The sequence below is a fragment of the Pituophis catenifer genome, unplaced genomic scaffold (genome assembly GCF_029215685.1).
Source record: "Pituophis catenifer annectens isolate HBS135680 unplaced genomic scaffold, rPitCat1.0.hap2 SCAF_1, whole genome shotgun sequence".
Lineage (NCBI taxonomy): Eukaryota > Metazoa > Chordata > Lepidosauria > Squamata > Colubridae > Pituophis > Pituophis catenifer.
Window position 1 is genome coordinate 288633910 of NW_027256881.1, and position 576716 is coordinate 289210625.

The 576716-nt window shown below is 37.1% G+C and overlaps 4 protein-coding genes and 1 pseudogene across 4 annotated transcripts; 4 read left to right on the forward strand and 1 right to left on the reverse strand.

The window, feature by feature from the left end:
• Window positions 1-178929: 178929 nt before the first annotated feature.
• Window positions 178930-408238, forward strand: DPH6 (diphthamine biosynthesis 6). The gene is made up of 15 exons (XM_070931353.1): window positions 178930-178952; window positions 183762-183856; window positions 185933-186126; window positions 226390-226463; window positions 229593-229711; window positions 244358-244419; window positions 252146-252240; window positions 254665-254752; window positions 271431-271575; window positions 273981-274112; window positions 279350-279479; window positions 283378-283546; window positions 332774-333016; window positions 366153-366558; window positions 407860-408238. The coding sequence occupies exons 1-15, from the start codon at window positions 178930-178932 to the stop codon at window positions 407976-407978; spliced, it is 2094 nt and encodes a 697-aa protein (XP_070787454.1). The 3' UTR covers window positions 407979-408238.
• LOC139307992 (malignant T-cell-amplified sequence 1-like) lies at window positions 312288-312832 on the reverse strand (annotated as a pseudogene).
• Window positions 408239-444726: 36488 nt separating the features above from the next.
• AQR (aquarius intron-binding spliceosomal factor) lies at window positions 444727-486346 on the forward strand. The gene is made up of 35 exons (XM_070940246.1): window positions 444727-444850; window positions 447069-447125; window positions 447528-447568; window positions 448112-448147; window positions 449494-449614; window positions 451143-451283; window positions 451838-451906; window positions 452595-452695; window positions 453467-453543; window positions 454251-454315; window positions 455337-455453; window positions 455933-456046; window positions 458653-458756; window positions 459707-459809; window positions 462271-462391; window positions 463804-463945; window positions 464730-464908; window positions 466610-466777; window positions 467787-467956; window positions 469022-469263; window positions 469982-470122; window positions 470865-470934; window positions 471442-471552; window positions 473132-473241; window positions 473715-473850; window positions 475628-475837; window positions 477222-477359; window positions 477631-477702; window positions 477960-478147; window positions 479067-479238; window positions 481494-481664; window positions 482732-482817; window positions 483326-483500; window positions 483652-483765; window positions 485851-486346. Exons 1-35 carry the CDS (start codon window positions 444743-444745, stop codon window positions 486109-486111), a joined length of 4431 nt encoding a protein of 1476 aa, XP_070796347.1. The 5' UTR covers window positions 444727-444742; the 3' UTR covers window positions 486112-486346.
• Window positions 486347-523035: 36689 nt separating this feature from the next.
• ACTC1 (actin alpha cardiac muscle 1) lies at window positions 523036-535921 on the forward strand. Its single transcript, XM_070940256.1, has 7 exons — window positions 523036-523137; window positions 524856-525004; window positions 527194-527518; window positions 531144-531305; window positions 531541-531732; window positions 534743-534924; window positions 535578-535921. Exons 2-7 carry the CDS (start codon window positions 524876-524878, stop codon window positions 535719-535721), a joined length of 1134 nt encoding a protein of 377 aa, XP_070796357.1. The 5' UTR covers window positions 523036-523137; window positions 524856-524875; the 3' UTR covers window positions 535722-535921.
• A 20371-nt stretch (window positions 535922-556292) lies between these two features.
• On the forward strand, window positions 556293-558750 carry GJD2 (gap junction protein delta 2). Its single transcript, XM_070931354.1, has 2 exons — window positions 556293-556363; window positions 557907-558750. The coding sequence occupies exons 1-2, from the start codon at window positions 556293-556295 to the stop codon at window positions 558748-558750; spliced, it is 915 nt and encodes a 304-aa protein (XP_070787455.1).
• The last annotated feature ends 17966 nt before the right edge of the window (window positions 558751-576716 follow it).

Sequence of the window (576716 nt, forward strand, 5' to 3'; positions counted from 1 at the left end):
CTTCCCCTGGAGTAGGTGGGAATGGAGATTTTGCAGTATTCTTACAAGCCACACTCACCAAGCCACGCCCACCAAGCCACACCATGCCCATCAAGCCATACCCACAGAACCGGTAGTAAAAAAAATTTGGGTTTCACCACTGATATAGGACTTGAAAATAGTGGAAAATAGTGAAATATTGTAATTGTCAGCTGATGCGAATGGTTTATTGTGGAATGTTTTCTGCTGCCTGTGTGGAATAAAAATCAGGAAATGATCTTTCCTATATGATAAATAACTTATATGATAAATAGGATTAAGTAATTAATGGAGGTCATGATTTCATTTCATAGCACACACTTCACTTTTGAAGAATAGTGTTTGATGATGATGATGTTGTGACCTAGGCTTCCTGAGTAACACGAGTAGTCCAAAAGTCCAAGCCTTGGTAGTACAAGGGTTTAAGGCACCCTGTTATTAAGCTGTTTAAGACCAGCTGCCTGCAATTACTGCAGGGTTCGAATCTCGCCAAGGCTCAAGGTTGACTCAGCCTTCCATCCTTTCTAAGGTAGGTGAAATGAGGACCCAGTTTGTGGGGGCAATAAGCTGACTTTGTATAAATATACAAAAGGATGAAGGCTATTGCTGAGCACATTGTAAGCCGCCCTGAGTCTTCGGAGAAGGGCGGCATATAAATCAAATTAATTAATTAAAAAAATCCTCTTTTATTGCAACAGCTGTGAATTACATTCATTCACAGCTGAATCCCAATTAGTTGCAAAAAGTCCTTCAGGATAATCACCAACCTTTATCTCCCTTGACACTCTGCCAAAGATGTACTTGGCAAAGTCACACGGATTCCAGAATCAAACAGAGATGCCAACTGGGAATAGAATTAACAACATTGCTTTCCTGCAAAGTGCCCATGTGCCTTTGCTCCTCTTTTAAGCCTTATGGGAGGGGCCAATCATCTCCAGGACTTACTCCTGAGTCGTTCCTTTTGTTTTAACTGTTCATTCCTTCTGACAGTTCCGCGCATGTGCGCACTAGGAACAGACTCCTCCTTTTCCTCTGCCTCTCTGCTGTCTGACTCTGGAGGCTCCAGAGTCCACACATAACTCCCAAATGGCCCTGGCCCATCTCTGCCTCTGACGCATTGCCCTCATCCGGGCCTTCCCCAGACTCCAGGACTGGCCCATTTTCCTCCCCAGCCTCCTCACTGTCCGACTCCACTGCCAGCTCCACAGGCTGCTGGCAGACCACAACAGATGATGATGATGATAATGATGATGATGATGATGAATCATGGTAGACAATGCTTTTATCAAGAATATCCAAAATGATACCTGATGCAAATCATACCATGATATGTCTCTTGGTAGTTTGATGCCATTGTGGCTTTTATGGAACTTATGTGTTGTACACAGGTATTGCAGTCCATGTTGTGCCAATATATCACTAAAAATTGATTAGGAAGCATTAGGAAACATTTTTTCTATAGTCTGTGGCATTGAAAATGCAGCATTTAAATGCAAATATTTCAGAATAAGATGTGATATTATATTAGATATATATATAAAACACTATATTTCTATTCATATTTGGACTTGAAATTAGTCACTATTATATATAAATATGTAGTATACATATGCACCATGGGTAGTCTCATAGACTCCGATGAAATTATGGTATTCTAAATGCAAAGTACTGGTTATAATTTGATATGATTACCAGTTCAGTGCACTCACATGCTCATACTGTGAATTCCAATAAGCTCAATTGTATATGAGAATGTAATAAGCTTCTCATCAAATAGTGATCAGCCAGTAGGAGAATATCAATCACTAAACATAAATAAGGAAAAACCTATATAAATGTGAGGCTGTTTTCAGTAAATCTCCAGTTTCTGAGTGCTGCTTTTAAATGCAAGGTTGGTCTGCAACAAGGCCACTTTCATCTAATTGTCAATGGCTGACCTAGCATGTGTTACCAATAACTGATTGGGCCCAGAAGAGTGGCCCTTTTGGAGATATGCCATGCTGGGTTACAGGTTGAACATTAACTTATGTGCCAGGACAGAGGTGGTGGTATAGCAACTGTCATCCAGAAATATCTTACAACTTTCAGGGATGCTGCTCACAGGTCACTAGATGCAAGATCCTGTTCATTAATTTGGACTCTCAGGATCAGTTGGGATTGTTCCTGTTCTACCAGCAACTTCCCTGTCTGAGCTTATTGATTCCATTTCTGGAATGGTGGTGGTGTTCCCCAGACTTATGGTCTTACAGGACTTCAACCTGCCTTCTCTAGGATTGGGATCTGATGGGGGTTCAAGAGTACATGCTCACCATGATGACTATAAGCCTATTCCAAATTATCCAGATCCCAGCATGGGACAGTTGTCACAGATCTAGTTTTTTTGTGGGAAATGTGACTATATGATTTGAAATTGGGGAAGCTCTTAGTGTCTCCCTTGTCATGGTTAGATCATGACCTGATTACCATGGGCCTCTCTCCTGCCACAATCCACTGTAGGGAAGCTGATTCCATTAGATTGTTTGCCCCCAATCTAATGAACCCAAATAGGTTTCAAAGTGAGCTAGGGCTTATTCCTGATAGCCTGCTACATAGTCCATCTGAAGTTTTGGCTGCTACTTAGGATAGTGGGGGGGTAGCCAAGACTTTGAATCAGGTTATACCCATGTGACCTCTCCCTTTTTATGGATCCCATCACTTCCCATGGCTAACAAAGGGGTTGAAGAAGATGGAAAGAAAAAAAAAGAAAAGAAACATTGCTGTCATTGAGCAAAGGACAAACTTGACCAAACATAGGTTAGAGCCAATACAGTATTATCAAGCTAAGCCCAAGAATATACCCTGGGAGATTCTAGGAAGTGGCTATTCTAACTCTCTCTGTCTCCTGTCCCTTTTCTCTCCTCTCCTTCTGTTTGGAATATGCTCCCTCCTTCCTGGGAAACTGCTGTTGCACTATAATCCATCACATCAGCTTCCCCTCTATAAGTATCATCTCTCACAGCTATTAAGACTTACACCTTGTGGCAATAAGGGCATATATTGTCAGTATTTCTCCACGTTTAATATGTCCATAGATTTCCATTCTTTGGACCTGTTTTGGAAATAATGGAAAAGTTGCCATTAACAAAACACTCAGTTAAGAGAGACAGGAGCTCCCAGTGGGTTAATGATCAGACAAAGAAACTTAGGAAAGACCTACTGGATCAAGCAGTTAAACGTGTCAGTGCGAAGTTTGGACTTTCAGATTTTCAAGATTGATGTCAGCCCTCCCAGGCAAACCAGACAGAAGACATGACTAGATGTACTAATTCTACTTTATTGTAAAGCTACATGAATCTTGCAAGACCTCTTGCTCCTTTTCCTATGTGTTGATGAGTGGGAGGATCGTGGTCAATGGAAGAGGACAAAAATTTTTGGACCTCTGACTCTTGACAGAGTTAGGCTCCCAGCAGATAGTTTAAATCCATCATTATCACTATTGCATGCCTCTTTGAAAAACTAGATATCAGTGACAGAAAATCTTCATTTGTATATTCTCCCACAAAGCAACTCAGCAATGGAATCACTTTTGTTTTTGTCTTTTACCCAAATATTTCTGATAAGATTTCCATATGCTGGTGCCTGAATTTCTATGCAAGAATATTTTTTCTCTACATTCAGTGCAATATCCCTACTATTTTTCTTGAATTATTTCTTTGGAGCATTCCACTATTCTGCAACAACCATAAATATTATTCCACAAAGTTTCAATGATGCCTATCTCATATTTGTCTTTCAGATTTAGGATCTCTACTTCTGTTTATTTCCCATACTTTGAAAATGGGTGTAGAAAGATGTGACTTTCTGAGAACCACTTACTGACATTTTGTCATGGTGCTTTTAGAAACTCTGAGACCCCATTTCTGACTTTCTGCTTTTCTCTTGTGTTCTTCTTTCTTGATCCCAGTTATTGGCTGCATACTCCATTCTGGGTTTTGCCTACTCTTCTATCTTTGGCTGTAGTTAAGAGGTCTCTTGATAAGACCTGTGAAGTTTCATATAGAAACAGGATGTCCAACTTTGGCAACTTAAAGAGTTGTGGACTTGTGGACACTCTTGATGTAGAACTTCATATTAGACACCTGTATTTGTTTTAAATATTTCAACATCTGTGGCATTTAGCTTGTCAGAACTCTCAAGCTATGCATTTCTTTTTTTTCCCCCTTCTAAACTAAAGCTTTTAATTCTTCTATAATTTGATTTAAAGAACCAAGTGTTTTGTTTCACCTCATAATTTGTGGGTTTTATATACATGAATTTATGCTTTCTAAAGCCACAAAGAAAATGTTATAAACAGATAAATAACTCTTCATAACTTTTGTTATGTACTACTGTGCTACATTTTCTTGGAGATCAGAAATGAATACAGTTTTTATTGTTCTTCTGTTTTCTCAGATGATAGGCAAAAGAAAAAGTTGAAGTTCTATAGCGCTGCAGTTTGAGACCCAAGTCACTTGTTCCAGTTCCTGCCAATATAGCAGTTCCAAAGCATGCAAATGCAAGTGCATGAATAGGTACAGCATATAAGCATGCAAGATTAATTAATCACAATAATATGTGCGCGAACAACCACTTTAAACTCAATGTAAATTGTTCTAAACTTGATACGATTTTTGTTATAGAGTTGTCAAACTCTGGAATGTTCTACCTGATTCAGTTGTCTCAGCTACAAATTTTCACAGTTTTAGTCACAAATTGACTTCCGTGGACCTTACTTCATACTTAAGAGGTCTGTAGAGAGGGTGTGCATACCTGCACTAACGTGCATATTGTCCCTGTCATTCTATTTTTATTATATTCCTGTTTTCATTTCTGTTTGACAAATTACAATAAATAAAATAAATAAATAAGATTGCGTTCCATGCTTTGCCATGTGCTCTGTTCTTGGCATGATGACTGCTGGCTGAATGTTTTTGGACAATGTTGGCTCTTTGGCTTAAGAAGCAGAGATGAGTACTGCCCCCTAAAGTTGGTCATAACTAGCAGGGTAAAAATCCATGGAGACATCTTTACCTTTTTTACTGTGTTTTGATAATGGACTAGTGGTACCAGGCTGTTTGCTTGTAACCATGTGAGAAATAGCTTTCACATCTTCAGCTCTTAGAAGCTATCCCCCTTGAGGCATTCCAGGGAGGTGGTTCTTGCTTCCTCTGCTTCTCAACTTTAGAACCATAATTTTTCATCACAAAGAAGTAATTTAAAGAAGAAAGTGAATTTTCAGTTTACCAATTCAACAGTAAAGAAAGCAAAAGATGAGGAGCTAGCTGCTTAAACTGGCAGATGACAGAAACTGTAAATTCAGCATATCATCCATATCAACCAGAAGTCTCCCAGGGAAAGGTATAAATGTGTAGAGGGTAAAAATAACAGGAGCTTTTCCTGTCTTGTGGAAATTCTGCTAGCTTTTGTTTAAACATTATATCCACATGTGCATTTTAGTAGCATATGTCTCAAGCAGCAATATGGGTGTCATAAGCCCTGCAGAAACTAGACATCTGGACATTTTGCTTATCTGTACATCTCTAGAATGTGTTCTGCTCAAAATCTGGCTAGCCCTGCTTCAGTAATCTTTCAGGAAACAGTTAAAACTTGACTTTCCAGACAGGTTTTTGGAAGTTAATCTCTATACTTTGCTACCTATTCTATTGGATTTTAAGTTATTATGTTTACATTTCTTAACTTTTTTATAATTTAATTTGTAAATTCCCTTGAGATGCCTGGTTTTTGAAGGATAGATCAAAAAAGGTAAAGGTAAAGGTTCCCCTCGCACATATGTGTTAGTTGTTCCTGATTCTAGGGGGTGGTGCTCATCTCCGTTTCAAAGCCAAAGAGCCAGCACTGTCCGAAGTCATCTCCATGGTCATGTGGCCAGCATGATTGAATGCCAAAGGTGCACGGAATGCTGTTACCTTCCCACCAAAGGTGGTAACTATTTTTCTACTTGCATTTTTTACGTGCTTTCGAACTGCTAGGTTGGCAGAAGCTGGGACAAGTAACGGGAGCTCACCCCGTTACGTGGCACTAGGGATTCGAACCGCTGAACTGCCAACCTTTCGATCGAGAAGCTCAACATCTTAGCCACTGAGCCACCAGGTCCCAGAATCAAGAAAAGACGTAGATAAATCTCATATTTTCATCTTCTAGGCCTATATTTTAAGTGTAGCCCTCCAGATATATGAAAGCCTGGTGAAGCCTGTAAACCATCAGAAGTTGCACTTTGCCTCAGATATTTTTTACAACCATAATTGTTTTGTTATGAAAACCTATACAGTGCATTCCTTTCATGATTCATATAGTCTCTAGATTATGTGCTGGAATGGTCACCTTGTAACTTACTTTGTGATCATGCATATATCTAGGCACAAATATGTTTGCAATTAGCCACCATGGCATAATAGATAAAGTACTCAATTAACCCAAAGGAACTTGTGGTCAAAGCACTTTTTCATCATAAAGGTCAGTGGATGGCCTAGAGCAAATCAGTATCTCCTCATAGGATTGTTATAAGGGTAAAATGGGCAGCCTTATGTTGTAAGGAGGTGAAACAAAGATGTGATAAACTAATAAATTATTGTCTCACTTTTTCTCAGAGCTGGAATGATGTTGATATCACACATCTATTACACTGTTCATGTGTCCACAGAGAGGTGACTGAAAAGCAGGAACAATTCTGTTAGAAGTTAAAAGCCACTGTTAGGGAGAGCAAAAGTCATTTATAAATATAGAATTCCATAATACTTTTGCTTCAGCACAAGTCTCCTGGAGTGTAACTTTTAACATTTTTATATCAGAAAGCAAATGAACCAAACATTTTAAATTGCAAGGCCCCTCTGTTTTGTGTAGGTTGCAGTAGTAAACAGCCACATAAAAGAACTCATAAATGTCACATCAATGTAATTCTCAATTCTCAGAGTTTACCAATGAGACAGGAGATTTTTTTTTTCTCAAATAAAAAATGGTAGATTTGTGTTTTCAATGGGCATTTCCAAAGCATTTTATGGAGCTTTCCCAAGTGTTTCATTGTATAAAAATGAAAAAGTGTATCAGTGATCAAGTTTTAGGCAATGAATGTGGAGGAAAATCAATAGTCTGATTAAAAAGGAAAAGCTCAGGAGAGTCCTAAGTCTGAGAAGTTGATTTCTCACCTTAGTATATCTCACTGAACTGGTCTTCAGATTTACTATGCCATTGCTCCCTGTGTACTATTAAATGAAGGATAGTATTTATATAAATGAGAAGGAATTAACACTTAGGATACAATTCTCCTTAATTGCCTCATTGTAGAAATTTGATGTTTAGTGATAAAATTCTACTCTTGGAAGATTTCTTTGCCAAATTATTACATGCCTTCATTTAGAAACCTGATAACAGCAGAAATTACATTGGAAAATGTTATTTGAGGGGAACCTAAAATAAAAACAGAGGGGAAAGACAACAAGGATTAAGGCAGATAACCCTGCATCATCAGATATAAGGAAGAAAATCCAAGAGTTCAGGTGCAAAAAACTGAAGATCTAGATCTTATTGATAGACTTTAAAAGAACCACTAGGTCTAAAAATTGCTGTTATGAAAATTCTTAAACAATTTAAATGTAAAATATTGATTATTTATTTATTTATTTATTAAGGTACGCGGTGGCTCAAAAGCTAAGACGCTGAGCTTGTCAATCAAAAGGTTGGCAGTTCAGTGGTTCAAATCCCTAGTGCCGAGTAATGGGGTGAGCTCCCATTACTTGTCCCAGCTTCTGCCAACCTAGCAGTTCGAAAGCATGTAAAAAATGCAAGTAGAAAAATAGGGACCATCTTTGGTGGGAAGGTAACAGCGTTCCATGCGCCTTTGGCATTTAGTCATGCCGGTGGCTAGTCGGGAATGACTAGCACATGACCATGGAGACGTCTTCGGACAGCGCTGGCTCTTCGGCTTTGAAACGGAGATGAGCACTGCCCCCTAGAGTTGGGAACGACTAGCACATATGTGCAAGGGAAACCTTTACCTTTACTTTATTTATTTATTTATTATTTATTTATCACTGTTTCTATGTTGCTTCAATTATGCCACTCTTAAGTGGTTTGCAATGAAACATACAATACAACACAACATTTCAAATATTCTCAAACAATAATAACTACTATCAATATGCATTCAATATAGCCACAGAATCATCTCAACTTCTCCCATTCTTATGTAACAATTCCTTCAGAGAGAAAAAAGTCCTTTTGACAGCTTAGAAAAGGAACAAGTGAAACAATTGTTAAACCATAGGTAGAAGGCACCTTGTCACAAGATAAAAAAAAAACCTACATCTTTTTGGATTAAACAACAACTTCTGAGTTACGTCTTTAAAATGACTGCAAACAGTTTTCTCATTCAAAACTGTTTCTTATTTTTTCATGCTACATGCGATGATGATAATTAATTCTTGGTCATGCATACTAGCTATCCAATGTTAAAATCAGTCATATTGCCCCAGTTCTGTGATTAAATGGCTTCTTCGTGGTACAGTAGTTTTGTGGTAAAGATAGGAGTAAATGCATTAAGGCCTATGTATTGATTTTAATTAGAATGGGCAGTCCACCATTAATATGAGTTGTGAGGCCCCTATAACAGTTGTCAGGAGGGAATTAATTAATTTATTGTAAATTAATACATTAATTGAGAGTGGGTAAAAGCAGTCAGGGCAAATTAATTCAAAAGCAGTGAAAAATGAATGGATATATCAATGTAAACCCAAAAAGTGGTATTATAAAGTTTATCAAAAGCAGAAATAACTGAATATATATTTTTTTAAAGTACTGTGTTGAGAAAATAGAATTATTATTTAAAAATGTAATAAATAAGAATCTGTCTATATTAGATCAGGAGGAATGTAGGAAAGGCCTGCATAACTTTTTAATCATTTACCGTTTTCAATATAAAGTGATGATTCATAAATGATAAATGATAGATAGATATTGCTTATATGATATAAACTATCATTTATATCCCTCCCTTCTCATTCATAAAACTCTGAACGGCTCATATATAACATAAAACATGATGCACACAATCCATCAACCTAGCTTGGAATCCTGTCTTTTGGCTTGACTTCATCTTTAAAGTAATATATGCTAACGTGTACTCTGAAGAAAAAAAAATGTGGTTCTAATCTCACCTTAGAAACTAACATCGTACCATTTTTATTTCTGTGTGCATTATCTCAAACCCAAACTCATGAAAAAAATCAGTTTTCTTTCTTCTTTGATGTTTGGGGGATTTATGGATCATAGGACCTAGACTGTTCCTAAAAACGTTAGGTAACTTACTTGAAATTTTCTGGACAGATACCAGTATCAGAATGTTCAATGACTAAAATACACTTGGAAATTTCTTTTTCCAAGAAATTTCCACTGTGTTCCTTCACCATCTGAAAAATGCTCCAAAGCAACAGAAAGAAAACCAGCTGATTATTTCTTGGTTAAAACCTAGCACTAAGGAGCACAAGGCCTTTTATCTCTTATTCTTTTGCTTCTGTCCACCATTTTTCTTATATAGAAATGGTGAAAGGAAAGTGTACTGTTTTGAATAGGTGGTTCTGTCTGGCTGTAGTTTCCACAACCCCACGTAGATCTGATGCTTGAGGAGCAGACTGATTTATTTTGAGTTGTGTCATAAATCAGCTTTTTTTTCCTTTACAAGGAATTGTTATGGAACGAATACAAAAATATTTATTAAGATATGTGCTGATGGTCACAAGGACTAATTTGGCTTGATGTTGGAAAAGATACACTTTCCTGACAATATCAGATTGGGAAACCAAACTTGGGAAATATGCAACAATGGCAAAATTAACCATGTATATTCAGAACAGAACATATTGACTAATTTACACAAGATTCTTTCCCCCATATTGTTTGTTTGTTTGTTTGTTTGTTTGTTTAGCATGTGGAATATAATACATGGACTAGAATAGTAGAACTCAATAAAATATAAATGTTAAAAAGATCTGAGTTCAAATACCAATGTTTAAGCCATCTAACCACTGAAGTGCAGCATCATTTATATTTAAAAAAAAATAATCAGATACTGGACAAGTATATGCCCTCAGCTTGCAGCTGATCACGATGTGATCCACAGTTTGACATGGGACTCCACAGTCACACTGAGGGGAGGACACTATGCCCCAGTGGTGAAATCTAAAATTTGTTACTACCAGTTCTGTGGGCGTGGCTTGGTGGGGGGGTAATGTAACTGGGTGGGCATGGCCAATTTTTTTTTCTTTTAAAACCATTTTTTCTACAACCTCTTCAGCGAAGAGGTTGTTAAAAAAATGCTTTCAAAAGGCTCTGACAATCCCAGCTAAGTTGCCTGATCTGCAGAGGCGTTTTTTCTTTTAAATGCCTCTGACAATCAGGCTTGGATCAACTTGGATCAAGCTGAGTTGCCTGATCGTCAGAGGCATTTAAAAGAAAAAAAGTCTCTGCAGATCAGGCAACTCAGCTGGGATCATCAGAGCCTTTTGAAAGCATTTTTCTACACCTCTGAAGAGGTTGTAGAAAAAATGCTCTTAAAAGTCTTTGACGATCTCAGCTGAGCCGCACAATCATCAGAGGGTTTTTTTTTACTTTTAAAAGCATTTTTTCGGCCAAAGAGGTTGTAGAAAAATGCTTTTAAAAGTAAAAAAAAGCCTCTGATGATTGTGTGGCTCAGCTGGGCATGAGGGGGGGCAGGGATTTTTGCTACTGGTTCTCCAACCCACCTGCCTCCATCGCTACCGGATCAGGCGATCCGGTCCAAACCGGGAGCATTTCACCCCTGCTATGCCCCATTTATACAGAGACTCCTGGCAGATGTCGTGTGAGGTGCGAATCCTATTCAGGATTGTCCATTGCTGATATGGTAGTTCAAAGCCTGGCATCTTTTTTTTGTGGGGTTATTTATACATCTTCCTAAGACTGTGTTCAGAAACCAGTTTGGCTTTCCAATGGGAATCAATGTTAAAGTTGTTGGATAGATGTTATGCAAATGCCAGTGGGGGCTTCCTTGATTTGAGTCTTCCTGCTGATAATTGAGGAAGGTTGGCATGCATCAGTAGGAGTGAGTTTCTGTGAGTTGTTTCTCCCATATCATGAGGGAAAACAGGCAAATTCAGACACTTAGCTTTTAAGAAAGAAATAATAGATGTAAAGAAAACAAAAAAAAATCAGTATTTCTAAATGTTGATTTCAATCATCAGTTGGGTGCAACAGAAGAGAATTTACAACTTTGTAGTTTCCTAACTCTGGAACTTAGTGTCAAAAGGTTCATTTCTTCCATAACTTAAATGCTTGAGATACATATAGCTCTACCTGTGTCAACAAAATATTTCAGTGTATCCTATGTAAAATAAAAATATCCTAAAATATTATAGTGCTGTTATTGAAGTCTCTATAAATATTGCCTCATTTGGCTTGGTCACTCAACAGCAAGTGGTGAAACAGGCACAGTAGTGCCTGCATTTTCTGCTTTGCATGAGAAAAGTACATCCTTCCCCTGTCCTTACCACTTTCTATAGAGGGACGATCGAGAGCATCCTGTCATATTGCATTACAGTCTGGTTTGGAAGCATTACTGCTTCGGACAGGAAAGTGGTGCAGAGAGTGGTGAGAATAGCAGAAAAAATTATTGACAGTTCACTCCCTTTTATCCAGGACATAGCATATACAGTAAGTGTTGCTTGACCAGGGTCCACAGTATTGTCTGCGACACTACACATCCTCTTCATGACCCGTTTTCCTTATTACCTTCTGGGAGGAAGATTCATGGTATCCTAAGCAAAACATCCAGACTCAGTCCCAGTTTTGTTCCATACAAAACTCTCACATTTCCTCATTCCACTGTGTATTCAAGATGGACAGTAATTAATATTTATATATATTTATATGTAATGGTGTAGGTATATGCACTTAGGTCTTTATGTGTGTTATGTATATATACACTTTTGAGAACAGGCAACATAATTTCATTTTTAAATGAAAAATGACAATAAAGTAATAAAGTCAAAATGACAATAAAGGTTATTTATCTTATCATCTTATATCTTATCTCATTTAGCAATATTTGCAAACCATTTGTAGAAAACATGAGGTAGATGTCCTGAAAAAAATTGTTATGAATATTTCTTTTTATCTTCACCTAGGCTCAATAGAATAATTAAATCCTTGAAATGTCATTTGAGATATCTATACCTGAGTTTGTTGGCATGAAAACTATTACTAACCTTACAGTTATCCATTTTAAGGAATTAGCCCTTCTGGAATGAAAGAATTTCAGCTGCAACTATCCAAGCAGTTATTTTGCCCAACACTTAAGTTTTTATAGAACATTGGCTACATATCTTCATGTTTCAACATTTTCTTATTTAAAACAGAGATGCTTTAAATTCCTGGGATAATTTTCCACCGATGATGATGATGATGATGATGATGATGATGATGATGATGGATGATAGTGATGATGATGACATTCCAATTTTCCACCCAGACACACAAGATGAAATTATATAGTTAGCCTCTGTTTCACAATTCTTCCTTACTATATATTATAATATATTATAATATAATATTAATATATTATAATAATATAATATATTATATTATTGTGGTAGTATTAATGTTCATACTAACCTACTGAACTTTATGTCTTAAGTAGAATTTCAGCTCAAATTGCTTCTCTTCAATCCTATGCCACCCTGCCCCTACATCTGAAAGAGAAACTATTTTTGTAGACAAGCCAAAATACAATAGGCCTTGTTGCTGAGTTTGTAAAGATGCACTCACTGAAGTGATATGCAATATTCCAAAAGCAAAATAGAGAAATCCGAGTTCTAAATTCTTTCCTCAAGCCATTTCCTTTTTAACCAATACGAATTATGGGCCTGTGGCATGAAAATGGCCCTGGTGCTGGTATATTAATGGTCATTGCCATTTGTGCACTTGCTGGCCTCCAAATCAATAAGCATTCTTAGTTGCCTGTCATTAAAATTGATCTGCACTACCCTTCCAATTGACGTCACATTCAACTGTAAATATCACCAAATAAGCTGTCACCTCATTTCCCTTATCTGTGTTTTTTTCCTTTCAAAAAGATAGATTTCTTCTGTAAGGCTGAACAGTAGAATTCTTCTTAATTATTTTTGACACTTCACCAATGCCATCTTCTGGCTTTTCCTCAGAGGGAAAAATGTCTGGCCTTTGTCCTTTAAAGGCAAAGGAAAACAACAACAAGAGCAGCAGCAACATTTGTGCTTGGTGTTTTTTTTTTTTTAAGAAGCATGAATGAACATTAAACTAAAATTATAATAATTAAATAAATATAGAATCATTATAGACTTCATGATAAATGTATGTAAATGGTTTCGGAATGACATGTTTGCTCATAGCTGATCCGCATCTCTATTTGTATTTAATGACAGAAGAGAAGTGGTTGTGTGAATTGGCCGTTGGCTATCTCCAGGCCAGATAAGGGGAAAGCTGCAACTTTGCATGAGAGGAGTCTCAAAGATGCATAAAAAATGAAACATTTTGAATAGCCTGAAACATTTTGAAGGTAGTTTTTCCTCAGGGGCGCTGAAGCACACAGCATTGGGGCCTGTGCCATGTTTTACATAAGAATATGCCTTTGAGGAGAAATATCTGAGAAATATTTGGGCCATATGAGGCTTATCTTTCTTTGTCTTTTGAATCTCCATTTCTCCCTTTTTCCTTCAGAAATTTCAAACACTATTCAAACATCATTTTTATTTTCTATATGAGATTAAACTGCTAATCCATTAAAGATTTCAGAGGCTGTCTAGAGGCAAGGCACAGCTCAGTGTAAATTACTGTATTAGATACACAAATTTTGTTTTATCTGTCTCCCATTTTTAAAAATTTAAAGAGGTTCCCTTCCCATTTCTCTTTCAATTTTTAAATGAAAACGTCTGAATGAAAATCTGCAGACATGTCTGGATGAATTTCCCCAAATGCGTGCTGTATTTTTAGAATATGCAGGTTTAATGCAAATCCATGCAGAGTTCTACATGCTCAGGATGTTTCCACAAATAGAAATCTATCAACACAAAAGAAAGAAGCTTTCAGTTTTAATTTGAGGTAGCTTATTATTTATTCCTCCAGAGTGACTTAATGAGAAATCATTTTAAAGATTATTTTTATCCTGTCTTTATTATTTTTATAAAAATCTCAAGATGATGAACATTTCCTCCTCCTATTTTCCACACAACAGCAACCCTGTGAGGTCAATTGGGCTGAGAGATAATACTGGCCTGAAGTCACCCAGCCAGCTTTCATACCTAAAGTAGGATTAGAGTACAGAATCTCCTGATTTCTAGCCTGGTGCCTTAACCGCTACACTAAACCAGCTTTATGATTCATGAGAGAATCTATAAAGACTATTTCTGTTGGTCATACTATTATGTCCCAGAACAAGTATGTTACACCAAAAACAACTTTCCCAAAATGTATACTTCTTCCATATCTGCAGTACAATACAGAAATATGTTTTTCTCTCCTTTTATCTTGTATCTCACTTTTTCTCCAGAAGTTCAAGGAGATATTTATTTATTTATTTATTAGTCCAATTTATATGCCGAAGGAGAAGGAGATATAGATATTTCCTTCTCTAATTTTCTCTATAGCAGGGGTGTCAAACTCAAGGTTTGGGGGCCAGATCTGGCCTGCGAGGTGCTTAGATCTGGCCTGCAGGGTCACCCTGGAAACAGTGAAAGACCAGCCCACAGTGTCTTTGCCAGCAAAAACAGAGCTTGTGAGGGTCATGCACAGCCCTTCTGGGTTCTGTTTTTTGCTGGCAGACGGTTGCAGGATTCTGTTGCAGCCGAAAATGAAGCTTGGGAGCCTGTTTTTGCTGGCAGAGCGCTCAGGCCACCACAGGCGCCCCCCCTCCCGACACAAGTGATGTCATGTTGGCCATATCCACCCTGGCCATGCCCACCCCAGCCATGCCCCCCCCCGAGGTCAAACACAACCTGATGCAGCCCTCAATGAAATCGAATTGGACACCCTTGCCCTACAGCAACTCTGTGAGGTGATTTGATAACACAGTAACTGGCCCAAAGTCTCCTGGTGATCTTCTATGGACTACAACCAGGGTGTTTTCAGTGTTGGTTCAGCACTTTTATTAAACATGCTTTGGCTTTCTAGCATACTGTAATTTTCTTTACACACTTGGCCTTCTCCATAGACAGCAAAACTAGGAAAGCTTTATTTTTCTGAGAACAGAATCTGAAACTGTAATAGGTCAGGAAAAAAATTAAGAATGCAGCTTTTGCAGATACTCAGCAAATGAAGAAATATTATCCACTTTCCCATTATGAGACCAGAATACCAGCAACTATTTTCTAAGGTTATGTGTCTGCTATCTCTTTTGCATAAATGATCCATTGTTCTTGAACAACCTGCCTTCCATTGAGGACCTATATACTGCACAAGTCAAAAAGAGGTCTGTGAAAATATTTACAGACCCCTCACATCCTGGACATAAACTGTTTCAACTCCTACCCTCAAAATGACGCTATGGAGCACCGCACAGCAGAACAATTAGACAAAAAAACAGCTTTTTCCCCGAATGCCATCACTCTGCTAAACAAATAATTCCCTCAACACTGTCAAACTATTCACTAACTCTGCATTACTATTAATCTTATCATCATTCCCACTACCCATCACCTTCCACTTATGACTGTATTACTGTAACTTTGTTGCTTGTATCCTCACGATTTGATATTGTTTCCTGATTGCTTATTTGTACCCTATGACTATCATTAAGTGTTGTACCTTATGATTCTTGACGAATGTATCTTGTCTTTTTATATACACTGAGAGCATATGCACCAAGACAAATTCCTTGTGTGTCCAATCACACTTGGCGATAAAAATTCTATTCTATTTTATTCTATTCTATTCTATTCTATGTCATTGCCATTCCAAATATTTTGTATTTTGTCCATAAATGTGCAAATATTTGTATAACTGCAATTACTTATTTCCAGAGATTTGACAATAAACGCTTCTAAAATGATTGCATCATACCTTTGGCACAGCTGTCCATAGAAACTGCTCTTTTAAAAAGTCATTGTATTATGAATCTCTTCTTGTCATATAAAACAACCCTACCTCATTTCCTTTGTCAGATGTAAGGTATAGAGATGATATTTTATATTTGCTTAATCCAGCATTTTTTAACATAACTCTAGATAGCTGAGCAGGGCCATTACAAACCAGCGTAAAGTAATTTATCAAGAGGAAGAGGAGGACATGATGTGTTATTCCAATACTGTCCAATGTGAAATGCAGACTGTTCTTTACATAGTAAATTGACAGTCAAAAGAAAAAAGGGGCATATATTCACTCCCTCCATTCATCAGACATAGATAAAGCTATCCTATGGCTTTTTATAGAAGCAGAATATGGATTCTGTTTAAAGTTGGGTTCCTCCTGATGGTTCTTTATTTATAGTGCAAGATTATATTTGCATTATCAAATAGTTAATCTGATGATGAAATAAAAGAAAAAAGAGGAAAAAAGAAGTAATTAAGGTATGAGCATGGGCTAGAGATTACTGTAACAAAAATAAAATTTGATTTGTGTTTCTTTAAAAACAAAGCTGTCTGGAAGACTCAGTCTAACTATGAAATGCACCTGCTTAACTTGGTATCTCATCACACAACAAGTGATTAATTTGAGCTAATTCATATATGTTTGCTAGAGCTTTAAAACCAGTGCATGTAGATATTGCATATAAGATTCAATTTAGTCCTCTGCTTTTCTAATTAAAAATTATACTGATTCATTTTTAGTATTAACTAATAATAAGAGAGCAGCAATATTGTAACCCCAACATTTATATCAAATTCAAGTCTAGTGGCAATCTAAACCCCTAAATATTTAATATCCAAATAAGTATTTTGATCCCCTATAGAAAAGAATGTAAGCCTTCTAATCTGGCTGAATTCTTTGCAGCAACAATGACAATTTCTAAACTAACTTCTGAAAAGAGTATTTTTGCAGGATCCAATCTGGGTCAGTCAACTGGACCAGAGGTTTAGTCTTCCAAGCTTTCAGACTCATGCTGGAAGCCATTCTCAGTGAACTTTTCTCTACCAGAATATGCGACAGTGACCGGGAACATGTCCCGGTGACAACCCCAGATTGGATCCTGCAACATTATCCTGGGACACTTATACGCTTCATTCAAGAGTATTTTTATTCAATGTTGTGTATACAAGCATAGGAAAAAAATTACTATCAATCTAAATAAAGTTGGAAATATATTACTCTACTTTGTCTTACACTTCTGAATAGTTATTATTTTCTCTTATGAAGAAAGGTAAAGTTCTGAATTTTATATTTTTGGAATTTTATTTTTTTAGGAATTCCAGGATAGAGGATGTAATATCTCATAGCTAGAAGAATCAACAGCAAATTCAATAAATGGCTTGTTGGGATTAAGAAGCATGTTTAAGCTACAGCAGAGAAACACATGTGAAATGTTTACATTCCAGGTGCCAAATTAATTCATGGTTTAAAATAGTGTTTGTCCACTTTGTCAACTTTAAGATGTGTGGACTTCAGCTTCCAGAATTTCCCATCTAGCATGCTGGTTGGGCAATTCTGGGAGTTGAAGTCCACATACCTTAAAGTTGCCAAGGTTGAAAAATTCTACTTTAAAAATTAATCCACAAAATTACTTTATTAACTAGATGGTCAGCATTAAAGTCCAAGCTACTCAACTGTAGCAGAACAAAAATAATAAATCATTTCCACTAAATTGACAGTGATGGAGATTTTTAAAAATGAGGCATCATCTTCATTCCTCTGCAGCCACAATGAAAACTGAGCAGAGGAATAGGTGAAAAGGCAGAGAACTGAAAATTGCAGCTCTTTGTTGTTAGCCCACTCATTCATCTCATGGTACTGGTCTAATCAATTGATGCCACCTTGTGAATGGTTAAATCCAAGGCCGTGCCATCTTGCAATAGAAATTAGGATCTCTAAAACTGATCATCAGACCCAAATGGTTTCATTTAAATGAGGAGGTATTTCAAATAATATGAATCAAGGTGTTCAAAGGTAATTCAATCAATTTGAATTCTATAGAGAGATGATGGATGAGCTATGGTGCTGATCACCCCCAGTCAACTGCTTCTAGATATCTGCTTCCCTAGAATCAATAGCTAGAATGCAAGAGGTACAGTTGTGTTTTGTTTGCTCTGAGGAATACAAATGAATTGAGACAAGTGGATGGGTCAGAATCAGATAGCATCCCATTACAGAAACTACAATCTGTTCCTCCCCAATTTTGGAGAGCAAAAATGTGCTTTTTCTGACACATTCTTTCTGAAAACACATCCTGAGGCAAAATAATAAAAGGTCCATGGGAGGATTGATTTCCAGCAATGCAAAGAATGAATGAGCTGAAGGCTTCTTCCCCCCTACCCACTCAGTAATTTGTACGAGAGAAGAGAATGAAAAACGGAAGCTCCTGTCCATTGTATTTTTTATGTAGCTTAGTCTGTGCACACAAAGACAGCAAAACAAGACAAGGGTTTTTTTTTAGTCAGCTCACTGTGGACTGACTTCAGCAGTCTGAAAGAAGCTATAATTGATTTCAATATTTAATTCTTGCTGACTAAAATAATGTCACACTGTTTATGCATATCTCCCCAAGACCCAGTTAAAAAGAACTTTGAGTCAGGAATGCATAACAGCAACATTACTTTGGGGAACAGAACTCCCCTAACATACTGCAGATTTGGGAAGGGCTTTTTTGAAAAGGCTCCAGGCTATATAAAAGTTTAGTTATGCTTTCCCATATTGCCTCATGAAAACTCTCTGAATCAAGTTCACAGACTCTAAAAAGCTAAACTGAAGAAGTAGAACTAGTGCTGACAGCAGAAAAGTCTCATGGTATATCAGTTTGGCTGGAGGAAAAAAGAACTTGGGAGTTTTCAAGGCCTACAAATATGTTTGAAGATCTACAAACATCTGTCCAGAAGTTAGTCCCATTAATGGGATTTATTCAAAAATTAATAGAAATTAAAAAAGAAAACAAGAAGATAATTGCTTAATTTTTTAATCTGGTAGAAATTTATGTACTCTCACCAAAACATTCAGTTGCCATACTCCAGCAGGTAGAAACCAGGGGTGAAGTGCTCCCGGATCGGATTGGATTGCCCAATCCAGTAGCAATCTTGATTGGTGGTTTAGTGATCCAGTAGCGATGGTGGAGCAAAGCTCCGCCCACCCGCCCGGGTGTCATTACTTCCTGGTTTTAACCAGGAAGTAATGTGTTTTTTACCTTCCTTACATGTGCAGAAGGTATTGCGCAAGCGCAGAAGGTCTGCAAGCAAAGCGAGCGAACCAGTAAGGAAGGTAAGTAGATTTCACCCCTGGTAGAAACAACCATCTATGAACTACACAAACTGATGGTTTACATTCTTGCATTACATTATATTTATTTACTTTATTTATTTAGAGAATTTACTTATATATAGCTGTCCACTCACTCTCAGTGACTCTGGGCAGGTTACAAAAAATAAAAATCCAATATAAAAATAGTAAAAACAATAACCCTCCATCTCCACCACCACCACCACCCAGCAACAACAATCAATCAAACAAGCCACTGGATGAAGCTCCATCCCACTCTGGGTTCCCCAGGCCTGCTGGCAAAATCAGGTCTTCAGAGCCTTGCGAAAGAATGTCAAAGTGAGGGTCAATCTTAACTCCACAGGAATGATGTTCCAAAGGGGCAGAACCACCATGGATAAGGCCCTTCTTCTGGTCCTGCCAGATGTTCCTCCTTAGGGGAGCGGGTCTGCAACATTCCCTGCCTCCTCACTCTGGTGGGTCGGGTAGGTGCAACTAGGAAGAGATGGTCCTTCAAATAACCTGATCCCAAGCCATGCAGGCCTTTAAAGGTGACAACCAAAATTTTGAATTTTACTTGGAAGCAAATTGGCAGTCAATGCAGCTCCGCAGGAGAGGTGACATTAAGTATTATGATGACACAAGTAGATAAGGGCATGGTTTATATCATAATTTAATTTGTCTCTACCATCTTTCTTTTGTCATGGATCTATCTGGATATGCCTTGTGGGGAGGGAATTATATTATATGTGATTGTATTGATCCTGCGTGGAAAAGCTGGCAATGTCCGTGCCTAATGTAAGAGGTATTCCATCTATAGGAAAGCTGCTAAACATATTGCTTTGTGGTGAAAGAGGACTAGAGAGAAACTTCAAAATATGATAAGTGTGTACATTTTATTCAGCTATTTATTAAAGGCTGATGTTCAACTCATATTCTTTTCCATAAGACATTAGATGTGTTCACTTACAAATGGTTGAAAAATTGGAAAACATGGTTCAGCTTGAAACTAATTATTGTTTGTTTCTGGATCATAGATTTTAATTGATATAGTTCAAATATGAACACAATACATGAACTTAGAAAATGTTCCTTCTGCTGCTTATCAGGTATTCTCTTGACTTGAAAAACTTGTGATCCCCTTGGAGGGAGGTCTGAATGAGAGTTTAGGAAGTATCCTAAAATTTCCCATTTCCAGGATAATCTCATTGGAAGCAATGCTCTATTCATATTGAATGTAGCAGGGAAGGACACAAGGGATTCTCTCCTTTAAATGACAGCCATTCTACATCCCTGAAAACACTGAACTCCTGAACAGCTGTTGCATGATTTGGCTGATCTCTAAGGAGTGAAGGCAGTGCTCAGCAGCAAAGACAGGCAAGTGCAGGGAAGATTTGGTAAAGTTAGGAAAAGCAGGAGAGGGAAGACTCATTCAAAGAATGCTAGATGCTATTCCAGTATTGAGCCAGTTGCAACTGAAATGGAGTGTTGCCCTTCCATCTGATTTTTTCTGGCTATCTGCATAGTGGGAAAATGCCTTCCCTGACACTTCCTTTAGCTTGATAGACTTCAAAGGCATTGGGACCGTGGTCTACATAACTGACAGACAGCCTGATGTCATGGCCTTTTATTCCCACTGCTTTGAGTTAACTTTGTCCCTGGGGCACATGTGAGTGCAATATTGTCAGGAAGATTTAGGCTTTCTCTTTTACTTCCTTACTTTATTTTTTAAAAGCAAAGACAGCAAAACATTTTTCAGTGCCACTGCCCCAGCAAACTCAAGAGCAGCACAAGGGATTTGCCTCCAATGTTTACAGACAAGGATATCATTTTTTTGAACCCAAACTAAGAGAAATAGGTATCAAAAATAACTCAAAACAGCTTATGGTTTGCCTTCCGTCGCCGTCAGACGGTCTTTCAAGACCGCCAGCCCCGTCGCCCGTAAAGAGCCACCTTTACAGCTGAAAGGCGGCTCGAAAAACTCCATTTCCTTAAGGAAATGTGAGATAGAGCCGGCGAGGGCAGGTAGAGCCCTCTGCAAAGTCCCCAGAGTTTTTGTTTTACTCTTGGGGACGAAGCAGGATGAGGCTCCCTATTCTGCTCGCTGCTGCTCCGGGCTTCGGGAGAACTCTGCTTCTTGCAGAGCCAGGCGACGGGACCAATCCATTCAATGAAAATCAACAGATTGTTTAAACAAATAGGATGAGATCCGGATTTTGGACCCTAAATCGCAAGTATTTCTAACAATTTTATAAGTGATTTTAAAAGCGAAGAAAAGAGGGGGAAAAAAGTTTAAAATGGCGACTGACTGAGGCTTGAGAAGAAGAAAGCTGAAAGCGAAAGTCCTTCCACCTGAATAGTTTAACAAGTTACAAAGTAGCAGAAATAATAGCGCTGGCTAGAATTGAAAAGAAAAATTTCTACTCTATGTTTCTTTCTTCTTGGAGATTTGATATTGATATTGTTTGGAGAGAAGTCTTTTTCTTTAAAAAGAGTTTGTCTGTGTGACAGGATGGCGTTAAAACTGATAAAGCCAGACAAACAAGCAGCGGGGGGGTTTTTTCCCCATTTACAAACCATTTGAACAAGTTTTGAATTTGCAGACTCAGAAGAATGGTTTTAACTTAAAAGAATTTGTCTTGGAGGAGATGGCAAGACATGATGAGATTGTGACCCAGAATCCTGAAAAATTCAGGCAGGAAATTAAAGAGTTGGTACAACAAAAATCTGCCAATTTGAAACAACAGTTTGTAACAGCTTTGAAAACTTTTTCAGAAATAGTCATAAAGATGAATAAAGATATGAATTTAGAACTAGAGTCTAAAATGGAGGAAGTTGATCATAAGATTTATAATTTGGACAATAAAATACAAAGAATTGAAAATGATTTGATAAATATTCAAGACAATAGCTCAGAAGTAAAGTCTAAAAAGGAAGCTGATCACGAGACTTACAATGCAGATAATATAAAACAAAGGATTGAAAAAGAAGTTATAATGATGCAATACAGGTCCATGGAATTTGCGGTCAGAATGAGGGGATTACAGGAAAATAATAGAGATGATTTGAGAAAGATGTCTGCTGAAGTTCTGGCTGTGATTTTAAAGGTTAGTCCTGAAGAGGTATCCTGTAAGATTGATAAGGCCTACAGAGTAAATTCCTGGGTTGCAAAGCAAAGACAGTTACCTAGAGATGTGGTGATTTACTTTACAGATAAAGGAATAAGAAATGATATTGTGCAAAGTCTTTTAACTCCACTCTAGAAATGAATGGAAGGAAGATTTGGATATATAAAGAGCTGCCGTCCAAGATGTTAAAAGATAGAAAGGAATTTGGATTTTTGGTGACTGAGCTAAAGAAACAAAACATCCCATTTAGGTGGGATGCTCCAGTTGGTATAATATTGAGATACCAAGGAGAAAGATATCAATTAAATACTGTTGAAAAAGCAGAAGAATTTTACTACAAGGTTCTTAAAATGGATTTAACATCTCCATGTATGCCATCAGTGTTAGGAACACAGGAGGGGAATAAAGAAATGCAAAATGAACAAGAGACTGAAACCCAGGCTAAGCAGATGGAGATGGAGGTAATGGAAAAACAACAAGTCACAGAGGTCCTTTTGGACGAGTCGCTTTTGGATTCTCCTTTAAAGGTTATAGCTGGATTACTTACAAATACAAGAGAGGCGGCTTTGGATTTTAATGCGACGTTTCATCAAGTTACAGATCAGCATGGAAATCAATCAGCTGATATACAAGTCCTAGAAAGGCAACCAGGATGGAGATCTAAACCACAAAAAGTTAAGAAAAGAAGAAGCAGGTCTTACAAAACTAAAAAATTTTAGACTAAACAACAGTCTAATGCCAGTTACTCAAGAGACAATTAAATATAATAAGCGGGATTTATGGATGGTTGATATATGAAAATATAGCGGAAGCAAATTATTGACTTGTACTATTTTGAGAAGAATGACAGATCTCTGCAGTGCTGTGCCTTAGAGATATGGAAGAAGGCCTCTAACTGAGTGGATTGGAACTTTCTATTTTGAACTCTTTGTAAAATGGATTACGTATATGTTGAGCTATAAGGCACGAGAATTATGGTGGGGCATGCAGAAGATCTGGTTGTTAACCCTAACACAGTGGTTGGAATTAATAATCTAGATGAAAGACACTACAGAAGATATTATATGGAATATAAATATAAAGTCACTCAGGTGGTTTTTTATATATGACAACATTTATTACTGATGGGGACAGATGGTAATTGAAGATATTGACTATACTGTTGGAAACAGAACTTGATGTTACCCTAACATGGGCGATGGAATTAATAATCTAGCTGAAAGACATTACAGAAGATATTATATGGATTGTAAACTTAAAGTCATTTGAGGATTCTGTTTATATATGGATATATTTTTAAGTGGTGTGGTGTAGGCAGAAGAATGAAGATATTAAAATATTATGTATGGTAGACCTGTAGCAAAATGGGTGGAGATAGGTTAGGTTACTGATTGTTTAGCTTAGTAAAAGGGATGTTATGTTTAGATATAAATATATGTAAAAGATTTAAATTAAGAGATATATGTATGGGGGTGGAGGAAATGGGTAGATTAGGAGTTGAATAAATGCCAAATTAGGAATTATTATAAAGTTTTATAACTGAAGGTTGTTTTGAAATGTATAGTATAAGAGGGATATAATAACAATGTTAGAAAGAAATGGTTAGCATGTGAGGGTGGTGTAAAAGGATGGTAAAGTATTATTTAACTTGATATCAATGATTTTATTTTGAAGAAGCCATGGGGGGAGGGGAGGGGGAGGGGGGCTAGGGAGGAGGGGGGGAGGGAGGGAAAGGGGGGGAAACTTGTATTTGAAAAACTTTTTCAATAAAAAAAAACTCAAAACAATCTTGGCTATCAAACCCTTTCGATTACACAAATACAATTATACAAACTCAGACTAGTCTGGTGTCAGAAAACTTTGTTCTGACCATTATTTGAATTGGTCCAAAGGAAAAGTTGCTTCAGTACTTTGCCATTTATTTAAACAAAGAATCTATAGTTTATACGTTCTGCAAAGTTTAATGTAACGGAAAAGATTGAAGAGAGAAATTTCCCATCATAGGCTTTTTAATGTTCACTTACTGTATGACTTTCAAACTTTAAAATACAAACTTTTATGCTTTGGAAAAATTACATCGCTTCTTCATATCCTTCCATTTTTTTGCAGTCCTTTCATTAGAGATTCCTTTTTATTGTGTCAAATAAGTGTTCCTTTGTGTCCCAAACTTCACTTTTTTCCAAAAGTTTTAGCTTCCACACTCACCCTCTCCACCCACACTCCCACCAAGCCTGTGTTTATTGCAAGTGACTAGGCAACTGTGATGCTTACCAAGTTTATGAAATAAAATAGAGGTGGGGCCCCAGTCCTTATAAGGATTTGGCATTAAGAGCATGCCACAAAATGTTGACCTTGTCTGACTCCATTCGTCCCATGATGATGAAGTTCTGTTATAAAGAACAGAATAAAAGCTCAGCTAGACCAGATGTTTTTCCTATTAAATGAACTAACTCAGCCCAAACCTAAAATTAAGAAAACATATTGGTTCTGATTTACTATCAGTCCATGCTCTGTGACTGCAGAGGAAGCTATGGCTTGTCTTGAGCAGTCAACTAGCAATTTATTAAGAATAGCAAGGGAATTCTGTATCCTCACCCCTGACTGCTCTAAAAATGCTGAACGGAGGACTTTAGCCTGGTGATGAAAGCTGCTGTTTGACCATAAAAGCCGAATAAGAGCAGCGTTGAAATCATTTATAGAGGAACGGGAAATGTCTATTTTTCTGTATGGTTGGGGAGCAAAACTACTCAGACTCCCACAAAATGGGCCTGTTTCCAAATGGACCTTAAAAATATAATTTCACTGCTAGGTTATGGCACTTTCTTTCCCAATGGATTTCTTTTTTTAAAAAAAAAAAAGTTTACTTGTGATTTTTTTTTTGTGGGGGGTGAGATAAGAAATAGGAAATTAAATCTTTCTTTTTTAAATGAATATATAAATAAGTAAATTGGACCATGTAGGATAATCATTTGTTTTATTCAAATATGATTTTGCTTTATTACACTCCCATCTACAGGTAGCTGGCAAAGGAAAGGTATAATTTCCATTCTGAAATAATTAATAGAGAGATTCATGACCAAGCAGATTCCTTTCCTAACTGCATAGCCATTTGTGCCACAATATAAGCAGAGCCCCTCCGAATGTTCTCACAAATCTGAGGAAGTGTTTACAGTGCTTCTTCGAATTGTCACAACTGTTTTATAAAGAGGCATATGGAGAAGACACGCAGGGTAGTTAATAATAAACAAAATCCACACTGCGATGGACTGGGTCTCATAAATGAAACCCAAAATCTAGCAAAGAAACAGATTTCTGTGGCATATTGGCACTGACAAGCATTATTGCTGCATTCCTTCACCTCCATCCTTCTATCACCTTGCATGGTTTCTTCACACATCACTACAGCCTTTCCCATCTTGGCTGGATGAGGAAGGCTATCTTCTCATGCAGCCTTTCCCTCCCCCCATCTCAGCATCTCAGGAGGACAAGACACTACAATTAAATCAAAAGCCCTTTCCTGAGCATCTTCAGGCAACTCAGCAGAGTCACCATGTTAATACTGCTTTTCACAACTCTGGGATTGAAAAGTGCTCTCAGGTTTTCAAAGAGAGGAGTCAGCTGTTCAGGGAGTTTGGCCAATCCTTTTCTGATAGAGGAAGGAGTACTCAAATTGGGGCTTCTTGGTGACTTGATAATCATTACTTGGACAAGACATGAAAAATAGGTATTGGTTTTGTAACACCCATAACAAATATTAAATATACATAGAATAAATAAATCCCATCTCTGAATCAGCTTCCAAGAACCATTTCCCAGAACCACTTTCTTCCTACTGTAAGAAAAAAAGAAAAAGAAAAGAAAAAATTGTAATTAAAAAGTGTATAGATTGTGTTTGCTTATAGGTAGAGGTTCTTAAGTTCTGTAGGTTGTCACTTGTCCCATTTCTGTTCTTGTGGGCAGAAATGCTCCCATCCAGCAATTTTATGATAATGCTAAAGCCTAAATAGTTACACTCATCAGAGATAATAACAAAAGTATTATTCTGTTTAGTAAAATAAACTATTTGTTACATGTAATATTTAATTATCATGCTTTCATTTTTATATACCATTCTTTCTCCCCAAAGAGGAATTTGTTCATTTGTTTGAATTTGTGTATGCTCTTCAAAGCCAAGCTTACACACCTCTTCAAATCAATCTTGTGCATCTATTGCACACTTTCCTAGATCAGGAAGCATTCACACTGAGATAGAGATGGTTCTGACTCTGCAAAGTATAGGAGGAGCAAAGATGCTCTTTTGATGGAGATGTGCAGCTATAGCTGTTGTATTTTTCAGGTACCACCTAATGTAGCCTTGGCAGCACTTCAGTTCCTGGAGTATGAAGTCCAAAACTATATATATTTATCTAAAAGGCTGGAAACATACTGTAAATACAATGGAGGTTCAGCAATCAGAACCTTGAAATAATTGATACAAAAAAGTGGCCTTTCAAACATCTACTCCTCCTGCACTTACGGTATATGTACAGGAGAACATATGTGATGGAATGTTCTTAAAACAGAGTGTCTGCAGAATACATTGGCATGTATAGAATGAGCAGCAATTGTGTTTGGAATCCATGGTACCCCACAGATAAAAAGCAGATCCAGAATCTTAATTTAGTTTCATGTCTGCTTTTGAACTTTCTTTCACTAATATCACATTTCCAAACACTCCATGGACCTAGCTAATAAAATCCCAAAGAACTAGAAGGGCTTGAGCTGGGTAATCAAATCTCCAGATAATAATCACTAGTAATGTTTTAATTAAGAGTAAAAGCTGTGGAAAGGAAAAGCAAATTATATTGGGTAAGATTCAGGATTTCAACAGTAAAAGTCCACTCATGGGACATCCTGTAAATATTACATTATATAAACTGTACCTTTCATAGATTCCAAGTTATTAATTTCTAGGGATTTGGTTAGGCTATAATCTGTTCTTCTACCTTACACATTTTATAACATTCTTTGAACAGAATTGGGGTGGAAGAAACTCCACTACATAAAGTATTGGCTTCTATCAGCAAAATTCAGAGAATTAAATGCTCATTAAGCTTTCAAGAATTTTTAATCCTATTAATATCATTTCTTTTCAGATCTCAGTTTTGGCATTTCATTTAAACAGAGATAACAACCTTTTTCTCTAGGAATGTTTTATCAAAGTATAAGAGAGTTCATTTAGGAAGATTTGCTGGCTGCTGAAGTCCTATTTCCACATCAGAGGAAGACACAAAGTGCCACTCTCAGCTGTGTGAATTTGGCCAGGATCCAAGGCAGCTAAGGCTGACTTAGATCTCTGTGGGTGGTGACCATTATGCATTTGGGAAAAGCTGTTCAAGCCTGGCAGGAGAACACACTGCAACATAGAGAAGAGTAGAGTACAGCTACTACAGTCATCTAGTGTCATCAGCCTTCCCTGCTGTGGGTTAGTATATCAAAATTGGACTCTAAGAAGAAATTGCTGTGCATGAGGATATCAAACAAAGCAAATTGGAGGTAATAGGTTGCTGTTAACATCAGAGAAACCACAGAAAGTACAGGCAAGAAGAAGGGATTATGAAGGACTTCCACTGAGAACAAGCATTTGGTTAAACAACGATACAGTGCCCCCCCCACTCTCTCTCTCTCCCCCTCCCTCTCCCTCTCTCCCCCTCTCTCCCTCTCTCTCTCCCCCTCCAAACACCCAGCCAAAGGTTTGGTCTTTAGAAGGATAAAGAATCATGAGTAATTTAATGAACAATGAAAAGCTTGTAGCATTTTATCCCAGACAAGTTTTGAAACTATAGTAAAACATGTTTCTTTAAAGGGGCAAAATACAATTTCAAGCAATAGAAAACAAACTGAGTATGTGAAGTAAAAGGATACCTGAAGTCATCTTCTAATTGCCAGCAGCAAAGAAAGGTGGACAGATACCGTTGTTACAAATCTTAAGCAAATCTTAAACTCAGCTTGCATCAGGTTTACTGTTCTTGGTCCTACTTGAATTGATTAGAGCTATATAAAATTCATGACCAGCCGCCCCCACCTCCACAAAACAGTGATGTTGGTCACATATGCCAATTTTTGCCTTTTAAGAAACAAAGCCCTCAGCAATAGAGACCTTTGTAAAATTGTCAGCCATAGCTATATATAAACTTGTCTTACAAAAGAAAGAGTAGATTACATACTTACTTAAGCAATTTTAAAGGCACAAATATGAGAGCATTTTCCATTTGATAATTATTTCAAGGTGCCTCCTTTCTAAAAATAATAATAGCATAGCTTGGTAAAGAACTGAATTGGCAAACATGGGGCAGAAATGGGAGTCTTCATACTTAGATGGAACTAGTGAAGAGTCTCCGCAGACACTGAAGCAAGGAGTATAATAGAGCAAAGCAATCAGACTTAATTCTGACTGGCATGGAACATACAATAATAGGGTTGGAAGTGACCTTGGAGGCCCTTCTAGTCCAATCTCCTGCTCAAGCCACACACCCTATACCTGGATAGATGGCTGTCCAGTTTCTTCTTAAAACTCTTCAGTGATGGAACATCCACAGCTTCCACTGATTAATTGTTCTCGCTGTCAGGAAACTTTTTCTTAATTCTAGGTCAAATCCAGCGGTGGATTTTGGATTACGTTACTACCGATTCACCATGTGCACATATGTTTGCTTCATGTACATACATGCCCAGTCCACGCGCACACCTGCCTTCCACACCTGCAGCTGACCTTCCGCACATGCAGTTTGCTCAAAGGATTCAAAGGATACCTGAAATTATCATTTATTTATTTATTTATTTATTTATTTATTTAGTTAGTTAGTTAGTTAGTCAATTTATATGCCGCCCTTCTTCCGAAGGACTCGGGGCGGCTCACAAAGGATTAAAACCATAGAACAGTAAAAATAAATTAATTTAGATAAATTAAAAATATAACAATTAAAACCCATATTAAAACCAAACTAAAAACACCCCACAGGTGAGGCGATTTGTTTAAAAAGCCATGTCTTTAGGTCCTTGCGGAAGGAGCGGAGGTCGTGAGCCGTGTGGAGCCCGGTGGGTAAACCATTCCAGAGGGTCGGTGCGCTCACAGAGAACGCCCTCATCCTGGGCGCCATCAGCCGACATTGCCTGGCCGTTGGCACCCAGAGGAGGGCTGCCCTATGCGAGCACGCTGGTCGGTAAGAGGCTGGCAGTAGGTGCTCCTGCAAGTAATTACCAGCAGTAAAGAAAGATGGCCAAGGACAGACACCATTGTTACAAATCTTATGCAAATCTTAAACTCAAATTAATTCTCCTACACCCCTATTTCTTCTCATTGTTCAATTCTCATTCTCATTAATAGACATACCTAGTTCTCTCAATTGTTCCTTGTATGGTTTAGTCTCCAAACACCTTTCCATCTTTGTGGTTCTTCTCTTTCCCTTTGTTGCTCTTCTTCTCATAAATGTAAACTTCCAGTTGAATAAAGAGAACGTAATACTGACAATTGACAAAAATAAAGCACATTACCACACTGTAATAATAATATAAAAAGTGGCAATGACAATGCAAGGTCAGTATTTTTATTATGTCAATATACAAAAATAGTCTAACAAGTAGCACAAAAAAAAACTAGAGAGGATAAGTGAACATCAAAACTGATCCAGAACACGGCACCAAGAGCCTTGGTGGCGCAGCATACTAAAGCACTGTTAAGATAACACCAGCTGCCTGCAATTATTGCAAGTTCAAATCTCACCAGGCTCAGGGTTGACTCAGCCTTCCATCCTTTCGAAGGTAGGTAAAATGAGGACCCGGTTTGTGGGGCCAATAAGCTGACTTTGTATAAAAAAGAACAGCGCTTGGGGGGGGGCGAAAGCCCTACTAAGCAGGTATATACAAAAGTATGAAGGCTATTGCTTAACACATTGTAAGCCGCCCTGAGTCTCCGGAAAAGGGTGGCATATAAATCGAACCAATAAATAAATATTGAAAATGAATTGCTGTCATGACTTCAACTGTAAAATTAAACTTAACTTCTACAATCAGTCTCAAGTGAAACCACCAGCAAAATTCAAATGGCACAGAACTGATATAATTTAGGAGCATGTGAATTATTGGGAAAGGCGATTTTATCTTTGGTTAGGTTGAAGAGCAACCCGGAAGTGGTCAAATTAATATATAATAGGTCGCTAGAATAGAATGGAAAAGATATTGTTAAAGAATTTGATGAGGTGTTTAATGAGCTTGGATACATTATAGATATAATACATCATGTAATATAGATTCAAATGTGCTGGCAAAAATGCTTGTGCCATGTAAGCCTCATTAGCAGTTGCAGGAAAAAAAGGACAGGTTGAAATCAACTGAAAGCTAAAATTACATGTCACTGAAAAATCTCCACTCTCTAGTTTATTTCTTTAATCATCTTCAGGGAGGAACAATAATATTTAATTAATGCTTTCAGTTCTTGAGTGTCAAGTAAGAAAATTATGGAACTTTCTTTCTCACCATAAAGGAAAATTTCAGGTTCTGTCACCCATATGGATGAAAATACTACTGTTCAGTGTTGGTGAATACAAAGATGCTGGTATACATTGCATTTATCTCATTTAAGGTATTTCAACTTAATATTCCATTTAATATGACAGCACTTAGCAATAGCACTTAGACTTATATACCGCTTCACAGTGCTTTTACAGCCCTCTTTAAGTAGTTTGTAGAGTCAGCATATTTCCCCCAACAAGCCGGCTCTTCATTTTACCGACCTCAGAAGGATGGAAGGCTGAGTCAATCTTGAGCCGGTGAGATTCAAACTGCCAAACTGCTGGCAGCCGGCAAACAGCAGAAATGGTCTGCAGTACTGCATTCTAACCACTGCGCCACCACGGCTCATACATGCAAAAGGTAAATCTCCAAAATCACCTTAGGTAATGTTACGTTACATTGTTCTTAAATAGCAACCAATTTAAGTCAAATATGGAAGCTATGGAAAAGGACAAAATTATACCGTAAGGATGGCATAGACCTGCCCTATTTAGTAGCCATGTTATTCTGAAAAGACATTCCAGCACAAAATGATACCATAATCTAAACTAGGATTTAAGGAGAAGTTAATTCCATATAGTAAGGCCCAACATCTGAAAATCTAATCACCATCCCTTGTTGAAATCCAGAAGCAGACATCAACCAAAGGAGTGACTGCAGAAGCACACACTATGCATGTACATAGGAGATGATACTGTCTGAAAATCAATTGTATGGATAATGTGTTTCACATAACAAGCCACAGGTAGCAGCTAGGGGTTAGAGCCACTCACTCTACTTTCTGTCCTAGGGCTCCACCCAGAGGAGATAAAGGGAACTATCATATTTAACTAAATATAAAAATTGTCCTCAATGCTGTTTAACCCTACAAAACTTTTGATTCCTATTACTTTTGGGACCCATCTTTATAAAATAGATACCATTTCTTTTTTTAATCTGTCCCAGTAGAACTTTTTCCCATCTTTACACCATGTGGTGGTAATGGAGTTGATATTTAAAAAGCTAGTTATGTCTGACAGAAGTTCCACTGTGTTCACTCGGATTCATCACCATCAAAGCATATGTCTATTAATGTTAATATTAGTAATGTTAGTTCCATTAACTTTTAATGAAACATACTGCTGAGTAAATGAATTCAAGATGGCTATTGGGAATAATTTTACACCAAATCAGAGTTAGCCTGGAACACTTCAACACACATGAAGGTTGCAGATCACAAGGAAAAAATCAGAAAGAAGTAATGTGTAATGCTGTGACATTTGTTTTGTTTCAGTTTTCTATTCAATTAAAATAAATCTCCACCATGTGAGCACTGGAAGAAAAACATTTAGATCAGCTGAAATGTTTGTTTAAGTCTTTGCAATATTTGGAGGCATGGCAGAGAGGCAAGAGTGCTAAAAATCCTTCTGCAAAATTTAGATCCCATTGCCTGCTTAATTCTTACCATTTTTTGTAAAGCAATAGGAAACTGATTTTGGCATACAGAAGACTTTCAGATAATAAATTCTTCTTCCAAAAGTAACTTTGGCCTCCAAAACTAGAATCCTCCTCTACATCAGATCTGGGAAACGATGACTCTTTTGATTGAGAAAAATGCAGACCATACATCTATAATTTTAGCAGAATAACTATTATGTCCAAGAACTAAGTATAAATGTGAATGAAGAAAAGTGACTTAGATTCTGAGTTGCTCTCCTGCAAAGTACACTAAATTTTCTCTTCATATCAGTTTGTTTCTCTATGTGGTGCCTATTATCAGGCAAATGACATGTACTACTGAAATCAAATTTTGAAGGATATAGGCTTTAACACAGTGTGATCATACTTGACCATCTTTATTTGGTTCAGAATGTGCAGAATTAAAGCAATAGAAATGGTTTTTAAACTGAGATTTCTGGAAAGCCACCATGGAAAGAGAAGACACTCAAGAGTCACACAGTGTACATTGCAAAAAGAAATGGCATAATTACTCATACAAGAAGCCTATCAAACTCTTTTGGCTTTACCACAATGCTTTGCAAACTCATACAGAGAGTACTCAGTGTGCACCTGGATAATCCCTCTTTTTGTATATTTAAAACTCTACAATCAAATAAATTCTAAGTTTGCTTCACTGTGTGTTGCCCTGTTATTCTTCTTAGCCAAGAAGTGTTTTTAGTACTTCCTTGGAAACATGTTATGAGTGCCGTTACAGAACATGAGACAGTTTGGGCTTATCATGATCTTATGTTTCTTCAGATTGTCCTAAAGATGCTATTTCAAAAGGCAATTGGACTTTGTTTTTCCTTAAAGACATTTCACTTCTCATCCAAGAAGCTTCTTCAGATCTTCAACTTCTTGGAGAAGAAGCGAAACGTCTTCAAAGGAAAACCAGAAAGTCCAGTTGCCTTTTGAAAAAGCACCTTTGGGACATCCATGACCTGGATGACTGAAAATTTCCATAGACATTTCTTCATAGTACAATTATTAAGACAACATTATCACTCTCTTGACTCGTAGGCAAGGCAAATGAATAAATTCTACAATTATTTGTTTCTATTGAAACATACAGTATATTAAATTACAATAATAATATCTTGTATTATTTCATTTTTATACTCTGTACCTTGACTTTTATAATTAGATTAGACAGAAAACAAATAATGTTTTAATAATAGATATTCCATAAATACTATGAGTCATTCCTGTGGCCAAAGACTAGTAAGGCTATGGATCCCTGGTCTGAAGTATGTAACTGGTATATTCCTTTTACCTTCCCTACATGATATTTAAATACTACTTGAACAAATTATGCTTATTTTTTATGGTTGTTGCGCGTGCATCTTGGCACATTGCACCTTTATGGATCTTCCAAAGAAGATGCAATGGCCAAATATTTATGATTATTATATTTCTTTATGTTTTGTTTAGTTCATTTTTTTTTAAATTAAAAGCATAAACATTCTGTTTAAAAATCTGTTCTCTATATCCAAACGACACAGAGCAAAATGCTTTTGGCACTGTTTATACACTGTGCAAAGTGTGTGTTTGTATGTGTTGCTACAGTTGCATCCATAATATATATTAAAACTCTTTGTTTTACTACCTATAGTAAAATTATAAAATGTGCAGTCCCTGTAATTACATTGCCCTTTGCCGTCTGTCTAAAAAAAAGACTGCGTTCAAATTTTCCCCCTGTTTTATTTGCACCCTATTAACAACTGTTACTGGAGCTTTAATTATGCCCCTGTGATTGCAGAGATGCGGCTGACTTGTGTCATTTTCTCCCAGGGGATGCTTTATAATTACCAGCATCCATCGTGGCTGCCTGTAAGCTGATGCTTTTTTATTACCAGTTCAATAATCACTGCATCCTTGTGAACATCTGCTCTGCAAGCCATGCATCGGAGGTCCCTGCGCCTGTCACTCGATGCTCCCTTGCTGTGGTGACCCTTTTGCCCTCACCTTCAATTTATATCTAATTTGCTTAGCAGAAGCTCAGTCCAGATTGCCACGCAGGAATGCAATTAATGCTTTGCATTTGCAAACAAAGAAATGTTTTTTTTTGTCCGTGTTGCTTCCTTTTTTTTTTCTTTCCCCTTTTTGTTTTATTATCATTGTCAAGCCCCATAACTCACATTCACAGCAGGATCGATCAAATCCTGAGGAGAAGAAATATTATTTTGTCAGGGTTTTAGACAAATAATGAAAAATATGCAGGCTTGGCTGAAAGGGAGGTGGGATGTGGGAGGGGCTTTCGTCTGAAAATGCATAGGTTTAAATTAATACTTATGCATGCAAATTTATTTAAAACATGGCGATTCCGTATTTGTTTGCTAACCTGCATATATGTATTAATAAAGATATTAGCTATTACTAGTAAAAACCATCTGATCTATTCCATTCTCCAGAAGATCTTGGGCTCAACTATTTTCTAATCAGGAAAGCTCCAAGCTGCCACAATGCCAGCTCAAGGTTTTTGGTGGATTACTGAGCCTGGCTTCTGATTTTACAGATTACCATAGCATGGCCATAAAGTCATACCCTGCATTAGTATGATTTAAAATTAACGGCATGCTGGAAATTCTCTGCTGCTATTAATTCATCCCAGGCTTTCTTGCAAAAGGAAGGAAATGTTTGTTTGCCTTCCCTGTCCATGGAATTAATGTTCTCCAGATTCATTGCTTCAGTACTTCCACGGTGGGAGAAACAAACTTCCCAAATGTAGTCTATTGTTAGGGTGGAAGGAGGCAGTCATCACAGGTGTCAGAAACTGGGAGGGGCCAGTGAAATAATAGAGAAAAAACAGTGGTGGGTCTAGAACTGCTTTGCTGCAATGAGGAAAGCTATTTTATTATCAGTGTTTAAGATTCATCTGATAGTCTAGTTGGCATCTATAAACAGAATATGACGAACCATATCTTTAAGCTTCCAGGTACAACCCAATGCTTGTTGGGTTGCCTTTAATTAAAGATAAAGGTTTTTCCCTGTTCAGTCAAATCCAACTCTAGAGGGCAGTGCTCATTCTTCATTTCTTAGACAAGGAAGCCAGCGTTGTCTAAAGACATTTCCATGGTCATGTGGCAAATATGACTATACGCCAAAGCACAAGGAACACTGTGACCTTCCCATCAAAGTGATACCTATTTATCTACTTGCATTTGCATGCTTTTGAACTCCTAGGTGGAAAGGAGCTGGAGCAAGTAATGGTAGCTCACCCCATTGCATGGCACTCAGGTCTCGAACCTGGGCTGTCAGTTTTTCAGCTAACAAGCTCAATGTCTTTAACCACTGAGTCATCACACCACTTTAATTACTCTAATACAAATAAGGTGATAGTGAAAATGCCATTTCATACTAAAGGTCTGAAAAAGATTTTAGATTTTTGGTCCATGATTTAATCCATAAAAATTGGATTGTTCTCAGGCGGATGTATGCAGATGGTTTAACTATATAAAAATGTCCAGTGAGGTTTATCAGATGAGTAGGCAAGACAAAAAGTCATTTATTTTATATGTAGCAGAAGATTGGCTAGTCTAATACTATTGGTTTGGCTTGTTGAGTCACAACCTAGGATTAGTATGCCAAATGATATTAACTTATTTAATTTAAGAGCTATTTAGCTATTATGATCACTGCTTACATAGGTATAATGTCCCCCTCTAATACATGAAACATTACAATTTTTCAACAACATGGAGGAATTCTGAGGGTTACTCAGAGTATAGCTCAGATTTGTATTAGGGGTGAAATGGGAATTAACTCACATTCCAATTTGCAAATCTGTTCTTTTCAAGCTATTCGTTAGCAACATCAGTAAAGAGCTAATATTGAAAAATTCACATTTATTAAAGTAACCTCTAAAAACATAAGAGGAATGCCAGGCATTAGTTTCATCATCATCACACTTGGAACACAAAATCTTTACTTGTCTACAATCTATCGGTTGAGATTAATCTTTCTGATGGACAATAATGACAATATTTTGGTGTCTATTGTTGAGCTTCTCTTCAGTGGTTTATTTAACCCAAAATGGCCATAAAGTTTTGGATGATAAGTAGAAGAAAGTACACATTTTCATGAACATAGAATACTGTTCTTTTTTTACTATTTTGTCAATCTCAATCATAAAGATATTCAAGACACTTTTCAGAACTGGGCTACACTGACTGGTTAGTTGAAACTTTATGGCCATTTTGGGTTAAATAAAGCACATGGAGAAAAATATATATTCATTTACTTACTTAGCCTGTGAGACATTGAATACTTTTATAGGCTCTTAAATACAGAGTTTTGCAAACTGCTTACTATAGTAGAATGGTTTTTCATCTGCAGATACAAACTGGAATATTTACTAAAATGCATTTTGTTTTTCAGTTTTCATATATCACTGCCTGATTTATATATATATATATAAATCTACGAATATATATATATATATATATATATATATATATATATATATATATATATATATATATTCATAGATTTTCACGGGTACAGGTATGCAAGACTTGGCGTATTCGGGTCTTTTCTCATGAAAGATTGAGAGTATCTTGGTGACGTTTTGATGAGATCCCACTCGTCATCTTCAGGCTGGTGTCTTCGGCTTCGTGCTTGTGCAAGGAAATGGTTGACAGAGTGTTGGGGCTCCAATTGCAGAGGGTTCTGATAATACACATAATTTATCACATGCACTATTAAGCACTTGGATGTTGATTATTACTTTGCATATCTTTGGATTAATTTTCAATTGTTAAAATGGAGGACTTGAAACAAAGATGATGGATTTGAACACCGTTCAAGTATTTAGGCCGATAAATCTTAGTTGTATAACATGTTGTTAACTCAATTAACTTAGCATGAGTGAATTATGCAGATTTAGGAATTAAGGGAAAAAAGAAATACAGAAGACAAGATCAAAAATCTATCAGAAGGAGCCAGAGGTGATGGACTGGACAGAAAGCAGATGGAGATCCTGCTCAACGAAAAGGAAAATCTAGTGTTTTTAACAGAATAGACAAAATAGTATTTCTGGAAAAATACTGATGGTCTGAGGGAAAACAGCTATTTATAAGTCAAAACCAAAATAATGGACAGTAGTACTTTTACGTTTCTCAATCAGGATTAGATAGGGCCCACTAGAACCATTAAAAAATGTACATAATCCAACTCCCCAAAACTTAGGCCTTTGAAAGGATCACTGCTGCTGAATCCAGATTCAGTCTCATTTTATCTGTCTCAGCAATGTTCAGTTCTCTGGCTAGATCACCTTCTAGCTAGATCAGGGAACCTCAAACTCTTCAGATCATTGACCCATCATTAAATTTTGTATAGTTTATCAAACTGCAAACATTTATTATATGAAAATAATTTAATTAATACTTTTAATATAATAATAATTATTATTAATAATTAATAATAATATTAAGAAGAAGAAGAACAAGAACAAGAAGAAGAACAAGTAGTAGTAGTAGTAGTAGTAGTAGTAGTAGTAGTAGTAGTAGTAGTAGTAGTAGTAGTAATAGTCCAAAAACAACTGGAGCACCACTCAAACACCATAGGCATTGACATTAGTCAATTGCAAAAGGTGACTTTACTTGGAACTGCTTCCATCCTGCGATGATATCGGTAACACCGTCAAACATCCAGATTTGCCTATCCCAGGTCCACGGGAAGAACTCGATAGGTAGACAAAAATGCCAAGCCCAGTCTGAACATCTGGCTGACTGTACGATGATTAATAACTACTACTACTACTACTACTACTACTACTACTACTACTACCATCACCACCACCACCACCACCACCCCTTAGATAGTCCCAACAACCTTTGGGAATCAGTATAGACTAGATTCTTGCATCAATTGGATAAAGATAAAGATAATTGTCAAAACAAAGGAATACCTGCTCTGAAATAGAAATAAATGAGTAAATATTGGGACTAACCTGGAAGATGATAAAGTTGGCCTTTAATAATTTAGGTAGGCAACACTCTATCAAGCTTACTGCCTGATAACCAATGGACAAAAGTTTATCATCATGTCCAGTGCCTAGCAACATCCCATATCTCTTCAAAGGAATGCCTTTAATCTTGCCAATCCACTTTAGGTATTGTCTACTTCTTTAGTTTCCTAAAGCTTGGCAGGTATAATTTTTTTTCTGGGCCATCACCACATACATCCTCAACCACAAAAAATATGAGTTTCTGCTGCTTCTTAAGGGAGCAGTCAGTTTTTATTTTGTCTACGACTGACTGGTTTTTCTTGCTGTGCATAGTAGTTTTAGTAACCATCAGACAACCTGTAATCTGAAGGCAGCTATCTTGCTTCTGTCACTTTTTCTCTCTATGTCCAACTTTCAAAGCTGTACATTACCACTGGAAAGATCATTGTGTTATTTATTCTATCTGTATTGTCATTGAAGTGTTCTTATCCTTCATGAAGTTGTCTACATTTCTCATTCTTTTCAACCTAAGATTAATAGCTTCTTTGTTTCTCAAGCACTCTGCTCATCTTTATGTCTACTTGAGGCCAAAAAAGCAAAACTACCTACCACTTCCACTCTGTTCCTCCATTTTCATTTTGTATTAAATAGTATAGTGTGAATGACTTTTGTGCTAAATAGGGCCTACAAAATTATGCTTTGGTGTGTTCATATGACCCATCCACATTCTTTACGTGGCGGTGTGGATGCTTGAAAATCCAGAAGAATTTGAAACCTTTGAAAAAATGGAGTTTTATTTTCCCCTTTTTTATAGAGGTTAAACTAACAATTAAATATTATTAAGAATGAAAAAAAAACTTTACAAAAATAACTTTGGACTACATACAAGAAATGTGGAATGGAGAACTGGAGTATCCTATTTTTTAAAAATGGTCCCAGGTGTTAATGAACATCACATTTGTTTCCTTTGATGTGAAAACTAGGTTAATTTAACAAGAAATCTATTTCAAGTTTATTGGAGTTCTCAAAAGATGTTTAACAAGAGTTGATTATTATCTTTTCTCTGTTGGAGATATAATATATTTGAAGGCACTTTACATTTGGTTTTGTGCATTATAGTTCCTTTTTAGTCATTAAAACTTTGGTGGGCCAAAGTTCTTGGAAGAAAATTAAGAATTAACAATGCTAATATTTTGTTAAATTACATCCCGAAACATGAAATTTGCCTGTATATAAAAGTTGGCTTTATCTATATAAAAGTTGGGCTTATTAAATTTGTGTGTATGAAGGTTGGCTTAATTAAATTTATAAACTTTTAGCCTTTGAATTGACTTTATAATGAAAGAAAGGAAAAATTGACCAATATGGTTCCATATGTTCTAGATTTAACTTGTTTAAAAATTTAGTTCTATTGCCTTGTATTAATACAATAATATAGCATAATTTTACTAGTGTATGTTAGACAAATAACTTTACTAGTGTAAAGTTAGGAAAATAACATAATTTTCCTAACTTTAATTTTATATTAGGAAAATTACTAATTTTATTAATTTGTCTATTTAACATTTTTCTCTTTTTTAAATTTGAGGGAAGAAAAGTTGTTTTAGAAATAAAGTGAATACTTTAAATATTTTAAATCCTTAACTAAAGTTCAGTTCCTATAGTTTTCAACATGCTGGATAAAGCGTAGGTCTTACTCGGAGCAAAATTATGCAACTCTGCTTTAAATAAATCTAGGAATTAAGACATTTAACACTGAAAAAAACTCCCCACTCCCATCCACTGACCCTCCATTATTTAAGATGGCAAAATTTGTGAGAGATTTTTCTTAACTTTTCAATCAATATTCAACATTTTTGAACTTTATGGGAAGGGGATGAAATCAGATGGAATTGGAAGAGCAAGAGACAGACTTCGTACATGAATTCCTCCTTGTAAAATAAATATTTGTAGTCTTAATTCTGAAGGATAAATATGATAGCATAATAGCAATAGCACTTAGACTTATATACCACTTCACAGTGCCCTCTCCAAGCAGTTTATAGAGTCATCATATTGCCCCCAACAATCTGGGTTCTCATTTTACAGACTTCGGAAGGATGGAAGGCTGAATCAACTTTGAGCCTGGTGAGTTTTGAACTGCCAAATTGCAGGCAGCTGGCAGGCAGCAGAAGTAGTCTGCAGTACTGCATTCTAACCACTGCTCCACCATGGCTCTTCAGGAACAGCTTTTTGAACAGCTGATCAACATCTGTTCAACAGGATCAGCTGTTCAAAAATGGAATCACAAAGCAAAAGTTACAGGGTTTCCTCAGAATGTTTTATATTATATAGGGCAAGTTGGCTTAGCATAGCTTTTAGTTGATCACTGTGAGGGAAATAGTTGAACATTTGGACCAATCTGGCAAATATATTATATTGTTACATACAAACAAAATAGATTAGACAGCTACTAATCTATTTGGCTGGCTTCACACAATATGCTAAGCTGAACTTCAAAGCACAATAAGTGTAATGTGAGTACCTAGAGAAGTGTAGTTGCTTGGTTTGGTTGATCTAATGTGTTGTATGGATTCCGACAATTTTTTTTTTTAATTTGATTTATATGCCGCCCTTCTCCAGAGACTCAGGGCAGCTTACAATGCGCTAAGCAATAGCCTTCATCCTTTTGTATATTTATACAAAGTCAGCTTATTGCCCCCACAAACTGGGTCCTCAATTTACCTACCTTAGAAAGGATGGAAGGCTGAGTCAACCTTGAGCCTGGCGAGATTCGAACCTGCAGTAATTGCAGGCAGCTGGTCTTAATAACAGGGTGCTTTAAACCACTGTACTACCAAGGCTCCTTTTTATTTATTTTATAAATCATAGATAAATAAGTTATGATTTCATATGTTGTGTGAACCCAGTATTTATAAAAGCATATCCATCTATCACTTATAAGCGATACTCATTAAATCCCAGTCTTTTGATTCAGCTGTTATATTGGAGTCACTAAACCAATGTCATGGTTTATAAGATACAATAGCAGAGCTCACGTTAAACCAGCATAAAATAAACTGCATTATGGCTTAATGTAACATAATAAAACTAGCCATAGTATGATTGGCATTAAAATTAAGCCATTATGTTACCTGGATTCTGACACTGACATGTTTGCTGTATGGCCTGTTCACTCTGCTCATAACTGACATTCAAGCTGATGATTTTAAATAATAAAAAAAATCACTGTATAAATGAGGATTTTGTATAATTCAGAGAGAATATGAAAATTTTCCAATATGTGCATCAGCAAAAGTTCTACACATCATCACCTTTACTCTCTATTATAGAGATCCATTTCCCGGAGGAGAATTTCAGCGGATATTGAAAACCAAATCATATGGATTAACTTTACCAGAAAGAGTATTAGCAGTAAAAAAATGTATATTACAGCAACCAAAGAATGATCCTCATTCTAACATCATAGCAGGAGACTTGTGAGATGAAATGTAGTTCCCCTATACCAAAGGGGGGGTGAGGGGTGAGAAAGAGGCAGGGATCTACATACAGTAGGTGAAAGAGAGGCTTTCTGGTTTGCATTCTCTTTGATATGTCAGCTTTTATATGCAAAGTTGAAGGGGTGGCAGAATGTTGTAAATTCCCATCCATGATCAGAAGCTTTTCAGATCAAACACAATTGTACCCATCTCAGTCAAAATCAAGCTTTAATTGTACCAATTATTTATAAATCATTGTATTAGGGACTGGGTATGCTAATATATTCGGGGGAAACTAGACTTACATGCCATTGAAATCAACGGGATTTGCTTGCACATAATGTAGATTATAATATATTAGACTTTGCAGTGCCCTGATCAGTGGGAGAAAAGAAAAGGGGCATCAAGGGCTAGGTCTCCAATGCCTTTTCTCTGCTGGATATTTGAACCCAAAATAACAGATTGAAAAGTAGATCCTATAAGCTCCTACTCAGTGCTTTGCTTCCTATGATTAAGGCTCCATACAGATTGTAAGATCAAGAGATAGGTACATTTATGGAGGAAGACAGCTGAAATGTTACCTTCAGAAAATCCCATTTGAAGAGAATGAAAACAGTTTCAAAGCAATTTCCAAAACAGAAGGACAATTGTTATCTTCATACAGAATTTTTTTTGAAAAATAATAATAATACGATGATGGTTTAAAAACAGATGGCAAACAAATAATTCCGCAATTTCTAAAATGAATTAATTCTGCTAATAGTTTTAACAGCCTTCAGCCTTAGTGTCCTGGACAAGTTCCAATTTGAATTGACATATATACTGCTTAATAACTTTTCCCTGCAATTCTGGCTTTTTTTCCTCTTCCTTTTCCTTCTCTGACCTATTGAACAGTGTACAGTTCACATTCATCAAGTTGGTCCATCAAAGAGGTGCCGGGTTAATTCAACAACAAAAATGTCTACAGTTCAGGGGCAGGTGAAATAATTTGGGTTTGTAACTTGGAGCTTTGGGATAAAAGAAAAAAAAACCTGTATCAGCTGCAGTTCCATCACAATGAATTTTACATTTATTGCTGCTGTTAAAAGATTTTTTTCCCCTACCTATTTCAAGAAGTTATTTAGGCTACAAACTAAAGTCGGGAAATGTCAGATTTATAGTAGCTCGCGCAACCTGAATTCCTGCTTCCCTGCGTGTCCTTCCTGTGCACAGAACATAGAAGGTGTCCCATACAAGACCAAGTGCAGCTTGTGTCATGATCTCCTTTGGGATCACATTAATTATAGTGTTTCCTAAATTTTGCAAACTTCATTTCCCTCTAGCATGTCCTCCTATTATGCAGCTATATATATATCCCTCATCCTGTGATGTTTATAAGATAGGTATTGTATAAGCACAATGTTCAAAGGGAAATGATTTTGGTGGAATTACACTGCATTAGAGATACAAGCAGCTTTTTAAACTTGATACCCACTTCATGGCTGCATTCAGACAAAAACCCCGAATACCCTTTTTCTACAAGGAAACAACAGTGCCTCTAGAGCTGCATTATTATTACTATTAGTCTTCTCATCATTCCTATTGCCCATCTCCTCCCACTTATGATTGCATGACTGTAACTTGTTGCTTGTATCCTTACGATTTATATTGATATTAATTGTTTCCTGATTGCTTATTTGTACCCTATGATCAGTGGTGAAATGTAAAATTTGTTACTACTGGTTCTGTGGGTGTGACTTGGTGGACTGGGGTAATGTGACTGGGTGGGCTTAGGGTTGCCAGGTCTGCTTCCAAAAAATAGCGGACAAGCACGGGGGGGGGGGGTAAGTAGTAAAAAAAAAATTACAATTAAATTATATATTTTCTTACAAACATTTTAACATGTATTAAAATAATCACTTCAAAACTTTACTTAAAATTCAAATATATTATAATAATATGTAAAATATTAAATTACATTTTAATTTCATCATAAAGCTTTTGAATAAAAAAAATGTCCACTATTTTGTGAAAAAAAATAGTGAACATAATGTGAAAAAACGGACTGTCCGCTCAAATAGTGGACACCTGGCAACATTAGGTGAGCTTTTTTTTTTTTTTTTACTTTTAAAAGCATTTTTTCTACAACCTCTTCAGCCGAAGAAGTTGTAAAAAAAATGCTTTTAAAAGCCTCTGACGATCAAGCAACTCAACTGGGATCATCACAGGCTTTTAAAAGCATTTTTCTACAACTTCTTCAGCCGAAGAAGTTGTAGAAAAAATGCTTTTAAAAGCCTCTGACTATCCCAGCTGAGCCATGCGATCATCAGAGGCTTTTTTTTTTACTTTTAAAAGCATTTTTAAAGAAAAAATGCTTTTAAAAATAATTTTAAAAAGCCTCTGATGATTGCATGGCTCAGCTGGGCATGGAGGGAGGTAGGGATTTTTGCTACCGGTTCTCCGAACCACCCGCCACCATCGCTACTGGATTGGGCAAACCGGTCCAAAACGGGAGCTGCCTATGACTATCATTAAGTATTGTACCTTATGATTCTTGATGAATGTATCTTGTCTTTTTATGTACACTGAGAGCATATGCACCAAAGACAAATTTCTTGTGTGTCCAATCACACTTGGCCAATAAAGAATTCTATTCTATTCTATTAACTCAAAGTTTGCACACCGACTGTATCCTGCAGGGCCCAAAGCATGCCTAATACAAGATGTAACTTTCTCAGTCACATTTTGGGCCGAACCAATAACATCTCCCCTTCTTTCAAAAATCATCTATAATGCAGTGTGTCAGATTCCACAGCCTGTATAATTGCCCCTCCTCTCTCACCCAGCCAGATTGTTTAGATTAAACAGAGGGATTGTATGGCTTTTGGAGAGGGGCAGGAAAGGAGCAGGAAACCAACAACTTTTTTATTTTCTCTCTATGGATTTTTTTCTTTCTTTTGCAAATTACTTGCCGTTCAAGCACACAATCTCACCTTGCTCAGATAGTAATGGGAACAATCTGTGGAAGGAAGGGCTAGATTTTACAGATTGGTTAGTTTCGGGTCAGTTTCTCAAGTTTGTTTGCATTTGTTCAAGGGCCCAAACAAAATATAGGGATAAGGAATCAGAAAGGAAACAATGATACAGATTATCTCCAAAGCAATTGCTTTTCAATCTCTTACAACTAGGACTTGAGAGTGCTAAAAAAAAAAAATCATGCATGCATCATGTTGCCTCATCACAAGAATAAACCATAGTCTAGTTTGAGTCTGGTTTAATATTTTGGTTATATGTCATCGTCAGTCATAAATATTTAATGTTGATAAAAAAGAAAGCTGTGCCCAACTAGGCAGAACATTGATTTGTGTCCTTCCTATGTGAACAAGTTAGCTGATTTCAGTCATGTCTTCAACGTCCACCCTTCCATGTGTCAGTTTTGGAAGCTATACTAGGCCGGAAGCTTCAATGCTGCCACCTTCTCTTGTGTGGGAAAGTAGGAGGGGAGATTAAGGAGAGGGGTTGTTAGTAGACATAATAGCATTCTTCCTATCGGTCAAGGTCAGGGAGATCCAGCATCTGGAGAAGGAGTGGTCAGGGGGCTGGGTCGAGATGGAACGGACATTGATTGGAGCATGTGATTGACTGGGGAGAAAGGGGATGGTTTTGGGAGGTTTGACTTACTGAGGAAAAACCTGGGCTTTTCAGATTCAGGTTTTCTCAGATGTGCCAGTTTGCCTATTCTAGTAAAGAGAACTTTGGAAAATACTTGTTTCTGTGTCTTTACTTGGAGTTGGGTTTTTTCTGGAATGCTGACACCATGGTTGCTGAACAACCTCCTTAGATGCTACCATAAACATTCATTCTTACCCACAGTGACAAAAGTGATGAAACATGTGTTGTAGCATTGCAACACAAGCTCTTCCCTTTCATACTTCAGTCAAAATGTCCCATACAAATATGTAAGGGCCAGAGTTTGCAATGCAAGTTTTGATATTAACCCACTCCCAACCCACCCAAGAAATTATCTCCACTGGAAGGCCGTAATTAATTTTACCAAAATTGGCTATAATGGACGGCATTGTGTGCTATTTTGCTAGGTGCTAATGAAGCACCTCAATCCAGGCAGGATTTTCTTAAATCATCTTAGGGTCAACCTAGTATGAAGACTAGTTTTAAAATGCAGAGAGGTTATATCCTAAGAAAAAGAAATGCAGAACTACCGTTTTTGGTTACAGAACTAAATTCTAAGCTCTACTGTGTATAAAATAAAATAAAAGGATGTAAGAAGAGTTCTGCTAGATCAGATCAAAAGGCCCATCTAACTGAGGATATGATTTACATACTGACCACTCAAGGGCTACTGGGAAATACCACTTTAGGCTACAAGTCCAGTATCACCTTCTCACTCCTATGCTCAGGATGGTCATCCAAGAATATTTTTGCAGGATCCAATCTGGTAGGTTACTGGAACCAGAGGTTTAATCTTCCAAGCTTTCAGACTCATGCTGGAACCCATCCTCAGGGAATGGGTTCTAGCAAGAGTCCAAAAGATTGGAAGATAAAACCTCTGGTCCCAGTAACCTACCCAGATTGGATCCTTCAACATTTTTCTGGGATATGTATATTCACCTTCATTCATAAGACTATTTTCCATAATCTTTCTTAGCTTTTAAGAACACGTGGAGATAAATTTGCTCATATGAAAATGGTTCATGAATGCCATTCTTTCTATTGGGCTGTTTTAATATATTACAGAGGGGGGGGAAAGAACAGAATGGAATGCTAATTTCTAGACTGTATTTTGTTATAAACCACACAAAAGCTTTCTATTTACACTTGAGCAGTAAAGGATTGTTTGTGGCCAAGAGACTGTGGGGAATTTTAAAGAAATCCTTCCATTACCTTACATTTCAGTTCTCCTAATATGGCAAACACATTTTGCAAACTATAGCCATATTTTTGGATCAAAAGAAAAATCATCTATGCCACCACACTGAAAAAAAAAGGATTAAATAATAAGGCCCATCCAGAGACATCTCTCATTTTTATGCATTTCAGTATTTTCTGCCTTCGTTAATAGGAAACAGATGAGCTTCTCCTTGCAAGAGTGTTATTGACATGGCTTGTATCAAGAACTATGAAGTTTCCAGTCCTATTTCCAGCTTAAAGTGGGATGGTTGCATTTCAATAAGCAACAAAACATGTGTTTGTCTGAATTGAAATGAACTTATGAACTTTGAATTCACCAGCCATTCCTAATCATAGCTAAATATTACCAACATCTGCTTTTTCATCTTGGGCAAGTTAGACTAAAAATCCTAGAATCTCATCATCCTGGTTTTGGGAAGAAGGAAAATGGCAGAATGGGAACAGGATATGCAAAGCTCTCTGCAACTTATTATCTGATCTTCAATGATCTCGCTCAGTAAAAAAAAAAAAAAAGTGTGCTTCTAGTCCTCAGAGAGTTGTAGGGCTCTGGTATGTCGATGATCTAAGCATGCAGGCCAGATAAATGGCTTTGTAAATGCAAAGTCATCAAATGCTATACATTTTGTTGTCATGCCATCACTTTCATAAGAATACCCTATTATTCTTATTTGCTGTCAAATAAATTCCAGAGAAAGATTCCTTTGACACAATACAACCTTTCCTAACTAGATTCCTTCTATGTATTTTGGATTGCAGTGTCAGGAGCAAATGGTTAGGGAAGAAGGGCCTTCCATCCACCAAGTTCAGGTGCTCACAGCAATTCTCCAAAGTGGATAAAGAGCAATGTAACATGTGTATATGTTATCCATTATCTACAGAGGCAACTTTAGATAAACCTGAAGAAACATAAGCCTGAATTTAAGGCAATGCCTAGCAATATGGGCGTTTTCACAGGAAAAAAGTTATGAACAAAGTAAAATTCCGTATACTCCCAGTTTCCTTTCTTTGCTAACTAATTAACTAGGGTTGCCAACTTTGGGGTATCCTCGCCCCTCTCCCATAAAACCTATGACCATATCATCCTCTTGTGTATTGATCTTGATTCTATTCCTCTGTTTATGCAGCCTAGAACTGTGTTGGTTTCTTTGGCAGTTGTTCCACACTGCTGGCTCATATCTAAATGGTTGTCCACTAGGACTCCAACATCCCTCTCACAGTTACTACTATTGAGCAAGGTACCACATATACGGTACCTGTGTTTGTTTTCACCACTCCTTTGAAGAGGGACAGCAGCTTCTTCACTGTCCTGCTTCTTTGTGGGTGCTGGTTCTCTGTCTTCCCTTGATTTCAACCCTTGCTCCCTTCATTTGCTCACACTTTTAACTGTGTTTGTTTCTATTACCATCTGCAAAATATTACCTGCTTCTCCCCAGGGTTCACAGGGAGGGAAACCAACATCCTCATTTTGGGCACATACAGTCATTTCTAGGGGTAAAATCCTCTAAATGTTATATTGGGCTAACAAAAGCTGTTGCTATAAAGAATTTTTTTTTCTTTTAATTTGTAAACACGTGAATATATAGAAAAAGTTCCCGATCCTCCTAAGCACACACTTAAAGACCACTTAAAGGAGGAGAGTAAGGGAAATTTGTTTTCATTGCATTAAGCCAGGGCAACTGTGGCCCTTTTACAACCTGTGGACTTCAACTCCCAGAATTCCTGAGACAGCCAAGCTGTTGCCCACCCCTGCATTAAGCTTCATTCTTTAATTTAAAGAGAGATATAGCAACCATAATAAAAAGTGTGATTACATGATCCTGCCAACTCCAATGGCATACAGCATTGTATTATTTGAAAGCCCCTATTCTTACTCTTGAATATTTTTTTTCTTATTTTTAAATTGGACTTGAACTCTCAAATAGGATAAATATTTGAAAAGAGGGCATTCCTTTGTGAAAGGAACAAATGATCACTTAGCTTGGATCTTCTTCTTCTTCAAGCTATCTACCTGTTTGTTTTTCTTTATCTAATGGATGCCCATACTATATATTTATATCCAAATATATCAACCTCCAAAACTAACCTCCATTTTTTAAAATGGAGTTGAGATTGTTGACAGAGCAATCCATTTGTCTCCCTCAGCACTTTCCACCCAGTAGGATTCAAAGCCTTTGCTTTGCTTTGAACTTTGTTTGTTTGTTTGTTTGTTTGTTTGTTTGTTTGGCCTTTGCCCCTCTCCTACTTTTTTGAAATGGAAACCAATTGGAAAATCTGTATTTTAGGACCTAAGAGCACTAAGAGAGATTTATTTATTTTTTTAAAAAAAGGTAGGGAATCCTCATCTGAGTCTCTTTTCTGTTCTTTGATACTATTTCAATTTCTTTAATTTCCTAAGATGACTATCAGAGGGTCCATAGGGTTCTTATGAAACTCCAGAATGCCTGTTATTGAACTAGAATCTAACTGGGGGAGGGGGGAGTCTTATGTGAAAAATAAACTGTAACTTTGGAGCTTATTCTGAACACAAACTATCATTTGTTTGATATTTGGTTGCAAGTCATGTAGGCTTAGCAGGATAGAAAGTGGGTCCTGGTATATGTCTGAAAAGTAATATTTGCTGTCCTATTCTGAAATCTGTGGACATAAACTCCTACTCCTTATATTTTCTGAACTGTGGTCACAGGGGAAATTCAAATATCTTAAACAGACATTTCTACTATGTTCCTGCTCTCTTTCTAACAGAACAACAGATAGGTAATAGTCAGTGGTGGGATTCAGGCAATTTAACAACCGTTCTCTGCCCTAATGATTTCTTCCAACAACCAGTGTGCCAAACTGCTCAGAAAGTTAACAACCAATTCTCCCGAAGTGGTGCGAACTGGCTGAATCCCACCACTGGTAATAGTGCAACCAAGAGAGACAGATGTCTTCTAGAGACATCTGCTGAATCTGGTTGAATCACAGATTTAAACTTCACTAGGATGCCTTTTCAAAGCAGTTTCACCAGTAGATGTAAAAACATAATTTTTGATCATAAAGCAGCTCAAACTAAAATTGCAAAAAAAAAAAACAAAAAAAAAAACCCAACAACCACCATTTCATGTAAACGTGATACAAGGTGCTACAGATTTTAAGGGTGTAAATCACATAGCTGATCATTTGGACTAAAGTGTTTTAGTTCTTCTAAAACATATCTTAACAATATTGCATTAATCATATGGCTGTTGCTGTGATTAAATAATGTAAATGGCTTCTGATGGTAAAGTATAAGAAACAGAAATCAGTTTTTTATTTCATTCAGCTTTGGAAAGGAAAGGGAAGTGGGAAGTTGCCTGTGTGAAAAGAAACGCAAATATTGCTAACATCCAAAAATAAAACAAACCAAACAAGGACTGGAGAAAAGTGTTTGAAATGAGAAAAATGTTGATCTGCCTTTTATTAATTTCATTTTTATCTCCTTATATTCAGATATTTGACAGCTATGACATTCATGTGCAATGCATTTGAAAAAGAAGACATAAATATTCAGAGACATATTAGAATGCTGTTCAATGTAAGCACCTGTCTACTTAGTGTTGACAGAAAATCATTTACTTTGCTTTATGCGCCTTCTCTTTGGAGACCAGTGAGGTCCTATCCTATTTTATTTAAAGAGCTGGTCCCAATATCAATACTACTTCATATATATATATATACACAAACTATTCTAAAAATACGAGTTCCAGGTATATTAGTAAAGAAAGAAGCAGACATCCTGCGAGCTCCAGAACTTAAAATTTTAAAATTTTAAAATAATTAAAATTTTATCTTACTAAGCTTTTGTCAGCCATCTGCTGACATTGTCAGAGTATTAAACTACTACATATATATATATATATATATATGTAGTACAAACACACACACACACACACACACAATACATACATACATACATACATACACACACAAAATAACCTTTGAACAGTGTTATCCGTTCCTTGCTTCAAAATTGGATTTCCAAAAGGCATATGACTTCAAGAGGTCTTTATTTACAGTAGCACAGCAAAGCCAATAAAATGTATTATAGCACTTTAGCATAGATACATAAGAGTACAGGTACAGGTAATCCTTGACTTACAACCAGTCATTTGAAGTTACAACATCACTCAAGAAAGTGACTTGTAGCAGTCCTCATGCTTACAACTAGTCATGCAGTACCCCCATGGCCACGTGATCAAAATTCAGGCACATAGCAACCGCTATGTATTTATGATGATTGCAGAGTCCCAAGGTCATGTGATCACTATTGTGACCTACACGCAAGCAAATTCAATGGGAGAAGCTGGATTCGCTTTGATGGATGCATGAATAACTGAACAACTACAATGATTTGCTTAACCTCATGGCAAAAAAGGTTATAAAAATAAGGTATACAATTCACTTAACAACCGCCTTCCTTAGCAATGGAAATTCTGTCCCAATAATGGTTGTAAATTGATGCCTATCTGTAATAAACATTTACTTACTCGTAGAATAAGGTCACTCCCCTTATTTAGACTATTTAGAAGTCACTGTTCAATCCTAAAGATGCTACATTTATTCAACATATATGAAATGGCTTCTCATACTAAATGATCAAAAGAACAATTTATTTCCAAAGCATTCAAAATTTGTTCATTTCTGTTGGAAAATTCATACCGCATCAAATATATTTCTGGATTAAGAGGCTTTGCCATAGTTAAAAATCAATCTGGATGAGCAAATAGGATATTGCATATAGGATTAAATGTAAAGGCTTTTGCACCAGGTTCTTCAGTTCAACTAGAACAGTGGCCCCGTACAGTACTGCACTAAACAATTGTTTTATGGAGTACAAAACCACAGTGACATGACTAATAGGGCAGGAGAGAAAAAAGATTCAGTTTAAAGCAGAGTTTTTCAACTCTGAGCAACTTTAAGACTTCATCTCCCAGAATTCCCCAGCTAGCATGGCTGAAGTTGAAGTCTATACATCTTGAAATTGCCAAGGTTGAGAAACACTGGTTTAAAGCCTTTTTCCTATCACTATCAGTGAGTTTATATAGCTCAGGGGTGTCAAAGTCGCGTCGTCATGGCAGCATCACATGACATATTGGGACTTTTCCCCCAATTGCTAAACCAGGCATGGGCGTGGCCAGCACATGATGTATCTGGCCCACGGGCCATGAGTTTGACAGCCCTGATATAGCTTTTGATACATAGTTCATTTGTTTTCCTTTTAAATTTACCATGCTAGAACTCTCCAAATATACAATATTCCATTGAGATCATTCTCAAAGTTTAATGTTGCTTCAAATATTGCCCTGTCAAAAGTTGAGCTTTAAAAAGCTGAGGCAAATCATATTTAGGCATAGTCAATTCTTGGCTGGAATGTCTCCAAGCATACTATAAGTGTTTTAAAAGTTATAAACCAACTTTTATATATAAAATATTTAACATACATAGCACATAAAAATCCTCCAAGGAATTTCAATGATGTAGACTAGACTAAGAAATCAAAAACCTTTGGTAAGAAAATAATAACAAATTACTTTGTGGTAAAGTGAAGCACTCAAGAGCCCTAGAAGTCCTGTAGTTGCATTGCTATCCTGCCTCACCTGCAGACTCAATTAAAGATCATAGCTTTACAGTAGAAAAGGTGAGCTTTAGTAATATAAGAATCTGCCACCAAAGGATGGTGTGGGATAGGGTGAGTGTGATTTCTAGAGCCACTCCACCTTGTCTGTATTGTCCATCTTTTTGATTTCTCCTGCTGTGGTTTCCAGGTCTGTTTTGAAGATTATTTTCTGCATTCACCCTTTGGAAGTGAGTCCGATACTTGCCAGAGCTTGCTGTTTTTTTGCAAGACTTGTCTCTGAAATTTAAAAGTACAGGTGCAGAAGAAAACTAGCATGTGGATTTCAGATATTAAAATACGTGGATTTTTGCCTTCTTACAAGGATTGAGAAACTGACTGGTCTAAAGTCACCCAGCCAGATTTCATGGCTATAAGGTGTGAATAGAACTCCTCATCTCCTGGTCTCTAGCCTGGTGCCTTAACCACCAAACTGTCTCTCTACAAGTTTAATAAATGATTGTTCCCTGTTCGCAACAATGTGACATCACAGCTGCCAGTTTTTTAACTGGTGTTGGCCTTCATATACATCAAGTGCTTCTGAAGAATCTAGGATATCACAATGTATCGGGTTAATATTTGTACAGATCCTTGCAGTGTGACCTTTTGGAATTGATGAATGGAAATGTCAATGCACAGATTTTCTAAACTTTGTCCAAGATTGTTGGGTATGGCCACTTTATGCATTAATCTTTCAGATATGATTTTAAGATCTTGACACTTTGTTGATCTTCTCCAATTTTTTGGAGAAGATGTTCAAGTGAATCATTTCATTTTGGTGACTCTGTTATGTTGTTCTTTATAATCATTTTGTGTGATCTTCTTCCATAAGCTGAGTATATGATCTACCATTTCTTCTGCTTCTTTGCATAATCTGCACTGAATCATTTGATGAATTGTCAATTCTTGCCTCCATTGCATTAGTTCAATTAGCTTGCTTTTGCACAGCAAAAATCAAGCCTTCAGTGTTTTTTTCTTAATGTTCCGGTTATAAATCATTGCAAGGTTTTATCTTTATTCATTTTCCACTCAATATTTTGTAGAAGATGATGACATTTTTCCCTTGCCAGAATTCTGTTTCTGTTTTCATTAAATTATTTTGATATTCCCTTTTTATTTCCTGTACTTTTAGTAAGTTCTTATTTTTAACTTGCATCAATGTATGTGCTTGGCTGCCTTTTACATAATCAGCAGTGCATGCTTTTCTTCTTTCATAGTTTTTTTTTATCTGAAGTCAACTTCTACCTCCATTTCTGTATAATTGTCAATATCACTAGGTGGTTTTAATGCAATAGTCATGCATTACAATAGTCAATAATCATGCATTTTCTTGTTTCACGGGCCAAACTGTACAGTTCAGCTTCAGTCCCTGGAGCATCAAAAACAGGACGTGATTATATCTTGGGTGGAGCCGCCGCCGTATCAGTTTGCCCAAACCAGATAGAACTGGCTGAATATCACCACTGCTTAGCATCCAGTCAAAATTTATTTATTGTTTATTTATTTATTGGTTCGATTTATATGCCACCCTTCTCCAGAGACTCAAGGCGGCTTACAATGCATTAAGCAATAGCCTTCATACTTTTGTAGATACCTGCTTAGTGGGGCTTTCGGCCCCCTCTAAGCAGTGTTCTTTTTTATACAATGTCAGCTTATTGCCCCCACAAACCGGGTCCTCATTTTACCTACCTCAAAAGGATGGAAGGCTGAGTCAACCTTGAGCCTGGTGAGATTTGAACTTGCAGTAATTGCAGGCAGCTGGTACTACTTAACAGCACTTTAGTCTGCTACGCCACCAAGGCTCTTAGTTACTGTGGACCCTCCCAAAAGATATTTATAATCCAATTCAAAAGTTCTGACAGTTGTTTCCCCCCATACAGTCACATGACTACATTTCAGGTATTCTGCAACTGGCCTGCATTTACAGCTATTTGCAGTGTCTCATAGTTATGTGACTGCCATTTAGTTTTTGCCCAAAAAAATAGCATTTATTTCTAATGCTCAGAAAAAAAACACCCCATAGTGAACAATGGCTTTGATTAATAACCACCACAAAAAAAGTCATAAAATTGAGTCAGTTACATAGGTGACTATCACAACCTTCGACTACAGTGGACAGGTTATAATGGCAGTCAAGAACTACATGTATTCTTTACTAATCACATTTTAAACTTCTCCATGCATGATATTATCCAAATGTAAAATTCCAGGATATGAATAGGCTTCATCTAGATGGCTAGTGATAATTTGGCCATGCAGCATTTCATTTCCATTACTGTTTGTGGTTTTACCCTGCTTTTGTTGGAGAAAGACTGGGCAAGCCAGGGGGAGGATTTAAGTGGGTAATTAGTCTGTAATCCCTACATAGACACAAGAGGGTGAAGTCTGGTTCCCCCCCCCCCCTTGAATGCAATCAATTTTATCTGATCTTATCAAGTGCAAACTGTATTTGAGGAAATTCCTGTGTATAGGTTTCAGCCTATGCATAGCTAATTCTTTGTGTGATGATCTGGTTGTTGGCACTTTACAGCTTTTTGCTATTGTAGCACATTTCTCCAAGACACATTCTATTGCTATATTTGTCTCAAAAAATTCTTATGATATTTATCAATGACTGGATTTCAGTTTTTGATTTTCCATAAAGCTTCAGATCATTCACATAAAGCAAATGGGAGATTTTTTAATTTTTGCTAACTGATAGCAAAAAAACCCACCATTTTTTATTCATACTCACTGAAAGTGGGATTAATGAATATTAATGAATGTGGCAATAATGAATATTAAGGGTGATCATGAGTCACCCTGAAAATGCCTCTTTTAATATTGGCTATTTAACATTTACATGTGGATTGCTATTATACCCTTTAATGTTTATTATTGATATGGCTGGTCACACAATTAGCCAGATGTTTAGACTGGATATCGTATTTTTATCCAGATATCGAGTCCTTTTCAAGGATCTGGGGTAGGCAGATGTTTTTGTTTGATGGTGTTAAAGGTATTGTTGCAGGAGTAGCCTTCCAAGTTGAGCTTGTAAAGTGCAATTGACTGATGGTGATTTTGTCAATGTTGATGGTGTTCAAGTGATGCTCCAAGTGTTTTGGTATTGCACCCAAGGCACCTATCACTATTGGTACTATCTTTACTTTCTTATGCCACAGTCATGCTACTTCTATTTGCAGGTTGCATTTTGTGATTTTCTCCTCTCCTCTCCTCTCCTCTCCTCTCCTCTCCTCTCTTCTCCTCTCCTCTCCTCTCCTCTCCTCTCCTCTCCTCTCCTCTCCTCTCCTCTCCTTCTCCTTCTCCTTCTCCTTCTCCTCTCCCCTCCCCTCTTCTCCTCTTCTTCTCCTCTTCTTCTCCTCCTTTCCCTTCCTTTCTCCTTTCCCTTCCCTTCCTCTTCCTTCACTTCCTTTTCCTCCTAAATGAACATGTTTTAAATTTTGACTTAAAGAAAAAATATATATTTTCTCTACATTTCAGACATTGACAAAATTTATTGACAGGAAGTTCCATCCTCAGGCCACTGTGCCAAAAATAGTCTGCCCCAGTGGTGGGTTGCCCCCGGTTCACACCAGTTCTATAGAACTGGTAGTAAAACCGGCGGGAGGCTCTGCCCACTGACCCCGATGTCATAAAAATGCTTCTGCGCATGCACAGAAGAGCACGACTGAGCACGAGCAAAGCAAGCACGTGTGTGTGGCCTCGTTGCCAACTGGCAGTAATGGTAAGTAGAACCCACCCCTGGTCTGCCCCTTGTAATCAACTTTAAACCACTCTTCCATAGTGTTTGACGTTTTTCCAGTACTTTTCAATTGTTGCAACTGCTGCTGCCAGAATTAGTAGCCAGCATGCCAAACATTATGAAAGTCTGCTTTAAACAAGGGCAATATTCAGACAAGTTATGTAGAACTGCAACTCAAGTTAAAGACAACAGAAAGGAATTTGAGGTGAGGGTAAGGGGTATATTTTAATACTTCTCATGCTATTTTGCATGATATTAGCTAAGTCCTGGTGATATAGCAGCAAGAAAGAGAGACTTCTAGAGGTGCAGAAAATTATTTGTTTTCAACTGCAAAACCTTACAATGGTGCCACCTGTAGGTGTATATTTATAATCACAGCAGTGCATAATTCAGCTTTTCCATTTTTCAGGGCAAGAGACACAAAGCATAGTTAATAAGAGTTTATATCACAAATGCACGTGGCTTGCTTGCAAACAGTTAATTCACCAAGTGAAATGAAGCAGTTTCCCTTTCAGTCTTGTGAATTTGATGCTCTTCTGTAATTTAATTAAGAACGTGAAGGAGCAAGAAGGCAGCCTGTAGCTGTGTGATTCCAGATCACACATGGACCTCTTTGTTCAAGTAAGCAATTTTTTTTTTATAGAACAGTGCGTATATCCTTTGCATATCTACTGTTTCTTTCTCTGACTGCCTTGTTCCAGAGCATTCCTGTGGCATTTCTATGCATGGTTTGAGGATAATAAAATTAAACATATGGTGTTAGCACTGAGATCCAGATGATCATAAAAAAACTGATACCTACACAGGTATTATAAAGTTAATGTAGATTTTAAAAATCATTATATGAAGAATGCCACAATAGGAATAGGAAATACATGCAAACCCACCAGGGATGGTATTCACTTACCTTCGCTACCAGTTCACAAATGAGAGTGCTTCGCTCACTTGCTTTGCTCGCATGTGCCACCTCCGCGCATGCGCAGAGCCTTCCACGTATGCACAGAGCATAAAAAATGGGATGTGATGATGTCCGGGTGGGTGGGCGGAGCCTCCCACAGCTGCCACTACTGGTTCACCTGAACCGGATAGAACCGGATGAATACCACCAGTATGCCCAAAACTACCTTTTCAGCCTCAAATCAAGAAGTATTTTATATTTAAAAAAACATGCCTAACACAGGCAAAAAAAATGGTTAACATGAAATTTTGGTAGTACACTAAAATTGGAAGCATAAGATGAAATCAAGAGAACAATTGACTGCAGAGGGATTTAGTTACAATAATTCTCATATACACAATTAAGAGAAAGATTTGATGTAGATTAAAAAAAAGTACCAGAAATAGAATATGATAAAACAGAATTTGAAAATGTATTATTCATAAATTATGACTGCTATGTGATTGCTCAAATGTGTAAAATTTTGTTGCAATTTGAAGAACAAGTTAAAGAATATATGGTAAAAAATGGGCCAAGAATTTTGGTTATAATATTCAAATAGATCAATGTGAGAGAATCTGGTTGAAAGGTCTAAAATTCAGATTGTCTTACCTTTTTCAAAAGAAAAGTTTTAAAGTGATATCCGTGATGGCGAACCTATGGCACGCGTGCCACAGGTGGCATGTGGAGCCATATCTGTGGGCACACGAGCATTGCCCGAGCTCAGATCCAGCACACATGTGCCCTTCAGCCAGCTGATTTTTGGGCCTTCTGGGCCCACTGGAAGTCAGGAAATGGGCTGCTTCCGGGCCTCCGGAGGGTCTCTAGTGGGGTGGGGAAGGTTGTTTTTGGTCTCCCCAGGCTCCAAGAAAGCCTCTGTAGCCTGGGAAGGGTGAAAAATGGGTCTACCCAGCCCACCGTGCCATCGTGTGCCAAAAGCAGGGGGAGTGTGGGGGGGCACATTGAATTATGGGTGTGGGCACACGCACGCAGAACACACCGCCCCACATGTTCCCCCACTTTTGGTATATGACGGCAAAATGGTTTGCCATCACTGTGATATACCATTGGTGTAAGACACCAGATTAATTATCTAAGAGGTACAAAGATACTTCTAATCGCTTTAAAAGTGAAAAACATGAAGGAACACTTGATCCCACATGTGTGGACTTGTGAAACATGGGAGGATAAAGATGGTAATTGCTATGTTTCCAAAGAAGATAAGAAGTTGCTTCTTTAAATATATTTCTTTTTCTCGTTTTGTTGCTATTCTTGACTATTTCTTTTACCCTTTATAATTTTTTTCTTTTAATAAATATTATTCATCAAAAAAGAAAAATGAAGGCTATACAGATAAACATAGGTCAGGTGGACATTATCACTTGAAATAATTCAACCTTGAGCCCAGTGAAACTTGAATTGCCAAATTATAGGTAGACGACAGTCAGCAGAAGTAAACTGCAGTACCGCATTCTAACCACCGCGATTCTAAATATATTTAACATTTCATTAAGTAGATTAAATTAATAGCATATAATTTATTACTGTTGTATTATTAAGGACCTTGTCTTCTTTTACATTTATATTCTCATTCCCTCACAGACATTTTTTAAAAAATGTGCCCTTCCATTCATATACGGCTCTTGCAGATACAGCTATCCATGTAAGTAAATGTCCTCATCATGCAATTCCCCAAACCTTGGGGATAGATTTGACTTCCCCTAATTATTTTATGTGGCAAAAGAAAAAAATGCTGAATATGTTGAAACTAATTTTTGCTCAACATTTAAATAGGCATATTTTTTTTTGTCTGAAGCCCCCTTCTTTTTGTTCTATATCTGCCTACATTTTTGCCACTCAAAAAGCAAGCGTGATCCACATACATTTGACTGATAAGTTCTAATCTTAAGGCTGATTCATAATCATTTCAGAGTCTATTGGCTACAGAAGAAATGACAGCCTCCATTGATCTCCTCTTGCTCTCAAGATGCTCCAAGTTGACTATATAGAACTGCTAAATTGTACTTGCTCAACCCTCACTCTCTGAACCATATATAGGGCCACTGGATCATAGAAGGTAATCACAAAATTCAGGACTTGAAAATGACTACTTGTGACCAGCTGGAAGTATACAGGGATGAATGCTGATCTGGCTTTTTCGCTGGCTGCCTTATTTTAAATAAGCACCTCACTATGCTTCAGATCATCTATATACTCAAATCATCAATATCATCAAGTTGTTAGAAATAATGAAGTGGTTAATTTTTTTCTTGCATTCATCTCCTGTTTTTTCAAAGAGTAACAATTCGTTTAAATACCGGTTAGATTTAGCTGTAATAAGCATACCAATGTAAATACAATAGGACATTCCTAAGGGGAATGCAATTTTAAAAAAGAATTTCCATATTTACTACAATAAATGTTCTGCCAAGAATTTTTATTGCTAACAGAAACACAGAATATGCTACATCCAAAGCAAGAAAACAGTTCCAGTACAACGCATGTCTAATATATAGCCTCCCAAATATACAGTCTATCCCTTGAAAAGTTGTAAATTACGGTTGCAAATGAGACCACAAACAAAAAAAATTTGCTCAAGGCATGAATCATAAATTCAAACAATAATCATCTCATATGTGAGGCTCAGCTACTTTGTTTACTTATGATGCCCTGTTTCTAAACATATAGATGAAAGTAGGTCAAATAGATTTAGCATCTTTTTCTCATGAAATATGTTATGATATTGGGTGGCATTGCCTAATTTACAATTACACAAATCCTTTGAATATTAAATTGTGTTTTCACTGTGCTGTGTCATTATCTATATTGACATTTTACCTCACAATGATATAGTATCACAGAAAGCTGAGGAAACACACATTTATCAAAACAGCAGCCTGCAGGATAAAATATGGAGGAAAAAGAAACAGATAGCAAAAGATTATTAAATGGGCAAATAATATTTTTCATGTTGAAATCATAAATATAAGGAGGTGATGATGCCTACTATTATTTGGTATTAGATTGTGACACCTCTGTGCAAGTGTATCAATGAACCTACAATAAACAGAACTTGAAATCCAGAGGTGGGTTTCAGCAGATTCTGACCAGTTCTGGAGAACCAGTAGTGGAAATTTTGAGTAGTTCGGAGAACCGGTAGTATGCGAGTTATATGCCCTTGTTTTTATCTGTATGTTGTGATCACCAGTTCAGGTCTTCTCCCCAACTCTCAGTTTGGAGTTGAGTTTAGATTCTGAGTCTCCAGAAATACATCATCATCATCATCATCATCACTACTACTACTACTACTACTACTACTACTACTACTACTACTTGGAACGGCTTTACTTGGAACTGCTTTCATCCTGTGACAATATCTGTAATACCATAAAACATTCAGATTTGCCTATCCCAGGTCCTTGGTAAGGACTCAATAGGTAGACAAAAATGCCAAACCCAGTCTGAACATCTGACTGACCGTGCTAATTTCCTAAATCTATATCCCTTGTTATTTTTTTTCTCTGTTAACAATATATATCATTGGCACATACCCAGGATTCTTTTGTCTGGTAATTTCTCGTTTGTGGTTAGCACCCAATATTTTAACTTTTCAATACGGATAACCTCTAGCCTGCCACCACAGAGTGTTTTTATAGCCAGCAGTTTATAGTTTAACTGCATGTTTTTAATCTCACTTTTTTTTTTTGCTTTAATTTATATGCCGCCCTTCTCTGGAGACTCAGGGCGGCTTACAATTCGTTAAGCAATAGCTTTCATACTTTTGTATATTTATACAAAGTCAGCTTATTGCCCCCACAATCTGGGTCCTCATTTTACCTACCTTTGAAAGGATGGAAGGCTGAGTCAACCTTGAGCCTGGTGAGATTCGAACTTGCAATAATTACAAGCAGCAGATGTTAATAACAGTGCTTTAGTCCACTGTACTATCAGGCTCTATAAACTTTTAATGCATATTATTCCTTAATAACTGTTTAATATCCTTTTCATTCCCATGTCCTTTTTATTGACTATACCTCATCCATTTCCTGTACCTTATATTTGTCTATGATCATAATAGTTAGATTTGATTTGAGTGTTTGATTTGATTTAACACAAGTTCCAGGATTTTCCCATTCAGAAATAAATTCTGAAGCTAAACTATGGCAAGTCTAATCTTAAAGGAAATATATCTTTCTGTGAGTGTAAAGACTGTTCGTCCAGCATTAGACCTCAGCTGAACCTCAATCTATAAAACATAGACTCCAAAACTATCTCCATCTACCAATTTCCATTCATGACAGAGGATCAAGCTATTACTTTCCCTCTATATTATATTCTTGCTATAATATGTCAGTGTGACAAGGAGTTTCATTCTAACTAGGTTCTATTATGATTTATGATACCATTTGATTATGACAACACTATCTTTATGTTTGAAATATCATACAAAATTTTGCTACTTGGCTGAGACTTTGTCTTCAGAATTTCACCCTGAAGCCATTTTCCCTCTCTCTACAGACAATAATAACCCCTGAAAATAGAGAGTTATAATAGAAAACACAAGTTTTGTTGTTAAAAAAAAAAGAAACCAAACAATTTTTCTCAGCTTGATCAGATGAACCACAAACCACGTATGAGAAATGTAACCATATGTTTATCTTGTTTACAACTATAAATGTGCCAAACAGTACAAAAATGAAAATGAGAAAAGGAGCTAGTTTTCCTCAGGCTAATACATGCTCTCAATTATAGAAATAAATTGTAAGCATAATAAGTCATATATGGGTTATTGTTTACACAATTGCTCATCTTTCTAGTTATCCGTCAGCTAGGAAATCACTGCTTTGATTCTCCTGTTCTCCTGCAGTTCAGTTAATCTGGCAGAGACATAGGTATATAACCATTTATCCTTTTGCCACCCAGAAAATATACATAGGAATACTATCCTGTCAATGAGACAAGTGTGGAAGCTGATTTCTATGAGTTTTGTACTAAAATTCAGAAGATTCAGTCATGTGGTTTCATAGGTAGGTTATGAAAAATTGTGTGCCGCAAACATTTTGTGACTCACTTGCTGTATTTCATGAAGGTATTAAAATGTCAGTCAAAATAACAATAGATGCATTATTTTTCTTATTAAGCACATTTGTTCCTCACATTGATGGTGCAGAGAGGCAAAAACATGTGGAAACCTTCCTTCCTTCCTTCCTTCCTTCCTTCCTTCCTTCCTTCCTTCCTTCCTTCCTTCCTTCCTTCCCATCAAATTACCACAGGGACTGTTTATTATTGTTAGTGCCTGGACTACATGCAGAGGTCTCTCTGAAAGCAGTCTATTGGTTATCCATTCTTGGTATGCAAGCAAAGCTTTTCTGGTGTGTTTTGTTTTTTGATCAAAAGATCTGCAAGAATAGGAGAGAAAGTCACAAAATCACGAGAGTCTAAGTCTGGATTTTCTATTGCTCTCTACATGGGGCTCCCCTTGAGGAGCACTCGGAGGCTCCAACTGGCGCAGAGTGCGGCCGTGCGGGTGGTAATGGGAGCGACGTGGCGCTCCCATGTAACACCTCTCCTGCGCGAGCTGCACTGGCTCCCGGTGGTCTTCCGAGTGCGCTTCAAGGTTTTGGTTATTACCTTTAGAGCGCTCCATGGCTTAGGACCTGGTTATTTGCGGGACTGCCTGCTACCACCAATAGCCTCCCACCGACCAGTACGCTCCCATAGAGAGGGGCTCCTCCGGGTGCCGTTGGCCAAACAATGTCGACTGGCGGCCCCCAGGGGGAGAGCCTTCTCTGTGGGGGCACCTACTGTCTGGAACGAGCTCCCCCCAGAGATACGGAGGATCCCGGATCTGCGTACCTTCTGTCGCACGCTCAAGACTTTTTTATTTCATCAAGCTGGCCTGACCTAAGTTTTTCCCCTTTATAAATGGAAATTTTAAATTTGGTCTTAAATTATTGGGGTTTTAAATTTTCAGCCAAATTATTTAATTCGTTTTACTTTATTTTAAATTTTGCACTCATATGTTTTATTCTATGGCTGTTCACCGCCCTGACTTCTTTGGGAGTAGGGCAGTATACAAATTGAAATAATAAATAAATAAATAAATATTACAGAATAATTGTTCTTTAGCTGTATTATTGTGCCAGAATCATTAAAATGGAAAATACTTTGATCTTTTTTTTTAAATTGACCTGGTTATACATGTAGTTTGAGTACGATGAAAATGAAAAATGGAATGCTAGTAAGATTACCCATGTATATGAATTTAGATGGAACAAGATATTTTGTAAAACATGAAAAGGAGGGCAGGGCTCCAAGCAGAGTAAGAAGATCTAGTGTAAAGTACCAAGGCACAAATATTCAAAAAATTGTGGACCTATTCAAGATTTTGGATAAAACAGCAGGGGAAAGTAAAGCTAATCAAGAGGAAGAAACAACATCTTACATGAGAAAAATGACTGAGATACATGTTGAATTGAAATAGTTTCCACAAGATATTTATAATTACTAGGAGATGTTGAAAACCATGTAGAGAATGAATACAATGAAGAATTCTTCAACCACAGCATAGATGAGTAAAGGTATTTTTCAAGATATTCGCAGTGACCCCATAGTTTGCAATAGTGGAAGTACAGATTTTCTCAACCCTGTAATTCTGTTAGTTATTCCAATGAAAGTGGAAGTGGAAGATCCTGAGATGGTCACTTCACTAACTTTATATACAATATATACAAATTAATAATCTAATACTGTTTCATTTTATTATTGTTCTTTAAGCATCAATTACCACTTCATGAAATTATCATCTAAGTAATTGTAAATGTCTTGCTCCCAAATGGTTATTAAAGTTTTTATCAAAAGATGCAATTCCATGTGGCACACTTAGCATTTTTGTCTAGTTCAATTTCAATATTCTAAATTACAGTTATTCCAGTGAAGCCTCCAGATGGTTGTATTAAAAGTATTTGAGATTCCATGCTTTTTAAATTCATAGGGAATATTTAAAACCAGGAACAGTGAGATATTCACTGGTTTCCTATGGTACATGTCTCACAACATTTTATAAACATTTCTTATCTTAGGGCCTGGATTTATATGAGGGGGGGAAAAGCAGGATCTGAAGAGAGTTTTCCCACTCTCTTCATGTATCATTCCACCTCTTTTTCCCCCTCCCCATTTATTTTCTTTTCTTTCTAAATCCTTCTAGTTTCAAAGTGATCCAAGGAAGAAATGCTTGCCAGGGCTAGAAGTTAAGGCAACTAAAAGTCTTTCCATTCATTCCTCTGAAGGGTCTGGCAGTCCTTTCTTTTAATTGCATTTGCCTTAACTGAATTAAGTCTGCTGTTTCTACCAGTGGATGAAGAACTGAAAATTCTTAATAGGGTGTCTGTGATTTGTTGAAATCTTTATATACTGTCTGGCATTCTCAGTCCACAGAAACAAGGAAACGTTAGTGTTAAATACCTTGCCAATAAAATTTCCCCTTGGCTTTTGAATACTGTATGATAGAATAGAAGACAAACAGTGCCTTAGTCATAATTGCCAAAGGGAGCAGGGAAGTTGGAAGATATATGTTTTAGTATGGAAACTGTTCCTAGTTCCATTAGGTGAACTGGAAGGAATCACTGCTGGTTTCATTTCAATGTTGCTTTGAAAAGAACCAGTGTACGCCACTAGCTAGGAGAAATTGCCAACTGTTTTAAACATGCTAAATAGCTAAGCAACCAAAAGCTACCTTAAATGAGAGACCATTCCTCTTTCCACTGACATCTTTGGACAATCCATTCCTGCAGTTTACATTTAACTAGCCAACCCTGGATTGGCTATCAAATGATCTGTATGTTTAATTTTTATTTGGTTATGCATTTTTCCTGCACATATTTTTCTATAGAGTACAGAGAGAATGAACAGTATATGGAATAAATGTTAAGAGTAGCATATTGTATAATATGCTCAGTGACTCAGTGACTTAATGGCTCTGGAGATGAACTTTGCTCCAGCAGTTTGAGTCCTACCCTGTGTGGTACTGTGAACTCCTGTCACTCACCTCAGCTTCTGTCCACCCAGCAGTTCAAAAGCATGTTATTTGTGAGTAGATAAATGGGTACCACTCCGATGGGGAGATGAGCCAATGCTTTGTGCAGACAGTTAGAATCCTGCTGTCACTGGATCTTCCCAGTTGCGATATCTGTTCTCCAGTGGAGGAAGAAGCACAGATGGGATTCAGCCTATTTGAACTGAGAGTGAACCAGTTCTCTCTGACCATCAGCTCGGCCCTCCCGCCTACCCCTGTGCTATACTTACCTATATTTGTTCATTTTCATCCGAGTTGATAGGCGCGGCAGGACAGATTGCCACGCCTCAGCTGTTTTTAAACAAAATGCGCTTGCGCGGAGCAAACTGGTTGTTACACCAGTTGAAACCCACCACTGGGGAGAAGGCTCTGAATGACGTTGCAGGAAAGCTGCTCATCTTTCTTTCTGATGCAGAGCTAGCTAACCCCTTGTGGCACACCTTGGGAAGCGTGTGAGTGTAAACCAAGCAGGGCTAGCAATCTTAGGCAGCCGAACTACTACTCTGCATTAGCAGTGTAGTGTCCTGGCTAAAGTAATGTCACCATATAATGTGGTGTATTGGATTAGAACTATGGAAACCCAAGCAAATCCTCATTCAGCCATGAACCATAGTGGATGGCATTGGCCAAACTTTCCTCTTGTCTTACACCACAGAACTAAATTATAGAAATTAGCTTATGTACATTATCTTGTTTCCCTAAAAGAAAAGCAAAAGTAGTCTTCCTCAAGTTGAGCTTGTCTCCTGATGAGTACATGGACACATCTCTGCTGTTTCCTTGGTAACAATACAGAAATAGTTTGCTATTGACTTCTTGTTTTTCTTATTTTTTGATATTTTTTTCAACTTCTCAATCTAGTTTACACTCCTGAAAATTCTTGATCATTTCTCATCCAAGAAGTCTATTACCATAAAAGGATATAATCCAAATAATTTGTCCAGCTGCTAATATTTATGTATTGAAATGTTTTTTTTGTTATTGGCTGATTTCCACAGCATCACTTTTGTCATGACCTTAACATTAGAGGTTATTAAACAGGCTCACAAATTCTGGAACTCCCAAACTAAAATTGTAACTATTACCTAATCAATATATTTTACTGAATAATAGGCGAGCCTTCTGTATGTAAGTTATTCAAATACCATACATTTGGCAATTTAGGGAGATGAAGCAAGGCAAATATACGTGTCCCAGGATAATGTTGCAGGATCCCATCTGGGTCAGTTATTGGCACCAGAGGTTTAGTCTTCCAAGCTTTCAGACTCATGCTGGAGCCCAACCTCAGGAAACCTCTCTTTCACCAGAATGTGTGCTTTGACCTATTCTATGGGTAGTATTTATGTGATGCCTGTTTGTGTGTGGCTTTTTAGTTGTTGACTGGGGTGTTGATAATCGGTTATTAACTCATTGACTGTTTTTTCCTTGTGTTTTCCTTGTGCCTCCTCAGCTCCTAAGCACCTGATAAGCTGATGGTAAATCAGCACTCCGGTTGACTGTCAAGGGGCCCACAGAGTTTGCTTGCCTGGGATGAGCAGAAAATTGTCCTCCACCAGACAAACTATGAGCCCCATCTCCATGGGCCACTCCAGCATCTGGTGAGAGACATCCCAGTATCATCCTCTGGCTAGGTCAGAGACTTGGGAAAGAATGCAGAGAAGAGCAACAAAAATGATTATTGGGGTGGAGACTAAAACATATGAAGAACAGTAACAGAATTTGGTATGTCTAATCTAATGAAAAGGAGGACTGGGGTGACATGATAGCACTGTTCCAATATTTGAGGGACTACTAGAAAGACAAGGGGGTCAAACTATTTCCCAAAGCACCAAAAGGCAAGACAAGAAACACTTGTTGGAAACTAAGAAAGAAAAGCAACCTTGAACTAAGGAGAAATTTCCTAACAGTGAGAGCAATCAACCAATGCATTCAGAAATTGTGGGTGCTCCAACAGTGGAGGCTTTCAAAAAGAGATAGGATCTCTTGCTTGAGCAGGGGGTTGGATTAGAGGACCTCTGAGATCCCTTCAAACTCTATTTTTCTATGTTCTGTATACTAATTTGATGAATCCCCATGGGAAGTTTTCTTCAAAAAATGTCCTCCGTTTAGCTTCCATCACAGAGCAGCCTGAGATTAGGTCTCAGAAAGCGAACTAGAAATTATGTCTACACTTTCCTTAGGTCTTGTCATATATACTATAGTGTAAGCTAAATCCTAAAATAAATTTATCATTGTTAGAGCAAACAACATCTCAAACCTTAGAAAAGTAAAAAAAATGGAAAATCTCAGTCCACCTAGTTTGCCCTTTGGGAAAAAAAAATCATTATTATTATTTAGATTTTCAATATTTTTGAATGTATATGTTCAGAGATACTGGTGAAACAATATCAGTTTTACTACTATCAAGTTAACATAGAATACTAAAGAAGCTTTTGTTCTCTAAAACACACACAAAGAACATATGGCCCTTCAACACTTTTCACAAATCCCATTCAGTTATGTTGGATGTTGGATGGTAAAACATGGTGAGAATTACAGCTCTGCAGTCTTTGGAAAGAGCATTATTCGGTCACCCTTACTTAAAATCATGGCAGGTAAGTTTACTGCTATATATACATACATTTATGTCTATATGTATCCGTACTTATCATTAATTTTCTTCAAGCCTCCTATCTCTGTTTACAATATATTAGCCCCTCGTAAAACAAAACAAAACCAGACCAAAGCCATCAGAAGCAAGCCTTGACAAAATCTTGTTTTATAAACTCTTGAGAAACACTGACGTAGACTGCAGACCTATTCACAATGTCTTCCTCTTTGTAAATGATTTGCTTCCCTTCTCTTCCTGTGTAAATAAACAGAAACGTGTCTGTATATTTGGTGTTTCTCTGTCGTCGTCCCCCCACCACCACCCATTTGGTCATGATAATCAAGGACTATTACAGCAATAGATCTTATCTGCAGAATAGCAGTCCCTCTGCACCTTCAGTTCAGATTTTTGTTTATGCTTGGTTGCAATTGTGGCTGTTTTTGATAGTTTTAGGTCAGCCATGACAGACTATGGGTGACACTAAATAAACAAGCTTGGAGACTGGGACCAGTCAGGAAGGAATGAAACTGGTGCTCACAGTCTGAATTTCCTTCATTAATCAACATTTTTAAAACATATTTATTTAAAGTGTGCTAAGAGACCAGGCTAAGTATGTTGTACTTAGAATAAGTTGTAACCATCTCAGAATCTTTCAGATATAGGGACAAGTCTGACAAATAATGATGTGTCTTTTTTTACTGATCAAACAAAAGACTATAGTCAAAAATAGGTTTTTCATTTTATTAAAATATCTGGAAGAATTAACATCAGTGATCCCACAAGAATTACTACATATATGGAGGTAACTAAGCAGTATTTACTAAATCATAGACTTGTTTAATCTTCTAATAAAAGTAATAACCTAAAACAACATAGCTCAATATAACCAAGATATAAACCCGTCTTTTTCTTATAAATTTAAGAGTTGTAGTAGCTTTTTCAGCTCACCCATAAAAAGAAATCTCTAAATATCTGAGAGTAAAGGTGTCTGCAGATTAATCACCACTTTTGGACACAATTTTCCTTGTCTGTTTGTCTTGAATACTTTTTATTCAATTTAGTTTGACTATTAGGTATGCTCTAAGAACAATATAGTAATAGCACTTAGACTTATATACCACTTCACGGTGCTTTACAGCCCTCTCTAAGTGGTTTACAGAGTCAGCATATTGTTCCCAACAATCTGGGTCCTCATTTTACCCACCTCAGAAGGATGGAAGGCTGAGTCAACCTTGAGCCTGGTGAGATTCGAACTTCCAAACTGCAGGCAGCCAGCAGTCAGTAGAAGTAGCCTGCAGAACTGCATTCTAACCACTGCGCCACCGCAGCTCATACTGATGCATGGTATGATATTCCATACTTTTTCAGAAATGCCTAAAACTGTTATGCCATAAATTATTATCTTCTTGTCAGTCCTTCGTCATCTCACAAACAATTGTTTCAATACATGTATAGCATGCACGGCTGTTGCTGAAGTCACTAAAACACCACTGGTCCCTTTGAACATATACCCACCACAGATAAAAAGATTGTGTCCCCAGATAGTTCTGCAAAGTCTGTATGATTTTTTTTTTACCATGGCAAGGAGGCCATTTCCATGGATGAAGTGCCATTTGGCATCTTTTGAATGTGCTTTGTTAGCTTGAGTCAGCATAAAATCTCTCTGACTTTCTCCTTGCACCATATCAGCTATGATAGAAAATCTATCAATATCAAAGAGAAAGTGGACCAAAGAAATCTCCAATTTATATGGGTGTTTTTCACTGTGTACCCACTAGAGGTAAACAAGATAATACTGTACACTTGTGTTTGGGCAGTTGTGATCTTTTTGAATTATTTTAGGATTTGGGTCCTCCAAGGAACAGTGACCAATGCTACATTTGAAGAGCTTAAGAAGAATTTCTTTTTAGGAGTTGAAGAATGACAGTCACTTATGACCAGTAATGAGAGTAAACTCCATTCCATACAGACACTGGTTAGAGCATTTAATTCCACAAGCTTAGCTGAGAGCTTCTTATTTCTATGTAATTTGTCTCCCCAGGTATAAATTAGTATGGAAGCTTCCATTTTTCATGATGTGTGTCATAAGTGTGCCATGCCATATGGCTAAGACTCACAAACCAGTGTTACTAAGAAATGTGGGATAGAATAAGTGAGCCCTATGTCTTATGTCACCATTTTCTTTGCTTCTGCGAAGGCTTGTTCATTGTGTTGCGTCTATGGACATCTTCTCCCATCTTGTATAAAACATTCAAAGGATGGAGCATGGTATCTGCATTTAGCAGGAATCTGTTATAATAATTAATGAATTTTAAAATGAACATAGATCTGACACCTTTTAGGACCTTGAGGCATTTAGAACTTTTTGATTATTTTCTGCAGAGTAGTGTAGGCCTGATGTAACAAAGGGATGACTGAAGTATATAATGTTAGGTTTAAAGAGGTCAAATTTGTTGCTTCATGCTAGTTCATCAATATTGTCTTGAGGTTTTGTAAATGTATTTAACTATTTTCTCCAGAGACCATGACATAATCATTAGGAACCTGGACAACCTCACAGCTCCCTGACAAAGTGCTGGTACAGATTTTGCCCCCAAAATCTGTTTGTTATAACAATATAAACCTTTGGGAATGTTTATGGTGAGAAACATCTTAGAATTATCCATCTGTAAATAAAACTATTGGTAGGACTACAATAGGACTATTTTGATGAAATGAACTCCAGGAAGATTAAAATGTGCTTAATCCTAGTATGTAACTGGGAAGTTGTTTTTTTATAATTCATATAAAACATTGAAATAAAGGTAACCATAAAATAATAGATTCTGCTGTTCCTTCTTTTTAGCTATTGAAAACACAGGTATGATCAACATTTGAAAGACTTTGCTCAACTTCCATCCAATTCAGTTAGTTTCCACACAAATGTCACAGGGGTGTAGCGGACTAAAGAGCCTCGGTGGTGCAGCGGACTAAAGTGCTGTTAAGTGCTAGCACTTAGCTGCCAGCTGCCTGCAATTAGTGCAAGTTTGAATCTCACTAGGCTCAAGGTTGACTCAGCCTTCCATCCTTTCGAGGTAGGTAATTGAGGACCCGGATTTTGGGGGCAATAAGCCAATTTTGTATAGAACAACATCGCTTGGGGGGGGGGCGAAAGCCCTAATAAGCAGGTATATACAAAAAAGTATGTAGGCTATTGCTATAATGCATTGTAAGCCGCCCTGAGTCTACGGAGAAGGGCGGCATATAAATTGGACTAATAAATAAATAAATAAATTTTCTTGTAACACAATTTTGCATTGGAAGTGATTTGCTTCTGGTGTGAGCCATGTATTGTTGGTCGTATTTTTATTTATTTATTTATCAAGTAAGGAAATTTCATTTTTATTGTATAGATGCAGGTTTGCTGGAAAAATCTAACCTGTTTCATGATCATGTTTTTATCCATAACACTTAGTACCACACTCCTTTTAAAGTCATGGCTTGTTTATCTTTAACAAATGGTTCACTTTCCTGAGCGACAAGCACTCTGATTAGGCTCCCCTTTATAGCATGTTCTGCAAGTTTGTCCTTTAAATATGCATTAAATTGGTCTACCGCAATGGTAGTGCTGTTCACTTTGGCCTAGTCTTTTCCTCCTGACTGTTCTAATGTACCTCTAGCAGACATTTCTATGTAATTTCAAATGCTGTTCTAAATTTGTTTCTGTTAAATCTTTTTTTCCCCATTCTTTTCTTTCAGAATTCCAAAGTTAGCTGATCCTCAAGATGCCGTTTAGTCCTTTATTAAAATTTGCAAGCTTTTAAGTTCAGTTCTGCATGTTGCAATGCATTTTCCCTCTTTCTGTTTGCACGAATGAAACTTGAAACACTCTGTAATCAGCCAGGGTTTAGGTATCAACTGTCCTTTTATTAGTATATTATTAAAGCTAACTTACGTAAGGTTTTGTTCGGCAATTGAGCTTAATAGCTATATGTGTTGTCATCCAACCCTTAGTAAAATAAACATTTTTTTTTCAACAACTATCTTATGGGACTCAAAACAGTCTTCAGTTCTGTCTTTCCATAAAGTGCAGATATGTGTGGCACACTTAAGCACATTTATCTTGACAGGAAAGTCAACGGTCCTTCTATGCTTTTTCCATTTGTTTTTACATATTGCAGTAAGCTATTATTCTGTTCTTTTACCACTCTTCTGCTTGCTTTAGCTTGAGAAGTTTTTTTTTTTTAATTTTCCTACTTTGTCACTTCTGCTGTGCCTTTTCTATCAATCTAACAAGAATCAGGAAGAAGCTTTTCTTTCTATTTGTTTTAACTGAAACTTCTAAAAAAAAATTAACTTCATTAAATCCTGCAAAAAATACTACATATGCAAGTGACCCAAGATAATCAAGCAATGATTCCAGATGTGCTTAATCAACCAATAACATGTTATTTTACATTCTCGAAAAGAAGGTATTTTTTTCTATAACATTTTTTTTTAATAGAAATCCAAATAAATAGCTCAATCCGTCTTCCTGATCACGAACACTATATCTTCTGTAGTCGGCAAAACTTTCTTACTGCCCCTAACTATTTTCTTTCTTATTTCTTTCTCTGGCCCTTACTTTCATTCTCCTTTTTCTCATTTGGCTATACTAATTGTTGCAAAATATTTCTCACATCTGCACAACTTGAATCCAGGAAGTGGGGGAGGGGATGGAAACATGGAAAGCAAGTAAAATTACAGAGTTTCTCCAATGCTTTTAAAAGTAATATTTTCCTCGTACATTCATTGTGCTCCTTTTCCTCTTCTCTTCATCACCCATATCCTGACAGGTGTTCTGTACTATATAGAAGGCAATGTTGAATGGCATTAGATCTATAGGAAGATCTGAATCATTATTATTGATTGATTGATTTTAGATCACCCATCACTTAAAGTCCCTAGGTGGTATATACGAAACAATCCCGCACCAGCTGTATGTGGAGTTGACTGGGCTATGTTGCACCTACTGAATAATGTATAGGAAGTATGATCTACATTAAAAAAAAAACTATTAGCATAATTCTATTCTATTATCGGAAAAATTTTTTTTTGAAAATGTTCATATCTCCTTGGAGGCCACAAGCCAATGCAACCAAATCCTAGCCACCAATGGCTGACACTGCTAGAGTTTAATTAGCTTCACGTTTGCTTCTTATCCAGGTCCAATAAATATGCATGCCTTGGCACAGCTGTATCTCAGTGTGTGCCTTGAAATTGAAAATGTTTCCTCTGAGGCTCTTGCAGTTTTGCCACCACTTCCTTTTGCCAGAAGCTGCATTAGTTAACAAATTGCTTGTCTGTTCATAATCACAGTATAGGTAGATGCTTGCTAGTTGTTTGAAAATGTGAGGAGGGCAGAAAAAGTTTCTCGGTCACATACTAAGTAGCAATAAAGGCTTTCTCAAAGAGTTTAGTGCAGACTTCCACAACGTTGTACCTTCAGATGTGGAAGAGATCCGTCCACTCAGGCCTCAGCTACTATGTGCAATGAAGCTGAAACTGAACACATCTGGAGAACATCATGTTGGGAAAGTTATGACAGAGCTACACATATGGGTATATCACAGTTCCCTTGAATAAGCAATAGGCAAATATGCCATATGAATATTTTTTTCATTGCCTAGCTCACAAAAACAAATAGGCCATTCCCAACTTCTTTTTTTAAGTCATATGAAACAGCACTGTACAATTGGTTTCTTCTCTTCTTTCTGCTTTGCTCAAATTCCAAACATTTAGTTCCCAGAAAATTACACTTTGGTGTTTTGTTTTGTTTTTCAGTATGCTTCAGCTCAAACTGTGAGGCTAAAGAAATCACGGTTATGACTTAGATAGGCCCTTAGTTTGATTTGCTATAAAGTGGGGGAAGAAACCTACTAAGTATAAATCTAATTTTGCAGCATAAAAAACTATTTTGCCTTAGATCCTCTTTAGGATTCAACGGTTCCAAAGACTGTATTGCTGCCTAAAATGCGTTGCATCAAACTACCGAAATTTTTTCGGAGTATAAGATGCACCTTTTCCCCCAAAATCTGGGTGTGTCTTATATTCCAAATGTAGCCCCACCCAGCTTCTCAAATGGAGGTTTCAGAGGCTAAAAAAAGCATCAGAAACAAAGCTTCAGAAAAGAAGCCCCCAAACAGAGCTTCAGAGACTTTTTTTCTGAAGCTCTGTTTCGGAGGCTTTCAGAGGCAGGAAAAAAAGTTTTTTCTGAAACAGAGTTTCAGAAGTTTCAGAGGCAGAAAAAAAAAGGCACAGAGCTCACAACCAAGGAACCTGTTGCTAAAATTCACCTCTGGGAACAGCTGATTGGGGGTATTTCAGGAGGCTCATCCACCTGCCAATTAGCTTTTTTCTTATTTTCCTCCCCAAAAACCTCCCCAAGGTGCATCTTATACTCTGAAAAATATGGTACCTCTCTTTTTAAAGAAGCTTTAAACCAGGGTGAAATACTCCCGGTTCGGACCAGATCGCCCGATCCGGTGCAATGGTGGTGGGTGGTTCGGAGAACCAGTAGCAAAAATCCCTGCGCGCCCCCCCCCCCCATGCCCAGCTAAGCCGCACAATCATCAGAGGCTTTTTATTTTTTTACTTTTAAAAGCATTTTTTCTACAACTTCTTCCGCCGAAAAAATGCTTTTAAAAGTAAAAAAAAAAAGCCTCTGATGATCGCGCGGCTCAGCTGGGATGTTAGAGGCTTTTCAAAGCATTTTTTCCTGCAACTTCTTCAGCAGAAGAGGTGGTTAAAAAAATGCTTTGAAAAGGCTCTGCCGATCAGGCAACACAGCTGGGATCGTCAGAGCCTTTTCAAAGCATTTTTAACCACCTCTTCCCCGGAAGAGGTTGCAGGAAAAAATGCTTTATAAGTCTCTCTGAAGATCGCAACTGTGTTGCCTGATCGTCAGAGCCTTTTCAAAGCATTTTTAACCACCTCTTCCCCGGAAGAGGTGCAGGAAAAAATGCTTTATAAGTCTCTCTGATGATCAGGCAACTTTTACATTTCATGATCAGGTAACAAATTTTACATTTCACCCCTGCTTTAAACTATGTTCTTGATTGGTATAAAATGTTTCAATTACAGCTTTCTTCATTTGAGCAATCAGCTTCCTTGACTTGTCTGTCTTTGTCTCTGTCTCTGTCTCTGTCTCTGTCTCTGTCTCTGTCTCTGTCTCTGTCTCTGTCTGTCTGTCTGTCTGTCTGTCTGTCTGTCGCACTTGTGAACACTAGCATGAGTGACTGGCAAATGTAAAACAAATCACCGGTACAGATACAATAGTCCAGTCAGCAGTTATTCCTATCAGAAAACAATAATCAGCTTCAATATTAGCTGACAGGTGTGTTGACTTTCTCAATGACAAACTTGCTGGCCTTTTCAGAATGGCCATTGAACTCTACACTGACACAAACCTTGACTCTAATGTAAGAAGATGGTATGTGGAAAGATTACCGTGGAGAACTTTGTGTGTAGTCATCTGTAACACCCACAGAAAAAGCTGCTGCCTCACAGGTTATAATTAATGTTCCATCCATCACTGTTCAATGCATGCATTTTAAACACAGTTTCTTTGGGCATGTTGGTGAAGACAGTAATTAACTTATTTTGGTCAAAAGGCTTATTATAGAAAAAAAAGTTAGGAAGGATCTGAACTTCTACCTTAGTAAACAATTCATTAAAAAAAATTCACACCTCCATTCCCAATAGCCAACCCTAGTTCACTTCATAAATTACTCTTGAAGAAATAATCAGCTATTTTCTTGTTAGCATGTATTAAGTTCCAATGTGAACAGCTATTCTATTATTCTTGAACTTGCCAAAGGCTGACTAGAAAAAAGCAGAAGCAATTTGCATTATGCAAGAAAGAAATCCTCAGTATTATTATATATTTGCTTTCATTTATATCTTGCCTTTCCATTCTAGGTTCGCATGCCAACTCACAATAAAGCTTATGGTAGAAGTGAAATCAAAATTCAGGGCAATACTGTAGGCAGCAGAAAGTTGCCCTCATAAAGTGAAAGACTGGAAGACTTTTCTTAAAGCCGTCTAGAATAACCTACTTTTGGTCCCACATTTCTGACATGGCGCAGCTTCTTCCATACATAGCTACACTGCCACTAATAAGTGTTTAAAGAATGCCCTTAATTAATCCATAGTGGGTAGGATCTGCTAAGTTTGCACTACACCAGGCTAGAAACTGAGAGTTCATGAAGGTCAAAGCCACCTGGTTGACTTTTGGCCAACCATTTTCTCCCAACCCTAGAAAGGAGGTAATGACAAACCATTTCTGAAAAACCTGTCAACAAAAAAGCAGAGACTAGTCCACTGTGTTGGAATCAACACAGATTCGAAGGCATAAGCCCACCCACCTTCTGGCACTGCAGTTATCAAAGACAATATAATAAGCAGTCGAGTATATCCTGACAAAGCATTCTGTTAACCCTAATTTTTGATTCAATGGTTACCTGCAAGTCAATTTCTTGTGGGACTCCAATTTAATTAGAGGCTGAAAGAGATCTGTTTCTTTTTCGCAACTGAACTCTTTAAACAGTGTACACACCACAGAAATGCCATAAATTGTACCAAGTGCTTATAGGGACATTGTGGGATTGGAAGTGAGATCTAGTATTTCAAAAAGATAACGACTTAGGAGTCAGAGGGCCAAGGAGCCAAGGTATCAGATATCATCAGTATGCTGATAATGACCAATTACATATCTCAACCCAAGATGACCAAATGACATTGTTGAAGTCCTGACCTGGTGCTTTGAGGTTTGCAGTTCTAAGTGAGAAGGAACAAAATCAGGTCAGTTCTGAAGAGACTAAGGGGTTCTGTTTGGTCATTCCTGTTCTGAAGATACTCCAACTTTAGTCTTCAGTGAGACTAGTTTGCCATCTTAGAGACTTCCTGGACATAAAGCTCCTATGGCAGGTGGCGACTGTGGCCTGGAGGGTCTTTGCACCTCCATTTAGACCCATTCTTGAACCAGTGGCCCTTTATACAAAGTCTTTGTTATCTTACAATTAGATCACTATAATGGATTCTATATAAGGCTGCCTTTAAAGAGACTTTGAAGTTAGTGCTGATCCAGAATGCAGAATATGTGCAAAGTACATTTGTATGTACATCAACATATGTACATTTATACCCACTGCTTCACAAGATGCCCTAGAAATTGCATCCAGAAGACCAGTTGTCTTCTGGATGCAATTTAACATACAGCATATCTCATGCAAAGCCCTCCTTGGCACAGGCTTGGCTACTTGAAGAATCATTTGTCTAGATATATATATTTATGCCCATTGGGTCCAGTAGAGTTAGCAAATTCTGGGTCTCAAAAAACATCTTGAAGTACCCAGGAAATATGCTTTCTTGCTGGTGGTCTATGGCCTCTAAAATGACAACCCTCCAGAGATCTGTATCCTTATTAATTTTTTTCCAAATTATTAAAAACATGGTTATTCTCCAAGGTCTTTGGACAGATTCATGGTCTGGATTCAAAACTCTTTCGGTTTTGGTTTATTTATATTGTTTTCTTATTAAAAATTGCCTAAGATCATTGAAGAGTCAGGCGACCAAAACTGAATGAGATAGACAGATGGCGTTGATAGATAGATGATAGATAGATAGATAGATAGATAGATAGATAGATAGATAGATAGATAGATGATAGATAGATAGACAGATAGACAGATAGACAGACAGACAGACATTTTGATGATAACTAAGAGCAAGTCACTCCTACATTTAACTCAAAATGTCTTCCCATATCAGAGTAGGATTATTAGGCAAATTTTTTTTACCTCAGTTACTATTAACTTAGAGAATCTAAGATAAATCACCCATTTAAAAAGTAAATTAATTTAGAGGGAAGGGGAATTGTACTTTCTGCTAGATAATATAGTATTGATAGTATAAGAGAACTTATGTTACTTTAGTAAGAGTTATGTGAACTTTTTATGTGGGAATACTGCGGATAGAGAGTAAATCTAGCTGAAGTCTTGCAAACAAGTTCTTTTTAGGAGCCGAGTCATACAGCCTGGGTATATACAGTATGTGTCTCTCCATCTATGTCATGTTTTTCCTCAATCAAATTCATTTTTTTGTTTCTAAAACTGAATGTAATAAAATAAATTATCAACAGATTTCATCAACAGATTTTCAGTGTTTTATCCTCAACTGACATCATTGAAATTACCATTCATACTGAAATAATTAGCAATTTTAAATCTATTAATAGCCTGATACTGAACTTATCAGTTGGAAAGCTGACAGTCCATGTTCGAGACTTGAGCACCGTGTGATCGGGTGAACTCCCATTAGTTGTTCCAGCTTCTGCTCACCTAGCAGTTTGAAAACACACAAATGTGAGTAGATAAATAGATAACACTTTGGTGGGAAGCTAACAGCATTTCATGCACCTCAACATACAGTCATGCTGGCCACATGACCACGGTTGTCTTCAGACAACACTGGTTCCCTTGGCTAAGAAACAGAGAAACACACCACCCCCTAAGGTTGCACACGACTGGACAGGGGAAACTTTTATCTTTATCTACCAGCCTTTTAATAAAAAAAAAGATGAATGAATATGCTTTTAGTGACTTTTGATCCTGTTCAAGTTTAATTAGCCCAAGTTGACCTAATAATTTGATGCAATAGTGCATTCCAGAAATGACTGAGTAAAGTTCAAAGTGAGAAACTTTCCAAGCAAAGGTATTATATTTTCCTCTATCTTAGAATAGAATAATGGGGCTATGAGGATTTAAAATGCTTTTTCACAAAGTATTCGTGTAATTGCTAATATTACCTACGGGATTGGAAAGCTTTGTATTTAATTGATGCCAAAGTGTATCACTTTGACAAGGTCAATTTTGCAAGTGGAGCTGTGTACTGAAGTTTTGATTCCTTCCAAATTAACTCTGATCTCTAAAGATTATCAATAAAGAATAATATCTCTGCCATCAAATATTAATATACTTATGATTGGAATATTCTCCCTGTAATTCACATAAAAATTGTGGGTGGAAAGGATCTATTCTGGAAAGCCTGTTATGCAAATTACTTTAACCGAGAATGTGATAGATGCAGCAGAAAGTTAGGGTTGTCAGTAGAAGCTCAAAAAACCCCTTCACTTCTATGTGAAACTATACATTTTGCTAAGGAATAGAAAGGGACAGACATTCATAATGCCATCTGATAGCAGAAACTCAGGGTGATTATAAATGCTGTAGGAAGGTTCTCTATGTAAGGCAGTGTGAAGGTTTTTTTATAGTAAGTTTTATCAACATGTTTTATCTTGATATAAAATACAAATGGAAGTAAAGCCAATGGGAAACAAGATAAGGGGAAAGGGAAGGAGAATAGAGTGAGGGAAACAGAAAGATAAATAAAAGCAGTGTTCCAACTTTTTTTGGTCAGGTAAATTAATTAATAAAATTATAATCTCAACTTTTTACTTACTATATAAATATAGTAAGCATTAGCCATTTCTATAGCAACCTATTTAATCATCAAAATCCCAAATCATAATTTTATTTTTGAGCAGGAAGTCTAGAAGTGGTTTCCAAGTGAAAACAAATTTGGGTATGCAACAAAGCATTGTGAAAGTTTTTACACTGATTTGGTGTGGCTTGCCAGAAGGAAAACAAATGTAAACCAGTGTGTTGAAAAGAATCAATAAAATAGCATAGGTGAATCAATATAATCTTTTCTGACCCAAGAAGTGCCATAGGAATGACTTTCCCATGGCTTCATATTATGACACTGAACGAGAACTTATGCATCTGTCACCTACAGGCAGGAATTGTGCAGGTCCTTCTCATCCAATTATTATTTTTGAGCTGAACTGAGTGGTTGGCTCTTTGTGTCAAGGATCCATATTATTGTATTTTGCTTTAAATATACAAATATATGCACAAGAAAGTGAAATGTTAAATGTCTGGTGAAGCCTCGTTCTTCTCCTAGCTCTAATTTTCATTTAAAAAAAAACTGTTTTCCCCAAAATAAGACATTCCCTGATAATAAGTCCAATCAGTCTTTTGAGCACATGGCAATAAGGCCAAGCGCTTATTTCAGGGTTCAAAAAATATATAAGACAGGGTCTTATTTTCAGGAAAACACGGTAGTAGTTTTCCAGTCTAAATGTCCAACTACAATACTTTGTTTCTATGTGCCTACTAAAATTTTTCCTACTTTTCTGTATTGCTCCAATTGAATAAAACCATAGGCTGGTTCCCTAGAATAGCAGAAATGTACAGTATTTGCTGTTCTTTAAAAAAAATCAGAAATTCAATCTTAGCCTTTAGTATAACTGTGGCTACTTTATGCCCATATCCTGAGCATGGAACCCTGTATTCTCTTCATCTTCTAGAAATTAAGATCTGGCTTTTCCCTCAGGTGCGGGCCAGGATGGAAGCGATCATAGCATTTTGTATGTTTTTGAGAAGATACCTTTTTGGCATTTGATAGTGTGGTAGGTGAGAAAGGTTTTATATATATATATAAAACCTATCAGCGATATATATATATATCGCTGATAAAGAAATAAAGGGAGACTAGTATAGATCTATTTCAAGCTATTTAGCTCTCATCAGCTAGCCATACCCTTACTTGGATTTGAAATTAGGCTGCCTGCATGTTAGGCAACTGTATTAACCTCTGAACCACAAGTTCTCCTCCCTTCATCAGCTTGAGCCAGGGGAGAGATTAAGTGTTTTTCTATCGAGACACCTGGTCTGCCCCAGCATGTGGGAGAGTTTGTCGTGAATGTGACTGCTTGAGGGCTCCTGGATCGGAGCTGAAAGGCAAAAGGGATGCAGTATGCTCCCTCCCACATGCTGGGGCAGACCAGGTGTCTCAATAGAAAAACACTTAATACACACACACACACACACACACACACACACACACACACATAATTTCTATACCTGCTTGCCAATATTTGACCACATGCAGCCCTCTCAAGCTCTGTTTTCACTGGCAGATGGTTGCAGGCCATGGCAGCCGAAAACAGAGCTTGGTAGGCTATTTTCGCTGGCAGAAACCTTTGCTGTTTCCAGGGTGGCCCCATGGGCCAGATCTAAGTACCCCATGGGCCAGATCCAGCCCCCAGACCTTGAGTTTGACACCCCTGCCATATAGCAAAAAAAAAAAGATAAAAGAAAACAAGTCCTCAAATGAACCACTTCTTCTTCTCTTTATCCAATCTATCTGAAATAGAAAGTGGGTGTTTGTAAGTAACACTTCAATATACTCATTGTTTTACACATTAAGCCAAAAGGGCACTACTATTTTTGTAACTCTAAGATAGGAAAGTGCTGACTTTTCTAATGGGTGCAAATTATATACAATATTAGATCCTTTACTTACTTTTAGCTTCAGTTTTTTTCACATGTTTATGATAAAACATGTTTTCTCATATGTAGATATACTGTATATCAGCTTTCATTATGATCAAGCAAAACCAACTAGCTCAAATGTCTTCTAAAAAAATTGTTCTCTCCCTGATTTTTTTACATGGGTAATATAAGAACTATTATTTAACCCGAACTGGAAACTGAATTTGTTTCTTCTTCCTTTTTCCTTTTCAACATTCCTTGGCCTTCAGCCAATTTATGTATAATATTGAGTCTATTATATTATAAGCTTAGAGGAAGGGCCAGACTTCTTGACTGTACATAAAACTTTCTATAAGCTTTGATATATTATTGTTGTAGTGGGTGATGTTGTAGTGAAGCAGAAGTTAATCTTTTATATAGTTTGGCAAACACATAAATGAATATCGAGGACAATTGCTTGATTCCAGTAAGCCCCTATTCCTGGGAAGCCCCTGTATCTGGGAAGAGTCTACGACTGCATTTGATTTCCTTACATGCTTTTCCCAAATTAAGGAATGAAAAAGCTTTCCAACTGCCTATGGTTGTTTAATCAGATACCCTCTGAAACAGTGGTGAAATCCAATTTTTTTTACTATTGGTTCTGTGGGTGTGGCTTGGGGGTGTGTGGCAGGGGAAGGATACTGCAAAATCTCCATTACCTCCCCATTTCTGGGGGATGGATATTGCAAAAACTCCATTCCCACCTCACTCTGGGGCCAGTCGGAAGTGGCATTTGCCGGTTCTCCGAACTGCTCAAAATTTCCACTACCGGTTCTCCAGAACCTGTCAGAACCTGCTGGATTTCACCCCTGCTCTGAAAGACATTTAACATAGATGATAATATAAAATCTCTCATATCTTCTGGTGGCTTTATGGATGATCCACCCAGTTGTCTTGGTGAACATATGAAAAGGATTTCTTCTTGTTCTCTTCCAACATATTTTTCAATTTCCCAGTGTAGCCTACAGCAGTAGTACTCTATAAGAGTCCTCATCTGAGTATTAACTGGACCCAATTCTGTTTAACTTTCAAGTGCCGACAAGGTCAGCCACACAGATTAGTCTTCCTTTAAACCTTTCCTATCCTGCTGTACTCAAAATGAGACTTGTGAGGGGACAGACATTTCCCACCGTTCAATGCATATTTAATTCAGTTCAGTGACTGTGAATATAGTTTCCTGAATTAATGAAACATGACATCTATGGAATGATCTTGGTATGTGATGCAAGCCTTTTCTATTAGTATATTGTACAAATAATTATTTTTCCTTGGGAGTCTACATATTTTGGTTAATATTTTCTCTTTACATGCACTTAAATTATAAACCAGCTAAACAGGAATACTTGGATTGAAGCTAATAAAACATGTTAGAAATTAATGGTACAGAACTGACTTATTTGTGCCTTACTTTATCTGTTGTATCCTTCTTAAATACAGAATATATTGAAATGGAGATTCAAGAATAAACACACTGCTCATTTTATTTTAAATGTTTAATGCTACTATTTTTCTCTGTCTTTATATTAGAGTCTAGAATATTAAATATGTAATAAATATTAAATTTGTTTACTAAATAAACAAAGTTATATACAACATCTATTCCCTCTATATATAGATAGATACTCCTTCTACATATATCTCTATCTCTATAGATATATAATAAATACAAGTAGTAGGTACATATATGCTATAAATACATGTACCAGTATTTGGTATGGATTTGTGTCAAACATTTTCAGAGTAATTGAAGTCAATTTTTTAAGAAGCAAACAGCAAGAACTGAATGAAAATATTCCCTGAGAGATGTATTGTAAAAATGGTTCCCAATTTTGTTAGAGTATCTTAAGGAGGGTTAAAGTTCATTCTAAATAAAACTATGAGGCAGAGGACCAAAATCCTGTTTCCATTTTAAGGTGCCTCTTGTTTATGTTTTTCCTCCTAAAGGAAAGAGGCTGAAACAATTCCACTGGACAAGAGGCCAGAAAGAGGCTGGTCACTGCAGCTGAAAGGAAAAGCATTTGTTCCGTGATATCGAGGTGAATGTTAGTTCATCCAATGGAAAGACAGTTACAAAAAGCAGAGGAAGGAGGACAGGCTTTGGCTCCTGCTTTGAGAATAATCTGAACAGAAATACTCCACAAATAAATTCCACAGAAGTACCAGAATACATTTTTGACAATTTGCTAACCATCTTTGCAGATTGGACTGGGAGGAGTACTTCAAATGAAGTCCCTTGCAATGATGTGTGTGTGAGAGAGAGAGAGGGAGGGACGGAGGGAGGGAGAGACAGAGAGAGAGAGATCAGCCTCTTTCCTTGGACTTTCTCCATTGTTCTTATTCTTTTCCTTTTTACCTAAAGCAGTTGCCTAGGCTGCAGTCGCTAATGAGAGATGGATATAGGAAAGAGGATAGTAATCCTGTCTTCAGCAAGTTTGCCTCTACAAACTGCTATTTCTACATGGGGAGACAGACATTGCTTACTTTAATCCTGTGGCGATCAAGTGATGGACATGAATGACTTAAAATACTTCTTTCACTTTCTCCAAAAGGTGCAGTTTGGACAACTACCCCTTGTAAACACAGGAGTCCCAATATGGATTATTATTCTCCTTTCATCATTGCTGCATCCCTGTGAAGAAAGAGAAATGGCACAATTATTTGTTAATAAAACCTATTTAGGCCAAATTGAGAAAGGGTATTCCAAATTAATGACCTGACATCATTCCATTGGTGGGATGAAAACATTAAATGCCTGCTTACATGTGAATGCTCAAATCTAAAGATCTTCTCACTTCAACACCCTCATAAGATCTTTTCTAAGAATATATCAGGATGAACTACATCTTCAAATATATTTTAAATCTTCAAATATCTGGAGGAATGGATTTATTCTCCATTGCTTCAGAGCTCATGGCCAGAATCAAATTATAAGAGGCAGAGTTCAAATGAAATATCATGAAGAGCTACCTGATCATATAACTATCAAAAAGTGCAACAGCTGCTAGATGATATGGTGAGTTGTCCTTCACTTGGGAATCTTCAAATAAGACAAGATGGTCATTGATCAGAAATAGTCTAGTGCAGAGCTGTCAAACCCCCAGTCCCTGGGCTGGATGCATCACACACTGGCCATACCCACATCGGTTTTAGCAAAGGGGGGGGGAGTCCTGATATGTCACATGACGCTGCCATAATGATGTGAGTTTGACACCCCTGGTCTAGTAGATTCACTGCAAGTGCTGAACTAGATGACCACTAAGGTTTTTTTCAACTCCACAGTTCTATGAAATTCCTCTGCAAATTATTTGTGTTTTGCACAGTTTTGATCCTTTCTCTACAGCTGATAGCATCTAATCTAAGGTAGACCTGTTTCATTCATGGTTGGAAGACAAGTATCCTAAAGCTATCCCAGAGAAATGGTTACCCAATGTTTTGAAAATCTACAAATCTATAGGAATGCAGCTCCTATGATTTCCAAGAAGCAGGCTTTCTAAGTGAAGAAAGCAAAACTCATCACAAGTTTTTCTACCATTTCTAGAATCTTTTTTTTTATTGAAAAGTTTTACAAAAAGTTTACATATTTCCCCCCCCCCTTCCCTACCTCAACCTCCCCCCTCCTCTTCCCAGAATAAATTACAGGGTATAACCTTCAACAATCATAATCAATCCTAGTCTAAATAATTATAACATTCCACATCTCTTGTTCCTTCAATTCCCTAATTACCCGCCTAGCTTTATTACTTAAAGACACACCAAATATGTATATAATCATTCATAACCTATCTGCAATTTCTCATTCCGGTATTTATTTTGAATATAATCTATCCATCTTCTCCAGTCTCTTAAATATCTTTCATTTGAATGATCCTTCAAGTACGCCGAAATTTTTGCCATTTCCGCTAGGTTTGTAACTTTCATTGTCCACTCTTGGATTGTAGGTAAATCTTGCTTCTTCCAATATTGTGCCATCAACAGTCTTGCTGCAGTTATTAAGTTCAAAATCAATTTAGTCTCTATAACTGTATAATCCGTAACTATACCCAGCAGAAACAGCTGTGGTGTAAATTTCAACCTCTTTTTAAGAATATTTTGTAAAATCCACCAAATTTTAATCCAAAACGCTTTAACCTTTTTACATGTCTACCAAATGTGAAAATAAGTGGCATCCTCACAATTACATCTCCAACATTTTGGTTGTACATTCGGATACATACGAGATAACTTTTTTGGGTCTAGATGCCATCTATAAAACATTTTATAAAAGTTCTCCCTTAAATTTTGCGCTTTGGTAAATTTCACATTTGTCACCCATATTTTTTCCCACGTTTCCATCATTATTGGCTGTTCAAAATTCTGCGCCCATTTTATCATACAGTCCTTAACTAACTCTGTTTCCAAGTCCATCTCTATCAATATATTATACAATCTTTTTATGTGCATTGGGCTTTGGTCTCTAATTTGTTTAATTAAATTTTCATCACTTTGTATAACACCAATTTTCTGGTCTTTTCTCCATCTGGCTTGTACCATTTCTAGAATCTTGAGGTGAAGCATAATGTTTCCCCAAACTCTTTTCTTAGTGAGTGATTGAATCCTCTAAAACTGCATGGGAAATAGCCAAAGAAAGAGATAGGAATTATTGAAAACAATAGTCTTGAATAGAATTTAGACTTTCATTCATTCATTTCTTGCATTAGAATTTCATTCAGAAATCTTCCAGATCCAATACATTTTTCTCTTTCTCTTTCTCAATATGATATCTCACATGTAGATCTTCCTTCATTTTCGTTCTAATAACTTCATAAAGTAGGTTGAGAGAGGGGGGGTTTCAAAATTATCCAATTAATTTCTATGGATCAGAATGACTTTGAACCTAGATCTCAGGTATAACCACCACATCACAACTGTATACTCCTCCACTAATTCTTTTCTTGGATCTATTTTTGGAATTAACACAACCCTTTCTAGGTTGGTGAAGATTGCCAGAACAAAAATCTTTTCATCATTCCAAACATCTTTAGCTTCTTTTTCCCATTCTATGTAAAACTTATCTGAACAATGTCACACTTATCTGATTTGTTTTATAAAGTGCCCTATTTAAATAATGTTCTAAACCTGAAAGAGCTAACAATTAAAAAGAAGAAGAAGAATTTAAGTTACTACAGGGAAAGTAAGCACTTCTGTTAACACTCCTAAATGTCCTTTAACTATGTACTCCTACTTACTTTCATAATGATTGCATGTTTTCCCTTTGGGCCCACTAAAGTATTTAATTGCAATTACACTCATTTACATAGCAGATGAGGCTAATTGCTGGTATTAGTTACCAAATGTATGCTTGCATTGTGAGGGTAAAAAAAAATGCCCTACAGAAAAGAAAAAGACGATGCCTCTAATTAAGGAGCTATGAGTCAAAGTGAGCTTGTTCAGAGATGTAAATATAGAATCAAGAGTGAGTTGTTTTTTTCTCCCAGCTCCCTGGTACAGTTGACTGCACCCCAGTATTTTCCATATCCCATAAATAAGATGTGGAATACAATATGCTTATTATGAGATAACACTATAATATTTTATTCATGTAGAGCATATGTGGTTAAGTTTGGCTGGTTGCTGCACTGAGCTTTAATTGGCTGGATGCAATTTCTTTACTGATGGGTTTCGAATAATTTCTTAACTGTGTTTTCTTTTTGCATTTTATTTATTTCATTGATTTTGTTAGGTGCTTTGAGCAACAAACTTTGGTGGGAAAGCAAAAGGTAGTTTGTACCTTTATTTCCATTAATAATTATTGACTTTTGTTTTAGGATGAGTTCTTTTTGGATTTTGCTGTAGTAAGCTCTGGAAGTCAAAGAAACCCTACTCCTATCAACAGACTTTTGACAAGTGGTTCTAAATGATTACACAGAAATGTTTTCTTTGACTGGAAATCCTAAAGGAGTTTTGGCAGTACAATTCTCCTCCTCCTCTTCCTCCACCTCCTCCCACCTCTGCTATTCTATCTATACTTTTCTGTACTCCTAGTTTCAACACACCCATTCTTTGGGCTTTCACTATGGAATTTGTTTCTATATAGGCTGTCAGCCATACCAGGTAGACAAGACAAGAAACAAGATATGATCAGCTAATTGTGTTTTATTTTAAGACTACCTTAACAGAATCTTACAAGTCTGGAAGTACAAATCACCTCTTTTACAGCCCAAGAAACTAGGAAGGTTTCCTTCTGAGCGTCTTGCTCTACCCACTATCCAATGACCAGCTATGCCCACTATCAATTTGACCATTGGCAGCATCTCTTTGCCTGATTGACCAAAGTATTTTTCCATACTATTACACCTGCTGAGCCACCATATCATTCTGACCACAATACTACATATAGATGCAACTGTCCACATCACTCAGGATTTTTCCGTTTTCCCCTCTTATTCTGTCATTTGGAGATTCCTTGTATAAGGTTATCATATGTAGGTTGAAAATTCAAGATGATCACTAGATAGCCATGAAGAGGCAGCGAAAATTATAATTCACTGTCTGAGTAAATTGGAATATTATACTACTGAGCTGGAGCTACAAAAAAACCTTGGCTACGTAGGGAAAACCTGGCTAGAAGAAAAACATATATATATATATGTCATAGATTTGGTATATTCGGGTCTTCTCCCGTGTAAGATTGAGAGTATCTTGGCGATGTTTCAATGAGGTCCCACTCATCATCTTCAGGCTGGTGTCTTCGGTTTCGTGCTTCTGTGAGGAAAGCGTGATCGGAGCTGCCGCAATCACGCAGAAGCACAAAACTGAAGACACCAGCCTGAAGGTGACGAGTGGGACCTTGTCGAAACGTCGCCAAGATACTCTCAATCTTACACAGGAAAAGACCCGAATACACCAAAACTTTCATATATATATACACTGCTCAAAAAAATAAAGGGAACACAAGCAGAAGACATCCGAGATCTGAATGAATGAAATAGCCGTATATATACACATACACACATACATACATACATACATACATATTTATATGTATTGGAAAATTAATTTAGTTCACACAGTTAACTAAATCAACTTTATTTCATTATTACTACGGGGTAGGTCTTTAAAGTTAAAATCTGCCCTAATGAAAGGGTTCAATCAGGGAATCTGATAAAATATTTGGAATGATTACTTCTACTAAAAGAATTACATGATTATCTTTGAATTCTGGGGAAGATGTGATTGTGTTGTTCTTATGAAAAGCAGGTTGTACAATGTTTGTATAATTTTCGATTTTTTGTTGTGTTCAAATCTTTAGTAGATTTTATTGTCACAACCATATCGAGTTGAAAATGTTATAGTATGGGAGAAGGTAGAATTCTCTATATTTTCTCCCTGGGTTTGGAGGGAAAAGATCAGTTTTGAAAATAGAAAGAGGGAGGGAGGGAGGGAGGGAGGGAGGGAGGGAGGAAAGAAAAAAAAAAGAAAGAAAGAAAGAAAGAAAGAAAGAAAGAAAGAAAGAAAGAAAGAAAGAAAGAAAGAAAGAAAGAAAGAAAGACTGAGAACTAGAGAATGTTGTTTGGTTTCCCTCCTCCCCCTACATACAAATGATGATAAATCAATTTTTGTCCTTGGAGTATATTAATGGTGGAGGCTATAAAGATGGGATTCAGAAACTATGTGTTCTCCTTGAGCCTCTGGTACCTTTTTCCTAGCAAAAATATCACCTGCTATGTTGAGATTGTCTCATTCTATTTTCCATGAGTACTTTCTCAATTCTGCCTGTTTGGGGTATAACTTTCAATTTAGCAGTAATTGCTTCCCTGCATATTCATTTATTTATACCCCACCTTTATTATTTTCACAAACAACTCAAAGCAACAAACATCTCCAACGCACCTTCCTCCTCTTATTTTCCCCACAACAACAATCCTGTGAGGTGAATTGGGCTGAGAGAGAGTGACTGGCCGAAGATCACCCAGTTGGCTTTCATGGCTAAGGTGGGACTTCAACTCATCATCTCCTGCTTTCTAGCCTGGTGCCTTAATCACTAGACCAAACTGACTGTCGTAAATCAATAAATGAAATTGTCATTGGCTGAAGTTTATTCAGTATTTATTTTCTTTCTTTAAAAAGAACAGTTAGAAACTTCAAGACACTTCAACCAGAAAAAAAAAATATTTTCATATATCACTACACCTCCTCCATCTATGTGAAACTCCTTTAAAATATATATCCTTGAAAATGAGTTCTCAAGCTTGCGATGACAGAGGTCATACAAGTGTCACTCTCCAAATTTGTGTGAAAATCCCTTTCAAGTATTCTGCTCCCCTTTGTTTCAGGCTCACTTCTTGAGAACTCATGGAGCGTAATTACTTAGTTATAGCACAAAAAGTAAACAGGACATCCTTTCAGATATGAGATCCCAGCATGTCGTAAAATAAATGTTGTAGTTCTTACACTATTCTGGAAACAGCCCCAAGCCAAGAGCTTTACAAAAGGAGATGCAGTAGCTGGAAAGCTCTCTTGCTATTGTTGGATATAAGCACTGTGCAACCTTTCTGTTTTCTTTCTTAAAAAGGAAGAACAAGTCCTGAGTTATGACTTGTGGTTATAGCCATAAGCCTTATCCTTATGTCACAGCAACCCCTGCAGGCTAAAGATCGTTCTAATTTCTATTGGACAAGAGTTTATGAATATAAGCTAAAAGATAAAAGGAGCATTATAAGCACCACATGCTGTTAGCTTTACAGCCTGGTGATTCTCTGGTCCTTGTGCATGTTTTCAACTGAACTTTCCACAGCTTTCTCAGTAGTGGTCCCCACTTCATGGAATTAATGATCTGAGAAGGGCAAAGTTGGAGAGTATTGGATAACAGGCTGAAGTGACTAGCTTTCTGCTTTCCAAACAAGGGCAAGTTCTATTATTTTGTTAGTCATCCATGGAATCCTGGAGAGTAATTAATATAATGGAACCAATGAAATATACACAGAAGAACATGGATCAGTGGTGGAATTCAAATTTTTTTACTACCAGTTCTGTGGGCGTGGCTTGGTGGACATGGTGGCTTGGTGGGCGTGGCTTGGTGGCATGGCAGGGGAAGGGTACTGCAAAATCTCCATTTCCACCCCACTCTGGGGCCAGCCAGAGGTAGTATTTGCTGGTTCTCTGAACTATTCAAAATTTCTGCTACCGGTTCTCCAGAACCTGCCAGAACCTGTTGAATAGCACCCCTGACATGGATCCTTATACAAGGTGGCTCTCCAGGACATGCTGATCAGCCACAGTGGTACACTTTTGCTGTAATCTCAAATTATTCAAGAACATCTTCCAAATCTCGAGTGTTTGGAGGGTTGATGGCTTGCAGCAGTATATTGGTAAAAAATTTGCATTTCCACAAGTAACGTAGAATTCTAAAACATACCAGATCACCCATTGTGTCCCTGATATATAGTATGTCCATTTTCCAAGTAAATTGTTCTTCAGCACCAAATCCAGCAAAGCTAAAATGTATGCATTTATCACAAAAAGAACATGTCCTTTTTAAAACACAGAAATGTAGGAAAATCACCATTTGTGGGCCACAAAAAATTGATTGGATGGAAGATACAGATGTTAAAGTATTAATATTACAATACCTAGTCTACCTCCTCCTCCTCTTCCATATATTTTTGAACTGTTACATTTCAGATCTTAATAAATGTAAACTGAGATTTCAATTAACTGATAGTAATCAGCAAAACATCTTCCACGGAATAGAATCAGACGGGAAAGCTTCTTCAGGCCTGGCAGAGAAAGTGCTACATACCCACCCTTTTCATGCCATGCCATGAAGATGGCTAATTAAGTATAAATAAAATATGCAAATGCGCCTTATCCTTCTGGCACATGGTACATTTTCTGAGGCTCTAAATGCTGAAAAACATAGAACAACAAATGTGCTTGCCTTGCAGCAAAGATTTGATTTTCTTCTGATTGAAGATAAAATTATTGATCTCTTATTATGAGTCAAACATGTCTTAGATCCCAGTAGTATGCTTGCTGGCATAATAGCAATATAGTGTAGGATTTGGCTGTTGATGTGGGAATACTTTATTTCCATACCATATCACTTTTGCATGTCTCTGCTTAGTACTTCATTTGATTTCTATTCTTTAATACTTATCTAAATTTGTATTTCCTTTCAATTTTATAGATATAAAGATGTATCTTCCTCATCATCTTATAGCAAATTGTTATTGAAAAATATTCAAGGACAAATAAATTTAAATTTAAAGAGATTCATTACAGAGAGGAGACTTGTCATGACAGTATAAATCCTTAATATATTCTGGAATAAGGCATCGTATTTACATTAATCAAAGGTAAATAGATGGCATCTTACCAATAATTATTCCTGGAGATACTATGCTTCCATATTGCAGGAAAAAGTTTGTACTTTCCAAAGACCAGGCAACCTGGTTTTGTCCCAAATTCCTCTCCTGAAACCCTTTTCTGAGATGTCATATCATGCAATTGTTCTACTAGGAACATTATTAGTTTAGACACCTAATTATACAACTCCTTCAATAATTGCGATTTAGTGGTAGATAAATACAGCATTTGAATGGGATGATAGGTAATTAAAAGGTCTATTGGCCTATTTATTATTGGCCTGAGGACATAGAGCTAAGCAATAAAAAGGATTCACTCTTACTAGGACTGATTTTCATGAATCTAAGAAGCCATTTTTCGTATAAGGAGAGAAGTTGTTGGAACTCACTGATGTGCAATGAACCTTTATAGGGCATCCAAAAGCAGAGGTCTTTCATATGTCATAAGAATTCATCTTTAATACTTTATATTGATGCAGGTTCTTATACTGAGAAGGATTTTAAATCATTTTAAAAACAAGTTTTACTTTTCATTATATCTAGCAGGGACTTGGAATAAATAATGAAGTTATATTCCCCCACTTTAAAGCCAAACATTTAGATACGAATGGTTTCTTAACCTTCGATTACATAAACAGATAAAAAAGTATTGAGAAATGTCCTTCCTCTCAGCTTTTCTGTGCAGAGATGTTGAACAGGGATAGGGGACTATGGCCCTTTTATGACTTGTGGACTTCAATTCCCAGAATTCCTGAGCCAGCATGAAGAATTGAAGTCCACAAGTCATAAAAGAGCCATAGTTCATCATCTCTGCTGTAGGACATCATTTCCTCCCAACCATCACAGGTCTGATTGGTCTCCTACTTACAGTACATCCTTCTGGTAGTACTTAAAACATGGCTGTATCAACAGGCTCAGGGTGAATTAATGAGATGGATGTATTGCTTATCACAATAACACTCTCTGCTACTCTGATTAGTAATCCTGACTGGTGTTCTTAATACATTTTTTTTTACTGTTAGCATTTTATGTTTTGTTTTTTATTGTACACTGCATATACTACAAAATCACCTATGGTTAATTTGGGAAAGGATGTTTTTATGTGCATCACAACACTGCTGTGTTTTATGGTTGATAAACCACACATTTTTGTGGTTCTGATCAGAATGCATCTCTAAACTCAGGATATCCTGAAGCATTCCTTTAGATCAATTTAATCTCTCAAAATTCAGCAGTTTAGCAAAGCAACAAGACTGTAGCTTTTCTCTTACCATTTTAAAACATGTTTTGGGAGGGTCATAGAGGCATAATCATAGATCAGCTGTAAGGTTTTTGTATATGGTCTAATCTTTTCAGGAAATACCTTTCTTTGAAACCCTGGAAAGTCATTCTCATTGGAAGCCACAGCAGGACTCTTCGAGATACTTGCAACTAGTCTTGTAGTGGCTTCCAAAACACCTATAAAAATGGTCAGCAAATAATAAATATAAAGGTAACCAAAGGGAGCAACACATGGACAGGAATCATATCAGTTATTCTGAATTTGTTTAAATGAAACCAAATTCAGTTGTTGAGCTAACCCACCTTTGCAGTGTACACCTCAAGGAGCCACTGAAGGAGCAGGTTTGATGCTTGGCCCTAAAGAAACCACAGAACTATTATGTGAACCATATTTATTGAGTTGTATTGATCAATATATGGCAGAAAGTGAAGAGGACCTAAAGAGCCTTCTTGATATGGGTAAAGTTGTACCCGTATCAAGTACGGTGCAAAAGTTGGCTTGAAAATCAACATTAAGAAAATTAAGATCATGGCTCATGACCCTCTCAATTCCTGGCAAATAGATGGGGAAGAAATGGAGGTAGTGACAGATTTTATTTTCCTGGGCTCCAAGATCACCACATATGGGGACTATAGCCAAGAAATTAAAAGACACTTGCTCCTGGGAAGGAAAATTATGGCAAATCTAGACAGCATACTAAAAAGCAGAGACATCAGCCTGCCAACAATAGTGCTTATAGTCAAGGCTATGGTTTTCCCAGTTGCAATGTATGGCTGTGAAAGTTAGACCATAAGGAAGGCTAAGTATCAAAGAATTGAACTATGCCTTTGAACTATAGTGCTGGAAAAGACTCCTGCGAGTCCCTTGGACTCAAGGCGATCAAACTAGTCAGTCCTAGAGGAGTTCAACCCTGATTGCTCTTTAGAAGGCCAGATCCTGAAGATGAAACTCAAATACTTTGGCCACCTAATGAGAAGGAAGGACTCACTGGAGAAGAGCCTAATGCTGGGAACGATTGAGGGCAAAAGAAGAATGGGATGACAGGGAACAAGGTGGCTGGATGGAGTCATGGAAGCAGTCGGTATGAGCTTAAATGGACTCCAGAGGATGGTAGAGGACAGGAAGGCCTGGAGGAAAGTTGTCCATGGGGTTGCGATGGGTCGGGCATGACCCATCACAACTAACAACAACAACAACAATTGATCAATATATTGGGTGAAAATAAAGCATCCTCTTTGATTTAGAAAGAAGGCTGTAGATTATTTTGCATACTGAAAGCTGGGGTTCAATTCTTGACATCTGAAGAACAAGTTGGCAAAGGCCCTTATGGGAAAGCCAGGAGTGCAACATCCATAATTAAGCCAAAAGGAACAATGATTGGTGATTGGTGTTAAGTTCCAACATAGGACTAAACTGAAGTAAACGAGCAAGATGATTGATTGTTTGTTTAATCCATTACTCTAATTATTTTCATTTCATTTTTTTGAAGCTCTTCACATAAGATATCTGTCAAATCTTCAGCAAGGGAAGGTTCTGGCAAGTCTTTTAAAAATAATTTGTATTCAATGGATTTTGATGAATCATATGCAGAAAAAATTAAGCATTTTTAACACTTTTCTGTAGTAACTCCATTTAAAATAGGGCTACCATATAAAATTACATTAGCAGCAGAGAAAAAAGAACTTCCTGTGGCCTGAGAGCACATTGACAAAAGAACACTTGCTTATGTATCTTATCATACTCCCCTCCAGATCATCTCTGGTGATACGAAAATGACAATACAGTATCATTTGTTACATTGCTTTCAAACAAGAGTCAATGAAGTAATGGCAAAGAAACTATATATTTTGTACATGCAAAATTTACAGAATAAGAGTTCGCAATTAGAAACGTCCTGTCTTTTTTCATATATGGTTATTAATTATGGCTCAATCAAAATCACATCAATCTGTTTGCAATTGCATTGGTATAGTCCAATCTTTTACTGATAATCATGGATATTAACGTTGACATTAAAATATGTCTTTGTAACCTTTAATTTGAAGCATTTTATTGTATAAGCATACAACAAAAGATTTTTCTTTTGTTTATTTCCAAAAGAGTTATTCTTTTAGAGATGATATTGTTCTTTTGGTCAAAGATTATATTCCAGTCCAATTTTTAGGCAGGAGATAGGGCTAAACCAATAGTATGGAACTATCTGGCAAGGATCCCTATCAATCAGTATCTGGTCCCTATACTAGCTAGGGCTACAGTGCTTCTGTAGATAAAGTTTTGAATTTGCTAAACTTGATATTTGCCTCCTTCATCAGATTTAATAGAAATATGGATGGAGGAGAGGAAATAGAATCACACTATATAGAAAACATCTGTCATTTCTGATAAGAAAATAATATCAAAGTCAGAAGAGAGATCTCTGATATATCAAAATTTAGAACTTTGTGAGAAATGGTCTTTGTTGTTGCTATCATCAGATCTAAATGTGATAGTTTACTAAATGTGATATAGCCACATTTCCTTCTGCTGCTATTCTCCATTTTTATTGCAATTATTTGAAATTGAACTGTTAACATCTCTTTCTTTATGGACTCCCACTTGAGTTCCTTTTCACTGTAGCACTTCCTGTGGTGGGATCCTATTCATTAATATTCTGAATTCTGAGTTTATTAAAAATCAGTTTTTTTGAAGGCCAAGATATGTGTTTGAGGATACTCAGATTTCATTTCCCATAAAACCAAGAACTTCAGCATTGCATTGCCACATTTTCCCAACATTCCTGCTACTTCCCTACTGACAAAAAATAATAATGTCTCCACTCTCTGAAGAAGAAAACTGATCAGGAATTTTCTGGAAAGACTCTGCTTGATGGAGTGTCCAATAACCATATTGTTTTCAGTTATTCTTTCATTTATGAGTTCATTCATTTGGATTTCTGAATAGGAATAGATGTTTTCAACATATAGTGCAAATGCCTTGCCTTTCTATTTGGAAGTCAGTTACCAAGCTGCAGAATTCTTCTTTGCCTTTTCTGGTCTTCAGTCATAAGCTAGATAGATGGATCAAAGGATCACCTGATCTCTCAGAAACTTGTGCTTACTTCCAAGTTGTACTAACTTGGTGATAGGATTGTAACTTCTGTTTGATTACATTTCTTCTTATATCTACTGGTAGGAACAGATTGCAATCATTAAACTTGATAAGCCTTGCCAGTTGTTCTGACCTTAATCTTTCTTGACCAATAACATGAAATTGACCAATCCATTCAACAAACATTTGCTTTAATTTTTCATAATGGTTGATTTCCAATACCAACTTCCAAACCTCTTCTCTTTGTCTTCTTATAAGGCAAAGAAACATATTCTTTACCTCTAGAGACGCATTGTCTTGTCTTCCACTCTTCAGTGTCTTTTTCTTTCTCCTAACGCTCAGAACCAGTTTCAATTGTAGGAACTTGAAAATGTTTGAGTTTCATAGTGCTGAATATTTTCTATATATCTTGTTTCCAGTTGTTATTTTTATCCACTAGACTTGTTCCTTTATTTATTTTCTTTATGAAAGTTGTTGTCATTGTCTATTTCTGATGTTGAGTCTCCTTTCTTTGAACTAATAAATCCACATCTTTGACATCAACTGATGTATGACCACTAATCCTAATCTTTATACTACCTATTAAACTCAGAATAGAAATTTATGTTAGCTCTCCTTGTTAGCTCACTCAGTGAGTTTGCTCCCTGGAATTAGCTGCCTTATATTCTTCTTACAGTCTCTGTTTACTCAGCAGGAAGCAGTCATCCTAGTCACCCATAATTGACAATAAGTAGGTCTGAAGACCATTTCCTTGCAATCCCTGCTTTCCAGGAAATTGCTTTCCAGTCCTCTCAGCAAAGCATACATTCCTTCAGAACACGTAGCTTCTCTAATCACTCTTCACTTTTTCAATTGTTCCCATATAGGCTTGTCTTAGCTACCCCAGCTCACTTGCCCAGTGCAAATCATACTCCCATAAAGCGACTCCATAGTTTTTGCTATAAGAGTACAGTTGGTTCCTTTAAAGACTTCTTCTTGTTGTTGTAGTTCATTGCCTTGAGGATTTAATAATCTTGTGCATCTATTTTATGTCCTATGGCAAAGCTGTCAGTGCAGATAGATTTCTATCCCCAAATACATTGTTCATTTTTTTTCCAGTAGGCAAACATGATTGGTAAAACCTTGTTTCCTATTTTAGCAAATTGTTGTAAAAACTTTGGTGTAAATATAAAAGGATTCACATCTTGTAGAAAGACTAAAACTGATTTTATTGGCATTTAGTTGAAGAATGACATCTTTCAAAGACTTTCATAGACTTTTAAAACAGACTGTTTGGCAATGGAAATACAATTACTTTTATGGGCACTCATTAGTAATAAACCTTTTATCTTAGAAGCTGATATATATACAGTTGGAGACATGAAGTTTTGATTCAGGTATCAAGCAAATTTAATCAGCGACTATTAATCTTTAGGATATTTGCTTAACTTTTCTCCCTTTTTGTGGACTAGGTTGTAGGCCTTTCAGTGCCCTAAACAGGCATGGCCACATTTTATTTTTATAATTTGGTTGTAGTTTCCATTGACTTTCTTGGCCCTTTCTAAGAGACAGATGAAATTATGGACATGATCTGCTATAGCTGTCTGTATGGTGTCTCTGCATCTATATGCTAAAATGTCATCTGATATGACACTTATCCCTGTGAGAGCTGCCAACTCATCCTGTTGGCGGCATTCATACTGTGCCACTGGTTTTATTCCAAAAGGCTTCCTCAGCCATCTGTAACTGCCTTCTGGGATCCACAAAGTAGTAAAATAGTTGCCTTCTTTATCTACTAAGACTTGTCAATATCCATCTTTTGCATCCAGCACAGGAAATATTATTTTCCTAGGCAAGATCAAAAATTGTTTTTCCCCTCCCTCTCTGGCTTCATCTGTAATGGGAAATAATGAGTACTTACATTTCCTTACTCAATCTAGGGCAGGGGTGTCAAACTTGTGTTGTCATGGCAGCATCACATGACATATTGAAACTTTTTCCCCCTTTGCTAAAATGGGCGTGGCCATGGCCAGCATGTAACGCATCTGGTCCAGAGTTTGATCCTGATCTAGGGGGTCTTTTTTTCCCCTTTACTTTCTTTCTTTTCTTTTTTCCTTCCTTTGAGTCAATGTTGATTCCTGGTGATTGCCTGAACAAGTTCCTGCAATTTTCTTGGCAAGATTCCTAGGGCTGAGATAGAGTCTCTGGCCCAGCTGGCTTTTTGCCTAAGATGGAACTAGAACTCACAGTCTCCCAGTTTCTAGCCTGGCATCTTAACCACTACACCAGACTGGCTAGGTGGGTATCAAATGCAAAACACATGAAATTCTACTAATGACTTTAGTTATAGATTCTTTTGCACTGACAATGACATTTTGACCTTTCATTATTCTGATAAACATTTCTCTTCAGGTAATACAGATCTTATGGATAAGATATTGTGGTGACTACTATATTATTTCTTTGGCTAGGAAATTCAGTATGTTGAAGTCCTTGGACAACATTTTTGTGGCTTCTGAGAGGCTGTGTTTTGGAATGCTATTTTGCAACTTCCCAAGCTTGGGATTTTGAAACACCAATTTTATTTATTTATTTATTTTGCTAGGTGGGAATTCTAGAAGCTATAGATCCAAAAATCAGCAAGTCATTAGCCTACAAAAATCTACCACATTGTATTCCTCTGTAAACAAGATTTCAGTTAGGTAGTTTGTATACTGATGGTATGAATGACTTCTGATGAATCAAATGTTTCATATAATGACTATACTAGCGTAGAAGAGATACTTCTACTTGCACTTTATAATCTGAAACGTATCTGATTCCCTTTTCCTTGACATTCTATCACAAGAAAGACATTATAACAAATTTAGTTTTATTTAAGGATAATGATATTCTTCCACCTGACATAGTACCAAGAAAGTCCAGTAATCCATTATGTTTACAGATGTATCAGAGCATATTTGGCATTCAGATAGTTGCTTGAGCCAGGCATGCAAACTATATTTACAAAGTGCCAAAAAGAGGCTTAACCAGTCAGCCTGTTATCTTAGCAAGCTTCTATTTTGATATAATTACGTGTATCCCTGTTTGAACTGTTGTAAAGATCACCAGGGTTAGTATTTACCTGTATGAGTTTCATCTGATGAATGTGTGGCCCATTTCTAGCATAATTATCCCTCATTTCGTGGCCTTTGCATGTGATGTCAAGCATCCAGAATTATGTATTATTATCATTATTATTGCCACAACTATTATTATTTTGAGACTTGCTAATCTCGTTACTATTCTTAGATGGGATTTATGGATTTTATTTGGGTGACTTTAGTTTATGTACTTTTATTTATATACATATTTTCTGATAGCTCTTTCTTATACCCTTACTTAATCCAATTTATTTTAATTACTGAAGCATAATATTTCTCCTTTAACTAAGGTGAGTTACCAGGGAATGAAAAAGAGAAGGAAAAGAATCTGCCATGACATGCAAAATTCTGTTTAGATTACAAATGCTAATTTGAAAAAATAATCATAATCAATTTAAGAATTGGTATAAATGTGTTTAATTTCTAACTGAATAGATAAACCATAGGCTTATAAAATTAAAATATTAAAATTAAAATAAATAATATTGGTGGCGCAACAGCTTCCTGGGTACCTGGATGAAGATGTCTATCTGGATCCACTCCAGTCCAGCTTCAGGCCTGGGCACAGTACAGAAATGGCATTGGTCGCGTTGGTGGATGATCTCTGGAGGGCTCGGGATAGGGGTTGTTCCTCTATCCTGGTCCTATTAGATCTCTCAGCGGCTTTTAATATCATCGACCATGGTATCATGCTGCGCCGGTTGGAGGGGTTGGGAGTGGGGGGCACCGTTCTGCGGTGGTTCTCCTCCTATCTCTCTGACTGGACGCAGTCGGTGTTGGCAGGGGGGCAGAGGTTGACCCCGAGGTGCCTTGTTTGTGGGGTGCCACAGGGGTCAGTCCTCTCGCCCCTTCTGTTCAACATTTATGTGAAGCCGCTGGGTGAGATCATCCGTGGCTTTGGGGTGGAGTTCCATCAGTAGGCTGATGATACTCAGCTGTACATCTCCACCCCAGGCCATCCCAAAGATGCCCTTGAAGTAATGTCCCGGTGCCTGGAGGCCATGCGGATCTGGATGGGGAGTTACAGGCTTCGACTCAACCTTCCAAGACCGAGTGGCTGTGGCTTCCGGCTGGTGCCATCGCTGGCTATTGGGGGTGAGTTATTGGCCCCCACGGAGAGGGCTTGCAACTTGGGCATCCTCCTGGATGCACAGCTGTCTTTAGAAGAGCATGTGACGGCCGTGGCCAGGGGGCTTTTCATCAGGTTTGCCTGATTCACCAGTTGCATCCCTTTCTGGATCGGGACTCCTTACGCACAGTCACTCAGGCACTCGTCACTTCCCGCCTGGACTACTGCAATGGTCTCTACATGGGGCTCCCCTTGAGGAGCACCCGGAGGCTCCAACTGGTGCAGAATGCAGCCGCGTGGGGGATTATGGGAGCGAGGGGGCGCTCCCATGTGACGCCTCTCCTGCATGAGCTGCATTGGCTTCCGGTGGTCTTCCGGGTGTGCTTCAAGGTGTTGGTTACCACCTTTAAAGCGCTCCATGGCATAGGGCCTGGGTATTTGCAGGACCGCCTTCTGCCGCCAATACCTCCCACTGGCCAGTATGCTCCCACAGAGAGGGACTTCTCAGGGTGCTGTCAGCCAGGTAGTGTCGGCTGGTGACCCCCAGGGGGAGGGCCTTCTCTGTGGCAGCACCTGCCCTCTGGAACAACTTGCCCCCGGAGATACGCATGATACCAGATCTCCGGGCTTTTTGCTGTGCCCTAAAAACTTTTCTTTTCCACCAAGCAGGGCTAGCGTAACCCCCCCCCTTTTTTTTTTTTTTAGATGTTAGATTTTAATTGTCTATGGTTTTTAGTTGGGATGTTTTAAATTTTGGGCCAAAGTGTGTAATTCTTTTAACAAATTTTAAATTTTGTATTGGGATGTTTTTCATCTTGGCTGTGCACCGCCCTGAGTCCAGCAGGAGAAGGGCGGTATACAAATTTAATAAAATGAATGAATGAATGAATAAATAAATAAATAAATAAATAAATAAATAAATAAATAAATAAATAAATAAATAAAATATGCTGAAAATTAATACCCATTCAGTGTTTCTTACTTCGGTTTGGGACACACATTTTTAAGATATAACTGCCAATTTTGATGAAAATTTATGTACCTTGTGCAGGTTTATACTTGGCTTAATTCTGAAACCAAGAGAATATAATGTCCAAAAAGGGATTCTGTGTAGTAATGAAAGCTGAAAAATGCAATCCACAATATTAGGTCCTGGAAAGACAGTGAAAATTCAACCCTTTCTCCTCCCACTTTAACAAGATACCTAGAGTTACAGATGTACCCAATAATTAGCACTTAGCAATAACACTTAGACATATATGCCACTTCATAAGGCTTTACAGCTCTCTCTAAGCTGTTTACAGAGTCAGCATATTTTCCCCAACAATTTGGGCCATCATTTCACTAACATCAGAAGAATGGAAGGCTGAGTCAACTTTGACTGGTCAGGATCGAACTGCTGCAGTCAGCAGAGTTAGTCTGCAATACTGCATTTTAATCACTGTGCCACCATGGCTCTAACTGTCATAAGGCTTTGTTTATTCAGTGAGCTTTATATTCATCTTCCACCATTCTGTTTTACTTTGTTTCGTTGTTTTTTTTTTGTGTTTTTTGTTTGTTTTCTTTTAGCTATGTAACTTGTCTCTATATTTCCTGTTTCCGAAGATTTTTTGTGCAATTCTTCCTTTTGGGTTGGGTGATATTTATTGCAAAAATACCATTTCTCATTGATTTATTGTTTATTTATTCTTTGAACACTTTAGTTTTTTTAAAATTTGAAATCCTTAAATGGATGCCACTTTATTTATTTTAATAAGATTGTAACACAATTTTTATACCATCAACTCTTTATCCACTTACCTCTCCTTATTTTATCTAAGTAAAATCCATTCCATTTCAACTAATTCTTGTCTTCTGATGCATGTGCATGCACACAAAACACATAATTACCTAAATAGTTTATATATAGATAGAATTTATTTATCAAGAGCCAGTTGCAAGATTTATACCAAAATCAACTCCATCAATTACAGAAGGATTTTCTTTGGATAAACATGAACTGCTTGCATTATTCCTAAAGCAGAAAACAACTGAAGGATGCCTTTGTCTTTTTTTCTTTTTAATAGGGCATCATACATATTTAGGGCTATTTACCACAATTTCATCTAAGAAGTATTGACTTTGTGCTTTGGGATAGATACCCATTATTTAAAGAAAAGAATTTACTAAAATTATGTAGAAATATAAGATAACTACTCAGGAAAAATAAATAATGGTAAGAGCATTGCCCAGTTGATAGAGATAATGAAAAGAGGCCCAAGAAATGATAATTTGGAGACAATGCACATTATAATGCACATTATAATGCATTGTTGAGGATCTCTCTCAGGTATGTCACAAATAGAGATTACACTTCATGAACATACACATATACAACACGAGAGACAGGCCTTATATTTTGTTCCAGTCATCATCTTTTTGTCCCAGTTTTTCCATCTTTAGAGCTAGCTAGTTCCTCAAAGTAGCTTGGACGATTATTTATTTATAGACCTGCTAGTTCAGGACCCTCAATCCCATTAATCATGTTTCTGCCTTCTGCCATCTGTTGTAAATGAACAAACCAGCCTGCAAGTTTCTCAAGTATCTGCATTTGCTATTATGTAGATTAATGTAAAATGAGAAGAAAAAAATAAATCTATCGAGTGTGCTGCCTATATGCCTAATGAACCTGCCTCAAAATTCATCACTTAGCATGCAGTAAATGAAAATAAGTCTCCAGTAATGCAAGGAAAGCATCAACCTATCGTTTACTAACAACTGTATCAATTTGTTAACCTAATTAGCTGCCAAAACTGGGTTTATTAACTGACTCACAATATCGCTTGCGATCATAAAAATGAGTTTTAGAATTTTAATTCAAATACATAACCATGTCATTTTGGAGTAATAATACAATAGTTGTTCTTTAAATTTTGTAACAGTGTGATTAATTTGAAGAGCAGCATTGTTATGTATGTTAAACCTCAGGTTTCATGTTTCTATAGTAGCCTTCTTAAATTCCACTTTGCCAGTGAAGAACTTTCTCTTGCAGATTGGTTCAAAGCCTCATCTAATGCAGCATTTTGCTTCCATAAGGACGAGTTAAATGTGTCTGGAAATCTTGCAAAGAAGGATTTGAGAGATAGAGACTCTCTGCTGGTATTTGTTCTCAGCATCTGATCATCTTGTACCCCTTAACCTAGAGGTTCCATTTTGAGATGGTATTGTGATAGCAAATAGCTTTAGGTATATTATTTGCAAATATATCAGATTCTTAAAAAGAGCAATTAATTATGCTACATTCTAAGTACCAATGCAATATGAATGGGTGACCTTGGACTAGTTATGTTCTCTCAGACATAGGAAGGAGGCAATGAAAAAAAATGTTGCCAAGTAAATTGCAGGGACTTGTCAAGGGAGTTTCCGAGAACAGGACACAACTGAACAAAAGAAAATAAAATGTTGTGGCTGAGGAATGATTAGTTCCAAATTATCCAATTCATAGAATTTGCAACCATATCATGTAAGTCTAATACTTCAGCCACTCCAGTACTCCAATGAAAACTATGGCTTACTGCAATGCCATATAGTCAATGGATTGTGGTGCCATCCATTGAGCTTCACACAACTTCACACAACTTTGTAGATGGTAGAGGATTCTTGTCATTCAAAATTTAATACCACATGATGAAATTGCATGTGCCAAATCAATATGAAATGCAAATTTGAATTATCCTTCATTACTTTAGAAGTCTGAATTTTGTAGTACATTCTTTAAAATGCATATGAAATATCCATGTGTATACATGTGCACACAAGGGTACGCAAAGGGCCTTTTCCCATCTTTGCTGATATGCCCATTGTGCTATTTCATGAGAAAAGAGGCTCTGGTAGCAATGACCCTATAGTTGTTTTTGAAAATGATATAAGACTGTAGTTGTTCCAAAAAGTTGTAGCCCGCTTATGGTTAGATAAAAATCTGTTATTTGCACTTAAGCTCTTCAGTGGCTACCACGAGGCTTCTGGATACCATTCCAAATGTTGGTTTGAACCTTTAAAGGCTCATAGATGCCTGAGTGGCTTACCTGGGTACCCAAAGTTACCCTAGGATAAGATGGGCAGCCAATAAATTTGATCGTTAAATAAATAAATACATAAATAAAATATCTTAAGCTGTATACTTCAAGTGGATGCTCCTTAGCCAGTGCATGTGTGGGTTGTTAAACTTTCCTTTCCCACTTGAGATGGGGGGGGGGGGGGATTGTTGAATTTGTTTCTCACCACTGCACTTGTTCTATGAAACACCTTCTACCAAAAAACCTGATGGCTCCATTGTTTCTGGCTTTCTGATCATAGCAATTTATAAAGGGGGTTGGAAGTATCAAGGATTATTACTTCTGTTGTGTGTATGGAGATACTCAATCATCCAGGTCAGGATTGTCCCAAAGGTGTTTTGTTCTTCAGAATAAAACTGAAGAAGTTTCTGGAATGAGAAGAGAAACATTTTCAAAGAAAACATAAAGAAGACCAGTTGCCTTTTGGAAAATACTTCTGCTATAATATCTGAATTACCGTTATAATTATTTCGGTCCTTTATTGTACAACACCATGCATCCATGTGAAAATTGATATTACATAAAAGAAATCAATAAATACTGAATGCAGAAATCCATTAGCAAAGTAATAATGCACATATATGAATTATTATGGGACAGTATTTTTAAAGCTACCTGATGAAGAAACAGGATGGGAAAAAATAAGTTCAGAAAAAAGCAAAACAGAAAACTAATAGAAAGAAATACAGACAAAGTTACATGTCCTTTGTACCTAAGCTTGACTGTTTGGTCTGATTTCTGTGGTTTTAACAAAGGAGACCAGTAGGTTCCATAGAAGGTTGGTAGAACAAGACTTGTGTATTCTTAAATTGAAATATGTGAACATCTTTATAAATCACTAAAATGTTGATCAAGCTGCAAGTTAGATGCCATCTCTTTGGTTCCGAATTAAAGATTCAGCTGAAAGGGCTTTTCTAGATTCATGTACTGTTCTACGTCATTGTTTAAGCATGGCTTGTTGAAAAAGCCACACCATTCAGGTTCAAAAATAATGCTATACTATAAACCAGTAGCTGAGCTCAGTAACTAATTTTCATTTACAGCAGTGTTAATGATTGAAACAAAACTAATAAAATTATGATGAAATGTAATGCATGAACTCAGCAACTCTTACCATATTTGGAACACAAAATATGAAGAAAAAAGTAAAGATACTTTCAGTGAAATCTAGAAACATTTTCCTCTGATTCTCTCCCTTTCATTTATGTTTTGCTCCCATAGTAACCAAGCTAACATCAGCATTGATAAGTAAGGCTGGCCTTTCTTAATTACCTATAGATTGAATTGCCTCTATAGATCTTATAAGTAACAACACAGATAAATTAGAAGTTGTCTTTACTATTGAGGCTTCAAGTCAAAATATATATATATTAAAAAAATTTCACAGCCTGTTTGTGATTTTCTTGCTGTAATATAAAGCTGAAATAAATAGGACAGCCAACTTTCTTCAAAAAAGGCAAATAAACAGTGACATTGGAGACAGATTTGGAAACTAGTAAACCATTACAGAAATAGGCATCAAATACAAACACACACACATCACAGGACCTTTTATGCACTTCAGATTCTACTTATGTCTATCATTTTTGATAAGCAGCTTTCCTCACTAACAAGACTGTACGATGATAATGTCATTCAGTCTCTCACACACCCTTTCCTGCTATTTGTCCAGGACAGGAAGCTATGAGTTTTCTTGTCGTGTGGAGAAAAAGGAAATATCTAGCAAGCAAAAATTGATCATTGCATGCAAACAGGTCCATATCCTTTTTCCGCTTGACAACTTCCTGCTTGCCTGCTAGGAACAAATTTACTCTTCATTTTTCCGGTGTCCTGTATGTGAGCTTCTTAGAAAAAAAAAGGGGGGGGGAGAGGTCTCAGCGGTAAAGTATAGCAAAAAACTGAATGACCATCCAACCATTATTATAGTAGAAGTGTGTTTAGTGTATAAATTGACACAGCTGAATCATTAATATATTCCCATCCAAAAATTAATATACCTTCTTTTTATTATATATTCTCCATTATTGGGAGGAATTTTGTATATAGCTGTCACCAATTGGCAGTGTTTTTCCAAGGTTACAGCAGGATTTTGTAAAGCCCTTATTTAAGATTATTGGAGATTGAAACATGTTGCTGCTGTAATGGTATCCGGGAATGACTTTGGGAATCAGGGGTGATGATTGGATAAGAGGCAGCTCAGCTCACAGCAGGAACGTGGACATGGTGAACATCTCAGAAGGGACCCTCCCTAGTTTCTTAAGTTGTAAAGGCAGTGTGAGGAGGAATCTACTTTCAGAGTTACAAGATCCTGTTAATATAACCTTACAATAAAATAGATTTAATACATCTGGGTGTGCTTCTTATTTGAATTACCTCGCAAGACTGACAAGTGCTGATATTCCCTGGCTAAACGTTCAAATGAATTTTAATGTACGTTCTGATAGAATAAAATTATGCAACCATTCTTATTCTAATCTATCTGGTTTTAGAAACAGTTGACAACCTAGCACCAATCTGGTATCACTGAAAAATAGACTTGCTATGTTACTGTAAAAATACATTGTTGACATAGGACTCCACCTCCTGTTTTAACAGCCTAATAGCCCTTTCCCAAATATCAGTATTTTTCACTGAATCTTTTCCTTTTATTTTTTTTAAAGTCTTTTCACTATATTAAAATTGAACATTCAAACCCACCCTATACTATCACCATTTCTGTACCAGCTTTAAAGAGTTCTTCCACCTTGATGACTATGTTCTCCAGGATATAATTTATACTTTGCAGCTTTTGTACATTTTCAAATTTTCTTAAATTATTTCCTGAAATGGGAAGCAGCATTTTTCTTTACTGTACCATGCATGGAAACAGGCTTATCCCTTTTCTCTGGAAGCACAATGGGAAATACCATTGCTGAGTCTATCACAGAATTTTGTGTCAAAATAGTAGCGTTCCATGTATACATGTGAACATTCCAGAGAAATCTAATCTAGATGGGGATTACTCAAGCTATAAAAAAGAGGAGATAGATTTACAGGAAATAGATTTAAGGGATAAGCAAAGCTTAGCACCTAGATAAATACTGTATATCCTAACAATGGGTCCTCAAAACTATGGCCTGCGGATCCCATGCAGCCCGCCAAAGCCATTAATCTGACCCAAGCAGGACCACGAGGTTGCCCAGCCCACTTCACCCCACCCACCCTTCAGCAGAGTGCAGGACTTGCCTTTGGGAGCCCTGCAGGATGGAACTGAAAGGTAAGCCCAACAATTTTGACCTGCAGAATGCTTCTGGAGGTGGGGTAGTGGTGAAAGGAGGCCAACAAATGGGCAAAAATGCCCTGGTTTTGGCCCCAAAATTTTTGCCTAGTTTTGGCCTGCAGAATGCTTCTGGGAGTTGGGGGTGAAAACCAGGGTGCACAGATGCCCTAGGAGGCCAAAAATGGGCAAAAACAGCCTGTTTTTCCCCTCCCCTGCCTCCAGAAGATGGGGGGAGAGAGAGAGAGAGACAGAAAGAGAGAGAGGGAAAGAGAGAGGGAGGGAGGGAGAGAAAGAAAGAGAAAGAAAGAAAGAAAGAAAGAAAGAAAGAAAGGGGGAGAGAGACAGAAATACAGAGAGAGGGAGAGAAAGAAAGAGAGGGAGAGACAGAGAGAGGGAGAGGGAGAGAGAGAAAGAAAGAGAGAGAGAAGGAGAGGGAGAGGGAGAGAGAAAGAGTGGGAGGGAGAGAAAGAGAGAGGGAGACAAAAAGAGAGGGGAGAGAGAGAGAAAGAGAGGGAGAGAGGGGGAGAGAGAGAGGGAGAGAGAGAAGGAAAGAGAGAGAAGGAAAGAAAGAGAGAGAGAGAAAGAGAGGGAGAGAAGGAGAGGGAGAGAGAAGGAGAGGGAGGGAGAGAAAGAGAGAGAAAGAAAGAGGGAGAGAAAGAGAGAGGGAGAGAAAAAGAGAGGGTGAGAGAGAGAAAGAGAGAGAAAGAGAGAGGGGGAGAGAGAGACAAAAAAAGAGAGAGACAGAGACAGAGACAAAGAGATTTCTCAAGCTCCTTGGGGCTGAGAAGAATTGCTGCAAAACTGAGTTTCCTGAAGTGGACCAATAGACTCTTAAACAACTGAAAAAACAATCTAGTAAAAAGAAAAGGCTACCAAAAGAGCAACTTGCAAACAAAAGCAAATAAAACCCCCCGGGAGCAAAACAAATTAAAGTTTAATTTGGGTGCCTTGTTCAATGGACTGTTAAATTGGCCATGCCCACCTAGTCACATGACCTAGCCTTGCCCACCTAGTCACATTACCTCCTAGCCTCACCCACCCAGCCGATCCGGTCCCCCCAACAGAGTGAGGGACTGTGAATTGGCTCCCTGTTTAAAAAGTTTGAGGACCCCTGTCCTAACAGATTAATTAAAGGCATGCACTCTATACATGTGTCTGCAATGAAAGACAAAAGAAGTTACTTAAACAATCTCTTTAACAAAGTATAGGCAATGTTACACAAACAGAGGTCACACAGAAATCTTTAAATCTCTGTTTGTACCCCATGTATGACTTGAGGTACTAATGAGCTAGGGTCTTTGTATGCCTGCCTGCACCTTTAAGCAATTTGTGACCTTGCTATTGGAATGTCATCATCCATTGCTAAAGTGGTCCAAGAAGGTGGATGAATAGTCCATCTTTTTTTTTTTTTTGCTTTAATTTATATGTCGCCTTTCTCTGGAGACTCAGGGCGGCTTACAATGCATTAAGCAATAGCCTTCATATTTTTGTATATTTATACAAAGTCAGCTTATTGCCCCCACAATCTGGGTCCTCATTTCACCTACCTTTGAAAGGATGGAAGCTGAGTCAACCTTGAGCCTGGTGAGATTCGAACTTACAGTAATTGCAGACAGCTGATGTTAATAACAGTGCTTTAGTCCACTGTACTACAGGCTCTTTTTATATAATAAAGCAGAACAAACTTGCAGTTCTGGTTCCTATGGTTTGTTATGTGATACTAAATCCTAGCTTGCAGTTGCAACTGAAAGATCCCTCAAGTTGTCCCTTTACCCTTCCTGATTTAATAGTATTTAATGTAATTAGTAACTTCCTGAAACAAGACAAAACCTTTATTTATAATCCTGATTCCAATGCTGCATGCAAAATTATACTTCTGCCAATCTGGATGCACAGTGACTTTCCCATAAAACAGGAAATAACTTTCAAAGCAGAATACATAGAGTATATGAATAAAAGAGCCTTCATGTTAGCTTACTTATCTGCTCCAAAAGCTCCACTTTTAATGTTTATTACTAATCTGAACACTGGAAAAATATATTTTGTAGAACAGAGATAAAGACTTTGGCTGATAAATGAACGGCTAAATGAAGTCATTTGGTTTTGATAAAAGATAATCATAGTTAGAAGATTTTGAAGATCTCAGCTTTTAATTGTTTTAAGATCTTTCACATGTTGCTTGTTCCTTTTGTGTTGTTTTTATCTGAATCATAATGTGTCATGGGTTTCAAGCAATGTGCAAGCTTCATATAAGAGATAACACATAAGTTTCTCACTCGCTAACACACACACACACAGAGAGAGAGAGAGAGAGAGAGAGAGAGAGAGAGAGAGAGAGAGAGAGAGAGAGAGATACACAAAAGGCACTGTGACAATCAGAAAGAATTCTACATAATATGTATCCATTAGCTGAAATCCAATGTTGTGTTGGCAATAGAATATTCCTTCATACTCACCTGATTTTTTTCTACCTTCAGAAACTGCTCTGGGGATTTAGAAATAGATTTTAGGGGATTGGGTTGGGCTTCAGGGAAAGGAAATCTACTTCTCCTATTTCGGGAATGGAAATTACTTTTGTTCATTGAAATTTATCTTTGGATTCTGACAGTTGTGTAGTATAATTAAGCAAACTGCATGTGCATTCTTTACAGTGCGTTTTTTGCATGTTTAATTAGAAATAATTTCCACTGTGTTTAATGAGGCTTACTTTGAGAGAAGCGAACTTCAGCAACAAGTTTAACAAATTGATAAAACATTGCATTTTCCTTTTACATTGTATGCAGCCAAGTTCTTTAAAGACTATTAATACCATCAGTTATTTAAAAATGCAGTCAGCATATTTGTTCCGTGCTAGAGATCAAAGTATACCAACTAAGATTTCATCCACTACATAAGCTTTCATCATATGGGTATTGCTAATAATTTCAGAGCTATGCATCCATCGGTATTGATTTCCATTTCTAGTTTGCATGCTCAGGAATGCTTGCATCGATTGCTCAAGAAAGTAAATTCTTCTAATGGAATTTTTCATTAAATATTTTAGTTTTCTTAAATAAATTCCCCGCCTCCACTCCCCAACTCTTTCAATGGGACAAAATAGACAGTATAAGCGCTTGGCCTTATTGCCATGTGCTCAAAAGCCCAATTGGGATTATTATCAAGGGATGTCTTATTTTGGGGAAAACAGGATAGCATTATAGAATGAGAACACAGAGCAAAAGGCTGCACTGGTATTATTTTATTGTGATTGTGTATTTCTTGTGGAAGTAGATTGAATTCTATCATAAATTTTTCTTTATGAGTTTTCTTATGGAGAATATTTTGTTGATTGGTTTGGATGTTGGTAAGCCAAACTGTATTTTGCATCTACCAAAGGGCAAAATTAGCAAGTGGAGAATGTGTCAGTCACACAGTTGCTTTTTATTGTTGTTGGGACAGTGAATCAAGTTGGACAAGTTCAAGCTGTCAAGTAAACCATTATTCTTGAAAGAAAGGTCACAAATCTCTTTGCACTTGTTTCCTTCTGCTCTGTGGGAATCCCTCTTGAAAACTGTGTTTACTCAGGATGGGAGGACATTGTTTTAAAGCACTTGATTCTTATTTCAAGTTGGTGCAAAGCAGTTGTGAAAAGTGGAGTTTGTTTGGAGAATGAACACAAACCCAAATACCTGCTCCAAACATTTCAGTGGGGGAAAAAAAGTCCTTCAACTGGGGAAAAAAAGTGGACATTGTTAGGAAACAGGGACTAAGTATTAAATGTTTAACACTCCTGAAATATCATGGAGAAGGTTTGGTGATGAGCAACAAGGTTTATCAATCAACAGACTTGCTCTAGCTCCTTTAGTTACTACAGTTTGCTGAACCTTTTCTGGGAAATTTTATTGGGGTAAGGAACACTTAGGAATCCAGAACATTTCCTAGCAAAACAGAAAAAGAGACAGCCTTCATGATTCCTAAAGAAGGAATCCTCTAGTTTCTTATAGGACTTTAGGCATATCCCAAACAATGTACAAATGAACAGTGAAATCCCAGTACACAGATCATTGGCAAAAGATATAAATTCCTTTCTAAAATCTAACTCAGTCTTCCTGAAAGATTCCGGGAGTTCCATCCCAATTCATCTGGGAATTGACAATAGCGGAAAGCCTGACCTTTATAGAGGTAATCCTTGAAGTTATTTCTGTTGGGACCACAATAAAAGGGATGGGGAAGTTTAACCCCTTTCTTACCATTCCTATTCTTGTTGGGATTTGCTCAATGCTTTACACTGTGCAGGGCCTTGGAGGGGATTATGCTATGAATGTGTTTTAACAGAGTTGGAAGGGATCTTGTAGGTCATCTAGTCCAACTCTCCTCTCTTTATATGTTTTAAAAAAACATATAAACAACTGATTGGGATTTCAATTACGTGGCTACTCTGATCTTCATTGCCCACTGATAGCTGATTTAATGTTAAAAATGTATCCACATTTATTATCTTGTCTTATGGAGTCTACATACTTCCTACTAAGGAAGTATGTAAAACTTCCTTCTCCAAAAGAACATTACAGTAGTAGTGGGGTGGGGATGATGATGTTGATATTGTGCAAAAGCCTCTCAAGTCTCAACCACAAAATCTTTTGGGAGCAAAGAAGGAAAAGAAAGCACTGAAGTGTTTGCAGTGAGTAATGACAAATTGAAAAGGGGGACATAGTAGTATGGCTAGCATTATGGGAAGGTGAGTCTTAATTGTACTACAGATGACTGGATATTGAGAGACTTAAACAATTTTTAGAGACAAATGAGATAGCTGCTTTAAAAAAAGGTCCATTTTGCTAAATGTTACAGGAAGCAAAAGTGCAGTTCATGGAAAAGCTTAACTGCTCTGCAAAATCCTCACAATTTGGGTTTGCAGAAGCAATTAAAATAGTGCTGGAAGATTTGACATCCAAATAATTATTGACTGCAGAACATGTCAGATTTCATAAAAACAAGATGGACAATCCATTGTGACATATGAGCTGAGCTTTAAAAGTCCTCTGAACACTGCAAGTTTGGTAAAGAGCTAAGCAATTCATCAGATGATCAGCTAGTCTACGAAGTTCTGAAAGAAAGGATTAAAATGAGATTCTTAATCAAGACAAATTTAACATTTAAAAGAGAGGTTGAAATCACTGTCTCCATGGAAACTGCTGTTAAAGATACAATAGAGCTACAGTTAGGATTGAAAGTAAATGTGAATAAGCTTCCAATACCATGCAAACAAGGAGTAATAGGTCAAAAATGAATTGTACCATTGTTGTGGCACAAATCCATACTTATCAGTTTAATGCATATTAAAAGAGAACCCTGCAAAAATGGAGTAAAATGGAAGATATTCAGAAAAAGATGTCCGGGAAAAGCATAGTTTACTAAAGGTAAGCAAGAAAGCAAGAAGGAATGCAAGGTGCATACTACATGCCACAGATGAAAAATGTGATAGTGAAAGTGAAATATAGGTATAACTAATCTGGGAATATGCATCATAAAAGGTGAAGGGAGACCAGCATTACTTGATGAAGGTAGCATGACTTCTATTCTGTAGAGGAAACTGTAGTGTCCTGCACTGGTCATTTGCACCCTTGGGAAGATTACAAGGTGATTCCTGGTGATAAATTCAGCTCCAGCATTATGACACACATTGCTGCTGTGACTGCTCCAGGGGAAAAAAGTATATCTGAGGGATCCTTTGTTGGTCTCTGAGCTTGGTTGTTTTCTTGCATTACCCAAACTAGGTACTTTCAATGCTTTAATGAAATGTCTTCAAAAAAACAACCAAGCTCAGAGACCACCAAGGACCCTTCATTTCAACCCTGAGCTACAAATATTTTTCTTTAAAAATATATCTACCTCTAGTTTCAGCTGACCTTCATTGGCAAGATGAGTCTCACCCAGGGCTGTAATGCCAATGTTTGTATTTTGCAAGGTCTCTGGCAACCAGGGTTGTCCTTCTTTCTACTCTATCTGCTGTAGGATTGTCAAAAGTGTATGCATGTTCCAAGATGAACAGTGTCACCTTACATTTTTTGAATTCCAAAACTTCCAAAAAGACATCCTTGCCAGCTGTGGTAAACTGGCCAAGGAAAAAAAACAAAGAATTCACAATTGCTTTTTGAAAAATGCCTTTGGATAAGGCTATAATAAAGCAGGCAATGCTTAGAGTACCTTTTCTAGCGCCTTCCTCATTCTTCAGAGGTGAGCAGTGCATTCCTATACTGGGCTGTTTAGTCAGCCATGTAGATGTTGGGTTTCACTGCTACTTCAGTCATTCGAAAGTAAGATCTGAGCCACAGATCCATAACTACAGCTCCTAGTGTATCCACACCATAGCATAAATATATGCCATTATCAAATAACTGAAATACATAGCAAAAATCTGATTTCATGAGTTTTATCAGCACTATGATGAACTTACACCCTACCCCTTACACATAAGAGAATTACTACAGCACCAAAACTTGTAAATAGAATAGGGGTTTGTATGTCAGCAGGAAGGAGTATAGAAATTTTGGTTGCAGTTGCTGTTGATTGATCAGGTTTGCCCGAGACCTTGATTATCCATTGCTTTCAGCTGCTTGTGCATGTTTGAATTATCAGGCTCCCTGGAATTTTGTTCTTCTCTGAATTTCAGTAAAAGCAAACAGCAAGGGGTGGAATCTACTCATGACCCCAGTACCTTCTTGAGTAAGGCACAAAAGTCATAGCAGAAGAGTCTAAAAGGCCATGTCAACCTAATCATCACTAAGTTTCAGAGGCCCAGGATGAACCAGGAGGCTGGACTTATCAAATGCATTTTCCATGGATATTGCAAGATAGGCTACATTATCAACAGAGAACCAATCTGAGCTTGTCATCTTTGGCATCCGTAATTGTTTTAGTTTAAGGATTTCTGCCTCAGCATTATAGCTTCCTGAAGGCCTATTGATCATTAATAAAGTGATTGTTAAATATCTCCGAGTTGGTAAGAGTATGTGTCTCAGCAATAAAAGTGATTTCTTCTTTTTTTTTTATACAGCCCTTTGAGATTTAACAACTGTGAAGAGCCGTATGGGCTAATTTTATAATGATCAATAAACATCTTTTATTACTTTTAAATGAAAAGAAAATGAAGACTGGAATCCAGTGATGAAGAATTGATTTCTGGCAACAAGCAAAATTGTTTGGTCTATTTTTATAGATGGCATAATTATATCCAAAGCCCATAAACAACAAACACCACATCTTTTTTACTCCATGTGTGAGTGAGAATGTGTCTCTGGATATGTCTTTTACTAATGGCTACAGAGTCAATCATAAATTCGAATAAAACCAAAACATCCCTTTGTTAATCAAAGAAAACATCAGCATAATATAAACAACAGGGGGAAAAAAACAATGTGTTCTCATAGCAACACCTGAAGAGCAACTTCAAATGCTTCAGTGCACAGCAGTGGCTTGTATCTAAATTTGACTTTTATTCAGGACACAGACAAATAATTTAGTTTAGTATTAAACATCTCTATTTTAGAGCCAGCTTTATAGAGACATTTTCAGTTAGATCCACAAAATTGATGACTTGTGAAGAATGTTCAATGTCTTTTAATATTTCCTTTGAATCTTATCTTGGTATAACCTTGCTACATTCTTATGAAAAACTTCTTAGACAGTTTAAATCAGCAGCAATATTTACAATAATTGCAGTATTTCTGGATTGCATGACTATTAGCAGGCCATCTATAGCAGATCTTGTCAGTGTCTATTGCAAAATCAAAGGCATCTTCCACTTTTGAGCTGTCTGCTATATATTCTGAACATATGTATTAAACATAGCCAGGAAAAATGTTGACTTTGACTTCAATGTATCCACTCTGTCACTATTACTCCTTTTCAGGGCTAATATGATTACTGAACTGAATTGAAATAAATGAGCTGGCACGTATTGTTGTGCTGACATCCCTGATTCTTGCTTATCCTGTGTTTTGTGGCAATGCAACTTGTAAAAAAGAAGAAAGAAGTTGGAATTGCAATCACCTACAGTACTTGGATATCGACCTGACCATGATCAGATTTTTCCTTTTGAGTTGACTTACTCAAGAAATTTAAAATGTATGGCAGGTGCTTTTTATTTATTTTTAATAAGGTTTCTAGTTCATTGTTATTTACAATGTGTATTTTTTACTTTGTACCTTGAGTACAATTTTAGTATAATAATTGATGATGATGATGATGATGATGATGATGATGATGATGATGATGATAATAATAATAATAATAATAATGCAAAGGTGGAGGCTGATAAGACAGAGAAATATCCTGAATGTATTTGCCTGTTCTCCGTTGCCAGGACATTTTATCAAATTTGTTGTCACACTTAGTGCATTTTATTTATTTATTTATTTTTATTGTTTTATTTATTTCTGCTTGTTTCAGACACACACACACACACACACACACACACACAAGTTCTAAGCATTCAGAAATTTTTTTTCCAGAGAAACCGAAACATTTTGGGAGAAAAAGAATAATACATTTATAATTGCCAGGGTGGCATGGTGGTTAGAATGCAGTATTGCAGGTTAATTCAACTGCCGACTGCCATCAGTTCAGCAGTTCAAGTCTTACTGGCTCAAGGTTGACTCAGCCTTCCATCCTTTTGAGGTCGGTAAAATGAGGAGCCTGATTGTTGGGAGCAATATGCTGATTCTGTAAACTGCTTAGAGAGGGTTGTGAAGCAATGTGAAGTGGTATATAAATCTAAGTGCTATTGCTATTGCTACTTTCTTTATTGTTAGTTTCTTGAAATCTTCAGAACTTTTCCTTCTGGTAGAAGACCTTCTGGTAAATTTTGTATATTTGACTGCTGGTTCATTTACCACCTAAGTTTTCTGAGAAGAACAATATGTATCCCAGAATTCTAATTGACTATTGCTTTCATAGTATTGAATCATGCAAATAAGTTCTCTTTCATTTTCTGAATTCAGACATAGACTAACTGCCAAAAAAAACTTGAGAAAAGTTGTTTCTGTAATTTATTTTATTTTATTTATTTTTTTTGCTGTCTTCTAGGTACATATTTATCTATATATTGTATATACTATACAGACAAACACATTCTTGTGTTTGTCTGATATTTTGTAAGCTTCAGTTGGGCAAAACAAAAGCTTGTTAATGAAAATATCACACATTGGCTGACTTACAGAATTCCCGGACCTATTAGTCCTGAAGAAGTGAAATTTGAGGAACTTTTACTGCAAAGGGAGGAAGAGAGGGAGGAAGAGAGGGAGGGAAGGAAGGAAGGTTTCCAATTATCCCTGCCAACTTCCCACAAGGAAACTCAGAATATCTTAAGTTGCTGCCTCCACCACTGAATTTTTGCCCATCCATGGTCGTTCTGTCTCTTGGTTTAGGTAAGTAAAAAATATCTGAAACCCTGACTCAATGGGTCATGGGTTGTCTAGGCACCATTAAATTTCCATCTGATTGTAGTTAATATTCTTAAATCCTCTGTATGCCATCTGTAACACAGTTATCAATGAGCCACTTTATCAGTGTGATCTGTACACTACCTTCAAGCAAGAATGACAGGCAAACATCTATTCTGGATAAACATTCTCTCTATATTTCACTGGAAGAGTCCTCCACTCCTCTGTTCATAACAGAATACCTTCTGCCACCAGACTCGAGATGTTGGGCTTAGACAATTTAGAACTAGGCCGTCTTCAGTCTGACCTAAGTGTAGCACATAAAATTATCTGCTACAATGTCCTACTGGTCAATGACTACTTTAGCTTCAACCACAACAACATACGAGCACACAATAGACACAATCTTAAGGTAAACTGCCCCACACTCAATTGCAGAAAATACGACTTCAGCAACAGAGTGGTCAATGCCTGGAATGCACTACCTGACTCTGTGGTTTCTTCCCCAAATCCCCAAAACTTTAACCTTAGACTGTCTTCTGTTGACCTCACCCCATTCCTAAGAGGTAAGTAAGTGGCATGCATAAGCGTACCAACGTGCCTACCATCCCTGTCCTAATGTCCCCATGTATTCGTAACCATCTCATGTATTCATACCCATGTTTATACATTTCATGTATTCACAATCATGTTTATACTTTTTCTGTAATCTTATATATGCTTGACAAAATAAAATTTTTAAAAATGTAATTTTTCCTTTTGTAAAGATATAGGTATAATATAAACGTAGGTATATGGAAATTTGGCATGCTTCAGATAAATTTATACAAACTCTTCACAAACAAATAACAAGAAAATGCCAACAAGGTGTAAGTTTTTATCCTGATCTGCAGTTAATTGTAAAGACTAAATTTTTATCAGAATGCTGAAGCATTTTGTAATTCTTGCTCTGGCCATTTCTTTTACTGTTCAAAGCCATTGGTTTCCAATGGTAAAATTTATCTTAGGAATATGTTGGCTGTGATGACTTCCATCATTAAAAAAAAAAAAGAACAAAATCAACAGCAACAATTCATAGTGCCTTGTCTTCCATCCAAAATTGTACTTACACATTTTCTCTATGGGAAAATGCACAATTTCCTAAAGGAAATGTACTCTAATGTACATAATGTAAAAGCCCTCATTGAAATTGCATGAAAAAAAGTCATGTCTTGCTCAAGGTTCTTTGCTTCCTAAGTGCTTTCTGGAAACATAGAAAGCTTTTTATTAGGTTATAATTGTTATTGCTTCTTTAATAATATTTCAATGGAAGCATTTTTACATGGACTGCTTTTGTAGCCGATAATAAGTGATAGCAACAATATGATTGTTAATTTCTAAATTAATTTAATTTCTAAAAGAGTGAAAAATGGCACTCTAGTGAAAAACTACATAAACAAATCCAACACTTTGGTTACAACATTCTTAATCTTAGGTCAAGAGCTTTTGTTTGTGTTTTTATTTTCATTCATTCTACAGCCCCTAAATTCTTGTTTTATGAAGAGATGTACAAATGTAATACATCAAATCATTTATCTCTTGGTAATCCTAGAATCAGAATTTATTTTTGCTATCTGGGCTACACCTGTGAAGCTGAAACAATTGTAACTACCAACCAGGCTATTGCATTAATCTGAGGTCTTTTATTAATGATATGTCTATCAATGCTGCTCTCCCAAAGGGCTAACATTTGCCCATTCTGTAGGCTACTTTAAGAGGGTCTTTTGAGACTATACAAATTCAAGCTAGTTGCACTCTCAAATTGTATGAGTGATTTTTCATGTATCTACTCAAACAAAGCAAACTGTGAAAAAACAGAAGGCATATAGCATTCCTGAAAAGCATGAGTTGGAATACACACAGACCAGAGGGGGGGAGGGAGGGGAGAGAGAGAGAGGGAGGGAGAGCGGGGAGAGGGGGGAGAGAGGGAGGGAGGGAGGGAGAGAGATGTCTTTTTTAAAATGAACTCTGTTCATGTATAGCCCATAAATATAAGCTATTCCATGCAGCCTATAATAAGAGAACTGGTTTTCTGAAATGGTTGTAGCCAAATACATTAGATTAACTGGCTGCCATATTTCAAGTTTGAAACCTACATAACATAAAATGTATTTGGTTTATTTTGGAAAAAAACAAGGCAAGAATCCTATGTGTGTACTTGTACTGTGTGTACTCAGGACAACTGAGTATGATTTAATTTTATTATGTTTTTTATCATTTTGTTCTATCACATCTTTCTATCTATCTATCTATCTATCTATCTATCTATCTATCTATCTATCTATCTATCTATCATCTTCCCATCTCTGCTATCTCTGCTGCCTCTGCCTCTATCTATCTATCTATCTATCTATCTATCTATCTATCTATCTATCTATCTATCTATCTATCATCTTCCCATCTCTGCTATCTCTCCTGTCTCTGTCTCTGTCTCTGCCTCTGCCTCTGCCTCTGCCTCTGCCTCTGCCTCTGCCTGTCTGTCTGTCTGTCTATCTATCTATCTATCCATCTATCTATCTCTCTATGAAGTTAAATTCTATAAATTTTCCCAGGATGCCCAAAGCATGAAGCTATGCCGGTCCAGGAACTGATAGCAAGAAATCCATCCCAATAGAAACAATGGGAGACATGAAAAAGAAATGACTTCCCTCTTCCTTGCTTGTTCACAATGTTGTGATCCTATCAATGCTAGGTCTTCTATTTTAAGATTCTATACCTTAGAACTGCTTTGCCAAGTAGGATATTCCAGAAAATGATACAAAATTTGCATGACAAGAAATTGGAAAGCCACATAAGGCTCATATCAGCCCCGTCAGGGCTGATATGAATAGAAAATTAATTCTATAAGAAATCTAAAAGTAATTTTATTGAGAATGGCTATAAAAGTAGAATTTTGATTGTGTTACACTCCCACCCTTAGGTAGTACCTAAGGCATATGTCTGCCTATTATTGCCAGTCCTGTTTTGCAATACAAAGCACAACTATTCATGCTTAGATACTACCATAGACATGACCTTTATGCATTGTACCAGCATCTTTGCCTTCTGCATTGCATTAACCATCTGGTTCTCTCTGATAATATGGCTTGTATCTGCATGAAAAAGGTGTAGGAGATGTAAGGTTGGCATTTGAACACGGTGAATGAAATGAGATATCTGTACTAGTATCCTTTGGGGGGAGGTATTACCCAATTAATCTTTCTTTTGTTTGGCCTGATATTATATTCAGTTCCCATAAATATTCTAGCAAACAGGAAAGATTACTGGAAATATTCTTTCATGGAAATAGTGCCCTCTGGACAATACCGAAACAATGGAGAAAGGGTAATATTTATTGGCTCATTACAAATTATGGTTATCCACTTTAGTACTACAAAACATTTCTCACTGGGTCACTGGACAGAATCAATGCCATCATTCTCAATATATGTGTTTACTTCTCTTCCCTGCAACTACAGAATATTGTTATGTCAAGCTTCCTAATTGTTCAGAAACAATTTGTAGTGATTTGTTGTGCCACAGAACAAAAAAGATATCTGTTATTTTATAGCTAATTATTCAGGATAGTAAACTTAGTCCTGAAGGCATAGCCTTCAAAATTCATCTGTTGGTCACTGGGATATTAGTATGGGGAATATAACTCAGCTGCATATGATTTTTCCATATATGTTAAAGTTTCAAATGTCTTATGGAATACAGTGGAAAAACCAGATCCAAAAAAAGACACCTAAATAGCTGCATACAGGAAAGCAGATCTTAATGCCATTTGGCCTTGTTGTCTCTCTTTCTATCTCCTGTATACTGTATGTCTCTATGTTGGCGTATGGGATGAGGTTCTAGATCTTCACTAACTTTTGTTTTGTTATATTTTGTTTTGCCACATTGGTTTCTTCTGCAGCCTTTGATTATTTTCTTCACCGCAAATGTTTTAATTGTGCTTAAAGTATCTCTTTTTCAGGAATTCCCACTTAACCATTTCCATGTAGCTTTTCCTTCCATGGAATGATGTTTAGCACTGGTCTCATTTAGGGATGACCTGCCTATCCCAGCACAGTTTCATTGAAAACAAACCCTAACATTCAACCGGCTGCTGTTTTTCATTGAAGCAGGTGTCAACCCTTAAGCTGGCCTGACTGAGGGCATTTTGAGACTTCAGTGCTGACACACTGGAGAAGAGGGACAGGGACAGGGGAATAGAGATAGTTGGGGTGTTGTAGTCAAAACAAAATATTTTCTCTTGGGAACCAAGGACATTCCTGCAGATGGTCGGAAGGAGGGGACTGGACTCACCTAGCAACTGGACAGTATCCTGATTGGAACATGTGACTGATAGTTTTGAGAAAGTGACAACTTTTATTTTTAATTAGGTGAAAACTACAGGAATATTCAGAGTCGGTTTTAACCAGCCTGTGCCAATATGACATATACAAGAAACCTATTCTTTGAGGAACTTGCCTGTCTCAGAGTTTTGTTTGCTATGGGTATGTTTCTTGGAACCTTGACAGCAGGAATGAGCCCTACCCTGTAGTCACCACCATCTACCACCACTTTTTGTTTTAGAAGTTCATCAGTGTAACCATTAACCAGATTACTTGTCTAGAAATACATCTATAGTTCATGTCATGCAAGCTGTCAAGCCCAATGGTCTCTCCCCCTCCGTCTCCCTCTCCCTCTCCGTCCTCCTCCCTCCCTCTCTCTCCCTCCCTCCCTCCCTCCATCTCTCCCTCCCCCCCCCTCTCTCTCTCTCTCTCTTGTGTGTGTGTGTAAGAGAAAGGAAAAGGGGGAAGAGAAATACATGGGAACCAAATTTCTCCCTCACATCCATATAAATAGCTCTTTTTATATGAAAATCACTAGCCCTAATTTTTGTTGTACTTCCTTTTTGAGTGGCATCATCACTGTGATAACCTTGGGGAACACTCATTCGAAAATCTAGATGAGTTGGCTGTTTCTCACGTGTTTGAACCACAAATTTAGATGAATTATTTTGGTAGGGCAGCTTTTATGAGTTAGCATTGTGTTTTAGGTGGTTACGAATTGTTTTACCACCTAGGATCACTATTGTGAGGAGGAAAATAAGTAAATGATAGATAGATAGATAGATAGATAGATAGATAGATAGATAGATAGATAGATAGATAGATAGATAGATAGATGGAAGGAAGGAAAGAGGAAGGAAGGAAAGAGAAAGAAAGAAAGAAAAAGAAAGAAAGAAAGAAAGAAAGAAAGAAAGAAAGAAAGAAAGAAAGAAAGAAAGAAAGAAAGAGGTTGTCTTATTGATAGAGTGATATATTGTTTTTACAAAACAATCGTGTTTTTCAGATTTCCTTCCTATTAATTATTGAGTCTCTGTTTAGGAAAATGGACTGCTGGCTTCCTATGAACTAATTTTATGGCTATGTACATAATGATTAGCATCACTTCTATATCAGTCCTCACAATTCTTTTCCTTTCTGCCATCACTGCATGTTCCTTGATAGTCTTTGCCAAATTGTTGGCACAAAGAAATTTTACTTCCCATCCAGCATAGAATCCAATATTTAAACAAATATGAATGGCGGTTCCTGCAAACCCTTAAAAAGAATATTTCCTCTTGATTAAGAGGAACCTCTGCAATATTATCTCGGCAAGTACTCAGGTTGATTTAAATAAATAAATAAATAAATAAATAAATAAATAAATAAATAAATAAATAAATAAATAAAAACATTAAAGGGGCCTCTCTGACAAATTGATTAATAATACTGAGCCACTGAAGTTCAGCCAAGTGAGCAATTAAACATTCCAAAAAGCAATGAACCTTCAGAGATAATTTATGATAATTTTATGCACAAGAGCTCAGTAGCTTTTTAATTAGATAGAATGATAGTAGTGGGGATTTCTAACAAGGGAGTGTCAGCATGCCATACATCACTGAGATTACTTAAACATTTCAAACATGGTTGATAAATGAAGTTTCTTGAGATTGGGGAGATACAGAAGGTGTTGCAGGGTTGAGAATATTCATCATATCAATTATTGAGAGTGGGTGCACTGACATCCAACTCCCAGCTCATCTTTTACAGTGTTGCAAGATAGACTTGCCTGTTTCCGCATCTCTTGAAAATCTAAGCTCTAACCCTTCCTCTTGCAACTTAATTCTGCTGTCATAGGATGGTACTTCCCCTGTTTCCCTCCTGATGGTCTAGTATCCCATAGGCGCAACATTGAAATGGGGAGAGAGGGGTATTTTCAGCAACTCGTAAGTGGACAGTCCTATATAAGGAATAAAAGGATAAAAGCAGATTAAAAACAGGTACTTGCATATAGCATCAGATCTAAAATCAAGCCGGAGATGTGTATGTGAGAAAAACTCCATTTCCAGTGTCAATTGTTATTAAAAATACAGAATACAGAATATTCAATTTTTTTCAGATCTCTGTGCAACCAGCCAAATGGAGACACTGAGGGAGGAGAGGGTTTTTTTCCCCCTTCATATAATCTGAAAAGCAGACTCCAAGACAATAGTTATAGTTGTGTATGATATGGTTATTCTAGAAACATAGGATAAGGATAAAGATAATTTTATTTCTATACCGCCCCTCTCCTGAAGGACTTGGGGTGGTGTACAGCCAGGTAAAAACACAATACAAATATCACAATTTAAATTTAAAAATTATAAAAAGTATTACATTTAAAGCCAATTAACTAAAAAACCCAAAAATTTAAGAACTCTGAATTTAAAACTCAATTATGAAGCTAGCCCTGCCTGTCGGAAGAGCAGGGTCTTAAGAGCACAGTGGAAAACTCGGAGGTCAGAGATCTTGCGTATGTTCGGGGGCAGTTCATTCCAAAGGGCATGGGCTCCCACAAAGAAGGCTCTCTCCCTGGTGTCTCCAGCCGACATAATTTGGCCGACGGCACCCTGAGGAGTCCCTCTCTGTGGGAGTGGACTGGTCGGTGGGAGGCTATCGGTGGCAGAAGGCAGTCTCGTAGGTACCCAAGTCCTGACCCATGGAGCACTTTAAAGGTGGTAACCAACACCTTGAATCGCACCCGGAAGACCACGGATTAGGATTAGGATTAGGATTGGGATTAGGATTAGGATTAGGATTAGGATTAGGATTAGGATTAGGATTAGGATTAGGATTAGGATTGATAGATAGAATAGAATAGAATAGAATAGAATAGAATAGAATAGAATAGAATAGAATAGAATAGAATAGAATAGAAAATCTCTCCGGGCACGCCAGCCATCGCCCGTTGCTCTTCTCGGTTTCGGTGCACACATGCATGAAGACCAGCTAGAACCGGAACCCCGCACTGGAAATTGGAAGCTCAGTTTCATGGTGCACACATGCACACCAGGAAGCTGCTCTTCCAGTTTCTAATACTTCCCCCCACCACCACGTGCACCCTCCCATTTCAGCACAAAAGGTTCGCCAACACTGGTATAAACTCTTCTTAAAAACATCCAATGATGGAGTGCCCATGATTTCTGGAGGCAAGCTGTTCCACTGGTTAATTGTCCTCACAGGAAGTTTCTCCTTAATTCCAGGTTGCTTCTCTCTTTGATTAGTTTCCAACCATTGTTTCTTGTCCTGCCCTCCAGTACTTTGGAGAATAATTTGACCCCCTCTTCTTTGTGGCAACCCCTCAAGTCCTGGAATACTGCTATCATGTCATCCCTAATTCTTCTTTTCTTTAGACTAGCCAAACCCAAATCCTGTAGCCGTTCTTCTTGAGCCGTGCCCTCAAAACTTTTCTATTCCAGCAAGCCGGGCTGGCGTAGCTCTTTTAATTGTTTTTAATTCGTTGTTTTTTTTTAAAGGGTTTTTTTAATCAATATGGGTCAAACTTGTTTAATATACTTTCAAATTGTTTTAAATTTTATATTTTTATGTTTTTATTTTTGGCTGTACACCGCCCTGAGTCCTTCGGGAGAAGGGCGATATATAAATTTAAATAATAATAATAATAATAATAATAATAATAATAATAATAATAATAATAATAATAGTAGTAGTAGTAGTAGTAGTAGTAGTAGTTGTTGTTGTTGTTGTTGTTGTTGTTGTTGTTGTTGTTGTTGTTATGTTTTAGTCTCCAGGCCTTTCATCATCTTAGAATTTCCAACTCATAACCTACATTTAAGATAAATACATAGGTCCCATAAGCTTGTATTTAAATTTAATCTTAAGGGGTTATATATATTTCACCAATCTGTATGGGCCACTTTAAGCCCATATGCATATTTTATGGAACCAAGAGAAAAGGAAAAAACAAGATTAATTCGTAGGTTGAATCCACCTAGCAAGGCTTCTTAAAACATAGACACCTATGCACCAAGACAAATTCCTTGTGTGTCCAATCACACTTGGCCAATGAAAAAATTCTATTCTATGTGGTACTATTTTAGAGATAATTTATACAAAATCTAATGCATTCATATACCTTTGAAAGTTACTGAAATAAAATTTGCCCTTATGGCTTAGGTATCACTTCTTCTCTTATTGTATCTTTTGCAGAATAGGGAAAAGCATATTGTTTCTGGCTAGGAATCTTGATGGATGCTCTGATGAATTGTGTTCTAGATGTTTTCTGGAAGTCAGTCCAATTGTACTTCTCTATCTGTAGGCTAGGTGCCAACACCTGCCCTGGTTTTTATCATGCTGTATGTGCCAATTGTTTTTGTTTTAAGTAAATAAGGTCACCTCAAGTCAAGTTTCACCTAAGTGACTTTGACATAGACCGATTTCTTGACATGGTCAAATAGAGGCCTCCCATTGGATGAAAATGGGATGCTTTTGTGACTTTAGGACTTTGATTCTAGTCTGCTACCATGAACTTTCCTGGAGATTTCTCATTAAAATACCAACCTAGTATCAATATTACTTACTTTCAAAATCAGCCACCTAATTGATTAGCTTATTTTATCAAATTCTCAAAGAGCAGGCCACACTTTTCTTTCTAAGAGGTCCATGCTATGCATTAAACCTGGAACATAAATAAAACAAAGCAAAGCCTTCCCACATACACAGCTCTCCTGCTCACACAGATGCTGACCAAAAGATACTTCACAGTCTGGTCTAAAGTCAGAGGGAGAAAAATACTAAGCTAGTCTAGAGATAAAGAACTGCATCAGCCAATTTTCATATTTTTTTTCCCTTTACCCTTCTCTCCCTCAAGGTGTGCGTGTATGTATTTGTGTGTGTGTGTGTGTGTGGTAAAGTCTCAGAATCCATACCTCTATTTTATTTCTTCATCATCCTGAATCCTTAATTCAGCTGAAAGGCAAGATGATTGGATGGCTAAATTGATGGATGGAGGAGACAGCACACATAATGATTTAAAGGTTTTTATTTTTGGTCAACAAATCCTATGCATATTCAATTAGACATAAAACCCAATGAATTCAATGGGTTTTATTCCCTGACAGACTATGTAGGACTGGACCCTAAATTGTAGTCCTATGTCCTTCACACACACACACACACACACACACACACACACACACACACACACACACACACAAAGTCTGCCAACATTTAAAAAATATAAAGGGAATTACTGCAAGAATCAATTAGAAAGATGTACATTTTTATATATTATGTAAAATTCCTACTTAATATGTTGTTGTTGTTGTTGTTAGTCGCAGAGTCGTGTCTGACTCATCGCGACCCCATGGACAACATTCCTCCAGGCCTTCCTGTCCTCTATCATCTCCCGGAATCCATTTAAGCTCATGCTGACTGCTTCAGTGACTCCATCCAGCCACCTGATTCTCTGTCGTCCCCTTCTTCTTTTGCCCTCAATCTTTCTCAGCATTAGGCTCTTCACCAGTGAGTCCTTCCTTCTCATTAGGTAGCCAAAGTATTTGAGTTTCATCTTCAGGATCTGGCCTTCTAAAGAGCAGTCAGGGTTGATCTCCTGTAGGACTGACCCGTTTCATCACCTTGCAATCTATATAATATAACCCCTGTTATTTCACATATGGTTTTCCTTGATTTCAGAGTTAAGTTTACAGATCATCTTCAGAAGTCGAGTTAAACTCACAGATGCATGCAGTCCCCTGACCAAAATGCAGGCTCTTCTAGTACACAAAAATAAAGGGATCCAACGGTAGGGGTAGAAAAAAGCCATTCAGTCTGCTTTTCACCAAGGTTGTGAAAAGATTCCAAGAGAAAAGATTCTTGCGTTTCCAAAAACACACTCAATATTTCCAGTTGTGCTCCCTCAATACCATCTAAACAGAGGAGGAATTTAAGCCGAATTCAGGGACATTTGCAATTTCAACTTCTGTGCACTTATCAGCTTTGTTAAAATGTGTTGCATAATTGACACTTCGTTTCTTTTAAACTATGGTGTATTTTAATGATCGTATAAAGAAAAGGATTTGCTGACACAGTCAGGAAACAGATGGTGACCCCCTCCCATAAAATGCTGTAGCTGTGTGCCAATCATTATATTTCACTTACAGTACATGCTACTTAATTACATTCATCAGTCCAGCACATAAAGTCATGTTGCTGTTCCGTTAAAATGTCTTTTAATCTTTTAATTTTACATATATATTTTTTTGCTATTTATTTGGCTTGCTGTTTCGCTCTGTTTCTGTTTTTGTTTTTGCATGCTAGCTATTGATCTATTATGTATCGTCTCTTAGATATTTGAGGAGGAGGTTCTGCACATTCAAGAAGTGTAACTAGAGAGGATTATTCTCTTGGCCCCTGTTGGCTGTGTTTCATTGGATATCTGTACTATGTGTATAGATGCATGCTTTAAATCCAGGAGTATACGACAGTGTGGAGGTTTTGCATACTGATACAAGTAAAGCAATTACATGATACAAGGTTCTATGTATAATGGTTCCTTAGAGATATATGGTAGGGCATGTTTATGGAGATTCTCAGTCATCCAGGTCATGGTTGTTCCAAAAGTGCTTTTTCAAGAGGCAGCTGGACTGTCTTGTTTTTCTTAGAAAACATTTCGCTTCTCATCCAAAAAGCTTCTTCAGCTCTGACTGGATGGTAGAGAATGGAAGGATTTATATTCCTTGCAGACGGCTGGTCATTTGCATTCTTTTAAGAGAGTCGTTGAGGCCACTTGGAGGTTTGTTTGTGTCCTCAGGGTCATTTGAGTAGTGCAAATGGGTGTGGAGCCTTTTGGGAACTGCCAAAAGGGTTCCTGTAGTCTGCAATTTTTCTGGAAATCTGTTCATATTCCTGCACCACATTTGAGGGTGTTGTTGTTGTTGTTGTTGTTGTTGTTGTTGTTGTTGTTGTTATTATTATTATTATTATTATTATTATTATTATTATTATTATTAGTTCAATTTATATGCTGCCTTTCTCCGGAGACTCAGGGTGGCTTACAATGCATTTAGAAAACTGTTGTGTCGGCGCGTTACCATAGCGATGGAAATGCCTGCACCTGATTGGTTGGGATGGGGTTATGCTAAGTGCGGGAGTTACTCGTTTCCTGATTGGTTAATACTGTTCTGTTTGCCAAGTATAAAAAGGCCAACTGTCAGATAGACTGACAGTTCAGTGTTCTACTGTTTTGCTGTTGCCTGAAATAAACCGATGTTACGTTAACATCCTCGCCTCAGTTAATAACTATAATCCAAACACAACAAAAACCATTATAAAAACATTTAAAAATAAAAACATTAAAACCCATTCACACCATTCATGGCCGGATCTCACAAGATCGCAACAGCGAGATCAACGGCCCCGGGCCTGCCGGAAAAGCCAGGTCTTCACTGCTTTTTGGAAGGCCAATAGGATGGGGGTGGTCCGGACCTCAGGAGGTAACTGGTTTCAGAGAGCTGAGGCAGCCACAGAGAAGGCCCTCCCCCGCGGGCCTGCCAGCCGGCATTGTTTAGCTGACAGGACCCGGAGGAGACCAATTCTGTGGGATCTTACCAGTCGCTGGGAGCTATGTGGTAGAAGGCGGTCTCAAAGATAACCTGGCCCTGAGCCATGAAGGGCTTTAAAGGTAATAACCAACACCTTGAATTGTGCCCGGAGACCAATAGGGAGCCAGTGCAGCTTGCGGAGAATTGGTGTAATGTGGGTGTATCTAGGTGTTCATCCCAAACTTCCTGGATGAAAAGTGAAACATCTTCTAAGAAAAACAAGAAAGTCCAGTTGCCTCTTGAAAAAGCACCTTTGGGGCAACCATGACCTGGATGACTGAGAATATCCATAGATATTTAGCTATGCACTTTGGGATGAACACCCTTGAATGGTGTGGGAGTATGAACAGATTTCCAGAAAAAATGTCAGACTACAGAAACTCAGAGGTGGGCTGCACTTACTTTAACAAAGGGTTCGCTGGTTGTGAGCATGCGCCCCTTTGGGAGAGAAAGACAGCTTCAAACATGCTCCTAATCAACTCAGGCAGCTCCAGTGAGTACAGTAGGGACGGCACGGATCACAGCTGGGCCAGCCAACGAGCCAGAAAGTTAGTTATAAATAGAAAGCATAGCACAGGGGGGTGGGGGTGGGCAGGCCCAGCCAGCGATCAGAGCTAAGAGATCGCCCGAACCCTTGCGACCATGCAGCAGCCCACCACTGCAGAAACCCTTTCAGTAAAACCTCAGCTTCCTCAACTACTGGAAGCAAATGGTTATGCCTGTGATGCTTTTGGCTATCTATATTCTGTATCAGTGATTTAATCCACCAATCCTGGATTTGAGAGCCTATTTCCTTTGATGCTTCACAAGCAACAGAATCACTACATCTAATGTATATTAGAGTTTTAAATCGTTTTTATTTGCTTAAATACTCTACATTGTAGAAAGTCTGCATCTTATGTAATATGTCATTTTCATTTCTTGGAAAACTTCTCTGTCATCTCACTTTAGATCTGTAATTCATAATGAAATGACTATGTGCTTGATTTTGTTTAATTCCCATTTCTATTTTTTAAAGAAACATTCTGTATTTGCTGTCCTTACAGGAGATATATTATTCCTTCCTTAGTGACCCAAATAATGTGTAATTGGTTTTCTTTTTATTTAACTATGAATCTGCATCATTACAAATAAACATTAAATGGTATAAAATGAACTAATAAAATAATAAAGGAGAAACTTGACAATCAACACAGAAACACCCTCGATGGCAAAGCAGCATAAATTTGACCAAAGGTTTTAAACCAGAAGTCTACACCCCCACCCCACTACTGAGCCATGGCCTATCCGCAACTGGGCTTTGGGCTGGTGGACACAAACATATCGGCAGCTCAACTCACATGAGTGTGGGTTGGCACACATGTGCATGCAGCGTGTGCATTCACATGTGCACCAGCTGCTGCTTGAGTAAGTCGAGCTACATATATGTCTTTGCGCACTGGCTCACTGCTCATGCGGGCTGATTCCCCTCTCCCCCCACAGCTGGACTGCCAAGCCACAAAGGTTGGGGACTGCTGTTTTAAACAACAAGTTGGTTTTTAACTAACACCAAACGTTAGCTAAACTTGATGCCAGCTGTGACTGGATAGAAAGGAAATTCAATTATTAGAACATCAACACAGGCAATATACTACCTTTGATAGCTACATAGTGGATATCTCACAGAAACAATATTAAAAAGGACAACTTTACTCAGTTGTCTGTCAATTACCAGACAGATACATTAAAAAATCAGGAAATTCATCAACTGTCCATTTCCAAGAATGTAACTACAACCAGTTAAGCACTGGTTAACTAGGCTCATGTTAAAGCCTAGTTAGTGAAATAAAAACAACAAAATGTCGAATCTTTGTGTTTATTATGTGTATGGATATCTGGCCAATAGCCTTATACCAGGACCCTACTGAAGAGGGAAGGGTGGGATTACATGCCTACAGGCTATCCAAATGAACTTGGGGATTTCCTTATATTTGCTCTGATTTAGACAGCAGTTGCACAGAGCCAAGGAGCCAAGGAGTTTTTAAAGGAGTTTTCTGAGCTTGTAGAACCTCAGGATGTGGCTAGAGTTCTCTACAGTATGAGCATTGCCATCTGAAAGTTAGTTCCATGTCTGTTCTGGATCTTTTGGATGTCTAGGTGTTGCAGATATGCAGCTGGATTTGGGAGATGATTAATGTCTCTGTTAATACCCTGAAAGAAGTAGTAGTATGTTCTCTTGAACAAACCATCATTCAACCTGGCTGTATTTCACTACTCCCCCCCCCCACCCCCACGTTTTTAAAGGGAAGGTTATTTTTAAAAAATCAGCTACAGAGAATCCTATAGGAAATTCAGATTTTAGGCCCAATCATGGGACCAAAACAGTATGAATCAGTCTGGTGGATGACCTTCCTTGAGATCTGGAAGCATGGGGAGTTCACCCATTTTGATCCATTAAACTTTTTGATAGCATTTGATACTATCAACCAAGGTATTCTACAAGACTGTCTGCAAGGGTTAAGAGCAGGAGGCACTATTCTGTAGTGGCTGTAGTGGCTTTGCTTTATGTGATGGGTAATTTCCAGTCAATAGTTATATAGAAAGATCAAGTGATCCTGTGGTTGCTTCAGTATGAGATGCCATAGGAATTGGCACCTCATAGGAAACTGTCCCTTCCTATAGGGTATTTAATTCCGACATGGAGTTACTGGGTGAGGACATTATTCATGATACACAGTACTAAATTGCCCACCATGTAATTCTTGAATCAGTTTCTAGAGGTTTTCTAGAGAAACAAACGCATGCCAAACCAAGACAAGATGGAGTTTCTATTTGTTGGGCTTCCAGTAACATCAACTGTGGATAATAAGAGGTTGGTCCCCTCATCTATGGTATTTAACTTCTATTTGGTGCTGATATGGGGACACGGTGGCTCAGTGGCTAAGATGCTGAGCTTGTCAATCAGAAAGGTTGGCAGTTCAGCAGTTCGAATCCCTAGCGCCGCATAACAGAGTGAGCTCCTGTTACTTGCCCCATCTTCTGCCAACCTAGCAGTTCGAAAACATGTAAAAATGCAGGCAGAAAAATAAGGACCACCTTGGTAGGAAGGTAACAGCGTTCTGTGTGTGCCTTCTGCGTTTAGTCATGCCAGCCACATGACCATGGAATTGTCATCAGACAGCAGTGGCTCTCTGGCTTAGAAACGGAGATGAGCACCGTCCCCTAGAGTCAGGGATGACTAGTACGTATGTGTGAGGGGAACCTTTACCTTTACCTTTATGGTGCTGATGCGGGGATTGTTTTCCCATTTTGATTCTCTAAATAACTAGAAGAAGTGGTCATCTAAATCTTCTGCTCCAAGTCGGAACAGAAAGATAAAATCCCAAAAGCATATGCTTTAAAACAGGCTACCCTGAGGTGGTGACTCGCTCCCATCATTCTGTGGGCCTTTGACCTTTAATATGATTATAATGAAAATCATTAGCAGTGGCATCATTATTTCAATTTCAAGGCCACCGAACACTGGGCAGGTTTTTTTTTTTTCCAGAAGTGGTTAGTCATTGCCTACTTCTTATTTGTGTCTGGGTGACAGCCTAAAGTCATGCATTTGTTTCTGTGCCTAAGGCCTAAGACTAACAACTCATGATCCCCCACTTTCCAACCTGATGCCTTTAACCATAATACCAAACTGCCTTTCTTATTGTCATTACTATTGTAATTTAACTAATATGGGTTTGGGATTATTTTGTTTATTTCCCCATGCATTGTCAAGACTCCATTTTGATTGGAGTATTATATAAACACTATGAAATAAATAAAGGAAAACCTAATTAACTAACCAGGATGACCCTTCCTCTTTGTTTGATGCATATTGTAACAGGAAATTCTGAAACAGAGACTATTTGCTGTGGGGGTTTTTTATATATATTTATTCCTTTGCTGATGTTATTACTGTTGTTGAGCGGAATGAAAATCATAGTTTGATTAAAGAAAAACTCTAGAATGACAGTGGAGAGAACAAAGAAAACAGAGTGGTGCAGGAGAAAAAGGAAAGACAAAGCAAAAAGTGGCAACCAGATAAAAATACATTTGCACATATAAAGCTGTTCTAATGAGAGGCAAATTGATTTGACATTCGGTGGCAGTTTCAAGCCAAGAAAAGCAAAGCAGCCTAGAAAAGGCCCAGCTCATTGTTTATGGAGTGTCATACCACATCATCTGTGAGACCAATAACAGAGATGGGGAGACCTTTAAAAGGGGGGAATATGCAGAGGGTGATTGTATGGCTACCATGGATGTCAGAACCAATAGGCAATCTAGGAGCTGTTTCTTACACTGAGATTCTCTTTGTCAGATGATCTGGAGACTCTTCTGCAGATTATTAAGCATTAAACAGCTTTTGTCAATTGCTGGAGATAAAGAAAGCCCAGTAAGGAAGCAGGAAGACAGCACCTACTGCTGGGAAAATACATCACATCATTAATGCTTACGAGTCTTCTCTTATTTCTATAGTATATTCAAATAGCAAAAAGAAAACAGCTCTATGTTTGGTCCCAGATACAGAGCACAGGTCTCTAATGAATAACCATCACAATGTTGGTCACTTTTTTCCTGTAGAAATGTTCTGTTTATATAGTTATTCAAAAGCAAGAATAATGAAATCACAGCATTTCATATTTTGTGGTTTAGTTTATCTTTACCAAAGAAGATGTTCCTTCAGATGCTAGACCAATCATACATTGACTAGATAGCCATAAGGAAGTCACTCTGATGTAGGAGTCATTCAGATGACCAGCTTTACTGTGATTACAACTTATATCTCTCACATGTTTGTGCCAGTGCTGAAAGTTGAGAGCTGTTAACAGGGATAGGCAATTTGTATTGCCTAACATATGGAACCACAACTCCCAGGAAATCAGCATTGAGCCTAGCATCAGAAGTCTAGTTCAGTTATTTAGTACCTCTGGAAGGCAAAATATTCCTCCATTATAGGTTATGTGGAAATATAGTGCTACTACTTCTATTAACTGCTTTTAGAAGAAGAATGAATAGAAAAATGAAGTCCTTTATACCCGCTCAAAATATCCATGTTTGTACTGGTAAACATTAGCAAAACATTTTCTTTTATGTTGGCAACAGATGTTGCCCATTCGTCCAAGTGGAGATAGGCAACATATGGACTTTCATCAGCTCCAGCCAGCATCACCAATGCTTACAGATGAGGGGAGTTGCAATCCAGCAACATCTGGAATGATGCAGGTGTTAGGTCATTGTATGCAGCGATAATGGTTTCAAGGATTCCTATTGCCATATTATGAAATTCCTGAGAACTTGTCATTAATATTTTGCACTTTATCCATCTGAAAACACATAGTACAGAATGAGGATTTTTCCCCTTAAGTGTCAACATGTGCCAGCATGAATTTAAAGAAGTTAAATGAAACTTTAAAGGCTTTTAAAGTTCACAAAAAATGTAAAGAATATATGTGTGTACTAAAAGTGTCTCTTTCTGCCTTCTAGCTATGTGTTCAGTCTGGATATTGTGTTGTTGATATTAGACACTGATATGAACATTTCCATTTGGATATCAGGAAGAAAATCTTTTTCTTTCCTCAGGGAAATTGTCAACCATTTTCTGCCTCTTGGGTCTCAATTCTCTCATGACTCACATGGATAGAATTGTGGATTAGCTTTGAATCATCTGCAATGCATTCCAAATCGTATTTTACATTTTCTATCCAGTATGTATTAGAGTTTAAGGAGCTGAGCTGCATCAAAGTTATGGAAGTAATAACACAAGGAATCACAATGAAATCACCAAAGGTGTCATATAAAATAGGTAATTTGGCAGGTATCAGACTGAGAAGCGGGAAGAAAGAAGATGCGTGAAACAAATAAATATCCAGACTCAATCCAATTTCAGTTCAGATCAATTTGACTCTCAGATTTCTGAACTTTAAACACATGAATGTAGAATAGTGTGATGTAGCTCTGCAGATGAATCCTACAGAAATACATTTTGCTAAAATCAGTGGAAATTACTCCAATTTACATTCCTACCAGTACCAGCTGCAAAAGATGCCAGCATGTTGTTATTTTACTGTCACAGCTCATGGTGGATTATACGCAAAACAAAGAGGTAGTGGCTTTAGACCTTCATTTTAACACTCCATTTTTTTTTCAGCCAATGGGCGAATGCATACACTTTGCAATATGTTTTGTCAGTTCTGTATTTATTATTCATGCATTTATTACTAGCATTTCCATGCTGCTCCACCCTAACTAGCTCTGAATGGCATACAATATGAATAAAATTAAAAACAGAAAACAAATACACAATGATTGGGAGCCATGCAGAGTTAGCTATAAGATGGGTACCTATATAAATACTTTAAGTGTTTTAAATAAATAAAATAATAATAGCACTATCCACCAGGGGCAAGCCTGAGCTCAATGTCTCCCAAATGTTCTACAAAAAGCCATGTTTTCCCATCAGGGAGGGAGTGATTCATATGTACAAAGCAAACTGTTCCATTAAAAGAGGAAGCAACACTGAGAAGGCCTGACATTGAGAAGGCCCATTCATTGAGAGGATCTGACCACTGAGAAAGGATACTCAACACTGAGAAGACATGAGAGGTGATGTGTAATGGGATGTGTGAATGAACTTGGGGGATGAAGGGAAGAGATGCTGCCTAGGAAACAATCAGACAAGAGACAGAAGAGCCCTCACTATATCTTAACAATCAAGGAAAAAATGTTAGGAAGGACCTGGCATAATGGATCAAGAAGTTAAGAGTGGCAACAGGAATTTTATACCTTCAGACTTGCAAGATTCATTTAATATAGCCTTGTAATAAAGTAAAATTAGCTCATCTAGTTGTGTTTCATTTCTGCTTTACCTTGGAGAGCTGACAAGATGGGATTTCTATTTTTTGATCCTTGCAATTGTTTGCACAAGTAAAAAGTATGTGTGTGTATGTGTGTGCGGGTATATTTATATTCCTTGATTCAAGCCTGACATGGGCCTTTGCAGTTGTTCATGAAGTTATCTGTCAAAAGTATGGAACTGATTTCAAACCAGTTTCTTCAGGAGAGAGAGTGGGGAGGGAGGGAGAGAGAGGGAGGGAGGGAGAGGGATAGAGAGAGAAAGAGGGAGGGAGAGGGATAGAGAGAGATAGTAAAGGAATTTACTATTTTATTTGGGCCAATGTGTTTCAGGGATATTTCTGGAACATGTGGATATATGCCCTAGAAAGGTATCGGTATAAAATACAAAATTATTTATATTAAGGTTGAAAGGGTAGTAGTAGGGATAGGGCCACTGACTGAATCATGCTTTTTGTACTCTCCTATTGGTTAGCTGGAGGAACTCTGATCACATATGTGCTGTCAGCATTTCCAGTCAAACTGAAATGAGGATGATTACCTATCAGCACTGAGGAAGTAGGAAGAGGTGAAAGAGACTGCAGGCTGAAATATCCTTAGCCTTCTTTCCAGTTTCTGAACAGATCTACATGGAGATTAGCTAATGTCAAGTAGTGATTATTTAAGCAGCAGAGAAAATGCAAAACATGATATAGCTTTGGCTCCGAGTATTATAAAATTCATAGAATAAGGTCCAAATACACAGTTGCATTTTCAAGATTTGCATCCCATGTGCTTAAGCACCAAAATACACCGGTTGGTATTGCTGTTCTGTGTTTACATTTTCTGGGCAGTACTAATCATACAATTAGAAAGCTAGAAGCAAACACTGATACTAACTTTGAGTAATTTTCAAAGTTATTACAGATTAATCTCTTTATGATCTGATCTATATATAATTTTCCAGATATCAGTGTTATGATGATTTGTATGAATTCTGCAGATCCTTCACACACATACACACACACTTTATTTTTTAAAATTAAGGGCAAAACTTGCTCTGATCTCTTTTTAGGGAAAGATAAGGATAAGATTTGTTCTCTTCTTGCCATCTGGCATATCAAAATTGATAAGAATCCTGTATAAAATGATGCCTCAGTAGTCACATTCCAGAAAGATAACATCATCTTGTGATGATATCAGCCATCATTACTATTTTAGTAAAACCAAATGGAATGCATTTTTCTCCTTCAACTTCTTTAACAAATCACCTATTGCATTTTACTTGGTGAGACAGACAACCCTTACCAGTTTGTCCTCCTATAAATTGTATATGCATTGTGGCAAGGCACCTCTGTAATGGCAGCCATTTTGACAGGGTATTCAAGACGTGCTTTCAGAATTGCAATGTCCTCCCAAATTGCCAACACTTGTTTAGACAATCTTCTTCTCCAACTAACCCATTAACACGAACAAATTAAGAATGCCTAAAAGAACATCATCCTTAGGAACACTTGGGATCATCTTGAAATCAACTGGTGAACTCTACTGAAGGAATATCATGTAGAGTAGCAATGAAAAATTGTATATTCTGTTTTATAGGATGATCATTCACCAGGCTTTGGTTAAATATAAGGAACTCCTGCATATAGAGTTTCAGCAAATGAATAAAAATACTTCTAAGTCTCTCTCCATAACTTATTTCTATAAATGCTGTAATAGTAAATAACTATAACCCTAGAACTCTGGAGCTATGGTTCTTTAAAGCTTGAACCTTACTGTTAGATTTTGTAGGAAACAAAGATGATAGATACCATCTCTGGTTATTGTACCCATCTGTTACATTTAGACAGATACAAAACTATTCATTTAGAAAAGAAATTAAATGCATAGGTATCACATGGGGAATACTTGATTGCTGATAATATATTGTTGTCAAAAAAATGACATGGGTGGATCTATACAAACATCAGGTGCTGAGCTCAATTCAAGGGAGACCTGACTCTACACCCTACGTAGGATTTTTAATAACTTTGGCAGGTGCTTTCATGTTTATTTTATGCTGTGTTTACATTATTATTCAAAACATTTTCTGTAATCTTAATATATATAAATTGCACTGATAAATCTTGATTTTAAAGGACAGCATACAATTTATCTTTTTTTAAAAAAAAAAAGTATTTTGAATGTCACAGTGACCTGACTACATAGAAATGAAATAGATTAGTTCTAAGTTTAATTTACACAAAGTTTAGTTTTATATTCCTCCTACTGCTGCATTGGTCTTTCAAAATTGTGCATAATGAGACAATTGAAAGAAGAAAATCAGCTTAAGCAATTTAAATATTAGGCAATTATGTTACCAATAATTTGATAATGATGTTCCATTATCTTTATAGATACATTTCAGAAAAAACAATATGGGCAAAATAATTTTAGGCTCCTGTGTTGCACCTTTGGCAACCTGTATTACAAATGTTACTCTCATATGACCCTCTAGAAGGAGAACCATGTTATGGTTCTATAGTAGCAAGAAATCAGAAGGAGCCCCATCAGATGAACAGAGCAGCTAGATCCTACATTAGATGCACCTCAAAAAAGCTTCTCTTTTCATGAAATTTGTTCGTTGGAAAAGTGCTACCGGCTTTTAATCACAGTGTTTTCCTAGCAGTTAATTCTCTTTGCAGAGCTTATCATCAAAATGCTTTTCTTAGGGTCAGAAGCAGGTATAAATAATTCCTCAACTTATAAAAGAGCAATAAATACGGCTAACTTTTAACAACTCTTGGTAGTGTGCTTAATTTCAAAATGTTGCTGTTTGGGGGATGAAAATATCTGTGACTTCTTGTCAAAGACAAATAAGGAATATTCCTAAATTGGGAAACATATTCTTTTTAAAGATCTGAGCCATGTAAGCAGAAGTAAATAATACTGGAGCAATAATTACATGGCATTGAACAGTTTAATGGATGCCTTTCTGAATGCGTGGCATTTGTTTTGTTTTATTGTTGTTTTGAGTTTGCACTTAAAAAAGAAATGATGTGAGCTAATAACAGAGGACAGGCTAGTTTAGTTATAACTTCCCCATAATTACTACAAACCAAATGCAAATTAGACTATAGGGTCTGTTCAATGTACATTTCTGTGCTTGCCAAATCATGTTTGGCAGTGTGGTCAAGCAATAACAGATGCACACTATGCCTAGTTTTCTTGGGCTTTTCAATAATTAGGAAAACTATGTATTATAATAAACCACATCCCTTTGGCTGAGGGTTGGATGCAAATTACATACTAATTCACTTCCAAATTTTTGGAAACACACCAGAAGAGATTAAAATTGAAGGATTATTCCATTTGCCCCCCCCCCCAAAAAAAACCAGGATTTTAAACTGGGGGAAAAAAAACCCTACATTTTAACTGGAGTTTGTACAGTATGATTAATCAACATGCATGTTATTTTTACCTGTTTCCAATTAATCAATAAATAAAAGATAGGGAGACAATTGAAAACAATTTATATTTACAGATCTCCATTATTGCTGTACTAAATGATCACTTCCTTACCTTCTAGTTTGCAAAGAACTAGTCTTCTTAACTATGGTAAATACATCGAATTATTGTGATATTATTAGTTAATTTACAGTTGGAAAACTTATTAGTATAGAATATCAGAGGTAAAAGGGTCCTTGACTGGAGGTCTTCCAGCCCAACCTCTGCTCAAGCAGGAGACATTGAGAACAGTTCAATTATCTAATACTAGGTGCGTTGAATACCTTATTAATTTAGATGTCTATCATGTAATCTGAAAGTTTCTTGAGAAGAAATAAACAGTGAAAAGAAAGGAAGGAAGGGAAGGAAGGAAGGAAGGAAGGAAGGAAGGAAGGAAGGAAGGAAGGAAGGAAGGAAGGAAGGAATTCTAGGTACATTTTCTGGAATGGAAAAAAACCAAACTAAATCCTTTTTGGTTTCTCAGTAGTTGATTAGACAACTACCGGTAGTAATACTTATATCTCAGTTAAAAATCCATTTTAGTTCATTTGCTTAGGGACTCAATATCCCTCATTTTATAAGACTATTTCCTTGTAAGGATGAATATTTTTCAAACTGAATGAGGAATTTTTTACATATCAGTTTCTCAGTATGAGTAGACTACGATTAGTTTTTGCTCTAAGGCTTAGAAGAAAAGATAAAAGCAGAACCAACTTGACTTAATGGAAGTAAATGAAACTTATTAACAATTGAAATGTACTTAACAGAAATACTTTGAAAAGGGCAATAAATAAAATAAATTATTAGCTTACAAGTTATGTAAGGAAGGAACAAAATTATTGTTATTGTTATTTGGGATGGAACTAAATATTCTTCTGTAATGATGGATAAGATGCAGCAATTTGTTAATTAGTATTTGAACTTACACAATGCACAGGAATCTAAGAATTGAAGAATATTTGAACAGAATATTATTCCGATACAAAATGTATAGATCAACAAGAGGTTCTCAGTAACCTATGTGCTATTTAATCTTCCTAAAATTGGTAAAATTACATTTGGATCACTTTCTGTGCATAGAAGATTTAATTAAAAATACTTTCTAAACTAAACTCATTGTCATTGCTCTGTGTTGTATGTGAACCAATACTTTTCAGAAAACACTTCAACCAGTAATATAAATTCTTCGTGTGAAAGGGAGTTAAATAGATGTCATATGTTGAGAGCACCAATGAATTTTGCCAACAAAACTGTGGCAACTGAAAATACCAATGCTGAAATCTATGCCATCACTTTGTGAATTTAGATAAAGATTTTGCTTTATTTTAGAAAAATAAATTATTAACATATTTCCATTCACTTCTCGAAGTGCCAAGCACAGAATGAGCCTATCAACTTGAATAGGCTAGAATAACAGAGTTGGAAGGGACCTTGGAGGTCTTCTAGTCCAACCCCCTGCTTAGGCAGGAAACCACTTCAAATGGTTATCCAACCTCTTCTTAAAAACTTCCAGTGTTGGAGCATTCACAACTTCTGGAGGCAAGTTGTTACACTGATTAATTGTTCTAACTGTCAGGAAATATCTCCTTAGTTCTAAATTGTTTCTCTCCTTGATTAATTTCCACCCATTGCTTCTTGTCCTGCCCTCAGGTGCTTTGGAGAATAGCTTGAGTGCCTCTTCTTTGTGGCAGCCTCTCAAATATTGGAACACTGCTATCATGTCTCCCCTAGTCCTTCTTTGCATTAAACAAGCACAGAATGAGCCTATAACTTGTTCAGAGTTTTGTCTTTATTTTCTTTCATTGCAGTCAGTGTATTCTTCTTTTCAGACTGGAAACCACATATTCTCTGCATTTTTATTTTTGTTTATTAAGAAACAAATATAACAAAGATATATGCTAATGCAAGTCTATGCTCCCCTTGAGAGGTGGGAATAGCAACAATAACAAATACATGGGAAGAGGATATCACATTGCTGGCTCTGGGCTAGGATGTATATCATGTTGTTACAGGAAAAACCTGTTTTTGTTAATTGTTCAGAAAATCCCTCTGTGAGAGATGAGATTAAACATAAATATGATAAGGCAGATTAAATGAGGGGGGGAAGCCCTTTAATTGCACACTGGTGAGGTCTAGTTTAATGTAACTAGGAGAAAAAAATGGAGACACAATTAAACGTATAGAGTTTATTTTAGACATTTTTGCAGCAGTAAAAAGCAAAGTATAGAAAATCATGAGGGCTTTAAAGAACAGATCTCTACCAGTCAGTGGTGGGATTCAAGTAATTTAACAACCGGTTCTCTGCCCTAATGATTTCTTCCAAAAACCAGTTTGCCAAACTGCTCAGAAAGTTAACAACCGGTTCTCCCGAAGTGGCGCGAACTGGCTGAATCCCACCACTGCTACCAGTGTATGCTGAATTTTTATTGTTTGAATCAAAGGACAATTTTGAATCAAAGGACAATTAGAACAATTAATCAGTGGAACAACTTGCCTTCAGAAGTTGTGAATGCTCCAACATTGGAAGTTTTTCAGAAGAGATTAGATAACCATTTGTCTGAAATGGTATAGGATTTCCTGCCTAAGCAGGGGGTTGGTCTAGAAGGAACCTCCTAGGTCCCTTCTAACTCTATTATTCTGCTATTCTGTTACAACACAGCACCTTTTCTGCTCTAACTGCAGATGCCAGGCCCTCTAGATGAAGGCTGAAAAAAATCAGAACAATCACTAGATGGCTGTAAAGGTTATAATTCTTTCTCTCACCCTTTGCTGCTATTTACTGGCCATCCAGATTTTTGCACCCCAAATCTGGTAGTCCTAACAAAAGCCAACCGGCAATGAAATGTTATTTTGAGGCTGGTGATGAGACATCACACTGCATCCGAGGACAGCAGATATGTGGCATACTGCCTGGAATATACAGTTCAGTCCTTCAAAATAGGGAGAAAGCCAAAATGTTCCCACTGCTGCTTATTTCAATAGCTAACTTTTCCTCTCTGAAGCAACTGACAAAGCAAGAGTTCATCAGGATTTATTCCTAGGATATAGGGTTGTAGTTCAACTTGATTAACTAGATATTTCAGCACAAATTATCTTCTGCTACTTTAATTTCTAATTGTAGATGTAATAGTTTAAGTTTTGTTTGTGAATATATCATCATCATCCTTTAACAAATGCATGGTGTGATTTTCTGCTCTTATAGTAGCTTTTGGGTTAAGTACCTTAAACTGAGCCCCAAAAGTTTATTTAGAAAGTTTAAGATTAACATAATCAAACCCATTTTGGCTATTCTCCTAGATCAGGGGTGTCAAACTCGCATCGTCACTGCATCGTCACATGACGTCTCATGACTTTTTTCCCCTTCACTGGCTTGGCCAGCGTGTAACACATCCGGCTCGCAGGCCACAAATTTTATAGTCCTGCCCTAGATAAAGGTTGGTCGTTTGAGAAAAAGTCTAGAACTATTTTTTTTTTTTAAAAAAAAAACTCTCTCCAAATCTACATTGATAAATTTTATACTGCATTTTCAAGAGGTTGCATTTATCTAGCAATTTTTACAACATCCTCTCAGATGCTTTAAATTAGTATTTTCCAAACTTGGCAACTTTAAGATGTATGGACTTCAGCTCCCAGAATTCCCCAGCCAGCTTTCCCAGAATTCTAGGCGTCTACACATCTTAAAGTTCCTGAGTTTGAAAAGCATTGCTTTAGATTCTCCCTAGACAGAATATGAGATGAGAGAGATTTCCATAAGGCCACATTATGAGGAGACATTTGAAGTATTTTGTAGTTTTGGCTGTTTACCCCCTTGCAAATTTCATCAGTGCAGAATTTCCTGATGATGCTGATGTTTCTCCTCAATCACTCATTCTCACCACATGGTTATAATCATGGAAGATAATTCTGCTGAAGAATTCCATTGAACCCAAAAACTTGCCTGCTCTTTTGTGGCATGTGGGTTGATCTTAGAAAATTGTGGATTTTGGAGGTTTTGTTCTACTGAACCAATGAAAGCTTTTAATATATTCTCATAATTGAAGAAATAAAAAGAATGTACCTCATAGTTTAATAATAAAATATTCATCTAAGGCTGTGTTTCTCAACCTCGGCTCCTTGGAGATGTGTGTCCTTCAATTCCCAAGTTGGATGACTGGATTAAGTCTGTTTTACTCTAACTTTCAAATGTATTTCAGCTATTGGCATATTCTCAGGGAGACCATACAATCTAGGTTCCTTGAAGTACTAAAATACAATCTCTTTTAATGTCAGTTAATGATTATGTAGCCAGTTACAAAAGAGACTTTAATTTATATAAGTTCCTAGTGGGTAAACATAATGGTCTACAGGGAAAGATTGCAACCAAGTGGGAGGAAAATTTAAATTTAAATGACTCATTGGAGAAATGGAGTAACATTTGTGAGCAACCTACAGCAATATCAATTAATGAAAGACACGGATGGATTCTTCTTAAGTGTATTTCACTGGGGAGGGGGACCTTTTCCAGAGATCTCAATCCAATACGATTCATATTATCAAATTAAGGTTCAGATGTTTCACAGTGGTGGGCAACTGTTAATCAATTTACCTTGTCACAATCTGCAGGCTAATTGGGTTAACATGAAGTCCAGTATTTGTAGGTGTGATTTTATGTTACATAAATGAAGGAGAGAACATTACTCCCCTTTTATGTCTACTCTAGATTTTGAGTACAATGCTGATTTGGAGATTGTTTCTCTATTTATTATTATAAATAAAACTGTTAAAAAATGATTCAAGTTTTTAACTAATGTCCAGTTCAAAAATTCAACATATCCACGATTCTTTTTTGATTCCTGGTAACTTGTGCATGCATATATCCAAAGTCATGTTGCGCTTACCCCAATGAATCAAATTCGAAGTGTATTGGAATGTCAACTCCTGAATTCCAAGTGGTGGGGATTCTCAAGGATGATGTCAGTTGGTTATTTTGGAACTTTCCTAGTTGAAAACCAATTTGACCAATCTTTAAATTTTGCAAGTTTTGAGATTTAGTAAAGTTTCAGTTTACTAAGTTGAGTTAGAAGTAGAATTGATCTTACAACATACTATTTCCATTGTTACAGATATGTATGAGGCATTTGAATTTATATTTTCTCTCATTATAATATTATTTTTTTCCAGCAGTCAATTAATTACAAGGATTCTCAAGATACATGAGTGCAGTGTGATGGGCTCATAGACTAATTTTATGCAAGTTGTAGTCCAAATAGATGCAATCAGCAGAGAAACTAAATCTTTAAGCAACCTTCAAGTTTGCTTGGGATATTTGAAAACTTGTTACCATTCTCATTAATATAATTATATGTGTTCACAAAAATATATGTAGCTTGTAATAAACTCATTGCCAGAGCCATGAATATGTAGAAATGTAACATTACTCCATAATTTAAGACCCCTTAACACATCCTTTTAAACTATAACTTGCAATACTGATTATGTGCCTCAAAGATAGACCTTCTCTAGGATGATTTGGCTGTTCAGTTCTTTCAAGGTGTAGAACAACTCACTGCAAACAACTTGCTCTGTCCAACTTGCTGTGGGACAAGTTGCCATAGGACAAGAGTTACACTAATATCAAAGAGATGGTGAAATACAATAATTAAAGAAAGGATGTCAAAGGAGGGACAAAATGAAATGCAAATGGCAAAAAATAAAATATTTTTTTAATTATTTAAAATAATTAAATTGAATTATCCCATGGCAAGTTGGCCATGGCGAATTGTCCCATTCCGGTTCTTTCAATGGTGCACCGAATACTGCTGTGATTTAGAATCTGTAGCATAGGACTCATTTGTAATGTTTAATTAGTAATCCATTTGTGACCATTCTTTATGCTATAATATAGAAGATACAACATACTTGTGTGGATCTAATCAATGCTTCAGGTTCATTTTATAGCTTTCCTATTTTCACAAAAAAATAAGTTATTTTTTCTCACAGCTTGTAGCACCTTTTCTGTGTTTCATAAGATATTCCAAGAACATATTTTCCTGAAAGAAAGCAATATTAAAAGAATGTGATAGAGTACAACATGTAGAAAACAATAGTCAGAACGTGAATCACATTGTCATAGTCATCAGTCAACAGTCAACATAATGTCATCAGGACTTTCTTTTATCAAACTCTGTAAGCCCCCCTGAACTGATTGAAAGAAATGAGTTTACTTGAGCATATAAATGTATGTGGGGTGCTTTTTGTCTTGCCCAGAAATTTCAGTTGGTGTGGAACTGGGCAGTCATCATGGTCTCAGGCAGAACCCAAAAAGGCACATGTAATTTATACTGTCTGCCAGTTTATTTCTTGGGGAATATAAAATGGACCTGTAACTTTGGCAGTTTAGGTTCAGGATGCGTGGGAGAATACCACTTTCCATATAATTTCTCCTGCCAAATAAATTTCACCTGTAAGGGTGAAAAACTATAGTTATACATCATAAATATATTTCAGTTAAAATTAAAGAAGTTAAAGTTAAGTTAAAGTTAGTTTGATGTAATACTTCAGGCACCAAAACTGAGAGACCATGAGTTCTACTCCCACTTTAGGTATGAAAGCTAGCTGGGTGATTTAGCTGGGCCAGTTACTCTTTTTCAGCTTATCTCATCTTACTGTGTTGTTGTGTGGAAAATAGAAAGAGGAAGGAGTATTTTATAAATTGAAAGGTAAAGGTAAAGGTTTCACCTGTCATGTCTGACTCTAGGAGGTGGTGTTAAACTCTGTTTCTTAGCTGAGGGAGTCAGCATTGCCCAAACACATTTCCATGATCATGTGCCAGCATGACTATACACTGAGGCACACAGAACACTGTTACCTTCCCACTGAAGTAGTACCTATTTATCTACTTGCATTTGCATGCTTTCAAATAGCTAAGCGAACATGAGTTTTGGCAAGTAATGAGAGCTCACCCTGTTGTGAGCCACTCGAACCTGGGCTGGCAGCTTTCCAGCTGAGCCATCGTGCCCCCTGAGTTACAGTATTTATAAAAAATAATAAAGGAGAAATATAAATAAAATAAATAATGTACAATTTAATTTTCCTGTATTGTTCCTTGAAGGCACTATAGTAAGCTGGGCAGGTGTACTATATAGTCTTCAACACAAAATGTGAGAAAATCCTAAGAAAATGCTAAGAAAAGTTTCTGGTTGAAGAAGGGTTAATTTAAAACTGAGCAGACTCCATTTCATACTGTGTTTTTTAAAAAAGAAAAGCTGTTTTTTTTATTGCATATCAAGGATTGCCCTTCTGCTCCAACAACTGAGCCAAGACTCAATTCCCAAATACTAGGATGGCTTCTGTTAATTAAATAGTTTATCCATGATGAGTTGTTGACATTGAGATGATTTGTGTTAAATAGTTTTAAGTTTTTTTAAAGGCATTAATAGACTAATAGATACAATGTTTGTTCATGTTCAGGATATGGCTTTCGTACATTTTTCAGTCTTACTTTTAATTCAGATTTCAAAGTATGCAAAACACTAGAGCCATAGGCAACAAAAATTAAATATTTTGAAATCTTGTAGCTTTTAATTAGACAGACTAACATTCTAGCAGTTTTAGGTATCACTGTGAATTTATTTTCAACCTGCACTGTTATCTAAAAGTATCCCTTTCTCATGCCAAAGGTGTCCAGCCACACCTATATCTTCCTGTCAGTTTTCCTCATATGTTGCAGATTGCTTCTTCATTACAAATTTGTTCATTATCCAAACCTATTCAGTTTTCCATCAACATTTCTGGCAGAGTTGAAACACACATACAATGTTTAAGCAATTTTTCAGCAGTGTGAAAAATAGCACATATTCCATTATATTGCCCTTTTTTGTTCTGCCTTTCTGTCAAATTCATTTGTTCTCAATGGCATCATTATTTATTCAGATCAGATTGATTATCTTTGTGATTATATGAGCTATGTCTAGGCAGGATCCAAGAAGAATTGTAGCATTCTAAATTGCCTTCAGCAATGCTTTTGTATGTAGCATCAAATACCACAATATAATTCAACACGTGAGTCCTGTTTAGATGGGAGAAGTCATGTGATTAATTCTGGATGAAAAAAGCAAAGCTGCTGAAGAAGCAATGGCACCAAACAAGATCGAAAATACTGAAAATATTATATTGATTAATTGTGTGTTATAAATTAATATCAACTCTTACCAACCACATATTTGATATCTTCTCTGATATTTTCTGTTCCCAACCTGTCCTCCAGGTCTTCTAAAGGTGGAACCATTGTGATTGTGGTTAAGTTCATACATCTTGCTCCAGGATGTTCCCTTCTTTTACCCTCATCTTTTTCAGCATTATAGACTACTATAATGTAGAGCTACATTTTGCATAATAAATTCTGGAAATTTATTCCAAATTCTAGATTGATTTCTGGAGTACTTAGTGCTCTTTAAGCTTGGTTGTGTTCTTGCAGATGTTTTATTACCCAACTAGTGAGTTTAGCATCCACTCCACCTTTACATAAAGTTTTGGTGAGGGTGGGATTTTTTCTTTGATAGGTATTGTTTTCCACTTATTGGTTGTCTGGTGGTAATCCCTGCTTATCTGTGTGTTGGCTACTGGAGATGTGTTCTGGTCTTTTTGTTTCCTTTTTAGATTTTTTTATTATCTCTTTTGAATGATATGTAAATGTGGTTTATCTCTGTGTCTATTGATGGCTGATGAGTCTGAGTGCCATGTTTTTAACATCCGTAACATTTTAAAATCTAGCTTCTTCTAGGATGCTCACAGTTTCTCAGTTGAAACTATGGTTGAGTCTACCCATATGTTTTGAGATTAAGGATTTGTCATTGGGTCTTCTGTGATGGAATGTGCACCTGGAAAAGCTTGAGGAGTTTTGCCCATTTTTCCTAGAGAGAGAGAGAGAGACCCAGAGATTGTGCAGTTTTGACTGGAGAGGGGAGTGGGAAGCAGTTCAGGATAGTCACACCCTAGAATCTCTTAGGATATATCTAGTAGGTTAGAAAGGTGTAGCCTTAGTTTGGCAAGATTCTGACATTAGGTGCAAATGAGGGGTCTCTTGGTTTACTTTAGATATTTTGAAGGAATTTGATTTATGGGCTATAGTGATCTCGTGTGGTTATATTAATCTTCGGGTTATTTCTGAGATGTTTCTGATGTGAAGCAATGTTATACTTTCCATAGCTTGTATTCATTGTGCTGTAGTGAATTGCATGAGTATCCATTTTGTTAGAAAACATTATATAATAAGTCTGTTTCTTTTTAAATTATAATTTACCATACAATATAAAATGATTGCATAATTTTACTTACTTCCCTATTTTCACTTGCCAAGGAGGTCTACTGGACATTTAATTCCCATTTTCTCTATTCTTCTACTTATTCTTTGCTTTCCTCTTTTCTTCCCAATGCTATTTTCCTAATTTGTATTCTTTCACAAGTCATTTGCTGTCTTAATTTGAATTTCCTTCTTTCTCCACTTAAGTTTTTTTGTCATCATTATTTCCAATCCTTCTTCTTCTCCTTCGTTCACAAACTGACTTCCAGTTTCCTCTGGCATATCAGTGTGTACCCTGATCTTGCAGAGATTTAACTTCTCAAAAATGTTTTAAATAATTTGTACATAGAAAAAACACTTGCATATGTGCTTCTCTGGGTTCAAAGGGATGTCAATCATCAGGCTGAAAATATAAGCAGATTGCCAGCGTGGGTTGGAAAGGAATTTCCCCTCACAGATTTATCTAAGATAGGAAATTAACTGATCAGTTGGGTCAGGCCCACGGCTTTACCTAAGTAAAGATTGGGAGTTCAATCCATTGATGAAAAAGATTTGAACAGCCAGACAGCTACAATTTGTTTGAAAGATGATTTCCCAAATTTATGCCACTTCATAATCAATCATTTTCCAATGTAATTCTGCTAGCTTTATGCAACAGTTGAATCAAGAGTGATATATATATGAAGAGTGATGTGTGTGTGTGAGAGAGAGAGTGTGTGTGTGTATGTGTGTGTATGTGTAAGAATTTTGATACCGTCCAGTCCTGATTCCTAAGAGTTCTTTTCCAACCTTGCTGTGCTTCTAACAAAGCCCTCCCACCTAAAATTTGGAATTAACCTGCAGAAATATAGGGTGTTTGCAATTCTTCTGACACATGCACTACTTTTCCAAACATTTCATGACCTTCTTCAACCTTCTAGATCAGTGTTGGTGAACCTTTTCAGCACTGAGTACTGAAATAGGAGCGCGCACACGCGGGGGGAGCACCAGAAACTGGAAGAGCAGCTCCCTGGTATGCATGTGCGCGCTGGAAAGCTAAACTTCCAGTTTCCGGCATGGGCATGCGTGCTGGTCACCTGGTCTTCCGTTTTCTGGTGTGCATGTATGACAAGGAGCTGCTTTTCTGGTTTCTTGCGCTCCCGCAAGTGCGAAGACTACCTGGCCAGAACCTGGAAGAGCAACAGGCGATGGCTGGCATGCCCGGAGAGATGGCTCTGTGTGCCACTTCCAGCACTTCTGCCATAGGTTTGCCATCATGGTTGTAGATAATTTTTCTTTTTTCTAATAAACTAAAAATGAGTAATGACCATGTAGCTTTCCACGTGATGCTTCCTTACTTACAGAGCTATGAAAAACTAAATACACACTCAAGAGTATATACTTCCAACAGGCATGAGAACATAGATATGAAGATCATCCCAGCTAAATAAACAAGTACATCTATTGAAGGAGTACATCATTTAAGCGACAACCGCAAAGGCATCATTTTATACCGTTCATCATTTTGTACTGTTCAGGAACAGACAATACCAAACCATACCTGTCTTTCACAAGTTAAAGTGTTGAATGATAGGCCTCTCAGTTCAAATGGCAATCAAAATGCGATTGAAGAAGAGCTGATGGTTTTTTTTGAGTACTAATGGTATTTATGATGCCTTTCATAAAATCAAAGCCTTACAGATAGCTAATTGCCAATATTACCATACGGGTAATATGGTAATATGACCCATATGGTAATATGGGTAATATTATCCTAAATTATGGGTAATATCCTAAACTACAAATGTAGAATTACAATGGGAACATAGAATGTAAGAAGCATGGACGCAGTAAAGGCCAACCACTTGAAAGATAGAATGTTGTTATCTTAGACAACAGTGAATTGAAATGAGCTAGAATTGGACACTTCAGAATATATTGTTTATTACTTAGGACTTGAAAAACAGAAACAAAAAATCCAGTGTTACTTTGATAAGAAAATATAGAAAGATAGCACTTGGATTCAATGCAGTCAATGGCCAAATAATATCAATTTGACTTAATATACAACTCTTTAATATGATAGCTATCCAGGTATATTTATTTGATTTATATAGCTGTCCATCTCACATTTACACGACTGTAGGCAGCTTACAAATAAAACAAAAACACAAAATACACAATATAAAGCACAAATACATGCTTTGTGCTCTAACCATTTGGGTAGAAGAGGAGGTGGATAAATTTTATGGTTAAATTCAATCTGACATTGATAAAAGACACAAGCAAGATGTCCTGATGGCCGTTAAAGCTGTAAATAATAAGGACAAAATGTAATTGGGCTGTGCAGCCTCGAAAACAGAAGGAGGCCAAAGAAGGAGAACTTTTTGCCAATTTAATAATTTCTTCATTGCTAACACAGTCATAAAATAACCAAAACATCACCTATAAATGTGAACATCACCAGATGGAGCAGAGAGAAATCAAATTAATTCCATCACTGATATAAGGAGGTGGAAGAGCTTAGTCATAACAGCAAAGTTATGACCAGGGGTAGTCAAGCTAAAGCAGAAGAATAAAACCAACCAATTTCCATGACATGAAGTACACTGTATCTACCCACAATTTTCAAGCTTTGAAGTTCTGAACCTCATGGATAGGGAACGAGAAGAACTGTGGAATAAAATCAAAGCAGTTGTTAAGGATGAAAAATGAAAAGAAACTGCCAAAGAGCAAGAAACAGAAGAAAGCAAATTGGATGTCAGAAGAGATAGAGGAAATTGCCAAGAAGAGAAACCAAAGCCAATAAGGCAAAGATGTCAGGAAGGAACTTAATTTCACATACTAGCAAAATAATGTTTGAGGATCATTCAAGGCAGATTAGAGCTGTACATGGAAAGAGAGAGAGATGCCAGACTGCAGGAGACACTATTGTTGGTGCATGCTAAATAATCAATCATCAGCCTAAGAATACCACCAAAGAAGTCAATATGTGCTTCATTGTAGAAAGCTTACAATCGTAATGACCATGTCAGGTTGTGGAATGTCTTTGGAAACCAATATGCAGATGAGGAAGTGATAGCCTGCACATGGCAAAATAGATTGGGTCCAGATTGGCAAAAGAGTCAGACTAGGATATATATTTTCTCTTTTTTTAATCAAACTACTGTAACTGTTAATTATTGAGGGAAGGTAGATTGAAAAAAGATGATCATATTATTAAAATTAAAATGGTGGAAAAAACATCATCCATCTGATTGTTTCTGATGATATTACTCTGGAAGTTGAAAATGCAAATGATCTGCAAATTCTAGTAATGCAAATCAAGGAGCAAGTAAAAAAATACAATTCTAATTAAAATTTAAAAAGACTGACTTAATTATAATAGATGCAGTATAGCAATCATCCTTAGAATTGACATTGCAGACACTGAGATGGTGGAGGGCTTCTTTTAGGGCTGATTATCAATGATAAAGAAGTCATCAGGGAAGATGTGCATTATATATTGAAAAGTTGAGAGCTTCTGTTCTATGCAAATTGGGGAGGGCTAGAAACTAGAGTTCTTCAGCAGTGACACCGATCCTCTAGAACAGGGTGTCAAACTCATGGCCCATAGGCCAGATGCGTCATGCACTGGCCACACCCACCCCCATTTTAATGAAGGGGGGAAAGTCGCAATATGTCATTTGACGACAACATGATGTTGCGACTTTGACACCCCTGCTCTAGAATAATCTCCCAGTGGTTAATATGGCATCTTCTTTCCAGATATTTTGGAAGACTATGATAGCTATTAATGGTTAAGACTACACAATGATAAGAATGATAACTTTTAATCGTTGGAATGGATGGCTATGCCTGATAGGTAGAAAGCTGATGGTCTCAAACCTTCTCTCCCAGAAGCCTTCTGGGTCTTCATAGACTAGTCCCTAATCTTGCTTTGAGATAGTGGCTAATCAAGTTCCTGCTAATACCATGTATCTTCTAGGTGGCTCCTTACCTGATATCCCCAATTCTATCCTAGCCTCAGTTTAGCAATGCTTGCCCATCATTATAGAACAATGTTTTTCCAACTTAGCAATTTTAAGATGTATGGACTTCAACTTCCTATGCTGGCTGGGGAATTCTTTAAGTTGAACATATATCTCAGTTACCAGGTTGGAAAAACACTGTTTTAGAAAGACCAAGGTTTTGCTTTTTCCAGCAGAAGGATGGACCGGGGTCATGACACAGTTTGTATATGATATACAATATTTCTCTCTTGTGGATATGTGTATTCTATTTATTTATTTATTTATTTATTAAACTGATATGCTGTCCATCTCACCTAGAGACAACTCTGGGATTACAACCAATAAAAGCAACAAGATAAAACATTAAAATAATAAATAAATGTTTTAATTGGTTTGTATTTTTAATGTTGGGCCAAATTTATATATATATTAATTGTTTTTTAATATTTGTATTTTATGTTTTTTTAATTCTGGCTGTACACCGCCCTGAGTCCTCAGGGAGAAGGGCGGTATATAAATTTAAAATAAATAAAATAAATAAATAAATAAATATCAGTTCTAATACTCTGAATGGCTAGGACTGCTGAATTGTGTACATCTGAAAAGAGGCAGGCATGATATAATCCAAAATCTAATTGAAATAGGCATAACTATGGAAGTTCCAGGTTTTTTGTTCAGAAATGGAGATGGAGAGAAGAAATTTGTATATCCGCCAAGTCTTATCAGAGGAGACAAGCACTTTTATTTTTCAGTTTAGTATGGATACAAACCTAGAGACTATCTCCAACAGCACTGGACCTCACTAATCCATGATGGCATTTACAGACAGGTCGATTCTCCTCATGGTATTACTCTGCCTTAATGCCAGTGTGGCATATGATACTTATTTCAGCCCATCTGCAGCTCCTCCTTCTCCTGCATAAACTTTTCTGCAATAATGTATACTAACCTTTAATACAGTTCCTTATTAGCACAATGGTTGCAAGTTATATTTTTCAAGTATCTGTATGGAATGTATGGATGTGTAAACAATAACTGTGAGAGGGATCTTGGAGTCTTAGTGCACGAGCATTTAAATATGAACCAGCAGTGTGCTGTAGCTGCCAAAAAAAAAGCCAACACAGTTCTAGGCTGCATTAACAGAGGGATAGAATCGAGATCACATGAAGTGTTAATACCACTTTATAATGCCTTGGTAAGGCCATACTTGGAATACTGCATCCAGTCTTGGCTGCCATGATGTAAAAAAGATGTGGAGACTCTAGAAAGAGCTCAGAGAAGAGCAACAAAGATGATTAGGGAATGGAGGCTAAACATATAAAGAATGGTTGCTGGAATTGGGAATGTCTAGTTTAATAAAAAAAAAAAGGACTAGGAGTGGCATGACAGCAGTTCCAATATCACAGGGATTGCCACAAAGAAAAGGAGGTGAATTTATTTTCCAAAGCACCTGAGAGTAGGACAAGAAGCAATGGATGGAAACTAATCAAGGAGAGAAGCAGCCTAGAGCTAAGGAGAAATTTCCTGACAGAACAATTAATCAGTGAAACAACTTGCCTCCAGAACTTGTAATGCTCCAACACTGGAAGTTTTTAAGAAGATATTGGACAATGATTTGTCTGAAATGGTATAGGGTTTCCTACCTGAGCATGGGGTTGGACTCCAAGGTCCCTTCAAACTCTGTTATTCTGTTATTCTGACAGAAAGATATTATGACAGAGGCTCGTCACAGGCACATCTACAACAATTATATGTTTTTATAATATTGTTTTCATTCTTGTAGGAATGTTTTGCATTGTTATTATGTTGTAAACCACTGTGTATCATTTGGGAGAGTAGCAGCAAAGAAATACAACAAATAAATACCACCCCAAAATTTCTTTAACAAAATGAATGCTCAGATTAGAGGGGTAATAAAAACAACGGAAGCATTTAGAATGTCCTAGATGTCCTCCCTCAGGGGAGGTAAAGAACATTTGCATAGGCTGATTCAAGTCACTGATTCAGAAATCATCCAGAAGCTATTGTTTGCTCCAATGTTTCTCAACCTTGACAGTATGAAGAGGTGTGGACTTCAACTTCCAGCTCTAGCCAGCATAGCTGGGAGTTTGAGTCCACACATATTCAAACTGCCAAGGCTGAGAAACACTGGTTTGCCCAAAATCACTTTATACCTTGGGTAGATCAGAATCTGCTAAGTATATATATAATTGTTAGTAGAAATGGAAATATTTCTCACTCCTAAATACTTAAAATTAGCAATATATTCAGAATTTCAAATTATATCATTGAAATTAACCAATTGGTATGTCAGAGGAGTGCCATTTTGTTTTCTAACACCTTAAAAATGTGACTAGGATCAGCATTTGATAAAAAGAGATTTGATCCCCTAAACTGAAGAGGCTACACAAACAATTACCCAAACTGATTTCAGGTAAGATGGTTCAGGAACCTAAGTTTATGATAAGGTAATGGAGCCGAGCAACAGGGACAAGACAAGACTTGGCAATATCGGACAACAGAAAGACTGCCAAGGTGCTCTCCATGTTATTCCCATGGAGAACATGAAGTTATAGAAGAAGTAAACAGTATAAATATGAAAAGCAACTGCTTCAGAGTAGAAATAACAATTTGTATATAGTCTTCTGCTATAAGCATGCTCACTGCCTCACAGCTTACAGTCTCATCAGAATTCTTTCTTTATAATCAGGGAAAGAATTCATCTGTCCATCAAGATAAGGTGCTAAATTCGCCGCAGCATGGTTGGCTTCACATACTTTTCAGTTTGCAGATGCTTTGATGTCCTCTTCCAAAGGGTCTTCCAGGAAAAGCAGACCAGAGAATACAGTAGCCTGCATATTGAATGGAAACTGTCCAAGACCTTTTTTTAGTTCTGATAAAAATCCTTTGCTTCTAAATTCTTCAATGGATTTTGAGGTTCTAATAAAATGGTAATCACCATTATCATCATTTCTGCAGTCCTAAAATCTGCTCACCTTTGTCTTATATCATAGAAATTCTCACCAAGCCAGATGAGGAGCTCCGTCAGTTTCTAATAAAATATTAGCATAGTTAAACAGATTTTGATATAGTTACCTAACTAGACATATTTTGCTAACCTATTTTACTGTCTTCTATAGCCTTTGTAGTTCAAAGTAAACACCATATAAACATGAAAGCAACTGCTTCAGAGTAGAAATAAAATCCTCCGGTCCTTAAAAAGCATCTCTGCCATTTCTCAAAATTATTTATCATTGCCAGGAACTTGTCATTAAGTTAGGCTTCTTTGATACCTTGAGATTCAGGAACTCAAACCAGTAACGGTCCACCTGTCTGCTTTACTTGATTGGGAGGAGAAATAACTCCATTATTGGCACCATCTGGTATCTAAATTTCAAGGATTGAATGGGCACCTGGGGATTTGCATTCTGAAATATTAGCAGGAAAATCATAGAATTGGAGGAAAGAAACAAAGCCAAGAAACCTGAAAGCTTTGCTTTACAATATGGGTAGAAGAGCAGGGCTGGAATGATACTTGGATCCTATCATTTTAATTGTTTCCTGAGTTACTGAGCATGCATATGTTTTTAGAAACAACACATGGACTGGTTATAGAATTAGATACGAAGAAGGGAAATATATCTATAGAAATTATAAACACTATTCTGTTTTACCATGCTTCTCACAACTGCAGATAAATATGTAACAAATAAGGCTTCTCCTAGCTTAGAATAAGTTTCCTATTGCTCTTTCAGTTAAATTGCCTCTAAACACACTTTTGGGATTTCTTGTATAGAAAATTGCAATAGGAAAATAAGAAGATGTCTGCTGGAGCAAGCAACCCCGTCATTCTGTGTCATGCAATGGTTGACTAAGTGCATTCAAGAAGTTCACATGCATTTTCAGCCTCACAAGTATGATCCTTGCCCTAATGTACACATCAATATATTAGTTCCAAACTAGGGGGGTGGGGATAGTTTACTTGCTAGAAATCTTGGGCCACAACTCTCTTCACCTTCTTCTCTAGATAAAGAAAACTGATGCTTGAATGAAAGTTATTTTGTTGGTGCAGCTTTCAAAATTCTAAAAGTATCTGCAGTCTTCCTCAGAGCCAGAAGGAGCTGATACTTTCCTAGTACATATCCTGTTTCCCTGAAGATAAGACATCCCCTGATAATAAGCCCAACTGGGCTTTTGAGCACATGTGCTAAAATTATTATTATTATTATTATTATTATTATTATTATTATTATTATTATTATTATTATTATTATTATTATTTAGATTTCTATACCGCCCTACTCCCGAAGGACTCAGGGCGGTGCACAGCCAAACAATAAAAACACATACAATACAAAATTTAAAAATAGAATAAAATCAAATTAAATAATTTTGGCCCCGACAAATTTAAAACCCCAAACTTTTAAAACCAATTTAAAATTGAATATATAAAATACTAAAAGATATTTAAAATTTTTAAAAATCTTTTATAAAAGAGGGGGAAAATTAGGCCAGGCCGGCCTGGTGAAATAGTAAGGTCTTTAAGGTGCGGCGGAAGATGCGCAGATCCGGGATCCTCCGTATCTCTGGGGGGAGCTCGTTCCAGACAGTAGGTGCCCCCAAAGAGAAGGCTCTCCCCCTGGGGGCCGCCAGTCAGCATTGTTTGGCTGACGGCACCCGGAGGAGCCCCTCTCTATGGGAGTGTACCGGCCGGTGGGATGCTATTGGTGGTAGTAGGCGGTCCCGCAAGTACCCGGGTCCTAAGCCATGGAGCGCTTTAAAGGTGGTAACCAGAACCTTGAAGCGCACCCGGAAGACCACCGGGAGCCAGTGCAGCTCGCGCAGGAGGGGTGTTACATGGGAACGCCATGTCGCTCCCATTATCACCCGCGCGGCCGCACTCTGCGCCAGTTGGAGCCTCCGGGTGCTCCTCAAGGGGAGCCCCATGTAGAGAGAGTTGCAATAGTCCAGGCGGGAGGTGACAAGGGCATGAATGACCGTGCGTAACGAGTCCCGATCCAGAAAGGGATGCAACTGGTGAATCAGGCGAACCTGATGAAAAATCCTCCCGGAATAAGCCCCCCTCAAAAATAAGCCCTCTCCGAAAACATTTAAACGCATGCGCAGCTGGTCTCCACCATTTTCTCTGGTTAGAGTTAGGTAGACAGAGCTGGAAATCAGGTAAGATGGCAAGAGGAGCCCCGTCTTGCTCCACGTGCCCCAAAATAATAAGATCTCCCCAAAAATAAGCCAAGCGCTTATTTCAGGGTTCAAAAAAATATAAGACATGGTCTTATTTTTGGGAAAACATGGTATTTGAAAGAAAAGACCCCGCTTCACAGGTATCAAGGACAGATTTTTTTTTCTGAACTGTTGCTATTCATTTCCAAAGGTTTGTGGGTGAGAACCACAAAGAGGAATTCCACTCTAAGTAACATAAGCACAAATGTATACCATCCATTTAAGGGTAGAGATGCTGAAAGTAATTTTGATGAAGACAATGTGGTGATATGGTCCAAAGTTACATGCCAGCATCTATGTCTTCAAATTCATCCTAAAGGAAATGCATGTTTAAAGAAATAGAGAATGAAATGCTCATATAGGTTTATGAAGTATATTTTTTCCTGGGGCCTCGTGTGCTACATTGATAACTCCGCTACTGAAAATATACTTCAAGTTGGCAGAAAGGTTCTGGTAATAGTGTGCCAGTTCTATCAAGGCCAAAAAAAATAGGACATAGTTCCAGGAAGGAAAACCAATTGCTATAATATCATTCCAAACAAGAGGTTCCAATTCCTGCAAATAGCATGAAGTGCTTCCCAATCTTTCTTCTTTAACGTGAGATAAAATATTTTCAGTCAAACAAATGTAGAATAAAGCTTTCAGCTTCTCATTGGGAAACTGTTACTCAGAAGTTGGCCAGATATGCATGATTCCTTTAAGCAAAACATCCCACGGTAGTCAGTAGGAGTTTTATGTTATATATTCTTGGCTGCTACTAGAAGTCTCACTCAGCCACATCCTAAAATCTGATGAAAATAAACTTACACAAGACAACATTTCAACTCCTAGATGATTCTGCTTATTCTGTTAGAATTTTCTTCTATATTGTACTGTATTTTCTGCTTCATACTGTGCTGTATAAAGAATAATTGTACTCTAGCTTTTGATCATAAAATGTAAACATGCTTTATATATGTAACATGGTTTGCCTATACATGTCTATATAAATACATCTATACTTAATTTAACCATAACAATAAATGTTAATGTAATTTTTACACACACACACATACAGATTTTAGTTAGTGAATTATTTTGTGTATATGTATTTATTAGCATTATGTCTATTTCTATAAAAGATAATAAGTTTGCTGGAATTTGCTAAAATGGCTACATTTTTAACAGTGTATAAGGAATCTAATATTTTCTTAAAGTTCTTAAGTTCTTAAAAGAACTTAAACAGCTAAGTGAAGTCTGGTGATTAATTTTTTCAACAGATATGTCCATGATTGTGCTACAAGCAGGGATAAAATCCAGCAGGTTCTAACAGGTTCTGGAGAACTGGTAGAGGAAATTTTGAGCAGTTCAGAGAGCCGGCAAATACTACCTCTGGCTGGTCCCAGAGTGGGATGGGAATGGAGATTTTGCAATATCCTTCCCCCAGGAATGGGGAGGGAATGGGGATTTTGCAGTATCCTTCCCCTGCCACGCCCACCAAGCCACACCACACCAAACCACGCCCACCAAGCCATGCCCACAGAACCGGTAGTAAAAGAATTTGGATTTCACCACTGTCTACAAGTATATTTTCCCCACATTTCCAAATAATAAGCTTCAGATGTACAGTACCTGTTGGATCATAATAAATGTTTGTACTCTGCCGTTTGTCTATATTTCCCAAAAATTTCAAGCTAACTGTAATAGATATATCACACATTTTAGAAGACAGATATTTAAAAAATTTATGGTAAAACATAGTTACAAAATGCAAGTCATATTTATCTTACCTTTCTTGTCCAGTGAATGCTCAAGGTAGCTAAAATCCTTTTTTAAAAATATACACAAATACAGTGTGAAACAAGAAACTACTCAGTGACCTTTGGCTATTGGACAGGTTTTTTTAAAAAGAAAAATGAAGAAATGCATAACATTAGTTTGGGTAAAGTTATTTTTGAAAATAGAACTATGATCATTTGAATGATTCACTGTGGTGTTTCCGATGATGGTTCAAGAATTTCAAATTGTCCCTCACAGATTTCAGAGATTTGACCTTGAAGTTTAGTATATATAGTTCAACACATGCTTCTCCAAGTGATTTTTAAATAATTTATTTTAGCTTGGACACTGCCCAACTCCAACTTACTACAGACAGTAACATAGCTACAATACAATGCAATACAAACAAAAACCAAGATGGGATCTGGACAAAAATACCCAAACAAAAACCAAAATTAACAAACACACAAACAAAGGCCCATCCTTCTCACTCCAAGAATTGCGAGAACCACCAAGTAGCCATTATGGAATACCATTAAGGTGATACCACACAGATTTCAGCACCATGTATACTCTATTGGAAAGATTTTGCTCATTTAAAAAGAAATATTCCTAGGGAGATACTGAGGTTAATCTCCCTAAATATTTGCACTGCATTTAAAAGAAGCCACTCGATGTTTAGAAAAGAACATTTGTATTCTTGAGAGGACTGGGATCCTGTTGGGTTGTGAGATAGTCTCTTGACCTATACTGCTCATTTTATTTGAGCGCAAGCTGTGGTCCTATAAAGGTAGTGCATTAATGATTAAAGATAATTTAAGATAACAACTTTAAATGGATCTGTATGCTGGAAGGAAGAGGGAACCACAAAAAGAAAATGAAAATAAAAGTTTAACAATGTCACATCTGAAATCTGTGTAAAAATATGCTATCGCCATCAGTTATCAGTCATTTGTCTAGGTAGTTAATGATGGCATCATTAGTAATAACTACTTTATAATTTTTAAAGCTTTATTTGGTCCAGATATTTACTGGAAAATAAAAAATTGTGTAGCTGAGGCTCTAGGAAAAATACTGGCAGTGGAAAAACTAACCTACACCAGATGGCACAGGCCAAAGAAATACTATAAAATATGGCTGCCATTCTTACAGTTCTCAGAAAAGCAGAACCTAAACACACACAGAGAGACAAAACTGTGAAAGTGGCAACCCTTTTCTTTTGCTTACATTTCCCTTTGCTACTCAGCAAACCTGAGAGGTATTGTATCATCACATATCAAGAAAATAATATGCCAGGCTGTTGGAACAGGTGGAAAATGTTTGTTTGTACCAACACGCCTCTATGAAAGAAGAACAGAATGCACTGCTGTGGTCGTTCCATAGCTGCATCTGCTAACGTATTAGCATATAAAAGTGGTTCCTGCAGTACATAACAGACATTGTCATATGCAGAAGGTTCAAATCACCTGTCCTGCATGTATCTTACCTTTCTGAATATAAACGTGAATTTTGAAAATGTGTATAAGATATGCATTCTGGGGTTTGTAGCACAGGTTTACAATTGACTGCATTTTGGTTAAAAAAATATTCCTCCTTTGTTAACTTCCTAAGAAGAGACAGGAAGGAATGGAAGAAAGTTTGAATGGAAAAGGGAAACATTTTGTACAGAAAAGGAATGAGTACCTGAGAGAGCAAATTAATTACAACGAGAATCAGCTTAATTAAAGTGGAAGAACTTTACCAAATGCATACAAAGATCTCTTCATAAGCAAAGGAGCTTGATTCTACACTGTTATTTTCATGGATGCTTATTCTGTATTTTCCATTTCTTGAAAGAAAGAAAAACATGGTGCCGTGTCAGTTTTAATGCAAAAGTCTCCCTTTATGGTTAAAGTCAGCATTAGCATTTCATCTCTTATTGCTAGGCAACATTCAGTGTTGCAAATTCCACGCTTCTGTAAAGTGCAACTTTGAATTTCACCTCCAACTGTAAAAATGTAGCCTGTTACCCATTAGATGCCACGATGGTTGGATACCATCCCAGGAAAGATATAACTATGGCTGGCAGTGGAGGAACCATTGGCACAGAGCAACAAAAAAAAAAAAAAGGGTGGGTGGGTGGGAGCGGGAACATCATTATTTCAAGGCTGGCATATCACTAATTGTTAAATGCACTCTTTTATCAGCTTCAGATTTTGTAAATTGTGTCTTCTGATTGCCTTTTAGATAGCTCGACAAAAGCAGCCCCCTGTGAAGCAAGCTTGGTACATTGGAATGGCATTAAAGCAAGCAGATTCCTTACTGATTCTGTTTCCAATGCATGTATAATATTACTTCCATAAAAGCCAGTGCAGCATTGGTAACTTAAACGGAAATTGTTGATGCCTGAAAGAAGGAACACAAGAAGAACACTTACTGGTTTAAGTATTCCTTTCACTGGAAAAATTGTGGCAGGTATTGTAATTAACTACATGGCTCCATCTTTGCTAATAGAAGTATAAAAGCAGAGCTTTAATCTGTATGCATTCATTACTGAAACTTGTAGTTATTGGCCAAATTATAAATATAAGAAATATGTCCAACTAATATTATTCTCATAAATAACTCTGATTTATTTTTTTATTACAACTTGGGTGTATGTGTCTGTATAGATAATATACAGGTGGACTGCATAATGCCCCCAATCCCTCCACCCCTCTTCAAAATCTTTGAATTTATCTGCCCAAAATTTCATATAATTCACACAGGTGGGATTTCATGGCACTTTTCAACTGAAAAGCAAAGCAAAGGAAAAAAGAATGCTTTTGAGTATACTTACACTATAAGTAGTCCTCGACATATGAACATAATGGAGCCTGTCCATTGCAGTTGTATGTCTTAATGATCGTAAAATAGTTGCAACAATCATTAAGGGAACATGGTGAGCATAAAGCAACTGCTGCAATTGTTAAACAAATATTATGGTCATTAAGAGAACAAATGGTTCACTATGAACATGGCTTTGTCAAAGCCTAGATCCGTGATGGCGAACCTATGGCACATGTGCCACCTGTGGCACGCAGAGCCATATTGGTGGGCACGCGAGCATTGCCCTTGGCTCAGCTCCAGCACGCATGTGCAAGCTGGCCAGCTGATTTTCGGGCCTTTTGGGCCCACCAAAAGTTGGCAAATGGGCTGTTTCCGGCCTCTGGAGGGCCTGCGGGGTAGGTGGGGAAGGCTGTTTTTGCCCTCCCCAGGCTCCTAGAAAGCCTCTGGAGCCTGGGGATGGCGAAAAACAGGCCTACCGGGCTCACCGGGCCATCAAGTGCCAAAAGCGGTGGGAGCATGGGAGCATGGGAGAATCACACACGCATGCAGGGGGGCAGGGCGCATAGAATTATGGGTGTGGGCACACACGTGCGTGACTACCCCGCACTCCCCCTGCTTTTGGCAAGCGATGGCAAAAAGGTTAGCCATTACTGGCCTAGATGTATGTGCTAGGGTTTTTTGGGTTTTTTTTTTTTTTTTTTTTTGCAAAACCATCATAAATATAGTCACATGCTGCAGCCATATATGCCCCTGTGTTGCTAAATGTCTGAACTTTGGTCATGTGACCAAAGGAGGGAACCCAACTGTCAGAATTCTGAATCCAAATTTTAAGTCTTCTTTTTCGGGCTAAGCAGCTGGTTGTAGGTCAAGGGCTACTTGTGCTAAAAGAATAGCCCTTCAACTACGAGTTTTAGCCCCATCCACAGTTCAAACTTTTGCTCATTCATTTTCATTCAGTCTCTTGTACCCTATGACTAAAGTATAAAAGGCATCTATAGCCTTTTTCAGAAGCCATTGTTAGCACGGCTACAACTAAGATTTTGAAGTATCATGTAAAACAATTCATCTGCTGAAGATTAAACAATTTCAGAATCCTGATCCTCTTTAAACTATAATATATTATGGTTTATTGCACAGTCAGCCAGATGTCCAGCCTGGATTTAACATATTAATCCTCCTATTGAGTCCTTCCCATGGACCTGGGATAGCCAACTGTTGATGTTTGATGGTGTTACAGATATCATTGTAGGGGATAGGCTGTTCTAATTAAGGCCTTTTACAGTTGACTAGTTATGAATTTGTTGTTGTTGTTGTTGTTGATCTGCAAATTAAAAAAATTAAACTAAAATTTTAAAATAAAACTAAATCATTTTATTTTTAATACAATACAATATAATGCAATGCGATAGCATCCCAAATGAAAGAAATGATATTATTAATAAATAATATAATAATAAAGTAAATGTAATTTTTATGTAAAATAAAAATATAAAATAAAGCTGATTAAAAACGCTCTCTTCAAATCTTTGAGACATTTTCATAATTCATTAATTATAAGAAAAATGTCAAGGAGTTAGGAATACAGTACATGTGTGGTGATTCCGACTTTGCATGCCTTCCCAAAAGCCTTCAAGGAAAAGGCATTTCTGCTAAGAGTGTGAATAAGCCATGGTATGCACATGTTCTTTTAAGAAAGGCCAAGGGTGTCCTTCTGTTTTCTTAGCTCGGTTTTCATATTTATGTGTCTCATTTCCAGCTCATTGCTGGTGCCTCTGTTGTGCTATCCATCAACACTTTTATCCTCCTTGTTCCTCAAAAGCACATAAAATCTTTTTTTATGTGGTAGTAATATTATTGCAAATAAAAGCAAATACCAAAATCTTTATTAGTCTGCCAAAATAATAAACTATTTAATAAAAACATGCTGTAAAAAGAAGGTCATTTGCATCACTCAGGTTTTTTTCCCAGGAAATATAGAGTGTTATTGGTCAAAAAGGATAACATCATGTCAAATCTTGCTGTTGTTGATATAATGGAAATTCAAATGATGATTACAAATATAGTAGAATTTGCACATTCAGCGTTTTTAATTCTGGCTGCCCACTGAAAGATGTTGAAGAACAAAAGTTTGGACTGCATGTGTTACAATTCCCCAAGTGGGGGGAAAAAAGAGATGGCATTGGCTGCACTTATCCCACATAATGAAGGAATTTTCAAGACTCATGTTGGCCTCACAACTATGTAGCTACATGTGATTTATGGTCGAAATACTTGCCATCTTGAATTTGTATTTGGTTTGGAGTTGAATCAAAGCTTTAATATGTTTTCATTATTCTGTCCTCTTTCCCACCATCCCTGCATAAGAGAAATGCTTTATGCTTTATTAAAGAGATTTGGTATGCTGCCAAGATTTTGAGATGTGTTTCCAGTCTGTAGCATCACAATTCTCTTCCTAATGCAAGCTTTGCTTTTATATTCTTTCAGCTATTTTTCTCATTTGAAGATTTTATTCCCTACTTACCAATCAATAATTTCTAAAATCTGATTAGCATAAGGACATTTTTAACAAAATATAAAGAAAATATTATGAAATGTTATTTCATGCTTTAAAGTAACATCTTGTTAAAGGGCTAAGGTGTCTCATAGAATCCTATGAAATGGCTGTTTGCTCCTCTGGGGAAGAATTGCAGAATATGGACAACCATTACTTGTAATGTGTCTTTATTTTAAAGATACTGTATATAAGACAAGATATTAACATCTTGTCCTCTGAAGTTCTTGATGCTCTCTGAGAGCTTAGTTGTTTTCTTGCAGATGTTTCATTACCCAACTAGATATCATCATCAGTTGTGCTATCCCGCACACACACACACACACACACACACACCATGCTTAGTTTTATTAATATGCCCCAGCAATTCCCCTTCACAGAATCCAGTAATTCACAGGGCAATGGTTCAACTAGTCCACAAGACACAGGTAAGTTCACCCTGTAGAAATAAGTCTACAAAACAAGATAAATTGATCAGGCCAAAGTCAGTCCGCAAGGCAAGAGGGTTCATGAGGCAAAGACAAGTCTGGAGCAGTGGTGAAATCCTCCGCAGATTGCCATCAGTTTGCTGCCCACGCATGCGTGGAATGCGCCAAATGCACACTGCATGTGCGCATGCACAGCACCCACCAAACTCACGCTTCACACAGAAAAAGAAGACTTCACTAAGTAAGTAGAACAGCGAGGGGGGACATGAATATAAACCATGAGGCAAAGCTGATCGTCAGAAATACTGATTTGGACGAACCGGTAGCTTTTTTTAACCCTAACCCTAACCCTAACCCTAATCTAGAAGCCATCAAAAGCATTCCCACCAACATAGACAAGGCAAGCCAGTAGTATATAAACAGAGAGCAAACTCCATTCCTTTCTAGCATTAATGATACTACCTAGTTGGTTAATGAGATGTCTGCAAGAATACAACAAAGCTTAGAGAGCACCAATGACCAAATAGGTCATTCCCAATGACCAAATAGGTCAACACTGAACTACAAATATTCTCTTCTATTGCTAAGCAAAGAGTTCTGAAGAAGAGCAATTAAGTGTCCAATGAACACCTAACATGTTTGGCCATAATAAACATTTTAGGAATTCAGACATTTTATCATTAATGATCCTCAACCACTCTGCTCTACAGAACATAAAATAGCAAGGTACAAAATGAGAGTCAATGTACTTGTACTTGGATACCAAGTTGCTTTGTTTCTCTCATTACTGTCCATCCTCAATGGACAAATGCTGAATGGGATTTTTTTTTTCTGGAAAGGAATCTATATTCAGATGTTAGATGTACTTATGTAAGATCCATAGGAAGAAAAGACAATTGCTGTGAGTAACTGAGTATCAACACATAGGTGTTTTATCTGGCAATCATCAATAAATTTTGAGTAGCATTATTTGATTAGGAATAATGATGAAATTGCTAGTTCTCACTAGCAAGTTGTTAAATGCAGCACAATAAATGCTGTCAGTGACTGCCTATTCAAAATGGCATGAGACAATGATAAAGGGATGTGGTCCTGTGTCATATGGAAAATTCAGGGTATATGTAGTGTAAAATCTCTGGAAAAAAGATAGATAAATTTAAAAAAAGATATTTTCCTGAGTTAGCATTATTAAAAATACTCAAGTGACTAAGAAATCTGCTATTATCTTTTTCCAGATTTCCCAGTCTAGCCTGCCGTTCCGGTTTCCACCCAAAGTACTAACCAGATCTGATGCTGTTTAGTTTTTACAAGATCAACCATAATCTCGTACATGCTCTCTCCCAGTTTATAGATTATATGGCAGTATATGGTCATGCATCCTATTTGAATTATTTGAGCACTTAATAAGAAAAGTTAAAGGAGCTTTTTATCAGGTTTGCCTGATACGCCAGTTGTGTCCCTTTCTGGACCAGGGTGCCCTGCGCACAGTCACTCATGCCCTCGTCACGTCCCATCTGGACTACTGTAATGCTCTCTACATGGGGCTCCCCTTAAAGAGCACTCGGAGGCTCCAACTGGTCCAGAATGTGTCCGCACGGGTGATTATGGGGGCAACTCGTCGCACCCATGTGACACCTCTCCTGTGTGAGCTGCACTGGCTCCCAGTGGTCTTCCAGGTGCGATTCAAGGTGTTGGTCACCACCTTTAAAGCGCTTCATGGCTTAGGACCGGGATATATACGAGACCGCCTTCTGCCATCGACAGCCTCCCACCGGCCAATACGCTCCCACAGACAGGGGTTCCTCAGGATGCCGTCAGCCAAACAATGTCGACTGGCGACGCCCAGGGAGAGAGCCTTCTCTGTGGGGGCACCAGCCCTCTGGAATGAGCTGTCCCTAGATGTGTGTATGATCCCAGACCTGCGAACCTTTCGCCACACCCTGAAGACCCTCTTGTTTCGACAAGCCGGGCTGGCCTAACACGAATATGAATTTTAATGGGTGTATGTTAGTTTTTAATTTGTGGGCCAAATTTTTGTATAATTGATTTTAATGGTTTTTAAATTTTGTAAATTTTATGTATTTTAATATGGCTGTACACTGCCCTGAGTCCTTCGGGAGAAGGGCGGTATAGAAGTCTAATAAAAGTAAAGTAAAAGTAAAGTATGGATAAATATCAGGTGAGTTCACATTTTACCACTTTGTTAGTGAAGTTTAAAATCTACACAGTGTGCTGTTTATTTATTTATTTATTTATTTATTTATTTGAATTTCTTAGCTACCAAACTCTAATGTTTCCAGCAAGGTAAATGAATTTGTATTTTAAAAACTCCACCTAATGAAAACAGCCAATCCAATAGAGTAGGTTTCTATATTGAAGGATATGGGGTGGGATGTGGGTTATTTAACACATCAACCTCCACTTGAAGTTGTACACTCCAGGAAGACTTTTACCCTACTTCTTCTTTGGCAAGTTGGCTTAAAGAAAAAAAAAAACACTTACTTTTCTGGTTCCTTTTATTTAATGGAATAATTCTACTATAGCTAAAAGTATTTTTGAAAGAATAATTTACTTTGTGTTCTCCAGGCAAATTAGAGCTTTTCTTTCATTTGGGTTGTCTATACAAGATGCTTTTAAGCCACAGTCCCAGTGGTTTCCAGCCCTATCACCTGATAATTGACCATGACAGGAGCTATATATCCAGTGCCAGCGGGAAGAATGAATTGTATATGTCAGGCTCAATTACAAGGTGGAAGACCTAGCAAGAGAAAAGACCGAACTGATTAAAGCTTGATGTTGACAAGAGAGCTGACATATCAGAGTTATTTTCAAAAGATGCCCTCTCTGAATTCCTCCCAGATGCCTCAACAGTCAATATCCTGACCACTTTGTCTTTGCTTCACGTTGTCCACTCAGCTAGCATGCCATATATTGTTCCGCTCAATAATTCTTGGCAAAATAAAATGCTCTTTGTCTCCAACCCAAACCTGTGTAACAACAACAACACTTTTTTTTTTGTTCTTTAAAAGACTGAAAAAGATTCAAATAATTGGGTAACGTTTAGAGTAGCAGAATTAGTGGGTGTTGGTAATGTTTGAAAAAAAAAAAATCCTGGATTCTCAAACATCAGAATTTGCAACAAAACAACAAAAGTATATTGACAAATTAGGCAAGACTGAATCAATAAACCTACTCATCATTTTGTACTGATTAAGGGTAATCCAAAAGTCTATATCTGAATAAAAGAATCATCATGTGTGCTTTTTTTTTTTTTCATCCATGCCCCAAACCAATTTACATCATGCTAACTTCTCAAGCTGTTATGGTATAGAAATGGATGCTACGAATTTTCTTGTAACTTGAATCACAGTACAGTTCAATCAAAGATGAGCTGAATACATGCAGTGGATGATTAATTATCTATTAACTAATGTAGTTACCACTAGAAGATTTATCAAGAATCATGAGTCCAGGTTTATTATATCGGAATTACAATTCTTCAGGAGTTTCAGTTCTATTACCAGTGACTTAAACTAAGTAATAGCAACAGTTCTTCTGTGAATTGTCATTGTTAATAACATGATTGCCATAGCTTGTACTTTCTAAATTTAATTTCACTTTGATCTCACTCTTTCCTGTTCCCAGAGAAATTCAGACATGGCAGTTCTTACCTCACATGTCGTTATGTCTTATATTTGCCCTGTCTTCTTGACTCTACAATTCATTTTTTGTCTAGAAAAAGCAGTTATACCAGAAGCTTGAATTTAGAATTGTAGTTCTTCAGATGTTCTGGAATTATAGCTATAGCTCACCACTTCAGGACTGGTAAAGAAGTTGAACTCGGCAACTTCTGGAGAATCACAAGTCCCCCAATTTCTTTCTCTTTTGCAGTGTCTTTTTTATTCAACATATAGAACAATAATCAATTAACTCAGAACTTTCCTATAATTTTCTTTTAATGGACAAAGGAGGCATTTTTGTTTTATTTATTACATCCTGAACAATGGTGTTTGTCTCCTTTATCTGAATTCTATAACATTGATTCAGACACAACTTGCTTAGGGAACTGTCTGCTTTGACTTTACAAAACTATTCTTTGTGGGCCTTGCATAACATTATACCTAGTATATTTGAGTATCGAAACCCAATTTCTAAGATCAGAGTCTGCTTGGTGGTCCTTTAAACCATCTGATCATTTTGTTGACCCAAAGAAATATGTTTTTATACAGAAAATTAAATATTTATTCACTATTAAATCCACTGAACCCAAAGCCTGGTCCTACATATGGTGAGGCTTTAAGTGCCAGCTCATTTATTTCCCCTTCAGGATATTGTTACAAGTATGTGTATTATTGGAATGTTAGCTTTATGCAATGACTATGATAGTTTAGAAAAGCAGAAAATTGAGACTCTAAGTAAAATATAATTAGTATATATAGTTATCAAAATCTATTTTGAAATGATTGTCTACAGCATTGGAGTTTCCAGAGCCGGCTATTCATTTATTCAGGCTTCTTATTACAATATGTCTTAGGAAAGGTGTCGACTCTGTACAGTATAGTTCTAGAGGTATCAATTAGGTTTTATATTTTCTGGTCCATTTAAACTTTTCACAGAAATTGAGAAAGTAGTAATATATACATAATTTTTAAAACTATCTGTACCTAATCATTTTTCTTTGCAGCAAATCGTCTTTTCTAAAAATGTCCATCCACTTCATTTCCATAATTTTCACCAGCTACCATTATCCCAGTCCTTACGAGACTTTTTCATATAGAAACCTTCTATTTCCTTGCTTGGCAATCATGAGTTCCTTGCATTCTCTTCCCCTATCAGACGTAAGTTAACAATTGATTAGTCCATTTGCTAAGGCATTGGTGTATTGTACAAACTATGTTTCTTTTCTTTTTTAAAAAATAATTTTTATTCAGCATTTACATCTTTAACATCTTTGTTACATTTTAACAGCTTTCCACTACCGGCATCTTTGATAATATCTATTTTGTCCAACTATATACACATACATTTTATATAATACTTACTAATTCATATATTCATTACAATATCTAATACACATTGAATATTTCGTTCTGTACAAACTATATTTCTTTTTATAATTTGAAATATTTCTTTTCTTGTCTTGTCTGTATAACTAAAACACACATATTATTTGACAAAATGCTTTGATATGAAGAAAATACCCCATTTCTAAACACTGAAGTATTTGTATCCTCCAAAAAGTTTGATGTGAGTTTCCTGAGGAGATTCTTAGATTACCTTCACTGCTGGAGATACAGCTGCAGAAACATTGTGATATTTTTCAACTTGTTGACCACTAGGTACAAGTAGTAAGGATAAGGTACAAGTAATAAGGATAATAGCCAATAGATGCCTTTGTCTTTGTTTCTATTCTGTTTTCACCTGATGGAACTCTTAGCCTGTTCCGTTTAGTCTGCTTTGTACAGAAGAATATTACCTTCCTTACTCTCTTTTCTCCCATGAACTCAGAATATTCAGGGATGTAGAGTTTCTATTAGGACATCTACTTTCCTTAATAAACCTTATCTACAAATATTGTTACTGAATTGGCATTTATATACATATTCACACAAACTAATTGGTATACTGCATTTATATATGAAAACAGACTATCCAAAATATAACCATGGGATATGCATGTAAGAATGTGTATTTCTCTTTCACAACATCATAAATCAAAGATTAATTTGTTCATCTAGATTCCACAGGATTCTTTGCAATTGATCCGGCATCTGTGTCATTCATTTTTCATTTTTCACAGTAACTCTTAAACAAATGTGAGTTTAAGTGATAGTTACAGCATTTAACATTTGATATACTGCTTCTCATACAAGTATTCTAATCAAGTAAAACTGTAGACAACATCAAATAAACCTCAATGCATCAGATTAAACATTTGTTCCATCTGTCCTTAATTATTAAATGATAATAATTTACCATTTGCATATTGAAGTTCACCCAAAATAATTCTTCCATTTTTAAGAACAGCTTTGAAGGAAACTTGTAATGGGAAGAGGGGAACAAGCAAAACTATCCCTTTAGACTATGATGTACTCTCTCCAATGTCACCCACAGAAATTCACTTCCTGATAATCCAGAGCTTTAAGGCAGAAAACAATACACAGGATATAGGACGATAGGCATCCACAGGAGGACAGAGAGGTTAGTGACATCACATGACATCAACAAATTATGCAAATTATGCAATTATGTATAACATCATTGTAGCTCCTGTGTGACAGATGCTTGTGACAGCTGTTCTAACAATTTTGCTCTTTAGTGTCTGAATGTTTTTATCTGTGTCTAGTTTTACTATATGGTTCTCGTACACAATATTTTTCTGTATTATTTTTCTGCAATATTCTTGCTGTAGTTGCAGATTTGTGCTCTTTCATAAATACTGTAAAATAGAATTCACTCCTAACATCTGGGGACAGAGGTTAGAAACAGAATCCTAAACTGGTTCAACAGAAACTAATTATTGTACTTTTCGGACACACCCCTAAAAGTGGGTGAAAATTGTGGTGCGTCTTATACACCGAATGTTACCGAAGCCCCAGCCACCCACTGGCCTCCACTCTTCAGACGTTTTAAACCTCTGCGTGTGACATTTTCGGCCTCTGTATGCTCCATTTTAGACCAGTTCAAGGCTGTGGGGATTGCCACAGCACATCGCCACTGATCGCCGCCTCTACGCGTTACATTTTTGGCCTCCACATGGCCATTTTTGGCCTCTGTGCATCATATTTTCAGTCGGTTCCAGGCAACTGGATTGCCAAAAGTGCAACGTGCGGAGGCCAAAAGCACGATACGTAGAGGCAAAAAATGCAACATGCAGAGGTGGCAATGGGCTGTGGCAATCCCCGCAGCCTGGAACAGCTGATTGGTGGTATTCTGGGAGGCCGATCCAGTCACCAATCAGCTGCTTGTGCTGAATCAAGGCTGCAATAATGTGCTGAAGCTGACCAGGTTGTTTGCTGTTTGCTGCAAGGACGCTAGCCAGATGAATACCAATGGATGCGGATAGGCAGAGACAGAATTTTTTTTTCTTGTTTTCCTCCCCAAAAACTAATGTGCATCTTATACTCCGGAGTGTCTTATACTCCAAAAAATATGGTATCCCTTCAGTACACCCTAAGTACCTTTTCACTGAGATTCAGACAATAATAGAGTTTTGACAATATAATTTTATGAACAGAGATTTAATCCTGGTACTTGCAAAAAATGAACTCCTTATCACATTAAATTATTATTGGGAGGGCAGAAACCTAGTGATGAGCTTGCCTGCCATATCTGTTACAAACATTTTGAAGTAGATGAAACTAACAAGTGAAGCACTGAGATGCCTGCTCAGAAGAAAGTAGAAGATGGAATTATGGTTTCTTCTAGTCAAAGAACATCTAGTAAGCTTGACTTCAGCCTAGTTAGTTAATTCATTAGTTGTACAGGTAGTCATTGACTTACAACCACAATGGGGACCAGCTAAGCAAGGTAAGCAAGGTGGTTGTTAAGTAAGTCATGTCCAGTTTTATGACCTTTCTTGCCATAATGATGTAAATCACTGCAGTTGTCAAGCGAATCACATGGTTGTTAAGTGAATCTGGCTTCTCCAATTGACTTCCCTTGTTGGAACCTAGCCAGAAGGTTGCAAATGGTGATAACATGACCTCAGAATTCTGCATCCATGGTAAATAGATGCTAGTTGCTGAATGCATGAAGTTTGGTCATGTGATTGGAGGGATGCTGCAATGGTCATAAATGTGAGGTCTGGTTGTAAGTAACATTTTTCAGTATACCATTGTAACTACACATCAAGGACTATCTGTCCTTGCTCATAAGTATGTCCCCTGCTATACCAGACTTAGGGTTTAAGACAAGGATGAGTAAAATTCTTATGACTTGAAGAACATTTTTAATAAGGGCCACAGATGGAAGTGGAACTAATATAACAATTACTTGAGAGAACATTTATTAATGAGATTTCAGGAGTTATTTTTAACACTGTTCGATCTAGCTTGTTGCATATATTTCTTTTCAATCCACAGAAAATCAATAGGAAATTTTGCCTGTTAACTGTTCACTGTAATTCAAAGTTTAGTGTTGAATTTCAGCATGATTTTAGGGTACTCTGGAGTACAAAAAGGGCTGATGTAGCCCTTTGTTTAAAGGAAATTAGCCCATTATTTATTTTGTTGCTGCCACATTTTTACCATCTATTTATAAGGATAAATGGTAAATCAAGCCTAAGTTTCAAGCCTTAAGAATCTACTGTGCTATTAAAAGGCTGAAAATGGAAAGTGCATTAATAGCTAAAAATAAATCTGAAAAAAGATGCATATTAGAATGTAACCAAACTAAAAAGAGAGAAAATAGCTGGCTAAATGAAGTACTATTTTGAGAATATTAATAGCACAACTTCTAAGGAAACAGCATTCAGCTTATTGAAAATGACAATGTCGGTGAAGATTATGTTACAAATGTAACACATCTGTGCAAACCCGTATCTTAAATCCATTTTTTAGAATAACCAAAAAGTGGGCCACAAGAATTTTATTTGCAAGTTTCTCATCATAATCTTCCCATGCTATTACAACTATGTTAAATATTAGTCTCTGGACATAGACAATTATGAACAGAACTACAATTGTGTTGTTACCTCTCTACTATTTCAAATATGAACCATCCATGCATGTTCCAAATAATTGAATGACTTCACTTGAATAATTATTCTATTTGCATTTAAGTGCTTTAAAAATGAGTATTACTATTTTATGGTGTTCCTGATTGGGTGATTATTCCCAGACCAGTAGACTTCACTAAGCGTTTTATATCTGAACCCTATACTGTATGTCCAGTGGACAAAGTGCTTTAATTAAAAACTGTTCTATAGTACCACTTTTCATAGCAACAGTAGCACAGGTAATTCAGTTTGGATCATTTACTTTATCTGCAGGAATCCTAAGAATTATGGGAAGAATCTTAAATATTTGTTACTTTTTAAAAAAAAAATACAAATACATACATAAGGAGCGAAAGATGGAAACTAAAAGATAATTTTCTATTCTTGTACTATGATATGAATATTGGTTTGTTGCATTTAGGCCCCACTGTAATAATATCTAGTAAAAGTTAATCATGTTGCATATTCCAGTAGTAAAATTACAGCCCAAGATGACTTGAGGCAACCATGGCAGCTTCCAGACATATGGATTTCTACTCTCAGAAATGGTTGATGATGGCAAAATTCTGGAAGTTGAAAGCCGTACAATTGATAGTTGCAAGGCTGAAAAATACTGTTCTAAAGGAATGTCTCTCTATGCACATTTCTAGTCACTGTGATGATCTTCAGAGACAATATTTTGAGTGCTTTGGTTTGATCTCACATATTAGGTGGCTACAAGCAAGTAATTCCTTCTCAAGTATCACTTCTGGGTTCTAGAAAAACATTTGTCTGAAGTCTGTGATGTTACCATAAGGAATAGTCATTTAACATAAGAAATAGTCATTTTTCTTTTTCTAAGTATTCTAGATTTTTATCTCAGAAGTGCAGGAACAATATTTCAAAACATATTACATTGTTTCTCTCCTGGTTATTTGTTGGATTCATACAGTATATGTTAATATAATTAAATAAATGCACATAATCATATACTTATTTACCTGGAAAATATTCTGCACAATAATTTGTGCACTTTTAAGACTATATTCTCCCACATATTTATTAGCTCCTTTTGAAATAAATACACAGTAAAATGGTATAAAGGAGAAAAGTTGCAATATTTATCAACTCCTCTATTTTGAGCATTAAATAAAAAAATCCACATCTAAATATGCAACATTTTAAAACCAATTTTAAGGAATATGTGTAAACTGAGAAAGAAATCTGATGCCACAATGCCACTGTTCTCATAGGCATATTCAAATTATATCTGAAAACTACTGCAAGATATAATCTAAAAATATATTGTGCATTCCCATTTGCATATCATCTGTACCTATAGCAGTAGTCAGTAATCCAAAATTAAAAGATTGTTTCAAACTTTGGCTTACTGTGCTAAAATATATCATGTTTTATTCAAAGACTGCCAAACAATCTGCATTAAGTGTCAATACAACCAGTGTGAGCTTAATGGCAGAGTGGGATTTCAGCATGTTTCTGTAGGAGTAATCCTATATGCCATTTTATATAGGCTCTGGTCTGACTGTAAAGTATTTTGGATCTGAAAATAACTCCATGGAATCTTGTTCTTTATACAGTCATTCTAATACATTTTTAGACAAGCCAATTTGGCTTATAAAGTATAATTTACAAATGGTAGTCCTTATTCTATCAGTTTTCTGATATGATTTTTCCTACTATTGTTTGCAATGCTAATACCAGAGATTTCTTTTGGGGGGGAATAAAAAAGTTAACAGGATGTTCAATTATGTAATTGCCATTTCATGTTTTTGACTCTTTATGGAGATGTCCCTGATAGCATATAACTTTTAATATTTTTAACACTGCAATGCTAATTAGAAAGTAGAGCTTTTAGCCATATACCATCAGAAAATGTTTGTGTAAATAGATATGGCAGCCTTCTCCACCTTGATCTCTGCCACTTGCATTACCAATGAGCAGAGGTATACTTGAACATAGAAAACATCACCAAATTGGAGATAACTGATAAATGGGAATTGTCCCCAAAATAACATCAACAACAATAGCAATTTATTGAAAAGATGTGAGATATATACAAATGTATAGTATTCTTTTAAATTTCAGTGCTTTTACATAGGATTAAGGTAAGGAAAACATAGAGGGCATAACTCCTGGAATTTTTTATTAGGAGCCATAGAGGCATCTGAATTTTATTCTGTGTAACCAAATAATGTGTCATGGTGTGCATGTGTATGCATTTTCTCTTCAGAAACTAAATGTGCTATGCACATGCACATTTCTTGCATGTATCTATTCAAAGTAACAGAACAGAATAAAATACTTTATTTGGCCAAGTGTGATTAGACCAACAAGGAATTTGTTTCTGGAACGGTAGTTCTCGGTGTACATGCAAAGCAACAGAACAATAAAATCATAATAACAATAAGAGGGGGTAGTAAAGAAGATAAGGATAATAATGCTACACCCATACAACTTGAATAATTTTACATAGATATTAGATAGTAATATCTATCTAATTACTAGATAGTGTTCAGCAGAATGATGTCACACATCTAGTTGTCCCTGTGTCTAGTTGTTTTGGCATGCAATGCCCTATAGTAGCTTACTGAGGGGACGAGTTGAAACAGTTTATTTCCACAATGTGAGGTCTCTGTAGATATTTTCTCAGCCCTTCTTCTGACCTGCACAACATATAGGTCTTTCATGGAAGCCAGGCTAATTGCAGTTATTTTTTGGGGGGGGAATCCTAACTATCCATTGGAGTCTGTACCTGTCATATTCGGTTGCTATATATGTGCATATGTGTTGCTTTTCTGTATGCATGTGTCTACCTAGATTATATGTGTTCTCCTGTAGAGAGTAAGGAAGATGACCTGGGGGAAAATATGCAGAAACCATTATCTAGACAAAACGAGCTAAATAACTTTTTTTTTAAGTTCAGCAAAATGAAATATTTAGGCAGGTACTTTCCTGAATTGTAAGGATGTTTTTAAGCCTTGTAAGATCCAGCCTTGTAAGATTCTGTTATTATAGCCATTACCCCCAAAGGATAGTCCTAGTCTTTCTGCGGATTTTCTAGTCTACCTAGTGGGGCTAAAATGCCTTGTGTGTGTGAAGAGAAAAAGAGTATGTTTAATTAGTTCAGGCACATAGGTTGTATCCATGTATAGGTTGATGATCTCCCCTAGTTATATCTGTGTGTGAGGTATATTGATTACAGACCATCAAGTTGTGTTTGACTCTTCATAACCACATAGAAAGATTGTCTGCACAATCTGTCCCTAAACTGGTTTTTCAACAGTGCTCTCATCTCACCATAACATAATCTATCCATCTTGCTGCTGGTCTCTTCTTTTTCCTTCCACCTTTCCTTCTCCAAAAAACCTGGGTCTTTGCATAACGGGTCTGAAGTAGGATAATTTAAGGCTGGTCATTTGTGCCTCGAGAGAGAACGCTAGCTTGAATAGGACAGACTGCACACCCTCTGTTCTGGGTCTCTTGTTTAGAGGGAAAAGAAGGGAATAGACCAGTCAGGTGCCCATGGAGCTGCCCAGCTGCCTCTCGAATAGAAATGCATTGGAGGATGCTATTCTGAGTTGGGTACCTCTGCAGTTCTGAATTGTCTCCAGGCTATTTTCGACTCTTCTTTTGCTGGATTTTCTTCCATAGCCATTTGAATGGTGAACTGTTTTCAGAGCATTACCCTGCTCTGAATACAGGATTCGAATGTAGAGTTCCAAGTCCTTTGACGCATTTCCAATCTAACTTCCCAATGGTATAATAATAATAATAATAATAATAATAATAATAATAATAATAATAATAATAATAATAATAAAAAATCACAAAGTACCGGGACTTACAAATTGAAGTTGAGCGACTGTGGAAAAAGAAATCGTGTGTTGTCCTGATTGTAATTGGAGCCCTCGGAGCAATACCTAAAGGGCTACCCCGCTATTTAGAAATCCTAAATTTGCCGGACTTGAACATTTTGACTCTACAAAAAACCACCTTACTCGGAACAGCTTACATCCTCCGACGATACCTTAACAGTTCCTAGGTTCTTGGTTAGGACTCGAGCTGCTGAGCTATTAACCAGCCTCAAAGGCTGTGAATCTCACTAAAGATTAACCAACAAATAATAATAATAATAATAATAATAATAATAATAATAATAATAATAATAGTAGTAGTAGTAGTAGTAGTAGTAGTAGTAGTAGTAGTAGTAGTAGTGGTAGTAGTAGTAGTGGAAAAATACAGTACTGATGTTCCATTCAACTCCGGTTTTAAGGTTCTTCGATTTCCATCCGCAAACTAGCCATTCAAAGACGACGGAAAAAATAAAAACCTATCTTCGCTCCCCTTTGAATCCGGGTCCTGGCTAGCATTCAAAGCAGGTTTACAGAACATATATACAAACGCCGGGAAAAGAAGTAAACACGCTTCTTAAATGTTACCGCGCGAAAACCTATTAAAATCCCGGAATTAAACAAACAACAAATACATTCGCTAACATCAAGTTTTGCCCTTAGTTGCAAAGCCCCCGTATTGCCATTTCTTAGCTATCAAACATATTGCCTGTATTTTCTCTCTTTTTTTCCCCCTTCCTCTAATCCGTTGTTAAACTCATTCTGCATTTTGCATCCGCCTTCGTGATCGGCGAAAAAGCCTTCAGTGGAAATCAGGATGTGCCGCGCTAGTTCCCCCCCCCCCCCCCAGTCCAACAGTCGTTTGCTGTTCAGGCACTTTCGGAGACAGACTCCAGAAGATGGGGCTTTCTGGGAAAGGAAGGAACCTCAAACAGTATCAGCCGGGCTGCCACGTGGGTTGGAAAGGTTGTAGGTGTGCGTGGCTGGAGCTTCTGGCTTAGTCTGTGATCTTTTTCCTGGCTGTTTCTCCCCACCTGTCCTAGGATGAAAGTGGTGGCTTTAATCAGGTAAAATAATTGCTTAGCGCTGGGAAGCTGTCCGGAGCTGAATAATATTTGCATTTCCCGGTTTCTAGGAAATGCTGGACTCTCTTATTATGTGAACAAAATGATGCAAGTGACAAATAGCCCAAGATGATTCTTCTTTTTTTTTCTTTCTTTCTCCGCGTGCAGTCAGCAGTGTGATAGGTTTTATGAAATACAGGTTTGGTTTTGCTTCCCTTTTAATTCAAGATCAGGGACACTTCAGTAGTGACGGATATCCAGTCTCATCAAACTCGGGAAGCATTGTTAAGTACGAGTTGTATTACAACTAAACATTTAAAGGCCACTATTTGTTGCAGAACTAGGACTTCAGGCTATATTCTGGAGAATGCCTGCATGGTGATATTTTGGAAGTCTTTTAAGATTTTTCTTTTTATGGGTATCTGTTCATAGCAATTCTCTGTTGATAGCTGTCTGGTATACTGCTATAGTACTATTAAATCTAAACATATATATAGGTAGTCTTCGACTTTTAGTGACAGTTGAAAGTTACAAAGGCACTGAAAATAGTGACTTATGACCATTTTTCACACTTATGACCCTTGCAGCATCTCTATGGTCACATGATTTACATTCCGATGCTTGGCAACTGACTCATTTTTTTAAATTTGAGTTTTATTGGGTTTTAACAATTAAACAATTCTTATTCAACTCTTGTGCATGACTGTGACCATTTACATATCATACTAATATTCTCCTATACTCTATATAATTTTACAAAATCTACTATCTGTTATTTCCCTTTTTTCTATCTTCAATCCAATTATACCATTTCTTCCATATTATGTAAAAGTCCGAATCCATCTGTCCTTTCAGTTCCAATGTCATTTTATCCATCTTGGCGCAATCTAATATCTTTCTAATTATTAGATCTTTGGAGGGTGTGTTCGAACTTCTCCAACATTGCGCAAATGCCAATCTTGTCGCAGTTGTGACAACTGACTCATATTTATGACGGTTGCAGGGTTCAGGAGTCATGTGATCCTCTTTTGCGACCTTCTGACAAGCAAAGTCAATGGAGAAACCAGTTTCACTTACTGTAACAACCATGTTACCAATTTAACAACTGCCGTGATTCACTTAACAATTGTGGCAAGAAAAGTTGTAAAATGGGGTAAAACTCACTTAACAAATTTCTCATAAATGGTGGGCTCAATTGTGGTCATAAATTGAGAACTACCTGTAAAGTTTTTCAGAATGATATCTGGGATGGCACTTAAGAGTTATACAGTACTCAGGGTATAGTCACATATTTATTTGTTCAACTTGTATGCCGCCTTTCTCCGAAGACTCAAGTGTCTCTACATAGTGTATTCCTTGGTGAATTAAAACATAGTATATTGAATTAGTCCATTAAACATATACAGCATGGCATATTCAGCCGTGAATTAACTGAATGGGATGAGTTTGCGCCACATTGCAAGCTAAAACATGGCTGGCTATTTTGTGGTTCAGTATGTAATACAAACATAGATGTACAATTAAAGAACAGAGGGTCTTAACACACATGCTTGGCCTAGTAATCCACATATTAAATTATTTTGGTGATAGGAATACTCTTAATTTTACTTTAAACTTTTACCACCCTGGAAACATAATTAGATTAGCTTTGCTGTAGTTAAACACACAGTTTGAAAATGTTTTGAATTGCTGCAAATCATTTGGAAGTTTATTCTCTACAAACTAGTGAATCAAAGGCAAAGCTTAATGATGGAATTATATAAAAAGGGAAAAGGAAAAATCAGCAACTACTCTTGAGATTAAATAAGTCTAACAACAGCCTGCTGAAATAAATAATGCTATGGGAGTAGAGCTTCCTATAACTAGATTTTGTTTAGCATTTCCCATCTCCCCTTCCTTCAGTTTTGATAGGATGGCTCCACCAGTTAACATTTAAAGAATGCGAATAGTTTATGGCTTACACAGATTTATGATCTGAATGAAATGGCCACTTATAAATACGATTATGTCTTGCTTTCCAAGAAATTGTGACTTTCTTCTTAAATTATTATATTAATAATGTGTGTGTGGGCATATTTTATTACAAGAACTGGTAAAAGATGATTTGTATACCAATCAACTTAGTACTATTAAGATTTTTACTAGCAATTTTATTTCATATGATTTTACATTTTCCATGGGTATATCAATGTCTGGTGTCAAGTTCAGAACTGTAATCTAAAGGACAGTTCTTCTAAGTCATGGGTGTCAAACTCGATTGTGTCATGCAACGTCACATGACGTATCACAATGTTTTTTGCCTTTGCGGAGCTGGGGTGGGCGTGACCTACGCATGATGCATCCGGCCTGCAGGCCGTCAGTTTGACACCCCTGTTCTAAGTCATGAGTAATTACATACAAAAAACAAATCATTCACAATAAAAAACATCAAGCTCATGGCCAATTACTAAGTGGTTGAAATAGAAATTTTCTAAGGACCGTGCATCTTCTTGTGATGTCTTTGGAAGGACTGTGGGTTATTTTTAAGATGCAAAGAATATTACTTCTTGAAGTCAGTCTTCTCTTTAGAGAGTAATGTTTAATTACCCAGTTAGTTATGTTCTGATTTATGTTAAACAAAATTATTAACAAGTGGCACTTATTATAATTAGGGTTTTTGGACTGAACAAAGCTTGGATCGTACTCCTGTCTTGATAAATGTTCTGACTTAGGCTTTCCCAGCAGCACGAAGCCAAGTCCTCGTCCCAATAAAGTAAACCCCTTTTATTTAATTTACAGTGAATTCCTCTCCAGCAATGTCTTTCCTGTCCCACAGTCTTTCAAGATAGTTCACAATTACCAACCTTTATTAGTGGCCAGGCCGATATCTTTCACAGGCTGCAATACTTGGCAAGAGTGCAGTAATGAACTAATTGTTTCTTGCAAACTCCACTCCCCTTTCGCTCCTCTTTTATTCCCTCTGGGAGGGCCATTCATCGTCCACCTGTGGCCTTACTCCCAAGTTGACCATTGTTCTTTAGCTGTTCTCTTCGTATGGCAACTCTGCTCATGCGCACACTGGGAACAGACTCCAGCTGTTCGTCTGCCTCACTGATGTCTGACTCCAAAGGCAGCTGATAATTGGCATACGGCCCTGGCCCCCTCCCTGCCTCCGACACGGAGCCCTCATCAGAGCCTTCCCCAGACTCCAGGGCTGGCCCATGTTCCTCCCCAATTTCCTCACTGTCCAAATCTGCTGCCAGATCCGCTGGCTGCTGGTGGGCCATAACAATAAAGTCACTCCCTTCCCCCAGCCCATCCATCCACTTTTAAAAAGTTCTATGCATTTATTGGGCAAATGGGTTTCAATATGTGGATAGACCAAACAGACTCTTTCCAAGAAGTTCTTAGAGTGTCAGGACAATCCTTTTGGTGATAAAGCCACCTTGTGGAATGGGGTGCCAGATTTCCTTTTTTACTGCCTAGCTTTACTCTGAGACTGACAGTGGTCAGTAACAGTTTGTTTCTGTTTTTAATTTCCTTGAGAGCTGAAGATGCTTTTCATTCGAAAATGTAGATAGGAGAAATCCAATCTGTGGCCTCTTTCATAGATTCACTCACTATTCAAGGACACCTGCCCATTGATGTTATGGTATCCACCCATTACACAAATGCCTTCATATTCTTTGCATCCTTCTCCGCAAATATGCTTTTTGGTTTGGGGACTTTTTGAGTATATTTGAACTATATGTGAAAAGCATACAATAAAAGATATCTCATGAATAAAGCCTGCAGGTACTACCTAAAATATAATAAATTATCTGTCTAATGTTCATTTGGATTAATTCAGTGTTCTGTTCAGAACTCCTTGAGTCAATGTATATTTAGGGTGTTCTATAAAGTGGGACAAAAATAATTTAGTTATAATTGTGTAGTCTTCTCATTTTACTTTTCAAATTTAAGTATGCTTACTTTTTTTAAAGGGCGGCCATACTCTGAGAATACTGAGCATTTTTCAAAACGAGGCAATTATGAAGAAGCAAACATTTGTGCCTCACAAATACTCTGGAATATAGTGCCTTTCATTCTGTCTGATATCCTTGGTAACTAAATTGTTTCTGATGGATGTCTTGCACCCACACAACATTAATTTGCATTCTAGTTTCAGCCTGTGAAAAGTCACTGACATTGAAGGTTTAACAATAACTCTTTTAAAGCTTGATGTTTTAGTTGTAGAAATTTTTCTGGCTGTGCATTTGTTTTTAATATTTGGATTCAAGTGGAATGGTATTGTATTTTTAATACAATCAAGATGATGAAAAGAATTTCGGTATTTACCATACGCTTACTTGCTCTGATAAATTATTTCTTTTCCTAAATATCCAACCTGCTATCATATACTGTGCTAGATAGATATACAGTAAAATCTGTTTTGCAGACTGAGATAGTTATGAAAGCATCCTGATTTGGCCTAAATAGGCATATTAGAAAATCAGAAGTTGTTTTCCTGTACCCTCTTGTGCAAATAGTACTTTCATTTCTCATTTATATGTGAAAAATAATAACATAGATAAGAAAGCTTTGGTGACATTAAAGAGAATGAAGCTATTGCTTCAAATATTGCTTGCCTAATTGATTTAAATCCAACTAAAAAATATACATAAACATGGTTAGTGTACTCAGCTGAAAAAAAAGCTAAAAACATATTGATGATTTATTTGAAAAAGCACTGATATTTTTTAAGTGTAAACAATTTCACTGCCATTTTGAGGTAAATATAAACATTACTTCAAGAGAGTTCTTATTGAAAATGCAACCCTTTTTTTCTTCTAGTGGTGGAAAAGACAGCTCTTACAATATGATGCATTGTGTTGCTGCTGGTCATCAGATTGTTGCCTTAGCCAATTTAAGGCCTACTGAAGACAAAGGTAAGGATTCCATATTTTCTTTTAAGAACCTTTGAACTCTTCATCTAGAGCTTCATCTAGATAAAATGATATTTTATCATTTTATCTGTCAAACAAAAGTGGAAAATGTATGAACTTGTTAAGAGTGCTTTATAGGAGCATGGGAAATTATTTTATACTAAATCAGATTATGTCTGTGTAGCTCATAATTACATAGTGTAAAAGTATTGCAAATTCTATATTTGCTTGGGAGAATGTCTACACAGAATTTTGAGGTAAAAAGGTAAGCTTTTGTGCAAAGAATTGCTGTGGGTAAGACTCGTGTCCCCAGCTAAGTTGTTTATAGGAGATAATAAGCTGGGATAATATACTGCAGTTCTCTGTGTTACATTTGTTTTAAACATTAATCTTCACCAGAAACACCAGTGTTGCCATTTAAGCTACATGATTATTTTAAGGGTTATTGTGCATAAGATGTCATAAACTCTGATTTATTATAGCATTGGAAGTTGCAGTAAATTACATAAATATTAAATTAGGAGTTCATTTAGAGGATATTTTTTGCGATCTTTTGAAATAAAACATTCCCAATGTTTAAGATTATTTTGTGTTTTTACATTTCATACAAATGTATGATTTGTAAGAATTTGAACATATCCCTCCATATTGATAATAAAATTATAACAACTTAGAACCAGTTTTGTGTAATGGTTAAATTACTGATTTAGAAACTGTGGGACTCTGAGTTCTAATCCTCTTTTGGGTATTAAAGCTGGCTAGGTTACTTTGGGTCAGCACTTTGATATGTGCCATAAATCTAATAATATTTTGATCAGAACTCTATATCTATACATGTTTACTCAAAGAAACATGTTTATCTTTTATCAAGATATACATCTTGATATATATCTTGAAGGTACTGAGATGTACACGTAGGGAACAGGTGAAAAAATTGGTTAATCAAATGGAAATATTAATACTTGTTTTAGTGCAGGGATCTCCAAACTTGGTAACTTTAAGACTTGTGGTCTTCAACTCTCAGAATTCCCCAGCCAGTATGGCTAACTGAAGAATCCATGGCTTGGATCCTTGGTAATTTTACTAAGAATACAAGGAATTCTTCCCTTTGTTGAAAACTTGTGATGCTTTTACTGGTGGATCAAGGGTCTTTACTGGTGCTCCTTCCTACTGGTGAAGAAGAACAATTTATTGATTATCCTATTTCTCAATCTCCTACTCTCTTACCAAAAGTCTGAAGTGGATTGAATAAATTTTTTGCACTAGTGGTGGTATGAAGGAAACTAACTCCAATCCATAATCTATAGTACTCTTACTGTAAGGTTATCTTCCCCCATTTAGATGTGCCTCAGGATGACTTATTATAACAGTTTGTTTAGTATTATTTCAGTCTTAAAAGCATTTATATCTTTGAGCCAGAAAGATTCAAAAAAGGCTTGTACAATAATAGAAATGATAGTTGCTGTCTTTGAGAGCACTACCAAGTAGATGGGGCAATAAAACTTCAAGGGCAGTTCTTAATGTTTCATGATTCTTATTATGGCAAGCTATAGTACAATTGATGAACTTGCTGGTCTCTATCACAGGATTTTGGTCTTTGTGGCAGTGTCCCACTCAGGGGGTCAGAACAGCAGGAAGCACACACTGAACTTCTAGGATTTTTTTTATCACAGTTTTTTTAAAAAAAAAATCATTATTGTTTCTGTACTTATACCATTATGAATTTTACAAAAGTCAGCGATTTTTTAGAAGGAAGGAAGAAACCAATGAATGATGACATCCTGGGTTGACTCCTAATACAAGAATGAATTTTTGTTGGTGCATGTTAAAAAATAATTTCCATGCACAGGGAAGCTATAACCGTAGTTGATAACATTTATTCGTTTTTAAGATGCTTGGGATGTTTTCAGTATTATTCTCTGTTTTGCATTTGGGAGTAATTGAAATTGGGAGTAGAATATATTTTTATTGTATAAAGGGAATTTTAAAACAGGAGTGTAGTGTTTAATATATATTTGGAGTAATGTTCTTGACATTCTGTACATTCAATAATGTAGAAATGCTTTGTTTGCCTTTCAGAAGGATTTGATGAGCTGGACAGTTACATGTATCAAACAGTGGGCCATCAAGCTATAGAATTATATGCTGAAGCTATGGATTTGCCTCTCTACCGTCACATGATTAAAGGTACCAGCATTAACACAGGCAGCATCTACACAAAATGTGACGGTGATGAGGTGGAAGATCTTTATCAGCTTCTGAAACTTGTCAAGGTATTTTGTATGGCAATTTCTTCTTTTAAAAATAACGATTAAACTTGTATACATCAAGCCTAGAATCGCCTGTACTGTTACAATATATTTGGTTTTCAAAAGAGAATAAACCTGAAAGAAGTGGCCTTAATTTATAGCTTGTTCTGCTCTTTATTGTTGCTTCCCGCTTCAGGTTAAATATCCTACTATTGGTGTAAAACTTATTTATTAATTTATGCTAAGAAATACATCACATTGGTATGGTGATCCAATATGTTTCAGATTTTACTGATATATTTGCTGATATATTATTTTTTCTTGTGCCCAATTTATATTTTGTACCTTTTGTATACTTAACTGTGGGGCCCACTGTAGTTTCTATGTTAGCCCATAAATTTTAAAGGAAAATCAAAAAGAACAGAATTTATTATTTACATTATTTATTTATTTAAAGCATAATCATGGATATACTGAATTACCAGGATAGCACTTTTAGAAAATAGAAAACATTACTGATATGAGGTGATATAATATAAACCATGGCTTATTGGAATGAGCAATAGTGAATCACATGGTTCCCTCTAGTAGTATGATTAGATGTGAGAATAATTCAAGAAGCTTTAAATATTTTCAGTATTGCACTCAAATTGAGCTATAAAAATTCAAGACTTCTAAGGATTCTGCAAAGAAAGATAGTCCCCCATACTTAAATTAGAAAGAATGTTTCTAGGTATATATGTTAGACTCTTCCATTTGCCTCTTTTTGGATTGATTTGGTCATGCAATATAAGTAGAAGGCTCCATTTAGGCATCCAAGCTCCTTTATATATAATGAATTGTTGGATTGATGCAATTGACTGGATATTTTTGTACTCGCTCCATAGACCTTTAACATGAAAATACTGATAAAAATTTATCTCTTTACCATTCTAAATAACTAGTCATAATTATTTGAATTATGATAATCAAACTAGAAATCTTGATCACTGTAGTCTCTATAAAACAGATAGTTTTATATGTATATTGCTTAGATTTTTAGGTTCTGTATTTCTGGCTGATTTCTCATATAGATATCCATCCTGGAATAGATGAGACAATCATGACTATTGGTCTGAAAGTTGGTGGATGAATTTCAAATAGGATGCTTATTGTTTTTGTTCTAATAGAGAAATTATACTTAGAAGATTTTCAACAATAACTAGGAATATAATAATTCTTATGTTGTTTCTAAACTTGGATTTCCTTTTTAGAACAATGGTGTGTTTAGAAGGCACCCGACTACAGAGAGATCAGTTATGGATCTCAGCAGAATATTTTTAGCATGCACACTGATTGAAGGAAATGGACCATTGCTTTGAACAGAAATGTAGGTGGAAAAATGAGGCCACCAGAAGGTGTTCACTCCAAATTTAAACATTTCTGAATTGGATACCTGTGGCTACAGTTTATGCTCTGGATTATTTTGTTTCCTTCTGGTTTGGTGTTTAGCTTTATCACCACAAATAATTATTGTAGGGGAATGACTGAGATAATGTGTTGGAAATTGTGAGTCTTCTGTGAATGCAATATAGGCATTTAACCTCTGCTGTAATAAACAGTCTGAAAAAGCATCAGCTAAATATTACACATGAAACAAAAGCTTTTATGCTACATGTGGTATCCTATATGTACTGTGGAAGCAAACTCATAGATGAAATGAAGTTGGGCATCTTTATCTTTTTCTTCCATTTATTCTGAATCTCTTTCTTGATTGCTTGCTAAATTAAGTGTACAATCTTTCACTGCAAAAATAGCAACACAATGCATAATGAGGATAGATGTACTGATCCTAATGGTATTGGTTCCATAGAGGTTCTGAAAAAGAGATTTCAGTTGAGAACAAGTTTGCTTTGCTCTAACGCAATGGCTTCAAGATTGTTCCAGCTTTACCTTCGAATTTACCAGAGGATCCTTAATAAGCATATAAGTAATAGAGAAACTTTATGGAAAAGAAGTTAATATATCTTATATTGTACATGCAAAATGTGTGCATGTCATATAGGTCATATAGAGCAACAGTGAAACATTTGTGTAAGACAATTTGTGTGCAAAAGAGATAAACACAACAACCACTTTTTTCATGAAAGGAAGAAGTATAGAAATGATTACCTTAGTGTGAAAGCTTTGGAAACTGTTGCTAGAAGAACGCAGATCTCTGTCCTGTTTGAAAACATTGTCTTTTAACTTTCATGATGGAGAATAGCTCAAACTACTCCATTCCCAAAGGGATGAGAAAGTTGTAGTAATAATATGAGGTAGGAGTTGGCACCAGGTAGGATGTCAGCTCACCTATTTTTAATTGGAGTGACAGAATCCAAAATTAAATAAATAAATTAACCACCCCCTCCCCCAAAGCCCTGAAATCTTGCAGGATGTCCATGCTTGTGCAGTGAAGACCTGCATTATTTTAGCTTTTAAGAAATATTTTATTTGAAATTAGCCCCAGTGCCATTGTATAGTGTCAGACCTCTCTTGAAACGTTTTCTTGTTGTTGACTTAAAACTTAATGCATTGAAGTTTGCTTATTGTTTAAAGGATAGGATTTGAAAATTTGTGATATTGTTAGACTTGATTTTAATACATAGTGTACTAAAGAATACACTTAGAGAATTGTTCTAACTTTTTCCATGCCAGAAGATTATTTTTGGCTGAGGTAGGAGGGGGAGGAAAGGAAATGTATTATTGATCAATTAAATTAAATGATTAATAGTAGGACAAACTTGCTTTTCATTTTCTTCCAGACAGCAAGGACTGAATAGATTGCTATTATCTGGAGAATAACAGTCAGTTATGACATAAATTAATGCTAATGTTAAATCTTGACAACTTCTGCTTTGGAAGTTTGTGCATGATATTTATAACTATAGTTGAAAGAGATGTTATCAAGTTGTCTTGGACTAAATAAGTGATGTGTTTTTTTCTAAGTAGATATTAATTTCACTGAAGGAAAATTCAAAGATATAAATATATGGAATCAATTGCATTTATGAAAGACATTCAATAACCATGATTTTACAGCTGAAGTCATTTAAAGCACTTCTAAAATTGCACTTGAAAACTTGCCTACCTCAATACATTATTGGGTACTTTATAAGAACAAGAATTTGGGATTAGAAAAAAAAAGGAAAAGAAAGAGAAAGGGAAAAGAAAAGAACGGAGGAGTGAGGGAGGGAAGGAAAGGAAGGAAGAAAAGAAAGAAAGAAAGAACAAAAGAAAGAAAGAGAAAGAAAGGTAGGTTTTCATTTTCCCCTATGGGTAGGTACTTGCACTTAAGAATTGATGATCTAAATGTGAGTACAGTATATTCAAGAGTGTTCCTTTTCCCTGAGAAATAGCTATCCTGCATTTGGTTAGAAACCTTTAATGAAGATAAGACAGCTGACACAATTGCAGGGTTCACACATTGTGCACTAATCTGAGTTAGTTTTGACTCTGCCAATTAAGGATTATGAAAATTGACGTAATACCCATCTGGAAGATACCAACAAATTGCAGAAATCGGACTGAAGCAATATTTTTTTTGTATTCATATTTGGGAAATAATTATTGCAGTGTGTCATAAATTTGCGTTGTTGCTCAAAATGTAATTCTTTTGAGTTGGAAGTTGAAGGCGTTGAAACAAAATTGTTTCAGTCTTTGGATTCTCATAAAGTCCTTTTAGTCTTTGGATTCTCATAAAATTCTAAGAGTCCTTTTGACTTATACTAGTCTTACTATCTACATTTAATAATCAAATATGAAAAGTTACTAATGGAAATCTGGTTATAATTCAGAGTGAGCCATCTTGCCATTTGACTTCTTTAAAAAATTGATAAAAACTTTTCAAAGTTTGAAACATTAATTTATTTAAATAAAACCTAATGCAGCGTTCAATAAAAGTTCTAAAGTGGAGTAAAACTATTCTAGACATAATAAAATCAATAACTTTACAGCATCTGTAAAGTTAATACATTTTCCAGAACCATAAAATACTAAACTCTGTTGTAAAACATACTGAAAAAGTGTACTTTTTACTTGGTGCTGAAAAATAGAGTAAAGGTAGTAGTGGATGAGATCTTTTGGGATAGGTTTCTAGATTTGAATAGTCTGACTGCAAAAACTCCTTCCTGCTCTCCCATCCATGCATCCATCCATATTTAAGAACATAGCTAGTGTGGTATAATGATTAAGATGTTGCACTAGGAACAGGGAGATTTTAGGCATAAAAGGCAGCTTCGTGACCTTGGATCAGTCACACCTTTTTAGCCCTAATCAGTATTAGCCTCAATCAGTGATGAGATGCAAGATGAAAAACTAAACTTGTCATTACATCTTGGTAATTTTACTCCCTGAACTGAAACTCAGTGCAAAACAAAGTGATCCTATAACCAAGTGGGACAACTCTACAAATACAAATATTCAAAAGATGGATTAAGTAGCACTGAGAAAGTATGCTGAACCAGTGCATATCCTCACAGTATGCATACATTAAGGATACTAAGCATTCTGTTACTTTACTTTACTTTACTTTACTTTACTTTACTTTACTTTACTTTACTTTACTTTACTTTACTTTACTTTACTTTACTTTACTTTACTTTACTTTACTTTACTTTAATTTGATTTATATACCACCCTACTCCCGAAGGTCTCAGAGCGGTACACAGCCAACAATAAAATACATACATACAAAATTTAAAAGCAGAAATAAAATCAAATTATATAGTTTTGGCCCAGACAGATTAAAACCCCAATCAATTTAAAACAAATTTAAACATTTGAATATATAAAATACTAAAAATATTAAAAATTAAAAAAAATTTAAAAAGAGGAAGAAAATTAGGCCAGGCCCGCCTGGTGAAATAAAAAGGTCTTTAGAGCGCGGCGGAAGGTGCGCAGATCCGGGATCCTCCGTATCTCCGGGGGGAGCTCGTTCCAGATAGTAGGTGCCCCCACAGAGAAGGCTCTTCCCCTGGGGGCCGCCAGTTGACATTGTTTCACCGACGGCACCCGGAGGAGCCCCTCTCTATGGGAGCGTACCGGCTGGTGGGAGGCTATTGGTGGTAGTAGGCGGTCCCGCAAGTACCCAGGTCCTGAGCCAGGGAGCGCTTTAAAGGTTGTAACCAAAACCTTGAAGCGCACCTGGAAGACCACTGGGAGCCAGTGCAGCTCACGCAGGAGAGGTGTTACATGGGAACGCCATGTCGCTCCCATTACCACCCGCGCGGCCGCACTCTGCGCCAGTTGGAGCCTCCGGGTGCTCCTCAAGGGGAGCCCCATGTAGAGAGCGTTACAATAGTCCAGGCGGGAGGTGACGAGGGCATGAGTGACCGTGCGTAAGGAGTCCCGATCCAGAAAGGGACGCAACTGGCGAATCAGGCGAACCTGATGAAAAATCTTCCCGGTCACGGCCGTCAAGTGCTCTTCTAAAGACAGCCGTGAATCCAGGAGGACGCCCAAGTTGCGCGCCCTCTCCGTGGGGGCCAATGATTCACCCCCAATAGTCAGTGATGGCACCAACTGACTATATCAGGACGTCGGAAACCACAGCCACCAAGTCTTGGATGGGTTGAGCCTGAGCCTATTCCTCCCCATCCAGATCCGCACGGCCTCCAGGCACCGGGACATCACTTCAAGGGCATCGTTGGGGTGGTCTGGGATGGAGATGTACAGCTGGGTGTCATCAGCGTACTGGTAGTACTTCATCCCGAAACCGCGGATGATCTCACCCAGCGGCTTCACATAAATGTTGAACAGGAGGGGCAAGAGGACCGACTTTTGTGGCACCCCGCATATGAGGGGCCTCGGGGTTGACCTCTGCCCCCCTGTCAACACAGACTGCAACCGGTCAGAGAGAAAGGAGGAGAACCACTTCAACACAGTGCCTCCCACCCCTAACTCTTCCAACCAGTGCAGCATGATACCATGGTCGATGGTATCAAAAGCTGCTGAGAGATCTAACAGGACCAGGACAGAGGAGCACCCCCATCCCGAGCCCTCCAGAGATCATCTACCAACGCGACCAATGCCGTTTCCGTGCTGTACCCGGGCCTGAAGCCCGACTGGAACGGATCCAGATACGTCGTTTCATCCAGGTGCTGGGGGAGCTGTTGAGTTAGAAGAATATACACACTTGAATTTTGTCCACTTTAATCTCCCTTCCATTTTTCCCAAAACATCGCACGTCCATTAGTTTGATCATTCATAAGAATTGGCTTGTTATAATAGAACATAATAACTCAATTATGCATCTAAAAATACAGTGCATGTATTATTATTGTTAGTGTTGTTTTAATAGCTAACTCATTTACTTTATTCTGTTAGATTAAATAATGCTAGAAAGTATAGTAAGTACCATTTTGCATACACATCTGAGATAATATTCTGGTGTAGTGCTCATAATGGATAAACTGTTAATTTAATCTCCTGATTTGTTTTAGATATAATGCTTAAGGCAGTTTGATATTGTATTAGAAGAATGACATCTTCAGTTGTGCAGTAGATCAGGAACAAATGTTTTCAGTTGGTTGTTTGTGCCATTGATTCTATAGTTCCAAAAGTGGATCCAAGATGTGTACATGTGGAAGTCTTATGAAGCATGTTTCTTAAGAATGTATTCATTGTTGCGTGATGATACGTTTTGAAGAAGAACATAGTTTATAATTTACATTTTTAACTCTAGTAGAGACTAAAGGGAGATGATATTTGTTGTATTAAGGTGAAACATGGTTTATTCCTTTGCCCAATTACATGGAACAAGAGATGCATAGAATCAAAATGTGTGTGCTAATATCCTACTTTGCTACTCATTGTCTACCTGCTTATATATTATTATAAGCATATTATCTTTTTAAAACATAGAACTTTTAAAAGATGTTTTCTCAACTATAGATCCATTCACATGTTCTACTTGGCACATTTACATTGCCACTAGAATTATTTTTTTCTCCTTAGTCTCTCATTATTATAATGAACTTCTACTGAATAGTAATAATTTATTTGAATCCTTTATGTCTCTGTTCATTCATTATGTTCAGTGTGACTATAATTTGTAGAAATATTTATAGATTTTTAGCAAGTACCATGTTTCCCTGAAAATAAGACCTGGTTTTATTTTTTTTTTATTTTTTTTTTGCCTCCAAAAGAGGCACCAGATCTTATTTTGGGGGGATGTCTTCCACTGTTTCACCTTGCAGCGGCAGCACTGACAGCCCCGCCTAGCAGGAGCCTTTGTGGCCACTGCTGGCCCAATTCTTCTGCAGCCACTTACCATCGCTTGCATGAGGCATCCCTGGTCTCCATTTCACCATCAGAGGCCTTCAGGAAAGGCTTCTGAAGCTGAGAAACGAGCTCTGCCAGTGTCTCTGATCGCGAAATGGAGTTTGGAGGACATTATGCATGTCAATCCGGAGCTTGTTTCTCAGCTGCAGAGGCCTTTCCTGAAGGCCTCTGAAAGCTAAACGGAGGCTGGGGGGGGGGGGGCGATCCATGCAAGCAGTGGCAAGCAGCTGCGGAAGAAGTGGGCCAGCAAGGCGAGGCAGGTGTCAGAGTGTGTGACACCTGGCTGCAACTGTCAGAAGGTAACCAGCTCCATCCCCCCATCCCCACCCTAGCTTAATTTTTACCTTTGCGCCTTGCAACCAGGTGCAATGGAGTGGGCGGGGTCTTAACTAGGACTTATTTTGAGGAGGTAGGGTTTATATTGGGCACACGTGTAAAAATCAAGTTAGGTCTTATTTTCAGGATAGGTCTTATTTTCAGGGAAACATGTTAGATTGATCCTTTGAATAGTGGAAGAGCCATTTCAAGATGGTTCTGACTAGAAGTTATAGGTGTTGAAGTCCAGCCCATTTGGATGGACTTGGATTGAGGAATTTACTTTAAACTACCTACTTGGCATTGAATTTAGTAGAAAGGTGGATATATATACTTGGTGAACTTGTTATTAGTCAACTGAGACTGATAAAAAATAAAACATTTAGCAGAACAAATAACAGATTTTAGATTCAAAAATGGTCTGCATGGTGAAGGTATCCTTGAGATTAAATTGCTGTATATATCAAATTATATTGTATAACAATACTCACAAGCAAATTCGGTAAATAAACCACATAGTACATATTTTGCAGAGGATTTCTTCCCCATTCGAAGCAGAAGATGAAACTCATTGCCCTTTTTTTTCTGTTATATGAATAGCAGCACTGGAACTATTCCTCATATATTATTTCAGTAGTTCTATTATTATTCTGGATATATTATTACAGTGTTATTAAACCAGGGGTTCTTCTGATGCATGAGACTTTTGCACCCACAGTGCTTTATAATTGACCATATTGTTTTGGATTGGTAGTGTAGACTAGATTCATGTTGTCTATTTCTCATTGTCAGGGTTCCAAAGTAAAAGATGGCTTCCAGGACTGACACTCGTGATGAAAAGGATGATAATGTAGTACAAATGGGAAGAGTGAAACTAATTAAAGAGAGTCCTTGACTTGTAAATAGTTCATTTAGTGACTGTTTGAAGTTACAACAGCACTGGAAAAAGTGAATTATGTCTGTTTTTCACACTTATAACCATCCCCATTGTCATGTGATCAAAATTCAGACGCTTGGCAATTGACTCATATCTATGACAGTTGCAATGTCCTGAAGTCATTGGCTCACTTTTTGAGACCTTCTCACAAGCAAAGTCAATGGGGAAGCCAGATTCACTTAGCAACAGTGTTACTAACTTATCATGTCCAGTGATTCACTTAATAACTGTGGCAAGAAAGGTGGTAAAATGGGGGCAAAATTCACTTAATAATTGTCTCACTTAGCAACAGAAATTTGGCCTTCGTTGCGATCAGATCATTAAGGACTTCTTGTACATCTTTGAATTTACAGTAGGTTCAGCTAACACAAACTGGTACATTAGTTGTTTTAATTATTTGAAAAAGGGTACTTTTTGCTTTTACATATTGCATGGTTTGAATGTATTGGACAGGCCCAGCAGACTCATCTAAAGTTAGTTATACCTGGGACTAAGAAACCAGAGGTAGTAATAAAAAATTGGGGCGGGAGAAAGGGAGAGTGATTCTGGGAGGGAATTGAAAGAGGCTAAAAGATTATTGCTATCTTCTTAGTTGGATGCTGTTTTTAGATTAAGTGGTTTTGCATCATTTTCCAAAAGTATTATAAGGATACATTTAATCTTATTTGAAAATAAACTGAATTAGAATCATTTTCCTGGGGAATACTTTTCCAAGTGTTGCATCTGTCTTTCTAAAGTCATTAATAAACAACTAGATGCCCCTGCAGTTCATCTGAAAATTGTAGGACTGGCTCCTGACTCGCCCCCTCTCCTGCACAAATAGTAGCTGCTTACTGGGAGAAATATTAAATTTTATGTAAATACTCTTATGTGAATTTGTCTCTATTGGGTATGTGGGATTGCAACCTGTTGTGTTTCTTCTGAATAAAGCATAGAAAGGAAAACTAGTGATGAAAGATTTTATTTATTTTATTTATTTTTTATTTTTATTTATTTTTATATGCCGCCCTTCTCCGGAGACTCAGGGCGGCTTACAATGCGTTAAGCAATAGCCTTCATACTTCTGTATATTTTATACAAAGTCAACTTATTGCCCCCACAAACTGGGTCCTCATTTTACCCACCTTAGAAAGGATGGAAGGCTGAGTCGACCTTGAGCCTGGTGAGAATTGAACTCGCAGTAATTGCAGGCAGCTGTATGTTAAATGCTGCCTTAGTAGGAGGCATTAGCCTCCTACGCCACTCAGGCTCAGAAAGATGACTAGGAAATTTTGGTTTCTTTTCCTAATAAGTCCTAAGACTCCGATTGCCAGATTTTCTTAATTTTCCACTGCCAGTTTATTCTAATGTGGCCTTGCTTGATGAATGTAGCGTTCTGGATCTATAAGATTCTCACATGCATTTGGAAATGGGCAACTAAGGCATTGTTTACAGGACGTCAAACTTGCTACACATTGATAAACACACATTTCCTCCCTTTATCAGGGATATTGCAGAATGTGAAGTATGGGTTTCCAATTGTACTCATTCTTTTCAAACCTCTTCCTGTTTAAAAGTTAAGCTTCACTAATTGGAAGCTGATCAGTCCCTGAATTTTTTTTTATTTTGCCTTTAAAGTCTGTTTATTAGTCATTAAATCTAACCTTTACCTAGTTCAGTTTGGCAAGACTTCAGAAAGAAACAGTATATTTATTTTTAAGAAGATCGTGTCATCCTTCTAAATGCAAAATGAGCATTAATTAACTATAATATTTACAAATCATTTTGCTTTAATATTCCTTTAAGAATACTACCACTTTAAGTGAAGTATTTGTATATGCATAAAAAGGGTCCATACTTCTCTAGCAGCCAGTAGATTTCTAATTATCGCTTAAAATCTAATATTGCTACACAAACACTATTAAATCTTGCTGATTTTTTTTTCAAAAATGAAATCTGTAATTTACTTTAATAATCTTTACAGCAATCACATTTTAAAATCAATGGGAATTATGGTAAAAGAGTTCAGAACTGTTTAAAGTCACTTATCAAAATGTTTTTCTTGGATTTACTGTGACACAGGAGTGGATTTGGTTTCAGTAAGCCATGTATTTGAGAAGCAATTGTAGTTTAAGTCATAAGGGTAATATATAGATGATAAAAACACTTTTGGAAACCCTTTACATTTGATCAAGAAATAAAGCTTGCATTTTAGGACTGAACTCTGTGTAGGTCCACTGAAGATGCTGAATTGTGAGAATTAATTTTGGAATTAGCAAGTCTTGAAAATAATAGTGTCAAGAAGTGTCAAGAAAATAGTGTCAAGAAAAAACACTCATCTTTTTATAGGTGGGAGTAGCTAAGGGAATTTTCAGATTATATATAGGATGTTCTTATTAAACAACAGAAATATATGAATGAAAAATACCATTGTTTTAATTTAGTTTTCAATCAGCTGTAGTAACTGCATTGCAGAGCTCAATTACACACGCTAAAGGCCTGTTGAAATAAATGAAATTGAAGTATTAATTTAAGCATGCTACAGACAAAAGGTTCATACAGAGAAAAAGAACAGCCTCTGAATATTGCTCCTATTTTGATAATACATCAAATAATACATTTTGCAGAGATATCAAGTTTGATTAATGCAATGAAGATAATTTACATTTCCTGTTCTTGTAATCAAAATTATGGTACTTTGTAATCAAATATGGGATCTTGGTGCTACATTTACTAATACATAAAATAAAATAAGTAGAGTTCTCTGATTAAATTATCTTTTTTAAATGGACCAACTATCAGGAATTATTGTACTTATATATACTATAGTGGCATAGTCAACAGGCTGCTGCAAAGTTTATATTTTCTTCTCAAATCCAATTGTCTTTAGAAAATCTTGGTTTGTTACAAATCGGGTAAGCTTACTACATTTTCATCTTTCATATTCTGTGAATTAGATATTTTTGACAGCTCCTTCCTTACAGACCAATACAGAACCCAAAATATTCTAAAGCTGATACAACAGTGCCCTCTGTAGGCTGTGTGTATGCAGTTTCTTATATAGGGAAAGAGTTAAATATTCTTAGGATGGGGGTGTTTAACAGGATGTTACATTATTAAGTTATTTAGAAGCGTTTTTTCTTAGATAAATTCTGATTTATATGTATTCTAGAAAGTAATAGTCTAATACCATATTAAAATAAATATTATGTTTCTTAATATATCGGAGTAAATTATTGATTTTATGAGACATATTTTCTAGCCAGTTGAGGCTAATAGAATCTTTGAACAATGGTCTTTTTCTACTAATCTTCTTTATATGTTTTAAGTCATAAATTATATATACATTTAAGTAAAGAATCAATGTTGTGTAATGATTTAAGATGGCCAAGATAGGTCTGGCAAGACCCACATTCAATGTCACTCTGTGCCTGGCTTTGAGTAGCAGTCATTCCCACACGAATCTTGTTGCAGAGAGAAATAGGGAAAGTCTCAAAGGAAAGTTGAGATATAGATCCAGGAATAACTTAGTAACTTGTTAACTCTGTGATTTTTAACTCATGAGATGTTTTGATAGACTGTGTAGATAGATAGGTTTATTGTGTCCTCTTAGACCTTCAAAGAATTTTCCAGAATTGATACATAGCTTTCCTCAGTGAAAATATGTGAAACATGGACACCTTTCTGCATATATTGCACATAAATATGTATATACTACAGTGCCATTTTATGGTAAAAGGTAAAGGAGTTGATGTGGACTTTACTCCACTAGTTATTGCCGCCTATAGGGGGCAGTGCTCATCTCCATTTCAAGACCATTGAGCTAGCACTGTCCAATGACATTTCCACCATCATATGGCCAGCGTGATGTCATGGATTGCTGTTACCTTCCCACTGAAGTGGTACCTGCTTATCTACTCCTATTTGCATACTTTCAAACTGCTAGGTTGGCAGGAGCTGGGACAAAGACAGGAACTCACCCTGTCACATGGCGCTTGGCTCTTGAACCTGGGGCTGATTTTCCAGCCGACAAGCCCAGTGTCTTAACCGCTGAGACACCGCACTGTCCTTATTTTATAGTACTTGATAAAAATTATTCTGATTACTTAGTGATTGATATGGCCTTTTGAGGATATTGTTTGACAACTCTTTCCCTGCACAAAAAAGCCAAGTAAACCTAATTCAGTTTGTAAACCACATTGTGTCAGCTGTTTGCCATAATAGTTAGAAGTGGAGGCCAGCATGTGCTGCTTTAGGGATTCTGAGTCTTAGGTTATTACTGATATATTTTCCCTTAACCTTTTACATTAAAAACAAAACAAAACACTTTTGTGTGCATGTATATATATGTTTGTGTGTGTGTATATATATATATATATATGTATATATGTGTACATTTGTATATATGTGTCTATATGTGTGTATGTGTGTATATATATTGTGTGTATATATATTTAAGTTCAAAATTCTACATTACTGAAGTTTTCAGAGATAAAAAATGAACCAGTAGAAATTATCAAATTATTATGGGTATAAAAAGACACAAATCACAATGTAGTGTCAATTCCTGATGACTTCAAGGATATGCCTTTGATCTAGTCTTAATTACAGTATGAGAGTTGTTTGCTTTCCCTTTTTTGCCTGTGTGTCTGTTGTTTCCAACTTCAGGAATTAAGTCCAACTCTGTGTAGCTTTTTATGGTTCACATTAGCCAGCTAGGTTTTGCCATCTATCTGGGCCGTAGTGTAATAATTACAGAGATTCCAATAGATAAAAACAGTAATTAATAATCTCTAATTAAAGTATCTTATCTACTGTATTCAATAGGAACAGAATTCAGTATAACAATGCTAGGAAAAAATGGGGGTTTGTAAATGGGAAATAATTCTCATAATTTAGAAAATCATTAAGAACAGCTTTTCTGCAAACTGGATGATTATTTGGCATTAATCCCTCCCCTCTAAAAATAATTCTAATATTTATTATTTGCAGAAATCATCATGAATCACTTGCAATAAATAAAAATAATATTTGTGTAAGAAAACTATGCTAGAAGCAAAATACCTGACAGAGTAATATTCTTTTCCAAGCACATTTCAAGAGTTTCCATGGGAAATACCTTGGTGCACACAACTAAATTCAGATATATGTTTCTGATTAACTTCTGTAGAAGTTATACAAATAAGCCAAAGAAGAAAAAATATTTTATGAAATCAGGTTAAATATCCTGCAAGTCACAGGTATTCTCTGTTTGGGAGCAAGGACTTTGGTTTTGGAGTACTGTGGGATAAGTACAAAAATTAAAATTTCCTTTCAATAAAAAATTACCGTATTTTTGGGTGTATAAGACGCACCGGAGTATAAGACGCACCTTAATTTTGGGGTTCGGGTGGCAGACCCGCGATCCCCTTCCCGATTCCAAACATGGGGTGTGTGCAGAGACAAAAAAAAAGTGTACTGTGTTTCAGGCAGCGGATCTGGCCAGGAGGAAAGAGAAGAGTCTGCTGAGAAGGAGGACAGGGGCGCGTGGCTCTGCAATGTGCAGAAAAACACTTTTAGGCATCAGCGCTATAATCTCCTCCCTGAATCCAAAGCACTTCCCAGTTCCCCGCTGCACATTGCAGGGGAACTGGCCGCCACCTGAAGCGCGACTCTTGAGGTTTGCATTTTGGAATCCAGGCAGCGATGGCTTGAAAGGAGGAACGTTTCCCTTTAGGGGCTCCCATTCAGCTCGGCTTGGCTCCTGGGCACAGAGAGGGTTAGGCAGCGGCGGCAGCGGCTCCTCACATTACTGGGGAGTGGACAGAGGGGTGACCAGCTGCAAATCGTGGCACCCGCCTTGTTCCCCAAAGCTGCTGGGCAGATTCACCCCTCCCCCCACTGTCCTGAAGAGGGAGGGTTGTTCCTCAGGCTGTGCCCCGACCCAGATCCCTGCCGCCTGGAACTGGCCGAAAATGGCCGAAGGGTGGGGGCCGGCAGGTGGGCGGGGCTACATTCGGTGTATAAGACGCACCCAGATTTTCATCCCCTTTTGGGGGGTAAAAAGGTGCGTCTTATACACCAAAAAATACGGTAAGTAAAAGTGAAGTTGATGTGATCAATGTGCAATCATGTATTTAGTTTCTATTTTCTATCATATTAAAAAGTAGAATTTTCTAACAACTTTTGAGGTCTCTGGGACCACACCCAAGCATTTCAGGATAGGGTAGTGGCCCTAAGACTTCTGAATGCATATCTCTGAATTAAATAATGAGACATATATAATTTAGGTTTTCAGAGTGCAAAAGATGTAGCTCGTTAGGAAAGTATGTGCTATTACAATTCTTGTTTCTAAGGAAAAGTGATTAAACAAGTTATAGCTGAATTTTTGATAAACAATCCAAGTATTGATGACCTCTTTTACAGAAAAAAATACTTTAAAGCTCTGATAGCTAAGATAATATGCTATCATGATGATAAAAATAACAAGGTATATCAAAGTGAAGATAATGAATTAAGATTCAGTTTAATTAAAATAATGATAGATATCGACTACATTACAGGAACAATGAATTATAGCTGTTCTGCCTAGTGAGTGCTTGGGTAATTTAGTAAGATTTTTTCAAAGAATGACAGAGCACCCACCGCTGAATGTTACGGGAAGTGCCCTGTTTTTCTTCCATACATTTCTTTCTTTTAATTAAAATGTCAATGATAATTTTATGGCATCTCACCCTCCCTCCACAAAACCCTCCACCAAACAACATTCTTTGATTTTCATCTTAAGTTATGAAAGGAAATTCTAATTATTTATCACTGAAAGAAATATACCATGAAGAAATCGGTTTATTCAAATCAGTACATTTTACTTTGTAGACTAGCGTGTACTTCTTTTCCACAAAACGGCCAGGTCCTTATTAAACTGTGTTTATGTAGCTTTTAAAATGTCTCAGAATGATTAATATAAAGAGATGGTCTATTTTTATTATTTATGCTTTAAGAATGTTTTTCCGTATATGGTGGACTACAATTCCCATCATTTCCCAGGAATATTTCATAGAAAATCCTATTCATTCTGGTTCTTTTCCCATTCTTGGAGTTTTCAGGCAAGCTTCAGTATCCAACTGTCCCTGACTATTTTTTAAGTTGCCAAATCTGAAAGATACAAATAGATTCTCTTTTCCTGTGAGTCATTAAAAATGGAAAATAAAAATGCTGGGAAGCTTCAATTTCAATTGTAGACTTTTTCCACCTTGAACAGTCAGTGTGTTTTTCTTTTGTGTTTGCCTGCAGAATGGAATTGTTGACTATTTAATATAAGCAGTTCATTTTATTATTATTATTTTTGCATAGCATTGGAAATAGAGGAAGATTTTGCAAATCTTCGAACTCCTAGAACTTTGATTTGTTCAGAGGCTGGGTGGAGCTGGTCAGAACTGTCCTGCCTTGGCCTTTAGAAGGAAATGCTTGTTTGTTCCTCCGTCCTTTGGAACATACACGGCATTTCCAGCTTTGGGCAGGTTGAGAGGTGAACATTTTGTATGCCAAACTGCTCATTTTCCCAAGCTTAACAATAACTGAACAATTTCTGCTTTTGACTCGGTTTATGAATGAAGCCAACTTTCCCATAAGCCACTAGATCCAAAGAAATCATATGAATCTCTAAAAACAGGCGGATAAATTTTGAAAAATTCATTATTTTTTAGAAGGCTTCACTTTGAATGAATTCTATGAGTTAACTAAAGCTGCATAAAATATATAAAGCTATCTTTTGAGAGGTACTCATTCGGTTGATATTATGTTTGATATTGTCTTCAGTAGGTTTCATGTTCTCAGTTATTATGGTTTGTAACCCATGTCTTACAGCCCAGAAATAGCCATAGCAATAGCAATAGATTTATACACTGCTTCACAGTGCTTTACAGCCCTCTCTAAGTGGTTCACAGAGTCAGCATATTGCCTCCAACAATTTGGGTCCTCATTTTACTTACCTCAGAAGGATGGAAGGCTGAGTCAACCTTGAGCCTGGTGAGATTTGAACTGCCAAATTACAGGCAGCAGAAGTAGCCTGCAGTACTGCACTCTAACCACTGTGCCATCTCAGCTCTTGAATAAAAAATAAACTCAGCATATTCTATAGGCCAAGTGTGTCAAACTCAATTTCACTCAGGGCCGCATCAGGGCTGTGGTTGACCTTGGGGGGCTGGGCGGGCATGGCCAACGGGATGGGTGTGACCAACTGGGTGGCGTGGCCAGCTTAACACCAACTCCCTAAACTGCTGGTATGTTTCCTCTTCACATTGGGTAGACTGGGCTGAAGCAATTCTGGCCCAATGTTTCCTCTTTGCAATGGGTAGACTGGGCCGAAGCCACGCTGGCCTGATGTTTCCTCTTTGCATTGTGTAGACCGGGCTGAAGTGACGCGTGTAGACTGGGCAAAGTGATGTGGGTAGATTGGGCTGAAGCAGTGCAGGACAACCACTTACATTTTCTAGAGCGGCCCCTGGGCCGGATCCAACCACATTGCGGGCCTTGAATTTGACGCCCCTGCTATAGGCAGACTATAAGTGTTTACTGACGCAGATTGAATATTTGAACCTGACATCCCAGATTTGATTTAGTCATGGAGACTCCTAAATCTTCTTGCATAGTGTCAAGCCACACTAGGCAGACCTAGACCAGAGAAGAAATCAATTTAGGAAGGCTTAATCTGGGAACTGGCTATAATACAGAATCTTGCAAGTTGTACTGTGCTTCCTTCTCCTTGTTCTTCAGTAAATTAGGGAGGTTTTTGCTTGAGCTGCTTTCAAATATTACCATTCTCTTGTTTTTGTTTTTTTTAAATGCCTAGCATATCTCTGCCATATGCCTAGCATATCCTGGCATATCTCTGTTAAGCTTATCATCCATATTCTCTATGTACATTCATTGTATCGCAAATAATGGAGGTTAATTTGAGACTAAACAAGCCAAATGCTTGAATCTGGCACTGTACCCCACTTATTGAAGTATGATGCTCTAATATTTTATTTAATCTTAAATAGATTATTCTGGTCTATTTGTTTGGATTCCTACGTCTTGTGATGTTTTTCAAGATGTAAGGTGACAACCCTTTGCCTTGCATTCTTGTGATCAGGGGTATATAATTAACTCTGTCCTCACACTTCTTGAAGTTTCTCTTTAATGCAGAAAAATTGTATGTAGAGACATAATTGATTAGTCCTATGTAGCTTGAAACTATGCAATGTTTTGGTATAGCTTAAAAATGTGTAAGATACTGTTCAATTTATAGACAAACCTTTTTCTTTGATAACCTTTGATAATTTCCTATCCCGACAATTTCCTTAATTTTATATTCTATAGAAAATGGGGATTTAACTGTTGTTAAACAGTAGGGACAAATGAAGTAGAAACAAAAGATGGATTATCCTAGGTAAGAAAAAATATTCTTAAGTATTTGTATTATCTTCTTAACACACAAATTCTATCAGTGATGCAGATCACAAGTTCTAGTTTGTCTTAATGAAATATTAAATATCCACAAACACCCCTTTCTTAGTTGCTGTCAACCTTATTTCAACTTGCTTCTAATTTTACTCTCTATTAAATATATTCTGATTCTGAGAATATCTGGTTTGTCAGTTCTTCATGTTACACTGATGGGGAGTGAGAGAGGAATTGTAGAGAAAATGGGCCAGTTGTTATTTATTACCCAATTGCCAGGGTGACTTATTCATTGCCTGCATCATCATTCCCCAAAGTACTGCTTTACAGAATGGTGAATTATGTTTCAGGGAAAGAATCAATAAATGCTTTCAGAGCAACATTTGCCATGAGACTCATCTTCTTTTATACATATACGTGTTGCGCTAAAAGGTGGGTGTGGTACAATTAACACTGAGAAAAAAAGATAGTATATTAAGTGATTTGCATAAGGCATTTGTTTAGATCTGCAATGCAAACCCTAGGAAAACTGGGTTTTGTCCAAATGTATTTACAGTTGATTAACTACTCTTGAGGGGAAACATGAGGGGAGATGTTTCCTAATTTGGAGCCAAGTGCATTTCCAGTGAATTAACCGCACTGTGAAAAAATGTGGCAAGGAGTTCATGTGGTTTTTTTTTAAAAAAATGTATCACGCCTTAAGACTTTACAGTGAGATGGGTAGCTTGAAGATCCACATGACCCTTGAATTTTGTATCTGCAAAGCTCCATAAAAATAACTGCCAAAATTCTTTCCCTTTGTTTTTTTTTTTTGGGGGGGGGGAGTTGGGGAGAGGTAGAAAAAAAATCTGCATTGTAGCCTTAAACTACAGTTGATATAATTTTAAAAGTAAAAGAAAAAAAATAAGAAAAACAAAATCCCAGCTCTTTCCAAATGTCGGACCTGGAGCTACCTACTTTAAATCATTACCCACCCACTTATTTCCCCTAAAAAAGGAAAACATGGCAAGACATGTCTTTCGTTTGTTTGTACGGTGTCAGTCTGAATGCATGCTTTCATAGACATGAGGCTGTAAAATCATTGCTGCTGTTTAGAAAGATGAGAGAGAAAAGATAATACAAACCAGGGGTTGCCAACTTCAGAGAGCTAGAGGACTACACTGGTCACAACCATGTTTCTGTTTTTAATAATTTGATTGGAGGCAAAAAGTTATGTAAATATCTCAAACAGAATTTTCAGTCAAATACTTGTCATCTATTGAATCTTGCTCTTTTGATGCCAAAGCAAGGCAGAGTATTAATGTTGAGATTAGCTTTTTGAAAAAGAAAAATAATTACACTTCTGAAAGTAATCACTATATTACTGAAGGAGTGTGTCTGTTGTGATGCTTTTAAATGATTTAGTACGTCTCTACAGGAATAGAGCACAACAGTGATAAAAACTGCTTGGAATGCATTTGGGTCAATGTAAAAGAGGAAAAAATGACATTGCCATAGGTGTATACTATAGGCCAGTGGTCACCAACTGGTGGTCCGCGAGAAAATTATGATGGTCCATGGAGAAGTCTTCGTATTTTTGCCGGTGCACCCTGGTAGAGCAGCTGCTCCAGAATGACCAATGGGCCAGTCCTGTGAGTGTGACTACTACAGCTCTGGACTATGGGACCAGCCATGGCAGGGCTGGAAAACTCTGCCCTGGGGTGGCATGTGCAATGTGCAACTTTGCAGGTGGTGTAATACATAAAAAGGAGTGCAGCTCTCTCCGTCCAGAAAGAAAAAATGGTGCAGTTGCCGTGGCGGGGGAGGGGGCAGCACAAGTGGGCTGAAGCAGCGATTGCGATGGCTGGAAGCTGCGGGAGCGAAGCACTACTTGCACTTGCACGGCATCAGCATTATGCCTTGGTATATTTGTGCCAGCCGGTGGCACAAAGCAGCTCTTGTCTCCTGCTGCTTGGGACTCAGAGTGGTAAATGGTGACTGGTCCGGGGACCAGCCAGATTTTGCTCTCCATTACAGATGCCAGATCATCCCCATGCAAGCTCGTCTCTTGAGGAGCCCAGCTGAAGTTTCCTGCACCACTTCAGCGAGCACTCCTTGAGAGATGAGAGCTTGCAGGGAGCCAATCTGGCGTCCGCAATGGAGAGCAAAATCAGGCTTCTTCTCTCTGCTGTAGTGCAGCATCAGGATTTGCATGGCATCAGCATTCCGCCTCAGTATATTTGCACCAGCCAGTGGCGCAAAGCAGCCCTCGTCTCCTGCCGCTTGGGACTTGGAGTAGTTAATGGCGACTTGTCTGGGGACCAGCCAGATTTTGCTCTCCATTGTGGACCCCAGATCGGCCCCCTGCGAGCTCTCGTCTCTCGAGGAGTGCTCGTTGAAGTGGTGCAGGAAACTTCGGCTGGGCGCCTCAAGAGACAAGAGCTTGCATGGGGATGATCTGGCGTCTGTAATGGAGAGCAAAATCTGGCTGGTCCCCGGACCAGTCACTGTTTACCATTCCAAGTCCCAAGCAGGAGGAGATGTGGGCTGCTTTGTGCCACCAGCTGGCGCAGATATACTGAGGCGGAATGCTGATGCTGTGAAAGTTCAAGTAGTGCTTCGCTCCCGCACTTCTTCCAGCCCTTGTTGGTGCTCCGTACACCTCGGTCTCTCAAGGAGATGCTTAACTTGCTCACAGCCCCAAGACACTGGCTGGCCCATGAGATGAGAGAGAGAAAGAGAAAGAGAGAGAGAGAGAGAGAATCAGAATGAGACAGAAAGAGAGAGAAAGAGACAGAGAGAATCAGAGAGAGAGAGAATGAAAGAGAATCAGAATGAGAGACAGAGAAAGACAGAGAATGAAAGAGAGAATCAGAGAGAGAATCAGAGAGAGAAAGAGTCAGAATGAGCATCAGAATGAGAGGCAGAGTGGGGGAAAGAGAGAGAGAAAGAGAGAGGGGGGAGAGAGAGAGAGGAGGGAGAGTGCCTGAAGGACTCCATCCCATCACTGGGAGTCCAGGCGCTTCAGCAAGCGGCGCGCTGGATTTGTATTAGTGGTTCGCGGGATTTAAAATTATGAATTTGGTGGTCCCTGAGGTCCAAAAGATTGGGGACCCTTGCTATAGGCCACCCAACCAAACAGAAGAAATAGATGAACTTTTTGCTCAGTTAACTAAGGTATGTAGGAAGCACACCACAATAGTAATGGGGGATTTTAACTACCTTGACATCAACTGGGAGACAAACTCTGCATCAAGAGGAAGAGCAAACAAGTTCCTGACAAACCTAGCAGTCAACTTTGTTTCCCAAAAAGTAGAGAAGGGAATAAGGGCATCAACCATATTGGACTTAATTCTCACTAACGGAGATGAAATGATAGAAGGTGTTGAACCTATAGAAACCTTGGAGGGGGGACAGTGATCATGCAATATTGGAATTCAACATTATGCAAGCACAAGCAATAGAACAAAGTCAAACTAGAGTCTTGGACTTTAAGAGAGCTAATTTCAATGAATTTAGAGAGAGCTTGGGAAGGATTCCATGGATGAGAATTCTCAAGGGGAAAACAACTCAAGAAGCTTGGGAAATTTTGAAAAGTGAGATTATAAAAGCCCAGTCTAGAAAAATACCAATGAAGAAGAAAAATAACAGCTCTCAAAAGAAAACAGCATAAAGCACTCTCTTGACAAATTGAATGACAAAAAGGACAGTATATAAAGTGGAAAGAGGGGCACATAACTAAGGCAGAATATCAGCAAATAGCCCGAACCTGCAAAGATGAAGTGAGGAAAGCTAAGGCTCCCAACAAACAAAGGCTTGCAACAAAAGTAAAAAATAACAACAACAACAAAAACTTCTTCCAATATGTTAAAACAAGAAAAAAGTCAAGGAAACAATTGGTCCATTGCTGTGAGAAAGTGGCAAGAAGGTGACAAGCAACAGGGAGAAAGCAGAACTACTTAACTCATTTTTTGCATCTGTCTTTATACAAAGGCAGTCCAACTGTCTTTAAACTGTCTTTATACAAAAGCAGTCCAACCTATCCAAAACAGCACCACAAAAAACAGATTAGGAACACAAGTTAAAATAGAGAAGAAAATAGTAAGTGAGCACCTATCTACCCCTAAACAAGTTCAAATCACAAGGACCAGATGGATTACACTCCAAGGTTCTGAAGGAACTGGCAGATGTGAGCTCAGAACCACTGAACTATATCTTTCAAAGATCTTGGAGCAACGGGGAACTGCCAGAGGACCGGAAAAAAGCTGATGTAATTCCCATCTTCAAAAAAGGAAAAAAAATAGGGAACTACAGACCCATCATCCTGATCTCAATACCAGAGAAGATTCTGGAACAGATAATCAAGCAACGAATCAGTGAATACATAGAAGCAAACAAGTAATAACCAAAAGCCAACATGGGTTTGTCAAAAACAGATCATGCCAGACTAATCTTATTGCATTCTTTGACAAAGTGACAAAATTAGTGGACCAGAGGAAGGCTGTCGTGGTGACTGTGAGACGGATCTTGGAGTCCCAGTGGACAATCACTTAAATATGAGCCAGCAATATGCTGCAGCTGGAATAAAAGCCAACACATTTGTAGGAATAGAGGAATAGAATCAAGATCACGTGAAGTGTTAATACCACTTTATAATGCCTTGGTAAGGTCACACTTGGAATACTGCATCCAATTTTGGTTGCCACGATGTAAAAAAGATGTTGAGACTCTAGAAAGAGTGCAGAGAAGAGCAACAAAGATGATTAGGGGTCTCAAGGATAAAACATTTAAAAAACGGTTGCTGTAACTGGACATTTCTAGTCTTATGAAAAGAAGGACTAGAGGTGATATGATAGCAGTGTTCCGATATCTCGGGTTGCCACAAAGAAGGAATCGTCAAACTATTCTCCAAAGCACCTGAGGATAGAACAAGAAGCAATGGGTGGAAACTACACAGGCTCAATGGCCTTGAAACAGAGATGAGCAACACCCACTATAGTCACCAACGACTAACGGAGTAAAATCCACAGGGACCCCTTCCCCTTCCATTTTGGAGGCTTTTGCTCAACTGCAGTGGTACCTTAACCACTGCCTATGCCTTCCTAGGTAGGATTCAACCCATTTGACTAAGTTTGGATTTTGTTAATAATTCTGTTAGCCACAGTTACCTGGGGTTCACATCACATTGTCATAAAACATAGCTTATTAACCATAGTAGCTAAATTTATCCATTGGATTACTGTAGGTAAGAATCATACTCGCTATGGATTAGTGTAATAAACTCAGCTAGATATGGTGACCCCGATTGTATGTATGTATGTATGTATGTATGTATGTATGTATGTATGTATGTATATATATATATGAAGCAAGTAATTTCTGATAATGTATGATGAGCCATTAAAAACACAGCCTTGTAGCTAATGCTAATGTATATATAAATTTAGCAAATTAATTGAGAGCCATTAACACATTCCCCTCCCCTGTTGTGGATTTGTAATAAGTGAGAAAGAGTAGAGAAAATTATCAGTTTTTTTTTTAAAATAGAGGCACAGTTTTAGGATTCTACAAGACGACATTTTCAGAAGCAGCTACTCAATCTGGATTTGGTGCTTGATCAGGAAGCGTATGTGGAAATTGAATGGAAATGTGCTTTTGGTTACTCATTTGCATATGTATGGCCTCCAACACTTCAGATTGCATAAGATGAACAGTCCTTATGCAATAAAAACAGGAGGGATGGTCATTTTTTATTGTAATTTTTTAAAAAATAAAATTTTCTTTGCAATTTAGAAAGCAATGTTTCAGTCTGCATTGCATTACCCAATTGCTGTTCATTTGGGTATAGTTGTTTATCGTATTTCTGATCTATTCTCTGAATTATTAGCAAATTAATTAAAATGGTAATACAGCTTGTTCGTGTGTGTATGTATGCCTTCCAAAATATACAATATTATAAAAGTCACTATGTAAGCACTTATATCAGCAATTAACTATAAAGAATGCATTTTTTGTAGAACTGAATGTTTTTCTTTAAAAAAATATGATGGAAAGCATAGAAAGTAAACACGTATTCAACACACACATCATAGACATGAGATAACAATAGTGTTTGGCTTAAAATAATTACTCATTGTCGTCATCTTAACTCATATTTTGCAAGATATTTTTGGAATTATGAGGGAGGAAAGAGGAAGAAAGAATGTGAGCAATGCAGTGGGGGGGAAAAAGTCCTGGTAAACTAAAGATAGAATTTCAGAAAGTACTGCGGTGTAATAGAAATGGTGACATAGGTTCAATTACGTTATTTTATGGCAGTACAGCATGGTGTGTTATTGATGATATACTATATAATATAAGCCACGGACATTTGGTCCCTGTTCAGTGAATTTTAAGACACCTAACCTAGGAAGGCTTTTGAAAATTGTCAATAAAAGAAACTATTCATGCACAAATTCGATTGTCACACTGAGTCACCCTGCTTCCAATGGCTTCGACAGCAACTTCCATGTATTTATAGGGGGTAGAAGCCAGGTGAAGAGATCATGGGAACCAGAGAAGGCTGCAGGAATTGCTGAAGCTGATTACTAGAGGACATGTGGATGGATTAATAAATAATAGTGAATGTTTGTGGTTTTGCTTTTTGTCTTTTATTAGGAGATAACAAAATGCATTTCTAACTTTCTCCATTTCATAGCTATTGAGTCCTTATTTCTACCATTTGAAAATGTTTTTTTTTTTTGTCTGGACCTTTTTTGTCTGAAAGTGCAACTGAAACGTTAAAAAAAGATGTTTGCCTCCAGTATGATTGTTACTACTGATATCATTTTAGGTAAAATCTGAATCACCAAAATAATTTCATGGCCTGGTCTTAAGTTCTTAAGTCCAATAAAAATTAATACACAGACAAAAATGAACATTAAGAATAGCATTTCCTTTCTAAGGTAATAACATCATTGCTTCCAATGATCATTATGCAATGAATCAATCCTGCAACTCACTCTTTTTTCATGTCAGCTCATGGAGTGCCTATCTGCCGTTTTGATGTGTTACTGTCAGTATCACACAACAAAGAAACCTGACACACAGTATTCTGATTGAATTATCTGTGTAATGCTTCATTAAATTTAGTCTGCATTATTTTTTGGAAGATGCGGTCATCAAGCTTGAAATTAAGATTCCCTTCAATATTATCTCCTATCTTTTGCAATATCCTTTTCTTGGTATTTTAAAGATTTGTGGAATAGAAAAAAAAACTGCATTTATTATTTAGCTATATGATGAAACCATGTGTGTTATGTTAGTGGGTTATACCTAGTGGAAGCTAGACAGCCATCTGTCTGGAATACTTTCAGTTGGATTTCTGCATTGAATAAGAGAACTGAACTTGGTGGCCTGCCTGGCTCCTTATAAATCTAAATTCTAAATTCACCTGTTAGATTTATATCCTGCTTGTAACAGCTAAAAGCAGTAGCATGGCCTTTGCTCAAAATGAGAATGAAGTCCCTTCTTTACCCTCAATATATCATGGTTCATTTTATAGTCCCGAAAAAAAGTGATTCACTATCAGTCTTTGCACTTACGACCATCACATTGCAGTCACACGATTGCAATTTGGGTCCATGGCAACTGGCTTACATTTACCATGTTTCCCTGAAAATAAGACCCTGTCTTATATTTTTTTGAACCCTGAAATAAGCGCTTGGCCTTATTGCCATGCGCTCAAAAGCCCGATTGGGCTTATTATCAGGGGATGTCTTATTTTGGGGGAAACAGGGTACTATTGGTTGCAGTGTCTGGCCGTCGTGTGATCGTGTTTTGCAATCAGTTAGTTTCCGACATCAATTGGGGAAGCTGGATTCACCTAACAATTGTGTGATTTGCTTAACTATGGTATAAATGATTTTAAAATCAGATGTGTAACTATTGCTTTGTAAGGCAACCAAAATTCCAGTTCCAATTGTAGCTGTAAGTAGATAACTATCTAATTTAAATCTGATGTTTCTTTTTCCCATCTTTCCTATGGCTTAATGGACACCTTGTTTTGCATGTGGCTCTTGCACAGAAATGTCTAGGTCCCAACATCATCCCCCACCACAATGAGAATGAGAATGAGAATGAGAATGAGAATGAGAATGAGAAAAAGAAAGAAAAGAAAGAAAGAAAGAAAGAAAGAAAGAAAGAAAGAAAGAAAGAAAGAAGAAAAGATACAAAATTTTAATTCTGCTTTGGGTCAAATCCTAATGCTACATTTATATTATTCATCGAGTATGCTATGTAGCATTATTATTATTATTATTATTATTATTATTATTATTATTATTATTATAGCAAATGTTTTATTAATAACATTAACCTAGGAAAAGTTTTAGATCTATGATATGTTGAAAAAGATGAAAAAATATAGATATGAGCATTTTATTAACTCCTAAAGTACTGATATTTGTTTGGACCTTTCTTGAATCCAAATTTTGAATTCTTAAGCAGCACTAGGTATGATGTTCAAGTCACTTTTTTCCCCAGTAGAATATATTAAAGTCTATGTCACTATTTGTGAATAAGCTGTTTCACAGTTGTGGCCAATAGCTCACTTTTACCAAAAAAATCCCTTTGTATTTTTGTAAAGTCTCCCTATGCGTTTATTTTGTTATGGTAAATAAATGACAAGTCATTGTTAAACTGTAATTTCTTTTGATTTATCACAGTTAATTTCATTTCTTTATTTCATTTTCTCTTCAGAGATTTTTACTCAAATACTATTAAAATTGCAATTTGCAAAATCCTTTGTTAATGATCATTTGAGTGACTCATTAGTAATTGGTTCCTTTCAGCTGAAAGTAATTGCTTTATAATCTTTAATGACATGAAAACTGAAATACATGTTTTGTAATATTCTTGTATTATGGAATATAGAACTTGGCATCCAAGGAGTCCCATATACAACCAAGCATTTTTTTTAGTATCACCAGATCGCTTCCTCCCATGGATGAATGATTGTAGCTTTCATGTTGGAAATAATGGGAACAGGAAAGACCTTAAATTCATAAAAGTGTACATACTTTGTTATTCCAGTGGTCTCTACTTAATTTTGAAATATGGAAATGTTCCAGTTCCTAAATGGGTATTTTTGTACTATTGATGTGTTTCTGAAGATTTGATAAAGTAAAGTTTTTAATAATTTGATGATACGATGTTATTTTCTTTAAAGGATCTGGTTGTTCTTTATAGACAACCATGTTCTTGACATGACCATTAAAACTCTGGTTCATAACTGCACTCTGAATACAAAAACTTTTACTAGTGTGGGACATTTAATGGGCCCCCTTAATGAACTCTATATATTTAAAAGATCCATTTCCTGTCTGAAGCTTTTAAAAAAACAGTAGAAAAGGCTACAGACTGAAAACTTCTGCTTTTGTTTAGTCTGCGGTAGAATTATTGATGTACTTTCATGCTCTGTGAATGATTTTATGACTATTTTTCCCCTTTATATTGTATTTATCATTGACTCCTATAGCTGCAGCTCAGTTACGTAAGCACTGACTGAGCTTGTGTATGCCCTCTATAAAACCTACTGTGTAATCACATTTATAGGTTTATTTAACTAATTTAAGTTCTCACTAACATCAGGATCCAAAACACCATGAGGAAAATATACTTTTATAACTCCCCCTTGTTCATCTGAAAATTTGTTGTTTCAGATTGAGGACTGCTATGGAAATTACAGAAGGAAATTGCAGAATCTTTACTATCAGTAGACAAGATTTTTGATAGGTCAGATTCTACCCATCTGACTGATGGATGTCAGATACTACCCTTAGTATCTGACTTGCAGTGGTTTAACAAAAAGGAAATATCATGATTTTTGCTATCATTAATTCTATTCATTAATATTCATTATTCATTAATTTACTGAAATGACAAACAGGTGAAGGCGTTTTGTATGCAATTTTGACTTCCATTTGTTCCAAACAAATATTTGGGAAATAAAAAGCAAATGCAAAACAAAAGTTCGATGTTTATTTTTGGCAGTTGTAGCGATCTTTGCATCGCTACAACTTCAAGCTTTTTTGAAGGACTTTGCTGCTAGGAGCAAGAAAAGATTAGATGTATGGCAAATAAATAGATATCATACCCACTTTTATAATAGCCTTCCCACTGTAGCGACCACCAAATTTGAGGATAATAGATCTTAGGTGGTTAGCCCTCTGGATAGTGATGTATAGGGGGAAGCTGTTTTATAGCTGTAAGACTAACCATTTATTTCACAGCAGCAAAATCAGCAAAGAGTCCTTTGATGCTGTAATTTGCTGGGTTCCCAGTTAATGCCATGCCAAATTCATGTAAATTACACTTTGGTTTAATGCCATTTTTGAACCCAGCAATGACCTACTTGCATATTTTTTTTTATTGAAAAGTTTTTAAAAATTTTACACATATTTTCCCCTCCCTCCTCCCCCCTCCTGTCCCAAGCGCGCCCCCCCCCCCCGGACTTCCCAGAGCAAATACAGGATATAGCATTTAACAAACATATAAAAAAAAACATAAGCTAACTATCTATAGATTTAGCTCCCTTTTGCACTTTAACTCCCCTTGTTCATATCTAAATATAAGTAATTTAAACCAATTATTGCTTGAAAATAATCAATCCAACTTCATTCTTGTCCGTTCTTCAATAATAAGCAAGTCTTCTTTCTTCCAGCATTGCACAATCAGAACCCAATTACAATTAACCATCACATCTCCAACCCTTACATATATTAACACATTAACAAAATATTTTAACCAATCTCAAATAAATTATATTGTAAAAACCTTATTTTTACTTTTTACCCCATAAACTCATATTGATTCTTCCTGGAAACATTCCTTACTTAATAGCTTTGCATAAACTTATTCATCTTATTTTCTACAAATCCAGTGCTTATAATCAAATAACATCTTCACTATTTGATATCTATAAAAAATATTGTAAAAACCTTCCCTCAACCCTTACACCACTTATGTTTTCCTTATAACCCACAAGTTTATATTTATTCTTCAGCAAAACATTCTTTATAAGCTTATATAATTTTTTCAGCAAAGCATTCCTTGAAATATAACTTTAGTGTTAATATACTTCAGGACAAAAGTGAAAATTTGGTCAGTAGCCCATAACAATTCAAACATAACATTACTTAATATAACTTTTCAAGACAAATCATGTCCCTAAATATAAGTAAATCATTCATTTACACTATAACATAACTTTTCAAAACAAATCATATCCCTAAATACAGGTCTAGTCATTCATTTTCACTACTACTATCCTCCCCAGGCAAAAAGATTATAATTTTTCCATCTCGATTTTTTCCTGACTTTTTTGCGAACCTTCTTCTTCAGTCTTATTCTTCCATCTTCTTTTAGTTTTATAAGTTCTTGAGTTTTCAGCTGAAGTTGCTGTACCTTACAATCTTGTTTTCTTCGCAAAGTAATTCCTTTCATTAAGCACACCTCTTTAACTGCGATTGAGAGTCCATTTTTGTAAAAAAGTTGTAAAATTCCACTTCGAATCCTCCTTCTTATATTAGAGATCCCAACACCTCCTGACAATTTTCCAGTTGACTGTATCAAAGCCTCTGGAGAAATCTCTCTCAATATTTCCTGGTTACACTCCTTCAAACCTCTCAGCCTTTTCTTCTTAATTTGAAAAACATCCATTCCATTTTCCAAAGGCACATTAAATTGGATTGTTTCTTCCACCAACAACTCACTATTATTTGGCAACTGAAATACCGATACAGTATCTTCACTTGTAACTTTGTTTCGAACTTGAATAAAATCCTTGTTGAAAAACCCTTCCATTCTTTCCAACACGGAGGTAAATGATTCTGAAATTTCTTTAAAGAGATCCTCAATCAATATTTGTGTATTTACTGATGTTTATAATAGTGAGCCTTCTTCACTTTCAAAAAAGCCAGACATTTTTTTTTATCCATCCACCTTGAACAATGCTGGGTGTTAACAGCTTTATTGAGAGTTAACTTTCACTTTCACACCCTATTAAGCACAAGCGCCATTTTCTTCACTCCTTTAAGCAGCTTCAAAAAGTAGCAATTTAAGCGTGGAATTAAAGGTTTGTTACTTGCGATTGTCTGTTCTCCTGTCTTCACTCCGTCTGCATACATAATCAACTTAGATCTCAATAAAGATTGCAGAAGTGGTCGTGACGTTTTTTTCTGCTTAAAGTAGAAGCGCCCTGGATCTCGGAGTTTCACTGGACTTCCTGGGGAGCTCTCACCCTCCGAGCCCCCAAAACTATTTCAGGGGCTTTCGGGGAGCTCTACCCCCATCCGATTACTCTCCTTTCCCTCTTCTCCTGGGGGAAAGGTTTTCCAGCCGCCAGACAGCTGATTTGCGCTGTCAGGGCGGCTTTACAAGATCACAGGGCTGGTGCTCCGAGAGAGAGCGTCCAGCAACGTCGGCGGTGCCACCGGAAGTCCGACCTACTTGCATATTTTAAAGACCTGAGGCATTGAGAGGGCCATGGGGACATAGACTGCCTTTGGAACGTTGTGGTTAAGCTTTTGGCCTTTGACTGTCACTTACTGTTTTTACCCAATTCCCTGCTTCCCCAATTACAGAATAGCATTTGTTTGGAATTGTGAAAAGCACCCTTTCTCCTACAGGGTGGTAGATATCCTGTAACATCTTCCAGGGCTGTAGTAATGTTACTGGATAAGAAAAATGATGGAGGATGGTAACCTGATTAAATAGCACTCATTTCTACTTAGGTTGATTGTGAAATTATAAAAGTAAATATCTGAATCAGGGTTGGTTTTATTTATTATTTGACACAATGATACTTGCCAAATTGAAAACCTGTATCAAATGTGAATTCATATTATTCTTCCATATTATGCATATTATTATTTCATATAATTTGTCTGTTTATCTCATATTATATGATTTTGTTGGTCTTAAAGGAGCATGCATGTTTGCAAGTATAATTATAAGCTTTTCCTAATGCACATTCAATTAAATAGTGTATTGGCATAGTAACCCTTTTTTCTAATTGCTTTTTTAAAAGTGATAATTTGATTTTTGTACATAATGGTTTTCCAAAGATAGATATTATTAAGGTGATGAGCAGCTCTGTTTGGCTTTATGCTTATCAGTAACCTTTACTCATAATGTGATATTGTCTGAATATCTTATTTGGTTCAGCTTTCCTTAGCTCTGATGAAGCCTTAGGCTGCTGTTTCTTTGAGTTACTGATAATTTTTTTATCTGATTAACTGACACATTTAGTTGAAATCAACACTGCCCTTAGGCTGGCCATGGATTTAATTTAAAAAGTATCAAAGGTTTGCACTGTCTGCTTTTTAATCATCATGTTTATCAGGCAAGGGAAAAAGAAACACCCTAAAAGCACTATAGGGAGAGGGGTTATCTTAAGGAGCAGTAGCTTGGGAAATTGACAAAAACTACAAGGTAATTTACTGCTAACTTTCACTTTCATTAATATAACATTTCCCACTAATAATTACAGTGCATGTAATATACTAATTAAATGGAAAGCATTGTCACTAATTTTCTTCTTGCTGAACTCAAAGAATTGTGTAACAAGAGGATTAAAAACCACATGTAGTTATACTGTTTTTAATTCATAAGTCAATTGGGTAGCACATAGTATTTTAATAATACATTCTGTTAGTTTTTTAAAAAAAATAAAAGTAATCCTTAAGGTATTTATATAGAGTTTTTGTACCTCCTACTTCCTCTTTAATACATTTTAAGTAAAACCGTGATCAGTAGGGCATTTAAATTTTTACTGAAATGAGCAACATTCATTTATGAACAGATATTAGAATACATTTCTGTGGTACTACAGTCATATTTTGGCAAAAAGCCAGGGTTAAAATAATGTTTTGAGTAGACTTTGTTCAAGGGAGTAGTTGTTTGTTTTCCATTGGAAGTAAGAACAGCATTACTGAGGTAAAGAGATTCACAAAGCGATAAAGCTGCTCTTATTTTATTCTCTATGTGCAATGAATTTAACTATAACTTTAGCGGTGGCAATTCTTTTGCCACAAATTAATGCCTCCCTGACAGCATTAATTGGGTGGTGGAATTAGTTCTATTCTGGAATATTTCTCAATAACATTCTTAACTACAGGTAACCATCAATGGAGCCTGTCTATTATGGTCCTAAGTCACGGTGCTTGTAAAATGGGTCATTCATGTGACTGATCCAATTCAATAACTGTTTTGGCAGTCATTAAGCAAACCAATTGTTCACTGTGAGATGGTTTTGCTAAAAACTGAAAGTGTTGATTTTTGGCAAAAATATAAAATGCAGTCACATGACCATGGGAAATTGTAAATTGCCATAAATGCAAGCCATTGGATCTTTAGAACTGAGTTGTTAAGTATCCCAGTAGAAATCTGTTGTAATTTTGAATGGTTGCTAAACCACCAGTCATGAGTCCAGGGATAACTGTATCGTTGAAACCAATTTATGTTGCCTCTTAATGAAAGTTTGAACTTAATGTCAAATTCCTGCTTAAAAACAAGAAGATGATCTGTTGTTATCCACTATCTTGCCATAGAATAGAAGGCTTCTATGGCCATCTTCAAAGAGTCACATTAATATGCACAGGAAAATTAACCTTCAATGTGTGAAGGGTCTGAAGGATCATGATATAAGGAAATATACATCTGTACTTGGAAGAATGTTGACATCTTGTAAGAAAAGCTTGGGAGGAGAGGCTTATCAGGGATGGAAAATAAAAATACAAACTCTAGTCACTGTCAGTGACTTCATGGACATTTCTATAAAGATTTGTTGGCAACAAAAGGAAGTATTTTACTCTTGCTGTCATTCTTTTTTTTAAAAAAAACTTTTTGGTGAGGTATTCCTTGTTGAGCTCCCATTCAGGTCTGACTAACCAAATCTGTCAAATTAGTTTTTTGACATCAGAAAATACCAGTAAAGGGCCACATATTTTTGCAGTATATTTTGCAAGCTGGTGCAAGATGAAGCAGCCAGACTGACAGTTGGGGAAACCCATTATATGCAGTTACCCCGGTCCTAAGATTGCTGTACTGGTTACCATGAGGCTTGTAGGCCCAATTCAACATGGTGGCGGCTCTGAGATACTGTATGTATATGTTTATTTCTCTCTCACACATATCATAAATCAAAGATTAATTTGTTCATCTAGATTCCTACAGGATTCTTTGTGGTTGATCTAGCATCTGTATCTTTCACCTCTCATTTTTCCCAATAAACAAACTTAAACAAATGTGAGTTTAAGTGATAGTTACAACTTTTTAACATTTGATATACTGCTTCTCATACAAGTACTCTAATCAAATAAAACTATAGACAACATCAAATAAATCACAATACAGGAGGTAAAACTTTTGTTCCATCTGTTCTTAATTATTAAATGATACCTTTCCTGAACTCTGTAGAAACTATAGCCTTCTAATTCTAGCTATGTTACTGTTTGCATATTGAAGCTCATCCACAATAGTTCTTCAGTCTTTAAGGACAGCTTTGAAAGGAATATGAGACCTATAATTTGAAGAGGACAAAGCAAATGTCCTATAATTTGAAGAGGGACAAGCAAAAACCATCCTTTTGGACTGTGATGTATACTCTCCAATCTCACCCACAGAAAATCACTTCCTGAGAACTCAGAGCTTTATGGCAGAAAACATACACAGGATATGTGACTATAGGCATCCACAGGGGGACAAAGAGAAGTTAGTGACATCACATTTCATCAACAAATTGTAGCTCCTGTGTGACAGCTGCTTTGGTCATGCCCAGTGTAATTGAGGTGGTATAAAAAATTTTTTTTATTATTTTATTTTATTTTTTTTTATTTTTATTTTTTAATTTGATTTATATGCCGCCCTTCTCCGGAGACTCACGGCGGCTTACAATGCGTTAAGCAATAGCCTTCATTCTTTTGTATATTTTATACAAAGTCAGCTTATTGCCCTCACAATAAATAAATATTTATTTATTTTGCATGTATTTTATGACAGATACGAGTGTAAACATAATTATAAATACATGAAAAGGATATGGATAAAAGAAAACATTAGGACAGGGACAGTAGGCACGCTGGCGCGCTTATGCACGTCCCTTACAGACAAATGTTAATGTTAAACAAAACAAAATATAAAAAGAAAGAACACTGGATGCTTTTGGAGGAAGCAAAGTTTAAGAAATACTACAGATTGTGTCATATTTTTCAAAATTCAGTTTTGAAAAAAGGTTGTTCTGATGTTTAAGAATTAATACACTTTGTGGTATTCAATGTGTATTATATTTAGTATGGATGCCATATATTTCCCCTTTGAATAAAACAGGAAGTAGGATTTTATTTCTTGTTTACTTCAACAATAGTTAAAAAAAGATGCTTTAAAAGATTCCTATTAGTGAATTCTCCATCAAAATACTGTTGCCCGCGCTATACAAATAATATGAGAACTTTGGTGGCTCATTATCTTGCATTTGTCAAAGCCCATTTGATTGTGCTGCCGTTCTTAATCTCCATTTCTGCCTCTTCAAAAGCCAAGTCTCCCTATAGCAAAAAAAAATATTATTTTTTGCTTTCTTGTGGGTCCTCCTTACATTCCTTCTTGCTTTTTCTTTCCCCTCTAGGGACAGGCTTCCTGATACCTGAGTCTTTCAGTGACGTGAGAATTCTCCTGCACTCTAAGCGTTTTCTTTCTTACCAAGGCTAGAAGGCAAGGGCACTTGTTAAGTAAAGTTCTAGGTACCTGAAGCAGTCCCTCTCATTGTTGTACACACCGAAGACTTTCTCTGAAATCAATATAGCTGGAGGCTTTTTGTTCTTGGTTAATGAGAATTTCATTTGTCATTAATGTACATTTGAAGAGACAGAATTCGCCCTTGACCTTACTTTTCATCCTGTCTTAGGGAAGAGGGATACAGAGAAAGTTCAGAATTTGAGAATTTATTCCTTCGTGACAGGAATAAATAACATCAGATTAAAATAAATTAAGCAGTAGTACAGGTAGTCCTCGAATTATGACCACAATTGAGCCCAACATCTCTTGTTGCTAAGTGAATTTTGTTAAGTGAATTTCACATTTGTTAAGTGAATGTTGTCCCATTTTATGACCTTTTTTGCCAAAGTTGTTAATTGAATCATTGCAATTGTTAAATTGGTAACACTGATTAAGTGAATCTGGCTTTCCCATTGATTTTGCTTGTGAGATGGTTGCAAAAGAGGATCACATGACTCCGGGACACAGCAACCGCCATAAATATGAGTCAGTTGCCAAGCATCTGAATTTTGACCATGTGACCCTGGCAATTCTGCAAAGGTCGTAACTCTGAAAAATGGTCATAAGTCACTTTTTTCAGAGCTGTTGTAACTTTGAATGGTCACTAAACAAACTGTTGTAAGTTGAGGACTATCTGTTCTTTATTTGATGACATGTAAAGTGAATGCTTCCTTTCTTCCATTGTGGATAAAAAGGGGTTTATTGCTGAATTTTAACTCTGTACTTTTGAAACCTTCAATAATCAACAGAAATCTACAATAATTTACTTAATGTTGCATTCAGATTAGATTTAGTTGTCATTTCATTTTTTTTCTTCCAAGTGCTGCAGATTTCAGTGCCTTAAATCACCCTTCATTTTTTAATACAATATCAGATGTACCTTTCTGTATTTGTTGTGATTAATGACTTTCGTCAATAGTACTTATCATTTTAAGCATCTGTAGATTTTCTGCTTCCATATCATGAAATAAAAATCTTTTATGACACTGTTAAGTTATAATTTTTTTGATTTTAAAAAACCCAGAATGAATATCACATATTGGAGTGTGATTGTAATAGATTTATATAGATTTATATAGACTGTGGAGCCTATAACATTATAGGACCGTGATGACAAACCTATGGCACATGTGGCATGCAGAGCCCTCTTTGCTGGCACGAGGGCTGTCACTCCAGGTCCGATCTCCGTGGCGTTTCTTTCATGAGCTTCTGTTTCGTTGTTTGCAGGAAATATCTTACCTCTTGCCGTGCTGCTGGTATTGGGATGCCCCGCCCCCTGCCGGCCAGCTGGTCTTTGGTTCTGTGCTGTGCATGCGCACGTGCATGTCCGTGCATGCGCACATTAACACATATCCGTGCATGCATGCACATGTCCATGCATGCACACAATCATGTGCATACACCTCACAGTTTGGGCATGCGCGCGCACACAGTTTGGGCACTCGGTATCTAAAAGGTTCGCCATCACTGTTATAGGACATGCCATATAATAACTTGAGTATCTTTTAAGAATGAGAAAAATTAGCATTGATGTGACATGAACCATGTGGAAGAGTGCGTCATAATGGGCCAAAATCCCCCTTCAAACTGTTTGTCTCCTAAAGGCTTTGCATAACTACTTGAAGGATTATCTCATAGCAAAGAATGTGAGGTTATGTACTGAAAACATTCCTACTGGATAGCCACAGGAGCACATCCCTGTTATTTATATTCTCAGAGACGTTCTTCCATTAAATTTGCTTTTAATTAGAAAATTGTTTGACGGTAGCAAGTGGCTCCATTTCTCTAAGGAAATCACTCATAATTATGCATCTTCCCTTGTGCTGGCTTTGCATTACCTAATATTTCAGTTGTTTTATAGCTGACAAAGGACAATGTGAGATGCATTTTTGTAGTTCTAAGACAGCTGCACTTGTTGGTTGCTTTTTTCGCTATATTTCTTATCTGTCTCAAGTTTGAGTCTGCGGGAATGGTCATGTAAGAGAGGGCCTAGCCCACAGATAAATAATGGACAGAGACAGTGGTGAAATCCAAATTTTTTTACTACCGGTTCTGTGGCTTGGTGGGTGTGGTGTGGCTTGGTGGGTGTGGTGTGACTTGGTGGGTGTGGCTCGGTGGGCGTGGCAGGGGAAGGATACTACAAAATCCCCATTCCCTCCCCACTCTGGGGCCAGCCAGAGGTCGTATTTGCCGGTTCTCCGAACAACTCAAAATTTCAGCTACCGGTTCTCCGAACTGCTCAAAATTTCCGCTACCAGTTCTCCAGAACCTGTCAAAACCTGCTGGATTTCACCCCGGACAGAGAAGGAAACTCAGAAAGGATCCTCCCTACTTATCAGATTGTAAAAGGGGTGGTGGGAGATTTGAAGGTTACAAATTACTTAATGAAAAGTATACACATCTCCGGAAATAAGTACTCTAATGAGTTTTTATATAATTGAAATATAATAATAGGAAAGTCCTGCTGAATCAGTTAATATACTTAGCTAGCCCTGCATTCTGCTCGTAAAGTGTTATAATAGATATTTATGGGAAGCTTATAGTTAAGATAGAGCAGTTCCCCAGGTACCAATATGATTAATAGCCATTAGTAGCATAATCTCTCTGAACGTGTATAATCCACTTTGAAACCTGCTGATAATTATCACTATTTTTGTGGTGGCAAGTTCCATAGTTTGACTATATACTGGGTAAATTACATCTGGGTCCTTCCCAAATTCCCTGTTGCTGTTTTGTTAATGACTGCATATACTGGTTGTTTAAAACTATGAATACTTTTATTCATCTTTGTATGGTTTCTATATCTTGCTGGCATTATGTTCTAATCTTTGAGTACCAGTGTTGCTTTCTGATTGAATGGGAAATTAACCTCATGCTTTGGTGATATTTGTCCTGGTGCTAATAACAGAATGATTAATTGTACAATTGTTAACATTTTTTTTTTTTTTGCATTAAAGCTGTAACACTAATACAGTGGGGCAAAAAAGTATTTAGTCAGCCACCAAGTGTGCAAGTTCTCCCACTTAAAAAGATGAGAGAGGCCTGTAATTGTCATCATAGGTAGACCTCAACTATGAGAGACAAAATGAGAAAACAAATCCAGACAATCATATTGTCTGATTTGGAAAGAATTTATTTGCAAATTATGGTGGAAAATAAGTATTTGGTCAATATCAAAAGTTCATCTCAATACTTTGTTATATATCCTTTGTTGGCAATGACAGAGGTCAAACGTTTTCTGTAAGTCTTCACAAGGTTGGCACACACTGTTGCTGGTATGTTGGCCCATTCCTCCATGCAGATCTTCTCTAGAGCAGTGATGTTTTGGGGCTGTCGCTGGGCAACACGGACTTTCAACTCCCTCCAAAGGTTTTCTATGGGGTTGAGATCTGGAGACTGGCTAGGCCACTCCAGGTCCTTGAAATGCTTCTTACAAAGCCACTTCTTCGTTGCCAGGGTGGTGTGTTTGGGATCATTGTCATGCTGAAAGACCCAGCCACGTTTCATCTTCGATGCCCTTGCTGATGGAAGGAGGTTTGCACTCAAAATCTCACAATACATGGCCCCATTCATTCTTTCCTGTACACGGATCAGTCGTCCTGGTCCCTTTGCAGAGAAACAGCCCCAAAGCATGATGTTGCCACCCCCATGCTTCGCAGTAGGTATGGTGTTCTTTGGATGCAACTCAGCATTCTCTCTCCTCCAAACACGACGAGTTGTGTTTCTACCAAACAGTTCTACTTTGGTTTCATCTGACCATATGACATTCTCCCAATCCTCTTCTGGATCATCCAAATGCTCTCTAGCAAACATCAGACGGGCCCGGACATGTACTGGCTTAAGCAGGGGGACATGTCTGGCACTGCAGGATCTGAGTCCCTGGCAGCGTAGTGTGTTACTGATGGTAGCCTTTGTTATGTTGGTCCCAGCTCTCTGCAGGTCATTCACTAGGTCCCCCCGTGTGGTTCTGGGATTTTTGCTCACCATTCTTGTGATCATTTTGACCCCACGGGGTGAGATCTTGCATGGAGCCCCAGATCGAGGGAGATTATCAGTGGTCTTGTATGTCTTCCATTTTCTAATTATTGCTCCCACAGTTGATTTCTTCACACCAAGCTGCTTGCCTATTGCAGATTCAGTCTTCCCAGCCTGGTGCAGGTCTACAATTTGGTTTCTGGTGTCCTTCGACAGCTCTTTGGTCTTCACCATAGTGGAGTTTGGAGTGTGACTGTTTGAGGTTGTGGACAGGTGTCTTTTATACTGATAACAAGTTCAAATATGTGCCATTAATACAGGTAATGAGTGGAGGACAGAGGAGCCTCTTAAAGAAGAAGTTACAGGTCTGTGAGAGCCAGAAATCTTCTTGTTTGTAGGTGACCAAATACTTATTTTCCACCATAATTTGCAAATAAATTCTTTCCAAATCAGACAATGTAATTGTCTGGATTTGTTTTCTCATTTTGTCTCTCATAGTTGAGGTCTACCTATTATGACAATTACAGGCCTCTCTCATCTTTTTAAGTGGGAGAACTTGCACAATTGGTGGCTGACTAAATACTTTTTTACCCCACTGTATATCTGTTTTGCACACTTTGGTGAACTGATATGAGTTCACATTTCACAGCAATAATGGGAAGGAAGAGATCTTTCCAAAATATTGGCAATAGCATCATACACTTTTTCTTATAGCTCAGAAAAACAAGTAGCGCCTTTTAGAAATAAGCAGTAAAAGATGCATCCATTTGAGGTTCACTTCTCAATATAGGTAGTCCTCGCTAATCAAAAAGCCACCTGACGTACCACTTACTGACAGTGCTTCCAGCAATCCCACTTGCTTTTGTTAAGTGAGGTCCATGCAGGTTGTTAAGCAGGGCCTCACATCATTACGACTTCTGAATTCCTGCTGGCTTCCCCATTGACTTTGCTTGTTGGAAGTTGGCAGGGAAGATTGCAGATTGCAATCATGTGCCTGTGGGATGCTGCAATGTCTCTAAGGTCAAGGAGAGGTCATAACTACCACTTGTTCACCACTGTTGTAAATTCAAACAGATGCTCAGGGTATTGTTGAATGAGGATCCCCTCTATTTTTGCTTGAAATTTCTTATAAGAACAACATGAAATTACTAATCAAGTCACAACTACAATTATAGAGGGTTATTTTCTGAACCCTTTTGCAACAGATTTATAAGAGAAATAATGCCAGTTCAGATATTTTGCACAATAGATTATATACAACAAATTTTTGAAAATCTTAGATTTGGAATAATCTATTAAAAATATCTCAATAGTATGTTGCTTACATAAAATAGGATTTCCAATAGGCATACTGTAATTTTCAAATTAGTCTATATAGTGTGTAACATAATAAAACTGCAACTTACTATATAAAATATTATCCAGATCCAAAGAAATTATTATACACTATAATCCACCTGAGTGAAATTAAAGGGATCTCTTGTTAATGGCTACTGATTTATGAATTTTTGTTACTGCTTTGCAGATTTATTTTAAATTTGTTTTTATATATTAATGTTTTGCAGGATAAAGAAGGGGTAGAAGCTGTTTCAGTAGGGGCCATTCTTTCAGATTATCAACGAGTCCGTGTGGAAAATGTGTAAGTAAAATAAGACATTGCTTACAGTGTAAGGGCAACATGTCATACATGGCCACAGAGCTATTGATTTCTGTGGTGTGGGCTAGATCAGAAACGTTATTGCTTTTATGTCAAATAAGATGGCATAGTAATAACATTTCATTAAATATTTCATTAAATGTCTAAATGGTCCTAAACATATAATTATCAAATCAAAAAGACTGAAGTCTTAAAAATGGGAATCCTATCAAGAAAGGGAAGATAAGCTATATGTTTCCTATCTTTTATGGGCTTTTGTTTTCTAACAATATAGATTTCATGAACTGAAGCCCATCTTTTCCTATTAAATCTTGCAGTAATTTATCTAAACATATAAGAGTTGAAAGAAAACACTAACACAGTTACCTCCATAACTTTAAATAAGGGTATTTTGATAAAATAAGTATGAAAATAATCCTTTTGTAATCTATTGTCACCTGTATTTACTTCATCTCCATTTGCTACATACTTTGCAATTTGTAAATTGTGAAACCTAAAATTGTTGTATTGCAGGAAAATTTCCTTCTTGTGGCTCCAAACTCTACTCGGTCAGTTTTGAGTGTAAAATAAAGTTCTGAGTTCAGTGGTACATGGTTTAAGAAGATCCATGTGAATAACATGATCTGTATGAATAAATTTTCTTGACAAAACCTGAGTTTTGAATTTATTTAGTTTTGTGATTATATTCCATTCTACGGACTGACACTACACTTCTGTGTCACAATGATGAGCCCATATTTCAGCAGCTATCATGAGGCAGTAAAAAATTCTTGTATTATGACAAGAATTGTTGCAAATTTCAACTCTTGAAGCTTTCGTTTGTGCTGTCAGCTCGGGTGGAAGCCATCCTGCACAAAACCTCTGAAGAACTGTTCATAGAAATTTCTCTTTGAGTGATCTGTCAATTGTCCTTAATCAGTTCATCAACCTTTCTCATGTGTTCTTGTTGCTATCACACATTTTCCTTTTTGATCAGTTCTTCTTGGTTCATTGTTACATTTTTGGACCAGCAATGAGCAATACTCATGCCACCATAGTCATCACCATAAGCAACCTGCATTCAGCAATGAGTTTCAATTGAAGATGCACCTTGGGTAATCAAAGCTTCAAACATTGTACCTTGCTTAAAGCACACTGATGGGTGTTCACCACAGGTTTCTGCTTCCCAAACAATAGAAATGAAAGAACAAATGCTTAGGAATGTACCAGAGGGACAACTTCAATGTTAACCTTGTGTAAATAATGTTGCTATAGTGGTCCCAAATTATTCTTTCTTTTGTGATACTATGAATGCATGTGAATTGCTTGGAAAATATTTATTTTTATTATTTGAAATCTTTTTATTACTTGAAAACTACATATGAAACTTATCTTCTTACACTATTATTTTAAGATCTAATTAGCAACTTTTGACATGGTATTGAAATGCTGTGGTGGTGTTTTTTTTTGTCTTGTTCATTTTATTTTAGACAGTTGGAACTAATTGCGTGACATTCTGATATTTCTGTTATTCCAGTTTAGCCATATAAAATATATAATAATATCATTCTTTTATCTGATACATTGTGTGGATGTCCTGGGTATGTGAAAAAAAAGCCTAATCTATGTCAGTTTACAAGTTTGTGGAAAATAAAGGTGATAGAATAGTATGGAATAATGTATGGTTATTCAAGTGAACCTCAGATGCTATACTTTATTATGAAAACTTGGTGGCTGAACATGGAGCTAACCAATTTTTTGGAATGGTGCAAACTGATTTTTCTGCTTACCTTAGAATTGTTACATATGCCTGTAACTTTAAGGACAACATACAATGTAGCAACTAAAGTTGATTTAAAAAAAAATCAATGGCTAGCCATTGACACTCCAAATTCCAGGTAGTTACCTTATATTACATATTACCAAGGCAGCATTGCTTGAATTAATTAAATGTGTAATGAGCGCTCCTAGCCAAGTAAATCTCCAGAGGTTCGTGTCAGTCAGAAAGCACATAACATTTGCCTAGAATCTTTACTTCTAGAAAAGAAACCCCAGAGGGCATTTGGCTAAATTCCCAAATAAATACATTTCTGCTCACTCCGCTGAGGTTAGGTAGCAAGGAAGGAGCTTGCCGGAGGCTTTTTTTTCTTCGTCAATCTAGTGAAATATGGGGCTACAGGGAAGAGAAAGGATAAAGTCTATCTTTTAAAGAAGGAAAGAATTACATCCAGATTTCTAGATGCAGAAGTATCTGGTTGAATGTGTCATTTCATTCTAAAGTGCATCTGTTCAGACTTTTGCCCGACTCCTTTCATTGTTATTTTCCTCTGAAACTCTGCATTTGTTTTGCCTGAATGTTCCTTTGCTTCTGATTACTCTTTCAATTAGTGTTGCCACTCTCACAATGCATTCATGTTGCTGCTGTTGCTGCCCTACCCACTCCCTCATCACCCCCTTCTCTTCCTCTTCTTTTTTCTCCTTTTTTTTTTCTGTTTTCAATTTTTAAAGCTAGCATTTTAAGGAGGCCCTTTTTGTGCCAAGATACCATTGGTAAAATAACTCAAATACTCTTGGACTCTCCAAATTGAATACCAATTGCTGGGTGTTAGTTTGGGGTTTTTTTTCTTTCTTTCAGCAGGTAGAGAAGGCATTGTCTCTCTATTAATCTTCTTCTGATGACCTTGATTGAAGGGGGTGGGTGGGTGGGTGGAAATGGAAAAAAAGCCAGTGAAAATTGATTTAACCGAAGAGCTATAATGACCTGAAAGTATTGATGAAGTGTGTTGTCATGGCATAGTTACTATTTAAATGGGATCCCGTAATGTCATTCCATTTGTAGATGCAAGAAGAAATGCTTAATATCTACATGGTTGCCCTCTATATCTGCTATGCAAGTTGAGACATACTCCAGAACAACAGATTGTGAGCAACAGATTGGATAGGAGGTGTGGAGCAGAAAAAATTCATTGCAAGGGGAAATGTGTGGATTCAATGTTGCATTTAGCTATCGTTTTTTTTATTCTTACTAATGTACACCTATTGTAATTGTCTAAATTAAGCAACGTTGCTTAGAGAGTTAAATGATCTGTGTTTACTTATAATGACACATCCATCTTTTCTTTCTGTGAACAGTTGTAAAAGGCTTGCTCTTCAGCCTTTAGCATACCTGTGGCGCCAGAATCAAGACAAATTGCTGAGAGAAATTATATCCTTGAAAGTTCAAGCCATAATAATAAAAGTAGCAGCTATCGGTAAGAATTCAAACTATCTCTACTAACTGTGGTGAATCTACTTTGTCAATAAGCAATCAATACCATAACATAGCCACAGGAATGTATTAATCTGTTTTGTAATTAAAATGTACTCAAGGGCAGAAAACTGCATCAGGAGTAAGTGAAGTATGAAATATATCTATATGAGGAATGGAATTTCAGTTGCACAACGTTATGTCTAAACAATGAATGGATCTACTCAAATATTTTTAATACCAGCTAGTGAAAAAAGTAAAGAAAAATCATTTTGACTTTCTTCACTACATTTGCACAGAGTATGTTTTTCAAGAAAAGTTCATTTATAGAATAATCATTTCCATTATGCCCATAAGAGTTACACAAATGCTAGAAATTGGACCACTATTACCATAAATCATAGGCGCTTCTAATGAAAAGAATTAAGTAAAATCTTTATTAATATCAATCAATAAACGACTTTGCATGATCAAAGAGGTATTTTCCTGTTCTATCTTGAGATAATCTGTTCCTAAATTCTAAAGAAAAGATATTTATTACTAACCAGGTTTGTCCTTTCCGTTCTGTTCAATCCAGATTTAGTTGTATGTTATTCTGTTACTTTCTTTATGTACATGGTTCCATTGTAGCATTCAGCAAAGTTAATTTATCACTTGAAAAATTATTCAAGGGCAGTTGGGTTTTGCAGTTTAAAGAATAATTGTACGTAGGAAAAAATTTCAGTGGACTCCAGAATCACCACGGTGACTTTCATTGACAAAATTGTGATTTTCACATTGAACTGACCTATTGTAGAAAATACTTTGGCCACTAAGATCAGTCCAAGCAGAGTATTAATAACTTCAGGCTTACTGAATGGTATGTGGTTCTCTAACTACACAAACTGATGAGAAATAGATTAATAGCCAATACATCATTTCAGAATTACAGTCCTTTCTATAGTATTTCACACAAAGTTATTAGATGAGATCTTGGGTGTAAAATTTGATAAAAAGAGGTTTTTTACTTTTGGGGTCAATAGGTATTTGTGGCCCATTAGACCAAAGAATAGCCAATCTAATAGGAAAGAATCTGTTCTACATGAGTGACTAAAGATACATTTCTGATAAAGTGCACAGTATAATTTTGGTGTGAATTAAATCATATAGTCAACTATGAGGTGAACTGTTTTTATAAGAATTTACCTTGTTTAAAACTTGGGATTCAGAAACAGAAAATATTTTATTTTAAGATATCTTGGAATAGAGTCATTATACAACTAAGTATATTATATAATGTTATACATTATACAACTAAGCTAAGTATAACTAAGTTATGGCTGGTTAGTTCAGCAGTCCCCAACCTTTGCGGCTTGGTAGCCTGGCTGGAGGGGGAAGAGGGGAACTGGGCTGTGTGAGTGCCAGGCTGACGCAAGCACACATAATCCTTGTTCAAGTGGTGGGCCAGCGTGCACGTGTGCGAGTACCCGCTGCTCGCGCAAGTTGAGTTGCGCACGCATGCACGAACTCCAGCCAGCCACTCATGCGGCCCAATTCCAAATAGGCCACAGCCTTCCACTATTTTTGGAAATATTCTAGGAAAGTGCAGCTAGTTCCGAATTGGTGGTCCTTTGGTGTGAAGACAAAACACATTTCTTTGCCTGGGAAATTTAAAAAAGTTAAATCATGCTGATGCATTCTTACTGCTTTCTAAAACTTGCTTCATTATTTTGTTGTTTCTGTTGTATTTAATACTTTGCTAATTGTAAACACTGGTCCACCTGGGAAAGAATGTCTTTAAAAATATTTTTAAATTAATTATTTTTTCTCTTTCAAATTGTGGTCAATGAGGATCAGTTGGGTTGTTAGTTGGCTATTAATGTCTTTAGAATGTTCTTATGCTTAAGCCCAAATTCTACAAAATGCAAGTTATCACTATATATGCAATCCAAAACCCTTCTTTTCTTCTTCTTCTTCTTTTTTTTTTTTTAAAGGGAGGGAAGAGAAATAGGCAGATTCTGAGTGACAGACAAAATAACTGCAGGGGCTATTTTGCCAGTGACCTGTGTCATCCCTTAAGTAAGATAAACTTGTCTTTGTATCTCACTAGGTTGGAACAAGTTAGAATGTGCTTACTGATACACAAAGAACCTTCTGTGGCATTTTTTTCTTCAGAGCACAAATACCATAAATAGTTGTAGATAGCAATTAGATAGAAAACGGCTGCCTCTTTTTTTTCTTTTTTGGCTACAGGTAGAAAGAAAGATCTTATCAGATTAAATTTCTCACCTGCCTAGGGCAGCAATAATTAGACATAAGCAAATTTAATGGAGCTTCTCTGCTCCGGAGGGCATACCATAGTGCTTTAATAACAGTGTGCTTTATTAAAGGAGGTTTAAGGAATGATGGCTGTTTAACATATCGAATGGCAGAGAAGTTAAGGTATGGGTTACCATTTTACTTTTAGATGAATAATCAAAGCTGCTTTTAAACTAAATTGCAGTAAATGTGTTTGGAATAACCCATTTAAAAGGCTGAGTAGTAATGCACATTAGATGGCGTGTTGCGCTGATATGAAAGAAATCAGTGAATATGTAACTTGAGCCTGACATTTATCAACCCTGGTGTGCTCCTTATAGCTATGTTTTCCATTAGTTTAATGGCATTGGTAGAAAGGTGTAAGATTGTAGGCAACATATAATTATACAAGTAAATACACATTAATTTCAGAACACTCTTTTCAGTTGGCACTTATAAATTAATATCTCTGGATGATGACTTTCTGACGAGGGCAGTGGGTTTCCCCCCCCCTTACTTTTCCTTAATCAGAAATCCTGCTGTAACCTCTTTTTCCTCATAATAGTACAGAAGTTTACTTCATTAAAGGATTCAGAGAACTGCTGTTTCTATAAGGAGAGTTATCTACAATGAATAGGTTTTGTCTCTGTTACCATTTATTAAAAGAAATCTATATATAAAGCGAAAACCACTCACGCATTAATCACAAAATCTCCAGAACCGTAAAGCCTACAAACTTGAAATTTGCCACGTATGTTCCTCTTGGCTTCTAGGTGCTCACTAAGAAAGGATTTTTTGAAATAACTATCAGAGCATTAGTATTTCCTATATTATTATAACAAGCTCTGATGCTAATTAGTTAGACATTCTACTCCCCCTCCCAACTTAAAAATAACTCTGGAGAGAATGGGATAGCATAGGACAGGCTTCTGTGGGGCAAGCCTCATGGAGAGAAGGGACTAGAAAGCCTGAAGAAGAGAAGGGGATAGGAGAGGATCTGTGGGGCCAGCCTGAGGGAGAGAATGGGATAGGAGAGGATCTATGGGGCCAGCCTGAGGGAGACAAGAAGGATAGGAGGGTCTGTGGGGCCAGCCTGAAGGGAGAGAAGGGAGTAGGATAAGAGAGGCTTCTGTGGAGCCAACCTGAGGGAGAGAAGGGGAGAGGAAAGGAGAGGCTTCTGTGGGGCTAACTTGAGGGAGAGAAGGGGAGAGGAGAGGCTGATCGTAACTACTCATTAATTTTCAAACTAAGTGTCGATTTATCAAGCCCAAGCACATAGTTTCGTAGTGAAGCACAGGCATCCAGCTAGTAAGTAATGAAACAATGATTGTGCTTGGCCTATCAACCAGTTTTGCATGTATAGTAATTTTTATAACCTTTGTAAATTAAGCCATTATTTGTAGGCCTTATATTCCAATGAAGCTAAGAGAGGGTGGGAGAGACAAAAACCCATTTTTGTTCACACATGAAGGTTTAACCAATATGGTCTATCAGTAGCTCCCCAAATTAAAATGAACTGGCAGGCCGTTAACAATATAGTAAAAAAAAAACAATCTATTAGAAGAGGCAGCACCTTAAACCAAAGGGGAAAATTGGTTAAAATTCAGAAAATATGACTTTCTGTAAAGATATGTTGAATGGCATCTCAGTGATCTCTGTTCAAGGCCCTGTGCTATTCAACATATTTGTAAATGATTTGGATGATGGGTTAGAAAATAGGATTATCAGATTTACAGACCACAGTAAAATAAGGCATAGCAAACATTTTATTGAAGAGTATCAAGATCTAGCCTTTACAAGCTGAGACATTGGGCAGAGAGAAGCAAAGGATGTATCAGCAGAGACAGTTGCAAAATCCTACATTTGCATAGGATTCTGTTTCTTCCCAATGATTAAAAAATTATGTAGGAAAAAAAATGAAACCATTAGTATAGGATGGGGAGAACTGTACTGACAGTAACACATGTGAAAATTTGTAGTCATAGACTGGAATTAAGGAGGCATTTTCTGACAGTGAGAGCAATCAACCAATGGAACAGCTTGCCTTCAGAAGTTGTGGGAGCTTCATCACTGGAAGCTTTCAAGAAGAGATTGGACTGCCTTCTGTCAGAAATGGTGTAGGGTCTGCTTAGGTGAGGGGTTGGACTAGATGATTTACAAGGTCCTTTCCAACTCTGTTAATCTGTAAAACCTCGAGGTCCCTTCCAGATCTATTCTAAATCTAAAATCATACACTGTATCAATGATGAATGAATTCTTTGTTCCTCTTTATTCTCATTGATTGGACTTGCTTAGAATATTGCATCCAGTTCTGGGCATCACATTCAAAGAAGGATGTTGACAGAACCAAGTGGATCAAGATAATTGTCTTCATATATCTAAAGGCTTGCCATACAATATAAAAGACAGAAATTTTCAGAATTGTTTCAAAAGATAGGATATGGACCAATATGTTTCAATTATACGGAAATAGATGTAACCTGTATATCTGGAAAAAAAATCTTTACAATAAAAGCTTTTCAACAATAGAACAGTCTGCCTCAGGAGAATAGATTCTCTTTTGCTAGAGATGTGACCATCTGTTAGGTATGCTGTAGTAGGAGATTCCTGCACAAAAGGGAGTCCCAAAGCATCTTCCATTTAAGCAGACAGTAAGATCTCAGCTAACCTGTGATCCTCAAAAGAACAAGAATTTTGAAAAAGCCTTTTATTTGTGGTGCCTTGAGAAACAGAACTGGAGATAAAAGAGTGTGACTGTTATCATTACTTGATAATGCTTGTGTGTTTGTACCTGAAAAGTAACTGACACATATTAATAACAAGTCAGTGCTTTGAAGTGATGCTCAAAGAAAAAGTGCAAGTATTGGAGGAGAGACTAGAAACACCTTAATTCATAAAAGAGGAAGGAAATGAATTAGTTCAACTAAAGGGCTGACAGAGGAAGTGAATCAGAAAAAAGCAATCTAAGGAGGAGAATTAGTCAAACAGCTAGACCAGTGGGTGGCAGTGACAAGAGGAAGAAGAATCATGAAAGATATTCTACAATGCTGGAACTTAGAATGAGTGTTTCCTCATGGAAAAAAGAGACTCTGAACTTTCAAGGGAAGAAAAAGTGATACTGTTGATCAGAAGGCAGTAACATAGTTATTTGAAGAACAGAAGGAATGCAGCCAAAAAAAAAAAGAAGACGAAGAAGAATTGTGGTAATTAGCGACTCATTGTTATGAGGGACAGAAACAAACATGCTGACTGGAGCTATTGTCTCATGAAGTGTGCTGCCTCCTTGAAGTACGGATTAGGATGTGAAAAAACAACTTCCAAGATACAGCAACTCCACTGAAAATTATTTCTTTGTGCTCAAATCACTGCTCATTGATGTAGGGATCAGTGATATTGCCAAGAAAATTATAGCCATACCAGCAATGATACTCAAGAATGTGATTTCTGGAAAAATGTTACCTGGATTATGATATGTATATATGAATTGCTATGCATCTATTCAAATATTGAAGTATGATTACTTCAAATCTTCCTCCATCATAATTTATTTTTTACTCTGAGAAGTAATCAGAAACAACAGTCTTTCATTTCTGCATGAATAACATAGTAGTCCAGTTTTAATTCAAACACTTGGCCTAAGAAGATCCTGAAAGTTTACCAAATTGTTTTACTCTTTTAAATGGCAAGTATCTTCAACTCAAGTGATTTTCAAATGTTTCTTTCCTCTTGCATCCTCTAAGGATATTCTCTGCAGCCTGAAATATCACGACTTTTTGATGCCTTCTGTCACAATCCTTCTATCTGTCATACCAGCTTATCATCCACCCACACAATTTTCCATGGTGTTTTCGCAACCTATCATTAGATAATTTTTTAAAAAATCTCTGCTTTTTGGTGCTGTTGTTCACCACCTACACAAGACCGAGATCTCCTAATGATTTTTGCCCTTTATAGTGTAAAAATGAACATGATGGTTCTTTTTCTAACTGCAGTTCCTCTTCAAAGTTACCTAATAGTTCAACTTAATGCAATAATTTTTATAACAAAACCTAAACTGAAAAATAAAACTAGGCCTGCAACATACAGTATGTATTCATTATTATTATCTATCATACAGGGAATTTGGTCAGGGAATAGTATTTGTCACTTAAAACAAGATTATCAAGTAGCCAACTGCAATTTTTCAAGATCCTAACGCAAAATACTGGGAAATTTCAATTCATTCCTCAGAATTATACATTATATATTCTCCCTAATCAGTCATAGGAAATGAAATAAGCATTGTACATCTTACAGGTATTGGAAAAATGGTTTGCGTGTGAAATACTTCAGTCACTTCTAGAACAAATTTTCCACCCATTACTCAGGTGAGCTGTTGCTTGTCATCTTCAATTACTACAGTTGGACTCAGGATTCAGAAAGTAAATGCATACTTTTGTTGCCTCACTCTCTGAGCATAAAGATATCATCACAAGATTGGAAAAATATCCAGTGCCATTGGCTTTTGCTGACATGATTCAACCTCTGAGAATACTGTAAGAGAATATTGACAGACTGTTATCTCTGCGTCTGTCTCTGCATATTAGAATATTTTGCAGCTCTCATTGGAATAAAATACTGTAATAATGAAAAGGAAATACCTAATATGAATACTTCTAGAGGCATTATAATTATGATTTTAGTTTCTAAGCTTTGGGTTCTTCAAATCTCCAAATAATGTATGTAGGATTGGAATCACTGTCCATAGCTTTATTTTGCTATAATGAATCCAATTTACATTTGATTCTAGCCATGGAATATATATTTTCAGATCTTGCTTTCACAAAGCAGCCATAGCACTAAGATTTCTAAAATGAAAATTCTCTTAGTGGTCCCACTAAAGAGCTTTGTTAAATTATAGGCATGGTTCAGCTTTGATTTGATCAATCTAAACTTGGAATGGGGTTTACTTTTATTTAATTAAAGAGAAAAAGCAAATAAAAGAAAAACTTTATTGAAGACAAATCTTGAATGAATACACAATTTTATACAATAGTTTTAGTAAAGGATTACGATATCTCAATCATCCCTACATAGGCTGTAGATAAAAGTAGCTTGTTCATAAGTTACAAGTAATGCCAGGTCTTCAGTCCATTGAATAACCAGGATGCAGAGGCGTGGTGGCTTAGTGGCTTAATGACACTGGAAATGGTTTTTGCTGCAGTGGTTTGAGTCTTAGCGTTGCATGGCTCCTGTCACTGCTCACCTAGCAGTTCGAAAGCATGTTCTATGCGCCTCAGCTTCTGCCCACATGGCAGTTCAAAAACATGTTTTATGTGAATAGATAAATAGGTACCACTTCAGTGGGAAGATGAGCCAGCTTCATGAGGATGGTTGTGACACCCATTTGCAAGGAGGCTTTGTTGAAAGGAGAAGGATGATGCAACAGGAAAGCCAGTCATCTTTTATCTGGCTCACCCCGTGGAGTGCACTTGGAAAGTGCATGAGCATGAATCAAACAGGGCTAGTGTCTTAAGCAGTCAAATTTCTACTCTGCATCAGCGTTGTAGTCTCATGGCTAATGTAACATCACAATATGCTAAACAAATAAATAACTGAGACCATACCTTTATCTTAGAATATTGATGGACAATATTAGCAATAAGACAGGCACAAGGAAACTACAGTCAGGTCCAGAAATATTGGGACATCGACACAATTCTAACATCTTTGGCTCTATACACCACCACAATGGAGTTGGAATGAAACAAACACAATGTGCGTTAACTTCAGACTGTCAGCTTTAATTTGAGGGTATGTACATCCAACTCAGGTGAACGGTGTAGGACTTACAGCAGTTTGTATATGTGCCTCCCACTTGTTAAGGGACCAAAAGTAATGGGACAATTGGCTTCTCAGCTGTTCCATGGCCAGGTGTGTGATATTCCCTCATTACCCCAATTACAATGTGCAGATAAAAGGCCCAGAGTTCATTTCAAGTGTGCTATTTGCATTTGGAATCTGTTGCTGTCAACTCTCAAGATGAGATCCAAAGAGCTGTCACTATCAGTGAAGCAAGCCATCATTAGGCTGAAGAAACAAAACAAACCCATCAGAGAGATAGCAAGAACATTGGGCATGGCCAAAACAACTGTTTGAAACATTCTCAAAAAGAAGGAATGCACCGGTGAGCTCAGCAACACCAAAAGACCTGGGAGACCACGGAAAACAAGTGTGGTGGATGACCGAAGAATTATTTCCCTGGTGAAGAAAACACCCTTCACAACAGTTGGCCAGATCAAGAACACTCTCCTGGAGGTAGGTGTATGTGTGTCAAAGTCAACAATCAAGAGAAGACTTCACCAGAGTGAATACAGAGGGTTCACCACAAGATGTAAACCATTGGTGAGCCTCAAAAACAGGAAGGCCAGATTAGAGTTTGCCAAACAACATCTAACAAAGCCTTCACAGTTCTGGAACAAGATCCTATGGACAGATGAGATCAAGATCAACTTGTACCAGAGTGATGAGAAGAGAAGAATATGGAGAAGGAAAGGAATTGCTCATGGTCCTAAGCATACCACCTCATCAGTGAAGCGTGGTGGTAGTGTCATGGCGTGGGCATGTATGGCTGGCAATGGAACTGGTTCTCTTGTATTTATTGATGATGTGACTGCTGACAAAAGCAGCAGGATGAATTCTGAAGTGTTTCGGGCAATATTATCTGCTCACATTCAGCCAAATGCTGCAGAACCCATTGGACGGCGCTTCACAATGAAGATGGACAATGACCCAAAGCATACTGCAAAAGCAACCAAAGAGTTTTTGAAGGGACAGAAGTGGAATGTTATGCAATGGCCAAGTCAATCACCTGACCTGAATCCCATTGAGCATGCATTTCACTTGCTGAAGACAAAACTGAAGGGAAAATGCCCCAAGAACAATCAGGAACTGAAGACAGTTGCAATAGAGGCCTGGCAGAGCATCACCAGGGATGAAACCCAGCATCTGGTGATGTCTATGCGTTCCAGACTTCAGGCTGTGATTGACTGCAAAGGATTTGCAACCAAGTATTAAGAAGGGAAAGTTTGATTTATGATTATTATTCTGTCCCATTACTTTTGGTCCCTTAACAAGTGGGAGGCACATATGCAAACTGCTGTAAGTCCTACACCGTTCACCTGAGTTGGATGTACATACCCTTAAATTAAAGCTGATAGTCTGCAGTTAAAGCACATTGTGTTTGTTTCATTCCAACTCCATTGTGGTGGTGTATAGAGCCAAAGATGTTAGAATTGTGTCGATGTCCCAATATTTCTGGACCTGACTGTATTTCTATTGCCCAGTCATTAATTTCTGTGCATTAGGTAGAATGTGAACATCTGAAATATTAAAATCCTTCTCAAAGACAAGATAGTATATGCCAGGAGTGTCAAACTCGATTTCATTGAGGGCCGCATCAGGGTTGTGTTTGACCTTGGGAGGGGGAATTGGGCATGGCCAGGGTGGGCATGGCCAGCTCGACATCATTTGTGTTGGGGGCGCATGTGATGGCACGAATATTCTGCCAGAGAAAACAGGCTCCCGAGCTCTGTTTTCGGCTGCGATAGCCTCCTGTAACCATCTGCCAGCAAAAACAGGCTCCCAAGCTCCATTTTCACTGGCAGAAGCACCTTGGGCCAGTCTTTCACTGTTTCCAGGGTGGTCCTGCAGGGCAGATCTAAGCACCCCACAGACCGGTTTGACACCCCTGGTATATGCAATTACTACTTCTAAGATGCAGCAGTTTTGGAGATCACAATATATATTTAAACATATTTTTCTTTATATCTCCAACACAACAATGTTTGCTCATCCCTTTTCTCAACACATTCATGCACAATGTTCCAACAATTCCAAAATATTTTTTGTTCAATTAACTGTGGTCTTAAGATCTGTGGAAATTTTTGGTCTAGAATAGGAAATAAAGACTACCCACTGTTACACAACCTAAAAGTCTCCAATGTCTTATCTACTGATTCAATCTTAGTTAAACTGGAATGTTGTCATAGTTAGAATGGTGTCATATGGACATTTTATTATTTTATTTCTAGCTTTCATTTTAAGATAATTTTAAAATCTTTAAAATAATTAAGAAAAAATCCAATTATTTCTCCCTTATATGCTGTGCCAAAGAAAGCAAGGTCATTGAAATAAGCACAAAAATATAATTTGAATGATTTTGTTTACTATAACCATAACTGTATACTTTTTATCATGCTTAAGCTTATTGTTGTGTATACTTGTAGATTATTCTGTAGTTATTACTCTAACTCTCATGTGTTTTACCATAGCATCCAAAATATCTAGATAGATATGTATTTTTAACTGTATTACAGTGGTACCTCAGTACTTATCGTTAATTGGTTCCGAGAAATGTGATGAGTACCAAAAACAATGAGTACCAAATAAAATTTTCCCATAAGAAACAATGTAAATAAATGTAATGTGTTCCCAAACAAAAGACAATGCACGTTTTAGGGCAACATTTAAAAAGAGAGGGTTTTACAACATTACTTTACATGAGAAATAAACATAGAAAATAATAAATACATATATTAAATAAAAATAAAAACTTCACGTTACCTGTACTGATGAGAAAAGAAGCACAGAAATACACACAATGACCCCCAAAGCTAAGACCACCAGGAGATGTACACAGAGGAAAACCTACTAACGTGTCATCCTTTGCTTTGACTGGAAGGGGTAGCCAGTCAAATTCTAACTTGTGCATTGACTACCAAACAGACAACAAATACCAGGACAAAATTTTTTCATCAAAATGTGTTAAGTACCAAATTTGATGAGTTTCAAAGCAGTGGAATACCAAGGTACCACTGTGCTAACAGATGTATGAACCTACTGAAATATTTTTTAGCAATGATGCTATTAGAAGATAGAAATATATTCCAATTAAAATATTTATCAGTCTAGATTTTTATACTTTACTATATAAATATGATTTCAGACTCATTATGCAACATCTAGCAGCACACACTAACTTTGCATTAAAATTCTAGAGCACAGACGTTGTGAAGTTAGTCCAGTTCATTTTACGTGATGTTATTAAAAACCTCTCAAGATGCTTTTCCTATCATTTGTTAAGAGTATTTTCCAAGAAATAAAACATTGGTTGCTTTCTTCACGGTAGATATTAATTGACGAATATAATTCAGTCAGAGAATTGAAAAATGCACTAAAAATAATGGGGCATAACATGCTAGGGTTAACATTTATTCATAGATGATGCAATTAAATAAAATAGGCATTAACTTCAAGGTCAGCCACTAAAGTAATAAAACTGAATATTTTAATTGAATCATAATTGCTTCTTCTAGATACATGCAAGTCAAGTAAAATAGATGTCAGCACAGCAAATTATGATTCTTCCTCCTAATTAATTTCTTAATTCTGCATGGAGTTTTCTACAGCTTGGGCTTGTTGTAGGTTTATCCACCCATCCAAGTTTCTTTTCCTTATCCCCAGTGACTTCACATTTGGAAAATGCAATGTGATCTTGGTATTAAGATCCTGATCAAGAGAATACTCGTCAGTATATTTTATCAAATTATCAATAATTGTTCATAGATCCTTTTGAAAATACATGTTTGGAACAGTTGGGCACAGTGAACAAAATTAAACTTTATGCTTGAATAATTATCATTTAAAGGACACAATATCCAATAGCAATGCTATGTGTTGTTTGTAGACTTCGGTCCACAAATAATATCATCTCCCGACAAATGTGTTTTAGAAGAGAATAGTAAAAATACATCATGCTTTTTAATCTAAAATTAATACCACAGAAAGGAAAAAAAAATGAAAGGATATCCTTGAAGTATATCAAAGAACCAGAAAAGATATAGGAAGGTGGAACAGCCTGTTGCTAAGTACCAAAAGTGGGAACAAAAACAAAAGGAAGTTTTGATTCCATATATTACCGGTACTAATAAATGTTCCAAAAATATTTGGCCTTTTGCCATTAGAAGAAATAAACACTGAATAAAGAAACATGTGGTTTGGAATTTTCATTGTAGAAGAGGTGGGCAGATGCTTCGTGTGAAAGTCAAGTGTAGGTTTCGACTGCAACTTTATAATTGGGATTGGAAATCTGTAACTTCCCCCAAATAACTGGACTCCATTTCTCATTGGCCCAGTCAAGCTGATTGATGGCATTTAAAATCCAGTACATTTTGCCTAGAGTTTACAGAGTTTACCTAGAATGTATTGCAGTATAAGTCCTACAAGAATAATGAGCTATGTTTTGCAGCAGTAAAAATGGTGCATATAATTTCTGTCTGCTTTTTATGAGAATTTGAATCAGTGAAGGTTAACCTTGAAAAATAAATAGGTTTAGAGGAATAAATTTAATACTTTTCCCATGGCAGTGAGAAGTCTTTCATTGTTTAAAGTATGATCAATATTTTCTGATGCTGCTATAGTATTTATGTGAAAAAGATATGTATATGCATATTATCTACTTGCATATTATTATGTCTAGCTTGGGCCTAAGAAAGTGTTCAAGAAATGGCTGGGGAGAGCAAAATAAATCATTCTCAAGAATTGATATGGATTATTAAAATCTCACAAATAAAATCTCAGAAGTTTGTATTTTGACCAAACCATTCTCAGATCACAATACAAATTTTGCTCCTCAGAAAAAAAGATTTTGAATTTTAGCTGAAGATTGAATGATTCTACTTTACAAAAAGAGATGATTGTAAAGCATTGTAAAAAGAAATTAAACATTTTAACAATAATTTGGACAAATTGACTGATCTGATGACTGTCTATTTTATTGATAAGATGGTAAAACTAATCAGTCAATAAACTACTACTAATGACTGTCTGAGATGCCAGCAAAGAGGTTATGAAAGATTATTTCATACAATAAAAAGAAATCCCAGGGAAAGATGTAAAAGAAACTGGATGAAATTAAAAGTTAAGAGATTGAACTGCGAAATGCACCAAATTTTACACCAAATTGAATTGCTTTGTCAACAGCTGCCTGTGTTAACAGTTTGAGAATTAGAAATTATGTGAAACAGAGACATTTTGAATTTGTAAATAAAGCAGGAAGATTATTGGAATATAAACTGAGAAAAGAAAGAGAAAAGGATAGAGAAAATTCAAGAAGCTGCTATGTAATAACAGACAACAACCTTATTAAAAATCTTTTTACCACTTGTATTGCAGTTTCTATAAGAAACAGGAAGTACAGGTAGTCCTCGACTTACAACAGTTCCTTTAGTAGCTGTTCAAATTACAACGGCACTGAAAAAAGAGATTTATGACCGTTTTTCACACTTACGATAGTTGCTGCGTCCCCTTGGTGGCGTGAATATACAAATAAATATGTAAATTAAACCATAGACTTTTCTTCTGTATTTAATGGACAAAGGACTTGGGGAAAAAATGGAATGTTGTTAAACATGTTGATAACGGCACAAAAGTGAAAATATATATTAATTCCCACAATGGAAGAACAGTTGGAAAAACTGAAGAAACTGATGGAACTAGCAGAGATGGCCAAATTAACTGCTTTAATTAAAGAAAAGAATACATTTAATTTTATTTGTATCTGGAAACTGCTTCTGGATTTTGTGCTAGAAAAATTTTGAGATAGAAAAAAAAATGAAACTTTTGGGATTTACTGATTAGACTTTTTGTTTTGTTATAGAAATGTCTAGCATATACTGAATATACAAAGTAAAAAAATGAAGTTGTAACATTATTATGTTCATTCTTCTGCATTGAAAAGCGTAGGAAATTAATGCTTTTTCCCCCTTTTGTCCCTTTATCACATACTTCACTTTTTTTCTTTTCCCATTATTTTCATTTTCATTTATATCTTTTATACTTAAATAACTTCAATAAAATTATATTATAAAAAATAAAAGAAATGGCTGGACTGAGAAGAGAAATAGCTTTAGTAATAATTGTAAGTTTATCAATAATCCAATTTAGCCTTAGAAAGCTGTGTAGGGTGATACCTTTAATATATGTTATAGAGTTGTCAAGTTCAGCTGAGTGTTTCTTCATCATAATATGTACATTATAATTTGCTTTCTATTTTATAATATTTATTTGAAAGTAAGCACTAAAACAATATACTTTCCACTCGGTGCACAGGGCAAAGGAAACGAACTTATTTTTGCCCAAGATAAAAATCAGCAGTTCAAAGAAAGTAAGAGAATATGTTCTGGCTAAGGACAACTTTGTTTCCCCAAAGTTATTTTTGGTAAACAGGAATTAGGTTTTTTTTAATAGTTTGTTTTAAAATGTTAAAAAAAGAGTAAACTGTGACACCCAAACAGTACTTTGTTCTCTAAAATACATTTAAACCTTTTGACAGGTTTAGATCCAGATAAACATCTAGGAAAAACATTGGATGAAATGGAACCTTATCTTTTGAAAGTAAGTATTATTGAAAGTATACATTAAATATATGGTGCTTCAAAATAATAAATTTCCTGTGCACAAAAGAATGCAAGTTTAGAAAGAAAACATTAGGTCAAATTTAGCAAACTGAATATATATATATATATATATATATATTATAATCTATATGTATAGTTTTCCTAATCAACAAATTACATGTAATCTATTTCTTTGAGAACAGTTGATTAAAAATAAAGTTTGGATTCATGCTTAAAATTGATTGATTGATTATGTGCCATCAGGTCAGTGTCACTTCTTAGCAATCTCATAGATTTTCTTCAGCAATCATGCTTAAAATAGACCTACTGAAGTTAATAAAGTTTTAATTAGTAAAGCATAATGGTGACTCCTTGTCTTCATATTCTTAATGTGGCAATGATTGGATGCGGCTTACTATTTTTCTTTATAATGGTAAAAAATTCTAAAAGGAATGCGTATTTTGGTAAGAATTGCCAAGAACTGACTTGGACTCAAGGGGAATTTTTACATAACCTTTTAGTGAGAAAATACTAGGGCTCCACATACTTCTGGAATGATTTGGAAGAAATGTTCCAGACATCATTCAAATGCTGCCTGCTGTATTCATTGAAATATTATTTTTATACAGCTTTTGCATAACTCTGGAAAAAGATTCTTAGTTAACCCATTACATTTAATACATTCTTAAGACAGCTGCACCTTTTTTCAGGCTTAACACTGTGGGAAGATAAAGAATATAATGCATTCTGAATTTGATCTTTCAATATATCAAACAAATACAAAAACCACTATTTTTCAGGAATAAGATGAAGCGGAATATGAAATTTCAGAATACAAAGTTTGCTACATAAAATATATTTAATCAGTCTCATTTCTTGAATCTGACAATTATTATGAGTTGGTTCTACTTCTTAATATTTATTATTAATAGATTTCTGAATAATGGAGATTTTCTTGCATTGAGACAAACTTTAATGTGTCAATTTAGTTTTTGATTTAGTTTGTTTCCTCTTATTATTATTTTTTTAAAATTTGATTTATATGCCGCCCTTCTCCGGAGACTCAGGGCGGCTTACAATGCGTTAAGCAATACCCTTCATACTTTTGTATGTTTATACAAAGTCAGCTTATTGCCCCCACAAACTGGGTCCTCATTTTACCTTAGAAAGGATGGAAGGCTGAGTCAACCTTGAGCCTGGTGAGATTCGAACTTACAGTAATTGCAGACACTGGTGTTAATCACAATGCTTTTAGTCTGCTGAGCCACCAGGCCCTTATTGAAAACTTCCTACTTGTCAGCAGCCATTTTGAGGTGGAGTCAGCACACTTTTTTCTTCCTGCACAGGTAGCCTTTGTTTAGTGACCATGATTGGAACTAGCAACTTGATTGTTAAGCGAAACAATTGATAAGTGAAACTGTGACTGTACTTATGTACTTTTTTTTTTTTAATTTGATTTATATGCCGCCCTTCTCCGGAGACTCAGGGCGGCTTACAATGCGTTAAGCAATAGCCTTCATACTTTTGTATATTTATACAAAGTCAGCTTATTACCCCTACAAACTGGGTCCTCAATTTACCTACCTTAGAAAGGATGGAAGCTGAGTCAACCTTGAGCCTGGTGAGATTCGAACTTACAGTAATTGCAGACACTGGTGTTAATCACAATGCTATCAGTCTGCTGAGCCACCAGGCCCATTTCAGCTTTCCTTTGCTTTACAGACTTGCAAAGGTCATAAATGTGAGGATTGGTCTTGATGTTACTTTTTCATCATCATTGTAACTACAAAAGAATGCTAAATGATGCAATTGCTAAACAAGAATTATGTGTATAAGCATTATGTTGTATATTGTAGTTATATTATAAGTAGTCCTTGACTTACAACCATTTTTTTAGTGACCATTCAAAGCACCTGAGGGCAGGAAAAGATGCGATGGGTGGAAACTAATCAAGGAGAGAAGCAACCTAGAACTAAGGAGAAATGTCCTGACAGTTACAATTAATCACTGGAACAACTTGCTTCCAGGAGTTGTAAATGCTCCAACACTGGAAGTTTTAAAGAAGAAATTGGATAACCATTTGTCTGAAATGGTATAGGGTTTCCTGCCTAAGCTGGGGGTTGGACTAGGAGACCTTCAAGGTACTTCCAACTCTGTTATTCTATTCTATTCTATTCTAAAGTTACAAAGGCACTAACAAGTGATTTATGACCATTTTTCATATAACTATTGCAGCATTCTCATGGTCACATGATCAAAAGACGCTTGGCAACTGGCACGTATTATGATGGTTACAGTGTTCTAAGGTGTGATCACCTTTTGTGACCTTCTGAGAAACAAAGTCAATGGGGAAGCTGTTGTACCCCATTGTTGCTAGTAACATAACCGTGTTACTAACTAACCAATTGCAGTGATTCACTTAACAACTGCAGCAGGGAAAGTCATAAAATGGGGCAAAACTCACTTAACAACTGTCTTGCTTAGCAGTGGAATTTTTGGGCTCAATTGTGGTGATAAGTTGAGGACTTTCTGTATATCTTTTTCAATGATTTGTCACTCACTTTTATCACGTGTTACAGAAAATCGTTGCACTGTCCTCGCAAACCCACAAACATCCATGCATAGTCAGACACATGAAAGCTGGGATCAGATCCATGTGAGCTTTTAAAGTCACATATTTTTGCAACCTTCTAAAGGTAGAAATATTTCTTTTTCCTCATATTATTTTGCTTTTCATGCATTTTGTCATGGTTGAACCATGACAGTTGGAGGCCAAAACTACAGCAGTGTTAAAGAACATTGCTCAATAAATTCTTATTTTGGTTGGGTTTGTGTTTCCCAGTAAATGTCAGCATACATAAATATTTTACTAGATATTTAGCTAACTTTATAACTTAGTGAAACTGAAGCATAAACACCAGCTGCAGAGAAAGTAAAGGCTATAGTTCTAAAAATATTTTCTTTGAATGTTGTCAGGGGGTGGTTTGTGTGTGAGAGAGAGATTGTGAGAGGGAGAGAGATAGCAGTATCAGAAAGAAATTGGCCAAATGCTTTTTTAGACATTTGTTATAGGCAAGATCTAGTAGCTCAATATCTTAATCCCCTCTTTATTTAAAACAATATAATCCAAATAATTACATATAAACTTGCAGATTCCAGTCTTCAGATTTTTGACAACTTGAATCTAGAAAATTCTAGATGACAAAGCTTTATCTGAAGACCAACACTGCCTTTAAGATGTAAAATTAAATTTATATCTTAAAATTCTAAGGGCAGCATTCACAATATTAAACTACTGTGCTGCTGTCTGTAGCCTTCTTTGATTTTTTTTAGAACAGTGTTTCCCATATCTGTCACCTTCCAAATGTGTGGACTTCAATTTTCAGAATTCCCAAGTCAGAATTACCATAGCTGAGAGTTTTGAAGGTTGAAGTAGGTACATTGGCTATTGGGAATCTACACTTTTTGGATTCAGCTATATTTTACAACTACCCTTCCCCTGGGGAAAATTGCTAGATCCACCCTCATCCAGTATTTACATTTTCTTCTACCTTAAATAATTTGAATCTGACCATTGTAAAGCTTCTAATCTTTTGCTGCCTTCCAGAGCACCAGTTGTATGTCATTGTTTGATTGATTATGCCCCATCAAGTTATTTTTGACTCTCAGTGACCATTATGTACATCACGCTAAACTCATTCATATTTGTACTAAGAATGACTCATATTAAATTTTAGGTATTGTCTTTTTTTTTAATCCATTGTGATTATACAAAAAAGACTGGAAGCTATTGTTTCTCACACTTTTTCCATAACAGATTATTTATACGCCTGATCATTAATAAGCATATAAAAAGTTTTATTTGTTCTGAGATTTTTCTACTGATAGCCAGAGCATGCTGTTATTCCTTAAGACAGAGTTCCCCAATCTTTCCGGCTTTACAGATAGGTGGGGTGGGGGGAGAAGGGATAATTCCGTGCGAGTGTCTGGCAAGCACACGCGTGCGAAGAGCTCTATTTGCATGAGCGGCGGGCACACACACTTGCCACTTACACAACTGGAGCATAGATACTTGTCTGCTGCTCACGCAAGTGGGAATGTGCACATGTGTGTGCTCGTCTACCACTTCCATGGCCCAGTTCTGAATGGCTCATGGCCTAGTAGTGGGCCGCAGCCTGGGGGTTGGGGACCTCTGCCTTAAAACATAGATGCATTTATACAATTTTTTTTTTAAATGAAAAGGACAAATCATTGTGTCCTAGTTATAATGGGCTATATTTAAACTTTATAATTTATTTATGCACCATACTCATTCACTCTCCTCTCTCTCTCTCTCTCTCTCTCTCTCTCTCTCTCTCTCTCTCTCTCTCTCTCTCTCTCTCTCTCTCTCTCTCTCTCTCTCTCTCTCTCTCTCACACACACACACACACACACACACACACACACCATGCTTTATTTTGACAAGGCTGACTCTGTTCTCATCTGGCATGTCCATAAAAGAGACTGGAAACTATTGCTTTTGTTTTAGAATAACCTTGAACTGTGGTCAGTATGTTAACTGTAGTAGCTATACTAAAAAGGTCAAAAGTTCCTTGTTCTTTTCCTGATTGTTTACTGGAGATTTGTCTGGAGTTCAAATAGTTCACTCACTGTACCTTCAGAAGCAGGCACATCTCATTGTATGGATATGTTGCCTGCAGTTAATTTGGAAGAACTTCCAGCAACAGGAAGCTAAGATATTCCACTCCAAGCAGTTATAACACCAGTGGGAACTCTAAAGTGTTTGATCTTGAGGTCTAGGAAGATTTGTGGCACCAAAAAGGCATTATTAGAATAAATAATTTTAGGAAACTTGTAAATATTCTTTTTCTTATTGGGAAGTGCTTAATGGATGCTTCAGTGAGGAAGAACAATCATATATTTTGTTCCAAATAAAGCTACATTTTGTAGCCACTTCTCCCAGGAATGGTTTCCATTTCTAGCAGCTTTCCAAGAGTAATTTTGGAAAGAGGAAGAATAGTTGTTTTAACTAACTGCTTTGTAAATTAGCCGTCCTTGCTGCATCAGCATTAATTATTCTTGATAGATATGTCTTGCAAGAACTTTACAGCAGCTTCTGACAGGTGGAGCTATACTTTTTGCCAGCAGCGTAACCTTTGGAAGTGAAAGCTTGATTAAAAGAAAGTTTGGTTATTTTTAGACAAAGAAATTTAGGCAAAGAGATATTTGCTCATTGAAAGGAAAATGTCTGATAATCCAGGACTCGAAAAGATAATTTGATCTATGCTTGAATAAAAATACATATATACTTATACATATAAAAATACATATATACATACATGTATATATTTATATGTATTCACCTAGCCATCCAAAATGTGTTAATAGACATGATTCTATTATATGACAGATAATATCTTCATTTGAGTATATATACATGTTTTCCTAAATAAAATACTGAAAGTGAGAAAAATGAAAAGAAGCTTCTTAAATATACCTTAAATCAACTGTTTGATTAAAATCAAATACAAGAATTAAGTCTGGGTATATTTTTTTCTTTCAATTAAATATCCTGGACTTTGTACAGTTTAGAATTCACTACTCTCTCAGTCACTTTACCCAGCAGGAGATTGGACTATAATTTCCCATCTATGATGGATGCAGGGAAGGCTTCTAAAGTAGATGCATAATAATGGCCTACTAAAGAAGGAGGCACCTTGATGTCTTTTAGAAAGGCATTTAAATTAGCAACTATCTGTACCCGGCCTCGAGTCGGTGACGGGTCCCATCTCTTAGTTGTGTTAACAACCATTGATTGTGACATCCTTCTTAGCTGCAGTGTATTTTAATTTTTGTATATATAATGATAGTTTGTTTCTTAATTTATTTTAAGATTGTTCATTGCCCACAGTCACTTGCTAAAACAGGCAGCCATACAAATTGAATAAACAAACAAAGGAAGCTTTAGTTCTTTCCTGCCTAATTTGTCGGATGAATCAGGAACCACAGGACAAGGGCAAAAAAAAAATGGGATTCCGATATGCAAAAAAATCAGACTTATGAAATATTTCAAGTAGAAACTATTATTAATCCAGAAGTCATTTGCAACCTACAGTGTACAGACTCTGAGAAGGGAGTAAGAAAAGCAGATAGAAGATTGGCAGAATGCATCAACAAGCATCAACAGGCTGCCAGGAGACATGAATGAAAATTCATTAATTTCACAGGACATACTGTAGGTAAATGCAGTTCAGTGTCAGTTAGGAAGCTCTAGACATTTTAGATCAAACTAGGGTTAAAATTGCTACATAATTCTTAGAAGCTTGACAAATGGTACACCGACATATTAGAATTAAACCCCATTTATGGAGTGCTTCTCAAATGTGAGTTTCTTGACATAAAATCTGGTGATGGTATAGTCTAGTCTGGCAATTAAATGTCTGTAAGAAAAAAATCAGACTCAGAGACCACCAAGGACCCAACAAATAATCCTCTGGTGGCTTTCCATTGGCCATTTGTATTAGATCTCCCTTAATAATTTAATATTGTTATGCCACTTCAGTCAGCTAGTCCTTTGTTGATGCTAGCAGTGTCAAGAAATTCTCTGAAGACTATGAAAGACTAGGTTTGATAGAAAGACATGATGCATATCAAACAGCTCAGATTGGCCAGTTTCCCATTGTCTGTATTATTGATGAACCATCAATAAATTTGGGGATTATCATTCATAATTTATGCAATAATTGTTATCTGAACATTATGTGAGTTTTTTCTCACTTTTGTATCTGTGTTGTGCCTAGTCCAGTGCACCTGGATTCTTGATCTGGTGTAGAACTATATTTGATAGTAATATAGCTGAATTGTGTGTTGAATAAGGATTTGCACGTTGATTTCAGTAGCCTATTGGTAGCATTGTAAAGATCAAGAGTTCTAGAGACCTGTGATTGAGACATGATACTTGTACCAACTCTGAAAGTGAATAAATGGGGCTACCTCAGTTGCTATAATTTTCTGACAACTTTGAGACCTGACACCCAACTTGCTTGTTTGATGTAGAAATAACAGCATCTTGAAATAATAGCACTCGTTGCCACTCTTCAACTGAAAATATTTATCATACTTAGATGAGGATTGAATTGAAAATAGAATCAGCATCCTGTTTTAGGAATAATATAAGTTGCCATCCTATGGTTGTTTCATTGATTTGATCAAGTCTCATTTAACAAAGAGGGACTGATTTTTCAATATAGATGTGTACATTTCAGTCATACAAACCTTAATATGCTGTTAGCACTATAATATACCTTTCAGTACTGCACATTCTGGCATATTTCTCACTTTGTTTTTTACAGCCCCTGCCTCTGGAATGAAGTTCTTCCTGAAATCCAGAGAAATCCCCTCCCGTCCCCCTATCCCCTCCCCCCAAACCCTGATAGTGTTCAAGAAGTTCTTAAAACCTGGCTGTTCTCCCAGGCTTAGAGTGGTTAGAGTTCCTCGCAAGTTTGGGTGATACATCTTTTTAATGTTGAAGCTGCATTTGGTTTGTGTTTTTAGTTAGGCTTGCCAGTTTTTTTTTCCTTTATTTTTTCCCCCTTATCTGTTGGTTTTGTCTTTTTGAATTGTACTGTATTCCTTTGATGTATTCTGGGTAAATTGAATTCATTTAAATTCAGTTTATAAGAACTCTTTGTACCATTCCTGAAAGCATTTTCTTCATTTTTCAGCTTTCTCAGAAGTATGGAGTCCATATCTGTGGAGAAGGGGGAGAATATGAAACATTCACATTGGATTGTCCTCTGTTTAAGAAGAAAATCGTTGTGTAAGGACCTATGTCTTCTCTTTTCTTTAAATGTTAGCACTGGGACCATACTAATATTTAGCTTTAGGCCACTTTTCTTGGCAGCAGCAGAATATGTCCTCTAAGTTCACAAATACCCACTTTGTTTAACACTGGCAAAGCCCTCCACTAACCTAAATCAATGCCTGACAAGATGGGGCCTTCATAGAAAGCTATAAACTTTTTAGACATTTGCACTTTCGTTTACTTGCTGATTATGGCCTGCAGTAAAACTGGTACCTACACACTGACACTTTTATCCTTTCATGAAGTGCGAATTGCCAGTAATATTTATCTTTCATTACAGCTACATTTGATAAACTGCCACATCAGTAGCCTGTAGGTTCCATTAACTCTATTTCCCTTTTCTCTCTCATTCTCCCTCCCTTCCTCCCTCCCACCCTTCCTTCCCCCTTTTTTTACCATTTTAATATTAGCAGCTTAGAATGATCATACTAAACATTTTGCTTGAATTGCTGAAGGACGCTTTGGAATGCTAATGTTTTGAACCTTTTCAGTTTGCCCCGAGTTATCTTTTTTTCTATATATTCTTTAAATGTATGTATAAATTTATAGGAAAATTTATTATAACTATGTAGGTTTGTCAATATAATTATGGTAAAGAAGTTAGGCTGAATGTATTAAGGAAAATATTTCAATGAAACCCCTTTCATCTGAATTTACAGTTTCTGGTTTATCCCATGTTCAGATCAATAACTGCAGTGAAGAAGGATAATTTGTTTCTAGACTCCAAATGTCCCACTTGGGAGTAACCCCAGGTAGATACAGTTTGACAAAATTATCTGAGACGTAGAATATTTCAAGAAGAAAATTACCTTCCTAATAAATGTAGGAAATGTTTCTGACTGAATGCATCAACTGCACTGTCTCATAAATAATATGTAAATAAATAATCATACTCCGAAGCATATAGAATGCAAAGTGCAGAGGTCAGGGGCCGTCTGGAGCCCGGTGGGTAACCCATTCCAGAGGGTCGGTGCGGCCACAGAGAACGCCCTCATCCTGGGGGTCGCCAGCCGACATTGTCTGGCTGACGGCACCTGCAGGAGGGCAGCCCTATGTGAGCGGACTGGTCGGTGGGAGGCCGGTAGGAGGTGGTCCTGCAAGTACCCCGGGCCCAGTATAGTCATAAGTACATTGTTTGGAGATTATGTATGTTCCAATTTATCTGGAGGTCACCAAGTTGGGGAACGTTGAGCTTTAAAATATGTTAACTCACCAAATCTTGCTGTTAGCTATGTAATGAGTATTTCCAGATTTCCTAGGGTTTTTTTTCCTATAAAGTTATTTTAGTATAATGCTCATAAATTCTCATTTGAATCAAGATTGAGTACAAATCCTTTGAGTTCAGCTTCACTTCTATTTTATTCCAAATGAATAAAATAATTTATTTCATTCATTAAATCCATTTATTTTTCAAGGAGGCCATTTCACACATAGTGCTAAAATTCTTCAATGAAAACCTCTGGTGGGTATGAACTGCCTTCTCAGGTAAGGCAGATATTTTCCATAAAGACATGGTTCTTTGTGGTGATACCCAATGCCTTTCCTTTGGACTCCAAATCCCCATCCCTTTACTTTATGTTCCAAACAGAAGTTCCATCTGCCCTGGATGGTATAAGTGGCACCCATTCACATTATTAGGAGGAAAGACTGTAGTCATTTGCAACTGTTACTTATTAAAACCAGCCCCAATTGAAACTGATTTAATGTCATAAGTGGTTAATATAATTACTAAGAAAGGAGAATGTTTGTAGCTGAGGGTTGACATGAGAGGTCCTTGATGCTCTCTGAGCTTGCTTGTTTTCTTGCAGACGTTTCATTACCCAAACTAGGTAACATCATCAGTGTATCAGAGCACTGATCATCACTGATGATCAGAGCACTGATGATGTTACCTAATTTGGTTAATGAAACGTCTGCAAGAAAACAAGCAAGCTCAGAGAGCATCAAAGTAGTATAATTCTTATATTATGAATCTATGATACATCTGATTATTTATTTTTCTTTTGTTTATGGAGATTCTTAATCATCCAAGTCATGATTGTCCTAAACTTTCTAGGTTTTTTTTTTCTTTGAAAATGTTTTAATGGGGAATGAAAGGATTTATATTTTTTGAACAATATAAATCCTTCCATTACCCACTAGAAATGTTTTCAAAGAAAAAAACCAAGAAAGTCTTTGAGGAATATAAATCCTTCCATTTCCCACCAATCAGTTAGAACTGAAGAAGCTTCTTGGATGAGAAGTGAAATGTTTCACAGAAGCAAAAAAACCCATGAAAGTCCAATTGACTTTTGGGTTATTTTTGTTTTGTTTTGCTTTCAAAAGCAACACAGCAATACTATATTTTTTCCAATACACTTTTAAAATTTTGTTTTATAGGGACTCATCAGAAGTGATTGTGCATTCAGCAGATGCATTTGCCCCTGTGGCTTATCTCCGCCTGTTAAAGTTGCATTTGGAAGATAAGGCAAGTCCAACATTAGGAAAATGATGGGTTTCTTTCTTCAAATAATTATTTATATATTGGGATGAAGTGTTGTTTTTACATTTACTAATATACATCTGGAAACAAAAATGAAATTGTTTGAAATACAAATGATTAAGAAATTGTTCGTGGAAAACAGGAATGTGTTTGAAGCAGAGCCATCATTTGAGAAGACTGACTGTTAGATTGATTGATTGATTGATTGATTGATTGATTAATTAATTGATCTATCTATCTATCTACTCCCCCCCTCTTTCTCTCTCTCTCCATGTGTATATGTGTACTTATATATTTGAGTGAGATGTACAAACACCTTAGACATATGTAGGAATATTTATTTGGATCAATATTTTCTGTTTAGAAAAAGAATGTGATTTGATAATAATTTTAGTGCAGGTAGAGGGAAGCAATGGCTCATCAGTAAAGGACTGGAAAGTTGACAGCCTGGGTTCAAGATCCAACTGCTGTGCAATGGGTTGAGCTCCCATTACTTGCCCCAGCTGCTACCCACCTAGCAGTTTGAAAGCATGCAAATGCAAGTAGATAAATAGGTACCATTTTGGTGGGAAGATAACAGCATTCTGTGCACCTGGGTTTATGGCCACATGACCATGGAAAGGTCTTTGGACAATGTTGGCTCCCTAAGCTAAGAATTGGAAATGAGCACTGCCCCCTAGAGTTGGAAATGACTGGATAGGGGAAATCTTTACCTTTTAGTGCAAGTAGCATAATAGTGAAATGATATGATCAACTCACCAATCTCTCTTGAACAGAATTGTAGAGAATATGGAAGCTTTATTTATTTATTTATTTATTTTATTTTCATTTATTTATATGCTGCCCTTCTCCAAAGGACTCAGGGTGGCGAACACAAATTAAAAACATACAATAATAGAAAATCCTAATTAAAAACCAATTAAAACAGGATAAGTAAATAATATAACCCAAGAATCAGACTCAGCCCAGTCATTGAAACAGCCAAGTCTTTAGGCCTCGACGGATAGATAGCCTTGTTAAAGCCATAAAGATAAATGTTGCTTATGAGAAGGAAAATACAATTTTAGGTCAAGTAATCCTAGCCCACCACTTTCTTTAGCATCTTGCAACAATTTATATTTAATTCTTGTTTTTTATCTTGCCATACAGATAGTTTTCAATTTACAACCGTAATTGTGACTAGAATTTCTTGTGCTAAGCAACACAGTTGTTAAATGTGTCATGCCTGATTTTACAACCTTTAAGCAACTCCAACTTTCCCATTGGCTTTTCTTGTCAGAAGATGGCTGAGAAAGTTGCAAATGGCGATCACATGACCCTGGAACATTGCAACAATCATAAAATACATGGTGGTTGCCAACCACCTGATTATTGATCACATGACTATGGGGATGCCACAATGGTCGTGTGAAGATCAATCATAAGTCACTTTTCTCAATGCCATTGTAACTTTAAACAGTCATTATATGAACTGTAAGTTGAACACTATTTGTATACATTTAGAAATGTCTTTCTGATATTGTTTAAATAGTACATCGGTCATCATGATTGGTATTATTGGGAATAAAAATAACATCCTAGGCAAAGCATTCATATCTATTACTGAAATTCTATCCAACAATGACAACTGTATAAGTAGCACTCAGCTTTGAAGTTATGACAAATCTCCCCCAAAGTATTTAAGATCTGATTTTGAAATTTGGATGGTTGAAACCCCTCCACCCACCCCAATCACATGACTGCATTTCAGACACTAATCAAAAAAGTTGTAAAATTTGGTTGGTCGTGTGATGATTTGCTTTACAAATATCATGATTTATTACCATAATGGGCAAGCTCATGGTTTTGTAAATTGCCTTCTGTTAAATGAAATTTCACAATTTGCTGTGACCTGTGTATCAGTTATTCTGTGGTTGTAGCCATTATCTGAAAACTCCAAGTATGCTTCCTGATTCCCAAATTTTTAGTGTCTCTGACTGTCCACGAATAATTCTTGATTTTGTTGTGAGCTGCAAGACTTTATGGAGCAATCTGAACCCGAAAAAACAATAGTTATCATTGGAACCTTTTTTTGTGTTTGCCTCTAGCATTGTCTTTAAAATTCAGCTTCTTCATGGAAATATTGTCTTTGTCCCAAGACCATGTTCCTCATTTTCAAATATAGCCTTTTAGTACATACTGTACCGTGTTTGACAAGGATATTGTTTAGCTGTGCAAAGCTTTAAAATATTACTGTGAGACTAAAAATTATGCTGGCCGACTATGTGAAGTGAAACCAAATAAACTGAATAAGAACACTCCTGGAGAGAGGATAAAAAAGTGGAAATATATTAATATTTCTTAGGGGCACTGACTTTATTGCTCATGGCAAACTTGATGCTAAAATGCTTCATACATCACTACAATGTGACAGGCTAGGGAAAATGAAAAACACAAAGCTTTACATAAATCAGGCAAAAATCTTATTAAAATGCATAATATTTTATATAAGAATCAAGATTTTACTTTTATCTATTCAGAAGCTCTTTCCCTCTTCTTAGTAGATATTTAAGATTTTGTGAAAGACCCACAGTTTCAAGCTGTTTTATAGCAAATCATATTTCAAATTCATTGTAGACAAAGCTGTCACATTCTTTAAAAGCAAGCATCATGGAATTCTGATATAGATTTTGGTGTATACAGTTAATGTCTTGTAGAATTAAGGAGGAAAATTGTTTATTTTGTGCTTTGATGGAATCATAGCAAAACCTATTACAATTTTCAGATTAATTTATTTTCTGTCAAGTAATGAATGAGTTCTATGTTATTTATTCTATACAAATTGAGTAAATTATAACTTCACATACCCTACTTTTTAAGAATAAAATTATGTCTGTCCCCCCTGTTGCCCTATTTAAAGGTTTGATCACTTAAGACTAAGAAGTTGGTCATGTTGACAAGAAGCACATTTTATCTTTTCTTTCTTTCTATTCTTCTAAAACAGGAATAAAAGTTTTTTTAACTTATTAAAATGCATTAACTCATTTTATGTAAAGTATTCCATGCTTTCAAGCTAAGAACGTGGTTAAGCATGTTTTAAGACAGTTCACTCATTGAAATTTAAGCAGACTTAATTGTACACCAATTGAAGGCAGATGTTAAGAACTGCTTAACTATTTAATCCTGTAATAAAAGTGGAGGAATAGAATCCTAAAGTCAAAACAGTATATTTACTATGCTTAATGGAATTCTTAACATTCCAGAGCATTAGAGAATACTCATAGATATTATATTTGTATAAGTGTATGTGGATCTGTATGCTCAAACTGTACTGTATGCATATATTCTAAAATGCAAACATTACAATCTTATAGGTTTAAAAGATAGAAGTCAGTAGAATTTATGGATATAATATATATGGTTTTCATGGCAGCATTAGTTTGCTATTGGGCTATTATTTTTGGGCTTTTTGCAAGAATGCTTTGAGAACCCAGCCTTATCTTCAAGTTTGACATTCCCTGGAAGTCTCCCATCCAAGTTTTAATCAGGTCTACCTCTGCTTAGCTTCCAAGCCAAATAGAGCAAGTTGCTGCTGAGATTGTATAGATTTAGCATTTGTAATTTGTGTTTCCGGGATAGAATAATTTATCACTTATGATTTAATTTACAGGAGTAAGCCACACTCACCTCAGTAGGACCTATTACTGAGGTGTATCTAACTATCTAAATAAGCATGATATATAGGCCAAAGTGATACCAGTAGTGGGAAGAGTACTTGGGGCTGTGACTCCTAAACTGGGAGAGTGGCTCTAACAGATCCCAGGAACAACACCAAAAAGTTCTAGCTTGCACTTGAGTAACAAACAATAAATACTGGGACAACATTTTCTCATCAAAATGTGTTGAGTACCAAATTCAGCGAGTTTCCTTCAGTTTCCCTGACCTCTGGTAGAAGACCTGAAATTGAGGAAGACACATACCACCTATAGGGGTGAGAAGGATTCTCTTTTTAATAGTATAAATGTATTCACACATACACATATATATCTAGCACATAGAATGAGATAAGCACACACTTAGAATTCTTCAAACAAAAATATATTCACAATTTCAAAGGTAAAACTTATAAATATGTTTATCCATCTCAAACAAATAAGATCATGAGTAATAAGTAATAGCTTAGCCTAATCACTGTTCTCTTACCTATACTCTCTTTTCTCTTTTTTCCCCCGCCAAGCATATTTGTGTCTCTCCTCCCCTTATCTATCATTTCTCCACTGACATTCTTCACTTGTCATTCACCCGGACTCTACTAACCATTCCACTCCACTGCTGTCAATCACTCCTAACTCACTCTTCAGTTACAATAGGAATGCAGCCGTAGCCATTTAATTATTCTTGTCAAGTTACCAGCTCACATAAAGTCTGGGATTTGCAAGATATGGTTGATTGCCACCAAGTCTTATGGCTTGAGAACTGTTTTCAGAGCTTCTTGTCAAAACTGCACATGGGGAAGCAAGGAGAAAATTGGTAGGTCCTTTTTTTTTTAATGTCAGCTATATGCCTGGCAAATAAACACAGTGATTTTTTATGCTTGTTTTTAAGGCAGATGCACACATAATAGGAATAATGGAAATGCACCTGTTTACACATGTGCCTACAACATTCCCTGTAATACTGAAATATTATACTTAAACATTTTTTTTTTAAACTGCTTATACATTGCATATACCCTGAGGGGTAAACTCTGGATTCTTGTGATATGGATTCGTAGGCTTACATACGAAGAATTATTACTTGAATGAAGGTTAATTTAGCTAATACTAGTTCAAAAGAAACAGAGGAATTTTTTCATCTGTTCTGTCTGTGCTTTCCTGTGTAGCATCTTACAATTGAGAGGTTTAGAATGAGTGGGTTTTATTGTAAATGCCATATCCATCTGAGTACACATTTGGAACAATGCTGCTACTTCTCCCAGGGAACATTTATAGAATAGAATAGAATAGAATAGAATAGAATAGAATAGAATAGAATAGAATAGAATAGAATAGAATAGAATAGAAGAACAGAACAGAACAGAACAGAACAGAACAGAACAGAACAGAATTCTTTATTGGCCAAGTGTGATTGGATACACAAGGAATTTGTCTTGGTGCATACGCTCTCGGTGTACATAAAAGAAAAGATACATTCATCAAGAATCATAAGGTCAACACTTAATGATAATCATAGGGAAACAGTCAATATAAATCTTAAGGATACCAGCAACAAGGTTACAGACATACAGTCATAAGTGGAAGGAGATGGGTGATAGGAATGATGAAAAGATTAATAGTAATGCAGATTTAGTAACTAGTTTGGCAGTGTTAAGGGAATTTGTTTAGCGGAGTGATGGCGTTTGGGAAAAAAACTGTTCTTGTGTTTAGTTGTTCTGGTATGCGGTGCTTTATAGCGTCATTTTGAGGGTAGGAGTTGAAACAGTTTATGTCCAGGATGCGAGGGGTCTGTAAATATTTTGTAAATAAATATGTCTGTAAATAAATATGTACATATTTATGCTTTGGATATATACGGCACCTCAAGATGCCTTGCAATTACTTTGCAGTCTGGACTGATTCTTTTTCTACAGCTAGCTAGGGAATTCTGGGGGCTGAAGTTCACACAACTTTTGTCACAGTTGAGAAAGACTGATTTAGATGTTTTCTTGTTATAATATTCCTTCTTCCATTTTTCTAAATGTTGGAAAAGGATAATATGTGTTCATATTTTATGCACATAGAATGTTTTATTTGTACCAAAAATGTTCATCATGGTGATATAAATAAATAGGGCTATCTCACATTATATGGTTTTTAAAATAATATTTTAAAGATCCATCTAGTTTATAGATATTTTTTTAAAAAAAAAATCCTGAAACTTGGTCAAAGTTAGTGTAGAGAGGTATTATAAGTGATGCTAAATGTATAAAAAAAGTAAATTAGGGAGTATAGAAAAAGTTCACTGGAATATTTTTTCATAATTTATTATAATTGTAATAGAAATCCTATCTGAGTGGACCAAATTAAATAAGAATGGTCCTTGTTGAGTGTACTGCTTGTTGAGTTCAGTGTTCCTACATGTCATCTTTCTTAGTTATGTTTCACAGGTGTTAATTTTATATTCTCTCAACTGAATATTTTATAATCATTTGACAATTCTGGCTAGCCTGCATTAGTTCAATAATGTGCCTGTGCTCTCTTCTGCTGTTCAGTATTGTATTTTCTTTAAATAAATCTCTTCATGTTTAACTACAAAGGCTCATTGGAAATTTGTTTTAGATTGTTTCTGGCAGCACAATGAGCCCTTGTGCCTCAGGTAAAATAACATTTTATTCACTGTTATGGTTTAATACATTATCTTAGGACTTCAAGATGCATTTTTGCATAACAATTGAAAAGATTATTCTTGCCTTTTTCATTACAATATGAAAATATCATTTTTATCTTTAGATTTCTTATGTGTAAATTTTTTCTTTATAGTTATTGAATATCATACTTTTAAAATATTTCTTACAAATCATCACTGTGTTGTGCTGATTGTCTTCCTTCTTCTGGATTTGGTGTCAGTCAGTGTTGATTGAGGGAAGAGGTCCACCCTGCAGCCTCGACTTCGTAGGGTGTCAGAGGGCTCAGTTCTCTCTCCTTTGTTTAATATCTTTATAAGCTGTTAGGGAGGTCATCTGACAATTTGGGGTGAGTTATCATCAGAATGATGATGATACTTGGCTTTACATCTTCACAACAGGCTACTTGAGTGAACCTGTGATGATCCGGGTCAAGGCACGGAGGCACCACAATCAGCTGATAATTCAGACTCCCCTTTATTGCTCCAACTTTCTCCCAAATGCTCCTATGTTTATGGCAAGTTCTGGAGCAAAATGCTCTCTCTCACACACACACACACCTCCAGCAGCCTCTTGCTTTGAGTAGTCCAGCAAAGCACTGTTAGCACAATGGCTTCAAGGCAAAAAAGTCCAGCTAGGCAAGGGAACAAGGCAATGAATTCCACTAAGCCAAGGAACAAGGCAATGAGTCCATGAAGCAAAAGAACAAGGCAATGAATCCATGAATTCCAGACGTTGGCAGCGGCACACAAAATCCATGAATTTAGTATTTGTTCCTGACAAGTGCCCCTTCCCGCAGTGTCTCCTTAAGTCTTAGTCCCCAGGTGTGCCTTGTGGAGAGGGGCAGAGCGCTCTCCTCCTGAGTCGTCGGGTCAGCCTGCACTGTTCCCGCCTTCTCTCCACTCTCCGTGTTCGGGGATCAGGAGGGGGCAATCCTTGCTCGTCGCCTGAGTGCCGTCGCTTCTCATCTACTTCTTGCCCTCTCTTCCCCCCTCCCTCGGTTGTCCTGCCCCTGTTCATCCCTGCTGGCAAGCCATCCCAAGCCCGAGGAACCCGGGGCTGCCTCGTCCAGCTCCTCCCCGAATCATTCCTCCGAAGCCAACAAGGCTGCCCGCTCAACTTCCGTTGGCCCCAGCTATGGCTCGTCCTCCTCCGTGGACACAGGCTCCAACAGAGCCATGACAGATCCTGTCAGTGTGCTGGAGAATGTAAGACTTGGATGGAGTGTAGTAGGCTTCAATTCAACCCAAGAAAAACTGAGCTTTGGCTTTTGGACTTTTTGATACCGGGGATCTTGCATCTGTGATTCTGGATGACAATGCACTGCCTCAGCCTTGGTGTACAATTTGGGATCCTCTTGCCCTCAGCCCTTGTTCAAAAATAAGATAGCAGCCTTGGCTGGGAGGGCCTTTACATACTATGTGCTGGCTGTGTCTGTTCCTGGGCTGGGAAGCCTTCTTCACAGTCACTCATAACTCCATGATTTTCGTCTGGACAATGCAAAGTGTTCTACATGAAGTTGCCCTTGAAGAGCATTCAGATGCTTCAACTGGTGCAGAATGTGGCCACATGGATAGTAAATGACTCCTACTATTTGGCACATATTTGCATCATGGCATTGGCATGGATTGCTAATTGGCCACCAACTATATTCCAGGTGCAATTAAAGATTGTCACCTTTAAAGACTTTCACAGTTTGTAACTGGATTATTTAAGGGACTATCTTTCCCTAGTTGTCTATATCTGTCCTATCCAGTCCTACAGCATGCTTATGCTTATAGTTAAGTAATGTTTGCTGGGGCCCAGAAGGTAGTATTTTCTGCTGAAGCCCAGTCTCTGTGATATTCTCTTTCCAGGGATTATGTGGCCCTGATCTGCTACTTTTCATAAGGCCCTAAAGACATGGCTTTCTGCCTGGACCTGTGTGTGAAAATGGCTTTTTCAGTTGCTATGTATTTTGATATTTGTAGTTTGATCGTAATGGTTTTCTGTTGTTTTTACTTGATTTTAAATTTCCTTTGTTGTCCAGAATCATTTACAGCCAACTCATCGCGGGACAACTTGCCACGGCCAACTTGCCATGGGACAACTCGCTGTAGAACAAGAGTTATACTAATATGAAAAAAATGGTGGAATGGAATCATTAAAGAAAGGATGCGAAAGGAGGGACAGAAAGAAATGTAAATGAAAAAAAAATAAAATATTTTTTTATTATTTTAAAGAATTAAATTGAATTTTTAAATTGTCCCATGGCAAGTTGGCCATGGCGACTGAGCCCACAGTGAGTTGGTCATGGTAAGTTGGCTGTGGCAAGTTGTCCCATTCCGTTTACCAAGAATTGTGGCTATATAAATTGACCACGTATATTCCTCTACTTATGAACAGGTGACGTTCCAAGAGACTGTTCATCAATCTGTTTTGTTTGTAAATCTAAGCAAACAAAAAAATCTTGTGCATAATTCCAGATATTCACAGCTACTACTATACATACCACACACAGTCCCTACACAACTGCATGTATGCCTTTCAGCTAAGTGAACGGCATACATGCAGATGAGTGAGCAGAAGTCAGGAGAAGTCAGGAAAGAGTTAGTGTACGGTGCATTTTACATTAAGTTCCAGAACCTTCTAGGTTGATGTTGCAGAAAGATTTGTTTGTATCCTCAAAAAATTGTAACTAGAACTTCGTAAATAAAGTAGTGTCTGTAAATAAATAAAAATGAATAAAATAATTCTGTAGTGCAGGTGTTGTAATCCATTTAGCCTAACCCAGTGCTTGATGGAAGAAATCTGGATTAGGATAATCCCTAACAGCTATGCAATCTCTGCAGGAAGATTGCTAGAAGGGAAAAAGCCATTTCTGATTCCCATTAGTTATGCTGTTAATCTTGTTTTACCATTCAGAAGTGTCTCCAAGGGTTCTGTCAAATTATACCCTCCTGTAACTTCCGTCTACCAGGATTAACCCTCCCTTAGTAAGAGTAATTGAAAATAAATAAATGTTCTTCATATAAATGAAGGATGTTACGATACCAACCTTTTCTGTTATTGCTTCTCAAGGCTAAGCGTACTCAGTTCTATTTTCAATAAACAACCCACTGGGTTAATATCCAGCCTTGTTAAATGCTTTGAAATCCCATCAATTTAAGTGAAAAAGCTGTATTTGTATGCGAGTAATACACAAACCCTCATAGCTGATTGCTATGTAAAATGGAATTGCTTTGGACCCCATTGGGTTTGAGTTGTGGTTAATAATTAATTGCAATAAGCAGAAATTGACATAACTGGATATAAAATGAGCTGCATGATGAACCTTGGATTTTAGAAATTGTTTATCTGTTTTTCCTCATGACATGCTCCCTAGGTTGGAAGAAAACCACTCCATTAAAAAAATTGTTATTGTCTAGTAAGAGGACACCTTCTGATGGACCTCAGAAATGTTGCTGTATAATCATAATATGAAACAGAAACCAAAGGAAGAAAAGAGGCAAATTTCATTTTGATTAGGGGGAGAAATGTGGAAAAACGATGCATTGAGTAGGGGATAACAGAGAAAGGGACTGATGAAAAATAATTTTGGTTTCTATTTATCTACGTGTGGAGAATTATTCTTTTATACAGAACGGTGGGATTGCATGAATGAGAATGGAAGATCTTTTGATTTGTTTCAGTTCATTTTATACTGTAGACTTGCTTTTCTTTGGTTTAGTATTTTCATAATGAAAGAGCCTAAGAAGTGAAAGAAGTTCATAGAAATTATATCTAGAAATAAGCTTTTACTTACTCTCTCTATTCTGACAAGGGAGCTGTTTTCTTGTATAGTAAGGTCAAGGACAATGGAACATTCCGAAAGATAGACTAAACCAAGTCCTAATAAAACAAAAAGTAATTGATAATATTATGACCTCTTTAGAGCTGCTCAGGAAAGACTTCTTTAGGAATGGAGTTTTGCAGCTTTACTATATTCCACTAAAAATAAATTCCACCTATCTGATTATTTTGAACATGCTTTCCTGCTTTCTGCTTCATCCTTTGGTAATGAAAAAAGTCTAAGCTGTTCATTTTGATTTAAACAAATTATATTTTCATCATTTGTTGAACTAAGGTTACTATTCAAAAAAGAGTTCTGTTATGTTATTTGGGAAAAAAGCCAAATATTGTTCTTGTAAGTCCCCTTGAGTCACCATATGAGAGTAGGTGGTAATATAGATTTTCTAAATAAATAAATTATCTAAATAAATAAATATCAAAGTTCACTGTTTGAAAGCGACATGAATTTTTCATTTTGGAAGCTTTTTACTCATAATCATTTGTTATGTCATTGTTGCTTTTCACACTTTATGATGCTGATATCCCTGTAGGCTTTAATCACAGATGGATTCTCCTTTTCTTTCTCGGGAAGAAGCTATTATCGCTCAAAGAGCATAAATATAATATTTGCAGTGAAAATGCTTAATTTTTATAAGAAAGAATAAGGGAAGCCCAAGGTTTTTAAAAAAGAAATGCTTAAATAGAACAAGAAACAGCTTGCCTGTTTTTACTTAACATTGTATGTTATTTTTAATATAAATGTTATTTTAAACTGGAGACGGGGTGGGTAGGTTATGCATCGTCAATCAGTCTATATCTAGTTTTTCAGTTTTTATCTAGGACCCTATTACAAGAAATATAAAAGAAATTATTTTCGTTGTAGTTCTTTTCCATAGAAGTTTCTAATTATTTTCCCCTACTGTTTTGACATTAGTTACACCTAGGATTGTGATGGCGAACCTATGGCACATGTGCCATAGGTGGTACGCAGCGCCCTCTCTGTGGGCATGCGAGCCATCGTCCCAGTTCAGCTCCGCTGTGCATGAGTGCGTGCCTCCAGCCAGCCAGCTGGTTTTCGAGTTTCTGCTGTGCATACGCAGGGGGCACACATGCATGTGGGGGATGCATGCATTAGTGGGGGCATGTGCAGGAGGTATGCACCTGCATGGGGTAGGGCGCAGGTGGGGGACCGCAGGTGCATTGCATTTTGGGGGTTCGGGCATGCTCCTGCGATTTGGGCTCTTGGTCCGGAAAAGGTTAGCCATAACTGACCTAGGAAATTGCTTCCCTGGGTGACTACAGAAAATCAAAAAATTTGGTAATGAACACAGTGTTAAGAGCAATTTTTGATATGCTATTTTTAAGTGATCTAGTAGCTTAGACTAATAAATAGAGTAAAAAGTACCAATTCCTGTAACAATATTAACAGTGCAACTTCAAAAATCATGTTAATATGAAAAAAGGGATGGAAGGCCTGCAAAATTATGTTCTGTTACTCATACTCTCTCAAAATCTATATTGCTTCCTTCCTTATTCTTCATACTCTTCTGCCAGACTACATAAATTCAAATGCTGCCCATCTCACTGTTGAAGTAACTTTGGGTGGCTTTACATATTCACAACTGCAAATCAGTTGTATAATTCTCCTTTTGTTGATGTATGATCATTCTTTTTATTAACTGCAAGTCCTAAGAAATCTTCAGCTTTTTCTATCTTGATAGATTCCAAAGCCTAGAAATACAGCCAAGAAGAAGATTTGCATATTTAACGTACTGTAGGCCCAAATCATGTGAGTTAATGTTTGAACTCCTGAGTTGCACCTCCAGCAGCAAGATGATTGTAACCATCCCTTATTAAACATTTACTAAGGTGTCTAATATACATGAAATAAAATGTTTTGATGTATTAGCTTCATTTTAAGATCACAGGAAAATAATTTCATCTTCTCCAAAGTGACCCTACACTGAACAAGGCATTTTAACTTATTATGCCATAGGAGGCCTATATGTAACTTTGATTTCATCAGTTTCTTTAAAAATGAATTACTGGGTTAGGAAACACAGTTACTTCTTCCCAAATCACTAACTACTGTAGTTCTTCAAAAACAGCAAGAGCATCTAAACCAGGCCTCCACAACCAAAAGCCTGTGGGCTCCATGTGGATACCATGCAGCCTTGCTGGCATTTTTTTAAAAAAGTTCGGCATATCCACTGCTGGTGAAGGAACCAGGAAGGATCTACTGCTGCTGCCCCCAAAAATTGGCTGCCAAGATCCTATAGTTCCTCCAGTCTTCATCAATACCACCAGCTCCATTACTATTAGAATGCAGTATTGCCGACTGCCAGCAGTTTGATCCTGACCCACTCAAAGTTGACTCAGCCTTCCATCCTTCCGAGGTCAGTAAAATGAGGACCCAGATTGTTGGCGGCAATATGCTGACTCCGTAAATCGCATAGGGAGGGCTGTAAAGCACTGTGAAGCTGTTTATACCGTATTTTTCGCTCTATAAAACACACTATCCTACCCTCCAAAAGTGGGTGGAAATGTCTGTGCGTCTTATGGAGCGAATATTGAATCACAGACTGTGAAGTATATTACCTCAGGGGTTCCCAATGGTGGACCAGTGCCGGTCCTTTGGTGAATAGCAGCTGGGCCGCCGCGGCAGGGTCCTTTTACAGTGCTGAACCCCACCTCTTTCTCTTTTCCGCAGTGTAGGAGTCAATAGGCAGAACTGGCACATAAGAGAACACCTATCTGTGGTCCTCTTAGGCTCTGCCTGATATTTTTTTTCTTGTTTTCCTTCTCTAAACCTAGGTGTGTCTTATGGTCAGGTGCATCTTATAGTGCGAAAAATACGGTAAGTTTAAGTGCTATTGCTTGCTTTTCTGTGGGGCCTGCAGTTAATTTTAATTCATCAGTGTGGTCCTTATCCATCCCCTTCCCCATTTCACAAATCTTTCTTTGATCATTACTTGGATATGCTCCAGAATATAATATCTCTGGTGAAGAACAGAACTAGAGAACTGGAATTAGAATTCAAAATATGGGAAATTAAGAAATTGGTTCTGATGTTTGCATTGTAAGAAAAATGACCAGATTGATCATTAGGCATGGTTTGTGTGTGTGTGTGTGTGTGTGTGTGTGTGTGTGTGTGTGTGAGAGAGAGAGAGAGAGGGGGGGGGGAGGGAGGGAGGGAGAGAGATTATGCTCTGCTTAAATTTTTTCGTATTGGAAGCGAATAATGTTATTTAGTCACAAAACATTTATTTTTGTACAGGGGGGAAAGCAAATATTTCTTATAAATAAAATCACTGATTACTTTAATGAGAAAATGTGCCTAGCAAACAAGATCAGATCTTATGTATAAGACGATCAGAATCTGATAGGTAAGATTTTATTCATTGCTTTTTTAAACAAATAATTCCTATCCAGCTTCTTAGAACACAAAATCTTCTGTTAATCTCCATTGGATCAAAGTAGCTTAAAAATGTAAAACATAAAAGAAAGTGAGAAAGATTATCGTTACTATTTTTAGAAGGTAGTTTAAAAGAGTACTGGCTCATAAACCCTTCCCATTTTGGATTCAGTCATTGTCTTTGGGAGTTGTTGGGCAGTACAGAAATGTAGCCCTAGTAGAATAGTAGAAGCTATTGATCACCAGTGAAATTTTGGTGGGTTGCATGTTTCCATTTCTATTTGCACAAGAAATCCATTGTTGGAAAAATGTTTGTAGACAACAAAAGTGTATTTGTGTGCCAGTTAGATCTTTTATCTTTCAATAATGTGTAATTGATTTTTCCCTCACTTTGTCTTTAAAATATTTATCAACAACATCATAGATTTTTGTGGAGAAGGGATAAAAATATATCCATTATTTCTCTATTTAAGAAATTTAGCTTCATATATTCAATAGTTCCTCTTCCATTTCTGTTTCTTTTTGTATGAATTACAGTATATAGGTGTAGCTGTTACCTATTCATAAAATAAGTGTTCTTCCAATCCTTTATGTGAACGCACTCACAAATGTGCATTGTCTCCCACAAACATTGTTTTAATGAGAAAGATTACACTTCAGAAAACAAGAAGAAATTAGCAGACCTGTTTCCATCCAACTTTAGACTTTTATGTTCTGTTCCAATCAGAGAATTGCCATCACTTTTAGATACTTGTAAGAGCATGTTTCTTGTATTCAGAAATGAAAATCTCCAAACAAAAATTGATTTTGCTAATTATCCTTGCCTTTTTTTTTTAAAACCATGAGTGAAATGTGAGACATGTAGCAAGTTTACAGGGGTTCAGTCATGAACTATCTCACAACCATCCCTGATTATATGTTGACCAACTTTTTCTGTTTTGATGGAACAGGCCTGAAAATTAAGAAAGGTCCTTTAGTCATTCTCTGTGTTTCTGGATAAAAGAAGGAAAATAAGTGGCAAACTATATTTATTTTATGGCTTCCCCTCACCCTGATTCTCTTCGTGTTTTAGTGATCCAAAGTAGGATTCCTAAAAGAATAGTAAACCATGCGTTATCACTGACATTTTGGATTATGTGTCAAAGATTTGGGTCAAGGAAAATATGTAGGAATTGGACAAGTCAAATAGGAAACCGTTGTAAAATGTTGGGAGTTGCCAATGCATGGATGTGCCTTCTGTACTATTGAGCAGGTATATCTATGTAAGCCTGGATCAAATTAATGTTTAAACCCTTTATGAAAGAAACATTGCAATTTTCTCAGCCCTAAGAACAAAATCTCAACAGTTATATTTGCTTGTATGATGTTATTATAAAAAAGCTTTATTAAAAATTTTGCTTTCTAGATTTCTGTTTTCCCAGTCCTAGTCCAACAATTTTTTTAAAAAAATATGTTTTTTAAGTTTATTTCAATCTTTTGTAATTTTAATCTGTTTTTATAGTTATAATTGTTTTTATATCCATTTAAAAACAGTATAACATATTTATTATATTGTAAGCTGCTCCAAGTATACTTGAACTGTGAAATAAACAACATATAAATTTTATAAATAAAATATTGATAAATAAATATAGGCACTACACCAAATTGGCTGTAACAAATGTTCCCATGAATGATTACCTATACTTTAACTACTCCTTACTAGTAATTTCAGCCAAGTATCTCATAGCCAGATGATGTCTAAATGAAACAAGAGTTATTTTATTGAATTTGAATAATTGACCATGTTACAGAGCTAATGGATGAATATATTAGCCTTCCTCAGATAGTAATTGTTTTACTCTGAAACACATTTTTTTAAAAAATAAATAAATGGGATGCTAGTTTCAGGAATATGAATTCGTTTTTATTTACCGATTTGCCTATTACTGTATAGTAGGCTCCCAGTGTTTAACAAAATAGAACATAAAACGTGAATAAAGCAGAATAAATAAAATATATAAAGTCCTAGTAAAAATGACAACCTATCCGATTCCAGACAGATGTCCATTTCCTTTTTATACTAAAATTCTCAAAAAAAAAAAAAAAAAGAACAGTTATATATTATTAGTCTTTGGTATATGTCAGTGTTTTCTCCAATTTGTCTTCTAGATCCAGATTGGGATCCTAGTCTTACCATCAGAAAACAGTGATTTTTTTAAAAAAATCTTTTTTTTTTTCCTTATGGACAAATATATAGTACTGTGGACCTTTGAATATGCTAATATCCACTGCTTTTCCTCATACAGAACATCTGTAGAGTACATATCATTTCAAAGTAAAGTGAATATTGAAGCTGTTTTTTGTTACAAGAATGTTAATTTGTGTTATACTATGAATGTGTTTTTGTGGATCAGACAAGATAGTATACTTTCACTTAGGTTGCAATTCAGGAAATGGCCTCTGGCAGACAATACGTAGCTCACCAGAAGCTTTCCAGTGTTGTGTCTTTTGTCTGCTAATGCTGTGGATTATGTTAAATGCTTTTTGTGAGTAAAATACTAATACATAGTACTAGTAATAAACTGAAATTGCTTTTCTAGCAGAAAAATGGAGAGAGAAATACCTGATCCACACCAGAAGAGGGCAGCAGACAGTGGCAGGAACTTGTTGAATTCACTTTGAAAACTTCTTGTTTTTTTTAAAGTTAAATAGATATATATTGTTGAAAGTTTAAGGTTGCATTTAAAGCACTTTCTTGTCTCCATTATCATTAACATGATGAATGTTCCCATGCGTACTATTGATTTGCATTGTTTTATCTATATAATGATTCCCTGTTAATTGTCCTAAGTAAATTAAATCATTACGTAGTGCTGTTCACTTAGGTTGCAATTCAGTTTTATGTCTGTGTGTCACATCGATCTCCAAGAAAGTATGCTGATGACTCTGCTTGGAAACACATTCTCAGTAATAAGTAGCAACTTCTTAATTTCTCGCTACAACAGGAGGGACTTAGTCTCTTGGTTACTGATTAGCTTTTTATCCAAGAATTAGAATTTGCAGGTAAACCATGTTGCAATGTTTCTTTTAATCAGGTACAGTTTGAGGGCAAAATTCTGCCTGAGAAATGTTCATGTGACACAAAAGAAACTGAAGACAGTGCCTGTCCACCTTCAGATGAGAGAAAGGAAACTCCTTGCATTACATGGCAGTTTTTAAGACCACATTTTGCACAAGAAAGTAAGTTTTTGACTTGCCTTAATCACTATGGACAGTTGGTAACAGTTTTCTGATTTTTGTTTCTGTAATTTTTCTCATGGAGACAAAATTTTTACTAATTTTAACATCAATATAGCATTCAATATTTAATATTCTCAGGAACTTTGTATAGTTCACCCCTTAGATTAGATTTATAGTAGATGTTTCTTTATATTTCTTACTTAAGAGCCTCGGTGGCACAGTGGTTAGAGTGCAGTACTGCAGGCTACTTCTGCTGACTGCAAACTGCCTGCAATTTGGCAGTTCGAATCGCATCTGGCTCAAGGCTGACTCAGTCTTCCATCCTTCCGAGGTCAGTAAAATGAGGAGCCAGATTGTTGGGGGCAATATGCTGACTCTGTAAACCACTTAGAGAGGTCTGTAAAGCACTGTGAAGCAGTGTATAAGTCTAAGTGCTATTGCTATTGCTACTGTTACTTCCGTCCTGTTTTAATTAGAATGTAAGATTCTCCCAAGATTCATAAATCTCCCACTCTTACGGTGTTCCAGAAGTTGGATGGTGCCTAAATCAAATAAATAAGTCAGTGTGTTGCTTTCTTTAAAGATATGTTCACTACTCTCATCATTGACTAGAGATATGGATAGAAAATGTATACATAATACATTTTCACAGATACATGGTGTACACAGCTCAAATTTAAGGAGGCATGATCCATATCAATCAGAAGATTGTATATATATCTTCTGATTGGAGTTAATAAGCTACAGCAGCCATTATTGATCTTCTGATTGATATGGATCATGCCTCCTTAAATTTGAGCTGTAGCATGGTGACACTTATGTATCTGTGTGAATGACATTCCCCAAAAAAAATCATGCTGTCCATTCTGAAAATTCCCATTCATTTAAATGAAGAACTGCACAGAAGAAAAATCTTCCATCCATGCATTCATCCAGGCCAAAATAGGTAGCATGTATGTCTATGGAGATGCTCAGTCATCCAGGTCATGGTGTCTCAAAAGTGCTTTTTCAAGAGGCAGCTGGACTTTCTGGGGGGGGGGGGGGTTTGAAGATGTTTCACTTCTCATCCAAGAAACTTCTTCAACTCGATAGCATGTAGTCAGTAGAATTATACAGAGCTTTTCTTGGCATATCATAATCTATGGTCTTTAATTTAAACAATTTTTTTCAATTCCTTGAACTATCAGTTTATATTAATCACGCAACTTTCCACTCATTAATATGATCAGCATATATCATAGTTTGAAGTGATGCATTGTGGATGAGATCAAATCAGCTTCAAGTGAGTCTTTCTTCTTCCCTTCTTCCTGTTTCATGTTTTTGTTCCTCCCTCTGCAAAATCTGTTAGTCAGGGTTAGGTTATCCCCAGCCTGAATAGAATACTACAGATGAAAAAGGCAATCTGGACCTACTTTGAACAAGTGGAATCTTTTTCATTTCAGCCTAGGGCATAACTGAATCCAAATCCAAAACTGGAACATTTGTTTTGTTTTGTAAAATTACTTCCCATGTTATGTATCCATCAGTGTCCAAGACTGCATTTGCCCATTATATCACGGTTTTGCATTGGGATATGGAGATACATACCCTATAATTGGTATAATATGATACTTCAAGAAGTGGCAAAATTATAAAATAATGGTGGGTGATATCCAGCAAAATCTATCATGGAAAAAAAAAAGGTCAACCTGTTAATAGTTTGGTGGGAAGAATATTATCTTTCTGGACTGTTTTCTGGGGGATTTAAAGGTATTAAGGGTCTGGAAGGGAGAAAAGTCATAGAAATGTGCTACACTCTGTGTTTTATTTTTCATGAGAAAATATTGAGAGCATTTGGGGATACTCATTGGGTACTCATTGAATAGAACCCTAGGTCCAATATTTATGATTTGTACGCTCTTTTTTGGAAAAGATACAGAATCTTTGCAATAAATCAGGAGATATATATAAATAAATCAGAATCTTTGCAATAAACCTGGGTATATTCATTCTTTCTAATGGACTTTTAAGTACAACCATACATTTGTCAGTTGTTTTACACATTATTGCATATGTATTGAATGATCTACTTTTTCTTTTAGAAGATTCATAGAGCAAGTATTTAGGTCTTTTGGTAGATAAAACTAAATAAAGTGAAAAATTATTTTTGTGTGTGTGTGTGTCCACATGCGCATGCCTCCTGATGACTGCCTGGACAAGTCTTTGCCAGTTTTTTGACAAAGTTTTAGAAGTTAGATATCATAGCCTGCTCTTTAAAAGGCTCAGAGAGAGAAAATGGCCCATGGTCACCCAGCTGGTTTTGTGCCTAAAATGGGATTAAAATTCACAATCTTTTGGTTTCTGATGCCTTAATCATTACACCAAATTGGCTCTCTCATTATGTCCTTATTTTTCAATCTTTATAGATAAAGCTCTTGAATTTTCTGGGAAGTCTCTGAAGGGTTACCAGTGGATAACCGGCATCAGCACATACTTTCATCCATCGGAAAGAAAAAACATACAAGAATTGGCAAACGATGTCCTTTCCTCACTCCAAGGTAGTTTTATTTGGCATTTTGAAGTGTAATATAAACTGTAGAAGAGATAGGTTTTAATTAGGGCTTAATAATTAGTAATTAGTGTGTTTAATCAATTAAATGTATTTAGAGCAATTTTAAAAGCATTTTTAGTTTGCATGAAGTAAAGAAGGCTAAAATGCTCTGGAGAATAAATTATGTGATTTGCTCGAGTTGAAATATCAACAAGCAATTCCTTTTCCTCTTGTTGCTCTCCAGCTAGTAGAAAGTATTTTGTTTCTTCTGAGAATTTAGGCAGCCCACATGAGTAATTAGCTGCCTGGGCAGTTCTTCACCATCCCATTTCTTATTTTAAACATTCGTCATCTGCAATTTAATAATTGATGAGAGGGCTGACTGGCACGTATTACTAAGGCATGTAAGGACTAGGTCCAGAAAGGGGCATAGCCCTTTTGGAGATATTCCCAGGTGGGTTTTAAGCCTGGCATCAGCTGAGACCTTAGGGCGAGGAAAGAGATGCCATGATTGTCATCTGAGAATTGCTTGTGGCTTTTAGGGGCACCACATCACAATTCACTGGATGTTAAATAAGATGGGTTCTAGGACCAGTTGGGATTGTTTCTGTTGTACCATCCTCCCTAATGCATAGAAACATCCCTGCCTGAAGTCCTTGACTCCATCTCTGGTTTGGCAGTAGAGTTCTCCAGACTTATATACTTTGGGGGCACCAATCTGCCTGCTCTGGTAATCAGGCCTAAGGCAGTTCAAGAGTTCATGGCTACCCTGAGGGCCATGGGCCTATAACAGGTCACCCAGAGCCCAACATGGGTCAGTGATCACATACCACATCTGGTGTTCCTGTCAGATCAATTACTGTGATTTGAAACTGGGAGAGCTCTTGGTTCTGATTATCATGGGATTCTCAAGTGCTGCCATCCATTTCTGGGAGGCTGGACCCATTAGATAGGTGGTGACTGATGGATCCACTTGGATTTTACAGAGATCTAGAGGCTGTTCCTGCTGGTCTGCACAGTCCACTTGAAACTTTGGTCACCATTTGGAAAAAGAGGACTGTTGAAGATCTGGATAAGATTATATCTATGGGAGTTTTCTCCTTTTGTTGATCTCATCATTCTCCATGGTCACAGAAGAATTAAGGGAGATAAAATGAGAGAAGACCTATGTAGAGTGTCGCTAGCTTTTTACAGGGAATGAATTTAACCAAAAATGAGTTACAGATGCTATGAAATATGGTTGATGAAGCACCAATATTTCTCCAACCTTATTGCATCTGTTCATAGGCATCTTGCAGCCTTGTTTCAGATGAGATGTGCCTTTTGAATAAGAGGGAGCTTGGAGAGCAATAGTATGGAACAATTTTCTGCCAGAAAAAAATCATTCATATTCACTGACACGTGGATGCTGGCCTTGTTGCAGGTCCAGGAGAGATACCTGGGGAGGATCTTGCCCAATTATATGGGAACAGCTTGAACCTGTTAGGCCTAAGGAAAGGGACAGGGCCTGGATGGTGTTGTGTGAGTAGATTCCAGCAATAGTGAATTCTTCTTTGAGTTAGGAGATTGTTCCTTTACCACTTAAGGAGGCCTGGGAGTGTCCCCTCTTCAAGCCACCACTGGACCACAGTATACTGGAAAACGTTTGTTCAGTATTTAACCTCCCTTTTGGGGGGGAAGGTGGTTGAGATGGTGTTTTTGTGACAGCTGTGATGAACTTTGGATGAAGTAGATTATATGCGTCCACTTTATGGAACATCCTCCCGACTCATGAAGTGAGGCTGGTTCCATCTCTGCCTGTTGATTTTGTAGAAGGATTCCAGAAGACTGATGAGATTGAAGTAGCTCCATTGTTAATGATATAGTACCTTGTTTCTCTGAAAATAAGACATCCCCTGAAAATAAGCCCAATTGGGCTTTTGAGCGCATGTGCTAAAATAAGCCCCTCCCCCTGAAAATAAGCCCGTCCCAAAAATATTTAAATGTGGAGCTGGAAATCAGGTAAGATGGCAAAAGGGGCCCCATCTTGCTCCACGCGCTCCAAAATAATAAGACCTCCACGAAAATAAGGCCAAGCACTTATTTCAGGGTTCAAAAAAATATAAGACAGGGTCTTATTTTTGGGGAAACGCAGCAATGTTAATGTTAATATAATAGTAATAATGATTTAATTTGATTCGATTTTGATTTTATTAGATTTATATACTGTCCTACTCCCGAAGGACTCAGGGCGGCGAACAGCCAAAAAATAAAATACATAGATTACAAAATTTAAAAGACAGTATAAAACCACATTAAATAATTTGGCCCAGGACAAATTAAAAACACCCCCCATGGTTAAGACAAATTTAAAATTTACAATTTAAAAAGAGAAAAAGTTAGGCCAGGCCAGCCTGTTGAAATAGAAAGGTCTTAAGGGCGCGGCGGAAGGTGCGTAGATGATGTTTTATATATTGAATGTGTTCTATTCTTGTACATCACCAAGAGTCCCTCGTATGTGAGATGGACGGCCATACACATATACATTTGACAAATAAATAAGAGTAGGTGACTTTCATTTTGAATATTCTACTAAGTGCCAAGACCAACTGATAGAGGATTATTAGATTGTCCATTATTAGATTGTCCATCATACAGTTATTGCTTGGATGATTATTATACAAGAATTGCTACATTTGGTCACAAAAATTTGCAGTCTAAATCCATCCATTTTTACCTTTGTGATTAGACTGAATTCCTTTTATGTTCTCCCTTGATCTGGTTATACAAGGCAGCTGAGTTTGTTTTCATTCCTTTTATCTTTTTGTGTGTGCATTCCCATTCTGTCTGCTTTCTGTTAGCTAAACTGCCTTTATCATAATTTTAAATTAACTTCTCTAAAAAGCTGTTGCTGTGGTTGATTTTGGCATCTAGGATTAGGTCAGTAGCTCTAAATCTCATTTATGTACTTAATGCAAGCAAAGAATTGATGCCTTGGGAATTGTGGTTGCTGGATTTCTTACTATCAAGCCCTTACAAGATATTGAGATATAAAACAAAATGCTTCTATTTTCTTCTGAATCCCTCCGTATTTTTGCAGTTTTAAATAAATAAATATTTATGCTGGCATCCTTTTCATTCATAAAAATGGAAATTGTTCTCAGTGGCTGCAGTGGGCAGGCTAGTATTCTTGTACGCACATACTTTTGATGTATTGGCTCATAAAATCTTAACATTTGGCTTGTGCAGCTGAGTTCATGACTGAATACAGAATGATAAGGAAGCATGAGCAATTTTGCAAGGTAAAAAGGCAGCAAGCTTCCTAAAGGGCCCTTAAGCTAGTTCCTAACAGCCGAGAAATCAGCACAGAGGTTGTAATCAGGCTTGTAGGTAAAGGAGCAATGTTCTACATAAATCTTTTGGGCATAATATGTAAATTGAAAAACTGGAGCTCTAAAATACTTACTTGATTTTTGTAATATTTTCATGACCCTAGCCAGTCCAAATAATATACATCATTGCCTGATTTTTTTTTATTAGAATTAAACCAAAATAGTAGTTTTATCTGGCTGGAGGCTAAGAACCCTGGTGGCTTTGGCAAATGATTTACATCTAAAGTATTCTTTCTCATTTCTGCTGAACTGATGCATTTTGATCCAGGGAATACTTGCATTTCCTGTGGATATTTAGTTTGCCTTCTCAAAAAAAGGTGAGTTATGGTGCTAACAGTCTAAAAGTATCACCCCAGGTTTCTTTGCAAAAGTTACTTGAGACTTTTCAGGTATGTGTTAAAACTCTTCCTTACAAAAATCAGATTGTCTGATTGCCTTTCCTCCTTTTTGCCACATACTGTGGCATAAAGATGGAGGTAACATAAACCTTGTAGCAAAATTAGAATAGCATAGAATAGAATTTTTTATTGGTCAAGTGTGATTGGACACACAAGGAATTTGTCTTGGTGCATATGCTCTCAGTGTACATAAAACAAATTAATTGTCTTAATGGCCTAAAGTGGAAATTAGTTGAACTGCAAGACATACATTGTAGTTCTGACTTTCTACATTAAGGCTACAAGGTTTAGTTTATAAGTTGTTCCTTGCTAGGCTGCCTTCTAGTTTTTAAAGCAGATTTATTCATAAAGTTCTTCCAACATTCAAAAAAGTAATCCATCAAGTAGACAGACACAAGCAATTTTCTCTCCAATTCTATCATGAGCCAGGTGAAATAGTTATATTTTCTGAGCAGTCTTTATGAGGAACATATGGCTCTTGAATATTCAAGTACTTGACTGAGAAATAATAGGCCTTAATCCTTCATTAATCTTTGAAGAAATGCCTTCAAAATTGAAAAGCCTTCAGTCTGATGAAAATGTACATTAAAAGGAGGAGAATAGTTTCTGTTGCTTCTGTCTTTTCAGAAGTCCCCACAAAACCTGCCACATTTTGTGGAGGATACCTCAGTCTTCTGGAAAAGGTTTTTGAAAGGTTGATATGTAAAGAGTAGTCAACCAGTAAGACTTCTCTTAATCAATGGAAGATTATGGGAATACTACCTTCATGAGTTATGCGATGGAATCATTACATCCAACACATTATTATTATAATTACATCCCCACATTGTCTGGAGTCATTTTTGTGGGAAGTGTAATTTCTATTGTTCAAAAGATAATTGTTGAATAAATTTTAAACAAATAAACGTCTTTAAAAAATATTAGCAAAATATTTCACAAGACAAAGCTTTAAGCAGGAGAGAAAGAAATGTTGCCATATGGCAAAATGTGTCCCTCATTGTTGACCTTCAGTCGCAAGTAATACACACACATAGACACACATACACACAAAATCAAATATTAAAATCATGTGATAATGATGATTTCCTAGTAAATGCTTAGTAGATTGTATATTTCATTAGGAAGTAGATTTGATTAAGACTATGATAGCTTCACCTGTTTTGAGGCAGCTGCACTGGAATTTAATATGTTTTTCAATTCTTTGTTTCTTTAACATTTGTACTAGTTTAATGTTCAAGATCAAACAAAATCAAGTTGGTTTAGGAAGTAAATTCAATGAATCTGCCCGTGTATTATTTAAGAAATTGTACTGATCAGAATAGTTTCTATTTCTCTAAGTTCCTCAGCTTCAGTTGTGCTTTGGTTCAAGGGGAGCTTTTTGTAAAAAAAATAAAAAATAGATATATTCTTTGTATCCTTTAGTATAAATCTATTATTTCCTGTCTTTAACAGCTGCATTATTTTTCCACATGCAGCTCATATGAATTTAAAAGGATTGGCATTGACAGATATTATTTTGGTCCATCTGTATATGAAGAGTATGGCCGATTTTGCAGTGATAAATTCAGTCTATATGACAGCATTTGATTTGTGTCCTCCAGCGAGGTAGGTTCATACTACTGCTGCCTTATATTTATGGTACACTGGAATATACTTCATTGCTACTAATACTTTATTTATGACTTTTCTTCAGACTTGGTTTCTCTGTGTTTGGATTGGGCTTCCTTTCACCTTTTTGTATGTCTCTCTTCAAAGACATGATCTTTTATTCTCTATTGTAGCAGCTGCATCAGGAGTGCATGTGGTCTCTGATTTTTTTAAAAAAACATCTTTTGATACTGAACCTAATTTGTATTCTGTTATCCTAGATTCATCATATAGATGTTTTAATGCAGTATCTTGCTTCATAATGAGTCCATGCTTTTCACCATTGAATTATGTCCCCAAATCTACTTTATTGAAGTATAATTCTGAACTAATTATCAGTTAGCTAGCCAACAAGTGTGATCTAATAGTAATGTGTTCTAAAAAATGTGAGCAAAATGGTCTATCATCCCCCTATAAATTACAGCTTATAGACTTATTTATTGCCCCATAGTGTTTTATAGCACTCTCTGGATGATTTGCAGTGTCAGCATATTGCTCCCAATAATCTGGGTCCTCATTTTATTGTTGTTAGAAGGATGGAATGCTGAGTCAACCTCAAGCCCCATCAGGATTGAACTCCATTCTGTGGACAGAGTTAGCCTGCAATACTGTATTGTTGTGTTCCTACTTCTTTTCCATTCTAACTTGGCAAAAGCAGCATTATTTTTTGTCCCATCAAATGCAGTAAGCAGGGTTAAGAGTAAAGCAGCTTAGAAGACGCTGACATGATAAGCATCAGGCACAGAATTTGCTAAATTAATAAAGAAGGCATGTTCAATTATAGAAGAGAAGATAAGATGTGCAGATTGAAAATTAAGAGCAACGTAGAAAGCTAATGCTCAGTGAAAGATTATAGTTCTAAATAATGACATTATCACTGGGATAGCTAAGTCCATCTTGGAAACCATCTTGTTCTCTGCCAAGATTTCTATCTCTGAAAGCACTTGAACTGCAAGATGGGTGGCATATAAATTCAAATAAATAAATACTCTTCTTTGTGCCTCGCTAATTTTGTTAAAATTGAAAGGTTTCCTTTTTTAATTGACTATTCTTATAACCTGCCATTATCAGATAATTCCACTATGATAGGGACATTTCATTAACAAATTGAACAAACTCATTCATGTGTATCCTTCTTGATCTTCAGTAGACCAAACCAGTATGCTAAAGAAATGTGTTCTCTTAAAGAATGAACGGGAAGTGAGGTGCTTTCTTTTCAACATCAGCTTCTTTAACATTATATCACTTTCTGTGAATAGGGAAAAACTGAATATGAAAAACATTGTATGAAAAAAGCTCTTCCCTTGCAGTTTTTAATGCAGTGTTATTAACAAATAGCTTTTACACAACTTTTACTTTTGCTGAACAGCAAGTACCCTGTACAATGTTCTTTTTAAATGTATTGTTTACTTTATGGAGTTATACCTCACAGTTTATGCAAATACACGAGACAGTTTTCAACTTAAAAAATCAGAATAGAAAACATATTGAAAATAATGCCATTAAAACAGCAGATGAATTAATTAAGATCACTGCAATAATATGGCTATATTCCTTAGAATAAAGTTCTTTCTACTTTTTCTAGAACAGTTTTAACACAAAACATTTATTGGGCTAATTCTGGATTTACAAATTGGTGTTCAAATCCCTGAAGATTCCAGAAGTTTTCATCAGGAAAGATGCTTAAAAATTAGGGTACCCCGGGGGGGGGGGGGTGTTAGTATTTTAAGGTGTGTCTGTGGTAACTAACAGTTTTAGGATGTGGGAGTCGTTTGTGGCCACTATGAGCTGGCTTTAGTTTATATTTTTCATTCCTACCAAGATCTGTAATTTAAATCCTAGCCTAATTTTTCATCTCCACTTTTTATTCTTCCTTTTATTTTGTGACCGAAGAGCTCATAAATTCAAATGTTACACCCTATTTTGTAGACCTAGAAAATAAATTCAAATGTTGCACCCTATTTTGTAGAGCCAATATATGGTTTAAAAATACTTTTAGGCATACTGTTCTACTGAACTTGCCATCTTGTATTTTAAGAGGGAATTCAGCACAGCAGTGTTCTTATTCCTCTTAATTTAAAATCATCTTTAAATATATTTCATTCCTGCCTTTTTAATAAGCATTTTAATATATAAAGCTAATGAAATAAGGACTGTACAATTAAAATATTTTTAATGCTACATAAAATCTTTTTTAAGAAGAAATCTCTTTGGGATATTTTTTTTCCAGATGAGGGCTTTATTACTTATTCCATTTAGTAAGATATATTTCTCTTTACTTAGTAATAGCTTTTCTAGTAATTGGATCTTTGTGAAACTCATTGCATTGTAGATTTCTTTGAGATAAATAGTGTGTTTCTTACTAATATCATGCCCTATACTTTACACAAAATCTATGTGTTATCCTAATATACAATTGATTGAGAAGAAGCCACAAAAATATGAATTTAAGTTTTACGTCTCTATTTATAGCGTTTGAACCTATAGAAAGTATACACTTCAATACAATCTGCTGGACTGCTCTTGAACTATGAAAGAACAGTTGAGAAGGACTTTTTATGGATCCCCATTCTGGCCTTCCTAAAATACTAATAGTAATAATAATAACAGAATAATAGAGTTGGAAGGGACCTTGGAGGTCTTCTAGTCCAAACCCTTGCTCAAGGAAGTTGGACTAGAAGACCCTATACCCTTTCAGACAAATTGTTGTCCAATCTCTTCCGTGTTTGAGCACCCACAACTTCTGGAACCAAGTCATTCCACTGATTCATTGTTCTCACTGTCAGAAAATTTCTCCTTAGTTCTCAATTGCTTCTCTCCTTGATTAGTTTCCATCCATTGCTTCTTGACCTGCCTTCAGGTGCTTTGGAAAATAGATTAATTCCCTCTTCTTTGTGGCAGACCCTCAAATATTGGAACACTGCTACCATATCAGCCTTAGTCCTTCTTTTTCACTGTTTTCTTCTTTTACTGTTTCTCCTATATTATAAAAGAAGCGAGCAGAGAAAAACATTCAGTTGATGGAGTTTAGCAGGGCCTTTTCTAGCTATGAAATAAAGACATATAATAAAGTATTGCACACTGAAAAGGATTCTGGAAATAATAATGGGAAACACTAGGTTCATAATCAACAAATAAGGTCCAGAGTTACATGGACCAATATTCCTAGTTGGATATTTTATAGGCATATTTTACCAAATTCCATATTGTTTTGGTGCCTCTTTGTGCTCCGTGAAAACTGCTCTAGTGAATTAGAGGACACTCAGAAATATCAAAGAAGGCTGAGGGCTGCAGAGGAAGAAGAAATTAGCTGATATTGTGATCCTCATCCAGTAAGAAACTTTGTTTGACTATCACCTTTCTCAACAAATGGAAGGAATAAATCTACATTTAATCTTTTGTGAGTTTTTGCTACACAAAAGTACTTGAGTGTGAAATGAAGTTAATGGTGGAATCAGTCAGGGTTGGGCAACATTTGATAACTTCCAAGGCTACCATCCTTATCTGTGATCTGCTGCTGTCTCCTAGCTCTGCTTCTTATTGTCCCTGCCTTTTAATTTGTTTTCTTTTAACCTATTAATAGTACCAAAAGCAAAGCAAGGATACAAAGTTCTCCATTTGCCTGTTCTTTCTTTCAGTGATAGCAGAGATTACTCTGAAGAGAAACTGGAGAAGTAGCAAGGACCAAGTGAGATTCTTAACTGGGATCTCAAGAATTCTTGCTCATTCTCATCCTCCATCTCTGCCCTGTTGGTATAAATCTTAGGGATGTTAAGAGTACAGCAACCAGAACTCAGGGACAGTTTAATGTCATTCAAATGCTGCCGTACATTTGTTTTTGTTTTTGTTATTTTAGGGTTTGTGTTGAAGCTCCATTGACAGAAGACCTGCTATTTCAGATGGACTGCCTTGCCCAAAAGGATGATAAAATGATCTCTGATGCATCCCAGAAGCAGGTGATGCATGTACAGAGCATTTCTCATTGGGCTCCTGCCAATATTGGTCCTTACAGTCAGTGCATACAGGTAAGACATCTTCATCTATGCAATATTTTTCCATTCAGGAAGTTCCTTGAATGTGCGTGTTGTAATATTACACCATCCATTTTAAACATCAGTTAATATTAGCTCTTTACATTACTTTCCTTTGAAGACAATCTAAACTTTATAGCTTAAAGTCGAGCAAGATGGAAGGAGGAATTTAATAATATTTGATATTATTATCAAATTCATTATTATGAATTTGATTATATTACAATAGCAATACCAATTGATTTAATATTCAACAAAAGCAAATATATAAATGCTCAAGTTTATAAATAAATTGGGAAATCAAGAAAAAGATATCGTAGTACAGAGTAGATTATGAAATGTAATGCCTGTTTTGTAAATGTAATAATCTCTGTGAAAATAATTATTCTGGTTTTTTTAATTTGCATTCTTAGAAATTATTCCCATAGTAGGGCTAAATTGGGTTGTTCCCTCAATTTTTCTTGCTTGTTTTAAATTCTATTTTTTATTTTAGAATTCATAATTCTTATATGCTGTTTTTATCACACTGAAGACTTTATGGCACTTCTATATGGCACTTATAAAGTAAATAATTTGTGTCTTAGGTTGTATTCTATGCTAAAACAGTAATAATTATCATTATCAGATATACTGTATTCATTATATTAAGTGAGAACAGATAAGTAGTCCTGGAGAGAAAGAGAGACTTTGTGTGGAAGGTAGTAGTATTTGTTAGCTATTGCTCCCAAAAACCATTTGCTATACCAGAATAAATAATATGAATATTTGCCAATTTAAGATTAAACACCCTGTCATAAATACTGTGAATATTGTCAGTAAGTTTCATATATTTTGAACTTCCAATAAATTCATTTCTAATTTTACTATTTTGTTGTTGTTTTTTTTCCACTTTCTTTCTTGATATTGCCAAAAATGATTTTTTTTTATTTATTTTTTTTTATTTGGAGAGCGGGGGAAGCAAAGTTGTTTTGGCTGGAGTATAATGAAGTTGCCTTCAAATTGTATATGGAGCATGGACAGTTTTTAAAGGCAACCAAGCAGAAAATACCTTTCTTTAGCAGGCATTGTACTTGAATATTATTCTTACATCAAAATTGAATTCTGACACTAAAATAGCAGGGAGAATTCATAAATGCTACAATTTAAAATGTACAAAAAATTGCTTTCTGACTCCCAAAGGAAACTGTATATGAATCTAATTCATATACTGTAGAATGAAAGATGCTGTCTTGTCAAACCACAGATGCATTCATCCCAGAGTTTTATTGAATATCATACAACACATTGTGTAAGACAAGAAAAAAATTGGGGGTTTTTTTTTAGAATAAATGTTCCATATTACTTATTGAAACACTTTGTTTGCACATACCTTTCTTTCCACAGACAATGTGTATATCCTTATATCACTCAATATAACTTAAGCATATCTGTAATATATTGATAGTTTAAAATATATCCATGGCTATAATAATAATCTCGATCAACATCTAAAAATTTAATCATTTTTGATATGACGTTTAGGAAGAATATTTCTGAAAAAATATTACTATACATTTAATAGAAATTACTATAATTACTAATTACTATACATTTAATAGAAATTTGTCTTCAATAAAACTTCAGCCTCTCAGCAGAACATTGATGTCTGTTGTTCCTCCTCTAGATTTCGAGGCAGTGAAATTAATCTCTTTCATATGTAGTTTTTTTCCTGTAAATAATAAGTTGAAGTTACTTATTCAGGATAAAAATTTGTCTTAAAAAGTAGTCCCAATACAGTGAAAATCATATTTGCTTTGGCATTTGTGCTTCTTTTTTATATAAGTGTGCAGACAGGAGAAAGGATGTTAAAACAGTTGCTAAAATTCTGTTACATAAGGATGAAATCTGGACACTAAATTCACTTAGTACTTTGCTGGAATGAAACAAGCAATCCCCACCAACAATTCAGTTTGATACCACGTTTCTCTCAGCTGCTAGAAATAGGTTCTGTGGTTCATGCTCCATAATTTACCAGACCACAGCCAGACCTCAGTGTGGCAAGGTGCTCTTTCAAATGTTGGCAATAGGTATAGGGGTTTCGGGGCATGGTGGTGGAATGGAGCCTAATTATGGGATTTTCACTTAATTCCTCTGTACTGATGGTTACTGGGTCATTTAAGGGCCCATTCACATTAATTGGGAATTACTGCTTACACAAGCAGAACATGTAAACTGCATTTTGCAAATTTTCACCACTTATATACTAGTTTGAATGTATTTAAAGTATAATTTGAATGAGATTTTTAGTTAACTCCATGCAGAATGCTTACCTCCAATACTATCTTATATCCATTTGCAATAATTCTGCCTAACATGCTGAAGCCAAAAAACTAACAAGAGGCCACAAGGTTTAATTTCGTGTATACGCTATTTACAGGTTAATTAGGACATTTAGCTTCTTTCTTAATACCACAAAATTAATCCCATAAAAATTAGCAATCTCAGAGGACTCAGTTGTCAACTTGTGACAGAATCCCTTTGCCATAATCTATTAAAATGCTGCTTTTATCTTGTCTTGCCTGTGTCATATTTTATGGATTTTTTCATAAACACTGCCTATACTTCATAAATGTCTCAATTTTCTAGTCTATTAACATTACTTCAAAAGCAATTGATAAAAGAGTAGGGCATGCATGAAATAATACACCAATAATGTGAAGTGCTAGAGGCAAGAACAGTGGGTAGTATCTGCACAGCTTGTGATCTGAAACAATGAAAGGATGTTTTATCTACTACAATAAAGAAACAAATGATATTCTTGATAGTGGGAGAAAAAGATTACAAGTAATTGGGCTTATGAAAAATTGGCTACTTGGGAAACAGCATATTTTAGAATAAGAGAAAGCAAACATCACTGTGTATATGTGTAATGTTTTTAACCTGTTTCTTCTGGTGTGGATGAATTGTAGTAATTTTCATGTTATACATATCCAGATTTTCATTCAAGTACATATCACCTGTAAACATCTCTAGATGAGCAGGAAAACTATTTCTATCCACATGTAAATATATGCCTAAACATATTTATTACATTGTTTTGGTCTTGGCTATGAATCTACCATGTTTTCCCGAAAATAAGACCCTGTCTTATATTTTTTTAACCCTGAAATAAGCTCTTGGCCTTATTTTCGGGGAGGTCTTATTATTTTGGGTCATGTGGAGCAAGATGGGGCTTCTCTTGCCATCTTACCTGAGTTCCAGCTCTGCATTTAAATATTTTCGGGAAGGGCTTATTTGGGGGGGGGGACAGGCTTATTTTAGCGCATGCGTTCAAAAGCCTGATTGGGCTTATTATCAGGAGATGTCTTATTTTCGGGGAAACAGGGTATTACAGTTTTTGCCTGAGATTTATTTGGTGGAGAAAAGTGAGTTATCATGAGATACAAGAAGCTTTTATAACTACATGCAGTTCAATTTTATATCTTTTTCATGCTTGGCAAAAGTTTGTGCTTGTTCTCTTTCGTAATTTGTGGGTGGAAATGTTTTTTCCTTGTTTATATAAAATTATATTTAAAAATTAAATAGAAGGAAAAAACTAATACGAATTCATATAAAGAAAGAAATTAAAAGCTAAAAGTACAAGAAAGAAAAATAATAATAGAAAAATAGAAAAGGTACAAAGATGTGGCTTCTGATCTTTTTTATAGCAGTTCTAAGCACAAATTCACCTCTTACTCTGTGGTTACAGCATGACTCTCTTTTTCTGTCTATCCTATCTAATCATAAAAACCACAAATCATACTTTTTTTTTTTTAACCATAAGGGGTTACCAGTCAGTAATTAATGTAGATATTAATAAAGGGAAAGTTTGGGCAATGAAATATCTGCAAGAAAACAACCAAGCTCAGAAAACACCAAGGAACCCTAATATAGACACTGTATTTTCTCTAATCAAAGAAATGAATTTGGCCATCTTAGTAAGTTCTATCATCTCACCAACCATTCCTCCATCATGAGTAATGCCCAATCTTTCCATCATTGTGTATACAATAATCTTGCTGCAGTTATCATATACAAAAACTAAGTTCCATGACTTTTTCCCAACTGCTTCTCAATCCCAAAACTTCTGGTCTCAATTGTATATTAATTTTTAAAATCCTCTCAATCACTGTATGTATATAAATACAAAATGTTCTAGCTTTTTTGTACAATAGCAAGTCTGTTTAATAGCAAGTTGTGTCTATGAAATGCCTGCCAAGTAAACCAAATTTTGAATAAAGGTTAATGTCTGAAAAGCTGAGATTTACAGGAGCATATTATGTGAAAACTGACTTGAGGAATGGCCAAAAGAATTATAAGATATAATTATATAATAAATCCATACTTACTATGTAACAATAGAATTTTTTTCTTGTTGGGGAGGTCTATCCTTGAATTAGAATTTTTTGAAACTAAATTAGAGATTCAAATAATTTTATTATTTTTATTACAGGGGTTGCAGGCTGGTGCTGGCAAGTGCGGGAAGGCCAGCAGGGGCTATGAGTGGGTGTGAAATACATGATTGCAGGTGGGCGAAGGGGTGCTGCATGCAAGTGCACAGTACGGAGGGGGTGTTGTTTTGGAGTAGGAGATCCCTGGGACTTTGGAGCTTCATGGGAGAAAAAGCAGTGGGAGCGACTTATGGAAGTGACTTGGGTGTTCCCTTCTGGCTTCTCCATTGACTTTGCTTACGGGAGGTTGGCAGGGAAGATTGCAAATAGTGATCACGTGACTACGGGGATACTGCAACATATGTAACTTTTCAAGCCAGTCGTATGTCCACCTTGTTCGTTGCCATTATGATTTTGAATGTTCATTGAATGAGTGGTCATGCTAGGAATTCAGAGATTTGAAATCCAGTTAGAATTTTTGGTTGCCATGATTTATTCCATGTTCAACAGCAAAATGGAGACAGAACATTATATTTGATACTGAGCTTTTTAAAAAAAGATTGTGGACATGATGGATATACATCTATTAGAAACTGATATTTGATTATTATTCGATTATGTACCATCAGTCCAGTATCACCTCTTAAATAGAACTTTTCCATTATGGTCTGTCCCCAGCGTTTTCCTTTCTAGCTTCCAACAGTGTATCCATCACCATTGTGCCTCATTGTTCTCTTTTCTTCTTTCCCAGAGTATGGACTTCTCAAGGGATCTGGTGTCAGCCCCAGTAGGTAGACAAGATCAGAAAACAAACTCCACAGGAAGGTTAAAACTATATTTTGGCTATAATAATAATAATAATAGAATGTGGGGAAGGCCCGCTTTTCTTTCTCACCTGGCTCCAGATCCTCTCTATGCATCTGGGAAGGGCGAAAACAGCCTTTCCCACTCCCTTGGAGGTCCTCCGGAGGCCTGAAACGGTCCATTTCCCAACTCCTGGTGGGACAGGAAGTGATGTTTTTTGCTGTCCCCAGCCTCCAGAGACTCCTATCAGAGAGTTTCTTGCTTCATGCTATCACTCTGCTGGACAACTAATTCCTGACTAATGTCTATGTACATTTACCCATGTTTCACGGCTGTAGAATTATTATTATTATCCTTATCTTCTTTACTATCCTCTATTATTGGTATAATTATGATTATTATTACTCTGTGCTTTGCATGTATACTGAGAGCTTCTGTACCAGAGACAAATTCCTGGTGTGATTAATCATATATGGTCACACAAAGTATTCTGTTCTGTTCTGTTCTGTTCTGTTCTGTTCTGTTCTATTCCACAACACAACACAACACAACACAACACAACACAACATATATCCTGCTTTTTCAAAGTTCAAACTAACAAATATAATTCTTCTTACTTTCTCTTCATTCTCAAATACTACAGAGCAGCGCTCTCTAATCTTTCCATCTTGGCGGACCGACAGGGGAGAGAGGGGATGGTTCCGTGTGAGTGGCGAGCACGCGTATGAGTTCACATAAATGGAGCTTCGCATGCGAGCACCTGCTGCTCGCACGAATGGAGCTGCGTGAGCGCTCACTGCTTGCACAAGTGGAGCTGCATGCACACATTTCACCTGCCACTTGCACAGCCTAGTTCTGAATGGGCCACAGCCTGATAATGGGCCGCAGCCCAGGGGTTGGAGACCTCTGCTACAGAGGATGCTATTTTTTAAAAAAATCACTTATGCACTACTCATTTGTTATTAAAGAAAACTCATTTTTCTGAAAAAATATAATTACAAAGAAAGATACCTCATTAGGACAACTATTTTTAAAATAAGATTCACGTTTACTCAAATAGGAGGCTTTCTATGAATTGTAACTGCCATCTAGATATTCAGGGATATTTGAGACCAAAACTTTTAATTATATTTATTGCCATATCTGCATGGCAGTGTATCATTAAAGCATGAATTAATAAATGAGAAAGTTCTATTTTAAGCCTGACTTTCTTGAGGCAGAATACATTTTAGTAACTATATGATTACAAGAGTAAATAATTGTAGCTATGTCATTATTACAATGAATAATATTGCTTATGTTTTCTGGGAATATTTTATATCAAACAGAAATAGCACATGATTTGTGGTAGTTAAATATAATAAAAGTTGCAAGTTCAGTGCAAATACAGCAAGGAGGGATTTGCATGTTAGTGTGCAGAGTATCAAACTGAGAAGTGCCTTGACTCACATTAAAAGTTCCCCAAATATGAGAGCAAGTAAAATTTGCCAAAAAATAACTTCTGTGATCTTTTTGCTAGGAATCGGGTGGCATATATATTTATTAGGTTTTATTATTATTAAAGTTGGTTGCTTAGTCAAGCAGATGTTTAGACTGGAGTTGGCATTGTTATTATTACAGATAGTCCTCGACTTACAACAGCTTATTTAGTGACCGTTCAAAGTTACAACAACACTGAGAAAAGTGACTTATGACTGTCTTTCGCATGACCGTTGCAGCCTTGCCATGGTCACCTGATTAAAATTCAGGCGCTTGGTAATTGACTCACATTTATGACTATTGCAGTGTCCCAGAGTGTATGATCCCCTTTTGCGACCTTTTGGCAAGCAAAGTCGATGGGAAAGCCAGATTCATTTAACAACTGTGTTATTAATTTAACAATGGCAGTGATTCACTTAACAACTATGGAAAGAAAGGTTGTAAAATGGCACAAAATTCACTTAATAAATGTCTCACTTAGCAACAAACATTTTGGACTCAATTGTGATCATAAGTCGAGGACTACCTGTATATACAAAACAATGTGACAATAACAGTTGCCAATTCTTTAGCTAGTGCTCATTTTCATATGCATCAAGTTCTTCCCAAGAGCCTAGGATATCATACTGTACAGATCTAGCATGCAGTCTTTTCCAATTGACAGATAGAAATTTTGTAAATGTGTGCATTTTAAAAGTGTGGTCCAAGATTTTTTGGGCATAGCACCCATGGTGCTAGTGGTGCAAATAACCAGTCAGACACCATGGCCAGTTTATGCCATATCTTTTCGACTTCAATTTTCTTTCATTTATTCATTCATTCATTCATTCGTTCATTCATTCATTCATTCACATTTATTCATCTATCACATTTCTGTATAGGCCATCTCTCAAACAGAGACTCTTGGCAGGATACAATAAAATGTTAAAATATAAAACAGTATATAAAGGTAAAGGTTCCCCTCGCACATATGTGCTAGTCGTTCCCAAATCTAGGGGCCAGTGCTCATCTCCGTTTGAAAGCCGAAGAGCCAGCGCTGTCTGAAGACATCTCCATGGTCATGTGGCCGACATGATTAAATGCCAGAGGCACACTCAACACACTGTTACCTTCCCACCAAAGGTGGTCCCTATTTTTCTACTTGAATTTTTTATGTGCTTTTGAACTGCTAGGTTGGCAGAAGTTGGGACAAGTAATAGAAGCTCACCCTGTTACACGGCACTAGGATTCGAACTGCTGAACTGCCGACCTTTCAATCGACAAGCTCAGCGTCTTAGCAACTGCGCCACTGTGTCCCTAAAACAGTATATACAAAACTTTTAAAAAATAAGAGAAGGGAAGAGGTTAAAATTAGTTACATTGTTGATTTTCTCCAATTGTTTGTCATTTACTCTTTCTCCTGATATTGCCACATTGATTATCCACACTTGTCTCTTTTCAACAACAGTTAAATCTGGTGTATTATGAGCCAAGACATGTATTAACCTGCTTAAACCTTAAACCTGTTTTCTGCTTAAGAGTTTTCTTAAGCAGAAAACCAAATGAGTAATCATGGTCTATTCCTGCACAAATTGTTAAGTGCTTTTTCTACTTTCCTCTCCTACATAAATTCCATTCTGTTAGTTCTGGGAACAACTTAAAATTATTGGCCTATATTAATGGGCCACCTATGGTCCCACCTTTTTGTTTCATTACAAATCTATAGATTATTCCAAAGTTAGAGTAGGATCTTGCTTCCCCAAACTAACTATAAATCAGACTTTGTTTATGGTTTAACATTTTATTTGATCTCCTAATTATAGCCTCTATCAGTGTTTTTCACCTTGGCAATTTTAAAGTGTGTGGACATCAACTAACATAATTCCACAACCAACATATTGGCTGGGGAATTCTGGGAGTTGAGGTCTACACATTTTAAAGTTGTCAGGGATGAGAAAGTGATTTACTCTATGATATCCTATTTGTACCATATGAGAGTTGTATATAATGCAAACTTGTTCTTGAGTGAAGTGAATATGAAAATTGTAACAGGCAATGCTTAAAATTTTTTTTGATGGTTTTTATGGATTGGATTGATCTTTTTAGATAAGACGGGTCTTTTTAAGATGTCGGCCTTCATTCATTATGTACAGTGGCCTATCCAAGAGATGGATTTTAACATCACTTACCTCCAACTCCAAACAGTTTCATGTGACAGTTTGATTTGGTCCATAAGCTGATAATCAAAAAACTTCCCCGTGTGCATATTTTTAAAAAAAAAAAATGAGAAAGGGAAAAAAATTATGGGGTTAGATGCGGGGTGGGGGGAGTTGGAACTGAAGAAGGCAGGGCATTGTGACAATAATCCAGAGGGGAACAAATCCATCACAGCAGAAACAGCCTTTCCTGTCAGTCATAACTAAGTATTGCCTCTAGAAAGGTCACTCCAGGCATTGCTAAGTAATAAAAGTGATAGGCGTGGATCCACATCATCTGACTGAGTGTATGAAAAAAGAAAGAATAAGAACAGAATGAAATATCAAGCATTAGTCTTCTCTCCCCCCCTCTCTCCCTACCTCCCTTCCTCCCTCTCTCTCTCTCTCCTTTGAAAAAAATTCTGAATGCATCCTGCTATTGAGTGGCCATTTCAATAAACCGAGTTCACATGGCACTTATAGTTCTTCATCCCTACTTCTTGCCTTACTGTGTATATTTAGCAATTAAGATTTGGCATAAGCTAAGTAAGAAAGCATAAGCGAGCCACAATAACTGGATAGTTAGTTATTCATATTTGTAACTGTATAGCCTTAAATTGTTTAGAGCAATGGGGTTGCTAATACAATTTTAACCAGAAATGTTTCAGTTGCATTTAATTATCCAGTGGAATATACTTTTCATAATACATATTTTAAAAACTGGAGGTCCCCACAGTATTTTCATATACTTTATCAAATATGTTTCACAAATGCAAATATCTCTACAATTTTTTGATTTCAATGTGGATTATGTTAAGTAAGAACGTAAAATACTACTGAGGAAGGAATCAAGCCTTTAAAAGACTAGTTTTTTTTCCTTCCTGCCTTTAACCCTGAGAAGCAGGGAATTCGTGGCCACTGACCGACAGTGTTCCCCCATGTTTTGTGCTGCATCCCATGGAATTTACACACAAGGACAATGTTTCTTGTGCTGATTTCCTATATTTGCCTTTGTGCTTAGCCACTGGTGCTGGGTTCTTACTTTAATTTTACTCATACATTAGTGGTAGGAGGTATTTATTATTTCAGCTATTTATAAATGGAATGAACACCACGTAAACAAATAGAAAACAGCAGGGTAAGTGTTGTGACCTTCTAGAGATAAACGGTATGGCATGCATAAAAGCCCACTGTATTAGACAAGTGTGGTGGGGGAAGAACAGCGAAGGAAGTGGATAATTATTTGAAGCAGTGCATTTACTGTTGTTGGAATGAGACAGACTAACAGTGGCAGCAGTCATTTTGCTGAATCAAAGTCCATGTTAGTCACATTATACACTGCCACAAAAAGGTTGTTAAGGCTGGTATTAGCATGTACCACTGAGGACATTGGAAGGACTCGATCTGTCACACTAAATCGCCTTCTTGCCCTCAACCATTGAAGTCTCCAGCTCCTCTGACATGTTCTTTCATTAATGGCCTGGCCTTGACAACTGATCCTAATTGCCTCTGAACCACACTTCATGTATTATTGGTGTCTGCCTGCCCTGGTTCATGTCAACAAGCTGCAGCATTTGCAGAGGGTACCTGATTCTTTTCTAAAAGGGTGTTTGGTTAGTCGTTTACCTTTGAGGCTTTGAGCCTCACCAGGAACAAAATACAAATCTAAATATCTTTCTGTCTCTTCTTACTAAGATTCTATGGCTGCTCTGTATTTATGGCTGCTCTGTATTTATTAGGCGTGTGTAAAAATGCAGTAACACATGAAAACAACTATCTGAGGTTTTCTTTCAAGACCGCCATGTAAATGCTAAAGAAAAAGTTGCTCATCTTTGATCTGGTGTTTTATGTGAAAAAAAGAAAATAAATACTCACTTAGGGGGGGAAATATGTGTTTTATCTTTCAAAAACATCTGTTGTGTTACGATTTAAAACAGTTGCAGAGCAAATAAAACTGTAGCACTAAGAGCAGACTTGAGCATCAGTTACACTGGCTAGTAGATGAAAATGTTTCCTCAGGACAAAAATCCTGAGGGCGTCTATATTTTAGCATTTATAAGTATCTGGCATCCATAGATTCATAGAAAGTAGAAATGTTTTGAAATAAGATTGATAGTTAATTAAAAAGATGAAATAATGTTGTAAAATCCATTTTTTTATAACTTTCATATGGTACTATTTCAGCCAGTATTTTTTTTTTCTTTAAAACAAAAAAGGGTTTTGCCTGCAAAGGGACATTTCTAATCATCAAATCTGCTAGGATACCTTCTTTTACAGTATAGCTAAGTAGAATATATGCAAATTTTCAATCAAATATTACATTATTTCAATCTTCAAGTCCCAGAGTCGTCTTCCTTCTTATCTCAGATGATTTCAAAGAATGCAAGTCATGAAACTCCTGATAATAAATATCATTTGAAAAAAAATATACTAGTGTTCTTTTGTGCAAAATACTTTTAGTGTAATCTGGACAAGAACAGGCCAAAAACTAGCTCTAACCAGTAATGCCATAATCATAGTTCTGGCTGAAAATAGTTTCATATTTAAATTTTAACATTATAAGTAAATAATGTCACAGAATAAAGTATGCTCATCTCTAAAATGTTTGTTTTTGAACATAAAATTAGAATATCAAATCTGACCCATTTCTTTTGTGCAGTAATACTGCCACCTTCTGATTCATGGAGGTATTATCCAAAAATTATCTTTTGCAGAAACTTTCAAGAGAAAAAGTTGACTTTTCTTTTAAGTCCGTGGCAAAATATCCAAAAGTCAAAAGGGCTGGAAGCCAGAAATTGCCAGAATCCTATCACTAATATGATTTCATTAAAAGTTACAGTAAGGTATGTTTTAACTGCATGGAGATCTGCAAACCCATCTTACAACCTTAGGAGAAATCAGCAGGAAGATGCAGTAGACAGCATATGTATAAGTTTATTCCGAATTCTCATTTTTTAATTTTGAAATAACTGTTAATTATATTTTTAAAAAGTACATCCACATAGATCCCAATTAATGTTGAACAAAAGCCTACAATAGGGAATATAGCATGGAGTTGTAAGCAAAGGTAGCCACAGCTGTGGCTACAAGATTGTGTGTGTGTGGAAGTGGGGGGGATTGTGAACATTCTTTCAACATCATTCAATCAGACAACATGCCCTTCAGCAGAACAGCAAACCCTCCCTATTCTCTTGCATTAGCAAGATTAGCATGAAGCGCATAATGCAGGATGATGGAATTGGTCATAATTTGCATTGTCCTGGAAAGATTCAGTTTGATAGAGCATCTCAGAACACGTCATGTCCCACGGGCAGGTCATGGAGCAAACTTGGCAGAAATAATTTTGTGATATGTGCATCAGTTGTAAATGCCTTGTAACCATTATTTTCCCTTTCTCTCTCTCTCTCTCTCTCTCTCTCACACACACACACACACAAACACACACACACACACACACACACACATGGTCTCGCTCACTGTCTCTGCACACACACAGACACACAGGTCAGAGGTCTTGAAAGAGGTGGCCATTTGCCCAACATATAGTAAGACCTGGCTTCAAAATGATACATCAGAACAGAGGTGTGAGAAAGCAATTTTAGTAAGACTATTCGTAATTAATATAGGCTCATAAAATTCTTTTCACTTCAGTGGAAACCTTAAATGCCCCTTCCTTCTGAAATGTGCCTTTTTTTGTGAAAATTGTCAATCTAACCTGTGTGAAAGAAATCTTTCATTTATTTGCAACATTATTTATTTCCCACTTGCTGCAGAAATTATTAAATACATGTGTGTCACAAGGGGTTTTCTAAGTGATTGCTCCTGACCTTGATAGTGTTTCCAAACTGCAGATCAGAAAGGATCATCAGCATGTAGTTGACATGACAAGACAGACATGACAGTGTTATTTATCTGGTGCGGCATCTCTGAAAATAGGCATGTAGAATTCACACAGCAGAGGAAATAGTTATTTACAGTTGTGTAGGAAGAAGAAAAGATCCACTATCATCAGTCGAAGACCATTCATTGCAAACCACCTAAAAATGATGATATCCTATTAGAAGTTTCTAGTTTCCAACAACATTGCAACTAATGGTCAGAGTTATGTTATTTGTCATTTCAGTACCAGTGGATTTTTCAGGATGTTTCCTTTATTTGTCTTGTCTTCATACTCTTCAGACAAAACATTAATTTTGGTGGTTCACTAACACTGATCATTTCTGACAGGTGAACTTTTGTAATTTGAGGGGCTAATATAGACATACTGTAACAAAAGGCTAATAGGGAGACTGGTTTTTAAAAGATGAATTTCTTAACTATTGGATTTCTGCATTCAACTTCCATTAAAAAGACTGATTGTCCTGTCTTTTTTATTATATTATAATTGTAAGAATCCGGGCTAGTTAAAAACTAGATTAATTTGGGATATAACTCAGGATGAATAAATCTTTCTATGCTCTTGATCTGAAAACATGATACATGTGGAACTAATAATGCTGTGCCATTAGGAGTAAAAAAAAAAAAGAACTTTATTTTCAAGTTTGTTAAAGCTATTTTTGTAACACAGGCATAGTTTTTAGTTTTGCGGAATAGCAGTCTCAATATATATTTTTTAATTTTTAATTGATTGTATCTTTACCAACAGTAATTTTTTTCAGTAATGTTGGGAGAAAACCTGTATAGTTTGAGGATGAAATTTCTGGATTTGTGTTTAAGAATATTTCTTTTTAATAATAAACTAGAGTGTACATGTTTCAACATCTGCATAAAACACAAACACATGCAGACACACATTAACAGTGGGCTATGTGCCTCAAAATAGTTTTTTTTTTTCAAATTAAGTATGTTTTTATTTCTCTTAGAATAATTTAGACTTTTTTCACATGGAATTTAGCTTTTAAGGCCTATTGAATTTTTAGATTTTATTTTATTTTTAAATGATGACAAAAAATAGAAACTGTGATCTGCTTAAATGCCAATGCTGCTTTCACTGAAGTTGTAGGCAGAGGCTTAGATATTTTAAGTTAAGGAATGCTGTGTTTCCAGGCAGATCAGTAATGAAAACCTGAGGTGCATTTATGTCACTGTCAGATTTCAGCATTGTCTTGCCATCTAAAGTACGATTTTCCCTGCTGAAGTGGGACACTGGACTTGCAGCAGAGAAAAATAACAAGAGTTGTAGATTGCCCCGTCATTCTGCTTCATAAAATTAGGATCATATAAATATGCATTTTAGAGACATTGAGGTATTAAAAGATTATGCAACTGATACATAATAAAAATGCTGTCACAAATATTTATTCCAATCAATTCATTTATTCCAATGAATAAATATTGGAATGAATATTCTAGGGTCGGAAAATAATCTAAAAGGTCTCAAAACCAGTAAGCTATCAGTTGCCTTCTATAGGGAAATATTTTAAGCAGGATTCTGTATAAACTGAATTTGCTCATCATAGCCAGCATTACAGATGGACTTCTGTTTCAATCTCTTGGTTTATATGTCTCCTCAGAATGAAAATGGCTGTATATTAATTGCCTCAGCCTGACACCAGAAAAATTTGCATCCATGTTACAATCACATTTATTGTATTTTGGATAACTTTATTCCTAATGTTTCCATCAAAGATTTGTTTCACTTTATGTCTTAACTCAAGATAATTATCTTTCTTTACTTGATTAGTTCCTCATTAACTAAGACTAAAAACACTTGTATTTTTGAGTAAAAGATATTACATCTGTTTCTGCTTTTGCTAAAACTTTGCAGCTGTGTATTTGACAGTTTCTGAATATTTCTGAATACTTCTGAAAGTTCCTCTCCCTTCCTCCCATTTATATTTCACAATTGAATTCTTCAAGCTGTGATTTCTTGTGACCAGATGCTTAACTAGAGTTCTTCTACTGTGTTCTCTGTCTTTCCATCACACCTTCGTGCCTACTGTGACAAGGTACGTGTGTGCATTTGGTGTGCATGCATTTGTATTTTAAGATTTTTTTTTTTTTTTTAAGGAAGCTTAAAATACAAATGCACAAAGTAAGATGTTCCTTTCTTGGGACTAACAGCAGTTTCAGAAAGAGTTATTGGAGGTGGGGAGAAGGAAACTTTGAAAACATTTCCTATATCTCTGTGTGGTTATTGTGTGTGGTTACCCTGCGGTTAGTCTTAACAATTAAAGCTTAATATTATTCATATAACAAACAATGTGATTAACACATTTACCATAGTGCATGATTGGATGTAGGCCAAAAATAGACTCATGACTCATGACATTCTGATCAGTTGGAGCTCCGCTTCACTTACTGTTCCTATATACAGGGAAGGTATCTGATACTCCAAATGGAAGCTAATCGATCAGTTGGACACATATGTGTCTTATTGTGGAAACAGTACATGATACTTGCAATAAAAGTGCATGACTTTACATTTCTTTTTGCATTTTGACTGAGTTTCTTCTTATTAGATCAGTTTTCAAGAAAGAGACTTTGTTTCAGTTTGACCATGAAAGAAATGTCTCTTTGCCAAGATATTGTTGTTTTAGTCACGAAGTCGTGTCCGACTCATCGCGGCCCCATGGACAATGTTCCTCCAGGCCTTCCTGTCCTCTATCATCCTCTGGAGAACATTTAAGCTCACGCCGACTGCTTCAGTGACTCCATCCAGCCACCTCATTCTCTGCTGTCCTCTTCTTCTTTTGCCCTCAATCGTTCCCAGCATTAGGCTCTTCTCCAGTGAATCCTTCCTTCTCATTAGATGGCTAAAATATTTGATTTTTGCCAAGATAATGTTGTTGAAAAAATGCCTAGTGTACTTGCTCTTCATACCACACACCACATCTTTTCTGCGAGATTTTCCTAGGTGTTGTAGAAGGGATAGTAGAAAAGCAGCCACTTGATTTCTTGCTGATAGATCTGTCCCGGCAATAATATGTTTGACCAAGTACTGTACAGCAGATTTCACGGACCTCCTGCCAGAACAGACAAGTCAAAAATAGCATAATAGATAGATTTGGCTTTCTGGAATCATATCTTCTTAAACAGAGATTTTGTGTGTTTATAAGGAAATGGAAGGATAGTACATGTAGTTCTTGACTTAACAACAGTTCGTTAAGTGACTGTTTAAAATTACAACAACACTGAAGAAAGTGATTTATGACCATTTTTCACACTTACAACCATTGCAACATTCCCGTGATTTTTTTAAAAGTTTTTTTTATTTTTTAAGGCAAACAAACATTTAGTCCATCATTTATTTCTTCCATGTGACATTTCGGTGTTGTCTTCAAAGGTTTCTCAACATTCCCTTGTTTATGAGATCAAATGTCAGACGCCTGTCAACTGATTCATATTTATAATGGTTGCAGTGTCCCGGGGTTATGTGATCATTTATTGCAACCTTCTGACAAGCAAAGTCAATGGGAAAGTCAGATTCACTTAACAACCATTATACTAACTTAACAATTGCAGTGATTCACTTAACAACAGTGACAAAAAAAGGTCATAATAAAGTGGGACAAAATTCACTAAACAAAGATCTCACCAACAGAAATTGTGGGCTCAATTGTGGTCATATGTCAAAGAGTACCTGTAACTTGCAAATCAGAACCACGTGCACTTTGCCTTCCCCCACAGGTATACCTTAAATGTTCTAAATGCTGGAGTTGAAATCTCATTAATTTGTTCAGCATACTAAGAGCTCTGTTTATAAATGAGAAATTTTCCAGAAACAAAATCCCAGTGGCAGTTATTGCTAATTGTGAGGGATAATCAAATATTATGTCTTTGATTATTTTAAATATCTTAAACCAACTTTATTAGTTAACTTTTTTTAACTGTTTAAAAACCTACATATTTTTTGGAGTATAAGACACCCCCCCCAAAAAAAAGTGGGTGGAAATGTCTGTGTGTCTTATACAGCAAATGTTGCCGAAGCCCCACCCACCCGCCGGCCCCCACCCTTCGGCCTCTACCTCCCAGCAATTTACTTCCTTGCAGCAAACAGGTCATCTACTGCCACCTATCGCTGCCTCCACATGCCCCGTTTTTGGCCTCCGTATGTCCTTTTTTTGGCCCATTCCAGGCGGCGGGGCCTGTTCCAAGCAGCGGGGCCCGTTCCATGTGGTGGGGATAGGCGGCAGTGGCAGCGATCCCCACCACCTGGAACGGGCCAAAAATAGGATGCGCGGAGGCTGAAAACGGGACCCACAGAGGCCAAAAATGGGGCGCACTGAGGCGGCAATAGGCTGCAGCAGCGATGGGCAGCGACAGGCGGTGGTGATCCCTGCAGCCTGGAACAGCTGATAGGCAGTATTCCGGGAGGCCGATCCAACCACCAACCAGCTGCTTGTACTAAATCAGGCTCTGCTGAAGCTGACCAGGCTGTTTGCTGTTTGTTGCAAAGAGGTAAATTGCTGGGAGGCAGAGGCAGATTTTTCCCCCTTGTTTTCCTCCCCAAAAGCTAGGTGCATCTTATACTTCAGAGCATCTTATAGTCCAAAAAATAAGGGTAATAGTTTTTTTCTTTTTATATTATGTGTGTTCAAATGATAATCCTTATTATGTTGCTTTAGATAGCGGTGGTTTTTATTTATAGATGAATAGAAACAAGACTGCCATTATGGCTATTTCCATGTTTCATTTAAATGTACTAATAGACCTTGGGAGAGGGGTTAACCTAAATTTATAAGATTTGTGTTTGCTTTCTTTTTTATAGTTGACTTTGTTTTGAATGGCACACCTGTTAAAATAGCAATAAAGTAGGAGATTTGATCATGATTAAATGGTAAATAACATCAGTTAGAAAGAAAAATCCTGTCGTCAATTTCAGTATGACCTTCCTTTGTAAACTTCATTCTGCTTTTAACCAGTTTAGTTGTGTGTGTGTGTGTGTGTGTGTGCGCGCACGCGCGCGTGTGCATGTATGTGTGCATGTGTGTGTGTGTGTGTGTGTGTGTGTGTGTGTGTATATATATATACTGAGTTCAAAGGAGCAGAAGAGGTTTGATGGTGAAATAGCTAGTTCTTCACAATCTACTGCCAGTAAAATTTCAGGAACATAAATAATAAAGATAAGCTTATGTAGAAGATCTCTCTTCCTCTTTTTCATGTAGCTGTATGTCGGGTTGTTCAATATGTACAGATGCAAGTATTCTATCTCATAACATAGTGAGGCTATTCTAGAAAGCATGCCTTGCTCAAACAATATCGTATCATCTGATGTTAGGCAACTAGTTTGCACAAAAGAAGAAGTTTATGTTTAATTTTTTGTGAGTGTGACAGCCTTATTCAGGGGTGCACTTCAGTGCAGTTTTGGTCCAGCATTAGTTTTAACATTACCAAATGAAATGACCCTTGTTCACTCCCATTATTACTTTGTAATATTTCTCATGGTACTCTCACCTAATATCACTAGAGGTATGAAGTGTTCATAGGTGTTGCAGAAGAGATAGAAGAAAACAAACAAGATGAGTATAAATAATTTACATTTTGTGTAGAGAAACCTGGATTTTAAGAGTTAAGAACTCCAGTGGGGAAATCTCTCTCTCATGCAACTTTCCTTTTCCTTTCCTTTCCTTTCCCTTTCCTTTCTTTTTCTTTCTTTCTTTTTTTTTTTTCCGTTATGGTCCTCTATATTCATTCTAACCTAGTTGGTTTGACCTATACTTTTTCTTGCTTCTTCTTGAGACTTCTTGTTAGTCTTTTATAGCAGTTGACACTGAAAAATGTACTTGTAATTAAGATTAAAATAAATGTACAAGAGAGAAATTAAAATGTTTGCTTACAGCATCATGAAAAGTAGCTTTAAAAGATGGAAGTCTATAAACATCTCTAGTATTCTGAAATATTGTCAACCTTATGTCTATTCACCTATAATACTAGAGTTAGCTAAGGGGAAAATAGAGATTCTTCCTCCCTATGAATGAGTCATTTTTAAAATTAGATAATATAGCGGTAGTTATTTTAGATTATCTTGAAACGTCTGATAATGAAAATATTATTGTTGTGGAATACAATCCTTTATTTAGGGGTGGTCTAACATTTGTTAAAGAAAGTAAAATCTAGTATATGAAACCTTCCTACCATTAGGGGATGTCAAATTCATTCTGAGCTAGGCATTCTGAGCTGGCCTTTTTCTCAAATCTTGTTTGGGAAGGGGGCTTTATAATTACTGAGTTCAAAATAAACTGTTAAAGCATTCATAAAATATGATTACATTATGAGCCAAGCTCCACAACTCATTCAAGCAATTATTCCCTACCGCTCCTGCAGGTTACAAGAATGATGCAATTCTTGTTTTTCATTAAAGCAGCATGTAGAAAAATGAGGGCTGAATGGAATAGGGTCTGTGGTCCTGGGAATGAGATATACAATGCTTTTCAGTTCTTTTAAATAGATGAATTAATGTAATCAATTCCATATTACTAAGGCCTGAGAAAATCCAATTTCCCTACAGTTTTGTGTTGGAAATCTGGTTTTACGTGTCACTGTATTGACTTATGAAAACTCACTAGCTCTTTGGCCATGTGATGACCCTCAACATGCTTAATGGTGAATATTTCAAAAAATAGAAGCATTTTTTTTAAAAGCACATGCAGGTTTTCAGTTACATCTAAAGTAGAATTGTGCGAAACTAAATCTTCAGTTATCTGATCTAAGATCAGCCAAGGTTTCTCATAACAGTTATGGATTTTAAGCTCAAAAATATTGAATGTAGGCAAATCAAAATAATTAAAAAAGACAGTAAAGGAATGTAAGCAAATCCAGATATATTGTGAGGCTCATCAGCACAGACAGATCATTCAGTAGTCCTTTGCAACATTCCTCAGCCTGGCCTTTTGTTATTAATTTATTTACTGACCAAGATTATGTGGTATTTTGTTTCTTATAATTATAAAACAAAAACACATTAACAAAAATAAAGATAAAACATTACAGCTGGTCATGGGTCCATCAGTGAATAATAAAAGTCTGCCTAACTTTATAGGCAGTATAACAACATTTAGCCATATTCAAGAGGACTGAATCATACTGAACTGATAACCGATCTGTTTTATATGTAATAGTGACTATGGGAAATCTGAAAACTAACCTTCCTACTTCATGTCCTTTCCTTTGAGAATGACATGTTAAACTCCATGTTAAGAATTTTTGAGTATCTTTCAGTAGTGTAGGAACAAACATAATTAACATTTTCACTATATTTTCAGCTTCATTTCATCATGCATATTGGATTTGCTAAGAAGCAGTTTTATTGCTCCTGTTCCTCCACCATCTTCAACAGAAAGGTCTCTTTTGAGAATTTCTCCTTTGGTTCAGTCAGGTCAAATTACAAAGTAAAAAAGCTTTTAAATCTCATTGGAATTCTTTTAGTTTTTTAGCAAGATAATTCTAATTAACCATTTGGAAACAGATAATTTGTGAAATAATTATCAAGAGATCCACATTTATTTTGCCCCAAACTATGAGAGATATCTTGGGGATATGGATGTTTTAAAATGTATTAAACTACTACAAAGAGCACTTCCTCTTGTAAGAAAGACTTTGTGTTGTGAATCTTTAATTTTGCATGTTTATTTCAGCCTTTGGTATTAATTGTGCATTTACCTGCTGGGTTTTTTCTCCTTTGAAAAAGATAAGTAAGATTATGTTTGTTTCTTATAGTAAAACTGTTGCCTCCTATGCGACACTTACTGAAAATATAAAAAAAACTGCTAATAAGAGTCAAGGATCATGGACTGGGGGGGGGATAAAATTAAAGGAAAGCAAACCAATGAAAACAACAACAGCCTTAGAATGAAAACTTTGAAGTGGTAGATAGCTGCATTTTAGGATCAACCATCAAAAGTAAAGGAACAAGCAGTCAAGAAATACATTGCAAACTAGCAATCGATACAGCTGATACTATGGCCATGGAAAAAATATTCAAATGCTGTGATGTGCCTATACTTACAAAAATCAGAATTTTGCAAGTCATGGCATGGTGACATCTTATGAAAATGAAAGTTGTATTTTGAAGAAACAGGATAGGAAGTATATTGACACATGAACTTTGGTATTGAAGAACACTTCAATGCCAAAGAAAATTCTTTAATTTTTTTTTTCTTTATTTCATTTTGTCAAGCATGAAATAGGTAACAGATATAAGTATAAATATAATTATGAGTACATGAAATGGATACATATAAAAGGGAACATTAGGACAGGGACAGTAGGCACGCTGGTGCGCTTATGCACGCCCCTTAGAGACTTTTTAGGAATGGGGTGAGGTCGACAGTAGACAGTCTAAGGTTAAAGTTTTGGGGGTTAGGGGAAGAAACCACAGTCAGGTATTGCATTCCAGGCATTAATGACTGTTACTGAAGTCATATTTTCTGCAATCAAGTTTTCCATAGCAAGAATGAAATTTCTATGTTCGATGTTAGTGTGAAATCACTCTAAACAATATCACAAAATCTTTGTTTAATTGTTTCTTCAAAATACAAGGGACATGGGTTATCTGGCAAACTATTCCTTAAAGCCATGCATTTATGCCACCAAGCAGGTGAGTACTGTAGAGACACATTAACTTTCATAATACTCCTTTTGGTTTAACCAATTCTAACCTCTTTAACTGTTCAATAGAAAAGAGATCCTTTCTTCCCCACCTTGCTTCTGAAATACTGTATTTCATGGATTTTTATCCCACCACTTTCAGAAACTATAAAGTCAAGGATCCTTCTTCAGAAGAATCTGCCATTTCCAAAGTAGATAATAGTTCTCCTCGCTGTCATTTTTTGATTAACCTATTTGTAATAATCACAGGATATTGCAGATATTTTGAAATCTAACTTATTTATCTTAACATAATTAAATCAAGGAGCATTTGAAAATTAGCAATAGAGATTTCAGCATTGGAGCATTATAGTTCAAATTAAATTATATTTATTTGATTTCTTCCCTCAGTCAAAAGATTCTCAGCAGTTTACATTCTTATCTAATTATGCCACAGCATCCACAATATAAATGGTAATCAAATCAAAATAATTATTAAAATTCCAAGACTAGTAGTTGAAATAAGCTTAAACAGAAGTTTAAAAATCACAAAACCAGGCTTATAATATTGCCAACTATTTATTAGTTGTATTTTTATTTGACTTGGTGACAAGTATAGGGATAAACCATGGATTTGCAAGCTATATTTGAACTTGCCTAAAAGTGAGTTGAAATTATCCAACACCAGGAGGTAAGGTGACTCCAGCACCAGTCTCAAGAGTCCTAGAGTCTTGAGGGATCTCTCCAGGTACAGGCAGTTAGTATATCAACGACTTCCCAGATGCCCAATTTAACAAATAGGCATTTATGCCAGGCTGGGCATACTTCAGCAGCAGCAGGAGCAAGAACACTCCAAAAATCAGCTGAGTGGTGGAATGTAGAGAGGGGGACAGAGGACAAAGATGGGGCAGGAGTCAGGGGAATGGAACTGTTGAAATGCATTCTGTGGTCACAAATGCAGGCAAGCTGCCAAGTGATCAAATGATGATCACGTGACCTTAGGGGCATTCCAATAGCTGTAACTTGGAGAGCTAGTGTAAGTACCATTTGTTTAATGCTGTCCAAACTTTAAAAGGTCACTGAATGAATGATCATTAAATGAGGACTACCTGTATGTCAACATGTGCCTGGTACATTTTCTGGAGATTAGCATGAGCATATTACACTTCTAGGCAAAATGTGTTGATCTCATAATGTTCAAACATGTACATATGGGTGACAGAATATGCCCAAATTCACTCAGTCTTATGTTTATTATGTATTGTCTTGGATGAAGATAATATGCATACAGCTCGTTAAAACATCTCTATGATAATTCAATTTGCAATAAAACTTCTACATTGAGGATGTTAATAACATTTTTATTAGAAAGTTTGGTAACAATGTAGATGTCCAGAATGTAGGATTGTAATCTGTTTCTGAAGTTATTTGGGGGATCTTTAATTTAATACATTTTTATCAGTATCAATTATTTTCTGACACTCAGAAGAAAGCTTTATTTCTTGCCAGTTGGGCTTTTCTCTTTGTTTCATATATTCTCAGTAAAGAAACAAATTTTAGTTGTGCCAAATTGAACTCTGACAACTGCATGTGCTCTGAGATGATAGATTGAACTTGGTTGCTGGGTGAAAAATGTGCACGGATAGAAATAGAGAAATATATAATGTGTTTTATTTGGTGTAAACATTTTCCCCTTTTTCTGATTTGGCAGTTCTTTTGAACAAGATGGGGCGGGGGTGCTTTATGTTGTCTGGTGTGAACATTTCACAGTTCTTTTTCCATACCCATTTTCAGACCATGTTCTGACTTGCCACTTCTGTAATGCAATGGTTTCTGTCAGAACTTCTCTTTGTTTTAATAGTTGCTGAAAAGTGGCCATTTATATTTGATGGAAATGAAACAGCTTCATTTTCCCTTCCCTTTTTGCCCTTCCTTCCTTCCTTCCCCAAAAAGTGCTTCCCCATGATTAAAAAAAAATAATACAACAATTGGTTTGAATTTTCAGATCTTAAATGCCTATACATTTGTTACTGAAAAAGGAATTCATGCAGAATTAATAGACGACGATCGGTGCAAGTTCCAATAATTGTTCTACTTTAGCCCAAGTACAGTGATATTGCTAGGTTTATTATACACTGCTCAAAAAAATAAAGGGAACACAAGCAGAAGACATCTGAGATCTGAATGAATGAAATAGCCTTATTAAATACTTTGTTCGTTACATACAGTAGTTTTGTGTTCCCTTTAGTTGTTTGAGCAGTGTATAAACTACTGTATGTAAAGAACAAAGTATTTAATAAGACTATTTCATTCATTCAGATCTCGGATGTCTTCTGCTTGTGTTCCCTTTATTTTTTTGAGCAGTATACATGTTTTTCTTTAGAACCAACTTACTGAATATTAAATGTGGGGACATGAACTCCCTTCTAATATAAAGACAAAATATTCAGTAATAATTCTTCCAGAAGCTATAGCTTTCATGAAGCAATTTAAAAGTTCAAAGCCTTTATTGTCATTGTACATTATGTATACAACGAAATTGGTTTAGCCTGTACTGGTGCAGTCCATAGAAGAATACAAGACAACATGAATAATATAAAGAATACTCCTTATACAAGTAGTTAGGGAAAAAAGCTAGTCATACGTTCTCATATGTACATCCTTAGCTAAACATCCAGTTTCTATTAGAGCTGGATGTTTAGCTAACACAACATTGATTTTTGAATCTGCCAAAATTTGATCAAGACAATTGAAGCAATGAAATTTCTCATGTTTTTTTTTCATAATTGGTGCCTACTCTATGTTATTTCATATAACTTTTATAACTTTTAATGAAATTCTATCAATTTCTCCTGTTGAATTTTCTTATTCAAACATTTGTGCTTGTTGTCCTTTAGTTAAAATATATAGTAACACTAAGTATCAGATAATGGCTTTGCATCATTAAAAAACTGGTATTCTGTTTCAAATTTTCTGGGCACTAAAATTATATGAATAACTAAATAAAGCTTTTTAAAGAAATATTAGTCAAGATTATATAGATAATTATTTTCAATCTATTTTTTCTTACAAACTTATTAGCATAGAATCAAATGTTTTGCAAGGTATGCAAATGATATGTATATTAACTACAGCTTCATAAAAATTCTTACAATGAAAGAAAATTAATAGCAGAAAATACTGTGAAAATATCATGTGGCTGCAATCTAATGAAACTGTGTTATTTATAAAAAATTATATTGCACCATGCTATATAATTCTTTTATGCTCTTATCATTCAACAGCATTTTTTAAAAGTCAAGGATAAAGGAATAATATGTAACTGAAGTCTAAAGAACACTGTAACCTGCTTTGGGAAATTTTGAAAAGTATCATTTACCAGGGGAAACATAACAAGAATTCCAAAATTTAGTTTTGTTTGCTTTTTAAAATACAATTTATGTGGATATGAGAATAAACATATTCTCACATGCTCACAAATAATGCATGTACATTTTTGTTTATCTTGCCCTTTGAAATTTACTTACAATATATTATACACATCATTTAATACCTTTTTTTAAAAAGGAAGCTTGGTTTCTGAATTTCTTTCCCATTCCTTACTGGCAATGCCCATATGCTTATGTATATACTGTATGTACTTTGAGAAATAGAGAGCAGTTTATATATTCTCTATGGTGGGCTTTGTGACTGGGAGAGAAGGTGGTTTAAGAATGGAGCAATTGGCAAATTTAGAATTAGTGTCTCTCTCACGTGGATGCTTTGGGGAAAACGTTTTCCTTTCCTTAACTTCTGACCTGATACGGCTTATTTTCAGACTTCATCTTTCGTTTGCCAGCTTCTTGCCTGACCTTACTCCCACATAGACCAGATTTGTCCTATTCTGTTCAGTTTTAAAAGAGTTATTCTGCTGATGGGCACAGTCCAAATTCTCTTTAATAATTTCTTTTTCTGTTCCATTGAGATACTGTATAAAATGCAAGATATTTAAGACACTTTATGAATTAAAACAAATGTAGAGTAATTGTGTGATTATTTATTTGTTAAATTAATCCTGGACTTTAAAACAATATGCTTAAGACTCCCCCACCTAGTTAGCCTAATTTTAGTCCATTTACGTTGATTGTATAGATGATGTAGTTAATTATATTGGTGTGATTATCTGTCTTTCTCTCACACAAACCCTGCATTTCAAAGAAGAATGGAAAGCTCATCAAGTGTATTTTATCTTTGTTATAATTGTTGTAGTTATTATTTTCAATAGAATTAATTAGCAAGAGTTACTAGAAAGTGCATTGTTCAAGTCAGCATCTCAACTTTGTATTAAGGGAGGAGTTTCCTTCTCTAATAACATTGTTTATCTGTTCAAACTAATTATTAAATATACCTGGAATAACAGCTATGAATTTGGCCATCTGAAATGGATTTTTCTTTTTGCTTTAATTTATATGCCGCCCTTCTCCGGAGACTCAGGGCGGCTTACAATGCGTTAAGCAATAGCCTTCATACTTTTGTATATTTATACAAAGTCAGTTTATTGCCCCCACAATCTGGGTCCTCATTTTACCTACCTTTGAAAGGATGGAAGGCTGAATCAACCTTGAGCCTGGTGAGATTTGAACTTGCAGTAATTGCAAGCAGCAGATGTTAATAACAGTGCTTTAATCCACTGTACAATCAGGCACAATTACCACAATTGTTTATATATATAAGTGTGTGTGTGTGTGTGTGTGTTTGTGTGTGTGTGTAGGTCTTTGGTTATTTGGGTTTTCTCCCGCGTAGAATTGGAAGTGTCTTGGCGACGTTTTGACGAAGTCTCATTCGTCATCTTCAGGCTGGTGTTTTCAGCTTCGTGCTTCTAGGAGCAATGTGTGATCGCAGCTGTTTCTTCCTTTTAACTGCCAGTGGGGGTGTGAACTGATTGGGTGGGAGCTTGGCTGTGTTCTGATTGGGTGGGGGGTTGGCTGTGCTCTGATTGGATGGGGGGGTGTTCTGTTTAGGTAGGGGCTTGGTTGTGCTCGGGTTAGTCTGAGTTGCAGGGGGATTTGAGCTGGTGAGCTGCATTGCTGTTGTTTGGCTTTGCGTTCGTGGTCGTGCCACATCTTCATGGTGGGTGTCAGTTTGCTTCATGTATGGATTGGAGGGGTTTAAAGTGGCTAATGATGCAGCTGTGGTCTGGCTTCTGGTTTGTGGTCGTACCTCATCGGTGTGGATTTGGGTTTGTTTTTTGCGTGGATGTGTGGTGGTGACATCCTGTGTGGTTTTCGTGAGTATGGGTCTGGTGTCATTCTTAGTGTTAGGGTCTCATTTGTCAATAAGGGCGGGTTTCCAAATGGCTGGTAGGCGGGAGGCATCATCTCGTTTATTCATACTGTGTGGGTGTTTTTCTATCTCGATGGCTTCTCTGATTATTCTGTTGTTAAAGTGTTCAGTTTTGGCAATAGTTCTGGTCTTTTTAAAGTCAATTTCATGTCCTGTGGCTCTAAGGTGCTGGACCAGGGAAGAAGTTGGTTCTTCTTTTCTGACTGAGTTCTTGTGTTCTTCAATGCGTGCACTTATTCTTCTGTTGGTTTGTCCGATGTATGTGGTGAGGCAGGCGGTGCATGGGATTTCATATACTCCTTGATTTTCTAACTCAATTTTGTCTTTGGGGTTTCTTAGGATGGTGGATATTTTTTGGTTTGTGCAGAATGCTGTCTTTCATTTTTCATTTCATTTTATTAAATTTGTATACCACCCTACTCCCAAAGGACTCAGGGCGGTGAACAGCCATAAAATAAAACATATAGATACAAAATTTAAAATAGAGATAAAGCTAATTAAATAAATTTGGCTGAACCAATTTTAAAACCCCAATAAATTAAAACCAAATTTAAAATTTCCATTTAAAAAGAGGAAAAATTTAGGTCAGGCCAGCATGATGAAATAAGAACATCTTAAGCGCGCGTCTTGATGTTGTGTTTATGGAGGATCTTGCTGATTCTGTCTGTGGTGCCTTTTATGTATGGTAGGAGGGCTTTGCCGTTTTCTTATTGTAAGTGATATAACAAAAAATTGAGCTTCATGAACTTCAGAAAGAGACTATTCCAGACAGTAAGTAGCACTAAAAAGATATGTAACAACAAAACAATCACATCCATCAAGACCTCTGATAACAAACACATATAATATTTTCTATAAAAAACAGAATTAAATAATTTTTAAAAATATTTTGAAATAGATTTATTTATATGTAATATGAAAGTGACTTGATGCAAAATTAACCAAGTGGTAGTCTTTAGTAAGCAAGATGACATCAAAACTGAACATTTAAATGGAGAGTGGTTACATTTCTCTTGTTAAAATGGTGGTGGTATTGTTCTTTTAAAAAGTACTCATCTTTAGTTCCAGTATATCCTTGATATTTATTTGATTTTTTTAAATCAATCCGTCTTCTCCGGAGACTCAGGGCGGCTTACAATGCGTTAAGCAATAGCCTTCATACTTTTGTATATTTTATACAAAGTCAGTTTATTGCCCCCCACAAACCGGGTCCTCATTTTACCCACCTTCAAAAGGATGGAAGGCTGAGTCGACCTTGAGCCTGGTGAAAATTGAACTCGCAGTAATTGCAGGCAGCTGGATGTTAAATGCTGCTTTAGTAGGAGGCATTAGCCTCCTACGCCACTCAGGCGTATTTATTCAACACTTTTTTGTGTTGAGATACCCAGTAGCATTTGATTGGGAGCTACAATTGTTCCTTACAAGATTAGCAGAAGTCTTCAGATGACAATGTGACCTTTATCAGTTCTTTTGCTAAGATGACAAACAGAAGAGGGAAAAGGAAACCTCCCACCAAGATTTTTGAGAGCAGGCAGTTTTCATCTTACTTAAATGCATGGTCCGGTTTCATCTTTCATTTGACTATCCAGGAACACGATGCTTTGCTGAAAACCAGCTAGAGGGGAAGAAAGGAAGTAGACACTACTGCTGAGACCTGTGGAGCAATAAGATTTACTTTTTTTTTTCCAGTAGTCTTTTTCTAGCTTTCTCTATCCACAAGGATATATTGAACTGGTTTCCCCTGTAGTTGATGCTCTTTTCTAACAGCCAGTTGACATTATATATTGGATTGTTTGAATATAGAATTTCAATTAACTAGACCAATATTGAAAACTATACAAAGACATTGGTACTCCAGCATAGTTTTGCTTTTGTGTAAATAATTTTTTTCCAGCATTCACTTGATTTATTTCGCATTAGCCATGGAACAAAATAAATTTGTACAATCAGGTGCACATTTAAAAACAGAATTACAGAGTAGCCCACACTGGCAAGCAAGTCACATACTTCCAGCTGATTTTACTCGTAGGTCTTCATATGCCAAAGGACATCATTTAAATAGTGAATATTTTCAATGCCAATCCCTTTGTTGACTTTCTCTATATCAACTGCTGCCATCTTCATGAGCCCAACGCATAGTGCACGTTGCTTTCCTTCCGCCGTTATTGCCACAATCGTATCAGCAGCAGCAGGATAAAGTTTGGCTCCTGGAGACATCAGGCCAGGACACATGAAATTTGCTCCACTAAGTACAAATTTAATGGCTCCTTTGTCGATTGTTGATGTGGTAGAATGAAGGGACATTTATGTAGTAACCTCAGTGTGGGATAAAAGGGCCCTTCCCTTTGTCTGAAGAACAGCAGTTCACCATTTACTGTGAGAATTTCTATATGTTTATTACATCGTACTATCTTAACGGGGTCTTTCTTTGGCATAATTTGTTTTAGCCATGGTTCAATACCCGGGAATTGAATTATCAGTTGGTTCTTAATGCCTTTAATCACCAATGTTTTCAACTGGATGCAGTTTGATACATTCTCTTTTTCATCAAATTTCATGAACATCCTGGGGCGACGAGGCAATGCTCCTTGTGAGGCTGGGCGGAGTGAGGGCTGGGGAGGAGGGGAGGGAGGACTTCTTGTGTAAATAAATTTTTATTTTCTTCTGAATTGGGCTTTAAAATTCAGACACCTACAACACCTAGAATCTCAGCTATCCTCTGAGAATTGGCTGGTGGCCTTCATGTGACTTGCCACCTTTTGAGAAAGCTATCAGGATGAATATCTCTAATTTCTACCATAATCCTGGCATAATGGCTTTTCAAAATGATTTTGTATCACTATCATCCCAATAATTTTCTCTGATTGGATTTTTGCAAAGCCTTTATAATTTTTGTCAGCGCTTTTCTCTTTACATATTAATTGACAGAACAATTAAAGTGATTACTTCTCTGTATTAATATTACATTTCTATTGCAGACAGCAGAGTGGTATTAGTTCAGCTGTGCCACTGTCCAGAATTTGAACTTAGATTAAAGCTTCAGAATTTCTTCTTGGATCAGAAGGTTGGTTGAAAGAAAGAAGACTTAAGATTTTAAATTTTAACATTTTATTATAAGTCAAGGTGTCTCTTATTAAGGCTAATGTTTGTCTGAATTTAAAAGAACATTCCCAATTTCCTACTATTTTTGCTTTAAAATGTTGTTGACCTGTATTGTCACAACTTTTCTATACTCCATGGCTAAAGGTTGCTTTTAGTTAATTAATGTTAGCTTATTGTGATGTCTGGATACTGTTCAATTATATTTCCCAGAAGTCAACACCACTGGCCATGGTGATGAATCTGTTGAGAATCCTAGGTGGAGGACCATGGGTCTTTCCTTCATGATCCATGCTGAATGGTAGTCATATCATTCATTGTTGGTAGACACTGTTGGTAGGAATGGTAGGCGTACCAATGGTAGGTGTGCCATTCACAACTACACTGATGTCTTTCACGAATTGCTGGGCTTAATGATGCTGCATATATGAATCATATCAGCAGCTATTTCTTGTGCTGATTAACTATTCTGTAGATTTTTTTTAAGGATGATTGCTTCAAATATCTCAATTATTTTGAAGGGTAAGCAATAGCACATATTTTTAAACATTTTTTGTGTTTAAATGTATCCCACCTTATCTCTATCAAAAATATGTGTTCGGTTATTAAACATAAGAAACATGAACTAGCCTGTTTTCCATTTTGACTTATTTTTAATAATGTTTACAGAAACTAAGGCCAGAAAAAAATGTATACTACCTAGTTTGATCCTTTGTAGTTTGGTTAGGCAAAAGTTGAATCCTTGACTACAAATTAGATAGCAAACGAATTTTGCATAAAGCCAAAAACTGAAGTAATAATAATTTCTAAGATACCCAACTTTTCCCACTGCTCTGTTTAGAATAACAAAGGAACTAGGTCAGAAAAATTTAGGATATTTTAAAGTACGTACAGTATTATATTATTTCTCAGTACCTAATTTACAATTACAGAGCTCCATGAATATTGAAATGATTCAGCTTCCCATTATAAATGTATGTGGCAGTTTGGTTGTTGATCAGTTTATGAAGTTAATGCAAATGAAACTGTCTTCCTGTCAGCATTTGAAATATATAATGCAGTCATGTTGTATATTCAGGGACAGGCCATTGACAGTCAATTAACAAGTTTGATTGGTATGTCAACTCATTCTTTTGAATTGTTAATAGTATGTTAATAGCATTCATTTCTTTGTGCAGTCCCATTTGCAGCTTCACAGTTACAGCTATTTTTTAATAATTCTGAGTAACCTAAAATAGTGCCTTAATAATAGATTATTAAACACCTGTCTGGTGTAGTTTAGGAATTTTTTTCCTAGACTGGGAGTTTGCAATGTATTCCTTTGATATTCAAATCAACAAATGATAGCTTTTTTATTCAAAACGTAAGTTCTTTTGATGGTTAGCTTGTTAAGAAATATTCAGCTCCAGTCTGACCTGATCTGGTTTCCCATGGAAAAGATCTGATGCTGTTTGAAGGTTCATAAATGTAATGCCAATGACAATTTGTTGTTGACGTTTTGCTGCCTCAGCCTTCAGATGCTCCCATTTGATGATCTGCTTTAGCTTTGCCAAATAATGCTTGCAGGTAAATGATCTCCTGGATTATCAGATAGTTTCAAAGCAGAGTTCTCTTCTGTGGTGGGTAATCATGGTTTTTCAGGCTTGGAGGGCTAGTTTTAAAAGGCACATCAAACTTGACAGTTGAATCTCAAGGCAAGTAATGATGGGAGATGGGAGAATTGTGGGAATATTTTTTAGTGAATAACATATTACCAGGTGTTTTGAAGACCTTCAAAGAAGTATCAAATCAGTTCCCCAGAGCAGATTTATGTCCATCTTTTAAAAATATATGGAGTACACAGGTTAACTCACTATTTCCCGGGAAGTTGCTGAATTATTGACATAAATATGTTACATGCCAGTTTTATATAGTACATTTCATGTCAACAGCATTTACTCACTCACTGCTAATGAATTGCCTATAAAGAATCTTCATACTATAGTTAAAGGAAGACTGCAGTCAACTTCTTCTTTTGAATATATTTAGCAATTGAGTTATGGAATCAGAATGAGTAGTAGGTCAGAGTATAAAACAATGTTTTGCTACCCAATAGTATTTTAAAAAATTTGGGGGGGGGGGAGGTTTTTTTTTAACATTTTAATCATTAAGATTTAATTTTTATTTAGCATGTCATTATGATCATCTAGACTCTGCATTTGTCCCTTAACACCATTTCCTTTTTTTCCTTTCTCCATTTTTTTCAATGGAATACTGACGGGGCAGGGAGATTCCATAAATGGTCTCTATTCGTTCATTTTTTTTCTCATGCTGGCTGTGAAATTCTCGGAGTTGAAGTCCGCACATTTTAAATTGCCAAGTTTGAGAAACATTGATCTAGACCCTGCTTTTCTCCCTTAATCTTATTGTTATTCCTCCTCCATTCTTTTTGCTTTCCAACTCAATGTAATGTTGGAAGAAAAGATTACCTAGAGCAGGGGTCCCCAACCCCAGATCTGCAGACCAGGACCAGATCAGCAAATGGCGGGTGAGTCCTTGGAGCTCAAGTGGCAGGTATGCACACAAAAGCATTTCCTTCCCACCCTGCTGCTGCCACCACTGCTGATCCTTGGAGCTGGAAAGATTGGGGACCGGTGACCTAGAGGGCTCTCCATTAGTAGGACAACAAACCAAAAATTGAACATATTGAGAATATATTTAGTATGGTGGGTAAAGCCAGCAAAAATGGACTGGATCTGTTGTGGGCCTGCAATGAAAAATATTACAGCAAATATTTCTCTACTTCATTTCTATGAAAGAGGCAGTTAGAATGCTGTTGATTTTCATTCTAAGAACTGTCCTCATTCTGGGTCTTTGGAGCCAGAGCACAATATCTGCAACCAGTGGTCACCATTCATTCATTCATATAGACACAACATGCTATTTTATTACAGAACATTCTAGAAGCCATACCAAGAGCTTATAGCAGTATACAGAAAATCAGACCAACACTATTATTGATTTAAGTCTATAATGTGTGTTTAGTGCTATTGAATCATGTACCATAGGAAATGTTCCTAGACTAGGAAATAACAAAAAAATAAATGAATAAATTCTAAAATAACCCATAACCCTGCCAAGAAGACTACATGAATTTTTCTATACAGTTATCAAGAATCGAATTCAACTCAAAGGACTTTACTTAAATGTCTTCACTTCATATGAAGTAATGGGCTACAAATGATGCTACTGATACGGGGATTTAACACTTTACAGAATCATACTTAGAGGAAGCCAGATTTCTAGGTGGTAAGGTTCCCCTTGCACATATGTGCTAGTTGTTCCTGACTCTAGAGGGCAGTGCTCATCTCTGTTTCAAAGTCGAAGAGCCAGAGCTGTCTGAAAATGTCTCCATGGCCATGTAGCCAGCATGACTAAACACCAAAGGCGCACGGAATGCTGTTACCTTCCCACCAAAGGTGGTCCCTATTTTTCTACTTGCATTTTGTATGTGCTTTTGAACTGCTAGTTGGCAGAAGCTGGGACAAGTAACAGGAGCTCATCCCATTACGCGGCACTAGGGATTCGAACCGCTAAACTGTTTGATCGACAAGCTCAGTGTCTTAGCCACTGAGCCACCACATCCCAGTCTAGGTGGTATGAATCTTCAAAGTTTTGTTGATGATATATTGTTACCAAATACTTTTATCAGAATCCACATTTGCATCTAATATAACTGTGTACAGCAGGGGTGTCAAACTCAATTTAATTGAGGGTCACACCAGTGTTGTATTTACCTCCAGGGGCCGGGATGAGTGTGACTGGGGTGGGCATGGCCAGATTGACATCACTCATTGAGGCTCCATTTTCAGCTGCGCCCCCTACTGCAGCCCTCTGCCAGTGAAAATGGGGCTCGGGGAAGCACGTGTGGATCACCCAAGGTCTGTTTTTGGCCGTGACAGCCTCCTGCAGCCCTCTGCCAGTGAAAATGGAGGTCCACAAGCTCCGTTTTCGCTGGCAGAGGCACCATGGGCCAGTCCTTCATTGTTTCCAGGGTGACCCCATGGGCCAGATCTAAGTACCCTGTGGACCAGATCCGGCCCTCGGGCCTCGAGTTTGGTGTACAGTATATTAACGTAGCTTACAGTGATGCTAATTTTGAATTGCATTCACAACCTGAACATATCATTGGTTACACTATGATATTCTTCCTCTTTGTAACTAATATTGTCACTAAATAGGAGGAAGAAGTAGTATTGTGTGTGTCTGTCACCTTAAGTTATTTATAAAATAATAAAGGTGGGAAATAAATAAACAAACCTTGCATCAAATAATAATAGTGTTGCTGTGTTATATAATATGCTATTTATATTTATATTTATATTTTTCATAATTACAAATCTTGAAATAGTTTACAACGAACAATGGCATTTGATTTAAAAAGTAGGGAGAAAATAAAACTGGTGCTGAAAAACATGTTTATACTTCACTTGGTTCCCTGTTTGTAATACACTGTATCTAAAGCAATTGGCTGAGAGTAATATATTCTGTATCAAACCATATATAGTTTACAACTGTGGCCTCCAGTCTCCTTGAATGCCAATTTTTTAGCAAGTCACAGCCTTGAATGGAAGTGTCCATGGAAACAGGAGTGTAGAAATTTTTGGTCAGCTGTCCCTGGACATTATATTATTACAATACTGAAGTAATAGTTTAGTGTATGTTTCAAGAACTGGATGTGCTCTTAGAAGCAATTTTTTTCTGTTTAAGTGCCACGCTTACATGAGATTGTAAAAATGATATATATATGTGTGTGTGTATAAGAAAGGCTGACAGAAATCATGGATAGATATGTAGGCCTCTCTTCAGAGAATAGATTATTCTGTATAAAAATATAATATACATTTTCCCACCTTGATCAACTATATATTATTTTCACTTATTCTTGGTATGAAACAGTGAAGAATTTCTTGTTTATATTTTTATAAACTTGTTTATATAGCTTCCGTCAGTATAACATAATAAAAGGGGGAAGAAGGAAAGGATATAAATTTCTAGTATTTGTTTTTCATCTAAAAATATTTTTGGAAATTCGTAAATTATAAATAACATTTTAGGCATACAAGCACAGAAATCATGTAGGCAGGCAAGTAGCAGTCCTGCTATATGACGGGTCATGTCAAATTTATTGTACCCAAATTCTTACATGAATGAATTTAAAGTACACAGATGAAGAACAATTAGTAATCATTAGAGAAGCTGGATCAGGAAAGAATACAACCAATAGAAATGGTCCTCAATTAATGAAAGCAATAATGTCTTGATCTAAAGATGTTGCTGCTTCTTTTGGCCTCAGATATTTCTTTTTCATCCATAAAATCACATTTCCAACCCATGATTGCCATTATCGCCTTCTCTTTGCCATTTACTTTATCTTAATATCCTGTTTAGTCATTACCTACAAATGCTGCCTTTACCCACTGCAATTAATCTTCCCTCAAATTATTCTGTTTTTGAGGTCTCCAGGACTATAGTCAATTATCCATTATGTCTTAGCTGTTTATTTGTTGCCATTAGATATAAAACAAATAGTCCATTGTAGTAAATACTTGTGCCATCCTATTGCTTTCTTTTCCTTCAGTATATTTTGGGCCTTTTATAAATGGTATGCCCCAGGATTTCTTTCCATTCAACTGTCAAATTTCATTTCTGTTTCCACCTAGTAGTTCTAACCTGTGCAGAGCCTTTGGTATTTATCTATTCTCATTTATATTAATAAGACCCTACAACTTAGAGTGTGCTGTGGATTTCATTAGTATGCTGCTAATCCTGTCTTGCATTGCATTAATGAAGATGTTAAGTAAAATAAGACTTACCGTCAATCCCTACGGCATCCTCCAAACTCCTCTTCCAAGTTAATGTAGAGGGATTTTTTTCATTTGAATATCTTGTATTTTCTTAGCTACTTTATTATATAAAAAAAGTTATTTTCATCTTGAGTATGTCTAAATAGAGAAACACCTACATTCTTTCCAATTCTTTGGTGTAACTTTGTACGTAGTGCTGATTCTGAAAATAGCGTTCTAAGTTCTTTATTTCCTAATGGTTTTGATACAAACATCATATAGCCTGAATTTTTGATCTTCAGGTAATTTGTATATCTGTTTTACTTGCTAAGTCTAAGTTACTCACAGAAGAATCCTTACCTCTAAGGTCTCTCGGAACTGAGTAGCACATGAGTAAATTATTGAATTTACAGGTAATTTCTGCCCAATCACTTAAGGACCTTCAAGAGCTACTTCCAACCGAAAGTTACAACAGCCAACCCTTCTGCAGTCATGTGATCACATTTTTGGCCGCTTGGCAGCTGGCCCACATTTACAGCTGTTTGCAGCATCCTGCAATCACATGACCTTGATTATCAGTATTTTTTTTTATTGAAAAAGTTTTTCAAATACAAATGTTTCCCCCTTTTCCCCCCCTCCTCCCTAACCCCCCCTCGCCCTCCCCTCCCCCTGTGGCTTCTTCAAGGTACAACCCAGATTCATAACAGATACTTTACCATCCCCTTGCTCCATCCCCCATATGCTGACCGTTTCTTTCTAATAATATTATTATATCCCCCTTATACTATACATTTCGAAATAACATTCTACTATAACATTATATAATAACTCCTAATTTAGCATAGTAATATTATTATATCCCCCAATTTAACAATTTCTACTCATGATCTACTCTTTTACTCCTCCCCCATACATATATCTCTTAAATCAAATCTTTTTTGTATATTAATATGACATTTCAAAGCAACCTTCCACTATAAAACTATATAATAAATCCTAATTTAACGTTTATTCAACTCATAGTCTGCCCATTTCCTCCACCCCATAGATATATCTCTTAACTCAAATCTTTTACATATATTCATATCTAAACATAATATCCCTTTTCTTCAACTAAATAATCAATAAGCTAACCTATCTCCACCCACTTTCCTACAGAACTACCATACATAATAGTTCTTGATATCTTTATTCTTCTGCCCACACCACTAAGAAGTATTCCATTATATAAATAAAATCCTCAAATGACTTTAAGCTTGTAATCCATATAATATCTTCTGTAGTGTCTTTCAGCTGGATTGTTAACTCCATCACCCATATTAGGGTAACATCACATCCTAATTCCAACAGTATGTTCGGTATCTTCAATTACCATCTGCCCCCATCAACAATAGATGTCTTGATATATAAAAAACAACCACCCGAGTGACTTTATATTTGTATTCCATATAGTGTCTATAGTAGTGTCTTTCATCTAAATTATTAATTCCAACCACCATAATAGGGTAACAACCAGATCTTCTGTGTGCCCCAATCCCATAACTCTCTTGCCTTGTAGCTCAACATAAATGTAATACATTTATCAAAGAATCCAAAATAGATAATCCCAATCCATTCAGTTTAAGGCCCTTTTCACATCCCAAAAGTAGAGCACTGCAGAGGTCTGTCACTCTCCTCAGGATAATATAAATCAATACTTTGCCTCAGCTATCTTTTCATATATTCAATCATCTCTTAGATAACTGGCATTGCATTGTTGTTTAGTTTAAAAGTTTTTGTTTTTGTAAGACCTGCTTCTTCTTTTCTTGACTTTTTGTGGGTTAGATCTCCATCCTGGTTTCCTTTCTATAAATTGTGTATCAACTATTTGGTTTTCATGCTGATCTATAACTTGATCTTGTTGATTTTGCTTTTGTGGCTTAAGTCTCCATTCTGGTTTCTTTTCTTTGAGTTGTATGTCAACTGATTGATTTCTATGCTGGTCTGTAACTTGATGAATCATCACATTAGAATCCAAAGCCGCCTCTCTTGTATTTATAAATAATCCAGCTATAACCTCTGAAGGAGAATCCAGAAGCTGCTCATCTACAAAGTCCTCTGTAACTTGTTGTTTTTCCATTACTTCTATCTCTTTCTGCTTATCCTGAATTTCTATCTCTTGTTGATTTTGCTTTTCTTTATTCCACTCATATATTATACATGAAGATGTTGAACCCATTTTAAGAACCTTATAGTAAAATTCTTCCGCTTTTTCAACAGAATTTAGTTCGTATCTTTCTCCTTGATATCTCAATATTATGCCAACTGGGACATCCCACCTGAATGAGATGTTTTGTTTGTTTAGCTCAGTCACCAAAAATCCGAATTTCTTTCTATCTTTTAATATCTTGGGCGGCAACTCTTTATATATCCAGATCTTTCTTCCATACAATTGTAGAGTGGAATTAAAAGATTTTTGCACAATATCATTTCTTATTTCTTTATCTGTAAAATAAATCACATCTCTAGGCAATTGCCTTTGCTTTGCAATCCAAGAATTTACTCTATAGGCCTTGTCGATCTTACAAGATACCTCCTCTGGATGAATCCTTAAAATCCCAGCCAGAACTTCAGCAGATATTTTTCTTAAATCATCTCTATTATTTTCCTGTAACCCTCTCATTCTAACCGCAAATTCTGTGAGCCTGTATTGCATCATTGTAACTTCTTTTTCAATCCCTTGTTTTATATTTTCTGCATTGTAAGTCTCGTGATCAGCTTCCTTTTTAGACTTTACTTCAGAGCTATTGTCTTGAATATTTATCAAATCATTTTCCATTCTTTGTATTTTATTGTTCAAATTATAAATCTTATCATCAACTTCCTCCATTTTAGACTCTAATAACTTGATATTTGTATCCATCTTTATAACTATTTCTGAAAAAGCATTAGTCACTGTTACAATCTTTCTTTGTAAGTTATCATACTTTAATTGTATGAATTCTTTAATTTCCTGCTTAAATTTTTCAAAATTCTGGTTCATAATCTTGTCATGTCTTGCCATTTCCTTCAAAACAAATTCTTTTAAATTAAAACCATTCTTCTGAGTCTGTAAACTCGAAACTTGTTCACATAATTGTAAATGGGGGGAACCCCCCCCCCCGCTGCTTGTTTGTCTGGCTTTGTTAATTTTAACGCCATCCTGCCACACAGACAAACTCTTTTTGAAGAAAGAGGACTTCTCTCCAACAAGATCAATATCAGATTTCCAAGAAAAAAAAGAGACTTAGAATAGAATTTTTTTCTTTTCTCTATTCTAGCCAGCACTGTTTGCTCCGCTACTTTGTAACTTGTTACGGAAGGACTTTCACTTTCGGCTACTTCTCAAGCCTCAGCGGTCGCCATTTTAAGCTTTTTTTTTTTCCTTCACTTAGAAACGCTTATAAAATCATTAAAAATACTTGCAATTTAGGGTCCCAAGTCCAGATCTCATCCTCTTTAATTAAGCAATCTGTTGTTTTCGTTGAAAGGTTTGATCTCATCGCCTGGCTCTGCAAGAGGCAGAGATCTCCCGAAGCCCGGAGCAGCGGCAAAGGAAATAGGGAGCCTCATCCTGCTTCGTCCCCAAGAGTAAAAGAAAAACTCTGGGGACTTCGCAGAGGGCTCTACCTGCCCTCGCCTGCTCTATCTCACATTTCCTTATGGAAATGGAGTTTTTCGAGCCGCCTTTCAGATGTAAAGGCGGCTCTTTACGAGCGACGGGGCTGGCGGTCTCAAAGGACCGTCTGATGGCGATGGAAGTCGAACCGGAAGCCGATTATGAGTATTTTTTGTCAAAAGTAAGTTATTTCGAGCAAAAAACAACCTTTGCCTAAAATAGGCTTGTTTAATATTAGACTGCTGTGTTCACTTAGCACATTTGCTTAAAAACCACTGCAAAAAGTTTGTTAAATCAGTCACAGTGACATGGTGATACCTCTTAATGACTTCCACAACTTAAGGCTGTTAACTCTGGGCTCAATGATGCTATTAAGTTGAGGACTACATGTACAAAGTAATCTTAATTTATTTTTGAATGAGGAAACAGCATGAGGTCTTTTTGTCATGTTATATGTTTTAACATTCTTGTAATTATCTGACAGTGAAATAAGAGTTTCAGTACATTCAGTACATTGTAGCCAAGCAACTATGGTATTATGCAAGCAAATATGTGCAATAGAACCTTGATAGCTTTTGAAATGTCTTTATTATGAAATTGACAAGAATACTAGTTAGTCTGCAACATATTTTTTGTTTGATTCTTTACTTGTTGATAGTAAAAGGCAGAACCTATCTATTGCGTCAATATCTTCATTGCCAATTCTAAAACTATTGTACCTATTGTCATTAGTTTAGTCTTCTAAAGTGGTACTACTCATTCTTTTTTTTTTTTTAATTTGATTTATATGCCGCCCTTCTCCGGAGACTCAGGGCGGCTTACAATGCGTTAAGCAATAGCCTTCATACTTTTGTATATTTATACAAAGTCAGCTTATTGCCCCCACAAACTGGGTCCTCATTTCACCTACCTTAGAAAGGATGGAAAGCTGAGTCAACCTTGAGCCTTGGAGAGATTCGAACCAGCAGTAAATTGCAGGCAGCTGTGTTAATAACAGGGTGCGTAGACCACTGTACTATCAAGGCTCTTAATTTTTTAAGAAAAAACTGCTTGTTTCAATAATTTCTAAATCTGCCTGAACAAAGTAGAGCAGTAAGGTAAAATGCATTTGTATGATTTCTAAATTATTTTGCATAAATTAATTGTTGCAGGAAAAAGTTTCTGAAAACTTGATTTGCTCTAGAAAAAAAGATGTATGTAACCAAATGCAATTTTACTATCGTTAGCTAAATACAAGGGACATAGGAAGAAAGAATTACCATATATTAAATTAAAGATTCACCACATTAAAACTGTAATCCCTTTAAAAAAGGTAATTTCTCTCTAACTTAATCAGCGAAAGTCTTTATTGCCTGAAGTTTAAATTGATTTAAACCTTCAATAAGGTCAGAGGTGCACATGGCTGACCAGAGGCAGCCAATTAACACATTGTCAGATGTGCTTATTTACCTTGATTGAACAAATGGTGGTTTATTTGACTTGGGGGAGCAAGAAAGGGTTGCACTGAATCTTTGTGAACTCTAACCTCTCAGAGGGCAGCAATCATTCAGATATCAATCCATTTAGAACAAAGTCTATTGGGTATTGGCTCTTTACCTAGAAACAGGTGAATTACTACTTCTATGCATTACCTGGGTCACATATATTTGCCTTCATTCCTGAATATGTTTTGTCATTAAATTAAAAGAGAATCCCATGGTTCTATAGGCTGATAATGGTGAGTGCCTGAGGATTCTCAAATTAACATACCCATATTGCAATCATATGAGTGTTCTACCAAAAATTATTCTTATTGGCTCTTGGGTATCTTGATCCTTTCAGATATGTCCAAATCATAATATTGCTAACCAGAACACCTTTGCTTTTATTGACCCATTGTAAATAGTAAGCTTAAAAACAGTGCTTGTATAATCAGACATGCGTTGAATTGTAGTTTAGAGTAGAAAGACTATATAGTAATAAAGATGCTTACAAGACACTATTCATAAATATTGACTGTCGTCAATGGATTTATTTATATATAAATAATGAATTGATAAATAAATAAATAAAATATATAACTCTTCAGGCTTGAAACATCTGGTTTAAAAGGCTTTCTCCCCCAAATCTCTTAACTCTTTACATATATTTATTCCTGCCCTTTAATCATATTCTTCATAATTTCTAAAGCAATATTTTGAAGTTGTCACTGGTGTTCCATATAGGGATTAGCTTGAATTATGGATCCCTTGTTATTTCATCAACAATCCTTTTTCCTACCTCTTGAGTTCTTGGTTGAGTACATATGTTCAATATTGGGTTGAGATTTAGGGTAGAGAATGGTTCAAATGGCTGCTGTTACTAATGTAATATTAGTTAGCTGCAATTTAAGGAATGTTGCCATGCTGGGAGGTCAAGGTACTTGATTTTAGTTATTTGTAGCTGAATGTATGAAAGAAAAATTGCCTGGAAGAGTTCCATTGGAAAAGGGAAAAAAATTCAGAAAAACACTACTTCTAACTATAAGCTGAAAATAAAAATCCAAACTTGGCAGCCATATTAATGCATAATAAGAATGTGGCCCCTTCCTAGTAAATTTAGCATCTGAAAGTTTGAAAGTGTGCTGAATAGGGATCAAATGGAAATATAAAGCAACCCTTCACTTCTCCTTACCCTCTGCTATAGTTAGTAAGCAATATGATATCTCTTGTCATGCTTCTAATTTTCCTATAATGGAGTGTTTCAGGGACAAAACTATTCACACATGCTTCTCATTCACACATGCATCATGTTATTAAACATCAGAAGCATACTCCTGTTATAGAAATGAAATCTATTAGTTGTACTTCCATTATGATAGCAGTGAACTGTGAAATTTATGTGCATGAACAAAATATAATGCTAATATAAAGAAATTAAGCATCTTCAGGCTGATCTCCCTTTAAAAGAAAAAAAATATCCAGTCATACAGAACAGCACACAAGTCTGCTAGAGAGCTGTTCCCTGAAGATGGACTCCAGCATGAGTCCAAAAGCTTGGAAGACAAAACCTCAGGTCCAGGTGACTGACCCATATTGGATCCTACAGTCACTTATTGTGTCCATGTTTTACACCATATATGTGGCTCTTATGATTCTCACCTGCCTCCAGGGCCAGCTGATCTCTTGCATAAATGCAATGTGATAGATGAAATTTTATTCTTTTCTCTTCATTGGATGTTTTCCTTTGCCAGATCAGGATTAATTAATTATCCTGATCCCAGAAACCTGTTGATCCCAATACAGGTGAGAAGCTCCTTCAAATAATGGTTCATGGAATCCCTATCCTAAATCAAGAATATGTGGCTGTCATACCATGCCCAGTTCACTATAGATGACCTTCTGAATACACAGGGGAAATGCTACTTAGACAAAGTAACACAAGGAATGTGGACAAAAGGAGACTCCCAAAACAATGTAAATGACCTGGAAATATGCATAGTACAACTAATTCTAAACAGGTCTCCATCACTGTCACATTTTCCTAATGCTATCAAAGCTTACATGAAGGGAGAGGGAAGCAACAATTATCATATTTTTCAGACTATAAGACGCACCGGAGTATAAGACGCACCTTAGTTTTTGGGGAGGAAAATAGGAAAAAAAATTCTGCCTACCAGGTATTCATCTGGCTAAATTATTTAATTTAGTTTTAATTGTTTCTAACTTTTGTATTTATGTATTTTATTCTGTGCCTATTCACCGCCCTGAGTCCTTCGGGAGTAGGGCGGTATATAAATTTAATAAAACATAAAACAAACATAAAACATAGTCCTTAGCCTGGTCAGCTTCAGCACATTAGTTCGCTCGTGTTGTGGTCCACCAGCAGCCTGCGGAGCTGGCAACGGAGTCAGACAGTGAGGAGGCTGAGGAAGAACATGGGCCAGTCTTGGAGGCTGGGGAAGGCCCGGATGAGGGATCTTCGTCGGAGACAGAGATGGGGCCAGGGCCATCTGGGAGTAATGTGTGGATTCCGGAGCCTCCAGAGGCTGACAGCAGAGAGGCAGAGGAACAGGAGGAGCCTGTTCCTAGTGCACACATGAGAAGAGCTGCCAGAAGGCAAGAACAGCTAAAGCAAAAAGGACGATTGGGGAGTAAGGCCAAGAATTGATTGGCCCCTCCCATAAGGCTTAAAGGCCAGCAATGGCTTTTGGGCTCTTTGTCGGAAAACAATGCTGATAGATTTGTTTCTTGTCTTGCTGCATTTATTTCTTGTCGGCATCTTCTTCTCCTGAACTTTTGCCAAGAAAAGCCTTTGGCAGATTGCCTAATTAAACCAAGGTTGGTGATAAGGCTGAAGAATTCTGTTATGAAGAATTTGTTTTGAATTAGTTTGGACTACGCTGAGAATGAGTTAATTCTCAGCTGTTCTAATAAAGTCTGTTTGTTTCGAACTGATTGCGTCTGATAATACCTACTTGAGCCTGGGTCACAACAGCTCACTTGTTTTGAGGTTGAGGCTGATTTGGGCTAAAAAAACAGCTTCTAAAGCACAGCTAATCGTCGGAGGGAGCAGCAATTAGAAAAGCAGGCAAAGCACGGAAGATCGCTTAGCTCGCATTGGGGCTGAACAACAGCTTCAAAAGCACAGCTGATCATCGGAGGGAGCTCCAGTGACTAAAGCAGGGAAAGTGCAGAAAGCGTAAGAGAAGGCAATAGCTGTTCCTAATAGCCATTTTGGGCACCACTCGTTGCATTTTCAGCCTCCAAATGTATCGTGTTTTCAGGTGGCGATCAGCGGCGATGTGCTTTGGTGATCCCCGCAGCCTTGAAGGGCTCTCAAATGGAATGTTTGGAGACTGAAAATGAGACGTGCAGAGACCAAAAACACAAGCCATTGTCGGTGGCAATCTCTCCAGCCAGGAAGAGGATGTACGGAGGCTGAAGGGTGGGGACCGGTGGGTGGGCGGGGTTATATTCAGAGTATAAGACGCACCCAAATTTTCAGCCTCTTTTAGGAGGGAAAAAAGTGTGTCTTATACTCCAAAAAATATGGTAATGCAAAAAATTATCTGTTAAAGGGCAGGGCAGTATATCCATGCAATACAGAACACAGACCTAAACTCCAGCAACTTCAACCCAGTATGTTCTCCTAGCTTCAATATAAAATCTGATGCCATCTGAGGCAAATCAGATCAAGGGTCTGAAGAAACTTGTTTGGAAAAGGTAAACTCCCCTTAACTCTTCCAGGCAGATTTCGGTTGAATATACTGTAGCTGTATAGAAGTTAGATGAAGTTAATGCAGCCATCTGCTTCATCAAACTAATGTAAAGGTTATGAGGATAAATGAGTTAGTCTTTCATAATATGGATCAGTCAGAACCATTGGAGGAAAAGTACACATTCTGTAGATTCAGAACCACCATCGCTAGAGCCTTCGTTAATATCAACATGATGGCTGATTTGTAATTAGAATACAATTGAAAGGAGACAAATACATCTATTTTCTAATGGTTTCTTTGTAAAAAGAGTGTTGTTACCGAAAGCTTTTTTTTTTTCATTTGATGTTATAAACCATTTGAACAGTGCTACTAAGTTTATCTGTTTGCCATTAAGTCTTCTATATACTGTATAAACAAGTAATTAGTTACATGTTTTCTCTTATGTATTCCAGAGCCTTTTTATAACTTTTGAAAAATATAAACCAGTACTTCAAAAATGAGAACAGTTAACACAGAATTGGAGTCTAAAAGCTTGAGTAGTTTCCTTCAAAGTAATCCAAGAATTGTTTTGAACTTTCAAAATACAGTGACTACATGGTTAATTTTACCAGAAGTATCCAGGAGACTTTCAATGCAATGTTATCTGGTACATATTTCAAAATACTGACAGTTATTTTATCAGTAATTAGTATTCATATTATGTCTCAAACAATCTGTTCAAGAATGAGGGAAATGAACTGGTTGAACAGCTCTTCCTATCTGATAATTAATGTATGGGGTGGGGGTCGATGTGCATGCAAAATTGAGGTCAAACAGGAAGTTATTTTTAGTTAAATAAAGTAAATTTAACTAGAGCTTTGCCTTGATTACTGGTTTGACTTTGGAGTAAACGTATAAAAAAGAAAATATCGTCCTGCTAAATAATTTCTTTTTTATTTTGTTGCTAATCTTGTCAATATGGCACTTGATAGCTGGCTGGACTCCCTTGTTCAATGGCACGCATTTTTAAATAGCACACATCTTTTTTTTTCCCCCTTACAAAAACCATTTGTTCTTTTAAACAAAAATATTAATTGCATTCTTTTTCTTCCAAATTTTTGGTTATATATAGCACGGCAAAACAGTATTTTAGACATCTTAAACAATTTAAAAATATAGTTGATGAATGTCTGCTAATCTATTTTATATTCTGCATTTCCTCCTCCCCCTCTTCAGCTGCTAATCATAAATTTTGATTGCCAAATAGTTTAACATACTCTTCCAATAGTTACATGTGTGAGTGTTCTGTGAATTGCAGGCAGTTTTATAAGGACAGATTTGAAGTTGCATATGGGTTGCACATGGTTTGATTGTCATGAGTTTTTTTAAAAAACACTTTTTTAAAAAAAATAAACAATGTACTGCAAATAATTTCTCAGAAGGGAATTTATATTAAACTAATCTGTATTAGAATAAAATTGAAAGCATTGATTATAACCACTAAAGTCCTTCTACCAAATAATGTCCATTTTTTTCAGAATGTCTTTATCACGTGGCTTTAAATTTTGACTCTTTTTAATAGTTTTACATCATGATTGCTGCTGGGATTTTTTTTTTAAAAAAAAAGCCTAATGTTCAAAGAATATTTTGTGTGGTTTTTATATTTTTATTTGGATTGTTTTTATTTATGATGTTGTATGACATCACCTTGAACTATAAGAAAGAGCAGAACATAAAGCCCTTCAGAGCTTCAGATTGGATTACCTAAGAAACTGTCTTTTCCCAATAGTTTCTATCCATCTTAAAAACCATGTTCATTTTTTTTTCAGTCCAGCCTTCCTCAATATATTTTCAACATATATATTGAATAAATAAGGAGATACAATCATATTGCATTTCTTAGCAAACTTGATGCTAGTCTGTTATACTACATTCCATCAGGACTGTCACTTTGTGTTCTGTGTGTAGGTTTTCCATGAGGATAATGAGATTTTTTTTGTATTCCCATTTTCCCAATAATATTCTACAGCCTGACATAGTCAATGTAATCAAAGATTTTCTATAATCAGTAAAGCACCCCTTGATCTATTATTATTATTATTATTATTATTATTATTATTATTATTATTATTATTCCTTGGCTTTCACAATTATCCAACATTTATCAGTCATAATGCCTCCTAATCTTCAGCCTCTTCTAAATCACCTTGAACATCTGGGATCTCTTGTTCTATGAACAGTTCTAATCTGCCTTAAATGATCCCCAGCATTAGTATATAAAATTAAATTCCTTCCTGAGATGTTTGTCTTCCTGACTTTGGCTTCTCTTCTTGGCAATTCCCTCTGTTTGTTCTGAAACCAATATGATTTCTTCTGTTTCTACCTCTTTGGCAGTCTTTTTTCATATTCATATTTAACAACTTTTTTCATTCTGCAATTAATTCAGAACATTCTGGTTCTGTATCAAAGTTAGGGCTTCAGAGTGATTATGTTCTTGAAAATAGTGGATATATGCTGATGATCATATTGTAGAAGCTGGTTGGTTTTGTTGTGCTATAACTTGACTGGAACTTGCGCATAAGCAGTCTCCTGCTTCATATCTACTTCCTATGCCATACAATCCAAGTGTTTTCTTGATTACTATTTCCAATTCTGACATCTCAGTCTCTAACTATAAGCAACATATTTACTATAGCGATAGATAGGTAGGTAGGTAGGTAGATAAGTAGGTAGATAGATAGATAGATGGATGATAGATTTATCCTTTTATTATTTTTATAAATAACTCAAGGTGGCAAACAAACCTAAAATTCTTTCCTCCTCCTATTTTTCCCCACAACCACAACCCTGTGAAGTGCGCTACGATGGTAGAAAGTGATTAGTCAAGAGCCACCTCTCTGGCTGTCATGCCTAGGGAAGGACTAGAACTCCCAGGCTCCTGGTTTATAGTCTAATACCTTAATCACTAGATCAAACTGTATGTTAATTGCCTAATATATATTTATACTTGCATGTTATTTTGATTTCAGATTAATTTGACCATAAAACCTGTCAGAATCCTCTTCTTCTGAGTTGAAGCATAAATAGATAACAAGCCTAACTGATATTATTAGTTTGCTATATCCTATTCAACAATGAAAGCCACAGTATTCCTTCTTTTTTTATTTCATGAGTATTAAACAATATGATTTTTGACTGAAAGTGTCCAGTTCTCATCTATTTCACTTTGTTGATGCCTGAGGTATCAATGTGTAGTTGATTCATTTCATTCTTCACTGTGTTGAACTTCCTCAAATTTATGCTACTTACATTCCATGTTCCCACTCTATTTATTTCTTTACATCTTTGGATTTTTCCTTTTCTGTATGTCTACCTTTGGCAACAAGATGTCTCAAAAGCTTTAATCTAACCACACCATAAATACTCAGTACTCCGAAAGATTTTCAGCTCTTTTTCATTAGGATGTTGAATGCTATCTAACCTGATGGTTTCATCATATGATGGCACTAAAGCAACACTCAATTTATCTTATCTATCTATATTTGGTAAAGTTCAGGAGTGATTTACTACTTCCTTCTGCAATGCAGAATGAAATGATGCCTTTGCTGATGTCACTGAAGTGATCATCTTTAACCAACATTTTCCTGTATCTCTGTTGCCCAATATAGATAGCTGTTTGTTTTAATTGGAGACCTGGGAGGACCATCATACCTTGAATGACTGCTGGGAGCGCATATTCTTCACATATACTTTGCCTATCTTGGCTCATGCCTTCTAGGAACACAAACTTCCCCTTTTCCCATGATGACACAGCATAGCAGTACTTGAGGCTGGTAGGAAGGGAATTCCAGATTATCTGGTTTTTAAGTCCAAACAAGGAAGTGAATTCATCTGAAAAGAATTTGATAACCATTAAAGCAAGTAATAAACGGTGTAGTACAAGGTGTTTTTGTGGCTGTAGTCAAAATCCTGGCAGTCAGCCACATTCTGAAACAGAAGCTTCTAGGCAGTCTCTAAGGACAAAGCAACATAAAATGCATTGAAAGAACCAAACCTTGATGTACCCATTGCATAAATGATTGAGGCTAAATCTGTTTATTCTTGAAATTGCTTCATTAGCATGTATGATAAGCTGACAGAAAACATTGATGGCCTATACCTTTATCTTGGGCATTCAAGAACAAAGACAAAATATACTGTAACTCACTTAAACTTTTTAATGTAAAATTAACAAAGTAAGAAAAACATAATGATCTAATAACATTTACTTTAAATAGTAGGTATGTTAATTTATTTCAAACTACTGCTTAATTTTATATCATATTTGTACAATATATCACTGTATGTTACTGGGGGCTTATAAAATCTTGGGAATCATCTCTGCCTTAAATTAAAGTGAATTCTTGTAAATTAGAACATTTAAAGCTTCCCTTCTCTCCTTCCTGGTTGACAGGTTGTAAACAAATTTACTTCAAATATGACACAAGTCTTCATAACGATACCTTGGAAATATTATGACATTATGTTAGTCTACATATTTCTAGATTGGTCTGTTCATTGGCGATTTGTCTGAGAATAGTTATGAATATGTGAATATCTACATTTAACTTTCCAAAACCAAATGTGATACAATGCTATTTTTTTTACAATGTAGCTAAATCTGTGCCAGAAATTATCTTCAGACTGATATATTTTTACTTAAGTTAAAGATGGTAACTTTTAATTAGAAAATATGGAATAATTCCACTCTTTTAAAAACTTACCTCTTTATTATTATTTTTTCTAGGTTGAAGATACTCTGTATTGTGCTGGGCAGATTGCATTAGTGCCCTGTACTATGCAACTTACAAGTGGTGGCATCAAAAAAGAAGCTCTGGTGTCTTTAAACCATGTTGAAAGAGTCCTGAAAGCCATGAACTTGAAGGCTGAACTCCATCACGTACTCATGGCAAATTGTTACGTAACAGACAGCAAGTACATTTCTGTTGCTGAAGCTGTATGGCAGAGGAAATTAAAAGAACTTATAAAAGTATGTATAATATATTTTTTTTCCTGCTTTCAAAGCAACAGTTTAGAAAATGCATTTATCCATGACTTGAAGTAAAATCAAAACGTTCTCAATGTATTTTTCTGACGTTCAAAAAGACTGATAGAATAAGGTTTGATTGAGCTATTATATTTGGGCTCTTCTGTTTCTATGGAGTTCTGAAACATTAAACTGCCTAACAGAATATTATGTTCATCAGCAAGTTTCTCTGAATTCCATAAAGCAAAAGCTTAAAGAAGCCTGAAAAAGCAACCAATTCCATGTGGATATTTTTAAAAGAGGATTTAGAGTCTGAATCTAATGTACATATATGCTTTTTCTTTAGCATATTGCAAGAGAGTAGTTTTCACTACATTTCTGCACTTAACTTTCACAGAGATGATCTGTGGGGTTTGTCTTTTATGGAGGAATTTTTATTTTATTCACAATCAATAATGCTTACAATTATTATAAAGAACACTCTATATGCCATCTTGAACATTCGTAAAAGAATTGTGGGGTATAAATCCAATAAATAAAACTTAGATGATAATTAGTAAAATTAAATATATACATAACACCTGTTGGAAGGAGCTACTTGATCAACAAATTTTCCTGAATCACTTGGGTAATTAAAGTTGATCAAAATATTTTGAAATTGAACCATTTTGAATTTGAAACATCCTTTTTCTCAGTCAAAGGAGCTGTCTCTAGGAGTCTCTGGAGGCTGGGGACAGAAAAAAAACGTCATTTCCTGTCCAACCAGAAGTTGGGAAACGGGCTGTTTCGGGCCTCTGGAGGGTCTCCAAGGGGGTGGGGAAGGCTGTTTTCACCCTCCCCAGATTCATAGAGCCAAGTGAGAAAGAAAAACGGGCTTTCCCCACCCACCTCCAGGCCCTCCGGGTGCAGGGAACAGTCTGTTTCCCTACTTCTGGTGGGCCCAGAAGGCCCAAAAATCAGCTGGCGGAGCTGAGCTCGCGTGCCCACTGATATGGCTACGTGTGTCATAGGTTCGCCATCATGGTTCTATTCTATTCCTCATCTGATTTGGGGTTGTTTTTTCTGCCACTAAAGACCTATGATAATGTTGATATCATGCAGGAGGATCTCCTACCCCAGTATAGAAGCAGTATAGAAAGGAGAAGAGAAATGTAGAAATTTTGGAGTAACCAGCATTGCTTTTATTCTTTGGAAAAGATTGGGGATTCTGTTTTAATAATGATCAATAACAACCACATTTACTGAGAAGAGAATCACTTCTAAAGGGTGACTTATCTGATCATTGCAGAATATAAAAGTGAAGAGAAAATTCTACCCATTTACTTTGCCAAAACAAGACTGCTTCTACATTAGTTGCTTTTCGTTAATACAAATATAAAAGTCATTGATATATATCAACTCACTGAGGAAGGAAAATTCAGGGGCTTTGGTTGTTGCTAACACACATCAGGTCCAAATTGTATAGTCTAGAGATGTACAATATAGTGCCAGCATCACTTAGCTCAGACTAATTGTCTACTCATCTGAGAATGAATAGAGAGAGCCTGTGGAGTGAAATAGAGGTAAATTCACAGTCTGATGTGTTGCACCATTGATGCGAACAAAATACAGGATACAAATATAACAGTCTTGCTTTTTATTGGCTTTAAGTTTAAGGCTTAGCACCATTTCTTCTATATATATGAAAGGGCATGGAAGCTCCTTTCAAATAATGAAATCATCAATTTATCTTGTAGTGGACTTTTAGATGTTACTGAACTACAATTATCACCCCGCTCAGGACAGCAGTAGTGAAGAATGCTTGAAGAACCATAGGATTCTCCTCTTTGTTCTAATGATAAGTTTGTTGTATCAGTTGAAGTATAGATGTGAAGAACAATGTATTTACCAATCACCTCTGTTAAAAAGCCAGTTTCCAGTGTTCCCCTTCTGACATACTGAATATGACCAAGCATAACAATATAGGGAGTTGGATAAATTTTGAAGATGCAGTCTATCTCCTTTTCAACTGAATAAATATGACTCGTCTTTCCCTAACAATTTTGTTCGTGAACCCCATTTTCCCATTTTCCCTAACTCTAAGAAGAAAATACCATGGCTGTACTCTTTCTCTGGATCCCTTTCAATGTTGGGCAGTTATTTTTTATCAACTTCTCATCTCTCCCAAACAAAAATTGGAGAGAGGAGGTAAAATGATAAAAATGTTAAACAGCTAGTTAGATCTCTTGCACCTTTTTGTGACAGATAATGGTGGGGAAGGATTAGAGAGAAAAAGATCAGAAAAAGAAAGAAAGGTGATGGGATGATGGTGGGTGGATGGAATGCTTAAGGACAGGGGTCAGCAACCCACGGCTCTGGAGCCTCATGTGGCTCTTTCATCCCTCTGCTGCAGCTCCCTGTTGCCGGTCGGCTCCACAAATTGATAGGGCTTTCAGTTAGGACAGGTAGAGGAAAAAGGATGCTGTGCTAGGAGGAGACTCTATGGTGGGGAAACCGGACTTCCGGCCGGCAAAGGATGCCACGTTGAGAGGACACTCTATGGTGGAGGAACCGGACTTCTGGTCGGCTCTAGAAATGAAGGGGGGGGCCTCCAGTTAGGAACTTTGTGGCTCTTTGAGTGTTTAAAGTTGCCAACCCCTGCTTAAGGAGGAGGAAAGAACCATAATCAAATGGAAAACAGGATAGAACTATCTCTTTGTGTTACTGAGCTCTGCCACGATAGCTTTTCCACTCTAGTTTGTGGATATGACACTAGTGCCTTTCTGTCAAAAATATACTTTTTAAGAAAAAAATGACATAAAAACAAAAACAGGTTGATGCTGACTATATTTGCTGTAAGTAAAATTCATGAACCATACATCCTTTAGTATAAGCTTGTTGACCTCTTGTTAAGGTCAAGGGTTCCAAGATCAGGGTTCCAAGTAACATCCCCAATGAAAGAAGACTCCAAGACTAGAAGTTCCAAAGATCCTGAAGATCCAAAGTAAAAGATGGCTTCCAGGACTGACAGCATCCTGTGAGATAATCTACAATGTTGGGAAATACATCTAAACCCTTAAATATCTTCAAAGTAAGTTGGCAGATATGGTGGTCTGTTTTTGTTTTTAAAATGTCTGCTCTTTTGCTTGAATCTGATACATGCATTGCTTAACTGGCCAGCCCAAACTGCATCTGTAAGCATTTAGAGTGATCTGCCTAATAATACAGGCAGCTCTAATAGTGGTCTACTTTGTATCAGAGTTCATGGCACTATGTATACAAACACAATACTGGATCTTATCTCACTAATCTCACAATGGAATAACCAGTGGAGTAATTCCTTTTGGTCTCAAGTTCAGTCGTTTATAATTCTTGTGCCCAACTAAGAATATAAACCAGCTTTCCTAAAGCTGGACACCTGCCAAGCCCCTGAGGTGCACAGCATGATTCACCTGAATTTTCTTTAATGAATTTTAATGTTAAGAATTGGGGGTTAGAGTACAGAATTTCAAGAACTGAGAGAGGAACCTTCCAGCATTCCTTTATTAGTGACTTCATTGAGGCCGTATCTCCTAGAATGTTTGGCTTCCCCCCCCCCCCCGAATATTTATATGACATTTATTTATTTATTTATTTATTTATTTATTTATTTATTTATGAGATTTATTTATTTATTTATGAGATTTATATGCCGCCCTATCTCCAGCCGGACTCAGGGCGGCTCACAATAGTTAAGAAACATCTAATAAAAATTAAATCCAAATCTCATAATTTAACAGTTAAAAGTACAAGACATACTAAGAGTTGTTTGCCTGTAGTAGATCTCTCATCTGCTGATGCTTGTATTTAGAGTCACTGTACCCTATGACTATCATTAAGTGTTGTATCTTATGATTCTTGATGAATGTATCTTTTCTTTTATGTACACTGAGAGCATATGCACCAAGACAAATTCTTGGCCAATTAAAATTTCTATTCTATTCTATTCTAGAGTTATTTCTCATTAAATCTTAGCCTAATGAGAATATCTTTCTGATATGTGGTACTCAGCCGTAGAATTCTGTATTATTTACAACTGATTCTGAGAGCTGAACTCCATACATCTGATTGGATGCTCAAGCTGCAGAAGTCTGGAATAGAACATTGATATGTTTTTGTAAGAGATCATTCCAACCACATCCAAGACTTAACAAATTTCCCATTCATACTTTCTTCTTGTTTCCTTGGCTCTCTCCATTTTTAAAATAGTCTTCAAGCTAGTCAAGGTCTAAGCAAGAGTTCTGATTCAATGCCCCTTGAATTTGAATTCGTACCAAATTCAGTTGAACTGTATTGTATCCTGTGTATAATACAGGGATTCTTAAATATAGTTTAACCTTTGAAAGAGAATATTTGTAGCTTAGGGTTGAACTGTGGGATCCTTAGTGTTCTGAGCCTGGTAGTTTTCGTACAGACGTTTCATTAGCAAGCTAAGTATCTTCATTAGTACTAGAAGGGAGTAGGGTTTGTGTTTTTTTATATACTAGTGGTTTCCCTTGTCAGTGTTGGGAGTGTTCTTGGTGGTTCCTTGATTAGACTAATGTTTACTGTTTGTTTTATCTGCATTGATTGGGGTATTGTTTACTTGATTGTTGGTCTACTATTAGTCTTAGTGTTAATCTCTGCTGATATGAGTGTTGAATGCTGGTGAGGAGGTGTTTTGATTTTTTTTGTTTTCTTTTTGATTTAATAATTATCTTTTTTTTGAGTGAAATGTAAATGTTGTTTGTTGTTATGCACCTGTGGATGGCCTATTTGTTTCAGTGCAAAGTCTCCAGGTTTTTCTGGCATTTTTGTGCTTGGCTTGATGTTCACAGTTTTCTACCTGAAACTATGATTGAATCTATCCATGTGTTATGAAATTAAGGAGTTTTCATCAGGTCTTCTGACTGCTAGTTGGTATTCATGGATGTGCTGGGCTAGTCTTCTGTCTATTTGTCCTACATAGTTTTACAGTCCTGTTACAGTCCTTTCAGCATACGTTTAGATGACTCCTGTTATTCTTTTTCTTCTTCTAGGGCTGCTGAGTCTTTTGGTTTACTTAATATTTTTTGGAAGGCTTTAGTTGTGTGCCACAGTGATGCCATGTGGTCTGTTGTTGGTTTCTGACCACCCGCCTCCATCGCTACCAGATCGGGTGATCCGGTCCGAACCGGGAGCATTTCACCCCTGATATGTATGTGTGTGTCTATATATATTTATATCTGTTGATTGGGAATATTATCCCATTTTAAATATTCTGATCTGAAGCATTAAGAGATCAGATAAAGTATTTAGAGGGTATATTTTGAAGTAGTAGAAATAACCAATGACAAAAATAAAAGAGATTACTCATGGAAAATCCATTTTGGAATTCTATAGTTTTGTCAGATCTGCCACATCAGCTTATTGAAAAGTTATGAAAGTGAATTGATTTTACCTTTTAAAGTGGCTTGAAAGAGAATATTCAGTCTGTCAAAACAGCACAGTAATGACATAATTTTCTTCTTGTGCCTTGAAAACTTCATTCCCCAGGGGTTAATATTAAATAACCATTTTGCATTCTTATGAGGCAACTATAATGTAAATACTTGATAAAGGTTACACCTAGATGGTTGAGCGCTATACATTTTTGAATTATTTGATTGGAGACCACAATGGAATATGAAGATACTGTTGTGCTTTTTAAAAACAATAAAAATTGTCTGGAATCCACCACCACCCCTCCAAAATTATAATTGGGCATTGATTAACGTGCTTGAGCAACACCTAGAAGACCATGGGCTTTGGTCCTCCAAAGTCACCTAAAAGGTGACTTTAGGCCAGTCTTTCTCAGCCCAATCCATCTCATATTGTGATTCTAGTGAGGAAAGTAGGAAAATGGATAATTAACTATGTCAGCTTGAAGTGGTATATGGATTAAATAAATGCCAGAAAATTGGTAGTTATTGTATATAGCTTCATTTTTACTCTGGACATTCTCATTTCTTTGTCCTTTAGAGTGATTTCTGGCATACTACCCAGAGGCTCTTTTGTTAAAGCATGTTATGCCCCTACACAGTAAAATATATAGGATTTTAGTATCATGGTTTTTCTAACCATTATAGGCCTGGTTGTTATTTACCTCTAGGTCTGCATATAAACAAAGAATTATATAAACAAAGACTTTCCTGATGGTACAATACAGTGTAAAGATAATCTACAATGTAAGAACTGTAACTGTCACTATGTAGGGCAGACAGAAAGAAGACTAGCAGAACATACTGTATCTCTGAACATTAACTAGCGGTCAGAAGACACAATGAAACTCCTTAATCTCACAACACATGGACAGTTTCAGCCATAGTTTCAATCAACAAACCTGTGAGCATTCTACACTAAGCTAAATCGAAAAACACTAGGGAATTTCTAGGAATTTGTCATTCAGACAAATCAGTTAACAATAGACACATAGAGATAAACCATATTTACACACCATTCTAAAGTGACAATAAAAAGGCTAAAATGGAAACAAAAAGACCAGAACACATTCTCTACAGCAATTGGGATTAACATCAGACAAAAAAGAAGAAAACAATACCCTAAGCAAGGAACTACCAAGGAGCACACCCTCACCAACATTGGCAATGCAGGCTGTTGTATATAAACAGGAAGCAAATCCCAAATACACTAGCACTGATGATGTTACTTAGTTGGGTAATGAAACATCTGCAAGCAAACAATCAAGTTCAAATACATCAAGAACTCCACAGTTCAAGTCTAAACTACATATATTCCAGGAGCGGGTTTCAAAACCTGTCACTACCGGTTCGCTCAGTGCGCAACGTTTCTGTGCATGCACAGAAGTGTCCGGGCAGGTGGGAAGAGCCTCCTGCCACCACCGCTACCGGTTCACCTGATCCAATTGCAACCACCACTGATATATTCTCTTCTCTTAGTCGCAACTCAATAGAAAAGTGCAGGCACAGAGATTTATTTAGCCATTTAAATTCAGCCCATTTTAAGTTGAAAAGATTCTTGAAACATACAGCATCATTGGGATCAAGACAATGCTTATAGGCCACACTGAGTCCTTAGCTGTCCCCATAACTCCCTATCGTTGTCTCCAACTCCCAGGAAACCACCGTCTTGTCTTCCCTTGCAAACTGCTATAAAAAAGCCTGAATCCCAAGATGCTGTCATTTTTATAAGAATAGTATTGGGAGATTTAGTTTAGCTTAATTTAATTTTGTATTTCAACCTTTAGCGCTCTGAGCATGCTGATGCTTTCCTCTTCTTCCCGAAGTCCTGTTTTGGCTCTACTTTTATAGCACTTGTCTAATGAATGCACTTTTGTCAGAAATGAACTATTGCACAGCCTTTAAAGAAGGAAATAGTTTCACTTCAACTACTAAATCAATAAGTAGAAACAAAGAATGCATTTGCTGAATATTTGCTAAGGGGAGATAGGACATTCTTGTGAAACACATCTGAAATTCCCATCAATTTATACTGTATGTTATTGCCAAGAAAACTTCCCCAACCTATCCCAACTATTAAGCAGACAAACTACTATATGGAAAAACAAAAAGGAAAAGATCCTCCCCAAATATCTGTTCAAAAATATTGAGGGGGACAATATCTGCTTACAATATAAATGTTCAATGTATTTTTAAATGTTTAATGCCTATTACTTCTAAATGACATGCATTCTGATCCTAAAACAGTTAAAATGTTGGCACATTGACTTTTGTAGAATTTACTTCCGAGTAATTGAACTTAAATCAGAGAAGCAAAGTAGTCTTTTTATTTAATCCTTTATAAATTTTTCTTTTTCTTTTCTTTTCTTTTTTTTGGGGGGGGTGGGCGGGGGGTGTTGGTGGATGCATTTGCTATACTTTTACTTTGGCTTCATTCAGATGTGGATGCAAAAAGTGAGTTGAATATGAACTAGTCCTATTTTAATGCTGCTTTCAACTTTCACACAGCACAGTATGTGCCAGCCACTGACCCAGCAACATGCCTGCCAGCTCAGCAGTGAATAATCACTTTACTTTGTGTTTTTCTTCTTCATCTATGAAGCAGAATAAATGCTTTTGGCTAGTATAAGGCATGCTTATAGCATTCTGTTGGATCTCTGTGAGAAATCTTCTCATGTGCGTGGATTTATACATAAACCTGGCATATAGCACATCTCTTTAAAAGTGGTCTGCTTTAGTTCATGGGGCTAATTCACTGGTAAATAGATGTAGGATTATCTATTTAGGGATATTATAGACCTCCAATATGCCATGATGTTCAGATAGCTTAATTATGCTATAGATGAGCCGTTTGTTGTTCATTTAACAAGAATTTATACTGAAGTGTATAGAGCTTAGATTGGGATAGTTAGTCATCAGGTCATGAAAATTTCTGTTTATACTAAAACTGAACAATTAAATGTGGGCTTGCAATAGAAGCCAACATGTAATTGTTGGAGATTGACATGGGAAACTGTTGAGCCTATTAGCTCTTTCAGTAGTCTTTGATACCGTGGGGTGTTGATCACAACCACAGGATCAGGCAGGCATTCTTGGCTCTCCTGGTTAAATCTTCCTTCTTTCCACCAAGGAAACTGGTGATGAGGAGAAGCTGATGTAATCTCCCAAGGCTTTTCTCTCTGCAGAATTCAAGAAGCTATGCCAGGATACTTTTTTTCCATTGAACCTAATGTTATCTGCTCCTAATTATAGGAGGGTTTTTGTTTTTTTTATGCAAAGGCTTTTTCCTATCTTTCCCTACTGAAGTTGTAGAAGGAGAAGCAAATCATGGTTTCTGTGGCATGTTGACTTCAAATTTATTCTAGCTTAATTTTCTTTCTCTACAGTTTGGTATTTTGTTATTTTTTAAAAAAAATATCTTATTTATATGGTCACCTATTCTCATATAAGTAACGCTGGGTGTTAATCTTAGTTAATTTAATTATTTAATTAATAATTTAATTGAAATGTGGCTGTTAAAAAATGTGTGTCTGTCTGTCTTCCTTCCTTCCTTCCTTCCTTCCTTCCTTCCTTCCTTCCTTCCTTCCTTCCTTCCTTCCTTCCTTTCTTTCTTTCTTTCTTTCTTTCTTTCTTTCTTTCTTTCTTTCACATTACTTTATGGAGACATAGGCTTTGAAAAACTATTGAAGATTGTGAAGTGTGAATACCCCTGTCTCCCCAATCTGAATAGATCAATATAAGGTTTGCTTTGTTTTCCAAGTTCCACATATTCAACAGATACAAAGTATAGATTAATGCCACTTTGAGGATTGTTTGTTTGTCACAACATAAACACATCTTAAAAAGAGGGGGAAAACCCCTTATGTTACATGGTCTATTTTATCCTACAGTAGCATTCCAATTAGCACATGTTAATTACATTTTTGGTTTCCATCAGAAGCCTACAATTGTAGTATAAAAATTATTAAAGAAAGCCAACTTTCAGCTTTTTAGATGAATTCAGAGGTGAAAGAAGCGTTCAAAGATACTCTTAACACATTTCTGCTCTGAATCTCAATGTAACTCACAAAGTACACTTACAAAATAGTAGATTCTACAACTTATTTATTATTTGAGAATGCCTTCATAGCTACATTTTATCATTTAAATTTTTTTTTCTACCCCTAAATCCTCTTAACTCTGCTTATCTACCTCTCCTTCCAAAAGGGCTTATTTTTGACATCCCAGAAAATAAAAAATTTAGAGAACATATTCTGTGTGACAGATTTGATTTGCATCCATTTTATTTTGCTATCGGTTTAAGATTTTGTTCCTTAAACAGTTATTTTTACTTTCTCATTGTAATAGATATATTGAATTATTTATGTTTGAAAAGTACCTCAAGGAATCTTAACTTCAATCATTATTTTTATCTTGTCATAGGAACTTATCGTTTGGCAAGGAAAATGACCTTTCAATATTGAATTATTTTCTAATCAATTTCATATTTTGCTATCTTATTTTTAGCTGGCACATAATACCTGCCTTTACATTTACCTCTGCAGGATATATTTTAAACATTATTATTAGAAAGAAAGAAGTAGGAACTCCAACAGAAATCTCAGTATAATAGGGCAGTGCAGAGGATACAATTGCTTTAACAGCAGCTTGCATTATATTCAAGATCTAACACACAGTTTGATAGAAAGTTCCTGCTGGGGAAGAAAAGTGGGGAAGCTGGCAAGAATTTTACCACATCTGCTACCTGCTGCTAATAAACTGTAACCTATTTCATTTTTATTATGCTTACTCTTTAGGTTATTTGGCTTTCAAAATAATCTCTCTGGCTTTTAGTATGTGTAAAATGTATTACGATATGGTTGTTTAAATATGAAGAACTTTTCAAGTGAGATTGTAGCCCTTAATGGGTAAGATGGCATCTCATGCGTGTTTTCATGCATTAGTGTTACAAAAAGGGTGAAAATAATCAGGGCTGTTTGGGGAAGACAGGATGATGAAAATAAAGATGACAGCTACAGAATCAAATTTCTGTCTCTTTTTACATGTGTTTTGCATGGAACATGAGTAAAAACAACCTGGTTGGGCTTTCATTGTACCACCATGTTGGATTATTCAACTCCCTTCCTACTATAATATTTTATATTATTAAATATTAAATATATTATATTAAACCACAATGCAGTTATTTCTATGATAGAACTTTGGAGACCAAAACGTGCCCTACTTTAATTAGTGACCATTTATTAATTACATGATACCTAGATTCTACCATTTTTTATGAAAATAATCCACAGGAAGAATTAAATCTATATTCTGTTGTAGTTTTGACTGTTAAACCAGATTGTCCAAAGTCACTATGTATTCCTTAAAGTGTCCCTTAAAATATGAAATATCTCTTGAATATAATCTAGCAGGTGACCAAAATAAATTGAGATTAAGTTGCATCTCGATTAACCATGTATGTATGCATGTGTTTTACACATGCATACATACATTGTATTAAGTGTAATTGTATTACATACCATTAAGTGTTTTACCGAGACACCTGGTCTACTCCAACATGTGGGAGAGAGCATTCTGCTCTCTTTTGCCTTTCAGCTCCAACCCAGGAGCCCTCAAGCAGTTGCATCCACAACAAACCATTTTTATACCAAATATATTTTACTGATTTCTTTATCAGTAAAATATATTTGAGATATATATATATATATATCTATATCGTAATCTTTCCCCTGGCTCAAGCTGATGAAGGGAGGAGAACTTGTGGCTCAGAAGGTTAATTCAACTGCCTAACATGCAGGAAGCCCAAGTTCGAATCCGAGTAAGGGTATGGCTAGCTGATGAAAGCTAAAAATCTTGAAATAGATCTATACTATTCTCCTATAGTCGGGCACGGCAGTCAGGATGGGTGGAGACTTGGTTGAGCTTCCATTGGACCGGGTCTGCAGAAAGAAAGGGAAGTCCCTCCTCCTGACTGTGCCTGTCAGTTTTTCGACTCGGTCGAGTCCGGACCAGTCGTATCTAGGATAGCTCCTTAAAAAAAAAAAAAAAAAAAAAAAAAAAAGAATAATTCTGATAAATAAAGGTTTTCATCCTCTTTGGGCTCCCTGCCTGCAATCAGCCCAGCGAGAGGCTTAGCTCCGCTGAGGACTGCATAAAGATTCAATTGCCGGCTGGCAATTGCAGCGGCCATGCGCACGAGTTCGCTCCGTCGCGTTTTGGCCTTAATTGCATCGGAAGGCTGCAGGGACACCAGGAAGAGGACGATCAATCGCCCAGCGGCGTTTTTCTTGGGCGCGACGTGACTCCCGCGCCCTTCAAGTGCTGTAAGCCGGCTGGCTAGCACTTTAAAAAATCGGCCTGCCTCGGAGCGACTAATTGAGGCCCAGGGAAAGCGCGGCCTTACGCATCCATCGGCCGGCGGCTTATTAGCGCGAAGGAGATTCCGCGCTCCTGGGGGGGCTTCGACCGGCTGGCTAGCACCCCCCAAGGCCTTCTCTGCTCGGTCTTCAGCTCCTTACTGTGAGTACGTTCCTGGCAGGTTTTTTTGTGGGCCTGTTTATTGTTGGAGATTGGGCAGCCATTTTACGACCCTATTATAGCCCTTCAAGATGGCGGACGCCAGGGCTCATGTAAAAAAGAGCAAAGGGAAGCGCCCTCAGTCATCAGGGGATCCAGAGGAGGGTACTTCTACTGGTACCCAGGCTAAGAGGCCTAGGATCCAGGCTCCTAAGCAGGCCCCAATGTCCAGGGAGGAGAAGAGGAGACATAATGCAATGGAGAAGGCCTGCAATAAGGCAGCCTCTTCTTTGAGGGCACAGCCTGGGCCTTCTACTTTATCATCCGATGTTAACACTCAAGTAACTGCCTCGGTTACAATGGGAGATCTTCCACAGACTCCTCTGGTACCAGACCTCTCCCCTGATATATCAGTCACAGATGATCCTTTAGCTCCTGTGCCAGAAGCTGTATTTCCTTCAGGGGACACTGGGGAATCTACTCCTCAAACAGTTTCAAATCCAGATCCTAATTTCCAGTCTTCTGGAGACCACAATAACCAGGCCTCGCAGGGCCAGAAACTTGATGTCACTCCTGCCTTAGCCCAGTTGATTGCTAATTCCATCAGACAGGGAATTGCCCAAGGACTTCAAGAGAGAGCTTCCTCTAAAGTCTCAGAGTATTTGAGCCGCCACACCCCTTCGGTCTGCTCGCAACCGTTACAGGCAGCTTCTCAGGCCCCAACGAGAGCAGTTTCCCCTTCCAGGGACAGCCAAGGCTCCCTTTCAGGTGAAGAAGAACAGGCCATTATTGAACAGGATTTATCCGAGGATGAGGGCTTGGAACCGGACCAACCTCCCTTTGTTGGCTTGTTTCGCCCTCAGATGTTCCGCTCTTTGTTATACAAGGCCCAAACCACCACTGGTCTGGGTCTCCCAGAAACTAAAGACCAACCTCAACCAGGTACATCGGCTACTTCCTCTTCCTTATTTGAGGTTCCTGCAATTCAAACCGAAATTGTGCCAGCCCCAAAATTATTTACAGATGTGTTACAGAGACAATGGAAAAATCCCAGTACAGGTCCAATTCCTAACAGCCTTGATAAGCGTTTATATAATTTGGCGTCGGAGTATGCTTCTCTCTTGCAGATACCCTCGGTGGATGCACCAGTAGCAGCTCTTTCATCGCCTTCACCTTCTTCAGGCCCAGCAGAGGAATCCCTACGACCGGAAGAAAGAAAGGCAGAGCGAACACTTATCAAAGGTCACCAAGCAGCGGCCTGGTCTGTCCAAGCGGCTTCGGCGGCATCTTTTTTTAATCGAGCATCAATCCTCTGGCTGAAGCAGCTGCAAGGTCGTATACCCTCTTCTGATGTGAGAACACATCAAGATATTAACAAAATTCTAGCAGCGGTAGAATTTTCAGCGGACGCCACCTTGAACGCGGCTAGATTTTCCGCAAAGGCCATTGGCTCCACAGTGACTTCTCGAAGGCTGTTGTGGTTAAAGTATTGGCAGGCTGACGTGCGTAACAAGTGGCGTCTTGCATCATCACCTTATGCCGGTGACAAGCTTTTTGGTCCTTCACTTGAACCTCTTTTAATTGAGACCAGGGACCACCGAAAGATCTTGCCAGCCATGTCCCGCAGGGCAGAAGGTCGTTCGTCTGGCTCCTTTCGTCGTTTCGAGGTTCCGATTCCGGCTATTTCCAGCAGAGGCCTCAGCGTCCTTTCCAACAGCGGGGGACTTTCCATCAGGACAATCAGGTCAGACAGGGTCCTAGATATCGCCCCAGAAGACCCCAAAGGGGTGGTAGAGGCCGTCCCTTCCGAAGGTCTCGCTAGAGGTCTACTTCCGACCCATCTTGGAGGCCGTCTGGCTCTCTTCTCCCGGGCTTGGGAGAATACCATTACTGATGAGTGGGTTAGGAATACCATCAAATTCGGCCTCTCCCTTGAGTTTTCATCCACCCCTCCTAGTAAATTTATCCGTTGTCCAATCTCCCTTAACAGAGTTAAACGGGCTCAGGTGGAAGCGGCTATCCGTCACTTGTTGACTATAAGGGCCATCCAACCTGTTCCCCCGGCCGAATATGGCCAAGGGTTTTACTCTCGACTTTTTCTAGTACAAAAGCCCTCGGGAGATTGGCGCCCCATCCTTGATTTGAAATCCTTGAACCGACACATAACATATCGTCGGTTCAAGATGCATTCCTTACAGACAATTTTACTTTGTATTCGGGAAGGAGATTTTCTATCTTCCGTGGACTTAACTGAAGCCTACCTTCACGTTCCCATCCTTCCCAATCACCGTAAATTCCTCCGCTTTTGTTATAACAACAAACATTATCAATACCGTGCCCTTCCCTTTGGTTTGTCTTCAGCCCCCAGAGCCTTCACTAAGATAATGGCTTCCCTCATGGGATATGTGGCCACCCTCCCAATTAGAGTGTCCTTTTATTTGGATGATGTTCTAATTTGTCTCGTTCTCGGCACCAGGCCCAGTCAGACCTAGCTACTACCCTCCAGGTCCTCCAGAACCACGGGTTCTCGGTTAACTGGTCTAAGAGCCATTTAACCCCTTCTACTAGGATCTGTCACCTAGGGGCAGTTATTGATACCTTGTCCTCGGAGGTCTTCCTTTCACCAGACCGAGTTGACAGCCTTAGGGGTTTAGCGAGCCGAATTCAGGGTAGGGGGGCCTCTTCCATCCTCTCCCTCTCTCGCCTTCTGGGCAAAATGGTATCCACCTTCGGGATAGTCCCGTGGGCTCGTTTACACTGCCGGGACTTACAATGGCTACTACTGCCCTTTCAACGTTCACATAGGGACAACTCAACCACGAGACTGATTTTACCTCTTCCGGTTCTACGGTCTCTCTCCTGGTGGACGTCGGAGGCTTTGTTAAAAGGGACCAAGTTCCAAGAACCTCAACGGCTACTTATCACGACGGATGCCAGTTTGTCGGGGTGGGGCGCCCACCTGGGTCCCCACCTGGCCCAGGGCCAATGGTCAGAGAACGAGCAGAAGATGAATATCAATGTGCTAGAACTGCGGGCTATCTTCCTCGCCTTAAAAGCCTTCAGGGCACACGTCCTTCACCGGGATGTCCTAATTCGTACCGACAATGTAACAGCCAAAGCGCATGTGAACCGCCTCGGGGGTACGCGCTCCAGGGCTCTGATGCGGGAAGCTCGACGGTTGGGCCTATGGGCGGAAGTCCACCTAACATCGGTGCAGGCAACTCACATCTCCGGAATTCAGAACCAAATGGCCGACTCCCTCAGTCGGGCTCCGATAGACAACGCAGAGTGGTCCATTTCGCCTCAGCTATTTCGGGAGATAGTTCACCGCTTCGGACGACCAACCGTGGATCTGTTCGCCAGCGCATCCAATCACCAGCTTCCTCGCTTCTTTACCAGGTTTCCCAGCCCCAGGGCGGAGGCGGTGGACGCTCTACGGTGCCCGTGGCCAGCCAACCAACTTCTATATGCATTTCCCCCAATCAACCTCTTGCCCAAGGTAATACGGAAATTACTGCAAGAACAGGCAGATCTAATTCTCATCGCTCCCTCCTGGAACCGACGACCTTGGTTCGCAGATCTCGTATCATTGTCAGTTCAACCACCTTGGCGGATACCGGACAATCAGGTGACGCTTATCCAGGGCCAGCTGCAACACCCAGATCCTCTCTGGTTCCAACTCACCGCCTGGCGGTTGAGAGGAATTTGATGGCCAAGCTCCCCTTATCTGAGGGAGCCATCTCGACAATCCAGGCAGCACGCCGGGCATCGACTACTCGCATTTATGAATCCACCTGGCGAGCCTTCTCGTCGTGGTGTAAACGGCACCGTCACTCCCCTACGTCGGCCTCCGTGCTTCTGGTCATTGAGTTCCTTCAGGACGGATTTGTCTCCGGCCTTTCACCAAACACTCTTCGACGCCAGGTGGCGGCCCTTTCCACTGTGTTGTCTGGCTCCTCTACGGATCCGTTATCCAGGGATCCTCTAATTCGACAGTTTTTAAGAGGCGCGACTAACATCCGGCCTCCCGCAGTCCATAGGTACCCCACGTGGGATTTACCTAAAGTCCTACAGGCCCTCACTGGGCCACCCTTTGAGCCTCTATGAGACATTTCCTTGAAGCACCTTTCTTTCAAGGTGGCCTTCCTAGTGGCAGTGACCTCGGCCCGTCGAATTTCAGAGATGGCGGCCCTTTCGATCCGGAAAGAGCTATGCATTTTTCACCAAGACAGGGTAGTCCTCAGACTGGACCCTTCCTTCATCCCGAAGGTTAATTCAATTTTCCACCGGTCCCAAGAAGTGGTCCTTCCGAATTTCTGCCCAAATCCTCGCCATCACCTCGAAAGACGATGGCATACCCTGGACGTTCGCCGAGCGGTCAAGATATATATCGCCCGCACTGCTTCTTTCCGGCGTTCAGATGCGCTCTTCGTATCATTCTTACCTTCTTCCCTGGGATCTAAAATCACCTCTTCCACCTTAGGTCGATGGATCAGGGCGTGTATTTCCTCAGCATATGAGGCTTCTGCCCTTCCGTCTCCACGCAACATAACAGCTCATTCCACACGAAGTGCGGCCACATCAGCGGCATGGTCCACCCGAGCCACCATCGATGAGATTTGTCGGGCAGCCACCTGGGCTTCGCCTTCTCCGTTCGTCCGTCATTATCGCCTGGACAAGTTTGCTTCGGCAGACGCGGCCTTTGGGCGGAGAGTTCTCCAGGGTGTCCATGCATCCTCCTGAGTGCGGTACCGGCCTTCTCCCGCCCGACTGAACACCTCGCTTTGGTATGTCCCATCCTGACTGCCGTGCCCGACTATAGGAGAATGGGCGTTGGTACCTACCTGATACGCCTCTTCTCTGACTGTCGGGCACGGCAGTCAGCCCCTCCCTGTGTGTGGGAAGTCCGGTCCCTGCACGACTTCACTTGGAAGGGGGCGGGGTTGGTATCTAATGTTGTTTGTTTTCAAATCCTAGACACGACTATCTGCACAAGCTCCCTCGTCTCAAAACTGACAGGCACAGTCAGGAGGAGGGACTTCCCTTTCTTTCTGCAGACCCGGTCCAATGGAAGCTCAACCAAGTCTCCACCCATCCTGACTGCCGTGCCCGACAGTCAGAGAAGAGGCGTATCAGGTAGGTACCAACGCCCAGTCTCCCTTTATTTCTTTATCAGCAAAATATAAATTTGGTATACAGTGATTTGTCGTGAATGCGACTACTTGAGGGCTCCTGGATTGGAGTTGAAAGGCGAAAGGGAGCAGAATGGTCCCTCCCACATGTTGGGGTAGACCAGGTCTAAAATGGCAACTAAATTAAAATATAATGCAACTCAAGCAATCCACATCTAAAGTCTCAGAAAAGAGTTTCCTTTGTAAAGGCGTACAGGGTACTGGAGGAGAGATTCCAAAGTCAGGGACCACCACTGGGAAGGGATTCTCAGTTAGGGACCCTTCAGTAAGCCCTCCCTGTTAGAGCATATGGGATGGCCAAATGCCCTAGATAACAAGCAGTCTCACAATAACCCAATCTTATGCCTTATAGGGCTTTATAAGTGATAATCAGTATCTTGCATTGTACCCAGAAGATTATTTTTGTTTGTTTGTTTGTTTGTTTGTTTGTTTGTTTGTTTGTTTGTTTGTTTGTTTGTTAAATTTGTATACCGCCCTTCTCCCGAAGGACTCAGGGCGGTGAACAGCCAAAATTAAAATACATACAAATATAAAAATTAAAATAAGTTAAAACAGAATTAAATCAAATAGGCTTCCCAATTTAAAAACCTTTTACCCATAAAATAACCCATTAAAATTTTAAGCCAGCCGGCTTGCTCAAATAAGTAAGTCTTCAAAGCTCAGCGGAAAGTACGGAGGTCCAGGATCAGTCGTTCCAGAGGGCGGGTGCCCCCACAGAGAAAGCTCTACCCCTGGGGGTCATCAGTTGACATTGCTTGACCGACATTGCGGCATCCTGAGGAGACCCTCTCTGTGGGAGTGCATTTTAAACCAACGTAGCTCACAGAATAGTGTTGTCACATTGGCATAGCAAGGAATGCCCATAACTACTCAAAGTACTACATTCTGGATCATTTGAAGTTTCTGGATAGTCTTCAAGAGTCTCCCAAGTGCAGCACATTGCAATAATTCAGTTGGGTTGAGTAAGGTGTGACCATGAGCAGGAACAGTAACAGTAACAGATGCAATTAGCAAAGAAAACAAAGTTGTCCTGTAGGAACTGTAAGTCCAGTAAGATTTCTAAATTGTGCACTGAATTCAAATGGGGCAGTGAACTCTGCTCAGAGTCAAGGATGAAAGTGTCTGGTTCCTGGATCCATGGAGGCAAAAACCTACAAGTACTCGATTCTGGAAGGGTTGAGTCAAAGTCTATTCTTTCACATCCAGACCCCCCACAGGTCCCAAACACTGGAACAAAACTTCATGAATATTTTTAAAGCGGTAATAATAGAACCTTATGGTACTATGCAAAGCAAAGATATAGGGGTTGACTGCTCTTGTCCTCAACCAATATCAATTGACCCCAAAGGATGGAGAAGGACAATTGTAAAACAATGGCCCCCAGTCTCAAATCCAAAAGCTGGTCCATAGAAGGTCAAGAATGTCCCACCTCAGGTTATCCACAACTTGAATCAAAATTCTCTCACTACAGTATCCTAACCTAAAACCTGACTTAAAGGAGTACAGATACTCTGCTTTTTCCAGGACCCCTAAGAACTATAGGCCAACAGCCTTTTCAACAACCTTTCCCAGAAGGTGGGATACTGGATGAAAATGATTCATATCTATAGGATCTAGTAATAGTTTATTAAAGAAGGAATAGACTACTGCTGCTTTTAAACTCAGCAGAACCATTCCATTTCTCAAGGAGAATTTACTATCTCATGGATGCCCCCCCCAACACACACACACACACACACACACACACACACACACACACAATGATCTCTGGAGGCTTTAACCAACTAAGAGAGGCCTGGCTCTAAAACACATGGATTATTCATTTCTTCAGAATTAATGGGATTAAACTCATCTAGGTAACATAGGACCAAATCCCAGTCAGGATGAAATCATCCAGCCCCTAGGGAATGGGTTGTACTAAACAGGGCCACCAGATGACATTTGGATTGAATAAGTTTGGAGAAATAAGTTCCTATTGCCACAAGGCAGGCTTTAATAAAGGTTCTAACCTGTGTCTGATCTGTTTTGACAGAGACAATATGTCAAAAACATCAGTTTTGAAAGGTATTTAGATTTTCTTGGACACATATTCCTATGTTTCCTAAGATCTCCATTATTGTGCAATCCTTGCAAGGCAGTTTTAGCAACATATTAAAGCTCCAAGCCTGATTGTCCTGTCTGTGTTATCACACCAAATTTTAGTATATAATAATTACCCCATATTAATGGTGGGGAGACGTCTGTAGTGTAATATACTGCTTCTAATGACAATATTTAAAGGGAATATTTAAGGTTTCCCATTTTTGTAAAAAAAAAAAAAAAACGATCCTGAAATTTTTCTGGCAGCCATAAAGGCATAATTACATTTCACTAAGAGCTATTTAATTTTGAAATTATTATTCCTTTCACCACAGGATTTTTCTATAGTCATCCTGTCTCTTTTGCAATCCAGAAAAATGGAGATTCCTAATCCTTCCATTTCTTCCAAATTAAAGAAAATGATTGCTGAATTGCTGTATTTATATGGGTTCATGAAAGAAGAAGAACATTCCCAAAGGAGTTGTAGTTTTGAGCATCTTCAGTGGCCGGTTTGATTATGAAAGTGTCAGGATTAATGATCCTATAAATTATACATTTGAAGGCTTCCTTCCTCATGCTGTCTGCATAAACGAGTGCATCAGTTTAAGCTTCAGAACAAAATAGCCTACCAACAAAAATGTTGTTATTATTATGTGGAAATTCCATTAGGAAAACTGTGGAGAAAAAGTCAGTCTTTCACAAAAGAGAACTGACCATCTTCAGTTATATAGGTGGGTAATTTAAATTGCTTAAGTATCTCCACTGGATGAATCCAGGGGTGATATCTAAAATTTATTACTACCGGTTCTGTGGGTATGGCTTGGTGGGGGCTATAATGTGACTGGATGGGCGTGGCCAACTTTTTTTTTTTTTACTTTTAAAAGCATTTTTTCTATAACCTTAAGAGGTTGCAGAAAAAAATGCTTTTAGAAGCTTCTGACGATTAGGCAACTCAGCTGGGATCGCCAGAGGCTTTTAAAGGCTTTTTTTTTTCCTACAACCTCTTCGCCTGAAGAGGTTGTAGAAAAGATGCTTTTTTAAAAAACACTTTATTAAACTTTTATTACATTAAAAACATAAAAAATTATATCACTCAATAACAGCTATTTGTGGTGTTTTTCTTATGACAGTAATTCGTGTGTTATTTACAAAAATTAAATTGTGCGTGTTTACATTCTTTTTTTTTCTATTACTTATCTATATAAATAAAAATGTAAATGTCCATTTGTACATAACCGTACATCTCTGAAAATCCTTTACCGATTGCTTTTAAATTTTGACACAACGTTGCATTTGACTATGGGCGTGTTTTTGTATACCTATATTATATACATGTCACACCTGTGACAGGTAAAAACATGGAAAACATTGAAAAACAGTACCATCTGCTGGACGTAAAACCAACATGGCAGCCTCCCAGCCCTGATTACGCTCAACAGATTTCTGTTTATATTTAGACTCTCCATATTGCTTCCAAGAAACTGCGCATTTGGAAGGCAGAGACGCCCGAGGGCCATATCCTGCCACCAGGCTCGGCAGGTAGGCAGCCAGCTTCCCACCGGGAAGCCCTCGCAGCCAGCGCTTCTAGGGCTGGGCGGGGGCCACCCAAGCCTGGCTCTGACCTCCCCCTCCCCCAGCCACCCCACAAACTAGCCTCACCTGCTGCTGCTGCCCATCCCCCTCGCCAGCCGCTCTCGGGGCTCCCTCCAAAGCACACCTGGCAACGAGGCTGCCTGGGTCCGCCGAGTGGAAACCCTCCATCCCTCACCTGGCCCGAATCGCGCCTGGCCCAGCGCTACCACGGGCCCCAAGGTCAGAAAGACCAGCCGCTAACCGGCGCTATGTGAATCCGGTCGGTGAGCGGGAGATGGAGGCAACTGGAATCTCTGGGTTGCCTTTGACCAGCGCCGCCTTTGATTCCCAGGTGGGCGCTCTGGCAGTTCACAGAGCCTACATGAAAATTTCGGCCTCTGGCAGAAAAGGGGCTCCGGAGAGACTTCGGGGGACGGAAACGGCCAGGAGGGAGGATGGCCGGCCCTCCTTCGTTTTGCCTGGAAGAGTGGGGGATTTAATCATTCCCCTGCCCTTGGCAGGCGGGGGAGGAGAACTGCTCAGCAGGGGTCCAGTGGGGTGTGCATGGCTCCTGGTTTTGCCGCTTTCTTCCTTCGGGTGGGAAGCCCCAAACCAGCCTCGAACCTCCGCCGCACCCCCTCCCTCCCTCCCTTCCCTGCTATGCGTCTCCCCCAGCCCCCAGAGAACATCTATGTAGGGAGGACGGAGGGGTCCCCTAAGTTTCTGCTGTGATGCAGAAGGCGAAGGCCTGGCCTGAAAAGGTAAGGGCAATGGCATGGGATGCAGAAGAGGCCGGGCCAGAGACAGAGATAAACAGAGAGAGAGGGAGAGAGAGACATAGAGAAATACAGGAGACGGGGGGAGAGAGAGACACATACAGAGATACAGAGAGAAAGGGTGGGAGAGAGAGAGAGAGACAGAGATACAGAGAGATTGGGGAGAGAGACAGACAGAGATACAGAGAGAGGGGGAAGAGAGACACATAGAGACGGGGGGAAGAGAGACAGAGATACGGGGGAAGAGAGAGAGACATAGAAAGATACAGAGAGAAGGGGAGAGAGAGAGACATAGAGAGATACAAAGAGAGAGGGGGAGACAGAGACGGAGGATTTTGTGGTTCCCATTGTTTTTTAGCAACCGGTTCTCTGCCCTAATCACCAGCTGGGTAGGCGTGGCTTGGGGGCTGTCATGTGACTGATGAAAGTGAATGACGTCGAGTTCACCATGCCCACCAAATGTTCGTGGAGAGTTTGGAACTTCAGCCTCGCTCTTTTAGCCCAGCGGAAGCACCAGACTGGGCCACAGCAATGCATGGCCGGGTACAGCTAGTACTTAATAACTATATATCTTTAATCTATCTCCGTTCTATCCAGTTATACCACTGTTCCCACACATTGTAAAATATCGATGCCTCTTTATCTTTTAAACTCAGCGTTCGGCCAAAGAGTTTGTAGGGAAAAAAATGCTTTTAAAGCCTCTGACGATCCCAGCTGAGTTGCTTGATCGTCAGAGGCTTCTAAAAGCATTTTTTTCTGCAACCTCTTAAGGTTGTAGAAAAAATGCTTTTAAAAGCCTCTGACAATCCCAGCTGAGCCGCGCAATCATCAGAGGCTTTTTTTTTTACTTTTAAAAGCATTTTTTGGCCGAAGAGGTTGTAGAAAAAATGCTTTTAAAAGTAAAAAAAAAAAAAAGCCTCTGATGATCGCGTGGCTCAGCTGGGCATGGTGGGACAGGGATTTTTGCTACCAGTTCTCCAAACCACCCACCACCATCACTACCAGATCGGGCGATCTGGTCCGAACCGGGAGCATTTCACCCCTGGATGAATCTGTCTGATAGTAGCATCTACCAAACTTGTATTGTGAATGCCATAAAATATTATCCTGTGATTATTACATACTGTCTGCAATACATATTGCATTTAAAAGAATTCTGAACGTTTGTAGCTTTGAAAATCAGATGTCATGTTATCGACATGAACAACACAAATCAGAAGTTCTATTTTTCTATCAAATTCCAACTGCAAATTTAAGCAGCTGGTCAGAATATTGTAAGACAAATAAAACAGAAAAGATGACTCTTTTATGCCATCTTTATGCTGATCTTTTCGGTTAAAAAAGACACCAGTGACTGTACATATTGCAACGGATCTCCCAAAGTGCTTTTCAAAAGGCAAACTGAAGAAATTTCTTGGATGAGAAGCGAAATGTTTTCAAGGAAAAAACGAAGTCCAGTTGCCTTTTGAAAAGCACCTTTGGGACGACCATGATCTGGATGATTGTTGTGGCCCGCCAGCGGCCTGCGCAGATCGTGGCTGATCCCGATGACGAGGAGGCTGGTGTGTCGCGCCAGCAGTCTGCGCAGCCGGCGCTCGCGTCGGACAGTGAGGAGGCTGAAGAGGATGTGGTGCCAGAGGCAGAGACTCAGCCAGGGCCTTCAGAACCTCCATAGGCTCCTTCAAGTGGAGAGAGTGAAGGAGCCTCTCCTCAATGCTCGAGCATGCAGGGCTTCCAAAAGGCAGGAGTGGCTACTCAGGAGGAGGAAGTCTCTTGGAGAGTAAGACTTGAGAATAATTGGCCACTCCCTTAGTTAGTAATTTCTTGCTGGAAACAACTTGTAATTGTTGAAGAGTGAGTGTCTTATCGTATCTTGTTTTCTGGGCTGGTTGCCAATCTTTGCTGGACTTTGTTTATTCTTGCTACTTTATAAATTTGATAAGGACCGTTGGTGTGTGTCAATATCCTCAGGAATCCGGAGCTGGGGCAGAACAATGATTGAGAATCTCCATAGATATTGGAATGGATCCTAAAGAGCAGTTATTGCAGTTATTGAAACATCCTTTAATTCAACTTGTTGTTTCCTTTTTTAATCAGTTCCATGTCTAATTATTATATTCTGAATTTTTTCTTGAAGTAATAGTTTTAGCTGGGGATGCAATTTCAGCTTTTTTTGTTAAATAATTCAACATTTTCGTCTAAACTTTTGTTATGGAACTTCAAAGGACAGATGAGATTGCCATTATGTACAGAAGAAAAAAACCAATTGATGGAAAAGAAGAGGGAGGAGGCAGGAGATAATGGTTGGCTAAAAGTAGGGTTTGTCATGAGAACAGCTTTCCTGCACCAACTGAGTAATTGAAGCAAAGAAACGATTTTTTAAAAAAAGAAATAATGCTAGCATTTCTTGGCACTTCAGACCACTCTAACTTAGATTCATGTCTGTAGAAAGGCTAAGTAATTGAAAAAAAAATATCAGACTAGAAAATCAGGGGAACATATAAAAATGAGATTTCAATTTAGGTTCAAAAGAATCAGTTGATAATGGAATTCAGAGTGATTTGAGAAATTTGTAATGGGAGACACACATTCAAATTAAATACCGTAACTCTAATACTTTCCTGCCTTTAAAGTATTCTCTATTAAAACCGTGGCTGCATTCATGGAGCTTGTAGTTCGATACATCTAAAGGATACCAGCCCAAGGAAACCAACTCATAAGCAGTAGCATCATGTATGCTTTGAACAGGAATAAAAGGAGAAGATTCTCATTTGAAGATACTCACCAGGAACATCTTAGATCTCCTGATAGGGTCCCTAGTCTTTTAATAGTATCCTCAGATGTAACAAGTAGAACTAGTACTCATAATTGTAACATTAGTAACATTAACTCAATATTTTCTATTGAAAATAGAAAATCCTTGTAGGGAATGGCTTGAATCCTTGATATGTTGAAGAAAAAGTATTCCACTTTAAAGAAAAAATAAATAATCATAAATGATTTTCAAAATTGTCAAGAATTTCTGTTTCCTATAAAGTAGGCTCTTTGGTCTCTATTTTTTTTTTTAAATATTTTGACTAAGTTTCAAAAGATTGGGGAGGGGGAGGAGGAAGGGGAATCTTGGAAACTCCGTCATAAAAACACAATCTTTTTAAAGGTTGAAGCCTCTAAAATGTGAGGTTATGTGAATATGTGGCTACATGGTACATAGTCTTTCACTTGGAATGATGATCATTTGTTATCTTTGAAATTGTAATTTTGTCTTGGCCTTTTATTCTTCCCCTTATTCTAAATGGGAGCTGAAGGCAGGCAGAAATACAGAGTAATTGATTTAACAGCCTAAGACAAGTACAAGAAAATAGGAAGTTTGGTCTCAATGCTTGACTTGATCTGAGGCAGCTTTTTTCCAACCTTACCTCAGCACCTTGGGCCAACCAAGTGGCCTTTAAGCCTGAACGAGCATGATTTTTTTTTCTAACGTAAAGCTTCAGTATTCAGTTTTTCAAACTGTTCTGCAGCATTGGAAGTAGAATTATATTGACAAGGTTAGAATTCATCTCCTGGAGGGGGCTACTATGCTATACTTTAAGTGCTAATATAACAGTTATGTGCTTGTACCTTAATAATAGCCCCAGCTTGCCTAATGAGAATGCTGAAAGCAAACAGTACTCAGTGAGATTTTATTATGACTGAAGTGACTGCAATTTGAAGCAAATTATCCCTATTTTTGTTCTGATATCAAGCACAAGCATGCTGTAAAGAAATTGCTGTAAGTTTTGATGGGGAATTAGACTTAACTATTGTTAATATAGATGTAAGTGCATTTTTTCATGTAAACAGCTCACAAGGGTCAAGCAGCAGAGACTTTTTTTGTGTGAGGCTGAAAATGATTGTCAATAATTTTGTGAGCGAATTTTGAAATAAAGTGCCTGTAACCTGTCATTATTCCTTCCTCTTGAAGTCACGACAGAGTGGCTGAAAATTTAGCCTGTGAATTGAAGGCAAAGAGAATGTTATGGCCTTATCGACTTCAGATAAAATTACTATTTTAACTTGTAATTATTTTTCCATTCAAAGGTCAGCCAGCATATAGTATTTACTATTTCAAACTGCAGTGTAAGCAAATTGCTTAGGAAAAAAGTTGTTACTAATAGAGAACCAGGCAAAGAAAGCTTCAGTCACTAATTCTAGCATGGCTTATTATGTGGTTTATTAAGAAATAGGAGGAGAGACTATTTTGAAACAAAATACTTAGGAAATATACAGAATGTATATTTAAGTGAAGGTCCATTGTTAGTAGAGTTGTTAAAAAAACTATTTGCTTAAATCCTGAAGTTGTTTATTAAAGGTTGTAATTAAAAAGACAAAAAGTAATACAAACTTTAAAAAAAGAAAGATTAGAAAGTGCTGATAAGAAAACAAAAAAAGAAAAAAGAATGGTAAAGAAAAAAAAAGAAATATAGAAAGAAATAACTTCTCCCTTCATCATAACAAGAATAAACAATGTTCGTGACTCATCACCGCCTCTTAAAATTTTCTCTTATGCCCGTTTGTCATCTTTATCTGTAAACAAATCATTAAAGCCTGTTCAGTCTGATCAACAAAAGGTCATTTAGGGTGACCAGAAATAGCATATCTATTTTAAACTTGATCAAATAAGCCTGTTTTATATCAGCAATAACAATAGCTATTGTAATTGTAAACAGTTTACAGAGGTAGCATATTGCCCCCAACAGTCTACGTCCCCATTTTTCCAACCTTGGAAGGATGGAAGGCTGAATCAACCTTGAGCCAGTCAAGATTGAACTCCTGGCAGTGGGCAGAGTTAGCCTGCAATACTGCATTCTAACTAATGGTTCTCTATATTCCCATTTTAACAATCTGTATCTTTAATTCCTTAAATTAAAGATCATTGTACAAATTAGCAGGTTGGGGGGGGGATTCCAGAATTGCCAGCCATCTATTCAACCAATCCACTGATGGCTGATGCTTGGTTGGCTGATCCTTGGTTGTAAATATGTATATTTAAAAATGTACATATTTACAAATGAACTCTTTATAAAAAAAGAGAACTGAAGATCTGGGTTCCAGTCGGGTGCTATACATTAAAATGTCTATTAGATGTGGAACACAATCAGAGCGTAGGAAGGTAAGAATCCTAGTTAGGGGAGGAAACAATCAAGTGGAAGGCACTCAGTGACATTCACAAGAGGTGGGTGTTGGTGGGGGCTGTTCCACCTCCTCTGCTATAGATATGCAGAGCACCAGGTTATGTGTGTAGTGTATGGGAGTGGGAGCAACTCTCAAATAATGTCCTAGAACCATGATGGCGAACCTATGGCACGCGTGCCACAGGTGGCACACGTAGCCATATCAGTGGGCACGCCAGCTCAGCTCTGATGCGCGTGCCGGCCAGCTGATTTTCAGGCCTTCTGGGCCCTGCCTCTGGAGGGCCTGGGTGGGTGGGGAAGGCCCGTTTTTCTTTCTTACCTGGCTCCAGATCCTCTCTATGCATCTGCAGAGGGCGAAAACAGCCTTTCCCACTCCCTCGGAGGCCCTCCGGAGGCCTGAAAGGGCCCATTTCCCAACTCACCGTAGGACAGGAAGTGACATTTTTTGCTGTCCCCAGCCTCCAGAGCCTCTCTAGGAATCTCTAGGAGCCTCTCTAGGAGTCTCTGGAGGCTGGGGACAGCAAAAAAGTCACTTCCTGTCCCACTAGGAGTGGGAAATGGGCCCTTTCAGGCCTCCGGAAGACCTCCGTGGGAGTGGGAAAGGCTGTTTTCGCCCTTCCCAGATGCATAGAGAGAATCTGGAGCCAGGTAAGAAAGAAAAATGGACCTACCAGGCCATCATGTGCTAGAAGCAGGGGTGGAGAGGGGTTGCACATGCATGCGCAGGGGGGCCACATAGAATTATGGGTGTGGGCACGTGCACGCGCGAACCTGCCCCACCACCTCCTCTCCTGGCACGCTATGGCAAAAACGTTAGCCATCACTGTCCTAGAACTTTTGTCTTTCTCCCTTCTCACAAAATTCTTTAGAACATTAACAAGCCTCTTTTCAGATCTAATATAGGAAAGTTTTCTAGATCAGTTTTTTGGTTTGTTATTTGTATATCTGTTTTAATGATTAAGATATCAGCTGATTTATTATCCAATGTAGCATCTTTTTCCATATAATTCTTATAGCCTATCATTTTTAAATTCACTTTTAGTCCTGGTCTTATCAAGTAAAACATGTTCCTCTTCAATAACATCTTTTAAATACATTCTACAGGGAGTTCTCGACTTACAACAATTTATTTAGTGGCCGTTTAAAGTTACAATGGCACTGAAAAAAGTGACAGCCATTTTCCACACTCACAACCATTATAGCATCCCCATAGACACATGATCAAAATTCAGATGCTTGGCAACTGACTCATATTTATGACATTTGCAGTGTCCCGGGATCATGTGATCACCTTTTCTGATTTTTTGGCAAGTATTTACTGTATATCTATGTTAAAAAAATTAACGGCTGCAATGATTCACTTAACAACTGTGGCAAGAAAGGTTGCAAAATTCACTTAGCAACTGTCTTGCTTAACCAAAATTTTGGGCTTCATTGTGGTCATAAGTCAAGGACTACATGTATCTAATGGCAGACATTCTTAAAATTAGTTTGCAGATCCATTGTTTGAAAAATATCATCCAATGTTAAAATATTTTGCTCCATTCTGTATTAGTAAATCAAATTAAATGTTCTTTTTTAATTCTAATCTTTATAGTTCGTTCTGGTTCCCTCTAGTGTCCAACCCTCAAAGTTCCATCCTATCATGTATTTTTAAGAGAATTCAAAACAAAACCAATTGCCCATAGTAAGGGTTCCTATAATTAATTCCCATACCTTGTTTCAAATCCATCTGGACCCATAGTCCATTTGTAATTTTCAAAATTAAAGTTCTAATCACTATTTTGCTGTTTATCGAAGGGGGAAGATGAACTCCTTAAAATATTTAAAACGTATTTCACTAAGGATTAAAAGAAACTCACCTGGTGCTGTAAACCATGTCTATTCAAAATTTTCTAATAGATGAAAAGCAGTTAACAAACAATTTTTGAAAGCTATTAGAAAAGAAAGTATGTGAACCCAGTATCCATAAAGGTGCTGTTGACCAAAAAGGGCTTTGAAACTGAGGGCCATTCAGGAAGGAGATTATCTATTAGCAGGTATACTGATCATCATCAGTGATGGCTAACCTTTTCCAGACCGTGTGCTCAAAGCCTGAACCCCCAAAATGCAATGCTCGTGTGGCTCACACGCATGCGACCTGTACTTGTGAACACACACCCTGCACGGGCCCCATCCCATGCGCATTTGCGCAGGGGGGGCCTGTATGCACCCCATCCCCCACATATGCACGCACCCCCCACATGCGCCTCTACGTGCGTGGCAGAGGCCCGAAGACCAGCTGGCCAGTGGGAGGTACACGTGCATGCACAACAGAGCTGAACTGGGATGACGGTTCACGTGCCCACAGAGAGGGCGCTGCATGCCACCTCTAGCACGCGTGCCATAGGTTCGCCATCAGGGACCTAGATGTATCTTGTGTATGTCATGGAATGTGTCCCAATAATTGGTAATTAGCATGTTAATATTAGTAGAATTAAATCTAGCTGGGAACTGAGTGACTGGATATCAAAACATGCAACCATCTTTACAAACAAAGTTTGTTGGAACATGGCCCAATTCTGTAATGTATAACTTTTTAATGAAGGGAAGGTTTCACATGAAGAATTATTGTTTTGTTTTGTTTTTTAATTTGATTTATATGCCGCCCTTCTCCAGAGACTCAGGGCGGCTTACAATGCGTTAAGCAATAGCCTTCATACTTTTGTATATATTTATACAAAGTCAGCTTATTGCCCCCACAAACTGGATCCTCATTTAACCTACCTTAGAAAGGATGGAAGGCTGAGTCAACCTTGAGCCTGGTGAGATTCGAACTTACAGTAATTGCAGACAGCTGGTGTTAATCACAATGCTATTAGTCTGTTGAGCCACCAGGCCCTTAAAATTGTTGTAGCTATGGGCATTTTTATAAGCTAGGCATACCTTTAAAAACTTTTGTGAGACATACTTTGTATCAAACCAAGATTTAGTTCACTTATTGGGATTTTTTAAAAAAAGGAGTGTGATCAGGATGTATGTACTCAAGCAAAGCTGGTGAATTACTGAAATATAGAGAATGTTTCACTGGTGTCACTGGCTGCGTTTAAAGACAGTTTTCGTAAATAGCCATCAGACATTAAAAAAATGATTTGAAATCATGGATATCTTATTAGATCATACAGGTCTGAGTTGCGTATCAGTAGAAGACGGACTCTTGTGAAAGCAAAGAACCTCATTAATGGCAGGTGTCTTCTAAAAATGAAATCATAAAGTGGCCAAAGTAGTCTACAAGTATTGGGTTGGATAGTTTAAAGCAGAATTCTAAAATGTTTCAAGACAAAGGATGCATTGTAGGGGTAGAGAATAATGGTCATTTGGAAAAGAGAGCACATATGACAGGAGTTGAGACATCTGTATATACTGAAACCAGGAAATCAGGTTATAGAGAACTGGCAGGGAATAAGGGACACATGTGATAATTTTTGTCCATAGGCTTATCTGTTGTTTTAGGGTGGGTCTCTGAGATGAGAAGTTAAGATAGAGAAATAGAAGTCTGCACAGAGATGGCCACCATAACAAAATCTCAGCTATTTAGTGATAGCTGCTGGAAAGCAAGTGATAGACTAAAGAGGTATTCTATCTGGCATTGACAGGATAAAGGAGATGCATGCCACTGGGGAGGAAGATGTGGTGCTCTTGATAAATCATAGTTAGGAAAAGTTAGATTGTCTTCTTGATTGCTGTTTAAAACAAGTCCACCTTCGAATTTATCGGAAGACAGATTTGGGTCTTCTGGACAGTAACTGTAAAGCCATTAGGAAGCAAGTTAGCTAAATCCTGCCTTAACTCTATAACCTCTGAAGAACAAAAATTTGGCCATTCCTGGGTAGCAAGACAAAAGAGTTCTGTATTTAAAAGTAGGACAACAGAAGGGAATTAATTCATCTTGGCAGGGATTCTGTTTTTGCCTTCCTAGATCAGCCTCTCTGGGATAGGAGCCAAGCTCTTATCTGTATCTTTTCCTCCAGTTCTTCTCTTAGCAGTGAGCCCAACATAAGTAGACGCTAATAAAGGCTTATTGGTCAGGTCTTTGGAAACTTAGCTAGGAGAAATTTGAAGAGAAGCCATGTAGTTTCCCATTTTCGTGAGCATAGATGGAACTATTAAAGGTAATGTAATATTAAATATTAAATGTAATATTAAATGCAGGTATTAAATGTAAGTATAATGTCTCTGGAGTTTGGAAGACATAAACCCACTGGACAAATTGGGATACACAGCAGCTAGTGCAAATAAATTTCTGGTGTTTTGTTTTGGTTTTGTTTTTTTTAAGAAAAGCCACATTTGAAGATAGTATTGCATTATATTGGATAATGAGAATAATTTGAATTGTAAAATCTATCATGACACAACTTAAATCATCAGTGGGGTGAATTCAACTAATTTTCTTATCTACTGGAATGCCTCTTGGGGAATATTCTAAAAGACATAGAAAAGAGTTCAATTTTGCTAGAGAAACTATGCTGAAGAAACTATGTCATCAATAAAATGCTGATATGCTATGAATTCAGCTCTGAAATGCAGAGTATTACATGCACTGTATTTTTTTTAGCTACTTTGTTGATTCAGCAAAAACATTTCTTGCAGACAGAGAGAGGCAGGCATATCCCATCCATTTTTATTTTCTGCTTTTACCTTTACCTCATAAACTGTAACCTGTTATAAATAACCAGAAGTTCAAGGTGGTTGTGTAAGAAAAGTAAATCTTTTACACTTACTAACATGCAGACTGAGTCTGGAACCAATCATGAATTCTTAATTGTGTCTAGGCTACTTCTTCCCCTTCTCCCCTTCTTTTCTCTTTGGATTTAGAAAGGTATTCAAGGTAAAACAAAACCAGTCACAAATTATAAGAAATGAGTCAACAAATTAAAAGCTTAACTAAACAAAAATAGCATTATTTTTAAAAAGAAACAAGTGCTGGAGATAAGAAGGTTCATCAGCTACGACCCCCCCAAAAAAAAATCAACCTGAGAGCTGCTTTGGTAATACTACTCTGGGAGCAGTTGAAGGGAATTCTAGACCAGTTCTAGTAATCAGCACTCAGATCAGCATAGATTAATTCCAAGGTCAACTTCAGACCAACAATCAAGTAAGCAATACCCCAATCAAGAAACTGCCAAAGAGCCATCAGTAAACAGCCCAACCAAAGAATCCCTAAGACTGTCCCCATCCATACAGACAGGCAAGATACCAGAATATCAACTGACAGCAAGTAGCACTCCTTACTAGCATTGATGATGTTACCTAGTTAGGGTAATGAAACATCTGCAAGAAAATAAACAAGCTCAGAGACCACCAAGGACCCCTCATTTTAACCCTAAGCTACAAATATTGTCCTTTATTAGTTCTAGACCAGTTAGGAAATGAAAAAGAAGCATACTATATGAACAGCAAACCACTCTGGGAGGAGAAGAACTGAAATAAGCATCAGTTATCAAGAGCCAGTGAAAGCAAAGTGATTTTGGAACAAGAAAAGTCCCCACCACAACTGGCTGAATCAACACCCTGGGAAGATAAACACAAAGGAATTTCTGCTGTGGTGATTTAGGAAATAGGAAATAGTTTTTATGTCCCTGTGCTACTATTCTGTGAAGAGGCTAAGTTACACCACCAGCATGTTGCATAAATTCTATTCTGCAACCCCAGATTTACAACCTTGGATCAATAATAAGCGTCCCCAGATGACTGCAATCACTTTTTTCTAGAAACTCTGTATTTTCAAGGAAAGTCATGGGCTCAGAAACAAGCAGCCTTAGTTAGGATGAAGATTGGCTTCTTACAAAGGATAATAATATAGTTCTGTATGTATGTCTGCTGCAGGAATAAAGTTTTTTAAGTTTCTCAACTTTTTTATTTGCTCTTTTGTTGTAATGAATAACATGAGGCCATTTCTCATATTGGCCAGGTGGTTGTATCCAATCTGGGTTTACAAAATGGTCCTCTCTGATTTGTGGTTCATTTGCTTTTCTAGCCATCATAAGCTTTCTGTTTGTGAACTCTCTATCAATGTAACAAAGTTATATCATTATTTAATATAGTCCACATTAAATTAGTATAATAAAAATAATGCTGAATTATTTTCTTCTTATGAAATACATTTTTGTTGCTTCCTCTTTTTTGATCTTATTTTGTTCACACAAAATAAAATGTTATGTGACGTGTGTTTGTTTGATCTATACTATGAAATGCATAGCTTGCCAGTCCTTGTGAGTTAAATCTTTATAATTTTCCCTCTATGTATGTGTAAATATGTGCATATACATATACTGTGTATACACCTTTAAACAATGATATTTTCTAATGTTTGATATGGTCTGCTTTATTTCCAGACAAAAGAGGAAGATATAAATAATGACATGCCTGCAATACATGGAGAACTAGTTGTGGTTGTGGTACCTTTTCTTCCAAGAGCTGCTTCTATTGAGTGGCATGTTATTGCAGTAGTAGACCAACAACAACAGAGGCAAAAACTTACACAGATGAGGTCATTGGAAAACTGCCAAATTAGATGTGAAGCTATGCAGTCCTATCCAACATGTGCTACTGCTGTTACCATATCTTTAACTCTGACTTCATCATCAGTTTCTACAATCAATTTAGATGTAATCCTGCATGGTATGGTGGAAATGTTTAAACAAGTTGTAGAGAAGATGTCAAAATATGGTGACATAACTCCGTTAAGTTTTAGAACATTCTTCCAAACAAATATTGTCAAAAGGGAAGCACTGAAAACAGGTAAGTCTGTCACACGTATTTTTAAGTACCCTGGGAAAATGTCAAATAATGAAGTGGTTTTGTCTTTGTTTTGTGTTGTGTGGCTACTTAGGAATTTCCGAATAATCCCAGTTGTTTCTCAAAGAACATTAAACAATAAAGAATTTAAACCCAAATGTTGAACTTGGTTTTCTTAGTTCCAGAAATGTATTCAGTGCCAGGGTCAAAACATCCCATTTAAATTGAACTTTTAAAGCCATCAGTTTTTTTTTTTTTTCAAATTCTTCAAATAGCATATTTAACAACAGTTTTTTTTAGATGTTGCTAAAATATAGTGTTTCAACGATTAAGACTGCAGCCCTGTCCAGATTATCATATGAGTTCTCTCAACATCTGCTTTCCTATCAGTGTTACTGAAAAAAATGTTAGCATCCTGATATTTTCTGCATATTCTGGACAGGTATGTCTTGGAGGAAAGACTTTTCATGTACAATAATATTGTATTATCTTCCATGAGCAAGTATCCTTCTGCTACAAGATTCTTATTCAGTGGAATCCATGTATATATCATAATTTGCATTGAATATGGTTCAAATGATTTGCTGGGACAGAGCTTAATGGGAGTAATATGTTACCACCATTGGTTTTATAGTATTTAAACAGGGTTTGTGTAACTTTAAATTGTGGTTAATAATAGAGATACTTTTGTAATATCTTTAGGTGTTATAATTCATTTTACCTATGCGATAATTAGACATCATTCAAAAAAGTGTAGTTTCCAGAAAACTGCACTCACTCCATGCATTTGTCTTCAACAAAAGAGAAGACAGCACAAGTGAATAATGTTAATGTATTGTTTCATGTGCGCACATGCAACATCTTATTGAACCATAACTGATTTTCATGGATTTGTGTGGAAAATAAAAAAGATAAAAATAATAGCATTATGATACACATATTAATTTCTAAGTAATTATAACTTCTGGTGGACCAAGCAGTCTACTATATGAGTGGAATTTGTGTAAGTTAAGCAAGAAGTCTTAAGTAAGACTTCTTCCAAATGTGGGTACTTAAATTCTTAGTTTTCCCAGCCAGTCTGGCCATTGCTGATCATTTTGGAAGTTGAAATCCATATAATTGGAAGGCACCCAGGCCGATATAGACAGAATCCTTTAAAATTCTCGGTCTTTCAGAATACAGTGCATATCCATTACCATAAATAGCATGCTTTTGTACAGAATGCAACTTTGGAACTAAATTACTCTATGACTGCAGGCTTGGGAAACGCAGAATATAATATAACAAAAACCTACTAATTAATTCTTGAATATATGCTGGAAACCAGTATCGCTGTGGGAAACCCCTTGTACCCAGGTTTTGTGCAGAAAAAAAAAATGCAATTTTCAGTGTCTTGTCTTTCAAATCTCTATAGAGCGTTATGACTCTGTGGGTATAGCTCAGGCACTGATAACTCCCAAATGTGCAGACATGAAAAAGAGATAGATGTAAAGCTCAACTATCCATATTAATTAACTGACATAAATGTTACCCCTCAAAGATTGTACCGTCCTATTTTTATATCTAACCTGCAGCATTATTCAGGGGAAATTCAAGTTGACGTTGCTTAATAGATTTAAAATATAAAAACAGGATGGAATAAACTTGTGACATGAAATGAACACAGCTAGTGCATGAAAGAAGGAATTAAGATATAACCTGACAGGCCATTATTTGTTGCACAATAGTTTGTTTTAAAAAAACAAATAGGATATGCTTTTAGACTGAATTGTTTGTTCTCTTCTTCAGAGTCTTTGAAGGGGTTTAGAAGAATTCTTATGATTTGATTTGGGTTTACAGTAACTTTGGCCAGCAATTTTATATATCCCAATCTTAAAAGCAGAAAATTTGGAGGAATATCTATATCCAGCATTGTCACTTAAAGCCCACATAATTCTGTATCAGCCACCAGAATATTTTTTATTGCAGGGGGTAGAAACTTGTTAAATAAACAAAGACACAAATAACACAGAGGGCCTTCTGCCAGTTTTGCTTGGTTTATCAATCTATGATGGTTCCAGCAGAGTGATTATCTGTCAAGTGGTGCATGCCTTGATAATCTTTCCATATTGTAGAGTGCTGTATATATATGGCTGTCCTTGGAGAAAAGCAGCAATTTCAGTGGATGCAAATGCAGTTGCCACAATTCAAATTGGCCCTGAGAGTTGGATTTATTGGCTATTTATGTTTTTTTCAAGTCAAACAAGTGAAGGAATTCCTTTCCATACCTTAACTTGTACATGCCTTAACTTTTTCAAAAGAGAATTTGTATGGTTTGTTGGAAGGGACCATGAGAGAAGATTTTTGTAGAAATTTTGCCTTCACTTATGTGCCTATGGTGTTGGTGCCAAATTAAAATGTGTTTGTTTAGGCATTTTTGTTTTTATATTCTTGTAAGCCCTCTTGAGTCGCCATGTGCGCATAGGCGACAATATAAATCTAAATAAATAAAATCTAATAGTTTTATACCAGATTTATACATAATCTGTTCTACTGTTCTGTTGTTTATTTTTTATAAGTGCATTTCATAATTCTATTGTGTTAGTCTTTTGTGATTAGCATAGAGGGCGATTTAAAAGAATCAAAAATGTGTTTAACAGCTGGTCAAATGTTTTATCAGCCAAAGTCATTCGTAGTAAAACAGGAAAATCCATATCAATTGTTCAATAAGTGATTGGTAGTCTCAGAACATCTTAAGAACGTAACTAGTAGATCTTTAGATGTTTGGTGTTAAGAATTCCTGATTTTGCTGTCATAATTTAACAATAATGACAGCAAAATCTTTTTAAATCTTCTTGAGCTACTATTTTACCTAACTTTAGCTGGTTGATAAACAAGAATATTTGAGTACCTCACCATATTTGATCAGAATATTATAGCACCTGACTTGATCTCACAGATAGAGCAAGAAACATGGGGGCAAGTGAGACTAATATTATAAGCAAAACCATTTTTCTTAAATAGATAAGTAACATTTCAAATCATGTTTACAGCATATTTAGTTCATCCATTGAAACCTTCCTTACAGCAAAATATCTTCATTTATTAAAAGGGCTGTAGTTTGCATTAGATTTATTTTAATATAGGAATGAACAAATAAAGAAATATATCTTTATTTGTCCTTTGAACCAGATTCACCCTTGCAGGAGTTGATTGAATTCCAGCAGCCCAATCTTTTCACTGCATGTAGGAGCTAACAGACAATTAGCTAAGTAGATATGGAAGATATTGAGGATGGAAGACAAAATAAATTCTGTTACAAATCTCAAATTAGTCTCTAATTAAAACCATGTATTTTCCCTTTTTTGTCAAAAAGAATTTCATAGTTTATTGAGCCAAAAATTAATAAATCAGAACAGCCCATTGCAGCTCACAAACACAAAATCTAAAAATATGGACTCTCTCTGTGTTGCAACAGATTACATTTTAGTTAATGTTACTGGTGTCAGAAAAGGTAAAGATTTGTGCTCAAACAGGAGAAAGGTAGCTTTCTGTCAGCCAAAGATGAAATATAAAGTTGTATTAAAGCAAGCGTGATCCTAATGGTGAACTTCTGTGTAACAATTCCACCTACCAAATGAGGGCATTATAGGCTTTGTGTTGAAAGCACAGGGTATGGTAAATTCTTGAGGATTAGATTAAGCTGACATATATATATACACTTCATACGATATTTTAATGCCTCTGGAAGGCTTTAGCATAAATTATGACTATTTATTTCCATATTCTCATTTACAAGTTCATTAATATAAATCAAATGATTTCCCTATGCCAACCAGGCAAATTAGGTTATTTCTCAGCATGTGTACCTTCTCGCTATTAAGACTTTAGGAAGCCTTGTTCATACTCATTATACAAAAATATAGAAAGATGTAAATTACTAATCCTATTCTTTGTAGAGAAATCAGCAGAATAGAAGGCAATGTGATAAAATACTTGCTTAATCTCTGGTGTAGTTTGTAACTCTGAACTGCTGTGAAATCTTCTACAGGACAAACTGTCTTACAAGGAGCATCGCAAACAGTTTCATAAGGTAGTATAACAAATGAAAACTGAAGCAGAAAACTTTAATCCTATCCATAGAGAGAATGTCACGTAATAAAAAACATGACTAGATTCACAACTGAGGGTGGATGCAGAAGCATTCCATGATTAAAAGGCAGCAACTAGCAAAGATTCTACATTTACCATCTCAACTGAATGGATAGAAACTATTTCACTGCAGTGGATTCACTGTGGGTGATTATGTTTAGTCAGCTACCAAGACTGATCCAATTTACATTTCACTCCAATTCTTAACTTTGCTTAAAAACAATATCTGAACTAAGTAGACAGAGTTGGACTAAAAATATCCTCTGAGAGGCCTTTCAACTCTAGGATTCTAATCGTTTGAAATAAATTTTCCAATAATTTTTAGTTCCAGTTTGTTTGATACATTTGGAACATTTCATAATGGGTAGACAATTTTAAAAACACTGCCTTGATATGTTCTAAGAAGTCTGTTTACTTATAATTTCTGTTTATTTATAATTTCCAAATTGAAATAATACTTTCACACATTTTTTTAAAATCCCAAATGGTCCAAACACTTTTTATTGATATAAAGTGAAATGACTCTCTTTAGCCTATGTGAGAGAGTAGTGGGCAAGGATATTAATTGTTGATAAAAATTCTTACTCAGCATTCTTTGGAATGCTGTCACTCTTGCTGTTTATCAGTTTCCTTGTTTTATCCCTTCCACACCAAACTATGGCATGAGATTTTATTTTCACTGTAACATTATTTGCATAAGGATTTCCATCAAAACTGCTTTCATAGAGTGCCTTGCCACAGTTTCTGTCAGTAGAAGACACTGAGATATTGGAAGCGTCTCAGGGATTTAGGCCAAACTGTATGTAAATAATGTGTTGATAATTTTGGATACATGATTATGATAGGCTTTGTTCAAAGATATCTCTTAGCAGCTCATATATCTTTTATAAACTTGAGAGTTAGACAGGATCTTTCAGAAGATACTGTATATTAGAGAATTCTGATTACAAGAGGTATATATTTATGACATAAAATGCCCTACTCTACTCTTAATTTTCCTAGCTCAACCTTCCCAAAATGGAGATTGGAGGTAGCTCAGCAGATCTTTCACCAAAGGATATTTTTCTGTAAAAAGGATGGGGGGCTGAAATCAGCTTTGACATGTATCCGCAACCAAGGCTACTATACCTTCATATGCTAATATGTAAATGGCACAGAACTTTCCTAAAGTTCTGCTATGAAAATCATACCATGCAATCTTTTATGTGGGATGTGTTTAACCCCCTTAAGTCTTAGCAGTACTAATGAGACCCTTGCGAATCAGTGGTTTCTTTCCCTCTTTTTCATTTAAAATAAATAACAGTGCTTAATCAACATCCAGATTAGCCAAGGCTAATAGAAGAGAACCTGGTGAACTGCAAAACACATGTCTCAAGAGCACTCCAATACTTGGAATATTTGGGAGAAATTGTAGTCCTTGTAGCCCATTTTTCTAATCAGGGAAAGTATTGAGAAGAAAGTGTAGGCCTTGATCATGAACTATGAGCTCCAATCAGTCAGTTAGTTCGGCAGAAAAACTTGGTAACATCTCTTGGACCTTTGATGTTTCATTCACTGGAAATCTAATAAACAGACTGTTCTACAAGTCTGACTCCATTTTGTTGCATGATTGCTTTATTCATACTTTAGTTGCTATTGTTGCATTCATGAATATGATATATTTCAGTGTAGTTTGCAAATAATGGAATCATGGTCTCTGAGTGTTTCTTAAGTGTGTCCTTTTTAAATAAAGTATGCTTGTGTTACAATTCCTAGAATTGGAAAGTTAACTGTTCTCTGCATTTTAAAGTGGGCATTTAAACAACAACAACAACATACTCCAGAGCAAGTAATTGCAAGAATAATGGATTTTTCAGAAGTGATTGGACTAAAAATTATTGACTGTGTGTATGTGTGTTCACAAAATATTTTTATTCATCTGAACTGTTAGTAATTTAATAGCTATTAGCATTTGAACTTAAAATAAATTTAAGATAACTTGATTGATTCTCTATTCTTGCTTTATTAATTTATTAATTTGCAGATTTTTCAGTTGGCTAAATCCCCATATAATAATTTTAATAATGAGGGCTAGTTTTGTATTTAGATTTAATTTTTAAAAATCATGAAATTATTTAATTTACTAAGCATAATCCAAAGAAAAACACTTTTGTTTTACCTTATTCTTTTTTAATGAAAACCTTATCTCAAATTAAGTTTTGTAAACTGATTTTCTTAAAGCATTGACTTTCTGCTTGAGAACTATGCAAAAGCGCCCACTCTGCCTGTAAAACACTCTAAATTTGTGGTCTTTGTGGAATACACAATATTAATGCATCTGATTACAAGTGTAATACTGAATTATTAACATAATTGGGAGGGGCTTTTCATGATTGTTGATGGAATGTGAATTTCTCTAATTATAGTCTGCTGGGAATCTGTTTTGACACGATGCCTATTATTCTATGACTAACTTCCAAAGCAAACATTTAGAAAATATTTTTTCTCTTCCAGAATCGTGTACAAACAACTATTATTATTATCGTTGTAGAATAATATTAACAACGCTATTGTTAGCGTAGAAAGCATGAATGACTTTACCAAATGCTGAAGAGATATACTGTATAAGATGACCTATCTTAGATGTGTGTAGGTAGCTGAGCCTTCATGCTGGTAGCGGTGCATCAAGCAACCAAATTTAAAACAGTCAAAAACAGAGTCCAAGCCAATTCAAGAGTCAAATATTAACATTTCATTGCTACCTGTTTGCCTGATATGGAAACAATGTACCAATGAGCCAGCTTACAGTATTATTTTAGAAATCACCATTGCAATTTCCCAGGTTGCGAGAAAGTACCTTTTATCATTCTCCCAATTATTCACTTTCATTCTCTCCATTAGTGTGACTCTACACACAGGCAACACTCAGTAATACAACTGTTTTCAAGCAACTTCTACATCTCCTTTCTTAAATACACTTTGCATTTATTTTTGTGGGGGTGAGATACTTTTAAAATGGGATGATTTGGGTTTTTTGTTTTTGTTTTTTTGCTTCCCTAGGTCTGTTGCTACATTATTTTTGATTCTTGAAAAGGTAGCATTCCCAGACAGAGGCAATAGAAATGTGGAGGTCTTCATGGGTCTGCTGAGGTGCAGGTGGCAGCCATGACTATAGGTATCTTTTCACAGGTAAGGCTTGTGTGCCAATTACACCCATTCCTAAATTGGGAGCTTTCTTCACAGTTGTTCATATCTTAGTTATTTCACAGTTGGACTATACCAATGTGATCTACAGTATATGAGGCCACCTGTGAAGACCATCAGGAAGTTTCAACTGGCAAGTCACATAGTGCTGGGCACACCTCTGTTTGCATATATTATCCTGCTGTTGGATGAATTTCACTGGTTCCATGCTCATTTGTGGGTGCAATTCAAGATATTGGTTGACCATAAGGAAAGGTTAACCCTATAAGGAAAGGTTCAAGTCATGCTTCTGACTTGGCCAGCACACAAAATTAAAAGATGAAAATCCAAACAATTAAAATTATTAAAAATAAATCCTTTAGAAATGCAATTAAACCACTTAAAACTATAATAATACACACATATTGTAGAGTGCATTCTGAGCTTACAAACAATATAATTATTTAACAGGATCCACACTTCCATGAGTTTCCCAGGCCTAATGGCAAAAGCAGGATTTAAAGGCCTTCTGGAATGCCAGTCAAGTTGGGCCAATCTCACTTTGAAGGAATAATGTTTCATGGGTCGGTACCATAGCAAAAAAGGCTCTCCTTTTGGGTTCCACCAAATAGAACTCCTTGCCTGAAAATACCCCACTCCTGCGAGACAGGTAGATGTAAATAGGGAGAAACAGTCCCTCAGATAACCTGACCCCCGTGTCATGGATGGATGGAAGGAGGGATAAACATGATAACCAGGGGTGAAATGCTACCGTGAAATGCTACTGGTTCGCCCAAACTGGTAGTAAAAAAATGCTTTAAAAAGTAAAAAAAAAGTTCCGACGATCCGCGGCACAGCTGATCGTCTGCACTTTTTTTTTTACTTTTTGTTAGCATGTTTTTACTATCAGTTTGGGCGAATAGGTAGTAAAAAAAGGCTTTAAAAAAGTAAAAAAAAAAAAAAGGTTCCGACAATCAGCTGTGACAATCAGCTGTCCTGTGCTATGGTCGGAACTTTTTTTTTATTTTTTAAAGCATTTTTTTTTACTACCTATTGCCCAAACCGGTATTTTTGTGTAAAGTGTGATAGTTTGTTTTTGAGCTCTCTGTGAGGTTTCTGCTTTGTGTGTGAGTCAGTTGTATAGCTTTTGTGTTATTTTTGTGTAAAGTGTGATAGTTGGTTTTCCCGGTCACATGACCACCAAGCCATGACCATTCATCACATGACCACCAAGCCACACCCACCAAGCCACGCCCATAGAACCGGTAGGGAAAACTTTTGAATTTCACCACTGATGATAACAAAATTATCTCTTATTCTGTGGTTACACCAAAGAGCTCTCTTTTTCTGTTATCTAATATTTTCTAATTATCAAAACTAATCATCAAATCATTCTAATCATCAAAACATTTTTCTGTTATCTAATGTCTAGTCATCAAAAGTTCATTTTTTTCCATCTCATGCAAAAAGTCTATAAGAGTTTCCTGGTCAGCAATAAATGTAGATATCTGTCTTTTCTCTAATCAAAGAAGTCAATTTAGCCTTCTCTACAAATTCCATCATCTTCACCAAGCATTCTTCCATTGGTAGTGCTAACTCCACTTTTGAGCACATAATAATCTCACTATAGTTATATATAAAAACAAAGTTCCATGACTTTTTTCCATCTATTTATCTATTAGCCCAAAAGAAAAGTTTCTGGTTTCAATTGAACATTACAGTAATCTTCTGAATTAGTGTATGTATTTTCCCCTAACAACTGGCTTTTTAAAATATCCACCAAACATGATAAAATGTTCCTTCTTGTTCATATTTCCAGCAAGAATTTGAAGGATCTTTATACTTATTAGAGAGTTTCTCTGATGTGAGAGTTTCTCTGAAGTACTTGTTTAGAACAATATTTAGATTTTATTCCTTATTTATTTACTTCTTATTTTCATAATCAAACTTTTCTTCTCTGTGTCAATTTTTTTTTCAGTATTTATTTTATTCCCGATATTAGTCACCACTTCTGGACAGTTAATACTGTGTAAAATTTGACATGATGAGATGTTTTACTTTGGATGGCACAAGAGCTTCCTTTATTCAAAAGATCATGCTATCTAATCATTCAACCATCACAATTTTGTAATATGTAATCATTGAAGTAGAGGAGCTGCTCCTGGAGACCAGTCTGCCGTTAGATGTAAATAAAATATAAAAGCTTTTCTCAGATCATGCAGGTTAAATATTAACATCATCTGGTTTATGAGTGATGTATAGTATCTACAGGAAATCAATCTATTATAAAGCGGTTCTTCACTTGCTTCTTTCATTCGCAGCTCTGCAATGTGTGCATATGTGCCTGCCAGTCTAATATTGGAATTATGTCACATAGGGCTTTACATTCATCCACTGTAATGACAGGGAAAGACAAGGATATGAAATCAATGCATAGAAATGATTTTGTTGGAGTGGGCTTTTTGAAACAGATTTGGTAACCTTTAATTTAAATAAATAATATAATTTTATTCATGATGATAAAAGGAATCCAACAGAAGAGGTAAGCAATTTTTAAAAAGCAATTTTAAAAAGTAAATTAGTTTAATAAGAGTGTCTTTAAGAAACATATCCCAGTAGAGTTGAACAGTTGTACCCATCAAAAGAGCTACATGTTTTGTTTATTTGATATTAATTGCATCTACTTCATTAATTTTTCATAAGGCCTGCAGGGCAACTCCATTGTTGTTGCTTAACTCAATTTTAAAAGTACAATTTTAGTTCAATTTCCAAGTCAATCTCATGATTATAAACCAGGATTTTGAACAACTTTAAAGCTGCTTCCTTGATTTGTAGACAATATGTTGCAAAAATCAAATAATGGCATGTCTCTATAACAAATGAAATCTTCACAGTTTAATTTTTTTAAAAAAAGTTTTGGATACTTCTCTCAATGCCCCTTAGATATCTCAAATGTGCATAATTGGTCTCATAACGGTGAGATGTGTTAAATTTCTCCCAGCAAGTTTTGTAATGGTTCTGAAACCATTTAACTTTTCTTTTGTACGATTTTACCTGTTTCATTACCTTTGCTCTTAAACTGAGCTTCCCTTCCACTGCTTAATAGCCTGTAGAAATGGGATATGAGAATGCAGTGAAATGTAGAACGCAAAAGGAAATGTGGGTGATGAAATGAGACTATCTGTATCAATTGGCAACCAATTGTTCATTTTAAAATTACATGTTAGTAGTTAAAATGCTCTACTGCTATGATTTAATTGCTCACATTAGCTGAGGACAGAGGTAAGAAAATTCCACAGCAAATTTGCCATGCAGCTTCACAAATGTCATCCTCCCTTTACTGTATATTGGTAATATATTGTATAACGAAGCTCACAAGGGCAATTGCTTTTCCAAATGAATCATTTTCCAAAGCCATTTGCTTGCCAAGCATTTCAGTCACTCAGCTTCACAGAAATCTTGGTGCTACTTTTAGCAGAAGTGGTTCCATCTGACTGCTACAAAGGATACTTGAGAGAATCCGGATTGGCAGGAGTCTGCATTAAGCATGGGAAATAAGAAATACTTATGGAGAAGCGCTAATTATGTTCAGCCTGTGAGAAAGAAAATAAAATGAAAGAAGAGTAATAGTTTGGAGTGAGCCTAATGTATAACGTCCAGTCCCTTGCACCATTGTGTGTGAACAGTTGGAAGAAGAATATTCACATAAATTCAAGGGGTTATTATGTCCTCATGTCTACAAAAGAGTATCGAAAAAAGAAAGATAGGGACTAAAGAGATAAAAGTGCTCCAAGAGAGAGTATGCATACAGAATTTTGATACGAAATAAACGGTACAAGTTTTGCAAGCAGATTTTTTTTTCTGTATTACTTGAACTATATCTATACATTTAAGAATGATCCTTTTGGTTAGGGCACGTGTGTCTTACCTAGTAGAGTTCAATCTTTGAAATGATGGACCTAATGGAATTGAGAATCAGTCCAGCAAATCTGGCAATGTTGGAGCTGACAGTGTCAAATAATAAAAGGATTGTTTTACTTTTTGCTCGATATGGTTGGCCATTTATAACATAACCCATTTTGCTTTTCATTTACAGTAGGTTAAGGTGAAGAATAGAGAATATTTATCACAACTGAAAAATCCAGTTCATCTATATTAGGAAAATCAGAAACTACCATAAACTGCCTTAGACCAAAATTTCTGTCCCTGATTGGGAGAAGAAATCTAGGGTTTCAGGCAGAACGTTTTCCAGTTCTACCTGGCGAGGATTGAAAGAGCTTAAATATCTACATGTAAAGCTTGTGCCTCAATACTAAGCTGCAGTTGCCCTACAAATGCTGACAATTCAGTTAATACAGATCCGTCCCCTCCCCCAACCTTCGTGAAAACTAGTGACACAAATTTGGATTAATTTGAGATACGAAACACAAAAACACTGTAGAGTCAGTGTTATAAAAGTACATTCCTGAAGAACCAAGGGAGAAAAACTTATCCCCACTCATCATTATTCCATTCTGTGTGGCCTGTGATCTTCCAAAAAAACCTCTCCCCACATTAAATGCATTCAGTGGTCACAATCTATTAGCTTTCACATAATAAGATACAGCAAGGACAGATTATTTTGATCAGAACAAGCAATGTAGCAATTTATCTGTATCACTGAACAAAACTACAGTGAATTTTCTGTTATAGCTAGGTTTAATGTCTGACATGGGAAGATCCACTTAACTGTTATAAGGTATCAATGTATATCTTTTCAAAGGATGATATGTAAAAAATATATGGTCACGTTAAGACAGGACTGTCAAACTCAATTTCATTAAGGGCCGCATCAGGGTTGTGTTTGACCTTGGGCTGGGGTGGGCATGGCCACGATGGCTGTGGCCAGCTCGACATCACTCATGTCGGGGGCGCCTGTGCTGGCCTAAGTATTCTACCAGTGAAAACAGGTTTCTGAGCGCCATTTTTGGCTTCAGCAGGCTCCTGCAACCCTTTGCCAGCAAAAATGGAGCTCAGGAGGGCCGCGTACGACCCTCCTGAGCTCCATTTTCACTGGCAAAGGCACCGTGGGCCAATCCTTTGCTGTTTCCATGCGGCCCTGGGCTGGATCTGGGCCCCGGGCCTTGAGTTTGACACCCCTACCTTAAGTCTTGAATATTTTAAGTGAAAATTGTTGTTCTTTATCTAAATTAGAATTAACATTGCATTGAATGAATATTTTAGATAGAAAGTGTCCATTAAGTTATTGAGAAATCTTTAAGTTTAAATAAATAAGACAAATTAGACCGTTAAGATATTTTATGATTTTACCACCTTGGGTATACTGAATATAGCATATCCTTCCATGTACCAAACAAGCTGTGTTGCAAAATAAGAGTTATTTACATATGAACTAAATGCTGTATAGCCGTGATGGTGAACCTATGGCAAGCGTGCCACAGGTGGCACACGGAGCCATATCGGTGGGCACACAACCTCATCTCCGGCTCTATAGTCTGCTCAGAAAATATTTAATATATATGACATCATTAAAATAATTCACAGCTGAATTCCACTCTGCTCCAACTGAGCACCCGTGGAAGCTGTGGTCTTGCAATTGGGAGATGTTTATGTATCATTTAATTTATTGTCCTCTTGCAGGTTAAGGAAAGCTGGGGCTGAAATAGGCCTTTTCCATAAATGTCCCTGGAGACCTATAAGACCTCAATACTCCTCTAATTTCAGAGAGAAACTGAGACCTGGTTCATGAGAGCTCTTAGAAATATAAAAGCAATGCACAGCGTTGGTTTAAAATCCTTATTTTTGTAATATTATTTGAGTTAATATTATTTATCATTGTGATTAGTGGCATAGTCATAGTCATAGTCAGACAGATGTTTAGGCTGGATTTGACATTTTTATTCATTTATCGAGTCCTTCCCAAGGATCTGGGATAGGCAGGTATAGTTGTTTCATGGTGTTAAAGAATCATCATAGGATGTAAGCTTTACTAAGTAAAACTGCCTTTCTTAATTGACTGATGTGATTTTTTTCAATCCCAATGTTGCTCTATATTATATTATTATTATTCTAATCAACACTTTTTATGCTTTTATTATCTGATGTTAGCTACTTGAAATCTTTGCAGCAGAGTAGAATACCAAGGTTGCTATATGTAAAAACTAAAATATAGTTATGAAATGTATTGATCACCCTAGGACAATCATTTCAGTAGTAGCAATCATGTTAAAGCAGTTGAAACTTTAAAAATAGATTTAAAAGATTACTTAAGACAACATATTGCAGGGGAAGTGCAGAAAATTAAAACACTTCATTTAAATCCTGGGCGATAATGACCATGACCAGGAGAATATTAGGTGGAACTAATAAAAAGACAGTGGGGAAAGACACAATGGGAGTAATACCCAGGATTTCATAAGCATGGTAGATTTCATAGGAAAAAATATCACTTCATAGGGAAAAATATCACTGTTCAGTGATATGCAATTTATATGCAAATGAAACATTTTCAGTGAAGTTCTGTACTAAAATTCTAGACTTCAGTATGTGAAACCTCCCAAAACCAAGGAGAAACCTTAGCAACAACTGATTGTTTCAATGTGCATGAAAAGTTTTGAAAAGCAACATTGGAAGGCCAGGGAAAATGTATACTTTAACACAGAAGAGAGAAAAAATCCTGGATGATACTAGTGTAGCTGACAAGGAGGCTGTTAAGACACAAGAAGAATTTATTCAGGAAATAAAAGGCTTGACAAACTGAAGAGGCCAAAACCAAATATAAGCACTGGACTTCCCTCACTTCATTACTATTAAGAAAATAGTAATGGAAGAAAAAAGAGTTTGAAGAGCACATGGTAAAAAACATATAAGGCAACAAAAGAGGCCTTTAGTTACAGAGAAACTATTAGACTGCTAAATAATGAGGAAGTAAATGGGATATTGAGATAGTGGATAAAGTCTATGAGTTCTTTGTAGCTGCTTTTGAACAACACAAGACAAGTATAAATGCCTGAACCATTGTTTTCATGGAGTGTGATCTAGAACTAGACTCAACCACCTTGCAGGCATTTCAAAACTTCTTGAATAATATTTGGTCCCACAGAGAAAGTGTCTGATGACTTCTCCAACTTGGAGGTCTTGGATTGTGCAAAGTTCACTAAACATTGAGTCCCTCATTATCAGAGCCCAGATGAGATGATAGTTACAAATGATAACACTTACTCCTAAAGGTGCTTTTTCAAGAGGCAACTAGACTTTCTGGTTTTGAAGAGCTGAAGAAGCTTCTGGGATGGGAAGTGAAATGTCTTCCAAGAAAAACAAAAAAGTCCAGTTGCCTCTTGAAAAAGCACTCTTGGGACAACCATGACCTGGATGATTGAGAATCTCCATAGATGACACTTGCTGTAATCTGTTCACTAGCACAGGTATTAAGATCTTTGTATGAATCTTTCATCTTTTTCATTTCTAATAATTGAAATTGTTGTCTTATCTTTCTTTTGCATTAAACAATTAGCCAAAATGTTACTAGGTTTTTCACCATAATAATATCTCCGTCATAAACATGTTAACTTGAATTCTATCTTCTGTGATATTATGGTATTTAGTTCATATTCTTCTATATTTTTCTGTATCAGGTAGTAGATGGACTTCCTTTTTTTTCCTGATGTATCTTTTTTATTTTGCTAATGTATGTGCCTTTGTATTTTGTTCCTTTTGTTTTTTTTTAATCTATTACTTTAAAAGAAGTAAAAAAAAATTTTTTTTTAATTGTTCCAAGTAAACTCACAGCATAATCAAGGATAAAATTATGAATCACGTAAATTAGCATGTGACATTGAGAAAGAACATCATTGATTCTTTGGAGAAAAGATATGCCCTACTGATACGTTTCGTTTTCTTGAAGGTATCCAACATATCTGGATGGAGGTGATCCTTCTGTTAGTTTAGATATTTTTAAAAGCATCCCATTGCAATTTGCTAAAGGAAAGGTGTATCAGTACTGTATCTGCAGGCATGGAGGAAATTTACTTCAATATATTAGGTGCACAGCAGAGGTGGATTATACTTACCTTTACTACCGGTTCGCAAAGGGGCCGCGCAGAAGCATTTTCATGATGTCACAGTCAGTGGACGGGGCCTCCTGCCGGTTTTACTACCTATAGAACTGGTGCGAACCGGGCGCAACCCACCACTGGTGCACAGGATCAGCAAGGAGAAAGAGGGACTGCCCTTAATCTCCTTTTTTTGAGCTTCAATGCATCTGTGAACCACTGCAGGAGATGGAATGTTGGTTATTCTCTTATTACTATATTATCATGCTTTATACAGATAGTCCTTGACTTACAACAGTTCATTTAGGGACTGTTCAAAGTTACAGAATCACTGAAAAAGGGGAGTCATGGCTGTTTTTCACACTTACAACCATTGCTGCATCTTCATGTTCACATGATCAAAACTCCGACGCTTGGCAACTGACTCATATTTATGACCTTTGCTATGTCCCAAGGTCAGGTAATCCCCTTTTGCAACCTTTTGACAAGCAAAATCAACAGGGAAGCCAGATTCCCTTAACAACTGTGCTACTAACTTAACAACTGAACTGATTCCCTTAACAACTGTGCTACTAACTTAACGACTGCACTGATTCACTTAACAACTATGGCAATAAATGTTGTAAAATGGGACAAAATTCACCTAGTAAATGCCTCACTTAATAATAGAAATGTTGAGCTCAGTTCTGGTCATAAGTGAAGGACTACCTGTTCTGAAAAAGACAACAGAATAGATACAAATATGCTCTCATGGGAAGCTTATTTTAGCTACTTACTTATCTTGAAGAATCTTTAAAATTATGTTTTAGTCCCCCAAGCAATATCCTATGTGCCTGAAATATGTTTAGATTTAACTATGTGATAGTTTTGTATATCCTTAGGTCATGCTGAAGTGTTGTGGTCCTTTGTGTATGGCTGGATTACATGAACTGAAGTTTAGTCACTGTTGAATAATAAACATACTTTATCTGATCTTAAAGAAGGCTAAATATGGTACTGGGTTACACTTGGTGGGAGATTCTAGCTCAGTAGGCCAGATTAGAAAGGAAAAATAAAATTCTGGCTCTAACGGTTTATTTCCAAATGGTTGCCAAAAAAATCATATGAATGCAAGCTTCATTGAAGGGAAATGTTACTTTTAATGTGCAGCAGGGATCCAGTGGGCAGCTATCATATTGGAAACTTCACCTGTGAATTACAACTGTGTATTATTCAGAATAATAATTGAGGCATATTATTTATCAAATTAGACATTAATGTTTATTATTTGTTTTAATTAACCTGGGTAGAGACTTACTTGTGTCCAAATCTTTCTTAAATTTTCCACATCACATTCCACATCACATCACATCACAGTAAAGCTATTTGCATTTTGTACACAGAATAAATATTTAAATTTATACTGAGTGTAAGGAAACCAACTCTATGAAAAATGTTACATTACTTTCATAGAGTCATTTTTTTCTAGACTTAAAGAGATCAGCCATGCAGCTTTTTCCCCCATAGGCCAATTAACTATTTTGACTGTTTTACGTTCTACTTACAAAATTCCATGAAGAATAAAATTGTATTAGGGACTAATTGGCTGCCAGATGGTATTATTATAACTGAAGCAGTGTCTGTAATAATGAAACAGTGTTCTGCACTGTGATTTTAACTATTTCAGGCAACAGGTGATGATAATAACATTGTTTTAATATATATATGTATTTTCCTTTTAAACATATAACATCTCTAAAGGCAAGGTGGTCACATTCAACAACTGCAAATTTTTAATCTCTTGATTGGAAAATGAAACTTTTAATCAAAATTTGACTTAACAATATAATTGTATATAACTTCAACAATATAATTGTATATAACTTCAATTGTATATAACTTCTATGGCTGCAAATTATTACTAGGAACTAAGACTTCAGGTATTTTTTTCCCAAAAAAAGATACTTGTATCTTAACAAGGAAACTTCTTTTTCCAATTAAGATAAAAGTTCTAAAATCTTCCATTATTCACTTTTCTGTGATTTTATGTATGATTTTATGTCTTTTATGTTGGTCTATTTACACTGTAATTCCGTAAGTCAAACTTTTCATATCACAATATTTCATTCTGAAAAGAGGTTTAGGATAGTAAAATGAAATAATAATCTCACATAAATGACATCTACTTGTGAGTAATTCTGTTAGAACTGGATTCTAGTAAGCCTGCAGCTTTATCTGCATGTTCCATGTTTAATCAATGAATAGCATTAAAATCAATAGAAATACTTCACAGCAATGGTGAAATCCTCTGCGGGTTGCCACAAGTTTGCTGCCCACGCATGTGCAGTGTGCGCCAAATGCATGCTGCATGTGTATGCGCAGTGTGCATCAAATGTACGCTACATATGCATGCACAGTACACACCAAACGCACATTTCATGTGGAAAAAGAAGCCATTTGAAGGTAAGTGGAACAGCGGGGGGGTAAACAGGTGTGCCAGGAGATTTCGAAAGCAGGATTTCCTGCTTTCTAGCGAATATAAGTCACGCAGCACAGCTGATCATCGGAAATACTGGTTTGGGTGGACTTCCGGTTGACGTCGTAGCGGGAACCGACTGGAAAATAGCAGGCTCTGATGAGCTGCACGAAATGATTAATAATTGAGATTATTTTACTTTTGAAGAAAAGAGAAATAATTGAAGAAAAGAGATATAAGAAAATTAAGAAGACTTTAAATTTTGGCTAATTGTAAAGAGATATAATTGGGGAGGTTATAATATTTTTTTTAATTTCTAAAAAATTGAGTTGCAGATTTATGAAGAGTTATTTTTGATGTTTAAAAATATGTGTGAATCTTTAATAGGCAAAAAAGAAAGAGAAAACTCGCTGAAATATATAGAAAAAGAAAGAAAAGAGGAGTTTGAAAAGGAAAACTTAAATGAGATACAAGAAGTTAAAAATATAGAAGAGAAAGTATCAAAAAATAAGAATCAGATAATACCACAGAATGTTTTGGGGACATAGAACGAGTAGAGAGGAAAGGGGGGAAATCCCCCCTAAAAAAGAAACAGCTAAAAGGGGAAAAGGGAAATAACTGGAAGAGAAAAGGGAAAGTTTGGTGAGGAATGATCAAACAGTGCAAAAAAAAAAAGATAAGAGGAATTCAGAAGATGAAATATAACACATACAAAAAGAAAAAAAAGAATTGAGAGGTTAGAGTGAGATAATAAATAAATAAATAGAGTCTAATAAAAAATTATTAGAAATGGGATGCTAAAAAGATTGAGAGATGATGGTTAAAGATGAAGGCAACAAAAGAGGCCTTCAGTTACAGAGAAACTATTAGACTACTAAATAATGAGGAAGTAAATGGGATATTGAGATAGTGGATAAAGTCTATGAGTTTTTTGTAGCTGCTTTTGGATGACACAAGACAAGTATAAATGCCTGAACCATTGTTTTCATGGAGTGTGATCTAGAACTAGACTCAACCACCTTGCAGGCATTTCAAGACTTCTTGAACAATATTTGGTCCCACAGAGAAAGTGTCTGATGACTTCTCCAACTTGGAGGTCTTGGATTGTGCAAAGTTCACTAAACATTGAGTCCCTCATTATCAGAGCCCAGATGAGATGATAGTTACAAACGATAACACTTGCTCCCAAAGGTGCTTTTTCAAGAGGCAACTAGACTTTCTGGTTTTGAAGAGCTGAAGAAGCTTCTGGGATGGGAAGTGAAATGTCTTCCAAGAAAAACAAAAAAGTCCAGTTGCCTCTTGAAAAAGCACTCTTGGGACAACCATGACCTGGATGATTGAGAATCTCCATAGATAACACTTGCTGTAATCTGTTCACTAGCACAGGTATTAAGATCTTTGTATGAATCTTTCATCTTTTTCATTTCTAATAATTGAAATTGTTGTCTTATCTTTCTTTTGCATTAAACAATTAGCCAAAATGTTACTAGGTTTAATAGGCAAAAAAGAAAGAGAAAACTCGCTGAAATATATAGAAAAAGAAAGAAAAGAGGAGTTTGAAAAGGAAAACTTAAATGAGATACAAGAAGTTAAAAATATAGAAGAGAAAGTATCAAAAAATAAGAATCAGATAATACCACAGAATGTTTTGGGGACATAGAACGAGTAGAGAGGAAAGGGGGGAAATCCCCCCTAAAAAAGAAACAGCTAAAAGGGGAAAAGGGAAATATCTGGAAGAGAAAAGGGAAAGTTTTGGTGAGGGATGATCAAACAGTGCAAAAAAAAAAAAGATAAGAGGAATTCAGAAGATGAAATGTAACACATACAAAAAGGAAAAAAAAAGAATTGAGAGGTTAGAGTGAGATGAAGTGTTGAGCAAAAAATTATTAGAAATGGGATGCTAAAAAGATTGAGAGATGATGGTTAAAGATGAAGGATGATGCGTAAATGTTAGTAAATATATATAACAAGGTGGATTAATGAATTGGAATGGAAAAGTTGATAATATAATAATAGTGATTTTGATAATCTTTTAAATTAGAATGGAATTTAAATTGTCATTATATTTAAATGTGGAAATAAGTAATCTGATAACTATTAATTTTGACAACAATGTAAATTAAGATGAACATGCAAAATGCTAATTGTAAAGAGAATAACAATGTTGAAAATACAAAAGCAATTATTTTTGTAAAGGAGAATAAATAGAATTTGTTTGTGATAAATTTCAGCAGATGGAAATGGGAAAATAAGAAATTTAATAACATTATCAATTTTGATAACAATGTAAATTAAGATGTACATTCAAATGCTAATGATTGAGAAGGAAGAGTTAGAGGGATACTTCCAGAAATGAAGAAATATGGTAAATAACTGGAGTAATTGTAAGTGAGGAGAAATATAAGACGTAAAGTAATATTATCTACATGTAAAATTGTAAATGATAAAAAAAAAACAATGGAAAGAGAATAATATGGCAGAAGCTGAAATAACAAGCTATGGTGAAAAATGACTTAATTTGTGATAAAGAACTATACAAAAGAAATGAATATTGGGGGGGAGGGATGGGAAGATTAAATTACATTATAATAATGATTATGTATAAGATGTGTAAGATGTGACCCGGTCAACACTCTGTTCATAAAATATGTATGATGAAAGAAATTTTTTAATAAAACTTGTTTTTAAAGAAAGAAAAAAGGAAATACCGGTTCGGATGAACCAGTAGTTTTTTTTTTTACTACCAGTTTGCCCAAACCGGTAGCTTTTATTACTACCGGTTCACCTGAACCGGTGCGAACCGATAGCATTTCACCCCTGCTTCATAGCATATGGAAACTGAAAGGAGCCATTAAAGATATCAAGTCCAATTTACTGCTCAATGCAAGGATCCATCTTAGAACATCTCTGAGAAGTGACTGTCCAGCATCTACCTGAAGGCATCACTCACTTTGGTTTTTTTAGTTCATTCATACCTTTGATGAATGCCTGTTAGGCTTTTTCCTAACCTTCAAACAGAATGGGCCCTGCAGTAACTTAAGGCCGTTAGTATCCTACAATCATGGGTGATCAGGAACAGGGTCATCTTGTATGGCATACCCCTTCATGTATTTAAGAATCGCTGTCACTGGTGACTCTCAGTCAGTGTTTCTCAAGGCTGAACATACCCAGTTTCCTGAACATTCTCATTACCTTTCTTTACACCCATTTCAGTTTCACTACATTTTTTTTTAAAAAAAAATAGGACACAGTATTTAAAGTAATTGTTTGACCAATGCAAAATATAGTGAAATGACTTCTTCACAAGATTTGGAAATTAATATAAATACAAGGTAAAGTTGCATTTGCTATTTGGCAGTGACATCATAGTACTGATTTCACTCAACAAATCCAAGTTCCTTTTCACAGGCAAAGTATCTCTCAATCAGATCTTATGTATTTTATTTTTTTCTGAATGAAGAATTTTTTAACCCAATTTTGTGACCTTTTTTTAATCTTGCTTCTGTACATCATCTCATTTGTATTTTAATCTGTAGATTTGTGAAGCATACACTTCCATCTCTGTTCAAAATTATTAATATACGTTTTGAAGAGTGCCAGTCTCAGATTGAACCCTTTGCCCTCTCCCTAGTTGATATGTCACTCTAAATTGATGGAGAATTATTAAAATTAAAAATCTGCTCTGTACAATTTACAGACCAGCTATGACCCCACCCATATTTAGCTAACTTCTTAATTAGAACATCATGCAGTAGTTTATTGAATGCTTGTCTAAATCAAAATACATTTATGTTCAGTGCATTTCCAAACTAAGTTACTTAGTCAAAACATGAAATAAAATCCAATAAGGTTTGTTCTTAATAAATCCAGACTGATTCCTTTCTAATCACTGCATAGTTTTCAAGTTCCTTATAAATAGGTAACACTGCTATCTTCCCAGATATTGATGTCAGATTAACTGGGTGGTAATAATAGAATAACAGAGTTGAAGGGACCTTGGAAGTCTTCTAGTCCAAACCCCTGCTCAGGCAGGAAATAGTATATCATGTCAAACAAATGGCTGTCAAATGTCTTTTGAAAACCTCCAGTTATGGATCACCAAAACTTCTGAAGGCAAGCCGCTCCATTGATTGATTGATTGATTAATGATTGATTGATTCCTGGGTCCACTTTTATCCACTTTTCAATGAAGTGGATAAAGACAAATATTTCACTATCTTCCGGTCATCTGTTGATTTCACCCATTCTTCATTATTTCTCTAAAGTTAGAAACTCCTTCAAGTCTTTTTATAACAAAATTTATAACAAAATTTCATTTTTTAAATATTGTTTGCTTTCTTTCACTCTTCTTGGAACTACAAGAAAAATATGTAGCAAATTATTTCAGAAATAGGATTTAAATTTAAAAGATGGCAAGCGAATATAGGCCAAAATGTACAAAATCTCTTGACTCTAATGAGAATCTCTGCATACAAATGCCTGTGCTGTGAATCTGTATTGTAAGTGAAAGAGATAGATGGTAGAAAGGGGTTGCAGCCTAATAAGTTTAGTGTATAGGTTTTATTCAGCCCATAAACTCATTATTCATACAGGAAGCAAGTGTTTAATGATTAAGACCCCGAGGGTTTACCTGATAGAATAATCTGCATTTCTAAAGAAAATGTAAGAAGGAAAACTAGAACACTGCTTTTTTTACAAAACAATATCCTCAATTTCCCTATCCATTGGCTTTCTCTGTTGGATATATGTATTGTGCAGTCTTAATCTAATAATGGCTAATTATGCAGTTGTTTATCAGCTCGTTTGAAACATTCTGAAATTCAGTCTAGCTCAGCAAATTGCTTGTGCTTAAGGCATTTCTACATTCAGAAATTATAATATCCCCAGAAGGTAAAGAATTAATAATGAAAATCCCCTCTTGTAAAAGATTATCATTGCAGAGCAAATGGAGCACATCCTTTTGCTGGTGCATTTAATAATATCTTTTTTTTTCCTCCATGAACTTCTACAAAAAGATTGCATAAAGATAGTAGTTTTCATTTACCTGTTAGGTGGTACGTTTAATAAGCCAGGACAATCTCTTGCCATGCTTGTTGTTCCTATTACAAACATTCAATATGTAAAAATATATATAACGCAAACACAAAATATACACACATATGGAAAGCACAGTGTTACATATTAAAAATAGGAGTGGGCATAGGCTCCACTCAGGTCCGCCAAAACAGCGGGAAAATACTCACACCTCATTGGTTGAGCCCTCTGACAGCTCCCTATAAAAGGACAAGCTATCAGACAAGCCAGCTGCTGGGTTGCACCGATCTACCAATTAAAGAGCTGTCTGTGTCCTGTCTCTTCCATCGCCCGATGTAACACGCACAGTAGGTGCCATTGACAGGTTAACATTAGCACCACTTCCAACAAATGCTGATTTGAAGGACAAGTAGGTGGCGAAAAGTGTCTTTATTTTTCCCCCCAGATCTCACAATTCAAGAAAAATGGTTTTGGTGACATTGGAGTAACCAAGGTCTGCCTGCCGGCCTCCCAGCATGCCAGCCTGCCTCTCTCTCTCTCCCTCTCCTCTCCCTCTCTCTCTCTTTCTCTCTCTCTCCCTCTCTCCTTTTTTTAACAGTACAATTATCTGAAGTAATAGAAAATACTCGTAGTTCAGGTTTTAGATTTTGGCAATTATATGCTCTCCAAGCTTCTTTCAATTTAGTTTCTGAACATTTCATTACCAGACTAGGTAACATCATCAGCAGGATTTTCTTGTCCTGTTCCTCTTTAGCTTATAAATTTCTTGTGTGCCAGTGTGATCACTTGGTCGTGTGATTGGTTGTTCTTTGGAGCTATATTTAAATTCTGAGCAGCTGATTGGTTCTCTTGTTGATTGGTTGTTGGTTTCTTAGTATTCATATGCTGGATCTAGATCAATATGCTTGTTAATTACTCCTTTGGTAGAATACCAGGCTTCAATAAATTCACATGTATGGTGGGTGTATGGTGGCCAATGATTTTTGTTCCTTCCCAGTCGAACTGGTGTTGTTTATTATCAATGTGGTTTGAGATCGGGGATTTTTGGTTGTGCCATTTAACTGCTAGTTGATGTTCATGAACCCTTTCAATTGCCTTCCTGCTTATCCCACATAGAACTGGTTACAATTATCTCTTCAGCAACCTGCAGCTTCCTTAACTTCCCATTAAAATCCAATATTTGGTATATGAAGTCATGCCTTCTGCTATTTTTCTCCTTTATTGGGATGTCTGCACATGGTGAAACTACAGAATAATGGAAAGCTGAGTGGGAACACCAGCAATAGAATGCTTTTATATCTCCAATAATAAAACAAGCTAAAAATCAAGAAAAAAATCAAAGGAGCGTTTTAAACACTGTGTATATAAAATATAAAAATTCTTTTGTGTTCATTTATTTCTTTTGGGATTGGGGGCAAAAAAAAAAAAAAAACTTTGTAAAGTTATTCTTGATGACCAAAGGCAAGTTTCAGCACAAATCTACCACCAACAGAATCTACCACCAAGAATGTGACTTAATATGCTTTTTTACTATAACAATCCCAGCCAGGTGCCCTCCAGATGTATTGGTATAGGGACGTTTTTGATTACCAGGTGTCCTCTATCATTCAGTCAGCAGTGCTATGATAGAAGGGCATGTTAGGCATCTGGAGGGCCTGAAGAAGCAGCTGTATGAGGCCCTTGTTTCTCAGATATAAGTAAAATGGTGTACCATTTTTTATTAGAACATATTTGCACCTCTGAAATTTAGTTTCAAAGAAATCTGTTCTTTTACTGTTATTTAGCCTCTCTCTTCTTGACTGCGTGAACCTGATTCTCAACAGATAACTGACATAAATATAAAAATTTAACACCTTTCTATGGGCTCTTTAAAAAAACTTCTTTTTTAAAGATTCCACTGCAATTGCAAAGCAGTTCAAAATATCTTATTTTCAGATAAAGATACACAGAATGATAACCTTGGTGTCTCGTAAAGAGTTAGTCAATTGCAGGTGGATTGCATTCTGCATGTCTATGGAGATTCTCACTCATCTGGACTTTCTGGTTTTTCTTTGAAGACGTTTCACTTCTGAAGATGCTGAAGATGCCTCTTAGATGAGAAGCAGAACGTCAAAGAAAAACCAGAAAGTCCAGTTGCCTCTTGAAAAAGCACCTTTGGGATTGCAATCTGCATTTTTAACATTGGAGTTATAGTACTAATCTTAAGGAACATTTTCTTTGATTGTCATTGCATACGTACATGATCTCCTGCAGGTGGCTGTGGGATCTCAGAGCTTCACTATGGGCATATTTTATATTGAGTACAGGTATGACTTGTACAGGATTTGCCTAAGAGGCAATTCCAATATGCTTTGGTGGGGCTTGTTCAAGGCCTTGTACGACTGCTATCAACCTTTTTATTCTTGTTGATTAGAGTATCCTTCTGTGCTACATTATGAGCTGTCTGAAATATGAATACCTTTTTGTTTATAATATATACTTAGAGAAGTAATGAATGTGAACTGAACATCAAGGAGCAGGCAGTTCATTTGGAAGACCCATCCAGAGTGTGCAAGACAAATGAAGCAAAAGCCATTTATAATGCCTTCAGAACTTCTAGCCTGAATTATAGTTTTAGTAATCAGTAGCTACCCAGCTCCTCTGTCATTGTGGGGTTAATATACTGCATGGAAGAGACTTATAGCGCAAATTGTATAACCCTGCAATAAAACTATAACAACTGTTGTATTAAATTATTTAAGTTGTAAACCATTGTAAAAAGGAGTGAAAGTTTTATTGACTTGGCGGCAGAAAAAATTATTATGATAAAGTATAAAATGTATTGTTGCTGATTACTGGAGCATTTTCTACTGGTTTAGCATATTATAAATCTTTAGCTTACCTTCAGAATAAAACATTTGATGAGAAGGCCCTTTAAATAAAATGCTGGTCTTTGTTAAGAATGAACCTAGAATACAATTTTAATTTGCAAACAAATCTTCAGTATTTGATTGGCAAAAAAAAAAAGAAAAACATATCTTAGAGGCCAAGGTGAAGGCAGATACTGAAAGTGTGAAGGATCAATGGATTTAAAACTTGAAGATTTCCCCAGAGAGAAATGGAATATAGAAAAATAAATAACTGAACATTTTATTTTCAATAACAAGTGCACTGCTTTAATATTTTGCTATATAGTCTGTAGTACAGGAAAGCAATAATTTGAAATCAAGATACAGAGTTCAGAACTCTTTGGAAATTCAGCTCTTACTTAAATTAGTTACTGAACTTTAAACAAGACATTAACAGAGAGGTTTGTTTTTCACAAAGTCAGTTTAAACATTACATTTTATAATCATATGGTTTTCTTCCTATCTGTCTCCAATTCTTGAACATAGCATGCCAAAATGAACATATTAGGGAAATGTTTAAACTGATTTAGTTTTATAATTATTTAAAAGTATGCTTAGCATTTATATAACATATTTATAGGTTTAATCTAAATTGTATACGTGATCTCAGGTTAGACACTTGTAGGATGGATCAGGAGAATTTCCTCTTAATTGTATTTGCAAATGTCAAGTAATTTTCTTGTTATATTAATTTCCAGAAAATAATTATTTTTTCCCTTCTCTTAGGTACATTTTTGAAAGCTGATATCACTAAGGTCTAGGAATTACTAGCAGCTTTGAGGCACCCTAAATGAGGTTTTAATCAACTTACAAATTAGCCTTTGTTTTAATTGGTCCAGTGAAATTCATGATGTTCCTAGGAAAAATTTTGGAACCTGCCATCCTTAATGATTTATTCTTAAAGGAAGCATCATTTTGTCATGATATTCATTGACAAACTAGTGCCTATGCCTTAAAATATTAGTGATTATCACAGACACTGCTTTATCATAGCACTATCATTATCATAGACTGAGGTCAAAAATGAAGCATTTTGCTTCATTTTGAAACTGATATCTCTTATTGGATGCTTTATTTCCCTCCAGCAATGTTGCCACGTTATTAAAGCTAGATTCTCTGGTCAATGGGTCATGGTTGTTGTTGTTTCCTCCTGAAATAGGTACTAGAATAAATCAAAATATTGTTCCGCTGTGCCTTGCATCTTGGCCCTTCTATTTATGGTGAAAGTTTCCTTGCCAAGGTAAAGGTCAGCTCTTCATCACTAGCCTGCATGCTTCCCAAAAGTGATTAGAATGTCATATTAGTTTCCATTCTCAGCATCTTTTGTTTCATAAATCCAGTATTGACTAGAGCCAACATTCACTTTTAGCCTTTGCCAGAAATGTGGTTGAAAGCTTCAGGAATCTGAACTGCTGTTTCCCACGGTGAACAAAAAGCTGATAGTATCGTGCTAAATAGTTATTGATTCTTCTGCGAGATGTGTCACAGATGCCAAACCATGAAATATGAGCAGAAATAACCTGAGGGCTGAGAGGGGAGACAACCGCTGGCATCTCCAGACAGAGCAAGAGAAATGCCTAGCAAAACTCTGGAGGGCTGTTTCAGTCAATATCAGCTGTAATGGTTAGCTGGGTCAGTAATCTGACTCAACATTAAGCAGGTTCCTCCATTTCTTTGTTTAATCATTTGCCCTAATCTGTCTCACAAGTATTATTACATTGCTTGCTTGACTGCCACTTACTCTCCTACTCTGCTGAAGAAACATTTAAAAAAAGTGTTCCCAGGAGATTTGGATTTGGATGTTTATCACTGATGGAGTCCTATATTCCACAGATTTTAAATTTGATGTTCTACCCATATTGTATCTTCATGTAGCCCCTGGAAACATACAAATATGTGGCTTAAGAAATCAATATTAATTCCCTGGGCACTTTGTAGGGCGTATAGCTCTTGGCTAGCATGTGCTGCTTTTATTTTACATTCCAAGTATATTCTGGAGAAAAAATGCTTATTAAGAAGCATCTGATTTCTTCCACAATCTTTGCCAGATGTTGATGTAGCTGTATTAGAAGATTTCTCTTCTACCTAACAATCTTCTGTTTGACCCATAAACATATTTGCTGAGCATATTTGGATGCTGTAGTTTATCATGCATTTAGCTTGGATTATTTCTACATTGTTTAGGAATTGTGTATATATAGTCATGTGTATCATCTCTCATGTATGACTGGAATGAAATTTCTCCCATTTTTTTTTCTTTTTACATAAGTCACCAGTTACAGCAATAACAATTTCTCATAACTGCCAAACCAGTTATGGGATTAAACCAGTGACCTAAGAATGGGTTGCTATGTATTCCACCAGCAAACTCAAGAGCTATCGCTTGCCTTTTTCCATTTTGATTAAAATGTTCTGAGTAGTCAATACTGGATCAACAGAAATCATCCAGAATGAACAAATTGTATAGTTGTTGTGCCCGGGTTGACGATTGTTGCTTTTATCACCGAATGTGGTTTAAAGTCATGGTGAAGAAGGATGCAATTTCCAATGTATAATCAGTCCATTTTCCTTCCTGGATGCAAAATATTTTCTTTTTTTCAAACAATTTGCACCACTATTTAACCAGCTTTCGATATTCCAATAGCTTTCCCACCATGCTTCTTTATCATTCAAAGTGTAATTCTAGAGACTTGAGTGAGATCAAACGTGTATTGTAGTAATGTCTTCAAATGGGCTTTGATATGTAACTTTCTAAAAATACCATTTGCTTGAAGGATTAATAGACTGGGATTACAGAAATTGTAAAAGGGAATTTATTTTTTTCCCTATTGATATCCTAAGAAAAATATTTCTGAAGTTAATATTTGCTTTAGCTAAATCTCATATTATGTGTCAGAGTATTTTTTTTACTTTGGAGAATACATTTTTTTCATAATGCAGAAATGGTACAAAATTGTTCCCCATGTATCTTGGAATCTTTTTAACCAACACTCATCTCAAATGATACCCTTTATGTATTTAAACAAACCCAAAGCACCGCAACAAATGTCATATGCAGTTGCCCTCAATGGCCTAGAGCCAGAAATTCTGTTTTTCTTCAGAAAATGGGTCACATATAAGAAGAATGAGACAATAATCTGAGCATTTATATTGTGTTTTCTTGAGTGTTCAAAGTACTTTGCATACATTATCTTGAATGTTCAAAGTACTTTGCATATATTATCTCAGTAATCATCCAAACCACTCTGGAAAATAGACCAATATTATTATCTGTAATGCACTTGGGACAATGAAGTAGACAGAGTAGCTTGTTTAAGACCAGTTGGTTAGTTTATTATTGAACTGAATATGAACCCGGAATTTCAGTGCAGGCTTTAGACATACACTATAACAATTTCCACATGTTGGACAAGGATTGCTTTTCTACATATGCTTTACTCTTTATATATTGACGTATTTGAGAAAAGTATATTAAATTATTGGAATTTCTTTAAAGGTTTCATGCATTTTTTCACATTTTTCATATTTTATTGTCTTCTATTGACACTGTAAAAATGTATCTCAGCAGGCAGGAGCATTGGGGTAATATTAGATTGAGTCTATCAGGGTTGGGCCTGGTTAGCACCTACCTAAAGAAGAGAAGCCACCAAAGGATTCCAGACATAGGACAGCAGAGTGTTTTTCAATATTGGCAACTTTAAACTTCAAGCACAACTTCAAGCACAAACTTTAGGCATACTGGTAGTCCTCAATTTACAACTATTAACTTAGCAAACACTCAAAGTTACATTAAAAGGTGTCTTAGAAGTGGTCCTTTGCATTTACAGCCATTGAAGGATCTTCACCGTCAAGTGATCAAAATTTGGTCGCTTGGCAACTGGCATGTATTTGCGCTATCCCAGGGTCATGTGGTCACCATTTGCAACCTTCCCAAATGCTTTGCAAAAGCAAAGTCAATGGTGGAAGCCGGATTTCCTTAGCAGCTGCATGATTCACTTAACAACTGCAGTGATTTACTTAACGACCATGGCAAAAAAAAAAGATCCTAGAGTTAGCCATAACTCATTTAATGGCCACCTTGCTTAGCAATGGAAATTCTGGTCCAAATTCTGGTCATAAATCAAGGACTAGATGTGCACTATAATAATTTCCATGTACAGGTAGTCCTCGACTTACCAAAAATGTCTGTTGTTAAGTGAAAGATTTGTTAAGTGAGTTTTGCTCCATTTTACGACTGTTCTTGCCCAGGTGTTAAGTGAATCATTGCAGTTGATAAGTTAGTAACCCAGTTGTTAAGTGAATTTGGCTTCCCCATTGACTTCGCTTGTCAAAAGATCACAAAAGGGGATCACGTGACTTTGGGACATAGCAACTGTCATAAATATGAATCAGGGGCCAAGCATCTGAATTTTGATCACATGACATTGGGGATGCTGCAAAAGTCGTAACTGTGAAAAACAGTCATGTCACTTTTTTCAGTGCCGTTGTAACTTTGAATGGTCACTAAACGAAACATTGTAAGTGGAGGACTACTTGTATTAGGTAAGGATTTTTTCCCCTGTATTAGCAATAACAGTTAGATTTATATACCACTTCACAGTGCTTTACAGCCTTCTGTAAGCAGTTTACAGAGTCAGTATATTGCCCCCAACTATCTGAGTCCTCATTAAATTTAGAACATAATATTGTTGGTCAAATAACATGAAGATAGAGATGCATAATTAAAAATAACCCAGTACACAAAATGGTGAAATGAACAAGACAATTAAAACAACTAAAAAGGTGTTCTGCTCAATTGGACCCAAACATCTGGAAGAAAATCATCATTTTCTAAAGGCAAACCGCTTGGGGGGGGCAAAAAGCCCTACTAAACAGGTATATACAGAAATATGAAGGCTATTGCTTAAAGCATTGTAAGCCGCCCTGAGTCTCCGGAGAAGGGCAGCATATAAATCGAACAAACTAACAAACAAACAAACAAACAAATAAATAAATTGGAGCCTGTCATCATCATCATCATTTCAGCCATTGTCTAGCCACTGCAGGATGAATGCCTCTTCAGCATGTTTCTAAACAACACGGTCCACATATATATATGGCGGGAAAGGAGGATTCTTGACATCCTGTGCTAGCCTTAAGTTATTCTTGTTAACACAGTCTCTGTAAATGTGGGCTACTTGTATATAGCTACCTGTATGTTAGGAATTTTCAGCTTTGAAACTACCTGGCCAAGAGTATAATGAAACCTAGCAAATGTTAAATTTATTACTTGTTTTAAAACCATCCTGGGATATTATATCACCTAATAGGCACTGTTACAGCAGAGACCATGTGTATCCATTAAAGGACATATTTGCTTCAGTGTGTCTCGTGGCAGCTACTTCGGGGGGTCGGGGTGGAGGAAGAAAGTGAATACTGATTTAGGAGGGACACCAGATTGATGGCCTTACCTTGGAATAAAAACAGTGATTTATAGGGGGCAGAAAAGGAGCTTTCTAAACATTGCTCTAGCAAAGTTGCCCTCTCTCATTTAAAAGCTTTACTTCTCACCTTTCAGATGTTGCAAATTGTGCTTAGGTGATCTCAGTGCTAGCCAGGGTTGGGATTCAACATTTATGTTCAACATTTATGTGAAGCCGTTGGGGGAGATCATCCGTGGTTTTGGGGTGCGATGTCATCTGTACGCTGATGACACTCAGCTGTACATCTCCACCATAAACCACCCCAATGATGCCCTTGAAGTGATGTCCCGGTGCCTTGAGGCCATACGGGTCTGAATGGGGAGAAACAGGCTTCGACTCAACTCTTCCAAGACTGAGTGGCTGTGGCTGCCGGCATCCCGGTACAGCCAGTTAGTCCCATCACTAACTATTGGGGATGAGTCATTGACCCCCACAGAGAAAGCTCGCAATTTAGGCATCCTCCTGGATGCACGACTGTCTTTAGAAGATCATATAACAGCCGTGGCCAGAGGAGCTTTCTATCAGGTTTGCCTGATTCGCCAATTGTGTCCCTTTCTAGACCGGGACTCATTATGCACAGTCACTCAAGCCCTCGTCATTTCCTGACTTGACTACTGCAATGCTCTCTACGTGGGGCTCCCCTTGAAGTGCACCCAGAAGCTCCAACTGGTCCAGAATGCGGCCGCGCAAGTAATTATGGGAGCAACACGGCGCTCACATGTAACACCTCCTCTACGCGAGCTGCACTGGCTTCCGGTGGCCTTCCGAGTGCGCTTCAAGGTGTTGGTTCTTACCTTTAAAGTGCTCCATGGCTTAGGACCTGAGTACTTACGAGACCACCTGCTGCAACCGATAATCTCCCACCAACCAATACGCTCTCACAGAGTAGGCCTATTCATAGTACCATCATTAAAACAATGTTGTCTAGTAGTTCCAAGGGAGAGAGCCTTCTCTCTGGGGGCACCTACTCTTTGGAACAAAATACCCCCTGGAATACAAATAATCCCAGATATTCGCACTTTCCGACGTGCCCTGAAGACCTTTCTGTTTCAACAAGCAGGGCTAGCATAAACATCTAAATTCTATGCCAAGGTCTTAGCAGATACACTAAGTTGACTCAATTTATTATTTACTGTTTAAAAAAAATATATTATATGTATATGAAATCTTATTCTGTTCACCACCCTGAGTCCTTCGGGAGAAGGGCGGTATAGAAATTCAATAAATTATTATTATTATTATTATTATTATTATTATTATTATTATTATTATTATTATTATTATTATATGGTTATCAACAGTTACACATCTGTCACGGCAACGTCTATGAAGATTATTAGTCATCCAGGTCATGGTTGTCCCAAAGGTGCTTTCTCAAAAGGCAACTGGACTTTCTTAGGTTTTTTTTTCCTTGAAAGCATTTCACTTCTCATCCAAGAAGCGTCTTCAGAACATGGATGAGGAGCAAAACGTTTTCAAGGAAAAAAACAAGGAAAGTCCAGTTGCTTTGGAAAAGCAGCCTTCAGTGTCACAGCAATGATTTGTGGCTCCTCCACCTATGTGACTCAAGATACAAAATTATAGTTCGGGTTATAAAAAGTTTATTGGAGGGGGGGAAAATCAGAATTAAAGCATTGTATAATTAATTCCAAGCATAAATCAATCCAAAGGGATATTTTTGACAATGTATACATACCAAGATATGATAGATCATTTAATGTTTGAGAAAATTGCAGTAAAATCAATGTTCCGGGTCAGTGGTGGAATTCAAATTTTTTTACTACTGGTTCTGTGGACGTGGCTTGGTGGGCATGGTGTGGCTTGGTGGACATGGCTTGGTGGGCGTGGCAGGGGAAGGATACTGCAAAATCTCCATTCCCTCCCCACTCTGGGGCCAGCCAGAGGTGGTATTTGCTGGTTCTCTGAACTACTCAAAATTTCTGCTACCGGTTCTCCAGAACCTGCTGAATAGTACCCCTGTTCCAGGTCTAATTCAAGGTGTTAGTTATCCCCTGTAAAGCCTTTCATAGCATGGGTCCAGGGTGTCTGCCCACCTGCATCACAGAAGAAGCATTCTATGGACCTGTCAGTCAAGGAGTTTCAGCTGGTGGGTTCCAGAAGAACTTTTTCTACCGTGGTACCTGTCCTCTGGAACAATCTGCCCTCCCCAAGGATCTCACCCATCTTTGACCTATCCTCAAAGATGGGTGAGATCTGCCACTCATCTTTTTGGCCTTCTAAAAGGTCTTGAAGGCCTGCCTCTGCCAACTGGCATGAGACTCCAATGGGGAAGTGGCATTTTGGAGGTGATTAATGGATTAGACCAGTGTTTCTCAACCTTGGCAGCTTGAAGAAGTGTGGACTTCAACTGTCAGAATTTCCCAGCAAGCAGAGTTGAAATCTACATATCTTCAAGCTGCCAAGGTTAAGAAACACTGTATTAGACAGACACGCCCACACACACACACCTCTTCTTCATGTGCACTTTGCTTCCTTACTCCAATCTTGGTTCATTGAATTTCCACTGAAATTTAAATGCATGGTTTTTATTTGTTGTTTTATAGGTTTTGTATTTCATACAAATATTTAAATATTTTATATATTTTAATTACATGACTGTAAGCTGCTTAGAGACGCTGAGTGAGAGGTTTTAGAAAGAAAGAAAGAAATTGCAGATTCAAGACAATTGCAAATCAGTATGTCCAAGATGAATTAATGAGTTCCTGAGTTCTTCCTGAGTTGTTTCTGATTTAGTCAGAACCAAGTCATTGTTAAAAGAAGGGCTGGTATGTTCCCACTCCTTTTTCTTTGAATTACAGGGTTTAGTGCGCACAAATCCTATAGAGTCCACAAAGCTCTAATTAACGCCCACAGTGAAATATCTTTTGTTAAACTGGTCATTAAGCACACTTGCTGTAGAAAAAAACATGTTAGCTTGGTGGTCTGATGAAGGGATATACTGCCAATGCTGACAGGCCCATAATTGAACTAACTCTAAAAATAACGTGTGCCTTTACCTTTTTTTTTTTCCAGGCCTTGAAAAAAATATATTAATAATTAACTATATACTTTGCTTTAAGAGAAATTCAAGAGATTTTTACTTCCTGAATAAATGGCTTGATTCTCGGAAAGCATCGTGCCATATGCATTGGTTTCCTCTTTGCTTGTTGAACTGCCCTTTGCCTCCTGTTCACGTCCCATAGAAACTTGCCTGCCAGTTAAGATCAGCTTCGCAGGTCCTTCTCTGGGGGCATCTCTCCATTAGAATTAGGTGAGTGGTAACCAGGGGAAAAACAGTACCCCCCCCTCCCCAGGATATTTCTATTCACCATCATTATAGCTCAGATGCCAACAGTACCTTGATGTCAAGCTTGTAATGTTTATAATAAGGTGATAAAATGATTGAATGTCTTTGTTGCCCCAAGAATGGAACAGTCAAAGATCATTCCTCAGTGGCCTGACCCCCACGGTTTTGGCAGTACAGCTCTGGTTTTTGAAACGATGCCAATGCTAACGGGGTCGGGCGGGAATCATCTTATAGTCCTTAACACTGAATACAAAAATGAAAGACATTTTTCTGTAACTTAGCACCATTCGACTTCGCTGCATGAGTAATTAGAATTGGCTGCATTTTGGCCAGATCTGTTTGTATCTTTTTTCATGTTAGCCAGCATATAGGCACAGTTTTAATTGGGCATAATTCAGCTAGCCTATGTATGTTGTTTTTATTGGCTAGACCTTGCCAATTGATTGTAAAGAATCCCTGCACGTTATACATAGGCTTTTATTTGTGTGATAAACATAGTTTTATTAAGTGACCCACCAAGATTCCAAAATATTTTCAAGAAATCTGATATTTTTTTTCAAAAAGAATTACTGTTTTTACAGAAGACAGGTAAAGCTGTGAGTAGAATCTGCAGAAAAAGCCTACTTTCCTAGCAAAAAGTAGGAAGCTGCTGTCTTTATTTTCAGAAAAAACTTAATGATTGATGTATAAAATGCAAAGAGAAGGTTGAGAGAATGTCTCTTATGTCTCTATCTATCTATCTATCTATCTATCTATCTATCTATTTATTTATTTATTTATTTATTTATTTATTTATTTATTTATTTATTTATTTATTTATTTCTACCAATTGCAATCTAACTAGACTCTTGGCAATTTCCAACAAATAAAATCAAGCAAAAATAAGAAAATATAACCATAAAAGATTTAAACCAAACAATCTGGCATTGCAATTCATATGTCTTTTAGAAGAGCTTTATTTTTGGATTATTCTGGAAGCTAGAGAAGGGAACAGTTACTGTCATAAACATCCAAGACAACAATGACTGAAATACAGAATACCATAAGGTTAAAACATATGTTAAATTTAATATTAAAGTCAACAATTAAAGTATCTGTATTGATTTTCTAAAAGCAAGGAAAGAATTGTGGGAGATATAACTCCTGAAAAGACAGTGCTCTGTAGTCCGGCAAGATTTCTGAAAGATGAGAAAGATAAACCCATAAGACAGAAATACTTTTCTGAAGATTTTAGTTGTAGAACAGGTTGATAATGGTAGAAGAGGTGCCTCATTCAGATCTAATCCTTTTCTCATAATAATCTTCTCTTATCCTAATTCCTTGTTTCTTCAAATTCTGAGTCTCCTATTTGTCTTCTGTTGTGCTTTCCAAGCTCTCTTCTAAGGCCCCTCATTTCTGGGTCAAACAATATATTTTATTTAAAATTGGAATGGTGGTGGTTAAATGTAAGTCTAGGCAATCATAGAGTTTGTCTTTCTCCAGTCTTGTAATAGAATCCATACATGCAGAAGAATACAGTAGGAATCCCCAGTTAATTTTCCTCCCCTGTGTTGCCGACTTCTCCATTCTAGGCCCCTCCCTCTTCCTGGAGACCATATAACTCAATTTGTACTTCCCAGTGCACCCACACATACAGTTGTAACAGGGCGAAACCACAAACACTTGTGTAGCACAGATGCACCCATTCTTCACCACATAGAGGCAGCTGTCAAGCTGTTTACTTATGTCTCAAGCTGAAAATAACTTTTGCCAACCACAATACTTACAATATCTTATAGTACAAGATTAACAAGAAAGAGGTAGACTACAACAGTTTGAGGAACTGAATTATTTTTCCAACATGCGTGCCGACATGTCCATAGTATACAGCAGGTTGGAGTGCTTATTTTCTTTTTTTCTACCTTTTTGTGAACTAATAAACCAGAAGATTCTTCCCTGATGACATATAGGTGCTTTTTACAAAACTCTCCTGAAATTTTATCAGCCTGGGACCTGACCATCATAGTAATACTTAGGCACTTACCACACTACCTGATTAATCTCTAAGAAGAAGCTACACACCCATATAGATGTGTCCTGTGATCACACCGATTGGAAAGAAGCCTGTTCTCTCTCTCTTTTCCATTATGCTGTCTTTTTTATGCAATGGCTGTAGGTTCAAAGCTGACTGGTTTCACTCTCATGGGGCACCATTTCTATGACTTCTTGAGCATCATAGTACAATAATACACTAGTATCTGAAAGGACAACCTCTAAAACATTTTACTTAGAGTCAGCCTATTTTATCACTAACAATTCTCAGTTTGTCATCTATATCTCATTTTTAGAATCAAATCGTCTTAACCAGTGGTGGGTTCCTCTGGTTCGGCCCGGTTACCCCAAGCCAGTAGCGGTGACGATATGACGTCACCGAATCGGTTCTGCCCCCTCCCCACCCCCCCCCACGTTATTCTTACCTTTCATTTGGCCCCATCCCCAATCTATTGCTGCCTCCTGAGTCCCAGCTGATGGCTAGAGGGAAAAAAACTGTTTAAACTCTTGCCACGGGGCTTTAAAGGGCCTACAGCTGATCAGTGTTAAAAGAAAACAAATGAGTGCCTGCAAAAATACATGAGTAGACCAGTACCTGCAAAAATAAATGGGTAGATCAGTACAGCTCTGCAAGCAATTAAAAGCCTGGTAGACCAGTACCTCTGCTAAATCCTAAATAATTGTCACATGACCATCAAGCCATGCCCACAAAATAAGCCACGCCCACAGAACCGGTAGTAAAAAAAAATTAGAACCCACCCCTGCTCTTAACACATCTTCAGGTAATTTGAAAATACGTAATGAAATATGGCAATATACACAGTATGATAGAATTCTTACTACAGTTCAGGTGGAACAGCTGTGAAGTCAGTTTCATCAATTTCTCTTCCTCTCTAATTGGTAGTCATAAGGGTAGACTGAGATGTAGATTCCAGCTTAAGTTTGTTTATCCAATTTAGAGACCATCCCTCTCACTCACAACTTCCCTGATGTGAATGAAATGGTTCATGTGCGCAGAACAGAATTTTCTCTCATCAGCCTCCTGAAAATCTCTTCACAGTTAAGGGACCCTCTAAAAGTAGGCTGGGATATGGAGAGGGTCACCAAATTAAAGGAATAAAAATAAAAGAAAGATGTGAGGGGAAAAATTGAATCTTGGCCCATGACATAGAACTAAGCAGCTTTTGAGCTGCAAACTCCCTCAAATCTGAAAGTTTGAATACAAATCTACATGTTTCTGAGCAGCTATTAACAAGATTGCACTGTTAAATTTTTTTTTACTCTGAAACAGTTAATGTGGAGATAAATTTTTGGGGTTCCTTAAATAACTCAACTTCGAAACAAATTTCAGACAAGTGAGCTGAGATGGGGATAAGAGTTAAGGTTTCACGATCCTGACAGACTGTAAAAGAATAAATTTTCCAGAATATACTTTATTTTCTGCTATTGTTATTAAACACTAAGTCAATTAGGCACTTTGTTTTGGTTTTTCTTTAAAGGGTCCCAAGCCTTCCTCGGGTTTCACATTTTCACTGCATAGCTGATTATTTAGGGAACAGGCTTGTTCCAGACAGCTTTAATTAAACTGTACTGCAAAACCAGATATAGATCAATGGAAATGATCCATAACAAGGGGCTAATCATGTATTTAGCAGTGTTCAGTCCAGTTGAATCACCTTCTCCTATTTCTGTGGCTTTGCATTCATGTGGCAAAGGCTGAATGTGTGCTTGGTTGTGGGTTTTTTTTTCTTCTCCCCCTTTAATCCGTCCCATTAGAGGCCATATGCTTGGGCTTCAAGGGAGACAAGACCTGTCTGCAATCTGCCAAGGATTTAGAAACATCGATAATTTGTGAATAGTCATGTTGGTACTGGTCGAAGGGTTAAGTGCTCAGCACACCAGGGGCACCTCTTTTGGGACTGAAACTCTTAGTTGACTGTTAGGAACTTGATCCGCTGTGAAGCGTCTTTATAGCACATGCAGCAATGGAGCTTTATTAGCTCTGGGATTTAAAAACATGTGTTAAATGATATTACAGTATATTTGGTTTAAATGCAGAGGAAATATCAGAGAAAGGAACATAGTGATACCAAAAAACCCACATATTCTATCAACAATTGTGTTCTTTTGCTGAAACAAGTATCTTCTTCCTCAGCTAAGAGGATAGATAGTATTGCAACTAGTCCTCAGGTTGTTGTCGTGGAGAAAATAAGCAAGAGTATTAGATATGTCTGCTGCTTTGATCTGACCAATTATATATGTAATATATATATTTTAAAAGACGGGATAAAAATCTTGTCGTTGCTGTTAGTGTCTGTTCCATCTCCAAAATAAGAGCCGTATTTCTAAAGTATGTTTAGGCTTACATAAGAAACCAGACCATTCGAACAATCAATCAATAAGAGAACCAATCAGATGCTCAGAATTTAAATATAGCTCCAAACGAACGACCAATCACACAACCAACTGACCAAATTGGTACCCAAAACATTTATAAGCTACAAGAAAACCTTGCTGATGATATTACCTACTTTGGTAACAAAACGTTCAGAAACTAAATTGAAACAAGCTTGGAGAACAAACCGCTACCAAAATCTAAAATCCAAGTTACAAGTATTATTTCAAATGTATATAGGTTTTATATAACTTGTGCAGACTTCCGCTAAACAATCTGATGAAGTTAAATATGTTCATTGATTTTCTTTTCAAGTACGGAGCAATCAGTATAGGTATTTTTGTGATTTAACAGACAATTTCAAAGTTTAAAATGTAAATGTGACATTGGCTAGCACAAAATTTCACTTTGAATGTTTCATTCTGTTTGATAGCTGTTGTCTCAGAAAGTAAGATGCGTTATCATTTTTATGCGGTGATTTTCTTATTTGCTTCATTATATGTTTAAGAAATCTTGTTAAATAATTTGAGGAGGCAAATAGCAGTCTTTTAGAAAAATTGATGTCTATAATACACTTTAGTGAATAGCTCCCATCCAGTGACAGTTATGGCCAAGATCCAATGAAAATAGATAATGAAAGGAGAAGGGATTTCACTGAAATGAGGGCAATTTTTGCTAAAGATGGCCTTTCTACCTCATAATTATTTAACAAATATGTAAGAATTGTAAGCACAGATACATTCCCAGTTATCTCATTGTTCCAAAACTGCTTAGTTAATGAGAATATTGATAGAATACATAAAACGAGTAGCTGCTTTGAACATGGAACATGAAGTCCTTTTGACCTTTATGGTGATTATTGATCTTGGGTCTAGCTTTGTCAATATTGACCTCTGATATCAACCATTTCCATCCATTAACAGCTTTCTAGCATTGTGACATCGCATGAGAAGACATTGGACGATGATGTGACTGCTCTATTCTTTACAAAGCTAAAATCAGTGTAAAAATGCTGCACAAATAGATAATGGGAGAAAATAATCTTTTGCCTCCTGAATCCAGTGGCACTTATTTCAAAGTAGACCTGTCTTGAAAGCATTGTGAAAAAACAGGAAATTCTTTGTGTGTGTGTGTGTGTGTTACATACTATCTAAGAGAAGCTTTTGTTGCTCCTTCATACAAGTTAACATTAAGCTAATAAATAAAAACAACAAAATAATGCCTTTGTTCCCCGCCCCCAAAAAGCTAACCATGAGATCACTATTCAATATTACAACCAGTGGTGGAATTCAAATTTATTTACTACCGGTTCTGTGGGCGTGGATGGGTGGGCTTGGCAGGGGAAGGATACTGCAAAATCTCCATTCCCACCCCACTCCTGGGGGAAGGATATTGCAAAATCTCCATTCCCTCCCCACTCCTGGGGGAAGGATATTGCAAAATCTCCATTCCCACCCCACTTCTGGGGCCAGCCAGAGGTGGTATTTCCCGGTTCTCCGAACTACTCAAAATTTCCACTACCGGTTCTCCAGAACCTGTCAGAACCTGCTGGATTTCACCCCTGATTATAACCACTGCTCTATAGTGTGTGCATGATACTGTAGTGTTGTAGAAAAGAACTGGAGAGTAAGAGGTATAATAGATAGCAAAAAGAAAATAATTAGAGAGTCTCAGACTGCAGTGGTAAGGAATAGTCCAACGTGACTCAAATCCCACTGAAGAGGAATTGGCAAAGGAGCATTTGTATAAGGACAGTGTCACTTTTGGAACATTATATATACTCGGGAAATGCCCTTAACAGAAATATGCAAGAACCATTACCTAGGCAACAAGGGCTGAAACATTATTTAAGTCCTCAGAAGCAAGGTAGTATTCATAAGCAACAGAGAAAAGCAAAGACAATATTCATAAGCAACAGGGCAGAAAGCGAGGACAAATGTTTAACCCTCAGCAACTTTTAAGATGTGTGGACTTTAACTAGTTGAGAAATTCTGGAAGCTGAAGTCCACTCATTTTAAAGTTGCTGAAGCTGAGAAATACTACTCCCCAATCATTTATATTCATACGTAGCAAATAATCCCATAATTGAACAGCTCAAGACTTAGCAGTAGGTCCAATACTATGAGTCGCCCTCTTGATCATGAACTACTAAGCTTATCTTCATAAACATCTATCTCGGCACCATTTATTACTTGGGTTAACTTATCCACTTCCTGGACTTATGCCTATTTCAGATCTCACTGGATTGGATGGGTTGTATTCATATATAGAGCTGTAGTTTAATTACTTGAAATTAAGTTGTATATATAATATGATTTGTTCATGTATGAAATGTTGAAAGCTTGAATGAATAGAAACGTGTCATTGCATCTCTTGTTTATATTGCAGGACTCCAAGGACACCTTGAAGAACAAATGGGCCAAAAAGCACCAGCTTTAATTATGGTACCTGTACTGGACTTGCCTGGAAACAAAATTATTCATATAGCATGCTGGCTCAGCCAATAATTAAGGATCTCACATTTTAACATATATTCCATCATTGACATATATTCCAACAAGAAAATATCCATCATGAACAAGAAAACACCAATAGCGGAGTTATTGATGGGTTTATTATTACCTGATATTAATAAGTACATTTAAACTTAGAATATTTGTCAACAATTTTTTCTAGCTGCCTTTTGACAGAGAATTCAGAAATAATGCCTGTAATTCCAGGATCCTCTAGAATTATTGTATTTTTCATATTAAAATCAAAATTATGATTCATTGTTTTGATGTGGTTTTTACAGATATCAAATAAATTTTTTAAAATGTCTCTTTTTCTACTTATATATTGCAATAATTTAGAGCAAACATTCAATATATTTCCAATATGTACCTATAAATATTTTTAACTTCTATTGAAATGCATGCAAGTGTTTTCTTAAAATGAAGTTAACCTTCCATTTAATGAATCAAATATAAATGAGTTGTTACTGAGGCAATCATTTTCTTGTGGCACTTGTAGTGAATTATCCTGAGCAGGATTCTCTGAATTTGTTTTTTAAAAAGCCTCTCTCTCTTGTTTTAATCAACTCCTGCAAATGTTTGCCAAATTAAAGACTTACTTTGTAAATTTGGGAATTGGGAATTTATGAGTATACCTCATAAAACTTTCTGCTCTACAAGTATTCTTTTCTTATGTACAGTATACTTGGGTTACACTTCTCTTTGAAAAGAGCTTTGCACATAAATACCTGCTTTAATATGATGTGGCTTGGAGATGTATAAAGAATTTGGTCTTTCCTACACAAGATATGTATGTACCAATATAAACAATTGATAATGTTAATTGATGTTTCTAATATACAGTATATACATATATATGTATATATATATGTATATATACACACATACATATATAAACATACACATACATAAAAAACACTCGTTTTTTAATCAACTTCTGCAAATGTAGAAGTTGTATATATCCCTTTACAGAGTTGATTCAATCGTTAGAACAGGGCTCCTCAAACTACGGCCCGTGAGCTGGATACGGCTCACTGAAGCCATTAATCCAGCCTGCATGGGACCCACATTGTCCCACCTACCCGCCAGCCCGTCTTCTGGAAGCCGAGGCCAAAAATGGGATGCGCGAAGGCCTCGGGAGGCCAAAAACAGGGCCATTTTTGGGTGGCAGAGTGGTAATGGAAGCTGAGGAGGCAAAAAAACAGGAAGCACTGAAGCCTTAGGCCTGTTTTTGGATGGCAGAGTAGTTCTGGAGGCCGAGAAGGCCAAAAACGGGACACGCAGTGAAATGCAAGGCAGAGAAAATTGGTTTGCAATAATAGCATAATAAGTCTTTCAAGATTTTATAATTATAGCCAATCTTAATAAAAGTAGTTTTAGCCTTCTTTTGGTTTACCTAGAACAGGCCTGTCAAACTGGCAGCCCATGGGCCGGATGGGTCATGCACAGGCCATACCCACCCCAGCTCCACAAAGGCAAGAAAGTTGTGATATGTCATGATTGAGTTTGACACCCATGACCTAGAAGGACTGACCTTCTATTATAGTTCAGTGAACTAGGGAGGTATCTGTCTCAATTTCTTATAAACATTGTGTCAGCTGCCACCTCATGCTTGCGCTTCACCTTCGCTTGGTGCCGGTCTGCCATGAACTCGAGGGAGAGAGACTGGATGGGAAGAGGGAGGTTTCAGGGAAAACGTAAAATTCACTGTATCGCCTGATACAGCTTCAAGGTCAACCATCAGGGAACGGAACACAGGTCATATTAACCTACACTTGAAGTACCATCTTCAGTATATGGTACTTTTTATATTTTATTATTATGTAGTTTAGGACACTCACAATCCTTATTTTAATACTGATTTTTTTCTGTTTAATAACTAATTTATACTTTGGCCGAACTACTTAACTTTTCAAATGTATTTTTCAGGGTTCCAAATAACAACCCCAACGAAAGAAGACTCCAAGGCCAGAAGTTCCTCAAAGTTCAATTTTATTAGAGATGTCATACTGGCACATCTGGGAAAACCTGAATCTGAAAGATTCCAAGTTTTTCCCTACCCAGAAGAAAGTCCAGGTCCCTGCCCCAGCACCCACATGTCCATCACATGGTCCAATCAATGCACCGTCCCACCTGGAGATGCCTCCGGGTCACCCCACTCCAGGTGCAGGGCAAGATGTCCTTGATTCTCAAAGAAAAGAATGTTATTATTGCTAGATATCTTTCCAATCCCCCCTCCCACTTTCCCACAGCTCTAAATGTGGCAGCCCTGAAGATCCAAAGTAAAAGATGTCTTCCAGGACTGAGAGTATTACTCATTACTCTTTCTATCGCTTAGTATCTTTTGGTTAGTAAAATGATTCTGAGTATGATACAGTGCTGTTATTTGTTATAATCGCACATTGTTGTGACCCCGACTCCCGAGCCTGTCCTAACAGAGGAAGAGGACTCAGAAGGTGATGGGGAGGAACTAACAAGGCCTTCCTCTCCAGGACCCTCCCTTCTGGCAATGCCTCAGGTTCCATCCGAAGGCCAGGAGGAACAGCCTGGGATGTGCCAGGAGGAAGGCATATTGGAGCACCAATTGATAAGGAGTGAGAATGATGAATCCTGGATTGATCCCAGGCAGCGTCAGAGAGAGAGCGTGCGCAGCAATGGAAGAGGCATGGGAGGGCCAGAGATTGAGCTGAGTCAGGGAGCCACGCCCCACCAGGAATAAAAGTGGGTGGGATTGCTCTTCAGGCTTTGTGACGGACAAAGTTAAACCCTGAAAGTCACATCGTGATCTCTGAAATTCGGCTTGGATATATTTTGGACTGAACATTTACTAAACTCTTGTCTAGTGGATAATTTGTTGCTCCTGGAACGAACTGAAGATAAGTCCTCTTCTGCTTTTTAGGAGTGAAAACGGTCTTGGCAGGCATTTAGCAGTTTGCTGCCAAAACCTTGGTCTGCCAAGAATTCTAATCTGTTTACCTAATAAAATATTGGCAGGCGTGCTTGGTATTACGTTTGCCTGTGTGAGGAAGGGGGACAGAACACACATTTTGATCTAGTATTTGTTGCCAAAATTGTCCACAAATGAATTACCGTATAAAAATGAAATGAAGATTAGACTTTTAAGTTGATTGAATTGGCTCACACGTTATTGAGAAAATCCAAGATGCACTATACAACCACATTCATTTCTGTAATAAGAAACAGTTTAATGCAGGAGTGTCCAATATTAGCAACTTTAAGACATGTGGATTTCAACTCATGGGCTTTAGCTCCCAGAATTCCCCAGCCAGCAGGGCTACTCTTAAAGTTGCCAAAGTTGGACACCTCTGGTTTAATTAGAACTATTTGCATTGGAAACTATATCGACAGCACAAAACTGTAAGGTAGCCCTCGACTTACAACAATTCATTTAGTGACTATTTGAAGTTACAGTGGCACTGAAAAAAGGAACTTATGATTGTTTTTCACACTTACAACTGTTGCAGCATCCCCATGGTCACCTAATCAAAATTCAGATGCTTGGCAACTGGTTCATATTTATGACGTCCACAGTGTCCCTGGGTCAAGTGATCCCCTTTTGTGACCTTCTGACGTCAATGGGGAAGCCAGATTCACTTAACAACCTTGTTACTAACTTAACAATTGCAGTGATTCACTTAACATCTATGGCAAGAGAAGTTGTAAAATGGGGCAAAATTCACTTAACATATGTCTCGCTTAATAACAGAAATTTTGGGCTCAATTGTGGTCATAAATCAAGGACTGCCTGTACTGACATTGAGAGAAATATCAGAAGAACATAGCTACTTTTTATCCCAGGATTGCTTCTCTCAACCTAAGTCACTGCCCGTGTAGAAGAAATGTTCTCCTTTGCAAAAGATCAGAGATTTCTGATGTTACTCTGAGGATATGAAACGAACTCTAGTTGCAGCATTTTTAGTTGTACTATTGAACTGGGGCCACTGTAACGGAGCTTTCTGTTGTATTCTTGCAGATGAAAGAGAAAGAAATGTGCAAGTGTATTAGGCAGGCAAGTATATTTACCTATTCCAATGTATTAGGTGAATTTTCAGCTAGATAATCATGAGATTATTATTCAGGGTTTCCAGAGGCTGTTTATAGGCTGTTTGAATGCTAAATTAATTTATCCCACTGATTACTTTAGATATTGGAAAGCATAAAGAATTGGATGTAGTTCTTGTAGTCCCAGGTCATGAGATGGAACAAAAATTCACCACCAATGGTCTGAATCAGTGGTGGGTTGCCCCTGGTTCACACCAGTTCTATAGAACCAGTAGTAAAACCGGTGGGAGGCTCCGCCCACCGACCCCACTCACGTGCATGGCCCAATTACAAACCGGTAGTAAAGGTATGTAGAACCCACCCCTGGTCTGAATAGTTCCTTTCAAGGACCCTAAAGGCCTGGAAGCATTGCAACATCATGTTTCTCTCCTCAATCCAACCCAAAAAACTCAAAGTTACAGACCACCACAGTCCATTCCAAATGTAAACCGTTTAAGCCAACCAAGTCTTTTCTTCTCCTAAACCAGGGTTGTCAAACTGGCAGCCCACAGGTCGTATGCATCATGCGCAGGCCCATCCCAGTTCCACAAAGGAGGGAGGAGTCGCGATACATAATGTGATGTGGCGAGTTTGACACTCACGTCCTAAACCAATCATATGAGACCATTTAACATTAAGAAATTACCATGTTAAGATTCCAACAATAAGGAAGGGGAGGAGATGTAGAGAATGAACAGGAAGATCTTGATAGAGATAAGGTAGATCTGTTAACAAAGCACAAAAAGGAAAACATTGCTTGAGGAGAATTATGAAAATGTCTACAACACCATTATAATTCACATGAATATGAAAGTAGAACAGGAAGCACAATCAACGTTACAATGCTGGCCTGTCATTACATGTAATGGTCAGTGATGGGTTTCAAATTTTTTTACTACTGGTTCTGTGGGTGTGGCTTGGTGGGCGTGGCTTGTCTTGGTGGGGCGTGGCAGGGGAAGGATACTGTAAAATCTCCATTCCCACCCCACTCCAGGGAAAGGACACTGCAAATCTCCATTTCCTCTCCAATCCAGGGGAAGGTTACTGCAAAATCCCCATTTCCTCCCGATCAGCTAGGATTTGGAAAGCAGAGAATAGATGGGGGTGGGGCCAAACTACTCAAAATTTCCGCTACCGGTTCTCCAGAACTGGTCAGAACCTGCTGAAACCCACCTATGCATGAAATACATAGGTAAACTTTGATATGGCAAAAATGAGTTTCTTTGCAAGCCTGTATGTGTCGTCCCTTCTAAGCATCTTTATTATACATTTATATATTTTGCTGGCTCAGAAATAATAAAAAGCCAATGCAGTGCTCTAAGAAAAGAAGGGACATGTTAGACTACGAGCCTATACAGACACTTCCCTGCAAGTGAATCTAATTGATTTTAGTTCTGAATAAGTATACATTGATTTGCACAATTTCACTGCTTTTACCTACCACTCCCTTAAGTAAGTTGAAAGAGTATATCTTTTGATACATCAAAAGATAATATTCTTTTTGAAAAGCTCATGACACTGTGTTTCTCTTTAAAACTTTTCACAGATGTTCCCTGTAATATATCAGCCAGGCTTACTGAGTTTTTAAATAGAAACAAGCAATTTGTTCAATAGTGTTATGAAAGTGGGTACAGTTTCACAAAGAAATCCAAGCCTTACATAACAGAAGGAAATAATTTAACATTTTTGTTAAGGAAACATTCATTACTAAAGCCTGGTGTTTCAATCTCATTGTAATCAGCTGGGGTATAGAGATGTTTAAATAAGGTAAATGATAAAAGTGTAATGTTTAAAATGTTTTGAATATTTTTAAGACATTCCCTCCCCCCAAAAAAGATATGCAATAAAATAGAAATTTATAGAGACGTTTTGATCTGAGAAGTGCAAATATCTATGCCACAATAGGACTTGAGTTCTGACGACAGTACTTTTAAAATAGACAATGCAAAGTTTTGTTCCAGTTTCTTTGATTTTATGAACCCTCAGGAAAATTTACAGTAGTTCGTATGGGGAGCTACCCAGCATGAATGCAAGGATTTCCAGGTTGCACTGCAAGCATGAGGAAAGAGTAGTTTGTAACTTGATTTATTTTTTTCAGTCTCTGTTCTTCTCTCCTTTCATTTTGCAGTGCCTCAAGAGAGGGAAATTAAGTAAAGATCGTCTTAATGTTATGTGGGGATGAATTAATGTAATAATCAACAGGCCCAAATAAACTCCCAGTAACTTTGAAGTGTTCTCTCAAGGTATTTAAACCTACATTCTTGTGCATGCTTAGCTGGCAGTAAATCCCATGGAACTCTGTGAAAATGACTTCTAATTAGACACATACAAGTTTGCAGAATAAATCTCTTAATTGCAACAAAGGAAGTTTAAAAAAAAAAAAAAGAGGAACCTTAAAGAGGATTTAAATTTATGATTTGGCCACAGTGATCACTTCTGTGCTACCATAGTCTTAGATGGACCAAGTATTCAATCCTCATTTACAGGTTCATCCAATTGGAAGAAAAAAAAAGAAGTGATCTGAGCTACAAATCGTATAAAATCCACATGGCTTTGATGCCACGAACCTGTCACAGCCAATATTCCTATGTAGCAGTGTTTCTCAGCGTTAGTCATTTTAAGCTATGTGGACTTCAATTCTCAGAATTCCCAACCAGCAAATGCTGGGCTGGGGAATTCTAGGAGTTGAAGTCCACACATCTTAAAATTGCTAAGGTTGGGAAATATTGCTATATAGAATAAAAGATAACATCAAAGTATTTAAAACAAGGGTTTTTGATCTCCTGCCTATTTTTAGGGAAGCACATCAAAATCTGATTTGCTGCACCAGAGGCATCTTTCCAAGCTTTGGATGACTTACAAGTACTAGCAACAGACTATCTCCTAGATGGAAAAGGTGAACTGAAACAAGCTGAAGAATTTTTCCCTCAACCCAGTATTTATTTCACTGATGTGCCAGAATCTATCAAAATATATATTTCTATCTCGGATAAATGAATGCACTGATCTAATCAAGGCTTCTACTTTGCACTGTAATAGTTCCTTGGATGCTTATTGGCATTTTGAGAGGTGGAAGATGTTCTACTGACCAACAGCCTCTCAAGGTTGAGGTTACTTCCATAAACCTAGTTTAAGGGGAACGGTTCTGTGCTGTCTGATAAGAATTTGGCATTTATTTTTAGGAACCCTATTCTTACTATTGTAACTATGTCTGGCACTTGGAATTCATATTAAGAAGAGTTGACAATTTACTAATTTATGTTGTCTTTCCTTATATTTTAGTAGTTTTTGGCAGGCTAGCCAGTGTTGATGTATTGCTTAAGCATTCAAACTACAGACTGAGCTCTTGAAAGCTTGTATAGAAAACTTTCTTTTTTCATCTGAACACTGAATATTTTTGACATATTTTAAAATTTAATTTACAAAAACAAACCAAATACCTGAGAAATGAGTCCTTCTGTTAGTTGCAAATGCCCCATTTTTAATGACACACTCCTCTGAATGATGGCTCCCTCCCCTGTCAGTTGGCGTAGATGGATGTTTATTGTTTGTTTCATACAGTTCTTTCTTCTTTTTACTTAGCTTTTTGAGAGCCGTTTCTTTTAAACATAAATATATAATGGGCAATTCCACAGTATTTTTATTTCAGTAATGACTATAGTACCAAAGTACTTTCACATATACAGAGAGAGAGTGTCTCTCTATAATATGATATATCTGTACTGTATATCACCCACACCCACACAAACATATAGACTCATCTTTCATTTGACCAATGGGTTTACAATCTTGTTTTTGTCATATCTGTGCTACTTTTGCTTCTAATTTGTTTCCCTTCCTGTTCCTTATAATCCACCATTCTTAAATTCAAGATTTAATTCAAGATGCTCTCCTGCTTGAGCAGGGAGTTGGACTGAAAGACCTCTAAAGTCCCTTCCAACTCTGTTATTCTGTTAATTCACGGGTGTCAAACTCGATTGTGTCACCTGACATATCACAACATATTGCAATGTTTTTTGCCTTTGCGGAGTCAGGATGGGCGTGGCCTGCGCTTGATGCATCCAGCCCATGGGAAGCCAGTTTGACACCCCTGTGTTAATCTGTTAATTTGATTTCATACAATTAAGATATTTAAGGGAGCCAATTTGGTGCAATTGTTAAAAGTCAGGAGACTGAGTTCTAAGTCTCTCTTAGACATGAAACCTGGTTAGAGGTCTTTGGGCTAGTCACTCTCTCTCAACCCAACTCACTTGGGGGTGGGGAGAGGTTATGAATAAGTATTAGGTATGTTGGCAGTTTCTTAGAGTAGATATTGTCAGTAGTGAAACTAGGTAATTTCAGATCCTGGATTTTAATCATCCTAAGGAGCTCCCCTTGAGGTAACCTTGTACATTTCTCATTTGTGAAGAACACAACTAACATTTATTTCTCTGCCTGCCATTTCCCACAACTATCATTAAATGCTTTCCTGGAGCAGGGGGTATTTGCTGATTCTTTTAAAGAAAGAGATGTCTTGAGCAGTGACATTTTTTGTAATTTGACTTAAACTTTAACATCATGACGACTGTTGAAATAAAATGGGAATACCAGCCATATTGTAACAGGAGTTTTAAGTGGTAAAATAAAATACCAATTCAGCCAGCCAATATTTCTATAAGCTTTTATTAATTTACAGTAGTGATACCCCATTTTCCTTTAAAAATAAAAAAAAAGGCTGTAGTAGTGAATAATGTCAGCTTCAATGCCCATGCTAGGTGCTGCCTCATCACAAGTTTACTCTCCAAATATACATTTAACCTCCCATGCTGTAGAACAGGCTGCCACACTTCAGGCTGCCACACTTAACTGGAAGGGGGAATTGCATGAAGTAACAGGGATATCTAGCCATAATAACATTCTTTTCTCTGAGAGTCAAGGACATCCAGCCTGCACCTGAAATGATGTGACTGGGAGCATCTCCAGTTGGGATGGTGCATTGATTGGACCATGTGATGGATATATGGGTGCAGGGGGAAGGGACTTGGACTTTCTTTTGGGTGGGGAAAACCTGGAAGCTTTCAGATTCGGGTTTTCCCAGATGTGCCAATATGATATCTCTAATAAAATGGAACTTTGAGGAACTTCTAGCCTTAGAGTCTTCTTTCGTTGGGGGTGTTGCTTGGATCCCTGACAATGAGATGATTTCACTAGATCTTCACATATTGTTTGAATTTGATTCAGTTTTATATCTTTGCTATAAGAAAAAAGAATCATGGCCCAAGATGGCCCAAGTGTTAGATCCTCATTAAAAGGTTCCTTCATTTGGAAGAAAAAAGAAGTGAACTTTGCCAATTAAGATTTTCCCACTGTAATTTTCTGGACCTTCTGTTGATTTCCAGAATTTTAGATTTTCTGAAATAGCACGAGAAGCAGGTCTTTATTCGCAGAAGGCCTCTTCTGGACCTAACTGACAGTCTGACAGTTGTGTGTCTGGAGCCAACCCACTCTTTGTCAACTTTAGTATATCTACCTGCTCCAGAGGAATATCTTGTGCTTATTGTGAAGTTGTACATAGCCTCCTACTCAGTGGTGGGATTCAAATAATTTAACAACCGGTTCTCTGACCTAATGATTTCTTCCAACAACCAGTTCACCAAACTGCTCAGAAAGTTAACAACCGGTTCTCCAAAAGTGGTGCGAACTGGCTGAATCCCACCACTGCTCCTCCTCCTTCTCTTGCTCCTTTTCCATATATTAAGTATGGGGAACTCATGCCCGCTAGTTGAATATTTTTGAGTAGTTTCCAGGTAACATGAGTCTACTTTTGTTTAAAGCAATCTCAAAGAATTTATGGAAATGTTATGTGTAATGAGAGACACCTCAAACAAGTCACTGGAGGATTTCTTACTTTTCAAAAACTGTTTCGTTAATGTTGATTGGTTTACTAGATAAAAGGCCAGATTAAATGAGATCATTAACAGTAGCATGGCAATCTCTTTAAAAAAAAAACTATGACAGAATTCCTTTCTTTGATACAGGAATAAAGCAGAGAGCTTTTGAAACCCAGGAATGTAGTCTCAAGATGTATGCATATGTGTATGTATATGTAGACACATATTTCAATCGCAAAAGTAGCTACCCCTCTCTGGCGTTTAGTTTCAACAATGCAAGATGTGACTCTTTCACAGCACAATCCCCAGTGTAGACAAAAAGCTTTCCTGGGGTTGAGATCCTGCCATTCATATAATTATTTAGAGAGAGAGACAGCTCCATTACTTCAGTGTCTGTTCTTCAGATGAGGAACGAAAACATTAAGGGGTTTTTTTTAATGTAGTATACGCAACTATTTTTTATTATTTAAATCAGAGCTAATGTTAAATAAGTAAAACTTTGCCTGCAGGCTTCTGCAAACTAATGTTTTATTTTGACAGTGCTGCTGCGGCTTTTCCCTTCTTATTTCTGAAAGCATTGTGAGAAGTAACTTAGATTTTTTTTTTGCTCTGTGCTTCCTTTCTTTTCATCATCAGGGTTTTGGGGAATTTTTTTTTTTTTTTGCTTTGCTTTGCTTTGCTGCTTCTCCCAAGATCATGCACAGACTTTCAGCACTCTTTGTTTATCAGCTGTTGAGCAGAATTAAATAAGAGCTACATGTGCATAACTTCTTAGGGATATGAATTTCTATGCCAGTGGGAAAAGATCAGAAGCAGCAGCTACAGTTATTCTTCCTTGAAAGTAGTGGTGCAGCAAGAAAATCCTAACGTTTTTTTTTTCACTGTCCAGTCAACTCAAGATTTCCTTCCGTATTCAACTAGACTAGTTCTGCTTTAGCACCAACGAAGTTCACAAACCAAATTTCATTACCTGTAGGGATTATGTTGCATAGATTTTTCCATCAAAAAATAATGGTACTTACTTTACAAAGACAATAAGGTCATTTATTGATTTGGAACAATTATATGTGCAGCTAGTATTTGCACACACAAGTTAACATATCACATATAAAGTCTAGTATGTAATAAAAGCTATTTTTAAAAAAAGCACCTGAAATTCTAATAATCCTTCAACTTTCTTCAAAATTGACATTGGTAATATCCCCAAATTTAAGAGGAAGAAAATAGTGTTTTAGCCACTGAACAAGGTCTCTAAATCTTCGGTGTCTGGAAAACTCAAGTGAATTGGTAAAGTGGTAATGGGTTTTTGTAGAAAAAAAATATCTTATTTGCAAGACATTGAAGATAGTGGGAATTATGACTGTGTTCACAAACTACTCACTATATTTTAGTTTGGCATGTTGGACTAGCTTACCCTAGTGATTAATTCCATGTGCTGCGCAAAGTCTGAAAATTGATTTTAGTGAGCCATGGTTCAGTTACGCATGGGTATGTGTCTGTGTAAACAAAGCTATGTGCGAGTATGGAAATGGGTAGTGCTTGAAAAGCAAAAACTGAAAACATGTTCTCATGTCAAGCCCAATCCAGTCAAGTCTGGATAAAGCACTCCTTCACAAGCAATATGATGTGATTTCAGAACGATGCTCAAAACTCCCCAACACCAGTTGACTTAGACAAAGCAGGCAAGACAGTCTGTTGATTATACTGTAAATACTGTAACATTCAATCTCCCTTTGTGGCGACAAAATGTAGCTTCGAAACACCAGCACAGGAATTTAGCCTGGTTTCTTTTCTTCTTTTAGAAAAGAAATCATGATCCTTCCAATTTAGCTACCAATTCTGGTTTCAACTACAGTAATCAGCAGATGATTTCTCACTATCTTATCATATTTTAAGTTCTTACATTTTAATATTTCTTGTTAATCATCTTGAATGTTCTCACGATACAAATCAAAGTAATGCTAGCTATATTTTACAAATCCTGTGGGGGAGGGGGTTCCTTATTATTGAAGGGGGGGATTGGTGGAGAAAGGTGGAGAAAGAAAGATCTAGTAAATCATGTAGATCTTACACACATTTATTTAAATATGCTGAGAAAGCCCCTTGCCATTTTGTTATTGAATTTTTAGAACCTGATTTTTAAAAATTGGTATTGCAAAACAGCAACACATTTAGTAACATATGCATTTCACATGTGCATCAACAGCTTTTACTTGTCCTGAAAAGGCAGCAAATGCTTTGTTTAATCTGGTATTGTTTCACATTTAGACTGAAAAATGAAGAAAGATGCTCGTGTGATATAGTTCATGTTACACACCAAACAATTCACTCGCCTTGATTTGAATGAGCAAACTAGGGACCTATTGATTGCTTTGCTTCAGCAGTAGCATAGCATGCTTAGGCCAGCTCCTAATCTGTTTGTGGAGCACTACACAATTTGCCACCCATTTAAACGATTCCCAGAAATGCTTGCATCCTAGAATGCAACTGACACTCTTTCTATGACTTCCTAAAATTGCCAACCTGAAGGCATATTAAGGACGGAAGAGATCAGTCATACAAAGGGATGTTCACAATATCCCTTTTGGCCAACTCTTATATTTTCATGGGTTTCTGACTGGCTTTCATTCTCTTCTGTATCTCATCCTCTTAGCTTTATTCAGCAGCACCATTGTTGATCTTTTGCTGAAGCATTTGCTGGGCAATCCTGCCTCCCAGCGTTCAAAGGGAAGAAAGGCTATGTTTAATACCTGCTTAGAAAATGTCCACTTGGAAGGATTTTAAAATAATTGCTTCTAAGAGTCACATGCTTTGGTTTCTGGTTTCTTTTTTAGATACTTTGCTTTTGTTCTGGTCACAAAATGTATCACACATTCCCAGAAATCCAGTAGCACCTTTTCAAACTAACATTTTCTATTAAAAGTCACGCTTTTGTGGGGCACAGCTCACATCAGCAGATACATGAAATGGCAAAACTGATGTTGGATTTAAATGGGGATGTGATAAAGGAGGGAAAGGCAGAAGACAAGTTGGTTATGCAGATACAGGCTGCATGTGAGAAGATTATTTTTATGTTATCAGTTGGCAATTGCAGTGAGCTAAAAACCAACCTGGAATTAAGGAAAAACTTCCTAACAGTGAGGACAATTTACCAGTGGAACAGCTTGCCTTCAAAAGTTGTGGGTGCTTCATCATTAGAGGTTTTTAAGAAGACACTAGACACTTATCTGAAATGGTATAGGGTCTCCTGCTTGAGCAGGGGGCTGGACTAGAAGACCTCCAAGGTCCCTTCCAGCTCTATTCTGATTGATTGATTGACTGATTGAGAGCTTCTGAGATAACCTGAAACACTTTGAGGTAGGTGAGTTCAGCAATGCCTCAAACAGTTGTGCTGGTATTTAGTTTACAAAATGGCTACTTTCATTCTAATTTTGGGCTACCATAGAATAACATAGCTCTCGTCACAACACATTCCCACAATGTTCCCTTATTATGTAAAAACCGAAGCCAGAAATCACCGAAACCTACAATAGGTATAAATCTACAGAGAATCCCCAATAAACTCAACACATCTATGAAATGTAACATCTATCAATCATTTATCTACCCATCTCTGAGATTTTATTTATATTTAAAGTATTCGGAAAAGATTGAACTGCCATAGGCAGAGCTAGAAAGAACATTATATGCAACTGTTTTATTTGAATCATATAAAAGGGGCAATTTATATCACTTTCTCATATCTATTTTTTTTTTTTACTTTTCCATATTATTTAACTTTTTTTCTGGAGGCATACAGTCAGGGGTGAAATGCTCCCGGTTCGGACCGGCTCGAACGAGTAGGTAGCGATGGCGGCGGGCAGTTCGGAGAACTGGTAGCAAAAATCCCTGCTCCCGCCCTCCATGCCCAGTTGAGCCGCGCAATCATCAGAGCCTTTTTTTTCTTTTAAATGGCTCTGACCAGCCAAGCTCTGAGGATCCCAGCTGAGACTCTGATGATCCCTCCCCCTCCCCTCCTCAGCTTGCTTACCTTAGCTGCTGGTCGCAACGCCTTGCTGTAATCCCTGCAATCGATTGCATCAGCAAGCAACTGAATCTCCCTGCCTGCAATCAAGCAGGCAGGGAGTTGTGGACTTCAACTTCCAGAATTCCTCAGCCAGCAAAGCAAAGCTGGCTGAGGAATTCTGGGAGTTGAAGTCTACAAGTCTTAAAGTTGCCAAGGTTGGAGACCCCTGTTCTATTGGGTAAGTTTTTTTCCACTTTGGGAGCTTTAAAAAAATAGTTAATTGGGGTTTTTTTTAGTTGTTCTTTTTTTAGATCTAGCCATTTAAAGTTTAGGAAGTTTTAAATTTAGCTGCTTTTATATAAAAATAAAAATAAAATAAAATAAAATAATATTTGTGCAGCTTTCTGAGATTTAGTGTGTTTCTGTAGTGTTTCACTCTAACTACACAAACACACAAAATCTCACAAAGCTGTATGTGAAATTTTGTGTGTGTAAAGTGTGAAAGTTGTTTTTTGGGGCTTTTTGTGGCTGTGTGAGGTTCCTGCTTGTTGCAGGGGCCATTTTGGGTCTAGCACAGCTGCTTTTACATTGTGGGTGAGCCAGTTGTGTTGTGTTGTGTTTTGTAGGTTAAAAAAGGGCAAAGAAGTGACATTGACTTGGCCATGCCCACCTGACCAACAAGCCATGCCCTCCCAGTCACTTTACCACCAAGCCCCGCCCACTAATTAAGCCACGCCCACAGAACCGGTAGCAAAAAAAAATAGATTTCACCTCTGCATACAGTGGCTCGTTCAGTTTTTCCTACAGGAAAACAATTACATGTAATTGCATAACATACTAAATGTGTCAGTAACTTGGTGCATGGGAATATTAAATACATGGAAATATTAGGATTGAGGAGTAGAATTGCAGCAGGATTGGGAACATCAATTCAAAGCCTTGGTTCCCAATGAACCAAGTTTATCAGTTATAGGATATCCCCATTCCTCCCACTGTAATCTGAAGTCTTCCCCCACCAAGTCTTGTGGTTCATTTATTTTCCACTTAAATTTATATTAGACTTTTCCACTAAATGTGGCGTTAGGTCGATTGCTATTAATTAGAAAATGAACAGCTGATGGGCTTTCTAATGATTTGTGGATTTTGGCTCTATATGCTCTCATTTCTTTTACAAACTCAACCCTTTCTCTGTTGATAGTTATCAGAACTTAAATCAGTATTTTTAATCTCTTTTCCTGCCCTTTTGCTTCTGTCAGGTTTTGCATAGGTCAAAAATGTAGGAGAAGCTTTATAATTAAAATAAAAAGAAACCAGTGTATGTTGTATTAAATGAAAATGTGTAGCATATTTCTGGGGGCTGGGTGAAGAAGGACTTGGCCACGAAATGAATTGGTTTGGCAGCAGTTTTTCTGTTTCTATGCACAGCTGATATTTTATGCAAAAAGCCTGCAAAAGAGTTATATGAGGTAATAAAGGTGGGATGGAAATCCATCCTTAGGAGCAAATCTGTATTGTGAGCAGTTCTAATAATTAAAGGTATATAAGGCAATTACCAGGAAAAGATTTGAAATTACTTGAATAACTTATCCAAATAAGCATACATCTCCTAAAGAGGAGAAATAGATTACTTAAGAGAATTGTTTTAAACATACAATCCATCTTTGAAAGCCATTAGTGGAATGTAGAAGAAAATTTTATTTATTTATATTTATTTATATTTCTTATTTCTAAAGTACGTATCTCCCTCAAATTGTAGAATAGTGCATCTAAATCCCTTATGGCTTTGAATTTGCAACATTATATTCTTGAAAAATGAAGTATGTTTTCATGTAGCTTTTAGAACGATGCAGCGCAAAGCAGAGATACTTTGTGTAATGTAGTGAGTTGTTGACAAACATTATCACTACTTCACAGAACGCCATCAAGTAGAAGTGTGTTTCATGGCACTCACAGGGGATTCTTAAAAATTGACTAGCTCTAAATTAGATTAATTTTCTAAAAGGTTCAGATTTTCAGAAATAGCCAGAAATTGGGACTTGTCAAGAAAACAGAATGGCAAACAAAACAAACATCTTTGCAACAGACAGAAAGAAGAGGAATGGAACATCAACGGAAAAAATAGTTTTATACTTTCAGCTTGGAAGCCGAGGGAGAACACGGTTTGTGAGCCAGGTTAGTGAACAGTAGTATGTAAACAAGAGCAGCCCTAAAGGCCAGCCAAGGCTGTGGTAAGACAAGACAGAGAATCTACCAGTTTTCTAAAACAAGTGGAGACAGTTAAACAGCCCTAAAGGCCCAGTGCTGAGATAAAATGCATGCCCTCAGAATAATTTAGTGAGCTAAGGAATTGACAATTCCTGTTAAGGAGCCTTTGTTGTTTTTGCTAGGCTGAAACCAAACAAAACTGGGGTGGGGGGGGGAGGGAACCATTTGAAGCTTCTTCTAAATCACACAAAAATTTAATCAGATGGCTTTCCAGAAACTGCTCTGAACCAAAGTGGGCTGCTAAAAAATAAAAGTCATTCTCATATAACAAGTTCTCTGTTCACGTTTACTGGGTTTTGTGCTTTTTTTTTTTTTTTTTTTTTTGAAATTTCAGTAGTCATTCTGTTTTTCCAGAAGGCAACAGGCATTCCATGCTCAAAGCAAGTAGCGTATTGTAACCATGTTCCCTAAAGTCTTAGATTGCTACAAGCTGGCAGGGGTGCCAATTTTAGCATGTGAAAGCTGGTTTTTTTTTTTTTTTAATGCAAACCTCCAGCGCTACCTGAATTGGATACAAACTTTGCTGCATAAATTCTATGGAGGATGAGCAAGACCTTGCTTTCCTTTTTTATGTGCATGTGTGTGCTTGAGGACGCATGATTAATAGGTTATGAAGCTGTGCCCCTTTCTCTTCAGCCATTTTCATTCCCTGCTGGATTCCCATCGCTTTTGGAGTGCAGTTAATCGCTTGCACAGGAAAAGGGGCTTCATAAATCACTAAGGCAAACAGTCAAGGATTTTTCATGCATTCCTTTCCTATGTAAATGATCTGTAACTTTTCATGTGTGTGTATCAGACCCATCAATTTTCTCACTTTGCCCTCACCCTCTCCTTCCCTGACTCCCTTCCCGCCCCTGGATTCTTGGAATGGCAATTTAAATGACCCTGAAAGATTTGAAGACAATTCAAGTTTAGCTTTGCGTATCAGTGACCTACCAGCAATTCCCACTAAAGCTGCGATGTATATACCGCATTTGATCTGTAGCTACATGATTCAGAAAGAAGTGATTCCAGAAGTGCTTTCTTCCGCCATAGAGTGCTGGAAAAATACCCTCCAGAGACACAACATAATAGCAGCTATTTCCGATGAGCATCCTAGAAAGCCTCTGACGCTCCAGCAAGCTACCAGCTAGTGACTTTTGGCTTCCTTCCTGCTTCACGCAATGCATAAATCATCAGAACTGATTTCTTTTTTCTTGTTAGCAAGATGGAAGAAGCTGAATAAAACATATTTGGCAGGTTACAATATCACTTCTCTTATAGCAAGCCACATTAAAAAAAAGAAGAAGAAGGGTAACCTCTAGTTCTCCTGCAAGACAGCAGAGATTTATAACAAGATCTCTTTAGCATTGTTTTCTTAGTTTTTGTTAGGCTTTATCAAATCCAAAATATACGTGGCTCTTAAAAAAAAATCATATTTTGTCTCAGGAAGTTTATCCTAAGTGAGAGCCACAAAGTTCATGAAGTTCAATTTATGTTGAGGCACAGTAAATTCTATTGTAAAAATAGTTATGATTGAAATAATCCACATATGTTGAATCATACATATGAAATATGATTCCTCTAAAATAAATATGTATTTATATACTGCTTCTCATAAAATATTTCAAAGCAATCTACAATCAAATTGAAGATGGTAATAAAGCAGCAAAGCTAAAATGATGGAAGAGGGAAAAATTAATAAATAATCTTCCTCAATACAGTGAGGTAAAGGTAAAGGTTCCCCTCGCACATATGTGCTAGTCGTTCCCGACCCTAGGGAGCGGTGCTCATCTCCGTTTCAAAGAGGAAGAGCCAGCGCTGTCCGAAGATGTCTCCATGATCCTGTGGCCGGCATGACTAAATGCCAAAGGTGCACAGAACGCTGTTACCTTCTGACCAAAGGTGGTCCCTATTTTTCTACTTGCATTTTTTTACCTGCTTTCAAACTGCTAGGTTGGCAGAAGCTGGGACACATAATGGGACACAACCCCGTTACGCAGCACTAGGGATGCCGACCTTTCGATCGACAAACTCAGTGTCTTAGCCGCTGAGTCACCGCATCCCTCAATACAGCGAAGGCCTCAGTTAAAATCTTCAATCAGCTTCTGAGCAAGATTTTATTCATTTGTCAAATTTATATAGCCATCTATCTCACAAACAAGCGTCTCTGGATGGTGTACAACGTTATAAACAAAGTAATAAATAGTAACACAGTTATTATTATTAAAAACATTTTAAAAAACAATAAAAAAATAATACAAGAGAAAGCTAAGAAAGAAGAAATACTAAGCAAAGAGATGTTAATAATAGTGGAGGCATGTCAGTAATTCATCAGTCCACTGGGTCTTCAAGCCTGATGGCACATCCAGGTTTTATAGGACCTTCAGAAGGTCAATAGTGATGAAACCAGCTTCACTTTGGGGGTGAGAATTTTCCATGAAACAGGTGCCACTGCAGCAAAGGCCTACCAGCTAGGACCCACAAAATGTAACTCCTTAACTGACGGGAACCATCCCGTCTGGTAGATCTGGTGGGATGGACAGATGTCATCAGGGAGAGATGGACATTCAGAAACCTGTTCCCATGCCACGTAGAGCTTTAAAAATCAAAACCATTATCTTAAACTGGACCCAGAAACAAACTGGTTACCAGTGCAACTTGAGGAGTGGAGGGGTAACATATGTTCTGCTACAAACACAGATAACAACCCATATCTTTGCATTTTGCATCAGTTGAAGCTTCTGAATACTCTTCAAGGGCAACCCATGTATTACAATAGTTCAGGAAGTAATCAGCCCATTAGTGACCATGAATAGAGGCCTCTCAATCTAAGAATGGTTACAACTGGCTCACAATACAAAGCACCATCTTACTGTGGTCTCCACCTCTTCAGTGAGAGTATACCACAGTTAAATCAAACTATATCAGTTGATAGTCTGATTGTAAGAGTAGGCATCCATCACACAGATTGTCTAGGGTATATTTTTTATTATCCTAGGTGAAAGCAAAGTTAAATGTTTGACTTGACCTATAAATTGAAAATGGTTGTTTGGAACACCATGAAATCCCAAGTCAGACCTACCCATGGAATTGGTACAGCTAGAGATGCTTTTCAGCAACAGCGTGATAGCATATGAACAACAATCCTCTATATGATTGTAATTCAGAGAGGTTTTCTAATGAGCAAGTGACATAATGTCATCCCAGGTCCCCTGTTTGAATTAGTGTTGCACTGGAAAACGGGAGGGCCAAAGCTAAATCAAATCTACTTTTCCTTGTTCACCAACTATTCCCAAAAATGTTAAGACATCTCATCTAAAGCTGATTGATAGAAAGTTATGATTTCATTGTGAAGTGATCTGGGAATTCAGCAGCAAAATTGCTAGGTCTCCTTGGTATCATCTAGGTCAAGCTCGATTTCATTGAGGGCTGCATCAGTGTTGTGTTTGACCACGGGGGGCCGGGGTGGACGTGACTGGGGTGCACATGGCCAGCTCGACATCATTCATGTTGGGGGGTGCTTGTGGTGACCCGAGTGCTCTGCCAGAGAAAACGGGCTACCGAGCTCCATTTTCGGCTGCGATGGCCTCCTGCAATCCTCTGCCTGTGAAAACAGAGCTCAGAAGGGCTCTGTTTTCCCTAGCAGAGGCACCACTGGCCAGTTTTTTGCTGGGTCAAGGGCAGTCCTGCAGCAGATCTAAGCACCCTGTAGGCCGGATCCGCCCCCCGGACCTTGAGTTTGACACCCCTGATCTAGGACATTTGAAGTTTGGGGTGCAGGGGGTGGAGAGAGATCAGGAAATTTGATGGCCTAAACCAGTGTTTCCCAAACTTGGGAACTTCAAGATGTATGGACTTCAACTCCCAAAATCCCACAGCCAGCCATGCTGGATGGGGAATTCTGGGAGTTGAAGTCCACACTTCTTAAAGTTCCCAAGTTTGGGAAACACTGGCCTAAACTACCTAGATCCTCTGGTATCTTCTCTCAACTGCATGACATCCTTTAATTGTAATGTCATTTATGTAGCCACTCATCTTTCCAATCCAGATGCAATCCATATTCTCTTCCCATTCATATTCATTTTTTTAAATTCCATAGTTTGTGAATTCCATAGTTTGTGAACAACAATATACTCAAGAAAAATCAACCTCTTAATATCTTAGTGGAGAAGAGTTAATATTCTGAATGTGAGTCTTGAATCAAAACAAATAAAAAGACCGTAATATCTATGTTTATTCCCTTAAAATATTTCAGCAGACTGTTAAGTTACTATTAGGCTTATATGTTAACCTTAATAATAAATGCAGGTTGGAAACGAAACAATAATTATTATTTTGCTACCTACTATTATGGGCTTAGTTTGAAAATTATTAATTAGCCCCCAGACAGTGTTAATAAGTTCTTGGTTCTAATCGCAGTAGGAATTTAGTTAGTTTTCCAGCTACTGGTCAGGAAAAAAAAAAAAAAAAAAAATTGGATTTTTCCTTTCAGGACAAATGAGCAGTTTATAACACTTTTTATTTAGAAATGGCAGGTAATACATTTGGAGGTTACATGGGCTCATAATAAGATCGTTACTCTTAACTAATTATTAATTAATGATACTTTTAAAAATTTTGAATTTTACCAAAAGAATAATGTACAATTTACCCCAGATCACAAATTATTATTAGTCAAGATATTATCACCATGGAAAACCAGGTTCTTAGAAGGCAGTTACAAATTAAAGATGTTAATGTTGATCTCAACTATGTTCTAAGAATGTGAATTATTAACAGTCTGTAAATAATTTTGGAAAAATTAAGCTTTGACTGATTAAAAAAAAGTGATTGTGTACTCATGGAAAAATATTTGTGCCCCAGACTCTAAAAGGTGTCTAAACAAAATATGTTAACTCTCAGCCTTTTAATTTGTATTAATTTTACAAAGGAAAGATAGATAATATGATGCTATAAGGTCTATGTTTAATATATAGTTTAAAAATCAAATCTTAATAGTAAAATTGAACAAAGTTAACAATTTTAAGAGAGATGATGATAATGATGAATGAATTATTTAAATGCAATGATTAATGTATATAAAGATATAATTTTGGTGAGGAATTTTTTTGAGTTTTTAGTTTTGCCCTAGATATTTGTTTTCTTTATGGGACTGATGTTCTTCTTTGGTTTTGCTTACTTACCCCAGATACAAGAATTTAACAGAGTGATGTTATTTCCTTTCCTTTCCTTTCCTTTCCTTTCCTTTCCTTTCCTTTCCTTTCCTTTCCTTTCCTTTCCTTTCCTTTCCTTTCCTTTCCTTTCCTTTCCTTTCCTTTCCTTTCCTTTCCTATCCTATCCTATCCTATCCTATCCTATCCTTCCCTTCCCTTCCCTTCCCTTCCATCTCTCTTAATATTGAGCGCTTTTTGTTAGATTTTTAAAAGTAATTTTTTGAACAATATTAATACAGTCCTATGGTCCAATTGTTCTTAAGTTTATATACAATTAAAATAACTAATGTTTTTAAAGAAATGTTAATTTATTTAATACTACTCATTAGTTTCAATTAAAAGAATTCCTAAATAATATAGCATTGAGGATAAATTGATGAACGACATACCACATAACTCAGCTAGATCTCAAAGAAATTGGTAGAACTTCTTGGCCTTAATTTTTATAGCAGAATTGGGCAACATATGGCTCTCCTGATATTGAATTACTGTTGTCGACATAACCTCATCATTGGTCAGGCTGGTGAGGCTGTTGGGAATTATGGTTCAGTAGTATCTGGAGAATCCTAGGCTGCCAAGTCCTTTTACAAAATTCAAGGGTAGACAACAATGCATTTTCCCTCTCCTCTGTCAGAGGTGATTGTGACATACTTTCTACTTGTCCCTTGGAATGTTATTGCTTCGGACATTTTCCAACAGTGCTGGTTGCTGAAGCATTCATGTCATTTGTGATTAACCATCCTTTTTGCATTTTTGGTGCTAGTAGGTGTAAACAAACCTATGTCTGTCAAGATAGTGCTGTGTAAGATAGATGTAGAGCTACCGCAGCCTGACAAATAGAATTGTCCTTAAGTCATCTTCCTCTCCTGAAGACCGAACTCCTCTTGTTTCCTAAGGAGACAGGAATACTTTTAGGAGCGTTGGCGAGATCAGAATGACAAAACCTGGCATGAGGAAGTGACTTTCTTCTTTTGCTCCTTGATATATGCTTTAGTGATTCTATAACCGTAAGCTTAGCTTTCCTTGTTTCATGTGCAGAACAGATCCCAGTAATGCAGAGAAATAATTAGCATTCACTGAGGGGAGTAGGGGAGGAAGGGGAGGTACGAATGAAAAGGAGCTTGCATTGTGATAATATGACTCAAAAGGTGTCATTCTGGCATCATGATGTTAAGAATTGACAATTCTAACAGAACAGAACAACAGAGTTGGAAAGGACCTTGGAGGTTTTCTAGCCCAACCCCTGCTCAGGCAGGAAACCCTATACCTTTTCAGACAAAAGGTTGTCCAATCTCATCTTAAAAACTTCTAGTGTTGCAGCATTCACAACTTCTGGAGGCAAGTTGTTCCACTGATTAATTCTTCTAACTGCCAGGAAATTTCTTCTTAGTTCTAAATTGCTTCTCTCCTTGATTAGTTTCCATCCATTGCTTGTTGTCCTGCCTTCCGGTGCTTTAGAGAATAGCTTGACTTCCTCTTCTTTGGACAAACCCTGAGATATTGCAACACTGCTAGGTATCATGTCACCTTTAATCCTTCTTTTCATTAAACTAGACGTACCCAATTCCAGCAACCATGCTTCACATTTTAGTCCCTCAATTATCTTTGTTGCTCTCCTCTGCACTCTTTCTAGAGTCTCAACATCTTTTTTACATCTCGGTGACCAAAACGGAATGCAGTATTCCAAGTGTGGCCTTACCAAGGCATTATAAAGTAGTATTAACACTTCATGTGATCTTGATTCTAGCCCTCTTTTAATGCAGCCTAGAACTGTGTTGGCTTTTTTTGGCAGCTGCAACACAGTGCTGGCTCATATTTAAGTGATTGTCCACTAACAGAAATTATTTTGCTTTGTCTATTTGAGGCCAGAATGTTTATTCACCTGCAACTCACAAGGACCATGTAATAAAGCTTCAATCCTCCCTCAGTTATGAGGAATAACAGAATAACAGACTTGGAATGCCCTTGGAGGTCTTCTAGTCCAATTCTCTGCTCAAGCAGGAAACCCTATACTGTTTCAGACAAATGGTTGTCCAACCTCTTCTTAAAAACCTCCAGTGTTGGCACAGCTTCCACAGCCTCTGGAGGCAATAAGGTGAAGAAGAAATTCAAGAATTTGTCTTTCCAGAAGCCAATTTATTTTGAAATACCATGATTTGAAGTAGAACCCAACTGGGCATAAATGGAAGTCTATGGCTGCAATGTGATCTCTTTTCATTCCTCTCCCCCATGTGAAGCCTTGAAATCTCCTCTAGGAAATTATTTATAGTGGGATTTGGCATTAAATTGCCAAGAGGTGCAGGAATTGCCTTACTATAGAAGCAGCTCCCTAAATATATCATCAGATTTTGCCCCAGGCAAAAATTAATTAAGTGTATAATTGGTACCTAATGAAACTTCACTGGTAGATACATGCTGGAAAACAATGATAAAACACATGGGAGTAACAGCAAGTATTATTCTTTCAAAGTGCTCTAATTATAGTGGTATGATTATTTGACTGCTAAAACTAAAGATATAGCTTGATGCCTCTTCCTGAGCTAAGAACTAATCAATGTCAAGGACAGAACCTGTGAGAACAAACTTATGAGGAACACCTTCTGTTTCATTCTCCATGCAGAAGAAGAAAGGAAGCTTCAAATGAATTCTGGATTAATCAAACCTTACTTTCAGTCTATTCACCATAATGCTAAAGAAAGATCCTGTTAATCTTTTTAACTGATGCTTCATATTATTCTCTTCCCCTTCATCAAACAACCTTATATGTTTCTGTGAAAAACATACTTTATAGAATTATGTAAGCTACACAGACAATTCCTCTTTCATGAAATGTTATAAACAAGGAATATGGAAAATAACAGAGGAGGGGATGGTAGGAAGAAAATATTGCAGGCATGTGCCCCCCTTCTTTAATAAGCCATGATGCTAACCCATTAGATCAGATATCATTTGTTAATGTTGCTATCATAGAATGTACCATTGCATGGCAGAAGGAAACAGAGGTGTTGTGACCTAGGCTTCCTGAGTTATTAAAACACACAAATAGTCCCAAAAACCTTTTTTATTGCAATAGCTGTGAATTATGTTCATTCACAGCTGAGTCCCAATTAGTTGCAAAAAGTCCTTCAGGAGAAGTCCTTCGGGATAATCACCAACCTTTATCTCCCTTGACACTCTGCCATAGACCTACTTGGCAAAGCCACACGGATTCCAGAATCAAACAGAGATGCCGACTGGGAACAGAATTAATGACGTTGCTTTCCTGCAAAGTGCACACGTGCCTTTGCTCCTCTTTTAAGCCTTATGGGAGGGGCCAATCATCTCCAGGCCTTACTCCCGAGTCATCCCTTTTGTTTTAACTGTTTGTGCCTTCTGGCAGCTCTGCGCATGCACGCACTAGGAACAGGCTCCTTCTGTTCCTCTGCCTCTCTGCTGTCTGACTCTGGAGTCCGCACATCACTTCCAGATGGCCCTGGCCCCATCTCTGCCTCCAACACAGAGCCTTCGTCCGGGCCTTCCCCAGACTCCAGGACTGGCCCATGTTCCTCCCCAGCCTCCTCACTATCCGACTCCGCTGCTGGCGGACCACAACAAGAGGCAGGAAGCACATGATTTAAAGGAGTACAGGTCATACGCCAAGTCAGGGTTGCTTCTCCATATGAAGTCACTGGCGTTGCTGTGAGAAGTAACCATAGAATCTAGACCAGGGGTGTCAAACTCATATCGTTATCAAGTGGCTTACCGGGATTTTTTTCCTCTTCGCTAAACTGGGCGTGGGCATGGCCAGCACATGATGCATCTGGCCCGCGGGCCGTGAGTTTGACAGCCCTGATCTAGACCATCTATAGATTCTCCTGGCTCTTTTCTAGAGCTGCTAGTGGTGTTTGGAATGCAGTCTTATGGAAGATACTTTTCAAGGAGAAGGCTGCTTTCTGATATGAATGAAAACCAAGTTGGTTGTGAGAAGCTGTAAAACAGAGGTAATTTCAACATAACAACCCCCAAGTTGCATGGCCAGTTTGGAATTATGTCATCTAAAAACATCTCTTTGTCTCTAATAGCTCTGTATTTTGCTCCTCCAGGTCAGCTCTTATAACTGTTTAATGTTTTTAAAAAGGCACTTAAAATAGTGATATGGGCTGAGACTAACTCTGGATGTGGAAGACTACTGAATGAAATTTCTTCAGCATGTACCATTTATCAAAAATGTCTATTTGGGGGGAGCTACCTATTAAAAGTGTTTTACTAAAACTTCCTTTTTGCCTGTAGTCTCTCTGTGCTAGTTAATATCATCAAGGGAGCCATTGCCTGGCAGAATGCAATTTAAGCTCTATTAAAATGATTACTTGGCCTTGAAAATGATAGATACTGACCAGAATTATAATATCACATTACAAAAGACAGGGTCCTTGCATAGACTTTTCTCATGGGCATAAAATAAACCCTGGGAAAATTCCCAATGGAATTGGGTCACTTATGGATTACATTTATAAATAAAAGGATTGCATCTCATATTTTAAAACTGTTAATACATTGAGTAGGGCAATCTAGTAAGTATGTAGACAGGTCATGACTGGAAATTGATTGACATATTTGCAATGTTTCTCTTGCCACTGGCATAAAGAGCATTTAATTTTAGAATGAAGTTTCTTTCGTTTTCTAGCTCATACACAAACACACACACCTGAAAGTGATTATACCTCTAGCGATCATTTGTTGATTCCCACACATGCTGATCATTGCTTTTCCATTTCTTTTTCTCACAGAAAAATAGTTATCATAATTATGAAAGCTGGTGACTAACTTTGAGCTAGCCCAACCTACCTCACAGGGATGTTGTTGTGGGAAAAACTGGAGAATGAAGGGGTTACTAGGTATGTCTACTGCAGGGTTCTACTTACCTTTACTACCGGTTCGCATCGTGCCCGCGGACATCCGGGTCAGGTTTTACTACTGGTTCTTGCAAACTGGTCCAAACCGGGACAACCCACCACTGGTCTGCTGCCTTGAGGTATTTATAAAAATGACATAGGCAACATTAAAAAAATATTTAAAAATCTAAATTATAAGACATGTGTTTATTCTGTGAAATTGTTATATTTTTATTTTATTTTATTTTATTTTAATTTGATTTATATGCCGCCCTTCTCCGAAGACTCAGGGCGGCTTACAATGTGCTCAGCAATATGGAATCTTGATGTTTTTTTTCTCTTAAACTATTTTTAATAATTAATTATTTTAACTATTTCTTTTTAATATAGGGACAGAGCAATTTATGGGTTTGGTATTTTGTTGTTTTTTTTAAATTAATGGTCACCAAATTAATTTGTAGAGATATTACAGTAAAAAACGTGGAAACCCTTAAATGATTGCTCTTAAAAGCTAAAAAAGAATGATCTGTGGCTACGATATGGAAGGGGAAACTACCTGAGAATTCCAGGGCTACTGACTAGTCTGGGAGGTAAACATCAACCCCCCAAAAATGGTTCTATAAAGTTGCCAAGTAAATGGGCAGTCTTGACTGGCATTTGCAACAGTTGTCTAGTGGGAAGGGAAAGGAAGGGAAGGGAAGGGAAGGGAAGGGAAGGGAAGGGAAGGGAAGGGAAGGGAAGGGAAGGGAAGGGAAGGGAAGGGAAGAAAAACTATTTCCAGGGCAGGCAAGTGGAGGTGGAATTGAACTAAGGCTGCTGTACTTAACTCTGCCATATTGTTCACTAATCTTCCTTAAAACCAAAGCTTCTCCTTAAAGATCTGCACTGCTTATCCAAATGGACAAACCACATAATCTAAACTACAACAGCATGAAGAATACATTTATAACATAATTAGGGCTTTCATTATAATATCATATACACTTAGCTTTGTAGCATTTTCTACAAAAGCTAATTCAGTTGGTCTGCAGGAAGTAAGATAAAAAAAAAAAGCCAGTAGTGGTTGAGACTTTACTGTCACACACTTGTCCTAGAGACTCCTACCAGATGATCTGTCATTTTTTTAAAAAAAATCAAAATTGTTTATTTCTTTTAGCATACCCCAAATAATAGATACCCACAATGATATACTGTAAATTAACTTTCCTCAGCTGGCTGCTCTTCGTATGTATTGGACTAGAGAAATCTGCCATGAATGCATCACTTAAAAAAAAGTTTTTTGTTATGTAATACATATTTGAGTTTAAGTAAAATAAACCCATAAGTAAAATAAAGTTTATAATTAAATATTGAATTTAGGCACATCTGCTAAATGCAAGAAAGTCCTGACAAATTAGTTGTAAGGCAGAAAACCTCATGAAACCTGGGAGTTGAGTGGCATATACATTTAATAAATTATTATGAAATTAATCTGATGAATTCTTCAAAACTAGTAAGTACTGCAAAACAATCTTCTGTTCCAAATCATTAGCTATTCTGATCAGGCAAGTGCTTTTGTGCAAATTGCACCAGTAGCTTTTAGCTTTAGTAACTAAAGCAAGGTAGAAGAACCTGCAGCTCTCCAAAGTTTTCTAATCAAGAATTCTGAGCATCCTTCATCATTGGCCATGCTCATTCAGAGAATTAAGTAGCTTGTCATGAAACTAATGGGTTGTGAACCATAAGAGCACTCACCTGTTAGACACAACATACCCAAAGATCTTTTGAACAGACCAGACAGATGGAGAGGTTTTTTAGGCTTGTGGCTGATTAAGAAACCAAAATACAGCAGGTAGTGATCATTTTCCATTGAAATATTGATTTCATGGCTAGACAGAGCATTTTTACATGGTCCATCCTCCATGTCCGCTTCAAAGGACAGACAACTCAGATTCTCTGCAACAGTTGCCAGCACTGTCCAGGAGAGAGTGGGGCGGGGAGGGGGATCCTCTTCTCTTGTACATTTCTCAAAGTTTTGGTTAGACTCAGTGGCCTGGTATATACAGTAAAAATATATACAATATTACCGCAAGCCATAGTTTATTCAACCATGGCTTACTGAAATATCACTAGTGGCCTGATTTACATATTATGCTAAGCTATGAAGTGTGGCTTGCAAACCACAATAGTTTAATTTACAAATCACAGTGTCACATTGTGACTTAATGGAATATGTGAAGCCAACAAGAAAAGCACCAGATCAGAAGTGAAAGAGAGAACGCTGTTATCCAAGCAAACAGAGTGCAATGGTCCATTTCATTGATTTAGCTGCATATATAGCATTTGAAGAATATATTCTTAAAAATGAAAAATTTAAATTTAAAAATCCTATTATTTGCAAAAGTTCTAGTAATAGTGCTGAAAGGTGCCATTAAAATGTAATTCTCTTGTAGGTTATGTCAGGAACATGGAAATGAGGAAAATGCTGAAGCAAATCAAACTGTAGCATTATGTCATCAAATGCTTCATATTAATTAAATTTATTAATTAATAAAGAAATGGATGTTTACAGAGAAGTTCATATAAATTTCGGTTTAGCAGATGATGATCTATACCCGTGATGGCGAACCTATGGCACGGGTGCCACAGGTGGCACGCAGAGCCATATCTGGGGGCACACGAGTGTTGCCCTAGCTCAGCTCCAGCATGCGTGCGTGTGCCAGCCAGCTGATTTTCGGGCCTTCTGGGCTGACCGAACTCAGGAAACAGGCTGTTTCCAGCCTCCGGAGGGGTGGGGGAAAGCCTCTGGAGCCTGGGGATGATGAAAAACGGGCCTACTGGGCTCACCAGTAACCTTTTTGCTGTCGTGTGCCAAACGTGGGGGGAGCATGGGGGGGGGGTCACACGCGCATGTGCAGGAGGGTTGAGGCATGGGGAGGAATTGAATTATGGGTGTGGGCACACGCGTGCGTGACCCCCCCCCCCCATTCCCCCTGCTTTTGGCACACGACAAGAAAAAGGTTAGCCATCACTGATCTATACCGTCACTCAATGGCTTTTATATTATGGCTAAAACGGCTAATTGTTTCTTTTACTATGGCAGCTACCTTAAGAGAGATTTGGCTTTCCTAAGATTATTTCAAACTAAAAAATATAAGCTGGTTCTTGGATGTAAGTCATAAAAATGCCTGCATATTTTTCATTGACAAATTCAACTTATTAGGATGTAAGAATGGAAATGATTGCATGACAAACAAATTTCCCCAGTCTGAGTTTGGGCAGAAATTCCTAGAATTCTCAATTACCATGGGTAACTTTCTTTTTTAAAATGGAAAGAAAATGTTTATTAGAATAATTTAACTTTTATGATAGTTTACATGTATTCCATTGATTAGTCTGATACTTCAGACTTTTAATATTCTTTCTGCAATTGACTTATACTGGTTTGGTCAAGAGACATGAGTAATATTAGATATTTTATATGTATTTTTCAAGATACCTTTGACTCCTGGTGACCACATAGAAAAGTCTCTGCAGGGTGTTTTTCCCCCCCAATTTTTCCTGAAAAAGTTTGCTATTGTCTTCTTCCTAGGGCTGAGAGAGAACGACTGGGCCAAGGTCACTCAGCTGGCATTGTGTCTAAATAGCACAATAACTCAGTCTCCTATGTTTCTAGCCAAGCGCCTTAACTATTATGCCAAACTGTCACTTATATTAGATATTACTATTTCTTAATTCAAAGAAAGCAATTCTTCATTGGAAATGCATAACCTAATTCACTTTGCTCTTGCAATTCCCATCATAAATTTTCAGGCAGAAAAGAGTCTTTTAGCAAGGCGAGCCTTCAAGCAGACTAGCCGTTTTTTTGATATGCACAGCTTTTGTCCTACTTACTGCCTAGGTGAATATTTATTATTTAGTCCCTATTAGATCAGACACTTTTGCTGAAATTGTGCGTAGGTGCTGAATGACATAACACCTACGCTTTGCCAGACAAAATACAAGAACAGAATTCTTCAACAAGCAAAAGTCATTCAGGCATGCTTGCATTCTAGGACAGTTTCTCTAAGAGAAAAAGATTATCAATGGATCCTTTCCAACTAAATTTTGAAATCGCCATAATATCCTTATTTGTTTTAAAGAGAAAACAATGACTCTAAGAGGAAAGTGAGACTTTGTTCATTTACTGATAGTGGGAGATTAATTAATATACTCATTACATTTAAAAGCCTGGATGTACCTGTCTTCCCACAGAGATACCCACAGCGCAATCAGTGGTAATTTAAAAATCAATTTCCCTTCCATAGTAATTAAATGTGTCCATTTAAGCAGATATAATTGATAGTGCTTGCAACTAATTTCAAAGCAGGGAATCTTCGGGGATTCTATGAAAGATTAGTAGATATGAGCTCAGCTTTTGCTTTCAAGAAACAAAAAGGAATGAATGGCAACTAAATTGTTGGTTCTGTGCTATTGTTTGAACTGTCTGTGATAGATGTCACACATCCAAGAGCATCAGATACAATGAAGGTTGAAGCATTCTGATGGTGTGTGACAGCATTCCTGAGAATGGGACTCTAACTCAATTCAAGCAAGGATAAGGAAAACTGCTTCACTAATCTTTGTATGTACTTAATTATGTTTATAGCTGTATAAAAGACAACCTGGATCATTTTGCATCATAGGGTTCAGGGGTGGGTTCTACTTACCTCCGCTACCGGTTTATTTATTTATTTTATTTATTTGTTTCCATTTCTATACCGCCCTTCTCCAATAGGACTCAGGGCGGTGAACAGCCAGAGTAAAAAACAGAACATACAAAATTTAAAAACAGTTTAAAATGATTAAATATTTTTGGCCGTAATTTAAAAACAACCCAATTTAAAATCAGTTTAAAATTTAACTCAAGCCAGCCCAGCTAGTTGAAATAAATAAGTTTTCCGGGCCCGACGAAAAGTCCGGAGGTTTGCAACGGGAGCGCATGCGCAAATCGTCCGTGATGACATCCAGCCAGGTGGCAGAGCCTCCCGCTGCCATTACTACCGGTTCGCAGGAGCAACCCATCACTGCTAGGGTTACAGCTCTATGAATACCCAGAGACTCATTTCAACTTAAATAACTTTTGCAGGAACCAATGATAGATTTAACCTATTTACAATAGCCATGATTGCCTCATAGCAGATCCCTGATGCAAGGGATGTTTCTCTAGCACTAGGCTGAGTTGAACAGTCCCAAATCCAAAATTCAATGCCACCAAAAGCTATCTTTCGGTTCCTTTTGGCCCCCTCTAATTACTATTGCTATAATTGCTATATTGCTATTGCTGAAAATCATGAATCATAACCACAAATTTGCCAACTACTTTTTAGCCCAGCATATTATACAAACATAGCCTTCATGGGTTTTTGATTCAGTTTATCATGCAAGCTCAAAATGTGTATCACTTTCATAAATCATGATTCAGTTAGCCAAAGGTAAACAAGCCATGCAAACACAAGCATATGTCCACACAGTACACATTTCCCCTCCTCACCTGCTGTTACTGAAATAAATTCTCATCTGATTGACTCCTCATGCCCAATTCTTAAAAGGGATGGTTTGAATTAGATTGATCCATATTGTTACAAGTACTGACTAAACTATTTAAAATCCCAGGATGTGTCATATAGTTATCTCATCAACTGTTACCAAAGGTTTACGTAGGTGACCTGAATGACTTTTTCCAGTCAGAAGTTGCAAAGGAATCTATTCTTTCATTGTTTTGACAGGTCTTTGAATTCTCCTATTTTTGTTTGTTCTTTTAATCCCAATGCCCTTCGCCCACTAAAATAAGTAAAGAAATGCTCTGTGTATTCAAAGTGCCCATAAATATTTTTAGCTATTTTACCCTTGCTAATTTAAATTCTTCTACAAATAAATTTGGGATGGCAGTGTACCCTGTGATATATGTTCAGCTACCTTGAACAAACCATTATTCAGAATCTCTGAAAACAAGGGGTTTTGACTTGATTTCCAGCATTGTCAAGCTAAAGAATAGTGAATTTGCACAGGCAGTAAATTTTATGCCTTGCAAATACATGCTGAGGACAGTCCTCGAGAGATGGGATTTCTGAATTTTTTCAATATGATTATCACAGGTTTAGGCTTGTAAATTACACCTACAGATTTTTCTGCTATCTTTGTTATTATGAATTTCCAACATCCAAGCTGAATGCCAATAGCATGTTTGTGACTTCCCAAGAATAAGGGAAGGCATATCAGGGGTTGCTTTTTATATATTTTATATTTATGTAGTCTATCTGCCTACTTATCTATTTATTTTTGTTACAAGAGCTTTTGCAGTCTATGAATGCAGTTGAGTTCTTATTAATCTAGTTAGCATAGATTAATAGAAGTCTTCCCCTGCATTGCTTTTCATTCTTTAATCATCTGCTTCCAAATAAAGTACTAGTTCTCTAATACTTCTCATTTCAGATGGCCAGTGGTATAAAAACAATGCTATTTCACTTCTTCTACTGAGAGATAAGTTAGATTCACATAGCATAAAACACCACAATGTGGCTCATTTTGTCTTGACTTAACATGTGAAGTGAATCCAAACACTTTGATTAACAGAACATAATTTGGTTTAATTTATTATGTGGCCCCAGCCAATTATACTATAGTCAACAAACTACAGTTAGGCAAACCGCAGCTTAAAATCATACATTCTGCTTCTGTGTCCTTCTGTAAGGAAATTTGAACTGACAGTGAGGTTTCTGAAAGTAATGTCAACTTAGGTTTCCAATAAATTTAATAATTTAGGTAAAAAAAAATCTATCGGATTAAAACAAAAAAGCAAACATAAGCATTTTAGGAAAAAATGTGAAATGCGTTTTAGAGTACTGCCTGTTAGGCCAACTCAAATTCAGTTACTAAAGGAGGAGACTTTGTCAAGTCTGATCTTTGGATAATCTTAAATGGAATGTAGGAGTTGACTGCAGACAGACATTCAAATTATGCTCTATCAGTTGCTGAAATGGTTTCTGATTGCTTCTAAGAGAGTAGAGAGGAATAAACAATTATTTATCTGACATTCATGAAAATATAAAATCTGTCTGCTCTTCAGAACCATCTCCATCCTTACATGAAATACATCAATTCCTCAAGAAGTAAGAAACAAAGTTTTCATATAAAACTTAAGATAATATGAGATGAAGTACACCTTTAAAAAAACCCAACAAATGCCACTTTGAGTGAATTTTTCTTGCAGTTTGAAAAGTTGAAATCTCAGGGTACAAAATCCAAGCTTCAGTTGACAAGTCTTGTATCACTATAAGATGCCATCGATAAATGTCTAATTTTAGTATCCAGAAAGTCCCAGAAATCAAAAGCAAATTGACTAGATAGAACATCAACTATTCCATGCTCTACAGAGCTTTCAAGAAAGCAGCAAGAGCTCACAATTGTTATCTTTTTTAAAAAATGAAATGTTTTAATGAAAAAAGAGTAGCCCTAAAATAGAAATTTCCAGGCTCTTAGAATTGCCTTTTTATCTTATCTCTTAGCCTCTAAAATTCTCACAATAGAGGTTGTAGAAAGTTAGCACCCACCCCTCTCCTAGAAGAATGAAATATTTTAGGAAATATTAAAAAGGCAGAATATATATTCTTGCACAGGAACAGGAAGTTCAAGTGCAAAGCCCAAGAGAAGATATAAAAACCCTCCACTCTCAACTCCATTTTGGTCAGCTGCTCAGAACACATGTGGTTCTGCTTTATCATTAAACCTCTTTCCAATCAGCCTCCAGCCTCCATTTTGTCTCCAGTGCCTTTCTCCCAGCTTGGAACTGAACCAGATGGATATTTCTTCCGACAAGGTGAACCTGTACTTACATCAGGTATGATCCCAGAACATTAATGATTGTACCAAAACATTGGCTGCCTTTTAATGTAATAAACAATCCAAATCTACCACGAAAGCATTAGAACCAGGTAAAAGGTTATTTCCACCGACTAATATGGCTTGTGAAGAATTAATTCTAATATAAAAATAATTATTGGATACCTAAATGTCTCCTTTATAAAAGTATATAATCATAATTTTAAGTATAATTCAAGAAATGCTTATTAATGGTTTATAAAGGGAGATATATAAATACTGAATTAGCTTCTTATTACTGTTTGAAGTATAATGGGATGCTAGTGAGACATATTTGAGAATGAGGCTTCCTGAGCATGGTGGGTGAATATGTACATTGTGCTAAACTATGTTTATTTTATCATGATTTATTATATACCAGTCATTCTCAGATTATACAAACGATTACTTGCATTATCTCAACTTTAAACAAAATTAGTTATTTTGGTGAAGAGGAAATAGCTGAGCATGGCAGAAATGTATTTTAACTAAATTAAAAGGTGCCTTCCACTTATTATCAGCATATCTCTATAACAAAGCCAGCACCTAGATAAATCTGGAGGAAGTTTGTGTATGTATGTGGTTTGAGAAAATGTGAACAAAATGGCATGTCTTTATTACACTACACAATCATTGACTACTACTCAATATTGCATTTAAAATACTGTAATGTGGATGACTGAAAAACATTGAATGCAAAACATTCGGAAGAAATTTTTAACTAATTCAATACCTGCTTTTACATCTTATGTCCAGCAGAGGGGAGCAGCTATCATCTCAGTTTATCATTTCACAATAAACTCATCTCAGTTTATCATTTCACAATAAACCTTTGAAGGTGATCAGAGGTAGCTAAAGAGTAACTACAGCAAACCCAGCATTTTCAGTATATATCAATCATTTTCTACAAAATAATCGTAACAGTATAACACAGTATGTTTATTCAGATGTTTATTGCCTTGCATTCTATTGAATTTATTGACCTTCTCTAATGCTAACAATTCTAGTTCTAATTACAATAGATCTACTGTAGAAAATAATACAGCAACATCTCTTTATATGAGCTGGACTGGCTCAGCTATGTAGTTATCTTGGCAGCAAGAGAGAAGTGGCAAGCTACTTTCAGATTTTCTCTGACTTCTCACTTTAACTTACAGCCATAGAATTTCCTAATACTACAGTGAATTCCAAGTACTAATCAGCTGTGATCTTTAGTTTTTTTTACAGCAGCCAAAAATTAACCTCAATTTTCAAACCTTGCTTTTAAAGCATGGGAATATCAGCCCCTTGAGTGGTATACAAACAAATGCAAGATTATTAACACTTGGTATATGAACATATCTGTCTTGAAGCATTATGACAGCAGTTTGCCATTGTCTTCTTCATTTTTCCCCCCCAAATTCCAATTTGTAACCCTGAGATTTTCTGATGATTTCCCACCCACCCCATACATTTTGCTTTGTGAGATCAGCCAGGATATATTAGGTCAGTGTATCTCGATCTCAGTTACTTTTAAGATGTGTGGACTTCATCTCCCAGAATTCCCCCGACAGCATGCTGGAATAACAGAATAAGAAGAGTTGGAAAGGACCTCCTTCTGGTCCCTTGCACAAGCAGGAGACCCCATATTATTCCAGACTAAATGTCCAATCTCTTCTTTAAAACCTCCAGTGTCGGAGTACCCACAAATTCCACTACTTAATTGTTCTCACTGTCAGGCAATTTTTCTTTAGTTTCAGGGCGATTGTCTCCTTGATAAATTTCCATCGGTAATTTCTTGTCCTGCCGTCATGTGCTTTGGAGAATAGGATGACCCCTTTTTCTTTGTGGCAGCCCCTCAGATATTTGATCACTGCTATCATGTCACCCCCCTAGCCCTTCTCTTTGCTAGACTAGACATACCTAGTTCCTGCAAATGTTTTTTTCATGTTTTAGCATCCATGCTCCCAATCATCTTTATTGCTCTTCTGTGCATTCTTTCTAGAGTCTCAACATCTTTTTTTGTATGTGTGTTGTGCTGACCAAAACTTGAATTCAGCATTCCAAGTCTGGTCTTACCAAAGCAGTGTAAAGTGACGCTAACACTTCACGTGCTCTGTTCCTCTATTGATGCATCCTAAATTCGTATTGGCTTTTTGGCAGCTGCTGCAGCACACTGGTGGCTTGGTTGGGAAATTCTTGAGAGTTGGAGGTCCACGCATTTTATAGTAGCTGAGGTTGAGAAACGCTGACCTAAGAGATGCTATCTAACTGGAATGCAGTAAAGGGAAAACCTTACAGCCTCTCCTACCCCTCCCCTATTTTTACTTAAAGGAGTCGCGTTATCGTAGCAAAAAATCCAGGGAGCGAAAGAAAAACGATAGAAAATACCATCCGCTCTTTCCCTCCTCCCTCCTATTTCCTATTGGTGGAGCGCGTGTTACGTAAAACGCTCCGCGAGCAAGTGGGAGTCGAAGAGCGGAAGTAATTCTGATACTCGGGGAATTGACGGGCAATTCCATTTGATGACGGGAGAGGGGGGGCGGGCCTAAGGGAAAAAAAAAACAATTTCCCTGTCGTGAACCCGGAAGAGGTTGACCCATACGAGTGGGGATTTTCGTGAGGGGGCATCATGGCTGCGCCGGTAGGATCTGCTCTGCAGCAACCGGAGTCTCTCCCTCCGCCCAAGAAGATCGTAGCCCCCACCGTGTCTCAGATTAACGCGGAGTTCGTGACGCAGGTAAAGGCCGCGGCCGGAGGAGGAGTTCTGCCCTGGAGCCCCGGACTGGGCTGGGGTTGGAAGGAGGGGGGTAGTTTTGCTTTGGTCGGAGCTTCTGCGAAACCTCTTCCTCCTGGCTTCCCTCATATCTGGAAGAAACGAGAAATTTCCTGACAGTTAGAACAATTAATCGGTGGAACAACTTGCCTCCAGAACTTGAAGTTTCTAAGAAGAGATTGGGCAACCATTTGTCTGAAATGGTATAGGATAGGATAGGGATGGTATTGGGATGGGATGGGATGGGATGGGATAGGGATAGGGATAGGGATAGGGATAGGAATTGGGATGGAATAGGAATAGGAATAGGATTGGGATGGGATAGGGATAGGGATAGGGATAGGGATAGGGATAGGAATAGGATTGGGATGGGATAGAGATAGGGATAGGATTGGGATGGGATAGGGATAGGATTGGGATAGCAATAGGATTGGGATGGGATAGGGATAGGGATAGGATTGGGATGAAATAGGGATAGGATTGGGATGGGATAGGGATAGGATTGGGATGGGATAGGGATAGGATTGGGATGGGATAGAGATAGGATTGGGCTGGGATTGGGATGAAATAGGAATAGGATTGGAATGGGATAGGGATGTGGATAGGATTGGGATGGGATAGGGATGTGGATAGGATTGGGATGGGATAGGGATGTGGATAGGATTGGGATGGGATGGGATAGGGATAGGAATAGAATTCTTTATTGGCTAAGTCTGATTAGATACACAAGGAATTTGCCTCCAATGCATAAGCTCTCAGTGTACATGCAACAATAGTGAAAGATCATTATTTAGTCATTATAAAAATGCATTCATCATAAAACATTAGTGATAGTCATGGATACTAAATAAGCAATCAACATAAATCATACTAGGATACTAAGTAGACAATATAAATCGTAAGAGCTTCCAGCCTGAGCGGGGTGGGAGTGGGGGTGGTTGGATTAGAAGACCTCCAAGATCCCTTCCACCTCTATTATTCTGTTATGTTATAAGCATAATAATTTCTCATATACCTTAATCCTGGGATCTTTTGTTCAGAGATTTTAATGCAGTTGTGTGTTGCAACACAGAACTGTGTTTGGGGATTTAGGATCAAATCAAAGGCTGACACATATTCTGTTATTCCATTTCTGGGTAAGCAACTTTGTGCAAAGCACAGAGAAGAAGTATAATACATTGTTAGTGGTTACAATTTTAGATATATGATTAGATTTGACCTCCTTGAATAAGAAAGGAACAAAAACATGCTCTTACACACAGCTTAGTTTTGCTTCTATTGATAAACATTCATTCATAGATTATATACCCAGTTCCCTGACCATTGCTAAAATCCCTTGCTATTGCATTCTTGACATCCGGCTTTTTAAAAACATCTTGGGGAAAAGAGAGTCCACCACTTCTTGAGGCAAGCTGTTTCATTTTTTTTTTAAAGATTTAGTTGTTAGAAAATTATTTCTGGTTCTAATTTAAACCCGTTGTTTCCTACATCCTTTGGAACAAATCTGAACAAGCCGACCTTATAGCTGACAATCCTTTGGATACCTGGGAAGAACTTTCATAACTCCTAGGAATCTTCTCTCCAGTTGTCATGCCAGATTACTTATCAAATGAAAATTACAGTTAGTCCTCGAGTTACGACCACAATTGAGGCCAAAATTTATGTTGCTGTGTGAAATATTTGTTAAGGGTGTTTGCCCATTTTTTGCCACCATTAAGTGAATCATTACATTTGTTAAGTTAGTAACGTGGTTGTTAAGTGAATTTGGTTTCCCCATTGACTATGTTTGTCAGAAGGTTACAAAAGCTGATCAGATTACTCTGGGACACTGCAGCTGTCATAAATATGAACCAGTTGCCAAGCAACTGAATTTCAATCATGTGACCATGGGGATTTTTGCAACGGTCGTAAGTGAAGTGAAAAACAGTCATAAGTCACTTTTTTAAAAAACTTGTATGGTCACTAAATGAACTATTGTAAATTGAGGACGACCTGTATATGCCCCAAAATGTGAAATGCAAACTAGCCCAAGAGTGAGTTACTAGATTAAACTATCTAATATGTCTTCATTTTTCTAATACACTTTTAATCTCACATAACAGTATACATTTAACATTGTAAATGCAGCACCTATAGTGTATATGAATAGTATAACTGAATGATGTAACCTTTTATTTTGCAGCTGGCAAATAAATATTGGGCACCGCATGTCAAGAAAAAGCTGCCATTTGAGTCAAGGGTAACTGTTTAAATATAATACTTCGTAATTTGTTCTTAACTTGACAATAGATACCAAAAATAAAAAATGTTGTTTAATTTGATAAAGAGCAATAATATCAATCTATTTTTTGTAGTTTATATCTTTACTGTAAAACAATATTGATGTTACTCTTAAAATTACCTAGCAAAAATTTTCATTTTGAAAGTTTTTTAATTACCATACTTTTTTATATTCTAGATGCATTTTATTTTTAGCAAGACATTTGCAAAATTTCTGTAGTAATAGAAAACTTAATTGTAATAACAGTGCTGGATGATTTATTGCTTATTTAGTTCCTTGCAAATACAGATTACTGGAAAAAGGGAAATACATAAGACAATCATTTTACTATACATTTTAATTTTTTTTCTTATTTTTTAGGTTATTGAAGATGTGTATGGAAAAGAAATTGTTAAGTCAAAGTATGTACTATATACTTATGAATAACTGCCAAACTGCTTATTTTATAGATATATTTTATGGATTTTAAGTAATGACGGCATAGTAAAAAAATGACTTGATGTGAGCTTTTTTCTTCTATAAATTGTACCGCTTGGGTAGTTTTAGTCACTGGAATAAATAAAGTAGTAATCCAAATCAGGCCTTTATGAAGCATATTTGTATAAAAAATCTATTATTATACATCCTTAGATGCCCTTGTAATTGGTCAAGATAGCATAACAAACTATATTGCAAGGGGTTTCTCCAGGTTTAGGATAAAGGTACCAGTCTTTTGAGCAGGAATTGTGTACATTGCCTAGTTATTTACATTCAAAAATAAATAAATTTCCCTCCCACCAAATGTTGCTCATATCACAGCTCTAGGCAGCAGAACTCATAATGAGTGATATAAAAGTTGCAATTTAGAAATATTTGGAGACCCTTAGGTTTATACATGCCTGGTTTAGGCTGAGATATTCCTCTTTACTGATTTTGAAGTGACAATTTTTTTTTATTGATTTCAGATTTGCTATTAGAAAAATAATGCTTCTAGAATTTAGGTAAGTTTTTTGTACAGAAAATAAATTTAAAGTATGAACTGATTATAGAATGAGTTGATACTAGCTCCAAATCTGATGATAGTTGGTCTTTTATAGCATAGTAGTTTGTTATGAATTCCTGAATGAAATTTTCTTAAACTATTTACTCTTTCGCACAGGAGGTGTGCACGAAGGGAATAGGAGGGTTGTGTGAATTTATGGGTTTGATTCCAAAATTATGCTTCAGAATGTACAGCAGAGAAAACTTAACACCTCCTTTTAAAGTTTGCTTGTTAAACAATTGCAAAAGATGATTACATGATCCCAGGAAACTGCAACCATTATAAATGTGAGTCAGTTGTCAAGCATCTGAATGTAAATCACGTGACTATGAGTATGCTGCAATGGTCATAAGTGAAAAGTGGTCATAAGTCACTTTTTCAATGCCATTGTAACGTTGAGCGATCATTAAGCAAACTGTTGTAGGTTTGTAGGTTGAGGACTACACACACACACACACACACTTATGTTCTGGTATCAACATTGTTTAAAAATACTGGTGTACCATATGTATTACTTTGCATTTACCCATAATATAAAGTCCTGACGGATGTGCATCAGTATCTGAATACATTTATGAAACCACTTAATTTGAAGTGTTTGTAACTTCTGAATATGGTCCCTTTTTGGATCTGTATTTTGGAGTCCAGGGAGCGTTGTTTATATATGTGCTTTTTTGTTTGTTTTTGTTTAATATGTTTAATATTTGCATAATATGACTTTCATAAAACTGTATGTCTGTTACTGAGGCAGCAAATGTTTGTTTCACTGTAATAAATTGGTGGTGTACTTGTTTTTTTATTGCTATGTAGTCAATTTGAAGTAATGTTCAAATGCATATAATGCCTGTACCAATACAGTAGAACCTCTGGTCACGAACGCTTCTGACCATGACCAAATCGGGTTCCGACCAAAACATTCACAATATTTTTTTTTTCGCAGCCAATTTCCCCTTTCTCGCCATTTTTTTGTAAGCGCCAAATTTCCAAAATTTAGGTTCGGGTCACGACCAAATCGAGTTGCGACCAAAGTTATGGAACGAATTATCGTCGTGACCAGAGGTTCTACTGTATATGTAGAATGTCTCTATACATTTAATGAATGGAAATTTCAAGAAGACTAGTGTTTTTGCCTTGTATTGTTCCAATTGTCACAAATAAGTTTGCTGCAATAAGTTGTGTTGGAAGATAACACTGAAAGCTAGTTACAAGACTTATAGAAAAGTTTTCATAAACAATTGCACTGCTGATCTCCTGATTAGTGACATACAAGACAGATGGTCATTATTTTCTCCCCCTTCATTTCAGTCAGTACCTGGAAAATTACTTATGGGTGAATTATGCTCCTGAATTGTCTAGCAAAGCTTATTTGATGTCCATCTGTTGTATGGTGAATGAAAAGTTCAGAGAAAATGTTCCAGCTTGGGAGGTAATAAACTTCTGTCAAAGCAAGCAGAAACTTTGATTCTTAATTTTCATGTTTCTTGTTAAGAGTTATCAAATGTTAGAGTATACAATACATTGATCATTCCTTATCTGAAGTCACCTGCCTATATTTTACTATATTTTACATTGCATAATACCTATTGATAGTTTAAAAGTTTTGCAGGGGAAGCAGAGTCAATGTGAAAAGTATTGTTTTGGCAGCTGAATGCATTTTTTATGCATTACTACTTTTTTAAAAAGCTAGAATTTAATGGAAAATTTATCCTGTAAAATAAAGTAATATGTTTGTATATAGCATATCTATATGTGTGTTATGTATGTGTACACTTTTGAAAGCAGCAGCAAAATTTCATTTTTAATGTGTGCCAGAGTGCCCACAGGGGAAAAAATGACAAATCTTATTATTATAAGGTTACAGCGTGGGAAATGAAAAGCAGCTTCACCCTTCTTCAACTTTATGTAATTGAACTGATACGTGCTTCCATGTTCGCTCAAAGGGAATTTCTTCTAAGCATGTGCAGAGGATCTGGGAAAGTCCTCAGATTGGCTTAACTTTTGGCGGGCCCAGCCAGCTTGAGCTTTGAGGAGTGGTACTTCATGTGGCTTTGCCATAAATGAAGCCCTCGTTTGAATGATTTGCATAGGTTACAGACAGAAAGTAGATAAGTACTAAAATAAAACAGTTTAGGAGCCATTCTTGATTCCTCTGCAAGTTGCTTCCCAGCTTTCTTTCTCTTGTAGTCTGATGGAATAGATGTTGAAAGATGGCAGTGGAGGGAAAGGGAAACCATGGGGGGGGGAGGGGTTGACCTTTCAATGGAATCCCGCTACACTTACTTTTCCTTTTTACTTGTTGCAGGCTGAGAGGATGCTTGTGGGCAACTATTAGTTGACCAGCCTCACCTATTAGGGTGAGGTTGGTAATAACCTAATCTATTAGGGACCAACCTCAATAAAGTTGAATGTCTTAGTGAATTAACTGTGTCCTTTATCTCTTAATCTTCCGATTCAGTGTTAAATACAGAGGTTAAGGAATTGGTCCACATTATTGGCCCAATTCCTTGAACATCGTCCTCAGATTTCCACATAGGCAGGACAATTAAGATTATCCATTTATGTGCATTTGAAGCTCTCCTTATAACAAGTTCCCAACTGTCTATGCCAGGGGTGTCAAAGTCACATTGTCATGGCAGCATCCCGTGACGTATTGGGACTTTCCCCCCCTTCACTAAATCTGGGTGTGGGCGTGGCCAGCGCGTGACACATCCGGCCCCCAGGCTGCGAGTTTGACAGTCCTGGTCTATGCAAACCTTATATTTCAGCATATGAGAAGCATGCTCTAATCTTTCAGTAAAATTATAGCATTTAGGAATGAGAGTCTTTGTATTTATATAGTACCTGAATATGAAAGTGGGGACAGAACTTGTATTTGTCTCAAGGTCTTTATTTTCCCAAATATTGTTTCATCTGAACTTACTGACAATCTGCTTCTACTTCTGTTTTTTGGTTAGACATTCAAGAAAAAGCCACAGCAGTTTCCATTCTTTTTCAAACGTGTGCTGGTGGCTTCCTTGGCAGAGAAAGATAGTGAAATCACTCTGCAAGAGCAGACCATACTCTTGCTGTTCCTTGATCATTGTTTCAACAGTTTGGTAAGTTTATTTTTCAGATATTGTTACAATTAATAATACTTTTAGCATACAGTGAAAAAGTGCCTACTGCAATACCAATTCACTATAACATCTTTCTTTGTTAGCATTGCTAGCCTGCTTTGTTGCCTTCTTAAAATAAAAACAATACAAACAAATCTACTCCCCCTCCAAAATTTTGCACTACAAGAAAGTTTAAAGAAATACTTTGAGGCATTAAAGTAAAGATGCTACTCGAGTGGTCAAAGAGAGGTTATGGAGATAACATAAAACCTAGAGCTTGGAAGCAAATCAAGAATAGTAGAAAGTAGCTGTTTAAGTACCTGCTCAGAATATTAACTTTGAATCATAATACATTTTTGGGGGATTTCAGTTCATGAAATTGTGCTTTCTTACTCTTCAATTAAAAGCTATTCTCATGAATCAGAAAGGAAATAAGTGCAACAAGGCAGAATGAATAACCATACTTTAGAAATACAGCCTGTTTTATAGTATCCTATATGATGCATCTAAATCTGTATAAACTCCCAAATTCCTTTCTAATTTTTTTTTGACAGGAAGTGGACTTGATCAGAGAGCAAATCCAGCAACTCATCTCCCTCCCAATGTGGATGGGACTGCAGCCTGTAAGTTGTCTAAGATAAATGATTCAAAGATCTCAGAACCTTGTGGTATAGATATAGATGTTTATATTTATGATTATAGTGAATATAGAGACAGATAAAAATTCTGTTTTTAGGAGTTTTTTCTTTCATTCAGTTGTCTCCAATTCTTGGACATTACCTGGACAAATTTCTGCTGTTTTCTTGACAAGGTTTTTCAGAAGTTGTTTACCATTGCCTGCTTCCTAGGGCATAGAGAAATGAGTAGCTCAAGGTCACCCAGCTGACTTTGTGCCAAGGCAGGACTAGAACTCAGACTCCCAGTTTCAAGGCTTATGCCTTAACCACCATAGTTATTTATTTGTATTATCAATTAAGCTTTTATATACAATGAACAGTAATGTTTATTGCATGCTAAATGATTTTCAGTGCCCTTTTGCAGCTTATCCCACCTTCCCACTCATGTCTGCCAAGAAACGCAAGCAAAGTTAAATTTCATTGGCTGTATTAACATACTGTATGTAATCATGATTTAGGTTTGTTCACACTTTGTGTGAAACTGTAAGCCATAAGGTTGGTTTAGCTTGTATTTTGGTGGGCAAACAAGTCCCTTTGCCATATTTATTTTTAAATGAAAATAGGAGCATAATAAGTAAATGTAAATGCTGCGGTACTGATATTCTGAAGAATTAAATAAATCCCTCAATTTTAGGCACGTCTACAACTTGAATTGAAAAAGACACCAAAACTTAAAAAATTTTGGAATTTGATTGTGAAGAATGATGACAAAATGGATGAAAAGACCCGATTACAGTAAGTTTAATAATAACCCTACCACTGTTGTTTAATAGTAGTTCTTGAGCTTAGCTGGAAACTCATTTTTAAGCCATGTTATAAGAAGTTGGGAATTGGGCAGGCTATAATACCATATCTAGCTAGTATTAGAAGGCAAAAGCATACAATATGTTCCATGGCCTAGCTTCTTGTAGCAAAGCCAATTTGCAATTTATCTGTCTGCCCCCTCGCTCCCTCCCTCCCTCCTACCCCTCTCTCTCCCCCCACCCATCTTATACCAAACTCCCAATAACCTGTGGTGTATCCATTTAGCAAAATACTTTTTCCTAAGTAGTTATTCAGTAGAAGAACATAGAAATATGTAATGATTTGGAACTTCTTTTGAAAAAGTGAGAAGAATAGACACTGAAATTTTTCTCTCTTGCCATTCCCTTCAAAATGAAAAATGAAATTTGAGAAAACATTTTCCTTGAGATGAGCCTGAAATTTTATAGCTTTTTTTATGTTGAAACATGATGCAGCTGTCCATATGTATGTCTTGAATAACTCAGTGGTGTTAGTGTAATGTTGAACATATTACATTAGTTTATAATGTACTGGAGTTTACTAATGAAAAAAATTCCTTGCTGAATTTAGTCTGTTTAGTTTAGAAAAAATACAAATATTTTAGAATGTTTAAAAAGGTAAACATTCAAGTTGAATGCTTGATGATGAGATAGGGGGCATGCCAATTTCAAATGGCTGCTTATGCAGAGTTCCACTGGTTTTTCTTTTGTGTGTATATTGCAGGACATATCAGGAAAGGAGATTCCTTTCACAGCTTATCCAAAAATTTATCTCTGTATTAAAGTCAATATCCATTTCAGGTAAGTAGTTGATATGCGCAAGTACTCCCTTCCCTTTAATGTGTGGCTTAATGGGCTAAGGCATAAGATTTAAAGAAACATTCTTCTAAGATCAGTTCTTGCCCATGTAGTCTTCCGTAATGGAGAAAGAATCCCAAATAGAAGAAAATTCCAAGCTTTAATATTTATTTGTTTGTCTTGAGCTCCTCTTTCCCTAATTCTTGTAGCTGCTCTCTCGAATGGAGGGAGCGGAGCAAGATTATTGAGAGGTCTTTATTCAGTGCACTCTTACCTTCAACTTTTCTACTTGGGATTGCTACAATGTCAAGAGTTCTCTGGATGAAATTTTGGCTCTACTCCCAAGCTAGTGCTCTCCACGTCTTTTGGGACAATGACTTTCCTAATTTTCAGCCAATTTGACTGAAAGCCTCTGGATTTTTACATGTAAGGTTGCTATCTTTATAGAGTAAGGAGATAGCAAAAGCATTTAGACTTATATACTGCCCCATAGTGCTTTACAGCGTACTCTGGGCATTTTACAATGTCAGCATTTTGCCCCCAACAATCTGGATCCTCATTTTACTGACCTCAGAAGGATGGAAGGCTGAGTCAATCTTGAGCCCTGTTAGGATTGAACTGTGGGCAGAATTTGCCTGCAATGCTGCATTCTAATCACAATCCCACCAAGTTCCTTGAGATAATGTATAATTGTCTGTGTTTTCTTATAGATGCCCTCTGTATGGATAAAGTGCGCTATTGTGAAAGGTTTATTGAATTCATGATTGATTTAGAGGTAAAACAATTATAAGACAAATGCTAGTTCTTTTACAGAATCATCTAGGCTATAGTAAGAGCTTATTCAATGGCAGTAGCTTTTTGAATAGACTTTCAAGCTGTTTGTGTGCATTGTTCATTCTAGTATTGTGAGAAGGGGAAAAAAAATCCTCTCAACCTATTGTGGAATATATGCAATTTCACATTTTTTATAAATTACAGTAAGTATGCTTTAGCATTTTGTCCTTTTTGAAATTTGGTAATCAAACCATGCTGCTTTTAAAGATAGGTTAAGGATTAGAGGGATAATATAACAAACACACCCAAATCCATCGTCACCTCCCAATATATGGCACATAATTTTATTACGTGTATTTCATGAAAAAGACTTTTTAATATTGGTCTTAAATTATGATTGCTAATGTTAATATTTGCTACATTTTCTTGGTTTTCTTTACTGTTGCTTTAAATGCTGAAAATTAAAATAACAGTAACAGAAATTCAGTGCCAGGAATTATTCAAATTTTTAATATTTTAAAAAATCTGAATGCTTTTAGCATGTGAATAATAATAAAAATTATAGCAACACCCATTATACAAACAGTTAGAAACTAGCCCTATGTGGTTATCAATACTGTTATATTTTAACCACCTGATCTCTGGATTTATTCTCTTTTTGATATTTTTTTGGACACTGGAGAATTTATACTTCACTCAAAGGCCTAGTGTGATTTTGAGCCAAGAGTTTATCTCTTTAAGAAGTATCAATTTCAGCTACAATCTTTATCAGAAAATATTAATTCAATTTCTGTTACACTTTGAAAAAGTTCGAATATTTAGTTTCTTACATTTTATCAACATAAATTAGCCCACTATAAATGATTGAACAGGACTTGGTTTTTTTACATCATCAGAGTAGAGACCTGTAAAAACTAGTCACACTTTTTAATGAGCTCTCAATCCTAACTAGTGTTTGAATAATAAATGTGATCAAACAATGACTTGCATAACATTGTAGGGTGTGATATTTTCTTTTTTAGGCTCTGCTTCCAACACGGCGATGGTTTAATACTATACTAGACGATTCCCACCTAGTTGTACATTGTTATTTATCCAGCCTAGCAAAAAGGGACAAAGAGGGACATCTGTTTTGCCAGGTGAGACTTACTTCTATTTACTGAATTTCTTGGAATTTCATGAAGGATTGCAGTATTACAACTGAAAAGTGAGAGTGGGCAAGTGAGCATTTGGGTAGGTAGGAATTTGGGAGTGTAAACGTTACTGCCAATCTTTCCTGCCTCTGATTGTTCTTGTGATGTTTATATAGAAGCAAATAAGGTTTCCTTGCATTGTTACTATTAGTTTAAGTCTAATTGTGTTTGGATTTTTCTGATGATCAATTTTCAAGTTATACATGCATTTTAAAATTACTTCCAAGCCTTAAAAATTAAAATCTAATATAAAAAGTTTTCTAAATATTTTTCATTGTCACATTATTCATAAATCATTGCTTAAACATTACCAAGCATACCCTGAATTAGTGAATATCTGGACAGTTTATAAACTGCATGGATACTAGAATAAAACTTTCATGATATTACTATGTTTTATTTGGCTTCACATATTTTTCTTCCAGCTTTTAGACATGCTCAAATTCTACACTGGATTTGAAATTAATGATCAGACTGGAAATGCTTTGACTGCAAATGAAATGACTACAATTCACTATGATAGAATTACTTCCCTCCAGGTAATTAGACCTTCAGACTTCTCTAAGATTTCTTTCAAGTTTTTTGTTTTTTTTTAAATAAAGCTTTTTATCAAAGTTTTGGAAAGGACTCATTTTATATATCATTGATTCTTATGTATTTTTGCTGAGATAAAAGGATATGATAAAAGAGCCATGGTGGCACAGAATGCAGTATTGCAGCCTAACTCTGCCCACTGCCATGAGTTTGATCTTGACCAGTTCAAAGTTCACTCAGCCTTCCATCCTTCCGAGATCAGTAAAATGAGGACCCAGATTGTTGGGGTCAGTATGCTGACTCTGTAAACCACTTAGAGAGTGGTATAGATTGTGGGAGCGACGTGGCACTCCCATGTAACACCTCTCCTGCGCGAGCTACACTGGCTCCCAGTGGTCTTCCGGATGCACTTCAAGGTATTGGTTACCATCTTTAGAGCATTCCATGGCTTAGGACCTGAGTATTTACGAGACCGCCTTCTGCCACCGGTAGCCTCCCACTGGCCAGTATGCTCCCACAGAGAGGGGCTCCTCAGGATACCATCAAACAATGTCGACTGGCGGCCCCCAGAGGAGAGCCTTCTCTGTGGGGGCATCTGCCCTTTGGAACGAACTGCCCCCGACGATACGAAGGATCCCGGATCTACTGTGTCCTCAAAACTTTTCTATTCCAACAAGCCTGGCTGGCGTAGCTCTTTTAATTGTTTTTAATTCGTTTTTTTAAAAAGGTTTTTAATTAAAAATGGGCCAAATTTGTTTAATATATTTTTAAATTGTTTTAAATTTTATATTTTTATGTTTTTATTTTTGGCTGTACACTGCCCTGAGTCCTTTGGGAGAAGGGCGGTATATAAATTTAAATAATAAATAAATAAATAATGAATGAATGAATGGGTTGTAACTACGGAGCTATGCATACCGGTAAATCTTAGTGCTATTGCTATGAAATTGAAAATATGGGAATATGTTTGGAAATACAATTTGTGTAGCATTACACATCATAAGAGATGTATTCAGTTGCTTCTATATAATCTGAATCATATCTAGATACAGGCATACTGATACAGGTAGTCCTTGACTTATGACCATACATTCAGTGACTATTCAACATTACGATGGTTTTGAACAAAAGGACTTACAATCTATGCACAAACTTAAGAGCCATTGCAGCTCCTCAGTTCGGGTGCTTGACAGTGCACTTGCATATATCACCGCGGGGGTGTTTCAATTATCCCCACCCTACTGTATCTCAGCCATCCATTTGGCCAACTAGTGTGCAGAACTGCTATGGTCCAGGGAGGCTTCAGAATGCTCCCTACCCTTCCAGGCTTGGGAGGCCTTGGTCTGCTCGCTGCCCCACCAGAATGTGCAGAATGCCCCACTTATCTTCATTGTTCTTCACCAATTACTGACAGGCACACTCAGCCTATGCAAGGCATGGGCTTTTTATCAAGGCCAGCTTGCACCATTCTCCTTGTGGGCTCAATTCTCTCACTGTTTTGAAAGCCTCTTAGTTCTTATCATGCAATTTAGAGAAGGAGACTTCTGAAGCACCGCTGGAATGAAAGCTGTTCTTTAGAAGTTTCCTTCTCCAAATCTCCCCATAATGGGTCAGGACCCTCAATATAGGTGTAAGCGTTGAGAAAGCATTGAAAACACAGGATATCACATTCTGCACTGATTGTAGTATCCAGACAGCCGCAGGTAAAGCACATTGCAAATACTTATGCAATTGTAATGAGACTGTGATTTACTATCATTTAAGTCTTCCTCCACCAGGTAAGGACACTATTTGTGTACTAGCCAAAGCTGACCAAAAATCACTCTACACACAGACTTCATATGCTGTTCAAGTAGTAACCACAAGCCCAAAAGCACTCCCGAATTAGAAATGTGCTGCTGCAGATATCGTTCCTGTTAGGGATAACATTGGCACCAAAGGAGAACCTTGATGTATGAATAGCAACTTTGGGTTTAATTTGAGCCTGTTCTCTCCCATCCAGAGCCCAACATCCTCCAGGAGTAGAATATCAAAAGCATCTGCCCCACAGTCTGGAATAGCAATATATAGTTGGGTATCATTAGCATACTGTAAACCCAAATTGTTGGAGGGCTTCCCCCAGTGGTTTCATACAGATGTTTTAAAAGCTAGGGGTGGAGAGAGATGACCTCTGTGGTGTCCGTGAGGAACCACTGAGCCAACTTCTCCCAGACAGGAAAAAAAAAAAAGATTGCCAAAACTGAAAATTTCAGTAGTTGAAAAAATAATATATAGTATCAAAATGTACATGCTGTTTCACAGATTAGAAGAGGATGCTAATCTGTATTATATTTTGATATAATATTTTATTATTAATGTTATTAATTTGGTGCTATATATTATTCAGAGCTATAGTCAGTTCGGATGATGAGTAAATGAGTAAATAAATATATAGCGTAAATGGAGATGAAAGTGGCTAAGATTAGCAATAAACAAGTTTATAATAAGCATTGTGTTATTTGCTGTTGATATTTAGCTAATTCTCAGAGGTTTGCAGTTTGTCTTGTGAATTGCAAATTATGTAGATGATATGAATTTTTGATTCTAATCCTGATTCTTGGTTTGTTTTCAGAGAGCTGCCTTTGCACACTTTCCAGAACTCTACAATTTTGCCCTCTCAAATGTATCTGCTGTAGATACACGTGATTCTCTGCTAAAGTTTTTTGGGCCTCTAAGGTACATTATTATCATACTTTGCTTAAGGGTTTTTTTGGGTAGATATTTAATGGCAAATTTTTGATTTTTGTGTTGATCAGGATATTTTAAGCAATGACTGGCCGCTCTTTAAGCCAAAAATCTGACTATTTTATTATATATTTTCAGCTGAAATGGTTGGTTAAATGAAAATACTTTGTGATTCATGCCCTGTTATGTATAACTAAACTGGTTTTTTTTAAATTTAGGGCAGTAATTCTGTTAGTGTTTAAAAAGAAAGAGTGGAAGGTATATCTAGTTTCCAAAAAGCATATCCTGTATAAATATTTCTGCTAATTGCAATTCACAACTCTAGTGCTTAGCAATTTATGTGCCCAAAAAGCAGTGTAATTTATCTGCTGGTTTTAAAAAGAATCTGCACAATAATGATTTGGTATGCATTTAATAACCACAATGTAGCATTTCACATAAGGTGCGTAGGCCAGAATATGCTCAAGTAGGCCTTCCTATGTCTTCATTTGGCTTCATTTGACATTTAGTTTCACATTATATAAGATCTGGCTTGTCTTTACCATTAAACTAAAGAACCTAGCTGTGTACACTGGATTCATTATTTCTATTTTGATTAACCAGCAATTTGCTTAAGCACACCACTTTCTGTTTGAGCATAATGATAAATCAATTTTGCAAGTCTTAATTTAGGAGTGCTTCCCTGGGTACATACATGAGTTTGCTCATATACGTAACACTAAATCTTGATGAAATACTGTATGCATAGTAAGTTCCTTTACCAAAGTAACTGAATATGGGCAGTTTCACTATAGTATAACTTTACTACTTGGAACTGTTGGACCAAGCAGATCATTCCTGGTCTCTTTTTTATGATAGAAGTAAATGAAAATATTAAAATAAATAGCCCTTTTTTTTTCATAAAAGACGAATGATTCTTAACACATTTCTTTGTTATTTAGTCCAGATACGCTCCACCAGGTGGCCTCATATCTCTGCTTACTGCCAGCCCTACGTGAAGGAGAAAATACAAATTATGAAAAATACTTTCTGCTTGAGCTATTGGTAAGTTTAAGTTACTCTTGCTGAAATGAATTCTTTAAGGTTTGTTTGTCTTGGTTTTGAAGAGCATGTCACTTCATGACAGGCTGGCAAGTGATAGTATATGTCTTCGTCTACCTATAGCTCTTTGGGTTACTTCAGATGGTCATTCAGAATCTGAATTGGAGCAGACAGTGTAAATACGTTGTGGTACAAAGGAAAAGTCCAAAAAGTTGTGGCATCTATATTTATTTATTTATTTATTTATTTATTTATTTATCTATCTATCTATCTATCTATCTATCTATCTATCTATCTATCTATCTATCTATCTATCTAATTTTTATACCGCCCTTCTCCTGAAGAACTCAGGGCGATGCACAGCCAAGATAAAACAAACACATATATAAAATTTAAAAGCCATTTAAAAACATATTAAATAATTTGGCCCCGACAACATTAAAAAACAAAAAACAACCCATTAAAATTAATGTTTAGGCCAGCCCAGCTTGTTGGAACAATAACGTCTTGAGGGCACGGCGAAAGGTGCGTAGGTCAGGGATCATCCATATCTCCGGGGGCAATTCATTCCAGAGGGCGGGTGCCTCCACAGAGAAAACTCTCCCCCTGGGGGTCACCAGTCGACATTGTTTGATGGACAGTACCCTGAGGAGTCCCTCTCTGTGGGAGTGTACTGGCCGGTGGGAGGCTATCGGTAGCAGAAGGCGATTTCGTAAGTACCCAGGTCCTAAGCCATGGAGCGCTCTAAAGATGGTAACCAACACCTTGAATTGCACCTGGAAGACTACTGGGAGCCAGTGCAGCTTGTGCAGGAGAGGTGTTACATTGGAGCGCCGTGTCGTTCCCGTAATTACCTGCGCGGCTGCATTCTGGACCAGTTGGAGCCTCCGGGTGCTCTTCAAGGGGAGCCCCATGTAGAGAGCATTACAGTAATCCAGACAGAAAGTGACGAGGGCATGAGTGACCATGCGTAAGAAGTCCCGATCCAGAAAGGGATGCAACTGGTGAATCAGGCAAACCTGATAAAAAGCCCCCCTGGCCACAGCCGTCACATGATCTTCTAGAGACAGCTGCGCATCCAGGAGGACACCCAAGTTGCGAGCCCTCTCTGAGGGGGCCAAGATCTCATCCCCAATAGTCAGCGATGGAGCCAGCTGGCTATAATTGGACGCCAGAAACCACAGCCACTTGGTCTTGGAGGGGTTGAGCCTGAGCCTGTTTCTCCCCATCCAGATCCGCACGGCCTCCAGGCACCGGGACATCACGTCAAGGGCATCACTATAAAAATGCCATGTTTATTATTTTCAGTATTATTTCAATTTGCATCTCATCTTTCAACTATGTTTAATAAACACACTTATAGAACAAAATAAAAAAAATTAATTTAAAATCTCACTATCACAAAGAATTGTCAAGATTATTTGAAAAATGAAAAAGCAATAGAATTCTATTTCATCAGTGTATGTTTCAAGCAAAAAAAATAATACAGTGAAATTCAAATATGAAAATCACGTTGACAGGATATAGCTATCAATTTGGGCAGTTTTTAATTACTGGTTATGTGCATTTTCAAAGGCAATATGTCCTGTGAGAAAACTACTGGTTAATATTTTGGAAACAATGTTTGCATGGATAGTAGTTTGATAACGCTCTTCTTACATTTTTCAAGGTACATAAACTGGTATGTAGACAAGTTGCCAGCATGCTATAGTTATGTTCACATTTTGTATTGCATGGAAGCCATGCTAAATATTGTGTGACATTGTCACTCCAAACAATTTCTTGTATTTGGTGTCAGCCAAATCTCTTTACAATGTTGCTAATGTGTCAGTGGACATTTGCCATGTATTCTGTAACCAGCCTGGGCCTCCTATTCAGTGCTATTATTATTTAGCTTCTTTGAATGAACTGTTGAGAAATACATTTTTAAAAGAACCTAATTCTTTACCTTTTCCTTATAATAAATTCAGTCAAAACAATTAGTAGTAATTTTGGAGACAGTTATCACCAGTGAAGTATATTGTAAACCTCATGTCTATATTTGATGTAGTTATAAAAATGCATTGTGCATCCGGTTATTGATACAATTTTTTAAAAACTGTCTACTCAAACAAATATTCAAGACAGTTTATAAAGGAGAAGCACACACACATCATATCTACAAAAATGTGTAAATTAACTAAAATCCTGACAAAACAAATGGATTGTTATAGATTTTTTTTCTTTTAAAGAATGGTAAATAATTATTCCCTTGCGTGGGAGTAATATAGCCAACATGTCAGAATCTTCTGACAGTAGGAACGTCTTCAGAAAGACTTTTTCTTCAGAACTTAACATTTGGATAAGTTTTTGATAGGCTAGAAAGAGACCAAATTGTTTGATGCTTTCAAGGTAATTCCAGCACCTGAACATTTTATTTGCAAGCAATTGGCAAGTACTCATAAAGATGTTTTTTTTCCCCTAGGTCTCTCGACATGAACGTAGAATTTCACAAATTCAGCAGCTTAATCAGATGCCTCTGTATCCCACTGAGAAGATTATTTGGGATGAAAATATTGTTCCAACTGAATACTATTCCGGAGAAGGTAAAACTTGCTGAAATAGATTTAGATTTCTGAATACAAGAAGGTATTTTATGAAAATGAGTTTTAAAATTAAGTGAATCTTTTTGTGGAAAGCGTTCATTCTATTTCCTTTGGATAGCTGTCTTCCCTGATTTGTTGAGATAGAAAGATGTGGCTTCCTTTTTTCCTATTGGGTCTATATTCTAGAAAAAAATACATAAGAAAGACAATTAACAAAGAAAGAAGTTGGATGAAAAGGTAGAGTAAGCTAGTGAAGAATATTTATTTTCCTGTATTTTTCTGTAACCCAAAGATTATTGAAGAGTTCACTAAATTTTATTAGCCTATGAAGACCTAGGATTTGTGCTAAAGGCCTCTTGGGAAGGAAAGCATGGCTCTCTAAAAATATGAAGGAATAGTTTATTGCTGCAGTCACAAGCTTCCTTTATAATGTTACAGTAAAAACAGGAATTTCCAAGGGCAATGCATTTACTAAAGATTGCAACTAGAAGAGACTTTTTACATAATCATTGAAAACCTATATCCCTAAAGGCACATAGTGCGTGCAAATCTTATGTCACTCAGAATTGTCAGTCTGAATGGTCCAGGGCTGAAAGGGCTTTACCTCAGACCGTGTCCTTTTAAGTGTTCTAGAACTAGTTCTACCTCAGATAAGCCTATTCCAGGTTGGAACATTACAGAATGGAATCCTCCCATTTCAATAATTGAAATACTGGAAATGGAATATATTGTACAGTTCTAAGAGATAATAATTAGAGAAGGAAGGAATCTAAGAGTTTGACTATGTCATCCAGGCCTTTATCCATGTGCTGGTGGACAATTATACGATGCTCTTCTTCAATATATGCTCTGTGAAGTAGATTTAGGTACCCTAAAACATGAATGAGAGTACATTTCCCTTTGTATATTTCTTGTCCAATAAATGGGCACTGGGTCTTTGGGGTACAAACCTAATCCATACATCTTTAACCTTTTAATTTAAAACTGACATTGAGGGTATGTGTAATATTAAAATATGTCTACAAATCCATATTTGAATATGGGCTTAGAGTAGACTGACTACAACTCAGCTGGGTCCATTCAGGAGTACAAATATATATATTTTGTAGGGTGATATCTTTAGTCTCTTGACTCAAACACAGATTGCATTGAAAGAGGAAACCAGTGCGTGTAATCTGCTCCACTTTTTATGAACAATATATATGCTTGTATATGTGACAAAATAAGTTTAGATCTCTGCCTTGGATTTGTAATTCTCTGTATTTCTACTCTAAAGAAATTGTTCCTTTGAATTCAGTGAGACTTGCTTGCTGGTAAATAGCATAGAGTTGCAGCTGCAGTATTTAATACAAAAAATTAATTCCCAGAAGAAACTAGAGATAAATTCTTCTCCCATCCATTTTTTCTTCCAGGCTGTCTTGCCCTCCCAAAATTGAATTTACAGTTTCTAACTCTTCATGATTACCTCCTGAGAAATTTCAACCTCTTTCGTCTGGAGTCTACTTATGAAATCAGACAAGACATTGAAGATAGTGTCAGTAGGATGAAACCATGGTAACATACACAGTGGTTAACATTAAAGATATGGTATGTACAGGTAGTCCTCGACTTACAACAATTCGTTTAGTGACTGTCTGAAGTTACAGCGGCATTTAAAAAAGAGACTTATGACTGTTTTTCACACTTACGATCGTTGCAGCATCCCCGTAGTCGTGTGATCGCAATTTGGGCACTTGGCAACTGGTTCATGTTTATGATCCTAGTGTCCCAGGATCATGTGATCAACTTTTGCAACCTTTTGATAAGCAAAGTCAATAGAGAAGCCAGATTCATTTAACAACTGTGTTGTTAACTTAACAACTGCAGTAATTCACTTAACAGCTGTGACAAGAAACGTCATCAAATGGGGCAAGATCACTTAACTAATGTCTCACTTAGCAACAGAAATTTTTTTGGTCATAAGTCAAGGACTACCTGTACTAAAAAGATTTTTTTATGCCTATGATGCTTTTTGTTTTGTCATTCTTTTTTTTTCCCCTTAGCTATGGGAAATTAACTAAATTAAAAGAATGTTGAATGGATTTCATTCTGTTTTATTCTCATGCTCACCTAGAAATTTTACAGGATCAGATTATTGGAAAGGGTATAATTAGTCAACTGGCTAGATTAATTATGGTGCTTTTTAGATGGAAACATGCTTTGAAGGAAATGGGTTATTTCTTATGCTTTGTTTCTAGAGATCTTTTTAAGGAATTTCAATCCTTGGAAAAAAGTTTGTAATGAGGGTTTTTTTGTGTCTAAAGGTTTACAGCTCCTTATTTCTGATCTTGGTTATTAGGCAATCAGAATATGGTGGTATTGTCTTTGGTGGATGGGCTCGAATGGCACAGCCCATTGTCTCTTTCACCATCATAGAGGTGGCAAAGCCTAACATAGGAGAAAATTGGCCAATGAGAGTCCGTGCAGATGTTACAATTAACTTGAACATTAGAGACAACATCAAAGATGAATGGGAAGGTATGTTTGAGTGTGTTGGTATAGCAAATCCTTAAGAGGTCATTAATTCATTTCAAATTAATGTTAAACCTGTAAAAATCCATTATAGTGTATTCAGAAAATGTAAATGGTACAAATTGTCAAATGTTATGTCTGCTCTGTATATTGTTCTTCAGTTTGAATAGAGAACTGTAATCTTCAAAGTCACAAATAGATAATTATTTTTAACTCTTTCTGTTAGCATGATGGCAAACCATATAAACATTACAAAATAATTAAAAATTTTGTAAAGCATACCTAATTTCTAGATTTAGAATTTTTTATCAAGGATCAATATCCACCTTCACAAGGCTAGCATTTGAATTATTGATAGGGTAGTGCTATATAGATATTATTTCTCTAAATCACAGAAGGCTTATGTGTGTCTTCACTTACTACATTTGTTCCTACTATACCGTATTGAATGGGAAGATCAGCTTAATATGTTTTCTCACAATCCAGAATCGTGTTTTTACAGGATAGCAAGGGAAGCCCTCAGGGTCTAAAGAAGGCAGAACTAGAACATTCAAGAATGACAGGGACAGGACTGATAATCTGCATATAATTTGGGATTTTCATCTCATCTGTCATGGTTGAATATACAGTATTATGTGTCATGATCCATTTACCGAAAGGCAAATTAATTAAATAGAAAAATAATGTGAACATATCTTTTAAAATCATTTGCTAGATGGCCACAGGGCGATCCAAAATCAACTGGGCATTTTATGGGCATTAATAAAAGTTCTAATCTTGCTGAACTAACTAAGGAATGTGGAAATGACATAATTTATATAAAGGAAAGGAAAGGAACATTGAGAAAACTCTGCTTCTCTATATTAGAACTTGCAAGATGTGCTTCCTTGATTGATATATATGTGTGTGTTTTTGTGTATGTGTGTATCACACATGTTACCAAGCCCCATATTAAATGTACGTACATATATTTTCGAGGGGGATCCCTGTTAAAATCCAATGTATTTTCTTAATTAATTTTAATCCATCTTTTTGTGAATCTATATAGAACTCTTGCTACTGCAGAACAAATTTAGTGTAATTGTAATATAATATTGTTCATGCTGATAGCAGGTATATATTTAATTACTTTTCTCTGGTTTTTCCTTAAGAATTCAAAAGAGCAACAAAAATGAAAACAGCACTACAGTGTTGGGGATGATAAATTACAAAGTTAAAATCAGCATATATTGCTATTTAAATATTTACACTGGTATTAACACATAACAGCCTGCCCTGGAATCCTTGAGTAAAAAATATTTTTGAGTGCTGTGAGGCAGATCATTACATACTTTGATGAGGAAATTTAATATTAAGATATGAACATCTGTAGCAGAAGATTAATGGAAAGGGGAGGAGAAAGAGAACTCTCCCAATTGATTGTCTGAGAACAGTAAATATAGCTCATGGATTCCTTTGTAAAGCTGTACATTTCTGACTGAGACCTTCTGGTCTATAGATCAGTATAAATAAAAGCACACTGCTGAAAGCCCAATGACAAAAATAATGTTTTATTGAATAAGTACATCAGTTTTATTTCCAAATTATTTGACTTTGTTTCCATGGAGTTAAATTGTATTCTCTTAAACCACATTTATTTATATTTAAATTTATATTTAAAAGTATAAAAAATGAATTTGTTTTGTTTTCCTCTCTCATTACATTTAGGTTTGCGCAAACATGATGTCTGCTTTCTAATTACCGTCCGACCCACTCAACCTTATGGTACCAAGTTTGATAGAAGGCAGCCATTTGTAGAACAAACTGGTCTTGTTTATGTCAGGGGGTGTGAAATCCAGGGTATGCTGGATGATAAGGGACGTGTCATTGAAGAAGGTATGATATTAAAATTGTCGTTGAAATTGTTATTGTTGTAAAATTTCATCCCTAACCATGTGAGAGGGTATAAACTGGAATCAGAATGATGCCTTTTAATATGTGTCACTTTTTCAATAGCAGCAGTCACAACCCTTAATGAGAACTTCCAAAAATGTTAAAGAAGTACTCATTCTGAAGGGACAGAGCTGAGATGATAGATTTTGTCAGCCAAGGCTTTCTTTACTTTGTTTTGTGTTGCTGTTGTCATTGATTAAGTTTTGAATTGGTTGTTTTTATACTTGGAAAAAGAAAAATGCTCTCGAAATACATTTTATTAGTGTAAGGGAGTGTAGGGAGGAGCAAATAAGGCTGTGAACAGTATCAGCTTATTTATTTATTTTTTAATTTGATTTATATGCCGCCCTTCTCCGGAGACTCAGAGCAGCTTACATTGAGTTAAGCATTGAGGATATTTGTCCATTATATTCTCAACATTGGTGATGTTGAGACTCTGAAACTAACATTTCAGATTCATTATCTAAACCCAACCAAACAATGATAATGTGGTATATATCTAATGTAAAGATGTGGGATGTGCAATAATGTTTAAACTAAACTGGGAGCAGTTTAGATTTAGAACCCTTCTGGAGTGATTGGAACAACATCATAACATTTCTGAGGTCAGAACAATGCATTTTAACTTGATACATTTCAGCAAATACACTTTGGCCAAAGGTTATGCCAATAAGGCAGTGATCCAACATTGAAATGGAGTGCACTCTTTGGATACCATTGTGGTTTCAAAATAGTATGTAAAAGAGGTATTCCTTTCAGAATGTTGTTCATTGGTTGTGATAAAGAAAAACAAACAATTTTATGCAATATTGGAGCGAGCAGGCTATGTGGGAAAGAAACAGTAAAAAGTGGAATAAATTGGAAAGGACTGGTTACAATCTCTAAAAGACTTTTTTTATTATTTTTCTTTTTTAATTTGTATATGATCAATTTTGTATTTCATTGTAAGCAGGGCCGGAACCCAAACCAAGACTTAAAGGTGACTCAAGAACATATAGAATTTTCTTGGATCCTAATCAATATCAACAAGATATGGCCAGTACCATCCAAAGTGGAACAGAAGATGTATATGAAACATTTAATATAATAATGAGAAGAAAACCCAAAGAAAACAATTTTAAAGTAAGTTGTAATATGTTTTCTTTTCCCAAGTAGTTTGTGTTTTACCCTTCAGAACATTTGTTTAAGCACAAATTTTAAAAAGGAGTTTTAGTTTCTTTCCTTGCACTTCAGTTGTCTCTATCCAATCTCTGCTACCAGCCATGGTAAAAACATAAAATAGACTTAAATGTTTGCTTCCAGTTAAATCTCATTACTAATGCAATGGAAGAATAATGAATGCTAAGTAAGCATTGTTTAGTGATGGTGAAATTCCAAGACAAATAATCAAACATATCCCACAGAACCATCTGTTTCTATTGCTTGTATTGCAATAAATATGTTAAAATGGCATTTGTTTTTTCTAAGTGAAATGGCTTTAAAGTGCCTCAAAGGCAAAAAACGATTATTCAGACTTTTATTGTAGATTGTTTTCCTTTGAAGTTCTGAAAGACTATTTGCAATTTAGTTATAGTCAGACATCAAGATAATGCCAAAAGGGCTTGACAGTGTCTTTAATTTCACTTTTTCAGGTTTAAAATTAAACCAATTGATTAGGTTCAGCCTCCTTATAGGATAGCTGCATCCTAGAGGATTATCATCTTTTAGTTGCTGTACGAGTCCTAACTCACATGAGAGAAAATAAGATAAATTGCTCTCACTAATGACAAATGTTGAATAATTTATCAAATGGATAGCAGAAGCGTGATTCCTTTGCTGAGTTTGCAAGGGAAAATTGGTAAAAGTCTTATGTTGACTGCTAGCATAAAGAAATATGACATCTGTGAAAGCATCATCTTCATCCTGCCAGGATTCAATATTGATTCATTGTATGGCCCTCATCCAGTCCTTTACTGAATCCAGGCACTAGATTACAGTATGTCCTAATGGTCCTTCAAATGATGAACTTAAAATTATTCATTTTATTTCATTCCTTCTGCTTTCTCAACCTTTTTCTATATAGTTCTTGGAGCAGAAATGTCTGTAAAATTAAAAGTATTAACAGCAGAAGAATAAGTTATGTGCAGTTAAATATGAGTGATGAATGGTGAATGATGTTGTTATCATGCATTTTATAAATTATTACAGGCTGTTCTGGAGACTATAAGAAATCTGATGAACACAGAGTGTGTCGTTCCTAATTGGCTGCATGACATTATCCTTGGTTATGGTGATCCTGGCAGTGCTCACTATTCAAAAATGCCAAATCAGATTGCCTGCTTGGATTTTAATGATACCTTCCTTTCCATTGATCACTTAAAAGCTAGCTTTCCTGGATATAACATTAAAGTAACAGTGGAAGACCAAGCATTGCAAATTCCTCCATTCAGGTGAGATGTTCTTCTTTGTACAAATGTGAAAGTCTTTTTTAATAAGCATGTCTTTCATTAAAATAATGGCACTGTTAATTTTACTCACTGATGAAATATGCATGCATTATATTCTTGGGAAATGTATTTCTGTAATCACTAAACAAGTTCATTAGAACCAGTGCCCTATTGGATCAGTCCCCTGGCTCATGTCATCCAGAAGTCTGTTCTCATAATGGCCATCCAACTGCATGAGGAAATTTTTGCCTCTGGGCATTCCAAACAGTATATTTTGTGCCATTGTAATTCAATAGCTCAATAATGCAGGCTTTCTTCTATGATTATAAAGCAAATTTTAAATTTCTCTTAATTTCTACTTTATTAGTATGAAATCTCAGCTTTTAATTGTTTTCCCTGTTTTTGTCTCCTCTAAAAAATTGTTTATTTTGTGTTGTCACTGACTGACATCAATTCTCGTCTTGTATATAGAACTGTTTCTTGATTCAGGTTTGTTTTCTTAGAACCATTTATTTTAAAAATTGTACTCTTGATCTCCAGTCATTCCAAAACTCAGTTTTTCTGCATCATATTGTCTTTTGAATTTTTCCTACAAATTTCTGATGGTTTCCTACATGATTCTGATGGTTCTGATCATTCAAGAGGGCTATTCCGTGTCTAAAATGGTCTTTTAACAATCAAGTAGCATTTAAATCTGAAGGATTGTGATTTTTTTCAATAGGATAACATTTCCAGTCAGAAGTGAGGCAGGAAAGAAACGGAAAGAGTGTGACGAAGAAAATACTGAAAGTTCTAAAACACTAGTTGTTGAGCCACATGTCATCCCTAACAGAGGTCCTTACCCATACAATCAACCTAAGCGGTAATATTGTGGTAGCTTTTTGTGGAAGTACATATGTGATATTGTTAACTCAAACAAATCCAGATATTAAGGGCATGTTTGTTAGAGTAATTCTGTCTTTAAACTATTTAAAAACTCACGTTTAGATGATCTGGAGTTACCTGCATAATATGATTTGAGAATGATGTCATTATTTAATTGCAGTAAATTTGCCGATGCATAGTCACTTTGTTTTGCTGGCAAGCAAAGTGTTTTCTATGCATACATGAGCAGTTGGAATCAGCTTTCAAAGCAGCCGTATGAGCCTTGCAAAGGATGGAGCTGCTTTAATGAATTTTGGGGGGGTGGGGGGGGAGTTTTGTTTTTGGTAATACATTGTGAGCATGTCTTTAATGCTTTGTACAACTTTAATATTTGTGATCGTATTATATTGTTTAGTGATGTAGATACTTTAGTGAATAGTTTTATTGGTAGTTTTATTTAGCACTGAATCACCTGTTTAATATTTGTACTAAAATATTTCTAGATTAAATTATTGCTTTAAGTCAGTGGGCTTGTAGCACTCTAATTACATATGGGGACCTGTAGGTTCATTTTGGAAAGTAGTATAATGACTTGAAGTAATATTATATAGATTTTTAAAATAGAAATTCTTTTCTGTTGCTATATGTAGATTCTTCTAAAATACAAATACAAATAAATTAAATTGGAAGTAGTATGCCATGCCCTGGATTAACTGATTTGATTTTTATTCAATTTGCAGCAATACCATACAATTTACTCATACCCAGATTGAAGCGATCAGGGCAGGAATGCAACCTGGTTTGACAATGGTAATAACAAATAATATACTTTATTAATCACTAGTGAAGAAAAATTTTGCATTTTTCTACCAAACTTGTAAAACTAAATGGTTCCCAATATTCAGTATGGTCATTAGCAAATGATTTCATATTTTTCGATGGAAATTTAAAAAGGAAAAGAATTGAATTTTAGATGTTTTCTAACAATAGTTATTACTGTGCAAGCTTACTAAAATTGACTTCCTTTAATTGGAGTTTCAGTTGATTTTCCTGCTGAAAATCATAAAAGAACCAATAAACTCTGGTTCAGAACCATGTTAAAGATCTAGACTCTAGACCTTCCTGGTATTTTGTTCCTCGTGCTTTCACTTCCCAATCAAAATGTACATTTTATTCCCTCCTAAATAATGTTCTTTCTTGTGATAGCTTCATTGTTAAAAAGACTTATTTTTCTGATAGTTCTGACTTTTTTACTTTTTAACAGCTCTTCCTCGAGTGAGTAAAATGCCAAATACATTATGTATTTTTCCCCCGCAGGTAGTAGGGCCACCTGGTACAGGTAAAACTGATGTGGCAGTGCAGATAATATCTAACCTCTATCACAACTTTCCTGAGCAGAGGACTCTGATTGTTACACATTCCAATCAGGTAAACACACCATATGTTTATTGCTTTTGAGTTGCCTTTGTTTTAATTTCACAAAGAAATGCATCATTTGCAAATTACCTTACAAGTGGCCCAGTTAGAAAGGAAATAATCTTTTTCACTGCTATATTAATTCGATCTGGGAAACTATCGGTTTGGATGTGTTTGAGCAGGTATTGAACCACTGTTGAAATTCACCACAAGGTCAGAAGACATATTTATAGTGGTGACATTTCTGGGGATCAGTGATATAGTGATGTATAGTGATATACAACATAAATAGAAAAAATAAATCCATTCAGACTACAGGAATTAATCTTTAGAACTGAAAATGGTTTGAGATCAAGTTTCTAAAGGAACATTTCCATATAATCTTACTTATGACAGACCTTACTGTCATTTATGTCAATCCTTCACTGAATAAAGTGGTAGCTATTCAAGTCTTGCTGTGTAAAACTAAAATGTATTTAAGGACTTCTGAGAAAACTTTTTCAGTGGTGTTGTCCATTAATTATGAATTGTTTGCAGAGAGGCTCTTGGTATCTGAGTTTATCTCTAGTTTCAGCTGCCCCCAGTCTTATGGGCAGCAGGGACTGGTTCTGTGGAGAAAGGTTTTTCTGTGGACTGGAGGGTGTGCGGTTTTGTGTGCTGCCTACATCCGCAGATGAGGCTTTGCTTGTTTGTGCAGCCCGGTTGCTGTCATGCCGCAACCTGGTGCTGGTCCACAGACTGGGGGTTGGGAACCTCTGATCTAGTTGGATTAGGATTTGTATACAAAGCAATAGAACTCTTCTGGCAAACCAGATGAAGAGTGTTTTTATGTTCTTCATTCAAGTATAATTAACTTAAATTAGTTGCTGATTTAATTAGATCTAATCTGATTAAGATTTAATGTGGGAATTAGACAAATTCATGGAAGATTGTTCTATTGAAACTAATAGAGAAGGACAGAGAGAGAGCAATTATCCATACCCAACATACCTATTAGGACAACATGATATGATTACTAAGCTATTACTAACATAATGCAATGATACGATTACTAAGATAAGATATATGCTAAGATTATTAGTCCACCCTTAAGCATGAAAGCTGGCTGCATGACTTTGGGCCAATCATTCTTTTAGTTTTGGCGAAAATAGCAAGAGTATTAGGGATATTCATTGCCTTGAGTTATTTATACAAATAATAAAAGCAAAATAAAAATGCATATGTATATATATATATACATGCATAAAAGAACCAAATTAAAGAAATGTCTCTAAAGCATGGGTGTCAAACGTTCGGTGTCATGTGACATTGTGACATTTTTCCCTTTCACAGAGCTGAGTGGGTGTGAGCTGTGTGTGACGCATCTGGCCCATGGGCCGCCAGTTTGACATCCCTTCTCTAAAGTGTGGGTTTGTTTCAAAGCACAAATCAGACCTTGCATATAGTGATTTGGTACCTAATGTAAATATTCTCTTCATCTTTGTTTTCAGTTTAATTCTCCTCAAAACAGAAACAATTATTCCAGAATATCAAACTTCCCTTCATTAGCATCTAATTTTCTACTCTTTTGATTCCTCTTGTTAACCTCTAGGCTTTGAACCAACTGTTTGAGAAAATCATGGCTTTAGATGTCGATGAGCGTCACCTCTTGCGTCTTGGTCATGGAGAAGAAGAATTGGAAACTGAGAAAGATTTTAGCAGGTGAGTCAATAGCAAAAAAAAAGTGAAACTGCACAATCTCTCTCCCCCCCCCCCACAAAAAAAGTTTTATGTTTTCTTTTTTATTCATTGCCCTAGGCCTAAAGCAATGAATAAGGATTGATCAGGAAGATTTGTTTATATTTATGGTGTGGTTTTCTCTCCTAGGCAAATTTTATTTCTGGACATGTAAAGAACATTTTACACTATTTCTGGATATTTCAACCTACACGCTATAAATGTTTATCATATAATAATGAGGCATATATGTATATATTTGTGTGTGTGTATACATGTGTGTGTGTGTATACAGTATATGCCTCATTATATGATAATGTATATATATATGGTATATATACATTACCACAATAATGAGGGGAATATATTAAAGGCTGACTTGAAATTAAATAAAACGTGGAAGGAGTTTTCAATTCAGTCATATATCTTATTCTTCCTTATGTTAATCTGATCTGCAGGTATGGAAGAGTAAACTATGTTCTGTCTCGGAGATTGGAACTTCTGCGAGAGGTTGGGCGATTACAAGAGAGTTTGGGTGTCCCAGGAGATGTGTCCTATACTTGTGAAACAGCTGGCCATTTCTTTTTATATCAAGTAAGAACCCAATAGACCAGATTTACAGTCTGAAGTGATAGAGATTGACAGTAGATAGTATCCAGACTCTGAAGGCTGTTCAACCATGTCCTATAGCCCATTCATTGCCTTAAGTGAAACAATATGTGAGCCTTGGCAATAGCATGGTTTTGAATAGTCTGAGGCACATTTGAATATAAGATGCTCGTGTTTTAAATGTCCTTAAATGACGATATTACAAATACAAGCATAGTTAGAAATTGGCTAAAACCTTTTAGAATTTTGACTGAAACTTTGGTTGTGTTTTGTTTTAAAACATAAGTTGCAATTAATGCTGTAATTATACTTTTATTTGTTTTGTTGCTGTCAACTTATATCTATTAGGAAGCATAATTAGAAAGACCAGTGGTTTTCTCATAGTATATATTTGAATGCATTAATCCATTTCAATCATTATGATATACATTCTGAAAGGAAATAAAGTATTGTCCTTTTAGTTTTTGCCCAAATTCCAATTAAAAGCTAAATAGATTTTTTTTAAAAAAAACCACATACAAAAGGGTAATGTTTCCACATATTTTTTTTAAAATTTGATTTATATGCCGCCCTTCTCCTGAGACTCAGGGCAGCTTACAATGCGTTAAGCAATAGCCTTCATACTTTTCGTATATTTATACAAAGTCAGCTTATTGCCCCCACAAACTGGGTCCTCAATTTACCTACCTTAGAAAGGATGGAAGGCTGAGTCAACCTTGAGCCTGGTGAGATTCTAACTTACAGTAATTGCAGACAGCTGGTGTTAATCACAATGCTATCAGTCTGCTGAGCCACCAGGAGTTTTCAAACTCCTTTTTCAATAGTGTTCCTTCATGGAGAGGGGTCTTTTTTTAGTCCCTTCAAATCAGTTTTTTTTATTCCTGGCAACTTCCTGGTCAGCCACTTTCTTTCAGAAAGGTTTTTCAGAAGTGGTTTACCTTTTTCTGCTTCCTAGGAATGAGAGAGAGTGATTGGCTCAAGGTTAACCAGCTGGCTTTGTGCCGAAAGTGGGACTAGAACTCACATGTTCTTGGTTTTAGCCTTAGATATAGAATCAGATATAGAATAACAGAGTTGGAAGGGACCTTAGAGGTCTTCTAGTCCAACCCCCTGCTTAGGCAGAAAACTACACCACTTCAGACAAATGGTTATCTAATCTCTTCTTTAAAACTTCCAGTGTTGGAGCATTCACAACTTCTGGAGGCAAGTTGTTTCACTGATTAATTGTTCTAACTGTCAGGAAATTTCTCCTTAGTTCTAAGTTGCTTCTTTCCTTGATTAGTTTCCACCCATTTCTTCTTGTTCTACCCTCAGGTGCTTTGGAGAATAGTTTGACTCCCTCTTCTTTGTGGCAACCACTGAGATATCGGAACACTGCTATCATATCACCCCTAATCTTCCTTTTCATAAGACTAGACATATCCAGTTCCAGCAACCGTTGTTTATATGCTTTATCCTCGAGTCCCCTAATATCTTTATTGCTCTTCACTCTGCACTCTTTCTAGAGTCTTGACATCTTTTTTGCATTGTGGCGGCCAAAATTGGATGCAGTGTTCCAAGTGGGGCCTTACCAAGGCCTTAAACACTACACTGTACTGGCTCTTTTCTTCATGTATATTGAGTCACAATAGTCAAGAAGATTTGGTGGGGAAGGATGCTTTTGTAATGGGAGCAAGGTGCAAAAGTCATAGTGCATTTCCATAATTATGTACACGCCTCTTTTGACTATGGCTGTATTAATGTTTTTTATTTTTTAAATTAGGTAATGTCTCGCTGGGAAGAGTATATGAGCAAAGTGAAAGTTAAAAGCAGCAAGCCGTCTGAAGTTGCTGATATCTGCAACTTTTTTCCTTTTCGTCAATATTTTGCAAATGCCCCTCAGCCAATTTTTAAAGGCAAATCTTACACTGAAGATATGGAAATTGCTGAAGGATGTTTTAGACATATTAAGAAAATATTTACTCAACTTGAGGTAAGATTAACAAAATAGGGTAATACTCTGACACTCATTCTTAGTTAGAAAAAAGTAACTATCCCTCAGTGTTATAATGGATGTATATAAGGTCCTTCAAATTAGATGTTATTGAGCAGTGAATACTCCCCCCCCACCTTTGATAAAGGTAATGAACATAGTAAACTAAAAACACTAAATTTTCAACCCATGTAAAAGACAAAAACCTACCTACAACATCCCCACTATCTCCCAAATTTAAAGTACTTTGAGTGGGGTAAAGATTCTTTTTTTAATGGATATGCATGCTTGCTTAATACTAATTTTTAGGCAGTGTACTGTTTCTTTACCCTTGCCTGAAAGTTGAGTCATGGCAACTAGACTTCTTTTCTTGGTTTGAAACATTTTGCTCCTTATCCATGGGTTAAAGCCACCCTTAATAACCTACCTAGGTAAAGGATTTAGGAGTTGGAACATTTACATCTCAGCAACTCTGCCTGCTCATCTAACAAGCCTCTCCAGATTAGGTGAGGAATGAAACTTCTCTGGAAGACTGAAGAAGCTACTTCGATAAGCAGCAAAATGTTTCGAACCAACAAGGAAAGAAGTCAACTTCCAGACCACTCTACTTGGATGACTGAAAATCTTCATTTAGACTTATGTAAGAATTTTTTTTTTCAATGAAGGTGAACACATGTAACTGTTGCTGTGCAAAAAGATTCTAGATACCCTGTTTCTCCCAAAATAAGACATCCCCTGATAATAAGCCCAATCGGGCTTTTGAGTGCATGGCAATAAGACCAAGTGCTTATTTCAGGGTTGAAAAAAATATAAGACAGGGTCTTATTTTCAGGGAAACATGGTATGATTCACCTTCCCAAATCTTTATATAAGGTAGAAAAGGAGAAGAGTAACTAGGTTCCAAGTGAATGTGCAGAGGCAGTTTGTTATGATTGTGTCCTGGGGATCCCAGGAAGAAACGGGGGAGGCACTTCTCACTTTTCACGAAGTGCTGGGTGCGCGTGTATGCCGCTTGTGCAAATGAACCTGCGTGCACATGCACATTTGCTGGCTGCTCACACGGAACCATCCCCTCTCCCCCTCCCACCCGTCTGGAAAGCCAGAAAGCTTGGGGAACTCTGGTCTATAGGAATCCTGTGTAATGGTGTTACATGGGTATACTGTGATGCATTTGTAACTTCCTGTGCCATTGCATTCTGCCTCCATTGTAGCTTCTGTATGGCCTCCAAAGACAGCTCTATGTAGAGCGTGGATGTGCAGATAGAGCCCTAGCACTCTGGATTATATTTGTTCTGTTTGATGACAATTTAACAGTTTATCGAAGACATTACTATTCTGATCTTTTTCATAGAATTTTAGTTATATATATATTTTCTTTTTGTAGGAATTTAGAGCATTTGAACTGCTCCGTAGTGGGCTGGACAGATCAAAATATTTACTTGTGAAGGAAGCGAAGATTATTGCAATGACTTGTACTCATGCTGCATTGAAACGCCATGACTTAGTTGAGCTGGGATTTAAGGTAATACCATAGCACATAAAAACTTCCTTAAATATGTTATCTTGAGTTTTTTTTTAATCAGAAGTCAGTTATACTAAAGATTATCCCTATTTTTGTTTGCTCTTCCAAACAATGATTGTACCTGTGTAATTTTGTAGAGATTTTGTAAAGATTATGGCTATACAATATTTTATCTGCCTTTTGGTAAGCAAGTAACCATCATCTTAATTCAATTGCCTTTGCAGTATTTCTATTTCTGACTGGCTAATATATTTCATTTATCATTTCTCAGTATGATAATATCTTAATGGAAGAGGCTGCTCAGATATTGGAAATTGAAACTTTTATACCACTCCTTTTGCAGGTAAGCACTCAAGCATTACATCAATGTAATATTTAAATGACTTCTTTCTATTCAAACATCAAACTACTGAAATAATAGTTTATTAATTTGTAAAGGTAATACTAGACCAGGGATCACAAACTTGAGTCACTATGTAATTGGTGTGTAGACGTCAAAGCTAAGATACTAAATCAGTTCAATCATTTATAGTACAATTATAGTTTTTGATTAATCATCTATAATAATGCTAATGCTAGAATCTTATTTATATTTAACAGAACCCACAGGATGGGTTCAGCCGATTAAAGCGGTGGATAATGATTGGGGATCATCATCAGTTGCCACCAGTCATTAAAAACATGGCTTTTCAAAAATACTCAAACATGGAACAGTCTCTTTTTACACGGTTTGTTCGGGTCGGAGTGCCAACTATTGACTTGGATGCTCAAGGGAGAGCAAGAGCAAGGTAAGGCATGGGGAAAATTATAATGAAAAGGTTGTGTAATGAAAAAAAGGTTAAGGTTAAGGTTACATTGCAGTTGGTTTGTAATTTTACTGAAATTAGTCCTTCCATTCTGAAATTCCATGTAGCTACTCCCTTTTTACACTGGTACATTGTTAAGCACTTCATGGATCTTCAAGGATGCATGTGGGGATGAAAGACGATTAAACTAACTCCATTAGTTAGTTGGGATCCCCAATCCCTGGGGTGCAGCCTGGTGCTGGGCTGTGGCCTGTTGGGGACCTGGCCACACAAGCGGCACGCAGATGCAGAAGTACATGAAGCTGAATTTGTGCAGGCAGCATGTGTGCTTGAAACCATCCTCTGAGCCCCGTGGCAGGCGGCAGTCCACAGAGCTAGAAAGGTTGGGGACTGCTGCATTAGAGAATGTTGTGATTATTATGATTTTGGTTTTTTGTTGCTTCATGTAAGATACTCAGAACCATTTGGAACTCAAACACATTTTTCTATATTTTATATATTAAGGAATTTATTGAGTTTATTGAACTAATTTAAGAAGGCCAACAAGTCTTTTATGTTCAGATTCCATTCCATCAATTTAATGCTGTGCTAAATGGCTGATGCAGGTGATGCTTCATGCAACTTGAATATAACATTAAAGGACTAGTTCTAATCTTTGAGGGTCTTTTCAAACGATGAAAATGATTTTTCTTAATAGATAAAATATGTAAATACATCTACTTAGAATGTAGAGTTTACCTTCTTGAGATCCTGAAACATGCTTTGTCAGCTTGATGCTGTCCAAAAAGATAGCTATCATTTTAATATTATACCTCTCTCAGATAATTACAGACGCTGAGAATAGTAAAATATTTTTATAAGAATTGAATTAATTACTACTTTCATTATGTTTTTCATAAAGCTTATGTAATCTCTATAATTGGCGATATAAGATACTGGGCAACTTGCCGCATGTACAGCTCTTACCTGAATTCAGAACAGCAAATGCTGGGTTTTTGTATGACTTCCAGCTTATAAATGTAGAGGATTTCCATGGCATAGGAGAATCTGAACCGAATCCTTATTTCTATCAGGTAAGAAATGCAGATCATCAGCTTGTATATTAACAACATTTTTCAGACAGATTAATTATGAAAACTGAAAGGCATAGAATGTATCTATGTACTTTATTATGGTGGGATTAAATATGTTTAACAAATTATATGGTATTAAGTTGCAAAAATAGCAATGCAATATTTATTTATTTATTTATTTGTTTATTTGTTTGTTCGATTGATATGCCGCCCTTCTCTGGAGACTCAGGGCGGCTTACAATGCATTAAGCAATAGCCTTCATACTTTGTATATACCTGCTTAGTAGGGCTTTTTTTTTTTTTTGGCCCCTCCTGAGCGGTGTTCTATTTTATACAAAGTCATCTTATTGCCCCCACAAACCGGGTCCTCATTTTACCTACCTCAAAAGGATGGAAGGCTAAGTCAACCTTGAGCCTGGTGAGAATTGAACTTGCAGTAATTGCAGGCAGCTGGCAACTAAGTGATACTTTAACAGCAGTTTAGTCCGCTGCGCCACCACTGCTCCTCTTCACGCATACATAATAGAATATTAGTGTTCGGAAAATGTTATTTGAGATGATAAGATATGTGGTCAGTGTTACTTGGCTGGAATAAAGGTGGGATATAAGTTCAATAAATAACGAAGTGAATTTTTGCTAGAAGCTTCTGTATTTCTTTTCAATATCTCAGGGTTTAAAATACCCTATAGTTTTCTCTCCTTTTGAAGATGGCACTAAGTCTTGCAAGTTGATGTCTGCATTATAATAATTACTGCCACTTGATATTTGTAAAGAGATCCAAATGATTGTTTGTTTATTTTATTTATGTATCAAATTTAGAAATTTCCCATCTCCCTTGCAGAATGCTTAGGATAGGATAGGATAGGATAGGATGGGATGGGATGGGATGGGATGGGATGGGATGGGATGGGATGGGATGGGATGGGATGGGATGGGATGGGATGGGATGGGATGGGATGGGATGGGATGGGATGGGATGGGATGGGATGGGATGGGATGGGATGGGATGGGATGGGATGGGATGGGATGGGATGGGATGGGATAGGATAGGATAGGATAGGATAATTTTAAACTAGTCTTTTTGGAGAATGTCAGTCTATTGCTGAAATGTGTACAGGTAGTCCTCGAAATACAACCACAATTGAGCACAAAATTTATGTTGCTAAATGAGACAGTTGTTAAGTGAGTTTTGCCCCATTTTACTCCCTTTCTTGCCACAGTTGTTAAGCGAATCACGTCAGTTGTTAAGTTACTTTCATGGTTGTTTAAGTGAATCTGACTTTCCCATTGACTTTCCTTGTCAGAAGTTTGCCAAAGGTGATCGCATGACCCTGGGACTCTACAACTGTCATAAATATGAGTCAGTTGCCAAGTGTCTGAACTTTGATCACGTGAACATGGGAATGCTGCAGTGGTCATAAGTCATCTTTGGTTTTAAATCAAGGACTACCTATATATCATTTGTGTAAAATAAAGAGATTACCAATCAGAATTTACAAGCAAGATACAGGAATTTAAACTTAACTTTTTTCCTGAAAGGAGAGTAAACAATTGCCGTATTTTTCGGAGTATAAAATGCACCGGAGTATAAGACGCACCATAGTTTTTGGGGAGGAAAATAGGGGGGGAAAATTCTGTCTACCAGGTATTCATTTGGTTAGCATCCTTAGTCTGGTCAGCTTCAACACATTAGTTCACTGGTTTTGAGTGTGCGAGCACTTCTAAAACAGTTTCTAAAGCACAGCCCTGAAGATCAATCACTTCACTTCTTATTGCCTCATGAGGGCTGAAAAAAAGCTTTGAAAAAACTACATTCAGAGTATAAGATGCACCCAAATTTTCAGCCTCTTTTGGGGGGGTGGGAGTGTGTCTTATATTCCAAAAAATACGGTATATTTACAATTAGGAGAACAAAACAGACTGGAATCTTAAGCTGTGTTTATTAAAGTAATTCCATGAGTAACTCTTTGCTTTTAATGGAGCGGAGTGGTTTCTTCTAGATTTATAGTCTTCTATGCATGCATAGAAATACCCTGTTTTTCCAATTGATAGATCAAGTCAGTGTGGCTCTACTTTAACAGAAAATAGACTTCTTTGCCTTTCCATGGCTGATCAGGGAGGATTAACATAGGCCTGGTGCATGTTGCTTCTTTTCAGTGAGCATTGGAGTGATGTTCCCTGACCATAATTACATGAATATTCTGTGATCTGATACATGAAACAGATTTGTACTTGGTTTTTTTTTTTAATTCCAGAATCTTGGTGAGGCAGAATATGTTGTTGCATTGTTCATGTACATGTGCCTGCTAGGATACCCTGCAGAAAAGATAAGCATCTTGACAACTTACAATGGACAGAAACATTTGATTCGGGATATTATCAATCAGCGCTGTGGGAATAATCCATTGATTGGAAGACCAAATAAGGTAACATTCCAAATAACAATCAAATAATATACATCTCAACAAAAGTGCAGAGCAAGTAACCATTGTTAGAATGCATTCATCATATTGAATATTGCTTCTGAACTGCATCCTTTGTAAAATAGAAGTCATTCATTTGTTTCCCTATTTCCTGTCTTTCCTATTGAACTACTTTTAATTTAGCCTTCTATTTGGCCAACTGCATGAAGCAATAAATATTTATTATGGCATATTAGTTGTGTATACAAAAATTTTGTTCAGTTTTGTGTTACCAAAAGCATAGACTTCCATTTTAAAAGTAAATATTTTTACCAATTTGTTGAAAAACAGTAATTAAATCCTTAATAAGAATGTGAGAATTAGTTCTCAGTTAGTGAAAACCATGAAGGCAATTATGGTCACTGCAAAATAAAGAACAGATGGAAACTGACTCCCGACTCTCCTGGGAAAAGATTATTTTATTTGTATGCCAAATGACTGTGATGAATGGCTCACATGAAAAATCATTTTTTTAAAAAAAATATGAAGCAAAATAAATAAAGAATATGAGACAGCAAATTTGACAGAAACTGTAATGGAATGGAACAAAGAAAGTGGCCCATACGATCCAAGGGGGTTACACTCACCCTAAGTGTGGGATCATATGATACATTACAGAGTGAGGGAGTGCTTAGATTAAAAAGTGTATAGTTGTAATAAAAATGATATGTTTACAGCTGTTAGCTAGTCTTAATAAAGTAATTGTTGTCAGGCATAAAAAAAGTCAGGTCCATGTGTGAAGGTCCAATTAATCATGCCTATGCACAGGAATTTTCTCAACTAAAAGTTAGCACTTGCTTAGGGTTAGATAAGGGTTAACAGAAATCAAGGAAGATTGGACTACGTTCGCTTGTGGCTGCGTAGGGATTCTAAATTAATCTTTCTTTTAACTCCATCCTGAGGTTCTGCCATTCTTCCTACAGTAGTTTTCTTTTGATACCATTAACTCCATAGACTGGTTTATTTAATTGTGTGTGGGGAGCAATTAATTACCTTACTCTATTTTTATTTTTATTTTATTTTTTGGCTAGGTGACAACTGTGGACAGGTTTCAAGGTCAGCAAAATGATTACATCATCCTTTCACTTGTGCGAACAAAAGCAGTTGGACACTTGAGGTAAGCCATAATATATCTCTGTACAGAGAACAACAGTGCAATCCTACCATAAGTGGAGTGTGTACTAGTAGAGGTTTGGAGTATTTATGAGTAAAATGGACTGTTTATGAGTAAAAACTCAATTGAATCCCATTTTATCTATCAATGAGCCACTGAAATAGGACATCTTACCTGTTTTCTGTCTTGTCCATACTTATATTTAACATATTCCATAAGTGCAACATTAACTCCAATTTTAAAGACTAATTATGAAATTAATGTTTTTAAACATATTTATTGCTGATTAAAGTTTCTAACACAGATGTATGTACCAGAACTGTTATCTTCAGTTTTAAAGGAAAAATGGGCATTAATTTAATTTGTATTAATTTTCACATTCAAAGGAAATAAGTTTCCTGCTTTAATTTTCAGGAGGGTTGTTTGTATGATCGTATTAGTGTTCAAGTGAAAAATTAAATATCATTGTTCGGTTTAAATAGTAGAGCTGTTTAATTTTTCCTTCCTGAAGGGATGTGCGGCGTTTGGTGGTTGCTATGTCAAGAGCCAGGCTTGGTCTGTATATATTTGCAAGAGTGTCACTATTCCAGAACTGCTTTGAGCTGACTCCAGCCTTCAGCCAGCTTACTGCTCGTCCTCTTCAACTGTATATAGTCCCTGAAGAGTATTTTCCAACTGCTCGTCAGGTACAACAAGCTACCTTGAATTCTGTTTAATGTTTAAATGGTTAAAAATATATCTATCATTTATATTGTATTCGTACTTTTATCTTATTTAAGAAGTGGTTGTTTGTTGTTTTAGTTCCAAACTTTACTATCATTTTCTTTCCTTCCTCAGAATGGAAAACATCCATCTCATCAAGTTCATATTATAAAGAATATGCCTCAGATGGCTAATTTTGTCTACAACATGTATATGCATATGATCCAAAGCACACACCACCACCGACAGGTAAAGAAATAAAAGTTGAGAAAAACATGTTTAATTTAAAAGCTCTGAGTGAAAAAGTTGTTAATACTTTCTGATAACAAATGAACATAGTTAAAAATTAGTTGACTTGGTTGATTTTATTTTTAATAAGTCTTTTATGCTCTAGGTAACTTTGTAAACAGTATGAACTACCCTGTTTCCCCCAAAATAAGACATCCCCTGATAATAAGCCCAATTGGGCTTTTGAGCGCATAGCAATAAGGCCAAGCGCTTATTTCAGAGTTCAAAAAAATATAAGACAGGGTCTTATTTTGGGGGAAACACGGTAATTCTATCAATTTGGAGGATAGGGGACAGAGAAAATGATATATACAGTACTCTTGTGAGTCAGACAAAACTTGTAGCTGATTTTTGCTAGGGATTATAAAATTATATTTAACATACAGAAAGTTGACAAAGAGAAATTTTTTTAATCTTCTGTAACAACAGTGATATTGGCAGACACCAAAATCAGTACAGAAGAAGGAATATCAACTCAAAATAAGATTAATCAATTCAATGGATTTAAACATGGCAGTCCAGTTAATTAAAAGTATCCTAAATTCACCTCGTACCTGTAGTACAACTTGAGAGAAGAAGCCAGGTCTATAAATTAAGTTCATTTACATGTTGATAAACCATAGTTCAATTAACTTCTGAAAACAGCTTTTGCATGGGAAGTATAAAATTTATAGATTAGCTGTTCATTTAAGGTACGTGTAAATAAAAATTGACAATGTATACTACATCCATTTGTTCTGAAACAAGCAATTAAAAACAAGCAAATAACAGACAGAATTTTGATATGGGGGGGGGGAAATAACTGTGATGTCTTTTTATGAAGTAATTATTATTTGTAGAAAATTGTTTGGCACCCACTAGAGTAGATTTATTAATATGACTGGGAACTCCTGTGACCAATTAATGTGAAGGGAAGCTCATGAAATCTTGCTCTTTATACTACTTGCAACTAGCTAAACATGTGTGTACATAGCTCATTCACACAGACTTGGAAGTATTGGAAGTGCATTTTCAACTGCACTATTAAAATGTTATTTTTAACTTCATGTTAGCTTTCTTAGAAAAAGATCTGAATGACGCTAATCGTATATGGATAGAAGTACCAGCTGCATCACAGAAGGAATCTTAGTTTGTATCCGGCAGATAAAAATATATATTTAGCCAAATACAAAGGAATCCCTAATTTGAGGCTTAGATTTTCTGAATGTCTGTAATTAGTCTACCAAAAATATCATTTTTTATCACATAGCATGGAACCCAGATATAGTCATTTAATAATTTCTGAGTGCTATTCTTCCAGCATATAGCATCAAAATTATATATGGCTATTAGAAGCATCAGTTAAATATATAGCAAATTGTCTTAATCCCATTTTTAAATTCGAATGTAAACAAAAACTCCACTTGGAACTATGACGAAGAATATTTTTGGAGATGGGCATATCCTCTATTCCCATGGCTTTATATCAGAAAGATAAGACTGGAGAAATGTTCATAGTATTATTTAATGAGATTAGCCTGTTTTCATCTTGAGTCAACACATATATTAAAGTTTTAATGGAATTTTTACTCCTTTCTATTAGGATCTAGTTAAATATTAGGTTTTTTTCCCACAAATAGCAATTCTCTTCTTCAGAATGCAGCAATAGCAAAAACTGGTTTAATTAAGTAGCATATAATAATTCACAAAATTTCACCATATTCAAATGCTTGCTTGCTTTAATCTTAGAGCATTCAAAAATTCTGTGGAATCAACTTAAACCTATAGAAAGCTATGTAATGTCTCTCACATATAAAACTGCAAATAAAAGAATTATCTGTTATGGATATTACATAAATTAAAAATTATTTATTTCATTTTAGTTTGTTATAGATGCCCACTCCAATAGATTCAATAAATTTAGACAAGTCATATGGAGTTATTTGTCAGAATCCTCATGTGACTTTGCAACCAATGTAGTTTATATTGATAGTTTTTTCTTACTGGTATAGATCTGTATTATGTTGAAATTGTTCTTAAACAAAACACATCTTCTTTTTTTTGTAGGATTTATTACCTCCTCCAGAACTTGTTGAAGAAAGTGAAATATCTAAACCTCAAGAAAATGAAGTTATCCAGAGTAAGAAATCTGAAATGGAAACAGGAACTGAAATCAAAGCTATGTCGGGGGATACTATAAAAGAGAACATTTTGAATGAGAAACCAAAGACAAGAGAAGAAGAAGAGGAGCATCGGAAAATGCCTGAACATCCTGGAAGAGATAGTGACAGTGAAGACAGTGAAACAGAACTTGATGCAGATAAATGAACATTGCCTTTTCAGGTCTGAAAAAAAGAATTAGCAAAAAATGACCATAGATACTATATGTATCCATTCCTTTAGTCGATCAGCTGCTGTAAATATTAATGATACTTCAGATTTCATTTTTTTGTACTATAAATATGAAACGAATCATTTATGTGGTCATAAACAAGGAACAGACACAATGGCATCACATTTTTATGTGTCTCCAATGTATTTAGTAAAACATTTTTAAATTATTGCTCTGAGTCTTTTTTTGGTATTGAAAAACTTCTGGGAGATTTTAATTTATTTTTTAAAATATCACATAGTTAGTTGATATCAGAAGTAATACTAAAAAACACCAGAGGTTCATGTTTTCACACATAGGCTCAAAGAGATCAAGCGTCTCTAAAGTGGTATTGGTTAAATGTGTTGGGATTTCCTCTCTCAGACTCATACTGGCTGGGAAATTCAGCTGATGCAATACTGGAAAAAAATACGTGGTTGGGAAAGAAGACAGGAATAGATCATGAGATACTTATTTTTATTTTGATGGTACCCCAGCATATTTCCTCAGCAAGTCTTTTTGTAAGGGAGATGGGCAGTTTCTAAATATAATAAATAAATAAAACAAATAAACAAACGTCATTCCAAAATAAAAGTAGGTATAAAATTAGTTAATAAAATAAAATAAAAACATTAATGTGAAATTTCAAAATTAAAAGTATAAAACATCTATAAAATTATTATCAATAATCTAAATGCTATAAATAATTAAGCTAGATAGGAGATAAATACATAATAAATACTGAACTATAAAACATTACAGCATTTTAAAAGTATCAATTGTAGCTTTACTAGGATTATTTCAACTATACTGGAGTGATAATGTGTTTTTTTAAAGAAAGGGAAGGATTATGAGATACTGAGTTATGCTGATCTAAACAAGGCTCAGGATTACCTTATTTGGATAAGGTTATTATTATTAGATTATTACTATTACTATTATTATTACTATTACTATTACTATTATTAGATTTTGCCACTATAAAAATAAAAAGTTTGTTTGCTAATTATAGAAGTTAAACTGCATGTTAAACTGGCTTTTTCATCACTTTTCCTTGCTTATGTCATAAATAGATGGGTGGTATATTACCAGAGTAAGTGTTTTGGCACATAATTCTATGACTACAGTGCTCTAGGATAAATATGTTCCAAAGTTATAGATTTATATTTGGTGATAAAGTTGTCAACAGGACTATATCGCTAAACTGCATAGATCAAAATAATAATTTCTAAAGTTATATTACATATTTCAAGTTTGTTAGCTTTATTAACAAGTATTGTGTATGAAATTTGTGCCTAAATAGAGATGTGACAGAAGATTTTGCTGCATTAATAGGGGATAAAGATCTCGTCTATTAATGAGAATCAGTTGTCTGACTAACTTACACAATAACATTATTTAGCAGTCTAAATCATAGAATTGTGTTAGCAAAGTAAAATAATTTTCTTAAGTGTTATAGTAAATAAAATAAGTCAGGGGTTTTAATTTGTCTCTGAGAAAGGCTTTATTATACAGAGCCATGAGACATGGTGATACAATAACATAAACTAACATTCATAATATGATGAATGGCAGAAAAACCTTCTGGCAACATGTGGCCAGCTCAGCTAGAGAACATCGGCTTTCTAACCTATTTTCTAAAAATATTCCAGTGTCTTAACTAATTTGTGCCTTTTAATAAAATAAACCCAAATACTGGCGGAAACAGCTGCTAGTTGTTATATATATTAATCACAAATTTGAGGATATTTTAGCTAATTGGTTTTAATAAGATTGTCAGTAAGTACAATAAACAAGGGTGAAAGCTTACAGATTTTTTTTTTATAAAATTTCTAATTCTATTGGCTCTGTCACTTACACATATTTAACAACTGGATATACCGAGGAACTTATCTAAGCTGATTTTGAAGTTAATGCTGAGGACACCAGCATTTATATTAGAATTTGACAAACTAATAGATTGGCATGAGCTATTAGGAATATAAAGCATACTAGGAAATGTTTTATATGCTAGGAAATGAGAAATTCATTCACTTAATTTAGGAATGGGTGATGCCTGACTTCTCGCTACTGTTTTGGTATGTCTCACATTTGTGTTTTCTCTCAGTTGATGTAAAGAATGTCCATGGTTGGACCAAATTGAAGCAATTAGATTTCTGTCTACATGATATTCACACTGAGCAGTCTCCAGGTGAAAAGCTCTCTAATAATAAATGATTTCCCACTGCCCTCTTCACCAAAGATAAGGCCAAAAGGCCTACCCATATCAGCTCTAAATTCCTAGGCTACAAAATAACAGTAGTCCTGTTATGCATCGTGAGGCGCTTCAGCATTCTGCTGCTTAAATCTGACATCTCTCTATTGTCAAAAGATCTATTTTTAGATTGATAGTCTGTGAACATGGAATGTTTAATTACAGTAAAGGGAAAAGCATGGATGATGGAGCAGGGTGCTACTTTCAAGTACTGTTCCAACAGCAAAAAAAGTCCCTTGATTCATAGGGTAATTCTTAAAAAGTTAATAGCAATAAACATTCTTGAATTTTAATTCCATATTGGCACATGATGCTAAGTCTATAAACAATTTTTAAATACCACATAACTCAGTGCCACCATTGTTAAAAGTTCCTAAGTGTCTATTGCACTATTATAAACAAGAAATTAAACTTAAAAATTAAGAGCACCTTTGGTTACTTGCACAATGTGCTAATCCATGATGACTAAATCCACCAATTTTCTGAGTTTGTACAACACAGTCCTGAACAAATAAATTAGATTAAGATTGCATAACTTGTTACAACAAAATGTGATTAGTTAGATGATCGTTCAATGCTTTGTGCAAATAAAGACAGTGGATAGGAAGCAAAACTAAGCTTAACTCAGTGGTGGCCTTAAAACACTTTTATCATCTTGTGTAAGTGAATGGTTCCCATTTCATCCTCAGGAAAATGTGGCATTTAAATTTAGATATTTATTTATTTATTAGATTTGTGTGCTTCCCATTTTGTTTAGAGATGACTATGGGTGGCTTACAAGCATTAAAAACCAGATCCTGACTTTATTATAGAAATGCACTGGATCCAACTGGCTTTCAAACAAGCCTAATGATGAGCTTTTTGCTAGTTCACAATAATGCTGACGTGTAACCAGGCTTCTGATTACTTTATATCAGACAGGACAAAGTAAATATAAACATATAAATACTTTTCAGGATTTAAAGTCGCACCCCTTATATGATGTTTATATCCAGAAAACATTTTTTTATTATGTACATGACATAGTTGTCCTTTCTTACTGACTACATAGATATTCTTCAGGATACCTTGTCCTTCAGGTCTTCCAATGTTGCACCTATTGCCATGTAACAAATTCTACCTGCCTAATGGCCAGTCATCCTAGTTTCTTTCCTTATACTTTTCCCATAGAGCTAGGCCTTTGTATAATATGTCCCACACATGATAACCTGAGTCCAATCATTTCTGCCTTGAATGAGAACTTTAGGTTGATTTTTTTAATTTGTTTGTATTCTTAGCTATTGATGGTATTCTCATTCAAAAGGATCAATACTCTACTGTGCTTTCACTTCCATATAGTATCACAGGGAAAACTATTGCTTGCATGATTCTGATTTTTGTAGGTATAGACAGATCCCAGTAACAGAATACTTTTTTTGAAGACCTTCATGGCTGCTCTACCAAGTCTGAAGTGTATTTTCTTGACTGTATTTCTTGACAGCTAGTTCTTTAATATTGATAGTTGTTCTTAAAAGAAAGAACCTACCCATCATTTTAGTATCTTCACTGTCCGCTCTAAGGCTAACCTGCTTGTCATTAGTTTGTCTTATTTGTAATTAATCTTAATCCCATTTCATTGTGCTTCTAGAAATTCAGATCATCTGCTTTTTTAGTTCTGTCTCTGAACTTGCGGATCTGGCTGTATGGCTGAGCTGTGTGATAATTACCATATGTTGATCTGTTGTTGTCTTTTTCTTGGCGACTGATGTTCAGTGTTGTTTTTATTATTATATGTTGCATGGTCTTTTTGATCAGCCATTCAGAGTAATGAATTTGGGGTGGGCAGCCATACAAATTGAATAAATAAATAAAATAGTCAATTTGATTTCTGTGTGCTCCATTTGGTGATATCCATGCATATAGACATTATTTTGGTTGTTGGAAGTCTGTATTGCCTATTATTAATTAATATTTATGTCATGTACACTATTTCATTTGATCTAGTAGTCCTTTCAGTTATGAAGAGACTAGCAAGCATAAATGGCTACATCTATAAGAAAAGCAGCTCAACTACTGTATGGTTATACCATTAGGGAGAATGTGTCCTGTAAGGATTAAACAGAAAGTCCTGAAGTTCCTCTTGGGTTATTATTCTCCATTCTAGACAAATAATGACTGCAATTCTGCTTTTATTTCAAAGTTTTTATTTGCTTACTTCAAATTAGCAGTCATGCTACATGCTGCTCATTCTGATACTGCACTCAAGATTGACTCTTGGACACACAAAAAGGCCACAGGGGAGTGAAAGTTAGAATCTCTACTTTAGCAATGACATATACTCACTGTTCTTTTTACATGGTTTGATGTTCTTTTCTGTTTTAGTCCTGTAAACAGAAAATCAATGGAGTATGCATCAGTGTACTATGTACAATTTGCATATGTATCATTCATAAAGGCTATTCTTGGAATGTCCTTCATGGTTTAATATCACAGGCTTTTTATTAATGTGTAAATTTGAGCACACACATACACACGAAGATGGCATCTAATTTAACTAAAGTTAACTTCTGGAGACACATTACATAGAAGATAAATGTGCATCTCGTTAACTTTGAATTTTGTTTATACTGTTCTGTGAAAAGGTTGCAATCAGAGTTTCTGATTTCTTGCATAACTTTGCCATTGAATATTATCAGAACTTTGATGTGGGTTTTACTGGTATATAAAGAGAGTTTAAATAGATAACTCTAAGATTTTGGTGCTGCTTTCATTTATTTCATGAACAGTTATCCTAATCTGAAAGGAAAAAAAATATAGAACTGTACCTCCAGTGTATACTATGCCTTCATCAATTTTCACAACTGCAAGGTCAAAGTAGATTTCATTAGTAATTTTTGTGTCCTAAATGATTCCCTGCTCTTACAGCATTCACCCACTGGCATCCTGTATGCTTAAATTATGCAAGAAAAGAAGGCAATGACAGCTGATGACAGCTGCTCTTTGAACCAGCTCCTCGACTAGTCTTATTATAGCAGCTTATAATTTTTAGATAAGTACATTACAGAATTATTAACAAGAAGACCCAAAGTATGCAAAGCTATTCTAGTGAGTTCATTTTTTAAACTCTCCATTTCTATGGATTTTTTTTTTAAAAAAAACTGATCGTTTCACTGGCATTGAAATTGAGATCAACCACGGTGCGGTGATTAAAATGTTAAGCTTAAGAAACTGCCAGACAGCTGCAAGAAGATGTTTTCATTGGTTTAGAAAGAAAGAAGAAATGCCAGTCCGAATTGCCTTCCCCTATTTGCTTATTTAATGTTTGAAACTACATGTCAACATAAAAGTATGCTGAATTCTTTTGGGAAATAACAAAGATGCATTGTTCTATTCTATTATTGCCTACAGTTATTACTCAGGGTAAATAATGAGCTATTATTTTATTCAGCTCCACATTTAGCCATTTTGTGGTGATATTTTTCAACATCTTGTGGGTTTGTAGGGCAAGCTTTTGAGGTGAGAACCAACCAGGTGGACTATTATTTCACTTGGGCTGGGGCTACATGCATCTTCTAGACTGGATTTCATGATTCGATTTTAGTTGTTTCTCTGAATTTGGAGCAAGTGTGTGTGTGTGTGTGTGTGAGAGAGAGAGAGAGAGAGAGAGAGAGTTTATTGTATTGCATAGTAAAAACTTTTTTCCCCTCTTCCCCCCCTTTCTATTGATCAATGATAATTTGGTCAATAATTAGCAACATTTAATAGAACAAAACAAACAAAAAGAGAGTGAAGCAAACAAATACAATAATATATTAACAGCTAGCAAAATAAATCCCTGTTCTATAAATTCAACCACCCTAAATCCTGGATCTGATTATTCAGATGTAGGCCTCATGTATTTCAGTGGGGGGCTTTGTGTACAGCTCCCTCATCAGAGCCTTGCATTGGACTCCAGGGATTACAAATCTCTCTCTCTCAAACACACCCACACACCTCTTAAATCTGGATACGATTAAAAACAAAAATATAAACAATTTACAAAAGTGAATGAAGCAGAATATAGAAATGTGATACAATCAAGACTTGGCCAGAAATAGAAAAATTAAAAAAAAAATAAACCCTAAAATCTGTGTTTACACCCTATTTCTACTTTCATCTGAAGGAAGGAAGGAAGGAAGGAAGGAAGGAAGGAAGGCGGGTTGTCTGAGGTAATAAGATTAGTAAGATTTGTGAAGAGGCAGGCCCTCAAAACTAGTGATGAAAGGAGGCCCAACCAATCTGGCAAGGTCCAATATTTTCTGGAATTACTGCTGCCTTGTGCAAACTGTGAATTCCTCATCATTTGCTCATCATATTAAGCTCCCTAAAATTCCTTAGTCCTAGTTATTTGTAACCAGGGGTGGGCTGCTGAGGGTTCGCAGGGGTTCGGGAGAACCTCTGGCTAAGATTCAGTGCAGTTTGGAGAACCCCCAAATCCCACTCCTGGCTGGCCCTGCCCACCCTGCCCCTCCCAGGAGTCCCTACGTGGCCTGTTTTGGATGCAGGTAAGTGCAGGGCACGCACAGAGGCTCGAGGAGGGCGAAAAACGGGCGTACTGGAAATTCGGGAAGGCCGGAAATGGGCCTGTTTTGGGCCTCCAGAGGGCCTCCGGAGCCCAGGGAGGGAACACCCCCCCCCAATATGGTGCAGGAGGCTGACTAGGCCACGCCCACCATGGCCACGCCCACCCAGCAACCAGGCAGAGACCCCCTTGCTAAAATGTTTGAAGCCCACTCCTGTTTGTAACCCCTCCTGTTATTAATAGCTTCCTTTCCTAATGCTTTTAAAGGCATTATGGAGATAGGCCCCGCAACTTTGGCGCTTTTTTTGGTTTATGTGCAGTCGCATACTTTTAAAAGATTAATCCAGAAGAGACAAACAGGCAAATCATTATTCCAGTTTGGCTTTGGAGGTGGGCAAGAATAAAAATAGCTAAATAAAGCAAGTCACTTCCTCCTGGGTGCATGTGAAATTACATCTATTCTTTGCTGAACACAGATCCCAAAGATTTCCACTTTACTATAGTACACCTGCAAAAATGGTTATGTGCTTAAATTAGGATTAGAGAAAGAACGACAAGATTACAGGAGGCCGATCTAAGGAAATAGGATTTAGGAAAATGAAACAACCCAGATAGGAATCCAGAAGGAGGGCCCTTTGCAAAATGCTGTATATTTCTGTAGGTAAAATACGGAATACTGTAATCCCTGCAGGGAGGTGTAAAAACTGTTCTTCCAGCAGCACTTTTATTATTTGGAGAACGGAAGTACCATTGTGATATATATCTTGAAATCATTTGATAAACTAGAGGGAATTTCCTAAGGTTGTGCTTGATAGGGGCTGCCCAAGAGGAGGAAAATTGTAGCCCCCTGTAATTGTTCTTCTATAACATTTCATGTGCATAAAGGAGGTTGTTTCTGTTTAAAAAGTTCTGATGAGTGTTCTCATGTCTTCTATTTTCATTTCTATCCTACTAAAATGCTTGAACCAGGGGTGGGTTCTACTTACCTTTACTACCTGTTCGCAACAGGGCCACGTGCACACTCTTCTGCGCATGCGCAGAAGCTTCTGCGCATGTACAGAAGCATTTTGGTGACCTCGGGGTCGGTGGGCAGAGTCTCCCGCCGGTTTTACTACCGGTTCTATAGAACCCGTGTGAACCAGGGGCAACCCACCACTGGCTTGAATTCTACTAGTAAGAATGAGTATTGTCTACAATTGGGTACAACCAACATTTATGTCTGGTTTGAGTCTTACTATGCATTGGAGTTCCCATTTGGAACTGGAACTTGGGTTATCCTTTATTAGGCTAATATACTGGCTGCCTTTCCTTATTTTATCCTTCTGTTATTGGCCTGCTCAAGGTAAGTTGTGTTAAGAAAGAGTGACTGTGCCTTGGTGGCTAAAGGTGGATTGGAACTTGGATTCCTCTGCTTCTGGTCTGATACCTTCCTTGCTATACCATGCTGACTTTTCTAGACAAGAATTATTACAGAAAATGCTTTGAAAATAGAGGATTTCCCATGCCCATTTATTTTTCCACTGGGTTGGAAGAAAGTAAAAGGTGACTCCTAGTAAAAACTTTTCTTAGTCCTCAACTTACTACCATAATTGAGCCAAAAATTTCTGTGATTCAGTGAGACATTTTGTTAAATGAATTTTGCCCAGATTTACGACCTTCGTTGCCTCAGTTGTTAAGTGAATCACTGCAGTTGATAAGTTATCCGGTTGTTAAGTGAACCTGGGTTCCCCGCTGACTTTTCTTGTCAGAAGGTCACAAAAGGGGATCAGCAACAGTCATAAGTATGAAGCAGTTGTCAAGCCTCTGAATTTTGATCACATGATCAGGGGATGCTGGTAGGTCATAACTGCGAAAAACGGTCATAAGTCACTTTTTTCAGTGCCATTGTAACTTTGGTCACTGAACAAACTGTTGTGAGGATTACCTGTATATGGGAGAAATAACTGATGGGACGTGTGTGTGTGTGTGTGTGTGTGTGTCTGTACACACACGTGTACACACACATGTGCACATACACACACACACACACACACCATCAATTACTTCTCCCAACCCAGAGGAAAAATAAATGGACATGGGAAATCCTCTATTTTCCTAGCATTCACTGTAATAATTCTTGTCTAGAAAAGTCAGCAAAGTCACTTCTGTTTTTTAAAAATTTTGTTTTCAAGGGCCAATATGGGGGCGGGGAGTCATCTTTTATTTAAGTACCACCACCATCACCCTCATTTTGGCCCTTATCTACAGAATATGCTTCTTTGAAAACAAAATTTAAAAAACAGAAGCGACTTTGTTCTTTCTGTTGCTTCAACACAGGATCTCATTCAACATGTGGTTTCTCTTATACATTTTCATTATCAGCTGACTTGCATGAGGAAAACAAAGTCATGATTGTAAGATACTTGTGGTGATATTTAGCTTGTGGGTGTGACATTAATTTATGCCTTATACTGTAGTGAATGCTTGGAAGAAATAAGATCTTCAGAAGGCTTATTCACCACAAGGTAAGCACTGCTGCTCTGTTCCATTGGAATAATCAATGATAGAAGATATTTTCTTTCATTATTAGGGCCTATTAAATTAATTCTACCATATAGTTTTGAGACCAATTTGTGGGATATAGTGCCTCAGATCCCATTACTCATCAGAAGCTGTAATGTCTGGAAATATCCATTTTATTCTAAAAACAATGAAAAATTGAAAACGAAAAACAAATGCATGTATTTTTCCAAAAGAGTCTTGTTCCACAGTTCTTTTTCTAGCAAATGATGAATTATGTAAGTGACAAAATATATGGAAATACAATGTTGTAATAACATGTTATTCTCAAAGCATGCATTTGAGTAATCCTAATGAGCTGTCATGCTAACTTGTTTGAGACAGTAAAATATAATTCTATACTTATTGCAATTATGTAGAAAATTTTTAGAGGAAAGAGGTTAGTTGGTACGGGGTTCATTTTATAGCAGAAATGAACCCCATACCAACAGAAACAGAAAATGTAAATTATAAAAAAGTTTCTTACACCAAATTTCAATGTCCTCTAAAGTTCATACTTCCTTAGATTAAATGTATTAGTCTTTTAGAAATGTTTGTAAAACTGTTTATTTCTTCTGGTTTTCACAGCCTGGTTAATATTGAAGAAATCATTAATTTTTTAAAGTGCTCCTATCTGTCAGATGTGATAACTTTTATAAATGGCAGCGAGACTAAATGTCTGGTCTTATTTGTTTATATATTTTTTTTTTAAAGACCATAACGGGTTTTGTTTAAATGTGACCCAGTTGCCAAGCACCTAAATGTGACCCAGGAGAGGGGGTTAGAGCCATCAGAAATCTGGAACCAGGTCATAAGTCCTGGGGAGATGGGGCCCATCATAATTCTGAATGGTAACTAAGCAACTGTCGTTAAGCAAGGACTACTTGTAATGCAAGTAATAAAATGTCCATAGTACTGTACACACAAAACAAACATTAAAAAAATACAGCAATTACAACTGCATGAGAATTATGAGTGATAGACAGTCGGGTCAGAAGATATTCCAGAACAATAAAATTTATACAGGTAGTCCTCAACTTACGATCACAATTGAGCCCAAAATTTATGTTGCTAAGTGAGAAATTTGTTAAATGAGTTTTGCCCCATTTTACGACTTTTCTTGTCACATTTGTTTAGTGAATCACTGCAGTTGTTAAATTAGCAAGTGAATCTGGTTTCCCCATTGACTTTGCTTGTCAGAAGGTTGCAAAAGGTGATCACATGATCCCACGACACTGCAACCGTCATAAATGTGAGTCAGTTGTCAAGCATTTGAATATAAATCACGAGACCATGGGGGTGCTCCACTGATCATACATATGAAAAATGGTCATAAGTCACTTTTTTCAATGCCATTGTCACTTCGAACGGTCAATAAATGAACTGTTGTAATTGGAGGACTACCTGTATCAGCTTCAGGAAGGGCAGAAACTAGGGATGCAATTTAATATTTACAGGGAGGCTATTTCTGAGAATCAGCACTGTGATGATAAATCAGTGCTTTCTGGCCTCAATTCCCCCATCTTGTGGACCTAAGAGTATAACCCAGGGGCGGGTTCTACTTACTTTTACTACTGGTTCGCAACAAGGCTGTGCGCGTGCTTGCTTCGCTTGCGGCCACGCGTGCTCTTCTGCGCAAGCGCAGAAGCTTGTGCGCATGCGCAGAAGCCTTTTGATGATGTCAGGGTCAGTGGGCGGAGCCTCCCACTGGTTTTACTACCGGTTCTATAGAACCAGTGCGAACCGGGGGCAACCCACTACTGGTATAACCAGAGGTTTAAGATAGGAGAACATCCTCAGATTGGAAAAGGAGATCCTGTAGATAGTTTGGTGTCAAGCCATATATGACTTTTTAAAAATCAATACTAGCATTTTGAATGGTACAAAAAAATTAATAATGGCTAATGAAGAGCCAACAAAACAGGGCTAATATGATCACAATAAAGAGTGCTAGTCAAATGCAGCTGCTGCATTTTAAACCAACAGCAGCTTCTAGATGGCCTTCGAAAGTAGCCACAAATTGAGTGACTTGTGGAAGTCTGCATGTAACTGGTCCTCTTACTCCAGGAAGGGGCACAACTGGCACATCAGCTCAAATTTAGCAAATGCCCTTCTAGCCATGGCACCCATCTGTCCATATAGCAATAGCCATATAGCAATAGCCAGCACTCCAGATGAGACTCCAAGACCAATAGACTTGCTCTTTCAGTGCCATCTTGTCAAGAAACAATACCAGAACCTATAAACAACTCTGATGTGCAAGTTTCCTTCTTACTTAGTTTCAAGCTCATGTATTGTCCCATTCAAATTCCTCCAGCAATATCTCTTCTTAGCCTTAGAATGCTAATATGAAACATAACATATTGATGGCATTGCACTCTGTACCCTGGGTTAATGCATTGGAGGGCTTAATGCAGATGAATGTCACACAAGAGTGGCTGCTAGGCTAATCTCTTCTGCCCTATCACTGACTGGAACTGCTCTTTAAAGTAGGAGCAGAATCACTACTAAACAATACTTCCAACCCCACCCCGACTCCCAACATGCAGTTCAGAAGGAAAGCATGATTGATTAATTGATCAGATGCTGCTAAGAGATTTTATAAGACTAAGAGGGGTACATTATCCCTATCAAAGTCTGGACAGAGGTCATCTATGAGACTGAGCAATGCTGTCTCTATCACGTGCCTGGCCCCGAACATCACTAAAAAGAATCCAGATACATTGCTTTCTCTACAGTACTGGTTAATTAAATCCCTTATCACATGCTCAATAATTTTCCCCAAAAAGAGAAAACTCAAGACAAAATAGGTTTCAGATATTGCTGGATATGGTGGGAATCTCTTGAAACGGAAAAGCATTGTCGCCTCCTTTAAAACTATTGATATCTGCTTCCATTAAAAGAGGCATTAATTACCTAATTGTAAACTGCCAAATTGTTAAGAAACTTCTCAAGCACTTTGAGAAACTCTTTAAATCAATCAATAGTAGAAATGGACTTTTCTAATGGGTCCCATAGACCTTTGGAAGTCTCAGGCAGCAGTTAATCTCAGCTGCACCTGGAAATTAACTAACCATGGGAATGGGCTAGCTGTAATTCTGTCCATATTCAGATCATAGCATAATTGCTTTGAGGTAAAGCCAGGTCAAAGGACTAAATGCTGTTATGTAGCACTTAGCTGCCATCTGCCTGCAATTAGTGCGAGTTCAAATCTCACCAGTCTCAAGGTTGACTCTGCCTTCCATCCTTCTGAGGTAGGTAAATCGAGGACCCGGATTGTGGGGGCAATAAGCTGACTTTGTAGAAACACCGCTTATGGGGGGCCAAAAGCCCTAATAAGCAGGTATATACAAAAGAATGAAGGCTATTGCTATAAATGCATTGTAAGCCGTCCTGAGTCTTCAGAGGAGGGCGGCATATAAATTGAACTAATAAATAAATAAATAAATAAATAAATAAATAAATAAATAAATAAATAAATAAAGGAACGACTATCTGCAGGTAGGTCAAATATCACTGAGGGCAAACCCCTAGTTGCTATTGAAGCCATGAACTTCCTGGATCTGACCTCTAGGAAATGGAGATTACTCATCTACAATCAAATCATGGATGAGTGTGGTCTTATTAGAGTCAGAATTCCAGCAGGAGGCTAAGCCAAGGTCCCTAATGATCAAACCAGCAGGATTGGGACCACCAGACCAATTTGATTGCACCAAATTGCTGGTTTTCCTTCCCTTGGAATGGCCGAGTCAGGTAGGTTCCACAAGTTCATTTAAATGCTCAGCTCCAACTGATCTCACCTGGCAGTCTTTTCAAGTTCAATGTTCCTTTGTCCCTCAGCATATTGTGGCTGTTTTCCCGCTGCTATCACAGATGAACTTCAGTCTGATACACTCTCCACTCTTCTTTCATAGACCCCGGATTGCAGCAATAAATTCTCCACAAACCAGATCTTCTGACTGAATCCACAACCACTGTGGGTTCAACAACACAGACGCACAAGGATCAACTTCTCTGCTATTGTACTATCTCTATCTCTACCAAATTTAAAACTACATCCAAGCTCAAGGTAGGTCAACTTCAGTTTTGGCTTTCCTTTCCAACTGCTACAATTTCACTCTTCTACTTTTATCGTCCATCATTTTCTCAGCACATTTTGCTTTTCTCACTTTATCATTGTCTCTATTCTATCAAACTTTTCTGTTCTCTTTGCTCTCAGTTCTTTTCACTATAGCAATACCTTAATTTGGTCATCCCAAACAACATATCTATAATTTACACAAAAATTTATTTGTTGCACAGATAGAATAAAGAAAAACCTTTCAATCCCAATTATACTCTTCCTTTCATTAATGCATCTAGAACCATCTTCAGTCTTATATAACTTACAGATTAGTAACTCTGCCCATAACATTTATTTAACATGCAACATATTAAAACGTGTGCCATTTTTCTGGCCTCTCTTTCCAAAGGTGACGAGAGAATTCATTCTTCAAAAAGTTCTAATTTTTACCTATTGTCTATGAAATTACAGGGATGTTCTCAGCCAGATAAACATCAACTCCATTTCATGTTATATCTAGAATTGGTAGAATTTATTTATCCATGTATTTCTTCATTTTATATCCCTGCCTTCTGAAACCTACAGTATATGAATCAGCCCTGATTTGAGTCAGCTTGGAGTTTTGAAGAGAACTGTTTTAGCAAACACATTAGCATCAGAAGTGAAACAAACACACAGAGCTAGGCAAACCAAAAGAAAGTGGTACCCTGCCCCAGACTCTGAAGCAGTAAAATATTAGACCAAAACCAGCATTACTTTGGCATTAATTCACTCATTGACAAGTGATTTAACCTTGCCCCAACCATGCAGAATTTAAAAGTCATCTCTCAGACTACTGGAATCAGAATTCAATTCTATTGGTAAATAAAGCCTATGGGAATATTGTCCTCCTACCTCAAGAGAACTTGGTTAGATAGACAATTGAATGAGGCATTAAAACAATTAGCTCTGTACTTATATCAGTGTTACAAAATCCATCACACCATTAAACATATCCCAAGCCTCTTCATACTTGGAAGTGAAATTGCAAGAATGTATATTGTCATTTGCTAACTACTACTAGCAAAACAGTTTAAGAGTAGAAACAATTAAAAAACAAGAAAAAGTGTCATAACCATTTGCACAGGAACAGACTGGGTGAAACTTGGCTCAATACCAGTAACTATGAGAGGGATCTTGGAGTCTTAGTGGACAATCACTTAAATATGAGCCAATAATGTGCTGCAGTGCAGCAGTCAAAAAAGCCAATGCAACCCTAGGCTGCATTAATAGAGGGACAGAATCAAGATAACGTAAGTATTAGTACCGCTTTACAAAGTACAGTATTCCAAGACCACACTTGGAATACTGCATCCAATTTTGGTCACCACAATATAAAAAAGATGTTGAGATACTCAAAAGAGTGCAGAGAAGAGGAGCAAACATGATTAGGGAGCTGGAGGCTAAAACTTATGAAGAACAATTGGAGGAAGTGGGTATGTCTAGTCTAGTGAAAAGAAGGACTAGGGGAGACATGATAGCAGTGTTCCAATATTTGAGTGGTTACCACAAATATTAGGGGTCAACTTATTTTCCAAAACACCAGAAGGCAGGACAAGAAACAATGGATGGAAACTAATCAAGGAGAGAAACAACCTAGAATTTAGGAGAAATTTCCTAGTGGTGAGAACAATTAACTAGTGGAATGCCTTGCCCTCAGAAGTTATAGGTGCCCCATCGCTGGAGGCTTTTAAGAAGAGACTGGACAGTCACTTGTCTGAAATAGTATAAGATCTTCTGCTTGAGCAGGAGGATGGACTAGAAGACCTCCAAAGTCATTCCAACTCTGTTATTCTATGTTCTAAGCCAGGGGTGTCAAACTCGATTTCATTAAGGGCTGCATCAGGGTTGTGTTTGACCTTGGGGAGCCAAGTGGGTGTGGCTGGGGTGGGTGTGGCCAGGATGCTGAGGACCGTGCATGGCCCTCCCGGGCTCCGTTTTTGGCTGCAATGGCCTCCTGCAGTACTTTGCCAGTGAAAACGGAGCTCGGGAGGGCTGTGCAGCTCTGCCGAGCTTCATTTTTGCTAATAGAGGCACTGTGGTCCTTCGGATGCAGCCCATGGGCCTTGAGTTTGACATCCCTGTTTTACGTCATGCAGACTCTTCTACCTCCTAGCAGATCAGCAAGCAATTGGAAATGCCAATTTGTAAATACTTTAATGTTAATAGATATCATGAATAAAGCCAAATCTTTATCAGAGCTTATCAATTAATTTATCTAATTCTTTTGCTAGGTTCAAGATGAATGCGTCCTGTGTCATCTGGGGAATCTTTTGGCTGATTATACTCCTTTTTATTGGATGGCCAATTAGCCTGTTTTTGGGAGGACTGTATGGATTCTTCGCTCCTTTGATCACTCTGATAGGTCTAGATGACTTTAGTGAACTTTTATTGAAGGGGGTAAATATGGGAAGACAATGTGCTATGAATGTGCGAACAGGAAAGCCCCTCTTTTAATAATAAACCCTATTACAAATCAGAAATAAAGATTCATTCTGTGATCTTTAATGGACGTTGAAAGTATTTGTGTACATTCCTGTTTATAGTAAAATGATATTTAGGCTTTAAATAATACATTATTGATATTTTACAGTATTGTAAAGAAATATAGTGTCATTTCATTTGTAAGCTGTATGAAAGCTGAGGAGTTCTGAATAAGAACTTCAAATATTTGTGAAATCTGGGTTTGAAGAGAACACCATGTTTGCAGCTCTGAAAACTTATGTATTAATACCTCTCCTTAGATACAGTGATGAAACTTGCATTCCTCTTAGGGGGGAAGTTGGCTTTTAGCTTCTTATTCTGCCTTATAAATTATCAAAAGTTCAAAGTCTAATTGTTTATTAGTTTCATTTCCAAACACAGTCAATGTATTAATCTGTATTATTATCACTAATGTTCATTATATATAAATTTTATATAAATATATATATGGAAGTTCTTTTTAATGATTTATAGATATGTTATCGCTTATGATAAATAAAACATAACTTGACTGGAAGTTTCCACCTGGGTTTTTTTTTTTTACATTTTTGTTATGTATTTTCTCCTAATATAAGAATTCCTGAATTTTGCTGTTACTTTTCTGAACCACAATTATAAATATTATGATGATCTTAAAACTAGAACCTAACTTTAGATAATAGTAAAGTATTTTTACTGTCACTTATCTGATATTTTAATAGAGATATAAGTTCTCTGTCCCCTAATATGTATGTAAGTACTGTAATCCTTGCTACAATTTCAAACAATGGGAAAGTGTCATTGCCAGTGTCTAGGCTGAGAATAGAAGTAATCTCAGTTTCCTCATTAGAGTGTATATTCCAGAAACCGAACAGAATAATGCCTCCATATTGATTCTTTTGTGTTTATGTATAATATCAGTACCATATTGTATCATTATCTGTGGCCTCCTCCTGAAACATTTAGCTATAAACTATTATTATACAGATCTGAGTGGCTGAGTGTTTCGAAGTATTAGTGGTGGGGGAGTATTGCTTGATTTTTAATAAGAATCATATTATTTGGCTGTTAAGATAATATACCGCAGGATGTTTTTATGATAGCTACCCTTCACATGATCATTCCCCATGATGCTAGACAAAAAAGGAGGAGGAGGAGGAGGAGGAGGAGGAGGAGGAGGAGGAGGAGGAGGAGGAGGAGGAGGAGGAGGAGGAGGAGAAGGAGGAGGAGGAGGAGGAGAAGAAGAAGAAGAAGAAGAAGAAGAAGAAGAAGAAGAAGAAGAAGAAGAAGAAGAAGAAGAAGAAGAAGAAGAAGAAGAAGAAGAAGAAGAAGAAGAAGAAGAAGAAGAAGAAGAAGAAGAAGAAGAAGAAGAAGAAAACTCCCATTCTGGGCGGCACCAACTATAAGAGAGATGTTCTCTCTATTTCAGAAGCATATTGTTTACTAGGGAATTTGGTGTTGTGGTTAAGGCACCAGGTTAGAGACAACAAGACTTTGAGTTCTAGTTGATTGAGCTTAAGTCACTTTCTTTCAGCCCAACTCACCTCACAGGGTTGTTATTGTGGGGAAAATAGGAGGAAGGATTATTTAAGTATGTTTACCACCTTGAATTATTTATAAAAAAAATAAACATGGGAAATGAATGAATGAATGAATGAATGAATGGATGGATAAATATTGTTTCTGCCTTGGTTGATATACATTTAGCTGTATTACAACTCACTTTTTCTTTTGTTCTTTTACAAGTGTTCCAGTTTTAGATGCTCTTTCAAACTTAAAAATAGAGCTAGTATTGGCTAGGTATCTGGCATTGATTCTTAATGCACATTTCAGGATCAATGTAGTTGTTTTTAAACATTGTCATTATTTCTAACAGGATGGCAATGGTTTTACTAGAATCAGCATGAATGGCCAGTAGGGGAAAGAGCTGGAGGTAAAAAATTATCTCCTTTCTATTCCTATCACTTTTCACAAATGAGATAGAGATCATAATTTCTCTTTTAAGCACTATTTGACTATTTGTACGCAGAATATTCACTTCTTTTGTTAACTGATTTGCAATGTAGGTCCAATAAGTCACTGAAATTTATTTTCATTCATTTTCTCTCAGTAGTTTGGTAAGTTTGTAAACTATTTTAAGTTATGGTACAGCTGCAAAAAAATACATATATATCTCTTTAGTAATTAACAATTATGAAGCAAAATTTTTAAGGAAATTTAAAATGAAACGAATGTAAATTCTTGTGAAATTGGTTATATGTTGCCAGATAATTTTTATTATGGATTGACATTTTATTTATTTATTTAATGTGAATTTTCATTATAAAATGATTCAAGTGCTAATAAAAAAGACCACTTAAAAATTGAAAGTGATCATAGAGTAAGAATCAATGCAGCCACACTTTTTCAAATATCTCTAGTGCTGATAAGTATAAATAAAAAAAGGGGATACAAGCAAATTAACAGAGGTTATAAAAATGTGTTGGCAATAAACAAAGCATAAGTCTCAAGCCATAATTCCTCGGAGATGATGTTAAACGATGGAAAGCATAAACATATAACTGAACAATTTTATGACATAAGCACAAAAATAGGTAAAAATGTTGCTTCAACGTCACTGATTAAAATTAACTTTTTTAAAAGATTATATAAACCATATCTGGTTCTGTTTATAATAAATGGCATCCAATGTTTCTGCTCTTTGTGTTCTGAAGAAAAAGGAATGAACTGCATCTAAAGGTACCAACATATAGTCTTGTCAAAGGCACCAGAATTGGAATCTCCAATAATGTCCTTACAAATGTTAAAATGAAACCAAGAAATCTGAAATTAAATTTGATCCCTCAAAAAAAATTGTACTTACAATGTATTGGACTCTCCAAAGAATCCATTAGAAAAAATGGACATCAGATTTTCTAAAGTTGGAGATATAAAAGAAATGAGGGTTCTTTGACCCAAATGATAAGGTCTTTGATAATTTGATATATTTGTATACTAAAATTGTATGCTGCTTGACTCCTAACAACTCTGGGAAGCTCACAACAACAATAAGTAGATTTATGGGCAAATTTTTAAATATTAAAAATAATAAAAACATAGTTCAAGATATTGAACTATATACCAAAGCTTTGGAATCTGACAGTCTATTAGAAATTATGGTTGTATTGATTGGAAATGTGATAGTATTCCGAATGTTAAAGAATTATTGCCAGAAATGTAAAATGTAGCGATTTTGCAAAAGGCAATAAATTCTATCACTACTTATGACAGTAATATTTTGCAATAGTATTTTACACTAATTATATTATAGTATTACTGTTTTTAGTAAACCAGTAGCTGTTGATCTTTATAACATATAAGATCCTTTTTCTTTTTCTTATTTTATTACTTAGTTTGTTAGAATTGTTTCTTCGTTTTTTTCTTTCTTAGTTCTATTCTTTTCTTCAAGTGAAGAAAATAATTTACAAGGGAGTTCTTGAATCATAAAATAGGGCTGTGTTAGTGTTTTTAGTTACTATATTCACTCCATGCACAAAGCCCATATACCAGTGATGGTTAACCTTTTTGGTGCCAAGTGCGCAAAGTGCGCGTGTGCACATATGAATGCACCTGACTGTGCCCAAGCCCCCAAAATGCAATGTGAGTGCCCCTCCGCATGGACCCCATGCATGTGCCCCCTGCACATGTACATGTGTTCCCTGTGCATGTGCCCCCCCCGTGCCCCATTTTGGCTTCCAGGTTGGTGCAAGAGGCTTTCCAGGCACAAAATGGGGTGGAGTGGGGCTGTGCAAGGCCCCCCCACCCCATTTTGGACCTGGAAAGCCTCCTGCACCAACCTGGAAGCCAAAAGGGGATGCAGGGGTGCAGTGTGAGGGACCCCCCACACTCTATTTTGGGCCTGGAAAGCCTCCTGCACCAACCTGCACCCCCCACACATGCATCCCATCCCCCATGCATGCACATGCACATTCCCTGCATACACCCCCCCTGCGCATGCGCGGCAGAGACCCAAAGACCAGCTGGCCAGCGGGAACCATGGGAACATGGGCGGTAGAGCTGAGCTGGGGCGACAGCTGGCATGCCTGCAGAGAGGGCTATGCGTGCCATAGGTTTGCCATCATCGCCATATACCATTTGAAAGTTACATGAATTTTATTTATTTATTTATTTATTAGTTCAATTTATATGCCGCCTTTCTCCGAAGACTCAGGGTGGCTTATAAGCTTTCTCTTCTTCAAGAGAACTGTTTTTGTGGTTATCTAATTATAATCTAATTATAATTGTTATCAGAGCAGCGTGGTGGCCCATTGGTTAAGACACTTGCCTCCCACTTGGAAGGTTGGGAGTTCACGCCTAGGTAACAACAGATGTTTCTCTATCAGGATGTAAAGAAAAAAGATCTGCTATGAACTCCACATGGTGTCAGGAAAAGCATCTGGCCAGCTCCAGCAAGTCATCCTGATTCTACCCGAATTAAGGGATTACAGGGTCATAAAAAGAGAGGGTCTTTTAATAATTATCATATAATAAATCAATAATTTATATTTTTAACAAGATAAATAATAAGAGATACTTAAATAACTGTAAAATATAGTTACCCATTCTTGAGAGCTGCCCTAATAAGCCTGAACGAAGATGTAGAGTGGCATTCTATATAGTCTTTCAGATTTCCCCATGTATGACATCATACTGGTTACTTAGAAACAACAAAGTCTCAATAGTCTTTAAACATCAAGCCATTTTTATCAGGAGATGCATGGATTTTTTTTTAAACTCTTCTCTGCTGATGTCTTCAGATCACAGTGAACACCTGAAAATTATATTAGCTATTTTAACAGATAATTATAGGATTATAAATCTACAAGGTAAGTCATTTCCTTGTGGAGATGGAAAGTACACTGGAGAATATTGTAAGTGAATAAGTAGAGCAGAGTTCTTTGCATATCAATTGTACTTTTATATGAAACAAAGGTCGCAACCACAGTCCATTTAATCCCATGAGGGTACATATCCTTATTTAGTTCTGCTTTTGGACTGCTCTAAACTCTTTGAAATTATAGCCTGAAATTTACTGTAATGCACATCTCAGAGAAGTCTGTACACATCAACGTAAAATATATCTCTGAGGCACTGAAGGAACATCATCCAATTTTTTTCACTTGCACATTTAATGTCTTTTAGCATGACTTGACAGCTTGATAAATAAGAGATCATTTATCTCATTGTAAGCTGCCCAGAGGTAGATACCAATGAGATGGGAGTCATACATTTAAACAATTAATTAATTGTTTAATTAATTAATTAATTAATTAATTAATTGTTAAATATGTGTAACTTGTGAATGCATAGCAATTTTGTTAATGGTACCCTTATGTTAAAATGTATATTAATATTCCAGTGATCCACCTATTTTGGTGTATTTTGAAAATTCGGATTCTAATCTATTTCATTGGGAATTTGGCAGGCAATGATGAAGGGCCAAAATTTTTGAAGTATAGACATTGTCATCATATTTTTTTTTTAATAGCAGCAGCCCAAGGAGGTCCTACAGTGAAGGTATTATTGAAGAAATTTTGCAATTTTGCTTTTGTTTTCCTGTTAAGTGTCTTATTTTCCCAAGATATTAACAAGCTCTTTATACTACTCCATTTTTGTCTCCACTTGCTTTCCCTTGTAATCTCAGAATACGTAGAAAATATCAGGCTGGCGGAAGTTAAAGCAGACAAAATATTAGTAATTTGATGTCTTTAAAAGCCAAAACATATTGCTTACATACTTTTCAAACCTGTTTAATACTAATGTGGTTTGTATTCTGCGATCACTAATAGTGCATTTAAGAGGAGTCTGTTTGGAAAACCATGTCTGAAGCTGATGAAGAAGAAGGAGGAGAAGGAGGGGAAGAATATGAAGATGTAGGAGAAAAACCTCCAAAACCATCAGTTACTGAGGCACTTCTGCCTCCGCCTGAAAAAAAGGCAAGGTATAGGTTCTTCTTTTCTGTAAAAAAAATAATCTTTGTTTTGCTCATTATAGTTCCTAAAAGGAAAGAAGTGTGGCTGTTCATTTAGCACAAACATGGAGAAAAACTACTCTGTAGCTCTAAATTCCCATAAACTCTGCAGAGTCCTTCTGGAGGCTCTGCCTTTCTCCCAAAACTGGCACCATCCTAGAGGGATGAAATCATAATTTATTTTATTTTATTTATTTATTTTATTTGTAAAACATGTATAACAGATATAAGTATAAACATAATTATGATTACAGGGTATGGATATGAATAAATGGGGACAGTAGGACAGAGACGGTAGACACTGGTGCACTTATGCACGCCCCTTATAGACCTCTTAGGAATGGGGTGAGGTCAATAGTAGACAGTCTAAGGTTAAAGTTATGGGGATTAGGGTATGAAACCACAGTTAGGTAGTGCATTCCAGGTGTTGACAACTCTGTTACTGAAGTTGTATTTTTGGCAATTGAATTTGGAGCGGTTTACCTTAAGTTTATATCTATTGTCTGCTCGTGTATTATTGCGGTTGAAGCTGAAGTAGTCATTGACAGGTAGGATGTTGCAGTGGATAATTTTGTGTACTATGCTTAGGTCAGACCAAAGGCAGCATAGTTCTAAATTGTCTAAGGCCAAAATTTCAAGCCTGGTAGCATAAGGTATTCTGTTGTGAGCAGAGGAAGGGAGTACTCTTCTCATGAAATATCTCTTGACTCGCTCAATTGTATTAATGTCCAATATACAGTGTGGGTTCCAGACAGATGAGCTGCTTTTGAGAATTGGTCTAGCAAAGGTTTTGTATGCCCTAGTTTGCAGTACAATATTACCAGAGAAGAAGCTTCTCAAGATTAGGTTAACAATCCTTAATGCCTTTTTGGCAATGCTGTTACAGGAAGCTCTGGCACTTAGATCATTTGAGATGAGTACTCCAAGTTCCTTGACAGAATGAGGGTCATCTACGAGGTCATATCCACCCAGCTTGTATTTGATGTTCTGATTTTTTTTTGCCAATGTGTAAGACAGAGCATTTGTTGGTTGATATTTGAAGTTGCCAATTTTTTGACCCTTCTGACACATAGTCAAGGTCTCTTTGTAGGGCAGCAGCATTGTCAGTGGTGTTGAATAGTTTTACATCATCAGCAAAGAGAACATAGTTGCTTATAATATGATTGCAAAGGTCATTTATGTAAAGTATAAAGAGTGTGGGTCCTAAAATGCTGCCTTGGGGGACACTGCTGTTAACAGGTGCAGGGTTTGATAGGGTGCTCCCTATTTTGACTACTTGTTGCCTGTTTGACAGGAATGCAGCTATCCACTTTTTCAGGGATCTGGAAATGCCATAAGATTTTAGTTTTAAAAGTAGTTTGTCATGTACCACTGAATCAAAGGCTTTACAGAAGTCTATGTAAATTGCGTCTATTGCTCTACCCTGGTCGAGTTGTGTAGTTCATATGTTTTTGCAGTGTAGGAGTTGCAGATTACAGGACAATTTTTTCCTGAAACCAAACTGCTTGTTAGAGAGTAGGTTGTTTGTCTCTAAGTGGAGGGTAATGGATTGATTTATGATTGATTCCATGACTTTGCAGGTGATGCAACACAATGAGATTGGTCTGTAATTTTCAACTAGGCTGGGGTCACCCTTTTTGAAGATAGAGATGACCGTGGCAAGATAGAGATGACCGTGGTTGGGCAAGGAGCTGGTTCTGAAAGATATTTCATAGATTATGCTTAGAGGTTCTGCTATGGCAGTGGAAAGCTTTTTTAAGAAGTAGGCACATAATCCATCAATTTCCTAAGAGAATACAAATAAATATTTTTCTCTTTGTCTTCCTCCTCCTCCTCCATCTCTTGAAACTGTTGGAGAAATGTGCTTGAAAATGCTTCTGATCAAAATGTTTTTGTTCCTTTATAGTGTCACCACCGGAACCCTGAGCTGCTGCTGCTTGCTGTGGAGTTTGGTCTGGTTAATGATATTAGTGGCTTTTGCTTGGCCCTTGAGTGTGGCTATGGCAGCCCTTTATGGATTTGTGTCACCTATGATTTCGCTGATAGGACTGGATGATATCAGTGAATCTATGCTGCAAGCAGTACACGTGGGAAGAGAGTGTGCTAAAAACGTCAGAACTGGCAGGGCCATGGTCTGAAGAAGAAATCTCAGAGTCGCTCCCATCCCATCCATTTACAAGTGTCCTTGCTTTTCATGTTTTCATCACTATCATTGATTTCTACATCTTCACTGCAACATTTATATTAAAAAAGGACTTTATTTCAGTCTAAAAGAGTTTTCATGCTATTTTACCTGACTTAACCAGTTTGGTTTCCAGTGTACACATAAATTAAGAGTCAAGCAGGGGGGCTCATCTTGTTTCATGGCATCTCCCTTCTGAGATTTCCTCCAGCAGTTCTTCCGATGTTTAGTGAACTCCTGGAATTTCTGAAACAGCTTTGTCTAGATGTGCATTGTAGGTACAGTGATTTTGCAAATGTGAGATTGAGGCTGCAAGGCAATGTCAAGCATGTCATTGAGCAAATTCAAGCAATCTTGTAGAGGCCTGATAATATTGTATACCAATATTTGATTGTATGTGAAATAAATTATTTTTCACTTGTATTTATTTTTGTTATTTTTGAAAAGTTTTTCTTTTTACTGTGTAAAATGTTAAATAATATAGAGCCGTGACTGTATCTTCTTCCTGTCTTTTGTCCTTGCGAGCAGTATTTGTTTGTGTGTATTCCGCCTTCATTATTTTTACAAATAACTCAGCACATCTTCCTCTTATTTTCCCCACAATAATTCTGTGAGGTGAGCTGGGCTGAGGCAGACTGGCCCAAGGTTACCCTGCTGACTTTCATGGTTAATGTGGGACTAGAACTCATAGTCTCCCATTTGGTTTCTATTAGTCTCGTTGTTGGTATTACTGGAAAGATCAGTGATAGGAAAGATTTGGGGTAGGATCAGGAATGAATACTACCGCTTTTTAAACACAGTTTTTAAATTGGTCAAAATGAACAAAGAGGCACATTCACATCCTGGAGACTAGAATGGAACTAGTCTGGAGATGGACAGTTCATTGTCAAAACCTCTGACTTTCTCCAGAATTTCTTTGGCCAATGTACAGAAAATGACCAGAGAGACTGGTGAAGAAAGAGGTGGAGGGGTTATTCAAATTGTGCTCCTGGAAGATTAGTGGAGGTTTTTGAAAATGCTGTGGAAGGGATCCAAGCACCTGACTCAAAAGAAAAAAAATTGAGCATTGCTCATGCAGGCTCAGAGTAAAGTTTGCAAGAGATTCGAAGATCTCTTCATATGGGATTTTGCAGCCATAAATAACCAGCTACTATTCTTTAGAGATTTGGAATGTGTAAGCTTCTGTAGGGATATGTAGAAGCTGTCTTGGGGAGGTTCAGGGTGAGATTGCATAGTTTTAGTATAGATATGTTGGACAGTTTGCTTTGCAACAAGATAGAGAAAGGCATACTTGCTGCCAGTAGCAATATTTTCTTATTTAAAAAATAGAGGGAAACAAATACATTCACACTAGATTTATTAAAAAAAGTTCTATTAGTAGTACAGGTAGTGCTCAATTTATGACCACAATTGAGCTTAAAATTATGTTGCTAAGTAAACAATTTGTTAAGTGAGATTTGCCCCATTATATGATTTTTCTTGCCACATTTTGTTAAGTGAATCACTGCAGTTGTTAAATTAGTAACACCATTGTTAAGTGAACCTGGCTTTCCCATTGATTTTGTTTGGCAGAAGGTCACAAAAAGTGATCAAATTACCTCAGGACACTGCAACCATCATAAATACGATCCAGTTGTCAAGCATCCGAATGTAAATTGCATGACCATGGGATGCTACAAAGGTGAAAAATGGTCATAAGGTCACTTTTTTCAGTGCCGTGGTAACTTTGAATGGTCACTAAACAAACTGTTGTAAGTTGAGGACTACCTGTACTTGGTTTTGCCAAGTAATGTTTCAGAACTGAGTTTGGCATGATCTATATCCCAGACTGAAAGATGTGTTGAATTTTTAATATATTGTTTGGAACAATATATCTTGAATTAGACCATACTGATAAAAAAATATATGAGATGATTCTATGTGGTCTCTTAAGCTTTGTGTATTTCTTCTGCATGACTTGGAATCAATTATTTGGCAGTTGCTAAGAAACTGGCAAAATGTCAATTTTATTTGTGCATATCTTTATTTACTAAAAAACAACAATAACCTTATCCATTTTAATAATGCCTTTTATGTAGAATTCAGTGTATATCTCTTGTGTTTTCATATTGTTGATTAGGTGACAGTCAGGTTCTCTACAGTCAAACAGTGCCACTGAAAGATTTCCCAGAGCTAATAAGAGGGACCTTGGGAATTTTGTGTAGAGTGGAGGAAAAGAATAATCTCTCTTACACATGCATTAGTAAACTATGGAAATTGGAAGTAAGAAACTTCTTATCTTTGCTGTTAATGTATATGAGGTTTATAATATTTTTTATTATCTTCTTTGCTTTATTTATTTATTTATTTATTTATTTATTTATTTATTTATTTATTTATTTATTTATTATATTTCTATACCGCCTTTCTCCCGTAGGACTCAAGGCGGTGTACAGTCAAGAAAAATATAGACACACAAACATCATAAAATTGCTAATTAAAATTGTTACTTAGTTTGGTCAATTAAATAAAACCCAGAATTAGATAACATTTAAAAAATCATTTGCATGTTTGTATGTTTAGCCCTGCCTGTTGGAACATCAGGGTCTTGAGGGCACGGCGGAAAGCACGGAGATCAGGGATATTCCGTATCTCCGGGGGCAGTTCATTCCAAAGGGTTGGAGCCCCCACAGAGAAGGCCCTCCCCCCGGGAGTCGCCAGTCGACATAATTTGACTGACGGTACCCTGAGTAGTCCCTCCCTGTGAGAACGAACTGGTCGGTGGGAGGCTATTGGTGGCAAAAGACGGTCTCGTAGGTACCCAGGTCCTAAGCCATGGAGCGCTTTAAAGGTGATGACTAACACCTTGAATCGCACCTGGAAGACCACCGGGAGCCAGGGCAGCTCGCGTAGGAGAGGTGTTACATGGGCGTAATGAGCTGCGCCCATAATCACCCGCGCGGCTACGTTCTGGACCAGTTGGAGCCTCCGGGTGCTTTTCAAGGGGAGCCCCATGTAGAGAGCATTACAGTAGTCCATACGGGAGGTAACTAGGGCATGAGTGACCGTGCGCAAGGCGTCCTGATCCAGAAAGGGACGCAACTGGCGGATCAGGCGAACCTGATAAAAGGCACCCCTGGCCACAGCCGTCAAATGATCTTCTAAAGATAACCGTGAATCCAGGAGGACACCCAAGTTGCGGGCCCTCTCTGTGGGGAGCAAGATCTCATCCCCTATTGTCAGTGATGGTACCAGCTGACTATACCGGGACGCCGGAAGCCACAGCCACTTGGTCTTGGAGGGGTTGAGTCTGAGCTTGTTTCTCCCCATCCAGATCCGCACGGCCTCCAGGCAACGGGACATCACAGCAAGGGCATCATTGGGGTGGTCTGGGGTGGAGATGTATAGCTGTGTGTCATCAGCATACTGATGAACACTCACCCCAAAACCACGGATGATCTCACCTAGCGGTTTTACATAAATGTTGAACAGAAGGGGTGAGAGGACTGACCCTTGCAGCACCCCACAAATAAGGTGCCTCGAGGTCGACCTCTGCCCCCCTGCCAACATAAACTGCGAACGGTCAGAGAGGAAGGAGGAGAACCACCGAAGAACAGTGCCCCCTATTCCTAACCCCTCCAGCCGGTGCAGTAAGATACCATGGTCGATGGTATCAAAAGCCGCTGAGAGATCTAATAGGACCAGGATAGAGGAGCAACCTCTGTCCCGAGCCCTCCAGAGATCATCCACCAATGCGACCAATGCCGTTTCTGTGCTGTATCGTGACCTGAAGCCCGACTGGAACGGATCCAGATAGACAACTTCATCCAGGTATCAGGGTAGTTGTCGCGCCACCACACTCTCAACAACCTTCGCAACAAAGCGAAGATTGGAGACTGGACGATAATTTGATAATATAGCCGGGTCCAGGGAAGGCTTCTTGAGGAGGGGCTTCACAACCGCCTCTTTCAAGGCGGCGGGAAAGACACCCTCACTCAGGGAAGCATTTATAATCCCCTGGAGCCAGCCTCGTGTAACCTCCCGGGAGGCCAGTACCAACCAGGAGGGACACGGGTCCAATAAACATGTGGCAGCGTTAAGGTTGCCCAGAATCCTGTCCACGTCCTCAGGAGCCACAGAGTCAAACTCTTCCCAGATAACGCTCTCAAGACCTGCCCCCGTCTCCTCCCCTGGATCTACCCAATCGGAGTCCAGGCCTTCCCGAATCTGAGCGACTTTATCATGCAGGAATTGTACAAAATCCTCAGCTCGACCCTTTAAGGGATCTTCCCGTACCCCCACCTGAAGTAGGGAGCGGGTCACCCTAAACAGCGCAGCTGGGCGGTTCTCTGCAGATGCAATAAGAGCGGAGAAGTAGCTAGACTTCGCCGCTCTTATCGCCACTAGGTAGATCTTAATATAAGATCTCACCTGTGTTCGGTCAGATTCAGATCGGCTTGTCCTCCAATCACTCTCCAGGCGTCTTTTCCGACGCTTCATCTCTCTCAGCTCCTCGGAAAACCAAGGAGCTAGACGAGATCGGCATCGGGTCAGAGGCCGCAAAGGCACGACGCGGTCCAAGGCCCCAGTAGCCGCCCTGTCCCAGGCGACCACCAGGTCCTCAGTCGAGTTGTGAGCCAGAGTCTCAGGAAATGGCCCAAGCTCCATCAGGAACCTTTCGGGGTCCATCAGGCACCTGGGACGGAACCATTTGGTTGGTTCCGTCTCCCTGCGGTGGGTGGAAGTGACTTGAAAGTCCATGTGAAGGAGAGAATGATCAGACCATGACAAGGGCTTGATGTCTATATCCCCTATTCTTAGATCATTCAGCCACTGATCAGAGATAAAAATCAAGTCCAGAGTGTGATTCCCCAAGTGGGTGGGGCCTTGAACTACCTGGGTCAGGCCCATGGCCGTCATGGAAGCCATGAACTCCCGAGCCGTCTCCGACATCTCACCAGCAGATGGCAGGTTAAAATCCCCCATAACAATAAGTCTGGGGGTTTCCACCGCCACCCCGGCTATAATGTCGAGCAGCTCAGGCAGGACCGCTGTTATGTGGCAGGGAGCCAGGTACGCAATCAGTAGGCCCATCTGAATCCCCTGACCCCACTTCACAAGGAGGGACTCACATCCGGCTATCTGAGGAACAGTGGCCTCCCTCGGGCAAAGACTTTCTCTAAAGATTGCTGCCACTCCCCCACCCCTTCCCTGAGCCCTTGGCTGATGGAATGCACGGAAACCTGGCGGGCACATTTCCACAAGGGGAACTCCTCCCTCCTGGCCTAACCAGGTCTCCGTAATCCCTGCCAGGTCATCCCTTTGGCTACTGATACTCCATTTAGCACCATATCTGGTTTAATCCATGTGTTTGTATACATATTTTTCTGCAAAAATAAACATACAGTAGAACCTCAATGACCACTTTCATGTATTTGAAGGTGGAACTCTTTAACCAGGGGTCTCCAGTCTTGGCAACTTGAAGGCTTGTGGACTTCAACTCCCAGAATTCCTCAGCCAGCTGGCTGAGGAATTCTGGGAGTTGAAGTCCACAAGCCTTCAAGTTGCCAAGGTTGGAGACCTCTGTCTTTAACAGTGGATCCCCCCACCCCCCTTGTTCAGTCATGTCTGATTTTCAGAGACTGCCTGGACAGGCACCCTGATGTTTTCTTGGCAAGGTTTTTCAGGAGTGATATGCCATTGCCTTTTTCCTAGGTGAGAAAAAGTGGCTGGCTCAAGGTCACCCAGCTGGCTTTGTGCCTAAGACACTACTAGGACTCACAGTTTCTAGCTTGATGTCTTCACTACTATATCATTCTGGCAAAATGGTGGCTAGTACATTACTTTTGTACTTTCATGTTCACGTAGGACCACAAAAGCCCACCAGCACTCCTTAAAAACAGCATCTTGTATCCTACTCTAGAATACAAATATGACATATCAATTGGCTAGAATATGCATGTTAACAGCCTTCCTGTGTGTGCCCATGGAACAGAAGATCTGCTTTTAGTAACTCCTGAGGCTCTTTGGCTTCACTAATAAAATAGCTGTCTTTATGGATATCTGTCACTTTAGAACTCAGAAGAACTGTATATAATAGCCATGGAATTTAGCCTCAAATGTTTATCAATTTTCCAATCCCAAAACTTCTGATTCTTAATCATTCATCTGCTTATTAACAAGACATTCCCTAGTAGACTGAACTGTCAAGCTTAGTCACCATTGATCAGGACATTTTGCAAGTAAATCAATCAAAATTTATTAATGGTCCAAGACTTGCAAGTAAAAAGCTTCAGTGTCACTAACTCCGGAATGTTGCCTTAACCACAACGTATTACTTAACTTTCAACTAAAGATTTTGTATGGAGCCAAGGACAGTTTTCAATATATACATATTAATAAAACCACCAGTATATATAAATCTTTATATTTATGTCAATAACTTCCAAGGGTTTGAATTTAGCTGCCTTTTAAACAGCATATTACTTGATCCATCTCGGTTAAGTGAAGCCACACAATTTTCCTTCCTTTCTCTTTTCACAAATTCATACCCAATATACCATTTATTTCCATTCAAATGAATGTGGTGCCAGGAATACTAAAAAGTTTAATTGTTAGTATTATATCTTAGGTATAATACATTACTTTGTCTACGTAGGTTGCTAGTTAATGCTGGTCTGCTAAACATTCAGCAACAGTAGCTCCTGATTAGGGTGGAGAAGCTTGTCCTCAAAAGACCTAAATGTGCAAAAAATAGTTATAGAAGAAGCAGAACTTCCCTCTCCATCTCACAATTGGGGGGGTGGGGGGTGGAATAGAGATTGGTTAAGAATTTCTGAAACTGGATTAATTAAAAATGTTCCCACAGCTAGTTCCTCTTTTCTTTTTAAAATAGAAGTTGATTTATTAATACAATGCTCTGCTTATGTCATTGTGAGTCTGACATGCACACTTAACATTGGGAAGGCCACAAGGGCAACAAATAAGATTTGTGGATGGGGCTTGGATTTCTACCTATTTTTTTTCCCCTAAGGTGACTGTTTTTAAAAATGAAAACTATATTATATATCTTACAACTTACCCATGCATCATGTTTTCATGCCTCAAAATAACAGAAAATCATACGGATCTTCAGGTATTATAGTCATTGTGGCCCAAAGCAGTTCAAAAAGGTTTGCATGGTGTTCTGGGGTTAGAAACTATCCCTGGCAATTATTATACTTCAGCACATCCAGTATTCAATCAAAATAAAGTTGTCCCCTTTATTATTCCTTATTCATTAAATTTAGATGGCTGTATCAATGCCTGGGTGTTATCTAAGTACAGCCAGTTCCAACAATAATTTGCCACAAATATGTGAGAAATCAGTTTGGCTCTGATGTTTCTCTGCTGATCACTTCTTGTACCACACCCTGTCCCTGCCCACTTCTACTCCTGACTCCCATCATAGTTGGGATTGGTTATTTGAAGCTGTAGCATTCTTTCAGATCTCTTACTGCAGAAACATGGAGCAAGTTAGGAATGCCAGTGCAGCTGGGGTGTGCTCTTCCCACTGGAACTATCACATGGCTGTCTTACTCCTACCAGACAGCTTGGGATGCCATGATGGACAGTCTGCCTCTATTGTATAGGACAAAATCATTAAATAGACTCAGTAAGCCATGTGTAATATCCTCTCGTTTCAAGAAAAGCAGATTACACGGTAACTCCTGGGAATCATCACCTGTCTGGAAAAGTAGAGCAATGTTTTTTTTTTAACCACAGTAAAGCAGGAGATAAGAACAACATTGCTAGAGTCCAAAGGTGAAATACTCTGAAATCCATAACATAGTGCTGATGGTTAAAAAAGCAGAGGAGTCACAATTTTGACAGACTTTATAAAGGGTTTGAAATAGAGCTTTTGTTCTGTATGATTTTTTTTTTCTAATTGTAATACTGTTCCTATTATTCTTGCAATTATTTTCTGACAGTCTGTAACAATTTCGGCATGTACACATCAGTATGGAAGCTATGATCAATATACAATTCTTTCACTGAATCTGACAGAAATTTGAATGTAGAAATATAGGAAAATGCAGTGGTTTGTTTGTGTTAAATGTCCAGTATTTTGATGTTATCAAGTTTGGAAAGTAGTTCTTTATATAGATTGGGAACTACTATTGTGTATCTTGCACATGAGTTTCACTCCTGGTGCATGTTATCCTAATACAGAAAGATAGAAATCTTTCTGAGAAGTGCACATTTAGCAGACTGCATATTTTACCCAGATATTAAAATAAGCTTTCAAACATTAAGGATTCCAATTAAAACTCTCAAGCTTTAGTTGAAAATATATGCATATAGAAAGGATGCACTAATAATGTATCACCCCGAGGCTGGACCATTCTAGCTGATAGAGATAGTTCAACAGAAAATGAAAACAATGAATTATGGTTTATCAGATAAGAAGGATGATAGAGAAATTATGGTATTTCCCTTTCAGATCTGAAATGCTAGTAAAGCAGAAAAAAACCACAAAGGTGTTGTGTTATAAACTTTTTAATTAGATAATTAGTTAACAAAGCTTTCTCTTTTCCAATATAACATTTGCAATCTAAATATTATGCATACACAAGTCCATGCCTGATTATTTACAAAGCTGTGTTTCTAAAGGACAACAATGGGATTCCTTCAAGATATTCATTGACAATCTGAGGTTTTGCATAGCTTTAAACCAACTCAGTGTCTGCCTCTTTTGTCTTGTCTATTTTTAACTGAAAAGTAACAGATTCCTAAACTGCTCTGACAAATGTTGGAGATTCCATCATTGTTTTCCTATACAAAATGCTGCCTTTCCCCCTCTTTATTAGAATAATTATTATAATTATTTTCATTTTCGTTTGTTAAGATTAGTTTATACTGCTAATTGAATGAGTACTAAAATATAAAAACAAGAAGTTTTTTTTTTAAAAAAAGTTAATCTAATGCAGTGTAGTTTTTTCCCCCACTCCAGGCAGTCTTTTGAAACATATGCTGCTTTCCCTGGCATCAGTAATCAGTGTATTTATCTACTATTATAGGGTTGAATAGGGAAAAGATATTAGGAATTTATGATCGCAAATCTATGTATTTACATTAATCATAGAAATGTTTTTCCTCTATTTAAATTTGTTTCATGTTGGTGAATCTAATGCAAATGATTTGCAAACACTGAATCTAGGAATACAATATTTTATTCATCTGTTGGATACACTGGATTTCAACTTCAGCTTTAATAATTAGTTTCTATCCAGCATGATCTGTATCCCATGACCTAAGAGCTAAACTTATTACAGTTTACCAATTGTTTATCTTTTATCCAAAAATATCTCCCAATCTATAATAATGCCAGCAAGGCAATTAAAAAGAGCTGTGGTGGCACAGTGGTTAGAATGCAGTATTGCAGGCTACGTCTGCTGCCTGCCAACTGCCTGCAGTTTGGCAGTTTGAATCTCACCAAGCTCAAAGCTGACTCAGCCTTCCATCCTTCCGAGGTCGGTAAAATGAGGATCCAGATTGTTGGGGACAAGATGCTGACTCTGTAAACTTCTTAGAAAGGGCTGGAAAGCCTTGTGAAGCAGTATATAAGTCTACATGCTATTGCTATTGCTAAAACATGGGCAATTCCAGTCATTAGATATAGCTAGAATAATGTGCTGGACTCAAGCTGAACTAGAAACCCTGGATATGAAAAACAGAAAAAATAATTGCAATGAATTATGCCCTTTATCCATACAGTGACTTTGACAGATTCTACTTACCAAGGAGTATAGATGGCTAGGTGTAAAATGTTGCAAGTACTACATTTAGAAAGTATGAAGGATAGTGAAGAAGATGCCCTGAAGTCAATACGCCATGAAGACTTACTGACTACCAAAGAGATCAATCTGGCTTACAGGAAAAGCAAGAAACAAAATAGACATGGCAAGCAAAGTATTACATGGCCAATAACCCCCCCCCACACACACACACAACTCAGCAGGCAAATGACATAAGAATAAGACCTAGCAATAGCTAAGAGCAGGAAAATCCTTAAAATCAAATGCACATAAAGCAAGAATTGAGAAACAGCAACAGAGTGAAAATGCCACCCCTGCAAAGAAGCTGAAGAAATGGTGCAGCACCTAGTTAGTCCTTCCCAAAAGATTGCATGGACTGGCTACAAGTAATAAAGTAGCAACAATGGTGATTTGGGATGTCTGCAAAAAATACCATTTGCCTGCAAGGAAGAACAGGTGGGACCACAAAACAGACAAAGTACTAAAAAAGTGAAGCTAAAGTGCTCTCGGACTTAAAAATTCAGACTGACAGGCACCAGCCACATAACACTCCATATTTAACAATTGTCAATAAGATAGACAACAAAAAGTCTGGACAGTGGATGTTACAGAACTTGGAAATGGCAAAATAGAAGAGAAGGCCATACCCACCCCAATTCTGTGAAGGGGAAAAACATCATGAAATGTGATGGCAACATGATGCTGCGAATTTGACACCCGTGTTCTAGAACATTTCTTACATACAATTCTACTCAGAATATAATTTCCAGTGAATTTAGCAAAGTGTGGAGTCCTTGGTGCTTTCTATAACCAAGCTTAGTTGTGACACAAGCTCACAAGGGCTCCACAGTTCAATCCTGAGTTACAAATATTTTCTTCTATAGGAACCTAATGAAGTCTTGTAACCTAATGAAGATACTGGTAGTAAAATAAGTTGGACACAACTTCTGGACAATATTTCTAATCAGGGGTGGGCTTCAAAAATTTTAGCAAGAGATTCTCTACCTGGTTGCTGGGTGGGCGTGGCCATGATGGATGTGGCCTAGTCGGCCTCCTGCACCATGTCGGGTGTGTGTGTGTGTTTTTGCCCTCTCTGGATTCTGGAGACTTTCTTTGAGCCTGGGGAGGGTGAAAACGGCCTCCCCAGGCTCCGGAGGCCCTCTGGAGGCCAGAAACAGGCCCATTTTCCCCCCTCCCCAAGCCTTCGTGGGCACTCTTCATCCAAAACGGGCCGTGGGGGGACTCCTGGGAGTGGAGGGATGGGCGGGGTGGGGCCAGCCAGGAATGGGATTTGGGGGTTCTCTGAACTGCACAGAATCTTGGCTAGAAGTTCTCCCAAACCCCTGCGAACCCTCAGCAGCCCGCCCCTGCTTCTAATCTGGAAATATTCTGAAGATGTACTCATTACCCAACAAGCCCTGCAAGAAAGCCAAAGAATGGCCCTGATGGATGAAAGGTGTAGTTCAATACATCTGGAGGATTGGGGAAGCTGCCAAACCATAATTCTATACTAGTTCTTAAATATGTATCTAGGTTTGGCTAAAACAGGCAGTGCATGATGTCAGAAAAATCTTTTCACTGGGTGGGTCATTGTCACAATGTCAGGAATGTCTATCATTCATGAAATGAAAAGTAACACCCATTTAATAGCACCACTATTTAATAGAAACAGGACAGATGGGGATTGAAACAGCTCACCTATGCCTTCCAAATTCTTGAAAGTCACTTACCATAAATCTAAACACACCCATTGTGATCACAGCAGTAAATTATTAGAATAGAATTTCTGCTGATTAAAGAGGCACACTGTATGCTATTACAAGTAAACCTTTGCATAGATCTAGTGGAAGGTTGGTCATAAGAACTCTGCACTATCCCTTCTTTTTCTTGCCTCTTAGGCCCTGATTGTAGACTGTATTTTCAGTCACCCAAGAAACAATTTCATAATCAGCTAATAGTACATAGTGAATTTTAAATTTTCTGCCTCTCACAGATCATGCGGATGAATTAAAAATGAGGAAAGGAGAGAGAAATGACTTGGTTTTTTTGCAACACATCTTACGGTGCTGCGAGTTTCTGAGAAATCCATTGGGGGAAAACAGCACATCATCTCATCGTCTTGTGCACACAGGCAAATAAATTGAGTACACAGAAATGCCATTTGCCTCCCATTTTTTCCTTCCACAGATCTTGGTAAGGAACCACAGCTGGAGAGCCACTCTTCACCACCATGAAAGGAGATTCACATGTGCAACAGTATAACGAATCCTTAGATATTCCCTGATTACTTAGACTGGGGGGAAAATAAATACTTAATGGGTTAATTGCACAAGATGTAATGTTAAGAATGTTGCTTATCAGCAGAAGCAGCATCCCAGCCACCTTGCACATAAACAAGCCTGTTTAATTTTAATAAAGCCCCTTCCTGAGGAACAGTTAAGAATGGGGAATCAACCAACCGCTGAGGAACTGAAGGACAGTGAAAGTAACAGGATTTTAAAAGAGACACCACCAAGCATCTGTAATATGTTTAACAGGTCCATCCCTTTGCTTTGAAATGTTCGATTTGGATGGTCCAGTCGCTTCTTGGCCACTCTAGGGTGACACATGCCAGACGTCGTGGCAGCCAGAGCTTTAATGCATTGCTCTTGCTACAGCTTTGAGATTCTTTAAACTACCATGAGGGGGAAAGTCAATTCCAGACTTCCCTTCATTTACTCACACACTGTTTTTAACTTGTCTCCAGAAGTGGGATGACAAGATTCGGCTCTCCCTCCCCCCCCCTCAACTTTTCCACATCCCAACCCCCGTCTTAACAGGGTGCCCTATTTGGCCATCCCCTTTGCCGGCTGAATGCAACCCCCTTCGCTTTCCTTACAAGGGCTGTGGTGCCCCGAGTGTTTCGGACGGCTGTGACTTTTTACCTTCCTTACTCCATTAATGGCCTCACGGCTACTGGATGGCGTGAAGCCGACCAAATAAGGACAAGGTGCCTGGCTGGTCCCTCCGGAGCCCGAGAGCGACACCGCCACTCCGCCGGGTATAAATGGGTGGCGCTTCCCTCGAGCAAGACCCAGCTGGCGCGCCACAAACCCCCCGCGCAGAGAGTGTTGAGCCGGTGAGTAACAACAGCGGAGTTGACCGTCCCCGGCTTTCTGCCCATCGCCGCGGGCGCCTGTGAGGAATGTCCGGGATGGGAGGTGGGGGGTGGGGTGGGGAAGCGTTACAAATCGGGCCCGCCATGGGAGCGCTTCCCTACCACCAGAAGCCTTCAGAGTAGCCAAAGCTAAGTCGTCCGGTGGCGCTAAAGGAACGGAAACCTCAGCTCTCCACCATCCTTTCGCGCATCTCGGTTGGCTCGGCGTTTTCACCCAGAAGATCCCGATACCCGAAGTTTTGTAAGGCGAGGAAGGACCGTCCGTCCCACCCGCGCTTTCCTTCTATTTCTTCGTGTTCTAATGGGGGGCGGCGAGGGGGGGGGGAAAGAGAGAACTGCCTACACCTTCTTCCTCCTGGTTCTGCCCCGAACGGCGCTAAATTTGCCAAGTTTTCCTATTTACTTTGCCCTTTTGCTTTGGGAAACAAAAGTCCGAAGAAACCTTGCAGCCACCCGCCACCCCTGGAGTGGAGTGGAGTGGAGTGGAGTGGAGTGGAGTGGAGTAGAGTAGAGTAGAGTAGAGTAGAGTAGAGTAGAGTAGAGTAGAGTAGAGTAGAGTAGAGTAGAGTAGAGTAGAGTAGAGTAGAGTAGAGTAGAGTAGAGTAGAGTAGAGTAGAGTAGAGTAGAGTAGAGTAGTAACCTTATTGTCACTTTGAATGTACGCTAATCGGCAGACATTAAAATTAAAGATATTTCTTACATTCTGACTCTACCAAAGTATGAAGGCACAAGCCAGATTCCATTGTGCCCTCAAAGTACGAAGGGAAGGACTTGGGCTGCGGGCGGATCAATGGGGAAACTTCTTTCACAGCCCGGGGGTTCCCCTGCCCTCCAAGGAGCTGGTGGCGACTTCGAGTAGGTTAGGCAACCCAGCAAAGGCTGTTGCTGACGGGACGGCTCGAACGCGCCGCCAAACGCTTCTTGGACCTGTGGCAGCCGGAGCGAAAAATCGTCCGGTGGCGCGCCTGTGGAGTCCGCACAGTAACTAGATCCACGTGCGGCCGCTCGAACAGGGGAATGGAAGGTGCGCAGCCAAACGGGGACCTCCCGGTCGCCAAGGAGGATCCACCCTTGTAAAGTGCGCGATCTGGCAGGAGAAACAGACTCTAAGAATCGATCCCGCGTTGCCTGAACGTCTTTTTGCCGAAACAACTTGTACGTTTCTTGCTGATCCGAGCTTAGGGGAAAGGGTTTCCAGAGATTGAGAGATAGATAGAGATAGATAGAAGAGAGAGAGAGAGAGAGAGAGAGAGAGAGAGAGAGAGAAGGAGGGAGGGACGGAGAGCGAGAGAAGGAGGGAGGGAGGGAGAGAGAGGGAGAGAAAAGGAGGGAGAGAGGGAGAGAGAGAGAGAAGGAGGGAGGGAGAGAGAGAGGGAGAGAGAAGGAGGGAGGGAGGGAGAGAGAGAGAGAAGGAGGGAGGAGAGAGAGAGAAGGAGAGAGGGAGGGAGAGAGAGAAGGAGGGAGGGAGAGAGGGGGGAGGGAGGGAGGGAGAGAGGAGGGAGGGAGAGGGACAGAGAAGGAGGGTGGGAGAGGGAGAGAGAGAGAAGGAGAGAGAAAGAGAGAGAGGGGGGGAGGGAGAGAGAAGCTTACCCAACTTCGGCGACTCTAACCGGTAGGCGGAGTTCCTTTCCACCTGGCCGCCAGAGATGATGAATCTTCGCTGATATTGTATTTTGCAGCTCCCGCTTTCCTTTCCAAGATGTGTGACGACGAAGAGACCACCGCCCTGGTGTGCGACAATGGCTCAGGTTTGGTGAAAGCGGGCTTCGCGGGTGACGATGCCCCTCGAGCCGTCTTCCCTTCCATTGTAGGGCGCCCTCGGCACCAGGTAACGCTTTCTGGGCGCTTCCGGGAACAGCAAAAGGGGAATAGGTCGCCCAGGTGTTTTATAATCACTGTGATTCAAATGTATGATCCAAGCACAGCATTTCTTGTCTTCCTCCTTCCTCCTTTGCTTCTTGAAATCCTACTGGGCTCCAGGAAATATTTTAATTTCTCAGCCCAACTCAGATTCCATTGTCCCCTCAATTTCTTTCTTTCAATCAGCCTGGCTCTATCTATCTATCTATCTATCTATCTATCTATCTATCTATCTATCTATCTATCTATCTATCTATCCATCCATCCATCCATCCATCCATCCATCCATCTATCATTAATTTTTATTATTTTATTTTATTAAAGTATTAAGAATGTTGATTATAATAGTAAAATCCAATACAAACCAGACTTAAAGCAATAAGGAAAAGGAGTGAAATTGCAAAGAAAAAAAATGAAAGAAAACTAAGAACATAATATAGAGAAAAATATTAAACAAGTTACTTCTAACCTTCAACAAATATAAACAAATTTAGTAACTCTTCATATATATACCCCTTATCTAAAATCTTTAGACTTTAATCTCCTCCAGTATCTGCTTTTTAAAATCATTTATCTATGTTATGTCTTGTAAAAATCAAGCTGGATCTATTTCCTATAAAAAGCTGATTGTACTTTATCATTAATTCCAAAATCTTATGGTAAAAGTTTCAAAATGCTAATTTTATCTGGACCTTTAGTCCATTTTTAACTTTCTAAGATCAAATTCATATTCAGTTTTTTGCTGTTTATTTCAGATTCTTTAATTTCTTAAACATGGTTAAGATTCTTTCATTCAGAATTGATGGAAGATCTGTACAGGTTTTCAAACTTGTCATTCTGAAAGTCTCTAGTAACTTAGAACTAGTTAATGGGCAATTTCCAAAAGTGATCAGAAAATGAGGTTTGTGAATTTAGTGTCCTTTGAAAGTTTCTGATTACAAAAAAGATGACTAATCCCATCATTTCCCAGTGCTCAAATCCACAGGAGACCGCTGTCCTTTATTCTCCTTGTGGGGAGTAGCCATCTAGAGCACACATGGGCAATCTCCCATCCTCTCCTTTCTCTTTTTGAATCTGCTATATCTTTCCTCTATGCTCCCCCACCCCCCCTGTTTCATAGTACTTTTGCTGTGTTTCTTTTTTACTTCCCACCTTTTCTCAAAATCATAAACACGTGAACTTTACTAGCTGGCAGCAAATCCTAATCCTCCGTAAAATATATATATAAATATATTCCTTAAACTCTTTTTATTTTCTTATTAATACAGTAACATATTTGGTGGGTTTATTTGGAGAAAAGTGGCTGCTTTAGGTTATTTGGTCACATAAATAGGGCTTAGGATCTATTGCAATGCTACACCTTTTGCAGCAGAAATTGCAATGTTGTGGTAATTTAATCCCAGTACATTTTTTTCCTGTTGAAAATGTAATTTAAGAACACAAACACACACACACACACACACACACACACACACACACACACACACACACACACACACCTAACTGCACTATTTCACATAAAGAGAAAATCCAAATGTTATATTGGAGCGATATCTTTATAAGGGCTAATCAAAAAAAATCTCACAGGCTTCGAAGTTAGTGAATAACGAATTCAGGATTTAGAAGTGAGTCTGCACTGCTGAGTCCGTAAAACCCACTTGCCAAAATCAATGGATTAAGGGGGTGGTTTGAGAATATTTCTGAAGTTGAAGGTTGCAGACTGAATAAATTACTAGTAAGTGCTGCAGGTATCAGTTTTTGAGTGAAAGAAGGAATGCTGACCATCACTGGTTTGGAATTGCAGAGGTCTGCTTTTTGTGTTTGAAGAAGTAAGAAGAAATCTACCATATTATACCATGTAGTATTACTTTACCCTTACGTTACATATGTTTAATGGCCAACCAAAAGAATAAAACCTTTATGTACATTAAACTGATTGTTAAATTCAAGGATCTGCATACAGAAGTCAGTGATTTCATGCTGTGTATTTACAATTTCCCAACTTCACACCCACAGACGTATTAGAATTCAACAGTTACACTGGTGAGAAGTTATTATTAAAGTGCAAACACACACAGAGGGTGTTTGGTGGAGAAAGATGGCGGCATCAGGTTTCTGAATCCATGGTATTGTTTTTCATGTCCCTTCTGCCTTTAGGGTGTTATGGTTGGTATGGGCCAGAAAGACTCTTATGTGGGTGATGAAGCACAGAGCAAGAGAGGTATTCTGACTTTGAAATATCCCATTGAACATGGAATAATTACTAATTGGGATGACATGGAAAAAATCTGGCACCATACTTTCTATAATGAACTGCGTGTTGCCCCTGAAGAACATCCCACCCTGCTCACAGAAGCTCCTCTGAATCCCAAAGCCAATCGTGAGAAGATGACCCAAATTATGTTTGAGACCTTCAACGTGCCTGCCATGTATGTGGCAATCCAAGCTGTTCTTTCCCTCTATGCTTCTGGACGTACTACAGGTAAAAGAATAAGTTTATTTATTTATTTATTGGTTCGATTTATATGCCGCCCTTCTCCAGAGACTCAGGGCGGCTTACAATGCATTAAGCAATAGCCTTCATACTTTTGTATATACCTGCTTAGTAGGGCTTTCACCCACCCTCCAATGGTGTTCTTTTTTATACAAAGTCAGATTATTGCCCCCACAGTCCGGGTCCTCATTTTACCTACCTCGAAAGGATGGAAGGCTGAGTCAACCTTGAGCCTGGTGAGATTTGAACTTGCAGTAATTGCGGGCAGCTGGTGCTACTTAACAGCACTTTAGTCTGCTGCGCCACCAAGGCTCTTTACCTCAGCAGATTGTTTACCTCAGCAGATTCTTTCCTGAACACTGACCTAGTAAATGCTTATATTAGGGATAGACAACATGCTGGTCTCCCTTCTCTTTCTTTTTTTCAGACTACAACTACAAATCCTTTCGTGTTGGCCATGTTGGGTGGAGCTGATAAGGGTTGAATTCAAAAGTCACTGAAAGGCATCAGGTTGCCTAATATACAGTAGTTCTTGACTTAGAACATTTTGTTTAGTGACTGTTCGAAGTTACAATGGCACTGAAAAAAGTGACTTATGACCGTTTTTCATACTTTAACTGTTGCAGCATCCCCATAGTTGTGTGATCAAAATTCAGATGCTTGGCAACTGATTCATGTTTATGACAGTTGTAGTGTCCCAGGGTCATGGGGGCATCTTTTGTGACCTTTTGTGACCTTCTGACAGGCAAAGTGAATGGGAAATACAGCTTCACTTAACAATCATGTTACTAACTTAAAAACTGCAGTGGTTCACTTAACAGCCATGGCAAGTAAGGTTGTAAAATGGGGCAAAAACTCATTTAAATGTCTCACTTAGCAACATAAATTTGGGGCTCAATTGTGTTCGTAAGTTGAGGACTACCTGTTTATATGCTGTATAGCCCTTAAGTAGCACTGTCTCTGAGATGCAAAACCAGTTCATTTCATTATTTGAAGGAGCTTTTCCTAGTGGACAGAATTGCAATCCATTCCATGAAGGGAACCATATTTCTTCATTTAATGGATGGATTAGAAAAATGCCTGTGGGAGTCAACTTTCCAGATGGCACCTGCATAATGCAGAATTAAATTCAAAACAAAAATGTAAAATCTCAGATTTTAACATTTTCACAGGCGATTGTGAATGGTGCTACTATTTAATTTTTTAAAAATGATACACCTCTTGGAAGTTTAATTGCCTCAAATAATTAGCATTTCTTCATTTCCTGCAAATTCCCTTGGATATTATAATGATAACAGTGACTTAATACCATATTGGTTTAGAGAGAATGCCCCCATCCTTCACTTTTGAGAAACTGATGCCTTAGACAGTCTGAATACTGGAACAGATATTCACCATGGTGGCAGCTCAAATATATTCATATTTAAAAGTTATCTTAAGAGGAAAGGCATAATCTTTTAATGAACACTGCTTGCTTACCACTGAGAACAGCATTAAGTAGAAATTGAAATTGTAATTTATACATGAAAGGAATGGCAGACTTTACTGAATCAGAAGTGTAATTGTGATATGTATAACATGGGCAATTATTGCACATAGAAGATATTTTCATATAAAGCTATAATAGATACAAGCCCACTTCTCTGCTACTTTTCTACAGTTTGGAAAAATAGTATTTCCTATTTCTGTGCTCAGAATCTAAAATAAAGAATATTACACCTCTATACATGCTTCCTCCTGCTCTTGGAAAAGATGAAAAAAACATTGTCCCAAAGGTGCTTTTTCAGGAGGCAACTGGACTTTCTTGTTTTTTCTTTGAAGATGTTTTGTTTCTCATCCAAGAAGCTTCTTCAGCTTCTTGAATGAGAAGTGAAACATATTGAAAGAAAAAATAAGAAAGTCCAGTTGCCTCCTGAAAAATAATATTTGGGACATCCGTGACCTGGATGCCAGAGAATCTCTACAGACTTTTAGCTATACAATTTGGGATGAACACCCTTTGAATGGTATGGGAGTAGGAATGGATTTCCAGAGGAAAATATTGCAGACTACAGGAACCAGGAGCACTACTCAGGTAACCCTGGGCACTCCAAGTGCTTCAATGACCCTCTAAAAGGATGTAAATGACCAGTTGTCTGCAAGGAATATAAATCCTTCCATTCCCCACTATCCTGTCAGAGCTGAAGAATGGATGAAAGGTAAAATGTCTTCAAAGAAAAAACAAGACAATCCAGTTGCATGACTGAGAATCTCTACAGAAAAAAACCACCGATTTACCATATTTGAAACACCCATATAAATTATTGTCCTTCATATATTAAGATAGTAGCATCTGAAATAGTTATTGATCCTTTATGATCTCATGCTGTTTGGATCTCATAGCAGCTCTTCCTGCCTAGGTCCCTTGTAGATGTGTGAATTTTCAAATCAGAATTCTCACCAAAAAGCCATGGTGGCTGGAGAAGTTTGGGAATTTAAATGCTTTTAACTTTAACTCATGTTAAGGAAGTCTGCCTTATAATATATTGGAGACTGCCAATATGTTGGGTTAATTAGTGCCAGGAATGTCTTTGAAGCCTTTATAGTCAAACCATTGTTGAGCTCAATCAAAAGACAAAGTTTCCCTCAGACTGAGTTTAGCTTTTGATGGATATGGACAATTAGTGTTCTTGGTAACAGTAGCATGGACATTATTTGCTATTGCTTTATTTCAGATTGATGATGATGATGATGATGATGATGATGATGATGATGATGATGATGATTTTACTTCTCAGCGTATAGTGTTAGAACTTTATGGTGGTCTCCCAGCTATGCACTAACCAGACTGATCCTGCTTAGCTTTGAGGGATCAACCAAGTTCAACAGATGCTGCCAATAAATGTACTCAAATGCCTTTGATGATCTCCTGTGACTGCAATCATCCCATTTTCTTACCATATAGGTCTATAGTCTAATAGATCCGGCTGAGATCAAAGCAGATGCCCTGGTAGGAGGGATTCAGGCAGTTGGTTGTACTTTTATGATACTAGACATTAAGATATAGCAGAATGATGTGTTGAGACCATAAAAACAAGCACCTCTGCTGAATATATCTCAAGGACACAGGGTGCAAAAAACATGGGAACTAAGAATTGTCATCTATAATAGACAAATTTAAGAGGGTATCCCCATATTAGAAACAACTAATTTAGATTCAGCTGAATGACCCAAACTCGCTTTACAGCTAAGTTCTTTGTTTATTAAAATGTGGCATAATCAAACTGCTACTACAGGATGACATAAATATGAAAGGAAGGCTATAATCTAGTGTAGCCATTTCGATCCAAAATTGGTTCAAGGAAGCATTAAGGTCTACAGTTGGCTGAAGTTAAGAAAGCATTCCCTTTGGCATTTCAACTTGTAAGATACTGAGAATTACTAACTGAGGAAGCTTATGTTTCATGCTCATTTGTCACATCAGACTTTAATTGCACATTCTCTTTGTGTGTTGATGTTTTTTCTGTTCTGTTCTTCTAACCTGCATCTGGAGAGGTTGCACAACATGTGCAAGAACATTTTTTTTTTAAAAAAATGCTGGCATTATAACAACTTGGGCACTTCTATTTTACAGGTATTGTCCTTGATTCAGGGGATGGAGTCACACACAATGTCCCTATCTATGAAGGTTATGCTCTTCCCCATGCTATTATGCGTCTGGATCTGGCTGGCAGGGATCTGACTGACTACCTCATGAAGATTCTGACAGAACGTGGCTATTCCTTTGTAACAACAGGTAATTACAGTTGAAATGTACTTTGATCACTGTTTATTCCTCTCAAAAGTGAATTCAAAAAGTTACTGTTGATATATATACAGTGTAGCATTCTGTAAAAATTATTTGAGGATATATAGAAATAATAATGACCAAACTGAACTATAGGGAGACCATTTTTAACTTCAATTTTGCTTGCATTCTTCTTAGCCTACCTTTTCCTTCTTTCTATACATTTTTGATTTTGTCTTTACAGCTGAACGTGAGATTGTCCGTGACATTAAGGAGAAATTATGCTATGTTGCTCTGGACTTTGAGAATGAAATGGCTACAGCAGCCTCCTCCTCTTCTCTAGAGAAAAGTTATGAGTTGCCTGATGGACAGGTCATCACAATTGGGAATGAGCGTTTCCGCTGTCCAGAAACCCTTTTCCAACCATCTTTTATTGGTAAGGAATTCTTTTACATGGACATTTTAGCTTGAAGTTACTTTGGTCTTGGCTAGCTGACTGGCTGCTAGCTGAATTGCTTCTCTGGGCAGTAAACTCTAAAGGAAATATAAAATTAAAAGGATGCACAATGCAAAAATAATAATAGAAGTAGCAATATCTGTCAAAAATGCATATTGTCTTCTGGGCTGATGACTATGCTATTAGTGGGGGGCATACTGCAACAAATGAAAAGACAGGGAAGAAATTAAATTAAATTAAATTGAAACAAATATAGCCGAAAGAAATACATGCATATAAACCACTTGCTCCTCCAGCAACATTAAGAAATATTTTGAAATAACTGTTGGAGGGACTATCTATGGGTGTTGGACTGAAGATATTGGGAAGGACTTAAGACATTGGCTGGAAGTGGCAATGCAGCCTCAGGTTATGCATTTGTATTCAAAAGGATGAGAAAGCGGAAGATAATCTTTCTAAGAAGAGAAGTCCATGAGTTAGTTAGACTCCAGATGACTAGGAGTCTTGTCTTGGAGTATCAATCTACCTACATTATACACACTGTTGAAGGGACATTTGAGTACTATTATTGACTACAATTAATTCAGGGCTTTTCCCTCATTCCAGGAACCACTGCATCTCTTACCTGCAATAGAGACATTTGTTCTGGACACAGGGGGCATCATTTTATGGCCTGATAGTAATATTTGAAACTATCTTGCAAATGTGATAAACGGGATTGACATTTCTAATTTTTTTAACAACAAAGGAACATAAATCAATATAACAGTGAAACTGGTTACCAGCAGCTGTTGCTGGAGGGTTCCCATTCCATCTAGCCAAACAATTTTAAAAAATCCTGCGTTCAGTTACTATTTTTGGAATGCATTTGCCTCCTGTGTGGAATTACTGCAGCAATGCCAATAAATAAAGTTGTCAGAAGCATGACAAGTCTTATTTTGATCTTAATTAATTACTTACATTGAAATTACTCATTCAACGATATGAGAATTCTCTTCACCAGCAAAATAAAAAAAGAATTTAAAATGTTTAATTCTTGGGCACATCTTTATCTCTGGCCATCTCTCTACTTTAACATACAATGTGACTATTACCATAAATTAATATATAGGATAGGAATGTCTGCCAAAGGCACAAATTCCTTTCCTTTTGTGGTACAAATGACTTCATGCACGATCACTCTGCCTTAGGTATAAAGGTATATATATTCAGAAAAGAAATATATACCTTTATACATACATACATACATACATACATACATACATACATACATACATACATACATTTAACTTTGAAGTACACTTTGGTTTGACAGTTTAACCTTGACTATATTCAAGAGAAGAATTCCAGCCTTGCATAAATGTGCCTAAAGGGCTATTTTTTTTTTTTATCCCTCCACAATGTTGAATCTAGAATGGCATTCTTGACTGTGTCAGATCCATTATGTGGCTAATCTCAAAGTGAAGCTGAATATCTTTTTTTAAAAAGATGAGCGTTTATTAGCATGGAATTTGTGGCTTGGCTATGTGTATCCCCCCCCATTTTTGGTTTATTTTGATTTCAGCATGGTCATATTCTTTAATTACAGTATATTTTAGATGGCTAATTTATATAAATTTATATAAAATCAGATAAAATGCCTAGGAGCTGCACCCTGTGATCATTTAACAGCCCAGAGTTCAAGGGGGGGGGGGAAGCAAGGGTAGATTCATATTCTTCAAGACCAATTTTAGTCATGATAGAAAAAGTAATTTCCCTTTGCAATGGATGATGCATCAAATCTTTATAATACAAGCCTTGTGGATTTAGAAGCAGTTGTTCATCAGCTGTTGCCTTGTTATGGATCTAATTTCAGTTCACTTTAAGATGCCACCTGTCAACTAATACATTGGAATGTAACCCTTGAATTTGTATTTCTGGTGTAAGTTTTTCTAATGTTCACTGGTAAACTTCTGTTCATACCGTCATCATTTTTTTTTTTTGCTTTCCTTAATGCAATCTTGACTTTTTTTCCCCTTATTCAAGCACATGTGCTAATATCCATTGTATCTCAGAGTTCTCACATGCAAGATGTTAGTTTGTCATGTATTACATTGCACCAAAACTGTTATCTGTAATGACACTTGTTCCAATGTCATTTTCATTCATTTTATTTGAATTTATATAAGCTACACCCCCAAATCCAACTCAAATGTATTTTCACATGGGATGTCCTGGTCAATTCAATATGCCTCCATAAAACCAGTTGTCTATGAGAATGTGCTGCCATAAGACCAGTTGTTCTTATGCCTTTTTGTCCATGCAGCAGAGATAGAGCCACATCAAATGATGCAATACATAAAATAGAAAAATAGATAGCAAAAATTCTCTTGTATAAATTGCTACAGGAGGAGAGAAAACAATAACTGGCTCTATGTAAAATTCTCTGATCTACATTTTTGTCACAAAGCAAAACAAAATCCTTCCTTCCAAATTTACTTGTACTTAGATCAGGTGTGGTTTTAAAAAAGAGTTAATCCCCAACCTTTTTGGATTCAATGGTTGCATCTAACATTTTGTGGAAAAGTGAAGGCTGCAAAGCAGATGATGCTATGTCACATAGGCAGACCAGGCTGGGTTTTTAAGGAGATTTTGGGAAAGATATTTGCCTGTTAATAGTGGCATGCCTTCTTAGGACTTACATAACACATGGATCCTGCTTTCAAGTGGTAAAAATATGTAGTCACTTTTCTGCAATTACAAAAAAATGGAGTATCTATAACCTACAGGAATTGAGTCCAGGAATTCCATATGGCTGTATGTGTGAGGTCTGCCCATGCCTAATGTATTAATTCCATCTTATATTTTTTATAGAAAATTCTTATTTGATAAATGCTTTTTTATTTTTACTTCTTTTTCCTTATAGCTTTCTGCTATTAATAATGCTCAAATGTTGTGCTTCCTCTATACTTCATTGGTCAATAGCCTATCAATATTCATTTCTTCCAAGGTATGGAATCTGCTGGCATTCATGAAACTACCTATAACAGCATAATGAAGTGTGATATTGACATCCGTAAAGATCTGTATGCCAACAATGTACTCTCAGGTGGTACTACCATGTACCCTGGCATTGCTGATCGTATGCAGAAAGAAATCACTGCTTTGGCTCCCAGCACAATGAAAATTAAGGTGTGAAACTTGTTTCGTATATCAAACTTCCAAGTCTCTGTGAAGTGTGCTCTTGAAAAGATTAAAGTAACTTTGTAAGACTCCTAACTAAAGGTTCAATAAATCTTATAGCCAATGCTTCTCTAGGGTTGTCCCAAAGGTGCTTTTTTCTCACCCAAGAAGCTTCTTCAGTTCTGACTGGATGGTGGGGAATGGAAGGATTTATACTTCCTTCCATATACTTCCCATTCCCCACCATCCAGTCAGAGCTGAAGAAGCTTCTTGGATGAAAAGCAAAACCTCGTCAAAGAAAAACCCAGAAAGTCCAGTTTGCCTCTTGAAAAAAGCACCTTTGGGACAACCATGACCTGGATGACTGAGAATCTCCATAGACATTTCTCTAAGGTTAAAACTGTTTTATTGAGCAATGCTTATCTACATGGCCTTAGAATGGAGAAAGTTTCAATTTTAAAGAATATATTTGTTGGAAGGGAAGATTTTCTCTTTCTACTTCCTAAAAATGATGTAGACTTTTAGTACAATTTATGCCCTTACGTCTCACTGTTAAGAAGTCATTGTTATTAGAAACAATTTAAATGAAGTTGTGTTGCCCAGAAACCTAGGTTGATACAGCTCCTTCTGAAATAAACCTCTTGTTTATTTTCTCCATTTAGATCATTGCCCCCCCTGAGCGAAAGTACTCAGTCTGGATTGGAGGCTCCATCTTGGCATCTCTTTCAACCTTCCAGCAGATGTGGATCAGCAAACAGGAGTACGATGAGGCTGGTCCATCTATTGTCCACCGCAAGTGTTTCTAAGCATCTTCCCATACCCTTTGCCACAAATTACCCACTCAGGATGATGTGCTTCTTGAAGTATTTTTTTTTTCCGGTAATCCTTCCTGAACTAGGTTCGGTTATAATGTACAGTTTGTTTACACATGCCCGTGCAATTTATTATGCTTCTTTGAATATTTATTGCTTTATAAATAAACAAGATCTGGGATTTGCAATGTAAATATGTTATGTAGTCTGATTTTTTTAAAATAAAAAATATACCTGATGATATATTTTAAAAAAAACACAGTAGTATTAATGTAAATAAAATATATAGACAGGAATGACAATTACTTTTTTGTTAAACCACTAGAGCTTAAAAAGACCACAAATTCATAAAATCAGTTAAATTAGTAAAAAAATTGAGAATGTTCCATGAAACACAATCCTTAAAAATCACAAATCCCTATTCTAGTCACTAGTTTAGTGACTAGTGAGAAAACATTTAATACGTTATCTCCACTCATGAGTTGTGTTTATTTGTCAAATTTTTAAGCCACTCAATTTCAGCTAACCTCTGTTTCTGTCCAGGGGTAGACTGGAGATTTGCATCTTAATTCTATTGTTGACATTGAAAAGCATCCTTTTGTATTTGAATGTATAACTTTACAGAAAGAGTTTTTGAAAGCAGTCTCATCAAATACAAGATTTATAGGAAAACAGTCTGTTCTATGAGTTTTTGCAAGCTTATATTTGGAGATTTTCAAGAAAAAAAATAATCCTATCCTTTTCTCAACCTGCCTTGAAGAAGTATTTCGCAAAGTAAACTGGGCAAAAGATGGAATAAAAATCAATGGTGCCTATTTAAAACACATAAGATTTGCAGATGACGTTATTCTCTTCTCACGAGACCCAAAAGACCCAAAGACCCATACGAGAGCTGCACAAAGCAGGAGAACCATTTGGCTTAAAATTAAACCTGAAAAAGAACCAGGTTATGTTTAATAAATTCAGCAAAGAAAGTTAGGTTTTTTTTTAATATCTGGAGAAGAACTAGATGTAGTAGACTACTACATATATCTTGGCCAATGGATCTCAATGGAAGATGATACAAAAAAGGAAATTGAATGCCATGTTAAATGTGGCTGGCAGGCATTTGGCAAATTAAGCGTAATTTTCAAGAACAACCTCCCCCTATGCCTGAAAAAACTGAAAAGTTTTTTGATCAGTGTGTGCTACCTGCTCTAACATATGCCAGCGAAACATGGACACTAACCTGACAACCGATACAAAAGCTATGAGTGATGCAAAGAGTCATGGAAAGATGCTCGGCAACACAAGACAAGATAGAAAGACCTGTCTTTCTATTAAAATATGTGATGCCATCAAGAGAATAAAAGAATGGAAATGGAAATGGGCTGGTCACATAGCAAGAACAACTGATGGCAGTGGGACTAAGGCATCATAGAATGGATTCCACTTGATAAAAAGCATCCACAAAAGAGTCCTAAAACAAGATGAAGCAACAACAGCAGCATGTATTGTGGGTCCAACTGGCAAAGAAAAATTCAAGACAGTATTGGTTGGAAACACTGGTGAAATCTAAAATTGGTTACTACCGGTTCTGTGGGCGTGGCTTGGTGGGGAGGGTAATGTGACTGGGTGGGCGTGGCCAATTTTTTCCTTAACTTTTAAAACTGTTTTTTCTACAACCTCTTTGGCGAAAAATGCTTTCAAAAGGCTCTGATGATCCCAGCTGAGTTGTCTGATTGGCAGAGGCTTTTTTTCTTTTATATGGCTCTGACGATCAGGCAACTCAGCTGGGATTGTCAGAGGCATTTAAAAGAAAAAAAGGGCTTTTTTGTTTTAAATGCCTCTGATGATCCAAGCTGAGTTGCCTGATCAGCAGAGGCTTTTTTTCTTTTAAAAGCCTTTGACGATCCCAGCTGAGCTGCGCGATCATCAGAAGCTTTTTTAAAAACTTTTAAAAGCATTTTTTTGGATGAAGAGGTTGTAGAAAAAATGTTTTTAAAAGTAAAAAAAAGAGCCTCTGATGATTGTGCGGCTCAGCTGGGCATGGGGGGGGCCAGGGATTTTTTGCTACTGGTTCTCCGAACCACCCGCCTCCATCGCTACCGGATTGGGTGATCCGGTCCGAACCGGGAGCATTTCACCCCTGGTTGGAAACATGCAGAAGAGGCTGTTACGCTGCAGTGGCTACACAATGGCTAAAATGATGATGATGATGATGATGATGATATTTGGAGCATCAGTGATACCATCTAGCCCCCTTTTGTTCTATGACCTGTTTTTGTGTATCTTCCCAAGTTACATGGAGCCAATTGATATTTTTTAAAATCATCATCATATCATCATCATCATCTTCATCATCATTTTAGCCATTGTCTATCCACTGTACGATGAAAGCTTCTTCCACATGTTTCCAACCTATATGGTTCTGAGCTTTCTTTTGCCAATTGTACTCACAATACTTGCTGATGTCGTCAATCCATTGTCAATCCTTCCACATGCCAATTTTTTTTTTAACTATTTGATAATAAATAGTAAAAAGATGAAGCTTCAAATTAATCTGTCTGGATTAAACAGTGAGAAATTATTTTTGCTCAGTGTAACCTCATACCATTACATAGTTAAATCCAGGAGTTTTTAGTTCACACAATAAACAAAACTAGGCATGTTGAACTAAAGGAAATCAGTATTTTTTTTAAGAAAACACCTTTTTTTTATGTTGGTTCAAGTTTAGACATCAGTGTGTAAGCTTGAATGTTCAAGCACTTTTCATTAGAATGAAGATGGTAACAGAATAGAATAGAATAGAATAGAATAGAATAGAATAGAATAGAATAGAATAGAATAGAATAGAATAGAATAGAATAGAATAGAATAGAAGAATAGGAATAGGAATAGGAATAGGAATAGGAATAGGAATAGGAATAGGAATGGAATGGAATGGAATGGAACGGAACGGAACGGAACGGAACGGAACGGAACGGAGTGGACTGGAGTGGAATGGAATGGAATAGAATAGAATAGAATAGAATAGAATAGAATAGAATAGAATAGAATAGAATAGAATAGAATAGAATAGAATAGAATAGAATAGAATTCTTTTTTGGCCAAGTGTGATTGGACACACAAGGAATTTATCTTGGTGCATATGCTCTCAGTGTACATAAAAGAAAAGATACATTCATCAAGAATCATAAAGTACAACACTTAATGATAGTCATAGGGAACAAATAAGCAATCAAATCATATTAGGAAACAGTCAATATAAATTGTAAGGATATCAGCAACAAGGTTACAGTCATACAGTCATAAGTGGGAGGAGATGGGTGATAGGAACGATGAGCAGATTAATAGTAATGCAGGCTTAATAACTAGTATGACAGTGTTGAGGGAATTATTTGTTTAGCAGAGTGATGGCATTCGGGGAAAACCTTGCGTCTAGTAAAATATTGTATCCCAGTTATCTGTCCATACCCATGTTGCATTTGCATGACAAATTTACTCATGATCCCTTAACCATGGTTGTTTACTCAACTACATTGGATTGTGAATAAATTACAAGACCGGGCTTACACAGCACCTAAGTTCATTAAGCTCACTTAACCACTGTTTTTTTAGACCCAAGTGTGAGCCCGGGAACCAGCTATCTAGTTACTTACCTATTAAGACTATCACTGTCACCTGTGTGATAGTATACCAATGATACTATCACCCCCTCTCCAACCACCATCCCCGCCACTTCATAGTGGCAAACTACTCAAGTTCTAATTTAATTGATTCTGGAATAGCCACAGAGAATTGTCCTGTGCTGCTGATTATTACAAGTAGAAAATACTGAACACCTCAAGTTTCCAGCTTGATCTCAGTTTGAAGCTAAGCAGAAGTTGCCCAAATATTTCCCTGTGCAACATACGCAGCAGATAATGTTCCTATCAGGAGCTGAAGCCAATGAGAAGATGTTTTAACCTTTCTGCTACATCTATTCACATGGAAGTGAGACTCTGCTCAATGAAACTTCCTACCATTTCAGTAAGCGTGGCCTCTGGATAGTCTGTGTAGTCCTTGCATTCTGGTGATGCTATTCAGCTTGCTGTGAGGCACAGGCAAACAAGAGAACGTGATAAAGATAAAAATAGCCAATCTAATTTTAACTCAAGCAGAAAGGTGCTTTCTTTACAGGGGATAAATAACATAATTCAGCCCTTGCTATTTGGCAAATCTGGTCTTTTGTGCAACCAATGAACTTGAGGAAAGACCAGGAGCTGGAGATTTATTCCTTAAAAAAATATGATAGGGAGTAAATGGGAGATAACTTGAAAGGTTCCCTACATTGTCCAAATCCATATAGCCCACAGAGTTTATTTGAAAAGTAATGCAAAATGGTGTACACAAACACTTTGCTTGGTGTTCCAATAGTAGACTATGTATGTTGGGTTTTGGTGTTGTTGAGCTTGTTTATTTTCAGTAGATGTTTCATTACCAGGCTAGGAAACATCATGAACTTCCACTTACATTGATGTTGTTACTTAGGCTGCTAATGAATGTCTGCTGAAAAACAATCGAGCTCAGACAGCATCAAAACCCAACTTTGCTTAGAAACTCAATAAGTGACTTCTTCCATCCATAAAAGAAGCTGCTTAACCCCATTCTGATGTCAGAGAAGATGAACTCTGAAGTGACAGAGTTTTTCTACTGCTGCCCATTTATGTGCATTCATTTTGAGAATCTGATATGCCAGCCTTCTCTCACTCCAGGTGTGTCAAAATTATAATCCCTATAATTCCAAAGTAGCATTCCAATGGTCACATTGCATTGTTTGTTATTTTGAGAAATTAAAAAATGTCCAATGCATCATGCAAATGATATACAGGTAGTCCTTGCTTAACAATGGCAATTACCATATTTTTTGGACTATAAGATGCTCCGGACTATAAGGCTCATCTGGATTTTGGGGAGGAAAATAAGAAAAAAAAAATCTTCCCCTGCCTCTGCCTCCCAGCAATTTGCCTCCTTGCAGCAACAGCAAATAGCCTGGTCAGCTTCAGCACAGCCTGATTTAGCACGAGCAGCTGATTGGCGGTTTGATCTGCCTCCCAGAATACTGTCTATCAGCTGTTCCAGGCTGTGGGAATCACCATTGACCATTGCTGCCATCACTGTCCATCACTGCTGCTGGTCACCTCCACATGCCCCATTTTTGGCCTCCGTGCCTCCCATTTTAGGCCTCCGCATGCCCCATTTTTGGCTTGTTCCAGGTGATGGGGATTGCTGCTGCCGCTGCCTATCCCCACTGCCTGGAATGGGCTGAAAATGGGGTGTGTGGAGGCTGAAAATGGGGTGTGTGGAGGCGACAATAGGTGGCAGTGGCGATGGGTGGAGGAAATCCCTGCAGCCTGGAACAGCTGATAGGCGGTATTCTGGGAGGCAGATCCAACCACCAATCAGCTGCTCATGCTAAATCAGACTGTGCTGAAGCTGACCAGGCTGTTTGCTGTTTGCTGCAAGGAGGCAAATTGCTGGGAGGCAGAAGCCGAAGGGTGGAGCCTGGGGGGTGGGTGGGGCTTTGGCAACATTCACTCTATAAGATGCACAGACATTTCCACCCACTTTTGGGGAGGAAAAAAGTACATCTTATACACTGAAAAATATGGTATATTGTTAAATGATGCAGTTGTAATCATAACTTCACAAGATCATGCTAACTTACATCAGCAGTTGTTGCAGTTCTGGTTGTCATAGTTAAGAGAATCCCATATGGCAGGAATGTCAAACTTGTATCGTCATGGCAGCGTCACGTGATGTATCGTGACTTTTCCCCTCTTTGCTAAACCGGGCATCGGCATGGCCAGTGCATGACGCTGGCATGACGTGAGTTTGACAGTCCTGCCATATGGTCATTAAGTATGATGTCATGTGTTCAGCATTTTCAATCTCCTGCCAGCTTCCCCACTGACATTATTTGTCAGAAGTCACAGTGAAGGTCACAAATGGTGAGCTCATGTCCATGGGATACTGCAACAATCACAATTATGAGGACTGCTCATATGTCTCCTCATGTAGTACCACTGTAGCCTTGAAGGGTCGTTGAACAAGTGGTTGTTAAATGAGGACTATCTTTAGTTATGCAGTAACAGATGATATCATGTTCCATGGGTTATCATTTGTTCTCCTGTTCCTCTCTCCACCCCTACCCCAAAATCCACGTGACCACAAATATGAAGAGTTTTGCAAATTCCAATAAAGCAATGTGTAAGATATTAAATTAAAGAAATCTTAATCCAGACATTTTGCTTCCCTCTGACAAGTCACAAAAACATAGATACTCATGAAAAATCCCAACAACAATGGGGCAGTCATTCATGCCTCCTATATATATGTTAGTCTACCCTGGTTACAATCTATTGGAAACATTGAGATGTCTTTTTCTTATCTCAACTATAGAAAAACCTGAGGTTATAATATTTTCATTCTTGCAAAGTTCAGCTGTTTTCCTCATAGGTAAATAGCTTTACCTATGAAAGGTGTGGAAGGGCTGAAAGCCATCTAAAAAGACATTTCTGTACTGAAACGATGGAATTTGACAGTCAGCTAAAAAAATTAGGACACATTTGCATTGGAAATATGTAAATAAATTCAGCCTCTAAGCAATCTATAGAAGAGATATATGGATTGTTTTGCAATAAATCAGTGCAACGTTCAGCATTGTGACAAATTGCCCTTCTTAACTTTTTCTTGCCTTAAAGGAAAAGGCTTCAATGTTACTAAAAGCATGTGGTAAACAAAGTAGCTTTATTTCTTAAAATCAGTGACTTGTCAACTGCTTTCATAGACATGATCTGAAAATAGTTTTCTCTTTTAACTTGATCACTGATTCTCATAAGTCTCACCCTAAAAAATGCATGAGCATTTTTTGGGGAAAAAAAGGCAACTATTGAAGTGATTTATAACACTATTCAAAAAAGCAAAGAACATGAATGGTTGAACCTGGGGAAAAGATTTGTCCTGATTCAAATGTGGGTTCCAAGTTCCAAATCCAAGTTCCAATGTTAAGGACTTGCAATGCAACTATGAAGCCCATCCCAGATACTCTTTACTTTTGGCCAAAGTATATTCTCCTGGACTTACAAAGGTAAAGGTTCCCCTTGTACATATGTGCTAGTCGTTCCCAACTCTAGGGGGCAGTGCTCAGCTCCGTTTTAAAGCCGAAGATCCAGCGCTGTCCAAAGATGTCTCTGTGGTCATGTGGCCGGCATGACTAAATGTCAGAGGTGCATGGAACGCTGTTACCTTCCCACCAAAGGTGGTCCCTATTTTCCTATTTGCATTTTTTATGTGCTTTTGAACTGCTAGGTTGGCAGAAGCTGGGACAAGTAACAAGCTCACCCCATTATGCAGCACTAGGGATTCAAACCGCTGAACTGCCAACCTTTCAATCGACAAGCTCAGTGTCTTAGCCACTGAGCCACCATTAAATGGTCTATCACAAAAACAAAGGTGCTTTATTTGCCCCCCATCTTTAAACATTTCTGTCCAGTAAGTGACTCAATTTTGAATCAGATAATTGGTGACAGAAGACCTTTTTATTATTATTATGAATTTTATTTGCCACCCATCTTGCATCAAAAACATAATTTATTTGGAAGAAGAAAGCAGCTAATTACTCTTGGCCTTTCTCACTTTCTTCACAACGGTTGACATTCTCATCTCATTTTGGTTCATATTTGCCCACTGGCCTCTGTTGCCCCGAGAATGATTCCAAGACACACACATATTTTTGTACGCTTGTATTCATGCAACCTGGAAGATAATGATGTAGAAATATATAAAGGACTTAAAGTCTGGTGCAGAGTGGCAAGAACTTGCCAGGAGGATAAAGAAGCTTATTTGGATCAGGTTTCACAGGTTTGCAATTGGTAGAAGTCAGAAACAGAAGAAATACAATCCTGGCAATGTTAACTGAAAGAGAGATTAGAGGAGGCACTAAGAAGCTGCTGGGAGACAGATTGGAGTCAGTTCAAAAATTATGGTTGGAACCTCTAGAAATGAAGAGGTATGTCCCAACGGGTAGGAAGGCAAGAAATGACACTCAGAAGAACTAATGAGCTACTGAGCTGGGAGAGCAAACCCAGATGCATCCAAATACAAGCACAGGGGAGAAGAACAGAAATTGTTGAATTTGGAAACTTGGCTATGAGAAGAGGGAGAGTTTTATTTTTTAAAAAAGCACAGCCTGAGGAGATAAATGGGAATATGAGACATAGCTCTAAGCGTAGTACACAAAATTATCTGCTACATCGTCCTACTTGTCAATGACTACTTCAGCTTCAACTGCAATAATACACGAGCATACAATAAATACAAACTTAAGGTAAACCGCTCCAAACTCGATTGCAGAAAATACGACTTCAGCAACAGAGTGGTCAATGCCTGGAATGCACTACCTGACTCTGTGGTTACTTCCCCAAACCCCCACAACTTTAACCTTAGACTGTCTACTGTTGACCTCACCCCATTCCTAAGAGGTCTGTAAGGGGCGTGAATAAGTGCACCAACGTGCCTTCCATCCCTGTCCTGATATTTCTTTTTACTCTTACTCTTTTCATGTATTCAAATTATGTTTATACTTATATCTATAATCTTATATGCATTTTATAACTAACTAACTAACTAACTAACTAACTAACTAACTAACTAACTAACGTATTGTCAGCCTCGGCAACTTTAGGATGCATGAACCAATTCCCATAATTTAAGATTTTGCTGGTAGGGTGGCCAACACAGAATAGATAGAGATGGGCAGTTGTATCAGGGAGTAGATTTCCTTGGGGATCAGGTGGGGAAGGATTGTTGAAACGTGAAAGAACAAATGGGAAGTGAAGTGGATTCCAACTGGTTAGCTGGAAAAAAAATCCAGAATGCAACAGGTCATGAAATAAAAAATGAAGAGAACTGCTACAAGGGGGCTTCTGTAGAAGCAGTTATTGCTATGAGCAATTTTGTAATGAAGGGGGAAAATCTGTAGTGCCTTAAAATTGTATACCCCTTAAGGAGACTGCTCAGTTTATTGAGTTTGCTCTGAAGAAGCCTCTCCATGTGATACCAGAAGATTCACCCTATGAGTTCAACATCCTCTTGCTGTCTATTGTTTTTCTTTTATCTATATGATACTATCTGCATATCTGTATGCTGACTGATTTCCTAATACATGTATTTATTTAAAGAATTTTACAGTTTCAAGAAACCTTTTTATGAAAGAAGGACGTTCGTCAATATAATGGATTGGTTGATTTAAAAAACCCAAATTCCCACATGAACATTTCTTGTAATGTTCTACTGTTACTACAAATAGCAAAGTTACTGTAAATACTCATTCGGAAATTTTAGTAAAGTGATGATGTTCAGCATACTGAAATATAATTGCTTCATTTGAATGGGTGTTCATATTAATCCATAGCAGCCCTCATCATACAGAAACTTTCCCTGAAGATCCAATTTTTACCATTGTTAAAGAAAACTGCCAAGTTGGAATTATTTCATGGATACTTTTAATGTTTGTCACACCTTGGTTAGATGTTGTTACTGCCTATTGTATTGTAAACTACCGTGAACCAGTGATACATACAGTAAGGAAAGTAAATAAATATATACATTTTTTTAATTAAAAAAAAGAATCAGGATTTGCACAAATTGAGACTGCATCTTGCTAATTCCAGCAAATGCTATTAGATAGACTGGAATCATGGAAGATGTGAAATACTGGTATGTTCTAATTCTTGATTCAAATATAACACAATTCCCTATTGGTCTTTTAGAAAAACATTCTATTCTGATGCTTGCGTTGTGTGTGGGTTAATATTATATTTCTTCTGCTCCTTTATAATTGAATGGCAGAATTCCATTCCCAGGAGCCACAGACAACAGATTTAGAAATAAAAATATAAACATCTCAAGTTTTTAGTTTTTTCCACCTGCTTCTTTTCCCCAATGATTCACTTCAAATCAACCACAGTACATCTCTGGTCATTTCAGTGGGCTGCTTCACAAGTTATGATTTATTATAATGTGAAAACTGTTTGGAAGGTAGTGAAAACAGAGAGGAGAGGTGATCAGGAATACCCAAGACATATGTAACCAAATATATAAACAACCCTCAATTGAAGCCAACATTGCTTGCAGTGTGAACAAGTTTCATTATTTGAATAAAGACAAAAGTGAGGAGCATTGTATTTGATTCAAAAGCAATTTTTATTTATTTTATTTATTAAATTTATATGCCACCTCTCTCACCAAAAAGGCAATCCTAGGCAGCTTTTTTATATTTAAATATCCCCAAATTTCTTCTCACCAGCCATTATACTTTCTCAATTAAACACAGATGGAAAGTATTTCCATCTAACAATGCTGGGACCGCTGTCTTAAATAGTTGTTTTGGAGACAGGGGAAAAGAAGCAAATAGTTATTTCGGAATTTGGAACCATTATGACAGTACACCTTCCTAAGTGCAAACAGCATCTGAATCTTGAAGACTTAATCACAAAAGCTACCTTCTTTGTTATCCTGTGAGAATAAAAATTCCTTGATTTCTAGCATTTCAAGGATTAGTTATCTCCAAGATGATCATTTGATGAGAAGTCATTTGCATAGTCTAAATAAATCCAGAAGCATGTAATTCAGATTGATAATTTAAAGTGATTCAGTGATTCAATTTGGGCAAATGATTTATTTAGAGATAGGATCAAACAGTCCTCAAATAATCACTGAATTAAATATACAGATACTCCTATTTTAATTCATTTCCATACTTTTACAGAAAAAAAAATGTTGATTTTCAAAAAATATATGAGCAGTTTTACCTCTTTTAGGCCTTTGAGCATCTGTGCTTTTAACCTGAGCTCTTCCTGTTTGTATATTCATTCCATTTTAGCTCCTTGTTTGCCCTTCAAATATAATCTTTGAGAAAGCACTACTATACCCACAGGGTTACAAGAATGATGTATCAAATTGGGCTGCAGATTCTCCAGTGCCAATTTGGTATTAATTTACTTCAGACTGAATAATCTTATTTTCATCTTGATGCTTTATTTTCTTTTAAAGTGGTGAGATTGGACAATGAACAGTTTCTGCTCCAACAGGAAACTTTTGGCAAGCATCAAAGATATAATTAGTGGTTCTGATAAAGATTCATGGCCAACTAAATGTCTCCAAAGGAGCAGAGAGGGCATTGTGATGAGATCAGCAGCAGGAAGGTGATATATGGCTGGCGAAGACTCTCCAATAAAGGAGAGATCGTGAGATCACCCACTTGCACTCCAGACAGCTGCTCCTTATGAGTAAACGGCAGGAACTGAGACTTCTGCAGTCAGCTCATGAGGTTTTGAAGAGCTGGGAATTGAGGGGTTCTACCAAGCTCACAGCCATAATATACCCTTACAAAGTTCTACCCACCCTTATTTCTCAATCACTTCTGTAAATTGCCTTTTAACTGCTTTTCAATTCTTAAGAATCTTTTGATCAATAAATTTTATAAAACTCACCAGGTGAGTTATGTTTAATCCTTAGGCAAACAAAATTTAAACATACATTTAAGGACATTAAAATACCTTTTAAACAGCAAAAAGGTGATTAGAATGTTGATTTTGGAAAGTTACAAATGGACTAAATTTCTGGATGGATATTAAATAAGATTTTGGAATTAATCTTCAGAATTCTTCCCATGGGAAAATGCAGTTGTTTTGAATTTTTAAAAGAAAATATGATAGGATGGAATTTTGAATATTGGATACTAAAGGGAACCAAGAGGAATTAAAGGAGCCTAGATAGCTCTGCAGACTAAAGCACTGTAATTTAACACCAGCTGTCTGCAATTAAAGTAAGTTCGAATCTTGCCAGGCTCAAGGTTGACTCAGCCTTCCATCCTTTCTAAGGTAGGTAAATTGAGGACCCAGTTTGTGGGGGCAATAAGCTGACTTCGTATAAAATATACAAAAGTATGAAGGCTATTGCTTAACACACTGTAAGCCGCCCTGAGTCTCCGGAGAAGGGCGGCATATAAATCAAATTAAAAAAAAAAGATTACTATTAAAGGAGAAGAACACTTAATATTGACTTTCTAACCCAGAATGGATCAAAATACTTTAACATCAGACATAATGGAATATATTTGTGAGCAATGAATCCAGAAATTAATCTTAAAAGTGTCTGCCATTATAGATATACTGTATTTAAAAAGATGTTTTGGAAGAGGAACATAGTTTACCAGACAAGACTGAGCCTGAGCTGAAAGTCAATTGAAAAGTGACAAGAACAGAGAAAAAGATGCTACACTGGATATCCAAATGAAACTGTTTGATATCTTAATATTTAAAAGACGTACAAATGGTAAAGCAAAAAAGTGACTTGGATAACTTTTATACTGGATTTATAAAAGAGACCTGTTAATTTTGAAAGATTTTGTGAAAAGAGACAAAGAAAGAAATGAAATGAAAGCAAGTTGTGGGACAGTATTTAAAGGGATTAACAATTAAATTTATTAAAAGGAAGGAATATAAAGTGGGTGCAATTTGATCAAGTTTAAAAATAGATATATTGTTATTTCTGGTAACTCTTATTGGACTTTTACAGACCAAGTCTGAATGACAAGGTTTTAAGGATCTGTTTATAGATAAGAAATGAGATATGGGTTGAAGAGATCATTTGTTGTATTTTAAGAGACGGTATAAATTGTCAAAAATGTTTATATTTCTTTTGAAGAAGGAAGAAGTTACCATTTTATATGTTTTCCTCTTTTTTATGCTATATCTTTATTTTTTGTTTTCTATTTTTTAATATTATTCCCTCTTTATACAATTTCTCTCCCCCACCACACACACTTTTTTTATTTTTTATTTTTGGTAGTTTTTATTAGATTTTATCTGTTTATGTAATGTTTTAAAAAAATATTATATAGTAAAAGGAAGATATATTTAGTGGAACCTCATCCCACTGTATTCTTTCACCACTCCATTTTTTCTTACTACGTTTGATCTTAACCAAAAGGCTGAGAAGTGGGTGTTTTTACCTCCTTATTGTTAAATAGCATTTTAGCAAAGCATATAAATAGCTATCTGATCAATTAAGATAATTCCTCCATTGTGCCATATGTTTAAGAAAGCCAATAAGAATAGCATCTGTATTCAAAGTTCATCTTGGGTGCCTGCCATTGCCAAACTATTTTCTAATTTCTGTCATCTTTCCCCTTGCACTTCCTAGGCACCTTAGTAGCCTATGTTAATTCAAAAATGCTAAAGCAGAAGAATATGATTTATTTCGATATTCAAATTTTATCTTCAAGATTATCTTGGGTGGTTTTATATCCAAACTATTTAACACCTCTGATGCTGCAAAGATTAAAACAGTTGACAGTTCTATTCTGAATGACCAACTGAGGTTCAGCAATGAAAATAAATTACAAAAAGGGCAAATTTTGCACACCTCCTGCAGGAAGTTATAACAGAAAGGCATAAAAAAGGTGTCCTTGTATGATTTTATGAATAAAATATCTCATCTGATAAAATCATCAATGCTCACACAGGCATAAACTGAAAAACACAGCAGAGCAGATGGCTGTGAGAACTTGATGGGTGTTTTCATTTCAGCAGCTAATTTTTAGCTGCTGTGGGTTAAACCAAACACTAAGATAGCCTTAGTCTTAGAAATTGCACTTGTTCATCAAAATACTTCACGTCTCGCACTTAGAAGTGCTATTTACAAGCATAAAGACGAGCAACACTGGCAAAATGCAATTATTCACCTTAAAAGAACGACACATATATTTGAACATTTTCTTCCTTTCACATGTCAGTGTCAGGAGTTAAAATTAAATTGAAACACAGAATCACTGGAAGCTGGTGACAAAAGAAAATAAATCCTTTGACCTCATAAAAATATGTATGTCCTAATCAGCAACCTCAGCTTCCTCCAAATTCTGGAGGTTCCTGATTTATTTCTCTGACTGCTGGATCTGCAGTGTCCTTTTCCTTTTGATATGGGCAAGATGAAAATATCTGATAAATATAGAATTAGCCATAGATTCTTTCTCATTACACATAATAATCTTGTCTCGCCTGGACTTTATCTTATACACACGTATTTTGAGGTTCTTAAGTAATGAGTTTGACACTTATGGCCTGGCAGAGGTGATTGAAATACAATTCCTTCACTATTTGGCACACTTCCTGGGAATTGTACTTCAGCAACATCTGTCATGCCATACGGTGCCTACCACTGTGACAATCTTTCTTGTCATTTCAAAAAGTAAGCATACAAACATAATAATTGGGAGGAAATCCAGAATCATTTCTCAGAAAATCAAAAGCATTAATTTTGGGGGGAAAGAATATATGTCAGTGGCTTTGGAAAACCATGAATTGTATTGTAAATCTTTAGCTGAGGCATCATGAGGCATCTTCAGCTGAAGTTCAGCTGGAAGAGAATCACAAATGAGTTGCATCTCTTGGGGCTTTTTTCCACTGCTGAGTTGGTGTTATTCACTTATCTTTGAGTTGGCAAAAACTATACTGGCATCAAATTGGCTGACCCCCACTGTTAATCCTGTCCCTGTTTTTATTGCCTTGGTTTCAAGTCACCACAGTCACCTGACTTCCATTTAAGCTAATAGGTAACAAGCCAAATGGGGTTTATACCAGGGGTGCTATTCAGCAGGTTCTGACAGGTTCTGGAGAATAGGTAGCGGAAATTTTGAGTCGTTCAGAAAACCAGCAAAATACCACCTCTGGCTGACCTCAGAGTGGGGTGGGAATGGAGATTTTGCAATATCCTTCCCCCAGGAGTGGAGAGGGAATGGGGATTTTGCAGTATCCTTACCCTGCCATGCCCACCAAGCCACACCACACCCACCAAGCCATGCCCACAGAACCGGTAGTAAAAAAAATTGAATTTCACCACTGGTTTATACATTTTGAGGCTATCTTTGGACAGTGTCAAAATAAGGAAGACAATTCTACATTAATGTCCATATAGCTAAGGATGATTTAAGACTGAGAGAACACAATATTTTGTGTCATGGTTAGATGTACATGGAGAAGGGCCTCTAGTCAAGTTGACCTATCATTCCTGACAAGCAATCTGAATTGTCCTTGTTTTATAATGAAATAAATGCCACTCTCTATATTAAAACCAGAACACAGGACATACCTTGCAAGTTACCTGTGGTAAGGATACTGCGTAAGCAGATTTGATATGCACAGAGATGTATTTCTTTTATGCAGGGCAGTTTTTAATAGCATGGTAAATACAAATAAAAACATTTATTTATCAATTAAACAAATGCTCATAACTGTCCATCTACCCAAAGAAACATTTTAAAAAGATCTAGCTTATATTCCATGTGTCACAAATGCTTTAATGTCACTTCAATCAAGTGAACCTAAGCAACTTACAAAAGTTTTATAATATATATATGTGTATGTGTGTACATACACAAACACACACATACACATTGTGTATCACAACGAAATCAATGGCACAATAGCAATAAAACAGGAAGAAGTAGTACCCCCGGCCCACACATGCATATTTCACCAGACCATTCAATCCCCAAATGCCCACTTAAACACCCATATGTGAATAAGCTTTCTGTATGTTAAAAAGGTTGTGGGTGATGATTTCACAGGAAGGAACTCTGGCAACGAATGTTTCCTCCACAATTGTTCATGGAAAGCAGGACTCTTATTATGCACTGTCTACCAGCATTGCTTGGTGGACACATTTTGTTTGGAGCAAATAGTCTCACAAATTCCTTAGTGGCAGGCTTGTAGAGCATTATAAGGTTACTAGACAACCCATGATCTGTTAGGTCATCATTTCAGAGATATGAATTACCAGATTCCTCGATGCCTTCAACAATGGCAGAACTAAGGTAGTGCTTTCAGGGGAAACTTTTCAAAAAAAATCAGGGAGCTATTCAGAGATGTATCTGCCTTGAAAATGGCCCATGTTGAATTTTACAGCATAGTAAAACATCAGCAATTGAGCACAGGAAATGTTTTGTGACATTTTGTATTATGTTATAAAATGTTTTATAAAATATGCCCAATTCCAATTCCACCGGAGTCACGGGGTTCCAAATTTGGAACGCATTCTATAAGTTAACTCATTTGAGGTACGTTGGTTTCAAAATCATTACCCTAAAATGCACTATTCTGCACAGCTAAAGATTAGGTGAGTTTTAGTGGTTTATAACTTATTAGCACCTTGAACTTCACCCATAAACAACCATAAAATAATGCAGACTGTTACATGACAATATCAGGGCATGCTCATTACTCCACAGGAAGTTGCATTTTCTACCAGCTGTACATGGGACATGCCCAGACAAGGGCATGTCCCACGTACACTTATAATAGTCCAATCAAGATAAGAAAAGGAGAATGTACTAGGAATAGCTGTAATGACACAGAAGTCAAAAGTAATCAAAGGTGTCCTTGATGCAGTTTCCATGTATTGTTTCAGCAAAAGCTATTGGTCTAAGAGAACCCAAGATTATAGATCAGTTTATTCTGTGGGCACAAAACCCTATCTAGAGTTAATGTCAGTCAGATAAATAGGTGTCACTTTAGTGGGCATTTAACAGGGACATGAAAGGAATCCCCAACTGGGCATCCCCTGGGCAATGGTGCTTAAGAAATAATAACAATTTCTTATTTTTTTAAAATTTAAATCTCATTGTTGCTATTGATCCAGATTTTTACAGCCCTGTGTCACTGGGTCTAGACTTCTACCATTATTCATGCCTATTTGGGATACAGAGATACAACTGGGTTCCTTCTACTCATTGATATTTCATACCTCAGCCACTGAATAGTATCACTTAATGGCTTTGTGTAGATATTAAATAACATTTTATGTTTTTTTAATGAATTAGTTTTGCCTTTTTTTAAATGCCAAAACTATTGCACCTTTATTAAGTACTAATTCCTTGTAAACTATAGAAAATAACACCACCATTAATTTTGTAGTGTGGTAAATAAGAAATAGGGCAACTGTAGTAACAAAAATGTCCCATTCAACGAAGGACAGAGTCTGAACAGCAGACTAAAAAACAGTCTGAAAAACTATACATTCATCAATTCTCCAGAAGACCTTCGAGATGCTTTCTTTTGCTCCATGTCTCATATTTATTTCCAGGCTGTTATTTTAAATCCAACAATTTGCAGTTTAGCTCTATTTTTTTGTGTATTGTATTCCTAAGGAAATGAAAACAATTTGTTCATAATTCAGAGATTAAAAGGTAACAGTGGAAGAGGGATTAGCATAGCAATGCCTATTCTAAACCAGAGTTGGTGTGAATCCTCATTATGTGTGATCTATAGATGATCTGCAGTTGGTACTATAGGTATATAGTGCTTGGGAATCCATCTTTTAGGGATAGTCCTTGACTTACAATCTTTTGTTTAATGACTGTTCAAAGTTCGAATGGCACTGAAAAAAGTGACACACTTATGACCATTGCAGCATTCTCATGCTCACATGATCAAAATTTGGACACTTGGCAACTGACATGTATTTATGATGGTTGCAGTGTCCCAGGTCATGTGATCAACTTCTGACAAGCAAAATTAATAGGGAAACCAGATTCATTTAGTAACCATGTTCCTAATTTAACAACTGCAGTGATTCCCTTAACAACTGTGGCAAGAAAGGTCATAAAATGGGGCAAAACCAGTGGTGAAATCCAAATTTTTTACTACCGGTTCTGTGGGCATGGCTTGGTGGGCATGGTAGGGGACGGATACTGCAAAATCTCCATTCCCACCCTACTCCAAGGGAAGGATATTGCAAAATCTCCATTCCCACCTCACTCTTGGGCCAGCCAGAGGTGGTATTTGCTGGTTCTCTGAACTACTCAACATTTCCGCTATCAGTTCTCCAGAACCTGTCAGAACCTGCTGAATAGCATCCCTGGGCAAAACTCACTTAACAATTGTCTTGCAGAGCAATTGAAATTTTGTGCTCAATTGTGGTCATACCTGCATTTTGAAAAGTGGTTTGTATAAAGCAAATACTTATTATTGTTCACTGACCTGCACCACAACAGTGTCCAGTGGCAGCAGATAATATGTGACCTCTTTTTCCCCCAGCATACTTTTCTATTTGAAAATTATCAGTCTGAAATATTGTGCAACATACTTCAACAAGCTGAATATTACTTCCAGGCAGCCATTAAATATATTGTTTTAGTACTGAAAGATATGTTTTTATATTCTTTAATTATTACAAGATACAAAGTCTTCATTGTCTGCAACAATGGGTATGCAGCTACAAATGACAGTTCCTAGGGAGCTGAAACAATTTTGTTTCATTTTTCTCCCTAATTAAAAAGGAATTCAGAAAATTATTACAGTATAACATCTTCAGTGAAGAAAGGAGTTGAGTACAGTTGCCGTAAAACAGGCCTGCTTCTGATTTACTTCCTCACCTCTGCAGTTTATCTTTCAGGATTGTCATCAGAAGACATTCAGCCACATTCACTGAAACGCAAGGGCAGCCAACTAGAAAACTGCTAAGCAACTTTCTGCGTGCTTCCTTCTTCAAAGCTTCAGGGTCATTCTTCTCTGGGATATTTATACCATCTAGCTTGGTGCCCATGGCATTTTGATGGTTATCCATGTTGCTGTATAATTAGTGTACATTAAAACCCAGAGCTGTGAAATTACAATGCCAGGTCATGTTTAATATCCAAAGTCAAGAATTAGACTGAAATGCCACATATCATGCAGCCAAGACAGATTTGCCTGATTCCTTTGTGCTTACTGCAGCTGCATCCATGGCTTCATTTTTGTGCTGTCAGAACGACGTGTACATTCAGTAGGGAAGACAGAGCAAAGTGCCAGCTTGAACTGTGAAACAGAACATTGAGCAATGACTCATTGGTTGACTTCATACATTTCTCAGCATCACACTCGGGTTTGCCGCTGAGTGTTGACACAGTAGACGTTACAGCTTGCCACGACTCTCTTACTGGTAACTGATACACACATCTGCAAAAACTGTTTTGAAATCCATGTGTTACAATTTTATCAAAATTTTTTTAAAAATGTACATCGAGAGGAGATGTGCTGCCCTAGAAATACAGCTCCACCAATTTTGTAATATATTAGAAATCTTGATTTTAGAAGATGACATTACAAGCCACTTCATGGTGCTTCTGGGCTGATTCCCAATTTTGGAGAGTTGCTTGGCCACATGCTGTTGGTGAAGCCATACATGTTTTCTCCCTTGGCTGGGTATATAGAATGCATATGAAAAAGAGACAAGGCTCCAAAAGTGTGGAGATGCAGCTGCCATTCTGACATCATTTGGACCCCTTCTGTGGATGCTTGTGAACCCGGTGGCATCTCAGGAGTTTCCTCCAGGAGCTTGATGGCAAATCCGTGGCAACGTCCCAAACCCAGCAGGATGACCATCACATTTCGAAGAACGTGATATAACGTGTGGCACGTGAAACAAGCCCCTTCGATAAGAACATCATTTGATTAGATGGGTGTCTTAAGAACAGCCCCTCCCCATCTCTCTCTGTCACACACACACACACCACAGAAAGGAATTGATAATCCTTTCTGCCCAACCCTCCCCTTCCCAGTGGTGCAGAAGGGTCAGCAGTTGCCAAGAGTGCTAAAATATGCAACTCAGTCCAATTGCTTATACCGGCCCTTTCCTCCCTCTACTAATCTTATGCTAAGGTCTCCTCGTCTTACCTTGAAGCTCTGAGTGGAGGTGAAGAGAAATAAAGCACCGGGAAAGGGTGCCTTCTTAGGGAAGGATTCACCTACCACAAAGGCATTTCTCAAACAAGGGCAATTTCTCTTCAAAGCAGGAGCTGCTTTGGCGACCTGCTCTGTTCATCTTCACCGAACCTTTCTGCACGAGGATCGGATCAAACAGACGTTGCTTTGTAGGTTCGGAGGAAGTCATCTCGATTCTCCCCACTGTTGGTCTCCAGCACGCCCGACACTCTCGTGCCTTCTTTCACACCCAGACCCGGCTAGCCCGGGGCAAGGAAAGGCCTTTCTCTTCACAAGAGCCCGCCGAAGGCCCAGCCACAAGGACTCGAGGCAAATGGATCCAGCCGCGAGGATGCTAACGGGCTGGGGGCGGGGGGGTACCTCCGATCTCGCCCTTACCTGCCTGGATGCCGGTGGCCCCTCCGCAAAGTGGCACCTGGACGGAGTGGGGGACCAGAATTGCCCCTTCGCGCCGGAACCTTTGGCAACCTGGCGGCGGGGGAGGCGGCGATCCCTTGCAGCTTGTGGCGCCGCCGCTTAGTTGCTCCCCTCCAACCTGGCCGTGACGCAAGCAGAGCCTACTTAAAGGCGGCGGGCAGGCAGGCAGAGAGACACGGAAGGCGATCGCCGTCTAAGCTGGCTCCCCGGAGCCGCCGCCCTGCCTTGCAAGCAGCCCGCCCCCCGGGGGTCGGGGCTTCGACTCGCAGGACAAGGAGGCCCGGCTCAGGCTGGTGCTTCTCGGCCGCTCTGGTGAGGTCGCTGGTGCCGCCGCCGCCGAGCTTTCCCCTCCAGATGAACCGCGATGGGGGAATGGACCATCCTAGAGAGACTCCTCGAAGCCGCTGTCCAGCAGCACTCTACTATGATAGGGAGGTAAGCCCGATCCACAGCCTCCCAGCCGGCCAGTTTGGGATCTTCTCCCCCCCCCTCTTCCTTTCCCTTCCCTTTTCCGGAGTTCCCTTTGCCCGCTTGACCAGCTGATTTTCAGCAAAGCTGCGGCGGAGGCTGTAAACTCATTTCGGAAGTGTCTGCTTGGCTGTCATTTCTCCAATTCCGAAGGCAGGAATTTGGAAGAAAAGTCTCTTAAGGGATTGTGGTGGTTGTTTTTTTCCTCCCCTCGAGGAAGGGAGCTGCAAGGCTGCAGCCTGAACGGGACACCTTGTCTGACCCTTCTTCCCTCCTTCCTTGTCCTCAAATATTTGTTCAATAAAACTTGCTTGCCTGCTGCACAGGACTGGCATTTCCCACTTCTCACATGCCTTCATTTCTGTATTTTATTGCAGAGTTCACGGGAGACTTTTTAAGTTCTGTACAATCTACTTCTCAGTTTTCGCTCCCATTCGTGTGCTCATAAACAAAGGTTCTTGAATTAATATTTAATGAAAAAAAAATATGGATGGGATATATTTTTGGGTAGATTTATTTATTTTTAAGTCCCAAGAGTAATCTCTAATCTAGCTGGTGATTGCAGTGTGCAAATAATAGTAATAATAGCAACAAGGGTAAAGTAAGGGCAAGCAGCCTCCTTGCCTCTGATTTGCCTCTCTTCTCAGTTACGATTTGTAATGGTTGATCAATATATTGCAAACCATAGGAAAATGGGAGATGCACTGCTGGTTTTCATTTCACTTTCTTTTTTAATTGATCAACTTCTGTTGTACCGCAGCAGAGGCTCAGGAAGGGGAAGGGGAGGGAGAAAGTGCTTCTCAAGTGACCGCTGTTATAGACTTTGTCCTTTGTTAATAGAATTAAGCTTTGTGTACTCTCAGAGACCGAGGAAGTAGGTTTTTCCTACTTGCTGTAAATGTCCCTAGAGAGAAGTGCATTGTTTCATAAAATCAAACCATTCAACAAAAGCTATGAAGTTCTTTGTGGGTGAGTGCCATACAAATTCAGCACTGGACAGTTCTGCTTAACTGCAATGAAAACAGCCAGGAAATCATTTCATTCATTCAACTCAAAAACGTAGGAATTGCATGGATGAATGATGTTTTAATAAATGTGTATGTCATATTAACAATATTAAAAAGTGGCCAGAGAAACAGTTAAAAAAAGCAAAACCAAACAATAGAAACAACTATAATAAATGCACCAATGTTCATAGCATTAAGGTTAGGTCCTCAAATATTATTTATGTGTTTATTAGATGTATACTCAACCTTTCCTCCAGAAACTGAAAGCAGTGCACATACCATCTTCTTCTCCATTTTTTACTCTTGAAAGAGTGAAATAGGCTGGGAGGAACAAACTAGCCCAGGGCCATTCACTGAGCTTTTATGACTGAGGGCTGAAGGCCTCCTTGGTCCTTAGTCACAATATGACAATGTAGACAGTGCCCAATGAATTCTGTGTTGTTGTTGTTTTAAATTCCACTCCAACCCTATACATGTGCATTCACCCAACCTTTGTTTTATAGGATTCTGCTGACCGTGGTGGTGATCTTCAGGATTCTTATTGTGGCGATTGTAGGTGAAACTGTGTATGACGATGAGCAGACTATGTTTGTGTGCAACACCTTGCAGCCAGGCTGCAACCAGGCATGTTATGACCAAGCATTTCCTATTTCTCACATTAGATATTGGGTATTTCAAATCATCATGGTGTGCACTCCTAGTCTCTGTTTTATAACGTACTCAGTTCATCAGTCTGCCAAGCAGAGGGAAATGAGGTATTCTACTGTTTTCCTTGCCTTGGATCGAGATCAGGACTCCATGAAGCGGGATGACAGTAAGAAAATCAAGAACACCATTGTCAATGGGGTGCTGCAAAACACTGAAAACTCCACCAAGGAAGCAGAGCCTGATTGCTTGGAAGTGAAGGAAATTCCCAATCCAGCCATAAGAACCTCAAAGTCAAAGATGAGGCGCCAAGAAGGCATCTCTAGATTTTATATCATTCAGGTGGTCTTCAGAAATGCCCTGGAGATTGGGTTCCTGGTTGGACAATATTTTCTGTATGGATTCAATGTCCCTTCCATGTATGAATGCGACAGATACCCCTGCATTAAGGAAGTCGAGTGCTATGTCTCCAGGCCCACTGAAAAGACAGTTTTCTTGGTCTTCATGTTTGCCGTGAGTGGCATTTGTGTGGTGCTCAACTTAGCTGAACTGAACCACTTAGGTTGGAGAAAGATCAAAATGGCTGTGAGAGGAGCACAAGCTAAACGGAAATCAATATACGAAATCAGGAACAAGGACCTGCCACGCATGAGTGTGCCTAACTTTGGCAGGACTCAGTCTAGTGACTCTGCTTATGTGTGAGACTGGCAGAACCAGAATGCTTTGCTGTGTATCTTGGCCAGCTGCCATTAGGGAAGGAACATTGCTTAAACAACTGTTTTCTTACAACCACCAAGAAAGCCGTTAAAGTATTCTCTGTGCACTTTCTAGACCAGATTCAAACCCGAGTGCTGATAACAACAACAACAATTGTAAAAGATGGATAAAAACACAGTGGTTCAACACCTGCAATCTGGCCTTACAGCTCCATTACTTCTGCCCTGCCCTGCCCTCCCTTCCCTTCCCTTCCTATCCCCTCCCCCCAGGATCCAATGCTATTTGTTGAAGAGCACAATCTTTTGGCCATGATTAGTATCACTCCATTTGTATGACTGAAGGAAAACATGCCCAGGATGTTATTGTCAAAAGAGAAGGATGATGGGAAGCATTTCTACAAAAGTTGGGGTGAGGGGGGGGGGAAAGGGAAGGGAGAGATTCCTACTCTCTAAGCACATGATTGCAAAACTGCCAGTACTGATCACCTCAAACCTCATCTTGTGGGTACCTAACATCACACTCTCTTTTGGCATTAAGCAGTTAAATACTGTGTATGCTTAGCGTTTATTTTTTCTAACATCGTTTTTGGTACAATAATAATAATAATAATGAACATACTCAATATAATTTTAATTGTCATACAGCTAATTGTGGCCCATCAAATTTATGAAATAGATTTGTAAAAAAAAAAAAAAATCACAGTTCCACACTATGCGGGTGAGGAAGATGTAGTGATTTAAAATTCAGCTAGTTGAAGTAATTACCTGGATTTTAAAATTACGTATATCAAAGGAACAGAATGGATCACTAACTGTGAAAAAACAAGACCTATTTGCCCTTACTACAACAAGTGCCATACTTGAAGTTCAAACATCGAATTCTATATTTAGTCAAAGGCTTGGCTAAAGATCCCCACTTGAAATACTGGATTTTATATTTTCCTTCCATTTTTATCTAGTTATAGATACATTTTTTTTCTTGCTTTTCTTCATTATGGCAAAGGTGCAAATGCCCTTGGTAAATTGTTAAAAAAAAATAATAATTTTTATAAAATAGAAAGTTAACTTTCTTTTATATATGCATCTATGTTAGTAACATTGCACTGATGTATGATGATGAAACTGGTGTATCTATCTAGAATATAAGAATCATTACATTATTGCCTCTTTTTATATTCATGGCCTGGATTATATCTAAAACATTTGTAGGGTTTGTTTTTCCTTACAGTGTCATGGTGCTAAAATAGGGAAATATACATGGATAAGTAGCAATATAGCATGATCCAGAAAATGCAGTTTACCTATGTGCAGTATATGCATGTGTGTCTGTGTGTCTGTGTAAGCACACAAAACATCTTTATCATTTTTCATTATATGAACATTTCAGGGATATAGTATTAATTGTTTTAGATGGGTGTTAGTAAATGATCTAAACATCATTTAGATAATGATGTTTGTCTATTTTAGGCCCTATGCTACAATTTCTATGTATTTCTCACCTTACAATATGCCACCAATTTTCAGTAATTATATTTAGAAGGGACTCCAAATATTGGGTTGGAGGCTGTCTGTTGTCTACTCATGCAGGCTCTTAAAAGCTCCCCCAAATTTGGAAGGTCCACTAATAAATGTGGATGTTTCTAAATAAAGGAAGGAAAAATGTGAAATTGCTTAGAATCCCCTTACATGTTAAACTGCAAAAGCTGGAAATTAAGAAAGCTGAACTATCATAAGGTGGACTTATGATCCACCTTATAGGGCCCATATTTGCATCCTGTGGTCACTATTAGAAATGGGAGAATTTTATCTTATTCTGTTTTTTTCCCTTTAATTCATTTCCTCCCCTTCATTCATTAAATTGAACTCTCCCATGCTAGTACATTTTTAGGGTTTTTTTTTTTTTAAGTTTATGTTACAAGGTAAAGTACTTATGTGCTTTTTCCAAGCATTATATACCATTTTTGCAAACAATTTTCTCTAATCAAATGCAATCTGCAGATTATTTTCTTGAATATATTTATATATATAATGCTGCAAAGACGTTTCTGGTCTATACAGCACGTACAGACATGTATAGACAATACATGTAAGGTTTTATTTTCACTAATAGGTTTGTTTTGAATGGCAAATGTCATTGCAAATATAGGAGAAAAATACTTTACATTTCCGTAAATTAAAATTAGTACAGAAATCAAAGGATTTCTCTCTCCTTCTTGGATGCTGCAAATATGTCCAGAACAACTATAAATAATTCTATTATAATTACATAAAATTATATAAAAATAATCAAAATTATTTGAGATCCAATTCTCTACTATTTACAAATAGAAAATGAATTATTTCCTTTTCCTTTTTTTCCTTCCTTTTGCTTCTATAGTGTATGTTGTACCATAATTATATTTCCTTAGTCTTCAGATTAACTATAACCATATCTAAATCCATGTTTAAATTTCAAGAGCCTTTATATTGATCCATATTCTTAAATTCACTTGTGCTCAGAGTCATATATCTTTCTTTTGGTAGAAAATCAGATATGCATATGGACTGGCCAACAATGCATAAATCATCACAGCATTGTTTTCAATAGAACGGAGTTTGCAGTCCTAACCTTGCCGAACTGTACAGAGGTTTTATTGATATATTTGAGACAGCTGAATGCTATATTTTCTAAATGCTTTGAGGCAATCTGAATCGACTATTGAGCCTAAATGACAGTGATGGGAAATGGATCAGACAAATCAAAAAAAAAAATCATCAATATATAGGCTTTGAATAAAGGGAATGGGAAAAGTTGGCACTAAATGCATTTTATCTTTGTTGATGGGAACATGCCTTAGGACAGATTTTGTTAATAATTTCACATGGACCTATTTGCTTATTTAACAGAAAAATGTCTGCTGTTTATACCTGTAAAGATGGTTCATCAAGCAATGCATTCTTTTTTTCTTTTTTTTTTACATTTGTGCAGTTTGATCATAGTTCTCTGTAGATATGATACTTTTAATTGTGGAAATGTTTGAGAAATTCGGGGTGTGCTATTTATGCCATTGTCATTGGCTGCAAACAGTTACCTGTGTTTCCCTTTATCCCCAAATTGTTGAATGAACTGCTTTTGTGTAATTGTATGAAATGATGCCTGTAAAATCACCCCCTTTCATTTCAGCAAGTCTTACAAGCAAGCAGCACTTGGTGAATGGAACTCTTAACTCTCTAACACAAATGCGTATTATATTTCATATGAAGCCCATTGAAACATATATATATATCCATGAATGTCCTTGATTTCTCTACACATAATCACTGTGTAGGGCAACCTTTTGGTGTATAAACTGATTTCACTGAAAAGCACAATATGATATGAAATTGTAGTTATCTGTCAAATGAGCTGCTCACAATAATCTCAGGCAGTAAATTATGAACATGCATTTGTTGAATTACATATCTTATTTTTAAGAAAATGTTTTTAGGATTGGGGTCGTTTTATCTTGTTAATTTTATGTAATGGGGAAAAAATGAAGTTGCTTTAACATGTTGGATATTAAAAAGAATTTGAGGTGCTTTAAAACAGGGTTTTGCCGCTCACATGAATGCTGAATAAATCAGAAAGAGATGCTTATTTTCAGATTTGAATTGGGAAATGTTTTGAGTTGTACAGCTCATAATTTCAGGATTTTTTAAAAATCAGTTACTGTTCCTTTATATTGTGTAGAAAACTGATTACTATATTGATGCTCTGTGGGAAAAGGGTGGCATAGATACTGAAATAAAAGAAGCAATCAAATAAATAAGAGCAGCTATTGGAGGAGAAAATGGGAATTTTGTACAAGTTGACACACTGGAGAGACAAATTAGAATGTGTGACTCAGGGCTGTGGTTAAAAAAAAAAAGATATGGCTTTGATGGAGTGCCCAAACCTCCATCCATTTTTATGTCACTTGTACCACTGTCTTAACTTTTTGACCACACTCTGTTGGACACTCCTAGTAGGGCTGATATTGGAGAGACCTCTGTTTAGGTCTTTGAACCATCATGGATTTTCTTAGTGATTGTAGGCTGGTCATGTTCTCTCAATCCAGTCTAGCCTACTGTGCAGTTGTTGGGAGGGTATATTAAAAAGTTACCCAAGAATGTGGTCAGCAGCTATTTAGAGAAAAATCCAATCTATGTAAGGTAAAGGTTTCCCCTGTCCAATTGTGCTTGACTCTAGGGGGCGCTCCAATCTTGAACGTGGGCTGTCAGATTTCTAGCTGACAATGGCTCTTTAACCACTAAGCCATCATGCCCTTTTTGGAACCCATGTAATTATGTAACTAAGAATGAATGAATGGATGGATGTAATCTCTCTCTGAAATCAACGTATTTTTTGGAAGTGACTGATATCAGATCAATTACTAACCCTTCCCGCAATTAAAAAAGTGTCACTTTTTGGCTGTACCTCTATTGCCCCTAAGGAAGAACAATATTACATGAATATTATTTTAGAGGGCAACATGGAAGGTAAAGATTACCAACTATAGTTTCATATTAACCTATATTTGCCTATGGGTTTTTAAAAAGTCAGACAGAATATTCTTGATAAATTTGGTAATCATTTTGTACCCAATTTTTAGCATCTCATTGAAATATAAATTGTATTATTGGTATTATTAGTAATAGTAGTAATAGTATCAGGAACAGCACCTAGTTACAGTAACAGTTATAGGAATAATTGGAATAATGCTTAATAAATAATACTGTAATGGATAATAATAGGCCATTTAGCGCAAACTTTATATTCAATAAGGAACAGCTAACTGTTTAGAGATTTTACTAGTTCTGGATCATGCTCAGCTTAGATAAGATAAATGGGTTCCTACTATTGGTACTCTAGCATGGATTCAAAATCCCATTTGTATATTGAAGGCATGTCTTGAAAATTACCAAAATGATACATTTCAATGCTTTTAGTGAAAAGCACAATTAATAACTTCCCCAAAAGCAACGCCAGTAACTTTCCTCACTACTTTAGCTTGTAAAGAGAAAATGCAGAACTTGCTTACTGAATTGGAAACACGCACATGGATGGAATAAAATGGAATAAACTTAACATTTTTTAACTGTACAAAGTGTTCACATACATGGAATCAGCAACATTGTTATAAATAGAAACTCATAAACTCATGTGTGTTTCTACCCTATCCCACATAAAATGCATGTGGATATATCACAGGGAAAAAGCAGGTTTGGAATCCTAATTTGGGCTAAAGATTAACACTTTCCATATACAATAAGGTTTCTTTTGGGTGGTGGGAGGGTGTAGGTGCCTTTGAGTAAGTGTTAACTTCTGGCGACTGCTTGGAGTTTTCTTGGCAATGTTTTCTGATGTAGTTTGTCATTGCCTCTTCCCTAGGATGGACAGTGAATGACTGACCCAAAGTCACCCAGTTGACTTTGTGCCTAAGGTAGGACTAGAACTCACGATACCCCGGTTTATAGCCTGGTGCCTTAAACACTACACCAAACTGAAGTTAGATCTGAAAGTATAAAATGATGGGAAAGATCCATATCATTTGCTTGCTAGTAGGGGGATCAAGATCTCCATCCCTGATTTCATAGGTTTGTTATTAATATGTTGTTTTCCTTCATTAGAGACATTAGATTTTTACCTTCCCTGATTAAAACTGGATATAACAGAAGATAAAACAATTGTAAAATATATGATACAATCATTCCCTGTGTCCCTTTGCCTTGAATAATTAGTCTTGGAAGACTAATATTGCTATTGCGTATAGATCTAGAATTAACTTCACATCCTAGGTAGTTGTTTGCTGTTTAATAAATGACTGTGTTTATTATAAAGCTAAGTGGGAATTCCTAGTGAATATTACATTTTGCCTTTTACAGGGCAATTGTAAAAGAAGCATCACAGTTTCTGAATGTATCATTTCAGTTTAGGTGGCCTGAATATAGGACAAGACTGGAGAAAGAAATGAATTACAATGAATGCTTATGACGAAAAACAAATATTGGAAAGTTACCAAAGAACAAGAATGAAGTGGCCGTGAGAAGGGAAGGATTCACTATCATTAAGTAGAAAAAGAAACAGGGAAAGAAAAGCAGAAGAGACATGGATTTGGGTTTCTGATGTTTTGGCTCTTACAGACTTCATTAAATTATCTGTATTAGAAATTGAATCATATTCTGAAATATATCCATGCAAACTGTTACAATGACTTTTGTATTATTTCATACATAAACAATTTTTATCTCATTTGGCTGAAGTGATTCATCTCTCTCTCTCTCAGTCACTGTATATTATATTATTTGCCAAATATTTTTCTAAAGTCACCAATAATATTAATGCCTGTAAGTGATTGAAATCAAATCTAATTTAGAGAACCCACAAACTGACTTCATTTAACCGAATTACTGGGTTATTTAATTTTACTGTATGTATCTCACCTGCATGTGTCACCTAATTATAGCATTAAATTTTGCAGGTTCAGAGAGTGGAGAGATAAAGAATATGGGAAGACAGTAAATCTTTACATCCTCTCACACTTCTTACAGAATTCTATCAGTAATGGAAAACAGATTTTTCCCCACAACAGCAAAACACAATGCCAATTCCTCTACTGAAATTGATACCAGTCAGTAAAAGGAGGATTTGTGTTTCGGTAGACTCAGTGGCAAAGCAATTTAGAGTTTATGCTTAGAAAAGCACTATCAGTTTGTTGGTAGTTGTTACATGTATGATCTGAATAGGACAAGGTTATTTCTAGCATTTTTAAAATTAAATTCTACATTGTAATCTGTGATTTAGTGGCTTGTGATTTGGTGGTCAGAAAAAATTTGCATTCTGAGTTCAGATAATATCTATAGTTCCTGCCCAACTATGGTTGGGTCATTAAAAGTTACTTTTTATGGTCACTTATAACCTGAACCAAGTATTTGTGGGATATTTGCATGGTGCATGATTCATTTAACCATTTTACAATTAAGTACCATGTCTGTACAAGTTCATGGTTTATTGAGAAATGAACAAAAAGCCTAATATATTTGTCCTGAAGTTTAAAAGATCAAGGGCAACTGTACAGGTAGTCCTTGATTTACGATCAAAATTGAGACATACATTTCTGTTGCTAAGTGTTAAGTGAACTTTGACTCATTTTATGACCTTTCTTGCCATCACAGTAGTTGTTAAGTTAATAGCACAGTTGTTAGGTGAATCTAGCTTCCCCATTGACTTTGCTTGTCAGAAAGTCGCAAAAGGTGACTCTGCAACTCTCATAAATATGAATCTGTATTTCTGAAGCATCTGAATTTTGATGACATGACCATGAGGATACTGCAACGGTCATAATGGTTGTAAATCAGTTATCAGTGACTTGTTTCACTGCCATTGCAACTTCAAATATACGCTAAATGAAGCATTGTAAGTTGGGGATCACCTGTACAAGTTTTTGGACTGCAACTATCACTAGCCTTAGACTCCATGGACAGTTGTAAGTGACAAGAGGGACCATAGACCAATTATTTGGAAGGCTACTGGTTTTCGGGTATATCACCAAGCTGCCATAGCTCAATGAAATAGAGTTCAGGGCAGGGGTGAAATGCTATCGGTTTGGACCGGTTCACCTGAACTGGTAGTAATAAAAGCTACCAGTGAACCGGTGAACCGGTAGTAAAAAAATGCTACCGGTTCAGATGAACCGGTATTTCCACAATAAGCTGTGCCGCATGATTTATATTCTCTAGAAAGCAGGAAATCCTGCTTACTAGAGAATCTAAGTCGTGTGGCACAGCTGTCCCCCCCTTGCTGTTCTACTTACCTTGGAAAAGGCTTCTTAAGCTCCTTTTTCAGCACTGTGAGGTAGCACCTTCAGTGTACTTGCGCGCGAAGCACGTGTTTGGCACGCACTGCACATGCGTGCATAGTGAACTGGTAGCAGACTTTGGAGCATTTCACCACTGATTCAGGGTTTCCAGAAATAAGATTTGATGCCTTTTCTCTTATCAATCATTCCAGAAAGAGGAAAAGAGGAGAAGCACCAGGAGTTTGGTTATATTTTGAGATATCGTCTTATAATCGCATAGCATGAAATATTTTACTTTGCTGTTAAGAAACATTTTTGTTTTTTCTATTTCTTGTTATTGGGGCTGGGCATACTTCTGAAGGAATTTAGAATTCATACCTCATTCAATTGTGGCAAGTTCTTAAAGAGATGGGAGATAAGATGGGAAACCATCTTATTTGTCTCTTGCGAAACCTATATGCAGGTCAAGAACTGGACATGGAACCACTGATTGGTTCAAAATTGGGAAAAGAGTCTGGCAAGGCTGCCCTGCCTATTTAACTTATATGCAGAGCACATCATGAGAAAGGTGGGGCTAGATGAATCAAAAGTTGGAATTAAGATTGCCGGGAGAAATATCAACAACCTCAGATATGCAGATGATACCACTCTAATGGCAGAAAGCGAAGCGGAACTAAAGAGCCTCTTGATGTGGGTGAAGAAGGAGAGTGCAAAAGTTGGCTTGAAACTCAACATTAAGAAAACTAAGATCATGGCATCCAGCCCTCTCAATTCCTGGCAAATAGATGAGGAAGAAATGGAGGTAGTGGCAGATTTTATTTTCCTGGGCTCCAAGATCACCGCAGATGGGGACTGCAGCCAAGAAATTAAAAGACGCTTGCTCCTGGGGAGGAAAGCTATGGCAAATCGTGATAGCTTACTAAAAAGCAGAGACATCACCCTGCCAACAAAAGAGTATAGTCAGGGCTATGGTTTTCCCAGTTGCAATGTATGGCTGTGAAAGTTAAACCATAAGAAAGGCTGAGTGCCAGAGAATTGAGGCCTTTGAACTATGGTGCTGGAGAAGACTCCTGTGAGTCCCTTGGACTGCAAGGCGAACAAACTGATCAGTCCTAGAGGAGATCGACCCTGACTGCTCTTTAGAAGGCCAGATCCTGAAGATGAAACTAAAATACTTTGGCCAGCTAATGAGAAGGAAGGACTGACTGGAGAAGAACCTAATGCTGGGAAAGATTGAGGGCAAAAGAAGAAGGGGTCGATAGAGAACGAGGTGGCTGGATGGAGTCACTGAAGCAGTTGGCGTGAGCTTAAATGGACTCCAGAGGATGATAGAGGACAGGACAGGGAGTCCTGGAGGAACGTTGTCCATGGGGTCGCAATGGGTCAGACATGACTTCACAACTAACAACAACCTCATTCAAGCACAACATCTCTCTGCTACTTGTTAAGGCAGCTCCTCCTCTTCTTTTTTTAGTTTTCTCGGTAAGCTTGAAAAAAAGGTGTTGGATCTCTAAGAAGGGAAATTATAATGTGACTCATAATGCAGCTAATTTTTAGCTCTTGAAAAAAATAAGGCCTTCTTTAATGAATAGGTATCATTTTGCCACAATATAAGGACGACATCATTTGATAGTTGCTATAAAGTTGTGATGCAAGTACAAACCAGGCAGCGTTTGTGTAGTGTTGCTACATTGCATATTCTACTATCCCTCTCTCATAGAAGCTATTTAGCATTAATATGCTGCACATTTATCTGTGTGCAGATAAATGTACAACATATGAGCAAAAGGTATATTATATGTATAAAAATTCATCTGAATAGTTTTTTCTATGTTAGGCTTTTAAGAGGAACATAAACATATATATAGTTAATATATATGTTAAACACACATATATATACAGACTATATATTAAAGATATATAGTCTGTATGGCAAAAATGAATAAAAACACAAAACTGAAAATCACTGAAACAGATACAAAGTTTTAAGTCAAGACCATTGAAACAAATACTTGAAATATAAAATAACTACGTAGGGTTATAATGTAAAGTTATCAACTTAAATCAAATTTCTCCTTGAGATACTGGAATTCATTGTTAATAACTTTCATTTCAGAGGAATGATGATATCTGATTTCCCCTTTCTGAAATTCTACTCCTGAAGGAAGCAGATACAGAGCAGTCGGTATTGCAAGAGGAGAATCATGTTAGTCTATTTGTAATAAAAGAAATCAGGATTCTGGTAGCACCTTTTCTGACTAAAACAATTTATTAAAAGGCATAAGTTTTCGTGAGCAGCACCTCACTTCATCAAATGCAGGTCTCAAAATATCTGTTTTTTTGTGCTTTATGCAAGGTTATGCTTTTTAATAAGATTTGACAGTCAGAACAGATCCTGTAGTTGGAAAAGGTGCTACAGGATTTTTTTTTTTAACTCACAAGTGAGACCTGACAAACAGAAAAGGATTAGGTGTAAATGTGTTTACAGTGGTGACAAAGAAATCTAACGTTTTCTTTTTTGTGGCATGTGTGAGCGTGTGCATTTTGCATTTTACCGAATAAAGTAGCTTTCTTTAAATAATTTTTCATACGTACAAAGTGTCTCTCTGTTTATGTCATGCGTGCATCACAGTTCTGTGTGAATCTATCAACAGTAATAGCTTTTCATCCCAGGTTTGTATGTGTAGAACTATGGACCAATTCAAGTTCAAATGATCAGCAAATCTGATGGGGAGTGGGCATTGCATTAGACAGATTCTAATGTGGTTGTTATACAATTCTTCCCTGTTCATTCTCTCTCTCTCCCCCCCTCTCTCCCTCTCCCTCCCTCCCTCTCCCCCCTCTCTCTCATAAAGTACAGAACTAGCTGGTAACTTCATTTTATATTAAACGAAGCTTGAATAATTCTATATAATACAGTTTTTAAAATGCAATTACTGTTTTAAATGAATTCATCCATTTTTTCCTGTACAGATTATGTATTATTGCATTCCTTTGCATAACTACTTCACAAGCACCATATTTCCCTTTTTTAAAAAAAAACTGGTGAAATGCAAAGAAATCCATTTGTTATAATACAGTCTTGGCAGATAGGGCCTGCCCATACACTACAAGAGAAGAACCTATCCCATAAGGCTGACTTAATCACAGACTTGCTACCATCATGCAAGTTTTGCTTATAATGGAAGAGAACAGGGACAAGGGTCATTGAAACCATAGCACATTTTCTCCTTTTCCTTTAGAATCTTCATAATCCACGTGAGTAGTTTGTAGAAGAAGCACTTGGCACATAGCAGCTCAATTCTTACATTGTGGCAACCACTCAAGGACACATTCCATTAAGAAAGCAGTTTCTCTGGGGCGTGCACAATACTCAGAGAGAAAAAGAGAAAGAGAAAGAGACTGGAAATTCACACTGAGCTGGGATCCCCACAAGTATTAATTTAACATAAGGCTGAGTCATGGGAAAAGATCAAACCAAGAGTCAGAAGTTGAATGATACTAAAGTAGTATTTAATGGCTGTCTAGGCATAGTTGGGCATGGCCTTTTACGAGAGTAGGGGAAAAATTCCGTTTATGACAGTCACCTCTTAAGTTTTCTATCTAATGAAAAGTAGAAGCTCTTTTCATATGTTATTCACTGAAAATCACTACAGAGGTATTGTGGAACTATTATGGCCCTCTCAGTTAGCCCTTAATTTGTGTAAATGGGCTCTGATTTTCAGTAAGGAGATGAACTTTATTCCATCGAATATACCATTGTTGTAAATACAGCTTAGAAACTGGGTGAACTATGCAGGAAGATTAAAAACAGGTTTTATGTAATCTTTTAAAGAAAAAAAAATTGTAGTAGTTCTACATTGGGCATGAACCAATAAAGCTCCCTACCACTTACACATATACCAACTCAGCAGTGCAAGTAGATACAATATGAGTGCATTTCAGGCATTCCATGTAATATGGCTATAGTATGAGCTGCACTGGTTACCAATTGCCAATTGCATTGGCGTTCTTGGTCCTGACAGCTTCTTAGAAGGTCTAGGACTTGTTCTTCCATCAATGCTGGTCCATTTGTGATTAGTAATGTGTCTAACTCTCAGAGAAGTATATTTTATTATTTTACCATTTTCCTTTGTATTTGAAGTTTGTAACCCTTCTTAGCTGTCTACCATTATCTGGTGAATGAACAGGAAAGTACACTGAATGAATGAATAAATAATATATTTGAAACTTGTAAAAATATCCAAGGATTATTGGTGCCAGTTTATTAGAGTCTCAGATTTTATTCATTATACAAGTAGCTGGGAGTGTGCACCACTTTCTCTTGACTTCTGTTTCTCGGTTAAAGCATTCCACCACTTGCAGGAGTATAAAGGTCTTCAAGGTAATGTTACATCTGCTGTAGAACTTGCTAGAATGAAAATTGATATTTATTCTCCGTTATACAACATACCTGGCCAGTGAAGTTATTTTTTATAATGAATAAAATTAATCCAACTTCCCTCAGCGGTGTCCACAGGGAACAGTCAAAAATTGGACATGGTTGCCACAATGATGCAATCAAAGCTCTATCCATTTTTGTGTGTGTTGTGTGACATACATTAAAAAAATGAGCAGAGCTTTACCAAGAAGGCTGTCATCTTCATTTTTTGACCACTTCCTGCAAACAGTCCTGCTCCATTACCCATGGGGAAAAAAATGTAAATGGTCAATGTCAAATCCTGATAATATCTCTGTCGTGGATTTTATTTTAGGGATAAAATGCTCAATTTGCTTTGAGGAAGCCTATGGTGAACATGTATAAAATGTGTGTGCTTATATCAACTGGTCCCATGTATTGCCCATCATTTTTATTTTTTGTTTATTTCAAATTTTGAAGTTTGTACATGCAAGACTTTGAAATACTGCTTTCTTGAGAGATGGTGAGTGAGCATTAAGCCCTGATCACTTATAAATTGGTTTTCAATATTTTTTTGTATAAAAATGATTCATATGTATTAGTCTGACAGTCTTATTCTTACCAACCTTATTTACAGTTATAGATTTAAATGTGTGTTTATGAAGCTAAATATATATGACCCCTGACATTTAGTTATCAGCCCTATCTTTAGACTACAAATTAGCGCAGTATTTCAGAATCTGCTCCAAGGAATTAAGTTCAAAGTTCAACCAAGTTCTTTCACTTTGCATAATTGTCATGATTAAAACAAAATAAGTATGTCAGTTTGACCACACTGAGATCTAATTATAGGCAAATGTAGTGAAACCTGTACACCCGATCACATTAAAATTCATTAAAACTATCAATTTGTATATACGTAACAGAAATGTTCTGAGTTGTGGGTGATCAAGCTTTAGACTATTCTGGTTTTTCTTTTTACTGCAGTGTTCTGTTTTTCCCTGAAATGGGCTAATCCAAGCATGTATTTACAGATGTGAATAGGACAAGACAGGAAATGAGTTGTTGTGTTTGGGGATTTGAACATTTACCGAACTGTTCAAATTTCCTCCTGTCTCAGTACATGAATCATCTCTGGAACATCTGGATCAGTTTGTTCTGTAGGGGGAAAATGTAACATTTTGTAACTGAATCAACATGGATCATTTTTCCTGTTTCCAAGACATCAGCACTACTTAAAGATAACTAAGCATTAGCTCTTACCATATCATAAAGGGCATTGCTGGTAAATATTTCTAAATGCAAAATTGCAAGTTCTGTTGATCCAATTCTCTTTGTACATTTCATTCTCTGGATCTTCTCATAAGTAGATTGGTAAAATCTCTGATCTCCGTGTATTTCGCTGTGCCCTCAAAACTATGTTGTTCCGCCAGGCTGGGCTATCAATATAAAGATTTTAATTGGTTTTAAATGGGATTTTAAATTTGCGGTTTTATAAATTGGGCCTATTATTTAATAATTTTAATTATTTTAAATATAGTCTGTCTTTGTGTTTTTAATTAGGCTGTACACCGCCCTGAGTCCTTCGGGAGAAGGGCGGTATAGAAATAAAATAAAATAAATAAATAAATAAATAAATAAATAAATAAATAAATAAATAAATAAATAAGTAGATATTTTACCAAAAGTGTTTACTCTCCTCTAAATAGTAGCACATTTTTTAAACAAATATCACGAGTAGTTTCTAAGTATTAATTAACATGGAGTTCACCGTTCATATTCATAGATCTAGTATGATTTCGATAATTTGGAGCTGCAGCAAAAACTCATTTAGTTTGTCTTTCGTGTTGAAAAGACAATGTTTAAAGATGCCACAGTGCCAGCTGCTCCGTATTCCATCATTTGAGATATTCCTTGACAATATTAACAATAATTTGAGGATGGAACGGATTGCGGGAGAATACTAGCCTTCTATGTTTTCTTTTAATTTCATTGATTAGTTACATTTAGCCTTGCTCTCACATTTTTGTTAAGGCTTCTGTGAAGGCTGAGTGATAGACTAAGATGTTCTAAAGCTGAATGAATGTAAAGGAGTGTGAGGAGTGGTACTTTGCTGTGCTTATAAATAGTAAGGAACAAGCCAAATGCTATTTTTTAAAAATCAGTGTTTTAATTCAGAACATTAAAAAGGCCTGTGTAATAAATAATTTACAATGCAATAGGGTGAAACTGCTGAAGAATTATTAATCTTCTTGTAGTTCAAAGGATGGTTTCCATAAACTGGGCATTCTGTTTTTTGAAAGACTGCATAATTACAATAGTCACTGGGCATACAGCTTGGGATGGGGATCCACAAGACAGGATGAGTCTTCAGAGGAAGAGGCATTCTCCACCAGTCCAGCACTTGTCCCCAAACAAAAGAAAATGTCCTTTCTACATTTTGTTCACTGAGGGAGAGCAAAAGTAGGCACAGATGGCTACTTCCTTGATTACATCAAGGATTCATTTATATCTACCTTGCTGCCCTCCAATTAATAGAGAACATATTCTTCTCAGCATCAGGTGGTAGAGAACACAAGGAGAAGCATTCTCCTCTATCTAAAAGAATCTGGCCATTATTCTCTTAGATTGCAATAGAGGATGTTCCCTTGGTCTAATTAAGCAAAGAACTTGTAAATCCAACTTTCTGGAATTCACCAACGTATCCAATTGCCAGGCCTTCAAGCTAAATACTGGATGCATATTCATTCATCTCAGACATGGAATCTATATTTTAACAAGGAAAAAAAAATACATGGCATTGTCAAATTCTTCAATTCCTGCTAGAGGGAAAAAGTGTTTATTTATTTTTTTAAAAAAAGCAAAACGGAAATTAGGTACCAAGGCTAGGAAAAGAGAAAAGTTAAGTTCTACGAGTCCCTAATAATATGAATACCTATAGGAATATGGAAAAAAGGGGCCAGGAAAGTGAGCAGGGACCTCAGATTCAGGCATCAGTCATCTCATTCCTTGATAGGAATTATGCATTAAGTTTAATTCCTCTTTTCCCCTGTGTTTCAACTCTCTTCTTTTTTTAATTTAGTATTTATATTGTCTGTAATTGCTCAATAATGGTTTGCTTCTGTTCAATTATAATCCCTTTAAAACAAAGTTCTTCTAATTTAAGGGTACATCTACATCAACCTATGTCTGTGCAGAGCCTTATACTGTCTGCTATAATATTTATACAGATTGTTTTAACATCAACCTGTGGTTTGACTTACAGTATTCAGTACATTTATCTCCTTTGCCATTGAATATTTTACTTAAAGCTTAAAAGAGTTTTTACTTCTCTGTGTATTTTTTTTTTCAATAAAATTTGTTTTTTCTTATATCTTGTGAGTTTATCTAGTTCCTAAAAGTGGAGGCCATGTAACTGAGGTGTGTGCCTGAAGAAATCCGTCTCCACTATTTTATCAAACATGCAAAGCTTTCCAACTTACCAAGCAAGGACAATGCAGCTGTATACAATATGATCCAAAATTATGTAGTACTTTGAAATGATGCTTTGATCCACCAAAGCTTGAATTAAATTGGTTCATCAAAACTAATACAGAAATAAAATCTATATTATTTGGAACCTGTTTTGAAGCAGAAAATCTGAATCGGAGGCTAGAAAGCATTTCTGCATCGTTTCAAAGTGCTTCACAGAAGAATCAGTGACTTTTTAAAAAATCACTTCTGAATCTGTTAAGGAACATATGTAAGGTTGTAGTTTCATTTCCATATATCTGAGGTCAATCAATGAGTTTGATCATCTCATTGAACTCTGTATCTAGTTGGGCTAGTTTGGGGATGATCAACATTGCTTAGGGCTCCTTTTATCTTTTCAGGTCCCAGTTTCTTCATAGCTCAAACACAATCCTGAACTTTATGCTTTGGGTCTCTTGTTGCAAAGACACTTAATAGGAGTTCAAGGCAGAACAGTCCAGTATCAGTGGTGGGTTTCTACCTGTTCACCCCGGTTCAGGCCAACGGGTAGTGGCGGTGGTGGGAGGCTCCGCTCGCCCACCCAGATGTCATCATGGATGCGCTGCACATGCGCAGAAGGTTTTGCACATGTGCAAAAGCACCGTGAGCAAACGAAGTGAGCGTGCACGTGTGCTCACAGTTCCAAACCAGTGGCAAAGGTAAGCTGAACCCACTACTGTCCAGTATGTACCCTGTTTCAGTGGTGGGTTGCTCCTGGTTTGGCCCGGTTCAGCCAAGCCAGTAGTGGTGATGCTATTACGTCACCAAACCAATTCTCTTCCTTCGGGAGTTGGGCCCTCCCGCCCGCCCCTGTGTTATTCCAACCTTATATTTCTTCTTTTTTCGCCCAGCTGAGAGGTGCAGCAGAGCGGATTGCCGCACCTCAGCTGGGCAGATTTGCAACGCGCTTGCGCAAAGTGCAAGTTTGGTGCACAGACGAGCGAAGTGAGCATGCACGCGGCAATCGCACACGAAGCACACGCACAAAGAGAACCGATAGTAAAGCCGGTTAGAACCCACTCCTGCCCTGTTTCCCCCAAAATAAGACATCCCTGATAATAAGCCCAATTGGGGTTTTGAGCTCATGGCAATAAAGCCAAGTGCTTATTTCAGGGTTCAAAAAAATATAAGACATGGTCTTATTTTCGGGGAAACACAGTATACTTACTCAAAACTTATTTTCAAATTCTGCATGACTGATGTAGGCTTGGATATTACAACAATGATTGAATAGGTACCAAACTAACATGATAGACACTGACCTAAAAGTATATTATTTAAAAAAAAGAGTTAATTCATATAAGGCTATGAATGCTGCATGTTCTTTGTCATTGTATTATGCCAGTGATGGGGGTCATTTTTAAGGCAGGGCCAGTTTTCAAAACCAATATTGCAACTATCCTGAATAAGGAACTGAAATATCCTTTTGTATGTAAAATAAGAGAAAAGAGATAATGCAATATGTTTCTAAATTTAATAGTATATTAAAGATTGACTTAGTTTCATACAAATGTACTCACTATAAATATACTAATGCTCATTTCTATAGTAATGGATCTTTTCCTTTTCTTTCTTTCATACATTTTAATCACTGTTATATATTAATTTTTTCATTGATTGTGCAAACATTGTTCTGTTAATCATGATGATTTTTACTATTTTACTGGTTGTTGTATAAAACACCACCGTTTTTTTTGTTTTTTTTTTTTAAAACCTTACATTGGCACTTCAGGAAACTTAATGATCAAAATAAGGAAAGCACATTACCAAAAAGGTAAGTCAATGGTCATTCTTCGGGGTCATGCCAAGCCTGCCATTCCAAAACAAAAGGAAAAGTAAGACTTCAAAATATTTATTTTAAAAATAGGAGTTGGACTACCTAGATGTCCTCTAAGGTACCTTCCAATTCTACGTTCATAACCACTCTACAGGATCTTTGGTTGATAAACTGGAAGCTAGTGTGCTGTCCTTTTTTCTAACTTTGTTAACTTTTAAAAGAGGAGCTGGGGAAATATTTCAAACATTTATTGCAGCACAACTTTTGCAGATATCCATGAAGTTGGATAGGATTTATTTATTTATTTAGCACACGTCATGTCATACATGGACTAGCAATATAAATTAACATTTCAACTAGATTAAGTAGATTAATACTGATTAGTAGTTGTGTATTGGTTATTTATTAGATTACTTAGTAGTGTAGTGGATTAATATGAATTAGATTATTAATTAATACTAATTAGTAGA

What these genes read in the sequence shown, in the direction of transcription:
- DPH6 (XM_070931353.1), top strand. Translation starts at nt 178,930, where the DNA reads ATGAAAGTGGTGGCTTTAATCAG. An exon ending in AGCTTCTGAAACTTGTCAAG is followed by an intron (nt 186,127 to 226,389) that starts GTATTTTGTATG and finishes AATGTTTTGCAG; the next exon opens with GATAAAGAAGGGGTAGAAGC. An exon ending in AAGGGAAGCACTGAAAACAG is followed by an intron (nt 366,559 to 407,859) that starts GTAAGTCTGTCA and finishes TTTATATTGCAG; the next exon opens with GACTCCAAGGACACCTTGAA.
- AQR (XM_070940246.1), top strand. Translation starts at nt 444,743, where the DNA reads ATGGCTGCGCCGGTAGGATCTGCTCTGCAGCAACCGGAGTCTCTCCCT. An exon ending in AGGGACATCTGTTTTGCCAG is followed by an intron (nt 455,454 to 455,932) that starts GTGAGACTTACT and finishes TTTTTCTTCCAG; the next exon opens with CTTTTAGACATGCTCAAATT. An exon ending in TTGTTACACATTCCAATCAG is followed by an intron (nt 471,553 to 473,131) that starts GTAAACACACCA and finishes GTTAACCTCTAG; the next exon opens with GCTTTGAACCAACTGTTTGA.
- ACTC1 (XM_070940256.1), top strand. Translation starts at nt 524,876, where the DNA reads ATGTGTGACGACGAAGAGACCACCGCCCTGGTGTGCGACAATGGCTCA. An exon ending in TAGGGCGCCCTCGGCACCAG is followed by an intron (nt 525,005 to 527,193) that starts GTAACGCTTTCT and finishes TTCTGCCTTTAG; the next exon opens with GGTGTTATGGTTGGTATGGG. An exon ending in TTTCCAACCATCTTTTATTG is followed by an intron (nt 531,733 to 534,742) that starts GTAAGGAATTCT and finishes ATTTCTTCCAAG; the next exon opens with GTATGGAATCTGCTGGCATT.
- GJD2 (XM_070931354.1), top strand. Translation starts at nt 556,293, where the DNA reads ATGGGGGAATGGACCATCCTAGAGAGACTCCTCGAAGCCGCTGTCCAG. An exon ending in CACTCTACTATGATAGGGAG is followed by an intron (nt 556,364 to 557,906) that starts GTAAGCCCGATC and finishes TTTGTTTTATAG; the next exon opens with GATTCTGCTGACCGTGGTGG.